Source organism: Mchenga conophoros, linkage group LG12 (assembly GCF_057382185.1).
Source record: "Mchenga conophoros isolate Kocher_MC1m ecotype Shallow Benthic linkage group LG12, M_conophoros_male_GT1.1, whole genome shotgun sequence".
Lineage (NCBI taxonomy): Eukaryota > Metazoa > Chordata > Actinopteri > Cichliformes > Cichlidae > Mchenga > Mchenga conophoros.
The window spans coordinates 27,863,373-28,322,502 of NC_140537.1; the positions used below are offsets into that span (position 1 = coordinate 27,863,373).

At 40.1% G+C, this 459,130-nt stretch overlaps 31 protein-coding genes across 50 annotated transcripts; 20 read left to right on the forward strand and 11 right to left on the reverse strand.

The window, feature by feature from the left end:
- The first annotated feature begins 1,441 nt into the window (after positions 1–1,441).
- On the forward strand, positions 1,442–18,038 carry rassf2b (Ras association domain family member 2b). Of its 2 annotated transcripts, XM_085294979.1 has the most exons (12): positions 1,442–1,802; positions 7,993–8,134; positions 8,735–8,876; positions 10,415–10,488; positions 12,322–12,397; positions 12,688–12,839; positions 13,866–13,978; positions 14,744–14,886; positions 15,108–15,261; positions 15,959–16,080; positions 16,253–16,350; positions 16,577–18,038. In XM_085294979.1, exons 4-12 carry the CDS (start codon positions 10,436–10,438, stop codon positions 16,644–16,646), a joined length of 981 nt encoding a protein of 326 aa, XP_085151105.1. In that variant the 5' UTR covers positions 1,442–1,802; positions 7,993–8,134; positions 8,735–8,876; positions 10,415–10,435; the 3' UTR covers positions 16,647–18,038. The 2 variants fall into 2 exon arrangements, with proteins under 2 accessions (XP_085151105.1, XP_085151104.1); XM_085294978.1 differs by lacking the exon at positions 8,735–8,876 and having other exon boundaries at positions 1,445–1,802.
- Positions 18,039–18,266: 228 nt separating this feature from the next.
- prnpa (prion protein a (Kanno blood group)) lies at positions 18,267–21,671 on the forward strand. The gene is made up of 2 exons (XM_085294980.1): positions 18,267–18,423; positions 20,696–21,671. The coding sequence occupies exon 2, from the start codon at positions 20,697–20,699 to the stop codon at positions 21,213–21,215; it is 519 nt and encodes a 172-aa protein (XP_085151106.1). The 5' UTR covers positions 18,267–18,423; position 20,696; the 3' UTR covers positions 21,216–21,671.
- A 521-nt stretch (positions 21,672–22,192) lies between these two features.
- On the reverse strand, positions 22,193–28,413 carry prnpb (prion protein b). Its single transcript, XM_085294977.1, has 2 exons — positions 28,281–28,413; positions 22,193–24,286 (listed from the first exon to the last, which is right to left on the reverse strand). The coding sequence occupies exon 2, from the start codon at positions 24,277–24,279 to the stop codon at positions 23,167–23,169; it is 1,113 nt and encodes a 370-aa protein (XP_085151103.1). The 5' UTR covers positions 24,280–24,286; positions 28,281–28,413; the 3' UTR covers positions 22,193–23,166.
- Positions 28,414–29,299: 886 nt separating this feature from the next.
- On the reverse strand, positions 29,300–34,192 carry LOC146562794 (uncharacterized). 2 transcript variants are annotated; one of them, XM_085294974.1, is made up of 2 exons: positions 34,052–34,192; positions 29,300–33,369 (listed from the first exon to the last, which is right to left on the reverse strand). In XM_085294974.1, exon 2 carries the CDS (start codon positions 33,357–33,359, stop codon positions 32,025–32,027), a length of 1,335 nt encoding a protein of 444 aa, XP_085151100.1. In that variant the 5' UTR covers positions 33,360–33,369; positions 34,052–34,192; the 3' UTR covers positions 29,300–32,024. The 2 variants fall into 2 exon arrangements, with proteins under 2 accessions (XP_085151100.1, XP_085151101.1); XM_085294975.1 differs by lacking the exon at positions 34,052–34,192 and adding an exon at positions 33,938–34,051.
- A 2,375-nt stretch (positions 34,193–36,567) lies between these two features.
- Positions 36,568–51,630, reverse strand: letm2 (leucine zipper-EF-hand containing transmembrane protein 2). Its single transcript, XM_085294983.1, has 11 exons — positions 51,349–51,630; positions 50,833–50,901; positions 46,442–46,988; positions 41,912–42,055; positions 40,835–40,972; positions 40,518–40,721; positions 39,973–40,092; positions 39,304–39,423; positions 38,877–38,975; positions 38,465–38,533; positions 36,568–37,185 (listed from the first exon to the last, which is right to left on the reverse strand). Exons 2-11 carry the CDS (start codon positions 50,877–50,879, stop codon positions 37,129–37,131), a joined length of 1,545 nt encoding a protein of 514 aa, XP_085151109.1. The 5' UTR covers positions 50,880–50,901; positions 51,349–51,630; the 3' UTR covers positions 36,568–37,128.
- A 3,525-nt stretch (positions 51,631–55,155) lies between these two features.
- nsd3 (nuclear receptor binding SET domain protein 3) lies at positions 55,156–83,678 on the forward strand. 3 transcript variants are annotated; one of them, XM_085294984.1, is made up of 25 exons: positions 55,156–55,631; positions 57,571–58,430; positions 61,422–61,670; positions 61,779–61,941; positions 62,041–62,195; positions 63,179–63,808; positions 63,883–64,048; positions 64,160–64,260; positions 64,697–64,742; positions 64,855–64,985; positions 65,731–65,856; positions 65,980–66,106; positions 66,199–66,399; positions 68,574–68,753; positions 69,411–69,557; positions 72,640–72,796; positions 74,858–75,060; positions 75,156–75,268; positions 75,365–75,511; positions 75,607–75,729; positions 76,242–76,358; positions 76,715–76,856; positions 76,969–77,075; positions 77,184–77,388; positions 78,377–83,678. In XM_085294984.1, the coding sequence occupies exons 2-25, from the start codon at positions 57,615–57,617 to the stop codon at positions 78,640–78,642; spliced, it is 4,818 nt and encodes a 1,605-aa protein (XP_085151110.1). In that variant the 5' UTR covers positions 55,156–55,631; positions 57,571–57,614; the 3' UTR covers positions 78,643–83,678. The 3 variants fall into 3 exon arrangements, with proteins under 3 accessions (XP_085151110.1, XP_085151111.1, XP_085151112.1); XM_085294985.1 differs by having other exon boundaries at positions 63,886–64,048; XM_085294986.1 differs by lacking the exon at positions 69,411–69,557.
- A 2,631-nt stretch (positions 83,679–86,309) lies between these two features.
- On the forward strand, positions 86,310–96,485 carry plpp5 (phospholipid phosphatase 5). Of its 2 annotated transcripts, none has more exons than XM_085294987.1 (8): positions 86,310–86,482; positions 88,013–88,153; positions 88,249–88,357; positions 89,347–89,437; positions 89,552–89,615; positions 89,703–89,827; positions 90,284–90,454; positions 91,474–96,485. In XM_085294987.1, exons 2-8 carry the CDS (start codon positions 88,083–88,085, stop codon positions 91,641–91,643), a joined length of 801 nt encoding a protein of 266 aa, XP_085151113.1. In that variant the 5' UTR covers positions 86,310–86,482; positions 88,013–88,082; the 3' UTR covers positions 91,644–96,485. The 2 variants fall into 2 exon arrangements, with proteins under 2 accessions (XP_085151113.1, XP_085151114.1); XM_085294988.1 differs by having other exon boundaries at positions 86,312–86,458.
- Positions 96,486–96,603: 118 nt separating this feature from the next.
- Positions 96,604–104,687, forward strand: cdc45 (CDC45 cell division cycle 45 homolog (S. cerevisiae)). Its single transcript, XM_085294989.1, has 18 exons — positions 96,604–96,829; positions 96,953–97,012; positions 97,403–97,495; positions 97,742–97,879; positions 99,489–99,635; positions 99,732–99,790; positions 99,876–99,924; positions 100,020–100,081; positions 100,171–100,221; positions 101,769–101,888; positions 102,002–102,133; positions 102,225–102,323; positions 102,404–102,565; positions 102,665–102,803; positions 102,885–102,968; positions 103,080–103,198; positions 103,720–103,796; positions 104,178–104,687. Exons 1-18 carry the CDS (start codon positions 96,779–96,781, stop codon positions 104,240–104,242), a joined length of 1,707 nt encoding a protein of 568 aa, XP_085151115.1. The 5' UTR covers positions 96,604–96,778; the 3' UTR covers positions 104,243–104,687.
- Positions 104,688–118,353: 13,666 nt separating this feature from the next.
- Positions 118,354–120,140, reverse strand: cldn5a (claudin 5a). Its single transcript, XM_085294991.1, has one exon. The coding sequence runs from the start codon at positions 119,862–119,864 to the stop codon at positions 119,214–119,216; it is 651 nt and encodes a 216-aa protein (XP_085151117.1). The 5' UTR covers positions 119,865–120,140; the 3' UTR covers positions 118,354–119,213.
- A 3,072-nt stretch (positions 120,141–123,212) lies between these two features.
- On the forward strand, positions 123,213–152,957 carry LOC146562800 (septin-2). Its single transcript, XM_085294992.1, has 13 exons — positions 123,213–123,415; positions 123,497–123,668; positions 130,353–130,408; positions 130,856–130,955; positions 131,067–131,153; positions 131,480–131,603; positions 133,170–133,304; positions 134,233–134,350; positions 148,488–148,589; positions 148,783–148,928; positions 149,085–149,168; positions 149,259–149,316; positions 151,744–152,957. The coding sequence occupies exons 3-13, from the start codon at positions 130,382–130,384 to the stop codon at positions 151,807–151,809; spliced, it is 1,047 nt and encodes a 348-aa protein (XP_085151118.1). The 5' UTR covers positions 123,213–123,415; positions 123,497–123,668; positions 130,353–130,381; the 3' UTR covers positions 151,810–152,957.
- Positions 152,958–153,967: 1,010 nt separating this feature from the next.
- Positions 153,968–176,338, forward strand: septin5a (septin 5a). 3 transcript variants are annotated; one of them, XM_085294995.1, is made up of 12 exons: positions 153,968–154,112; positions 154,259–154,272; positions 170,275–170,365; positions 170,676–170,762; positions 172,019–172,142; positions 172,255–172,389; positions 172,531–172,648; positions 172,760–172,861; positions 174,440–174,536; positions 174,655–174,790; positions 174,885–174,987; positions 175,223–176,338. In XM_085294995.1, exons 1-12 carry the CDS (start codon positions 154,067–154,069, stop codon positions 175,283–175,285), a joined length of 1,116 nt encoding a protein of 371 aa, XP_085151121.1. In that variant the 5' UTR covers positions 153,968–154,066; the 3' UTR covers positions 175,286–176,338. The 3 variants fall into 3 exon arrangements, with proteins under 3 accessions (XP_085151121.1, XP_085151120.1, XP_085151122.1); XM_085294994.1 differs by lacking the exons at positions 153,968–154,112; positions 154,259–154,272 and adding an exon at positions 167,524–167,931; XM_085294996.1 differs by lacking the exons at positions 153,968–154,112; positions 154,259–154,272 and adding an exon at positions 167,533–167,950.
- A 145-nt stretch (positions 176,339–176,483) lies between these two features.
- Positions 176,484–181,537, forward strand: gp1bb (glycoprotein Ib platelet subunit beta). The gene is made up of 2 exons (XM_085294997.1): positions 176,484–178,775; positions 180,191–181,537. Exon 2 carries the CDS (start codon positions 180,203–180,205, stop codon positions 180,815–180,817), a length of 615 nt encoding a protein of 204 aa, XP_085151123.1. The 5' UTR covers positions 176,484–178,775; positions 180,191–180,202; the 3' UTR covers positions 180,818–181,537.
- An 813-nt stretch (positions 181,538–182,350) lies between these two features.
- On the forward strand, positions 182,351–192,231 carry dhx37 (DEAH (Asp-Glu-Ala-His) box polypeptide 37). Its single transcript, XM_085294993.1, has 27 exons — positions 182,351–182,460; positions 182,640–182,755; positions 182,847–183,016; positions 183,557–183,669; positions 183,775–184,135; positions 184,232–184,380; positions 184,481–184,573; positions 184,688–184,784; positions 185,136–185,249; positions 185,339–185,555; positions 185,847–185,945; positions 186,022–186,092; positions 186,178–186,313; positions 186,401–186,477; positions 186,995–187,227; positions 188,036–188,147; positions 188,236–188,342; positions 188,912–189,100; positions 189,294–189,418; positions 189,708–189,824; positions 189,908–190,080; positions 190,160–190,274; positions 190,619–190,756; positions 190,836–190,930; positions 191,470–191,543; positions 191,675–191,772; positions 191,857–192,231. The coding sequence occupies exons 2-27, from the start codon at positions 182,653–182,655 to the stop codon at positions 191,931–191,933; spliced, it is 3,453 nt and encodes a 1,150-aa protein (XP_085151119.1). The 5' UTR covers positions 182,351–182,460; positions 182,640–182,652; the 3' UTR covers positions 191,934–192,231.
- Positions 192,232–194,904: 2,673 nt separating this feature from the next.
- Positions 194,905–199,327, forward strand: ufd1l (ubiquitin recognition factor in ER associated degradation 1). Its single transcript, XM_085295000.1, has 12 exons — positions 194,905–195,072; positions 195,275–195,407; positions 196,345–196,377; positions 196,463–196,584; positions 196,914–197,044; positions 197,139–197,211; positions 197,326–197,394; positions 197,476–197,544; positions 197,618–197,668; positions 197,758–197,846; positions 198,532–198,616; positions 198,713–199,327. The coding sequence occupies exons 1-12, from the start codon at positions 195,070–195,072 to the stop codon at positions 198,785–198,787; spliced, it is 933 nt and encodes a 310-aa protein (XP_085151126.1). The 5' UTR covers positions 194,905–195,069; the 3' UTR covers positions 198,788–199,327.
- Positions 199,328–199,697: 370 nt separating this feature from the next.
- Positions 199,698–201,933, forward strand: lg12h22orf39 (linkage group 12 C22orf39 homolog). The gene is made up of 3 exons (XM_085295002.1): positions 199,698–199,799; positions 200,860–201,027; positions 201,126–201,933. The coding sequence occupies exons 1-3, from the start codon at positions 199,767–199,769 to the stop codon at positions 201,255–201,257; spliced, it is 333 nt and encodes a 110-aa protein (XP_085151128.1). The 5' UTR covers positions 199,698–199,766; the 3' UTR covers positions 201,258–201,933.
- Positions 201,823–204,978, reverse strand: mrpl40 (mitochondrial ribosomal protein L40). The gene is made up of 5 exons (XM_085295001.1): positions 204,802–204,978; positions 203,759–203,842; positions 203,410–203,565; positions 202,339–202,420; positions 201,823–202,222 (listed from the first exon to the last, which is right to left on the reverse strand). Exons 1-5 carry the CDS (start codon positions 204,861–204,863, stop codon positions 201,995–201,997), a joined length of 612 nt encoding a protein of 203 aa, XP_085151127.1. The 5' UTR covers positions 204,864–204,978; the 3' UTR covers positions 201,823–201,994.
- Positions 204,979–205,179: 201 nt separating this feature from the next.
- On the forward strand, positions 205,180–213,121 carry acaa2 (acetyl-CoA acyltransferase 2). Its single transcript, XM_085294999.1, has 10 exons — positions 205,180–205,332; positions 208,480–208,646; positions 208,742–208,870; positions 210,111–210,227; positions 210,321–210,468; positions 210,577–210,752; positions 211,019–211,148; positions 211,243–211,313; positions 211,970–212,124; positions 212,223–213,121. The coding sequence occupies exons 1-10, from the start codon at positions 205,317–205,319 to the stop codon at positions 212,302–212,304; spliced, it is 1,191 nt and encodes a 396-aa protein (XP_085151125.1). The 5' UTR covers positions 205,180–205,316; the 3' UTR covers positions 212,305–213,121.
- Positions 213,122–221,695: 8,574 nt separating this feature from the next.
- On the forward strand, positions 221,696–224,446 carry rpl6 (ribosomal protein L6). Its single transcript, XM_085295005.1, has 6 exons — positions 221,696–221,865; positions 221,968–222,066; positions 222,301–222,444; positions 223,774–223,822; positions 223,965–224,149; positions 224,265–224,446. The coding sequence occupies exons 1-6, from the start codon at positions 221,719–221,721 to the stop codon at positions 224,415–224,417; spliced, it is 777 nt and encodes a 258-aa protein (XP_085151131.1). The 5' UTR covers positions 221,696–221,718; the 3' UTR covers positions 224,418–224,446.
- Positions 224,447–226,049: 1,603 nt separating this feature from the next.
- On the reverse strand, positions 226,050–228,203 carry dynll1 (dynein, light chain, LC8-type 1). Of its 2 annotated transcripts, none has more exons than XM_085295008.1 (3): positions 228,049–228,203; positions 227,154–227,292; positions 226,050–226,468 (listed from the first exon to the last, which is right to left on the reverse strand). In XM_085295008.1, exons 2-3 carry the CDS (start codon positions 227,283–227,285, stop codon positions 226,331–226,333), a joined length of 270 nt encoding a protein of 89 aa, XP_085151134.1. In that variant the 5' UTR covers positions 227,286–227,292; positions 228,049–228,203; the 3' UTR covers positions 226,050–226,330. The 2 variants fall into 2 exon arrangements, with proteins under 2 accessions (XP_085151134.1, XP_085151133.1); XM_085295007.1 differs by having other exon boundaries at positions 228,045–228,199.
- Positions 228,204–228,849: 646 nt separating this feature from the next.
- On the reverse strand, positions 228,850–234,527 carry polb (polymerase (DNA directed), beta). The gene is made up of 14 exons (XM_085295004.1): positions 234,312–234,527; positions 233,947–234,004; positions 232,606–232,672; positions 232,158–232,232; positions 231,971–232,029; positions 231,791–231,840; positions 231,438–231,489; positions 231,255–231,309; positions 231,093–231,165; positions 230,941–231,011; positions 230,770–230,856; positions 230,572–230,639; positions 230,118–230,257; positions 228,850–229,946 (listed from the first exon to the last, which is right to left on the reverse strand). Exons 1-14 carry the CDS (start codon positions 234,370–234,372, stop codon positions 229,852–229,854), a joined length of 1,011 nt encoding a protein of 336 aa, XP_085151130.1. The 5' UTR covers positions 234,373–234,527; the 3' UTR covers positions 228,850–229,851.
- A 238-nt stretch (positions 234,528–234,765) lies between these two features.
- Positions 234,766–238,543, reverse strand: enkd1 (enkurin domain containing 1). Of its 3 annotated transcripts, none has more exons than XM_085295011.1 (8): positions 238,287–238,543; positions 237,797–237,881; positions 236,907–237,131; positions 236,570–236,745; positions 236,327–236,482; positions 236,108–236,250; positions 235,843–235,979; positions 234,766–235,309 (listed from the first exon to the last, which is right to left on the reverse strand). In XM_085295011.1, exons 2-8 carry the CDS (start codon positions 237,879–237,881, stop codon positions 235,149–235,151), a joined length of 1,083 nt encoding a protein of 360 aa, XP_085151137.1. In that variant the 5' UTR covers positions 238,287–238,543; the 3' UTR covers positions 234,766–235,148. The 3 variants fall into 3 exon arrangements, with proteins under 3 accessions (XP_085151137.1, XP_085151138.1, XP_085151136.1); XM_085295012.1 differs by having other exon boundaries at positions 236,976–237,131; positions 238,130–238,543; XM_085295010.1 differs by having other exon boundaries at positions 238,130–238,543.
- Positions 238,544–239,952: 1,409 nt separating this feature from the next.
- vdac3 (voltage-dependent anion channel 3) lies at positions 239,953–251,017 on the forward strand. Of its 2 annotated transcripts, XM_085295014.1 has the most exons (10): positions 239,958–240,091; positions 244,437–244,552; positions 245,845–245,916; positions 246,159–246,208; positions 247,168–247,320; positions 247,853–247,905; positions 247,987–248,214; positions 248,308–248,458; positions 249,899–249,956; positions 250,070–251,017. In XM_085295014.1, the coding sequence occupies exons 2-10, from the start codon at positions 244,441–244,443 to the stop codon at positions 250,159–250,161; spliced, it is 969 nt and encodes a 322-aa protein (XP_085151140.1). In that variant the 5' UTR covers positions 239,958–240,091; positions 244,437–244,440; the 3' UTR covers positions 250,162–251,017. The 2 variants fall into 2 exon arrangements, with proteins under 2 accessions (XP_085151141.1, XP_085151140.1); XM_085295015.1 differs by lacking the exon at positions 244,437–244,552 and having other exon boundaries at positions 239,953–240,091.
- Positions 251,018–251,836: 819 nt separating this feature from the next.
- ikbkb (inhibitor of nuclear factor kappa B kinase subunit beta) lies at positions 251,837–288,885 on the reverse strand. The gene is made up of 22 exons (XM_085295009.1): positions 288,717–288,885; positions 286,599–286,720; positions 281,989–282,083; positions 277,842–277,962; positions 277,187–277,256; positions 262,794–262,882; positions 261,341–261,430; positions 261,132–261,256; positions 260,403–260,510; positions 260,192–260,321; positions 259,776–259,970; positions 259,560–259,674; positions 259,291–259,414; positions 259,053–259,204; positions 257,530–257,591; positions 257,341–257,441; positions 257,187–257,236; positions 256,973–257,072; positions 255,609–255,756; positions 253,478–253,566; positions 253,086–253,179; positions 251,837–252,977 (listed from the first exon to the last, which is right to left on the reverse strand). The coding sequence occupies exons 2-22, from the start codon at positions 286,701–286,703 to the stop codon at positions 252,918–252,920; spliced, it is 2,223 nt and encodes a 740-aa protein (XP_085151135.1). The 5' UTR covers positions 286,704–286,720; positions 288,717–288,885; the 3' UTR covers positions 251,837–252,917.
- A 3,605-nt stretch (positions 288,886–292,490) lies between these two features.
- plat (plasminogen activator, tissue) lies at positions 292,491–304,738 on the forward strand. Of its 4 annotated transcripts, none has more exons than XM_085295016.1 (15): positions 292,491–292,637; positions 297,383–297,470; positions 297,794–297,917; positions 298,124–298,258; positions 299,086–299,196; positions 300,698–300,872; positions 301,069–301,160; positions 301,253–301,427; positions 301,526–301,611; positions 301,709–301,771; positions 301,890–302,094; positions 302,198–302,334; positions 303,005–303,145; positions 303,293–303,441; positions 303,548–304,738. In XM_085295016.1, the coding sequence occupies exons 2-15, from the start codon at positions 297,408–297,410 to the stop codon at positions 303,713–303,715; spliced, it is 1,824 nt and encodes a 607-aa protein (XP_085151142.1). In that variant the 5' UTR covers positions 292,491–292,637; positions 297,383–297,407; the 3' UTR covers positions 303,716–304,738. The 4 variants fall into 4 exon arrangements, with proteins under 4 accessions (XP_085151142.1, XP_085151144.1, XP_085151145.1 ...); XM_085295018.1 differs by having other exon boundaries at positions 297,794–297,836; XM_085295017.1 differs by lacking the exon at positions 292,491–292,637 and adding an exon at positions 295,565–295,749.
- Positions 304,739–306,560: 1,822 nt separating this feature from the next.
- Positions 306,561–317,969, forward strand: LOC146562815 (SH2 domain-containing protein 6). Of its 2 annotated transcripts, none has more exons than XM_085293157.1 (19): positions 306,561–306,691; positions 310,097–310,122; positions 310,195–310,259; positions 310,346–310,383; positions 310,726–310,816; positions 310,906–310,973; positions 311,072–311,087; positions 311,212–311,283; positions 312,518–312,546; positions 313,230–313,269; positions 313,378–313,453; positions 313,654–313,684; positions 313,870–313,906; positions 313,994–314,096; positions 315,117–315,154; positions 315,397–315,440; positions 316,144–316,212; positions 316,550–316,708; positions 316,816–317,969. In XM_085293157.1, the coding sequence occupies exons 1-19, from the start codon at positions 306,689–306,691 to the stop codon at positions 316,930–316,932; spliced, it is 1,122 nt and encodes a 373-aa protein (XP_085149283.1). In that variant the 5' UTR covers positions 306,561–306,688; the 3' UTR covers positions 316,933–317,969. The 2 variants fall into 2 exon arrangements, with proteins under 2 accessions (XP_085149283.1, XP_085149284.1); XM_085293158.1 differs by having other exon boundaries at positions 310,234–310,259.
- Positions 317,970–321,632: 3,663 nt separating this feature from the next.
- cltcl1 (clathrin, heavy chain-like 1) lies at positions 321,633–348,900 on the forward strand. Of its 3 annotated transcripts, none has more exons than XM_085295022.1 (32): positions 321,633–321,934; positions 329,216–329,423; positions 331,018–331,286; positions 332,708–332,869; positions 333,123–333,236; positions 333,326–333,499; positions 333,701–333,898; positions 334,226–334,426; positions 334,537–334,689; positions 334,816–334,938; positions 335,445–335,582; positions 335,675–335,839; positions 336,000–336,180; positions 336,278–336,441; positions 336,528–336,653; positions 336,763–336,905; positions 338,009–338,243; positions 338,327–338,449; positions 338,553–338,698; positions 338,783–338,966; positions 339,513–339,705; positions 339,793–339,950; positions 340,084–340,248; positions 340,950–341,225; positions 341,879–342,028; positions 342,121–342,252; positions 342,372–342,482; positions 342,994–343,164; positions 343,363–343,584; positions 344,239–344,259; positions 346,763–346,838; positions 347,235–348,900. In XM_085295022.1, the coding sequence occupies exons 1-32, from the start codon at positions 321,893–321,895 to the stop codon at positions 347,360–347,362; spliced, it is 5,052 nt and encodes a 1,683-aa protein (XP_085151148.1). In that variant the 5' UTR covers positions 321,633–321,892; the 3' UTR covers positions 347,363–348,900. The 3 variants fall into 3 exon arrangements, with proteins under 3 accessions (XP_085151148.1, XP_085151147.1, XP_085151150.1); XM_085295021.1 differs by having other exon boundaries at positions 321,634–321,934; positions 344,239–344,265; XM_085295024.1 differs by lacking the exon at positions 344,239–344,259 and having other exon boundaries at positions 321,635–321,934.
- A 679-nt stretch (positions 348,901–349,579) lies between these two features.
- LOC146562817 (tricarboxylate transport protein B, mitochondrial) lies at positions 349,580–373,226 on the forward strand. Its single transcript, XM_085295025.1, has 9 exons — positions 349,580–350,234; positions 359,812–359,919; positions 361,647–361,746; positions 367,871–368,009; positions 368,888–368,972; positions 369,328–369,432; positions 369,743–369,858; positions 369,971–370,044; positions 370,395–373,226. Exons 1-9 carry the CDS (start codon positions 350,123–350,125, stop codon positions 370,507–370,509), a joined length of 954 nt encoding a protein of 317 aa, XP_085151151.1. The 5' UTR covers positions 349,580–350,122; the 3' UTR covers positions 370,510–373,226.
- Positions 373,227–376,295: 3,069 nt separating this feature from the next.
- Positions 376,296–388,951, forward strand: LOC146562818 (somatomedin-B and thrombospondin type-1 domain-containing protein). Of its 2 annotated transcripts, none has more exons than XM_085293159.1 (5): positions 376,296–376,741; positions 383,962–384,147; positions 384,591–384,681; positions 387,371–387,529; positions 387,643–388,951. In XM_085293159.1, exons 1-5 carry the CDS (start codon positions 376,492–376,494, stop codon positions 387,746–387,748), a joined length of 792 nt encoding a protein of 263 aa, XP_085149285.1. In that variant the 5' UTR covers positions 376,296–376,491; the 3' UTR covers positions 387,749–388,951. The 2 variants fall into 2 exon arrangements, with proteins under 2 accessions (XP_085149285.1, XP_085149286.1); XM_085293160.1 differs by having other exon boundaries at positions 383,965–384,147.
- A 2,294-nt stretch (positions 388,952–391,245) lies between these two features.
- snap29 (synaptosome associated protein 29) lies at positions 391,246–395,326 on the reverse strand. Its single transcript, XM_085295029.1, has 6 exons — positions 395,064–395,326; positions 393,372–393,608; positions 393,039–393,232; positions 392,624–392,709; positions 392,435–392,539; positions 391,246–392,339 (listed from the first exon to the last, which is right to left on the reverse strand). Exons 2-6 carry the CDS (start codon positions 393,606–393,608, stop codon positions 392,182–392,184), a joined length of 780 nt encoding a protein of 259 aa, XP_085151155.1. The 5' UTR covers positions 395,064–395,326; the 3' UTR covers positions 391,246–392,181.
- Positions 395,327–395,339: 13 nt separating this feature from the next.
- On the forward strand, positions 395,340–424,891 carry pi4kab (phosphatidylinositol 4-kinase, catalytic, alpha b). Of its 2 annotated transcripts, XM_085295026.1 has the most exons (55): positions 395,340–395,537; positions 397,101–397,217; positions 397,777–397,870; positions 398,179–398,267; positions 398,369–398,441; positions 398,526–398,788; positions 398,954–399,020; positions 399,739–399,887; positions 400,006–400,071; positions 400,187–400,283; positions 400,419–400,610; positions 400,716–400,816; positions 400,935–401,064; positions 401,734–401,863; positions 401,970–402,065; positions 402,190–402,373; positions 404,332–404,435; positions 404,651–404,819; positions 404,912–404,962; positions 408,552–408,660; positions 409,450–409,586; positions 409,678–409,811; positions 409,919–410,001; positions 410,089–410,159; positions 410,252–410,376; positions 410,465–410,546; positions 410,763–410,846; positions 411,523–411,612; positions 411,783–411,902; positions 412,777–412,791; positions 412,939–413,031; positions 413,124–413,280; positions 413,393–413,520; positions 413,608–413,766; positions 414,106–414,257; positions 414,683–414,790; positions 414,876–415,003; positions 415,187–415,345; positions 415,419–415,498; positions 416,099–416,298; positions 417,024–417,114; positions 417,758–417,925; positions 419,088–419,141; positions 419,234–419,354; positions 419,971–420,100; positions 420,904–421,047; positions 421,153–421,223; positions 422,026–422,132; positions 422,239–422,343; positions 422,437–422,562; positions 422,667–422,787; positions 423,201–423,360; positions 423,438–423,527; positions 423,630–423,713; positions 423,805–424,891. In XM_085295026.1, the coding sequence occupies exons 1-55, from the start codon at positions 395,340–395,342 to the stop codon at positions 423,854–423,856; spliced, it is 6,408 nt and encodes a 2,135-aa protein (XP_085151152.1). In that variant the 3' UTR covers positions 423,857–424,891. The 2 variants fall into 2 exon arrangements, with proteins under 2 accessions (XP_085151152.1, XP_085151153.1); XM_085295027.1 differs by lacking the exon at positions 412,777–412,791 and having other exon boundaries at positions 395,382–395,537.
- serpind1 (serpin peptidase inhibitor, clade D (heparin cofactor), member 1) lies at positions 405,398–408,203 on the reverse strand. Its single transcript, XM_085295028.1, has 7 exons — positions 408,112–408,203; positions 407,679–407,946; positions 406,780–407,423; positions 406,547–406,695; positions 406,336–406,460; positions 406,047–406,191; positions 405,398–405,920 (listed from the first exon to the last, which is right to left on the reverse strand). The coding sequence occupies exons 2-7, from the start codon at positions 407,936–407,938 to the stop codon at positions 405,729–405,731; spliced, it is 1,515 nt and encodes a 504-aa protein (XP_085151154.1). The 5' UTR covers positions 407,939–407,946; positions 408,112–408,203; the 3' UTR covers positions 405,398–405,728.
- Positions 424,892–459,130: the final 34,239 nt, after the last annotated feature.

The window sequence follows — 459,130 nt, forward strand, 5'->3', positions numbered from 1 at the left end:
AAAATATCAAAATGTACTGAGATTTGAAACATTTTCTTTAAATTGTGTTTCCCACAAAGATGACTGAAACTAAAATGAAAATATTTAATTCATTTTATTGAAGAGGTAACATGTTTGAATATTTGAGTAGCTCTAACCAGAGCTTTGGTCAGCACTATTTTATTTTAATTTTTTTTTTTTTTTTTAAAGGTCTTTTCAGTGTAAAGAGTTGAATTGTTTTAAACAACTAGAATCAGTTTTTCCTGTGTCGGTCACAGTTTAATTTGCAGAAGGTGGGAAAGTCGGTTAAGAAAGACTGCAATTATGAATTGAAACAACAAAGGAAAATTACCTTCAATTTTCATTGCTGTAAATTCAAAGGAACAATTTCCAGATTAAATGAGGACAAAAAAAACCAAACAACTCGAGTTCCAATTCATGAATCGTGACAAGTAATGGGAACAATGGCTTTAGCCAAAATGTACCAATTTTGTAACCAAAAGGAAACAATACTTAACTGACATGTTTTTTGTAGTTTTATCAGTTGCATTAAAACTAAAATCGGGCTGAAACCAGCCATATGGTGTAGAGTGTGTGGAGAGAGGCCAAAGACTGAGTGAACCAGCTATTAAAGATTGGCCACATCCACAGTAAAACACACAGAACAGTCAAGTAAAGGAAGCAACAACGAAAGCAAAACAATATACAAGTCAATAGATGCAAATATGTGAGTGCAGGCAGCTTCCTATAGTTCAGCAGGTGGTTATGTCTATGTTTTATACGTGTACAAAAACAGGACTGTCTTTTATTGAAGAATGGTTGTAATTAGTTTATTCAGTGTTTTAAAGTTTCAGTAATAAGATTTTAAAAATTGCTCATTTTTATCACCAGAGTGAAGGCATGAAGAAAGATTTTTCCCTTTGGCTGTTTTCTCTGACAAAGAGAATCAGTGAAAACATGAAACAGGAAGTATTTCCTCTTAGGTTTGTATGATGATTGGAGTTCTGATTAAATGTTTCAGTGGACCACAAGATTTTCAGATCCTCAAGATGGCTAGAAGTTGAAATGGGTTATGTCCATGTTGTGATGATCGAGGACGCCAGAGGTTACACCAAGTCTACAACAGTACTTTTTTAAGGAAAAAGGGAAAAGAAAACAAAATGTTTAGTCTTCTTATAAAAGGGAGCTAATATATGGAAGTTTGTTTCTGACACCAAAATTATTTATTTAAAAAATAAATTTGAAGGTATTTTTTTCAAAATGTAAGTCTCTCATTTAAACTTGTAAGTTGAAATTTTGAGATGCATAACTCGAAATTTTGACTTGGACAGTAATAAATAATGAAATTTTTTTTTTTTTAAGTTTATTGTATTTTGGCAGATCTGATCTTCCATAAGAGCCATAAACTAGCATGAAGTTGCACATGCGTGGACAGAGTTTGACGTGGGACATTGTACTTTTGTGTCGTGCTTCCATTAAATTGGGGTTTCTGTTGAATAATGTCCTTGCCTTCTGCTCTGCTATTGTTGTCCACTTCTCATTCATCTCCTCACGCAGCGCGAACAAAGACACGTCAGCCTCGCCCTCTGATTGGCTCCCTGCCGGGGCCCCGCGACGCTGCTGTGCCGCGAGCTCCGCCACAACAGATGGACCTCTCGCGCTCTCCTCCTACCAGCTTCTGGATGCACTGCTGCACGCGCCCCGCTGATTGTGTCCAACGGCAGGAGAACGAGCGACTTGTCCCAGGAGTTTTAACGGCTAACGCTCAGTTCAGGAGAAACGACTGGAAGACGAAAGAAAAGGACCGAGGAGACCTATGTTAGGTGAGCCGTGAGAAGACTTCCAAAAGTCGGCACGAAGCAGACAGAGGGGTCGGTGTGGCTGAGTAGGCTGATCATGATGATGTGTCTGAGCGGTAGATGTGGCGATACGGGCTGGCTGCAGATGGATTCTTTGGTTGCCTGTATAAAAATGAAGTTTTAGTGTTTCGACAGCATCAAATGCAGGACGATTTGCAGATTTATTTATTTATTAAAAGCGCAGGGGACAGACAGACTAAAAACCTCGAATATGAGGCATTTGTGAGGAAACATCAGGGCACCAAACATGATGCCCTAGCCTAAATCTTGAACAGCAAATGATAGGACTACCCCACTGGGTCTCTACCAGAGTGTGCATAAAGATGTGTCCTTAAAACGCGTTACATAACAAGAAAATAGGGCCGGATAGACGGAGGCAGTGCCAAAAAAAAAAAGTGAATATTAATGTGCACTCACTTGCCAGTATATTGTAAACTGCAGTTTAATATATACCAGCAATAAATCCATCCACCATGGTCGTTTCTGGTGTTTTTAAAGTGTTTTGTTGACGTTTGATTTCAACTTTTGGGTGATTAGGTAGGTAAGCGGTAAGCGTAAACCACAATGTAAACATTAAAATTAAATGTTTTCACAAATACTGGACAATATTTAGTTTTGGTAGCTAGTACCAGTCAACTTAAGGTTTCCCTTACTGATTTGTGTTGAGTTATTCTCTAAAATTTTGACCATTACAAATATCAAAATAGTCTTTTCAAGTTCCCATAGCCCTTTCTGACATCTCAAATGCTTTGACTGCCAGTTCATCTGGACGCTTTTATTTATTTATTTTTGACACCATCTTAGGAAAGTTTTAGCCTGGTGTTTACGGCCCTTGCAATAGTCAATGTTTATGTGATCAGTGACAATCAATGACAACACAGCCCCAGTCTTCACCCGAACAATAACTAGATAAATACCCACACACATACACAATAGGCCATTGTTTGACATTTAAAGTTATTTTCTCAGAAATTTGAGATAATAAGTCAAATTTTAAAATAGTAATCCAAAATTATGACATGTGGGCGGTTAAAAAAAAACAAACTTCTATAACAGATTAGGCTGAAACAGAAAACTAATTTATTTTCCTTTTAACATCCCATCTTTCCTGCCGCAGTCTCCCTCTGTGCTCCTGCTTTGATATATAATTAAAATCTAGTGCCGCACACACATTTGTTCAGGAATCAGGAGGTGCAGTGATAATTGTGGTGTCACTTTTGAAGACACTTGGAACAACAATGGCAAACCTTAACTTTCTGAACCTCAAGGGGAGCAATTAAATGGACTATTAGTGACAGAGAACAAGAGAAGTGAAGGGGCATCCACGCAGGAACGTGGTGATCAGAGTCCATAGAAAATCAGTAAGAAAACCATAAACCTAAAAAAAAAATTCAGGTAAAACTCTAACATTTCTGCCTTCCCTCTTTGCAATTTTTTCCATAGCCCTCCTCTCTGCCAAAGCAGATCACTTGGGTTGCTGGTTTGGGCCCACAAGTTATATTTTTGATACCCCTGCACTGCATAATAGACATTAAATTGAGGCTGTCGAAGCTCTGATATATCCGATGATATTGATGTGCAGAGCTGGTGAGACTGATGTTTAAAGTGGACGTAAAACCAATTTGGTTTAAGTTTTGAACAAAGTGTCAGTGTGTGTTTCAGCTCTGAAAATGTAATTTCATTGTCTCTACTTTTGAAGTTACAAAAGACCAGAGTGCTGGAAAATTACACCAAATTAAAGAGCACCAAATTTATACCGAGCTCTATGTACTTTGAAGAACTGTAACTAGGAAAATATTTGTAGCATGGTTAAACTTTGCATGGCGTCATTATTTCACAAAAAAGTGGGTGTGCTTTGATTGACGGAGATGGGAATTTCTTCCAGATTTAATTGACTTTATGTGAAACAAACCAGCAGCTGATAATCTTTAGCTCTACCATCTGCCGAAAAGGAAGAAAAGCTCCGTCTTTATCTGGAATCTGGGAGCCATATTCGGATTCGAGTCATGCTTCACTGTGTTGTTTTTTTTGTTTTGTTTTTTTGACAAGCCCAGTAAGCCTAACAAGGAGCAGGAGAGACGAACAGACACACACACATACACATACACACACTATTTTTGGCTCAGTGTTGTGAACTAGTTTCGGGAGCTCAGATGTTTTTGGTGTTGCTATGACAATAATGACAATAGCAAGGCAGAGCAGTGGTAACGTGGAGGCTGAAGGCAGGGGAAGAGGACAGGAGCTATTCATCGAGCATTTCAGCCAAAGACATTGACGGAGGAGGTTCAGAGGGAGCAGGGCAAGAGGGCAGAAAACAAGCCGGGGGGAGGATGGAGGAAGTTGTGATCCTGGTTTGTAATAGTGTGTTAGATAGCCTCTAGTCTTTCACAAGGAAACATGAAGCAGCAAACTGTGAACAGAAAGCAGCGGAGAGCAGAGTTACTGTGGTACATATATGATGAGACATAAATATATATAGAAAGAGGGGGTAGATGGAGGCTGCGGGTTGACTGAGGTTGTAATGAGGCACGGGGGGATTTCAGACGGTCGATTAGCTCTACATTTGGACACAGAAGAGCACTCCGATCTGAAACAGGACTAGGTCAGCCGTGGGTCAGTCTGGCTAGATTTATATGCTGCTGGTTCTGCTATTGCAGCCACACCATCCTGCAGAGCATTTCTACAGGGAGTGCAGAATTATTAGGCAAGTTGTATTTTTGAGGAATAATTTTATTATTGAACAACAACAATGTTCTCAATGAACCCAAAAAACTCATTAATATCAAAGCTGAATGTTTTTGGAAGTAGTTTTTAGTTTTAGCTATTTTAGGGGGATATCTGTGTGTGCAGGTGACTATTACTGTGCATAATTATTAGGCAACTTAACAAAAAACAAATATATACCCATTTCAATTATTTATTTTTACCAGTGAAACCAATATAACATCTCCACATTCACAAATATACATTTCTGACATTCAAAAACAAAACAAAAACAAATCAGTGACCAATATAGCCACCTTTCTTTGCAAGGACACTCAAAAGCCTGCCATCCATGGATTCTGTCAGTGTTTTGATCTGTTCACCATCAACATTGCGTGCAGCAGCAACCACAGCCTCCCAGACACTGTTCAGAGAGGTGTACTGTTTTCCCTCCTTGTAAATCTCACATTTGATGATGGACCACAGGTTCTCAATGGGGTTCAGATCAGGTGAACAAGGAGGCCATGTCATTAGTTTTTCTTCTTTTATACCTTTTCTTGCCAGCCACGCTGTGGAGTACTTGGACGCGTGTGATGGAGCATTGTCCTGCATGAAAATCATGTTTTTCTTGAAGGATGCAGACTTCTTCCTGTACCACTGCTTGAAGAAGGTGTCTTCCAGAAACTGGCAGTAGGACTGGGAGTTGAGCTTGACTCCATCCTCAACCCGAAAAGGCCCCACAAGCTCATCTTTGATGAGCCCAAACCAGTACTCCACCTCCACCTTGCTGGCGTCTGAGTTGGGCTGGCGCTCTCTGCCCTTTACCAATCCAGCCACGGGCCCATCCATCTGGCCCATCAAGACTCACTCTCATTTCATCAGTCCATAAAACCTTAGAAAAACCAGTCTTGAGATATTTCTTGGCCCAGTCTTGACGTTTCAGCTTGTGTGTCTTGCTCAGTGGTGGTCGTCTTTCAGCCTTTCTTACCTTGGCCATGTCTCTGAGTATTGCACACCTTGTGCTTTTGGGCACTCCAGTGATGTTGCAGCTCTGAAATATGGCCAAACTGGTGGCAAGTGGCATCTTGGCAGCTGCATGCTTGACTTTTCTCAGTTCATGGGCAGTTATTTTGCACCTTGGTTTTTCCACACGCTTCTTGTGACCCTGTTGACTATTTTGAATGAAACGCTTGATTGTTTGATGATCACGCTTGAGAAGCTTTGCAATTTTGAGACTGCTGCATCCCTCTGCAAGATATCTCACTATTTTTGACTTTTCTGAGCCCGTCAAGTCCTTCTTTTGACCCATTTTGCCAAAGGAAAGGAAGTTGCCTAATAATTATGCACACCTGATATAGGGTGTTGATGTCATTAGACCACACCCCTTCTCATTACAGAGATGCACATCACCTAATATGCTTAATTGGTAGTAGGCTGTCGAGCCTATACAGCTTGGAGTAAGACAACATGCATGAAGAGGATGATGTGGACAAAATACTCATTTGCCTAATAATTCTGCACTCCCTGTACTAACACAAGAATCTCTTGTTATAACAGACAAAAGTGATCAATGGTTTGGAGATGTTTCAATTAAACAGGGTAACTGCATCGAAATCTGGTCTCTGAGCATGTTATGGCCTGCTATTGTAGAGCTGCCTTATTTTGATAAAAAAAAAAAAAATACGTGAGTACTCTGCAGTGGGCTGCTTATGATTATTTAGAGCTTTAGCTTTGCATTTCCATTACAGTCATATGTTTTGATACATTTATGGAGTTCTAAAACTAAAACAATATAAATTGTTCACTTTTTTTTTTTTGATAACTTGAAATGGAGCGAAAAAGGAAAAAAAAACCTGTTAAACACTTTTAGGCCTCTTTTGAAACTTTGAATCACATTTTTTGTTTGTGCAAATGAAACACATTAAAAGTAGACTAAAGTAATAATAAAGTTTATAAAATATAACAGTCTAATAGTTTTACAATAGTAAAAGTGAATTTGAAGCCCAGCTGCAGATTAGTTTTTGCATCAGTTTAGCCATCGCTATCATAATTCAGCAAAATGAAAAGAGTAAGGTGCCAGGTAAACTAAAAATAAAATGTCTAAAGAATAAGTGTTGTTCATAGTAGAAGTGGGGTCAATTATCTAAAGCGACAGACAGTACCAAGGTGAAGAAGAGAGTGTAGCCAGGGTACAGTGGGTAGAGATGAGTGATTAGAGTGAAAGGGAGGGTTTATAAGATGGTAGTGAGATGTACTATGATTAGTTTGTAGAGAGTGACCCTGAAAAGAGTTGAAGATGCTCTCACTCCCAATGACTGACCAATGCTGTATTAATTTCTAATAATGTATTCATTATAAATGGATACTTCAGAAGGACAGCTTAGGTCGAGACAAAGTTGGAGAGGTAAGGCTGAGATGGATTGGACATGCAGAGGAGGGACAGCGAATACACTGAACAAAGGAAGGTGAATATGGAGCCTGCCAGGCAGAAGGAAAAGACCACAGAGAAAATGGATGCAGTGAAAGAGGACATGTAGAGGGGCAGGTGTGATACAGGAGGATGCTAGAGGCAAGGTGAGATGGAAGCATCTGATCCACTTTGGCAACCACTAAAGAGAGTAGCCAAAAGAAGATCATTTGTATTCATCTAGTTTTTCATTTACAACCCCTGAATTAAATAATATGTTAACTCGTATTAGATGATTGACACTGCTCTAAAATAACAGTGAAAAGAACAAAATGGGTGTCTCACCATGAATGAGCAGTGAGTATGGCTCACATTTTTAATGTTGCCCTCTCAGCAGCGTTAAAAGTGACATGTCTGAGTCAATCTTTTTCTCTGGAGCTTGAAGTCTCATGAAAGAAGGATCAATTTTGTTATCAGATTCCAGTTTAGTTGGCATAAAGTTCACGTTGATCTCAGACAATTATGGCATTGTTTTTGTGTTGTCAGCTGTCCACATGTCCGTCGCAGACCGCTGCCTTTGACCGTGATAATAAAGGCTAATGTCTTCCATTGTGTAGGTCAGTGCTTAGCTTTTGAGCTCTTGACAGGGCTAATATAGGTGATGAAATATTGATAGCCCCTGGCGTTGGGCTGAGCTGATTGGCGTTAAATATTTAATTTGCCCACATTAACTGAGGCTTTTTATTTCAGAGATTGACAGCCCCATCTTATTTTATCAGCACTGCGTGTTGAAGCTGCTTCTGTTTACACTAAACTGTGGAAGTATGTGCCTGATCCAAGAGTTTAAAGATTGATAACAGGGTGAGGCTCGTCCACGTGTGTGTAAGCGGATTATTCATTTGTGCTGCTTGAATTGAGGAAGTTTTAAGCTGTGTCAGGCCCTGTGTCGGCTTCCTGTGTGGCTGATTGAGTAAAGGAGGAAGTGATTTAACGGAAGGGGAGCACTTCCTTTTAACGTCCCCACTCTTCCCTGTCTGTTCACAGTCACGTTCAGAAGAAAAGACCCTCTTGGATCACTGACACCTGAGGATACAAACAGAATCTACCTGCCTATAACTTTGGCTGCCTCTCCTCATAGGCAGTTTCTTCTCTGGTGACTCAACAACAACTCATAGTCTTTACGACGGTAAGATCCATTGTTGTCTTATAATACATTTATTTATATATATATATATATATATATATATTCTTAATATTTCATATTTTGTTGGCTGTTATGTTACAGAGGCACTGGCTATGTAACAGGAAGGTAGTTTAAACCGAGGCCTTTCAACTAATGTCCAAAATGGTTTTGGGTGTTTCGGCCTGTTTACAGTAAATCAAGTGTATTTAACACTACTGTGGGGAGTATGCTGTAAACAGGGGTTAACTGTAACTAATTAGCAGTAATACTACTTCAATGTTAACACAAAACAAAAAAGTCTACGGCAGGTATGGGTAAAGTACACACCTGGGGCTGGAATCAGCCTGCAGACTACCTCAGGTCACTCACAGTTGCTCTAAAAGGAATATGAAAGGAGGCTAGACACACGTTTTTTTTAAATATACATGAATCATACAAATTTAGAGTTTGTTGCAAATAACAGTGGAGCAGTAATAAGCTGTGTCCAGTGAATTGCTTACCCAGTGGAAGGATTCGAACTCCACCGTCTTGTATTGTAGCTGGTAGTCCTTGTCTTCGTAGTCTCAGTTAGCTCACCCACTTGAACCATCTCTCTGCCTCCAGCTCGCCAAGGCACTCCGCAGTAGAACAAGGACTATTGTCAAGGAGTCTCTGGGGACTGCCACAAAAGTGACCTGATCATCTTACGGGTAGAAAAACAAGAGACAGCAAGGGATGCAAAACAAACAGCAGAGGAATAGCAGCTGTAGGTATAGCTGTAATTTCGTAGGTCATCACTGTTGCATAGTGTGGACTTAAATGTTACTTAAATCTAACACAGTGTAGGTGTCTTGAAGAGTGAAGAATAAATTGTGACCTGATGACAGATCTAAGTGTAAAGTCACACAGATATTGAAGCTGTATTGTCAGGTCATCATGAATGTCTAACCATTTTTTTTTTTTTTTTTTTTTTTTTGCAATCTGCCTTAAACAGGCGATCATTTAAACCAATAGGATTCATTTTCTTCAGAGGCTAAGCGTCTCAGCTTAGCCTCTGAAGAAAATGCAGTAAATGTTGTTTCAGTTCAGTTGTGACTTATTGAAATATGTCAGTGTAGAAAAAAATCACGCGCATTGCATGACAAAGCAGAGGTCTTTCTACATATAGAGGAAAATCCCCAGAAGAAAATGTGTTTTTAAGGTCTATGTCAGCATCATTGATGACCCTGTGCAATCATATTATGTATTTTTTGTTATTATTATTAAGGTCAAGGGTTAAAAAAAACTATCATTCTTCATTGAAAGTTGTTCCAAAATATCCTTTCTGCTTGTCTCAAAAACACAGGGTTTGGTTAGAGAACCAAGAATTCTTATTTTAATTACTTAAAAAAAGATGTTTCTTATAGCATGGGCTTGTTAAGTAACTATCATGAACTTTCATTTTGGGGAATAACTTTTGTGGGCTAGGCCAGAGGTCATCACTGATTTTAGACCTCAAAGAGTTAGGTGGGGTTACATTTACTCAACCATAAAATGTATTTTTGCTCATGAAATTGCTAAAACGGTAGCAAAATGCTCAATTTCGTGTTAAGTAAGGCGATTCATTGCTTCATCTACATGCAAACTAATCTTGGTAAGTGCCTCTGACTCCAAAGGCCTATTTTGAGGAAAAACCCTGCAACAGTTGCATCTTTAACTTTTGGTCTTCATGTTCTGAGGAAAAACAAAAAGAAAAGAAAAGCGTGCTATATGGCAGATGAAGGCACATAATGTGTTTTGCCAGTAGCATGCTCAGAGATGAATGTTTAGGCAGCTGAAATAATTTGCAGCAGCAGGTGGTCCATGTGTCCTGCACCTGTCCTTCATCCGGAGGTTTCTATCCTGCCAAACTCACACAGAAACACTCTGTCACTCAGCGAAGAGGGAAGGAAAACTCTGCAGGGTGGTGGCAGAGTGCCATTTAAAACAGCTGCATGTGCAAATGTGCAGCGTTTGTTTATGTGAAAGAGCTCACAGGAAAGAGAAAATACATTGTAAGACGAAGAAGAGAATGAGGAGAGCAGCTGCTCCCCTCATTCGCATAGTATATGTTTTGATTTAGTACAGGGACACAGTGGTGGAGGTTTAACTATCTTAAGGGAAGTAGTTGCCAGGAAAGCAGATATCATCTTCTTGTTATTGTTTACGGTCTGCAGCTCTGCCTCCTCCTCTTCCTGCAGTCACTCTGTCACTTCTGTTCTGTGCTCGCTGCTGGTCATGAGGAGTCATGAGACATTAACTCTGTGTGCCTTCTTTGTGTCTCAGCTCCTCTCATGCTCACTGAGAATGGATGATACACAGTACGGGGTTCAGATCGGAGAGAACAAGTTCGTCAGCAAGTAAGTCTTCCATCCCGCACTGTTTCTCATATAAACATAAGTATGTTTATACAGATTATAAATTCACAGTAAGTGACAACAGGGAAACAAATGAGTAGCCTTTATTCATCTTTGGTATGTTTAAAAAAAACCCATTAATTTAAAAAAGATGATGTGAAATAGGGATGTTTGTGGTTTTAAAGGTTTCAGCCTGTTAACTGTTTGCAGTGTTCATTATCTGAAATCTAGGTCTTTATTTATGACAACAAGTATCCCTAATACCTAACAAACTGTGTGATCTTTGGCTTTTGAAGTCTGACCAATCAGTTAATAAAAATGATAAATAATGCACACTGAAAACTATTAACAATTATTTTTCTCCACAACATAAAGTTACAGTTACTCCGCCTACCTGCATATACATTCACTTGTATTGTGAGACTCCTATTTAGGGTTTCAGTATAGAGACATTGAAATATTAAGGGAACAGGACTTCACCTGGTCCTGAAACTGCTTGTCAGTTAATTGTCAAATTACATTTGACTTCTATAAGCATACAAGACACGATATCCTGCCAAGATGACTGAATAATAAACAGCAGTACACAGATCATGTTACCAGTCACTCACAGGGTTAACACAGAGACAGGAAATCACACACTTGCATCTACTGAAACCCCAAACCTCTCAACAGAAAGCCAAATCAACATTTTATTCACACAGCCAAAGATAAATGTCTTTTCCAAAGTTTTTAATGGTGGCTTTATTAAGCTGATGAGAAAACATCAATTGAAACTGAATCTCAGCCTTACCAAGAACAGACATTAAATGCTTCTCTTTAGACATGCTTCTTATCTTACTACACCAAGAAACTGCTACACCCACTTTTCTTCTTCCTTTGTCTGTACATTAAAAAAGAAATGAGAGCTAATGAAAGAAAGGACGGGATCTGAAAATTACACATTAATCTCAATTCTGTGACTTATTTTTAATCTTTTAATCCTGATCTCATCTGGTTCTTATCTGGTGGGAAAGAACTTAAATGTAGTAGTGGCTATCAAGTAATGCTAATGGAGAATAAACCTCTAGGAGAAAACTGTGAGAAGATGAAAAATCAGTGAAAACGGCAACATTGTAATTTAAGGTTTGGGTGGGTCAGAGAATTTTGTCAGATTTGAGATTGGGCAGTTTGTTAATCTCAGGGTTAAACAGGGTTGGAATTAACATTTCAATCTGCCCCTGCATAAAGTACACAATAACACTAATCCAGCAGCAGAGACTGCCCTATCTTTCTCTAAACATATATGAAGTTTTTTTTTTTAATTAGTTCTTTTTATTTTCGGTCTTACTGACATTAACATTAACAGCATAGTAAGGAATACTTTATTTTATCAGGAATGTTGTGGAGGGCCGCACCAGCATTACACAGGAGGTGATCTATTACTAAATGGCTATATTACAACCTGCCCCTGCACAGTGGCATAGAATGAGACTTTGTAGAATAGTTTTCTTTTTGTTTGCTCATCTCTCAGCTGCCTTCAACTCACCACCACAGAAACTAAGTGAAATCCAAAATTACCAAAGTGGTGATTAAGTGCCAGAAATATTGTCAGTGCAGTGACCTGTATCCACTGATGTTAGCACCAACTGGTTTTCAGATATATTTGCATCACTCCATTAGTGATGATGTTATGCATTTTTGGGATGAATAAAGATCCCCAAAATTTGATCTAGTGTTGTTAAAAGTGCACGGTGCATGCAGAATTACAGCTGCAGGCACTACGAGGTGGTAAATCAGTGGGAATCTCCTTAAAACTTTGTTTCCTTCCAGTGATTTAACTACTTCTGTCTTCAGGTCAACAGTCCTGTCACATCTTAAAACTTACAACCTCTATTATGAAGGGCAGAATCTGCAGCTGCGGCACAGAGAGGTGAGTAATTGCATCTCTCGGTTTGTGTGTGTATGTACTCACATACAGTGTGAGTGCAGAGTGAGTGAGTGAATGTGTTTAATCTTATTTTATTGTTTTAAATTTCAACAGAAGAACCTGAATGTGTCGAGGCTTCATCCCTGCTTTCACTTTTGCTCTTAATATATTTAATATAATATACCCCACCCATTTCACCCTATATCCCTAAGGAGTAGCAACTGTCCAGTCTGTGTGTATTTACTGTATATGTGTGTTTGTGTGTATTCATCAGTATTCGTGTCTTCCAACAGGAAGAAGAGGAACTGATTGTTGAGGGCTTGCTGAATATCTTTTGGGGCCTCCGGCGACCAATCAGGCTACAGATGCAGGATGACCACGAGCGAATCCGGCCGCCCCCCTCCTCCACGTCTTGGCACTCGGGTTGCAATCTGGACAGTCAAGGGTAAGAGCTCCAGACAGATCCAGTTACACCCCAGTGACCGGAAATGGTGATACAGAGAGGTCAGTGAGGGCAGATATAGATTTTATCTAGTTTGTCCAATGAAAGACAAGCAGGTATTTAATGTTTAAAAGTGTGTAATTAGGGTTTGAGATTTAAATCCATGTAAATGGAGTTTAATTCCTAAATAAGATACAAATTGGCAGCTTTCCATAAGCAAAAGTGAATCTTTTAAGCCACACTTCTGGTTTAATTGAGGATCGTACTCCAAGCTATTGCAAATCAGTCCATGTCAATAGGCTCTTAGTGCCATTTTCAGCGCTCCCATTTATCAAAAGAAGCTATTCTTGCTCCGAGGATAGCAGGCCTCACAGGCATAGAGCTGCCATTTGGATGTTAACATGAAAACAACAACAAAAACTCTCATAAGTAGCCAAATTGCTGTGAGATTCTTCAGAAATTTGCTTGATTATGACAGGAAACATTGTCACAACTCCTAACTAAAAGAACAGCTGCACTGGCAAAGAGGAACAGCAGTCACAAGTTGAAACTAACCAACCCAGATATGACAGCAGGTTAAAAATGGCAGCTACTACAGGAAACCTAATAATAAGACTCACCACTACAGTCAGGACAGACCAGCATGTTGATGGCATCACAAACACATATCAAAGTGAAAAAAGAAAAACTGGTGTTCTCAAGAAAATCTCACAAACTGATCGAGATCTCCCTCTAGATTCATACATGGTGTGGAGGGAGTTTTAGTTCAGCTGTGCAGACCTGGACTGCTCTTAAACTTAATGGCTTTACAAGATTCTAGTGGCTGTTAGTCCACACTAAAATCAATATCAGGATAATAGTTTTTTGAGAAACTACAGCTTATGGTCATAAATACATGATGGGAGTTATCATTTGAAGGTGCAGTTTTTATCTGAAAAAATATTTTTAGCTGTATGTTTACAGTTTTGACAGTTTGCAGTTCTTCTCCTTCACCCCATAAATGTACTCTCTCCTGTTCCCTGTTTGAAGTTCTCCCACCACCACAGATGGTCAACAGGCTCAGCAGAGCTCACCCACAGTGGAAGTGACGCCACCTGACAGCCAACCAGAGGACAACGGTGTGACTGAAGAGGAGGCAGAAGGTAAATTTTGGACTTTCGTTTTATACATTTATATTTTAAGACTTCAGTCATTTAGATTTTAAATATTTCAAGCTGTATCTACATGGTTATAAATAACCAATAAAGTAAGAGTAAAATATTAACCCAAAGGTGTAAATTAGTCTAAATTGCCCATAGGTGTGAATGCGGGAGTGAATGTAAGCGCGAATGGTTGTCTGTCTCTGTGTATTAGCTCAGACTGGCGACCTGTCCAGGGCGTACCCCGCCTCTTGCCCTATGACAGCTGGGATATGCTCCTGCACCCCCTGTGACTCTGAAAAGGATAAGCGGATGGATGGATAGATAGATTTATCTTATTTTGAACGTGTTTGCTCACACTTCTTTCAGTATTTATAGATTTTTTTTGAGCTGTTTCTCAGTTTTTTGCTACCTGTTCTTTTGGTTTTACTCATTTGAACTGTACATTACTCTGATGGCTATAATGAGGATCGAATAAGCAGCCTCAAACATCAGTCATTTACTAAGAATATTTTGTTTTTAAACTGGCTGAATCTTGGCGAAAAAAAGTTGGATCGCATTAAGATGAAATGAAATTAGCTATAAACACATTTTTAATTAAAAATAAAATTTGCACATTAAAGCGAAAGATAAAATTTGTTTACAGTTCTGTGTAAGTGATGTTTATTTCTAAAACTATGGTTTTCTTTCACTATTTTGTGATCTTAGCTTAGGGCTACACTGAATAATAATCAGTAATTTAAGGTGGTTCAACATTTGATTTGACAGAGGACAGTGAGAGCTCCGCTCAGCTCCTCAGGACAAAGAGCGATGCCGGGGTCTTAAGGAGAGGCCAGCGAAGGTCGCCAAGTGACCAGAGGAAAATCCGACGCCATCGATTCTCCATCAACGGACACTTCTACAACCATAAAGTAAAACTTTTAAAAACTTACAGAATAATCAAATAAAATTCATTAGGTTAGTTCATTTATGTGACTTTATGTGATTTGGGAACAGGTTTTAGTTACATTTTTCTTGAGAAAATGTGTTTAAAAGTGAAAAGAGTAAAAGTTTTAGCTTCAACAATTTTAACTGAACCTAAATTAATATTTAAAATATTAATATTTAAAATGTTTTTCCATTTCATCCTCAGACAGCAGTGTTTACGCCTGCTTACGGGTCGGTGACTAACGTTCGCATCAACAGCTGTATGACCACGCCGCAGGTGCTACGAGTTCTCCTTAACAAGTTCAAAATCGAAAACAGCCCAGATGATTTTGCACTCTATCTGGTCCATGCTAGTGGAGGTGAGTTAAGACTTTAGCCGCAGTCCACTAATTTTATTTTATCTGATTTTATCATCTACTTTTAGACTTTTAGTTTTATTACTTTTAAAGTTGGAAGTTTTTGCATTATTGCTGGTGGTGCAATCAAATCTGAACTAAAGCTACAACACAGAGCTTCTCTATAAAGCTTCGTAGCTGAAAATGCTACGTCAAGATGAACAGGATCAACCTTTTGAATCTCTATAAAGCTTATAATTTATTTTTATTTTTTTTAGAGGCTATGATATTTGGAAACTCAACACAGAATCGGTGTTGTCATTATTCCATTTCTGTTCACTCACTGGGTTTTCTGAGCTGAAAGAAACACATTGCAGTCAGTAATCAAACAGCAATTAGCAGAAGTGTAACTGAAAAGTAATGATGCTTTCAAAATGATGATGAAGATGTTTGATGAGATTGTAGATTATGTTGCGGTAACAAATGGCAAACTACCCCACATACAACTGAGTGCTCTTGCTGTTTGTTTTTGATTAAGTTCTTGCATCAGACCCAGCTGTAAAGTCTGAATGTCAGTGCTAAATTATTCATGAACTATTGGCTATGTGGATTACAAATATGGATATGTGTCATGTAGCTCAAAGGTGGACATTGAGGACATTGTGTATAAAATGTGTTATTGTTATTAATCCATCACTCCGTGTATGTTCTGGTGTTTCAGAGCGAGTGAAACTGAAGCGGACTGACTATCCTATGTTGCTGAGAATCATGCAGGGACCGTGTGAGCAAGTCTGCAAAATATTCCTCATGGAAGAAGATCTCGGAGAAGAAGTCACATATGATGTAAATCATCATTTTCTTTTTTCATAGCTATAAATGAACATGTGTTAATTATTTTACAGTTACTTTTTCCTTGTAAAACGAATAAAGTATACGCACAAGTATTTGCACTTGTGTTTCCAATATTCAATTATCTTTTGGGATTTGGCCTTAAAATTCTCTTTGCTTCCACAAGGTGGCGCAGTATATCAAGTTTGAGATGCCTGTCCTCCAGAGTTTCATCACCAAGCTAAAGGAAGAGGAGGACAGAGAGGTGCAGAAACTCAGGAGAAGGTATAAGAAATACATTTTTAATCTGTCCTGGCATTCAGTAAACATAATCTTAACATCTTTAACTTTTATGAGCTGCAATAAATATGAAAAGTGGAGGCCTACAAGCTATTTTTAAACTATTTTTTAGCCCACCACCTGCCCCCAGTCTAATGTGGATGTGCACGTGTTTTTATTGGCTCTTTAAAAAATCCTCAGATTTGGTCTTCCTCTGCCTTCATATTTGCAGGTATAACTATATTCGGAATATAATCGAGAAGCAGCTCCAGTGTCTTCCAGAGGGGGCAAAGTGTATGTGATCTGCTTATGGTAGGGCCCCCCACACCAAACTGTCACCACAGCTGCCAAGCCGTGACCAAGAGAATGACCAAGAATCAGCTGACAAGAGCAACAAGTACATGTTTCACCAACTGTCCTCCCTCAGCACATCCCACAATCAGTCAGCCCACAGTTTGCTCTTTCGTGCACGTGTTGAGTGTGACCATCTCTGTGATACTGAGAGTCATGGCAACACACACACTTTTTTTTTCTTTGCTTTTCTTTACCATGAACAGAGCACTCGGACAAACGTCTCCTGTTTGTGTTTTTTAACCTTTTTTTAGTCTGTTAGCCTGCAAGATGAGGCTAAAATGTAACCTGTCTTCTGCCTTCGCTGCAGGAAATATTCAAAATCGTTTTAAAGCACAAATGTCATCTTATAGTGACTATATAGGTTTCTCCAAGCACAAAACACACAAAGTTGGTGGGATACTTTGAAGCTGATGTAAACATTTAGGACCTTTTTCATTTCATTGATGTGAAATCTTTTTATTGCCACTGCAGGCTGTGACTGTGATAATGCAGTTACACACAGTATTTGGCAATTTTACATGTAGGCAGCATGTAAGACTGAGAATCACAGGGAACAACCATCCTGTAAATGTGGAGTGGTCTGACGGTGACAAAAATTAACCTTACATATTTCATTAAATTTAATGCATAAAAAGCCCAAGTGAAAGAGTATGGAGAAGTGATTCCTGCATATCAAACCCCCAAAACTTCAACTGTTTATGTTTGGTGGCACCGGTCTTTGTCCTGCTTACTGAGTTTTAAATGAGATCTGGTGACATTGAAGCCAAACTCTCAGCATGAAGTTAGATCCAGAAGTTCCCCAAAATAACAGACTATTCCTTGGAATAATGCAACTTTTTGAGCTACTTGTTTTGTTCCTACACACACTCTTACGCTAAAGGTTTGCCTGACGTTAACCAGATTGCACAAAATCTTCATGTTTTGTTTTCATTTTGATTTAGTTTTTTTTTTTTTTTTTTAGTTTTTTTGACATCTACATCCAGCAGAGACAAGAAGCACAAAACGATAATCCCACAAGACTGTGAATTTTACGGAGAATGTTTTTAAACGTACGAACGAGCATTTCTAAGCAGTGCGGTTTGCCTCCACATGTACAGCACTTTGTCTCCTTCCGCCTGACAGTTCAGTATTTCTGACACGCAGTGGACGACGCCCTGAAGATTGTGTGAGAGCATGCATGTTGTGTTTTTAGTGACTAAGACTTGCCTGCTTTTGTATTGTGTCTTTTACAAAGTAAAGAAGAAATTTTAGCCTTTAAAGTGTTAACTCTTGCCACTACTTTGTGGAAGTTTTCGTACAATGTTTGTTATTTAATAAAAAATTTGTCTGGGGAAAATGAACTTGTAGTTCTCATCTGTTTTTGTTGCAGTCACTGTTACCTAACGATGCTGAATTCGTTTGCAGTGGCAGAAGCTTCGGGAGAGCTCGCTGAATGTTCTGGTTTGTTTACTCGGAGAGTTAAATAATTCAGATAAAATTAGAAACGCAAATGTTAAGCCCGCGCTCTCAGGTATTTATGCGTGATGTCGGCAGCACCAGCAGCTTACTGCACAGTCAGCCAATGAGGTGATTGAGATTGTCTGACGGATAACAGGCTGGCCCTGAAACATACTTTCCCACAGACAAGAAAAGGAGTCTGAGCTGCGAACATCACTTTTGGCTTCAGCTTCCCAAAGAGGAATACCATCCAAATCTCCGCCACACAAAAAAATATTAATTTCGCAGGTAAGACTTTTTTTATTTCTATTTTTTTCTCTTTTTTCTTCATGTTACTAATTTATATTAAAATGTGGGATGTTTATTGTATGAGGCTCAGTGAGTTACAGCCTTTTGTTCTTATTTCTGGGATATTTAAAAAAAATATTTGCACAGATCAGAGCTTATATCTAGAAAGTGTAGCTGTAATCTGAGAGTCACTGGATTATTCTCAAACTAACTGACCCAGTGTAATTATAGCTCGAGTTACCTTGTAAGAGGACACAGATTAGACAGTGTACACCGTCTGTTGACAGAGCCAATGATGTCATGGTCATATAATCAGTGGTGGGACATGTATTTCATTTCTTTGTAAAAGAATTAGTAGTACTATACAAAGTAATGTAATATAAAAGTTGCATACAGCGTACAAAGACTGTGGTATTTGTCAAATCCTAATTCTCAAGCAACACATGGTAGTACTAATTACAATTAATATGAATGCATCTCAAGGTACAAACAAGGATTATAATAAATAAAAAGTCAACTCTAAGTTCTCTTTTAATCATGGATACTTAATAATAATATATAAAACCAACCTGGATTTATAGACTGAATGGTTGATAAAAGAGAATTTAAGTGGAGCGGATTAAACTTTGCTTTAAATTGGATTTAAAGTTTGAAAAACAGACGTAGTTATGATTCAGTGATAGCGATCCTTATTAGTGGATTGGTGTTATCGATGCTCTAATATGTGAGCTATCCTTCAGTGACGCAGTTGGTCAAGGTGAAACTGCTGTAGGCGTTTTAAATACTGGAGAGTATTTCTTAAAACTCTATAACATACTTATTAAAATTATCTATTTAAATCCTCATCCAGAGAAGACTTAATTAAAATAAAGCTGGTGAATAAAAGTAAAAAGTGCAATATTTCTTTTTAAAATGTGTCAGAGTGCATGTGCAAAGTAGCATTAAAAAACCCACTCAATGTAGTCATGCATACATCAAAAGTGTACAGATTTGAGTAAATGTTTTGATGCAAGCGTATTTCTGCCACAGAAAAACAGAAATTGCCACCCAATTTTATCTCAATATTTCAACATGATTCAATATTTCAAGTTGAGTTATTAAAATTTTGAGATACTTTTTAGTGGCACAAACAAGTCACTAACTCTAATGTTAGTCCTCATGTTCACCTCATTACTGAAATTATTACTAGATACAGGACCTGCTTAGACTTCACAGTACTTAAAAATACACTTGTCCTACCACACTGTATATAAAGTACAATCTTCACTAATATTTTGTTAGTACAGATTATAGCAGTGACATACTTAATGCAATATGTTTTTACTAGGTTTTTGTTTTTTTGGAGTTTACATAATTTAATGTTGGATATTTTATAATAATACATCAATAATATTGTATTTATGGTGCATAGCCTACACCTAAACCTCATATATAAATGTAGCCTGGATGTTTGTTAATACATTATTTTTATGGCCTGTGTCATCTTTCTCTAATTCTTTTTACATGGTTATCTTATGTCTTAGCCTGTCCATAATTTAGGATTAGGTCAAAAATAGTCAGATTTCAGAATTAAGAAAATATGAATTTCATCCCAACAAAAACGAGCTAATCCATAGATTTAGAAACAGACCCCATCTACAGGATCCTAACTGAGGTGCATTAGAAAATATGAGTCTGATCTGATCCCTTGTCTGCTTCAGCACTCATGCCACAGTGCTTGTGTAAGATTTGTTTCTCAAAGCTGGATTAAGAGCAGTGATCTGTGCTGTTCCTAATTCATCAGCAGTGTAACAATACCACACAGCAGGACTAAAGCTGCACTGAGAACATCTCATCAGTGTGTTTGTGTGAGTTCAAGAACCTTTCCATTTTATATAATGTATAAAGTATAGTTTTAAAAAAAATAAATTTAAGTACTCACCATTCAAGTAGTAATAATGCAAATAAATATTTTCTCTTTAAATGATTTAAACGAAATCCTTGGTTGGTACTTGTTGGGTAATTATTTTACTATGTATAGTCTAAAACAGCAACAGCAGAAACAAAAATTTGATTTTCCTGTTTATAATAGCAAAATGAATACATAATTTTTTAAATCCCAATGACAGAACAAAGCTGAGCAAAAAAATTAACAACACAACTGAAAGATGATGTAACATGTAATAGAAGTAAAAGCAAGTCTATAAAAATGTAAAAGTGATTACTAATGAAGTTCATTAACCTCATTAACCAATTCAGTCCTAATAAAGTTTCTATAATCTTATTTTGACAGGATGAAAATCACGTTGGAAATGCACAAACTTTCCACAGTGGCCCTCTGTGTGCTGCTCCTGGCCACACTGTTACCCGGCTCCAAGGCCCGCCGTGGACGTGGAGGTGGTGGGTTCAGCCGAGGAGGAGGAGGCTACAGCCGGGGGTGGGGAGGTCAGCCCTACAGACCACCGCCTGTCCAGAGCAGTGGCCCCAGTGCCGGGAAAGTAGCTGGGGCAGCTGCTGCAGGAGCAATAGGAGGATCCATGCTCGGCTCTGCCTTGAGCCGTCCTGGGTATGGGTATGGGTATGGCGGAGGATTCGGAGGATATGGTGGATATGGAGGGTATGGAGGAGGTTATGGATACCCACGATACGGAGGTGGTTACGGCTATGGCCCCCGCCCTGGCTATGAGCCAGAGGGCTCTGGTGATGTAGAGTACTACACCGGAGCATCCAGTGGCCCAATCTACAACAGCATCATTGTTGTCATTGGCTCCCTAATGTCCCTGCTCATGGGCCACTGGGTGGCATTCATGTAGCGCTGGAGACGAAGCTGAGATTTACAAACACACCAGAAAAAACCCTCCTTTCAAAAATAACCCATCCTACTGTAAAGGGGACATTTTTAAAGTCATAGTTCACCTGAAATTTGAGTTTTCAGAAATAAAAACCTGTTGCCAATTTGTTTTATGGACACTTCAGTGACCCTGTGTGAGGACAATAAGAGGAGTTTGACTTATCAATGTGACACCATTACGCTGAATATGAAAACACGCGGTCAAAAATCATTATTAAAGTCACGAAATGTAATCTGATTTGATGTGATGTTGCTATCCTGTATATGCTGTATATTGTGTATAGGTTATATTTTTTAGTATTGCTTTCGTTGACATATTTGCATAATTAAATGTTTTATGATCATTTGTAGATTTTTATTAAAGAATGTTCTTTAATATTTAAAACTGTTATGAATGTAAAATAAATGTGTGATATAGCTTCGTGTTGACATTCATTCTCCATGCTAACCACATCATTTTAGATTATTTTAGATTATTATTAAGCCTTAGGAACCTTTGTAATCCTTTTCAGACTGACGTCACTGACTTTGTTTCTCATTTGTTCTTGGGTTTCTTTAGATTGTGATATGAAGCATTGTGTTATGAGGGCAATAATCGGGGCTAAGTGTGGCTAGTGAAACTGAACTGAGCTTTCCAAAAAAAAAGTGGTTAATCAAAGTTAATTTATAATCTAACAAGGAGAGGCAATTACTTTTTCACACGGTTTCAGGTCGTTTGAACAGCTTTTTTCTTCCTAATAAAAGAAATCATCATTTACAAACTGCATTTTGCATTTACTCAGGTTTCTTTGTCTAATATAAAAATTGATTTGATTATCTGAAACATTTAAGTGTAAAAATCAAAATAGTGCACTTATTTAAGTTATGTCTGGTATTTTGTGTACCAACACACTGGACCTACAGTTATAAAATGAATAAAAGGTCAACGTGCAGACGGCCAGCTTTAATTTGAAATGCTTAACAAGAATATTGCATTAACCTTTATGGAGCCGCAGCCATTTTTATACACGATGCCCTATTTTCAGGGGTTCATATTTAATTTGAGCTGATAAGTGTTTGCTAGTTCTTAATTATTTCTATAATGAAGCAGGTTAAAGGTCTGACAAGAGAGTTAAATGTGGCATTTAAATCTGAGGTACAAGTAAAATAGACCATTCTTTACAAAGCAAGTCTATCAGAGAGACCGGGACCATTAGGGGGGGCCAAATCACACAGTTTGATACATTTGTTAGGGATCGTTGAATGTCTGGAAATCTACAGACTAATACGGAGCTGAATGATCACATGATCCTTTAAATGGGAAAGAGAAACCCATCACAACATCTAGCTTAGTGTAGCATATTCCCCAAGAGAAAATTATGTCATTACCCAACACAATAATGGTGTGGAGGAGGCCTGGACGGGCTCATGATCCCAGATTTGGAGGTGCTGGATGGATACAATAACATAAAAAATACATAATCCAATGCTGACTCTACCGTTTTCATAACACTAATGCTACGAGACATTGTCATTTGCCAGCTCCGAAGCAATGAAATATCCACAAGTACAAGTTAGTAAAGCTATTTCATTTATTTAACATGACGAGGAAAAAGTGCAAGCCTTTAGGATTAATGAAAACATTCACATTCTCCCATAAGAAACAACCCTTTAGCTCGTTTTGTTTTACAGTTACAGGAAAAGGCTTTGTAACTATTTATTTTAATTTCTCCTGTAATCACAAGTCAGCCATCTGTGCCGTCAATGTTTGCTTTATATGAAGCATAAAGTATAAAATAAAGTATAAAATCTCACAGCAGAAGTCAGCACAAAATAAAGAAAGGATTACAGGTTCCTTTCCACCAAGTTATTTTTCATCTTGTCATCTTTCATCTTATTCATGAACACATTCTCTATAATGTCAAATGAACATCTCAGTGCAGCAGCACAGGTACATTGCTGTTAAGTAGCATCAGCATAGCACTTGTAACTACTGCTAAAAGTCTTTGAAAGCCCATCTCCAATCCTTCTACCCCTCCTGTACTCCCGTCTTTCGGCCCTTCCTGTCTCATGTACTTCATGGAGTAAGCCATGTACAACTCCAAGCATCTCCTGGTTTTCACCTGCTCGATCAGTGCCGGGTAGCCGATCTCCACAATGCTGACTGTGTCATCTTCTTCGGGCTGATTTGGAGGGCCTGGACTTGCAGGGGTGGGGGTCGAGGGGTTTTCTGTGGCAGTGTCGTTGCTCTGTGATGTCACGAGAGTAGACGTGTTGGTTTTGGTTGTAGCTGTGGCAGTTGTACCTGGTTTGATTTGGGGCTTTTGAGTTTTCACCGGCAAAATGTCAGACCTCTTCATACAGGCATCCATGTAGTCTTCATAACTCTGAACGGGTTGAGTAATTACGGCATCTCTTGCTTTGTCGCTGCTGTATTCAGTAGTATTGGTATTGGTATTAGTATTTTTGTTAGTATTTCTATTAGTTTGGATTTTAGACCCATGGTTCCTGTGCATGTAGTGTTTGTAATAATACTCCTCTTGAGGGCTGCGGACAGTAAAGTGAGGATTGTGGAACTGTCCTAACCCATAGCCCAGGGCCGTTCCTGCCACTGCACCTCCAGCTGCAGCTACTACTGCACTGCGAGCAAACCCTCTGGAATTCTCAGAAGGACGATTACCTCCATAACCTCCTCCATACCGTCCATAACCTCCTCCATACCGTCCATAACCTCCTCCATAGCCTCCATAACCTCCTCCATACCCTCCATACGGAGAACTTTGTCCCGGATACTGGTTAGGGTTGCCTGCTGCACCTGGTTGTCTGGGATAATTGCCTTGCTGCCCGGGACTGCCCTGATTGTTTTGTTTTGGATGGCCACCCTGAGGGGTGGAGTCTTTTTTGGGTTTGTATCCTGTATTGGTGCCCGAAGAGACTTTTTTGCTGCCCGAACTTTTTCCTCTCCCTCCCTTTCCCCTGGTCAGCGAGAAAGGGGTATTAAGCAAGATAAGTGACAAACTAAGCATGGACAATGAATAGAGCTTCATCTTCACTCTGTGGAGACAAATATGAGATAATATTTAGAGCATATCACTTTTAATTTTGTACTTATGTAGTGTTAATGTCACTTTATTATTTTAGTTTTAGTGCTAGAGAGCTGTTAGCAGCAGAAACCTAAAATCATACATGTGTTCTTCTTTTGGCTGCTCTCTTTAGGGGAAGATCGTCTCCCTCCATCTTACCCTATCTCTAGCATCGTCCTGTGTCACACCACCCCCTGCATGTCTTCCTTCCCTAAATTCACCAAATTCAATCTTCTCTGTGGTCTTATTCTATTCCTCCTTTTTGAAATCTCCATATTCAGCACCTTTGCTCATGTGTACTATGCCTCCTCTGCACATGTGCAAACCATCTCAGCATTTTTTTTTTTAATTTGTAATTGTGTTGGAGGAAACTAGGAAGGCTAGAGCAGAGACGCTGACAGCTGCAATCAGTCATGTATGCACTGGATTTTGTTTTGCACGGTAGAAAATTCACTTTCTTAGGTGCATTTTTGTCTGATTGTTTCATCAATCTCTGTGTTTCCAGATTGTATTTTTGGTGCTTAATTGCCACTTTTGAGATATTAGATTTGCAAGAAGGCAAATGAGCAGTTTAGACATGTGGAAACACAACAGGGTTTCATTTTTTAGGCTTTCAGTAACAAAAGGAAAACTGGAAATTCTCCTGAGAGTCTGCCAATGTCAGTGCTGATAGCTTTATGATGCAGAACCTGAACCTTGGAGGCTGTAATTAGTGACATCTCCACAGTGCTGTGTAATGTCAGTGTTGAGTACTCCTCAAGCTCTTTATTGAGTTGCAAATCCCATCACAGAAATATGATACTAGAAGTGATGCTGAGGCAGTGTGATCATGTAACAATGCAGGGTGTAGTTCAAACTGTTGTTATTTTCTCATCTGTTTTGCTTGTTTTAATTGAAAGAACTGTAATGAAAGCTGGTTTTTAAAACAAGTTGATACGAGCACATATTTATCACCTTGATCTTCGAAATTAAATACAAGTATGAAAATGAGACAGGCAGGTGGATAATCAAACAGATATTATATTGGAGGGTAAGTAATGTTTATTAAAATGATGAGGAACTGTAGATGATGAAGGTAGTTTATATCCCTTATCTTAATTTTGTTTTCAACTATCAGAATTTTAAAATATCTTGCTTCCAGGACATAAATATGTACAATGCACTGAAAAAGTATTTACCCCCTCCTGGTTTTTAGGTTTTCACATATTTGTCACACGTACATGTTTCAAATCATCCAAAAAAGTTTGACATTAGACAAAAATAACCTAAGTAGTTATTAAGGGGGTAAAACATCTTTGGCTCACTGTCCTGCTGCATCACCCAAATGAACTTGAGCTTCAGGGCATGAACTGATGGGTGGACACTCTCCTTCAGGATTTTCTGGTAGAGAGCAGAATTCAAAGTTTCATCAACTACAGCAAGTCATCCAAGTCAAGAAGCAAAACACCCCCAGACCATCACTACCACCACCATGCTAGACTGTTGGCACGATGGTCTTTTTGTGAAATGTTAGTTTATGCCTGCAGTTCTTTAGATGTGGTTATCCAGTCTTGTGAGCTCCTGGATGAGTCGTTGATGTGCTCTTGGAGTCATTTTGATACACTGGTTCATTGTAACCCTTTCCAGACTCATAGATGTCAATGACTTTGTTTCTCAGTCGCTTCTTTAGATCATGGTGTGTTGCTTTTTGAGATTTTTTAACCTGCTTCATTTTGTCAGATACCATCGATTTAAGTATCACATTAATTTTAAAATCTTATTGCTTACTTTTAAAATCATAAATAATATCGCGGCTAGTTATCTTATTGATCTTCTCAGCCTGTATATTCCTAGGAGAGCACTGAGATCATCAGGACAATTGCTCTTGGTGCAACCTAGGTCACTGCAAAGAGCAGAGGTGACCGTGCTTTCGCTCTGTTTGCACCTAACCTCTGGAACAATCTCCCACAAGCTATTCGTGCATCTGACTCGATCCAGAATCTCGATTGAAAACTTATCTATTTGGTTTAGCCTTCCTGGCTATCTAGAGTACGATTCTTGTAAGTACCCTTTTCTTCTGTTTTGTTGAACAAGGTTTTGCATTGATTTTGCTTTTGAAGTTTTATTTCGATATCTGCTTATCTTGTATGCTTGGTTAATCAATGCTTTCCACCTGCTATTTGCATTTGTATTTTGCTACTGCTTTTAGTGGATTTTGTGAAGCACTTTGGTGTACCTCTGGTTTTAAATGTGCAATACAAATAAAGTCGTATTGTATTGTAAGTTATTTCTGGATTCAGCAGGTGGGCAGTAATCAGGCCTGGGTGTGGCTAATGAAATTGAACTCAGCTTCCAAAAAATTTGATTGACCAAAGTCGAATCATGATTAAACAAGGGGGTTTGATAAGCTTTTTAAATGAAATCATCATTTAAAAACAATACTTTATATTTACGCCGGTAATCTTTGTCTACTATAAAAATGTGTTTGTTAATCTGAAACATTAAAGTGTGACAAATATACAAACAAACAAGAAAATTAAGAAATAACTCTCATAGGAGTTATATACAATTATATATGAGCTAACGGGTTTATATTAGCATGTTCACATTTTAAATGACAATAAAATATATTACTACTAAAAATTATTTTAACTGTCTGTCCAGTTGTTTGTAATGTGTTACTACAAAATTGAATACTATTCAGTCTGTTGTCAGACATGACGTGGAAAAACCACAAATCCTTGTCTGAGAAGGTGTGGCTTTAGAAAATATATAAAGAAAAATAAAGAAAATTCCATTAGACAGGCGCCTTAGTGGCGCTCCAAAATGGATTTCCGCTGTGTATCAGCCTGGGACGCATGATGCTAATTGATCAGTATCTGAAATAATGGAATGAGCCATCGTTTTTGCAAAACCACACAGGGAAGGCAAAAAAAAAAAAAAATAAAATAAAAAATAGAAAGTAAGAAAGAAGAAGGAAAAAAAGGGCTGTGGACAAACTGGAGAAGGAGGGTTTATTTAACTATTTATCTGAGCATTTTTGGATACCGAAAATCTTCCCCGCCTCACACACAAATAGCTGCTTTTGTGTACTTTAAAAAAAACCCAACAACTGTTGTTTAAATTATCTTGTCAGATCTTGTTATAGGTCGTGTTTAACAGTTCGGCTGCTGTGACACAGCAATTAAAATTAAGCCTGATTTAATTAACTTTTATTTATTCTGGTGTTGTGCCAAAAAGCGATTGTATTTAAATAGTTTTAAATGACTTGTTTGCCTTTAATCTGTGAAATGTACGTCAAGCATATCTGTCGTGAATGATCTCAAGCTATTTTATGCCATTTCTACCATGAGTTAAAAGATTAAATTGGTTTTTGGCAAAGCGACCTTTATATGTTCTTTATTTATGAATGTCAAACACTCACTGTTCTTCAAGAGGCCAGCTGGCTTTGTAACAAATATAACATAATAGCTATATAAAAATATTTTAAGTGGCTAAAAAGGAGTGGATTGATTATAAATTATATATTAAAGACTTGCAATAAAGGTATTTTCTTTATTTTACACATAACCTCCTCGGTATGGTAAGCATTTTATTTGTCTCAGGCTAATACAGCGACTAGTGATAACTAATCGATGATTTTTGCTTTAAATACTTGTAAAAACTTTTTTAACTGTATGCGATGCCTTTCCCTGTAACTTGTTGTTAAAGAGCTGCCGCGATATGGGAGGCAATAACAAGTTGCCCGGTGGATGGTTTGTTCCTTGAAACAATTAAAACATATGTTACATGTTGTTAGAATTTATTTATAACTGCATATTAATGCAGGGAATTCATATTAAAAGGGGAAAACTTCACTGGAATACGCCCTGCAATAACCACTGCCTGATACTCGGTTAGATAAAGACTGTTTACTCCAGGTGACGTGAACTGCGCACAGATCACAGGTAGAAACATTAATTGCTCTACTTTACCTACAGCCTCACCTGTGTGGTGACCGTGAGTCAGATGAGTTCCTTCCTCCCTGTTTGTCTTCGATAATGTCCCCGCGGCGCTCGTACCTCTCCGGTTATGGTTTCAACTGTTTCATTTATGTCTGACATATGGCCGCACGAGAGATGTGGGTCGCTTAGAAACAGATGATGGGGGCAGGGCTGGGGTGGAGTCGATTCTCGGCATCCACCGGGGAAAAGGAAATGGAAAAATAATCAAATAAGGGCCCACAGCCAATCAGCAGCGAGAGTTCAGTGCGTGTACTTACTAATGGTTCAACTTTTAAGTGTCTGCTTTACTGAACGTTTTACCATATATCGTACATTTGGCTCATACTGAAAGAATAAATGATTCCATTTTCAATTCAACTTTATTCATATAGCACCAAATCACAACAACAGTGACCTTAATACTGTATGGTAGAGGCCCTACAATAATACAGAGAAAATCCCAACAATCAGATGACCCAAGGGTAAGCACTTGGGACGGAAAAACTCCCTTCTGCTTGTCCAGTTTCCTATTTTTATTTTATGTTTTTTTAAGAAAAAGCTATTTTGCAGCTAATAGCTCTTTGGGAGCAGCTTGTTAGTGCAGTTATTCTATTATACCTGTCAAAAAGGAACAAAGTGCCCAAATATAACATTAAAACTGGTTCGTTGTTGTTTGTGAAAGTATGCACTCGATGTCTTTTTATGCTTGAATCATTCATAGAGCAGTGATAACTGGCTTTACAAACAAAAACATTTCTCTGAAAATGGTCAGGTATAAGGACTGGATTGAAAATGAGTGAAAAGGTCTGGCTGCATGTGTCGTGATTACCAAATGAGTGGACTGAAACAGCTGGACCCAGAAACACTCTGCAGTTTTAAAAGATGTGTTTACACTTGGGAGGTAACAGGAAAAATGGCAGCAGGTAAGAGTTTCTGACTACAGGAGCATGGCAGGGGAGCTCTATTCGAGAGGAAGAGATTTAGATTCTGCCAAAGGTGATTGTTCTATAATTAATTTTAAGTTCTGAAGGAAATTGAGTTGAAAGCCTGCTCGCTTATCGACAGACTGCAGAGGGATCAGTGGCTAGCCAGAGGAAACTGGGAGAAACCCATGGAGAGTACTCCTTTGGTAGCAGGAAGCCAGGTTGTAGTAACGGGTTTGAGTGGCGGTGCACTTGAACTCAGGAAAGTCTACAACAACGCAGGAATGGCAGTGCGGAAACGTCAGCCATCCTTTCACCAGAGCAGACACTGGAAACAGACAAGAGAGGAAACAGGGTTTAAACAGGCCACAAAGCATGAAGAACATTGTTCAGTTTCTTTTCTGTTTACTCTAATTAAAAAACTGTCTTTATGGGATTTATAAAAAAGTTCCACTTTCCAATTTCCACTTGACCTAAAGAAATGTTTGATATGTAAATTATTTTGTATATGAACAGTTATCTTTGCTTATCTCTGTCCTGACCATCTCTTGTGTTTATTTGTAATGTAGACTGTAAAAAGAGGCGTACTGATATGATGGAGTAAAGTGTTTGCTTTCACCACTCGCGGTTAAAAAGCTCTCAGCTGGTCACTGGAGGATGTTTGTGTGGCAAAAACAGGGAGTGTCTCCTTTAGGGGGGGGGGAGGTCTTGGTCTTTGTTTGAGTAATAGGCTGTAATTGGTGCCACGCCGCCCCTTCAGCTGTGCTTCAGGTTTCTGATAGTTAGAATGACTCAGGACTGTTGTTTTATTTAAGCTAACATTATCATCCTGCTGCAACCAGGTTTCTGTAAGGCAGACTAAATCGATCTGTTGATCAATTATTAAGTCATGTACTAACAGAGACTTGGAAGAAAGAGAAAGTTGTTGTTTTTTTGTCTGTTTGGGAGCTGACACAGTCAGGGGATGGGGTTTGGGTGGATAACAGGAGGAGAGAAGCTGCAGAGAGGCGTGTAAGACTGCAACTCTGCTTCCTGGTCACATTTTGTGGGGTTAATACGTTGGCCTGATTTCTAGAAATGAGAGCTGCTCCATTCAAAGTGGGATGGATGCCGTCTCTCCTAACAAGACCAGGTTTCCTCCAGAAAGTTTCACAATTATCTATGAAGCCCACGTCGTTTTTTGGACACCACTCAGACAGACAGCAATTTAAAGATATCATCTGGCTAAACTTGACACCCCTGGTCTGATTGGGCAGGGGAATTCAATATGGTTAGTGACCTCCGATTGACATAATCGGGTGTCATTATTGCCGGCATGAATTATAATTTTAATGAATTTACGTTTACCCTTAGCCAGCAGTTTTAAATTCCCCTCAATTCGCCAAATATCCCTTCATTACGAAAGCTGGCTTTTTTAAGAAGAAGGAACATTTGAGGTCAGACTAACATCTGTAGGAGCTGAAAGCATCTTCTGACGTTAAAAATCTCCTGGATTTACGAGCGGAGATGTTATCAAAACGAGTGCGTAATCTGCACTTTACGTGGATGACTCAAAGCTGATATCGCGGTGCTAAAACTTAGCACTGCAACACTGTTTTCATGAAACAGAGCAGAAATTAACTGAAATGAACTTCCTTTTCTCAGCAGTGCGTACACAGAGAGCAACTTCTCTCTGCTCAGTCTGTAAAAAAGAAAATCTTTAGTGTGTTAGATTAATCCCTCAATGTTGCAGTGTGCTATTCAAACTAAGAAGCGGTGCACTCTACATCCACATGACACAGTAACATGGTAACTGGAAAGCTGTTTTCAAAGAGAAGCACTTGTGGGAAACCTGAGCTCACATTGGATTTTTGAGCCATTATATCACATTTCTTTTACTGAAGTGTGTCTTTGTATAGAAATTACAGTGCATTTTTAGTAGCTCATTCTGCAATTGTGGATAATTTCCTTCAGTAAATCTGTCCTATAACGTGTCAGATAAAATACAAATTATTTTCTTATGTTTTGCTCTTGTGGTCCAGTGCAGCCTGTTTCCTCCTGTGTTGCATTTCTGTGACTGCAGTCAAAATTCTCTCCATCGATCACTTATCCCAGCTGACCTGAAGTAAAAATTCATGATAAAGGCTGTGGATTCATTTGAATCAAACAGAAGAGGAGAGGAAAAGGGTGCAACTTCAATCACACGAGGTTACTGTTTATTGCAGGGGTGTCAAACATAAGGCCAGAATTAGCCCAGTAAAGACTCCAATCTGGCCATTGCATGGCTTTGGAATTTTTTTACTTTAAACATATTTGACTCCATCATATATGTAATAGATCAGAATGGATCATCTTTAGGGCTGATACCAATCAGGTTTCTTCAGTAAATACAATGAGAGTCCATCTGCAGCTCACACTAGTGTTTTCAGAGTCATCCTGCTTGCTTCATCATTCATGCTGACATGCTTACAAACTTTAACTTATTTACAATCTTAGTTAAAGCATACTCTACTCAGCTAGTTCAGCTCAGGCTGATGTCATTCATGCACAACGTATGACCCAAAATGAATCATAAGATGAAAACTTTTACATTTGTTTATTATAATTTACTCCAGACTCACTGAGATTTTTCTCAAAACCAAACATCTAGACTTTGATTACAATTCTTCTGGTGTCTGCAAATATCTACAAAAACCAGTGATTATAAAGGTCTGCTATGTTGCCCCCTGGTGGGCTGTGAAAGTGTTGCATATGGGTTGTGAGTGTTTCATCGCACACTCATTTGGTCAGATATAAAAACCAAATGAGCAACACATCACACAAGTTTCTCTGTGTAAAGAAGGCTTTAGTGCAGCTGTGTTTGCAGTATCACTATAATGCTGGTGATGACAGAGAAAAGCCCTCGCAGGTCTGTCTGCAGTCTTTGCGCTCCACTGCTGCTTTCAAGTTTGGTCTTTTTCTTCAAGTTTCTTTCAGCATTGACGATGTAAAGTTCGATGCACCTCTTGAGCTTAACCTGTGTGATCAGTGCTGGGTAACCAATCTCCACAATGCTCACTGTGTCGTCATCATCAGTTTGGAGGAGCTGTGAAGCTGCAGGTGCAGGATTGTCTTCATACTTATTCGGAGGGTGAGGAGTTGAAGGGGAATCTGTTGAGGAGTTTTTCGTTGCGGTGCTGTTACTTGTGGCGCTGCTGGCAGTGCCAAGAGCAGCAGTAATTGATGCAATGGTGGAGTTCACAGTAGCAGCTGTGGGGGGTTTAGATGTAGTCACAGCTGGTTTGAGGTTTGGTTTTCGATTCTTTACAGGGACAAGATCTGCTCTATTCATGCAGGACTTTATGAAACTATCAAATGTTACGTCAACTTGTATGTATTCGTAATCTCTGCTGAAGTCATTTGTATCAGTAGATCTAATACCATACTTCCTGTAAATGTAGTAGTTGTAGTAATACTCCTCCTGGGGGCTGTGGAAGTGAAAGTGAGGACGGGGGAACCTTCCTAACCCGTAGCCCAGGGCCATTCCTGTCAGAGCTCCTCCAGCTGCCGCCAATGCTGCTCTGCGACCAAAACCTTTGGATTTATCAGAGGGAACAAAGCCCTGTGCCTTTGCATAGTTTGAGAAGGGAGAGCCGCCACCAGCACCATAACCCCCATACCCAAAGCTGCTGGCATAGTGAGGACTCAGGATTTTGTTGTTTGGGTTGTGGTTTATGTATCCGCCTGGATAACCCCCGTAACTGCCATAACTGCCCCAGTATGGGTAGCCCGGTCCTGGGTAAGCACCAGCTTGATGTCCTGGGTACCCTGGGTAGAATCCTTGATTAGGATACCCACTTTGGTAAGGGTATCCTCCTGGTCTGCCTGGTTGTTGAGGGTAACCTCCTTGGTTGGGGTTACCTCCTTGGTAAGGGTAACCTCCTGGTCTGCTTGGTTGTTGAGGGTAGCCTCCTGTGTTGGGGTAACCTCCTGGTCTGCCTGGTTGTTGGGGGTAGCCTCCTTGGTTGAACTGTGTGGACTGTTGGGTCTTAGACTTAGTGTCCTGATTAGGTTTTGTTTTTGAAGGCTTCTTAAAAGCATTCATTATCTGAGGAAACTTTCCTCTTTTGGAAGCCAGTGAAGGTTTAATGTGAATGACGAGAAGAGGTAGACACAAGATGGCTATAAGTGTTGGCTTCATCTTTGTACCACTGCAGAGAGAAGTCAGAGAAGAAAGCAAACAGGAAGACAATAGTAATATTATAATTTATCCTCTGTAGGCCACGAGGTTTCATTTTTCACACCTGGAGTCTTCCTCCTTTTCTTTGTGTGCAGTCTATTTTTGACTAAACCCCCCATAGAGTTGAGTGACATAATATTGTAAATCTATGTGCACAGCCCTGCCTTTAACAGCACTGATCCGTACTTGCGCAGTGCTGTCTTATGATTATTTAATATAAATGGAAAAACTCACTGAAACCTTACAATGCATGACCCTAACTGTGAAGTTAGAAAAACCTCTGAATAATCTTTGAAATGCATGTAACTGTATCAGTGCATTGCATCAATTACAACCGTCATATGCGTTTGCACGACACATTCTTGCCCTACTGTTATCAACACGAAGCTGTAGGTCCGTTAAAGCTGGCGAGCTTAAAATAGAGCAGTCTTTCAGCAGCCAGCCATATTTATAGCTGTTTTTAAAACGCAAAACACTTGCTTGAATCGCTCCCCGCCACCAAAAGGAAAACAAAGAAGTGCACAAAACTTATCTATCACCTGATGTCCACGTAAAGTCTCTCACCAGGTCGAGCCTGTAATCACGAACACGTTGCCTCTGTTTGCTCTTAGGTTAAGACAAATTCACCACAAAGCACACAAACACATACTGACCTGTGCTTCCAGCGAGTCCACGGCAGCACTGCTTGTGTATGAGATAAACTTCAAATGTCAGCCCCTCCTGTCCCCATGGCGACAAAAAATTCAACCCCCTTCCCGTCACCATCTCCCAAAATACACCACAGACATTCACACACTCACTCTGTCATTCATTGTCAATCTCGACCCAGAGAAAACACATTCATTTAAACCTTCGACTCAAGCTCAAACTAGAGACAACAACTTTTCTGACTCTTTTAAAAATGTCTTTGATATCCTTCACAGCGCAGGTGAGCAGCTCACACTGGTGTCATCCATCCACAGATGTTGGCATTAGATGAAAGGTTTAAGATTTTTTTTAAAAATTATAATTTACTGAAAATCGGGATGTTTCTCAAAACCATAAATCTAGATTTCCTTTGACTACGAGATCTTCAAATTTCTAAACCAGGGGTTAGACGTGTGGGGTGCTGCCCCCTGGTGGGCCGTGAGGGTGTTGCGGGGGGAGAAGAGTAGTGTCTCTTGGCTTGTGACATTCTTAAGTTTGGGAATGAGTGATCTAAACTCATTTTCACAGAAGTCCATATTAAAAAAATCCAAAAACAGTTTCAGATGAAGGGCCAAATGACTGATACACCATGCTGCTGTTGCACTCTCTTCTTTTTCCTTTTCTGTGTTTCTCCATATGATGAAGGCCTCAGAGCAGCTCTGTTTGGATGTTGCTGCCCAGCAGCATCAGTGTAATGCGGGTGACTATAGACAAAACCCTTGGACGACACCTCTATAGTCTCTACTTCTGATTTTAAGCTCCAGCTTTTTCTTTAAGAGCTTTTCGACATCAATTGCATTAAGCTCTCTGCACTTCCTGAGCTTCATCTGATCTGTTCTTGTCACCGTGTGTAGTTCACTTTAGCGTCAGGTCTAACAGGCACAAGATCTGTTCGATTATTCATGCAGAACTTCATGAAACTGTCAAATGTCTCAGCAGGTTCATTGTCTCTCACGACAGGCTTCAGGAAATTATATAAATATTGAAAGCCTCAACTTTACTCCTCCAAACATACCTCTTCTCATTGTGATTAAAAAACAAAACAAACCCTCAATACTCTGATCTTGTATGACCATAAAATTCTTCTTCAGGAGGTATTTGGCTCCTCCATGTGGGCAGCTGCTCCCATGATGAGTGTATGTCAACTTCAGACTACACCTGTACACATCTGTAAGTGGTTTTATGTTTGATCCTAATTTGCAACCAAGTCTATTTACAGGCCATTTATCAGCAAGAATATTAAATCAGTAGAACTTTACTTTGATCAGAAACACAAACTAAAGTGATTTAATGTCTCCTTGATTAGGTTACAGGACAAAATCCTGAATATGGAGTAACATTTAATGTTTGAACAAATCAAGTTTAAAGTTTTGAGTAACTAAAGTTTCGAATTAAGAGCTCGAGTAACTAGCTGGCACTCATCCACAACACACTGAAAGCATTAAAAGCTATGAACTAATGAGACTAATGACTGTAACGGCTCTGAAGTGGGCAGAGAAAAAAAGAAAGTTGACACCCTTTATCTCTAACTGGGTCTGAGTTTGTCAAACCTGCGAACACAAAGAAAGCCTGGATATGCTGAACTGGCATTGCAGTACACCCATCATGACCTCTGACCCCAGAGTCAGGTGTGACTACAGGGTTCTTTAGAAAGCACTGATCCGTTACTGATGACACAATGTTGCAAAAACAGTTCACATCCATTAAAAACTGAAGCACAAAAGAGAGAAAGTTTTGAGTCTTTTTATTGATCTCCTTCAGCGCAGGATGTAGAGATGATTGAAAAGGTGTCTGCTTTTCCAGTCAGTAACAACACTGGTGATTATAATTCGAGGAATCATTTGGATCAAACGGGAAAGGGGCCAAACAGGAGACAGTCTATAAAGAAAAAGGTGCAACTGGGCGCTTCAAACACAGAGGTGACTGAAAAACCAAAGTAATATATTCTGATGACAAACAATCACCCTCTAACCATAGGCACATGTGTAAAACCAGTGAAACAAGTCTTAACCAGCAATGATTGGAGTTAAAATGTCCTTTCAGTTATGTCATCCACTTCCAGGAGGTGCCTACGGATAAACAGCAACGAGTGGGGTAAAAAGAAAAAAGAAATAAAACACCACACAAGTTGCTTCTCCATTAAATGTTTACAGGGAGTTTGAAGCATCACACACACAAAGCTGGAGAAACCTTCCAACTTTGATGACAGTAAATATGGGGGCATAACGATGTTAGACATTTGGGCAAATCAGCCACGATACCAAAAAATAATCATCTCATGTGTGGCTTCAGGCTTACAGCTTCTCCACGCGAGCGGACATCAAGCATTTTCCGTTTAAAGACTCTTTAGCATCATAGTGTTAAAACATAATACACTTGAAATAGCTTGTCCTTTCAGTGGCTGTACCAGTGAGCTCGCACTTAATGACGAACCCCTCTTCACTTAACAGTAGCACGTCATCATCACCCCCCCCACCCACCCCAATCTAAACCTGCTGTTTCACCATAAGATCAACTCAATCTCTGACATTTTAATACCTTTTATATTTTATGTAGGCAGCATCTTTCTGGTGCCTACAGCTGACTTTAACAAAGGTGGGGCAGCTACTGTGGGGAAAAAAAGAAAAGAAAAAAGAAAAGGGTTGACTTCTCTCTCAGCTGGCACAGGAGTTAAAAACACCTGCAAATAAAACCTGGTATGCGCATAACAAACTGTACAAAGCTGCTGCTGCTTCAGTTACAGAACACAAAAATGAGCATATTTACAAATGTACAAAGGGAGAAACCATCGTCATCACAAACAGTTCACCAGGAAATGACTTCAGGTCACAGAATCAGCAGCCATCAGCTGACTGCCAGGGCGGTAGCACGTTGGGAGAGTGTCAGAGATCGGGGTGCGCAAAGCTGAGGTGAAGCCGCCGAACCTGCAGTGAGGAAGATGAGGAGCGGGCAGGACTCCTGGGTGAGATGCTGGTTCAAAAACAGAATAAGGGGTTTTAGCCCCGTCCATTCCTCCCCTCGCTCCAGGCTCTCCTGCTCATCTTCACACGCCGTTCGCACTGATCTTGCTCTTCTGGGTTCCTTCTATTGCCGCTTTGGCCTGTGGAAAAGATTGGAAGAGTGTTTAAACATTATCATCTCCTACTGAACATGTATCAAGACAAAACAAATTTCTTCTTAACGCTGTTAATAAGTCTGCAGTGACCCAAGAAATACAATGGACACAGTGACGTTGTTGCCTGGGTCAAACGAGTTGCAGCATGGTGCCCAGACACTGAGAAAACACGGCAAACACATTGAAGAATATGCAATTCTGAAGAATTTACGGCCATGAGCTGTCGGTAGATAAAGAAGCCCATACACCTAGACCTGTGGCTTGACTTGGCCTTTTACACACTAGCCGTGAATGTATTAACAATCCATAAAGAGCGGAAGATGTTTGCAGGAAAGAGGTAAAAAGATGTCTGCTTCTTTGTGTATTTGGAGCCCATGATTTGTGTGATCTTCCAAATGTAGAAAAAAATATTTTTAAAACATCTGCACAAAAAAAAATCCCAATAATACACCCAAATAACAGTGCATTTCTTTAACTTCAGTGTCTAAAATGTCAAAACTTAAGGCACAAATCCAATCTCCCCTTAGGTATGTTCTTATGGTTTCCCACACTAATGCTATTTTTAGACTGCCTCAGGATGTTACAGTAAACCTTCCTGTTGGCCGTCTCACTCTGGGGGGCAGGGTGAGCAAACGGTGCTCTGCACAACTGAAAGTTGAGAGAAAAAGCTCATCACCTGACATCACTCACACCTTGCACAAACTGCAGCACAGTACAATCTCTCTGGAGCTTAAAGAACACCTCGAATCAGCAGCCAGGAGTGAATAGTTCACCACTAATCAGCTCTGAAAGCGCTCAGTTAGGCCCAGACTTTGCAAAGGCATCATTAACATGTTTCACTGATTTATCATGACGGATAAAAATGATTTCACGTCTTTAAAACATAAATAAACAAAGGAGAAATCAAACGACCAGGACTCATGGCAGTCATTAACATTTGAAATTAGACTCGTTTGAAAGATGCTAAAAATAAGATGAAAAAAAATCCGTACAAGGAATCTTAAAATGTCTTTACACATCTTGGGAGGACTGACTTTAAAAGATAAATGTGACTGTGTGACAGTCACAGGTCGTTTTCAGATATTTTTAACCCTCACGGATTAATTTATTATTCTGTGTCTATGTTTTATTCTGCTTTCAGTGATTACCTAAAAGATTTATCATAAGAGCACGTCAATCGCATGTTCAGGTCAGTGTGACAGACGAATGAGACCAAAGTGGGAAGAAATTACTGGAAACCATTCAGGTTTCTGTGGACACTCACCTGAAGGACTTCAGCAGGAGTTAGAGGTTTGTCTGACACGGCTGGAGCTTTGTCTCTCACTTCCTCTGCCTAAAAGTCGATAGAGGAGAAGAAAAATATGATAAATATATCATTAAGAGAATAATAATGGATACAACTGACTGGCTTTATGTCCTGTGTTGGGAGGTATAAATGACGATTAGTAATTTATTTTGTCCCTTATATCTCAGAAAATATCCATGCACTCAAGTATGCCTAAAAATGGGCAGCAGAGCTCCTCCAGCATGAAAATAAAGTTTTGGTCTTGAGGAGGAAATCTCTGCAGACCTGCAGCTTTGGCCCAATTTCCTGTGTCATAAATACAGTTCATCTGATCTCGTGCTCATGTGTGTTGTTGGGGTTCAGTGTTTGGTTTTGTTAGGCGTGCACTGACCGGTCTGTCTTTGATGATGAGTGCAGGGTCTGCCAACCTGTCGCTGCTGACTGGGACTGTATTTGCTACTGGGTTTTCCTCTGGAGTAACACCAACCTTCTGCAGACCAACCAACAAATATGAGGTGAGAAGAACACATCTAAAATCATAAACTGCTCTGGTTTAATTTGATTATCATTCTCTTTCTCAGATGTGCTCTATTTCACATTCAAAACCTGTTTTTATATTTCCAGCTTTTTACTTTCTACTCTGTTCTTTTGGTTGTATTTAAAACAGTTTTTATTTCCATCATGATTAGCAAAGACGATCCTGTTTTGTTTTTTTTTTTAAAACAGCTGGAGTGTTAAGCGTTGTGCAGCTTTCTCTGGCCGACTGATAGGTCAGTGAATTAAGTTGTAGGATTTTAAATTGTCTGCAAAGGACGAACCTCGATCTTAGGAACAGGCGGGATGACGTGGGGTTTGGGTTTGAGGTCTGTCAGGTACATGGCTCTGGAGAGCAGCAGCAGCGATGGAGGAACGTTCTCATTCAGGTGCAGGTCCAGCCACTAGATGAGAGAAAAACATTTATGAAACGAGATTACTGGAAAGGTATAAAAGGTTTGCTTTTGATTAAAAGGTTTTTTCTAATTAGCTCTGATATTTGGATCAGACGTCGACCTGATCCTGACTTTAAGAACTGGATGGAAAAATCGGTGGTGGTGAGATTGTCTCATTAATTTAGATCTGTGTTGTTGTAAACACCAATAACTTTTTTATTTATTTTTATTCTGTTATTTCCTCATTTTCCTTTATTATTTTTCCAATTAAAACCCATTCAGTGCATTTATATTCTTGGATGCCTGTATTTGTAAGGATTTATTTTGCAAAGTTGGCAAACCTGCTAATATTAGTCTCAACAGGCTGAAAAGCAGATCCAATAACTGGACCAATAGCTTGCCATCATGTCCTACAGTACTCCTCATTTTTCTCCAAGATGAACTTGTCTTCAAGAGCAAATCTGAACCATTTTGCTCCAGCTGACCTCAAACAGCGGTGTCTGTGGGCGACTCCCAACTGAACACTTAAAGAAAACACGTTAAAAACCGGCTGCTCACCTGCTGCATCTGCTCACGAAGCTGATCTGTAGTAAGACCGAGAGACCTCATCCCACGAATGCGGCACGCTGCCTGCAACTCTGACACACTCATGGCCGCCACACCCTCGGCTGCAATCATCTGTGAAGGGATGAAAGAGGAAGTGAAAAACTGAAGCATGAGAAAAGTTACTCTTTAGCTTGATCAACGTATGTCTAGCAGCTGTGTACATATGCAGCACAGTAAAAAGAGGATATATTTGGTGTTTCAGAACTTTCTACCTTAAAAGGAAACATTGTAGTAAAACTGATCTGAAACAAGTCAAGTCAGAGACATTTATTACAGATTTACTTCTTGTTAAAGATGTACTATTTTTATGTGCAGTAACATCAGACACTAAGTAAAGCAGGAAAGAAGAGAAAGGGATAATCTGATCATAACTGGCAGATGATTAAACCCAGTCTGTGATGTCACCTGAGATGATTAATGGTTGTTTAGTTTTACAGCCTTTGTGTATCTCTCCTAGTCACAGCTGTAAACTTGTGGTAACGAGCTTTCAGTCTCACCTCATCGTCCGACTTGATGGCTCTGAGTTTCATCATCAGCTGAAAGCGCAGCAAGTTGTTGGTGCCAATAGGCTGCAGCTCCAACAGTTTGCACAGAGCCACGAGCTGGGGGCGCTCCAGGTGCTCCAGCGTCAGCTCGTCCTCAAACAGCTTGGAGAAGCGGACAATGTCCTTCGTTTGGGGTTGCTCTCCTGTGCCCCGAACCTGAAATGGAAAGTTACGGACGCATTACTATAGTAAAGCTTCTTCAGTCATCCCTCAAACACGTGACAGCGGATCAGTAACAACGTTAGAGCAACGAGTTTGCTGTCATTCACCTCCTGAACGTATTTGGAGAAGCGCTGCGCCTCATCGTCCGACTTTGCTTTATTCCTTCGAGCCATCTCAGCGATCGTCTCCTGCAGAAACTTAGCCAGCTCCAGCTTCGCAGCCAGACCTTTCTTCTGCTTCTCCTCCTGCAGGATGACAACAATTGTTTAAAAATGCAAGGCAACAAGCAAAGAGAGGCTAAAGAAACTATGTCCTTAAAGTTTAGAGAGGAAAACATTTTGGGGAAGAGATCAGAGTGATGCGACAAGATCATCTGAGAAGGGGGGGAAAACAAAACAAAACACAGTCTCTGATTGATTATGTTTAGCTGCATTTAACACCCATTATATATATTATACGGAAACCATAGAGCTTTTTATGGGAAACTAATTTATGCTTCAGTATAGGTATCAGGAAGAATGTTTAGGATAAGAAGCTTTTACAGCTCAATAAAAAGGAAGCCCACATTTTCCCTTTGACAGCATTTTGCTTACTGCAAATAATAAAATGTATATCACAGTAAGTTGAGTTTACATTTGGCTTGGACTTTCCCTGACATTGCTTTTAACGCTGTTTTACTCTTTTCTTTAATTGTTATTATTGTTAACTAAGTTTCAGAGAGCAGACACCTCCAAGCTGCCTAGCAGCATGACAACATATCTCTGAATCATTCAGCTGTGCTCCAGAACAACCACGCAGGATCAGAGATAACAGGGCGCACACAACAGAAACTTTCAGTGCGTGAGGGAAGACGGCGTTTAACACATCAGAAATGATGATGCAGTTTAAGAAAGACCGATATCAGAACAGGTCATAGGAATAGTTACAGTTGTTGACAGATGCACCTACTTAACACATAAAAAGTTCAAAGGTTGTCTGCTGACAACATGTTAAAAAACAAAACATTTAGAGTTTACATTGTGCTTATAAATGCCAGACACGTGTCTCAGAGTAAACTATCAAGATTAGATCAAGTAAGCAGCCTGCTGGAGTCACGTCTGAAAGGTTATATAATCCCAATGAACCCTATTATAAGTTCACTCAGGCAGCAGAGTGTGTGTATGGGTATGTGTGTGTGTGCATGCCTTTTTGGTCTCCGTCTCAAAGGTGGAGGGCAACATCTCTGGGAACAGTTTGAGGAAGACGGGAAGAAGGAACTCCATGAAGGGGACGATGATAAACACCATGAAGGGCACCAGACGGAAGAGGTCAGCACAGGTCCTCATCAGCTGCAACAAACAGAAACAGTGCAAGACAACAGTATTTATGCTGTGGTGCTGCTGACTGTGGGTCCTTCCACAGCAGAGGTAGAAGAGGGACAGCCATGGACGAGGGGTCCTATAAAAGCACAGATCAAAGTTTATAGTTTAACTGTCAGGGATGCACCAATATGATATTTGTCTGACAGCGACCGAGGGTACGTCCAGAGGTACACTTTAACCATAACAGTGAAGAAATGCTGGCCAATCAAAAGCCCACAAATGATAATACAGCACACAGTCTGAAATCAAAAGTAAAAGGAGATAAAGGTACACACCTTTGACATCGTTTCTGTGTAAACACAGAAAATGAATTTTAAAATGCATTTCAAGATGCACAGAGGTTTAACAAAATACCTGCATACGTGTGGACGTAGCCCATGCATCTGTGATTAGGTGCAAATTTATGGATGCTATCTACTTTCTCTTCCATGCTCAACTGTGGCTGGTGATGCAGCAGAACTAGTTCACGAGTTGCTATGCCAGGAAGAATAAGGACCGCCAGCTGCAGTTCAAGATGGAGGACATGTGTGACCATGGCTGTTTCCCAGCTTCACCAACAATAACTGTACCTGAAGCGCTACACATGTCATCAGGAAAAGTAAACCAACTGACAGTTTCTGTCAAATATTGATGTAGACTTGCTAGCACTGTGAGGACATAAACGGCCCTCAGCTTGTCAGTCAAACTGGCTATTTCCATTATCATACATACATATACACACACACATACACACACACACACCGGTCAGCGATTCTCTGCGCGATCAACCTCTCATATGTTTAAGCTTGCTGCGGGAGATTTCACTTGTCATGTTTGCATAGTAAGCTAACGATTGATAAGACGATGTCAGAGGAATTGGTGCGCAAATTATCATCACTCACCAATCAGTGCTGTCGCTCTCTATACACAGTTCGCGCGATTGCAAAGTGAAAGCAAAAAACAAGCGCAAATTAAAACGTGATTTCAATATGTCACATATTGACAGTGGCTCATCGACGCCAATGACATAATTACCCAGCTACATTTCCGAAAGAATGCAAAAGCATTGACATATTGTAGCGGGTCAGGGCTGTTCGGGGTTCTGTTTGTAGTTATGTTTTGTGTACGTTGCCATGGTGACGGGTGACGCCCTCTCGCTGCGACAGTGTGTCCTTCCGGGGTCAGAGGGCGCCCTGTGTGTTGTTGTTGCTGTGCTGTTGCCGCGCTGAGCAGTTAGCTAGCGGCAGTGTTCTTCTGCAGATGTCAATAAACGGCTGTGCTCCCTGGCTAGCTCACGGGAAGCAAGACCAAACGATACCTCCGTCTCCTCCTTGTCTGAGCTCGCCACATTGGTGTCAGAAGTGGGATAGCTCACCCTCGCTGTAATGGAGAGAGACATTCAGAGGCTGGAGCAAGCTGTCGAGGAGAACATTCCCCGCTTGGGAAACTGGCGATTGAAGAGAGAGGGTGTGAGTGGCCATGCAAGTCCCCCGACGGGTCCCGATAGCGCGAGCGCACCGCGGCGGCGGCCCGTCGCGACACATGCTAGGGCAATGCTTCATGGGTTACCTCTGTCGACCCACACGCCGAGCCCCCAACCGTAGCAGTCATGCCTACCACGCCAGTTAAGGCACCTGGATATTTGCAGGACTTTGTGTGGGGTAATGGGGTCGTCGGGGACGACTGACCCCTTAGGTGGGGGCTATGTATCGGGTCAGGGCTGTTCGGGGTTCTGTTTGTACAGTTATGTTTTGTTTATGTTGCCATAGTGACGGGTGACGCCCTCTCGCTGCTGCGGTGTGTCCTTCCGGGGTCAGAGGGCGCCCTATGTGTTGTTGTTGCTGCTGTGCGGTTGCCGCGCTGAGCAGTTAGCTAGCAGCAGTGTTCTTCTGCAGATGTCAATAAACGGCTGTGCTCCCTGGCTAGCTCACGGGAAGCAAGACCAAACGATACCTCCGTCTCCTCCTTGTCTGAGCTCGCGACAATATATTTTTCCTTCCTACAAAGCCCGACTGGAAAAATCGCTAGCCCCGGGACGTCGGGCTAGCGATTTTGCAAACCCTGTATCTGATTGAGGAATCACTCATCTGTGGGAAAGAGTTTATTACAGAGAAATGGCTCTTTCCAAAATAAAAGCTATACTATACACTTCTTCTGGGCTATATTCTCAGCAGCATATTGTAGCGGGTCAGGGCTGTGTTTGTACAGTTATGGTTTTTTTTTATGTTGCCATAGTGACGGGTGACGCCCTCTCGCTGCGACGGTGTGTCCTTCCGGGGTCAGAGGGCGCCCTGTGTGTTGTTGTGCAGTTGCCGCGCTGAGCAGTTAGCTAGCGGCAGTGTTAATAAACGGCTGTGCTCCCTGGCTAGCTCACGGGAAGCAATACCAAACGACACCTCCGTCTCCTCCTTGTCTGAGCTCGCCACATTGGTGTCAGAAGTGTGATGATGGTGGCACCCCATGTCCTGACCCGAGTGACTTTTCCCCCGCCGGTCGTGACCGGCCAGTGCGCCAAAAGAAGGCACCTGGACATTTGCAGGACTTTGTGTGGGGTAATGGGGTCGTCGGGGACGACTGACCCCTTAGGTGGGGGCTATGTAGCGGGTCAGGGCTGTTCGGGGTTCTGTTTGTACAGTTATGTTTTGTTTATGTTGCCATAGTGACGGGTGACGCCCTCTCGCTGCGGCGGTGTGTCCTTCCGGGGTCAGAGGGCGCCCTGTGTGTTGTTGTTGCTGTGCGGTTGCCGCGCTGAGCAGTTAGCTAGCGGCAGTGTTCTTCTGCAGATGTCAATAAACGGCTGTGCTCCCTGGCTAGCTCACGGGAAGCAAGACCAAACGACACCTCCGTCTCCACCTTGTCTGAGCTCGCCACAATATTAAATATATCAGGTCCCCATAAGGAGAATCATGTGCTAACGGCTGTCTAAATGAGTCGGGTAAAGTTTGTAGCATGCATGCTTGTTGTTTTTGTCTGCTTCCACTTGTCTTTGCACTAGGATGACGTCGGTGTAAATGTGCAGTCATATTCGTTGTGTTCCCACTAGTGCTGTCAGCGTTAATCTCGTTGAAATGACGTTAACGCCACAACACGGCAAATCTCCGTTAAGGAGCTACCCCTGATCGCCCCTTGCGTGGGGCGCTAACTGCGCTAACACACTAGTTCCCACCCATGTGATTGAGCATTGCGTGGCACATCCAACATACTGTTTTACTTTAGTCCATGATGCGCTTACCTTCAGGGTCATACGTCACATGAAAACCAAAATAATTCCAAACGCCAGATCTGAATGAGGGTGGGGGAGGTTCAATTTGCCATGTTGCAAGGAGAGCTTAACTTCTGTCTCGCTAGCTTGCCCTGCGCTCTTCCTTCTGAGGATGCTGTCTGTGTTGAGCGCTGTGTGTGTGTGTGTGTGTGTGTGTGTGTGTATATATATATATATATATATATATATAGATATATATATATATATATATATATATATATATATATTGATATATATATATAGAGAGAGAGAGAGAGATACATAGATTGATAGATTCCTGTATAATATATGTGATCACAACTGTACCTTCTTGGTTGCTAAAATAGTTTGGTCATTAGAGATATAATAACATGACAAGCTGTGAAATCACACGAGTTGTGTATATATTTAGACATTCGGCAGGCGTATAAAACCTCTGTAGTGCTGCTGTTAGGTGAAAACAACCATTAAAAGAAAAAAAAAATATACACTTATTCAGCCTCATAGCTGTAGCACACTAAATGGCTTCAGCTTTAGGAGTAAATAGGCGTGTACAGGTTCTTGATAAAATACAGACCGTGATATTTCTCTGAATCCCAAAACACCAACTACACTGGGGATTAGTGTTTAAACAGTCAATCCTTAACGCACAGCAGGTCAGGCAGTCAGAGACAGGACATATTTAATGGCAGGATTTCATGCCACAGATTATATTTAACGTCATTCAGGATTTTCAGAGTCACTGAACAAAGACTAAAACCTCACATCCATCGTCCTCAGCTCCTTCTGACACAAAGCCAGTGAGCTGGGTGTGAAATGAATCTCAGTAACAGGACAGAAAGGGTGGTGGTGGAAGGGGATTGGATGACTCAAGCTGAGTGTTTGAAAATGAGTAGAAACCAGACAAACTACTGCTGCACCCAGACTGCAGCCTATTACAGCACATCACAGCAGGATAAACACAACAGCCTGCAAATTATGCAGGACAGAGCTGTGGAAAGATGGCTTCAAAGCTGTGAGATGGAAACTAAACGTAAGCATTTTCAAAAAACAAAAACTAAACTCACGCTACAATCCTGAAAACCCTAAAGACTAAAATTAGTCAGACTAATCCAACATTTAAGCTCCCTTACCCTTCTCCTCTCCCTGCGTGTGAGCACTTGTCCATGCAGCAGCCTCCACACCATCCTGCCAGCAATCTTGGTGTCGATACCGAGTAACCGGAAGCCGTTGTAGTAATGCTTCAACTCATCCACGAACCTCTGATACAGAGACTTCTTCACGAGTGCCTTGTCCTTAACCGGAGCAATGGTGGCTGCGGCGGCTGTTGGTGCTGGAGGGGCAGCAGATGGAGGTTGGGACTGAGGCGCAGCAGCTGGAGAGTCCTTTTTATCTCCTGAAGAAGCATCGTGAGCAGCAGCAGGTGGTGGTAGTGGTGAAGTCTTAGTGTCCTCCTGCTTTATGTCCTGGAGCCAAACACCTGAGCTGTGTAGGGAGCGAGTGAGGAGGACAGAGCTGTGGCTACGACCAAGGGGGTGGCCACGGAAACAGTGATGGTGACCATAGCGGGAGGACCTGAGTGGGAACGAAGGCGAGACGTGGCAAGGAGGGACTACGTGGAGATAGGCTTTGGAAGACAAGGAGGAGCAGCTGTGCCTCTTGGATAACAAATATGATCCCCTGTTGACAGAGAAAAAACAAAAACTGCTTAGACAATACTTTCCTTAAATGTATGTTTTAGTGACGGATGAGACCATCAATAACACAACGTTATGTTACTGAATACAAACACAGAATAGCTTCTGGTTCAGATTGCTGTAAATGAACTCCTCTGGATTTAAATCAGAGGAGGGAGTCAAATATACAGCTAGCAATCCAGAAGTGGACTCAAATTGTCCAACCGGGCCGACCGGATAGCTTTACAATATGTGAATGTTTCAAATTTCAATAAGAGGCTCATTTTATTTGAACTGTGGTGTGGGCACTGACTGCACTACCACACAGGAGATACAGTTTAGGTCTAAAATCATCTGTCTGTGAAGCTTTAAAACCTCAAAAAGCTCCACTGTGACATTTAAACGATGTTTGTTAAGTTAGTGGGTGATGAATTAAACGTAGATGTTTTCTGAGTGGAACTTTTACTCATAAAAACCAGAAAAAAAATATTTCTGAAAAATAAGGAATTTGTGCAAACATCCCCCACAAAATGACCCATTTTTACTGCTCTTAGACTGGACTCTTATTTTGAAAGTGGGACTGTCGTTAACCAGTAAGGTCAAGCTAATTTTGTGGAAACCTCTGACGTCATTCAGCCATGTCAGACAGACTCTCTATTATTAATTATCCTAAATCTAGTATGTCTGGTTTGAACTAGCAGGATAGTGAAGTCACAACATACAACAAGGTACCCTGGTGAAAACTTGAAAAAAGCTAATGTTTAGAAGAAAAAAAAAAAGTCTATTAACCATTTCTATATACTAAGGGGGACGAGGGGAAGTGATCTCAAACTTTACCTTTTATACGACATATCGTTTATCAGCTATAAAGCTGTCATTAAACAGCAATTACACCCATAATAATAACAGCCGAACAGAAACTACTTCCAGCTCGCAGAATTGTACACATATCTGCGTTCACATTCACTCTAAAAATATTTGGATGAATCACCACATCACTCGTTCAGCTCCTTCTAGGAAACCTTCATCTGTTTCTGAAAATTTCTTATTGTTTTAGCAACGCTTTCAGAGGGATACTGAATCTTCCGGCAGTCCCTGGAATCCAATGAACCCCCGCAATGAAACACCACTTCCTCCTCCAAACACCATCATTGCTACTATACACACATGAATGCAGAGGCCTTTTCTCACTTCTGTAGGCTTTTGTGTAAGTGTCAAGCACTGTTTGAGGTCACAGTTTACCTCCATATACCTCCAGAAAGAGCCTCTGCTAGCAAATACATATTAATGCAGTTTAAGAATGGACTCTTCACAGTTTGGGGAGCAAACATAAGGTCACAGTTTGCCCCCAGGACACTCCCCCGACCTCAAACAGTGCCTGCTACTAAATGTACATTAGGCACTGCCTGAGGGTAACCACCCTCTGAGAAGCTGTCCTGATGACTACACACCTTCAAGTGCTTTTCAGTTAACAATGGGAACTGTAACCAACTGCATACTTATCTAAGGACCCTTAAAACTCTTGTCTAAGACCTAAACTTATTCAGAGTTCTTGCAGTCCAGACACGAAATCAGTTTATTCTTCCAACAGTTCTCAGAATTATGGAAAAAGTTCATCTGACGCTAATATTAGATGAGGATGTTATCCCCCCCTCTGGTATGTACGCACATGAAACAGTGGCAACCCATCTTCTTATATTTATTTATTTATTTATTTTTTAAATGCACACTGTTTACCTGCAGGATGCACAAAAAGTTTACAAACAAACTGACCTGCCCTTTCTGTTCTTGGATCAAGAATGGGTTATATAGTTAACTATATAACTGTATGACTACACTCTCCTGCAACACAGCAGAATGCAACAGAGAGCTGATACTGACTATCAGTGACACGTGAAGTTATTTTGGTGACACTGACGTTTACACTGAAACAGCACATATGCATTTTTGTTGTTTTTCACAGTAGCTACACATTCAGACCAGAGGACAACTACTTTAGATTAGCCTGAGTTTAGAGTTTTCTGTCTACTTTAATGATGGTCCTGTTGGTGTCTCAAATTCAAATTTTTATTTGTCACGTACACAGTCATACACAGTACGATATGTAGTGAAATGCTTGGACAACTGCTCGTGACCTAAAGAAAACAAAAAAGGAAAAGGCTATGAATAAGAAAGGAAATAAATATGAAAAATTAAAAAGGGTAAATTTAACTAGGAAGGAATAAAATATAAATTAAGGTTAAAAATGAAATAACTGTACAACACAAATTAGAATGAAGGGTAAATTTAACTGGGAAGAATAAGATAAAGATAAATATATAAATTAAAGTTGAAAATAAAATAACTGTACAACAAAATACACAATATAGAACTATATAAGAATGTATGAAGAAATATAAATATAAATAAATATATACACAATAACAGCAGCTGTACAAGTATTAACCGGAAATGAAGAATATAGTGACCAGTGTTGTGCAAAACCAAAGTCCAGAAAGTCCAGTGTGTGTGTAAGAACCATATGTGTGGGTCAGTACTGTGTGGTGGTGTGATTGAGAGACCGTATCGCCTGCGGGAAGAAGCTCCTCCTCAGTCTCTCTGTGTTGGTCTTCAGGGAGCGGAATCGCTTTCCTGACCTCAACAGAGAGAACAGTCTGTTGTTGGGATGGCTGAGGTCCTTCACGATCTTCCTGGCCTTGGTCCAGCACCGCCTGCTGTAGATTGAGTGCAGGTCAGGGAGCTCGGAGCGGATGGTGCGCTCAGCTGACCGCACAACCCTCTGTAGAGCTCGTCTGTCCTGCATGGTGCTGTTCCCGAACCAGGTTAAGATGTTTCCCGCCAGGATGCTCTCTATGGTGCACGAGTAAAAGTTCCTGAGCACCTTGGAGGGCAGTTGGAAGTCTCTCAAGCGTCTGAGGTGGTAGAGACGCTGTCGGGCCTTTTTCACCACGGTGTTGATGTGACAGGACCATGACAGGTCCTGCGTGATGTGAACTCCGAGGTATTTGAAGCTGTCCACTCTCTCCACTGGGCACTCGTTGATGACGGGGGTCTGGTAGTTCCTCTCCTGCTTAGTGCTGAAGTCCACTATCAGCTCCTTTGTCTTACTGACGTTTAGAAGGAGGTTGTTCCTCTGGCACCAGTTCTCCAGATTCCTAATCTCCTTCAGGTAGGCCGTCTCGTTATCAGAGATCAGGCCCACCACGACGGTGTCGTCAGCAAACTTGATGATGGTGGTGGAGCTGGTAGTGGCCACACAGTCATATGTGTACAAAGAGTACAGCAGGGGGCTCAGAACACACCCCTGGGGGGCTCCAGTGCTGAGAGTGGTGGAGGCTGAGACAATGTGTGTGTTCTTTACTTTTCCACTAAACCTTAAAAAGTGAAGCATATATTTCCTTCACTATATAAAAAAAATGTGTTTCCTTATAAACATGTGTGTCCTTGTGTATTTTTGGCCCTTAAGTAATTTTTTCTGTTGTGGGGTTTCTTTCCCTTACTTTTCGCTTTTGTTTTCCTCATACTTCTTTTTCCTCCTGTAGTTTTTAAAGATTGTCCTCAGGTTTCTGAGTTTGCTCCCTTGTAAGTTAATTTGATTAATTTGAGCGTTTTCTCAAGCAAGTGTAAATATTATCCAGGCTTAAATGTGTTGTTTTAACTCGGTATCAGCATCGATCCTTGTCCAGCACTGGCTCGTGCTCTTTTGTTTACCTGTAGCAGAGCCCAACAACACGCCCCGACTCACAGTTTGCTCCAGCTTACACACAATAAGCGAAAGTATTCGAGCAAAAGTAAAAATAAAACTGTTAGGTACTAAAAGTAAAAGAAACCGTGTCCAACTGACTTACCTTGATCTTGTAACTGCGAGGAGCACCTGGTGACTAAAGACTGCCATTGTAGGGGCAGATTACAGTACGCTGTTAAACGGAGAAACAGCGAGGTTAGAGTTCACTCTTATGGGAACAGAAGTGAGACAGAAAACTACTGTAGTGCTAAAACTAACATTAAGACGACGAGACAGCAAATGAGCCCGATATTATGTAACAACAGTTTTAACGTGACTACTCATCTGAGAGGTACCACAGACTTAACTCTACCAGTTTCCCTAAAAAAATAATCTAACCTAACAGAAGACCTTAAGAACTGAACCCAAACCTTACTCCGCCTCTTTTTAAAGGCAGTAATAAAAGGACGTAACTTGATACCAAAACCAGGAGGGGTAAATTCCCAGGGTAAATTTCCGCCAGAGAAACACAGCCCTACGCTAGGCTAGCCGCTTAGCTAAAGTGAGCTAACCGGCTAACATAGTCGGTTAGCTGCGTTAGCTTAGCCGGCCGGTGCTAACTAAATGGCAGCCCACCAACCTCCAGCGTCGATGACCGAGCTATGGCTGCCGTAGCGGACAGGGCGATGTAAGGTTTCTCGGTAGGACGACAATAATATCCATCCACGGCACTCAATCCATGTAGAAGGGAACGATGAAAGTAACGGCCGGTGTAATGATAAACCCATTTACGGTGGGTTTCTCCGTCGAAAGTGCCCTCAGACGCGACAGGCTTGAGCTTCTTTACTGACAGTGTTTGTGTGTTTGTGCAGCCGTCACAGGCAGCTGCACTGAAATGTCACACCGGACATGCGTAAAGGCTGTGTGAGAAGTGTCGAAGATCGTCTATGCTAGCAAAGATGGCTCACTGTGTGGGCGGAAAAAAAAAGCTTCTGCTCAGTGAAAGAGGGTGTTACCCTTCTTGTATTTATTCATTTTCAGTTTTATGATTTATGGATGCTAGATGACATCTAAAAAAGCACATATAAATCAATGAAATGAAACAATCTTTACTTTCATATTGATGCTGTCAAACGATTTCATATTGAATGTGTTGTAATCAGTGTAACTAATCTGCAAGACAGTGGTGAGGTGCGCAGTAAGAGTAGCAGATGAATTCAAGGTGGGGCTGGGATTATATCAGGGATCTGCCCTGGGCCCCTTCTTGTGATGTCTCTGTAGACTATAATGTTTGCAGACAACAGTGTAACCTGTACTGAGAGTAGGTGCAAGAGAGCCCGGATAGGTGGAGGTCTTCTCTGGAGAGAAGATGAATGAAAGTCAGTAGAAGCAAGAAAGAATATATGTGTGTGAATGAGAAAGAGGCAGGTGTAGCAATGAAGCAGGAAGGAGAAGAAGGACCAAACGTGGAAAAGAGTCAAGCATCCAACATCTCCAGGATTAGTTGAACTGACATGTCTTCAGGATATAAGAGGATACATTTAAAATGTATCTTCATTAGACAAATACATCAATATATCCCGTCTTTTAGACATACAACGAAACTAAACTAGGAAAGCGAGCCAGTACTGCTCATTAAATTTGTTTTGTTTTTGTTGCAATTTTAAGGTCTTGTTAATTCAGAAAAACTCGACTTTTGTTTGTCAACTGATAGCAATTTGCCCTCTCACATCAAATCAACTCTGGATTGATTCTCCTTCATTGGTATGCTAGTGTTTAAACCTGCAGTAAGCCACCAAACGAGCTGTCCCTCAAGCTTTAAAGTTAACTAATGCATGATGGAGTCATGCACAGGCCTACTCACATGATTACTCTGAAACAACTTTTAGTTGCAGTGGTCATTTCTTTCGCTTACACTGGTCACTCAGACAGAGACACCTTGTTGCCACAGTATTCCTTGATATTTACGTCAGACTGTTCGACTGTTTGCCTTTTATTGTGTGTTTTACTTGTTATCCATTGGGCTATTTATATTTCTTGCACAGTATGAAGCATCCACAATTCCAATGTATATGTACAACAAAATAATAAAAAGTAATTCTTTTGTATTCAATTCATGCTAAAATAAAGCCACTGCTAATCAGATGCCTTCTAGATGGAATTACATGGTGGACCAAAATGAGACCGTACCTTTCTGTTTTATAGAGCGCATGTGTTTTACACTCACTGTTGTACTGCTCTCCTGACCTCTTCGCTACATATTGATGATGTTTTAAATCACATATTTCAACTTTGGAATCATCTGATGAGGCTTCAGCGACCAAAAGATAGATCAGATGCATCCCATAGGTCCTGTGTGAAGTCGCTCAGATACTGCTTATCTGCTGTAGATAGTTTTGTTTGTTTGATTTGTTGTTATGCCTACTTATTTTGTCCTACACTTGTGCAGTTTCCTCTGGGTTTTTTTTTTTTTTTTTGGGGGGGGGTTACATTTTTTTAATGTAATAGCTATTTTGAAATCATGTTGATTCAAAAATATCTGTTAAACTGTGTTATATTTTACATTTTTAATACATTCAGCTAAAGAAATGGGGGGTAAATGTGTTTTTGCATCAAGCTGCTACTAACAAAGGGCCTGAAGATATATTTTAAAATTAGTTCTTTGTTAAATTTTCTGTTATGTTTCGACACAACACTGGTTTATCATTTGTATTTGGTGCCTGTTTTATGCTTTAATGATTCACAGGTCAGTGTTAAATGGTTCAGTAAATAAAACAAAAAAAGCAGCAATTGATCAGTTTTCAGGCACCTTCAGTTCCCTCACAGTTTAACCTCTATTTCTTAAACTATTGTGTCGATTCTGGGAAATACGCATCAAAAGAGAAGGTCAGAAGCCAGACTGTTTTTCTAATTTACTGGTTCTATAACTTCTTCTGCCATGCTCTACTTCACACCTGACATACCATTATTTTATCTTTTATGTTTATTATTAATAAAAAATGACAAAGACCAGGTTGAAATTTTAGTTACACGGACATCGGTGGAAGTAGCACACTGGTTTTTAATTGAGCCACAGTCTGAAAATTGCTGCTCCAACTGACAGAGATTTCTCATACACAAAAGTTTGGCGTTTTCTAAGGAAGCATTTGCATGGTAGAAACCGGAGACAGAGCACAATCTGGCAGACAAACAGTGACCAGATCAATACACAAGATAATGTTCAACGATAAGAAAGCTGCAATTCACACATATTGTCTTTGCAAAAGCCTTTAGAGATTTGACAGATTATTCACAAATCAATAAAAAAAAGGGGAAAAAACAGATATTTTAGTAGCAGCTGTTGTGTTAAACATTAAATCTTGTGTTTTTACATCTTTTTTTTTACATTATTATTTAATATTCATTATTATGCATGATGGATGTTATGCTTATACCGAACTTTAAATTACTTACAGTATAAAGCATGTAAAAGTCAAACTGCTCTATAATATAGAGCACTCCCTCCAAAAAGCACAGTGTACTTACAATGTAAGATGGGAAAATATTGTTTTTGCCTATATTTAAGTATTTGTGGGTAAATAATGACAATAATAAATTACATTGTAATTTCAAATAAAATACATTAAAATTCCATTTAATTACAGGACTGTATTATAAAGTATTATCCATGTGTTTGGACTCCCCTGTATTTGGGGAGAACATCCATCCATCCATCCACCCTCATAAGACTTTGTGTTACACTATCTCATACCGTACATTACCAAATCTCCATTTGCACTATTTGCCTATTTGCACTACTCTGCCTGGTTTGCACTCAATGTCATTTACCCTTATATTGTATATTGTATAGCTTTCTTGTTATATGTAAAATTGTATTATATTATTTAATTTTTTTTTACTTTAAAATATTTTACTTGCATTTTTAATCACTCTTATATTTAAATGTTCATTTTCTATTTTATCTAGGGATTGAGAGTAACGAAGTTTCTATTCTCTGTATGTCCTGTACATGTGGCAGAATTGACAATAAAGTTGACTTTGACTTTGACTTTAAACCTGGCACTTTCTTGCTGAACGAAATCCTTGATATATGAAAGGAAGTGTTCCTAATAACACTTGCAGGAACAACATGCAGGAACAAGAAACAAGAGGCAGAGTGACAGCTCTTTCTTTTTTCCACCTCCTCCCCCTGAGAAGCAGATCAGGCGAGGAGGCGCGTAAAAGCCAATCGGAGAGCCTGCTGCAAGCGTAGATACATGGTGCCGTGGACACAGAGATAAAAATATAATAACAATAATGATTTAAAAAAAAAATCAAATATTTAACAGTGTTTATCCACGATACGAGCAGTAAAATGTTCTTGTGTAGCCCATTAAAAATAAATAAATAAATGAAACCCCCCACACATGCGTTTCCTCCTTTATTTCCGTGCATTTCAGATGCCTTTTTCCTCCTGTTTAACCAAATGTAAGATATAAACTACAGCTCCCGGGGTGCCTCTGGTGACCCTTGCTTGCAGGCTGCATCAGTGTGATTTTGGCGCTGAGCTGAGGAGCTGGATCCACCGAGAATTTAAAAGAAAAAAAAGGGCAGAGCGCTTTTGTTAAACCGGAGGAAGAGGGTGCTAGAGATTATTATGAAGAAGAGGACAGGAAGGGGGTTGCGATCAGATTGAGGTTTTCGGGTCCTCGCACTGACGAAGAGCCCCGCGTTGGGATTGGGCAGCGACCAGATCGAGTCCTCCTCCTCCTCTCTGTGGAGAATTGCGTTAAAACGAAAAGGCCTGAGCTTTACCAACATCACAGGATTATTATTATTTTTTTATTATTATTTTGTACCCCCCTCCTTCTCCTTCTCCTCCTGTAGATTAAACGAGGAAGCATTGCTGGCTGGTGTATGTGTTTAGAATGGGACACGCTGAAGGTATTGACATTTTTTTGTGTATTTTCCTGCATCTTTCGACTCGCTATCAAAATCCGTGCTGCTGCTGGTGCTACTGCTCAGTGTTGGCCGCCTCTGCATGTTGCATCTCCTCGTTTTCAGTCGTAGCCAGCTTGCTTTCGGGCACATTTTCCCCCCACAAACCGTCAGTGATGGAGGTATAATCACGGCAGACAATTTGATTTAAAGGGGTACCAGGCAGCCATATTGGCAGCGTTAGCGTTAGCCTACCCAACATTAGCTTTCTCCCCCCTCCTCCCCTTCCACCTCCTTTCATCTTGTTTCATGTGCGCTTAGATGGATTAGAAAACATTAATAAATGGAAATGTGTCCCCGAGTGTGTCAGAAAGACATACAGCCACATCCCCGTCGTGTGCTTCGCCTTTTAACCGTTTAAACGGCTCCTGTATTTCCATTTCGATGCCTTTGGTGCCAGGTAGCTTCAAGCTAACATCGCAGGAAGCTGTAAGATCAGTCATTGAAACCTTGTTATGCCCATGCATGCACCCGTCTTTTTTGTTATGTTTGATTAAAATAACACATCTATAGCCAGCTATTGATCTCTGCCACACTATATATGCACCCAAGTTATACTACAAGTCCTTATAGGAGACTAGTGACCGCTGGATGACATCTTTTGGATGTTTACATCACCGTTGTTCACCCTTCGCAAAGCTGCTAACAAGTTAAACCGCAACAAGAGGAGCAGATTACCCACTCAACACTTTAAACCTAATTAATTATATCAGCTCTGGTGGTTAAAAGTGTTCAGTGCATGAGGTCAAACCCACCTCTGGTAGCTGCTCTTTTGTTTTGTGCAAGCAGGCCACCATGTGTTTGTGTTGATGAAAATAAACACATAAAAATCACCTAAAGCTTGTGAACAGGAGCTTGCACGACCTCTCAGTATACACTACGAAGATGACCCGAGTTTGTGATGATAATATGGGGATTTATGGGGTCTGCAATTCAGACCACCCTGTGAGTTTATCACAGTAATCATTATAATGAGTATTCTGCAGATCTCCTCAGTGCATCTGTTTAAAAAAAAAAAAATCCCACATAATTCAAACTGCTGCTCTAAAACTCAGATTTGAGGAGTAGGAGCCTGGTGAAACTGCCACTGAAGTGATAATTAAAGTTGTGTAGTTAATGGTCAGCTAACCCTGAGTTTGTAAGGGAGGAGAGGTGTGTGCTTCTACAAGTCAGAGTTAGAAGTTTCACACTATATTATTAGCAGAAATTTCTAGATATTTTAACCAGAAAACAGCTGATACATGGCAAACCAATTCGGTAGATGGCTGACTTCTTTCCAGAACTTATGACAGTCCCGTGTGTTTATCTGCAGTGAGAAAGATTTACCAAAGCCCAGATCAGTGGTCATAAACAAAAAATAAACTCTGTTATTCTGATGCTTTTCTAGCTATTTTATTCGTATAATAATAAACAGTCCTTGTGTTTACTGTGGGAGCCAAAAAACCCGATGATGTAACTCTGTCTTTGCTCTTAGTTTCTCTTCATTTACAGCTGCAGTTTGATACGTTTCAGACACCAAATCTGCTTGGTTCCATTTAGAGAAAGGATTATTGTTTGGGTTTAAATATGCCTTTTTCATTGAAAATGAGGCTTAAAAAACGGTAACCGTGGGTTCAGATGTGACACCAAGTGTCAGTGTGTGACAATTTGGGATTCCAGAGTGAAGCTTTAATTTGCAAACAAGTTTGCTTAATACACTGCTAGAAAGTTAAATAAAAAAGGCCAACCCAGAAACACAGATGTGTGCAGTGTTAATCTGTTGCTCTGTGTTAAATAATCTGTTAATAATTCCTGAAGGATAGAAGCTAAGGTCTTGGTGACTATTGGCTGTGTGCTTGTTGAGCTTTCCTGCGGTTCATTCAGTTGTGTGTACCTCTGTCGGCAGGTCCAGTCAAAGAAAAAGACAGTTAAGGATGCAGGAGCCCAACAATGGATTTCTCCTTCTCTTTCATGCAAGGGATCATGGGAAATACAATTCAGCAACCCCCTCAGCTCATTGACTCCGCCAACATCAGACAGGAAGGCACCTGCGACACCGGCAGTGACCCGGGTGAGGATGGTGGTCCCTCCTACGATGCAGCCCTGGATGCAGAGTTTCCGTACCCGCCATCGGCTTCGGAGGACATGCCGCAGGTCCCCAATGGCTACCCGCCGGGTTTGGGCATATACGAACCGCAGGCTAAATTCTCCATGTACTCGCAGTTCCCCAACGGCTCTGCTAATGGCTATGGGGCCATACGGAGCTACGGGGACCACGGCCTCGTGTCGGTGGAGGGGACCGTCCTGAGAGGTCCCGGTCTCCAGGAAAGACCTCTGTCTCCCGTTTCACCCCCACTGTCCACACATCACCCACACCTCCACCACCACCATCATCATCATCCCCATCACCACCACCATTCGCTCCACATCCACTCAAATCCACCTCACATACAAACCCACTCACACCCGCAGAGTCCTCCACCGCCACCCCTGCCCACCCAGCATCACCTACACCAGACACCTCACATCATGACTCACAACCTGCCCCCTCCTCCCCCGTTACACCTGCCTTCGTCCAGTCCTCCCCCCTCACTTGTGGACAACACCCCTTCGTCTCAGCCCACGCACGCCCCATCCAGTGCTTCTGGTGGGGTCCTGAAGAAAACCAGCTCTCCGGAGATCAAGCTGAAGATCATAAAGACGTATCAGAACGGCAAAGAGCTGTTCGAGTCTGCGCTGTGCGGAGACCTGCTGCAAGAACTGCAGGTAACTGCCAACAGCCTTTTAGGCAACATTTCTTTTTACCTTTTTGTTTATTCTTCCAAAGATGCTTTTTAGTGCATAAGATTAGGTGGAAATGTGGAAATCTGCACAGGTGCGCACAGTGTTGTTTTCTTTTTTTATTATTATTTCATATAATGAAAAAGATGCATGATCTGACTGCTATCTCCTTTTCAAAATTGCTTCAAACATTTTTTTTTTTCATGTGGTAGAACAGAGCTGAAGAACCTCTGATTCTCCAGAGTTTAATGTATTTTTAAAAAATTGCATTAATAATTACAAAATGTATAATGTTTAAGCTAATTTTTCTGCAAACTAGACTTTATAGTTAGCCATTCCTATGAGAACTAAAACTTTGAGGTACAAAATCAGCCCGGGTGTTCTCGACTAAGATCAAGAGCCAAGCCTATGAGCAACAAAATCAAGAGACGATAGTGCAGCTGGAATTACACTTACCATCTGAATTGATTAAGTGTAGAAGGAATGGGCCATCAATGACAACACGTGGGTTATTGATGAGTTTAAAAACTCTCCAGAAGCTTAAAGGCTGCACATTATCAGGATCAGCCCCTTTAATTTAATCAAAGTTTGGATAGCAAGATAACAAGAGCTGTTCAAATGGAGGTCATGGGGTGAAAGTGCATTTTCTAGTCTTTATATAATGTATGCATACATACTATCGTCATTTAGCTCTGGTCAGCTACTGCCAGAGGATTTAATAAAATTTACCAGATTTGAACGATTCTGGTTGAGGTTGCGGCCAATCTGCTGTACTGTCTCTCTGAAAAAGACAAGGACTAATGTTTTATATTTATATAAAGTTAAGAAAAACTTCTTACTTGATGTTAGAGCTGAAATGATTAGCAACGTAATCAATTAGAGGATCAAAACGAAAACGATTAGAGATCTCGTTCACAGCTAATGTTGAATACCAGATAACTGTGATGACCTTCAGCTCAGTTTGTTCACAGTGTTGCAGACAGTTTTTCTTTCTTTCTTTCTTTCTTTCTTTCTTTCTTTCTTTCTTTCTTTCTTTCTTTCTTTCTTTCTTTCTTTCTAGGAAGAGTAAAGATCACGTAAAAAGCACAAGTTTAATTATTTAGGGAACTTAATTATTATTGTACTATTCTTAGTTAGTGTATTGTCTGTCTTGTCTTAATGTTGGTTTAAAATGGAGCACTGTAACAAAAAATAATTTCCCCCAGGGATCAATAAAGTATTCTGATTCTGATTCTGATTCTAAGGATAAATATTAAACTAATGCTGGTTTCAGCCTGTCAAAGAACAGAATTAACTGGTTGTTGCTCCTTTTGTTTTAAAAATCTTTAAATTGTTTTTTCTCACAGGAATAAAAAAAAATGCAGATAAAGAAACTTTATCAAAATATAACAAGCATCTGAAGTTTTCACATTGTTTTATTGTCAGGTTTTTATTAACATTTGCTCGTGTTTGGCAGTCCTCTTTAACATGAGCACATGTTTCTTCACAAATCTTTATGGCTGTACTAACAAACTCGCTCTGTGTGTGTGTTTATTTTAAAACCTTGCTTTTAACTTTGTATGTTTTTATTAATGTGCGTATTAGTAAACCTAAAGGGTTTGCTGGTAAAGGTTTGTGCATGAGAAGAAAGCACACACTGACTTTAATCTGAACCGCTGCGTCCCGTGTCTGTTATTCCTTTGGTTTATAAATAATTAAATCCGAGAAAGACGTGTGAAACATAGTTCAGAGGTGCTGCAAACTAATTTGCTTCAGAACTTCAGTCTGGGGACATCAATAAATGATTATTTTAATTATTGCATAAACTAATTGTGTGTCTTCTACTATAACAGTTAATAGTTAACTAAAGCTAAACTAAAACTGGGTGTGGAAAAGCAGTTTTAGTTAGGTTATATAAAGCTTAAAAACTAGGCCTCAGAAAAACAGAACCAAGTTTAACAACTTGTCTACTTGGAAATCATACGCAGGAAATGTCCTTGGTATTAGTCTTTGTCAGTTTGGTGCATCATTTGAACATGCCCTCCCCTATTGTAACAGTTAAAAAGATGGAAATTATGAAAAACTGAAGTGAAACAGGCAAACTCATTTTGGATAGTACCGAATTGAAAACAAATGCTCAAAACCAAACAGAAAGAAAAAGCAAGCCGAAAACTTAAAAAACTGTAACAATGATGCGTCATGTACTTTTTTAGACAGCCGCCCAACACGTAAGCTCGGCCAGTCCACATACAGCGTGGAACTTTACATTACATTTTGGCTTTCCTGCACCTTATGCTTCTGCTCAGTAAAGGAAAAACTTGCATAAACACAATTATTTTCCCATTTTAAAGACATTGTGTTCTTTAAAAATGTTTTTTTCCTCCCTTTTTCCATGTTGTCATGGACATTGTCAGGCATTGATGTCAGTGTGTGTTGACAAATACTTGTAAGCCAAAAGCTCACACTTAGACTGGTCTAAATGCTCTATTTTGTAAATTAATTTTTAACTCTTGACTCCGTATGATCTCGAAAGGAGTGGATATCATTATCAGGAAGTGTGAAGGTCGCTTTTGCTTATGAGAGGCAGCCAATCAGAAGGAAGTTCACTTACAGAGAGCCCAAATGACAGATGATAAATAAACTGAGTATACCCAGGCTCAGTACTAGATAAATGAGGATTATTTTAACCATAAAGCTACTCTGCTGCAGTCCAAGAATAAAATTATGCGGATGGAAATGAACATAAAATGTCCTGTTTAAATCCCAAGACACCTTGGCAAAATAACTGTGCGTATTAATTGGAAATCTTATCAGTCCATTTATTTTTTAATGGAATTATTACCGTGCACATCTTAGTTTACTTTTAATTATTCTTCAAAATCCCTAAAGCAGCGGACATCTGAGGAAATTCTGAGTTGTTTCTTTTATAAAAACACAACAAAATGAACTGCCGTCTCATCGCAGCTGACTTCTTTCTGTTTATTTCCCCGTCTTCAGAAAGAGTCTCAGAAGAACGAGGCCGCTCAGGCGCAGCGCAGACATGAGAGGAAGAAGGAGAAGAGGAAAAAGAGTGCAAGACTGCTGCTGCAAGCTCAGGAACAGAGCCTGGACACGAGCCAAACACAGCCAGGTACCACAGGCCAGACAGAGGACACCCACGTCCAGCCGCCGCCAAAAGAAGCACCGCCGGTGCAGACAGAGAAGCCTCCGAAGACCGTTATTAAAACCGAACCAAAGACGCCGAAGGCAAGAGCTCATGTTCACTCACCAAAGCAGTTTGAAGTCGTCGCAGATCAGCTGCTGTGGTTTGTAGTAAACATTTTGAAAACATAACAGTGACTTGTTCATGTTTAGGTTCCTAAGGTCCATCATCCATCAGTGATCCAGGAGACAGGCTTCTGTAAGGAGTTTGTAATAGGAGATCTGGTGTGGTCCAAGGTGGGTACCTACCCCTGGTGGCCCTGCATGGTGTCCTCAGACCCACAGATGAAGGTCCACACTCGCATCAACACCAGAGGTAAAATCCCTTAAACGTCTTTGTTGTTCAAGTTTAAGTGTGTAAATGTGTAAACACAGAAGTGCCGCAACTTGTTTTCTTTCCTCTGCTGCCGTGCAGGTCACAGGGAATATCACGTCCAGTTCTTTGGCAGTGTCGCAGAGCGAGCGTGGATCCACGAGAAGAGGATAGTCATGTACCAGGGGAAGCAACAGTTTGACGAGCTTCAGTCAGAGACACTTCGCAAAACCACAAACCCTGTAGAGAGACACAAAGTATGCACAGATGGGAGATTTATTTTTAAGACTTAAAGAAAACAAACTGTTTAAACAGAATTTTTGTTGTTTTCAGCTTTTAAAAAGATTGTTTCAAAAATCTTTAACCAGAATTAACCATATAGTGGACCTGCTATGCTTTTCCTTATTTTCAGCCACTGTAACAATGGTGGATGCTCATATTAAAGATATTAAAAAAAAATTTCAAGTAATGAGGTCATCGTATGTGCAAGTAATCCCTTTCGAGTTAAAAGCTCAGGCTTTAGACCTCTGCAGCGGCACACATTTAAAAATGTTTGATTTTGTTGAGTGGGTGAAAATTGGGATACTTAGTTTGAAAGAATAATGAGCAAGTCTAATTTGTTTTTAAAGATTTTTCCCTTTTCTTAATGAAGGCATATTCTGAGCTGTCCTCTTCACATAACATCATCATCAGACATCCCATCCTCACTGGGATTATAAGACAGCTTTATGTAACATCAGTGTTTATAGTGGGGATTTCTCAGTGCCACTTTTTCATCTCCCATGCTGATGGTTAGTAATCTGATGCTGTCTTTTTCCCCTCTTACACAGCTAAGCCAATAATAAATTTACATGGAGACACGTCTGAGCTCGAGATATCAGTTTAACCCAATCAGATATTCTTAAATCTCAGTTACTTGTCACATCTGTCTTCATGGCATGCTGTTAACTGAGGTTGTACCATGTAGTTTTGGCTAATGGAGCATCTGATTATATTTTCCCCAATGTGTTACCCACTATCTTTGACCAATATCGAATCAATACCAATTATTGGATCCGCACACCTCTTCTTTTGTTTTTAGTCATGTATGTAGTATGTGGAACACTTTTTTTTTTTTTTAATTATTATTATTATTATTGTTCTAAAAACTCCCTGAAAAGCCTTCAGTTAATCCAAAATCATGAATGCCAGGGTTAGTACATGTTTATAAGTTCATGAGTTTTCTTTTTTTTCTCATCAGCTAATGAAGCCTATCCCTCAGCGGGAACGTTCTCAGTGGGAGGTGGGTGTTGGTCACGCCGAGGATGCTTTTCTGATGACGAGACAGGAGCGAATTGACAACTACACCTTCATCTATGTGGACCCAGACCCTACTGAAGCCCCACCCAGCAAGAAACCCAACATCAGACCTGAGAAACGAAGCCGGCGCTCAAGCAGCTCTATCAGTAAGAAGGAGGACCGAGATGTAAAGTCACCAGATAGAGAGCAGCCTCCGCGACGGCAGCTTCCACGGAGACAGTGTAGTGTTTCAAACACAGATGACAACGCAAACTCCCAGGCCTCAAGTGAAGATAAGAACCAGAGGGGGGACCAACGTAAGACCAGCTCACCGAAACAGAATGCCGGCTGTGATGCACGAGCACAGCAGGACTCTCCGCCTCCGGTCAAAACGTGGAAAACGGCAGCTGCCAGGAAGCTGCTGCCTCTTTCTATCACAATGAAGAGGCTGAATGTGGAGATCACAAAATGTGACTGGCCTCTTATCCAGAAAAAAGCAGCTGCCTCCCCAAAGAAGGACAAAGAAGAAGAGAAGAAAGAGAGGGTGGAGAGAGAAGGCAGGCAGCCCGACCTGGGATACTGCTCACCTGAGGTTGGTCTAACTGACAGAAGAAGATGTACACAGCAGAAACATCCTGTAAGCTAATATTCAAATGTTGATTTCAGCAGGACAGCAGAGCTAAACCTGAGCCCAGTCCAGAGGAGGAGGAAGATGGGGATGAAGGAGAGGACGAGGGAGAGGAGAGGAGAGATTCCCCAGCGAGTCGGAGGAGTGAAGAGGGAGGATTGCAGCAGACCTCATCTCCGGGATCACACCACAGCAGTCCGCAAGGTTGGCGAAACACAGACATGCAGAGTGTTTCTGTTGCATTTCTCAATTTTATGGATTAAATTGACAAAGTCAGAAAGAGATGCAGCTTAGTGTTTTGTTTTGTTTTTTTAGGTTCTCAAGAGAGGAAGCTTCAGCGGCGGTGTGTCAGAAGCAGGTCTGAGTCAGAGAGAGGCAACGATCTCGTCCCTAAGAAGAAAACCAAAAAAGAGCAGGTATTAGTCCTCCACAGGGAATCAGTATGCCATACCTTTCTCTCCCTGTCTTTTTTTATAGATTTTTATAGAATATAAAAATATAATAAAGTAAAAATTGAAATATGAGCCTAGCACTTCTGTTCACGTAACAGCTTTAGCAGTTTGAAAGCTTATCAGATGCTAAAATGCTGCTAAAAGGATTTTGTAATATGATAGAGCTTTGGGCAGCTGTATTTTTCCTACACCGCAGGAGTTGGCAGGAGAACTGTGAAATTGTGTATCTGTCTTCCAAAATAATCCAGGTATGCACGTGTTGAGCTATATTCAGATTTGTTTTGCAAACTTTCCTGAATTTTTGTGCAGGAATAGTTTCATTAAATTGAATGAGACAGCTTAGAATCCAAACTAAGAAGACCTGAGATAACCTGAACCTGCACTTTTAATCTCCTTGCAGGCTGAGATGGCTCCAGAGACCACGCTGAGGACAGGTTCACAGAAAGGTGAGCGATCATTCATTCACACACGCTGTAAATCATTTGTCATGGAAGCTCTTTGTACTTGTAGAAAGACAAAATCTGTCTCTTCTTCCCCCCCCCCCATGTGATCGTGTAGGAGCTAGTGAGATCTCAGATGCGTGCAAGCCACTGAAGAAGCGAAGCAGAGCATCAACAGATGTCGAAATGGCTTCATCTCAGTACAGAGACACGTCTGATTCAGACTCCAGAGGCCTCAACGACCCGCAGGTAGCCTTGAATGACATGACCGAGGGCTTTTTTTCTGCACACAAAATATTTGTCTCCATTAGTCCAGAGGCTAAATATCCATACATTATTGCCATGCATGCAGAGATGTTTACTGTTCATAGTGCAAAATTCGATCTCAGTCATGTTTTCATTATCTCTGATTCATTTTGCTCTTATTGCATTAATTTATTTTTATTCCTGTAAGCAATAGGCCTGTTTAGATCCCAACATTGCACCCTTTAAAACCAGAAATGAGCACTTCTTAAGCTTTTACCTTCTTAAGGATGATCATTTTTTTTATTATTTACATGTTTTTATAATATTCTTTGGCTTCTCTGCTGCTGAAGAAAAGAAGACACTTGAAGCAGTTGATACTCTTTTTGTCATTCCTGTCATATATGTATTGTTATGATGATGGTCCACGTACAAGTAATTCCTGCAAACTCAAGCTCAGACTTGGGGCTGCTCATTTGCCAGTTTTTTCCTACTCTTTGATTTATATGTAGAGAGTGGATATTCCTAATTTGGTCATCTCAGGTGCGCAGCTCTGACTGTGAGCGCAGAAGCTTCTGTTTGCGAGGTACAGCCAATCAGGAAAAAGTAGGGTAAAGGGAGAGGAACTTAAACAGCTTGGTTCGATGAGGATACAATTCACAAAGGTCCAGTGTAAGATAAGAAAAAATGTCTGCACACCCGACGCATTGGTTAAACACTCTGGTTTACATTCAGTGCATCTCTGCTTCAGGGCTTATTTGGGAAGAGTCTTGATAGTCCAGCAGCAGCAGATGCAGATGCTTCAGATACTCAGTCTGTGGACTCTGGCCTGTCCCGTCAGGACAGCAGCACCAGCAAGAGGGACACTGTGTGCCAGGTCAGCGTTGCTCATGATTCGCCTCAGTTCTGCTCTTTCTTCTAAACATTTACAGGCATTGGTTGTGTGGTATATTTGTGTGGTATATTTTTAAACTGCCTCACTCTCTGTGTTTTTGTGTAGATCTGCGAGGTGTACGGCGATGGTTTGATGGTATGTGAAGGTGACTGCAACAAGCAGTTTCACATGGAGTGTCTCGGTTTGTCGTCCCCACCTGAAGGAAGATTTAGCTGCACAGAATGTAGAACAGGTGAGTGAATTCAAACACAACTACATATCTACCATCATATTTGCAGTGTTTGGCGCTTTTCTACAGCACGTTCTCTGACATTCCTTTTCTAGGGAACCATCCTTGTTTTAGCTGTAAAACAGTGGGCATGGAGGTGACGCGCTGCTCTGTGTCTGGATGTGGTTGTTACTATCACGAGGACTGTGTCCGTAAACTCCCGGGAACCACCAGCAGCCCAGGTGGAGGTTTCAGCTGCCCTCAGCACAGTTGTTCAACCTGCTGTCTGGAGAGAGACCCACAACGAGCCAGTAAAGGTAGAACAGCTTCCCTTTTTTGTCTGTGGCCTTTAGTAATTTCGTGGTTGAGTCTGTAGGGGTGTGAGCTGGTGATAGATAGAAAAAGGGTCATTAAAATGGAGTTTAGACTCCTTAGGTGATGATACTGACTGACTAATAGAACAAAGCTCACATTGAAATCAAGCTTGTGATTCTTTGTTGAAATATGTAAGAGTTAAATGCATTAGAAGTAAATAGGAGTGTCTTCTTCAGAGAAAACAGACTGTGGGAGAACTTGTGCCAGATTTAATGAAGAATACTTGGTGACAGCCTTGGCACAAACATCCTCTTCATGTCAAAGTTAAATTGTTCTGTTTGGTGAGAAGTACCTGGAGACTGTCGAGCACTGGAGAAAGTAAACTGGCTTGCTCCTGGAAAGGTCTTTAGGCGATCGTACATTATCCTGCAGGAAATATCTGCAAATGAGAAAAGATGCGCTTCGATGCAGAGGTGCTAAAAGTGATATCGACAACTATGATTTATACCAGGGGTGCGTGGTTCATTTTCCCAAGGGGCCACATGAGAAACTGGAACTGTAGTGGAAGACTGTAATAATAAGTGGAACTCAATTCTGCTCCATTTTAATTTTATCTCTTTATCTCTTTATAAGTGTGTTGTTGCAGCCCTCCACAACAATCCCAGTATGTCAGGGAAACCCTTAGGAAAATGAACTGATTTATACCTTTGCCATCAGACATGAAAGTCATCCAAGTGGGAAGAGAGGAAAGGCTGGAAAGGAAAAAAAAACACGCCTAACACCTACCGGACACTGCTCTGGTTTTGCATGAAATTACTTTGAAAAGGACTGAAAGAATCATTTTCAGTGAATTATATTTTGTATACAAATGGGGAAAAAACTTTATGATTCAAAGAAAAATCAAATAACACTGATTTCTTTTCACATACCTAAGATCATTATGAGTGTAAATGGATGCAGGTGAGGACCTGTGCAACTTTGATAGGAGTCAAATCGTTTTAGGTTGTTACTTTACTGGATTTTTCTCAAGTCATGTTTCTCTGGTTCTTTAATCCACTTTTAATATCTATATATTTTTTCATGTGAAAATGTTAATGAGAGCAGTTGTACCAAAAAGATACATTTGCAAATAGCTGAAGCTTTTGTTTAAAATAAATAAATACAAATCAATAGTGCTTAGGCACAGCAGGCCATCAGTCTCTATAATACAGTGGAGAAAACTTTTTATGAAGAACTTATTTTAAATCCAGTCCCAGCAGGAGAAACTCGTGTTGTTTTGTTCAGTATATGTCTACACAGCCCAAAGCAGTGACTCTCAATCTTTTTGACTTGTGATCTCTTGTGTTTTTGTAACACTTTGTTCTATTTTAGATGTTGAAAAGTCACATTTCCCCTCTGAGCTTCTCAGATGGCTTCTTTCAAAAAATAGTTTAGGTTCAAAAATTAGCCTTACCATTTTGTCTAGCTTAGTTTTTTTTTCCTTTTAAACCTGAGTAAATACTGCGCAAATCTCCAGGTTTTCTTGTGCCCTATGGAAAATCTATTGTCAGATTCTGTTTTGTTGTTTAAGTACTGTGAAGATAGATTTCAATAACTTGGAGCTGAAGTCTCTGTAGTCGGTTGTCTTTTTCCTTTTGCTTTCCTTTAATTACAGCTGGAGCCCATTAAAGGAATATGACCTATTTGTTTTTAATAGAATCTCAGCAGTAAAAAGAAGTGAGCAGAGCTGTGTTGTTAGGCTGAGTGATTAATTGGATTCCAATTATACTTCCATTTTTGTTTTTTAATGATCACGAAAAGAAGGTAATCTGCATAAAACAGAACAGTTGCCGCTTCCTGCATCTCGGATCTACAAGGACACCTCATCCTGTCTACTTCCAGCAGTGTCTTCACGTGACTCCAGTGCATGTCTTCAGGATGGCTTGAGGGCCTCTGTTTGCACCCTGGTCATAAAGACCCAGACCATGTGCACCTCTTTTTGTCTTTTACTTTTTTTTTTATGTATTTATTTTTTAGCAGCCCTAGAGTACAGTTGAATACTCCAGAATGATTACCTCCTACCTAATCATTTTTCCTTGACCTTCTTGGAGAACGTCACAAGGCCAAAGACATAAAGGCAAATTTATACCACGATTGTGGTAAAATCTGCTCTCTCTCTCATCTGTTTCCCCTCCAGGTCGTCTGATTCGTTGTATCCGCTGTCCGTTGGCCTATCACACCAGCGACAGCTGCGTGGCGGCAGGCAGTGTCATCCTTACTCACCACATCATGATCTGCAGCAACCACGGCAGCGCCAAGAAGAACGGCCTCCTCACCTCCCCCGTCAACGTGGGATGGTGCTTCCTGTGTGCCCGAGGTAAGCTTTCCCCACCCTACACACCGACAAACCCCCGAGCCAAAGGAGTGACGTTCCCCCTCGCCCCATGCTGCAGACACAAGCAGTTCTTAATTACCGTACACCAGACGATTTGAATCTTGTGGCGAAATCCAAGATCGATTCTTCTTGCCTGCATCATCTCATATTGTCATCTTTTTTTTGTTTGTTTGTTTTTTTTATACACTTTTAACCTCTTTTTGACGCAGTAACATCTCATTTAGGTATCTTTAATATTACATGTTTCATGTTTGGCTTTGTTGTTCATGGATAGCAGTGCTGTGTCTGTTTTCCATCATGATACTAATACTATGAACGAGTCGGGCTGTTACACTGCACTCCACTTAAAAGAACCACGTCTGTCCTGAGTGCCGATGAAAGAAAACATCCTTTTTTCTTTGTGACTTTTAGCTCGTTTAAGCCTCACATTTAACTTCAAGTTGAGTGCACTGTCTGGCCTCTTTCTGTTGAGACCAACTTTGTTTTACTTTTGTTTTTTGTGCGTGTTACAACTGTGTATGAGTATGTGTGTTTGTGTGGCTGTGCACGCGTGTTTGTTCTTTCTCTTTTTGTAAACTTTGGGTAATTTTCGAGTTTGACTGCGGCTCACCCCCGTCTCTTCCTGTGTGTCTTGTGTAGGGCTGTTAGTGCAAGACCTTACTGACACCATATTAAGTTCATATGCCTATAAGTCCCACTACCTTCTGACTGAGTCAAATCGTGCTGAGTTGAAATTACCTATGATTCCCTCTCCTTCGTCAGCTACCAAAAAGAATGTTGGGAAAGGTAACTGAACAGTTTTTCTCTTTCTCCTTTGTCCCACTGGTCTGTGTTTGTGTTGTGCCTGCTCCCATTCTGACCCCCTTCCCTCCCTTTTTGTACACATCTTTCATTTCAAAGCCTTGAGGTGCAAAGTTAATTAACTGACTACACATGCAGTTAATTTTAACGCAGAGTGACGCAGAGTAACTTCAGCCAAGTTCCCTAACACATTAACAAAACAACAGTGGGCCTCATGCAAGAATTAAGTCTTGTGCTCTCATCCCAAGCCTCTCATTGAAGGGTTGCATATGAGAAGCCAGAGTCACAAAAGTAAAATTATTGTAAAATTGGTCTTTCAAAGATATTACATTTAGAAAGGCACAAGTGTACATCAATTCTGTTTAGCTGTGTACTGCTGACTCATTGTCACACAATAACAGCGCAGTAGATTAGGCAGAAATTGTGCTCTTGTATATAATAAAAGGACAAAAAAGGCGATTCTTTAACTGATGAAGCTGGAGTGAGGAATTACCGACTCGCTGGAGTTTGGTGTGCAATTATATAGATTGAATTTATTCATTTATGCAAAATGTGTAATATTTAAGGCAATCAATCCGTGGATATTGTCACTGTACTATACAACTAGGCCTCATGGCTGCGTATTCATATTAAAGATATGAAAAAGATACATTTGTGCTTGTTCATTAATCAACAAAATTAAAAGAGATGGCGACATAATTGAAATAACACATCTCATCTGCCTAAGTATGTTATTACGATAGACTCTATAAAAGATGGACGTAGCTTCTGGGTCTGAAAAGTAAAGCCAAACATGTCTTCTGTGGTAATGGTCATTGCAAAGACACTTCTGGTTGTATCAAAGTAAACGCGTTGATGACTTTACTGGCTCATTGACTTCTTTGGGGTCATATTGAATAAAACATGAATGTTGTTTTGTAAATTATGATTATTCTCAGAGTCAAAAAGAAGTGTTTTCCAGAGTAAATGAAACCTTGCAGACTTTCCAAGACCGACTCTAAGGTGTCAGGATGTTTTCTTTTTGATGCTAAAGATACTTCTTTATAGCTTTATGACTTTGGTTGAATATTTGGGCATCTATGATGTGAGTTTGGCTGAGCAGACCGTTCCCTGACACCCTGGTACTATTTGAATGATAAGAACCTAAACATTGAAATGCCTTTAAACCTTTGTGCAGTACTCTACATGTATAAAAGGGAATAATTTGGCATGAAGTTAGAGGCGACAAATTCTCTCTGCAAAGTTACGATGGGAAGCAATGAAGAGGAGCCAGTGTCACAAACACGGATACTGTTCAGCAGGATGAGAGGTATTTGGTTATTCGTCTTTTAAGTCAATTACAGAATAAAACCGCGGTCCCCAACCTTTTTTGCGTCACGGACCGGTTTATGCCCGATAATATTTTCACGGACCGGCCTTTAAGGTGTCGCAGATAAATACAACAAAATAAAACTAGTACCGGTACCGAAAAAAAGAAGATTTATTCATAACACACATGAAAAGACCGAGGAAAACCGAGTTAACAATAAAAATGATAACAAAATAATGCTGAAAACCGATAAAAACCCTGAAAACCATATATTTCACACCTGAGCCTCAACTCTCGCGGCCCGGTACCAAACGACTCACGGACCGGTACGAGTCCAGGGCCCGGGGGGTGGGGATGGTCAGTGCAAAGCTAAAAGTCAGACTAATGTGGAAAAATCTCTTTTTAACACAACTAATCTGAACAGCTCATGAATTTTGTTCACTCATCCTGTTGAACGTGAAAAGTTCTTATTTATCGTAGATCTGCTTTGTTTGTATGAGTGGTTCTTGCATGAGGCCCATCGTAAAATTGGTTGCTGATGCGCAACCAATCTACAAACTTCTTTGCTAAAATAGTCGGTTATAAAGAAAATAAATCAGTTTATCTGCTGGTAAAATAAAATTGGTCCTTAGACCTGCAGCATGGATGTATGAAGTCCCAATGCTCTGGGTTGGTTCAGGTTCTCTCTGTGGTTTGTGGAGCTTCTCGCTGCTGGAGGCGCATTGCTTCTCTGCTTCAGCACTCTGGGCTTGGTTTTGATTTGAAAGACCTCGTCCGGCGTCACCTCTTTTATGGCAACTGCAACTAAGTTTGTTTTTGACTGAAAATTTCAAACAGTATGACATTTTGGCTCCCCTCATGTCTTTGAGCTTTGACCTGCCTTGGATGGAATATAATCCTAATCATTTAGTACAATTAAGCAAAGAACTGTTTCCAGGTGATGGAGGTTAAATTACAGGGTTTTTTCTTCTTTTTTAAAAATTATAATTCTGCTATTGCATTTTTTTTTAAATTACATTTTGGAAATGGAAATACTGTAAAGATTTGATTCCATGCAAGCTGGTCTGTGCAGAATGTGATATGTGTGATGGGAAGTTTGCTTTATGAGCTGGACTGCATGCCGGCTTTTTGCCAGTACTTTGTTATTTGAGTATAACCCTGATTCATTGTTAACCTGCTGGCTGATTTTTATTCCGGTGCTACCGCATGTATTTCCCATAAGACTGGTCTTGGTACAGTGCTCTGAATCTGATTGCCAGACATGCTGTAACTGCTGCAATAAAATGCTATACCCAAACCAGGAAACCCATGCAGGGTTTCCAATCATTTCATTCATGCCGTCAGGCTGTTACAGGAGGCTTCACTCAGACCAGAAGGTCCTAGCCTTAGTTTTTCATTTAGATTAATAGCCAGATGTTATTGTGGTAGGAATGTCTTCCTAAGGAACACTGTTTTAACTCACATTAGATGCTAGAAAACCACGATTGTATTCTGTATTTATAGACTTTGTACTAGTTGTACTTTTAGTTAATAGGCTTGTCTGCAAATGAGATTCAGAGTTTGACCAGGTGTTAAGGTGCATCACCTAATCATGCACTCCTCCTCTCTTTGCATACCCACCCCCTCCCCACAACGCATGCACACACACACACACACACACACACACACACACACACACACACACACACACACACACACACACACACACACACACACACATACGCAAACACACACATGTATACATCCATACAAATGTAGGAGGCAAGTTGCTGTGCTGCGACTCATGCCCAGCTTCCTTCCACCCGGAGTGTCTGGAGATGGAGATGCCGGAGGGGTCGTGGTCCTGCAGCGATTGCAGGGCAGGGAAGAAACCTCACTACAAACAAATTGTCTGGGTCAAACTAGGCAACTACAGGTAGGAAGCACAGATTGGGGACAGCTGAGGGTTATGCAGCTGTCACTTTGTGGTATGGATGCATTTAAAGGATAAGATAGTGATAGTTTAGATTTCAGTGCATGATTTCTACCTTTTAATCCTATTTAAAAAACCACAGAAAGTTGATTGCACATAGAGTCTTCTGTGTCGTAGACCTCCGCTGTTGTCCAGAAACCCAGTAATGACCAGCAATACTGTTTCCTTTCTTATAATAATCCTTCTAGTCTTGATAATTTAAATCTGCCACAGAAGCTGAAACTGTTCAAGTATCTTTTGTCCAGAGCCTTAAAAAAATTAAGACCAACAATCAGCCACAATATTAAAACCACCTTCCTAATACCGTTTATGTCCCCCTAGTGCTGCCAACACTGTGTCTGACGCATCAAGGCATAGAATCCACTGAATGTTTCCTTTAGTATCGGGTACCATGACGTTAGCAGAAGAGCCTTTAAGTCCTGCAAGTTGCTGCTCAGTCAGAATGAGGATTTAGAGACTTTGGAGACCCAAGCAATATTTGTTTATTTAGCACTTTTTCCTCTCAAGAGTTACAAACTCCTTTACAAAAGCCAGTATTCATAATAAAAGGTTAAAATAAAAGACACTAAAATTAAACGGAGCAGAAGACAAAAGAAATCATCATCAATCTGTGAAGATAGTCATTCTCCATTCCTGCTAGAAAACACCATCAGAGTGAACGGCTGCAATGAAGTTATGTATCTGGTCATGCAACAGTGTTTGTTCCATGTCATCGTAACAACCACATGAATACAAAAAACACTGATAGATGCATCACACTGTCTCTGTCAGCTGTTATTCTTTCCATAGTGCATCCTAACTGCCATGTCCGTGCGCCCCAGGGTGGCTACAATGTAGCTTGCCATCACCAGTGTGTGAATGTGTGTGTGAATGGGTGGATGACTGGATGTGTAAAGCGCTTTGGGGTCCTTAGGGACTAGTAAAGCGCTATACAAATACAGGCCATTTACCATTTCTTCCCCAGGTAAACAACACACACTCACCCAGCCGTTCACATGACGTAAAGAAGACATGATTCATCAGACTAGACAACCAGTGATCCATTTTTGATGCTCACATGACCACTGCTTGTGCTTAAAGCTAGCATGAGAGTGCTGACTGTTTTATTCATCAGTCTCTCATGACCACCATTAAGAGTTTCACTTATTTGTGCTACAGTAGCTAATCTGGCAGATCAGCTACACAGGACAGCCTTTATTCCTCAGTGTTATCAGAGACCGTAATCTCAGTTGTCTGCTTGTATTCCCATGGGCCTCTGTTGGTAAATGCTGTGTACTGGCAACGCAAAACAGGACATGCATCGCAGTTTGTCTCTTAAATCTTTGAGAGACACACAACCTATTTTTTCAGCTTCTAACACATATGTTTTAAGAATAGACTGTTAACCAGCTGCCTAATATATCCCACCCCATCATAGAGGATCTTGTAACTAGACTATTTTATTTAGCTGAGCTGTCAGTGGTTTAAACGATCTGTTTTTTACTTGCGTCTGCAGCAGGAAGAAATCTAATATGAGCCTGAGAACCGCAAACATGTCAGGGGGGTGCGTGCATGCAGATTGTTGGTCTTGGTCTGTTTAAACTCGGTGTAGCACATTGTTTTCACACCTCATGGGGAAACAGGATGTGATAATATAAATGCAGGTATTCAGGAAACACTGAGCAGTGCTTTTCGCTCTCACACTGACTGTCAGTCAGGCTCAATATTTGTCTCACAGTTTAGAATCTTCTGGCAGATTAAAGGTGTGCACACAGATAATTATTAATCTGTTGATGAAGCAGCTCTGAATTTGATTTAAAAAAACAAAATTTCTAGGCAGAAACAAATAAATACAGTATTTCCTCTCTAAGTCATGGTTCACCTTTTCGAGGACTCGCTGCATCGTGGATTTATCTGTAAATTTAGATTGTGGAATTTCATATCACAGGCTTCTGTGGCCTATAGGTATTTTTATTCTTATTCACTTTTGCCCTTGATTTTCTAATGATGTCCCTTGCTTGCCAGGTGGTGGCCTGCAGAGATCTGCAACCCTCGCCTGGTGCCATCAAACATTCAGAGTCTTCGGCACGATATTGGTGACTTCCCGGTTTTCTTCTTTGGCTCCCATGACTACTACTGGATCAACCAAGGCCGCGTCTTCCCATATGTGGAGAATGACAAGAACTTTGTCACAGGACAGATCAATATTAACAAAACCTTCAAGAAAGGTAACATATTCCTAAAATCCTTCCTTCTAATCTGTTGTGATATCACTTCAAGCCAAAAGAAAAGATGATTTTCTGAGTCGCTATTCATCTTTTAGCTCTGGAAGAAGCAGCCCGGCGCTTTCAGGAGCTTAAGGCGCAGAGGGAGAGCAGGGAGGCTCTAAAGCAAGACCGCAATTCTCGCAAACCACCACCCTACAAGTTCATCAAGGTGAGCAGATGGAAAGACCAAAAGGTGGTTATAAGTTTTGATCGTCAAGTTTTCAGGGTTGTTACTAATTCTGTGGCTGCTTTGTTTTCCTGTCAGTCCAACAAGCCTGTGGGGAAAGTTCAGGTGCACGTGGCCGACTTGTCAGAAATTCAGCGATGCAACTGCAAGCCAGCAGATGAGCATCCCTGCAGCCTGGAGTCCCAGTGTCTCAACCGCATGCTGCAGTACGAGTGTCACCCACAGGTCTGCGTGCATCTTTGGGTTTTTATGTCATTTGTGATTCAGGTAATAAAATCTAACTTTTAACTTTCTGTGGTTGGTTGTGCTCCTGTGATCAGGTGTGCCCTGCAGGAGACAGCTGTGAGAATCAGTGTTTCTCCAAACGGCTGTATGCAGAAACAGAAGTGATAAAGACGGAAGGGTGTGGCTGGGGCCTCAGGACAAACCAGGCACTGAAGAAGGTGGGCGCTGCACTTAAAATGCAGACCTTTCATCTAAAGAGCATCAGCACATCTGATTTGTATTTGCTACAAGCTGAAATGTTAAATAAAGCAATCTAAATTAGTTTAACAATCAAATTAAACATAGAAAAATACTGAAAAATAAAAAAACTGAATAGATTACAATAAAAGCTCTTCTTATTAATCTTGCAAGCTGCCTACCCTGCAGAAAAGCTTTTAAACGCCCCAGTGTCTGTGATATTTGTTAACATATGTTCATTTATGCTATAAGTATCTTCTTCTGCATACAAACAAAAACATCTGAGTGCAGTAGCAGTTTCTAGATATGTAAATTCAAAAATCTAGAAATCAGTTTCATCTGCCAGGCAAGAGTGTAAAAGTTCAGCAAATCAGTGGTTCTCATATGTGTGTTTGTTATTTGTTGTCAGTCTGCTTCCTAGCAATAAGTAATTTTTAAGTGCGTGTCTGTGTAATAACTAAAACAATATAAATGTGTTTGTTGTTTCCTGCAGGGTGACTTTGTGGCCGAGTATGTGGGAGAGGTGATAGACTCAGAAGAGTGCCAGCAGCGAATCAAACGTGCCCATGAAAATCATGTGACCAACTTCTACATGCTCACCCTCACCAAGGTAACATCTGTGACGTTTACTGGACACTCAGGATACACAATGCTAACAACAATAGATAACATACAACAGGTAACAATAGGTAACATACAACAAGTTGTAATATTAGTCAGATAATCCATTAGAAACGCCCCCAAAAGACTCCAACATACTTTTCAGTGATCTTAAATTGTTTTTGTTTTTTTTTCACTTCCTCATTGATTTAATTTTTCAGTCCTTGACTGTCCCATTTATTTGTTCATCCATTCATTTCCTTGTCCAATTTGGGGTCAGTTCACATAACATCCCTGATACATAAATCGTCCACAGAAGAACATTTCCTAAACTCTGGTGTCTTAATACTCACGTCTTCCCGGTAGGATCGTGTCATCGACGCTGGCCCAAAAGGAAACTCGTCTCGGTTTATTAACCACAGCTGCAGCCCAAACTGCGAAACCCAGAAGTGGACGGTAAACGGCGACGTTCGTATTGGAATCTTTGCCCTTTGTGACATCGAGGCTGGTGAGTTAATCTGCAGCTCTGACACACATTTTCCTTCATGTATATTAAATGTACTGAGAGCAAGTTGGATGATTCCCATTTAATGTTGCTCTTCTCCCTGGTGTCCCTGCAGGCACAGAGCTGACGTTTAACTACAATCTGCACTGTGTGGGCAACAGGAGAACGTCGTGTCACTGTGGATCAGACAACTGCTCTGGATTTCTTGGGGTCCAGCCATCGGTGAGGATGTTTGTCATCCCCATTAAAATTCAGAGTACCTAAGAAGGAGCAGCCAAGTTTGGAACCTGTGTTTGATACCTCTTTCTTGTTTTATCATATTTCCTGCAGAGTGCTGCAGTGACGGAGAAAGAGGAAAAGGCCAGGAATGCAAAGATGAAGCAGAAGAAGCGGAAACTGCGGCCGGAGGGCAAACACACACACGAGTACTTTTGCTTCTGCTGCGGAAAAGGAGGAGAGCTGGTGATGTGTGACAGGAAGGACTGCCCAAAAGCGTATCACCTGCTGTGTCTCAACCTCACCAAACCGCCATACGGTAACGACAGAAATGACTTTCTGCATGCTTTTGTTTAGTTTGTGTTGCTCCTGAAACGTTTCTGCAGGTCAGTTTCTTGCAGTTTTCCAGGGTTTTTTTTTTTTTTTTTTTTTTAATTGGCTGTCTGTACTTTCAAACCTTCTCTATAATACTATGTTATCAGTAATGTACCGGAAATTAAAGCAGATGTATTAGGACAGGATATTAGAAGAATTTCCTGTTCTGTAAATCATCTCATTGACAGCTCAAGTTTTTGTTTGGGATCTCTTTTTGAGGTTGGAAACTCCTGTCCTCAAAAATCAGTTCACTCCACAACATAAAAAAATCAGCACAGCAGGAAAACGACAAAGGTGGTGGAAAGCACAGCATTTAAGTCACTGTTCCCATCCACCCCTGTATGCTGTCCTTATGCATCAGTTTTCCATGAGCTTTCCATTTTGGATTTGTAGCTGGGACACAGATGCAGAAGTGTCTGAAGGAGGCAGGGAGAGACATCCACTCCATTTACTTTTAAAGCTTTTGTTTTTATCAGAAATGTAATGGAGCATATAAAAATTAAGCTACTCTGTGGAGGTAGATGTTACACTGATTGGACACTTTTTACCTTTATCCGTCTGTTTTGACTTCTGTGCTGAATTAGTGTCTAGATGACGATCTCTCAGCAGTGTGACAGTTAACAGGAAGGCTCGTCCTGGGCCTATGCTTTTTTTGGAAATCGAATTTCCCAGAGGAACCCACCCGAGGGATTAATAAAGTTCTATCTAATCTATATCAAAGATCAGCACATACTCATTTGTAATCTGGTTCACATGCTTTACACCAGTTTTCCCAATCAAAGAAAACACGAAGTGTGATGATCAGAGTTGTGATTGACATGTCAAGTGGACTGCAGATGTGGTGGGCTATATGTGTTATTTATTTTTAAATAATCTCCTTTTTCAGTTCTCTGACTTGATGCGTCTGTAATTAACCCATTTCCTGTCTCCAGGGCGGTGGGAATGCCCGTGGCATGACTGCAGCGTTTGCAGCAACCCGGCCTCGTCTCTCTGTGACTTCTGCCCTCGCTCCTTCTGCCGGGATCATGAGGCGGGGGCGCTCACCACCTCCTCCCTGGACGACCGCCTCTGTTGTTCCAGCCACAACCCGCTCAGTCCCCTGGGGGCCAAATCCAGCTCCACCCAGCAGCGGCGCTCCGCTCAGAGCCCCGTCAGAGTCAAAGAGGAGCCGGAGTCAGGCCAGCCGGCCACGGAGTGATAAAACCCTTAATACCTCATTCCCTGCAAAGTGTGCTCCAATCCACCTCTGATCCTAAGCAGTGCACTACAACAGGGAATACAGTGCTTTTTTCTTTTTTTTTTGACACATGCGATGGCCGCAACTCAGAGCTGAGACACGCTGACGAACACCTTGATGCTGTTTTGTGGCGACAGTAGGAGAAGGACCAGAAATCATCAGGCACCGTTTTCCCTCCTGTCTTGCCATAAAACACCACTACTTACACTCTCTGCAGCTCGCCTGCGCCCACTGGAGGGCCCAGGCCACCACCTCATTATGTTGTTTTTAAATTTTTACTGCTATTTTTTTTTCTTTCTTTCTTTTTAAAGCAGTGTAAGCGTCGTCACGTCTCCAGTTCCTGGCACTTTGAAGAACTCACTGAGTGAGGTGGAGGAAGGGGCAGAGAGGAGGAAAAGGATGTGGGAGCTGAAGCTCTCCATCACCACCAAGCTGCTCCTCTCCTTGTTTACCTGCTGTAAGCTGTGGTCTCACACACAGGGTGGCTTTAGGATGGAGACGAGCCAGCTTTTCTCGTGATCTGTCATCCTCTTTATCTGTTAGAGAAAAGGAGCGGCGGGGAAATGACCAATTTCGTGCAATTTGTTTTTTTCCAGGACCACACTACATTCCAACCTTCCTTAAACATGGTTTTAATATGCTTATGGGTATAGATAAATATAATTATATACAGTATCTATGTTTGTTAATGTTTACAGACAGATTCTCTCACTTCATCTCAGTGAGTGGTGTATTATGTTTGTTTAGGTGTTGAACATTACGCAGACCTCCTTGTGAAAATAGTCCTATTAAGGTGAAATATAATGGTATATAGTGAAATGGTATGACATTTCAGAAGTTCTTGTGATTTTCATATTGCCAGTCTCACTCGCCATTGTGTACATAATTGGCTCACAATATTGTAAAATACTAAAAAGATCAGGAGGGGGCGGAGCCTCACCTCTCTGATTGTTCTTGGAAGATGGAAAAGCTTTTTCTTTTTTCTTTTTTTTTTGTAATAATAATTGAAAAAAAAAAAAACAAGACAGATCCTTTTTTTAAAAATTCTTTCTTTAAAGCTATGTTTTCATGTTTCCTCCAATTAGTTATTTGCAAAGTAGATGGAGGGGCCCAGCTTGTGATCACTGGTGCTGTCTTAAAGAAGTGTTAATAAGCCTTAAGTTTGGGTTTTTAGCTGTAGTTACTACTGCCCAGATGCAGTCCACTTCGGTTGTTTCGGTTCGGCGTACTGTGACGGCTTTTTTGTTTTCGGGGATTTGGGTTTTTTTGCCAGACTTTTTCTGAAAAGCACTTTCACGCGGCTCATTGCTACTCACCTTAGCTAGGTCATACGTATACAGAAATGTATATTAAAAGAACATATGACAAGTGTTTCAAAATGGATACCTCTTCTTCTTGTATTATTGGAAGTTAAACTGTGTTGTAACTTTTTGCCTCTCGGTCAGAAACGTGGTGAGCGCTGGGTGTGGCTTGTTTCTTCTGAGGAAAGTGGCCTAAATGCTGTTTTTATTTTATTTTATTTTTGTTTCATATTTCTTTTATTGTTTGTTTTCTTTTACATTTTTCTTTGGCACACAAGTAGGAAAGACTGCCAACCCAGCTTCGTCCAAAAAAAAAAAAAAAAGAAAACAAAAAAAAATGTCCTCCGTGTCCTCCAGAGACACTTCTTCATTTTCCAGCTTGAGAAAACTCTTAAGGCTGGGCTTTATATGGAGACGTAATGGTGTAACAACAGTTCAGTCCAGTATAATGTACAAACTTCTGTACAGTGTTTTTAATCGCTCATCGTCAAATCTCAAATTTTTGTATTTATTGCACCACATTTTATACCAATTTCTTTTTCAAACACCAGTGCAGTAACTTGTCTCCCTCTGTAAGGAAATAGGCTTAAAAAAACATATGGGGAGTTTTACGTAATATACCTGTATTTTCTTTCTTTTTCTTGTTTTTTTTTTTTTTTTTTTTAAACATTTGGTGTAATGATTCCACATCCGGTAACAGCCGCTGCTCATCAGCCTGTGTCGTGACTCACTGTAATTGGTGTTTAAAAGCAGTGTGAAGCACTTCAGTATTGGAATGTAAAGTTTCTGTTTCAGAGCAGGTTTTGCAGCCCGGACTCAGGTGGTTGTCACTGAAGGAAGCTTTTCTGTGATCGCACCTTGCTTTGTCAGTTACACTGATGTTTGTTTTGTTTTTTGTGCCCTTAAAAGATGTATTTTCTCTTTAAAAAAAAAAAAAAAAAGTGCAACAGGGTAAAATGGTGCCAATGTTTCCAATCAATTTAGGTGATTTAGGGTCTTTTTAAACACTCAGTTGCCCGTTTATTAGATAGAACTTCAGAACTGGGATGAAACTTCGAGGAGGTTATAATGCTCATTATTTTTCTACTGATGTTGATGACGGTAGAATAAATGGAGCCTTTTTCAGACATGATATGAAACATACAGGGCTTCAAGGTGCTGACACTCAGGTGCGTTTTTTTTTTTTTTTGTTTTTTTTCTTGTTTACCTGAGTGTTGTTGAGGCTGACTTCAGTCTACCCACACTGGTACATCACTAAGAGAGATCTGTTTTCGCAGACGAATGTTTTTATTTTAAGTGCTAATAAAAACTGAGCCAGTGAGTTAAAATGACATTATGTTCTTTATATTGTTGTTTAAGGTATTCTTTACTGAGCTGAGGAGCATGTGCAGTCCTAATCTTTAGTGGGATTGCATGAGTCGTAAACTCGTTCAGATGTCGATGCTGATAGATTAATCGTGGGTAAATATCTGAAAGGATGATCTCTACGCCACCTCTTGCCCAGTCACCAGCTGGGATTGTATCCAGCCTCTTGTTACGCTACAGCTTCTAAATGGACAGTTTTATTCTCCGGCCTCTAAAACAGGGATGTCAAACTTATTATACATCAAAGGCCACATGCAGCCCACTTTGATACTTAGTAACTGTAAAAACACAGTTAAAAGTCCAAAAGTTTATCCCCTCAATATTTCCAAAGCTGGACAGATTGGAGACTTTGCCAGGCCAGTTCTGGCCTTTTGTTTGACACCCTGCTCTAAAAAATTTGCCACCTCTAAAAACAAAAGCTGAGCATTATAGCTTTCTTTAAAATTTTATTTCAGGCCTGATAGCAGTGTGGGTTGTTGTTGGTTTTGCCTAATAAACTGGCAGCTGGCTGTAAATCATGAGGGAGAAAGAATAAAAGCCTCCGAATGCAGAAAACTAAGACGTACTAGACGTGTTTTAGTTGTTTGAAAATACTCACCGTTCATTGACAAATTATGTTAATATGCACAAGTCCGGTTTCTGTGCGCTACAGGATTTCAGTTTAAGTGTGAGGCCTTGAACGACCTCTGGACACTGATTCTCACTGATTCTCGCTTGTGGCACACAACACAAGGCCTGATTAGTTTAGGCAAAGTTTGAGGCAGGACACTTGATGCCTACTCACTCGCTGTGATAATCACCTGACTTTTTTTAATGTCCAACAACAGATATTTGTGAAAACGGGGACGTTAAAGTCAGATTTAATTCGACCACGGGGAAATGAACTTTTTGGGGTCAGACTTCTGTTTTAATTGATTGATGTGCATTCAGAAATGCATAGAAAAGCTTGAACTATGAACTTTTTGCCCCCTTCAAGTTAAAGTCTCTCACTCTTCTGCATTCGGCAGTTTCTTTCCTATAATTCCTGTTGTTTTGTGCCTTTCAGGAAGCCTTTTTTAAGATGGGATTCCTGGAGGCGAAAAAAAGGGGATAGTTGTATTTGTTTTGTTTTTAATGCAATTAAGCACTTCTAGTTTTTCTTTTCTTTTTACAACTGTATTCCTTGATAATCAAGTAGGTCCATGACTAAAGCACCTATTTGTGTACTCCAAAAGGTCTGTGCGTCTAAACTTTAGTTTCTTTCTTTTTTAATTTATTGATGTACTGTTTGTTTGCTTAGGTTTGGGTTTTTTTGAGCACAAGTTTCGTACGTGTATGATTATCGAACCGTAGGCATCCCTGACTCGTGTTATCCGCTTAAACAAAAGCGATCATTTATGATGATAAAACTTGTCTTAAAGCTTCTGTTTTTTTTCTGTTGCTTAGCTGAACTGCATGCTTCCAGACAACGACTTATTGCCAATGTCTTTTTGTTTGGTTGTTTTTTTTTGGTTTTTTTTATTGTATTGCACAGAGATTCTGCAAAACCGAACGGCCTTTATTTTCCTTCGCACCTGCAGATCGCATGATCGCGCTCATTTTTTTGTGCCAGTTTGTCCTCTCCCGGCCCTCCTGCCTGACAAAGCAGCAGTATTATTTAAGTGTTCATCTGAGTTACTTCAGAAACTGTCTGGTGTGTATGTTTTGGTTTGAAGAGACAGCATGTTTGCTCTCATTTAAGTGGCCCTTAAATACGCCTAAGGAGGATTTTATTTTGTTTTCCACCCCCTGTCTCTGTGTCAAAGGGCATGTTTCAGTTCACTGTAATGTCTTTTGTGTTTTGTGCAATGTTGCCGACTGTCATTTTGGGGTTTTTTTGGGTTTTTTTTAATTAACATGCTGTCAAATAGTGTTGGAATAAATAAATAAATTCACCTTCATAAGCACTCATGATCTCTTTTTACTTGTAGTAAAATTGCTTACAGTAACTCTAACTGGGGTCATATCTATCTCTCTTGGTGTTGCTTCAATTAAAAAGTGGATGAACACAAAATACCATGTTAATTACTGTTCAATCTGTGTTACTGCATACTACATTATTGTTGAAGAACTTGTAAATAGTTTGCATTGAACTTGCATAGGATCTTGTTACTGTGGCGTGCTCTTTTTGCCTGTAAAATTCTGCTTCTAAATGTGTGTGACTGTTGAGACGACACTCTTTTTGTACATGACTGTCTTTTTATTTGAGGATATTGATTCTGTCCTTTTTCATTCGAAAGTTGAGTTTGAAGAGTTCAGACATGCCTGAAGTTTGACTTTAATAAAGCTGTACTCTGTCTCAGTGAAACACTCCCACTGTGTGTGGCTTCTTTTTTTTTTATTGTTTGGTGAGAACAAAGTGAACCAGAGCAAAATGCATCCAGGGGCGAATTCTTACCACTCTGCAGTGGAGTTATTATACAGTCGTGGCAAAGAGAAAATAGATCATGCTATTAACCTTCTAAGACCCAAACTCTTTCATGGCATGCATTTTAAATTTTTCTTTGCTATTTGAGCTGATTGGTACCTGATGAATGTAAAAACAAAAAATTACCAGATTTAAAAAAAAATTTTTTTTACTGAATTTTGTTCCTTAAAAATGAGATCCACATATGAGGACATTTATTTTGATAGAACAGTGGCAGCATAATGTCCTTGTACGTGGATATCAGGCCTTGTAGAGGAAAATTAAGTATTTTGGTCTAGACATCCTAAAATGTGATGTCCACATATGTGGACTCTAGGTCCTAGGATGTTAATGTCAAAAACTAAAATCCAAAAGTAGCGTGTGATTGTAGAACTGCCTTTAGCAAGTGTGAAATAACTTAAAGTAATCATGATCTGTATGAGTTTATCAGTTTCTCAAAGCATAATGGAGGAATTTTGGCCCATTCCTTACAATTTCAGACATTTTAATTGGGTTGAGGTCAGGTTATTATATAGTAGATTTTGTGCTTTGGATCATTGTCTTGTTGCATGACCCAATTTCAGCCAAGCTTTATTTATGACCTCACATTAGACCCTAGAGTACTTTGGTAAACAGAGGCTTATAGTTGACTAAGTGACTGCTAAACAAGCACCAATCATCACCATGTTTGATATAAGGTGTTTGGATTTCTCCAAACGTCCTGCTGTGTTCAGACATCTCCACTTTTTTCAACATTTTCAACTTTCTCCTAGCAGCACATACTGTTGTGAATTTTTACATTTACCATGCTAACTGAGGAATGCATCTTGTATAACTTCTTTGCCACTATCTGATCATTTTAAGAGTTACACAACTTGCCTCATTCGCCCATTTTTTTCTATGCTCTTTCTATGTAACCTTCCAAGTAGTAGGAGAGCTGCTCTACCTGAGCTACAGCCACCCCTATACATAGAGAGTGAAAAGAGGTGAGTGAAGAAGAACAACGTACCATAGGAACCCCCCAGCGGCCTAGGGTTGAGGGTCACCTGATCCAGTTTTAACTATATGCTTTTTCAAAAAGGGAACGTTTTAAGGCTAGTCATAAAGGCAGAGAGGGGTCTGTCTCCTGAATCCAAACTGTGATCTGGTTGCATGGAAGGAGGACCTGAACGCAGAAGGATCTGCCTCCCATTCTACTTTTAAATATCTGAGGAACCACAAGTAAGCCTAAAAGTCTGAGAGAGAAGAGCTGTATTGAGATAATATAGAAGCAGTAATGGTGTGTCTAAGTCTGTCCACATACTGCTTCTGCATTTTGGCAAATTTGTCATTATTCATCTAAGGTTCTGTGTACCTGATATGAAGACCCAGACTGGAGTGTTTGTAAGGGGCAGATTTAAGCCTCTCAGTTATATACATATATAGAGTCTCAATCAACCCTAATCAGGCTGGTGCCTGATAACAAGATTTAACCAAAGTCATAAAGACCAAAAATTCATGACATTTCCTTAGCATTTTTATTTTGTTTTGTAAGGATGCAGTATCGTTTTCATCTTTCCCAAAATTCTATTTTTTATATTTATTTCAGTTAATAAAAACATTTTTAGTTTACACCTAGTATTAAGTTTCTGTTTAGTTTTATTTACTTATATTAATCTTGCTCTGGAGAATTATCGGGGCAATTATTTTTAAGTGTGTATTTTAATGAACTTTACCTTCTTGGTAACTGGTCCGGGACAACCATACAATGAGTGAAATGCTATTTCTCCTACCTCAATGTGCGGTAAAAACATATTAACAGGCAAAACACATAAAAATCCTAGAAATATAAACTGGGAAGCTTTGAATGGATGAGTATTTAATAAGTGGAGCTAAACTTATGCAAAAAGTGAAATATTTTACGAAGACGCAGCAGTAAAGAAACAAACATTTAGGCAATAAATCATGCAGACATCTTCTGTAACCTCTAGGTGGCCATTCGTAACGTGACGTGGCTTCTTGCATCCCACGTGTAAAGCAGGAAAAACTGATCTACGACAACTTCCGGTTTACAAAACATCAAGAAAATGTTTTTCTCCTTTGGAACGAACGTGGATCACCGTGAAGCATTTATATCATGAGAACATTACAACCCCCCATCCGAAAAAAAGTAAACGAAAAAAAAAAAAAAATCAAAACAGCAGAAAAGAATTGTCCATCGAAAATTACTGAATTAACACTTTTATACCTTGATTAAAAATCAAATGTTACTAAATAACACACAGGGAAAAGGTAATAAACTGTCACCATACCTCAGTTTTATAATTGCTGGCCATCTTTTTAATATACTTTTTAAAAAATGTACACAGTGAACTACACAATCGCAATTCTTCACTACAACTCGCTTTTTTAAAATCTATCTATCTATCTATCTATCTATCTATCTATCTATCTATCTGGAGTACGACGGGACTTTGAGCCGCATTTAACTTAACACTTTCATTTTTAAGGCTTTTATTTTGACAGCTCACACCAGACGCGCGTGCGGTGTTCGTTAGCTTCACGCAGCGCTCTTTCTCCTCCTCCTCCTCCGTGACATCCCTGTTTCTCTCAAATCTAAGAATGCGCGACTTACACCTTCGGTAGACACAGAAGAGTTAGGGGCCTGCTTTATGTTACAAGAAGAGTAAACTATGAGGATAAAGAGGTAAAGAACAGCTTCCGGTTTAAGGTTAGTAGTGTTAATTTTTGTCAATTTGCTTGACAACGCGGAAATTCGGCCAGATGTCTATGGTGACAGATGGTGCTAGCTCTGCTTAGCTTAGTCTGCTAACGTATACTTTGTACAGATCACTTAAATAATAATTTTCCTCTGTACCGACGGCACTGATCATAATTCAATGCGTTTATGTTATATCCGGTCAAATGGAACCTCTTTAATATATAGAGCATCTGGAAGTGGAGGGCACAGTTGCAGCATGTTGGCCTTTATGCCAGATTTTAGACGTGGTCAGTGTAAATACTGATGTAAACAGCCTTTTTATCTTTACCTGTATTTATCTGTGCGAACATACGATGTGTAAAGAGGGGGAGTCATCAATTTTATTTTATTTTTTGCATTTCTTTTAAAATAATAAGCTCAAACAGGCGCATTTGGCATCGTTTTGCCTGTGATTTCAAATGAATGGTGCACTCATGTATTTATTAAGATTACAAGATTATTTTCTCCTCCTTTAGACCAACACCAGATGTTAAGTGTCAAGATCATTTTACATACACCCCATTTTTATGGAGTCCCTTAAGATAGAGTTGTTTTTAACCTTGTGCAAATCAAGTTATTTGGCTTTTGAGAGCATTTTATTGTGGACACAAGTTACACAACGGTTTTTATCTTGTGCAAACAAGTTATTTATCTCTTCGAGCAAGTGATTATCTTAATCAAACAAGTAATAAGATAAAAAAATATCACCTTACAGGACTTAGTGGGCTCCATATATTTACTGTAGTACAACGTTTATATTTGCTGTTTTTCTGTATATAGGATGTATAAATAATGTAAGTAGCTTTGCTTTAATGATGATTATTTTGAGAAACTTGGAATTGTTACCTTTCGTGTGACGTTTCATGCCCTCATTTTGGTAAACGGGGTTATCTTTTAACTTAATTTCAAACGACGGGTGGTTGAACTGGAGGTGGTAGAGTTAAGATTTTTATTGGGAGTGATGGAATGGATTAGAAATAAGTACATCAGAGGGGCAACTCAGGTTGAGTGTTTGGAGATAAAGTTAGGGGTTAGACCGAGATGATTTGGGCATTTGCAGAGGAGGAATAGTGAGCATACTGGACAAAGGATGTTGAAGATGTAGCTGCCATGCAGGAGGAAAAGAGAAATACTTCAAAGGAATTTTCATGGGTGTAGTCAAGGAAATTTGGTGTGATAGAGGAGGATAGTAAGGATAAGGGGAGATGGAGGCAGGTGATTGGCTGTAGATGTTAAGGTTAAAACTAGACTTACAGCCCAAAATATTAACCAGTATCACCAGGAGGTGCCCAGGAAATAACTGTACCACCTCAACAGAATAAAGCAGAATAACTTCAGCTGTTTGTAATGCACATACTTGTAACTAAAGTATTTTGCATAAATCACTGAAACTATTTAAAAAAAAAAATCAATAATCTTCTCATCTATTTAGGTTTCATTGTTTTTCTTTCAACATCTAAATTAAAGTAAAACTAAAACTCAGCTCTCCATTGTCTTTAGTCCCAGTTAAGTTAAAAGATGGTGGAGTGAAGATGTTTGCTGTTGACTGACGTCCACTCCGAGAAACAAAATGAAGAGGAGGCTGCTGCGTGGTTTCCTGTCGGAAATTTCCATCCGGCTGGCGCTGTTGGTGGTGTTCCTGTAAGTTATCCCTGGGACAGGCACAACATCTGAATGCAAGCATTTTGTTTTATTGTGGGCAAACACCACCTTAACACCATTTGTGCTTTGCTCAGTGTGACGGAGCAGCTTCCTCCTTTCTACCGTGAGATTCAGGCAGAGGAGATGTGGCTGTATAAATTCCACCGCGTGGAGAGGGACCATGTACCCACCTCTCTTATGTTTGTGAGTATAGCTGTTTGATAAACTGGAATAAATAAAATCCCTCTGGTCATTTTTGTACTTTATTGGAACACGTTAACTTTCTGCTGTTTTGTAGGATCATTGTAAAGTTTCTTTTTAGGACCTTAACTCCCATAAGTTCATATTTCTGTGAGAAAAAATATTCATAATATATCATAACTCTCTGGATTTTTATTAGCTTTAAAATTAAACCGCATGATGGTTAATTTACATATTAAATGAACATCTTGTCTTTTTAGTTTGGGTATGTTTTGATGCACATCAAGAACGTAGCTATATGATCATGAAAATCTTTTGTTTACAGTTGTTGTTTGTTCTGATGACGTAGAGTTAATATTTACTGAGTGTGACTGAGCTCTCACAGGGGAAATCACTTTAAACAAGTCCAACACGTGGACAAAATCGTAAAGTCCCCCTGTGACTCCAGAGGGGAGTTTTGAGACGTTTGATAAACTGGCTCAAAACTTTTAGAGGCGTGGAGTGTGGAGAAGAAATAAGTTTACCCAGTTTAACCAGTCTTGATTTCCTTAAAAACGGCTGGTCTATTATCCTGAAAGTTTTAGGAGTCCTAAAACATCAGCATGGGACGAAAGCTGTACTGCACAATGGGGTATTTGATATGTCCAATAATATGATTTTGAAAATGGTCTAAAAGGTCTTAGCAGCAAAAAATAAATAAAACTATGGAGAAATCTAGTTTAATTACCCAAAAACAGCCCCATGTTTTTAAATTCTACCAGTAAGCATATTTATGAGTTATAAGTAAATCACCCACCATACAGCAGGTGTTGTTAAAGGGGTAAACTTTCCATAGAGGCTGTAAATGTGCTTTTCACTGCTGTAACGTTAGACATTTTAATATTGAATCTGTGGAGAGTTTTGTGTGTGTGTGTGTGTGTGTGTCCAGTCTCAGATGGAGAGGATTTACAATTATTATTGTTATGATCTCCTCTTTTGTTGATCTGTTACAGAGTGTGGCGGTTTGCACCCCGCTGATTGTAATCCTGGCTTTCACCTTCCTGAATAAGTTGGAGCGTGGTGATCTGAAGGAAGCCTCACTGGGTAGGAAACTCGTGCAAAAGAGCTTTTTGGTTTGTCGCATTTAAATGTGTGGGCTGGCTTTTTGAGTTGATTTATCTTTTTCATGATTCAGTTCTGTTTCCCCCTGTCATCCAGCTGTGACTCTGACTCTAGTGCTGAACGGAGTTTTCACCAATGTCATCAAACTTGTAGTTGGCAGGTAAGCATGTTACATTACATAGCACATTCAACTTTAACCAGAAGCTCCACATTTGTCCTCCATGTTCATTCTGTGTCACATCCTCAGGCCACGACCAGACTTCTTCTACCGCTGTTTCCCAGACGGTCAGATGAATCTGGAGCTGCGATGCAGTGGTGACCCAGATGTCATCATGGAAGGCAGAAAGAGCTTTCCCAGCGGGCATTCTTCCTGTAAGAGGCTGTTATGGTCAATTATGGCTGCAGAGCTGGTACATTTTCATCAGCAGGCAACAAGAAAAGTAAATGGAGGCACAGAGTGAGGCCGGGGGGCGTATATCTCAATGCACATGTATCCAAGTGTGTAATAGCCTTTAGGCTCTTATTTCATTGTTAGACTCATGCCTGAGTTATAGTACTGCCTTAAATCTATGAACATAAAAAAAAATCAGAAATGCAACTGCACATCTCAGTGAGGTAGACTTCCGCAGCTGAAGTCTCTCTGCCCTTTCAAGAAAGGGAACTGTATGAGATTTTTCAGCCTCTTAATAGCAGAGTAGTGCAGACCACATCATTAACTGGTGGGGATTCAGTGCAGTGCTATAATTTCAGCTCTGATTTCCCATTTTGTGGCATAAAACTTCCTCTGGCTCTATTTCATCCCTTCCGTTTCTTTCTCTTTCGTTGCAGTTGCCTTTGCAGGTTTGGGCTTCACAGCGCTCTACATTGCAGGAAAGCTGCGCTGCTTCACAGCAGCGGGCCAAGGCCGAGCGTGGCGGCTGTGTGCCTTCCTCACTCCTTTACTCATTGCAGCTGTGATCGCCCTCTCCAGAACCTGCGACTACAAACACCACTGGCAAGGTCTGTTAAATTTGCTTGGTCTGAACACTGCAAAATACTGTAAGTAGTTGGCTTTTTTAGCTGACAAATTTTGGGTACTATTTTAAAGACAAATCTCTATCAAACGCTTTTATTTATGAAGGTTATCCAGACTTAGCTGTCTGTATGCGAAAACGTAATTAGCCCCTTGTTAAGTTATGAATTAACTTGGTGAACAGTGGTGAACCTTCCCAGGAGTGGCCAGCCTACCAAAATTACTCCAAGATTGCATCAATGACTCATTGAAGAAGGTCACAAAAGAACCCAGACAAACATCTATGGATGTCTCTGGCAAGGTGAAAACCAACGCTGACCAAAAAGGACACAAAGTCTCATCTCACATTTGCCAAAAACACTTCTTGATGATCTCCAAGATTTATGTGAAAATATTCTGTGACAGTCGTGATTTTGACATTTTTGAGTCCCATTAAATCTTGAATAAAACTAACAGAGCATTTAGTAAAAAGAACGTCATAACAACAGTTAAACATGGTGGTGGTAGTGTGATGGTCTGGGGCTGCGTCAGGACCTTCACAACTTGTTGCAACTGATGGAAGCATGAATTCTGCTCTCTATCAGAAAATGTGAAAAAGGAAAGGTTTTGGAATGACCTACTCAGAATCTGGATTAAAACTGATTCACATCTGTCGCATGACCTTAAACAGGCTCCTCATCATTGAAAACCCTTCAATATGACTTAATTACAATTCTCCATAGAAGAGTGGGGCACATCACCTCCACAGCAATGTGAAAGACTCATTGTCAGTTATCATACATGTTTGATTGCAGTTCTTGCTGTGAAGGGTGGCAGCTTAGGTTTACGGGCAATGACTTTTTCACACAGGGCCAGGTAGGTTTGGGTAACTTATCACATTTGCATGATGAACCCAGGTGCTTGTGTTAGTTATGTCCATATATAGTGTATAATAGTGCATAATGTAAATAAGGGACTAATTTAGCAAAAGTTCTTATCCGTGTTGTTATGTGTCTCCTTTACGCAGATGTGCTGGTGGGGTCTCTGCTGGGTCTCGCCTTCGCCTGGCTGTGCTACAGGCAGCACTACCCTCCCCTTCGGGACCCAGACTGCCACAGACCTCTGCGTCACAGAGAGACTGTTCCTGCCGCACAGGAGCGCAAGCTGGCCAACTCCACCTACATCCTGCCCATGTAGAAAAGCTGTAACTGCATTTTCCTCTTTGCTGGTGTCATTTAAACTGAGTTGCACAGTAATCCATGTAATACTGTTTTTTCACTCTTTAGGGCTGGGCAGCATATCGGTATTTAAGTTGATCATTAATCATTGTCTATGTATTCTCTGGGTTTTCTTTTTGTAGAGGGAGACATGATACACAGTTTCTTTTCTGGAATGAATTTGCATCAATTACCGATTCAAATTTTCTCCTACATTGTTTCTGAAACCCTTGAGAGCTACACTAGCACATTAGCAGGTGTCTAGCAGGTTTCTAGTCCCGTAATTACCCAGCAAACAGGTCAAAAGAGGTCGCAGTACGACCACAAAAACTAAACCGTAGACAGACGTATGTCAGTGTTGTCTCAACGCAGAATAGAGGCAAGGTCAGACAGTAAAGTGAGGAATAACAAATCGGGTTACTGCAAAAACACTTTATATTTTTACAGTTTTCTGCATCTAAACTGTATTTCATTTGTGGCACAGTGAAGTTTATGCATTGAACTTTTACAATTATCTCCTCCCTGTCCTCGATGTCAGTGTCATAGACTCAGGAACGCTCAGGAAAAGAAAGAGGTCACACGACATGATTATTTTTTCTCCTGATTCCTCCTCTCGAGACACTTTTTTGTTTTATTCTCATCAATAAGGAGATAGTGGGGAAAAAAATCTTGAACACAAGCTTTCTCTTACCAGAAAGTCTAACAATGATGTCCGGTAACCTCATGTATTTTTCCAACTGTGACTTGATGTCTGAAAATTCCGCTGTGACAGTTATTCAGTATTGAAATGTTTGCTGGGTACAGATGGGGTATCTCATTATCATGATGCTGTTCTCCAGCCCAGCTCTGCACACTCTGTGTATTGTGCCTATAGATCACATACTTTACTCACAACAGCTGAGCAGGTTATCTACACAGCCACTGTACAAACAGTCCACCACTCATCAGTCTCTGGCTCAGCTGCTGTGAAAGAGTTTCTCATGTGAGAATCACTTTGTGATTGTTTTGTAAACTTGCAACTTTGTAAAGACGCAGGATTGAGGCTTAAAGGGAAGCTAACCGCACTCTGAGGTTCATTTCTGTGCATAGACGCCTCCTCTGGTGAGAAGAATCGAAACTCAATGCCTGAGGATTTTTCACCATCTGTTTCAGTCTTTGTGGTTTTGGAGCTGGCTCAGGCTTAAACAAACACTGGGAGCAAACATCAGCTTGTTAGGGGTCAAAGTCCTTGACTGTCCTTTCTGTTCACAGATCAAAATAGCACAAACACACCTAGTAAAACCTCAGAGAAACATGTTATGACATGATGACACAGACAGTAAGATGTGATTAAATGATCCAGTGTAATGGAACTTTTGAGCTTAGATGCTACTGACCACCAGACCATGTCTCTCTTGGGGTTACTGGGTAAAACTGCATCTGTCATGATGCCTGTTATAGCATATCACAACACTAAGATACTTTGTGGTAAACATTTTGTTGTTTTTGATAAGGAATTGGGTAAAGACACAGGATTGTCTTTGTTATACCTGCAAATTAAGAATGTGAAATTAACTTTATGCTGCCATAAAGTGCAGTGGCAGCAACAGCCTTTCAGTTTAAACAGCCTGGCTTGATGTTGGCTGGTCCCACGATTAAATCATAGCTAACAACGAGTTAAATATTACTTTGACTTTCCCATCTTTTCTGTGGTGTTTTGATGCTTTGATGATGTAAAACTTTGAAAAAAAGTCAATACTTTATAGGTAAAACCTTCTTAAATTGCTGAGCACTGTTGTTAAAACAAAAGTGCAATTAATAGGGACTATTTTCAGCTGCGGATGAATACACATATAACATTCCAGTAGTTTTTGGACAGCAGTGAAGCTCTGTGGCACAGAGGAAAACAGTATTTGTTTTGGTTTTGAGCATATATTTGGTTTAGTGATTAAAAGTATATAACACCTCCAAGTGATTCTGTTAAATGAACTTTCAGGAGTGCAAACAACTAAGCACTCCTCTTGCATTTAAAGCCAAGTTCACGTAAACATATTGATCACGCTTGTTTATTTTTACTTTATCGAATGCTTTAAAACTTTCTGTCTTCCTATAATATATGTTCAATGTTTCCATTTATTGATTTTTAAAAAAAAACAAAACTTCTCTGTAAAAAGTCCTCCACGATATTAACATCCTGATGTAGCAGTGCTGCTTTACGCTTCTCAGTTTTTCCAGTGCCTGCTTTGCTTTAAATGATAAAATCATCTCTGGTGTAACAGGACAGCTCAGCCAATCACGTTATTCCAAGTCACCGTAACTGTAAAGCGAGTTAAACGAGTCTTCTCAGGCTTACTGTAGATGGGGTACTGTAGGTACTGTTTTAACCTCTCCAGGCGATGGTGCTACCCTCCCAGTGCTCCTGCTGGCCAGGTTTTTCTCTCCAGCATGTAAACTCATCGATCGTAATCTGAGACATTTAACGCTACAATTTGTGGTTTGGGCGTATTTTGAGTTTTTATTTATTTAATGTATATTTTTTTCTGTTTGTGTGTTGAACCGGCCAAAGTTTTGCATGGTTAACCCAAGCATAAAAGCAGCTGGATCTCAGTGGTTACAGACCAAACTTGGCATAAAGAAAGCGGATAATTTTTGTGCCTTTGTTTACTATGTTCCTCTCAGTTCATGAATGAAGTGTATGCTGCATGTTATGGTGTATGCTCTCTGTCATGTAACCTTTTTTTTTTTTCCTTCCTGAATCTACGTTTTGTTTGTTTGATTGTTTCCAGTGTATTCACTTGTAAACAAACAAATATGGCATGCTGCATTTTTTTTAACCTCAGAAAGAAACGTGTCATTTCTTTTTACTCAGTGGATTAATTGTTGGTGGAGTCAAAAGTGAAGACGTGTGTGGATAATGTCAAAAAAAATTTTAAAAATGAGACAAGAGGAGAGAAATCGTATCTGAATTTCTTTGACAGATGTTTTGGGGGTACTTGTTTACTTTTTGGGGAATGCAGGAGTTTACTTGAATTTTTAATATTTGTAACTTTAGAAGTGGTTAGGATGAAAATGGGAGCAAAGTTGTGGGTAAACTTTGAAGGTGTGACTCACCCTGAAGTCGGACATACAAATTTTCCCTCCGGCCTGTAGTGCTGTCTATAATCTTAAATAAAATGGAGCTAAATGTCCATAGTAAAAGAGAAAAATCTGAATTTTAAAATGTATTTTGAGGAACTCTAAGCAACAGGATTCAAGCACCCTAAAGGCAAAAACATTTCTACAGCTGATTTTTCCCAATCTGACCAACTCGTACTAGAATTGTCTTGATGAATAAACAAGGAAAAATCTGTAAGTTCAATTTTTGGGGTGAACTGTCCCTTTAAGGCAAAAAAAAAGGTCATTAGGCTGCTGCTTTTTCATAAAATCATGCATGTTTCACACATATTTTTTTGCCTCCATCCATTCTATTAATTTATGTAATTTCAGGGCATTCAGAGTGATGTTGGGGGATTCTGCTGAGACTTTCCTGTTTGCTTTGTTCATGCCATGATCGTACAGCTCATTCTGCTTATGTGCTGTTTGTGTTGTGATGCTTTTAATGAATCTCCCCATGACACTGAATGATCTCTTGTCCTTTCCATGTTTTCTTTGGAGTCAGCAGTCCTGGTTTTGAGTTTGTATGTGATGATGGATGATTAATAAATGAGGTTAAAACGCATGTGCATATCAAATTATGGCGCACCAGTATTTGTAGATGATGTATTGGGAGGTAATCTCCCGGACATTGTATGTATTTACATATTGTGTGTGGTAATAATTCAGATTTTTAAACCTCTAATCAAAACTGTAACCTGTGCCACCTCTCTTTTTGTAGTTTTTCACCTATTATAATCAAACTGAAGCATGTAGTTCTGCTGGAAATTATTTTAATGTATTTCAAGTAATGACTTCGCAGGGTAATGGACAGTTGGTGGGTGGATAGTTTAGCAGACGTTAGGGTGTGTAAATCAGATTCAGGTGGTGACACAAATAAACAATTGAACGCACCTTTTTTTAAATAATAGAATTCAGTTCAACTTGTTTTGTGAGTTTGCGGGAGAAGTTTTCTTTCAAGGCCTTTTGCCAGACAAGCTCATGAGATACATTTATATACTATTCAAGTGGAAAGGGGTTGGGCAAAATCCTTTCCAATATGTTTTAATCTAAATCAAGTACTTTTTAAAATTTCAGTCTATCACAGCTTTTATCATTAAAGTCTAAAAATGTGTGATTAATGCCACTTTTATAGCTATGCCAATGAAAACATCTTTAATAGTACATACTTGTAAAGTGTGTGTCACTACTGCGCTCCAGGTTTACATGAATACATTTATACTTGGTTAAGTGAACCTCTCATATAAATTCACACAATTTCTGTTATTGTAACCACACGGTGGAAAACTACAATTTTGTGAATGTGTGAAGTGTGTGCATAAGTCATTGTTTTAGCATTTTTACAGTTAGACTTAAAACAGTATGGTACAGAAATCATAGTTGTGAGGTTTTTGTGTTTTTTATTAAATTGTTTTCCTATGTCTTTGCAGTCAGGGAATAAACAAAATAATCATTCTGACACACAGAAAACTGATTAGATCTTTCTCCAAAATATAGAGGTAGAGAGAGGTTACCATCTATAATTGTTTATATTATTATAAATTCACCATTCAGGTAATATAAATGTAAACACTAATGTTAAAATAATATTGTGTTCTTAATAAAGTCTAAAGGAGTTTACACATATTATAAAAACATCGTTATGACATTTAAATAAATTAATAAATATTTCAAAATCGATATAAATAAAGCTATAACTTTATTTCAGCTCTCTTTAGTTCCAGTACTGCTTTGTTTCCTCAACCTGGTAGGCGGGACTTCCAGCGTTGACGTTGCTGATTTTCTTCTATCTGATTGGTCGGGAGTGACGTGTAGATTTGGCGCCACATTTCCAACAGGGAACAGAGCGGCATCGCTGTGTGTGTATTGTCAAAGCTCCGAGCCTGACAGCAAGCCAAAATAACCCGCAGTTTATGCCACCTCAGGGTGATTCGATTAGGCTCGTCTTATTTTAATAGTTTTAATCGACTGACTTCTCTGAAAATGTTCATCGCGGACATAAGAAAGGATTTTTATGAAGTTGTCGCCAACCAGGTAAGGCTAACTCTAACATTAGCCAACATTGCCTAGCAGCTAGGAAACTTAACATCTGAAATCGCAAACTGAAATCGCAAACTGAAATCGCTTACATTATAAACCTTCTCGTGCTACTTACAGAGAGTCGTGCTCCTGGTGGCACCAGACATTGACGCTCTCTGCGCCTGTAAAATACTGCAGGTAAGACAATAAAATGTTAGCAAGCGGCAGCTCCTGTAGCCTTTGCGTGCACAGTTTTTGACTGTTTTTCCACTGTTGTTTTGCCTCTCTTGTTCTAGTGGCTTTTGTGCATGATGACGAACATTTGCGCTCTTAAACTAAGGTCATTGTAGAGGGTAAACAGAGAGCATGCTGATTAAATACTTCCAGTTATTATGGACTTTCGGACACCCAACCGTACTGTCATAATGGGGAGGTTACCATCTGTTCATGCATTAACTGGGAATATTTAAAAGTACTGACAGTAGGTTTCAGTAAGTGCTGTTGCGGTTTATGGAGCTTTTTTGACTTTTACTGTGTTCAGAGTAATTATAAGCTGATGTAAACACTGACTGTTTGTGTCTTCACTAGGCCTTGTTTCACTGTGACCAGATCCAGTATACACTTGTGCCAGTTACAGGCTGGCAGGACCTTGGCACTGCCTTCCTTGAACACAAAGAGCAGGTATACTTAAATAAGACCAGAAGGCTGTGCTGTAAAGCGAGATTGACGTTAACACGTTATTTCAAGCCAGTATGAAGGTGCTTTTAGCTTTTTGAGATCACCATGGAAACCTTTGCTTTTTTATGCGTTTCTGCTTGAGAACCTGAAGTGGAAAGCTTTGTAGTACACTACTCTGAGCCTGCACATGAATATATGACAGTAAACACTGAACCTTATATATTGTGTTGACTGATTTTTGTGCTGCAGTTTCGATACTTTGTTCTCATCAACTGCGGAGCAAATGTTGACCTCCTTGAGATGCTGCAGCCAGATGATGACTCCATCTTCTTCATCTGTGACACTCACCGGCCTGTAGATGTGGTCAATGTCTACAATGATACCCAGGTGATGTGCAATGGTTTGCTAATTCGGGCTATATCCCCACTAATAAGTTCACATAGGTTCACAGGCTAGGGTCTACCCCACAGAGCCTCAGAGTAGCACAGGGATTCACTCAAGGCATGAAGTCTGAGAAGAGAAGGATCAGATGGAGTCAGGCCTGTAAGACTCAGCTCAGTGGCAGAAGTTTGATGAGGATGCGGACCCTACAGCTAAAGGGGATGTAAAAATGAGGTTTCGAACCACGATGACCATGATAGGGAGCATGATAGTGGAGACGTTTGGAGTGTAAGAAAAAAGAAGGGCCAAGTTGATGCATTATTTTAAAGCAGAAGGGGGGGGGAAAAACAGTTCTGTATATGTGAATTTAAAAAAACATCTTCTCACATCATCAGTCTCATCAGTTTGTCTCAAGAGCCAAATAACAACACACACATTTCCTCCAATTCTATTTGGCACTGTGTATAATCTGTCCACCGGTATGTGTGTGTTTAACAATATTAACCACTAGTTTGCCTGTAGAGCCAGGCTCTTCAGGTGTTTGTCACCATTGCTTAGTCCACAGGGGAATAGGCAAGATAAAAAATTGTAAAACCTTTACAAGCATCAAAGTCCAAAACTTTTGAAATACTTGTTGTTAAAATAAGTCCAAAATACATGAATCGACCATCTTTGCTCCACATTCTCTCCAGCATGCCGGTGAAGTGCCTAGCTAGTTAGGTATAAGATTTTTTTAAATTTCTGTGACTGATAATGTCCAGCGGGCAAAGTTAGCGTAGGGGCCTTTAAATATGTAGATAAAGTCTCCTTTTTGCCCATCAGAACTACAGATGGAAGTACTCTTGTGCTATTGTGCTGTACTGTATTTGCAATCTGGTACAAAACATCAAATAGTTCATTATCTTTATGCATTTCACTGTAAACAATGATCCATTTGCACCTGAAGTTCAAGATTAACAATACTCTGTGAAGGTTCTCAGTCATCCAGGTCATCGTAGTCAAAGGAGCTTGCAAAGAAAAGCGTCTGGACTTCTTTAAGTTGCTTGAAGACGTTTCACCTCTCATCCGAGAAGCTTCTTCAGTTCTAAGGTCAAATGGTGGAGAGTCCCAGATATAAACCTAGTGGGAGTGACCCCCCACAGAGGGACAAAAGGACCCCCTGATGATCCTCTAATCGCCTGAGCCAAGGTGGGAAACTGGGCGTGGGTCCCAATCAGCCAGAGTTTCGGGTGTGTTCACTGTGAAACCTGGCCCCACCTTATCATGCGAATTCCTGAGGTCAGATGGCCCAGGATGTGAGTGGGCGTTAAGGCGTCTGGGAAGGGATCTCAAAACTGGATTATAGATGGCAGAGAGTTGGTGTCGTAAACCCCCGCCTCTGTTCAAAGATGGTCGCTCACAGTGGACATAGATGGCTTCTTTTACTCCTCTTTCAAACCATCTGTCCTCTCTGTCCAAAATGTGAACATTGGCATCCTCGAAAGAGTGTCCTTTATCCTTAAGATGCAGATGGACTGCTGAGTCTTGTCCTGTGGAGGACAATACTCCCTTAACAATACTCCCACTTGTTTGTGGAAGTGAGCGTTACATTAACTCTCTGTCTTCTGCTCAACAGATTAAGCTGCTCATCAAACAGGATGACGACCTCAGCGTGCCGTCGTATGACGATATCTTTCGAGATGAAGATGAGGAAGGAGAAGACTCTGGAAATGAGAGCGATGAAGGCTCAGAGCCGTCTGGGAAACGCAGAAGATTTGATGAGGTACGTATTAAACTGAGTCGGTGCTGCCCGCAGGGATGAACTGGTAGCGTGAACTGTAAAGGCTATTACATTGGGGCTGTGGTCCTGTGTTTGCAGGGGGCTGTCGAAAGGAGAATTGAAAGGCAGCGAGCCAAGAGGGAGTGGGAGGCTCGAAGGTGAAGTGTTTTTACTTAGTTGTTTGGTTCTTTCTGTGCACAGCACAACAGTTGAATGCATGCTTACCTTTCATTAATTTCACAGGAGGGAAATCCTGTTTGACTATGAGCAGTATGAATATCACGGCACCTCGGTGAGTTTTGACAACCTCACATAAGTAATATAAGAACATTAATGTTACCTGAATTTCTGAATGAACTCCTGAATTTTAATTTGTTTTCCTGTCAGGCTGCGATGATGTTTTTTGAGCTTGCGTGGGTTTTGACTAAAGATACCAAGGATATGCTGTGGTGAGCTTTCTGAGGAGATCTTTCATGGCAAACAATCTTGAAATACAGTTTATACGGTCTGTTAGATGTGCACTGCTTCTTCTTTGCAGGTGGGCCATCATCGGGCTGACAGACCAGTGGGTTCATGATAAAATCACAAAGTAAGGATGCCCTCAGTTTTACAAAACTATTATCAAAACAATTATAAACCAATTTCCCAAAAGCTCAGGACACTGAAAAATGTAAATAAAAGCTGAAAGCAGTTGCTGTCAAACCATTTAAAACCTTAAATCAGTCAAAATCTGAGAGTATTTATTTATTTATTTTTAATGAAAGCATGCAAAGTTTTCATCTTGTACTATGGAAATTTTGAGACTTACTGGCTTGCAAATTACATAAGGTTGATACTTCTTGGGGCTTTTCTTTTCCAGCTCACTCATAACTCATTTTTTTCTGGGTAAAACTGACTTTTAAGCTCCTTTACACCATCCACTCCAGTTATAAAAATCTGAAGCCAAAATGTCGTTTTTGTCCAGAACCAATTTTAAGCTGTTTAGGTGTTGTGGGATATAACATAATCCCAAAGACAAAACTGCACCAATTTGTCTGTCAAGCTGACAAAACTTCAAAAAGGCTAAACAAGGATCGTGTCACCATGTGAGACAGGTGGCTTTTATATCAGGGGTGTAGAAAAAGCTGAGCCGTACTGTTGAAATTGCACAAATTTTCTTACACTGAGATATTGCAATGATTGAATGTGGAGTTACATTTCTTTACACTGACACAAAGGGGAATTTTAGCTGGTGAGGTCCATTTAAAATCAAAGTAAGCTGTTTGTGGCCTGTGATGTAAAATGAGTTTGACATCCCTGGAGAAGATCTCTTTTTTATCCATATTTTGTCTCTGTACGAGATTCCTTCTGTGCTTTTTTGTGGACATAAAAAAATTTTTTTATATATTTTTTAAATTATTTATTTATTTATTTTATTTTTTTATTTATTTTTTTTAAAGCATTTCAGGTCTGAAAATTTCACATAGTTCTGCGCCTGTGATGTTATGAGGGCTCGAAATAAGGTGCCAAATTTTGACCCAATGCTGTGCACTTTGAGTGTCGTGACTCAGTTTGAGTTTAATATATTAAAGTTAAAAAAAAAAAAAAAACATCAGCAGATTCTCATGAAAATTGCTTTCCTTGTCTTACTTGATATATAAAAAAAAGAAATCAGTTGCTTAACAAATTGGCCCTCCTGGAGATATTATTGGACTGGAAGCAGACAAGTTCAGCACATGGACTCGTTAGCGATGGAGCCATGCTCGTGCAGAATGTGCTTGAGCACTGACTTACTGAAATGGGGATGATGATGCCTCAGCTGAAGGATGTGTTGTTCGGGAATAATGGATATCACAGATATGTCACTTGGCTATATCATGAGCAGTGTTGCACCCCTCATGCTGAACTGTGCTGGTGACCTGCATCCAAAAAGAGGTTTAAATTGTGACGGTTCAGACCACAGGTTTCCACTTCACCTTTAACCCTTACTGTTCAAATATAATATTTCAAAGATTTACCAGTCATTGCACTTTGGGTTCTGTCTGAAATATAAATACAAGGAACCTTTGTGTAAACTGATCTCTCTTTTTTTTCTTTTATATTTCTGCTGAGTTATTATTATTTTTGTCTGCCTCGCTTCTTTTTTTTCTTTTTTAGTATGAAGTATGTAACCGACATCGCCACTATGCAGCGACACGTTTCCCGACATAACCACCGAAACGAGGATGAGGAGAACTCGCTCTCGATCGACTGTATGAGGATCTCCTTTGAATACGAGTATCCTTAACTCATCTGCCTTGTTGCCTTTTACAGATCTTTATGTTCCACCTGATTTCTGCCACACAATTGCTAAAAATTACTGAAAGTCAGAGCCTTAACTGTCTCTTCAGTCTTCGTCTTACCCTTTACCAGCACTGGTCTCTGTATGAGAGCATTTATAATTCCTGCTACACTTCCTGCAGCTTCAAGCTCTGGACCTTAAATGGCCAAAAGAAACTCCAGGAGTTTTTAGCAGACATGGGGTAAAGTGCTTTCTAATCCATGCTTTGTGTCTTAACAAACTTCCTCTTTTTGTTGAGCCGGAATTTGTTTGAAATAAAATTTGTGTTACAGACTGCCGCTGAAACAAGTGCGTCAGAAATTTAACTCCATGGATATGTCGATCAAAGAAAACCTGAGGGACGTCATTGAGGAGTCCTCCAATAAATACGGGTATGTATTTGAATGGCAACCACTGACTGCTCATCCAGTCTGCTTTTCCCTGTTCTACTCCCATTTCTCCTCTTCATCAGTATGAAGGACATCCGCATCCAGACGTTTGGCGTTCACTTCGGCTTTAAGAACCGCTTCCTGGCCAGCGACATGGTGCACGCTACTGCTGCCTTGCTGGAGAGTGCTGAGAAAGACGACAGCGAGACTGACAACTTCATCAAGGCTCTCGATGCCCTTTCTAGGTGTGCAAAGGAAACTAAGTTCACTCTTCAAAGACTTAATTTGCTCACATTTCCTTTAAAAATGTCGTCTTTTTTTTTTCTTTTGTTTTCTCTGTGCAGGAGCAACATCGATCGTCTGCATTCGGGTATTGAGCTAGCGAAGAAGAAGCTGATTGCCATCCAGCAAACGGTCGCCAGCTGCATCTGCACCAACCTCATCCTGTCGCAGGGACCCTTCCTCTACTGCTACCTCATGGAGGTGCGAGTGTTTGGATGCCTGAGATGTGCATGCTTTCAATTTTATTTAGCCATATATCCTATTCACATCCTCTCTTTGTAGGGAACACCTGACGTGAAGCTGTTCTCCAAGCCCATGGCGCTAACGCTGCTCTGCAAGTACCTCCTGAAGGCTTTTGTCCATTCGGTGAGTGTCTGAACGCTATCGGGACTGATTCACAATGTAGACGGAGGTTCACTGAAATCATAGTTATTCAAGTCTCTCTGCTCTTTCACTCACGGTGTCTTGGCCAATTAGACGAGAAATAAACGCTGCAAACTGCTCCCGCTCGTCATGGCTGCCCCCAAGGATGTGGAGAAGGGAACTGTCATTGTTGTGGGAATCCCACCAGAGTCTGAGACGTCCGACAAGAAGAAGTAAGTTTCTCAGTTTATGATTTCTCTCCTTCTCAACCTGCATCTCTGGTTAACCTGATTAGCTGCTTTTTGAAAGAGATCAGAGTCCACAAATCTCGGCAGGACCTAATCTCAACAACTCAGAGCCTGCTGGAGATGTACGGATATAAAAGTTTACCAATGTGAGCTGATTTTTGTCCATGCAATGCTCTAAAAGTCAAAACCAGAGTCTTCAAGTGGTCTCTGAGGTTAATGGTGAGCCTGTGTATGTGATATGTGAGAAGAGTTATAAGTTAGAAGCCTTGCAGCAGCGTTCTGAACAACCTGCAGACGTTCCAGGTTCTGTTAAGACGAGCAAATGCTGAATTATAATATTTCAGACACAATTAAATAAAGGCGTGAATATTTTCCAGTTCAGAGCATGACACAGTGGGACTCAAATAACAACTAGTGGCTCTAATTTATTTCCTTTTCACATTTTTCTACCAGTATACAACAATATTGCCTCATTTCCTCCTCTGCGTTTGTTTTTGCCCTTTTAGTTTCTTTGGTCGTGCATTTGAGAAAGCTGCAGAGAGCACGAGCTCCAGGACTCTTCACGACCACTTCGACACTTCAAGTAAGACACAGTAAAGTGTTGTTTGTTTGGTTTTTTTGCTGCTGTGCAGACAGTCAGTGAATTTGCTCTTGCATGTCTGCAATGTGGCCACTAGGTGGCAGCCTAGTCTTTGTTTAATGTGCAGTCTGTTTGTCTTGCCATTCTCACCCAAACTTTCAGTTGTGATGCTGTTACTCAGGATTTTTAGTTTAATCTGTCATGTCTCATGTGTGAAAGAATATTTTAGAATATTCTGCTCATTCCCATCTAAAATATTTATCCAGTTCACCATCATTTTAAAAATCGCAAGCAAAAAAACTCCTCCCGGGATGTCAGACCGCTGCTGGATGATTTGTCCTGTTGGCATGTTTTTCTTTCTTATCTGTGTTTTTCTTTCTGCAGTAATTGAACTGAAGACTGAAGACAGGAGCAAGTTTCTGGATGCGCTCATCACTCTCCTTTCATGAGAAACTGAAGCTCTCCCAGGGCGACAGATCAGCTGCTGGTCACATGTGTCAGGCGTGTAAAATGTCACCAGCACCAGAACTTTATCCTTGGTTTTGTTTTTTAAGGTTTTAAGTGGTTTTTATGTGTATATTGTACAGTGTTTTTGTAAATGTGTTGTTTTAAATTTGTCTTTTATTCCTGAATGTGAGAAGTTTTAAGTCATTCACATTTTAAACATGTTTAATAAATCATTTTATAGAATGGAGACGCGTTGATTTTTATGCCTTTTTTTATTTTTATATGATCAGGCATTATTAACTTCTTTTTTTTTTTATACTCTTGCAGTATTTAATATTTTTTACCTTATCTAATGTATGACCAGAAAATCCCACATTCTTCACGTGTCATTTGTTGAACTTTTAGCATGTCTTGGCTTCACTGCGGCCTGAGAGAAGTCAGCTGTTTATCTCAAAGCCTGGCCGGCTTTGCTTTCTTTTTCCTGAGAAGATAAACAAAAAAATTACGTGAGGTAAGTTTTTGTGTAAATTTTGCAGAATGGCAGTTTTGAATACCAAAATAGTTTTTAGTCTCATATTTGCTGCAGTGGAGGATGTTAAGGTAAACAGTGGTATTGTCAGGAGGGCGTGCACATCACCTTGGTTTAACTCAGTATCTGCGAGTCATGCTTTAAATAACTCAAGGCATAATTTTAAATGAGAACCCATAAAGGTGTCCTTAGTTGCCATATTGTAGTTGTAGTATATACAGAGACTGACGGGTATATTGGTATTTAGAATCAGCTTTAACGTTCAAGTACACATACAAGGACTCGGGCTATTTATGCTCACTTCTCAGTGAAAGAAGCATTTACTTTCACTTGACTGTCAACAGACAGTACATTGCATTATTTATTTTTAATATTAATAAGAGTTTGTTATATTACAACAGTTGGGTGAGTTTGTACACTGCATAAACAGAGGAAACAAGAGTTTTTTAAAAAAAAAGCAAAATGTTTGTGTCAGAATAAAGCGCAGGCAAATATTTAACAGTAAGAAACTCTGGAAATAATGACAACTTTAATACGGCAATTATTGTTAAAAAAAAAAAAAAGATGTACCAACTAATAACAAATTCTACTATTGCAGTATTTTGTGGTTATTTAACTCAAACTACACATTTAAAGACTTTCAAATCGTATGTGAAACTTTTTACGTATTACTGTATTACTGTTAATGCTTCCATAGGAGCAGCCAGGTGCCCCTAATCAAATGCACTTTAATACCTAACTGTGCACACCTTTATAAGCAGAGATGTATTAGTTTGATGGTCTGCAGCATTCAGGTAAAACATCAGGAATGAGAAGCCCAATAGTCTGAGATGAGTTATATGGCCAGGTGAGAAGCTTTAACAAGAGGAAAATTGTCAAGACAGTACAATTAAAAAAAGACTGAACAAGAATGGTTTGTTTGAAAAGATGTGCAGGAGAAAGCCTGCTTTCTGGAAAGAATGATGGCAGGAAGACTTAGGTTTGCAAAGACTTGTGCAACAATGTCCTTTGGACAGGTAAGAGCAAAGTGAAGATGTTTGGCTGTACTGCAAACATGCACAGGGCCATGTTGGGAGACAACCAAACATAATATTAGCACAATCAACTCGTACCAACTGTCGAGCACAGTGGTGGAGGGGTGATGATTTGGCCTTATTGTGCATCCACAGGACCTGGGCACCTGGCAGGCACTGAGTCAACCATGAACTTCTCTGTATACCTGCATACTCTGAAGTCAAATGTGAGGTCATCTGTGTAACAGCTAAAGCTTGGCACAAACTGAGTCATGAAACGGCACAATGAGCCCAAGCACAGCAGCAACTGTACAACAGAATGTCTGAAAATCAAAGAATGAAGGTTGCAATGGTTTGGCTAAAGTCCAGACCTCAAACTGCCACAGTAAGACCTGTGAGAGCTGTGCATAAACAAAGGGCCACAAACCGCAATGAACTGAAAAAACGCTGCAACTCACTTTTAAATGTCTAACATCTGATGCAGTCACGTATCATATGTTGCTTGAGTCGGCACAGTTGAACCTTTTCTGCAGTAGTTACTGTTTCAGGGACAATATTATATTTAATGAAAAACTCTAAAAGTAAATGTTAATGAATACATTTATGTTTTCATATTTGAAATTTCTGCTTTTTGTATTTAAAATATGTATTAGTTTAATCACTTTTAAATCTTTTCATATAAATGGTTTCTGAGGGAGATGGAGCAAATTAAAAAGAACCTGCATGCCCAGCAACCTTTTTATTACAAGGTGGATATAGTGGATTTTAGATTACTTGCTATGCAAAAGCCCAATAAATCCTTTGAATGTAGCAAACCTCACAGATTACTAGAATCAACAAGCACGTCCTGCAGTACTTGTGGTTACAGCCCAAGTCTGCTGGCTATCCAAACTTTAGCAGAAAAGCTAAAGTTTGGATATGAATGATTATGAAAAGCTTCAGGTTGAAGTCCTGAAAACATCAGCAGTAGATAAGGTCAGTTTTTCACGATCTGCCACCACACAGTCAGCAGAAACCACCATTAGCTTGTTATTAAGTGTTAGTGAGTTTGTTGGGGTGCATGACTTGAGGCTTTACCTAAGGAACCCTTTTCCACTCCTAGGCTATTTAAACTTCACTCATATTTGAAGGAATTACCGCATTTTTAAAACCCTCTTGTGGAAGGTTATCCATCCAGCTGCAGGCAGGAGGCAGGGGGCTGCAAAACTGCTGGGATCAGTTTGGAAAAATCCAGGCATTATAAGGAAGTCATAAGTCTTGTATCATGAAACAAAGACTTGGCAAAGTGTTTGCTGTTGGCAGTGGTCAGTGAAAGGGGTAGAGAAAGGAATCCAAACCGATAACAGTCTTTTCATCTTAATCCAGTCTTTTGTTTTGCTGACGCACAACTTGTGGTTCCACCAAAACTCTTCTTACTGTATTTCTATGATTTCCAGTTAAAGCATTGAGGTCCACTAAACTTCACATCTTCTCCTGAGCTCAGCCCGCTCATGTGGGGCAAAGGTGAGAGCACAGCCTTGGCCCACACTTGGGAATGTAGGCCAGGCCCCCTGGTGGGGACTTGCTGCCGCCCTTGAGACTCACTGGAAGGGAAAGGCCTGAGCTGCTCCCAGCAGGGTGATTTAGATCCCTATCACCCCTGGATCAGGATAAGATCATGAACTTCAGCGTGAAGGGAGTTTGGGTGGTTTTGCAGGAAAATCCGGAGTGAGTGGCAGCAGCGGGCCGGAAACATGCTGCAGTGGAGGATGTTAAGGCAAACAGTGGTATTGTCAGGAGGGCGTGCACATCACCTTGGTTTAACTCAGTATCTGCGAGTCATGCTGTTTTCCCTAGGCTGGCTGAGAATTACTTACATCCATAATGACACTGTTTACAGTCACAGCAGAGTGATGTTATCCAGAAGAAATAATGTTACAAACTGTAACTGAGGAAGCAGAGTAGTTTATTTTAAGAGATGTAATTATCATAAATTCAGCAGCCTTTCTGCTTCCACCGCTGTCATTGAGTTTCTTTCTTTCTTTCTTTATTGCTGGGTAATTAACGTGTTTAAAGAAGACCTGTACGTTTTAGTGGAACAAAAATATTTCCATGTAAGAGTACCTATAATTTTTTTTCTACCAAAAAATAATTATCTTTAGATGCAGTAGAAGATGAGAAGAAGACAGGAACCATTGTATGTTTATTTTTTAAAATAAACTAATTATATTTGATGTATCTTTAAGTAGCCTGTAAATTTGTGGTATGTTTTATCATTTTTTTACAATAATATTAGGAAGCATAAACTCCCCCATCTCATTATAATTATATATTATTTTGATGTCCATATTACAGGCAGTCCTGATGCGTGTCTGCATTGAAATTCAACCACAAAAACTGAATTTACATTTTGAAAAGTAATGTTGTTTTTGAAGAAAATGGGCACATTATAAGTACATATAAGTATATCCCGTAATTATCAACTTCGAGGTGTTTTAGAGGAAAGAAGGTTTCTCTGTGTTACACTGTAATTATACTGCATTTATAGGGTTCCAGGCTGTATTACTGAGTAATTTAACCTTCCAGTTTTACACTGTAATTACTCAGGATTGTAAGTTTGAAGACCTTATTTCTGCGTAGCCCAACCTCCCCAACTTGAAAAATAATTACAAAGTATTATTAGGGGCATGAATTGTAACATAGAGTAGTCTAACCACCCTATTTTACATTGTATTTACACAGGATATATTAAAAACATGCAGACTTTATTATAAAGTAGCCTAACGTCCTACATTACATTGTAATTACAGACACATTTTTGCTGCTCGTGTTATATTTTCAAGTAGTATAACATCCTCATGTTGCATTATAATTCCACAGTACGTTTTGGGGACCGGGCTGTATTAACAAGTAGCCTCCATCAACACCTCTTTTCTTGCACTGTAATTACACTGCACTTTTAGGGGCATGGGGTGTATCACTGAGTTGCCTGACCTCATAGTTTTGCATTGTAATTAAACATGTTTGGTGCCACCTGATATTGAATTAAAATGACTTATATTTGAATTTAAATTGTCTAATTTTAATCATTTCAGTTGCTCTGATTTTCATTCGCACAAAAAATTCAGTTCTCTAAATATGTATGTATTTGTTTAATTACAATGTAAGCTGGGCAGGTTAGGTTACTCAATAATATAAGCCTTATAAGAAAGTAAAAAAATACCCCAAAGTTACTAAAATATTTACAGTATAATTTGTTTCTTCTATCTTTTTGAAACCTGCTGTTTTTACCCTCCTTGTTCTGCTGTGCAACTAAATCACTATTTGAAGCTGCTGTAAACTGCGCCCTAATTCAGAAAAACCAGATGGTAATTTCCAGGAAATTACACAATACATCATGGGCTTTATTATAAATTGCTAGCACCTTTCTCTGTTGTTTGTTATACATTTATACATTGTTATTTATATGTTGTTACAAGGATGGAGACGTGACAACATTGCAAATAACGAGATCTGCTCACTGGATGTTCCCGCGGCACATCCACCCTTTTGGCCTTCTCCCCCTCAGCCATCAATCACTTTGCTCTCCACCACCCCCCTCTTGCACCTCTGGTGAAGTGGGGCCACTGCCCTTTACGCTGCTCTGCATACGAGGAATGTGGCACGTTACAGACCAGACACACACACACACACACACTGAGGAAAACAACTCCCCAAAGGCAGGACCATACAGTCAATGTGTAAATGTGCAGAGAGAGATTTTTCAAGGCTTCACACAAACAGTCCTGTTGCCTCAACAGGACTGAGCTGCTTAGTGGGGCTTTGTGGGATGTCGGTGGAGTAATGATGTGGGTGGTGGGAGAGGGGTGGGGGGGCTGATACAGTATTTTCTGACTTTTATGATACGCTGTTATGATCTACATTTAAAAACTCCATACAACTTTTATGTTTAAGCGTAGTGTTTCAGTTTTGCCATAACAAGGGCTCGCTAATCCTTTAATAAACTTTAATTCACATAATCTGTTACATACACATATCAGTGTTACAACCCAGCTCAAAAGCCGCAACATAAAAACAGAGATGAATAACAGAGTGTGGGTGAGAAGAGGTTTCATCCTAAAATGGAAAACCAGGTTGGCTAAAATGGCTGGTGCCACCAAGGCAAAGACTAGTGCACTGCCGGAAAGCTTGCCTCAGGTATGCTTTTATCCACACCTGACTAGGTGTGGCCAATTAGCACCAGCTGAAAACACTGAGACGATTAAAAGCTGCAGAGGGACGTAACAATCAGTAACACACATAAACATTGCTAACTGCACAATTTTTAGTGTGTTTGACATTTCTGCACTCATACTTCTTTCTTATCTGCTGACATGTACACAAATACCACTGGCTCTGGTTTTGTTGGCTTTCTCCATTCATTTATTGGTCCGCTTCATGTATAGGCATTCCTGATCCTAGCAAACTCTAATTACTTTGGTTAATCAGACTTTTTATCTAGTGCCACGGCACACCTGAGTAGTTTGTCTTTCTAACAATGACAACCTATAGAACAACAAAATGTCGTTTCATTAATTACTTACATGCTGGTTGATCCCATAAGTAGTTCCTTTTGTTTCACCTGCTCGTGTCCTTTCTTTAAATAAACTCTCAGAAATCTGCACATTCATCAAAATCCATAAAAAAGGAGCACCAGCTGTTTTTACTCCTGTTCCTTCTCTGTCTTTGACAATCCTCTGGACAGCCAGAGACTTAGTCTCTCCGTCATGCTGTGAGCAGATCGTGATCCACAGTCCTATGCAAACTTTTTACACAAACTCAACAGTACAAATATCATCACCTTAAAACCTTTATTTCCTGCACTGCTTCTGCTGCTTTCGTCTCACCCTGTCAGCCCACAGCTGCCCTTAATGATCCCTAACCCCTACGACCTTTAACCTCTTCAAACCCTCTCACAGTTGGCGGTGTTATTTCCTGAATTGGTCTGTTCTCTTTTGTTTTAAAATGCTTTCAAGCAAAAGAGATTAGCAGCAAAGATATGACGCAGGGCCTGAGAGGTGCTTCTGGGCCTTCAGTTGATCAGTCTACTGTTTATTGAATCCTCATCAGAAATGATTCGAATAACTAAGCAAGATGGAGCTGGAGAAAAGGTTGAGGAATGCCAAATTACTCAAGAACTGGACTGAATCTCAATGAAAACAGGCCTTACGGAGTGATGACATTTTGAAATTTTTGGATCACATTTCTGTCAGTGTGAACAGAAGAGGTCAAGAGAGAGACACAACATGAGTGTCTGCAGCCATCTGTAAATCACGATGAAGTGTCTGTCATGTTTTGAGGCCAGTTGTGGATGTTGTCAAAATTGATGGATTTATGAATGCAGAAAGAAAAAGGTTGCTTTTTGTCCACCACGCAGTATTATTTGAAAAGGGTCTGATTGGAAACCGCCTAATTTTTCAGTATGGCAATGTTCCCAAACACTGCCAATGCAACTAAAGCACATCTGGATAAAAAACACACACACTGGAGCACTATCAGTTGTGGACTGGCCTCCTCGGAGCCTCGACCTCAACATTATTAAAGCAGTGTGGGATCAACTTGACAGAGAATGAAAAGGCTGGCAAAGAAGAAGAGCCTTGAACGTCCTTCAAGAAGCCTGCAGATAGCTAAGTGCCGGCTGTGTTAAAGAACTTGCTGGTCATACTTTTAATATTGACTTTTAAGCTCGTTAGAATTGAAACTCTGCTTTATATACTGTATTTCTATGTATGCACCTTTACCCATTTTCCAAGCAAAATATAAAGAAATGAGTGACGTCTCAAGACTTGTGGACAATAATGTAACCAATCTAGAGTATAACTATGATAACTACACTAATACAAGGTCTGTTTATGTATAAATATGCTTTCCACAGGATGTTTTTTTAAAGTATTGCGTAGAAAACCCTAATCGGCATGACATTCCTGTTACATTTGTGTGTTTGCACACTGGGATGTCAAGCAGAAAAACTGAAGGGAAGTTGAAGGAGGGCAGGCTCAAACACAGTCGGGTGTGATGAGAGTGTCTTTTTTTTTGCCATTTCCTGTGGTGGGTGGCTCAGTCATGCAGGATACCCTTTAATGGATAACAAGCAGAACAACTTTCTTTCTTCAAAATAACCTATGGTCCCCTGAACACAGACAGAAAGCTCAGGAAGAGAAAGACAAAAACAAAACACACACTAACATGAGTTTCCTTGTTCTACCTTTAATTTTTCCACATATCAAATTCAGGTTTTTTTTTTCTTTTCAAGAGTCCCAAGTTTTCCTGCAAGATGTAATTAGTGTAGAAACAATACACTTTGTGCATCTAAATCCTGATCCTGTTTGTGTACGTGGTTTAGATAGTGTTTGTTTACTAAACCACTGATTGCCATATCCTATGTTTGAACGGGAGTCCAAATAGAAGCCAAAGTTAAAGTACTGCCTGTATCGCAGCCCTTTATAGCAACAGGAGTAATAAACAGTGCTGGTGGTGACATAACATACGTTTTGCTAACCATGCCAAATCAGAAATGTCTCCTGATCACACCCAGACATTCCTCATGCTGCCAGCACTCTTCATCTCAGCAGAGGGCTGCCATTCACTACTTTAACTCATCCATCTTACCCACTCGTATATGTGTGCGATGAAGTTTTTATGTGTCCAGGTATTTCGAATGTCCATTTGAAGATATACCAAAACATGATCTCACCCAGACTGGCATGGAAGGAGTAGAGACTCCCTGTTTGAATTTCTCCCCGCTCATATTTTTGAGATACAACCATCCCTGTGCTCTCTGTTTATTGCACTTTTAAGAAAACACTCGCTGTAGAAATGTTGTTGGCTTGTCTTAAATTATACATGAAAATCTAAATATTGTGTCATTTTTGGGAAAGTGAGATTAAATATTTGGCATGCCTTTTTGTAAATATTGAGATTTGAAGGGTTAAAGTTTTAAAGGTTTAGATGCTTTTTCGGGGGGTAAGTGGGAATAATCTGTGACATATTTTTAATTGATATGATGAACCTGTTGCTTGTTAACACATCAAGCAAATACAGATTTGAAAGGATAATTCACTTTATCATATATTTACCAGCAGGTAATAGTTACTGAAAGTTCTCGTCCAGTAGAATTTGATATTTATGGACCTACATAATGCATCTTCTGATTTCTTAAACATGCCACAGTATTCCTGTTTAAATTGGGAGAGCTGTCTACATAGTTTTTACATGATGTATACATAAGGATTTAAATATTACCAATAAAGTAAATGCATCAATAGAATTTGGAGGTCGAATTATCCCTGAATTATGTCGTAGATAAACATTTTAACAACCTATTAAATAACACATGTTAAATCTGTTTTTCACAACCTTATCTGAGCTTTATCAAATGTACATTGAGCAAAATACAAAAATCTTTAATGTTTTATTTAAGTTGCAAAATCGGTTCAGGCAAATAATTCTCTATATGGCTTTAAATACACATTTCCTTACAGATATTTGAGATATTTGATACATTTTAAAAGTTTTAGAAGTTTGGGGATGTCAAATATCATTGTACTTGTATCAATACAAGTACTTAAACAGAGTGCTCAAAGATACTGCAAAAAAACCAAGAGCTTCAGCTCATATCCTGCCAGCTTCAGTTAGCACAATAAATGTTCATGACGGTGCGATTACAAGAACCCTGAACAGGCTATGGTTTAAAAGGGTTGCCAGGAGAAAGTCTCTTGCATGAGAGCACAGCTAGGGTTTGCAAAATACATCTGAACAAACCACAAGACAATGTCCTTTGGACAGCTGAGACCCAAGTAGAGATGTCTGACCATAATGCACAGTGCCAGATTTGGAGAAAACCATAACAGCACAAACACCTCATACCAACGATCAAACATGGTGGTGAAGGGGTGATGATTTGAGCTTGTTTTGCAGCCACTGGCCGTGGGCACCTGGCAAGCACTGAGCTGACCGTGAACTCCTCTGTATTCTAAAGTATCATGAAGTCATATGTGATGATGTCTGTCTGATGTCTGTGAATGTTCTCAGTCATCCACATCATCATTGTCTAAGGAGCTTGGAAAGAAAAGTGTCTGGACTTCTTTAAATTTCCTTGAAGACTTTTCACCTCTCATCAGCTCTATCAGCTGTCAGCTAATGCTTGGCCCAGACTGTCATGCAACAGAAGAATGATCCGAAGCACAGCACCAAATAAAAGCACAGCTGAAAATAAAAAGAATTGAGGTGATACAATTAAGTCTAGACTTCAACCTGACTGAAAAATTGTGGCTCATCTTAAGTGAGCTGCGCAAAAACAAATACCTGCAAAACTCAATGAACCAAAGTAGATTTGACTCCATAGAGTCCTGTGATAACTTTCTTTTTCATGTGTATGTATATACGTGCATACAGGTTATTTTTCTGCAAACTGTTTGAGGTATATGATGCTGTGGCTCTGAGCACATAGTTCTCTTGATAGGACCTTCTGTTTGTGACATGCAGCCAATCAAAAGAAAGTTGGCTCAAAGGGAGACTGGCCTTAAAGATTAAGGAGCTAAAATAGTTTGTCTTGGGCAGAGGATGAGATCAGGGGCTGCACCAGTGCAAGAAAAAAAGGATTATTTTGAGTTCTGAATCATGTTAAGCTCGTCTAAAAGAGAAGCAGGAAATGAATACAATATGCTCATTTTAAATGCTGGACTTAGCCCCTACAGTATAAAAATGGGTGAATTTATTTTTAACTATTCTCCTCATAAAAGCAACATTTGATAATTTCCCTTGTACCCTTAATGACGAGCTTCGACACCTCAGTATTTACCAATAAAGACATGACTTGACCACCATTAGTAGTTTCCAGGTAGCTACATAGGCAGAGAGACACCCAAACTAACTTCTGATGCACATCCAGTCTTTTTGCTCAATAAGCAGGCCTGAAACACTAGGTTCGGAAAAACCATTTCAAGGGTTCCTTCTAGTTATCTTTCAAGGGGTAAAGAGATAAAGGGATTTGTCCTTTTCCCGGTAAAAGATAAATCACGTATCCCTATTTTCCAGATTTGACCTGATGTTTGTTTACATGTGATAATGTCTTTGCTGTTCTGTGAAGCGCAAAAAGTAAACAAACTTAACATCTTCACTTTTACATAATCCAGATGGATATTTTAATGTTTGAGGAATGTCTGTTCTCAACCCACAGATGAGCAATTATATGTTAGGATTGCATCAAACCACTAACCTAGCATAAAACAGAGCGTTGTCATATGCAAATGCATACATTTATCTGTACCTGTGTTTGTGTGAATACTGAAGCCTAGGGAGTAGTTTACCCAAACCACAGGGCTCCATCTACAAACACACACACACACATTACACTTCTACTCCTTCTCCTCCTCTCCGCACCCTCCATGTTCCTTCCTGTTCCTGTTTCCTGTTCTGCTGTCCCCCTGCACAGGAAGCCTGGTCGTGCTACTGGACTCTGACAAAAAGCCGTGAGTCAAGCTGTAAACTTTCTGGACACACTGGAGGAAAGAACGTGGAGTTTTGTTTTGTTTTTTCTGATCTCCATCTCCATCTAGCTCTCTCATTGTTTCTCAAACAAATGACTCATGGGGTCTTTAACTCTATGTACAAAGCCACATTTGTCCTCCACGTTTAACCACCTGCAGACTCTTGGCTTTGCTGTCTGTGAGTAAGCTGTGTCCAGCTGGGAGGTCTGTAGATTGTGTGCACCTGCTGGCTCTGGTGCAAGTCTTACTCAGTCAGTAAAAGCATTACTCAGTTCTCTTGTTTCGTGACTCGTTTACGCTGCTTTGGAGGCTTTGTAATATCATTGTCCTGTAATGTTAAGTTTTAAAGTGACCAATCGTTCCAAGAGCCGTTATCAGCTGGTGTGAGGAGCTCAGACTGAGGGTTGTGACCCTGATCCGAAGTTTGAGGCTCGGCTTCGATTAGATCATGCCTGATCAGTGGAGGGAGCCGATCTGCAGCCTGACCGGTGACCAGCTCCAGAGGTCAAGGTTCAAGCCATGAGAGTCAACTTCTTAACTCAACCATGAAAAAACACACGTCGCTCATTCGTGACACAAATCTGAAATCAGTGATCAATCTGATCGCCTTTTGACACGGCCTTAACTGTATGGCCTCTCGCTCACTCGGAGGTCAAGTTTAGTTGTTCTCTGTGTGCTGTGTCATCCGTTTGTTTGTGTGCATGTTTCAAAACATATGGCAACATTTGCTCTTTGGATAAAACACAATGAAGAAAATATGCTTTTGCTGTCTCAGCCATTTTTGCAGTGACCATTAAAGGCTTTAAGTAAATCCCTCCTTCATCTTCCAGACTGCTGTGGATAGGCTGTGCGTATGTTTGTGTGTGTGTGCGTGTGTGTGTATGTGCATGTGTGTGTGTGTGTCCATAGTTACTGGAATGTCTGCTAGCCAGGCCTTTTATTAGGCTCATCCATACCACCACATTATAGGCTCCCGTAGCCAGGCAACTGCAGGTTCTGGCTGGTTACAATGGCGAGCGTCCATTGAGTGACGTCGCCGGCCCTATTTGCCTCCCTCCTAAGAGAAATGAGGGCCTTTTTTAAATGTGCACCCCCATTCCAGCTCTTTCAATACTCACACATACATACACTCACTTAACCCGTTACTCACGCAGACAGACACACACACTGTGCTTTGTCACCCTCTGTGAAGATGAGTGGAACTAACAATCTGAAAAAAAAAACATCTCACTGAGGCAGAGCACGCTGCAGCTTCCCGGGAGTGTCTTTGTGTGGGGAAAACCCATGCAGGCCACAAAGTGTGAGCGCTTACTGTCAGCCAGTCTTAGCCTGATTATGTTACTCTGTCTAGTAGAACATGTTTTACTGTGCAACAACATTCCAACTAATACAAGTAGATTAGGTTATGATAACCTGTGCATTTATAGGTAAACATGAAAGTATGATTAACAGTTATTGAAGTTACAAATTACTCACATTTTATTATTTAGACTAAAAGCAAAGGTTGCCATTAAAAACATGGTCATTTTGTTGGATTCATAGTCTAAATTCCAAAGATATTCAGTCTGACATCAATAAATAAAAGCTGTACCATTTACCGTTTGGGAAAAAAGTAATTTTGGTGATCTCAAACCAGCTATCAGAGATCTTGAAGTGACGTTTTGTGGCGAGTTTTCACTGAATTCTGATGTTAACAGTTGACTAATTTCACAAATGCAGTCCTATTATATCTAAATGTGAAATGGAGTTTGTTATTCCTGCTTTTATTTCCTCTCACCTTGACTACTGCAGCTCACTGCCTTCTCCTCGGGTTGTCTAGCACTCATACAAAATGCTGCTGCAAAGCTCCTTACCAGCTCCTCCATCCTTCAGCTCCTCACATCACACCTCTGCCGATCTCACTGCACTGGCTCCAGAATCCAATTCAAAGCTTAGGCTTTCCTCTTTGGGAGTCTGCATGATGAAGCACCCACTTTTGCACACCTCACCGGGACTCTCAGGTGTTGATCAGGACTAGGGATCAAGACTAAAAACTAAACGTGACAGAGCCTTTGCAAGTGTGAGCCCCCGCTCTCTTTGCAACACTCTGCCCTCCTGTGTCCAATCGACGAGCAGTTTTTTATCAGTTTCTTATTGAACTTGTGCTTTTTTCATATCTTTCAGAAAATGCAAGTAAGTAGACCTTGAAATGGAAATATTCTATCAAACCTATAGATGAGGACCTTGTGATATGGTTGAACATGCTGGAAACTTGCTGTAGTCTCAGTGAAACCTTTGTTGTTTTCTTAACTGCATATTCAACCCTCAATTGTGGGCACCCTGAGTCTCTGATGATAATTTTAATCTACCATGAAGTATTTCTTATGTGTGTTACTAGAGGTCCACTGATCGCCCTCTATCCTGACTGTATGCAGCCTCTCTGCGTGGCCATATTTTGAACTTTTAAGAGGGCATATGACCTGCTAAGGTTCGTAAGTCACCAGCAAAACAAGTATGCATAAGCTTCTGTAATCCAGTCACAGTTCTAAATCAGAGAGCTGTTATTGGAATATCTTGTGTATTTTTCCACTGTTTAAATAGGACTGTAACTTCATTACCTTAATATACCAAAGTAATCCCCAGTGTTTTGAGTAAATTCCTCGCCTGTGAAGTAAGTAAACTAATTGCTCTATACCAATTTGTCATGGAGTCCGCCTATCTTAGCACCTTGGTGGAAGAAGATGTGAAGACTTATGAATGAATGGAGTGACTTGCAGGACAACGATTGCAGCAGCTTCTCCACAGCTTTAATTTGAACGTCTTTCACTGACTGCGGATGAGGAGGGGAGGTGGTCTGAAGGGGGGTGGGGGTATTGTGAGTTGAACAGCAGAGCCCCACTCTGGCTGAATGGGTATTGTCATCTGGATTTCTATGGCTAACCAAAATACTTTCTCCCGCCGTGGGGGTTGGTTTATGGATTCATGATGGGAACGGCAAGTCTTACACACAGCTATGGAGGGCACTCCTGCCCCTGCAGACCATCATAACTCAAACTTTAGCACTAAAAAAACACTTCAAATGAGGATTATATACAATATATTCAGTTTAATCTTAATAAAATGAAACAGTATTGCATCTTCAGATACATGAATATGGAATCATTACATCAAACATCAATAACAGAAAACAAAGTTTATTTCTGGAAATTGTGAAAAAACAAAAGACTTCCTGCAATGAAGGGAAAAGTTGCAGGTTCTCGAGACTGTAGCCTACACTGTATCTGTTGCACATTTTCATGTCACATATAGGCCAAATCTCCAGAATCTACAGGTCCAAAATAAGAGCAAGCCTCAAAGCCACCCCACTCCTATTAACTTCTGAGCAAAACAAAAGCTTATCTGAGATTTATGAGGGCTTTGACACAACATTTTACTTTGACATTGTTGTCAATTGTCCCCCTAAAGGAAACTGGTCTTTGAACGCGTGGGAGTGCAAACATTCTCAGTTACTGTACAAGGTTGTGCTGACAATGCACATCAAGGCAAAAGAACAGCCTATATTTTTCGGTGGCTAGAGTTCCTCAATAAAAGAAAAAACAACAACAACATGTAGTTACAGCAGTAAACAATTCAAAATACTAATAATTTCGAGAATTTACAAAGCTGGTACCTAAGAAAGATACTCTTTTTTTTATATACGTCGTGAGCTACCTCCTGTAGTTGATAGTCTTTGTTTAATCTCCTGTAGACAGACACATAAAGGACGTGGTCCGAGCGTATTGAAGGGCCAGTGTAAAAACAATAGAGGTGGTTCCACTGATTTTCAAAGTTCAAATTTATGAAAAAAACAAACAAACTGCTGGTGCAAAGATAAAGTCCGTAAAAAACAGTTTTTTTCAAAAGCGGCAGGTTCACTATTAGGCGTCACCTCCTGGGAGCCACATAGCTACACATAATTCCTCTTGTCATAGTCCCCGTTCTGCGTGGCGGCTCTTTTGGTCTGTGCGTATTTTACTGAATATCCCGAGTTCCCGCTGGAAGGACAGGAGCAGCACAGCAGCGCTCCTCCGATCAGCAGCAGCGCTGTGGCCGCCCAGCCGATGTAGAGCGCAGCGCCGATCTCCCTCTTCTTGGATGCAGGCACCTGCGGGTTGTAAAAGTCCGATATAATGTTGTTTGCCATCCAGCAAAGGGGCACGAGTACAAACAGGCCACTGAGGATGTAGATCACCCCACCGGCGTTCACCACCCGAGCTTTGATGTACTCAGTGCGGATACAGTTGGTGCACTGTGCCCCCGCAATCACAACCATGAGACCCAGCACTCCCATCACGGAGGAGATTATGGTGAGCGCTCTGGCCGCCTGCAGGTCGTGGGAGAGAGCGAGGACGGAGTCGTGCACCTTGCACTGCATCTGCCCCGTGCTCTGCACCACACACGACATCCACAAGCCGTCCCAGAGCGTTTGAGCCACCACGATGTTGGCTTCGATGAAAGCCGTCACCTTCCACATAGGTAACCCGCACGCAACCATCACCAGGAGCGAGCCAATTACGCACATGGAAAGTCCCAAAATCTCCAGTCCGGCCGACACCATTTTCTCTCTTGTTATGTTCAGTCAGGTCCGCGTGAAGGTGCTTAAACTCTCCGCTTGTTTTTCTCCTTGAAAGCAAAGTGCTGTTTTTGCTTTTGTCTTCTTCCTTCTCAACTCGATACAGGAGGGTGAGTCGTTAGTCTCGCATCACTCGTTACGTTTACGCAGAGATGTAAGGCAGCAGCTCCCAGTCTCTTTGTTAGCGAGGGGATGTGAAAACAACTGGAATCACAGTCGCACCGGACCACGAATATCTGTGAGGTGGGGTGTGTGGACTCGGAGAGAAACTTTCCTCCAATCCGCTGCGTCCGCATCCTCAAGGGACCAATGAAAGCGCAGGGAAGTTGACCGACTGAATAAAGCGGTCCAGAGCGCATTGTGCGTTTGAACAGTTATTTACAATGAATAGAGGGGGCGGGAGAGGGGTGAAGAGATTTTATGGCAGACCTCTGTGTGCGCGTTAACGTTGTGGAACAGCTGAAGTGCAGTGGTGTGATGTATCACGGCACTTGCTATTGATTCTTCAGACATGGAGGATAATGCAACTTGTCTGTTGGGTATAATTATCATTTCACACCTATTCTCATAGGAATATTATATTTGTCTAACCCATTAGTCAGAAAAGAAGTACAAATCTGACTTTTAAATATGTCCACTTATCTTTGAAGTACAAGTACAACAAGAGTTTTTTTTAATGCTTTTCTTTATTGCTGTTGCTTTTTCTTAATTTCACCTTCATCTTCAGTCAATCGTTTGCAGTCAACTTGCACTTTTAAATAGATTATTTTAAGTTCATAAACTATCTACAGCTAATTTTATACGTTTAGTGTTTGGACTGGAGGGTTTGCGCCCAATGACTGCAATGAGTTGACTTTTCCTATCAAGTGCCCTTGGTGGTGCAGGCAGATTTCAAATTCTAAAAACCTCACAGGATTCATACAGTCCTACCAGCACAAAGTGGAATTTTACTCCAGGATATGTTCAGTGTAGCAGGCTTGATTTGAACTTGGGAGAACTTTTAATCTGCTTAAGGTGGTACTACCAAAATATAACTCTCAGTGAAAGAATTGTCTTGGCTGAGGGATTTTAAATAACAAATACAACAAGTAGAGAAGTACTTTATTTTTTTTAAAAGGCCAAATGAATACAAATCAAAATCATTAGTAAATGTGTTACAACACTGTAGGTAGGCCCAGGGACCCACTGGATGACTTCTGAAAATATGAAGAGTGACGTCAATTTAGGATTTTTATTTTTCATTTTATTTTCACAAGTTTTATAGCTTTTCTTCCTGATAAAGAACTCCCTCATAGCCATTCATACAAGACCAAAGTAATTAAGTAATAGATAAACAATTAACTCACCCCCATTCTCTGCGACCTGCTGGAGCAGGGGGGCTAGGACTAGGAGGAGGAGTTGGCCGTCCGACTGCGGTCTAGAGTGTGGAGCCTTCCTGCTGCTGCGGAGTCGGGGCGGTCTGCCTCCCCCCACCGCAGGGAAAAGGGAAACACCACCTGGGTCTGGGTGCAGTTCCCCCCTCCAGGGGCGGGGGCACCTAGACCCGGTTTGTAGAGTACGCTTGGGGAGTGTGATCGTGTGTACAACGTCTCTTTATGTCTGTCTCCACGTTGGTTGAGTGTGGAGTAAGTGCATATGAGAGCATGAGGGTGGGAATGGATGTTTGTATCTGTGTGTGCCTGTATGTCTGTGTCTATATGTCAGGTTGGGTGTCAGGCGCCACCTCTCTGGGGACATCTCAGGCCCTCCAAGGTTTGGAGGCCTATCTCCCCCTACCACCACTTCCCCTGCCAGTGGCGGACCCCCTCAGACATCGGTGCGTTGGTGGTTCTTTGTGTCCGGGGATGGGCGTCCAGGTACACACCGGCTCACTCCTTGGCGGCCGCTTATCGGGGCCTGGAGCCTGGGGCTCGCTCGGGCCACTTCGGAGGTGGGGTGCCCCCGGCCTCTCGGCCTGGGGCTCGGTCACTCAGGCGCAGCTGGCTGCCGGCGGAGCTCACGGGCGCGTCACTGCAACTCCCCCTGGCTTCTGCTCCGCGGCTGCTGAGTGAGCCCTCATCTGGGACTCTCCTCAGCTCTTACTGGGACAGTGGCGCAGCTGCCCCTCTGTTGGTCTTCCTTGGTCTCTTGTGTTCTGGGGGCCTCTGGATGTCTGGAGTTTGATCTCATCCACACCTGCTTCATGCCCTGGAGGACGGGGCTGTGCCCCCCCCCCACACCCTCTAGCAGATTATTACATGAAGGAACCTTTTAAAAAACAAAAAACAAGCGCGTCCATGCTCACAGGTGTACACACGGGTGATCACACCCACAAACTACACCCTTTTTGGCTCCTACCTCAAAGCACACTGTGTTCTGTTGATCTTATGTGCTGCACAATAATGTTTAACATTTAGTATTTACTGTCATATTCCCATATATCATTGTGATGTTGTTTATTCTATTACTCTTGTTCTCTTCTGCTTGCTTTCTTTTTTCTTTCTCAGCAGGTGATCCAGGTGATTGATATATGCATTTTTTTTCTCTGCCCGTTCTGTTGGTTTTTGTCTTTTGCCCTTCTCCCCCGTCCCTCTTCTCAGCTGTTTCTCTTTCCCTCTTTCTTTCTCCCCTTCTTTCCCCCAGTCAAGTCTGTCCCGTATTCAGTAAGTGAAAATAAAATAAACAATAAAAGGTGAATCAAATGGACCATTACGGCAAGGCTGGGATGGTCAGTTTGGTAAAGTAAATCCGCTGGGCATCTTTCTTTGCCTTTAGACAACAATTCTGATGGCAAAAGAGCCAAACGGGACAGGCCAAAAAAAAAAAAAAAAAAAAAAAAAAAAAGAAGATAAACAATTAACTGAAAGAAAAGTTCTTGTTCTTTCACTTAGAATCGAATTATGTGGCCCACGATGTAAAATGAGTGTGACATCCCTGATATAGACAATAGCCTACTTTCTTATGCAAAAACCATCACAAACATAGCAAAAACCATACTTCTTTATCTTTTAATGTCAGTTTTTTGCACTGCACTGTGCACTTCATTTTAATGATTTTTAATGCCATTTAATATTTGCTGTGCTTTTCCCCCTACATTTTCTAAGTCATATTTACATCTATTTTCCTGTTTTACTTTATTGTATAATAAAGTAAAATTAAAAATTAAAAATGTCAATTTAATTCCAAATTTAAATGCTAAAAAAAATTATCTATTTGAATAGATTCTTATTTTTGCTTTATTGTATTTAATTTACTTTTATTTCAAATTCGTTTTGTTTGTTTTTTTACTTTATTGAGATATTTCTTTTCTCGTATTGAATTTTATTTTTTGAGTTCTACTTATTTTGTTAGCCTGTAACTTTGTTTAGCTTTTTTTTGTTTAACAGAATTTACCCACTTTGAGATAAATTAAGCGATTCTCTCATCGTTAACATAAGATTACATAATTCGGCGGATTCTTGGGAAACATTATAACATTTTTAATAAGATAGTCACAACTTCTATCGCAGAGTTGTATATTTAACGGTTTCCACGGCAGAAAGAAAAACCGTTACAAGGTAAAGTACCAAAGAAACTGTTCCGCTGAAGTAACCATATTGGTTCTGCCTAATGATACATTCCTACTTACGCCTTTCTAGCAATTGAGCCGAAATGGCGTCAGTGGCGCTGTACGGTAGCCGTGGGTAACGAAAAGACACTGGGACGAGGGCGGACTCAGGGAAGCGGTTTCCGGGTCTCCCTTCCTGGGCTGGGACAGCAGAGAGAGACGAAACGCTCCGGTGGATTAATAGCATTCAAAGGTACGGACAGGTAAGGTACTGCTCGGTTGTTTGCGGTTATTATGATATATAGATTTTTAACTTTAAACAGTGTAGCGACTAGTCGATGGAACCCTAAGGGAGACAAACCGGACAATCAGTTTGAAGACTAGCTGGCAATATGACACCAGCCGCGGTAGCAACTGTTGAATGCTAAAGTTTGACATGTAACACAGTTTCATCGCTTTTGTAGACCCAACGTTGGTTTATCGAGCAAGTTTTTAAAGAGGAAAATATTTAAGGAACTACTGTGTTTACTTAAGCTGGGTACAGGCAAATTGCAAAGTCATTGTCCCAGTAGCAGATATTTGGAAAACTCTGTGAGTGTCTGACAGACTGGGTGTGGTGGACATCTGACTGTTACAGACACTGAGGCCTTCACACACGTTTCAGACTCCCCCTGGCCAGTGATTAAAGCATTATATTAAATTCTCCTTCATTATTTGACACAACTGTCCAAATAAACACTTCCCCTTCTTCATGTTTTGAAAAACAGCTGTGCTACTCACTGCTTTGAGCTCATTTATTGCCCCATGGCCCAACTACTGGGAAGCTTGCTACACTTCACCAGGCTTAATCAATTCATAAATCAGAACCATTAAAGAACTTTGCTCCAGATTCCTCTTGTGTACCCTTCCTGACCTCTGCACTTGCTTTCTAACATGCGATTATTCCATGACCTTTGGTTATAAAGCACATTTCCACAAAAGTAAATTTTGCCTCCAGACATCTTTAACAATAACAGAGGGAAACGATAACACATTCTCATTATGTGTCTGTCTAAGATGTGGCTGAGGGCCACTATTGAAGAATTGTCATCCATCTTTGTTGTGTTTTGGACTGGGTGAAAACATGCATATTTCACTTCCTTTCTTGTTAAGTGGTGAGCACTATGGCAGACTCTGCAAGCTGTAATCTCAAGGCGGCAGCTGCCCCTTACTACAGAAAACAAGTAGGTTTTATGGCCAGCTGAACAGAGATCAATTTGATATTAAAAGAACAACATCTTCCCGTAATGAAAGACGCCCCATGGCTCAAATCAAGGACCTTCACCTTTCTCTGACCTTTCCCCTTCCTCCGACTTTATCTCACTAACACAGTCCAACAGGGATCACGTTTGTTTGAAACTACACAGGGATGTTTCCGATCATTTTGTGCTGTGGTGTGAATGGAAAGGCAAAGCTTCATTCACACCAGCAGAGCCAAATGGACTGTGGGTACTGCTGATGTGAAATATAGGATACTTTTCAATTAAGCTGGACTTGTGTCAAAATGTGATTTTTGTTTTTACATAATGTGAATTTTTTTTGCAATAATGTCTTTTTGAAATGTCCTAAAAAAGATCCATTTGAATAGTAAAACAGAACAAAAAAAACCAGGAGAACACAGTTTTAGCAGTTTCTACACTGCCAAACACACTGATGTAAAGTTAAACAGACACATTTTTGAAGATAATAAGTTGACCCAGTAATGTTGTCTTGTTACCAAAACAAATTATAAGCAAATTATATCAATGTGGATTGCCACATTAATACAAACATTTTGTTTATAAGTTTTTAAAGTAACCTATACCTTTCCTTATTTTCTGGTAATTAACTAATCATTTGATTGAGGTGTGTTGACTGGGTGATATCTAAAACCTGCAGGACACCGGCACTTGAGGTGTGGAGTCCCCCATCCCTGACTTTTAAAAAAATTATTAAGAATGCCTCAAGTTTCAAATATTGAGGGCATAAGTTTAATTTACCCATGTTATCCATAAGCTTAGGCTTATCTGGATGAGGTTTTTGTTTTATTCTTGCATTTATTAAGAGATTCTTTATTTTGTGTTGCTGAAACCCAGAATAAACGTTGTTTCTTCAGTTTGTTTTATATGTACAGCTAGTTAGAAACTTGCCTTGAATACACAGCATGACTTTACACCACCAGTTGTATGAAATAGATGCAAACCTTTTGAGTGTGAAAAATTAAGCCTTAAACCTGCAGCATTTCTAAATGTCAGCAGGCCTGTTAGTTTCCCTTGATTGTAGTTGGCTGTCAAAAAGACTTCCGATAAACATCCGTCCTGCAGTAGTCTATGGGGAAATGGGCCTAAGTAAACACAGAGAGAATTTTAATTTTGATGATTTTAAGTGTCAGAAAGGAGGATTAGCCTTGCAATTTTCAAGCTATTAGCCAATTAACTTCCAGTTTCAAAACATCAAAGCTTCCTAACAGGACTTCGTGACTTTATGTTGGTGGCATTACAGGAGTTGCATCCATCTTTCATACCACAGGTGTCGAACTCCAGGCCTCGAGGGCCGGTGTCCTGCAGGTTTTAGATGTGTCCTTGATTTAACACAGCTGATTTAAATCGCTAAATTACCTCCAGTTCAGGCCTGGTAATGAACCAATCATTTGATTCAGGTGTGTTGACCCAGGGTGAGCTCTAAAACCTGCAGGACACCGGCCCCCAAGGCCTGTGGCTGTAATTATACTCCGCTGCAGATGAAAAATTACAACAGTTCTAAATGAACCCAAACATCTTTTTCTACATGATGTTTTTATGCATATGATGTATAGAGACAGATCTTTGATTGGCTAATATTGGCTGAGTATATTGTAAGACAACTATAGAGAAGATTAGTGCTTTCTAATGTTGGAGAAAGTAGTTTTGCAGTGTGATGTTTTTGAAATAAATTTTAAAAATGAATGCACTTTACAATCAGTCAGTGTGGAATTTGTGTTGTGATTTGATAAAAGGCTTTCTACAAATATTATTATGGAGGTTTAATGGGAGGAAATGAGCATGGAAATGAACAGGTTATATTACCTGCACCTTTAACTCTGCACCAGTGTACAGCAGTGGTGAGTATTATAAAGATAATATTTTGTTACTGAATGGCTCCCACTTGTTTTCAGTAATTTCCTATGTTGTCCTCATTGTCATAAATCATCCTAAGCTTTAAACTCTGTGTGTGTTATGAACAGTCCTGGTGGTTTGCCTGTGGTCGAAAGGCTTTCTTATTCCGCCAATTGTGGCTTTTTTTCCTCTCTGTGGGCTCATATTTTTAAGTGTTTCCAAAACCACAGCTTAAAAGCCTGTGTCATGTCTTTATTACACCACTTTGGCCCACCATTCCTACCTTCAGACCCCCAAGGGCTGCTTAATTACAGTCAAGCCCCCTTCTCTGTGTGTTGTATTGTCTACGTGTGGAGGTCTTTTGCCAAACATCACTTTATTATGCTCAGCTGCTCCGAGGTTCCTGTTGCTTTGATCAGTTGCCAGTAATTTACCATTTTTGTACTTATGCCACTGACTTCTTAAAGTCTCCACATTGTTAAATCATTGTTTCATCTTTTTCAATAAGTTCAGAGAGGCCTTAATCCAAGAAGAGCGAGTCTGCAGACCTTTGACACTGCCTGTCAGGGAAGGTGAATAGTTCTTCTAGCATTGCTGGTCCTTCGTGGCTTCACTCCAGCCAATAAATCAACTGTAAATGCATTACATGCCAACAACTTTGGCTTTCTAAGGTGGCATTTTTCCCTTTTGGCCCTAACTGTTTAATCTCCCCCATGTCTGGCCCACTGATGCCAGTGTGTATGTGTATGTAAGCAGCTCAGCAGCCTGGCCGATTAAATGGCCATTATTAAGAGCGTATTATTGAAGTGTGCCTCCTGCCTGTCTGTCCTGTAGTGTTGTCTTTGAGAGATTACAACTGAGATATTGGACCAGTTTAATTAATCTGCTGCTGGTCTAATGCTGGTTCCCACAGAGCCTGAAGAAGAATAACACTTAGAGTGTGTGTATGTGTGCAACACAACTGAATGCACTTGTGTGGGCTGCTGCTTTAACTCAGATACTCATTAACTGTAAAAACACATTATTAACTGCCTTTGTTGTGTTTTTAGGCCTGAAACAAATGATTTTGTAGGTCATGAGTTGTGACCATAGAGTGTAACCATGGTGTCACCCACCCGGTGTTTAGTGTGTGTAGTGTCTATTGGGATTTGCTCAACCTTCCTCAAACTGTGGGTGATGTGTACATACTCCAAACATGGCAGCACTGTGCCAGCAATATTTATGTTTCCACAATGTGCTGGCTGGCCTGTCATGCAGTTTCCGAGACTAAAACCTTAGTAAAAGTGGTTAGCTCTCAGTAGCCTCCTTAGGGGAAAAAAAGGGCTCTGATATTCTAACACTACCAGTTTTGGTCAGAAAGCTGCATTCACTGACTTTGATGCTTTGCGCCACTATGAGGGTAACGTTTCTGAATTCTTGAATATATTGCTACTCTTTCAGGATGTATGGCTGCTGATTGGCTGTCTATTAAATTTTCCTGTCCTCCTAATGTATTCAAATTTCTGAAACATTTTTAATTTTTAACAGTACTTGCAAAAATAACAAGAAGCAGGTGGTTTTCTGTTTCCAAATTCTTCACTCTGTATTTAGTGGTGACTTGAGCAAAATTCTGTCATGGATTTGATTATTATAACCACTTATTTAATTTTGTATTTATTCATCCGGTGCAGCCAGAGTAGCTCTGATCCACCAGGGCTTGGCCAATGGGAGATTTGTTGCCCTCTGTGTCTGAAAGAGTAGATCCTTGGGAACTCAAAAGTGTAGGTTGGAATCTTTGAATCTTTAGCTTGTTCCAGTCATCCTTTCTCATTCCAAAGCATTACGTGATGCCATTATATTAGAGGGTGTATTCATCTCACCATTGTGTGAGTACACATGGTGTCTTTTAATGTTGGTGCCTTGAGTCATTAGTCATGTTTTTATTAGTGTCCTAATTGAGACCCACAAAGTCTGTGTAAAGATGTTGGAGGGTCAGCGGCAGCATAAGTCTTTGGTTTATCATCTCATTCTGTGCTTTAACAGAATTACCTTTCTTTATGGCTCAGAAATTAAACTAACAGAAACTAGGCTGCATAGATGGGTTGGATTGGTATCTGGGAACTGGAGGCTGGATTCAGGTTTCTGGTTCTTTATAGTGTAATTCAAGCAATTTCAGAGCAGTGGTATGACAGCAGGGAGGAGGCTGTTGTCATCAGGGAGTGCTATTGTTGAGTGCTTGGTTGGCGACAATGTTTATGTAGATGGCACTCATCCAGTTAACATCCACATGAATCCAGGGACTCAAGGTTTCCACGGAGATTGCTTTAAAGTTGATGAATTTAAGGACAAGGCCTCATATGGTCTCTGATCACTTGGATTGCCCCTTTACCTTAATTCAGCACTGCTCCATTCTAAATGGGTTGAGTCTCCCCCCTTACTGTCCTGCATGCGGTTGGTCTTAAAATGTCTTCAGGGTTCAGGCACGTGTTTCCCCTTCTCTGTAAGCCCAGCTGCCCTATATAGGAAAGGCTTCAGGAACGAAAGGGATAAACAGCCATTGTTCTCCTTGTGTGCTTGGTGAAACCACCCTGTCAGCAGGACAGATCGCTGCCCACTTTGATCTAGATACAGACCACTCCCAACTACCATCTAATACATTTAACAGCGTGAAATGGTTCCCCAGGTGACCACAAATGTGTTTGTCAAATGCCACGGTCAAATCAGGTTCCCATGCCATGTCTTTCCACCGGCAAAGATTACATAACCAGAGTGCATCTCCGTTTGGCAACACACAGGAGCCTGCCTCTTTCTAATGCTTATCACACTCCACCTGTCAACTCCCAGTGTGTTGGTGATAAAATGGAGCCTGTTCTTCCTGCTCACTCATTATGTAGCGAATTTATCAAATGAGGCTGTTGCTCTGTCGTCTGCTCAGGGTCATAGGGAGAGCCAGGAGCAATGAGCAGGCAATACTGTAACAGCTTAATGAGAGTCTGGGAAGTTACTTGTGCAGATTTGATAACGTCTGCAGTGAGAGTGATAGTGTTAACAATGGTGTGGCCATCGGCATCTGAACTTGGACTACATGTTTTGGTCTTTTTGCAAAGATATAAGGTATAAATGTAGCATTTTTCTAATTGTATAAAAAGAAATAGTCAAATATCAAAGTTTTTGCTGTTGCTACAGGTTTTTTTGCCACCTTTCTTTGTAGCTCTCTGAGGTTATTAGGATCCCACAAATCAATGTGACAGCACAGCTCTAAAACCTTGAAAACATCAATTAATTATTCTATTCAAAAAGTTGTTTCAGTTGCTTTCCACAAAATAATGTTTTTAAATTTATATCAGTATTTTAAACTAAATGATTACATTCATGATTTGGTTGATTTAATTGTTTGTTTGTTTTTTTACATTTTGTTTTTCATAAGAAAATTGAAGCAGACTCAAGTCAAATGGGTGTTTTTTTTCAGCTGTGCAGCATAAATCCAGTATAAATATGTCACTTATTTTATGGTGGTTTAACAGATATCAGTGTTTTTTCAGGCTTAAACTTGAACAACTGATTTAACCATAAGGGTGTAACCGTGTAAGTCACAACAGCAATAAAATTTTAAAACATAAGGAAAAACAAAGGCCTCGTTGAGCTTATAGGCTACACAAAATGTTATTATTAATTTGCTGGATACAACTTTTACAGAGTGAAAAGTTGTGTGTGTGTGTGTGTGTGTGTGTGTGTGTGTACATATATGTATTGTTCAACTGAATAGATATTTATGATGCATAAAAGTTATCTGAATCATTACAATGGGTCGCAGCAGGACATGTCATTTACCACTCTTTTTTCCCTCTCCTACAGGCTTGACAGACATCACATAAACAGTAGCGATGTCTCAGTCTGGAGAGAAAGGAAAGGTGAGTAAATGTCAGAAATTTCCTCACATCACAGTTTAGATTAAACTATGCAGATTTTTGGTGGGTGGTTTTCTAATAAGGATCTGGTGATTAAGGGCCATGGTACTTGTAATCTCTAACACACACGCCTTCACAAGCATCCACAGAGGATATCCTGTTTAAATGCAACTGTTTCATGGCTTGGCTTTATTGTGTGTTTAAAGTTTCTCAGTGATATGTATCATCATCAATCTCTCTCTTATACACTTCAACTGTACACCTAGACTTCATAAAATGATGAGGCAGGAGTTTAGAGGATTTATCAGATGAAAGAAATAAGCAGAAAAATGTCATGTAACATAGTTATACTATGCTATCACCTAAATGCAAAACATCACATATACTTCTGACTAGTTTGCAGCTTATTTTTTGTAGTTTCTGATCCTATTTGTTTTTCTTGTGCTACAGTTTCCAGATGCTGCAGGTTATGTAGGGTTTGCTAACCTGCCTAACCAAGTGCACCGGAAATCAGTGAAAAAAGGGTTTGAATTTACCCTCATGGTTGTAGGTGAGTGGTCGAGTGCTCAAGTTTCAAAGTGGGCATACCAGAAAAGGTTTGAAGTACTCCATATGTTTTCTCTTGAAAGTACAGATTTATAGTTTAGTCTCTATTTTTCAGGGGAGTCTGGTTTGGGCAAATCCACATTGATAAACAGCCTGTTTCTCACTGATCTCTACCCTGAACGTTACATCCCTGGTGCTGCAGGTATGTGTACACACACACACACACACACACACACACACACACACACACACACACACACACACACACACACACACTTTTTAATATTAAAAAAGGCCTACTGCAATGTCTCCAGCAAAGTGTTATTTCAAGTGGAATGCTGAGAATGCTGCAGTCTCAAAATGTGACCCTGCCCTACTTATGACTTGACTTAGATTAGGACTTGGGCTCTAGCTTGAAAACAATTATCCAGGCCCTCACAGTTCAGAAAACACATATCACTCTTATATGGCAAAACCGGCGGTTTGGGCCAAATCTGGTGTAATTTTTCTTATGATTTGTTTTAACAGAGAAGATTGAGCGGACAGTGCAGATTGAGGCATCAACAGTGGAGATCGAAGAAAGGGGAGTGAAGCTTCGTCTCACTGTAGTTGACACTCCTGGATACGGCGATGCCATCAACAGCCAGGACTGGTGTGTTTTTGTTATGTTGTTTTTGTTGTTGTGGGGGAGTTAGAACAACTTGAGACGTGTGCAGCGTGATCTCCTATCCTCCCCACCTGTCCCCGATGCACCTTTTTTTTCCAAGTTTTGTCTCAGGCTCCTTATTTCTTACCTCTCCTCCCCCTGCATTCTCCGTGTCTCCTATTATGTGTGTATGCGTCTGTAATGTGTCGGTATGTGTGCTTACTTGTGGGGCGTCCTACTGTCAACGTGGGCTCTCTGTCCAGGATACGTTTCCTGTTAATTGTGCTGGCATAGCTGTATTTCTACATTCTTGGGTCCTCTTCATAACAACTCCACACTTAATAAAAGGAAACGTATCTTCACTTACCTTTCATTTCTTTCTACAAGATTTGTGTGCCACTTTTTTAGCATTTAGATTATGAATATTAAATGGTAGGTAAATGAAACCAAATTTTAAGAGCTATTTAGAAATTAAAGACGAAGAGTAAATTTCAGACAACAGTTTAGACCAGCCGTCCCCTACCTTTTTTGCGCCACGGACTGGTTCATGTCCGACAGTATTTTCACGGACCGGCCTTTAAGGTGTCGCGGATAAATACAACAAAATAAAACCAGTACTGGTACCAAAAAAAAGGAAGATTTATTCATAACACATGGGAAAAGACCCAGGGAAACAGAGTTAACGATAAAAATGATAAAAAAAAAAAAGATAAAAAATAACGATAAAAAAACAATCAAAACCCTGAAAACCATAACTTTCACAACTCTCACATCCCGGTACCAAACGACTCATGGACCGGTGCCGGTCCGGGGGTTGGGGACCGCTAGTTTAGACTACTGAACTGAGAGAAGGTAAAGAGGTAAAAGTTAAAACTGATGGAATAGTATGATTAAACATTAACGTTATGTATGTTTGGTTGCTTTGTTTAACACTGATAGAAATAGGAATGATGTTCATTCTACAAGTTGATTTTCATATTTGACTGTTTGGCTAGAAGATATAAAACTGCACCCATCAGCTACATTTTTTTATCTTATGAGTCAGAAACAGATGGTGTGAAAATGGCTGCTTTCCTTTTTTTTTTTAAAAAAGTAACACTGCTGTTGTTAGGGAGGTTGAGATGGTGTGCCAATTACAGCAACAAAACCTTTCATTTTAAGTTGATTCCATTGAATTTCCAGCTCTTACAGGGACATAAACCCCTTCAACTGGAAATGACCTATTCATTCAGTCATAAACCGGGAGGATTTATAATATCTGTGATCTATTGCCTGACATGTAAAACTACACTCTAAAGGGTTTTTGTGGGAGTTAAAGCAGGTTTCTGAAGATCTATATCATCCTGTGTGTTCAATTCAGTGGAAGTATGTCCTGGCCTTATTCTGAGAAACTATTTCTTCACTTTGACCCTTCTAACCTAATGACAGGTGTTTTACAGCTCTAACCTGCTCTTTGTGTATGAGAAAATCTAACTTGGAGTGAAAATAAGTTGTGTATTAAAACTAACAAATTCCTTACTGGTGCAGATAAATGTTTTTTGGGGGGATGGGATGTTCTGTATTTGATTTCAGTTTTAAGACCATCATCCAGTACATCGACAATCAATTTGAACGATACCTCCATGATGAGAGTGGGCTGAATCGAAGACACATAGTGGACAACAGAGTGCATTGCTGCTTCTACTTCATTTCTCCGTTTGGACATGGGTAAGTAAGCACAGACACAACACTAAAGACACCAGAAATGAGCTGACTTGTACTTAACACACTACTTTTAATCATGTTTGGTGGTTCTAAAACAGAACTTCCTTAATTTGGGTATTTCAAAACTACACAACTCTTGCTGTTTATGACATCTTTAGCATTAGCGTTTTTGATTAACTTGAGTTCCTTTTACACATTTCAGTTCTGCTTTGTTTCTCAGTACTGTCATATGCTGTGAAAGGCAGTTATTCCTTGTCCAATTTTAGGAAATTTTGCCATATTACCCCTGTCCTAGCTAGCCTGCATTGGCTGCCCATAAAGTACCGTATTCAATTTAAAATATTACTTCTTACTTTCAAAACTATTAATAAATTAGCGCCAAGTTATCTTAGTGAACTTCTCAAACCACATACTCCTGCTAGAACACTCAGATCTGCCACTCAACTACTTCTGACCCAACCCAGATCTCGACTGAAGTCTCGGGGTGACCGTGCGTTTGCTCTGGCTGCCCCGGTACTGTGGAACACCCTTCCTCTCGACCTCCGCGCATCTGATTCCATTGCACTGTTCAAATCACGATTAAAAACCCACTTATTCAATCTTGCCTTTCCCTCTAGTTAATATTTCTTTTATGATTTTATATCACGCACTTTTATGCTCATTTAAATTCTTGTTTGCTCTGTACCTGTTGCTTTCCTATGTATTAGTGACAGTTATCTGCTTCCATATTTAGTACTTGCTTTGGTCCTATTTCTATTATCCTCCTCATATACTCTATTTTACTTGTTAAGCACCTTGGCATACTCTTGGTTTTTAAGTGTGCTTTATAAATAAAGTTTATCATTATTATTATTATTTATCATTTTTGTCATTTCAAAACAGTTTTTCACTGTGTCCTAATTGCCCTCTTTGTTTTTCCTTCTTTCCCCAGTCTAAAACCACTAGATGTGGAGTTTATGAAGGCCATCCACAGCAAAGTCAATATAGTCCCAGTCATTGCCAAGGCTGACACACTGACTCTGAAGGAGAGGGATCGCCTGAAGAGGAGGGTGGGTTTGATTTTACACCCACAGACACATAATTTCAATCCTAAGATGTCTGTTTTCTGGTGTATACACCACATGTAATCATCTTTATTCAAATACTACCACAAAGCCCAAATGCCACTTACTAAAGACACTGTTAATCCAATTAGCAGATATATGTGTACGCCATTAGAAAGTGGCTTATAATCATAGAATGGAACAAAACAGTATTATATAGCTTATCTGTCTATAATGGCAGCTTAGCATGTCACACCTCTTTGCGTTCGTGTGAGAAAGCACTCGTGCACTTCTCCCTGTGATTGCGCTGATGAACGGCTTTAAGTTTTTGCGTTTCTGATGAAATCACCAGTTTCAAAGTAAAGGGAGGGACAAACCAAGAAAGGAAACAGTAGAAGGGATGGACTGAGGAAAGTTTGTTGTATATAATTTAGATGAAGCACATTTCATCCAGTTTCAACATGTCCCACATACTTCCTCTTGGACCTGACCCAAGTGTCTGCCTGCCTGCCTGCACGCTTCTCAGCTTCCTGCTGTCCACAGGGGAAGGACATTGTAGTACCGCTCATCACACACACTTCACAGCAGTGTGTTCAGCTGATAACGTCTTGCTTCAGATGATTTAGGAGGATTTTCCTCGTCTTTCCTTGTCTTATTTCCTTTTTTATATCTATGAGACAACTTGAGTATTCCTTATTTCTGTGCTTTTTGTCTCAATTCAGAGAAAATTGGAACTAGTTGGTTGATAATGTCATTTTCTGTTTTTATATAATTAATTGATTTTAATGTAAAGATGTTGCCTCAGACTGAGAAGTTACATCAGAAATTATTTTTGAACTTTAGCACTTTTTGTATTTGAAATGATTAAGTGAGAAAAAGACCCACTCTTTGCAGCCTGGTAAAAAAGCATATTGTGCCTCAGTTGCTAATAACTTTTTTCTGTCAGCCCTCTTTAATTGAAAGTCAGCCTGTCTCCTCACCTTCCCCGGATGCCCAGACCTCCCACCTGCTTCTCATTCAGGTCTCGGAGCCGGTGGTCTGGCAGGCGTCAGGCTGATCGGCTGACCGGAGTCCAGCTCTGCTTTGTTCTCCCAAACAGCCAATCTGTTTTGTTAGAATCCTGGGCTGTTAAATTTCTTGAAGTCACCGATGCAGTATCTTAGCAAATTGCAGGTTACAGTTGGTCATTCAGGATATTTCTTCTTGTACTCACTGAGACAGCAGGATTTAACAGTGGGCGCACATGAAAACTCAGTAACTGCACTTAACTGCAACTCAAACCTCAAGTCTGTTCCTTTGGCAGTTAAGAATAAAAAATACCATGTTTCCTGCCACTGCTGACCCCCACCTCAAGCTGAAGGAAACCCCCAAGCTTTTTGGCTTTTTGCTCCAGCTGCCAGCCTTCAGCAGGTCAGCTGTCTTTATCAGAGTTTTGGCTCAACTTTTGTTTAATTTTGTGTGTATTTTTCTCCCTTTACTATAAAAGTTTAGCCAGGAGAAGTGAAGTGAGAAATAAGGGACAAGGGACTCTAAGGAAATACTGTAACAGTATCACTCTGATCTGACCTCTTTTCAGCTAAACTTTCAGTTTGTTCACATGCTCTGCTAAGTGTTCCCTTAACAGACAATTCCGACTGTACAATGAGCAGCAATTAGCTGCAGAGTTTAACAAAACTGTCAAACTCACGCATACCCACACCCAATAAGATCTATAACATCTAAAGCGATGAAGAAAACAGGAAATATAGAGGATTAGTCAGCTAATCCCATGTGGCTCTCCAAATGACGTTCCTCCCAGTTTTCTCAAAAAGGTATTTCCTACCATCAGACCACACATTCCGAACATTATTAATACTAGTTTTTTGTCTGGTCAAGTACCTAAGGAGCTTAAGCATGCAGTCATACATCCTTTACTTAAGAAACCAGGCTTTGACAGTTCAGTCATGTAAAATTTTAGACACATTCCCTTTCACACTTCCCTTTCTTAGTAAGATCCTGGAAAGGATTGTTTATACTCAGTTGATGGACTATTTGAATGACTCTCAATTGTCGGAAATCTTTCAGTCCGGCTTTAAGCCATTTCACAGTACGGAGACAGCCCTCGTAAAAGTTATGAATGATGTTCTGATAGCGACAGACCATGGTAAATATGCAGTGCTGGTCTTCTTGGACATGACTGCTGCATTCGACACAGTGGATCACGATTTGCTGATCTCCCGCTTACAGCACTGTGTGGGAATTTCTGGTTCAGCACTGTTGTGGTTAAAATCTTATCTCTCAAACAGGACCTTTTGTGTTAAGTTGGGGTCGGCTTCATCCCCTGTGGCCCCTCTGCTTTGGGGTGTGCCACAGGGATCTATTCTTGGGCCATTATTGTTTGCACTGTATCTTTTGCCTCTTGGCGCAATATTTCAAAAACATAGTGTCATTCCATCTACATGCAGATGACTGCCAGCTTTATTTACCTTTTAGTCATTCAGATAGTCTCCCAAGTCGACCTCTGCTTGACTGCCTTAGTGATGTTAAAGCATGGTGGCAAAAAACGTTTTACATTTTAATGATCATAAGACGGAAGCGATCTTATTTGTCCCAAATCGTGTTTCTGACGCTCCAGATGTTGATCTTGCCGCTTTGACTTCCATTTAAAGAGTTCGATCACAAATCTCGGAGTAAAAATTGATTCTGCACTTACCTTTGATGGTCATGTAAACGGGGTGGTAAAATCAGCATTCTATCACCTCAGACGTTTATCGAAGGTTAAGCCCTTTCTTTCCAAGCGTGACTTGGAAAGTGTTATTCATGCCTTTATTACTTCACGTTTAGATTATTGCAATTCTCTTTTAATAGGGGTTGGGCAGGGCACTTTGTCACGCTTGCAACTAGTCCTTTTATTGGTTTTTAAATCTATAAATGGTCTGCACCTGTTTATTTGTCTGATTTGTTGAGGCCCATGTCCCCATTCGTTCGCTTCGGTCAGCTGAGAAGCTGTTGCTTTCAGTCCCTAAGTCAAGGCTGAAACTTAGAGGAGACTGACCATTCTCTGTTGCAGCTCCGATGCTTTGGAATAACCTCCTCTCCATATTAGACAAGCTACATCAGTGCCAGTTTTTAAGTCCAGATTAAAAACCTATTTTTATTCCCTGGCTTTTAACTCTGTGGGTAACTGACATTTTCATTAATTTTATTGCTATGTCTGGTTTTTGCTATTTTATTACTATATTTATATTTGTATTGTACAGCACTTTGGTCTACCAGGTGTGTTTTTAAAGTGCTATATAAATAAACGACGACGATGATGATGAGCTTATCTTCCCTACATTTAAAAATGGCACCATGTGGCTCTTGGGAATGTATATTATTCCTACTGACTCTTGTTTGTTTACAATCTGGGCATGTACAACTTTTATCTCCGTCCTTGTATAAATGACTAAACTGCTGTGGCGCTTCTATGTGGGTTTTGTGTATTTCATATATACAAGGATGCCCTACTTTGATGATCGCAAAGCTGCACTTTTTAGTGTCAGTATTACAATCTTTGGTCTTTAAATAAAAAATAAAATACATATTACAACACAGCTGAAGTTGAACAGAATTGTACTGATTTAACTGTTGAAGTAAAAAGATGAACCAGTGAACAAGAGACTCCTTTTAGAAAGTGGAAGCACATAAACTCTACTGCTGCTTTCCAGCATTTTGAGTTACATTAAAATGAATCATATACTGGGTGAGATCAAGAACTTCCACATCTTTTCCCATTTAAAAAAAACAAAAACCATACCTGATTTCAATGTGGGCTCTATGCACTTCAATGTTGCCTCCTTTTCAGCTCCCAGCGCATCTGCTTTCATATGCTCAACCTGTTTATTTTCCCTGAAAGTCCTACTTGGTGGTGGGATCATTGCCATCAAAGTCAATTCAGATTGACACAGGACTTGATGTTTACTCTGTACAAGTTTGGCAGTTCTGGTGAAATCGCAAACTTTCTTCTTCAAATAGTCAAAGGGACAGTAAAATGGTCCAAAATTGTTCAAAATGAAATTGGGCAGCAGAACTTTTCATCACTCTTTACATAGGAAATTATGTTGGAATGAAAATGATGGCTGACTAATTTACAATGAATTCAGGATATTTCACATATCTGACCCAGTAATCTGTTTTTTTTGCATGTTTAGAAGTTTGACGTGCCATGGTAATGCCCATTAATCTCTATTAAGTGTCTCTCGGGAAAATGGACGGGAGTATTTGTTGGGTTGATCAGATAAGTTCAAGTGGCTCTTAGGTATACGTGCCTGACTCCTGCTGTACAGTCCTGTACAGTATGGCACCAAGGCCTTCCTTTGAGGTCAGAGCACTATCAGCCAAGAACCTGCCAGAAAGCTGAATGCTGGAGAATGATTGATAACCTCCAGTGTTTCTCCCACACAATTTATTAGTTTGTTTTTTGGAGAGCAGTTTCTCACCGCTCGGAGAATTTGTTTCCCCTCCCTCAAAGGCTCGTACAGTCCTTTCCCCTATTATTAGTGGGAAACAGCTTGTATAGAACAATATAAATTTCCTGCAACGTGTCAAGACTGTTCCACTGACAAGACACAAGTAGCACAGCTCAGGCTCAAAGAACAAATTGAACAAGCGTTCACCGGAACTACTCGTCATTTGCCTGCGTTTTAACCAGTTCTTCCCTTCCTGGCAGTGCTTCCCCCACCAGCCTATTATTTTCTCGCCCTTCATCTTTGTGTCCTCTTTTTCTCTTTTTCTTTTTTTTTTCTTCTTTTTTTTTTTTTACGCTTGTTCTAATGCCAATTTCCTTCACCAGAGTCATCGTCGTCTCTAGCTCATAACTTGCCCTGAGGAGGGTATATTGAGGGTCTGATCCTCTCAGTCTGGGTCCCTAAAGTCATATCCTGTGTGGGGATTTAGTCTGAAAGTGCTTTACTGGTTGTTTTCTGTTTGAGTGAAGAGGATGGTACACAGCTGGTTTAAAGTGGAATCCAGATGAGCAAAAAAAGAGTAAAGACCTTTATTCTTATCTAAAAAAAAAATAGAGTGCATATTTCTATTTTTTCCCTTCTGTAGCTACAACACTAAAATTGACTGATTTCAACAGCCACCTTTTTTGTATAAAATTGAGGAAGAGAGGAAGCTTAAAAAACTAATAGAAATCCAAGATTTATGTGAATGTAACTAAAAACTGGGCCAGCTGCTTGCACTGACGAATTACCTCTCTCAAGCAAATTACGAGTCGCTGTGTGTTGTTTTCATGCTTTGATTAAATGTGCCTAAAATAAACACTGCCCAGAACAAAGGGAAAACATCTAAGATCCCAGTCTGTGATTTTTGGAAGTGATCAGCATATTTAAAGTGCGAGGAATTTGCACTAAAAGGTAAAAGAGTGGATAAGGATGCCTTTGCTATAGGCAAAGGCGTAAGAAAGTTGTATTAAGCTGATTGCGACTGTGTGAGCTTTCTTTCCTTTTGTGTAAAGACTAAAGTCACAGGTCAGTGAAGGCCAGAGAACCCAGCCCCTCTGCTGTTCTCGCGCAAGCCTGTAGACCGCAAACAATACCGCAGCCTCTTTTTCAAGTCTTCCTCGTCTCCTCTTTCTTCTCCTTATCTTTCTGTTTGCCCTTGTTCGCACAGCATTTTGTTACTTACTACCATGTCCCCAACTCCTCCGCCATACTCCTACTTTGTGAATAAGCTCTCCACTGGTGCACGTTACCAGTGTCGACACAGTCGGTAATAATAATGACTGTTTTTATTTGCATCACTATTAATTTTTTTTTTTTTAAGTGACAGAAACCAGACACAGAAACCCGATTAAATAAACATTGAGAACAAAAAATTTACCTAAACTGAAAGAATCCACATAGTTTACTGAAAAGGCTGAAGCTGCAGCTTTTTACACCGATTATTTTTGCAAAATGTGTAAAACTAAATATCACCAAAATAAAGGTAAAAGAAAATAATACATTAAAAAAATGAATTATTGAATAAATTCAATACAAAAATGCATAAATAGTGTTTCATAAATAGTGATCATACCTAACTTGTTCACCTCCTTTTTTTTTTTTTTTTTTTTTTTTTTTTTTTTTTTTTTGCGTTAAACTTTCTCTCTAATTTTAATAATTTGAACCAAGTTTAGTTAAATGGCAAAATCAATGCATGATTAGTAGTCAGATATGTTACTCTAGGATATTACCTCATATTTTTGAGGTAATTATACACACATGATTAATGATATGTAGTTTGTGGGAGTTTCCTGATGAGCTTCAGTTTAAATTCTTATTGTGCAGGCCAGAGATGGGCCTTACTGTAATCCAATTACTTTTTTCAAGTAACGAGTAAAGTAAGGGATTACTATTGCAAAAAAGGTCATTTGATTACTGTTACTTTCCCGTAAGCACGCTGCATTACTGCGTTACTAAAACTGTGATTTTTTTTTTTTGATTTTTTTTTTTTTGCGAGAGTGTCTCATGACAATGACGTAAGCCAGTGCGACATTCGTGGCAACAGCTGTGTGCAGATCAACAAAGGATAATATATCGAGTGTGGGAGCGCATATGACCGTGCAGTGTTTAAGGCGTGGAAGTACTGACCTTACTTTGAGTTAGATTCCGTAAAAAGTGACAAAAACATTAGCATTCGCTGTTCACTGCGTGGGAAGAAAACTTATTTTTACAGCGAAAAAAAACCCCTAAACTTCCGAGCAAGCACCAACAGTACGCTGCCACGGGAATGTGAAACTCCCAGATCCTTCCACTGACCGCTACGACACACCTGCACCAGGGCAAACCTCCGCCTGTCCCACTCCTGCTATACAGGTAAAAACAGAGCAACAGGACCACTGAGTCTTTGATTTTATTTATTTTCTGCTGTGTTTTACTTGCATCTATTTGAAAGAGTGAGTGTAAGCACAGAAACAAATTTCTGGTGCTGCAAAATGCTGCATATAATTTAATGTTTGCTTGATGCATAAAGTTAAAAGATTAAAACTAATAAAACAAGTTTCAAAAAGAGACTTTTTCATTTGATTACATTTTATATGATGAATTATGCAGAAAAAGTAGAATTGGGCTGAAAGATCTATTGCTTTATTACCTATTCAGGTTGTAAATCTTTTTTTTTAAAGTAACTAATTACTAATTATTTTCAAAAGTAAAGTCACAGGATTACTTTTTGGGGGAAGTAATCAGTAATTACTTACTGATTACTAATCAGTAATTGATTACTAATCAGTAATTAGTTACTGCTTACGGTACTTTTTTCAAGTAACCAACACTGGTGCAGGCTTAGACTGGTACCTTATCAGTGAGATTATGGGGGTGATTGCAAGTTCCTTGTGTCAAGCCCTGATCAGCTTGTGCTTGATCCTTTTCCTTCCAGTGTTTCAAACAGGGTGATATATTTATTTTTATGCCCTCCTTTGGTCATTGTGCCAGGGAACGTTCCCCATCTCCAAAGATTTTAAAATAATAAATAGGCCTTTTGTCTCATGGAACACACAACTCTGTTACACACTATTAATTGCTTTTAAGTGAAGAAAGTGTGGGTCAACTGTAGCATTACAAATCTGAAAAGATCATTTCTGGACTTTGGCTTACTGCTGATGAGTCACTTGAAGCTGTTGAGTCCCTTTTGATTAGCAAATAAAGTCACAAAACTTGGTTTGTGGCTGTCCTCTTTTAAATCTCACATAAATACAAGATTACGTGAATGGCTCAATTGTATCTCTGTGTATGCTCTTTGATCAAAGGAAAGGTGGGTGGTCTTAACTGTACTAATGCTTAGCCCAGACAATAGGAGTGTGGGTGGCTGTGTGTTTGTTTGTTCATTATTACTCATACGATACCTTCGTGGTACTATGATTGTAGGACTTCCTTTGTACTTTACATCAGTACCTCACTTTAAAAACATTCAAATCTGGACCAACAAAATATTTCTAGATAGTGTTTCTGTGTGTTGTGGTGTTCTACTGGTGCTGCTGTGTGTCACAATTAGTTTTGTACTTTTAAGGGAACTTTCTGGGGGATTTAGTCTGTAGATTGTCTGGTCACAATGGCTTTTTTTAACCTGCCTTGTTGTTGTTCTTTTACTTTGGTGAATCACTGACCTCCTTGAGCTACAAGGCTCCATGCACGTAACATACAAGCTCTGTTCCTGCTACTAATGCCAGATTATACCAGTTGAACACAGTATGTTAGCACTTAGCTGTGTGTGTGTGTGTGTGTGTGTGTGTGTTGGGTTAGATGGCTGGTATGAGATCTAAATCCCCCTCCGACCCCCTCAGATCAGGTATTGTTGGGGCTCCTTCACCCCCTCAGACTCCCTGCAGGCAGGAGAGAGCCGGTTAGTTGAAAGGCGTTTCCTTGCAAGACAAAAGTGTTCGGTCTCATGTGTCTTGAGGTTGTATTTGGAAGCTAAATAGTAGGTTTATATGTGAAGGTATGTGAAATGTGTTTTCTGGAATGTTATTTACAAAGATACGAGTTCAGTACTCTCTAGCAAGTGTCAATATTTGTTGACATATTTCATTAAAACCTACGTGCTTTGATTTTGTGAGAGAGAATTAGAAGTCTTGTTATGAGTTTGGAAAAGTCTTAAGGGGTCATACCTTTCTAGACAGCTTTTTGACCATTTTTATCATGGTGTTGTTTAACAGTACTGTCCCTTTTATTTTTTGTAAGGCTATATTGCTGCTTGCTCATATTTCTTCTTTTTTGTCACGCAGAAAGTAGAAATCCATCATCAGACCCATCAATACTCTATTTTTCATGAGATTTACTGTGACTTGAAACACATTAACAGAAAATGTGTTTTTGACCATAATATTTGTTTATCCAGTGTGAAACTCCAGCTATAGCTCATCTTTTAACGCATTTACTGATTACATTTGCATTAAATGCCCTTTTTATTTTTTTAATTAAAAAAAAATATTTTAAAGTCTTTGCTTCAAGCATCTCTTATATAAGGTTGTAACGTATTAAGCAAATTTGTATAGTGGCACCAGTATACAAAGATGGTGAAATAAAAGTTGGTTGCCAAATAACAATGCATTGACAATTTTCACCTTGGTTCTAACATTTCTTTACTATTAAAATGAACCGCTACAGTGGGACAAAAAAGTATTTAGTCAGCCACCGATTGTGCAAGTTCCCCCACTTAAAATGATGACAGAGGTCAGTAATTTGCACCAGAGGTACACTTCAACTGTGAGAGACAGAATGTGAAAAAAAAATCCATGAATCCACATGGTAGGATTTGTAAAGAATTTATTCGTAAATTAGGGTGGAAAATAAGTATTTGGTCACCTCAAACAAGGAAAATCTCTGGCTCTCACAGACCTGTAACGTCTTCTGTAAGAAGCTTTTCTGTCCCCCACTCGTTACTTGTATGAATGGCACCTGTTTGAACTCATAATCTGTATAAAAGACACCTGTCCACAGCCTCAAACAGTCAGACTCCAAACTCCGCCATGGCCAAGACCAAAGAGCTTTCGAAGGACACCAGGAAAAGTATTGTAGACCTGCACCAGACTGGGAAGAGTGAATCTACAATAGGCAAGCAGCTTGGTGTGAAAAAATCAACTGTGGGAGCAATCATCAGAAAATGGAAGACATACAAGACCACTGATAATCTCCCACGATCTGGGGCTCCACGCAAGATCTCATCCCGTGGGGTCAAAATGATCATGAGAACGGTGAGCAAAGATCCCAGAACCACACGGGGGGACCTGGTGAATGACCTGCAGAGAGCTGGGACCAAAGTAACAAAGGTCACCATCAGTAACACACTACAACGGCAGGGAATCAAATCCCGCAGTGCCAGACGTGTTCTGCTGCTGAAGCCAGTGCATGTCCAGGCCCGTCTGAAGTTTGCACATGGATGATACAGCAGAGGATTGGGAGAATGTCATGTGGTCAGATGAAACCAAAGTAGAACTTTTTGGTATAAACTCAATTCGTCGTGTTTGGAGGAAGAAGAATACTGAGTTGCATCCCAAGAACACCATACCTACTGTGAAGCATGGGGGTGGAAACATCATGCTATGGGGCTGTTTTTCTGCCAAGGGGACAGGACGACTGATCCGTGTTAAGGACGGAATGAATGGGGCCATGTATCGTGAGATTTTGAGCCAAAACCTCCTTCCATCAGTGAGAACTTTGAAGATGAAACGAGGCTGGGTCTTCCAACATGACAATGATCCAAAACACACCGCCCGGGCAACAAAGGAGTGGCTCCGTAAGAAGCATTTGAAAGTCCTGGAGTGGCCTAGCCAGTCTCCAGACCTCAACCCCATAGAAAATCTGTGGCGGGAGTTGAAAGTCCGTGTTGCTCGGCGACAGCCCCAAAACATCACTGCTCTCGAGAAGATCTGCATGGAAGAATGGGCCAAAATACCAGCTACTGTGTGTGCAAACCTGGTAAAGACCTATAGTAAACGTTTGACCTCTGTTATTGCCAACAAAGGTTATGTTACAAAGTATTGGGTTGTATTTTTGTTATTGACCAAATACTTATTTTCCACCCTAATTTACGTATAAATTCTTTACAAATCCTACCATGTGGATTCATGGATTTTTTTTTTTCACATTCTGTCTCTCACGGTTGAAGTGTACCTCTGGTGCAAATTACTGACCTCTGTCATCATTTTAGGTGGGGGAACTTGCACAATCGGTGGCTGACTAAATACTTTTTTGCCCCACTGTAAATACCAATGCCAGTTTTAGTTCCAGTTGACCTTTGAAAACCTTTACAGTACTCCTATATTAGCTCTTGCCTTCAGAAAAGTAAAAATTAAACATTAAAGTAAGTGCATGGCTTTATAAGGTGTAGAGCAAGCAGTAGTTTACACACAGTTGGACCTACTGGAGTCTTACAAGAGGCACACTGTGGATTTTCCTTTAATAATGTCTTCAGCCTTGGAAAAAAGGGACCCCTGTCCTTTAATCTCATAACAAGCAGCGACCCTCCATGTGGGTCAGTCTTAACAAATCTGTTCGGTTTCTCTCAGTCTCTAATGAAGAAATTGGAATAGTGCATCATAAGGTTTAAGGAGTTTCTGGTATGAAAGAAGGTTTGAAAGCTACTCGGATGTCCTGCTTCTACTGGCAGGGATGCATTGTTTTATTCCCATAGCTTCCTTGAAGAAGCTGGCATGCATCTTTAAGGTTACATAAACCTTATTGAAAGTGCTCTTGGTCTGATCTTTAGTCTTACGATTCTTAGTTGGTCACGGTTGATTGGAATTGAAATGCAGTTTTTTTTTAAATCCTTTTTGGCTTTCTGTAATGTTATTCTTCTATGTCTGCATTGTTGAGTTCCCAAGAGTACTTTGCGCCATGTTTCTCCTTCCAAGTATTGTTCCATGCCACAGTTTGACTTTATTGGATACAAATCAGACCAAACCAAGAGACTCAGCTCTATCCTCAGCAATCACACGAAAAAAGCCTTTAATAGTTGGGAGTGTTTGCTTGTGCATGCAGTCACCTGTTGAATGCCAGTACTACAGTGATCACCACAATCCCCTTTTTTTGTTTCTGTGTTCTTTTCTTTGGCTGGTGTTTGTTTCCTTCCAGTGATGTTTGTTCATAGCTTGGCAGGTGTTTGAGTCATTCATATTCTTTTTTTGCTTAGCTTATGAGAATGAACAAATCCTGAAAATATTTTTCCCTCGGCAGGTTAAGAGATGAATGTGGAATCCCTCTAATGATGGGTTTGCATCTTGTTTCTTTATGATTGGAGGTGTTGGCTCAACCTACTTTGCAGTTGAAAAAGTGCTTAGTCACATCTCCCACCACTACACCCTGTGTAATTATATCTATGTATAGACCTGCGGGTATGCTATATTTGGGCTGTACATAATTGTTACAGTATATTTCATACTCCTATTTCAAGAACTGAGTGATACCAGCTTTTCTCTGTAAATACACGTCTGGCATGACTCACCTGCCGTTTGCCCTATTTCTAATCTTCAAACCTAACAGTACCATTTCATATCATACCCTCACACTGGACTCAGAGCTGCCCAGCATGATGGAGTCTTTCTACAAACATCACTTCATATTCTGTGATGTAAACCGATAAATTGTTGGCTTCCTTTTCTAATTAATGCTCAGGCAGAGTCTGGAGTTGAATTGTTTGTATGCTGCTCCGACAGCTTCGAACAAACCACTAAAGCCAATCATAACAGTGGGGTGGGAGTGTGTGGCGTATTATGGCCTGACATGATGGTCATAAAGTTAACTTGGTTCCCACTGCCAATATCCCTGTGCCAACTAAAACACTCAATTACGAGAAGGAGAGGCTGGTGTAGCGTTGGGGATTAAGGCCTACATTGTGTACAGTAAATCGGCAGGAGACAACAGGTATTTGGAGCGAGTGGTGGTTTTGAAATCACATGATCCATTAGCGGTCTTGATTATAGGTCTCAGCCTGTGCTAAGCACATGTTACAGAACAGAATAATTCAGGTAAACAGCCATTTAGGATTAAGAAGGTCTGGAAACAGATGATGGCAGACAACAGACTTGTGTTTGCGCAATGACTGATGCAGGTTTGTAGATATTTAATTGTACTTTGCATTTGTAAAAAACTGTTATTCTGTTTTTATCAGTTCTTCAGTTCACTTTTTTGTTGGATTTCTTTCTGTTTTATCACATATCACATCTGCATTTGTGTCTAATCTAATCTACTTGTTTTACAGGATTTGTTTGTTTCATTTTTTTTTTCGTGTCATTGTGTCACACATGTTTATTTTCCCGCTGGGTGCATAGTTTCCCAAAATTCTGTCTGTGCTACCTCACCAGAGTGATGTTTATCGAGCCTCCGTGTAGAACGTCCCTGTAAATCTGGTGTTTGAGTACGTGAGGGAGAAACTGAGGCTCTAGCCTGGTGTCACAGTCTCCTCTCGGTCCTGCAAAGCCTGTTTGTTTTTAGATCTGGCCCACAACAATACCCGACTCTCCGCCGTGCACACACTATCTCACATACACTGCGTGCAGAGCTCACTGAGAAAACAAGCGACAGCCATAACAAGGACTTAAACAGGAGCTGCACTCCGTAGGAAAAGCTGCACTCACTTCCCAGGCTGGTGGCTGACTCACCACCATCCTATTATACACTATAGTACTTGAAAGTCCCCAAAAAGTCAGGAAAACAGCGCTTGACGTTTTTTGGCACCATTACACAAGATTGCATTGTCGTTTTCAAAATTCTCCTCTCGGGAACACAAAAGCAAAATGCAGCTTTGATGTTTACAATAATAAATACTGACATCTGTCCCAGCGGTAGCAGAGAAGAAAGCTCCTTTGTTTCAGCTTGTTTCTTCACCGGTCAGAGAAGAAATAAAGGAGGGCGAGATCTTTGTTTCGGACTCTTTGGAAGTTTGAGGCGCACACAGGCTATTTTTTTTTCACCTGTCTAACCTTTCTGTTTCAACTCCTTCTCCTCCACAGGGGTCTTTAATTAAATGTGCTGCTGCAACAACAGGTGCTCACTCACACCCTCCTATTACTCAGTAGAGTTTCCTTACTTTCTGTTTATGGGACAGCGGCTGTTATTTTCTACATATAATTCACAGTTTACAGTGAATGTACTGTGAACCAGTGCACCATTTGGAGACTCTCCAGGACTGGAGAGGTGCTTTAAGAGCAGATAATCTGTCAGCTCGTTCTAAAAAGAGCATCCGCATAAAGATTGAAATATTTTTCTCTTTCCTTTTTCCATAATCCTGCTGACAGACAGCCTGAAAAAAAGTTGGCATTGGTCTTTCCAGAGAAAATGTGTTTGGATGAACAGTACCTATATGCCGAGCTGGAATGGTCTGCTGCAGTTATCAGCTGTATCGATGTTGTTTTAGTTTATTTTGTTTTAGTTAGGATATATGATTAGAGGTTTTAATAAAAATGAAATGGTCCTCATAGGTAGCAACAATGTGAACATTTTACTGTTCAAATGAGACATCTGGCTTTCTGGACTGCTGCAGTACCCTGTTGGTAAAGGTCAAGCTGACCCGTCTTGTAGTATTTGCAGTGGCACATTTGTTGGGCTCAAGTTGAGATTCCCATCACAGTGGGAGAGTTCAGGATCACAGTGACGCCACAGCATGGCCTCTTCTTTCAGTTTCTCTTGTTTCCACTTCTCAGATCCTGGATGAGATTGCAGAACAAGGGATAAAAATTTATCAGCTACCTGATGCCGACTCTGACGAGGACGAGGAGTTCAAGGAGCAGACTAGAGTCCTGAAGGTGAGAGAGGGGCACTCAGCTAATGCCATCTTTTCCCATAGGAGGTCCGCCATTTCCCTCTGCTGGTTCAGCATTCTCTTCCCATTCATCTTTGCTTCCCTTCACTGGAACTGCTCCTCGCTGATACCTTTATTTTCCACATATTCTTTCCTCTGCCTTTGGGTGTCCACTAACATTTGACTTCCTTTCCCAGGCAAGCATTCCCTTTGCTGTCATTGGCTCCAACCAGCTTATCGAAGTGAAGGGGAAGAAGATCCGTGGTCGTCTGTACCCCTGGGGTGTAGTAGAGGTGGAGAATCCTGAGCACAATGACTTCCTGAAGTTGCGCACCATGCTTGTGTGAGTATCTTTGGTTATAATTTGAAAAGTAAAGTCTTATAAAATCTAACCAGAACTTTTGCCCTGTTAAGCTTGTTGCTGCCAGAGATGAAGTTAAAATCTGAGCTCTGCTGCCTTCTAGTGTTTGAAGATGTGATTGGTGTCTGTCTGTTGCAGGACCCACATGCAAGACCTCCAAGAGGTAACTCAGGATCTGCATTATGAGAACTTCCGCTCAGAGAGGCTGAAGAGAGCGGGCAGGTGGGATCCTGTTTGATATAGCAAAGCACACGTTAGTTATTCCTGTTTCATTCAAGGAGTATAATATTAATCACTTCATTTGTCCTGCAGAGCTGTGGATGAGGAGGTGTTGGATAAGGACCAGATCCTGCTACAGAAGGAGGCAGAGGTAAAAACACACGGAGCAGATTTGTGTATTTGAGCAATAAAAGTGAATAGCCGTACACACAGACCTCAGCAGTCTGAAATCGAATTAAAAAAATACTAGCCTGTGGCGCTTTTTCACTTTACTCATTTAAGGCACAGACTCGTGCATAATTTAGCGAATACTTACATTTCAGTCTTACATCATTACAAGTATATATACAAATTTTCATTTTCTTTGCAAACTACATAGAAACCTGTTCAGTTTTAAAGAGAAATAATGTGACCTGTAAACCTTTGTAAGTAAATGAAACTTTATTCATACATTAAAGGCTAAGGCTGTTTACGGTGCTTCACATTTGTCCAAACTAAATCAATGTTCCAGGCTTTCAATTCAGCACTCATAACATATTTTCACGTGTGTGTTTCCAGGTTAAAAAAAAGGATTTCTATCATTGTTCTTTTCTTTTTTTGTTAAAGTAACAGAACTACACAGATGAAAAGCATAAATAAAAAGCATAAAGTAGCTTGATTTCCCAGTGAAATCATGATGTCTGTGAGCCATAAATCTGTAAATGTAGAAAGGCTCAGTTGATCGTTTCATCTTGAAAACAGTTCAGTAGAATATTTCAGGGTGAAAAATGGCTGACATGGTGTTCAGACAGCACACGAGGATTTGATGACTCAAGTAGGTCAACTCTGGCACTCGGTGTATAGTCAGGTATAAATGCAGAATCACACTGAGCCTGCAGCACTGTAACATAACGTGCTTTCAAAGGTCATGACCACAGTTTTAGAAGCTGCAAATGCAAACCAGGAAAGCAGCCTGTTTTTCTGTCTGGTTGTATGTTGGAACGCAAAAACATTCTTATTTTCACTCGATATGCATTGTTAACCTTATGGGCCGCTGAGCCTGCATGTCATCAGGTCATAACCTGTTTCCTGATTGCCTTTGATTGGCCTTTTTCTGTTACTGCAGCAGGGCACCATAGTGAGCAGGTGGGGTGCAATCAGAGCTGTTTGTAAACAATGTCTCCAAGCAGGATATGCCATCACTTCCTGCCTGGGTGTTTTTTATGGTGGGAACAACCTCAGTAATGTTAGGAACCGAAGCCACAAAGCCAGAGGGATCGTTTGTTTGGCTGATTTGTTTAGATGTCGTGAGAGGTTTTGCTGGGAGGAAATATCACAATGACCTGTGATACTCCCTAGATTCCTAAAAGGTCCCAGAGTAAATGAATAAGTAATTGTTATTTACATGAGAGGTTCTTGGAAGTAGTTGTGTACTGAGAACTGATTAGGAGTTCCGAGTTGTGTCACATTCAATGATCGGATAATGCACCGTATGAATGTCAGTTCAATGTGCAGTAATGTCAAATTTGTTTTTCTTAAATTTTCAGGCAAATTCAGCAAATAGCTCAATACATTCTTACAGTTAGGGTTAAATATACATTTTCTGACACTTTAGGGTTTGTTTTCCTTACAGTCAGAGCTGGAGTAGAGTTAACAGCCCACAGGAGGTTTAAACTAGACTTTCTAAGTAGGTAATTCAGTTGCAGCAAGATGCCATCTTCCCTTGTTTTAGACAACATAATACTATACAGTAGCAGACTTTTCAGTCTCTTAGTTCTGTGGAAACAACCATATTTCACCTACTGAGAAAAAATAATCTGGCTTGAACTGCTTGAAGTTCTGTGCTCTGCCACAAGAGGGCGAGAGATATTAACAGGAGAGCTGCTGTTTAATAAGAACACCTGTGATCCTTCTGTAGTGCATCCTCACTGTTAGTTTTAAGTACTGCCTTTGTTTTAGTGCTTTTTACTCTTTAACGTCTACCATGTAGCAATTATTCATTTATTAGTTTGCATTGATTTTATGCTTTATTTATTTTTAAGCTTTTTGACATTATAGCTGATATAAATACTCTCTATTTGACTAAATGGTGACTAAACAAACACTTTTTTTTTTCTTGTGTAAACAAAATGTTATTCTGTAAGCTGTTTCAGATGGCAGTTATTTGGCTGCTTTAGCCTAGTTAAATACTGAGTGAATTATACTGTTGTCAGATGAGAAAGTCCTCCAATTTCTTAAGCTTAAAACAATTAAAATATTTTATTATTAAAGAGAAAAAAGGCTTATTTTTTCTTTTCTGTTAATATGTGAATATTTTCTGGGTGTGTGTGAAATAGGAGAAGTACTCTTTGAAGCAGACATTAGGTCTTGAAGTCACACATTACATTTCGCCACAAGCTGATATTCTAAGAAAGGCTGACTGAATCAGCAGATATGTGTGTATTTTAACCCCAGACCACGACCTTCTGATAAGTTTATATCGATAGTTTGGTTGCCTAAATCTGACCAAACTAAATGAAACTTACTGATGTGAAAGTGGTCACTGCTTGAAAAAAAACTTCAATGGGGTTTTATTTTCATCTTCTTTCTCTTTCTGTAGCTGAGACGCATGCAGGAGATGATCGCACAGATGCAGGCACAGATGAAGATGAAGTCGGACGACTAAAAGGGTCGGAGGTGAAGGGAAGCACTGTGACCCAAGCCACCAGCACACACATATACATAAAGCATACACACACATGCATACACTTAGTTGTCCAGCCCTGCCACTCTGCAGGCCCACCAGGAGCCATTTTCCAGAACCACATCATCTATGTGCACACCACCACCACCTTTTCTTCTTCTTCCCTCCATTCTTCCATCCATCGGCTGTTTGGCAGCTCTGTCTCTTCAAGACTCCACATTCAAACTAGTCTCCTTGTGGGAGTGGGTAAAAAAAGAAACAAGTTATGACGACGATGTTTGAATACTGGGTGATTATCATTTATCTGCTATTTAGCCTTCTTAGTTGTTATCCTCAGCGTTGACAGTGACAGCGGTACCGAGCGGTTTTACCGTCACACACGTGTTTACATAATATACAAACTGTGAGTTTCACCTCACAGGTCAAAACTTTACAATGCATTATTTTCCATTTATTCTGCTATTGGGTTTGAACTCATTCACTTAAAGGTACAAATAGTTTGTTTCTCGTTTTTTCTGTTGGTTACTCATCACTCACCCATCACCTTCACCTCTGAATAACCATTAGTGCCTGTTTGCTTCAGCCTGATAACGCAATAATTATAATTACCACAGAGATAGATACATGCGGTAAACCAAATCTGGTTTTCCTAAATGTGTTAGACTAGAAACTTTATTGTTTAACCAACAGCTAAAACTAATGCAAACCCTCCAGGCTTCAGAATTTCAGGATTTTTTTGTTTTTTTAAAATGTATCTGTAATACCTGGTTTTAATGTGCCAAACTATAACTTCAGACTGAAAACTAATCAATCAGTACTGTAAGTTACAATGTTCCCATGTTTGTCTCAGAGACATCATTTCATGTATAAAACGGTCAGCTTGTACACTGCATGTGCAGCTTTTCAACTTACTGTATTCACTCATTTCAGTTTAAATATGTAACTGAGCTGTGTGTAAACTCCCTCCAGCCCACTGTGAACAGCAGACCTTAACATTTCCCCAGCACTGCCGTTTAATCGTGCTTTCACTCATTTGCCATTATTTCTTATTAATGTGTCAGTTAAGACTTTGTAGATGTCGACATGTTTTGTATTTCCTGTCTCAAATAAAATTTGTTAAGAGAACAAAAGTTGACATTTGCTCATTTGGGGGCAGGGGGTACCTTTGAGACTCATGATCGACATGACTTGGCACTGTTACTGTTTCTAAAACGTGTGACTGTCTGTGTTTTCAGTTTGGTTTCCTATGTAACATGTAGAAAAAAATGTGACATCTGTCTTGCACAGGAAACTCTCATAACATCCATTTTCTTGTCCACTTATTCACATTAAGTTTATTTAGGGAGCAGGAGCTAATTTTAGCTGTAACATGGTGAGAGGAGCAGTACACCCTGGATTGGGTCGCCTGTCTAAAGGAGGGATAACAGAGAGACAGCAACAGACTCTCACATACACACATTCAGCTTGAAACCACCAATTAACCCAACAAGCTAGAGAAAGCCCACGTAGGTCTGAGACAAACAGGAAGTTCAAACTAGGGACCTTGTTACTGTGGGGCAACCATTTCGCCGTGAGAACAGGCATAGGAAGAAATTTCAAAGAGGTAGTCGTTCCAGACGTTTCTTTGATTATTATTATTTTTTGTTCATTATGAAGTTGCTGGCACAAAGTCCAGCAGCATGAAAAGTAAATCCTATTAAGCTTTGTGAATTTATCAATTTTATTTCTTTCTATAATGATTTTTTTTTTTAATGTAAAAGTGTAATCTGCACATACCGCAAAGACGTAACCACAAGGGGAGCAGATAGTTATAAATAGTAAAACCTTAGGTCAGACTGAGGACTTTCAAGTTGAATAAATAAAACGTAAATAAAAGGTACAAAGGTTACAAAAAATATGAATGTTTCATTGAAGACACTAAAAACAAGGCAAACTTTTGTAGGTTCATCAGGTAAATATGTGTTCACGTGTTGGGTCCAGTGATTTCAAGCGTAAGTAAAATAGCTTTAATGCTCAGAGAGAAGTGAGGTTTACTTAATAACGGATGTTGCTGAGGATTTGACACTCATAGCATCCTCCTGCTGTTTGGCTGAGTCTGTGAGGAGGAGGAGGAAGGAGTGGTTTTCATGTGTCGTGTCAGCTCGGCCCGCCCTCCTCCTGTCTGTCCGGGGGTTTGGAGGCGAGGGTCCGCTGTCTGTGAGCCGTCGCTTCGGTGAAATTCGGGAGGAGAACGGTGAACATGACGTCCAATATTAGATACAAAAGCCGGATCCCGGTAAAGACAGGTGAGCGTGCTTTCTCGCTTTTATTCGTCGGATTGAGTTTAAATGTGATCAGTGCAGTGATGTCTCCATGTTTCCGTCTCTCTGGGCGTCGCTCTGCATCCCTGCACCTGCAACCCCCTCTCATCCAATCCTATGATGGCTAACAGAGGACAGCACGGAGGTAGGAATCATCATTTATTGTATTCATTTGTGATATTTGTTGCGGTTGAGGATTTTTTACGATGCAATAGCTTTGGCACAGGGAGAGCTCTGCTCCAGCAGCATCACTAGTATTTGCTTCTCAGATCCCATGTTTTCGCTTTTTTTTCTCATGTGCGCGTCAGATTAATAATCGCACGATGCTCTGAGGGTAGCCGTGCCATCACAGGCTGAGCTGATCACCACACTGACAGGCGGAGAGGGGTGGGTAGAGTAATTTTTAGACGCATATGTAGAGCAGGCCAGCGCGACAAGAGGCGAGCAGCCAACGTGATGGTACCCAAAAGGCAGCATCCTTCCTCCTCATCCCCTCCTCCACGACTCTCTGCTGCCTCCACATTTATTCTGGTTTTTCGGTCACTGAATCGGCCGATGGGCTGACCTAATTGTCAGCGTTGCGTCAGCAGGACTCGTGGATACAGTCGCCGCTGCTGACTGCCTTTAGTAAACCTTTACTGACCATTGTTCAGCTAAAAACAGCTGCCACATGAGCCTGCAGGGGAGGCCGGCTCTCTGATGACCCTCCTCCTCTTCTTCCTCTTTGAAGATAGTGTAAGGTGACAGTACAGGAGTAACTGCGTGGTTACACATGTGTGTGTGAGTAAAGCAGGAACCACATGCAGCAAAAAGACTAATTTATTTCTTATACAAAATTCAAGTATCCCATTGCAAGAAATGAACATTTGTGGAATTTTTTTTTATTATTATTATCATTCGGTCTTTCGGGCATGAGTGTCATAGTTTCATCAGGGGAACTCTTATATGTTTTAATTTGTAACTGGAAAAACGACTTGAAGTATAAAATGATTACAATTTAAACTGTTAGAACGTGTTTCTGTGGGTACAACAGTCAGAGGAAAAAAGATGTCCTTAAAAAATTGTTACCTAAGTCCAGTTATGTCTGTATGTGCGGTCTGTGCTCAGAGCCCCTTAATAGGCTCTTGTTACTGGTTATGTGGCTCCGTCCCTGTTATTGAATTGATTTACTGTAATGAAACGTGTTACTGTTTAGATTTCTAGTCAAAGCTGAAACACCTCACTCAGAACAGCAACTTGAATTAGTAGTTTCAATAAAACCGAGCAATATAACATCATACGGGTGACAGTAAAGCAGATCGGGTTTATCTTATTACTGAGTTCCCCCTGAAACAAATGAAAATTTATGCTCAAGTAAGACTATTAGTTTTATTTTTGTTTTTATGTGTACTTTGACCCAGATTTGGAAGAATCAGTGAGGTCTTATATTTAAGGGTACAGGTATGCACAGCAATAACTCTCAGAGGGTTGTGTTTATCTGTCATCTCTCTGCTTTTGTAGAGCGTTTTGATGCCGTCTCACCGCATTTCAGTGCCAATTCCTGTAACAAATGTAAAATCAGTTTAAGTAACCCATATGTCAAAGACTTCACTCTCTAGATGAGAGCATGAACCTATATTTATTCACATTAAACTACTTTCCAGTGCAATTGGTATGCTTGTGGAGTAATAATTATGATGACTTGTCTGCATGATCACAGCAAATTGGAGAGTATTCAAACAAAACAGAACATGCCATTCTCCCAAGGATGGCAAAAAAATACTTCTTAAAGTATATCTGCATATTGTCTGAAGTATAGAATTTGTGTAAACGTGCTTGTTTACGTTCCACCACCTGAAACCAAAAACAGAGGTGGTTTCTATCTTCATTTTTACCTCTACCCCCTGTATACTCCACCCTCCTCAGTGCTGTAGAAAAATGCTGAACAGGTTGGAGTGGCTTTCTTCCAAAAATTCCCAATTGGATCCAGTTCAGTCGTTAAATTCATGGTGGTCACATGGTATTGGTACTGCAGATCCAGCACAGACTATGAGGAAAACCTGGATGAGGATGGTTTACGTTACGTGCATAAACAGTAAAAAAAAAAAAAAAAGCCTCTTGATAAAAATATTCATTACTACAGTGTTTTTACACCTTGTGAGTTCTGCTTTTGGCTGTCACTTCACTCTCCACTCCCACACTCTGTGCTGACTTTGACCCTGATGAGAAAAATATCTCCTATTCTGGACCATTTATGCTGCGAAGGAGGAGGAAGAGGAGGGAGAGCTGGAAAGCACAGTAATCCTTCTCAGTATGACTGACTTAATGCTGAGATCATAACTGCAGAAACAGCCGTAACTGACAATCAATCTTAAAATCAATGTTTTTAGAAAACTCCCATCCGACTCTCGTGTTTCTCTTTCCACGTTCCCCTCATTAACGTTACCCTGAACGCTCACTTCCTTGGCTGTGATAGTGTGGAGACAAAAAATCAGTTTTCATGACTGCTCCAATATGAAGGAGTGGACGACGCCATCTGACCTACTCACAATCCTGTGTGGTGATTAGTCTGTGTGCGTGTGTGTGCGTGTGTGTGTGGGTGGGTGAGTGGGTAGGTGGATGGATATTCACTGAGCATTTTTTCATTAAAGATTAAAAGAAAAAAAAAATCCCAGTTTGACCAGCACTCGGCTGCATGATGTCACCCTGCTGGAGTGACACACAGATGATGTATCACTGATTTGAGCTCAAAAATGTGCTTTTGGATATCTAAAGTGTTTCTACAATAACATCAGCTAGTAAATCGGTCTCACCATGACCCTCACTAGTAGCTGTTCATTGTTCTGTTCATTAGACTGATTTTGATGTTTTGATGATTGCTTGTCCTGTTTTGCTTCTGTTCCTGGAAGTTTGCTGTTAATCAGTGAAGACATGCTGTCATGATGAGCCCCTTAGTAACTGTGGCTCAGGAGCAGCAGGGGAGAATAAGAGGGCGGTACATGCCACTGCTGCTGTATTCTGTATGGTCTGTGATTTGGTGTTGGGTGGTTGCTAGGCAACACGATGATAATGATGATGATCTATCATACATAACGAAAGTTTTGTGGATATAAAATGCATGTTTTTATCGTAAAAGTAGACTAGTTTCATGCTTTTATAACATGTTGTAAGTGCATATATGCTACAAAAAAGTAATTTTAGCCCACTTGTATCTGGTTGCTCAGGGCAGCATGATGAAGTCATGATACCTGACGTAAATAAGAATCTTCAAGGGCCAAAAATGTTCCTGTTTGCCAAGTTTGATTACTCAACTCCTGATTGTGCAGGATGAGTTTGCACACAGAGATTTTGTGTGTTGTAGCCTGTTAAGGGGTAATCTGCTGTGCAGCTGGAATTGCAGCCACTAGAGCACAGATTAGAAAATCAATCAGTCCGTTTGTTGGCTGTTTATCACCAGGAATGTTCAATCAATACATTTTATTTCACTGTAACGGCAGCATCAAGTAGTGCAATAAACATCCATCCATCCTTTCTTTTCCACTTATCCTTGTCAGGTTTGTGGGGGGCTGGAGCCTATCCCTACTGTTTTAGGGCGAGAGGCAGGGTACACCCTGGACAGGCCGCCAGTCTGCCGCAGGGCTAGCACATAGAGACAGACAACCATTTGCATTCACATTTACGCCTATGGGCAATTTAGGGTTACCAATTAACCTATCCTCACTAACTGCATTTCTTTGGAATGTGGGAGGAAGCCGGAGTACCCGGAGAGAACCCACACGAACATGGGGAGGACATGCAAACTCCACACAGAAAGACTCCAGCCTGACTCAAGACTTTCTTGCTGTGAGGCAACAGTGCCCACCACCATGCTGCCCCTACAATAAAGATATTAACTCGTAAATTTACAGAATTTCCTTAAGCCTTGCTCTACTGCCTTATCTGTTGCCTATATATAGGCGGGCAGGAGATGTGAGCAGTGAACAGATGTTAAGTCAGATGTGTCTGCATGAGTGTCACTTCACTTCAGGTACAATCTCACTTAATTCTCTCACCTGCTCTCTCTGTCTCTAAACATACACCCTCTCGCTGCCACAGATGGGACCCTCGCTGCTCCCACTGAGGACCAGCTGCAGAGCAGGAGCAGGCAGCTCAGAGAGGGGGGTCGACTTAAACGTGGAAATTTAAGCCTCCTGCAGCTCTTCAACAGATAAGAAAAGGAGGGAGCAGCTGATGCATGAAGCCTCGAGCTTCCATTAATCATATGGGCACAACATTTTCCCCTAAAAGAAACCATTTGACATGTAGGGAAACAGTCACTTGGTCAAAGGCTAGTGCAGCGATTCTCAAACTTTTTCTTACACACCAGCTTCAGAGGTAAAAGAAACAAACTTTGTGCCCCAAACTTTCCAGATTTTATCAGTCATTTGTCATAAAAAGGGATCCAGGATGAATTTTAGAAAAGTAGTCATTAAACAGAGCACCAGCCAGCAGGAGATCTGTGCACCACAAGCAGACTTTCAGGTCTTTGGTGGCTGACTGAAAGTCTGAAAGTCGGCTTTTCAGACTTTGGTGATTGATTTTCCGTCAGTTACCAAAGGCCTGAAAATCGAGATCCTGAAAGCAAAACAGAGTTACAAAAACTTTTTTGAAAGCAAATTTGCTGCAAAAAAATTGGGGTCTGCCTGGACATGTGTGAAAACCATAGCGGGGCTTCAAAATCCCCAGAGCAGCAGCCAGACTGTTTTAGACGATTTTAATTCAAACAGAGATTTTGCAAACTCCTTGAATATGTTGCATGCTTTAGTTCTTCTGATTTTTGCAAGGATATTTTGGAACTGAAACAGAAACTGAAAGACACTCAGCACTTTATCGTTGAACTCAGCGATGACCAAAAGGCCTTTCATACAGTTAATGTGAACAAAAGCCAGGGTCCTGATAATATTAGTGGCCGCCTAATTAAATGTTGTGCTAAAGAACTCAGACCTATATTTCAGGTTATTTTTAATGAATCGTTGCAAATACAACCTGTGCCCTCTCTTTGAAAAGAAGCTGTCCTGGTTCCTGTCCCGAAATCTAGTCGTCCAAAAGTTCTAAACGACTTCAGACCTTTTGCCCTCATCTCAGTCGTGATGAAAGTCTTTGGAAAAATCCCCAGAAAATGATTATGGAAGAAATTGAACATGGTGGAAAACCTGGTGAACTGGATTTTAGATTTTTTAACTGATAGGTCACAAAGAGTGAGAATAAATGGGGCTCTGTCTGACCCAGTGTGTCTTATAACCCTGATTATTCATACTCTATACAAACATGTGTCTGAGCAGATATGAAAACAGGGCCATCATTAAATACACAGATGACTCTGTTATTGTCAGCTTACTGAAAGAGGGTGAAACTAGCCACGATCCAGTCATTGATGATTGGTTTAGTGGTGTGACGAGTCTTATCTCTTTTATTAAGTCTGTTTTATCTTTTTGTTTAGTGGCACGGTTCAGTCAGACCTCTGTCACAGAGCCTTGTCTGTCAGGTTTAAATAGGTGTGTGTGTGTGTGTGTGTGTGTGTGTGTGTGTGTGTGTGTGTGTGTGTGTGTGTGTGTGTGTGTGTGTGTGTGTGTGTGTGTGTGTTTTATGAAGGGATGGCAAGTGCTATCATTTTTCTGCAAAGCAAACTTACCTGCAGGTATAAATAACGTAACCTTGACCTTGACTGAACTTAACTGCCACCGAAACCAACCCAGACTGCTAACGCTCACTAAAATATTTCGCATGCCAAGTATAGAAACGATTATACTGGTTTTACTTGTGTTAGGTGCCAAACTTTGTATTGCCTCAGACAAATTACAAACAGCTCAGAAAATAACTGTTCCCAGCTAATAAGTAGTTAAGCGCATAACACAGCTTAAACACGTTATGTAACAGTGCACATGCATCAGTTTAGAGCTGCTGAGGTTAATTTTAGACAGTGCCAATTTAAATGTTTTCTACAGTTTGTCTCATAAGCTAGCTGTAGCTCATGGCCATAGACTGTATATAAAAGATGGCATAAGCAGCAGTTCGCTTGGTGAAAACGCCTTGTTGAGGTCAATACGGAGGAAGTAGTAACTCAAACAACCACTTGCCACCACCAAGGCATACAGAAGAGCATCTCGCAGGCCTGTGATTCATGCAGGCTCACCAAAACTGGACAACAGAAGATTGGGATATTGCCTGTTCTTGATTTTTGCTGTGAATTTCGAATGGTGCGGTCAGAAATTGTCGTTAAAACCAAGTGCACGCTGGTGACCATGTTGTAATGGAGCTGGATATATTGTCTTGGCACACTTTGGGCTCCTAAGTAATAACTGATCATTATTTTTAGATTTATCACCACAGCCTACCTGAGTATTGTTGCTGACCACGTCATCTCCCTTTATGACGACAGTGCGCCCATCTTCTGATGGCTGTTGGCAGCACAAAGCTCAAATAATCTCAAACTGCCTTCTTAAACGTGACAACGATTTCACTGAACTCAAATGACCTCCATGTTAATCAGATCTCAGCCCACTAGAGAACTGAGGTCAGAATATGCAGAGCATTGATGCGCGATGCGATCAAGTCGTCAATGAGCAATGTTTCCAGCTCCTGAGTGAGTGTGTACACCATTATGTTTGATAACTGAGAATAATCTAGATCCTGAAAAACAGATCAGGCAGCCTGGGTGTGTTTCTGCTCCGGAAAGTTATTTTCTCTCTGTAACAGTTATTACCTGCGCTGTTGTTGTTCAGGTGTTTGAGGAGCTTATGCCCTGCAGTGAGTTCTCATGCACATACTTTCATTTTTCTCATGCCGCAAACACGCCTATACTGCCAGTGATCCATTAGCCTGTGTGCATGTGTGTGTGTTTGTGTGTGCAGTCAGTTTTTCTCTCTGATTTTTAGCTACAGCTCAGCCTCAGCTCATTTTTTGGACAGCTCAGTGAGTGCAAGCTGACCCAGATATCTTTGAGTCTTTGAGAGAAATCTTTTAAAGTATTCGGTCGACCTGGTTATGTTTGGGATTAACTTCTTTGGTAATGGGGATCAGGACTTTGGCAGTAAGAATATTTTGTAACCTTTCTTGAAACATCAAAAATATCTTAATTATACTGTCATGAACCACATGGAGTTAATGGAGTTATTCACTAGAGAAAACATTGAAATGATTTAATTCCATTTAAAGCATGAGGTGTTTTTGTGGTGGTGTAATTCCATTTTTTTCTGTACGTGAAAGATAATTTTTTATCTTGGAAAAATTTTAAAAAGGTCACAGCTCATTCATCTTTGTGGTTTTGCATCACATCATGTGATCATGATCATGCTGAGTTTGCTTGAGGATCTTAGTGACTCTTTGTGCTTTTCCAATGTGTCTGAGCACCTTGACACTTCCTCTTCGTGTTCACCTTGAAACTCCACTTTAGTGACATCAGTTAATCAGTTCCCCAAAACGCAGCCTTTTGCAGCCTTTTGCAGCTCCCAGGGCTACAACTACTGATTTGGACTCAGCATTTTGGCCACAACTATGCTAGTTCATTGAAGCCAGGAGTTACCAAATGAAAGAGTGGGACACTCCCATAGCAAGGTGAACCCTTAAGCTAAATAAAAAAACAAACTAATAAAATACTGGAATTTCACTCACCAAAATGAAGCCCTGTCAGTATCCAGATGGATGACATATTAAAAAAAAATTCATCCTCATGGGGTTGTTATGAAGTTTTGGCCTCAACTATATTGAGGCCAAAACTGTCTCTTGCATCAGGCTGTAAACTTTTTTTTAAAGGGTTTACACTTCATTGCTTTTAAAGGTCGTAACTTTGTACACTGCCTGCATCTGACAACAGAGCACATCTGCAGGTAGATGGACCGTACCCAGCTGAACCATAACTTCAGTTTAATGCTGTAAAGTTGGACAGTCTAACACGGGAGTCTTCTGACTAAATTTAGGAGCCAACCTCAAGTGGCCACTGGAGGAACTGCAACTTTTAACAGTTTGACATTGACATTGCTGCCCCGGAAGTTGGATCCCACCTGTAACCTATAATTGGATATATTGTAATGCAGTCAGTCAGTTAATACGTAAAACAAGTAAATCAGCATTTTCTTCTCATCGTTAATAAAAGCAACACAATCTGATTCTTCTCACCCTTCTCAGCACACTTAGTCCCTAGGTGGTTCCACATAGTTTAAATGGGACAGTGTAATTTTTACCAGCTTTTCTCAAACATGTGGACGAGGTCTGTCGATGACTCTTTACAAAGAAATGAAATCCTGTAAGTGTATATTAGGATCAGTGCAACATGTTTGGCTAATTGGTGTGTTTTTAACGTCTGTATACATCTATGGTACAAAAAAACCATTTTCTTTGTTGGTTTGAGTTTTCATGGGATCTGTTGACAAAAAGAAAATTATAGAAGCATCAGAAGTTACTTAATTATAATGCACAGTTTCCAACATTCCTCAGCATGATTACTTACCAAATATGGTTATAGCCAAGTATCATTTGTCTTTGAATGAGCTGATGCTAAAACTAAAACTGGGCAACCACGGCCAAATGTCCTTGAAACATTTTTATCACTGCCTGAGCATTTACATGCTGTCAGATTAGCATGCTAAATAGCCGGGGGCATGCTGGCCTTTGCATCTCCACGGAGACAAAACAACGGAAGGAGGGGGGTCCATCTTCATGTTGTTTTTTTGCACCCCTCTTCCTTTGTCTCACCCGCCCTCACCCCTCCTACTCCTCATCTTCCTCTTTGCCTCACTTTACTGGGCTACCATCCGGTCGGCAGGCAGTGCGCTAGAGGAAGCGTTCAGTGTTAATGGCTTGACAGTGTCAGCGGGATGGCTGGGAGCTGGAGAAGAGTGAACAGTAAAGGTCACAACTCTTCTCAGCTCCATCGCAGGCCGTCTGGCTGCTTTAAGCTGGAAGCACATGAATTAAAGCCGGGTTGTTACCACTACACAAGATCATGGCATGCTGTCAGATTCTTGAGCAAAAAGGGTGGAAAATAATTGGATACAGGCTCTCTCTTTCTCTAACAACTTAGGAAATCTGTTATATATTTTTACAATAATTTATGGTCAGTGCTTTGGTCCTTCCACCTTCAGTCTCCACTGAAAAGCATAAAGATTTTTGCTTTGGTTCACTTATCAGTGCATTTATAGATTAATTGGTCATAGGTGTGAATTCAAGTGTGAATAGTTACTTATCTCTCTGTGTGTGTTAGTCTTGTGAGAGGCTGGTGATCTGGCCAAGGTGTACCCCGCCTCCTGCCCCATGGTAGCTTGGATACGTCAGTGCAGAAGTGCTTCTAACCTGTAGTTTAGTTAATGGCCACCAGAGGGTGATTTGCAAAAAGACTTCTGGTGCTGTAGAAGTTTATGGGAAAATAGCTTTCAATGCTTTTCCTCTGTGACCTCAGTAAACAGTTTCCTTATGAGTTTATGGACTCAGTCGCTTCTTTCAGGTCAAAGTAAATAAAAGTTCTTATTTTGCAAAAAGGGTGCATTTCCAGGCATGCCAGTGGGTTTGTGTGTCGATCTTTTATACTCTCTGCTAAAGCCCTCTATAAACATTCTCTGTTTAAAAGTTTAGAATAACTTCTTGGTCTGAAAAGTGACATCTGTCCAGAAGAGGCTTAAATCTTTCATTTTTTCTGATAACCAACAGGGTGGCTTTTTGTTTCAAAAGAAGTCTATTGTACAGAAGTCAGTGAGGAAACCAACCACTGCACTTCATGATCTGACCTCAGCAAATATTTTCCCAAGGATTTTATAGTTTCAAAACCTATTAAACATAATAAACCTTCTAAAGCTCTGTTTTTATAACTGGTTTTTGACCGCTGCATATCTGTTACTTCAAGGTATAAATAACGGTCCTACAGTATGTTCTGTACTACAGCCTTCATTTGCACACATATGCTGGATAATCATGATGTTGTAAAAAAACAAGCAGCTTGAACGTTGATGGTAGAAATCTCTGTTTCTGCAGTCTGAAAAAGTTTTCATGATGAATTTAGATTTTTAAAGTTTTCATCAGCAAAACTGTGTCTCATCAACTGTTGTTCCTCCTTCAGCCACATCCAGAGTGATGACATGCGATTTCATGTGTTTGTGTGACAGAGGAGATAACTGCTGTGAGCCTTTGAGAGTCACTTCCTTTAAAGACAACTTTGTATGACTGAGAGGAGGAAGTTGAGCGCTGCCTGATGAGCAAGTGGCTGATTTCTGGATCTCTGCCTAACAGGATCGTCCCACATATTGGCAAAGATACTGTTAGGCAGAGATCCAGAAATAATATTCTGACAGCCAAAAAGTTTCTTCTTCTTGTTAGTTAAAAAAAATAAACATAAACAGCAAAAATGCCAAATATTCTCAGGTTTGTGTTTTTAAACTGAAGATTCAAAAGATATTTCCCAGTTTTACCACTAAAACTGAAAAATTAGCAGAACATTCAATTTACAGACATCATCACTGCTTTTGGATTATCAAGGGTAAAATATTCATATATAATCATATTCATCAGCGCTTCCATAGGGACGATACACAGATGTCGATTTAACACTCTGAGGTCTAAGTCATCTTAGGCAATAACTCTATTTCGATCCAAAACAGTCTTTTTTTAATGATGTTAATGCTTTTTTAATTTTTTTCTTTATTACCTGGTTGTCAAGACTTGTTAGTGAGAATATCTGAGCATGCCGTCTCAAAATAAACGCTGGTATCTTTGACTCCAGTCATATTTTCAATACAAGTTCTGTTTTTTTTTTGCCTTTTAGATAAAGCCAATTCTGTGGTTTCAGAATGACTCTGTTTAATTTGTGAATCTGTTGTGTAATATTCAGTTAAAGTGTTTATTAGGCGTTACCCATGAAGTTCAAGTGGCAGCAAGGCATAAGATGAGCACATGAGAGAAAAGATTATACAAGACCTTTGACTTTACTCAGCAATCAATAAAGCAAGAAGTTTAAATGAATACTTTGTGAAGTGACATCAGCAGAGTCTGCATGTGTGTGTGTGTGTGTGTGTGTGTGTGTGTGTGTGTGTGTGTGTGTGTGTGTGTGTGTGTGTGTGTGTGTGAGAGAGAGAGAGAGAGAGAGACAGAGAGACAGAAAGGGACAGCTGGCCATTGAGAAAGACTGGGGGGCTGGGGCTGGCTATTGTAAGAGCATTTCAAGACATCTGTTCCTTTCTTTTATTCTGATTGGGCCTCCCTCTGCCCTACACACACACACACGCACACACACACACACACACACACGCATTCTCTGTCTACAATGACCGTAAACGTTTCATCTGCCATTTGTGACGTTTCAATTTGCTTCCTCTCAGCTGAGAAAACTTACCAAGAAGCTGAAACCACTAACTTTTTGTCCCAGTTCAGTCCTCTGTCTCCCTCCTGTGGCGTGGAGCGAGGTGCTCACACGCCATACGTGGCGTCACTGCGAGACATTCCTTTTCAGGGGAAAAAAACAGTATTCTTCTTTAAAAACCCAGCTTCTGTTATTTCAAAGAGCATTTTAGCTCTGCTGCCCACGTCATGCACAAGTCGAACACACCCATCCCATCGTACGCTGACATACACACACCACAGTCACATCTGGAATCAATCGAGTCCAGCCTCTGCCATTAAATGTACCTCGTTTATCTCCACACACACAGAAATGCATACACACTTCTACAGTGCCCAGTGATTTCTTTACATCCTTCTTATTTCAGTCCAGACTGGCAGTTTGTAGCAGCAGCACATAAGTATGTGCATGTTCCCACTGAAAATCACACCATGGGTATACAGCATAACAAAATTTATTCACTGACCTAAAAAATACACCTGAATTATTTAAAGTACGCAGCATGTGACAGTTTGGGGGGTTTGGGGGCCTTTCTTGATAAGAGATCAAAACTCTGATATCACTCGTGTGTGTGTGTGTGTGTGTGTGTGTGTGTGTGTGTGTGTGTGTGTGTGTGTGTGTGTGTGTGTGTGCGCGTGTGTGTACAGTAAATGTGAAGCCACTGCGAGAAGCTGGCTTGCTCACCTTAGCATAGAGGCAGATGATGAATCTGGTTATGTCTGCATTATATGTTTATGTGCTTTTACACGATGCACATGAACTTCAAACTACACCAACCTTCAGAGTTACCAGGGAATCTGCACTGATTGATTATAAACTGTGATTTTTGTAGAATGCAGCAGTTAAAAAGTGATTTAATTACAATGCTGCTGTTTGTTCTTCAGTCTGGAATAAAACCTTTAAATTCCTCTTTACAGAAGAAGACCTGCTCCTTATTGCACTGCCCTTTTGGTTATATCAGCATTTCAGCAGGTTTAAGGTCAGGAGTTGGACTTTCCCAAACATTAATTTCCTCTGATGTGCGGCAGTGTTTCCAGTGTTTTTGAATCTCTAATGCTTCTTTTAAGGTGCTTGAAAACACACACATAACCACTGCTAACTGCATTTAACCTTTTTGTTAATTTAAAGTCTTGTAGTTAAGTTACTGCTGTGCTACTTGCAAAATACAATTAAAAATATAAAAATACGCAAGATTCTTATCAAATTTCATTTCTTGTATTTGTTTTTTTCTGATAGAGCTGCTTCACTGTACTCTTTACTCAGCTGGCTCAGAGTAGCTGGAAGAAACGTGTAAAGACAGCCAAGGAAAAACACGCATGAAGGGTCTGGCAGGCCAGGCATCAAAATCACAGTGACTCCCTCATGGCAACATTGAATACTGGGTTTCCCCTCATTCATTTTTGGGTTGTGAATCCTTATAAGAATTTATGTTTAGCCTAACTTAACAAGTTTTTTTTTTTTGAAAGGTAGACTGCACATTTATGTGGTAAAACTTCCTCCTCATGACTCATCAGACCAGCAAGATATTCAAATACTGAGTGAATGATAGAAATATCAGTCACAAGTGTATTTTTTGGAGTGCTTTTATTTATTTTATTTATCTATCTAATTTTGCTGTAATCCCTGCACTTACATAAGAGTTTAAATGAAGAATATTTACTCGTTGTATTGGTCCTCTTCCGTCACCGTCTGTCACTGCAAACCTGCAGTAAAACACAGATGCCTCGGCTAATAGCAAAGGCAGCAGATACAGAGCTTTCACTTGACTGACAGGTGACTCGATCATCTGATTGTGTTACTCTGCAGGCCTGAACTCGCAGTTATCATTTGTTTGCACTGCAACTTTTGTCACTGCCATGCTCAAACACGTTCTTTTATTTTTCTTTATCTTACGATATAGTACACTTTCTCTCCCCTCTGTCTCTCTCTCTGCGAGCTGGTAGTCATTTCTCTCAGTGTAAGGATTTATTTTTGTACTGTTGGAGCTGGGGGAGGGAATACAGACCGAATGAATGAGTTTCTTTTAGACCTTCGTTCCTTCCATCCCTCCCTTGTTTCCTCCCTCAAATTGCCACTTCTCTCTTGCTCCCTCTCTCTCTCTTTCTCAGCGAGAATTCCTCCATACCTGTCTGAGCAGGGAGCGTAAGACCGCTGTAGGGCAGAAGAGAAAAAGAAATAAAGAAACAAAGGAGAAAAGAGAAGAAAGGGAGTCAAGAGGAGAGCAGGAGGAACACATTTAAAACTCATAAACAGGAGGGAAGTGTGTTAGAGACAGAGCTATCAAGGTCTAGAGCATTCAAATTTGCCTTTCCGCCTCCCTGCTGGGCTGTTTTTTAACTTTCTGAAACCAGCGGCTATTTTGGTCCGTCAGTGTCGGAGCGGTTTAGGATGGATGCCATCATGCTGCAAGAAAAACTGGTGGAACGGCTGCTGTGCCCACGAGTGAGAACTGCCAGACAGAAGGTAAAGAGTTGGATTTATGGTAAGAAATGTGTGAAGAAAAGCCAAAGACTGGGAAAAGAAATCAGACAGTTACGCGGATATTAAGAGAAAAAATAGCAGCAGATAGCTCGGGATGAGTTTAGAAATACCCCCACACCTGTAGACCCTGTTTCAGCATCTGTTTGCCATTTTTGCTGCTTTCTGTGGATTTGTTTGAGTTCAGTTTCCATTTGCAATTTTTCTACATAGCGTCAGGTTTGCAGCTGAGATTACCCAATGATTTATGTGCAGCTTTCTCAGCAGTTCTCTCGGTCTTACACCTCTGGCTCTTTGGCAAGTGTCTTGTCTTATTGCGCAGCTTGTGGGTTTTCTTTTATGTGTGTGTGTGTGTGTGTGTGTGTGTGTGTGTGCGTGTTTTTATAAATGAGATCCTCACCCGAGGGGGGGGGGGGTTCGGAAATGCCTATGACAAGTTATGACAGCGTATGAGTACACTGACTGTGTGCTTGGCTCGTGTGTTTGCAGAGTAAAAAAGAGCTTTTCAGGTCCTTTGAATGCAGCTTCTGTCCGTGCGTGAATGCTCTCCGCGGGCCTCGAGTGTGTATTTATGTCCACACATGTCAGTGTGTCGTACTGTGGTGTAAAGATGACGTTCAGATGCAGCGGGATACTGGAGTTACTGCTGTGCGTTACAGCGAGAGCCTGGTAGCCCGTGGCTCTCTTTGTGTTTAGTGGAAACTCTGAGATGCTGGTTATTCTCAGCTGCACGTGTTTTTTCCGTGCAGTTGTAGATTTTCTGTATTACAGACCTCGTCCGTCTGTTGTGGTGATTTTATTGCCTCTGCCAGATCCATTTGGTCTTCACATTACACTCCCTCAGCGCTCTCTTACAGTTGTTTGGTTTCTGCCTCTGTTTTTGACCTTTTGCTTTTCGCTGTTTTATTGTAGGCCTGAAGCTCAACTTAACTTGTGAATTATTCGGTTAGTCAAATAATAGAAAGTCAGTTGGTGATTTTTTGGATTAGTTCAATTATTTAAACTGTTTTTCAAATAAAATATTTCTTGTAAAACTCTGGGCAGCCTACATATTGCAGCTGCAGGAGCAGCTTGGCCATGAAGCTCCTGGTACACAGTTTCTGTGCTGATGTTAATGCCAGAGGAGGCCGAGTTGCTGTGGCTCCTAAACAATTTTACTTTGCAATAAAATTCCACAATCAGCTGTAAGTCTATGAGGGAAGAAGTGTCACAAACTGACCTCCTGTTATAGCGCCATGCTGGAATTCAGTTTGGTCTTTAGAGCGACCCATTCTTTCACATACATGTTTGTCAAGGCAATCCATGTGGCTAAGGTCCTTGATTTTATACACCTGTGAAAAGGGATTAAAAACACTTGAATTCAAAGGTTTTCACGGCTGTTTCTAACAATACTTTTGGCTCCTTCCTTATTACCAAAGGAATCGCCACACATAATGAATCCCCATATTTGATTTGGCACAGATTTTTCACCAGATCCTCTTCCTGACACAACCCCCACATTTATCTCGGCTTGGGTTCGGCACCAGCTCGTGACCCCTGCACCTGGGTTTGTGTCTTCCGCCTGGTCTCGAACCAGGATCTTTCACATGTAAGGCGAATGTGTTAATCACTACACATCATGCACATCGCTTTACTGGAGCTAATTTTAAATGTTGTATTTACTGCTGGGTAACTGATGAAGCCCCTTAAGCCATATTGGCTTACACATGACAGTGTGTTATAAAAAGACACAGAATAACCCAAGCAGCAACTTCACTGATAAAATAACTCATATATTACTGTTTATAAGTCCATGGCTGAGAGGAACCCAACATATAAGATGCACGCAAAGCTGCACCAGCTTTCAGGAATTACTCAAACTTGAAATAATTGCTTACAAATCTGAACACAAATATGGGATCCTGAGAAAAAGCAAACCAAACAGGGAGAAAGAGCAGCCATACACTGGGTAAACTAACGGTACTAAACTAAAAAAATAATACCAAAATTAAGACGAAGAAGAATTAAGCTTAGTGGATTTAGATTATCCTGATTGCGACACAAAATGGGAATTTTGGGAAATTAAACAAGCATTTGTTTTTTATACTTTTACATGACCAAGCAGATAAATAATTTATCAAGACAATAATTATTTTCACGACCGATGAATCTGCCAAGAATTTTTCCTACATTGCAGAAACACATCTGTGTTTCATCTCTGGGCTGATGATGAGACTTACAGCTCAGATACCGGCAGATGTCACAACACACCTGACAGCTGCCGTATGATGAGATAAAGTGCAACATAAACACACTGAACACCTCTGTCTCCTTTTCTTTGTGTTCCAGGAGAAACAGTATGTGGGCTTTGCAACTCTGCCTAACCAGGTCCACAGGAAGTCTGTGAAGAAAGGCTTCGACTTCACGCTGATGGTGGCAGGTGCGTTTCAAGCTGAAGCTTGCCTATTTACACTCAGCTGCCTATTTAATAGGCACACTAAACTAAAACCAATTTAGGCATATAATAAATTCCCATGGACCAGTTTTTGTTTGAGTTGTTTTTAGAGCCATTTAGCTGTTTCTAATATTTTGCCTATCCTCATTGATAAAGTCATCATGGCAGATGGATTTATTGCAGCACTACATTAGTAAATTGGCAGCTGAGTTTATTTTATTAATATCTCATAATTAAATATACACACAGGATAACTATCTGTGTGTCTGTGCGTGTGTTTGTGTTTGACCTGCAGGAGAGTCCGGTATGGGAAAATCCACTCTTGTTAACAGCCTGTTCCTCACAGACCTCTACAAAGACAGGAAGCTACTGAACGCTGAGGGTGAGTCCTTGGTCTCTTTATTATCTCTGCGCAGCAGTCATAATGAATCCACTGCTTGCTGAATACTTAATGCAACTTCACAAAGCCCCACCTTTAATTCCCCATGTGTGTTAATTTCTTTTAATTAATCTTAGTTTTTTTTATTGGGTGCAACAACAACATATGAATGTGACAAACTTAACTTTTGGTGACATCTGTCACAAAATATAGAGACCACGTTTCCCAGTCAAATGTTCAATTCAATTCAATTCAATTCAATTTTCTTTATATAGCGCCAAATCACAACAAAAGTCACCTCAAGGCGCTTTTGTTGTGATTGATATGTGTGGATAGATAAAAAAAAAAAAAATCAAAAGCTAAAGAACAACAAGTTCAAACAAATCCAAACGACCTGAACGAGAGAGAATGATTGCTAAGGTCGTTTCCCTGATCCAAGAAGCCACCAAAACCTGGACGTAGCTATAGAGGCTGAGGGACCATAACACAACCCCAGCAGACGGTGGAAAGTGAGGTAGCATTAACCAACCAGATGGAGTAGTTTAGAAATAAATAAAACACAAAGCGATCTCTAGATGAAGCCTACAAGCTGTTCTACTTAACAGCGGCCAAAGAAATAAAGTCCTAAGCTTGCTGGCCTGCCTCTTCAACATAAAACTATAGTAGTGAGTAGCACCCCTAAACGTAGTGTGTCTAACAAAGTGTTTAAATGTGTCAACAATTACTTCCTCTCCCTGTCTCAGATGGACTCACACAGGTCAGTTACATTACTCACGCTTAGCAGCCATCAGTCAGCAGACCACAAACTCTGGGTACTCTAAGTTATATACAAGCGTCCCAGTGATGAGTAACCTCTCCCTAATCTAATGCCAGCAGGACAAACTTCACACAAGGGAACACAGCTGAATGAGTGCCAGCTGTTTTAATAGCACCCCAATTATAAGGGTACTCGTGCTCATGCCCATCGTTCCATTTTTGGCTGATTCAGTCTGCTTCGAAAGTGTCCGTGGGCAAAATACTGAACCACCAGTTGCTCTGGATGTGTTCATTGGAGTGTGAATGTTAGTAAGAAAGCATTTACACATAGAAAAATGTGCTTGTGTGAATTTGTGTGTGTGAATGAGACATGTTGTGTAAAGTACTTTAAGTGCTAAAGTATAGTATTTATAGTATTTAATGAGTTGTTGATCGGCTCTCGTACACTTTCACTGACCTCCCACTTCACTTGTCTTCTCCTCCTCATTGCTGTCACGTTGCAGAACGCATTAATCAAACTGTGGAGATCATCAAACACACCGTGGACATCGAGGAAAAAGGAGTGAAGCTTAAGCTGACAATTGTGGACACACCAGGGTTTGGAGATGCTGTGAACAACAATGAATGGTAAACATAAGACTCTCGCTGATCTGCTTGTGTCTGATTCAGACTGCTCGACTGAATTCCCGGGACCTCGCAAGAGCAGCTAATGTGGTCTGTGGTGTCTTTTTTGTCCCAGCTGGAAGCCAATCACAGACTACATAGATCAGCAGTTCGAGCAATATTTCAGGGATGAGAGCGGGTTGAACAGAAAGAACATCCAGGATAACAGAGTCCACTGCTGCCTCTACTTCATCCCTCCATTTGGGCATGGGTAATAACACACACACACACACACACACACACACACACACACACACACACACACACACACACACACACACACGTGTACACAAAGAAGTCATGATTAAAGCCACAATTTTGAGTCTCCTGCTCTTTCGTTATCCTTGCTCAGGCTTCGTCCGGTGGACGTTGAGTTTATGAAGGCTCTACATGAAAAAGTGAACATTATTCCACTCATCGCAAAAGCCGACTGCCTCACGCCCAACGAGATAAAAAAGCTTAAAGACAGAGTGAGTCAAGGAGCTCTGCAGCAAAATCAAGATGTTTGCTTTGCAGGCTGGTGAATGAAATATGATCTCTCTCTCGTGTGTGTGTGTGTGTGTGTGTGTGTGTGTGTGTAGATAAGAGAGGAAATAGACAAGTTTGGGATCAAAGTGTACCAGTTCCCTGAATGCGACTCTGACGAGGATGAGGAGTTTAAACAGCTGGACAAAGAGCTGAAGGTGAGTCTGGGGACTCACATACCTGTGAGCTACTGATTTGCTGTACCTGTGGCTACAGATTCAGATCATCGTACTTCTTATTTAACAAATGCATGGAGAAAAAAATGCAAACCATATGGCTATCATCCATGCAGAGTGGAGCAGACCACCAGGCTCATACACCAGCAGTGGTTTCAGTGAATAGTGTAGAAAGTTAACCTTTTATTGAATTATTACCTCTATTTGAACTTTATAGTATAAAACAAACATGAGGTCTTTCCAGATCTGTCAACACACTGTCACAGTCTTCCTTAATACATGGATTATGCTCAGTTAGCATTTGGTATGTCACTTTCTCAGGTCAGGTGTGGAAAACTAAACAAACTTCTTGTTCTCTGGAAGATTATTTAATCCAGTTAAAAACTCTGGAAAATAACTCGAAGGTATTTGCCTCTAAATCTTGGACCTCCATTGCATTCAGTGGAAGTGAATGGAGTTTTGTTTTTCCTCCTTAAAGCAGCTAAAAGGCTAAGCTGCATCAGAATGTATATCTCAGCTCCTCTGGATAATCTGCACTTGTTAAGCTGGCAGGTTGGAAGTGCTTGTGAAAGCTGCTCACAGCAATGTTTTGTGCCTTTGTTTTTAATGAACTGTAACCATTAAAAGAGGTCGTATTAAATGATTCAAACAAGGACACAGGAGCACATTTCAGCATGATGGAAAGTGATAAAAGCTTTTTTGTGAAGAAAATGGAGATGGATCTAGAGATGCTGCCAGACGTTGAAGTGGGTGTGATAGTTGGATGGCGTTTTGGAAAGCTGAGCAAAACCTGTGATACAGAGAAGCCTTCAGCTGGCAGAAAGTATCTGAACTAAATGATATATATGGTGTATGGATAAAGTTCAAAGACAAATTTATTAAAAGGACCTTTCTTCTCCTTTCTTCCACCATGTTGTAATATGGTTCAAAGTTCAGTCTTAAACAACCCATTTTAGCTCCCTTACCTTTAAGACCATCCTCCCGTTAAGCCAGCTTATCTCTGATTGGCTGCCCCTCACAAGCACATGTTTAATACACACGTTTACAGCTTGAAATATCCTCTATTACTGACATAATACACAGCCAAGAGTAGAAAAAACATCTGAAACAGGGTGTTTTAAGGAGTCTGAAGCTTGGATTACTTGCACATATACTAAATGAAAATAAGGAAAAACACACCTAATCTCCTTTAAAATGTGAGTTCATTAACCTAAATGTACCTGCATGGCTTAATGGCATGAGGCCCAAGTGTGTTTCTGTGGAATTTTGGGCTCCTAACCATTTACTGTCCTTTTAAATGAAAGTACAGCAGCGGCTCAGGGGAGATAGATGCGGGCTTGGAGCATGAACGCACCGATCAGCTGAGAAAGTCAGTGGAGAGAAAATAAACAGCTAACAGTCTTTTACCTGTCTCAACAAATAAAGTCACAGTTGTCTTGAGCAGCTCAGGGGTCTTTTGTGAGCGTGTATAACTGCCAGTGTGTACCAGCATGCTCAGACAGCTTTCTCGGAGCAGAGAGGGGTTGAAATAACAACCTTTCCTCGCGTCTCCTTCTGCAGGAGTGCACCCCGTTCGCTGTGATTGGCAGTAACACAGTGGTGGAAGCTCGTGGACAAAGAGTGAGGGGAAGGCTGTACCCCTGGGGGATCGTCGAAGGTATGCACACTCGAATATTCCACGTCTGTTCAGCTTTATTCAGCCTGAATGTAAATTGAAATAGTTTGCATGTCTTGACTGGATTAATAAAGTTAATGATGCGTATTTCTTTGCGCAGTGGAAAACCAATCGCACTGTGACTTTGTGAAACTGAGGAACATGCTGATTCGTTCCCACATGCACGACCTCAAAGACGTAACCTGCGACGTCCACTATGAAAACTACAGAGCGCAGTGCATACAGGAGATGACCAGGTACGTGAGGAATGAAAGCGTGAGCACGTGCAAACGTGTAGCAAACAACTTCAATAGATGCTGATGTTTTCTCTCCATTTTCTTCATCTCTCAGTAAACTGGCTCAGGACAACCGTATGGAGAGCCCGATCCCCATCCTACCGCTGTCCACTCCAGATGTGGACACTGAGAAACTGATCAAAATGAAAGATGAGGAGGTACCAAGCAACTTTTGTTGTTGTTTTTAAAAAAAAAATATATGATTAAACACAAACTGTTATGACTTGTAATAGAATATATGTGCGCCATAATAAGATTTAACATGTTACAATTTTGTTGGATTCTGTTGAGGATGTGAAAATGTCTGCTGCGTAAAACGACACACAAAGAACCAAAGTGCCAGCAAAATATTTAAAATGACAGTTTTTAATCTGCTCTCCTCTCTGTCTCCAGCTGAAGAGGATGCAGGAGATGCTGAACAAGATGCAGCAGCAGATGCACGACAAAGAGCAGTGATGTGCCGCAGCGCCACCTGCTGCTTATCTCCCTAACGACAGTGAGACCTCCAGACTTTGAACATGGTTATCAAGCGTTAGTGGCAACTCTGGCTGTACATTAATCTTCAGTTTGGTGCTTTTGTATAGTTTGTTTGCCTGGAGGGTGTTTTTTTTTCCTCTGAAACTATCCAATCTCCCACTTTGAGCCCCTCGCTGTGGTCCTAACATATAAGATATAAACACATAATTTAATAATCAGTGTATCTAATTTATAAATGCAGTGCTAAACTTTTTGGATTTAATGTCAGGGTGTTTGCTGCGACATATTTTGTAATGAAACGTAGGTTCTTGGTGATGTTTAGATTTTTGAACATGGATATTGTTTTTTATTATGCGCTGGTGTGTTTCGGTGTGTGAATGATCATTACATTTTCTTTAATATTACCTTTAATATTACCAGGTATCCATCCATAAAACTCCTTTAAAAGGTACCACAGTGAATTTACGTCTACTAAAATCTGATTTTAGCTCTTCTTCATTTACTCAAAAATACATTTGTTTGGCATTTATTTGCATACGGCCGGTGAAAATCTTCTGCTCCTCTTCCAGCATTTTGTTAATGTGCCGAATGAGCTGAAAATGCTCTTCTTGCCGGTGGCTACAATGAATGGCGAGCCTCTGAGATAACGAGAGTCTGTGCAGTGCAGGGTGCATGTGCAAGCATGTTGTCATTACTCATATCCGCTAAATGCTGCTGTGGGCCTATTTTTACCGCTTTTTAGCCGATGCCCTGTTGTTGAATTTGATGGATCGTGGCCTACAGGATGCTTTGTTACCACTACAGGATCAGTAACGAGGAGCCACTACTTTGTGTTTCTGTTTAAATATCTCTTCTTGGAAGTGAATTATGCCACCAAAGTTGTGTGTCCACAGTATGACAGAGCGTGTGTGTAGGTGTGTGTGTGTGTAGTCTCTGATACTGATGAGCTGTACATATTTTTGCCTGAAGGCTGTGAGCTCAGTCTGTGTCCCATTTACAAAGGTGTGACAAATAAACCCCAGTTTGTCGTCAGTCTGGCCTCGCCGCTTCAGTGTTGTTTTTTAGGAGACTCGCACGATATCCTCATTCACGCCCTCACGTCAGAGTCCGAGCAGCAGTACTCAGAACTGAAGCTGCTGCAAGGACTTGATCTGCTGATTCATATTTATCTCCTGCAGCCATTCTTCCTCTGCACTGCGCACGGCATCTTCTTCCTGCTGGGCAGCCCAGAAATACACAAGCAGATATGGGAGGAGAGAAATATCTCAGAAGAGCTCAGTTATTATATTATTATTTTATTATTAAGTGTCACAGTGGAAAATAAGGGTGTTTTAATAAAGGTAAAAGCACTCGTTATTGTGATAATGTTGAATGCTTGTGGTGACAGAATGAATTTTAGCTGCTTTAGTCAGCTCAGTAGCATGAAATGTCTTTTCTTAACCTAAAATAATTCAAAAGAATTCACAATCTAATCATTTGTTTGTTAATTGTGTTTTGTCGTACTGATTTGTATCTGCAAACTAATTGGAGTAAAATTGCAATTTGCTTCTCCGAAGGGCTGTATGAACATAAAACAGAAATATCCAAGATCACTACAACTTCCTCAGATTTGTTTTTAAGCATATAAACACCCCAAAGTCAAACTGGGGTTTCACTGCTCAGAGAGACTACAACAAGCGCGAGACTTACATCTCAGAATCTACACGCCTCAGTTAGCATGTCAATGTTGAAGTTCATGACAGTACAATTAGAAAAAGACTGAACGAGCATGGTCTTGGTTGGAAAGGCTGCCAGGAGAAAGCCTCTTCTCTCAGGAAAGAACGTGGCACAGCTCAGATGTGCAAAGCTGCATCCGAACAAATGACAAGTTCTCGGTGATGGAGGTGTGATGATTTAGGCTTGGTTTGCAGCCACGGGACCTGGGCACTTTGCACTCATTGAGTCAGTCATGAACTCCCCTAATATCAAAAGTACTCTAGAGTTGAACTGAAGCTTGGCTGAAAATGGGTCATACGACAGAAGAATAAAGGTGTTGTAAAGGTGCAGTGAAAGTCCAGAAATGCTGTGGGAGCTAAGAAAGCTGTGCATAAACGAACGCTCTATGAACTGAAACTGTGTTGTAAAGAAGAGTGGGCCAAAATTCCTCAACAACACTGAGTCCTACGAATATCTTTATTTGCACATGACTGTATGTAACCGCTGTCAGACAGTTTAAAACAGAAGAAAAAAAATATGTTTTTGATTTTTCAGCATTTATGTGCTCCTTATTGGCTCCTTATGGAATATTTAATATTAGACTTAATACATGCCATGTCTGGCGTGCATTAAGACACATAAACTATAAAATTATAAAAGTAGATTATAAAGAATTGTACACTTCAAATTATTACACATATTTAATACATGTTTGTAGTTTGCTATACAGAACTAGGAAGAGTCTAGAGGGTCGTGGGGTGGAGTGAAAATAAGTCATTAAAAACTTTATTGTCCTCACATTAAATTCTCCATTTATGTCATGATGGGAAAAAAATTGTCACGGTCTGGGTGTGTGGCTGTAAAATTCCGCTGAAGGTCTGGACCTCCCTGGTATCCACCCATGGGCAGGGCCTACAGCCTCCCTCACCTGAAGCTGATTGAAGCAATTAGGTTGGAGATTTAAGCTGCTTGCTGACACTGCTTCCTCGCCATTTCATCAACTAGCCTATTTACTCCTGGGAATTCCATCACACTGAACAACTCATCTTGGAAATCTGGTTAACCCGCCTGCTTTCAGAATCATCTCCTTGCCTCACCTGCCTGCCCTTACACCACCACGGGACCTTCACCGCTCAGGACAGCTGACACACACCACCAAACCCACCCGGGCTGCACCACCTCTCCTTCAACGCTTCCATCTCCCACCTGCACATGCGTACCTAATCACCAGCCAGCTGCCGTTGCTTTCTTGGGCCTGTCTCCTTGCTTTATCCCTCTCTCCTGGCCAAGACCCTCACGCCCCATGTGTCAAGCCTTAAGCCAAGTGCCATTGTAAACATCATCCTTGTGTTAGTTAATAAAACTTTGTTAAACCCTTTCCTCAGCCTCCGCTTTGGGTTCTCTGCATGTGGGTTTGATCTTTGGTACTCAGCCTCCGGCCGTTTTGTGACAAAAACATTTCTAGCCTCATGTGATCTCAATAAAAGGCCGACAATCGATTACTGTGTGAAAATACTCAAACTTTAAAAATAAAGAAAATCTTTTTATAGCTCTTTTTAGAACTTTATTAGGATTTAAATCATCAAAACATAGCGGGTGGCATGTTTTCCACGTTGGTGTGCATGTTCTGTGCGTGCATGTGCACAGGCGTGTGCATGCCTGAGCTCATAATTTGACAGCGGTCTTTATCAGTGAGAGCCAGCTGGCAGTAGCACACACTCTGAGAGCAACTGTAAAAAACAGAGTCATCTCCCGAAGACGCGACGCACTGAAGGTAAAAGACTCTCCTCAGACCTTGTTTAGACTTTTCAGGTCTGCTGTGACATCATCAGTTTAATTTATTCCTCTTAAAGTTAAAGTTGATAGTTGATGTAATTACTGTGTTCTGTTTTCATTTACTCTACAGTGTAATGTACTTAGTATAAATGTGTGAAAACAGCAATGGGGTTGTGCAGCTTGTCATCAGCAGGGAGGTGTTTCCTGTCAATGTCAATGCAATTGACTAAAATTATCCAAAATTAATAATTTATCCTGTAAAACATACAATATTTGTTATTTATGAGTACACATGATGACCTCATTATTACCATATTCTAAACATATGTGGTCATTTTGTAATGTTTATGTGTTAAATTTGTTTAAATAAATTATGACGTAGTTTTAGATCATGGATACATCACATGCAGTTTTACATGTTTTATAAAGTCTGCATGAAATTTACTGCTAATGTCATATTAATCAGGACAAACTGCTCAAACAATGTATGATCAAATACAAAGCAGATACTGTGACCAGTAAAATGAAAACACCTGCACACATGAATGCATTTTTAGCTACAACAACACAAAACTGCAGCCTCACAACAGAACCGAGACTTTGTGTTTTCTGATCATTTACGTTGAGATATGAGTTTGCAGTGGACACTTGTTTGTGACACACAAACAATGACAGGCAGAGGTAACTCTAGTTTTCGAATCATTATCTCAAAATGTTGAGTTCCTTCTGAGTAAGATCGAGTTTTTAAGACGCAATTTCAAGATATTTAAACCAAAACCTTCCGCACTCATCCACGCCTCGTTTCTGTTACCTTGTGTCCTTTCCTGATTTTCTCTTCACCGATTGGCTCCTGTTTTCTTTTGTCTTTTAACTGAACTCAGTTTGCACACATTATACAAGGACTACACTCCTCCATGGGGCAGCAGCTCAGAGTTTTTTCGGTTCATGTGCGTCTCCTTGTGCAGTTAAATAACCTTTGGTCTGAAGTAAAATAAACCATAAGTACTGATTGCTGGCTCTGTTTTTGCTGATAATCCTTTTCTTTGAACTTCCAAATTACATTTATGTTATATAGAAAAAAAACCCATAAGCTCATGCATGTCTGATTTTTTCCCTCTGGCACTGGTGTGGGCATCAGATCTAAAGATCCATCATCAGTCCAACCCTTTAGATCTGAGCAGCTCTTATGCAGGCTTTACTGTCTTAAGTTAGAAGAGTTTATCTTTTGGCACAATGTGGATTTTTGACTTTTTTTTATGTCAGCGCATGATGAGTTTTGCATAAACACACTAATGATCTTCATGGCTTCAATAATATACAGTGAAGAGATTGTTTCACACGATACATACAAAGGGCAGTTTTACAGTTCACCTCACTCTAATTAACCCTTGATTCCTCCTCTCTCCTCTGCAGTGATTAGGAACCATGAAGGAGTTTCTGCTCATGTGTCTGCTCCTCTTGTTTGGAGGTCAAAGGTCCTCCGCCTGTCCCCATCTCTGCTCCTGTCACGGCAGCCAGGTGGACTGCAGCAGCAGATCTCTCACAGCTTCTTCGCTGCCTTCCAGTTTCTCTGCTGGGACCTCCGAGCTCCGTCTCCACAATAACCTGCTGACCACCCTCCCTAACGGGCTCCTGGACGATCTGACCTCCCTCCGCTCCGTCTCTCTTCACGGTAACCCCTGGGCGTGTGACTGTGGCGTCCTCTATCTGCGAGCCTGGCTGCTGCGCCAACCTGCTGGCAGCACATCACACGTGGGCGTCAACTGCAGCTCCCCACCCAAACTGAGAGGTCGGCTGGTGGCGTATTTAACTGAGCAGGAGGTGCTGGACTCCTGCCACTACTGGTACTGTGACCTGGCTTTGGCCTCGCAGGTGTGTCTGCTTGTATTTGTGGTCGTGCAGGCGGCTCTGCTCGTGGCTCTCGTCTTCTTCCTCAAGAGGTTCGAGAAGGTGTCTAAAGAAGCAAAGAGAATAACAGAGGAGAGCTTTAACCCCGCGGATGGTCAGAGGGAGAACGAGTACATGCCTTTAAAGCCGTGATGTGCGAAGGGCTGATCAGCATTTGAACACCAGGGATGAAACCTCTGTCACTGTGATTTTAAGTTTAGGTGTCAAGTTGAAGGAGTAACCTGAAAATAAATATATTCAGATATGTAGAAACATAAATATATTAAACACACCAAGTTTCAGCTTCGTTTCAGGAGAGAACTCGTGAGGAAGATTTTAGATCTGAAAGGCTTGGATACAGTTTTCCCCCTTTAATTTGTCACATGTCCAGTTGCAGACCACAGTAGACCACTGTAAAATGAACTAAACAAAAACAAAGATTATTTTATCTGAGAGTAAATAAACTAACGTGTTAATAATATCATTGTGTTTGCTCTTTACACGTATCTGATCAAATGATGTATGAAACCTGATTTATCTACAAAATGTTATTTAAAAATCATATTTTATGATTTTTAAATAAAATAATAATCCATGTGTTGTTATTATCTGGATTTAAGCATAATTGAAGACCAAATGAAGGGCAGATATGTTATTTGTATCTGTTTAGGGCAATTTCAAGTTGTTTATTCTTTTGAGCTTTATTTTAGGGCAAATCTCATGATGTCTTTTGCCATTTTGCATTCATACATTGTGTAATTTGTAAGAAAACAAAGCAAAAGAAATTATTCTGATTGATGTTTTGTCATATTTGTGTAACTTTTAAGCACAAAACAAATGGTTTGATTAAATTTTTTTCTAATTGTTTCAAAACATTGTACACTTTTTTCACAATTGTATTACAAATTTCATTGCTTCCTTAGCATCCTTATTTATTATACCAACCCTCTACATGTCCTCTGTCATTACATACATGAACCTCCTCTGAGGTTTTCCGTTTTTCCTCATGCCTGGCTCCATCTTCAGCATCTTTTGTCCAGTATATCCACTATCCCCCCTCTGAATATGTCCAAACCATCTCAGCCATATCTCTCTAACCCTTGTCTCATAATCTCTCAACCTGAGTTGTTCCATCTCTTGTGTTTTTCTCAGTTTCACAGTCTCCAAACCAAAAATCACAGCATGTCTCACTACCATCTCTTAAACCCTCCCTTTCACTCTTGTTGCTATCCTTCTTTGACAAATACCCCCTGAAACTAGCCTTCACCCTGCGATCTCAACAGAGTCCTCATACACGTCCTGTTTCTCTCTTGGCACCCATGTTTTCTCTAGAGCCACCAAAATACAGCTTTAAAATGTGCCATCAGAAGAACTTCAAATGTGTTACATCACAATTTGGAAGATTTTTGCATTCGTACGTCAAATAAACATCAATCGGACCAAATCATTATCATCAAAATAAGCTTTTTGCCATCTGATATTGGCTGACCCCATAAGACAAAAAGGACCCTTATACGTCATTTAAATGTAAGTATTTTGAGTTGATTAAATAAAAATCAATAAATAAAAAATATTATAGGTTATACAGTTTAGGTTATAAACAATATTTTTAGTTAGGATCACTAAACAACGGGACGTCGAACTTTTTCTATAGCGGAACGTTCCTACGGAGTCAAATTTTAGCGACGGACCGGTTTGGTTGATGAACACTTAAATGTTTACACGTGAGGTTAGTGCACTGCTTCAGTTTTTGGATCCAGGTGTTTAAAGTCAAATGCAGCTGTTCAGATAAGAAGGTTTGTATTTGGAGGTGTTCACAAACTTTTAATCGGTTCTGTTAATAACAATTTTAGGCTAACGATAAAGTTACCTTGTTAGCTGTCGATGTTTAGCAAGCAGTGTTTCAGACTTTTTTGGTCTTTCTCATTATAACCGGTGGCTTTGGGTTCATAGCTTTTTATTCACTGACCTACAGACTTAAGTTTAAAATGGGAAAACTAAGGAAAAAACACAACTGGAAGGGGCGACAGCAAAGTGACCCTCCGCCATCTGCAGATGAAGAGAAGACAGAAGTTGTTGTGGAACTCAAAGGTAGCAGGAAAACATCAAGAGGAGAAAACATCTTTGACACTTTGCATGTCGTGCATTCTGTGACCCTGACTCTTCTGTTTGTATAAATCAGATGGGTCCATACTGAAAGGTGTAGATAAGAGCAACGCCTTGGTCCTCCCATCCAGCAAATCCAAGAAGAATAAATCCTCGCTGCCACCAATCTCCAAGAAGAAGCCCCTCACCAAGAAGCAGAAGAAGGAGCTGCAGAAGGTCCTGGAGCGCAAGGAGAAGAAAGCTCAGGTTAGGAATCTTCGTACGTTTAGTTCTCTGTGAGGTTTTTCTATTTCATGTCGACATTAATAACTAGACTGATTACTTTAGTGACAGTGATCCATTGTTTCTAAAGTCCTGAAAGAAAGTTAATGATTTGGTTTTTAAAATGATCAAAGTGAAGTCAAAGTTGATCCTGAAGATGTGAAAATGTTTGATTTTCCTCAGTAAAGTGGAGCAGATATGTGTTATGTGCCGATAAGTACTCTGACTCTAGATATAGAAGCTGAGTATTGAGCACAGTACGATGTTGTCCTTATATTTACTGTAGCTTGTAGCTTAGCTTGTTCTCTAAAGTAATTTGAGCTATATGCTTGAAAGATTTGAATCAGGTGAAAGTTTGTTGTTATCGTTGTTTTGTTATCAGCACTGAAACATGGATGTTTTTATTGTGTTGTAGTGATATTTTATTATAATAGTGATATTTTATATTACTCTCTGCTCTTTGAGGGCTGAATTTTAACAGTCAAGCTCACATGCCGTTTACATGTTGCTCTCTCTTCTGTCCAGAGAGCAGAGATCCTGGCCAAACTGGCTGAGGTGCAGCTTCCAGAATCCGAACTGAAGCTGCTGTACACCACTTCCAAACTGGGAACAGGAGAAAAGCTCTACCAGGCTAAACGGTAAGAGCACAACACAACGTGTTAATCAAGACGGAGAACATGTGTGATTGTTTCTCGGTGGAGAAGGTGGAGTAAAAGCATCTTGTCTTCTTTTTTTTTATTCAGGTCAGCAGATGAAGTAAAGAATGAAGACTCTGGCCCAAAGATCAGCAGCGTCAGCGGAGCAAACAGGAAGAGAAAATGGGAGGAAGATGATGATGATGAAGAAGAACAAAAGGCAGAAGAGAGCAGTGATGTGGACACATCATCTGATGAGGATGAAGATGAGCAGGAGGATGAAGTTAGTAACACCACAGATATGAGTGAATGTAAGGAAACCAGCTCTGTCTGTCAGGAGACCAAACATGAAGTGAAGGTGGAGCAAGATGGAGAGAAAGAGAAGAAGATTTCAGATCAGGAGAAAGTTCAGAAGAAGCCGTCTGAACCAGCTATTTTCATTCCTGTTGATAGATCACCAGAAGTACAGGTGAGCACCTGAGACCGTAAAAGCATCCTGCAAACTAGAACTTAGAAAGGTGTTTTTGTGCAGTTTCATCAATTCTGCATTACGATGATGCTGCAGGAGGCTCGTCTAAAGCTGCCCGTTCTGGCAGAGGAGCAGGTCATCATGGAGGCCGTGAGAGAAAATCCCAGTATCGTCATCTGTGGAGAGACGGGGAGTGGAAAAACCACTCAGGTGCCTCAGTTTCTGTATGAAGCCGGCTATGCCAGGTAGTTTGTCCAGTTTATGGTGTTGCCTTTGTAAATGTTTCATTGGAGGAAAAAAAGTGTGTGTAGTTCGCGTCATCCTGCTCACTCTTGATTCCTGCAGTGGCGGGAGGATGATCGGCATCACAGAGCCGAGGAGAGTAGCAGCAGTGAGCATGTCCCACAGAGTGGCCAAAGAGATGAACCTGCCCACACAGTAAATTAACCATTCTGTGTTCAGAGTAATTAAAAAAAACAAAACAAAACAAAACATACAGTTTAAAAGTATAACTTTGTGTTGTTAATTATATGTTTGTGTGTCTGTTATCAGGGTTGTGTCGTACCAGATTCGATACGAAGGGAACGTGACGAGTGACACAAAGATAAAGTTCATGACAGACGGTGTTCTGCTGAAGGAGATTCAGAAGGTATCATCTGCTTTCTACTGGGTCACCTAATAAATAATATGACAACAGGATGGAGGTGGAGGATCAGCCAGGTGGATGACTCGGCCTTTTTCATTTTTCACAAACGATTTCATCAGTTTGGACCAATTAAATCAGTTCTAATGAGGAAAGTTAATGCCTCACTTCCATGTTATTTGTATTAACCAGTAGTAACAAATAGTTTTTGAATTGTGTTCTGAATTAAAGGTCAAAAAATATTTGCAGTATGTTATTTTTCCCCATCTTTGAAGAAGCAGTAAAGGGATAAACAAGCATGGATTTAGTGTTACTTCAATTGTCTCCAGTTTTGTCACAGACTATTTTGTGTTGCAGGATTTTCTGCTCCAGAAATACAGCGCAATCATCATCGACGAAGCACACGAAAGGAGCGTCTACACCGACATCCTCATCGGATTATTGTCTCGTATCGTCCCCCTCAGAAACAAGGTGGGAATATCTTAACGTTTCCAATTTACGGGAAAAAAAGGGGGTTGTTTCTATAAAAACCTCTCTGTTTCTCCTCCATCTGTCTGCAGAAAGGTATGCCTATGAAGCTCCTGATCATGTCCGCTACTCTGCGGGTTGAAGACTTCACAGAAAACCAGCGGCTGTTTCGGACGCCTCCTCCCGTCATCAAGGTGGATGCTCGTCAGTTCCCGGTAACTATCCACTTCAACAAACGCACCCCGCTGGAGGATTACACTGGAGAGGCTTTTCACAAGACCTGCAAAATCCACCGGATGCTGCCTCCAGGTAGGTTTTAGAGTTTATATTTATTTACTACAGAAAGTGGTGAACAAAGAGGGGGATTTTGATGAAAGTAAAACTGAGGATATGGGTGATGGGGCGCCTCTTTAAGGGGCTGACCATGCGACTCACGTAAGGCCATCTCAAAGCCCTGGGTTCAAATCTACCCAAGGTGGTTTTCTGTATTTGCCTGTAAAAATGACTTGTGGTGTGTCTCATTCGGGTAAACTGCAGTTAGAGTTCAGTCTTTCCACAGATACAGTCTCCACTTCTTTTATAACATGTTTTGCATTTTAGGTGGTATCCTGGTGTTTCTGACTGGTCAGGCTGAAGTTCACAGTCTCTGCAGAAGACTGAGGAAAGCTTTCCCCTTCAGGAAGGGTGACACAGCTACAGGTGAGCGGTCGGCCTCCTCACACTCTGACGTATATCTGACTGTGGTTCTGTGTATTTACTTGAGTTTTGTATCCAGCTGAAGATGAGGAAGCCGAAACCTCAGAGGCAATGAGGAAGTTCAAAAAGGCCAAACAGAAGAAGACTGTTGTAAGTCAGCTTTTTAAAAAATATATTCTGTCCACCTCAGTCCTCAACAGATATTGAACAGAAGTGTTTTAACTGTTGTCTCCAGTCTCTACCCCGAATCGATTTGGATAACTACTCCGCCCTGCCAGTGGATGAAGGTGATGAGGACAGAGAGGCAGGGATCGGAGACGAGGAGGATGGAGACTCCGATCTTGACCTTGGAGATGATCCTGCTGATGCAGGTAAGCCATTCTGAATAAATCTCCAGTCCAGGTGGATGCGTTTCAGATGAGCAACATTACAAATTCTGCCCTGTTTCCTCTCCGTAGAGGAAAAGGCGGACGCGTCCATACCGCTCTATGTCCTCCCACTCTACTCTCTGCTGGCCCCAGAGCAGCAGGCTAAGGTGAGATTAATATCTTATCACAGAACAAACTGATAAAAAAAAAAAATCATACATGACAAGAGAAGTGCCGGTGCTTGTGCGATAAAGTAAAATAAACGTTTTGGTTTTGCTTCTGATCAGTCAGACTCATCATAAAACAATACTTTAAAGAAATCTTTACTTCCCAGCAGATTTCTGTAGTTTTATTTTGAACTGAGTTTAAAATTTAAAGTCTAAACTTTCTGATTTAAAGTGCATGTCACTATAATTTCTAATAGCAGCCACTCAGTAGCTTCTGCTTTTAGTAAATAGCCATCACAGTTTTATTTATAGTGTAGGGATAAGTGCTTTTTGCTCATTTGGTTTATGTGCAAAATGAAGGGTTTAGGAAAACTAAAAGCTCCAGTTTACTGACTTTTCTAAACAAAATGTAGCTTTATACACCCTTTGAGTTCTTTTTCAGACTTTTTTCAGTAGTTTTGGAGTCACATGATGCTTTTATGATGACATCATGTATATGCGTTCTTTTTGGCTGCAGGTGTTCAGGCCTCCTCCTCCCGGCACTCGTCTTTGTGTCATCGCCACCAACGTGGCAGAGACGTCTTTGACCATTCCCGGGATCAAGTATGTGGTGGACTGCGGTCGAGCTAAGAAGCGTTTCTACGACAAAGTGACCGGAGTGTCTTCCTTTAAAGTCACATGGACCTCACAGGCTTCAGCCAATCAGAGGGCTGGCAGAGCGGGACGAACCGAGCCAGGACACTGCTACCGGTCAGTGCTGTTAAACTACATAACCCTAAAACCCTAATTAGAGAGGGTTGTTTTGTTTTTTGGTTGTTTTGTTTTTTTTACACAACAAGGATTTTCACCGGCGGGAATGAGGATCAGCACCTCCAAATCTGAGGCCATGGTTCTCAGCCGGAAAAGGGTGGAGTGCCCACTCTGGGTCGGGGATGAGTTCCTGCCCCAAGTGGAGGAGTTCAAGTATCTCGAGTTCTTGTTTGCGAGTGATGGGAGAAGGGAGCCGGAGATCACAGACGGATTGGTGCTGCGGCTGCAGTGAAGCGGACGGTCCGTCGTGGTGAAGAGGGAGCTGAGTGTAAAAGTGAAGCTCTCAATTTACCGGTTGATCTACGTCCCTACCCTCACCTATGGCCACGAGTTGTGGGTAGTGACCGAAATAACGAGATCGCGGATACAAGCGGCGGAAATGGGCTTCCTCCAAAGGGTGGCTGGCCTCTCCCTTAGAGATAGGGTGAGAAGTTCAGCCATCTGGGAGGGGCTCAGAGTAGAGCCGCTGCTGCTCCACATCGAAAGGAGCCAGCTGAGGTGGTTCGGGAATCTGACAAGGATGCCCCCTGGGCGCCTCCTGGGGTTTTTGTTCCGGGCATGTCCCACCGGGAGGAGGCCCCGGGGCAGACCCAGGACACACTGGAGAGATTATATCTCTCGGCTGGCCTGGAAACGCCTTGGTGTTCCCCCGGATAAGCTGGAGGAGGTGGCTGGCCCTGGATAAAGCGGAAGAAGATGGATGGATAGATGGATGGATTTTCACCACAGTTTCTCCTTGTTTCTGCAGGTTGTACTCCTCTGCAGTGTTTGGAGACTTCGCTTTGTTCTCAGAGGCGGAGATCACTCGCAGGCCTGTGGAGGACCTGGTTTTACAGATGAAAGATCTCAACATAGAAAAAGTCAGTAAAATCTGAAATGCTGTCTTAAAGGGGAACAAAATTGTGATAGCAGGGTTTTAACCAGAGTCATATTTTGTGTTTTCTGCAGGTGGTCAATTTTCCTTTTCCCACACCTCCCTCTACTGAGGTTCTTGTTGCAGCAGAGCAGTTATTAGTGTCGCTGGGAGCTCTGGAAGAGCCTCCGTGTACTGGAAGGTAAATTTTTACTGTTCCATTTAAGTGTAATTGATGAGTCCCCTTTTTTTCTTAGAACACAAAATATATTTATTAAAAGGGTGGTTTTACTTCAAAGATGGCTCCTGCATAGAGACATGGAAAAAATTAAAATGAAATCTATACTGGGCAGAATCCTGCAGGTATTGATATTGTACGTTTCAGTTTACTTTCATGCGTTTTTAGCTCCTAGCTGGTGGCTAGCCTTCAATGTTGTTTAAATGGACACTTGAGCATTATCAGGATTTCTGCTTTAATAAAAGCATAAAATTCAGTTTAATTCAGTTTTATTTAAATCAAATCACAACAACCGTCGCCTCAAGAAACTCTAAATTGTAAGGAAAAGCCTGTGTGTATATTGTGAGAGAAAACCCCAACAATCACACAACCGCCTTATAGCAAGCGCTTGGCAACAGTGGGAAAGAAAAACTCCCTTTTAACAGGAAGAAACTTTCTTGAACACACTGAGTAATCACTCACTACAGTTTAGAAAAAGTGAAAAGGTATAAAACAGTCTTGTGCAAACTTGTAAACTGTTTATTTCTTATAAGGTTGAAAGACATGCAGCGAGCGAAGCTGAGCTGTCCCATCACCCCTCTGGGCAGAGCGATGGCGTCGTTCCCCGTGGCGCCGCGTTACGCTAAAATGTTAGCGCTCGGGAAGCAGCAGGATTGTCTGCCATACGTCATCGCTGTGGTAGCAGCCATGACAGTTCGGGAAATTTTTGAAGACCTCGACAGGTGAGAAAAGTGTAAAAATTGATGCTTTGGAGGAGCAGATCACCACATATAGATGAGACTAACTTTAAATGTAGGATGAAATCTTGAAATACCCTTCAAGCTCAGTCTGTTTTCGAGCCGTATATATATGATTTTTTATTTTTATTTTTAATAGCTATAATTTTTTTTCCTTTTCCTCTGTTTCTCTCCTCAGACCTGCTCGTAGTGAAGATGAGAGCTCCAAGCTCAACCAACGTCGAGCTCGGCTGACCCAAATGAGGAGGTTGTGGGCTGGGCAAGGAGCCTCGCTCCTGCTGGGGGACCTCATGATTATGCTGGGTGAGCTTACTCTTTGTTCAAGTTGCACTAGTGGTCAGTATTGTACAACAGTGTTTTAGGCAGTCTGTTAGATTGCATGCTTAGTGTGTTGTATGGCTCCAAAACCATAAATTCCTTAAAGGTTTTAGCAACAAGCCGAATTTTGAGGTGAAGCTGAAACAGCAGGAGGCTCTTCATTAGAATAATTTTTACAGAGACAGATTTAACTGGGGTCCATGAAGCCTTTTAAAAAAAATGTACTGCTTGAATATATTACATATGTTAATGACTTGCATTCCTGTGTCTCCAGGTGCTGTTGGTGCTTGTGAATTTGCTGGCTGCACTCCCAGGTTTTGTGAGAACAGTGGGCTGAGGTATAAAGCTATGGTGGAGATCAGAAAGCTCAGAGGACAACTTACCAATGCAGGTACATGCACACAGCAAACTCAGATAATCAACATGTCTGCCTCTGAAACACAGCTGCAAGTCATTTTTCTTCCCTCCTCCCAGTGAACGCTGTGTGTCCAGAGGTGGGGGTCTTTGTGGATCCCAAGATGACTCCACCGACGGAGCACCAGGTGGTTTGCTTGCGGCAGATTGTTCTGGCAGGTCTCGGAGACCATCTTGCGAGGCGTGCCCAGGGAGAGGATTTGGTGGACCCGAAATGGAAGAATGCATACAAGGTCTGTAATTGAACATTAGAAGTATATACTGTGTTATGGGTCTCTTCACATCCTCATCTTTATCCATTTTTGCTCATAGACGCCACTTATGGATGAGCCTGTGTTCATTCATCCAAATTCTGCGTTGTTCAAAACGCTGCCAGAGTTTGTGGTCTACCAGGAGGTCATGGAGACCAGCAAGATGTACATGAGAGGTAAATGAGACTGAAAGGGAATAAAATCACATGTGTCCTCTTAATTCATGTAGAACTGACTGCCCGGATGTGTCTGATTCCTACGTGTGTGACAACTTTTTATAGTTGAATATATAAAAGGGACTACCTTGTGATTAAAAGGTTGTTACTGCATGAATCTGCAGGTCCATCTTTTATAGTCTGTGTTACAGTCCTGATTGTATGGCTGCTTACATGCTTGTTTTTAATCATTTTTACCTATTTTCTAAATATCTTCCTTCTTTAATCCCTAATTAAAGGACAAAGTGGCGCTGGGTTACTGAAACAAGATTTGCAGACTGATGCCTTTCCTTTATTCCTGTCAGGTGTTTCAGCTGTTGAAGCAGAGTGGGTCCCACAGTTTCTCCCGCAGTACTGTCACTTTGGCTCTCCGCTAGAGTCACCGTCCCCGTGGTTCTGTTCTTCTACCGGCACCATCAGATGCCACCGTTCAAGCACCTTCTGTGAGTTCTCCACAGCCGAGCACTAGAGCTGAAACCTCTTTCTGCCTACAGTGGATTAACTGCTGTGTTCCTCCTGTAGTCCGTGTGGGTTGGCAGTTGCCTGCAGTGGAGATGGAGTATCCAGAGGGCCTGGAGCGCTACAAGCTGTTTGCCAAGTTTCTTCTGGAGGGACAGGTACTGGTTTTTGTTTATCCTGAGCAATCCTTCCTGTAGTTCATCCATCCATTTTCTTCCGCTTATCCGGGGCCGGGTCGCGAGGGCAGCAGCCTAAGTAGAGAAGCCAGACATCTCCCCCGCCACCTCCTCCAGCTTATCCGGCGGAACACCAAGGCGTTCCCAGGCTAGCCGAGAGATATAATCTCTCCTGGTTCTGCCCGGTTTCGTCCTCCTGGTGGGACATGCTTTACTCTGAACCCCTCCCAGATGGCTGAACTCCTCAGCATATCTCTAAGAGGGAGGCCGGCCACCCTTCTAAGAAAGCTAATTTCTGCCGCTTGTATCCACAATCTCGTTCTTTCAGTCACTACCCAAAGTTTGTGATCATAGGTGAGGATAGGGACGTAAATCCATTTGGTTTGCATAATTATCCTTGTGACAAAAACAGTAATAGATCAATTAAAAACACGGGAAACCTTGCAAGGGCTGCACAATTAATAAACTTGCCAGGAGCAGTTATCTCACTCACTGTAATGTGTACTTTGTATGGTTAACAGGTTTGTCCTGCACTAAAGAAACACAGCAGTCACCTGCTCTCAAACCCCTCCATCATGCTGAAAACATGGGCAAAGTAAGTTGGTGCTCTCACACACACTTTTAATCCCTTTTTACTGCATTTCTTAATTCATTTACTCCATAAACCAGCGCATCTCGAGGAGTTTTTTTTTTTTCCTCTTACTGTCACGTCTTTGCTGTTTTTAGGTTGCAGCCCAGGACAGAGGCTTTCCTGGGAGTACTGGTGTCAAAGAAAGTTGACTGCAGAGATGCACTCCACTCTGTCTGGAAGACTGAAGAGAAATGTAAGCATTAATGTTGTTAGTTTGCTTCTGATTTGGTTAGTTGTTTTGTCATCTAATTGTAGAATTTTTTTTCTCCTCCTCCAGTTCTGCTTACTGCATACTGCCAGTGGTTACCTGAATCTGTGCACCAGGAAGTAGCTAAAAGTTGGCCTCCTCTATAAAAGCCTGCGTCTAAACAACCGAGATAATACAACAGACTCTTGACCGGAGACATCACATGGAGCTACATTTTGGCAGAGCCTAAATCTTTTGACTGTGGTGTCTGTTTTTTATGGTTAATCAAAGGGTGTTTACAATATCACAACACTGCCTTAGTATTAGTTTTATATTTTATTTACTGTACCACTTGTAAAGAAGATATACAGGCACAGTTGAAATGTCTTTTAACTTGTAATCAGTGTGCTGCTGTTTATGTGTCTGATTTGGTCTTCATAAGACTTATAAACACTGACTGTGAGAGGCTGGCATTTGACCTTTTTTCATGCTTATTAATACGTGTGCTTGAAGGTTAAAGGTCAACTGAACCAATTTTGCACTGTATGGCATTTTATTTGTCATGAGGATTATTACCAGCTTATGAAGAAAATAAGACTTGATGTCAGCTTGGGCTACTCTAACTCTAGGATGGAGTCAGAGTCAACAAACTGTTAAAGCAAGTGGATGTTTACTAGGTGGGAGTGGTTGAGAATGAAAGCGCTGAATAAGCTTTGTGTAAAATAACTTGGAAAAAAAGAGCACTACCAGGGGTGGATCTAGAAGGGTGGTGTGGGGTGGCATGTGCCACCCTAAAATGTTCCCTTGCCACCTTAACTGCCACCCTAGTTTTGTATATGACAGTGTTTATTAAAATAAGACAACATTAACACTTTGAGCCTAGCTACAGTTAACCCTGAATATAAATTCTAAAAGTGAATATATTGCATAGTGTTACCCTCCTCCCACTCACCATTAACAAATGGTTCAGCCCAAAGTGCAGACCGGCTTTTTTTCTTGTTGTCAGTAGGAAGCGATGCCTATGACTGTGCCAGAGCACATTTTAAATCAACACCATGGGCATTTCAGATTTTACACAAAAAAAAACAACAGTGTGAAACTTAATAATAATAATAATAATGGATTGGATTTATATAGCGCTTTTCAAGGCACCCAAAGCACTTTACAATGCCACTATTCATTCACTCTCACATTCACACACTGGTGGAGGCAAGCTACGGTTGTAGCCACAGCTGCCCTGGGGCAGACTGACAGAAGCGAGGCTGCCATATCACGCCATTGGCCCCTCTGGCCAACACCAGTAGGCGGTAGGGTAAAGTGTCTTGCCCAAGGACACAACGACCAGGACAGAGAGCCCGGGGATCGAACTTAAGTAAGACTTGTGTTTGTGTTGCTTTCTGGATTTTATACTTATTGAGCTACATATTTATTAATTATGCAGGCTATAAAGTACATAAATGATAAATGGCCTGTATTTGTATAGCGCTTTTACTAGTCCCGCTTAGGGACCCCAAAGTGCTTTACACACCCAGTCATCCACCCATTCACACACTGGTGGAGGCAAGCTACAGTTGTAGCCACAGCTGCCCTGGGGCAGACTGACAGAAGCGAGGCTGCTATATCGCACCATCGACCCTTCTGGCCAACACCAGTAGGCAGTAGGTGAAGTGTCTTGCCCAAGGACACAACGACCGAAACTGTCCGAGCCGGGGCTCGAACCAGCAACCTTCCGATTACAAGGCGAACTCCTAACTCTTGAGCCACGGTCGTCCCACATAACATCAAAATTCACATATTTTATCTAATGGAAATCTTCAACTATGTGGGCTACAGAAAATAATTAAGTTATAGACGATATTTATATGAAATATATGTATACTTAGTGCATTTGAATCATTTTAACCATATGTAACACCTGCATATGTTTTTTAAAGGCTTTGATTTTGCCACCCCATTTGATTTCCATGCTACCCTAACAAAATTTCTCTCACTCTGAGTGCTACAGATGTGATGTTTGCTTAGAGAGTGTTGATGGAGAAGTATAAAGAAGGTCAGGAGTTGCATTGTGTCAGTTGTGCATTGTGTGTGTGGAGCGAGAGAAAGCATAAGGAACTGTAGTCAGGTATACCAGAGAACTACGTGAGGGTGGAGCAGGACATGTATGAAGGCAGTGAGACAGTTTTGAAGGTCTTTGTAATAGTTACAAAGTAGCACAGGAACAGAGCCGGAGGGAGAAAGAGAGCCAGGGACAACAATCATCCACAACTATTTTCAGTTGTGGATGATAAAGGATTCAGAAAGTTTATTCATGCATGCCCATATGACAGAGAATATGCATCTTCTTTTTGTTTTCATATTTTAATTTATATTTAATTGTGTTGTGGTTTGAAGAGTTTTGTTGTTTCACTTTAAATTTGTTTAATAAAAGGAAAAAGCTGGAAATTTAAATAGTTAAAAGTTGAAATGTGAATAGCTGGTTTTTGTATTATATGATTTATTTATTACATTTTATGTGGAGTGAATAAATAAAAGTATTTTTACGGTGGCCCCTAGAGACAAAGCACGTACAAACTTCAAAACACGTATGAACTCTGAAGCACGTAAAAACTGCTCCAGTGCTCCAGAATGCTAGGCGCAGTGTTGAGCTTTTGTTACCTAGTGGCTACACAAGCCAGCAAGTACCAATGACCTGATTTGGTGTGTGGTAATAACAGGTAAATGAACTTTTTTTTTTTAATTATTTGAATATATATGAGTGCTTGTGTATAAATACACAAACCATACACATATGCTTTCAATTGTGTAATTTAAGTGATCTAGATAGCTCTGTTTTGGACGTTCAGTTAACTCTAGGAATGTGTTTTGGAGTTTGTACGTGCTTTTTGGAGTTTGTATGTGCTTTGTCTCTAGGGGCCACCACATATATTTATATATAAACATATATAAATAAAACCACTTTTTTTTTACATTAGTAATTCCTTTTGTGCATAATTTTATATTATTGTTAATAATAAATTAATTAAAGCAACAAAACAACCTGAAGAGCCGGTTCGGAGCCGAAAGAGCCGGCTCTTTTTAGTGAGCCAAAACGAAAGAGCCGGTTCGCTAAAAAGATCCGGAAATCCCATCACTAGTGGCCTTTTGCACATGCGTGGTATCGATCGGGTTTCCGGTACGGATCTGGTAGTGACTACAATTTCAGTTGTTTACAACGTTGGAAATTGTAAATTTTTCTGTAAATTAGAAAACTGAAGCAAACATCATTAAGCGGGCGTTTAGCAGCGAGGAACAGAAACAGTCAACATGGTGAGCACTGTGGTTTTTCTCGCCGGTGACGTTGTATCAAAACAAATCGTAGTTGCTCCAGTTTTAGTTAGCTAGCGGCTAGCAACAGGACTACAGCACAGCATAAAGATTCCCTGTCCTGAACAATTAAATTGTTATCTATTTGCTCTGAAGTATACACGTGACCTGAGTTTGACTGACAATCCTGATGTTTGTTCCACAGTTTTCCTTCCATGTGTTTGACCACCAGTTGGCCCGGGGCTTTCAGAACCGCTTCTCCACTCAGTACCGATGCTATTCGGTGTCCATGCTGGCTGGACCCAACGACCGCTCCGATGTTGAGAAAGGAGGCAAAAGTGAGTCTCATTAAAAGAATGGTCATGTTGGTTCAGACAGTCACTCAGTTCAAGGTTTCTGAACAAAAGATATTGAAGTACAGTATTTTCTCCCATACCACTCGTTCAAATCAAAGTATGTATGGGTGAAGAATTAAATGAAGACCTTAATCTTTGACCTTTGCAAATGCAGGATCTGGTGATTCTGTTTTGCTTGTTGGCATAGTTTGGGTCCACTGTTGCTTTTTAGAGGGAAAGGTCACTAGAAACCAATTTGCTCTGACTGATCACTTTTATCTTGTGATCAAACATTTTAATCCTGATGGGAGAAAATGAAACTCCCATCCTTAATCCTCAAGAGGTCACTATGAACATGTTGTTTTAGTTCAGTATGCTAGACAGTGCTCTCCACCATCAATATTAAAATATCAAAAAAGGGAATGTGTTTTGGAAGATTGGTGCATCATCAGTCCTCTACATTTCAGAGACTGGGGGAAATGAGTTTCCTTTGTAGGGTGTCTAGGCTCTCATTTAGAGATAAGGTGGGGAACTTAGTCATTGGGAAGGACCTCAGGGTAGGCCTTCTACTTCATCACATCAGTTTAGGTCGTTCATAGAGTTTGATGAGCAATGGTGTGATGTATGGCAGATTTAGATGTAGCTAATTTTCTGCATTCACCACTGTATTGTGGGTGTAATCTGTGCCAACATCCACATGGTGTAACCAGCTCCCTTGTCCAAACATACATCCAGTACCGCAAACATATCTGAAGTTATTTAACTATTTATTGCTTTGTGGTACTTGTTAGAAAACACAACTGTAAAAAAAATATCCTCAAAATGTCCAAGTTTATGTTAGTATGTATAAGGTGAAAGTTACATATCATATTTCTTTATATTTATTTTATGAAAACACATATTTTCCTTAAAATAACTGTTATTTTTCTTTTCTTTTCAGTAATAATGCCACCTTCTGCTCTCGACCAGCTCAGTAAGCGCATGTTAATTCAAAACCTTCTTACTAAATGTCCTTTTTACATCCTGTTTTTAGCATTGCTCTATATTCCTCTGTTCAGGCAGGCTTAACATTACCTATCCAATGCTGTTCAAGCTGACCAACAAGAACTCAGACAGAATGACACACTGTGGTGTCCTGGAGTTTGTGGCAGACGAGGGAATCTGTTACCTGCCTCACTGGGTGAGAAACAGTAATGAGTGTCTCGTGTCAGCAGTGGAGGAGCACTTACATATTCTTCTTGTGTGGAAGTGGATAACAATGTTTTAGAAGTATGGGTTTAAAAATTCAAATTTGTTGGTATACTCCAGCTTCCTTCCACAGTGAAAGTATTTGCATGTTAGGTTAATTGGTGATTCTGGTTGTCTGTCTCTGTGTCTTAGCCCTGTGATGGTGACCTGTCTAGAGTGTACCCCGCCTTGCACTCTTTCCCCCATGACCTGATAGATGGATGGAAATAGAAAAAAAAAAATAAGGCTGGAGTGACATTTGCTGTATTTTGTTCACTGCAGATGATGCAGAATCTCCTGTTAGAGGAAGGCGGTCTTGTTCAAGTGGAAAGTGTTAACCTCATGGTGGCCACTTACTCAAAGTTCCAGCCTCAGAGCCCCGACTTCCTGGACATTACAAACCCCAAGGCAGTGTAAGGAGTACAGGCTGAAATGTTTATTTCAACTTTAAATTTTTATTTTTTTGACACTTCATGTTTTAACATAAGTGGTTAACATTCATTACAGACTGGAGAACGCACTGAGAAACTTTGCATGCTTGACAACTGGTGATGTCATAGCCATTAACTACAACGAAAAGGTGAATCAGTTTCTTTAAGTCATTGTTGGGATTATATGTGACCAAGGGTTGTTCTTGGAGAGTTTCCTGGAAGATTAAACATAAAAATGCCATCTGGTAATCTGTGGGTTTCAGATATATGAGCTGCGAGTCATGGAGACCAAACCAGATAAAGCAGTATCCATCATCGAGTGTGATATGAATGTAAGATCCTGGACTTCACCACAGTCACAGTGAATTGTTCTGTTGCTTTATTCGCTCACGTGCTGTTACTTTGCTGTTCAGGTGGATTTTGATGCTCCCTTGGGTTACAAAGAGCCTGAACGACGGCCTAATCACCAGGATGAACCGACAGTAAGGAGCAAACCATCGTGGTAACTGTACGTTTTCTCCTTTGAACAATGTAATAAAACTGTTTTTCTGACAGGAGGAAGAAACAGATCCCAGCAGTTACGCTGACATGGACACAGGCTTCAGAGTGAGTTCAAGTTAATGTGTACTTACTGCTACTAAAAGTACTTGAATAACATAATCTGATTTAATCTCTAATCTGTGCTTTATTTTCAGGCTTTCACCGGTTCTGGTAATCGTTTGGATGGTAAAACTAAAGGGATTGAACCCAGCCCTGCTCCCCTTGCCCCAAGTGACATTAAAAGGTGAAAAGATGTTGTTTCTTACACATTCCCATAAAAATAAGTCAACTGTTAAGTGGCCTAACAGACAAGCTATTTTTACAGGGAATGTTACACCTTTATTTAACAGCGTATTGCAAATTGATGAGGAGAGGGATGACAGTCAACTCAAACTGCTGTTCAGTATATGAAAGCCCCCAAGCAGGAGCTATTATATCTATTAGGCTATGTTAGATATCTCAGACTTGAGTTGAGACATAGAATGTGACACCTTGAGGCACATGAGTTTGTCACGTGATATATTTAAATAAAGTTCTGAGCAGTTTATGTATTTTTTATGCTTCATAAAAACAGAGAGGAATACCGGATTTATGCTCTAAGGCAACTGGGTACCCTGGTCTTAACCCTGAAGCCTAAAGCCTGAACCATAACAGAATTGTCAGAAAATTCTTTGCTTACCTTTTTTTTAAAAAAAAAAAAAATTGGAGTGGTTATTGAACTTTCTGAATGGTCCACACGGCGTTGCACATCTGTGGTGAGTCTTTGTCTCTACAAAGATGTACTGAACACCAACGAAGTATAAAATATAGCGATGTAACTATACATTGGTGTTGTCCCACATATTTTTTTAAAGCTGTGACAGCACACAGCCACACCACGCAGACAATGGTTTTCCAAGCTGTTGTGTGTCTAATGTTTCGTCACACAGAGGGATTCCCAACTATGACTTCAAAATTGGCAGGATTACCTTCATTCGAAACTCCAGACCTCTGCCCAGGAAAATTGTGGATGACGTAAGTAATGCAAACAGTTCTCTTTCCTGGCTATTTTTAAAGTCCTACATTTAGTTCTCAAGCCATATTTTTCAATTTTCTTCTGAATCTTCTCAGGATGATGCCATAAACAGATTCATCGCCTTCTCTGGACAAGGGCAGTCACTACGCAAGAAGGGCCGAAAACCTTGAAGAGTTACAAACGAGGAGTCTGACTCATGTGCACAGAGCTAGCTTATTCTTTTCACCTTCAGCAGCAAAGTAAAATATTGGTTTTCAGATGCGTTGGTTTTGCCCCTCTGCCCCTTTTTAAATGGAGGTTTTGCTGTTGATTATAGCGTGTAATTAAAAGTCTGACAGTAATATTTTGCTCAAAAGAATCTGAGCAGCCTAAAATACTGTCTGCTCTAATTTGGTATTCACAAATTCAGAGTGACTGATTTTCTGCCAATATCTTATCAAGAACATGAAAAAATGACAGCAAACATCTTTCTTATATCAGATTGAATGACCTCTGACTCTGCGCAGACCCATCTTTTCCATAATTCTTTTTTTATTTTTACAATCCACTTTAAAATGGCTGTTATCCACAATCCCAGTGTTACTGTAAAATGGGAGCTTTTTGTTTTGATTATACTAAGAAAATTTTTATGTTTGAGGGTTTTTTTCCAGACTTTTAGGAATTTTTTCTTTTGCTTTATTTATCAACAAATAAAATTGTTTTGAAATGAATTACACTCAGACCTATTTTTGAGGTATTATGCTCTTTCTGTGACATCACCTGAGTTGAGTATTTATATACGAAGAAGATGATCATTGGATAAACTATTGGAATTGGTGAGTTTACATAAATGTGTAAAATAATGAATGGTTGAGCTCTCAATCAGCAAAAGTACCTACAAATTCAGATTTGAGAAAACCAACATTTTTATCGTTTCAGAAAAAATATTGTTGCAAATAATATATACTTTTAGTTCCAGTAAAAGCAGAATATCTTTAAACAAACTGTGAATTCACAATGACGTTCTTCAGCCATGCACACATTTTTTCGTTTTGATGCTTTGTGGCCTCGTGTATATTCAAAATAAGTGATACAGAAATGTGCCAAGAGCTTTTGTTGTGAAAAATAAAACCGGAAGAAGTACAGTTGCTAAAGCTGTCGCAGCTAGCGATGGACAGGGCTGTGGGAGAAATCGCATGGAGGGTAATTAAACCAGATATTAGGTTATTAATTTCGTTAATGATAACTTTTCCTTAGTTAATTTGATTTGCCTTGTTTATGAGAAGACTCAAAATAATCAAAGTCAAATCCTGATGACGTAGGTCGCAAGGTGATTAGCTTTAGATGCTAAACCGCAAATGTACCCTTCTGTACCATCTAGCAAAGTCAGACAAAGAAGATCCGAGGAGGCGACGTATATTTTTTTGATTCACGAAATGCACTAATATCTGGGCTTGCTGATCAAATTTAAAAACAGCATGTGTGTAGTTGGAAAGTCAAATGAGCCACTGACCAAACTGAGGGTCAGCCCATTCTTAATACGACCGCAGAGAGGCGCTGTTTAAATGTTGAACACTTCAGAGACTCAGGTTAAAACTCACCGGCCATTATATTGGGAACGTCATGCTTGTACTGGGTTGGACTCTCTTTGCCTTCGGACCTGCGTTAACACTTCGTGGCTCAGATTCAACAAGGTGTTGAAAACATTCTTTAGAGATTTCCAGTTTGGCACGACAGCATCACTCAGTTGCTGCTGACAGAGATGTGAGACGAACATCAATAAACTGCTCACCATAGCAGCCAAATGTTGCTGTAGAAATTTGAACTCATCAGATCAGGCAGTGTTTTTCCAGTTCTCTTTTGCGCTGCATAGGTGAACCTGTGCAAACTGTAGCCTCAGTTTCCTGTTCTTGGGGAGCGGCACTCAGTGTGGTCTTCTGTTGCTTCAAGGTTTGACATGCCGTGAATTTAGAGATGGTCTTCTGCATATCTTGGTGGTACTTTTGATAGTCACTGTTGATTTCCTGTCAGTTCGAGTCAGTGTGGCTATTCTCCTTTGACGTCAACAAGGTATTTTTGCTTAGAGAACTGCCCCTCACTGTATATTTCCTCCTTTTCAGTTGCTGCCAGTTGATTGGCTGATTATTTTATTAATAACAAGTAGTTAGACAGGCGTACCCAACAAAGTGTCTGATGTCAGTCACCAGAATCCCAACAGAAGTTTAAAATTTTATTCTGATTTTTGTTTGCTTTGTCGCCACAGCCACCACGGGCATGTGAAGACTACTGGAGCGAGTTTAGACACTGCAAAAGTTTTAAAAACTGGTTTCACCACTACTACACTTACGGTACCGTGCCATCCTGCCAGCAGTGGAAAGAGGACTACCATAACTGCAGAGAGTGGGAGAAACACAGAGGCACCGAGGCTAAGGTGGAACAGCAAGAAATTAAAATTTTAAAGTCCTAAACGGGTGACCTCTGTGATCCGCTCCAGGCTGTATAAATACACTCACTCTGTCTGTCTTGCAGGAGGCGTTGCGGAGAAGTGAGAAAATCAGAGTGGCAGAGCAAAGAAACTTCATTCCAGTGTGGCAGCTGAGGCAGGAGCCTCCTAGAGACTGGCACGTGCCACTGAACCAGGAGAAGCCTCAGGACTCCTGAACATCGAGTTTTGACAACATGCTTAGTTTCAGTTTAAGAGCCTGGACATTCTCATGATCACGAGATGTCATCAGTTGTATTCAGAGAACTGCTGTATGTAAAATGATATATATACAGTATGTCTAACAATGCTGGCAGCAGCTAGTGCTCAGCGATAAGGATTAGCTGTTTTATCAGTAAATATGATCCGTTTCCAGACAGGCTGGTGTCTCATAGGTACTAATTCTGCAAAGCTTGTGTAAACTTAAGCACAAAGACCGACTGCACTCAGAGAAAATTAGCTCTATATTATCCTTATGTTGACAGAATATATAGTCAGTACAGGTAATCAGTGATCTGCTTCATTCTCCTTGAAAAAGGTGAAGAGCCAGGTGTTTGCATGGTACCTGTAGGCCTATCTGTATTTGTCAGCTGCTCAGCAAATGAATTGACTTTAAGAAAGGTTAATGATGTAGGTATATGGGATGTTTAATCCTACTGAAAAATCGAGATGACAGAATTCAGAGTTGTGTAGCAGTTTTCTGCCTTATAACATGACATGTTCAAAAAGATTCTGAACACTGGATCAATAAAAAGATTTATTCCATTATTATAGACAAATATTAACGTGACACAAACTCACTGTAACTCTCACACAATGAATGACAATGAAGGAATAAAGACAGTGTGCTTAAAAGCTGCATTTTTGCTTAGTGAATAACAGACACACTAAACTACACACAGCTATTCCTCATTTATCACTGCGTGTAAACTTTAGTGATATCGTTGTATTTCCCATCAGGGGCGTCATAATTGGGTATTGCTGGCGTATATGCGGGACCTTCGTGAACAAAGGGAATAAGAAGCGGGTCAGGCTTCAGCGCTGCCCGGTACAGCTCCTCGGACTCCAGCTTCAGCTCCTCCAGTGCCTCCCTCTGTGCTTCCAAAGCCAGTTCAACAGCTTCCACTTCAGCCATGTGCTGCTTCTGCAAGAACAGCAGACAGATACAACCCACTAAGTGCATGAGATGTAGAGCTGGGGTCAGATGTAACATTTTCCATAAAAGCTTTAGTGACGCAGGTGCGATAGGTAAGTGGTAACCTGTTTGTATCGACACCACTCCTTCAGCAGCAGGGCTCGACCCTCACTTTCTTCAAATGACAGCCTTGGAGCAGTGCGTTCCCTTAGACAGAGAATTATGAACATCAATTTAAAGGACTTAAAAGCCCTATATCCAAGAAAGGTATTCAAATGAGCAATTTAAAAGTTTCAAAGCTGTTTTAACGTCCCAGAGCTTCACTACAAAAAGACTGATAAAACCAACAACACATCAGATAACAATCACGTCTCAGAACTTCAGCCACCTTTTGCAAAGGCAATTTCTCTGCGAAAATGAGCTGTGGCTGAGGTGGTCGAACTGGTCATCTAGCAAAGCAGGCAAAGAAGTCTGTGATTCCTCCTGCCAGCAAAATGTTCTTGGCAAATTGCCCCTAATGCACCTATTGGAGTGTGTACGAATGATGAAAAATGCTTCGGGGTAGATAAAACTGCGTCTGATGGGTTAAATGAGACTTGTAGAATTGTAGTATAGTAGTATTTACATTATCTTGACATAAATAAGGTTTGTGTTAACACTCCTGGGGCATTATTGTCAAATCCATTCTTGACCAGTGAGATGTCATGAATAATAAAAATTCAAAAAAAGCACACAATAAGTGCTTTTGACTTTCTTTTTTTTCCATTTGTTTGTGTGATCCAACAAAGCTGATTTTAACACATGATATTAAAATAGTTCTTAACTCTGATGTGGAAAACAGAGTTGACATCAGCTCAGATTTTCTTCATTGGCTGTGGAGGACAGCGTTCTCAAAAGGACGCCGTGGGCTGAGCCACGACACATTAATTTTACACCTTGGACTTATAGAGCTGCTTGATCTGTTGCCTGTTTATTTAGGAATAAAAACACATTTCTTTTCCCATCCATTGGTCTTAAAAAATGCCTCTGCATGCTTATGATGATCCATACCTGCCCAGTAGCTTTAGTTCATTTGCTGACAAGAAGAAATTTGAATGTGTGTTATCACACTGAGCACTATACATTAATGTTTCAATACAAATTTGACCTCATTATTTCAAACGACATTTATGCACATAGACTGAAATGAGCTCCACCTTGTTTCATCCAAGCATTTGGTTGGAGTGATGAAGTCCTCTATGGGTATAAGCTCTGGTGGAACTTTCTCCAGTTTCTTCAGCTTCTTTTTCAGACGCTCTCTCAACATCTGTTCCCTTCTCGGGTCCACTTTCTTCTTCTTTTTTGGCTCAGCTCTTGAATAACACAGATCAAACCTCTATGTTAATATATTCAGCCACAAGATAGAGCTTGCTGAGAAATACTGTTAGCACCACGAACCACCATAACATTGGTGGACTAAGTTGTTCAATTTAAAATATTGATGAAATGACAATTGTGGTAAACCTCGGTCATGACTTGGTTTGTGAGCCTGAGCCTGAATCATACCTCAGTGGAGCAGATGTCTTCAGGGTCATCACTGGTGCAAACCAAGGACTCTGTACAAGATGGTGATGTTCTCCGTACAGAGAGCTGCAAAATAGAGTACAGGTCATTTCTCAAGTTCTCATTTCTCTCAAGTTTGTATATTCTTTGAAGAAGACAGTCTTAAGAGTGCTACTTTTTTCTTTTACTCCCAGTAAAAATCTTAACATCTTCATCTCTGCCACCTTCGGCTCAGTCGCCTGTCTTTTTATTGGTGCCACCCTCTAACTACCATCTTGTAAACTTTCCCTTTCACTTCTGTCACAAATCACCCCTGATGCTCATCGCCACTCTGCCTGCACTGTCTTCTTTATCTCTTTTGTGCACTGTCATTTGCTTTGGATGTTTAACCCCAGGTATTTAACCATCCACCGTCACAATTTTTGGCTCCTTTCAGCATCACGAGCACAGCTGTCTGTCTCTCACGTGTTCTGTCTTGCTTTTGACTTTCATTTCTCATCTATCAAAGCATACATTCACCTCTCCAGGCTCTCTACTTTTGGTACAGATCACAATATCGTCTGGAAATATTATGGTCCACAGAGACTACTCACTGATCTAATCTGTCCATCTTCATTGCAAACAAGAAGGGGCACAGAGCAGATCCCTGAAGCTGATCCAGGTCCAACCCATCTGTCACTCCTACCGCACACTTCACCACTGCTTCTCTGTCCTCATGCATGTCCTGCACCACCCTCATACTTCTCTTGGCACCCCATCATATGCTTTATCTAGATGCACAAGTGCACAGTTCAACTCCTTCTGACCTTCTCTATACTTCTCCATCAACAGGCTCAAAGCAAACATCGCATCTGTACTCTTTCTCAGCATGAAACCATACTCTCAACAACTACATCCCTCTGTAGTCACAACAGCTCTGCTCATCACCCTTGTTATTGAAAATCGCTATAAGCACACTTCTTCTCCATTAAAGCACCGAATAACCTTAGCTATATTAGCTCCACGCAGCTAACGCACTTCGTTCACATCGTACATCAATCACTCACCTCGACGGCATGGCCTGCCGCGATAAAACCCTGCAAAGACATCGCGAAAGAGCCAAAGACATGTTTTAATTACGTTTCTGTTTCCTCCTTTAACTCAGTTTTGGGTCCAGGACAACAAAAATTCACATGTCGTCCCCTGGAGTGACAGCCCCCCCCACACACGTCGCTGAAAGATGACGTTTCAAACAAGCGGCCGCACACTTCAACGTGCGCACTTTCGCTTATTTAAAAATCCTGGAAATAAAATCAAAGACAGATATTGGGTATATTATAATCCGTTAATATATTACTTAATAAAACAATAAGATAAACAGTAAAAAAAAAATAGTAACATTGCGTTGTGTAGATATTTATGTGTAGATATTTTGTTGAATCTTCATGGAGGAGTAAAACGTTACCGGGCTGCAGTATTTGGGGGAAAGGTCACAGTGGTCCGAGGCTTTTATATGCTCCACGCAGCGAGATATCAGCCTAAAACTTTGATCCGGTCATCGCTGGATTGTTGAGTCTGCGCCATGGCACTTCTCAGAGGTAAACAAACACCATTCATTTCATTTCAGCAGTAAGACTGCTGGGACGGGATTTTCTGATGGGGCGTTTGAAAGTATCTGGGTCACACTGCTGTGCAACAGCGCTTTAAAAATCTACCTTTTTATTTATTTTATATGCAAAGAAGTCTCGTTTCCACATAATTTAACTGCAATGTAGGCGAAAGGTGACAAGATGGTGGCAGTATTATTTAAACAGCTGCTCCTTGCTGCTACTCAACTCAAAGCTGTAAATATGTATTTGAACATTTAATCAGAAACCTTTCACAACTTTGAGGACACCAGTTTGCTTTTGTTATGCCCACACTTTTTTGGTTTAGAAAATTACAGCTTTCAGCTGTAATATTCATGTGTGCGAATATTATAGCTATAAGTATATGCTATAGCATATGCTGTGATGCATTTACTTAAGCGAAGGTGAAACCGTGCTTTAAATCTGTTTTAATTATATGTTTAATAGATTACAAATATACATTTGTGCCTCATACATTAGTTAATTTGCATTATTGTGTTTCCTGATTTTGCTATTCATATTTCTCCATATTATGTGTTTATATATGATCGAGGACAGAACATCAAAAAAGTTGGGTAACAGTATTTAATTTGAGTTATTCTTCATATGGCAATTACATCATGAATATGGAGTAAATGTTTAAAGAAATTATCTATAAGGACTTTGGATTACTGGTCATTGAGCCATTTTATATGCATCATATCAGCAGCTCCCAACATTTTTTTCCCCATCTTACATGCACAGCCATTCAATCACTCCCTTGAGTTATTATTCCGTTTAAACACTAAGTAATTATCCACAAAAGTATTGCTAACCAAAGAGTTTCAACAGCTTGTCACTAATGTTGTCTAATGAATCACTTATGCAGTCCTCTTTAATACTTTCTGCTGCAAATTCATTACGTTTAGTTTATGTTTAACTTTTCTGCTTAAACCTATCAATTTAAAAAATGTAAACAAAATGACTAGTCAGAAAAGCTTTATAGTGGATTTATAAATAAATACAATTTTATTGATTCACAAATCTCTGCGCTCTTCTGTGAGTTTGGTCCAGTGCCCCCATTCAGAGTGGAGGGAACATATTACTCAACATTAAACAGACTCCAGCTGTATGCGTCAGGTGTTACTATAATATTTGCAAACTCGATTCCAGGTCAAAGCATCCTGCGTTTCCTGACACGTAGCAGACATTAGTCGATAGTTCAGTGTCCCTCTAAAACTGAAAAAGGTCCCTCAGTGCAACATTTCAAAATAGAGATCATTCCTATTAAGGTACTGTGAACTTTAAACCAATTTTTTTTCCCTCTCAAAAATGTTGCTGTGACTTTCAGATAAATTTTTGGCAGATTATCAATCAGGCCCCAAATGCAGAAACAGGGAATTTAAAAAAAGAAAAACAAAGAATTGCCAAAGTAGCTCCTGAAAACCTGCTTCAGATTAGAGGACAGGTATGAAATGAAATGGCATCACTATTCCTGGAAGATTTCTCAGATCCCTGTGTGCAGATGGGTCTAAATTCCGAGTTTCAGTTTATTCCAAATTTGAATTCTGTTTAAATTTACTCTTTACTTGCTTTCAGACTGTTAAAACCTCACCCGGGCTCCAGCTGTAGTAAGTAAATATTACCTTGAATTAATGTTTCAGAGACAGTTTTAGATTTTCTTTCAGCTGCTGCTTCAGAGGCATTTAGTCTGAGAGCAAGTTAAAATGAAAGAAACAGAATTCAAACGTAGGCTTTCTCTAGATACAAATTTGAAATGCACTTAGCAAGTAGGCGACAAATAGGCGAACTGTTTTAGAATCATTCATTACTATAAAACAAATGTTCTACATGCAAGAATAAGTTACCAGCAGCCAACATGAAGAAATAACAAAGTTGCATCTAATAATTTATATTTCTTACTGATCCACATGGAAATGGATCACATCTTGGAGAAGCTCGCGGCTCTCCAACGGGAGATTGAGAGACCAGTGTTGGACTGTTAGAACAGCTTTGAAATTCATATGAGTTGTTCGCACTAAAGTAAAAACCACCATCACTTCATGCAGATACCCCTTTGGCGCCAGCTGCGGTCTCAAGGCTGGAGCTGAACAACAACACCTTGATAACGACTGTGTTTAGACTGTTCTTCCCATTCTATGCAAGGCCACCTGGGTTGGCTGGTAGACTGTTTACTTAACCTGGCAGGGCGAAGGACACTGTGTCAGCTGAACTCTGGACACGCACACACATACATATACACTAATGTGCACACACTCATCCCCCTCCCTTTCCAAACGCCTTCGACGCTTGTTCCCTCCTGGGGAACACGGCGGGTCTGAGCCCGTGCTGGAATGATAGCGTTGGACAGGATGGCTGCTGTGTTTGCTTCGGATTACTCCTCACCCCCCACCCGACCCTGTGACTTGTCACGTGTTCCACAATGTTGTGCTGTGGACATTTATGTGCTTTTATGTGCAGAGGAGTTTTTTTGCTTCCTGTTCTCATGCTGTCCTCCCAGGAGCCCAGCATGAGTAGAGGTCTCTTTTTTTCCTCTTGTACTTTCCCATTGTAGTGTATATTTCAGGGTTTTTTCTGTAACACTACTGATCTCCGACCTGTATCCCCATGTGATGTCTGTGTTGTGTGTGTAAGGTCGGGGCGGGGGGTCCCATTTCACTGCAGGGCAACCTGCACGTGGTGAATAAAGCCTTGATTGATTTATTTATTGATTGATTGATTGATTGAAACAGAAGGACCAGGTTTCAGGAATGATGAGCAGCAAATAGAAACACGGGGAAGACCATGGCTACATGTACTCATCATAAAACTAAACATCAGAAAATACAAATAACAAATCCATACACAGCAATGAAGCAATAAATCAAAGTCACTGTCAGGAAATAAAAAACAGAAACATTATAGGAGAAAACCTAAACAGGAACTTTAATTTGAATACATCAACAAAGAATTGAAAACAAGAAATCAGGCGCAGCTTTATTTCAACACCCTGTAAATCATGTCGCTTTAGTGCTAATTATCCCTTCACAAATCTTCTCTCTCTGTTCGTGCTACAATCTGGCTGTAGCTCAGTGGTGGGTGGTGTTAACTCCAAACTAAAATGCTCTTTTTTCCTAGGTGTATTTATTGTAGCTGCCAAGCGTACTCCATTTGGTACCTATGGTGGAGTACTGAAGGATCACAGTGCAACAGACTTGGCTGAACATGCAGCCAAAGCTGCCCTCGCTGCAGGGGGTGTGGTCCCAGAGCTTGTAAACAGCATCATCATGGGAAATGTCATGCAGGTACTGATCACACATACAACACTGAAAGGATTCATTATAAATGATCTGACTATTGTATCTTACATTTTGTTTCTGATCCATTTCCCTACGTTCAGAGCTCAGCTGATGCACCCTACATTGCTCGTCATGTGGGTCTGAGGTGTGGCGTACCCATCCCAGTGCCCGCTCTCACCGTGAACAGACTGTGTGGATCTGGTTTCCAGTCCATCATTAATGGCGCTCAGGTAAGCACTAAACTAACGAAAATAAATCTATCAGACCCATAAAAGAGGAATTAGCCAAAGCAGAAAACAGTGTATTGAATGTTTTCCTATCAACATACAAACAAGGAAATTGATTTTAAAAAGTAATAACAGTGACACTATGAAGACAAACGGGAAAGTGAAGCCAAAATAGCAGAAGAATGGAAAGGTCAGAGTGGAAAACTGCAGTTTCACGTATGTGGACGGAATTTGGGTGGAAAAATGCAAAGTTTTTTTAATTACAGAAAGACATTAAGGTGTAGGAACAAATTGTTGGAGGTTTGGTGGATCATCAGTAGCTTATCATTACCATTTCCTTTGGGAATGTCCAGAACTTTAAAACTATTTTGGAGTGAAATCCACAAACATTTGAGTGCTGGTTGACGTGGTGAGTTAGTGAGATCCTCAGTACAGCACATTCATACTAAGGAAGAGAAATACTTAATGAGAGTACTACTTTTTGCGGGGAAAAGAAGCTCTGCAGCTTCTCTGTAAGGAGAAGAGTGAGTAAGATAAAGCAAAATGTAAGAGGTGGTTTCACATCAGCCCGGTTTTATGATAACTCCAGGAATCTATCGTATACGTTTCTTACTAGGAGTAGAGATAAGTGAAGTTGGAGGGTGGGGCACTGGTTGTGGACAGGCAGGTAACACGAGATGGAAAGGAATCCTTGTGGTGAATGCTTGTTTGAAGGTAGCAGGTGAGCAAGCTTAGGGAAGCCTTTTATTCAGCACACAATCACAGAGACACAGAGTTGAGAACACTGGAAAAACTCAGTAGGCATAACCAAAAACAAGCCTGTCTACTACTTTATGATGGCAAACATTTCAGGTGCCCCTTAAATACCAGCCACTGATGAGACCAATGAGCCACTGGTGTGCTCAGTGAGCAGCAGGAACCCGTGCTCTACCCATAGGGCACAGCCTGCATAACCCATCCAAGACCAGAGAAAGACAGAAACGACCCAAAAACAACAACCCAGTGCTGCACTATGACAACTGAAATTCATTGGATGAATTATATGCTGATGTATCTCCCCAAATGAAAAGGAAGATTAAAAGTTTCTGATCTTTTCCTGTCATGTATATAAGTGGAAAGTAATTGAAGTGATATTTTTAAGTCAGCAATGTGTGCAAAAACCATCAGTAAAATGATCATTATGTATCTTACCCTTTTTCTGCTGGTCTAAAAACAAAAAACCTGTTCCCCTTTGTGTTTGTAGGAGATTTGTCTCAGGGATTCAGAGGTGGTCCTGTGTGGAGGTTCAGAGAGTATGAGCCAGGCTCCCTATGCTGTCCGTAACATCCGATTTGGTACAAAGTTTGGCGTCGATCTGAAGGTTGGTAGATCAGATCTGTGAACACTTGATATAAATGTACATCACCATAACTACAATGATTTGGTATTAAACCTGCCTTCATCTGCCTACCAGCTAGAGGATACCTTGTGGGCGGGGCTGACTGACCTGCATATTAAAACCCCGATGGGCATCACAGCAGAGAACCTGGCAGAGAAATACCAGATCACCCGAGAGGACTGTGACAACTACGCACATAAGACTCAACAAAGGTGGAAGGCAGGTAAGGCAGACCCTGTTTTTTGATTTCTTTTCATGGTCTGCCTTTTAATTCACCCTCATACTCAGTTACTGTTTTAAACTCTAAGCTTTTACTGCTTTCTGTTTACAGCTCATGAGGGTGGTTATTTCACAGCAGAAATTGCTCCCATTGAGGTGAAAGCTAAGAAAGGCAAAGTGCCCATGACTCATGATGAGCACCCTCGGCCTCAGACCACTCTGGAACAGATGGCCAAACTACCTCCTGTCTTTAAGAAGGGAGGAACCGTTACTGCTGCTAACGCTTCAGTGAGTTTATGCTAGAGGTGCCGACTGTTCTCAACAATCTGACATGATCGGGTTTTCTTAGTCTAAGTAAGACGGTCCGTGGTCACTGGGAAAAACAGACCACCTTTTTTTTTTTTTTAATGCATTCAAGTCCCTTTTGTATTGTGTGATATCACTCCAGCATGTTTTTGTACACTCACACTTAAAATACATTTAAATATAGTTCATTATAAATTTTATCCAACCTCCTCCTCTTTCCTGATTGTACCTATTATTTCTATCCCCAGGGTGTATCTGATGGTGCTGCTGCTTTGGTGATTTCAAGTGAGGATGCTCTGAAGGAACACAAGCTCACTCCTCTGGCCAGAATTGTGGCCTATCACGTGTCAGGCTGTGACCCAAGCATTATGGGAATAGGTTAGCAACACTGCTCTCTTAAAGGTATAATCTGGGCACCTTTGGATTAAAAGTAATGATTACCTAACCTTTCTTTTTACTTTATTTATTTTAGGTCCTGTTCCAGCAATCACGGGAGCACTTAAGAAAGCTGGTCTGACTCTCAAAGACATGGATTTTGCGGAGGTTTGTTCCCATACAGTGAAACAAATACTTACATGCTTTTTTGTCATATACAAAGCAGTAATGCAACAACTTAAAAATACTCCATTATAATTAATTAAGGAAACTGAAAATAATATGTTGGTGAAAGTGCACACAGCTGTTTTTGCCTGCTTCCTTATTGACAAGAGGTCACCAGCACATGTTTGATTTGTGTCTCTTCCTGCCGCAGCCACAAAGAGATCTGTGTCTCTTCCTGGGTTTGAACCAGAATCTTTCATTTGTTAGGCAAATATATAAACCACTATTATGAGTAAAATTTACATAACAACAGTTAGGCCCGTATGTATTTGGGCAGTCACATATTCTTTGTAGTTTTGCCTTTGTACAATGGATTTGAAATCAAACCATTAAGTTGTGATTAAATGTTGACATTAGACATTGAGCTATAAAACCCCACATAATCCCACACTTTCAGAGGCTTGAAATTCATTGGACAAACTAACATCATTTAAACTAATTATTATTTTTTAATACTCAAATATTACTTTAATATTAATATTTTTTAATACTTGAAAGTTGCTTTTTTAAAATATAACAGCAACCAGCCTGTTGTGATTTATGGTGTTTGTGATTTATTTAGGAAGTGAATACTCAGGTGTTTTTGTTGTTTTGCACAGGTCAACGAGGCTTTTGCTTCTCAGTATCTGGCTGTTTCCAAGGCTCTAGGACTCGACCCGGAGAAAAGCAATGTTAACGGTGGAGCTATTGCCATCGGACATCCTCTCGGTGCTTCTGGAGCTCGCATCACTGCTCACCTGGTGCATGAGCTCAGGTAGCGTAGTCATTTAATAGTGCACGGTATCTTATATAATGAGAAGTGTTCTGCACGTTATTTAAAGTGACTTTGAATAATTATTTACTTTCTGACAGGCGGCGAGGAGGCAAGTATGCCATCGGGTCTGCCTGTATTGGCGGTGGTCAGGGTATCGCCATCATCATTGAAAAATGCTGAGAGAAGAACCTGCCAGCTGCTAGGTTTCCTGCAGAAGAATGACCTACACTCAACCCCACAGTCCGCTAATGCTAAATAAAATGCAAATGATACATTGTAAAAGGGATATTTTCCCACATTTTCACATCAGAACATGTGTGCTAAATGTTTCATTCTTGAGTTGGCTTGGAAGTCCAGTAAAGACTGAGTGCTAATTGCTCACTGACATGCCTGTTCCTGTTTCACATAAGTGCAAAAGACTTTTCAAGCACGTGCCTAAAATGATGGTACAGTGTGCAGCATATAATAACAGTGAAGTTTGTGGTACGACAGAGTGAGACTTGATGGAACTGGAATTTGCCTTAATAGCAGAGAGATTGAGAACATGTTAAGTTTTAATGCTAGAAAATTACCTGTGATGGCTCCAGCAAAAAATGATTTTGTACTTCTGTGTCAGAGAATCTCAAATTAAAAGAAAGAAAGAAAAAATGTGTTTTCATGATCAGTCTTTTATTGCAGCTGCAACTTTTTTTCAAACCCATTGGTGTCAAGGGCAATGTTCCCTCTAATTTTTCATGTGTCGAACACACAAACTCCCTGAGCGGTCCCTTGGACCACTGTGAGCAACAGCAGACGTGTGCACTGTGGTCACGCTAGCATCAAATACATCCAAGTCACATGGTTTATTAAAATAATCAAATTACAGCATTTACATTTAAGTTAGACTACTTTTAATTAACTGCTTTAGCCCACTTACAGTGAAGATTTAAAAAAAATCATGTTCATGACCTGTGTAGTATGTTAACACTATTGGAAATAAAAATAACTTGGACCCCAATTTTGAAAACGTGTTTTTTAAAAACAAAAAAAGAAGTTTTACAGCTTTGGGGTTTTTTTGTTTTTATAAAGCTCTGACTGGTATTATGAGTATAAGTCTGTGGTCTGGGAGAGAGTCCTGTAACTCTCTGTCTGCAAAATACAGTATATAATGACCAATGTTGGGCAATTAATTATATAGTTACTTCTTCAAAAAAGTAACTGAGTTTTGCAAAAAACAAAGCTTTTTGCAGCTGTTTACCTAAAAATGCAGCCGAGGCAGTTTTTTAAATAAACATTTCACACTATTTACAGAACAATCAGCTGTTCTGCATCAAATTTGATGCCACACAAATTATTTGTGCCGCTCCAAAAAATAATTTCTGTCCACTATGAGATAAAGGAGAACAACAACTTGATACCTGCAGGCCTGACAACAGGAGATGTATCACTCCTGTAACACCTGTAACATTCAGCAGTCGCTTCATTGTTCTGACACACAAAACAAAACTATTGTCTACACTACACATTAACTACACAAGATTTGCGCTAAACGTTGCAAATCTGTCACATCTCAAAACACCTCTGTCACTCCTAAAACTTCCCCCTTCCTAAACAACTAAATGCCATGTTGCCATATCATTTTTTTTATTGGTCCACATGGTACATGTTTCCACCAATAGGAAAGGCTGGGGGGCGCGGGGGAGGAGGAGGGGGGGGGGGGGGGTTGTTTTTGCTCACAGGCTGAGAGTGCTTTCCAGCGCTTTCCTTATAAAACGCCTTTTTTACTGTTTCTTCTTGCAGTATAAATATAAACAAGATAGGATTCAGGAAAAAAACCAAACATTACATATATTTTTATCATAACTCTGGTTTTACGTGGCCTATCAACACAATTTAAAAACTGGTATAAAGTCCACACTTTTGTTCACACAGTTGTTCCATCTGTCCTGCTCACATCTCCAATGGTTGTACACGTTGTCATTAACGTGGCTTCACTCCACATCAGCCACGCCGCTTTGCTAGATAAAACACCGGTGTCGGCACATAAGGATGCTGTCATAGCCTGTCAACGACGTCGATTAGCTATACGAATGTGAATCGCATCATTGGCTGGACTATGGGATAAGGTGGCATCGTTCTAATCCCATACTGGAGCAGCCAGTCACTTACTGACTAACACTGCAAAACAGAATGAATTGTTAACGTATTTATCTTAATTTCAATTCAGGTTAGATTTTTTTTTGGGTACGCAACGCAGATTTTCTGTGCACAGAGACCTTGCCAGCAGTGTGCAATTGCGGCTTAGAGGGAACATTGGTCAAGGGATTTATGTCCCTACCCTCACCTATGGTCATGAGCTGTAGGTAGTGACCGAAAGAATGAGAGCAGAAGCTTCATCTGAAAGGTGGCATCTGAAAGCCTCTCCCTTAGAGATAGGGTAAGGAGTTTGGCCATCCGGAAGGGGCACAGAATAGAGCCGCTGCTCCTCCACATCAAAAGGAGACAGTTGTGGTGGTTTGGGCATCTAACAAGGATGCCTCCTGGGTGAATATTCAGGCATGTCCCACTGAGAGGAAGCCTGAAGCTGGTCTGGGAACGCTTTGGTGTCCCCCTGGAGAAACTGGAGGAGGTCCAAGCCTCAGTATTCTACTGTCAGATGTGAAGCCTTCACACTGAAACTGGTTCATGCAACAGGACAAACTACCGGTACAACAGACTGGCAGAAAAAATCAAGTTGTTGGAATGGTTCAGTAAAAGTCCATATGTCAACCAGACTGAATTAATAGGGCTGTGCATTCAATGAAGTTAAGTGATAAATTAAAGAAGGGTAGAGAACGTTTTTTCCACAGGTATCTGACACGGGAGACTGAATATGTCATACTTAAAAGAAGATTATTTCAAATTATTACTCTTAAAGGAGATTCTGCAAGCTATTGAATCATGGACACTGGACAATCACCAGTCTATAGACCTGTACATGAAGCAAACTGGTAATAGAGTTGCTTTTTATTAAAGTTTTTGAATTTATACAAACACTTCCTTTAGTATGCAGTCTCAGAACACAGCATCGTGTACCCCAATTTTACTAGTGGAGAATAGATTTGTAGTCCGTCATATCAATGTAATGGCAGCCATCCTTTATGAGACATGTTTAGAGTGAAAAAATGCCATTGTTTATATCAACATGCTCTGTTTACAACGTCCACTGACTTTTTTTTTCTTTCTTTTTTTTGCTACTGAACATCCTTGAAATACACAAAGAATTAGTGTATATTTTTTAAATATACACTAATTCTATAAATATATATTTTTTCACCTAACTTTACTACCTGCTCTCTCCTTCTTCCTGTTCTTCTACAACAGGGGTGTCAAACTCAAATACACAGTGGGCCAAAATTCAAAACTGAAACAAAGTCGCGGGCTAACGTTAATATTTATTGAAATATATTTATTCCTCCAGATATAAGAATGAATCTTTTCTTATGGACTCAAACACGTTTTGCTGAAAAACTGAATCTGGAACAAGCAAAGCTTAATACTAAACAATATATATATTAGCTGTATAATACCAGTAGGCCAGCTCTAATAGTAATTTGGTATGGCCAAATTTGGCCCGCGGGCCAGAGTTTGACACCTATGTTCTACAACATCTCTCTCTTCTTCCTCACCACTCAACTAGAATTATATTCACAGGAAAAAAGAAAAATATAATCTTATGATAATTATTATAAGAGCAGGTTAGGGATCCATAATTGATAACAGTACAGCACACTACTTAGTTATGTGAAATCATCATCAATGAATGTAGAAAAATGGAAGCTACAGCTTTATCATTTTTGGTGAATTTCACCACAAGTCCATTCTTACCCGTTTCTTTTTGCTCTCTCTTTGCCGTTTTCATCTTGCTCTCTCATTCTCTATTCCCTTGTGCTGTCACCCAAAAGTTAAATGTTACAGTTAATAAAAGGTATAAACTGATCCATATCAATTTACAGCAATATTCAAACTGAATACAGACTGCTGCTGGACACTGACTTACAAACACTGAAGCCAAATTCAGCCAAAAGAGGAATAGAAATGTTTAACTAAAATAATAATAAAGTCAGGCCTTGCTAATAAACTCTAGTGATTTAAGCTACAACAGCATGTTTTGGACCCTATTTAGAGAAAAAAATAAAATTAAGCAGACGCTTTATAAGTCACAGCAATGTCCTCGCTTTACCAGAACCGTTTGGACTTTTGGTATATTTCAGTTAAAGTGTGTTTTAAATCTGTATCATGGATTTGTGACATTACTTCCTTATTGTCATAGTAGACTATGTGGCAGGCAAGGGTAGGATCCAAGCGCAGGACTCAGAGGCGGGAGAAATAAAACAAAAGAGGCAGCTTTCGTGCTGTGATACAAAAATGAGCAATGAGCAGAGGGAGATTGAGGATTTAAATACACACAGGATAACGAAAGAATGGGCGACAGGTGGGAACACAGGAGGAACAAATCACACATAATAAGACAGGGGAGGCAAAACTGAACATGCAGAACACAGGACGAGACACTGTTAAAATAAAACGAAACACACTGAGAGGTAGACTAAGACACACAGGCTTGACACTGGGGCCAGGGGAGAAACAGACATGGGGACGTGATTGACACTAAATAGACACAAAAGAACCACCAATCACTGAGATGAAAAACAAAAAAAACAAATGTAAAAACAAGACTGACTAACCACAGGAGGAGACGAGACACTAAGGGAAAGAAACATAAAAATCACAAGGAACTGAAGACTAACTCAAACATACTTATTAAAAGACTTAAAAGTTATCATGAACCTTGGAAGAACAAAAAAGTTTTCAATATTAAGCAACAAACTACACAAACTAGAAAACACTGGGTCATAGTATGTTATAGTTTCTTGGAATTTACTGGTGCTTAGACCAGCAGCACTACAGCTTAGAGTTTGAGATCTTGAAACATTGCTATTCTGCTGTAGTTGGTGCTGGAGTCCTGCTGCTAAAAACCAGTGTTAGAAGAATAATAAACCTAGGAACTTAATCCCATAACATCACTGTGGTGCAATAAACCATTGCTCATCTGAGACTCTACCAAACATCTACCTTCTTTTTACTTTGTGTCAGATGGCAGAGGGAGACAAAGCTGCCAAGAAGAAGAAGCACGGGAGCCGGAACCCGGTTCTGGCCCGGGGCATCGGTCGCTACTGCTGGTCTGCTCGCAGGGCTATATATAAGAAAAAGACCAAGACCACTGAGACCAAGAGGCAGACCTGTGGTGCCATACAATTTTTTTAATATTGATCAAAGACATGCCACTTTTTCTTTGTCACTTTTTTAGATGATAATTTTTTTTGCTCCAGGTGGAGGATAAGAGTAAGGCTAGACCTAAGGCAAGTCATCAAGACTGTTAGAAGAGACAACAGTTTGGGAGGCCAGTCGCAAGGCCAGCATTGGACATGATGGTGATCTGGAAGATGACAAAGCAGGCAAAGCAGGCCTAGGGTTCAACCATTACAGCGAAGACTAATGGGTAACAGCACTGGAAACCGACAACAGAATCCTTCAGGTGGCTTAGTTGGTGGCTTGCAGCGATTGACAGGTGGCCTGCTGGAGCGTGGATTCATTGGTGGCTGGCAGCAATTGAGATGGAGACCCTTGGGATATCCTTGGCAGGTGGAATCCACTCCGGCGTTGTGGCAGGCAGTGGCATGGAGACCATGGCAGGTACTGGCATGTAGTCTGTGGCATGCAGCAGAGAGGGACCAACAGGTTTGGTCCAAGAAGCAGCGGGTGGTGTGGCATCCGAGCGTCCCACAATGCAATTAACATGCAACATGAATGCTACAACAAAGGCGGACGTCGAGGCAAGAATATACTTGTTGTTCTGTTTGTGTCTTTTCGTCAGAATCGGGGAACACGGGATTGTTTTTCGTAGCCATTTCCCTCTTTTCCGGGTTTCGGAAATGGCGGTGTTGATATTTGTGAACAAAATGCTCTCATGAATCATCGAGTATCACAATTTAAGACCTTCTCGGACCGCTTGGAACTGTGGCCGAGCAGGTACTAAAAAAGTATCTGGTACCAGGTACTATGACCAAATGGAAAACCCTGAAAACTGAGGCAAACCGAACTGAGTTGATCCGCAGAGGTATTTATGGAAAAGGGGCTAGAGCAACAGAAAATCAATATTTGGACTACAAGTACCATCACATCCTGTAAACTTAACGTAAACGTAACGTAACGACGCTGGGCAACACCCTTCCCCAGCGTCCTTATATACATCACACGCCTGGATGTCGATCTTTTCGTCAGAAAGGTAAGACAGCCGTGCCTTCGTGTTGCTGTAGGAAAAAAATCTGCTTTCATCCATGATACAGAATAAAAAACACTCTCCAATTATCATGAGATGATTCTTTATGTTTAGACGATACAGTAGATAGCATTATTTCATAGAGAAATGTCTGGTTGGCCGGGAAAGTTGTAACAAGTTGCTAATGGCTAGCTAGCGATACTTGTCGTGTCCAGATTCATGGGCTGCATCCTCCTGAGGCAGCATTTGTAGACCGATTACGATTACGATTACGCACCGAAGGCTGTCCAAATTTGTAGACTCCTCCGAATGCAGCCAACAAATGCGTCCTCCTTTTCCCCGAATTTGAAGGATGGGTCGGGTGTGTCCTTCGTGGCCTATCATATCCTAGAATTCATAGCGCGGCCCAGCCAAACTCCATTTTCCAACAATGGCGGGCTCTACTAAGTTTTAAAATTACTCTTACTAATCTTTCTGGGTCACAAAATAAACTTTTAACATATTTTCAGGCGAGAAAGTAGCTGTGTAAACATCAAATATCTGCTCGGTTTATCAAGATATCGCATATTTGCAAAAGTGCTTCGACGTTTTCAGAGACGTCTGCTACCCACCAGCTCGACAGCTAGCCAGGAGCTCGAGGGTCACTGAAGCCGCCGAGAACGGCACAACTCCCGGCACATCATTTTCAGATCACCGCGGACTACTCGGGTTAAACGTAATATATAAGTCACTTAGACAACCTAAAAATGTTATTGTTGGGCTTTTTTCAGTGTTTTGTTTGTTTGTGAGTAAATCGGTTTGGCTGAGATTAAAGTTATTAGATTAGATTAGATAAAATAAAACTTTATTAATCCCCCGGGTGGGTTCCTCCTTGGTTTTTACACAGCTGACTAAACGTCAAACAGAAAACTGATTAAACAGAAGTATGAGACGGTCGAGAATTTACGGCAGTGTCCTGTTATATTTTAGATAGCAAGGAGCAGACGGCTGAGTTCATTAAACTCCACCGAGACAGCGGCGACGCTAATCTGAAGGCTAGACCGTCCAATTTCCCCAGCCGTTTACTTCTGGCCTACCCGACCTTCTGAGGACCCGGCCCACGTAGACCGCGAAGGCCAGGTCCTCAGGAGGATGCAGCCCATGAATTTGGACACAGGGTTGTCAATTTAGCAACTTTTTTCTTTTTTTTCTTTTTTCAACTTTTCTTCGCCACTTGTTTTGATGATAATTTGTTCTGCTTCAGGTGAAGAAGAAGAATATTAATGCTAGAACAAACACCACTGTCCTCAAGACTGTTGGAAGAGACAACTGTTCAGGAGGTTGGTCACGAGGCCACCGGCAGACGCAATTGTGATCTGGAAGCCGACAAAGAAAGCGCAGCAGGTCTAGGGGTCAACCATTACAGCGAAGACCCATGGACGACAGGACCAGAGGTCAACGACGGGGCGAAGGCGGGACCTTTCAAGTGGCTTGGATTGTGGCAATTAGCAGGCGGCCAGCGGTGGCGTGGCTTGGCAGGTGGTCTGCTGCAGTGTGGATTAGCTGGTGGCTGGCACCCTTTGGAGGATTGGCAGGTGGACTCCACGGTGGTGTCCGCGGCAGGTGGCGGCGTGGAATCCGGGGCAGGTGTCGTGGAGTCCGTGGCAGGCAGCGGAGAGGGACCAACTGATTTGGAGTGGAGTCCACTGCAGGTGACTCTGGTGACACTGTTCTTTCTAATGCAGTCTTATAAGGATATTAATGACAAGCCACACTGTTGAAGTAGCAATGCCTCTGTAAGCACACTGTAACATCATGACATCAACAATACTGTACATAAAACCTGTCTTCATTCTGTCCTGTACTGTTGCCAGCAGACAAGTTAGGAAAATATAACATTTGAAGACAGTCAGAAAAGAATATTAAAATATGCGATCATAACTAGTTTTAATATAGTTATTTTTGTGGTGCTCTTATGGAGAAGGGTCTAAACTCGCCTATGCTACATAAGCTCCTTTTCCATTCGAACCTATTTGGGCCGACTCGCCACTAGACTTGGATCAAATGATTTTCTATTACAGTGTAGTACCTCGAAATGTGCATGGTCTCGAGACAAGGCAAGATGAATGCTACAACAAAGGTGGACGTCCAGTCAAGAATATACCTGCTGCTCTGTCTGTGTCTTTTCGTCAGACTCTGGGAACATGGGATTGTTTTTGTAGCCATTTCCCTCATTGCAGGATTTCAAAAATGGCGGTGTTGAACGAAATGCTCTTATTAATCATTGAGTAAGGCCTGTGACCCAGCCAATCGGTGGCATGCAGTCTGACAATGTCACAATTTATGAACTGCTCAGATGGCTTGGAACTTTGGCAGAACAGGTACTAAATAATACCTGGTACCAGGTGCTATGACCTAATGAAAAACCCTAAAAACCGTGACGAACCGTGCCGAGTCGATCCGAGGAGGTATTTATGGAAATGGGACTAGAGCAACAGAAAATCATTATGTGGACTACAAGTACCATCACGTCATGTAAACAACGTAATTACGTCAACGCCATTGCCCAGCGTCCTTATATACGTCACATGCCCGGATGTCGGTCTTTTTTTCATAGCAAAGGTAAGACAGCCTTTCCTTCGTGTTACTGTGGGAAAGAAATCTGCTTTCATCCGTGTTAGAGAATAAAAAATACTCTCTCCAACTATCATGAGACGATTCATTATGTTTAGACTATACGGTAGACATCATTATTGCCATGATTTATTCTTCATGTTACTGTAGATATGCTTAGATGTGCAGGTTTAGGCCGCCGGCTAGCCTCCGTACAGCCTGTAACGTTAGCAAGGCTGGTGGTTGAAACGTGTCGTCTTTCTTCAGTCTTCGGTTTTATTCATTCCACTTATTCGCTGTCGTTGTTTGGGTATTTCATTTAAACTTGGAAATGTTAAGAAATCAATTTTGTCTAATTGTAAATGAAGACGAGAAATGGCTGGTTAGCCCGGAAAGTTGCTAACGGCTAGCCAGCGTTACTTGTCATGCTTCTGCATTTATGATGGCTCTTTGGTAGTAACCAGCCAAATCATTTTCATAGTACTTTATAGTTTATTAGTGTTTACTGGTGCTTACTAATAGTTTGTGCAGAAATGCAAGCAGCACAACAGCTTAGAGTTTAAGGTCTTAATACATTGCTGTTCTGCTGTTGTTAGTGCAATAAACCTAGGAACACATTCCAATAACATCACTGTGGTATCATAAATCATTGCTCATCTGAGACCCTAACAAACATCTACCTTCTTTTTACTTTGTGTCAGATGGCAGAGGGAGACAAAGCTGCCAAGAAGAAGAAGCACGGGAGCCGGAACCCGGTTCTGGCCCGGGGCATCGGTCGCTACTCCCGGTCCGCTATGTATGCTCGCAGGGCCATGTACAAGAGGAAGACCAAAACCACTGAGACCAAGGTAAGGGCAGACCTTTGACACCACACAAATTGTTTAATAATGGTCAAAGGCATGCCACTTTTTCTTTGCCACTTGTTTTGATGGTAATTTGTTCTCCTTCAGGTGGAAAAGAAGATCCAGGCTAGACCCAAGGCCACTGTCGTCAAAACCGTTGGAGGAGACAAGAACGGAGGCACTCGTGTTGTCAAACTGCGCAAGATGGTGAGTAATGCATATACATTTGTCCTTTCTATTAAGATTTGTTTTATGTAGGTAAAATTTGGAATTCTGTCTGTTCAAACACAGACACAGTTAATGCACAGTGTTTTTAATAGAGTATGTTTATTGCCTTGTGGTCATGTTGTGGTTTTTTGGAGGCAAACATTTGTCCATAAAGTTTATATATTGACAACAACATACAACAGCAATCTAAAGTTTTATTTTCTACTCCGACAGCCCCGCTACTACCCCACAGAGGACGTGCCCCGTAAACTGAAGAGCCATGGGATCAAGCCCTTCTCCCAGCACAAGAGGAACCTGCGTGCCTCCATCACACCAGGAACTGTCCTCATTCTGCTCACTGGGCGCCACCGTGGAAAGGTGACAACAGTTTCTGGCATATGCCTCAATAATGAGTCAGTCTCATCAATTAGCAGGAGCACTTGCAGCTTCACACAGGCTGACTTTTTCAGGCTGTAGCATCAGTTGATGATGTCACATTACAGATGAATATTCTGTTTCAATGTCACCTGGTTTATCTTTAGTGGAAAGTCCACTCTGGGTGTCATAAGAGCAAGGATCTTGCTTTAGGACCAAATCAGCTCTGCTTGCCATAAGTTAAAACTTGCTGGAATCACGAGGTGTTATATTTATTTATTTATTTTTAGGTATTATGTAATCAAAAAACAAAACAAAAACTGTCACCCATAGAAGACTTAGTCAACCCCAAAGGGCATAGTCATGAGTTTTGTTAATGTTGGTCTTGTATACTGAACCATAATGTCACTGGAAGTTAGATTGGTACCTATTTGTGGTTCCCTCTAAGGCCCATTCTGAGCCATGAAAAATTTAATATCGTGTAAATCGGTTGGCTTTGTTACTCTAGAAGAGCAAAAACAAATCCTCCACAGTTGGAAACTGCCTTCATGCCATATGAAGGATCCATAGCAGTGATAGCTTTGGTGTCGGTCATGTTTTGTTTGCAATTCATAGTTTAGTTCATTATAGAAGAATTTTCATAGTAATATTAATGAGTTAGTGTTATAGGGCTAGCAGGCAGTTCATGTCAAATATAAACTACATTGAACGTGAACTGCATCACTGCATGAACACGCCAGTGAAGCACTCAGTCTACAGTTAATGGACTTTACCAAAAGAACCCAAGCTGAGGCATATTTCAGCAGTTTGCTAATGATCTGTTGAGCATTATTTTCTGCCATGAATTATCATAGAACTTTAATTTAAAAAAACAAACAAACCAGTGAATAGATGCAAAACACATGGTATCAGATACATTTTTCCTGAAAATAAACCTGCTGAAGGTTGCTTATCAAACACACTGGGTACATCACCATAATCACACCCTCACTACCACAGACATTGTCGCTCCTACTCTTGAATGCTGCATGGGCGAGTTATGGAAGCGAGCGTTCCCACACACTTCAAACTGCGGCTGACCTAAATAATGCTTCAGCTGTGGAACTGAGAGGCAGAGAGGCCCTTCATTAAAATTAGGAGAGCACGTCAAAAAGATTACTTTTCTCCAATCTTAATAACTTGGCATTAAAGCCGACTGAGGTTATTAAACTGGTCTACCCACTACCATAGTTAAAATGGTCTTATTCATGTTGACACAGGATATATGGAGCAATGGATGCCGTAATGTTAATTCTTAATTCTTTAATGCTTAAATTGCACTTTTTATTTCAGCGCGTGGTCTTCCTGAAGCAGCTCTCCAGTGGTCTCCTGCTCGTCACTGGTAAGGATGGGTTTTGTTCTTCTTTAAATACTGTCATTACTTCACAGTTATGCACATGGCAGTAGAACCTGTAATAAATTAAATTACAAAAAAGATGTTGAGCATCTATTAAACTCTTGTCATCTTTGTTTCCTTTGCACAGGCCCTCTTGCCCTGAACAGAGTCCCCGTGCGCAGGGCCCACCAGAAGTTTGTGATTGCCACAAACACCAAAATTGACATCTCTGGTATGAAGATCCCCAAAACCCTCAACGATGCCTACTTCAAGAAGAAGAAGCTGAGGAGGCCACGTCACCAGGAGGGAGAAATCTTTGATACAGAAAAAGAGGTAATATATATATATATATATATATATATATATATATATATTCTGAATTTTTACTGTACTGAAAATGAGCTTTTGGATTAAAAACGACTGACTCGTTGGTTTTCTTCACGTACAGAAATTCCAGCTGACAGAGCAGAGGAAGGAGGACCAGAAAGCCGTTGATTCTCAGCTGTTGCCCCTTATCAAGAAAGTACCTCAGCTGCAAGGGTACCTGCGCTCTTCCTTCTTCCTGTCTAATGGCGTCTACCCTCACAAGCTGGTTTTCTAAATGTGTTGAAATAAACAGTGACCGCTTCATGCCATGTCTCATCTGGTTTTTACTTAAATTCTTTGCATATGGTCCTTAATAATTAACCTGGCCAATTCAGTAGCACATTGTAATATACATGTCCATCTATATGGGTCAACTATCCAAAGCAACAAAGGGTGGAGAAGTATCAGAAGTGATGTGATTTTAAAAACATAGTAGCAACAATGAAAGCGAATGTTTACCAAGGTGGTTGAAGCCAGCTATGTTTGTGGTTTGGAGACTGAAACAAACACTGAAGACAGGAGATGAGGTTGATGAATAGGATTAGGGGTGAGTTCAACCTATGGACAACTCATGTTGATTGGCTATGAGGTGAGATCAAGATGATATGGATGAGCAGAGAAGTGTTCTAGCTGTACTCTTAAGGGGTCACTACAGTGGATAATCTCTCCATATAGCCTTTTGCCTTTTTGTTTTGCGTGCACTTTTCATCCTCCTTGGTCTCATGTTTGGCACAAATTTAACAATATATTCTCTCTCTCCTGGCATTAATGTCTTGCCTCTTATGTTCTCCAAACTATTCACTCTGTCTTGTATATGATACACCCCTCCTTCAATCTTCTGGTTGCTCTCCTGACCAGGAAAAAATCTTCACCTGCAACTCACCAGAATTTGAAGCTTGAGCCTACAGGGGTGTGGAAACTCCAGACCACAAGGGCTGGTGTCGTACAGGTTTTAGATCTCAACACATTTGAATCAAATGATTAGTTCATTACCAGGCCTCTGGGGAACTTCGAGACATGTTGAGGAGGTGATTTTACCATTTAAATCAGCTGTGTTGGATCAAGGACACGTCTAAAACCTGCAGGACACAGACCCTAAAGGCCTGGAGTTTGACACCTGTGAGCTACCAGGTGAGTGGAAGGACAAAGAGGTCAATGAAAAGGGAGGATTCAGGATCAACTGATTAAGCCATACTAAGAGCTTTATGAAGAAGATACGTTTTAAGCCTAATCTAAAAAGTAAAGATGGTGTTTGTCTTTCTAATTCCAAACTAAGTTGGTTCCACAGAAGAGAGAGCTGAAGGCTCTGTTTGGGATGCTGAACAAATGTTAAAAAGCAATTCTACATATGAACATTTGAGGACATAATGATCAAAGTCATGGGTGCGGTCAAGGTAATGTTACTTAAAGTAAATGTAGACATTTCTAAGACTTTTTATGACTTAGTACAATAGCCTCACTTTTGTGTCAATTTAGAATAAAACCCTAAAAACACATGTACTTCAATTTGAAACATCTGGCTTTATGATTAAAGCTAGGCGTCACCTGAATAGTAATGGATATATATGCAATGTTTTCCCGCTTTATCCAAGGATAATGCATTGGAACAGAACCCTGTGACTCATCATTTAATGGATTTAATGAACTGAAAGACGCTTTGTCATATCAAGACCTGAGGAAGCACAGATTGGAAACCGCTCATCCTGTACAAATGTAACCCCATTACACCATCCTGGAAAGAGACTGGGAGTGGCACAAGTCATGATCATCTTGTTGATGGCGGGGTTATAGATGTGGCCTCAGTATGCAAGATAGTCACATTAACCAATCTGAAAACTGAAATTGAGTGAAATGACCACAGCAGGCATTGGACCCAAACAGCTTAACAGCTATACTTTAATTAAAAAAATGACATGTCTAATGTAACAAGACAAAAATAAATACAAGTGTTTCATCTCTTTAACATGGCCACGTTTTAGTTTTTAGTTTGTTTTTTTTTTTTGTTTTAAATCTTCAAAAACAACAAAGTAGAAAGCAGCACAGAAAAAGGCAGCGGCCCCTTGCCAAGGAATGATAAGTGCCTTTTGTGGAGTCAGTCCGTATTGTATATGGTCAGCTGGTGTCGGGAAAACGCTTTCCCCTCCCCTCTCAGCCAGACTTAAACAGCAGAATGGCCACCTGACCCAAGTAGAAGTAAATGAAATGCTTCGTCTCATGAGTCACGTAACTGCCAAAGTTCCTCCCAACGATGCAGTGCCAGGTTGGGTTATACTTCTTGTCAAACTCCTGAGTGGAACAAAAAATAAAAAAAATTTTTTTTTTTAAAAAAGTGCACAAATGTTAAGCGGGTAAGACAATGCCTGCAAATCCTATATAAGACAAGGTGATGGTCAAAAGTCTTGTTTTTTCCCCCCCTCTCAAACAGGTGAAGATTTCTTGCACTGATTACATTGTAGTAAAAATTATCTGACCAGATCATGAACCATATTTTCAGATTATTCTTTAAAAAAAAAATAATCAAGAAATCCAATTTAAGCCTCCCCCCCAATCATTGGGCAGGGGTAACGGAAAGCACTGAATTTGGAGAAATACACTGGGTGGCCTAGTGTGACAGCTAAGTTTAGATGACATTTTCCACCCATTCAAGGTAAAATATCTGGTCAGATACAAACATATACAAAAAGAGCTGCAAGAAATCACTGATCCCAAATTCCTTATGATATTGGTTTCTTTCCCTACACCACAGAGCTAAAGAATGTGGGCATGAGGCTTCTGAAGGACAGACAGTTCGAGAGGAACAGGTTTCCTCAGGAAGAGAGGAAACAATTGCAAATACCAGGCAGGGTATGTAACTTGCAATGATGCACAGGATGGTTGAGTGCAAAAATAGCCTCAGTCTTCCAGATTTTGCCTGCATGCTTAAGTACAGCCTAGTTTGTGCTTTTTAAAAATGTTTTCTGTTTAGCTTTACCTTTTTAATATATGCAGCGATGTCTTTCTCGATATTGTACTTCTCCAGGGCCTGAGTGGCACACTCCACGGCGTCCTGCTGCATGTCCTCCGACATGTCGGCATTTTTGATCACTGCCTTTCTGTCAGACATGGTTGCCCTGGGAAACCAAAACACAGCGGTGAATTCATCATCCTCACAGGCACACTGGCACGCGCACAATACCGCTGACTGGAGAGCCTGAGCATCCTAAGAGTCCTCATCATTGTCTGACTCAAGCCTTTAACTGCTTCAAGACTAGCGACAGAATAAGAAGGGGAAAAACGCCTATTTTAGTGACGACGCCGGTATTACATAATACCTGATACATAATATTTGAGCTAGCTTTTTCTACGAGTGTTGCATAACTTCAATCAGCTGCAGGCTCGCTGGACGCGCGCTCTGCGTAGTTTCTATGGATACGCAGGACATTGCGATTATATAGTCTCACATTTTCCGAGATTTCAGCCACAAGCCTGTGAAATCAGACTGCACAAATTAAACCACATTGCTTCAACTGCCCTACGTTAGAAAACAGTGAGAATGAACGCCTGTCGCTATCTACTTCGGTGCATAAGTTATCAAAATAATACATCCACAGCTCCCGTTAAAACGTAACGTTTGTCAAAAACAGTACTTAATCTGAAGTAAGGTGTCAACAGGAGAGTGGTTTCCTAGCAAACACATGGCCACATGCACAAGCGATGATGATGCGTTAATTAGCTCAAGCACCATAACTAGCTGATCATTCATCCCGAATAAGAAAAAAGGAACAAACATCAGTTAACGTTACACGCAAACATCACGGCTTCAGTAACATTTGCAAGATATTTAATTAAAATCAAATTTCTTCATGCGAATTGGTTGATTTACCTACTAGTCTCTCGTATACTGTTTCTCTAGTTTTAAAGAGATGACCGCTCCTGAAGTGACAACTCCCGCGAAGTGGTTGACACAAAAGTAACGTGGGTGTGTAGCAGTAAGAGACTGCTGGCTCGACGAGTTCCGATTGGCTGATATTAATGCACAAAGCGCCATCATTGGCTGACTCGGGCCTATCTTGCTGGTATTTCTGCTTGCATTTTATTTCAACCCATCATGCCTTGCGGTTGCTGCTGTTGCCGTGGCAATCGTTGTAAATAACTTATACCACTATTAGGATGTACAACAAATTAATTTACCTCTTTTACAAAAAATATTCACAATTAAGTTAAAAAGTTTTATTTTTCTGTCGTTTAAATTAATTGTTTTGTAAGAGAAATAAAAAACAAACCAAAAAACTTAATGCCAGAGTACTTGAAATTTCTTTCTAGTCGTCTTATCGTCGTTACGACATTATTTTTAATGCCAGAGTAGCATAAGAAAAATAATATATCTCTAAATTATTCACTCATATTTACATTAACATAATTTAACTTAAAACCTACGAAATAAAAACAAACCTGTTGTATATAAGGGGGAAAAACAAACGAACACAAATAGCCCATAGAAACAGTTTTTGGTAAATGCGACGTACCTGGAAAAAGTTGCCTGCAGTAAACAAACCATAATCGTTGAAAATATGGCTTTCAGCTTATATCCCAAGGGTTATGTCATGAATATGGTATATGAACTATTACCTAGTGATTTACATTAGATTTTAAATGTTATAATAAATATAAATAAATAAAAATACAAATATGGTTTTTGTATTGCATTTACTACACTCATACATACAGAAAATGAACAATTTGCATTAACCTCACAGATCCTTTTTTTCTTAAATATTTTCTGACACGTTTGCGTAAACATGTAAAACATATTGTAAGTTGTTAAGTTTTATCTTAATTCAAATATTCAAGTTTTGCATCTTTAGTCTATCCCCTTTCAAAAACAAAGCGTTGAAGATATGATTGTGGTAACCTTCACTACATAGATTTGTTTCACACAAAATAGATTACTCAACTCTACCAGTGCAGTCACACAGCAATGGAGTAAAACAAATATACAAACGAAAACCCCACCAAAACAACTAATTTGTCAAAAGATTTCAATGCCAATTTTGTCCCAAACCAGTTGTATTTGTAAATAACCAGCCTAGCCTGTGAATCATAAATTCCTTGCATGTTCCCTTATAATTTCCAATTGGTCTGCCCAAAGTAGAAAACAAAAATACAATAATATATAAAAAACTATAATTTAAAAACCTTGCACAACTAAAGCAAAGTGTTAAAGAGCACTGTTGTCGAGGGGAATGCTCTGATGACCACAGTCTTCATCGTTTGTGATGCTGAACAAATGTAACAGGAGCCAGTCAACAGTAATTACTTCTTGCAGGTCATTATCCTTTTTTTGGCTTATCAAAAATTAAAAGGTACATATGAGGTAAAATAAAGACATAATAAATTACTAATGAAGATGATTTTAAAAATCTGTTTAAAAACTGATGCAAATGCCTGACTGTGAAGAATTAAACCTCAGGTAATTTTTCTTTCAAAGCATTGTCATGTTTATATCATAATATCATGACTGGGGAAGAAAATTAAAACAAATTAAAATTGTTTCACATTATTTTCTATAAATGTCATGGCTAAGCAGGGATAAGAGTAACACACCAGGAAACATTTATTTTTTTTAGTTCTTTTCTTTTAGGAGAATTGTGGCTTTAATTCCAGATCTAACTGTAAAGCTGTCCTTTGCTTCACTCGCTGCGATCCTTCGGCTCTCTGTATTTGTACTGGATGTAATCAAAGATGTCTTTCTCACTATTCACCAACAGAGGCTCCCCTGCCATACCTACAACAGAAGCACAAAGGAAAACAGCTCATGTTAAAAGCTTATAGTATGAATCACTGGTTGGTGATGAATGATATATATGTTGCTCAGAGCTAGAGAAGAGTTCAGGAAATTCCGTTTTTTTCCTGTTGTTTTAGTCGTTGTTGTTGTTTTTTTGGAACTAACACTCACCAGTGACCCCCAGTGGTCGTATAGTGTACTCGTTGAGAGTGAAGCCCTTCTCCAGTGCGTGGGTCCTCATATTTTTGTTGAAGATGTCACTGCCAGTAAAATACAAAACTCCACAGTAGTACTGATCCTTGGGAATTAACCTTTGAGAATAAATAAAAGACTGTCAGTGAGCAGGAACAAACTACATGTTAAAATATCAAATACAAAAATAGGGTTGCCTCTTTACTGTCTGTGCTGAATAACTGGGAATGCCTGGTACTTGAAAAACAGTACTGGCATTGTTTTAATTACAGCATCACAAATAGATCCCATAAATACACAAAATTAAACATAAGAGCATAGTGCTTAATTATGATTACACATAATCTTGACAAAGAATCCTGAAGCAACAAAATGAATCCCATGAGCCTGTATAAATGTTTCAAATGTAAATGACCAATTTAAAGAAGGGCACCTAATGTCAATACGTCTGTGAAGGTATTCCTCGTCATCCTCATCATTCTGCTGCAGCTGGCAGACTCCCTAGAAAAACAAGATCCAAAACATCATGACCACAGTCATGCGCTACAGCGACTGGGTGCAGTTACAGTACTAACTACATTACAAATCAGTACCTCCTTCAGTAAGACAGAAAATAAACAAGATGCCTCACCATGAACTTGGTGTCTCCTTTGGACAGTGTGTCAGTCACAAACCCGATGGACTCCAAATGCTCAACCACAGCATGAAGGAGTTTTGGCTGCAAAACAGAAACAGAAGAAAAAATAAGATTAAAAAGACATGTCACCCTGTAATTAAACTGAGTGATGGAGTTAAGTCTTACCTGCTTCTCAGTCTGAGAGGTGTAGTTTGGATGGGTCAGCAAAATATCAATATCACCACTCGATGCAGCACCTGGAAGTTATGAACAGTATTAAAAAGGCTCAAGTGGTATTGCAACCTAAAACCTATGGACCAGTAACTTGATACGAATACCTCTCCTGTAGCTTCCACAGATTGTTCCAATATATTCTTGATCAACTTTCTCCAACTCTCCAAGAATAAGAGTCTGGGTAAATACAAGAAATCACAGTGTAAGGGCAGTCTGTATGAAAAAAAAGCATGTAAAGATATTAGAAATATAAAAATCTTGATCACCTCCATCTTTTCCATTTCAGCTCTTGGAATCCTTTTCTCAAACTCTTCAAAGTACCTAAAGACAGCAAAAAACAACTTTAATATCTGAAACATTTTTTCAAAATATTTAAAATACATCAAACCATGATCTGGATGACCAAGAACCTACAAGACAACATCTGGAGAACATTTAGTCACACTTACTTCAGGCCAATCTGTTGATGATGGTTTAGCTTGCGCTCGATCTTTTTCAAATCTAAAAAACAAACAAAAAAACAAAATCAAGAATCCTTCTCATTGAAATTTATTCTATATTTACTTATTTTTTGGTCTTTGCCTTTTTTTCTGGATTGTAAGTAGAGAGGACAGGAAATTAGAGAGAAAGAGAGGGAAAGAAATGCAGCAAAGGGCCACAGGTCAGCTTGAACCTTGCCTGCTGCGTTCTAGCCATGTGGCGTGTGGTTGCCTGCTCACGGCACTAAGCTAAAAAAAGAAAAAATTATACTAACCACACAAAATATGTATCAATTTTAATTTGAGGCAAATGCTACACAAACCTTCTAAAGTCTTCACCCCTTCTTCAACAAACTTCCTTGCAGCAGCAGGTCTGAAGTGAACATAAAGCACATACAATGTTACAACAGAAAGTGAATAATATACTTGGTATATTTTAATTCTGAATATGAACATATAATTTTTTTTATCATAAGTACAGACTGAACATCCAAACAACATACCCAATTCCAGTAACTCTGGTGAGGAAATTGATGGAAGAGCTAGTGTCATCGTTTCGGATCTGTTGGAAGATAGAAATGTAGCGCATCAGTCAGTGTAATAACTCAGTACATATACATAAAAATAACTATTAAAAAAATATTTTTACAGTGTGACATCAGTAATGTGATCTCACATTCTTAGACTCACCTTTTCCAGTTTCCTAAGTTTGCCAGTTTGCAGAAACTCATCAATCTTCTCTGCTATTTTAGCTCCAACACCATCCTGTTGAAATGTGACAACAATCATGAGGCTGCTGCTCAGCAGTGTGATCTGCAGTGATTATGTAAGATGTGCAGAGAAGCTGTTGACAAACAGGCTACAACAGAGGCCATCACATAAACAGCAGCATGAGCACATTAGTGGTAGACAAGATAAATAATGACGGGGGTGCTGCCAGGTTTAACAATGTCATTGTGACAGTGAAAGTCACAGATTTTAAAGCACATGGAGAGGATCAAAGATGATCTCTGATTTGACAACATGCAAAGAGAAATCTGCTGTCCTATATGCCAATTCTTTTGTTAAGAAAGAAGATATTTCTTTCATTTATATTTTTTATCTATCAGTCTGCCTATGACAACATATACATACATACCAGTTTCTTGGCCTCTTCTCCATTTTTGATTTTGTGAGGGTACTTAGAAATCGTAGATGCTGCTTTCCTAAGCACAGAAAAAAGGGACCATGTAAGTCTTAGCAAAAAACATATGTAAAATTGAATTAGGCCACTTTTTCTTTAGGTTAATTTCTTTTAGATCATAAGTGTAAACATGACAATGATGGTGATGGATACTTTATTGATCCCCATGGGGAAATTACTTGTTTTTCTCTGCATTTGACCCATTCACTCAGTGAAGCAGTGGGCAGCCCACTAAGCAGGCGCCCGGGGAGCAGTGTGTAGGGACGGTACCTTGCTCAGGGGTACCTCAGGGTAGCCGTTAAGTGGATTCGAACCGCCGACCTTCCGATCATGGGGCGACCACTTTACCTACTGAGCTATCCCTGCCCCAATGCTATTCTACTTAGTGTATTGTATATTAAATTAACAATGTATCATGTACACCAAGCCAGTGATACAGCATACAGCAAAAACCTAATCATAAATCCAGAAAGTTTATCCTGCACTCGATGCTTTTCTGGTGGACTAGAACACTAGATCATACTTCTCCTATTATAGTTTATCTTAATTGGCTACCTGCTAAATACAAAATCAAATTTAAAATCCTTTTAAGTCCTGAATGACTGGACTCTAGCCTATTATTTCAGCAGAGTCCTTCACTCTCGGACTGGAGGCTTACTTGGCTTACTGGACCCTAAATAACAAAGTTGTAAAGACTTCAGCCATCAGCCCCTTTCCAGTGGAATCAGCTTCCAGTTTATTACTGAAGAGACAGTCACCCTCTCCACTATAAAACTTCCTTTTTGATAACGACAAGGCCTGCTCTGGGGCTTCCCATGATTCAGTTAACCTCTTTTAACACTTTATGTGTTATATACCACTAATGCATGTTATGATTCCTTTTTTACCACCTCCAAGTTCCTGTTGTTGTAAACAGGTCACTACAGACAGGCTCCCCGAACCTAGTTCTACTGGAGGTCTTTTTGGAGGTCCCCCTGTTAAAAGGGGGTTCTTCCTGTGAAGTGCTGCATATCCGATCATGTGGGGTTCACTCTAATAATGTAGTTTTTAGCAACTAAAAAAAAAAGGAAAAAAATAGTTATTTCTCTTAACTCTAAGTGTTTTAAAGAAATTCTAATTCAATAAAATGTTTCTTTTAGCATGAGTCTATTCTTAGTCATATAAACGCTGTAATCTTTAATATGGGGGCGTTGTACTAACACCATCATTGATGGCTGAGTGGACGTAATACACTTGAAACGCTTGTTTTATGAAGACCAGTGACTGGGACAGGTTTTCACATAATTATGAACTTACCTGTATGCATTGTATTTGTGTATTGCTCTGTTGACATTTTTCTCGTAGTTGGCCAATTCTGGAAACAGAGGCAGTGTTAGGACAATGCAAGACTTCACATTTCCCTCATGCTAGTTTAATCTTCTGCCAATTCAGCTGAAGGTAGAAGGCATTTAAATGACAAGGCAGATAGCGAGCGAACCAAATCACACGTGTAAGTAATCCAGATAACTAGATCCAACAACTACAACTCCATATTTAAAATATTTTGATACCCGCTACTCGTGCAAAGTTAGTTTACCAGCACGGTGGGTATTTTTATTCAATAACAGAACCCAACTTCCATGCTAGCTACGGTTAGCTGAGTTCAAAAATCTCTTACGTACCGACGAGAAAGTCTGTTATTCCCTCATTTAGCGACTCCTGTGGCGCTTTCCTCTTGCTCATTTTGAATCTGACAGTCTCTCAAATAAACGCTGGAAAGATATATGAGCGTTTATGTAGGCACAAGAGCCTGAAGCTCGTTTTATTTCCAGCTAGCCTCCTACTAGCAGGTTGGCTTAGGCTAGCTCTCACGCCAAACAATGAACGATAACGTAGAGGGGGCGGGGCGTGCGTAAACCGTCATCGTTAGCCACGGCGTTCACATCTGCTTCAACTAGTATAATTATAGTATAAATGTGACACAAAATGAAACGGAACAATCAAAATTTACTGAGTTCTAGTGTGTTTCTCTATTTATTCATGAAATCAAATTAACTAAAAAAAAGCTGTAGTGTATTGTTTGGTAGGTTTTAAGATTCCACGTTACAAAAATGATGTAAGTACAAACACAATAACTTCACAAAAATGTTCTTTATTATAAATTATTAGCAGTCACAATCATAAGTCATTAGCACATCCATACAAAAGAAATGACATCTCAGCAAATGACACCTAAAGATGCTCCGATAGTAAGTTTGGACAATATCTGCCTCTCTTTTCTACATACAAGTGAGCAGCATGTATAAAGGACAAGTTTCACGTAAGAATCGTATCACTTCAATAATATTTTGTTTTTTGTATTTTGTAATAAGCTTACAAAATGATTTAATCACATTTGAAAAAATAAAAATTTCACAACAATCAGCGTAATGTTACCTAATGCAACTAAAAAATGAAAGTTAATCTCAATAAAGCAACACATTTACTTAGCCACTTCCTTCCCTCCTTTTCCTCGTGTGTTAGGAATCTATTTTTACAAAAACTCTGTCTCTGGAGAAAATTTTTATGGCTTCTTCAATTTCAGAAAGCCTACAGTCAAGTTGGGCCCGGCGTGAGCGAATACTCAGACTGTCAGCTTTGAGAGGCAGGGAGAGCAGCTCGGTCACCAGGGAGCGGTGGGCTGAAGAAAAAAAAATGTCAGAAACACATAATTAGTGAGGCAAATACTGATGTTCATTCTGTACTATTTACTGTACTTACTAAGCTGCTGTTATTATGATGGATGGCTGAGCACCGGAGGAAGAAATAATAGGCTTTTCAACAGACTGACAGCCCAGTCTTTTTTTTCCTACAGCAGTGGATTAGTTTGCCATATTTATAGTCCAGATTGTTTGGACTGGGCGAAACAATCGCTGACGAAAAATCAAACCAAGAAAAGAATTTTACTAGAAACAAAATTGTTTCTGCAACTTAAAGGTGGTGATCCAACAACAACTAAGCCTTGATACACGCTTCATAAAAGACTTCCTGGATTTCTCAACACACACTCCAAAGGCTCAGCCACCACATCCCATTACTAGATTTTAGGACTAATGTACAAGCAGTACACACACACAACACTGCCAAGTTAAAAGCACTGTGTAATATCTTTAGAGATCACGGGCATTCCCGTGGCAGTTATCTACATGTATGAATGTAAGGGAGGAATCATACTCTCTTTTAGGGACTTCAGAGTCTCCTGTCTCTCATTCTCAGGCATCAAGGTGTGTCCAGTTGGGACCGTAGGATCAGGAGTATTCCTCCTCCTTTCTTCTTTCTCTTTACGCCACTGCTCCTTCCTTTCCTGAAGGCTATATTAGTGTCAATGTCAAAGGGCAGAGAAAAAAAAAACAAGGGTGTCAGAAAAGTCAAAAGTATCTAGTGGTGAAATATCATGAGCATTAAGCACACTGACACTGAAGGTTTCAATAACACTCACTATTGAGGAACCTGGCCCTTGACTGCACTGGGTACAGGCTTATCTCTGAGGTTTGTCAGTGACTGGGACCGTCGAATCACAGTTTTTCCTGCAGTCCGGGCATTATGTTTTATGAAGTCTATTGTCTGACCTTGAACCTGTAACTGCAATTTAAACAATCTCTAGAAGCATGTTTAAAATGTAGATGTGAACTTCCAATAAAACTTTAGCAATTCTCACTTGCAAGTCCAGGTCCTGTGTAGAGTTGCAGGAGGCCCGACGCTGCTCAGCTACACGTGAAGTTTTGGACTGTGGCCTTTGTGGGGAAGCAGACCCACCATAGGAATGCGCCTTCAGAAAGTTTTGACACTGTGGCTTAACACTTGGACTGGAAACCTTCACAAAAGAAACAGACTGGTCAAAACCTAATGAGGAAAAATGAAGTGCTCACGGATGGGCATCTTTCACAGATATGCTTCTTGCCTGCAGCTGAGCCATCACCCTCGATGGGACATTCTGGTATTTTGAGGCGGTCCAAAGAGCTTTAACTGGAACAGCACGTGATTGTGCTCTCTCAGCCTCCTGCTCTTTGCAACGTTTCTGGATCTCTCGCAGTCGACGGACGTTCTCTTTACCAAAATCATGCATCACTCGCTGTTCTGAGGGTAAGAAAGGCTGTCTTAATTTTCTTTTAACAAATGCAATGATTCAAATTCATTATTTTCATGCTTTCTATAATAAGATGCTAAAAAATACCAAAAGCTAATACATCAGTGTTCAATCTTAATAACTAGTAGTTTAAAAAAAAACCCCCACTTACTCTGTTTTGGAACAGGAGAGATAGAAATACTGTCTATTTTTAGTAATTCCCCTACAACCCCTTTCTGACCTCGTTCCAGGATATGGGTAGCATTGGGGCTGATGCGGGGGTGTTGTGCTGGGGTACGAGCACTGTAGCAACCTGGGTACAACACAGGATCTGGAGCAAGGGGCCCTGAAAGCAGGGCCAAAGTACCATCGTGGTTTCCCTCTAAACGACCCCGAGCTTGAGGAGAAGAGAAAAATAAAATAAACTTGAGCTAGAATTATTAGAGTTTAATATTTGTTGCAGTTTTTAAGTATTTTGGGTAGCTTTAAGCCTTTAATTATAAATATTTAGCTTTCCATTTTAGTTTATTTGAAATTACTGAAATTTTAATATCCAAAGTGGGCCTGGTCATTTCAGTTTAGTTTTTATTAGTTTCAGTGCCATTCCTGTCCTAGAAAACATGCACTAAAAATCCACTGTGTATTTAATTTTGATCATAATTATAGATTTTTTAGTTTTCTTTTCTTAAGTCCAATTTTCATGGTTATTTGGTCTGGGTAAACCAAAAATATTGGTTTATCCAGACCAACTCACCCTATGGCTCTTTAACTTTGTCTCCAAACCATTCAGCCTGAGCTGACCCTCTGATGGACTCATTTCTAATAAACAAACATCTTCAGCTGTGCACCCTCGAACTTGGCCTCCTGTCTTTTTGTTAGTGCCACCATCTTCAAAGTACAAATCACAGCAGGTCTCATTACTATCTTATAAACTTCCCTTTTCACTTTAGTTGCCATCCTTCTATCACAACCCCCCAACTCATATCTCAATGCTGCAATATCTAAATAAAGGATTGTGTGAAAAAAAAAATATTACACCACAGTCACGTGGCTGCACCCCACCTGAAGCTGGTCGCTTGTAGTACTGGGGAAACAGAGAAGGATCCGGGGGAATTGGCCCAGATATAGACGAAGGTCCCTCACACATCTGAAAAAGACGATGTGAATTATTTGCTAATGTTACTTAAAAACACGTAAGACTGCTGATTTAATTTGGCCTGCACCTTTCTAATAAAAAGTAATTAACCCAACTCATATAGACTATACAGAAGAGCAGCTTCTGTACCTAATTCAGCTGATCGGAATACAGTGATTCTTCAGAATATAGTAGTGGAAATACATGTTCTTCCTCTGTTTCAGGGCTTGCTAAAGGCTAACTATTGCTATGTTAATTACCTCGTTGTAAAGTTATCTCCTCAACACCTTTTCTTTCGACGTATTCAGGATAAGATACTAAACACACACGTGTTTAGTCACGAATAACTTGCAGGTAATCTTAACGTCGCTGCAACCAGCTCCATTTAGGCTAAAGAAGAGACGGTAATCTATTTACCTCTGTCCCCTGTTGTTTATCAGATTGTTTTCACGCACGCTGATGACGCCGGCACTTGTTGCAGTACTCCTCACCATGGCAACGGAGCAGGCGCACACAGAAATAGAGCTGCCGGGCAAATATTATTAATCGAAAAGCGTATACAGCGATCAAATTCCTGAAAGAATAAGACAAATACAAAGCGCTGGGCTTCTTAAAACACAATAGTAACTGTAATCAGAACTAAAACCTCTAAATCCAATGGTTTCTGCAGTTTTAAACCTTTAATCCTGTCGCTTTGTATAAGGAGGTATAGTGACCCTGCGTGTTGTCTTTCAGGATCAGCAGTACTCTCTTCTAATTAATTATCGAGCTACACTCAAATCTTAACAATCCCCCTAATCTTAGCTAATGCAAAAATAAATATAAATATGACCAAATGTCTGTCAGAGCGTGCAGCCTAAGTACACAGGAGGTACCCAGTTTGCCTGACATGCTTAACTCAGGGTTTATAAACCCAATCATTCGAAGGGGACATTAGGTAGAGGTCATTGTCATTGACTCCAGAGTGCACTTCTAGTAAATATAGCAGTTTCACAGTTATTATTCTCCCCTTTTTTCCAGCACTACAGAGAATAAAACTTTTCACTAAGGTACTTGTACTGAGAGTATGTTTACCACATTTCTTTGTTACTGGAGTCCATGAACTTTAACAAAAATATGAAAGGTTAGTGTTTGTGGAATTATAGAAACAATTATTCAGTGTAGCAACCCTAATTTTCTAATATAGTATACACTTATATAAACAGAGTACTATAATAAAGCCACATGCCGTTTTCACCAAATATGACATGATTTTCTTCCCTATTTCTTTTTTAGATGTTTTCATTATTATTATTGTTATAATAATAATTGCCAAGAACAGACTAAATTTCGCCAGTATAAAACAAATTATTTGGATGGATAAATGAAACGTTTTGTTGTGATCTCCATTTTATACATGCCCTTTGTGAGTTCCGTCCATGTGCACTGGGTTCTCCTGTAATAATATCCATTTCTCAGTAACAGTATTTTTAGCACCCAGATCTCCATTCTGAAGGTATATACTCAGAAACATATAATCGTACTTTCTCAGGGAATTTCACAATTAAAGACCACACAGATCACCATGTGTCCAATAGTCTTTAATAAAAGGAAAAACAAAACAAAACATCGTAGCAGTTTGTACTTTGGGTTTTGGATTTTGGGTTTCAGCAGAAAGGGTGGGTGGGGAGTGGGGTTGAAGTATCGCGTTATTTCTGAGAGAGGTGTAATAAAGCATTAAATCTTATCAGATTCTTCCAACCAAAGTCCCTCTATTTCTGTGAGCTGGTACATTTACACTGAAATCTCTAAATTATTGTCTATTCTCTCTCAGGCATTATATATCCTTTCTCCCCTCCATTTTCTCTTAATGTATGAAGATGGCCGTGTTTAAATATTTTTAGACTCTTATATACACTGGAATTACTAACCTCTCAGACCTCTTAGTTACATTTTTCAACATATCAACATATTTTTCTCTATTTCAAATGCTGCTGGGCATTAATTTATTCTCTAATGAATGATTAGGCCTGTGTGCGTCATGGACACAATGTGCATATTGCAAACATTTTATAATAAAAGAGAGATTTGGTGCCCAACGTCACTTGCACAACGGCCCCGCCCTCTGCTGGAGGTCTGACCTGCGCCTGCTCAGTCTGGTTCCCTCTGCTTTTTTCTTCACTGTGCTCCGCTGCAGTGAGCAGTCCTTTGAAACTCTGCAACACTCCGCTACAAAACTAAAGGTAAGCTAAGCAAGATTCTTTTTGCAAGTCCCTTATTATATTTTATTTTTAAGGTACTGTTTTGCGATTTTTTTCCTGCATTGGTAGTTGTTGTCAACAACCGCTTGATTTTTAGTGAGATATGAGTCACACATGGGTAGGAGTAGCCACCGCAGACGGCTATGCCAAGGTTTTAATGCCAGTTCGGGCCTGTGTGTTCCCATAGTTAGCCAAAATTAACTATCATAAAACATCCTCGAAAAACTGAAGTTTAGCCCTCTTCCCAAAACTTACCACGAGTGTTGACGGCATGCAGCGAAAACAACAAAACAAATTTTTATGAGCGATAATAAGTGCGATTTATTGCACTGTTGTGCTGCAACATTTGAAATACACAACTTAAAGTAGAGATTGTGCTTTTTAAAAAAACAAAAAAAAGGAGATGTATATGAAAGGGTGGACGCATTTGGCCATGAGCATGTTCGCTAAGGACCGGGGGACGGGAGACCATAAATCTATTTTAAACGTCTTATCTGTGTGTTTGTTGAGAAACACAAAAGAACATTAACAACTAGCACCGCTATCTTTTGTCATTGATTGTAACTTGTTGTTCAGACTTTCCTTCCTGTTCAATTATAGAATCTTATCCTTGCCAATGGCCTAGAGAGACACAGTTTTATTAGGTTATTTGGATAAAGCAATCAGTGAAAGTGCTATCAGCCGATATTTTGATAATCATTGCTGTTCATTGTTATTGGCATCGGTGTGTGTTATGTAGAAATAAAAAGCATAACTGGGTTAATTTAGAAATGGTGTCCTCACATGGTGTGTTTAGCAGAGTAGTTCAGAAAACGTGGTTCACACCTATCTCAGCACTTTCTGCAGCACATGTAGCAGGAGCTGGTGCAAAGTCTAGTGATGTATTTAACTTAAGTTGTTAACTAGATAGTGAAAAGCACTGCTGGAAACTATAAAGATGGCCTTTAAATACCTTATTGTGTCACTGTAAAAAGGTTTATTAAGGCCCTATTGGATGATGCAAGCATTGTATAAACTAAGGCTACTTATAAACACATGCTTACACACAGCAGAAGTCTTTTTGTTGTCACTGTACACATTAAAACACCCATTAAAAGTGACTCTAATGCAGGACAGAGCTGCATATTTCACTTTACGTTTAAGCTATAACTTCACTGCACTTCACCTTATCTCTCACAAACATTCCCTACATTATGGTACACACACACTCTTGGTTTGGTTATCTGTACGCTATGCTAGAGTTGTGCAACTGCCTAATTGCATATTTGACACCCTTTTATGGCTTGTTATTGGATGCGAATGTCAGAATTATTCCTTTCATTTAATCCTGCAGACGATGCCAGTTCAACTTGAGGGGTTAAACATATGTAATATATATAAGTTGCTCTTCTCCACAGTTAATCTGGACTCAGATTAGATATTTAGATGTTTTTATATTTCACAGTGTATTTAAGAGAAGAAACAATACTCAAATTAGTCAGCTGTGCAACATCGGGGCGACTGTGGTTTAGCACGTTGGGAGGTTCATCTTGTAACCGGAAGGTTACCGATTCGATCCCATGCTCTGTCAGTCTTGGTCGTTGTGTCCTTGACCAAGACACTTCATCTACCGCCTACTGGTGATGACCAGAGGGGCCGATGGCTCGATATGGCAGCCTCGCTTCTGTCAGTCTGTCCCAAGTCAGCTGTGGCTACAACTGTAGCTTGCCTCCACCAGTGTGTCAATGTGAGAGTGACTGAATAGTGCAATTGTAAAGTGCTTTGAGGGTCTCGAAAAGTGCTATATAAATGCAATCTATTATTATTATTATTATTATTATTATTATTATTATAAACATTGGGAATTTGTGCTGCTCGCAAATTGAGCAGTATGTACTAAAAGCATGTTGCGTTGGACAGTTCTATGGATTTTTAAGTCATTTAACATTTTGTTTGTGTTCAAATACGTCCATGTCATTTATGTGGGGTCATCTTGACCTTTGCGCTTACTCCAGTCTATCACCTGGCTACAGCTTGCATATAATTACGTATGCGCATTGTAAGTAATACGATGAGTGGCAGGTGTTTGTGCATAAACACACTGTGCTGGTACTTAAAAAAAAAAAATAGGGATCTTAATAGGCTGAACCTGGAGGAGGACACATGTTAAAAGCCAAGTCACATGTAATTCAGTGTCATGTTCACATGGGCTAAATTTAGAGCTGCGACTTGGTGAGGAAACTAAGTGGGGTGGGGGTGGGGGGTGAGGGGATGGAGAGTGGAGAAGGATTGTCTGTCGGGTGGAATGACAAAGACAGATTGGGAATTGCATGTAGTTGCTGAGTGTCTGGGAAATGAATATTGAGACCACAGGTGATGGATTTGTATTATGTGAAAATGATGACAATCTTAAGATAACGCAAGTTAGGGCTGCACGATTAATCGTTAGAAAATCGCGATCTCGATTCATACTTATGTGCGATCTCATTTCCAAATGACAACGATTTTTAAAAAAAAAAAAAAGAAAAAAAAAAGATGACGACGATTGTACTGCATTTTGATCCGGGACGTAATCTGCATGAAATCAAGCGCTCACTCTTCCTGCTCAACAAATGACAAGGGTGGAGCCTTATACCACGTGATACAGAAGCTATGCCGTGTGATGCTAAAATTAGCAGGGAAAAAACAACGGAGAGCAAAGTGACAGGAGAAAATCCGTCCCGGACAACCACCCAAACATCAATAACGGGAACCTTATACAGCGCTTCCCTATACCCGTCGAACTCCCGCAGGCACAAAGAAATTACGGAGGCTATCACTTATCACCTGACCAAAGATATGGCTCCGATCAACACTGTGCAAAACGAGGGATTTAGGAAAATAATCAACACCCTAGACAAACGCTGCACAGTGCCGTCCCGCAACTATTTTTCTATTGTTGCACTACCTGCTCTATACACGCAGCGTCGAGCAACGGTGGAGACGGAATTTCAAGCAGTACAACATTTTGCGGCAGCAACAAAACGTCAGACATTTGTTGTTTTTATGTTTATTTATTGTTTTTATGTTCAGTTTCAACTGTTACGAAGTTGATGTGCAGTTAATAAATGCAATAAATATTTATATTGAAAAGAAAATCGTGAGAGAATCGTGATCTCAATTCTAAGCCAAAAAAATCGTGATTCTCATTTTATGCAAAATCGTGCAGCCCTAACGCAAGCTTTATTTATCCAAAAGTTGGAGAGGTTTTTGTTTTAACTCGGGGGTTGATAGAAAATAGATATCATTTTATTTCCAACATGCAAATATAATTGAAATAACAAGAGGAAAAAACAAAACTTAAAAATCATCAAGTTTTCATGTATATATCTATTTCTACAGAATGTATGTTCGAAAAGGAGTCGGATGAAGTTTACACTTTTCCTGTTCCTTCCCCCTTATTTCAAATTTCATTGCTTACAAATCCATATCCAGAATTCAGCATTATTTGATCCATATATGTTTAACTATGTACAAGTCTAACACAACATACACAAAAAAAACCCATTTTCAGCACGTAAACCAGAACAACAACAAATTACATGTTTACATAAACCAAGCACCCTGTGTTTAACACCCGCTTATCTCTGAACTTATTTTATATCTATGTGACAAACGCCTTAATGAACACTTAAACTTGGGTTACTCTTGCCTTGATCTATTAAAAAAAAGGACACAATGAAAATATTAGAAAGCTAGAGGAGAATGAGTGAATATTGAACATTCATTTGTCACATAACACCAAAAAAAAAGACTTTTCCTATTGGATTTATCACAAAGTTGGCCATATCAGCCTAAAAGAAAAGTTGGTGCCTACTGCATTTGCTATTCCCCCCGGACTCTGTTAAGTTGCTTTGCATTATTCACACTTTCTTCAACTGGGCTTTGGTGCACACATTGAGTTCATCTGTTTAAGCATCTTTTCCCCATTTGGATTTGGAGAGGGGTTATTGTAAATATAAATCTCTGTAGGTGATGCGCCAGACTTTAAGGAACCTGGCATTAAAGTGCATATTTATCAATGTGATTTACTTTCATGATTTGTTCTGTTTTTCTGTACTTTTGTGTGCGGGATGGAGGAAAAAGTATTTCAAAAGGTCTTTTCACGTCTACACACAGGCCAGGTTTGCATGCAGTGCACAGAGTGCTCTGGTTTACATAAGTTAGGTATGGCTACAGTAGCTGTAACATGTTGTGAACCACTTTCAAACAAGAGTTTGTATTGTGTGATGATGCTGTTAATTAAAGTGGCGAAGGACTTCTTGCCAAAAGTTTCCCATTGTCCCTGCTTTTACTTCTCCCTCTGAAGAGTCATGGCACAGAATGTTGGGATTGTACTGCAGCAGGACATGCCAGGAAAAGGCAAACATGCAGAAAACAAAGACCACTGTGTGACGTGTCAGAGCCACGCACCAAAGGGACATGGTGAGTGGTGTTGGGGGTTACATGTAAAAACACAGATGGATTATCATCAGGGTCCCTGGATTGCATGTTGGTTTCATTACAGGGAGAGAAGGGGTCTTTGTGTCTAAGCGGTTTTCATCTGCTTTCAGTTATCTTTTTTTTTTTTTTTTTCCCTTTTTTCCCCCCAAGTGACAGTATTTGATCTGTCTGCAGTGGCTCAGTCATGCACGTGTTAGCTGCATTTCCCATCTTCTGTAGAAGAGACCAGTTAGGTGAGGGGTGCAGGAGCCACAAAAAGGTGTGCTGGTAGTAAAATATTAAACACTTATTAAACACTTATAGGATATAAGTCAATGCCAAGGCTGTCTTCTTCGCAGACACGTGCACACTGACCCAGGGGACACTGATGCCTCTGAAACACTACACTACAGTGCAGTGCAGTGGTGTGCAGGAGTGGTAGTTGCTGACTAACCAAACCAGCCACTGCTTGTGCTGGCTCTGCTGCAGTGACCTGGCCGCAGTCTGCAAAAAAAAATATGCTATGTTGATATTTGTTCCCAGTAATGATGCTATTTTTGTTCATTCTGCAACAGCTATTGCAAAAATAAGACTTGTATACTGTCCTCCTAAACTAGGGAAACAGTTTCATTGGTTTAACAACCTCTGCTGCTTGCTCATGTACTGCTGCTAGGCAATCAATAGGGTTTCTGTGGAAGATAGAGGGGGAGGAGAGGGGCTATAACCAGCACCCAGACAGCCCCCCTACTGGCTTGTATTGATGTGTAATGATTGTTGGTGAGTAGATGGTTGATCGAAAATGCTGTTGGCGGTGCTGTCAGCGTGTGTGTGGCCTCAGAAGTGCTATTTGCATTGCAAAGCACAGCTTCCAGTGCAGAGCTTTAAAATTCATTTTGTGTTAGCATCTTGATTTATTTTATTTTTAATTTTTTAAAGGGACACTCTGTTATTGTTTCTGTATCCATTTAATCTTTGTTGAAAAACTACACAATATGTGCTTCAGTAACGATTGAAAGCTCATATTGTGCTATTCTACATGGCACAAATGTTTCAGAGGTTGAGATATGAAAGGCAAATGTGTGATCCAACAGATTTGTACTTTAACCCAAACTGGAAAGCTGGAAATGTGCATATTTAGTGCTCTGCTGGACAGACTCTTAAATCTTGCAATTTCACCAGTGTTGTAAAAGTGTATTTCTAAATTGCTGGAATATCTCTTTACATAAAAAGTGCACATGTGTGGGTGTATGTGTGTCACTGCTGTGATTAAACTATTGGTACATTTCTTTCCTCAGGCACAATGGCTGTCCCTCCTGCATACTCGGATCTGGGAAAATCTGCCAAAGACATCTTCAGTAAAGGCTTCGGTAAGTGAAGAAATCTACTTAACATGCATATGTAACTGCTGCTCTTCTGTTGCTATCATACTGAAGCTGTTTGGGCTCAAACTATGGTGCAGGACTGATTTTCAGAGAATGCTTTGTGTGCTCTGTGCTGCAGGTGTCTATTGTTCTTCTGGCCAGTGCAAAGAGATAATTTTTACTGCCCTTCCTTGTAATATATATGTTTTTTTTTTTTTTTTTTAAATATCCTAATTTCTTTTCCACAGGCTATGGAATATTGAAGCTAGATGTTAAGACCAAGTCTCAAAGTGGAGTTGTAAGTATTACTGTTGTCACTGGATGCGTTTAAATTTAGTTTCAAACGTCTTTCTAAGCACTTAGATGTAGAGCAAAGGTCTGACTCACGGCTTTGGAGGTCTTCATGTCAGAGTGCCTGACGTGCCTCTACATACAGAGTCAGCAGAGAAACACTCTGTCGAATGAGTTTATTCCTTACTCTCTCCTCTGAAGCAGCATGTTCTGTCACGAAGGGAAAGAGTTTCACCAAAACGTGCCATGTATCTGTGTTGCCATAAACCGGTTACCATAGTAAAACCACAAATGAGCTCTTGCATAGTTTTCCAAATCTGATCCAGCTTTAAGCCTCACTCAAAAAGCACTGAAAAGACATCCACTTTTACTTTTTGTAGCTCTGGTTTTCATTTTCCCAGCAAGCAGTCAAACTGTCACATGTAGACTGTGGTTTTCCCTAACTTCCTCTGTTTTCTCTTTTCTCTGCTTCTTCTTTGGATGCTCCTGTCAGATGGTAAGAGTGGGAGAGTGAGTGTGTGTGCATATGTAATCATTAAACACAGGTGCACTGCAGGGTGCAAGAGTGATAGCAGTGTGTGTTTGTGTGCAGGCTTTCTGCCAACTATTTCTTTGCAGTAACGGCTCACCTAAGTGACAGCATTACCCCAACCGCAGCTGTAATAGCACTGATCGTTAAACACTCATGACCAGCCTCTCCCTCACAGTCCTCAGTTTACCTTCCCAGCTCACTTCTCCATCTTAAAGGTCTAGATTTTTATTTATTTATTTATTTGAATAACCAGTCATGCAACCCTGTGAGGGATTGTTTGGCAGAGGAAAAGCCAAAAACGTAATGCTTGTTATCCCTGTCTCCGTTTCCCCCCGGCCTCTAGTGTCTTTAGCTGTGCTCTGATGTCTCTTTCTACTTTCCCTTCCACCTCATCTTCCATCTTCCCCTCATTACTCGATCCGTCTCTCCTACAGGAGTTCACCACTTCTGGCTCCAACAACACAGATACAGGGAGGTCTGGAGGCCACCTGGAGACAAAGTACAAAATGAAAGATCTGGGGCTCACCTTCAACCAGAAGTGGAACACTGACAACATTCTTACAACAGAAATCACGTTGGAGGACCAGGTGAAGTCAAACAAACAGGAATTTTATTTATTTGGGGGGGCAAAATAGCATTGGTGTATCTACTAAAAACCTCAGATGTGTTTAAATCTCATTGACCTCTGCCTCAAGGTTAGAGGTCAGAGGTCATGTTTTCTGAAAATATTGTGAATGTGATATCTTAAGAACTAGGCAAATTTTGAAATTCATACCATAGGTGCATCTACTGGGAGGCTGAGCTGCCAGAATTATATTTTTATTTTTTAAGAAAAAATAATATTATTATTACTGATGGGTTGCTCCTCATGACAAGAAATTTGGATAGCAAGTGTGTGGCTCACGATTAAAGCTTTGTGTCTGTGATGATGATATTATAGACATCTGCTCTCATTGACATCAAAGAGTAGGAAAAAAAACATAGTTTTGAGTGTTTGGATGATGGTGATAAGTACCTACCTCTTTAAAACATATACGTATGACAGAAAATAAGGAAAGGTTTAATAATATGTGGTGGCTAATACTTCAGTACTTAATGTATTAAGTCTTCTGTCTGTAGCTGGCCAACGGCCTGAAGCTCGGTCTGGACACGTCATTTGTGCCGAACACTGGGTAAGAGTAACGCTCTGATGTTCTCAGGGTTTTTAATAAATGTTCTCAATAGGACATGTGTCTAATAATTACGATCTTTAGCAAGAAGAGTGCCAAACTGAAGACCAGCTACAAGCGGGACTTTGTGAATGTGGGCTGTGACCTGGACTTTGACATGGCCGGCCCCACTGTCCACACAGCGGCTGTGCTTGGCTTCGAGGGCTGGCTGGCTGGTTACCAGATGGCTTTCGACACTGCCAAATCTAAACTCGTCAAGAACAACTTTGCCCTTGGATACAAGACTGGTGACTTCCAACTTCATACCAGCGTGTGAGTCACTACAGCATAGCACAAAGTTTAGGGGTTTTGTTGTTTTTGTTTTTTCCCCTCAGTTCTTAAATTGTGTTTGGTGTTGTATTTCAGTAATGATGGCACGGAGTTCGGTGGCTCCATTTACCAAAAGGTGAACAGCAACCTGGAAACAGCAGTCAACCTAGCCTGGACAGCAGGCAGCAATAACACACGCTTTGGACTTGGAGCCAAATACCAGCTGGATAAGGATGCATCCCTCTCTGTGAGAACTGACAAAACATCCTGCACACGTCTAACATACATAAATAAATGATACATTTTCACTGCTAGCTAATCACGCTATAACTTTTGTGGGACTCTGCTGGAGGTTTGAGTTAAATGTACAACTGTACTCAGAGGTGGCACAGTGCTGCAGTGGTTAGATCTGCATAACAAAAAGGTTGTGGGTTCAAATCTGCTGTCTAGCTTGGGAGGTTCTCTATTGAGATTCCCTGTTATTTATGTCTGTGCATGCGTTGTCTCTGGATATTCCAGCTTCCTTCGACAGTCCAAAGACATGCATGTTAGTTTAGTTGGTGTTGCTAAATTGGCTGAAGGTGTAAGTGGTTGTCTGTTTCTGCGTTGGCCCTGCAGACTGGTTGTACTCTGCCATGTGCTCAGTGACAGCTGTGATATGCTCCAGCAGCTAAGAAAATTTATGAATGCATGTGTTGCAGTATGCCCACTATGGTAGTTACTGTTTTGGCACAATAATATTGGGTAGTAAGCATATGAGGCTGAAAACGAAAGGTGACAGAGCTTTTGTAACGGTGGTGTCCAGACTCTGGAACTCTCTCCTTTGAGCTTGAGATCTGTGGACTTAGTGGTCTGAGAAGGTCTGAAGCTTTTTGTGATCCTTTTTTTTTTTTTTTTTTTTTTTTTTTTTTTTAAATCTTGAAAGGTGCTATGCAAATAAAATTGTATTTATTATATAAGCATTGGGTGGACTGTGTAAATGAGTTAAGAAGCAAACTCAGTAAGCTGAGTTGAAATAAATGATATTTGACAATAAAATAAGGGATTTTTTAGGGAATAGGGATATGATTAAGCAAAATGTGAATGCTCTAAAGATACCTCCTGCTAGACTTCAGATATTTTGATAATCACAAAGACCACTGAACAGATTTTTATTAGCATGAATTAACTCATGGATTTACCTAAATGCATTTATTTATTTATTTACTGCATCCTTGCTTTTCTGTGAGCAAAGGGGTGCCGCTTAAAGTCTTCATCTGTTGGTTGATCACACCAGGCTCACAAAAAATGTTTATATTGTTGTTAATAAGTTACAATTAACAAAAAAAATTACGATCCATACTTATTTTTTACCAAAAAAGTTCAATGACAAAAAGGATAAACGTGTTTTAACCCGTCCCAGAATCATCAAGAGATTTATACAACTCTAAAATGCATACTGGAGGAAGTCACTGGATACCATTTTTATGAGCATCCATTCAATAGTTGTTCAAATATTTGAATGTGGAACCAGCTGCCTATTGAGTCATCCCTACAGCTGTGTGCTTCTCAAACATCATTATCTTACAGCCTGAGGCTGATTGATATTCATATTTATGATAAACTCCATATTATGTAACCTACTCCATATACTCTCCTAATGCAGTGTTTATGACTAACTCACCTGATGATCTGTTTCTCCTCACAGGCCAAGGTTAACAACGCCTGTCTCGTTGGAGTTGGATACACACAAACACTCAGGCCAGGTTAGCCGTTTGACTTCTTTAAAAAACAAAACAAAAAAAACATGTATTCTGTGATAACAGCCTAAAGAGCATCTGTATGGTTACATGATACAATGTGACGCTCTTTCCTGCAGGAGTGAAGCTCACCCTCTCTGCTCTGATCGACGGGAAGAACGTGAACGCCGGTGGACACAAAATCGGCCTCGGTTTCGAGCTGGAGGCGTAAGGATTGAACAGGACTGGCAAGAGGAGAGGAAAGCAAACAAAGGAGAAGACTACACCACTATGGCCCCACTCAGCAACGCATCAACAAATCTTCCCTCTGAGACACACACACACTTTGGCCTTAACCCTGAAACTCCAAACAGCCTCTAAGACCTCTAGTACTGTAATTCTAAAGCAAGGATTTCAGTGTTATTGACATGACCCACACATCAGTTTTTAGCATATATTACCAGAGTACTGCATACAGTCTCGCTGCCAGTTTATTCAAATACCCCATTCTCTAAATACTGTGCTACTTCTCGGCTGCTTTGGCCAGACAAAGTGCACTTTTAATAGCATGTCTGAAGCACCCTGTCATTCTGTGTTATTCAGGCAGGTTTTGTTCAGATACTCTAGGATTTAGACATCAGTGAGATTGTTAGAGGGTGCTTGTTTTGGTATATTGTAGTTTTGTTGCACGCTTTAAATGCTAAGGTTTTTTTTTTTATTTTTTAATTTATTTTTTAATTTTAGACTTTTCATTGTCATATTTACAACTGATGCAATAGAGGCTAGAGAGAAATAAGCAGGAAAAAACGGGTCATGTGTCTGAGTGGATTGCTTTTGTTTCCACCTAAATAAAACAGTTAAACACTGTGAGCCCTTGGTTACCTAAAAGTTTTGTTTTCAGGTTTTGTTTGGTCAAAAAATTAGGATCTCTATATGACCTCTTTGTTTTGTCATGTTTTATGTCCTGTAACTGTTAAACCTTGAGCACTACATTTCACTTTACCTGTGCTGTGCTTTGTATAGGAAGTTAGCCATCAGTTAGGACCTCAAACTGGCTTTATTGAATGAAATAAAGACTTTAAAACAGATTTGTAGTGGGTTTTGGCTTGGTTTCTTGTTTTGTTTTTTTTGTGTTTTTTTTTTTTTTTTTTTTTTTTTTTTTTTTTTCCCCCCCCCCCACCCCACCCCCCACCCTACTGATGTTAGTCATGTGAAAAATTGTTTTCACAGTACTCTGCAGCCCTGTATCCTCTGCTCTTGGTGGCACATAAGTTTGCAAAGTGACTTCAGAACAGACCACAAGACTCCTAGAACAATATCCTTTGGACCAGTAAGACCAAAGTGGAGATGTTTGCCCACAACACTACATTTGGGGAAAACGAAACGCAACATATCAACACAAACGCCTCATAACTGTCGAGCACAGCAGTTGGAGGGTGATGAATTGAGCTTGAGGTGCAGCCACAGGATCTGGGAACCTTGCAGTCAAGTTGAATAAACCTGTGTCTAACAAAGTATTCTAGAGTCACACGTGAGAACCTCTGAGAGCCAAAGCTTGGCTGAAATAGTCATTCAAGGAGACAATGATTTAAAAGAGTCAAAGTAGAGATCTATGCACAGAGAGCTGTGCAAAAACAAATGTTTTGCAAACCTCAGTTCCTCAAGAATGTGAGTGAGACAATTGTATAGAAAAAGATTACTAAAGGAAGTAAGATGGAATACCCGCATTACTAGGTTACAAATTATTGCTGCTAAAAGTTCTACAGCCTAATGAATCATGGGATGGCAGAGTACTACAAGCACTAATTCTGTATATTATTTTTCTTAATCGCAATAAAACAGTCAAGGCCATCAGCGTCCTCGTGTCCAAACAAATTATTTGGAAATGAAGCAAAGAAAACACCAGGTCACATTAAACCTGCTTACCAGAGTCAAGATTTAATTTTGTTTGACATTTTTACAATCTTAACAGCATAAAGTCTGTACACAAAATAATTCCGAGATACTTGATAATAAGCATCACCTTGTGTGATCTTTATAGTACTACCTTTAATTGTTGGGCTTAAGATGAAAACGAGAAGAAAAATGTGGAAACAATTGCGATGAGGCCAAAACACCAGACCAGAGTAATATGTTAGTTTTGTGGTAATTCACAGTTTTGATAAATTCACACATTTAACTTCTTTTTCATTGTTTCAAGGTAATGATTAAAAAAATGTATAAAATATTGCCATACCCAGCATGTCAAAACAATTCAACAGTATAAACAAAACACTTGCAGTTATTCGTGGCATACTGGACTGTGCTGCATTTGATACATGTTCCTCTTATTGAAGATATTCCTCATTTCCCCATGCATTCATAAGTGGGTTTAAAAACACATTCATACAGTTACTGAGCAAACGGTTAAAACAGACCTCTTTTCAATTCTAAATCACACCCTTAAACCAAATAAAACCTGCAATAAAAAGTAGTGTTCCAGATATGAACACGCAGCTCAAGGCACACATTTGTTAAGAATAACATCTGTGGTTTCCAAAGACCAACAATCACGATGAAACAAAATTAGTTCTTAAACTAAGAAAGAGATCGTCTTACAAATCCAGCAAAAGATTATTTACAATAATCATGCTGTATGCAGATATTGGGTCAGAACTGTGCAAGGTGCTTCATAAACCATAAGCCTATAGGAATGTACAAATATGTAATATGAGATTAAGATTTTAATCTTTACTGGAATTACAGCCAGAATGTTCTGTTTAAGATGAAAGATGACACTCCAATTAATCTCTCTGACATTAATCCTGAACATAGATTTAATTATTCTTTTTCACAAAGCCAATAAGGTGTTAGCGATCTCACTGATTTTTTTTTTTAAACTGCTACACGTTCACTTCAGACTGTCGTCATACATCCCACGTGTAATTTGACAGCCCATCCACACAGAGGCAGCAGAGTACTACATATCTGCAAAGATGGAAACTCAGTTTATGAGAGGTCACTGGAGAAATCCTGGCCTCCACGCAGCCACGTCCACTCCCTCAGCATCTAGGACAAAAACAAAAGGCAATTGTTTTAGTTAAACAATAAAAAAATTAAAAAAAAATAATAATCACAAAACACTTCCATGCAGCTGCTATGCATCTGTTTGCACACCTCCATACTGCTCTCAGATTCCTGGATGGTGTCGTGCAGCAAACTCTGAAGGCGGCTCTCAAATGTCCTGCTCTCCTCCACAAGAGACTCATCACTGCAAACACACCCAAAGTTATTCATGCATTCCTCTGACGACTTTGTTAGGATTCCTGTTATGTGTCTGTGCTATCTGAGATGTTCTGAAAAGTTGTCTTTAAACAAAATCCCACAATATATAATTAGTTTAAAATTCTTTTGGTTAGTCATCATGTATAGGCATGTAAAAATAAACGTAAGCCTACACCACCTCAACAATATTACAATCATTAATTTTAGGGTCTGAATGGACGCCTACCCTCACATCCCAGTACTCACGTGTGTGTGTGAGTGAGAGAGAGAGAGAGTGCACTCACAGTTGTTGTAAGCTGTGTCTGGGAGTGAGTACTGACGACGGGGTACGTAATCCATCAGGACTCCCACTCACTGGACTGCGAACTTTACTCTATGTAAGACAAGATGATGGACTTTAGTCAATATTAGCTGATAAAGTAAATGTAACACTCTTGATAATCACAGTAGACAGAAATTACACATATACTACTGGCTACAACTGTAAGCAAATTGTATTTTGTGTGCTTACTTTGTTAAGTACAACTATTCAACTGACGTTAACATAAATAAGTCGCAGCCAATCACACGGCAGCAACTCATTGCATTTAGGCTTGTGTAAGACAACCTACTGAAGTTTAAACTGAGCATCAGAATGAATAAGAACGGTGATTTAAGGAACTTTGAACGTGTCAGGCTTGCTGGTGCTGTTGGTGGGGTAACGGTGTTGGGATATTATCTTGGCACAGCATCAGCAGAGCATTGTTTAAATGCCACAGTCTACCTGAGTATGTTGTTTCAGACAGGATAATGCATCATATCACAAAGCTCAAATCATTTCAAATTTATTTACTGAACATAATAAAATCTCAGAATTCCAGATTCACATCACGGATCATGAGGAGCTGACAAATCTGCATCAACTCTGTGTGTGACGCTTTCATGTCAACATGGACCAAAATCTCCAGTGTTTCTCAAAATGTAATTCTAAATCAGCTTTAGCAAAGTGCACCTAATGAAGCGGCTGGTGAGTGTATATGAGTCTATATGTATGTGAGTGTACTGAGTCCCCTACTGTACACTCTGTACACACATGACTGTGTTAGTTCCCACCCAGACAACACAGTCATCAAGTTTGCAGATGATACCACCGTGGTGGGGCTCATCTCAGGGGGAGATGAGACTGCGTACAGAGCTGAAGTTCAGAGGCTGTCAGATTGGTGTGTAGACAACAACCTGGACCTCAATACCACCAAGACAAAAGAACTGGTAGTTGACTTCAGAAGGAGGAAGTCCGAGCTGTAGCCTGTCAGCATCAACGGGGAGTGCGTGGAAAGGGTCTCCAGTTTCAAGTTTCTGGGTGTGCACATAGACACAGACCTCCAATGGAGCTCTATCACCTCTGCGGTCTTAAAGAAGGCCCAACAGCGTCTCCACTTTCTGAGAATCCTCAGAAAAATGGACCTGAAGAAGGAGCTGCTGACCGTCTTCTACCGCTGCTCCATTGAAAGTGTGCTGACATATTGCATCGGTGTGTGGTTCTCCAGCTGCACCACAGCACACAGAAAGGCACTCCAGAGAAGAAGAAGAAGAAGAAAGTGTGTACATTATTGTACTTTATTGAGCCCCGTGGGGAAATTGCTCTCTGCATTTAACCCATTCACTCAGTGAAGCAGTGGGCAGCCATTGGGCGCCCGGGGAGCAGTGTGTAGGGACGGTACCTTGCTCAGGGGTACCTCAGGGTAGCTGTTAAGGGGAATCGAACCCCCGACCTTCCGATCATGGGGCAACCACTCTACCTACTGAGCTATCCCTGCCCTCAGAGGGTCATCAATATGGCCCAAAAAATCATTGGACATCCTCTTCCTCCCTGAAGGACCTGTACAGCACTCGCTGTCTCAAGAGGGCACGCAGCATCCTACGGGACTGCACACACCCAGGACACCGGGTGTTTAAGCTCCTGCCGTCTGGCAGGAGGTTCAGGCTGCTGAGGTCCCGAACAAATAGACTCAAGGACAGCTTTTACAACAGGGCAATAGCCCTGATCAATGCAAATAGCTCACCTGACTGGCTGCCTCCCTGGACTTTTTTAGGGGGGAGGTAACAATGTTTAAAACAATAACAATAATAATATTTATATTTATAACAAGGTGCAATAATAATTATTTTGCAATAATAACAGTGTGCAATACACATACACTTATTCTTCTTTTTTATACTAAGTTAATATACTGTGTTGTGTTGTTTGTTGCGTTGTGATGTGTCATATCGTGTCGTGTTGTGTTATATGTAGTGCCGACGTAGGACAGTTTTCCAATTTCATTGTACTACTGTACTATGTATGACTATGCAATGACAATAAAGAGTTATCTTATCTTATCTTATGATCAGAATTGGAAGTGTCTTTGTGTTTGTGAACAGGTCATTTTTGCTCACACAGGCGACTTTGAGCAGGTTCCACAGCTCCCTCTGTCGTCTCTCCTGCAGACTCATCAGCACTTGTTCGCTTTCCGCCATTTTCTGGACCACGCCCTCCACCTTTGGCAGTAACTCCATCACACGCTGGCGGCACAGTGCAGTCTTACTGCATAACACATAAAAACAGAATTTGAAGGTGAAGCACCCGTGTAGCTAACGTGCTGACACATATAACTGGAACATAGAGCATGCATGAAAATGACGAATATGTAGTGTATTTGTCTTTTTGCTTGATTAATACCCCAAATATTTATGTGTATCAGCTGTTCAGCACAGTAGGTGTCACTGCTGAGCTCCTGTTGATTCTTTAATTACGCGAGAGTTTGTATTCAAATTAAACTGAGAAGCTGCCACGCTTGGCACACATCCCCATTTATGTGCACAAGCAAAACAGCTTGAGTGTAATCAGTTTTTCCTCACATGAAACAGCTATTCTTCTGATTGGTTTATAAAAAGGTTTAAGGTTTGAAACCAGTTTTCATAAACTGTAAATTTTGATCACTTTGACATCATTTTTTCTCATTGAGCTGAGTTTGTGGAACATTTTTATTCTGCTAGAATTCTGGTCGTAGTGTTGGGCTTCATGGAAACATAGTGACTGCCATAGCACCAGAAGGCTTCACAGTACTGATTCATCATTAAACATTATTTCATCTGTACTTTTGCATGGGTCCAGTTTGACAGCCACCAATGGTTGGGATTATGTAAAGTAATGCAGAATATTTTTGGAAAAAATAGGAGTGGGAGATTGGTGCTTTGGCTGGAGTGATGTGGACACTGTATTGGTACGTCGTGGTGAAGTAAGAGCTAAGCGTGAAAGCAAAGCCTTTTCGATTTTCTGGTCAATCTACATCCCTACCCTCACCTAGGGTTGTCAGCTCGAGGTAACCGAAAGAACCAGATTGCGGATACAAGGGGCGGAAATGAGCTTTCTCTGAAGAGTGCCTGGCCTCTCCCTTAGGGATAGGGTGACGAGTTCGGCCATCTGGAAGGGGCTCAGACTAGAACCACCACTCCTCCACATCAGAAGGAGCCAGTTGTGGTGTTTCGGGCATCCGACAAGGATGCCTCCTTGGTGAGGTGTTCTGGGCATGTCCCACGAGGAGGGGAACCAAACACACAGCACCCTGGAGAGATTATATTGCTCAGCTGGCTTGGGAATGCCTTTGTGTTTTCCCAGCCTGATGATGAGTATCCTTGAAAACTGATACCAACTTTGCTCTTCAACACCAAATAATGGATCTTGAGTTTAACAGCAAAAGTTTCCAAATGAAAGCTCACCAGTGCATATTGTTTAATGATTTAAAAATGTGTTTGACTACCTGAGGTGTGTGTAGAAATCTCTGAGCTTCTTCTCATAGAACTGCACAGCCTGAACCACTAGACGCACCACCTCCTGACTGTCTCCTGAACACCTCTGGTCTGTGGAAGGAAAAGGAAGAAAACTGAAACAATGTCAAAGGAGGTTTATTTTCACAAGGAGATGCTGTGACCGCTGTTAAATAAAAAGTGAACTGAAGCATGAATAGTCCAAACCTCTGGGCTTCTCTCTGAGTTTTCGGAACAGCTCCATGGCTTTTCCTTCACTGAGGAACAAAGAGGGGAGGAGAGCAGGATACAAGATCACAGAGAAGTCACTTTTGTTATTTTTATGTATTTCTTTTTACAATAAAGCTTGGTTCAAACTTACAGTGTATCCAAGGCTTCTCCACTCCTCCATGGCTGCCGCTGCACATCCACTATGTCTGGCTGCAGCTGCATCATTTCCTCCTCCAACTCACTCACCTTAACCTAGAAACAGCCACACGTTTCAGTCTTATTGAAACACACATAAATACTCTTTATGCACACATGCACAGAGAGAAAAAGTCAAATCTACCTGACCACAGCTGACAGCAGTTTGCTCCATCTCTCTCCACACACCCAGCAGTTTGTCTGATGCTAAAAAATGTAAGAAGACATTAGTCATTAGTTAGTGGCAAACTGCATTGTTCTAGACAGACAAGTTTGGATAAATGTTTCCCCCTGAGGTAAAAGCCACAGACAACCAAATTAAGCCATAAATAACTGCAGACTATCTCACACCCGCTGTGACGCCAGAATACTGACATTCCCAGCCCTGAATACTCTGTACTACATTATTGCATGATTACTTAAGCATAGAGTACTCATGGGTCGGAGTATACCGATCCTTAAACTCAGCTTTCATTACAAGTGTAACGTGTCTGCATAATATCTCACTGATAATATTTCTTTGGAGACAGTGAGACATTTATAGACACCACCAAGCTCCAGGTTCAATACATGCAATGGATACGCACACTGAAGGGGACACATCCCCACAACATTCCAATATGATCATCGTGTTCCCAACAAAACCCTGAAATTACAAGTAAAAAAATTCTGCTGTGTTACAACAATTAACCACTGTTGTCCAAAATATTAATTTAATTCCTGTTAAAGTCAAATAACTGAAACTAAACTTCTGGATGTTGGCCTTAACTGAAACTAAGAACTGTTTATGCTCTCATTAGTTGTTGACTGGTCAATTTTATCTTTCCATTCATTTTCTGCCGCTAAACCGGGTATCACTACCTGGGGACATTGAGTTGTTTCCAATCCAGCTGTGTCCCAGGACTTCTCCCAGACACGCCTGAAACACCTCACCCCCAACCGCCTTTCGATGTGGAGGAGTATTAGCTTTAATCTAAGCCCTTCTTGAATGACCGAGCTCCCTAAGGGCACGCCCTGTATGTATGAAGCTTATTTCCACTACCTGTATTCAACAGAAATTAACTGGATAACAAAACCTTTATGTGGATTGTAAAAACTTGTCACAAGTATAAGTGGACAATTTCGTGTTTTTGGAAAAAAAAACCTCCGAAGAGGTGCTAATCAGTCAAACAGCAGTAACGTCTAGTATCTTTAGCCTAACAGAGCATGGTGGTGCACCACCATGGTTGTTTCTATCAGTGCAATGGCACAGTCTGCAGGCCTGCAGAAGACTGGGTGTACTCTGCCTTTTGTCCCATGACAGCTGGGATATGCTTATCCTGAATAGCTTAAGTGAAAGAACATGTAAGGATGATATATCTGACAATGTATGAATCCACGGTCTATTCTTACTATAAATTCACATTATCAGATACTTATATTTATTAGCTGTCTGAAAGTATCAATTATAAATAATTGTAAATAAATAAAAATATAATGTCAATGTTCTATTGACCAATACCAGTTATAGCATTTCTGCTAGTAATTATAATACATTCCTTATCTTAAATCTGACTGTTCATAAAGAGAGTTAAAAAAGAAGGTGCATCTTTAAGGATAGATTAATGCAGTCCTGGTAGTGGCAGTGTAAAGTTGCTACTATCTACCAACATAATATTGTAACAGTACCGATCCCTGTGGCTGTCTGCTCCTGGTATTTATCCATGTCTATGTGAAGGCTGGTGGTAAAAAAATCCAGTTTGGCAATGAGTCTCTGGTACATGGACACCATCTCATTCTTCTGTTTGGACAGTGAAGAGTTGTGTCTCAGCAGGCTCATGCTGAAAGAAAAAGAATAAGATGGTTTTTTTTAAAATAAATAGAAGCATGTTTACGAGATTTGCATGTGCGCTGGTGTACATCTTACATGGCAGCTTTCTGCCCCTGCTGCAGTCTTTGCCAGTCTTCCTTGAGAGAGCGGATGGTGTGCCACGCTTGGCCACAAGTCCTCCTCAGAGGGCTGTAAGCCAGAACGTAGTTAGGGTCAGTTTCTAGGAAAAAAGAGAGGAAAAAAAGAGAGACAGAAGGATAGACTCACATATGAGTGGTTGTAAAATTGAAACAAAGTGAAAGCAACAGAAATGACACAATCACAATCATATCATAAGATAAAATAGGTTTTATCTTTGGACTTACGGACAAAGCGGATATTTTCAGGGAGAGTTCGGGGAGCAAACTGAGGTTCATAAACACAAGAGGAACGATCAAAGAGGAAAACCAGAGGAAAGTCTGTTCTTCTCCCATCTATCTCCTAAAGACAAACATTAACAAAAGCAACAAATCAATACATTTTCATAGTCACATGTAGAATATTCTGTGAAAGGAGTGTGTTTTTGTTTTGTTGGAAATTACTGCGTAATCTACGGCGCACTGTGTGGCCAACGCATGAGGCTCCAAGGCCAACCCCGCCTCGAGCAGCAGCTCCTGATTGGCTGCAGGGATGTTGCTGTCCTTTTCTATTCTTAGCTGCAGGTTGGCCACCGTCTCATCATCGGATACTGAATAAGTGAGAATCTTTGCAGACGACATGTTCAAGACATGAACCAGCTGAGGGAACAGAGGAGATCCAAAAGCATAAGACTAAACAAGTGAATGTTACATAAATTTATTATTAGTAGTATTATTTTTTTAAAGATTCACATCCTGTAAAATTTGAGCAGAAGTTTCCTTTAATTATAGCACTATTATGAGTCCCTGAGGTTATTTATGTAATGCAGGGACACTGTTGTATAAATCAGTCAAATAAATCAATTAATTTCTCTGTTAACCTTGATTTGCAATAAGAGCTCCAGCTGGGAGAAGCAGTCGCTGGGGGTAGCACTGGGGTCTTTGCCTCTCTCCTGAGGAGACCACTTTAACATCAGCTTCAGCCACCTCTCCATCTTCTCTAATAACAGACTGCCAAACAGTTATTGCATTAGACTGAGATACATGAGTTTAAATCCAGCACTTTCATGTGTCTGTCCTGTATGAACATACCTGTTGAGGTTGTTGGGCTGAGGGATGTGTTCGGAAAAGCGGACGTCCCCAGTGAGGTCCTCGTAGACAATAATAATATTGTCCAGCTTCTGCCTGAGTTTGTTGTGCCTAAAACATAAAAATCAATTGTATACAATTTAGTTTAATATTTTATTCTCTTAAAAGTGCAGTACTTTTTCTATTTTATCTTCACTTTGGTTGCAACTGGACACTAACACTTAGGTTTTCCAGCAATGGGAAGAGTATTTTTCCTCTCTATTTAGCAGACATCCCTAGAGTTTCATGTTATTCATTCATCGCAAGAGTGAGAAACAAGCCGCACTGGTATTGGCACAAGTGACATCCTGCAATTCTTGGACAACTGTTACTTATTTTTATATTCACTGTGTTAAAATCTTGTTACGGAAAAATAATATTTATCTGCAACAAAGCTTATCATTGCTTAACCCTAGATAACAACATTGTTTAAGTTATTAAGCTCGAGTATGGACCCAGACTGCCGAAATAAAGACTAAAAAGGAATGATAGGCTGGTTCTGCAGGTTTGTTGTTTTAAAATTTCCTTCCATTGTTTCCAAGTTCTTTTTCTTTTGATTTGAGATTAATTGGTCATATTATATATATTAAGCTGAAATAGTGAACATTTTCTGGACGCTTTCTTATTTTAACTGATGCAAATATAGAACAAATGACAACTTCAGATATAGGAGCATTTCAAATGTGGCAATACCAGGGAACAGGTTGCCACGTTGGCAGGAAAGGCCGAAATCCTGCGATACACTCAAACACCAAAGTCCCAAAGCTCCAGTAGTCCACAGTGACCGTGTACCTCTGCCTTTCTATGAGCTCTGGAGCCTGAAAGAAGTGAAAGAAAAAGCATTAAGGTTCAGCTAATGTGATGAGGAGGGTGCTGTAACAGTTTTAGCTGTTAGTACTTACTAAGTACTGCAGGGTTCCCACAAATGATGTGCAAAGACTGCTCTGGTCCAACTCTTTAGCATAGCCGAGATCTATAATCTTGTGGATCAACTGAGATTAGGAGTGAGGGGAAAGAAGAAAAGTGTTATTAGTTAGAATCATTTGTTCTTAAAATTACAGACAGACGGCTACATACGTTTTATTCTTGAACTCTTGTAGAGTTCCTTTGTATGATTCACAGTTCAAAATAACACTTCTTTATCGTAAACAGATCATCCACTGTTTGAAACATTTAAGGCAAACCTTTTGTTCATTCACTGCTTCCTTAAAAACAGAAGGTTTAAACAGGATGTAGGTGGGTGGGCCTGACATGGTCCATAATAAAGGTATACCCTCTCTTTCTTGTATTACAGAGCAAAATGGAGTGTTCAGATCACAGAGATTACTTTTACAGACACTGACTTCATAATTTCATTTGCCCATGTTTAACACCAGCGTCCACCAATGTAACAGTACATGTATGCCAAACAAAAGGGAAAAGCATGATAGCTCCACTCAAGGTTTAATGAAAGTTATTAAGCTTTTTTTTTTGCATCATTAGCACATTCATATGCAGCTGTCTGATAAGTGCTCAAATCCGAGAAATAGTCATGCAACCTTCACAGAACTGCAAATTAATGTTGATACTGTATATCTTTTGGGATCAACAATGTATAACATGATCGTTAGTGGTGATTTTCTTAGTATCCAACAGAGCTAGGGTTCCCGTTTCCCCTCATTTCTAGTATTATGAGCCAGCTGGCGTCATATTTAATACAAAGATATGAGTGCAGCATTAAACTCGTCATCTAACTCTCTGACAGAAAGAATATAAATATATTTCCCAAAATGCTGAAATGTTCCTTTAAATGCTGAGTGACTACATGAGTGAGAAAAATCAACAACTTGTACCTTAATAACTTCCAAGCCATAAACCAAGCCTGTATTCCAATTTTACAGTTTCTCTACCATGCATGAGGAAAACAAGTGTTCATGCAAATCTATAAACTTAACAGAATCCGAGCCAACTTAAATTTGGCTTGGATTCTATAAACAATAGTCTTTGCATAAACATGCATCTATAACATCTTTAATATGTCTGCCCTCGGTTATATAACATTCTTGACTTTCCTGTACCCTTTTGCAGAGGCGGAGGAGGATAACAAGCAATGATTTATTACATAATGGACAAAATAAAAGAGAGGCCCGTAGAGGAAGCTAAGCAGTAGGGCGATCCCAAAGGTTCCTTGTAACTCCAAGTTCAAGTATAAAAATGGACTTTCCACATTAAATATTCAGTACAAGGATAAATGCACATAACAGAGGCAAGTGTTTTGTACTAATTCAATACAAACCACATAGAGGCAAAAAGCCTCTTTAATGTGGTTTGGGTGTATTTATCCCACCAAAGGGCTTCACTGGGTCTTTAACTCACTCTCTTCTCTCCCTGCTGCAGCACAATGTTTTCTGGTTTCAGATCCCTGTGAATGATCCTCTTCTTATGGAGGTAGGTTAAAGCTGAAGCTGTGGGACAAAAAGCAACAACAGTCACAATTAAGTAAGAATGTAAAACTGTAGTTGCATGCATTACAGCTGATGGAAAAAAGCACAGCACGTGACGATATAGAGGAATGTTAGTAAGTTTATCAGAGGCTCATGGTTCACTTTTATATGTAAGAGTACAGTGCTGTATGGAAGACAGAACTATAATGAAAACTGAAAGGCTTTTAGTTGGTATTACGTCAATTAACATTATTATATTAAAGACATTAAAAGTGTATATTCATACTTGTGCATATGAAAAGTGATAACAGATAATTCCAATCACAAAACTGTGTTTCTCAGGTGCTGAGGTCCAAACTGTGTACATAAGGGAGCAGCCCAAAGTACCTTTATTTCCCCGAGGGGTTTCCACCGCGAATGAATCTCCTTATATGACCTGGTACAGATTCTTCCACTTCCTGACATGGTCCTCCCATTTATCTGGGCTTGGGACCAGCACTGGGAGTACACTAGCCTGTGACCCCCTGGGACTGGGTTTGAGGCACATTATTTTTACGTAATGCAAACTTCCTAAAAGCTACTTTCCTCTTTAGTGGAAAAGTTCTAGTGAATTTCATTCCTACACACGCCCTGCTGATATGCAGTTTTCTTCACTACACAACAACCTCCAGGACTGAAAAGTGAAGCGAGGAGTAACGTTTGGTGAGGTTGGTTCCAAAAGCGACTTTATCTTCTTTCCCCTTGGTCTTACTTTTGTGGGTAACTTAGAGCTAGTGCCTTTTTGGGAGATTTTCATTGGAGTTATTGAACAAGTAAAATTGTATTGGAGGGGTTTGTGTGTCCCAGGGATCCCAGGGGCTATGTTGTCTGGGGGCTTTTGCCCCCTGGTAGGGTCTCCCATGGCAAATTGGCCCTGGGTGAGGGACCAGACAAAGAGCGATTCATAAGACCCTTATGAAAAGGACACCGAGGGAACAGTTTACCCTGCCCGGGATAGGGTTACCGGGGCCCCGCCCTGGAACCAGGCCCGGGGAGGGTGCCCGAGGGCGAGCGTCTGGTGGCCGGGCCTTAGTCCATGGGGCCCGGCCGGGCACAGCCCGAAGAGGAGACATGGGCCCATCCTCCCGCAGGCCCACCACCCGCAGGAGGCGCCATAGGGGTCGGGTGCATTGTGTGTCGGGTGGCGGCCAGGAGCGGAGGCCCTGGCGGACTGACCCCTGGCTGCCAAGACTGGCAATAGGGACATGGAATGTCACCTCTCTGGTGGGGAAGGAGCCTGAGTTAGTGCGTGAGGTTGAGAGGTACCGGCTAGATATAGTCGGGCTCACCTCTACGCATGGCTTGGGCTCTGGAACCAGTCTCCTGGAGAGGGGCTGGACTCTGTCTCAGTCTGGAGTTGCCCCTGGTGAGAGGCGGCGGGCTGGGGTGGGTATCCTAATATCCCCTCGGCTTGCTGCCGGTACGTTGGGGTTTTTCCCGGTGGACGAGAGGGTTTGTTCCCTGCGCCTTAGGGTCGGGCTGTGCCCGGCCTGACTGTCATCTGCGCTTATGCGCCGAGTGGCAGTTCAGAGTACCCAGCCTTCTTAGAGTCCCTGGGGGGGGGGGGGGGGGGGGGGGGGGGGGGGGTGCTGGAGGGTGCTCCACCTGGAGACTCTGTTGTCCTGCTGGGAGACTTCAATGCTCACGTGGGTAACGACAGCGAGACCTGGAGGGGCGTGATTGGGAGGAACGGCCTCCCTGATCTGAACCCGAGCGGTGCTCTGTTATTGGACTTCTGTGCTAACCACAGTTTGGCCATAACGAACACCCTGTTCGAACATAAGAGTGTCCATAAGTGCACGTGGCACCAGGACGCTCTAGGCCGTAGGTCGATGATCGATTTTGTAATCGTATCAGCAGACCTGCGACCATATGTTCTGGACACTCGGGTAAAGAGAGGGGCTGAGCTGTCAACTGATCACCACCTGGTGGTGAGTTGGATCAGTTGGCGGGGGAGGACGCTGGACAGACCTGGTGCACCTAAACGCGTAGTGAGGGTGTGCTGGGAACGTCTAGCAGAGGCCCCAGTCCGCGAGATCTTCAACGCACACCTCCGGCAGAGCTTCAACAGCATTCCGAGGGAGACCGGGGACATTGAGTCCGAATGGACCATGTTCAGCGTCTCCATTGCCGAAGCTGCTGCATTGAGCTGCGGCCGCAAGGTGGTGGGTGCCTGCCGTGGTGGTAATCCCCGAACCAAATGGTGGACACCAGAGGTGAAGGGAGCCACCAGGCTGAAGAAGGAGTCCTATCGGGCTTGGTTAGCCTGTGGGACTCCGGAGGCAGCCGACAGGTATCGACAGGCCAAGCGGAATGCGGCTCGGGCAGTGGCTGAAGCAAAAACTCGGGTGTGGGAGGAGTTCGGAGAGGCCATGGAAAAAGACTTTCGGACTGCCTTGAAGAGATTCTGGCAAACCGTCAGACGTCTCAGGAGGGGAAAGCGGTGCTCTACCTGCACTGTGTATAGTGCTGGCGGAGCGCTGCTGACGTCGACTGAGAAAATTGTCAGGCGGTGGAAGGAATACTTCAAGGACCTCCTTAATCCCACTGACACGTCTTCCGAGGAGGAAGCAGAGTCTGGGGATGAGGGGAATGACCCGCCAATTTCCGGGGGCGAGGTCACTGAGGCAGTTAAACAACTCCTTGGTGGCAGAGCCCCTGGTGTTGATGAGGTCCGCCCCGAGTTCCTGAAGGCTCTGGACGTTGTAGGGCTGTCCTGGTTGACACGCCTCTGCAATGTTGCGTGGAGATCAGGGGCAGTACCTGTGGACTGGCAGACCGGGGTGGTGGTCCCCATCTTTAAGAAAGGGGACCGGAGGGTGTGTTCCAACTACAGGGGGATCACACTCCTCAGCCTCCCTGGGAAAGTCTATGCCAGGGTGCTGGAAAGGAGAGTTCGTCCGTTAGTCGAACCTCGGATACAGGAGGAACAATGCGGTTTTCGTCCTGGTCGCGGAACACTGGACCAGCTCTTTATCCTCTCCAGGATACTTGATTGATTGATTGATTGATTGATTGATTGAATCTTTATTTTGAACATGTTGAAAAAGTATAAAAAAAAATAGAATTAAAAGAGACAAATGAACAAAGCAAACAAAAGGAAAACGAGCAACCACAACTCCAAATAACGTCCATGTTCAAAAAGGAGCAGGAAGAAGCATAAGCTTATTTAATCCCACCCCTTTTCCACTATCTAGTATCAATAGACTACAGAAATACCTCCTTGCAATTACATTATATGTTATGTGTAATTTTTTTTTTAAATATATACACATATATGTTTCTATCTATCCATACATACGTATATACACACATACGCACATATACACATTTTCAATAACCCCATTAACACCTGAAGGATACACAACCTACAATTATATATATATATATATATATATATATATATATATATATATATATATATATATATATATATATATATATATATATATATACATATATATATACCAACAAACCCGTGCATGCGCACACACATGAAAATATTAGACAAGAACACCCTATCAAATCTCTACCTTTTCCCTGTACCCTGTAAAAACCATATCCTTAAACCGCTTTTTAAACTGCGCCATGCTTGGACATTGCTTCATATCTTTACTTGGTCTGTTCCACAGCTTCACTCCACACACAGAGATGCAAAAACTTTAATGTTGTACGGATACGAGGATGTTTTAAATTTAATTCCCCCCTCAAATTGTATCCCCGTTCCCTTTTAGAAAACATTTTTAGAATATTGTCAGGAAGCAGGTTATTTATTGCTTTTTTTTTTTTTTTTTTTTTATATTCTTTATTTCTACAATATTACCTCATAAAGATGATTACAGGCATTAATTAACACAGTTTACAAGAGAAAAACGAAACAAAACGAGAAGAAAGACAGATAGAAAGAAAGAGAAAGAAAAAAAAAAAAGGAAAAAAAATTATATATATATAAAATAAAAGGAGAAAGCTCTGTCGGGAGTAAACAATTAACTAAATTGGTGGTTTCAAGCTTTAAAGAGAAAATTCGGTTTATAGGTATTAACGTATTGGACCCACTTATCCCAGCACAGATGGAACCAGGCCATCCTGTCATTAACATGAGCTGTTACTTCCTCCATCATATATATCTCTAACGTAATTTCCCACCATAATGACAAAGTCGGTATGTCTTGCGAGGACCATTTCTTTGTTATACATTTCTTACTTGCAACCAATAAAGCTCTTAACAGACATATGTCATTTTTGGACCAGTTCTGCGGTATACAGCCAAAAAAAATTGTCTTCATATCCTGAGGGAATGTACAGTTAAAAATGCCTTGTAATATACCATGAATGTCTTTCCAGTAAGTCCGTAGCACAGGACAGTCCCACATAATATGGGTGTGATGGGCTCCTTGGTATCCACAGTTTCGCCAGCACACGGGAGGATTCCCATCATAGTGAGCCTTTTGACATGGAGTGATAAAGAACCTTATCAGAGTTTTCCATCCGAACTCCCTCCAGCTTTTGGAGGAAGTACTCCTCCATTGCCATTCCCACATCTGAGTCCATTCTTCCCTGGAAATACACATCCCTCCCTCCTTTTCCCATAACATCTTCACATAATCAGTTGAGTGTGGAAGCTTATTCATAAAAAAATTGTACCAAAAAAAAATGAGTCTTGTGTCAACATCCCCACTGTACGCCTGTCTAAATAAAGTTACCAATTCCACGTTAGTATTTGACATCTGACCGATTGTTGTCTTTATATAGTGTCTTATTTGCAAGTATCGAAAAAAATCCTGTTTTTCTAGATTGTGTCTCTGTTTCAGCGTGTCAAAACTAATAAGGTTCCCATCCTTTATCAAACTATCATATGTAGATAACCCTTTAGCAGGCCAGCTTTTAAAACGTGAGTCCAATTTATTCGGGGCAAAGTCCGAATCATATGCATACCATTTGAATAAAGCCAAATCCTGTTCAAGTTTGAATTCTTTCACGACTTTTCTCCATATATTAAGTGTGCACGACACCCAGGGGTTATGAATCTTGTCAATATATTTTCGAATATTCGAGTCCATCAGGACAGCTTGTATTGGGGAGGAAAACATATTCTCCTCTATAGTCTTCCAGTGTGCTTGGTAGCTTGTATCACACCAATTAACCACCGTTTTCAACTGAGCAGCCCGATAATAATTTTTTAGTGATGGCAACCCCCATCCTCCCACCTTCTTATGTAATTGTAAAGTTTTAAAACAAACCCTCGGCCGCTTCCCCCCCCATATAAACCGCGATATTATTTTATCCCATTCATTGAAACGACTTGGATCAATGGATATTGGTAGTGTTTGGAATAAATATAATATTCTTGGCAAGATGTTCATTTTAATAGATTCAACTCGTGAGTGTAAAGAAAGAAAGGGGATCATGTTCCATCGCCTAATATCACCCACTATTCTCCTTTGTAGAGAACCAAAATTCTCCTCAGATAGTTTAGTTAAATCCTTGGGAATAACAACTCCTAGATATTTCAATGATTGTGCTTGCCAATTCATTGGATATTGAACAACCATGTGAGCTGGGGGGTTGTAGTTATAGCTGAGAATTTGAGTTTTAGACATATTAATTTTATATCCAGAGAGTTTCCCAAATTTTTGACACAGATTCATCAGCGAAGGCAAGGAGTTAGTGGGCTGATCTAAATAGATCAATATGTCATCCGCATAACAAGCGAGCTTGTGTTCCTGTCCTGCAATAGTGATCCCCTTAATGTCTTTATTTTGTCTAATTGATTGTGCCAAGGGTTCTAAGTACAATGCAAACAGGAGCGGGGACCAAGCACAGTGTTAGATTAAATAGTTAAACATTTGTCATTTTTATATTTACCATTTGTCCATTGTTTTAACTCTGTGAAAGGAATTCTTTCTTTCCTCCCATCCCCAGATTCTCGAGGTTCTGGGTGGGAGGTTGAAGTGTTTTATCACAGGAACGTCCTTTTGAAGATCTGTTTGATGTTTGGTAGAGCTTCCTACCCTTTGTATGGTTTCACTGTGTTATCTTTGGTAAACCATACATTGGGTGTGGGGGAAGACTACCCTCTTTATGACCAAGGATGTTGTTCCTGCTTTTAGGTTTTATGACCCTTTGATCAACACACACACACACACACACACATTCTCACATAACACCCACACACACACACTTACATACAGTGCCTTGTCTTTGTAACCAAAGGGGGTTGCAGGGGGAGGTGTTTTGTAAACTATTGTTTGAAGTTTGTCAATAAAAGGCAGCGAGAGGAGGCCATCATCGGGGTTCATTGTCGTGCTGGACACAGATGAGGGGGCCTCCCTTGCGCAAGAAATCGATCGAACACTGTTGCCTTGTTTTTCTTTCATGGGAATAAGTCTTGGATACAGCGGGGTCTGAGTTTAGACCCAACACACAGCCTTGTTTATTTCCTCTCTGCAGAACGAAGCTATTTGAGAGAGAACCATTAACTTTAATTCTTGCGGTGGGGTTAGTGTATAGTGCCCTCACCGTATCAACAATTCCCTTATGTAAGCCGAATTTATCCAGGACTTTATATAGAAAGTCCCAATTTACAGAATCAAAGGCTTTTTCTGCATCAATACTCATAAGCATGGCTGTACTCTTAGATGTCTGTATCTGATGTATTACATGAAGAGTTCTACGTATATTATCCTGGGTCTGTCGTCGTCTTATAAACCCCGTTTGATCATTGCTAATTAAGTCAGGTAAAAATTCTTCCATTCTCCTGGCCATTATCGAAGTAAACAATCTATAATCTATGTTAAGGACAGAAATAGGTCTATATGAGCCACACTCCATTTTGTCTTTCCCTTCTTTCGGAATAGCCGAAAGAAGCAGGTTATTTATTGCTTTATATATAATTTGTGCTGTGAGAAAATGAACCAGATCTGTGAATTTTAGAATTTTTGATTTTAAGAATAGTGGATTTGTATGATCTCTGTAACCAGTTTTATGGATTATCCTTATGGCCCTTTTTTGTAATATAAAGATTGATGATAGCGAACATTTGTAAGTATTGCCCCAAACCTCTGCACAGTAATTCAAATACGGTGCAATCAGGGAACAATAGAGAATGTGGAGTGATTTGTGGTCCAGAATGTGTTTTACTTTACTCAAGATTGAGACACTTCTTGAAATTTTGTTATGTATATGATTTATATGAGACTTCCAGTTTAATTTATCATCTATAATCACACCAAGAAACTTATGTTCAAGTACTCTTTCAATTTCCACACCATCTACATGAATCTGCACTTGTGCATTTCTAAGGGAATTCCCAAATAAGATAATTTTAGTTTTACTTAGATTTAGCGATAGTTTGTTCCTGTTAAACCATTTTTTAATTTTGCACATTTCTGAAGTAATTGTATCCAGCAGCTCCTTTAGATTCCCCCCAGAACAAAAAATATTTGTGTCATCTGCAAATAATACTAATTTTAATATATCAGATGCCTTACAAATATCATTTATATAAATAATAAATAATTTTGGACCCAGTACAGAGCCTTGTGGAACACCACAAGCAATGTCCAAGCATGATGAGGAATGGACACCCAGCTTCACAAATTGTTTCCGGTCACTTAAATAATTTTTCACCCATTGCAGTACAACCCCCCTAATCCCATACCGTTCCAGTTTATTAATTAATATGTCATGATTGATTGTGTCGAATGCTTTCTTGAGATCCAGAAATACTCCAGCTGCATACTGTTTCTGATCTATAGCATTCGTAATCTCCTCAATTGATTCGATTAATGCCAGAGATGTTGATCTTTTTGATCTGAATCCATATTGACTGTCAGAGAGTAATTTATATTTATCTAAGAATTTGTCTAATCGTTTATTAAACAGGTTTTCTAGGATTTTGGAGAATTGTGGTAGTAAAGAAACAGGCCTGTAATTTGTGAAGTGGCGTCTATCCCCAGTTTTATACAGCGGCACAACTTTAGCTATTTTCATTTTGTTTGGCACTTTTCCCGTCTGAAATGATAAGTTGCAAATATATGTTAGAGGTCCTACAATTCCTTCAATGACCTTCTTGACGATTTTCATGTCAATATCATTACAATCAGTAGATGTTTTATATTTACACATGTGTACAATGTCAATTATTTCTTTTTCCTCCACTGATGTGAGGAACATTGAGTTAGGGTTCCTATCAATCAGGTTTTCACTACATTCTACTGATGGCAGTGACTCAGGAATTTGTTCTGCCAGTTTTGGTCCAATATTTACAAAATAATGATTAAAGCTGTTGACCTTATCAGCAGTGTTTTCCATAATATTGCCATTATCGATAAAGTATTGAGGATAACTTTGTTGTCCAGAATTATTTTTAATGATACCGTTTAAAACATCCCATATTCCTTTCATATTATGTTTATTGTTGTTCAATATTTTACTATAATACTCCTTTCTACATACACGTATAATATTGGTCAACTTATTTTTGTATTTTTTATATTTATTTTCAGCATCTTTTGTTCTTTGTTTTAGGTATTCCCTATAGAGTGTATTTTTCTTTTTACATGCATTTTGTAAACCCTTAGTGAGCCATGGTCTATCTGAATATTTGTGCTTTCTGTTGTATTTTATTGTTGGACAGTTTTTATCGTACAACTCCATGAATATTCTTAAAAATATGCCATATGCAATATCAATATCAGCTTCTTTGTACACATTGTCCCAGTCCTGATTTAATAGATCGTTCTTAAATGCAGTCATAGTTTCTTCTGTCCTTACTAGAGATGGACCGATCCGATATTACGTATCGGTATCGGTCCGATACTGACCTAAATTACTGGATCGGATATCGGAGAAAAATAAAAAATGTAATCCGATCCATTAAATATCACGAAAGCACCTCACAAAACTTGCAACACGCCGTAACTCACCTCAGAACGTTAGCACGTCGGAGCAGTATGCATCACGTGATAGAGCGGCTGTGGCATGCAGGACCTGTCGGTGGTCTGGATAGCATTTGGAGCTTCGCTAGCAACCCGGCATTTCATCTCCGACAAAGTTATCCCGAGAGAAGTAAAGCAAGTGTGTAAGTCCATCTCTGAATGTTTGTAAAGCATTCCTGCGTTAAGCTTAACAAACGACTGCCTCTTCTTGCTGCTACTTCAATCATGAAACTGCTTAACGATCAGCTGATCGGCTTTTCTGTCGCGAGTCCGTGTCTCTAGTTTGCTTTTGGCCCACTTTGCACCAGAAAGAGGAAACCAGCAGCTGAACAACAGCAGCACGTTTAAGCTTGATCAGTTGTTGTTAGAATGTATTTAATCTTACTTTCTACTCCAGGATCTTTTTCTACGTAGCTGACGGCTGGTAACTGTGCAGGGGCGGATCTAGCAAAGTTTAGCCAGGGGGGCCGATAGGGCATTAACAGGGAAAAGGGGGCACAAAGACATACTTTTCTTTCTTATTCTCATTTAAAATGTCTAGCTTTTAATAAATAATTATCTGACACCCAAAGTTTTAATTTGATGCAAAATGAATAGAAGTCCATTATTGTATATAGTAACTATTAAGTCTAATATATATACCCTAGTAAGCTATAGTACTTTTTCCTTTGGGAAGGTACCATCTGTGCAGTCTGCAATTCTGTTGAAGAAAGATGTTGAATCTATTTAATATTTCTTGAAAAATAATTGATTTCTGTGCATTTTTTTTCACACTGCATCAAATTAAGGTTGATTACGGCGATTAAGCATCATGAGGTGGAGCGTGAGGGGTGGTTCCCTATTTTTTATTTATTTATTTTTGTTGTTGCTGGGAGTTGGAACCCTATTAGTTAGGTTGCTTAATATTTATGCTAAGTACTCTTTAAAATACCAGAATAGGGAGGATGGTGTAGGTTTAAGTTTATTAGATTGATCAGTATTGCTGAACTATGAAATATTTTTTTTTGCATACAGGTATAACAGAATAGCTTTAGTGTAGTTGTTGTTTTAAACTTGAGTATGAACTTATACAAAATGCAGCAAGATATTTAAAAAACAGTTTTGTTGATTAAAAAACACTATATCGGATTCATATCGGTATCGGCAGATATCCAAATTTATGATATCGGTATCGGTATCGGACATAAAAAAGTGGTATCGTGCCATCTCTAGTCCTTACACGTCTGTATCTCAGTTGTTCTTCATGCTGATTTTTCTTATAATTAGTGTCATAAACTGCAAAAACTGGTAGGTGATCACTGATGTCATTAATTAATATTCCGCTCACAATGTTGTTTTCCATATTGTTAGTGAAAATATTGTCAAGTAAGGTGGCACAATGTGGTGTAATTCTGCTAGGCCTGGTTATTTTAGGATGTAAACTCAAACTGTACATAGTGTTTAGGAATTCGTCGGTCATTTTATGCTTTTTTGGATTCAACAGGTCAATATTAAAATCACCACAGATAAACATAACTTTTTGATTTGTTTTAGAGAATATTTCCTCTATGAAGTCATTAAATACTTGAATACTAGAGCCAGGTGTTCTATATATACAGCTAATTATTACATTTTTTTTCTTTTTCCTCATAAATTTCAATTGTTATACATTCTAGTAAATTATCAATTACAGTTGTCATACTTTCTACCACCTTGTAGTTTAGGTTTTTATCCACATACACAGCTACTCCCCCTCCACTCTTGTTCCTTCTATTTACAAAATTCACTTCATATCCCTCCAGTCCAAAGTCCATTCCTTTCTCCGCATTGATCCATGTTTCAGAAATGGCAATAATTCCAAATGGATTTGTCAACTCATTTAGATATTCCTTTATATTGTTGAAGTTGGCATACAGACTTCTGCTATTAAAATGGATTATTGATAATTTATTTTCCGTGTTGATGGTGTGCTTAAACTGTTCATCAGTGAAGTAGCAGCAGTTACAGCTGATGTTGTAGAAGAAATTATTTTCCGGGTCTATATCCTTTTCTAAGTCTAGAACATTATGGTCTGTGTATCGAAATGTTCTCAGTTCCAGATTATCATAAAGAGAATTCCAATGACTTATGTTGATATTGTTGCCGGATGCAGATGAAGTTCTTTTGGACTGTGCCATGTGTTGTGTTGTGTGTCACGTCACATGTGTATTCATACCTCCAGAGTAAGTTGACCTCAGTATTTGTCCAGCTCTTCCATATTTCTGATGACCAACACTTTGGCTTGTTCCGGTGTTCCATTGAGTTTAATGAATACTTTGCAGTTGGTGGTCCATGTATTTTGAATTTTTCCCTGTTTCTTCAAGTAACGTGCTTTCCTGGCAATGTCCGCATTTCTTTTTATCAGATGTTCGTTCATGAAGACATCGGATCCTTTCAGTTTCTTTCCTTGTTTTAACAGTGCTGTTTTCTGTTTGCAAATCTCACAATGATGGCTGGTTTGTTACTGTCATTTTTTCGGGGTAGAGGGTGGCAAGCCTCAATGTTGTTATAATCCACTTCCACACCTTTGGACTGTAGAAAGGTAACCACTTGATGCTCCGTGGAGTTGACATCTTCCTCTCCTGGCCCTCCTACATTGTCAGTGGCGACCGCCCGGGCGTATGACCGGGGTTTGATGCGAAGCCCCGTGATGATAACATCGTTCATCTGGGTGTACTGCTCCAAATCCGCCACTCTGTTCTCCAGGTACGCCAGCCGCCGATCCTTCTCGGCGTTCTGGATGCGGAGAGCCTTAACTTCCTCGACCAGGTCCAGGATGGCTTTCTGCTGCAGTTTGACAGTAGAAATCTCCTCTGTCATAAACTCCAGCGACTTCTTAATATCGTCTCCTTCCTCGGCTGACAGAACTTTTTTCGGGCCCATGCTGAGAGACGCTCTTGTAGCTTTGCCGTGACGACCGGCTAGCTAGTTGATGCTAGCGTCCTTCCTCGCACTCCTTGAGGGTGCATGGGAGTTTGCCCAACCAGTCTACATGTGTTTTGTGGACTTGGAGAAAGCATTCGACCGTGTCCCTCGGGGTGTCCTGTGGGAGGTGTTGCGGGAATATGGGGTGTCTGGCCCATTGCTACGGGCCATTCGATCCCTATACAACCGTTGCAAGAGCTTGGTTCGCATTGCCGGCAATAAGTCGGACTCGTTCCTGGTGGGTGATGGGCTTCGCCAGGGCTGCCCTTTGTCTCCGGTTCTGTTCATAATTTTTATGGACAGGATTTCTAGGCGCAGCCAAGTGGCGGAGGGCTTTCGCTTTGGTGGCCTCAGAATCTCATCTCTGATTTTTGCAGATGATGTGGTTCTGTTGGCTTCATCGGGTGAAGGCCTCCAGCTCGCACTGGAACGGTTCGCAGCCGAGTGTGAAGCAGCGGGAATGAGGATCAGCACCTCCAAATCTGAGGCCATGGTTCTCAGCCGGAAAAGGGTGGAGTGCCCACTCCGGGTTGAGTTCCTGCCCCAAGTGGAGGAGTTCAAGTATCTCGGGGTCTTGTTTGCGAGTGATGGGAGAAGGGAGCCGGAGATCGACAGACGGATTGGGGCTGCAGCTGCAGTAATGCGGACGTTGCACCGGTCCGTCGTGGTGAAGAGGGAGCTGAGTGTAAAAGCGAAGCTCTCAATTTACCGGTCGATCTACGTCCCTACCCTCACCTATGGCCACGAGCTGTGGGTAGTGACCGAAAGAACGAGATCGCGGATACAAGCGGCAGAAATGAGCTTCCTCCGAAGGGTGGCTGGCCTCTCCCTTAGAGATAGGGTGAGAAGGTCGGCCATCCGGGAGGGGCTCAGAGTAGAGCAGCTGCTGCTCCACATTGAAAGGAGCCAGCTGAGGTGGTTCGGGCATCTGACAAGGATGCCCCCTGGGCGCCTCCTGGGTGAGGTGTTCCAGGCATGTCCCACCGGGAGGAGGCCCCGGGGCAGACCCAGGACACGCTGGAGAGATTATATCTCTCGGCTGGCCTGGGAACGCCTTGGTATTCCCCCGGACAAGCTGGAGGAGGTGGCTGGGGAGAGGGAGGTCTGGGCCTCTTTGCTTAGGCTGCTGCCCCCGCGACCCGACCCCGGACAAAGCGGATGACGATGGATGGATGGCTGGATAAAATTGTATTCTCAGGTGTATAGCCCGTCCAAGAAGATTTGGTTAGTCAAATTCTAATAATTAATTAACCTCTAATTTGGCACCAAAAGAAGGCATGTGCAGCTGTGAATTTTAGATGTACAATTTATTTAGCTCTCTAAAAAACCTTGTTTTTCTACCAAACAAAGTCATATCTGGCACCAAAAACCACATGGCAGCCACCTAAAATGCTAAGCTTAAAAATCTGTAGCCTTGAAACCAATGGGTGGCATAATGGTGGCTCGGCTGTCTCTATTATATAGAGTCTGGGTTTCATATATAAACTTCAGAAAATGCCAGACAATAAGATCTGCTAATGTCATAACCTTCACGGCTGCAGTGCATGTGTGGAACATGCTGTGGATTTGATCTGAAATCTGTGACCCACACTGGGACACACTCATACTTTACTACAGCAAAGTGAGAAGTTAAACCACCAAAGATCAATAAAAACATTATTTTTAATAAACCAATAAAATAGTTTAATAAACAATTTAATTAGTTAGTCTTGAAACACCTGATCAAGTCTTAAACATCAACTGTAAAAGATTAAAGCGTAACAGGCAGCGCAGCTGAAACTCTAATATCACTTTTAATTGGGTGATTAACCTGCGGGTGTGTCAACAAAAAGAGGTGACTGAAGCGGAACATAAGTTTGGGGCATCTAAATGTTAGCGCGTGTGAGTGAGTGCGACTTTGTGGGTGTGGATACACATGACTGAGCCACTGCTTTCGCTCATGAAACAGTTTAAAGTGGATCACTCATTATCAGGAAATGTCCACAAAGTGGTCACAGGAAAAGGAGTTTCTGCATGTCTGTGTCCACTTATGCGCACGTGTTTGAGTGAAATATGCACTCGAGATATCTTTAATCCATATTATTTGTTTCTTAGCTCAAAGTCGTTTATACAGAGACAAACACAGAGTGCATGTTGATGTTAGTATTCATGTATAATGTTTAAACCAAAGAGCATGGGGGTCTGATTGTTGACGTAAGCCCTGCTATGAGTATGATCTCGGGCCACGGTGACTAAGAGGATGGCGGTTTATAGTCAGTGATGACATCACGATACTCACCAGCACCATTTCCTCCCTACTACAGAGAACAGATCACACTCCCAGCTAATCTATCAGTCTTTCACACTGACAATTTAAAAGGTTAGCGTAGTCATGATGGAGATGGCGGTGAAACCAAATACTTACAAATATCCCGTAACAGAATCAAAATGGACCCCTCCCTCATTCCACAGCAGTTTTCCAAAATGTTCAGATACTGCAGAGAGCACAAAAACAGACACTCGACACCTCAGTGACAAGAACCAGGGAGCAGAATGCAACGCAAGTTTACACAGGCAAGAATTCATTACTCTGTCCTTTTTATGAATGTTTTCTTCTTTATCGTTCTATAAAAACTACTTTCCGTCCATTAAGTACATTATCTTTATAAGAGATCAGACATATAAGCACCAATCTTTTTCAAAAGGCTCTCAGGCCCTTTTGCAAACGTACAAATCACAATTTTGGTAGTAAAAGCAGATTTCTTTCTTTCTTTTAAACAAATCATTTTACAGCACTTTGCTGCTGGTAACTTGTGTCAAGCCTGACAAAAAAGGATGGTGCAGTTTTGCGCTCCATCTGCTTAGTTTTCGACCATCTGGGATGCTTTGAAATTTTTATGACACTGCGGTTTGCAATGGTTGGCATTTTCCTCTTCTGCTGGCCTCGGGGTGAACACTCAGTTGTTTTCAAATTAAAAACTGCACCAGATTTATCCCACAGAATGAAGAGCAAACAGCTGAGTAACTGTTGGTCCAAATAAATCAGACTTAAAACAGAAAAAAACATAACCGGCTTTTACCTTTCTCAGATCTCCACCCTGACAGTACTCCATGGCCAGCAACGGCAGATCATTGGTGGCCACCAGTTTCTGCATTCCTTGAGGAACTTCTCGGGCAGCAACCACATTGACATGATCCAACCTAAGTGAGAAAAACTAATTAGAAGAACTGTACAATGTATTATAGCAATATAATTCATTATCATTTTAACCACAAGAAATCATCTTTTGCTAAAATGTTCCTGAAACCGATCTGATGACAAAAGAAAATGACAAATCAGAGAAGGGCAACTGATCTTCCCAAGGGGGTTTCATGAGAAATTGGGAGTGCTGTGGAGGGTGGCACCAATAAGGTAAACTCAATTCTGCTCATTATTAATGCTATCTCTTTAGAAACTGTCACTGGTAAAAGGGGATATTAGAATTAAGCTATAATAAAATGCTAAACTTTTAATCACTATTTAATCAACAATCTCAAAAACACTTGTGAAAAAAGTTTCAGCAAACATTGAAAGATTTAACTCTGTACTAAGTGCTATTTCCATTTTGCTTCCAGTTGAATTAATGGATTTGCAGTTTTTCATTTCTTTTTCCATGTTTGGTGACATAAATCTAGTGGTTTGGTTTTGGTTAAGTGCGTTAAAGTCGGGTTCAGTGTCTGAGTAAATGGCTTCAATTCTGCATTTGAGAGCTCCGGAACATCCTTCCCTTTCCTCATACGAAACTCTCATTTCTGCTTTCAGTTTTTCCCCCTGCACAACGCAAAAACACCTGGGTACATATTAGTCTTTATCTTGCATCCACTTCCAAAGCCTAACATTTTTCCCCATCAGACTTGGACAGCCATTGGCAGCCATTTCAGCCCAGCCTATTCAAGCATGCAGTTAACTTCATGAATAAACTCCCTGTCTTGCGTCACTGCACCAATAATATCCAGTAAGAACCAAGCAAATACACAGAGATTAATCTTGAATTACGCTCCAATGTTTCAACTGACTGCACTGATTAATTTCCAGGTTCTTGGCAGCTATTTCTAAGGAAGTTACGCATTGTGATATCTAAAAAAAATACAATTTGTTGTTTCTGCATTTTTTTTGCCTGGGAACTGCTCTTTTACCATATCCTGTCTTACATAGAAAACATTCACCTCCACCTTTTTCCACATTAGACACAAAAATCTTCTCCACAGGCTGGGATTATGATTGCTTTTGATTGTAGACACAGTTCTGTGAGGACAACAAGTGCGCTTGGATCCTTGTAAACTGTAGTTCAGCATCTGTGTGGACAAGTCTCACAAACTTCTGCATGAAGTGCTGTGTTTAACCTATGATGACAAAATGTACCTCACTCAGACCCAGTTGGACCTTGGAAGTAGAACACACCACAACTCTTATATCACTTAATATATAACACAAAACATGATGCAATTGCTGATACATGAGTACTCTAAATTTCATATATGCAAACAATGCTTTTGTAATTTCATATAACTGACTGAGATAGATACTGTACTATTTACTCTTTGATTCTTTTCTATGTTTTTTGTATGAATTGCAGTGAAGACGCCTGGCATCAGAGTTACTCTACGCTACCATATGTTGTGCTGTTCTTCATTTAAACTTTATTAGAAAAATGTTTAAAACTTGGCTTGCATTAAAAATAACAAAACTGTTTATATCACACAATCTCTGGATCATTAAAAGTCTTACTTTTTGATCTGATTCAATTTCCTCCTTTGCCATTTCTGAAGCTTTGTGGTTTCATAATGTGTCACTGAAACAATGTGTTTCAGATTGCCTCTGACTCAAGTATTCATTACATATAAAAAGCAAAGGAGAGTGTAAAGATAACAGACTCCAACTGATATCAGACTGACCAAGAAAATGATGTACTGCATGTAATCCGTGTTGTAGGAACTCGAATAGCAGAAGACTGATAGCAATCACTGAAATAATAAATGACTGTTATTATGAGTCCTCACACGTATGCAAGTGTTCAGTTAAAGCAATAAATAATCAAACAAAACGAAATACATTCAGCTGTATAGTTATATTTCTTTAATATAGGATGTTTTCTGCTTCTGGGAATACAAGGATTCATATGAAGTCCTTCAAGCTTCAATCCTTGGATCATTTCTGCTTTTAATTTATGTTACCATTAGGCCATCTATTTAACATCTTCAAAGGCATCTCCTATCATTGCTATGCTGATGACACACAGCTATACTTTTCTGTCAAGGCTAACAATCTCAGCAGCCTCTCCTACCTCAGCTTTACTGTCACTAAAGACTGAGTGTCTTCAGCTGTGACAAAGCCGAGGTTCTTGTGTTCAGCTTCTCTTATGTGGTCAGTCATTATACTAGCCTCCTCACCAGCAATATCGAATAAGCATCTAAGAATCTTGGTATTATTTTTAACCAGCATCTCCAAGCTCATCCAGTCTTGTTTCTTTAAACTAAGAAACATCACAAAAAAGTACATGCTTTAATGTTCTCCCAACTCATTTACTGTCACTGACTCTTCACTTTTGTTAGGCTGCTAACAAAAACAAGCCAGTGGTCACATCACCTCTACTCTTACTTGTCTTCAATGGCTTCCAGCTGAAATTAGAAATAATTTTAAAATTGTATTAATAACATAAATCCACATGGCCAAGCTCCTGCACAGATAGCAGACATCATGAGAATTTATTCCAGCAGACAACCTCTTCATTCTTCTAAGCTAGAGGGGTCCACACTTTTGAAGTTGTCGTACCAAAACTTTGTAACAGCCTGCGTCAGCCTGAATCAGCAGTTTGTTTTAAACAGCTGCTGAAGACTCATTTTATAGCTTAGCTTTTCTGTAATCTTTAATCCCTTACTTCTGGCTGTAGAGTGTGTATGACTGAATGTAAGAACGTACGTTTGACTGTGTGTCTGTCAGCTGGGGCAAGTGAACTTATGTTTAATGTATAGTTTTATCCAAACTGTAAGGCACAGTTTTTGGGGGTTATTTTTAAAGCTATACAAATAAAGCTATTATTATTATTATTATTATAACATATGAACTGGAAACTGTTGAATTTGAGAAAACGTTTAGAAAAAAAAATACACAATGAGAGAAAGAGTGGGATGAAGCCTGCATGAGATTTTGGAAATGTTTTTTTTCCTTGGTTTTAAAAAGACATTCTGCATTTGCAAAAGCAACAGAATACCAGATGTATAAACACATTATAACTCAAAAACAAAGTGATGTGTCTTTCAGTAGATGTTCGTGTGCAAATCTGTGTTAAGTAACTGTAATAATATAATGGTAGGTTGCCATGTCCCCTACCCAGTGTTTTTTTCCCCAAGTTGAGCGTGGGAGCACGGAAGGGTTGCGGTTGTGACCGAGTCTGTCTGAAAACAACACGCTTGTTAAAGTAAGACAAGGGGGGGAGGTTTTATGCGTGTGTTTGCACTACCAAATGACAAAAAGCACATGCACTTCACATCTCAAAACATAATCAAACCCTGCATAAACTGGCATCCAGGGACCTGACACCAAAACCGAAGCCATTAACAGAATGGCTTCTGGTGTGGAAAGAGAATGACTGCCAAAGCAGAGCAAAATGAGGAGGTGGCACCTAGGACGTCAGAAATAACCAAAGTCACCAAAATAACTCACTTTCATGCTGTTCTAATTATCTAATGTGTGATTTTTACTATTTCAGGGCACAAAATTGGTTTTTATATTTTGAGAAACTTGTTAAACAGATGGGTACATAAAAGTCAAATGTCAAACTCATAAGCACCCAGTTTGTCATGGAATGTACCAAAGTGAGTCACGGCAACATGTCAGACTGAACCAGGCTAACATGCCAAAAACGGCCTTAAACCAACGCAGCAAACTGTTTCAGTTTGCACGGGAAAATCACCAATTTCTTAAAAACTGATGTGTCACAAACTGAGATGCATCACTGTGGAAAAAGAGACTTTTTCTTGAAGCTTCCTTGACAGTTTGCTGCTCATTCTGCACACAAGTGCAAGTCAGACTGGGACTTCCAAAAGCAATGGTGGGGAAAAAAAACTGTAGTTGCAAGGGAACAGGTGACTGACCACATTTTAAATGAGTTATAGTTTCTGTATAGGACTTGGATGGAGTTATAATACTGATAATCACTCAACATAATCTCAAATGCAGCTTCTGACCTTTTCATGATCTGGATCTCCAGACACCATCTCTCCTTGTTTCTGTCACTCAGCTCTTGCCGACATTGCTTTATAGCAATCTGCTCCTCTGTGTCCTGAAAACAGACAGACACAAAGTCAGACTTCCATCATTTCAGAGGACATTACACTGAAAAGCTGTTTTCACACATGAACTTTAGCCTTTTATTTGTCTACACAATATCCAATAGAGGTTCTCAATTCATTTGAGATGTTAAACAATCTCTGCAGTGCCTCAACATTCGCTAACCTGGCAGTAACCTTGCCAAAAGACAGTATTTCCCATAATAGCAATGAGGCTGACTCAGATAGTTTCCTGCTTTGTGCTGCAAGTCAGAGACAGCAACTGCAGACAATGTCTCAACCTGATTCTCCTGAAATGTTCAGAGTTCATATGTCGGGCACAAAAAGCTTAAGGAAAAGAAAAAAAAGAAAGGGCGGTTAGGACAGAAAAGAAGGAAAGAGAAAAGAGTAACAAAAGCAAAATAAATTATAAATACAACAGGATAATACATTAAACCTACAAAGTCTGAACCATTAAACCTGAAACTAAAGTCCAACTAGAGTGTTTATTGAACCTAACAAATTTAAAAAATACATTTAATATCAAGTTGGATACATGAGTTTTAATTCATATAATTTATATCCACTTGTATTATTTACTCCATCCAGCTTTTCTTGCAATTGATATAATAATATGATGCTGTTGGGATTAGATTTAAAAAATAAAAATCACAATAATGATGTAGGAGCCTCAAAAACTCATGTATCAAATATAATACACATGGCATTACAGAGTTAAAGTGGACATACAAATAAAAGACAGAAAAAAGCTTCATCTGAAGTGTGAATCATGCAAAGCTGCTCTAGTGGAAATGAGCGTAACGATCCTTTGTGCGATCTTCAATGTTAATTATATATTTTACCATGACTACTTTGTATTCAAGAAACAGAGTGGTCAGACATTCCTACTTTATGATAAACAGAAAAAAAATGAGGGGAAATGGGGTAAAAGAATCACAAATTGGTCATAGGTATGGATGCCCACCGTCAGCTGGGCCTAGCCTGCCTGTGAGCCTGGTTGGATAACCAGTTAAACAATAGATGGATGGACTGGACTAAAACAATGGAAAAATACACAACTATCATTACAACTTTGCAAACCACAGAGCAGACACTATATTAAATCACTTCCCTAAAAATGATGAGAAACAACTTCTTCCTACCTGTTTCTCATGAAGGCGTTTCACTTCCCATATGAGCTATTATTAGCCAACAGTATTGTCGCCAATGCAGGAAGACATAACCTTTCCTGCAGAAGAAGTTGAATCATCACAACGGCAGTGCCACGAGAGTCCTCAATCATTCTCCCTCCTAAAGGTCAATTTGCAGTGGCACCGATGATTAGCACTGTGATTACAATGCTAAACTTCTTTTTTTGAATGCTTCACTGATTATTGTAAACAGCAATGGAAGTAAATCATACAAATACGTTTATGGAAGACACACGCACTGGCCCCTCTGTTAGATACTCCTGTTCAGCACCTTATTTATGCAAATATCCAGTAAGCCAATTACATGGCAGCACCCTAATGTATTTAGGTATGTAGACGTGGTCAAGGTGAACTTCTGAAGTTCAAATGGAGCATCAGAATGAGAAAGAAAGGCGATTTAAGTGACTTTGTCGTGACTTATTTGTCATGGGAAAGTCTGAGTATTTCAGGAAGTGCTGATCTACTTGAATTTTCCCACTTTCCAGAGAACAAGAACAAATATCCAGTGAGCAGCAGTTTTCTGGTCAAAATTCTTAGTTAATGTGATGTTGAGGAGACAGAACAGGGCTCTAGACTAACTTTTTGCCATGGTTTAACTGGTGTTTCAACCGCATTGCTTAACACAGCAGTTTTACATATGCACTTTTTTGGAGGGGGGGGGATTGCTGTCCATACAGACAATACTGATTTGTAAATGTTTAACTAACAATCTTGTGCTTAAAGTGCTTTGGCACTCTTTGGCAATATTGTAGACAATGTTAAACCTGCACTTTCAAACGTACACATGGACTACACGAATATCTGGACCACGACCAATCAGAGAGGGCCCGCCCCTGACTATTTTTGATTGGTTTAGACCACAATAGAGGCATAATGTGTGTCTTCTGTTGACCACACGGAGACTTTCAGAGTTGCGGAGTATTTCTTTTTCTTTTGTTAGTCGAACAGTTGGTCGCACCGGTGCGACCTAAGATTTTTTTTTAGTCGCACCATTGAAAAATTTGGCCGCATTTGCGACCATATTGGTTACACTCTAGAGCCCTACAGAAATAACTAGTCATCATAGACAAGATATGCAGAAGAGCATCTCTAAAAGCAGCACATCACAGCCTCCACATCACCTTTCAGATGAGACGGAATGGAACGTGGATCGTGGATGTGCAGCCAAAAAAATCTGCAGGAACTGCATGATGCCATCATGTCAACACAGACTAAAAAGAGGAATGTTTCCGGCACCTTGTTGAATCTATGCCGCGAAGAGATAAAACATTTCTGAAGGCAAAATTGGGTCCAAGCCAGAGCTAGCAAGGTGCAACTGATAAAGAGGCCAATGAGTGTATATTATTAAATACACATTTTGCAAAATACAGGTGCAGCTTCAGGAAAACAATTATAAAAGCCTGAATTACAGCCACCAACAGAGAATTGGACAGCTCTTTATTTAATGAATGAGAAGTGCTGAAATCTTTCATAATGAAACCACAACAGAAATGATTTTAACTCTCCTTTGTGGATTGTAGTCACATGAAAAACTGAAGGGGAAATGGGGTAAAAGAATCACAAATTGGCCATAGGTATGGATGCCCACTGTCAGCTGGTGCTAGCCTGCCTGTGAGCCTGGTTGGATAACCAGTTAAACAATAGATGGATGGACTGGACTAAAACAATGGAAAAATACACAACTATCATTACACCTTTGCAAACCACAGAGCAGACACTATATTAAATCACTTCCTGGCTCAAAGCCAGCTTTAAAAATGCAACGATATTAAATGTGAGTCATACAACAGCACAGCTAAAGTACAATTTTAAAGATAGGAAAAGGAAGAGCCACTAATCGGGTGTTGTCAGGTTCCCAGAGTGCCCTCTTGTTCAGTGATGTAACTTTCAAATGGTTTCATCCCGTGACTTAGAGTGACATCATTACAATAGACACTATTTCACATGGGCTGAGTGCACAAAGAAGAGCTTCCTGGAGTGAACAAAACCCATGAAGGTGAAATCCCAAATGCTCTTTTGTTCAGTTCAAAGACCTTCATTCTTTTCATCAGACCCATATTTTATAAATAACACTTTCTGAGCTTCCATTAGTCATAATCTTTCTCCAGGTTGTCCTTAGCACATGTCAGTCTGGCTTGAAGATGACAAATTGAGTTTGTCGCGGTCTACAGCCTCACAGTCAATTCCTGTGCAGTGTTCTACTGATTATCTTCTTCCAGACGATAATTCCTGAGCTGGCGAAGTCATTCAGGAGTGTCTTCACAGTTGTTCTGGGGTCTTTGGAGACATCTCTCACTCAGTTTCTTTCCAGAATTGTTGAAACCTTATACTTCCAACCTCTGTCAGGCTTGTTCTGAACTGTTTGGTCTCGTTAAATTTTGGGAAAATACTTCTAACTCCAGTTATTTAAACTTGGGAACGCTGTGATAGCTTTGTGTATCTATCTCCTGCTTTGTGAGCATCACCAATTCTTATGATGATGACTGATTACATTTGTTTTTGGCAGGATGCTTTCCAAAGTGACAGCTTAAACCCGTGCTGACGTTTTGATATTGTGTGTAAATTGAACATTACAAAGTTAAAGCACCACAGTGCACAACGCTGGTTTGTGCTATGGCTTGCTAAAACATTTTTCAGGGTGGTAATCATGACCATAATAAATTAGTTTTTTTATGAAATAATAGTTCTTGTGTTCAAATAGAAATAAATTATGATTTCTAAAGAAAACTAGCAAGTTTAGAAAATCCCTTACTCTTTTAAAAAGTAAAAAGCTTTGAATTTCATAGGGGACCTAATATTTTTATCCTCAAGAGTTCTGTAGTATCAAAATAATCCAGTGAGAGTTGTTTATACATTCTTTCACGCAATTCCACGAGTGTGATCTTAGTGAAATACAAACAGACATTAGCTAAAAGATGAGTTTAATTTGTACCCTACAGCTAATCCACCTCCACGGTCATTATACTGTTTACATGAGCTTTCGCTGTAGGAGGAACAAGGAAGCTTTGCCTCAGCAGGTTGAGGAAGTTTTCCTCATCTTAAATCTTTACTAAACACAAAGAGGGAAACACACAAGTGAACTTTCATTTCTGATTCCATTTTAAAATGACTATTTCCCTCTAAACAAAACCTTAACTTTAAAATTTGATCAGCAGAGGTAAGAGCCGATGGCTTCCCAGAAACTTCAGCAGGACATGTATAATTATCTTGTCAGTGTAATAGTTTGTTATTCAAACATCCTCTTTCCTGTCTATTATGTCCTAAAATATAAGATTCTCAAAGATGTAACAGTATGCTAGAAGTATGTGGAGTGAATACCTTGTTTTGCCATCTTGTGACATTTCCAAAGCCCCCGGTGCCGAGCCGCTCCTTCAGCTCCCAGGGCCCACAGCTCTGCGGCTGCTGCAGGGGGACTCGATTCATGACCTCCTCACCTACACCTAAAACAACAAAATAGTGGATCCGTCATGACCCATTACTAAGGCTAAAATGTTACGTTTGGCCTGAAAAATGTCATGGGAGTATGCATTTGTCTGAGCACGCAACCAGTACTCAAGCAAATAATTAACTGCTTCGTCTCGAACAAATGCCTAAAAAAAGCCTTGTTTGAAGCTTCTCAGCTCTGAGACCTACAGTGTTTTCTGGTTTGTACAGGAACCTTTTATATTTATACCTTTATACCTTTTAAAACTGATAATAGGTGCATTGTTTAAGTGAAACATGCAAACACATATAGAGATACAAAATAACATAACAGTTTGTACAATTCTGACAAGCTTGAAAGTATCTCGACCGATGGCTTCCTATCTTGTGTTTTTCTACCCAGATCTGCCTTTCCAGCATTAGCAGTGTTTGGGAGTACTGAAAAAAATGAAGCCATAGACAATTAGATTCTTTCCAGATGGTACAGTGTGATGGATCAAAGTCTGACAGTACTTGTCTGTGTTCATAATTCCATTAAATGCAGCCCAGAACCATGACTGACTCTCCACCGTGCTTTATAGATGGCTGTAGACACTCTATATGATGACTGGAACCAGAATTTTCAGATCTGGTTCATCACTCCATTGGAGCTGTTGCCACTGACTTTCAGTTCAGTTCTTGTGTTGGCATACCTCAGCCTTTTCTCCCCATTTCCCTTCCTTAAGAATAGCCACGCTTCCACTGAGACCATTTCTGATGAGGGTTCAGTGAACAGTAGATGGATCAACTGAAGGTCAGAATGCATCTCGCAGCTTCTGTGTCAGGTCTTTGCTGGAATATTACCCATTTCTAAAAACACGAGTTTTAGTCGTGCCACTTCATCTTTTGTCTTCCACTTGTCCAGTTTCCTCAAACGCACTGCACACTATGCCAGAATATGCCAACCTTTTGACTGATAGGTGTTTGGGAATCACTCAGTTGATGCAAAAACATTATATAAACATTTTATCTCCATCATTTATGCCCTTGTTTTTGTTTTGTTTTGTTTGTAAATTCATCTAAAGGAATGGGAACAAATGTGTTTTTGCAAAAGACCTTTAGCGTCTGAATATACTATTTTAAGCTAGTTCTTTGCTATGTTATATGTAAACAAAACACTGGCTCATTTTTGGGTTAGGTGCCTTTTTGAATGATTCATAGGTCACTGTTAAGTGGCTTAACAAACCAAACATTCCCCTGAAAATGATCAGGTACAAGGACTAGACTAAAAATGAGAGAAAAAGCAGCGAATGTCCAAAGAGTAAGAGTAAAATGTCCAAGAGTAAAACATTAATTTGGTAAAATGAGTAACTTGCCTATTGGTCAGGGACAGTAAGAAAAGAAATGCTGTGTTTGTCCTGTAGGTGATAACATATGTATACAGAAACAGAAACAACAGTGTTGGTGGCTTCTAAACAGCAAAAAAGTAACAAAAAGCTGTATGAATTCCCATAAGCTAATTAACCTATTATAAAAAATGAAAAACAAAATCTCATTGGGAACTTGTTGTATTATCAGTATTGTTATAAATGTGACTGCAGGGGTCTGATGGATGAAATAAAAGCTCTCCAAACTGTGAAACTACATAAACACTGAGTTTATGTTTTACAGCAGCTGCAATAAAACAGACAAAACATACATACAAACATTCCTATAGGCGAGTCTAGCTTATTAAAAAAAAGCCCGCTACGTGTATATAAAGAAAACTAACTGTCATATAGTCGCAGACTATTAAGAGGCCCATTAAACACTACAGGGGCGCTACATGCTTGAAGGGTTTCGTTTTAAGCTTCATAGACTGACTTACAGTAAATATACCGCCGACCTTTTACTCATTATAAGAATATTATTCACCGACACACAAAAATGTACTTTCCTTTTGTACTTCTCTGTTCATATAAAATGAGCTGGAACTAGTCTTCGTGTTTTATTTTCAAGGAGAAAAGCGTCAACATTTCAACTCCCGAGTCCTACCTTAGACTCCACACGCAGCGTTCACGCGTTTTCACGCCTTTTTTGTGTTTGAACGGCAGGTTTACTGTGTGTATCCGAGCTTTCAATCAGTAAAACTTTAATAAAAACTACTGCAGCAAATTTTGGCGACACAACAAATCTCCAAACACTCAACTTCCTGATACTGATATTTCCTGTTAACCTGACGAAGAAACAGCCCCGCCCACTTGTAGGGAAAGTCCTCGGATTATGTCCTGCTGGTAGGTTTATGCACTTTTCAACCACACATTATGAGTTTGATCACCATTAAACGGAAATTTTCTTTAATTCCCCAAAATTAAATTAAGAAACTCATAAGTGTAAACTCATAATTGTAGAAAGTCACTTAATTTAGAAACAAATACTACATTAATCCAAAAAACCCTTATTACATTTTTTAAAAATTGATTATTTTAGTTTAAAAGTTAGTTTAAATGTTTAAGTGAAGAATTATCGTAACCCCTAAATCATATTATGTCATGTACATTAATAATTTGGCGTCATTTGTGTCTTTCTACATAAGCAATGTGGCATCCAAACAGCCGTACACATAAAGGTCACTTTAGTGTCTCTCTTTAACTAGAAAAATGAAACACGGGGTCATCGAGAAAGAATGTGACCTAGCTAATCTTTCTGAGAAATAATCTTGCGGATCAAACGCTTTCAAAAACAATGGCCATCTTTTTTTGTGGGCGATGCCATCCCAGCTGTCATAATTCAAGAAATAAGTACACCTGGATCTGTCTGGGCTATCACATTCACACCTGCGCTCAATTTAGAATCTCCAATTAACTTAACTCTGTGCATGTCTTTGGAGTGCGGGAGAAACCCACGCTGACACAAGAAAAACAACCTGGTTTCAAATACAGGACATTCTTGTTATGAGGCAGTAAACACTGAACCACTGCATGAATGTATATATGATATCACTGCTAAGGGTGCAGCACCATTACTGTAGAATCAAACTTCCCAAACTGCTTGACTCACCCCTCTCATCTGCATCATGACCTGACAGCTCATATTAACCTACTGAAAGTCTCCTTCTTGGCTGCCCCTCTTTAGTTTCATTGGTTTCTTTTCTGTCTGGATCGTGCCCTTGTAGATCTTTAATCAAATCAGATGCTCAGATTCTGTGAGGCAAATAAATGACAAAAAAAGTAATATTTATACATAAAGCGCCTTTTATAGACATAAAGCGACAAAACAAGAACTAAGAATAATTACAACAAAATAATTAATAGCAATGCAGGGCCGGTTTAATCACAGGACAAAACAGAATGTATAGATCATTTAAAAACAGCTAATATCAATAAGACTACAGGTTTTACTATTTTTGGGGTGATCCAGTTGGGGCAGGCCTACTATTGCAAAGTTGGATATTTTTAGATCAGTTAAAATCAGCTTGTTGACGTCTGTTAAAGTGTTCATCTCAGTGTTTCACATGTTCTGACTTTGCAACATCATTGTTGATATAACGGGTGTTATATTTGGAGAAGATGCACTTCAGAGTTTCCAGAGTATACCAATGATGTTTTTTTCTGTTTAATCACCTGTTGTTTTTGCATGGAGTAATGTGAAAACTTCTGCTGCTGTAGCCCATCTGCTTCCAGAATGGACATGCTGTCTGTTCAGAGATGCTCTTCGGCATAGCTTGGCTATAACAAGTTGTTATATGAGTTACAGTTGCCTTCCTTTCAGCTTGAAGCAATCTGTCCATTCTCCTCTGACTTCTGTCATCAGTGAGACATAACACTAACATCAGACAATTAAATTTAAACTTACACCTAGTTACCTCAGGGACACAGCTGCGTCCCATACAAGAAGATAGATAGAAGTCTTCTAAGGCAAGTCTGTCTTGGCTTAGAAACAGCTGTATCCTCAGCTTGTTAAAATTATTCCTTGTCTATTGAACTACAAACACTGGAAAGTCAGAGAAAATTGAGGTACATGGTTAATATTTACAAAAAACATGGTAAGTGAAAAATTTAATATCTAGTTAACAGTAAGTAAGTTTTGATGTGTTCAAAGTTACATTTTGTATTCTTTAATGTAATAACATTTGTAACCATTAGTTAAAAGTAAAATTTTGTAACTGAAGGTTTCTATCAGCACAGAGTGCCTCAGAATATTTTAAAAAGCAAATAATCTGATCAAAATTAGGTAAACTATCTTGTTCCCACTGGTAGAGCTCATGAATGCACAAAATGTTTGCCCACCGGATTATGTTAAAGCTGTTTACCTTGTTATGTTTTGTTTGCTTCAGCCATAAAAACAAAATAAAAAACTGCTGGAATATTTCTATATTACAGTTTTTATTTCGTTTTTTTTAAAAAAAACTTGTACTAAAACACGTCTAAGTTTTGCACAGTCGTCTTTTTCACTCTATCTCAGGTTTGCTGCCAAGGAAAATCAGTAACTGTGAACTGTGTCCGAGAAACCTTCTCGTATTCATTTTATGTGACACTCGATACCCTGATTGTGGATTTGCAGCATCCGAGCTCCAGGAATTATAAAAACATCTACCCACACATTAAGACAGCAAACTAAAATGTTTAAAACAGTGGTTTGTGCAGATGCTACAATTACTCTGCATGATTTACAAATACCTTACCATTTATGGCACAATGTAAATAAGGACAAACAAAATAAGAAAAAAGGTACGTATTTTTTTTCATTACTTAACACAAAAGAGGAAGAATGCCTTAATTGGTCAGTTTCATAAGAATTTCAAGGAGATAAGAGTCTTGTGTTGTAACATGACCTGATGTAACTTATTCCTCTGTAGTAGATTGTGTTCTTGTAATGCGTGTCTTTGTTTGTAATTTTCCTTAATGAGACTTGAGAGCTAATTGTAATCCAACACAGATGAAGACAAAGTGGGACAGACGCCAAACTAACTTCCCCCCCTAAGCCATTACACCCCAAATTGTTGTATTTTCAGCAATTTAATGTAGATTTAACAGCCAATAAAAACAATAAACATGGATTATTCCAAGAAAATAAAAACCTTAAGTGTTCTTAAAACGACATGGAGCTACTTTTCAGGCTAAATGATTGATTTCCTGAGGAAGGGATGGGTTGAATAAAGGGGATTGTGGTTGTAACAAAGGGCTCCTGGTGCCAGGTGGTTAGCCACAGTGATACAGTACCACCCACAACCCATCACAGCCTCCCAGAGGCGACCTACTGTGCGAAGAATGAGCTGTTTACTAGTGTTTTGTTGTTTTTTTCACTTTACACGTCTGCTTAAAAGCTTCAGTAGTTTTTGTTCGGTTTGGTTGCACTCCAACTAAAAGAAAATAATAAAATAATAATAATAATAATAATAATAATAATAATAATAAAAACGCGGTAGCAACACATTTGCATAGCATTCACTATATTTAAACATACATCCTTTACATCCTTTAAATATGCCATCTATCTATTAAAAATGTTTAAAAACATTTATAACGTGCATATGTCTCTCTCTTTCTGTTACACACACATTTTATGTGTGTTGTCCTGAAATGTAAACGCATTTTGATTCTCCTTTAAATAATAAATAGGCATACATTTGAAAACAATAGCATGTCGTTTATATTGATCTATTTTATGCAATAAAACGGGCGTATTTCTGTTGAAAGAAATGACGAATGCAGATTTCCTCATCAAGAATAAAACTTGTTAACTTGTTAACTTGGAATGGTCCCGCCCACCCGACTGCATCATCAAGCATCATCCGGGCCGGAGCCGACATCCCTGACGTCAGCCCGCTCCCCTGAAGCACCGGTCCGACCGGAGCGCTTCGGTATAAACTTGGAGCGGAGGGACAACCAGCTCAGTCAGAGCGGCAAATACAAGAACACTCAGAGTTACTGCAAAGACAACGAGAAGAGATCCTTTCAGAAGATTTCGTGTCTGGTAAGAGCTTTTTTCCTCCTTTGTATTAAGATGTCACCGCGGTGGAGGTTTACATGCACCAGAGGATTCTCCTGCAACAAACTCCGTTTTACTACGTTTCCCTGTCGCTCGTTATTATGAAACAGTAATTATTAAAGGTTATTCAGTTAATTGGATCCGCTTTATGTGATGATGATAATGGTGTTGCAGGGATTTTGCGCGGTTCCAACTAAACGTGTCAATTGGAATTAATTATCATGTTTTATAAAAAACAATCAAAAGGAACTGAACATTTTTTTAACTGGTGTGTAGTCTTGTGATAGAGATATATTAAGGTGTCTCTTGGCATATAATGCCATAGATTAAAACAATTAGAATAATAGTACAGCATAAACAGCCAAAACTGTACTAACAAGTGTTTCAGCTAATACAGGATGTCGGTTAAGGTGTGACTTTTTTCTTTGTCTATTTAATGTCATGCACGTTGCAGCACCACTCATAAAAGTTTTGGGTAAGCTGTGTGAGGAAAAAAAACTATCTTGCAGCCTATGAAGTCATTTATGTGGAACATCTCATACTTTTCTCACCCTGACCTCAGCAGCTCTCTACATCCTCCTCCACCTGCTAAGTTTGGTGGGAGTCTAAAATCACATACAGCACTTTTCAATTTGCGTAATCAAAACTGACACAAATTGCTGTACAGCTTCTTTAAAACATGGTGATATCGTGCTTTGCTGCTGGACTGTGTGTGTATTATCAAGCTGGATTCCACAATGCCTCAGTATGTGTTTCTGTGTACCAGCTTGAGCCAAGCCGAGTGTGGCTAATGAGCTGGATCTGCGTCTGAGCTGGCGCCCTTGAGAGCGTTCTCCTCCTTAGCATCTGTCAGCGCTGATGTTCTCCATCGCACTGATAATCTGTACTGCTGTGTGCTGAGAGAAAGTAGAGTTTGTAACTGGTATCTGCTTTCCTGGCAGTGTGGTCAGCTGGATTTTTGCCTTACACTTATGTTTGTGAGTCATAGGATCAGCACCTGGGGTCTTACAGCTTTAAGCCTTCTTATATATCTGTAGTCTTCCTTTCTGACCAAACCTTCATTTACTTCACACAATGGCCTCGAGACTGGATGTAAAATACATCAATGCCTACATGTGTCTCTGCAGACCTCGAGCTGGTGTGACTCAGGAGGATTCATTCTCTTTCTGCTGACCTCTGGGATTTAATTCCCCAGAACACCCTACCGTTTTTTTGCCTTTCTTCGGTTTCTTTCTGAGGTCTTCATCCTTGCATCCTGTCCTGCATAGCTGTCTCAGATTCCACTATCTCGCCACTTCTAACATCAGCAACTGCTCCCATAACCTGCATTTCTTCATTTTAGGAGCTTGGGTTTCATTCCGATAAAGATTGCAAAGTATCATATTGCACACAGAGGGAAGGCAACAATGCTGCTCTCTGTTCTGTGGGAGTTTACGGAGCCAGATCACAGCTGCTTTGTTGAAGCTTGACTGAAATCCCCCGAGTAAAGAATGCATAATACCTTCGAAACATCTTACATGACATCACATGCCATGACAGATCCTAACAGTCACTCTACACACATGCAAACCTCTTACTCAAAAGAATAATACCTACTGAAAGTATGGTAAAGATTCAGCAATACCATCAGGTCAGACCTGTTCAACGCTTTAAAGTTCAGAACCTCTTCTGAGAAATACCAGTAAGAAACCAACTGTAAATTTTTACGCTGTAAAGGTGTTTCCTCTGCTAATTCCCCCATGTGCACCAGTGTGAACAGTCCTCCCACTCTTCACTACTTTATTAAGTATCAAGTGTGATATTTGTGTAGATGAGAGACGGGAAGAGTGACCACAAACATGCTCAAAGTACTAGAAATTTGAATTTCACACAGAGGTGTAAACTTTGTTCCTTCACAGTCTCTAACTTTAACATTTCAGCTTTGTCTCTAGTAGAGAAGCATGCCTGACCCTTTTTAAACTCAGTTGCTACTAATTTTTGCTGAAAAATCTGATGTCAGAGACCGTGGACAGCACTTAAGACCGATTCCTTAAAAACACCAAAGTAGCATGAACATAACTGCTCTATGTGTGTGTTTGTGTCTGTGTGCATCTTATCATCTGCTGCATATGTTTGCTGTTTTCACGTGCTGCAACTCATAGCAGCTGTTATGACTCACAGTCTGACTGTTGCTACTCTGAAAATGCTTTCATTTCTTCCATTCATAACTGACCCACTAACTGGGGGAACCACACTCTCCACAGAGTGCATACTTGGTTGTACATGTTTCAGCTACTAAAAGTCTGGGTGTAACAGACCAGTGTGTTAAGCCTCTCAGTGCCAGAAAGCTGTATTGTGTCTCATTTAGAGTTTACTGCTATTTATTGCTTAGGATACTGTTTTAGATCAGCTAGGGTTATAAACTGTTATAAGATCATTGCTACTGCAAAGTGGACCAAAGACTACATAGATATCTGTAATTAGTTGGAATACTGTAATAAGATTCCATATTTTACACTTTTATTATTATTACAACATTAAATTTAAGTCATATCAGATATTTTCCTTTTGAAATAGCCACTTTTTTAGTTAAAAACAGATTAAAATAGGCCAGACAGATAAATGTCTGACTTTTTGTCCATGCTTCTGCATTATTATCCACATAGATGCATTAAAAGTTGTAAAACCGACCATATAAAACATATAGTTGTACTGTAAGATTACCAAAGGAATGTTGTTTTTTTATGGCCCCCAATTGGGCCTCCGCATGAAAGATATACTAGAAAGGGTGGATGCACATATGTTAACATCCGATGAGTGTTTGTCGGCAAGTGTTTTCGTGCTTGCGTGTGTTGATATGTACGCCCGTTTCCTAGATACATGGGGCCTGTGCTGGTTGTGTTATAGCAGGAAACACATGTTTTAAGCTGACAGGGCCAGAGAGAGAAAGAGGGGCGACTGCACTGAGCTGAACAGCTGCACAAAGGAAACAAAAAAGAAAGTAGTGTTTTGTTGTCGCCCTGCCAGTTAGGTTCCACTGGGGGGTTACAGCACAGGACAACAGGGTTTTTATTTGTCAGAGTCAAGAACAGCCTCCAAGAGACCTGCGTTCTTAATGGTGAGTGTGTGAATTTGTGTTTTCATAGTCAAACTCTGAGAGGGAGTCTTTGTTCAAACAATGAGGAGAATGAACACTAAATCTTTGTGTGTGGGAGTGTTGATTAGCTCCACGTTCCTGAGCACTTTGTGCGTGTATGTGCGTGTATGTGTGTGTGTGTGTGTGGGTGTTTCATATATACTGATATATGAAAACACAATGCAGTTTTCTATTAGCTCAGTCAACCGCAGAAGGTGATTCAGTGAAGAACAAGCCAAAAGAGAAGAGAGGGCAAAATGTATGCAGATGTGTCTAGGTCTTTGCATGCTTGTTCATGTCAGAGATTTTTTGGACTATTTTAAAATCACTTGGAAATTCTTTATATGGATATTTTTTAACTTTTCAGGTCAATTGTGTCCAGTGTTGTCCTTTTTTCTTTCTTTCGACTCCTGCTTCTACTCACCCCTCCTTCTTCTGTGACTCATGTTTACTCACACTTGATTGAGGAGCTACAGATGCTCCTCTCTACCACTTTTCTGCATAATTAGACTCTTCTATAACAGAAATGGAGCAAGTGGGATATCAAACAAAAAAAAGGAAATATAAATTTAGTTACTTTTTCTTGGTCTTTTGTTTTTTCCTTGAACTTCCCTTTGAAGTTCTGAGTCACTTTGTCCTCACACAGCTGCTGCTTTGCTCTGGTAGAGCAGGAAAGCTCACAGGATGGTTCAGAAACTGTTTTTCTAGTGTGCTGCGTTTCATCGCTCGAGGGCTGTCTGGACTGTGTTGTTTGATGTGGCGATCACGCTTTCATTTTTTTTAGTTTTTTTAAAGACTTTATCTGTGTCCTGTTTATTCCCAATGGGAAAGAAGTAGATTAAATGACAGACAGTGATAATAGAGTCTTTTTTGGTATGTAAATTTTTAAATAAATAGGATGATATGGCCTCATAGGAACGTAAAAATAAGTGAACTGAATATAGGTCAGCATTGAGTTTATTCACTTTCCTATGAGACAGCTCTGCAAATGCTGCTAAAACTTCCTCTCTGAGTCAAGAAGTCAGCTCGGCTTCAAGAAACAAGGAATGACCCCCAGGTTCCCACAGCTACCCCACCTCCCCCCACCCTTTCCTCTCAGAAACAAGCTTAGGGATGGAGGAAGGACCTACAGTACAGCTGGGAGGAGGTGACCAGTGTTCATCATTTTCCTGTGATTGTTGGCTTAGTATTGGTGACAGATTAAGGAGAAAAGCTTAGATTAACATGAACATGACCTCACTTTCAAGTCAGTCACCTGACTGAAAGTCGAATATTTGAAGTGATCTGAATTGTTCCGGTTTTTGCACAGCTGCAAGTGTTTTCACTGTGTGTACGTAGTGACAATGACAGCGATGGTTAATGTCTCGATATGCAAAGAACATATTAACTTTGAGAGAAAGTGGAAAAAGAAGGAGTCGGTTTTGTCTTTATTTATGACCTATTTCACAGCTTTAGGAAATGACTATTCATAATTTTTATATTTCTCATAAACCATTGTAAACACAGTCACGTAGCTGCCAATGTATGCTATTCTTTGTCTGTGTTTTATTCCCTGATCCATCCATATGTCCATATAAAACTGCTTCTAATATGTGCATGTGTTTTCTTACTCCAGCAAACAGAAGACCTCTGGAAAAACCATGACCAGGTCACTGCAACTAATAGTGCTCCTCTGTGCTCTCTGCTGCTGCCTAGCGGACAATGTAAGTACTACAGAACAGTACCTTAAGCTGTCTTCAACCTACTGAAAATCCTGCATATTTTACAAGGGCTTATCTCAATACAGTCCAATTCCTGTGGTTTATTATCCACTTGAGCAAACATTTAGCCCGTTTAATGTGTTTGAATTTGTGTTTTTGCTGTATGACAGTGTGCCACTGACTAGCGATAGCATTCATCAGCATTTTATTTTAAATTGTCTAATTTAAAGTTCATACGCTGACTGTTGCTTGAGCTGGAGGCTGAAGCCGTTCATCCAGTTCCCATGCATGTCTGCTCCATGTTTTACTGGTCCTTTCTATTGCAGGTGGAGCTTCTCCGCACTAAGAGAGGGACTCGTTTTTACAGAGGTGAGCCTTACAGGCAGCCAGCCAGAGGGACGCTTTTGATTATTCATGTCCAGAAGTCTTCACCTTCCACTGACACCTCCTGTGAGCCTCATTGTACTTTTGTTCATCTCCTCTAATAACACCAACTTCTTCTTCATAATCATCAGTCTTTTCATTTTTTGCTGTCAGCCACGTGTTTGTGTTCCTCCCTCCTGTGTTTTTATGTTTCTAACAGTATGACAGTTATGTTTTTCTGTGTTTTCTATCATTTTATTGGTTGTATACTTATGTTTGTGTGGTGTTTTCAGTACTTTGCATGGATAGTGAGACGTCTGCTGTGCGTAGTTTTGGGGACACTTGGCTACAATGGAAGGGGCAGCGTGTGGAGTATTGCCGTTGTGATTTAGGAGGACGAGCGCGTTGTCATATTGTGCCCGTAATCAGTGAGTGTGACATGGATGCACATACACACAAACACAAGGAGACTGTCTGACTGACTTTTCTAATCAGTGTTTTGTTTCCATTGAGCAGAATTTAAATGTACTATTTGTTTATCTGTCTGTCAGTCTTCTTTCCTGCCCTCACTGCCCTCTGCCTTCTATTATAACTTCAGTTCACCTCTAACGGGCTGTTATAACCTCAAATGATTATTTTTTGTTGGCTTGCCTCGGTTATGTGTCCAAATCCCTGTTATTTCAGTGCATCCAAACGAAGAGCTGCTGGGTTTTCTGTGTTTTTGAGTGGGCGTCGTTTAGTCTGAGATTATTTGAACTAGATTCTCCAGACATGCCCTCGTGCGTACTTTCACCCCCACTGACGAATTCTGTGAAGGCTGATTACCCCTCCCTCAGTCAAATTACAACCACATTTTCAGTCTGCCAAACTGCAACATCTGTGAGCTCATACCACTGGGAGTGACAGCAGAGCTGTTATTCTAAGCGTCGGCCTTTAGGAAATGTTGAAATAATAAATGAAAACGAGGACTGCAGATGGCATGAAACCACTTCTGCTCTACAGAGAAATCCTTGACCTGACATAAAAAGTTTCAAAAAGAAACTATGATGATATTTACTACAAGTAACAAGAAAGTCCGGGTGAACCATGCACAAAGACTTTTGCATAATCCTCAATGTTTCACTGTAGTATATGACACACAAGCCTCAAACCCAATCTGTGCAGTGGTCATGGCACATCCATCATATACTAACTATTTAAACTGTTAGTGGATGACGTGTGGCTGACTAAACGGCGCTCTGTCTGCCTCTTCCAGACTGCTACGTGTCTCAGTGTTATAATGGAGGAACCTGCAAGGAAGCTGTGTACACTTCAGACTACATCTGCCAGTGTCCCCGAGGCTTCACTGGGGCTCAGTGTGAGATCAGTGAGTATTCAAGAAACACCTAAACACCTAAATCGTGGGTTTTCAGCTAGCGAACGACCAGAGATATAAAAATAACAATTAATATAATCTCATTATGTTTTCATTTCAATTTCAAAAGTGCCAAAAATCTTATTCTTTCTAATTAACAATCCCAAACCACAAATATTCAGTTTACAGTTACAGAACAGAAAAAAAAGCAACAATGAAAAAGCTGTTAAAGAAGAGTTCACTCCAAGTTTTCAACATAAAACTCGCCAGTAATCGTTTTTTGGTGACCTAGGTGACTCAAATGATGGTAAATAAAAAAAGGAAAGAAATCCACAAACTTTGTTGTGAAAACTTTATAGTAATAACTAATTTTGGTTGCCAAACCAAAGAAGCTGCAACACAGCTCAACCAAGGGTGGTTGCACTCAGTATTTCCTTCCTTTCTGTCACAAGAATACACCTTTTATCATGGGTAGATGGACACTACCGATGGTTTATATGATCAGTGTTTATAGGTTGGCTTTAAATTCAGGTGTTTTCTACCTCCTCCAGTATTAACATCAGTATAAAAACTGTGCACCAGGAGCTTCATGGCATGGGTTTCCATGGCCCAGCAGCTCCTGTAGGTGTAATGTGTAGGTCTTACATGAAATTTGTAGATGTTCATGAGCAACAAAGTCACGATTTCTGGAAAGAGACACTGACTTTTTCAGATGATTTTTTTGTTTACAGCTATGAGGCCCATAAGGCGAGTGTCACTTATATTTAGGACAAAGCAACATTTCAATAACCAGAGTCTCCAATACTGGACAGGTCACACCTAAACAACCTAAAATAGACAAATAGCACTACAGGCTGGAGCAAAACACATGCGATTGATTTGTACTGTGCTTTTAAAGCAGCAGTGACTTCGGGTGTGTCCATAAACTGGTGGTCTGATTAAAGCTTGTTAGTAACTTTTGATAAGATCACAGTCTGACTGTGTGACTCATACTACTGGTGTCATGGGCCTGTGGTTTGGAGGGAAGACATAAGGATCATAAAGGATGGAAAGACATTCTGGGATATGAATGTTTTTGTTTCTGTGGCCCACTTTTAATCACTTGAAGGACACTCCACCCTCTCAGTGGAATAATTATCTGAACTTCAGCGGTCACAGGCAAATGATTTTAGTGAAAAAAACTACGAGTTAATATGGCCAGGCTATAAATCTGATGCATTTACAATCATCATAGGTTATGTTTGGTCACTGTTTTAAAACCACTAATTGGAAAACAGCGATATAAATGCTATTAGGGCACAAATTTAAAGCCTTATGTAAGAAATAGCAATGTTTTCAGAATTTATCCAAAAGCTTTTTAATAGTCTACAGCTTTTTCAAATCTAAAAAACCCCTGAAAAAAACAAGAACAAGACATATTATGTCGGAACAACTTACTCAGACCAGTTATTACGTTAATATCAGTCTCATATATAAATTAGCGACTACCACTGTCTGTTTCTCTCTCCAACAGACACCAATGAGAAGTGTGTTGTGGGGCAGGGTGATGGGTACCGTGGCACCGCGAGTGTCAGCCAATCAGGAGCAGAGTGCATCAACTGGAACTCAACATCTCTGAGAGGAAGGAGGTTCACGGCTCGAAAAACAGACGCCATCAGCCTTGGACTGGGCAATCACAACTTCTGCAGGTACCTGTGCTGGAGCGTCTGCGTGAATATTTCATTTGCTATCTATAAAAAATAACAAGACTGGGATTGTTCGTCTTGAAAGCTGGTGGCCTGGTGTTAACAAATACTGGAGTAGACTGGAAAACATAATATCCGAGCCTTTTACGGAAGCTATGAAGATGTTCCCTTATTGTCTTTGTGTTTCTCCTTATGTCAGGAACCCTGACGGTGACAGCTCTCCCTGGTGTTACATCTATAAAGGCACACAGATTGAATGGGACTTCTGTTCTTTGCCCAGATGTTCAGAAGGTATAGATATACAAAATCCTAACATGTAGAAAGATCAAATACCATTAAATGTGGGCTTACATACATCTGTCCATATGTGCTCTTTGGAGCAGATAAGCACAGAGAATGTGCGCTCGGCTCTGGCCAGCAATACCGAGGCACAGCATCTGTCACCAAGAGCGGCTCTCGCTGCCTCCCGTGGGACTCTCCCGCTGTCAAGCGCAAGATGTACAATGCTTGGAGAACGGACGCATTGGAGCTGGGACTGGGCAGCCACAGTTTTTGCAGGTACATAGGCCAGCACCTATTTTAACTTCCTTATAATTGCAGTACATTTGATGTTCTACTTTTAAATGAGAAAAAAAATCTCTTTTTTTATTCAACAGAAATCCAGACAATGACGCAGGTCCATGGTGTCACACCTACAAAAATATGATTCTGACCTGGGAGCTGTGCGACGTACCAAAATGCTGTGAGTTCCTTTACATCAATGAGTTCATTTGGCAGCGATAGCAAAGACAGAAGTTAAATATTGAGACTGAGGATAACCATAGTTTTCCTTTCTTTAGCGAGACGTCCGCCTATGCCCACTCTTGACCCGCGTGCTCCCACCACTAATAACAATAACAGAGGTAGGATATCTTCACAGCCAGTGAAAACACCTCAGACATAACCAAAAGTCCCTCCTTCTGGGTGTCGATTAATCCTACTGTCGTTCAACCATCATTCTCCAACCTGTCTCTTCTGTAGGAACATGTGGCAAGCGTTTAGACAACACTTTATCCCAACCATCGTTCCGCATGTTTGGAGGCAGAGCGAGTGAAATCACGGAGCAGCCGTGGCAGGCGGCCATTAATTTTTACCAACCCCGTCACAAAAAGCACTTTCATCTATGCGGAGGAATCCTCATTGATTCCTGCTGGCTCCTGTCTGCTGCACACTGCTTTGAAGAAAGGTAGCACTGACTTCCAGCTTTCACACATGCACGCACATACACTAAACACTAGTCGAACGTGTTTGCCATATAGCAAACAAATGAGTGCGCTCTGTCTTTTCAGAAACGATGTAAATAAACTGCAAGTAATTTTGGGGAGAACGTTTCGGAAACAGAACTCCAGCAGCGAGCAGATTTTCAGCGTGGAGAAACTCTGGATCCACGAGAAATATGACAAGGAAACATACGACAATGACATCGGTGAGTGAACATTTCATTGTAACAGAAACAATAATCCAATATTTTTTTATCTTTGTTTCGAACTTTTCATTTATTAATATAAAAGTTTAAAAATAAACTTTTAAACACAGCAGTGTAAACCTATAGCCCAAATTAGGTTTTCAATACAGTGCGTAAACTTAAGATTAATTTCATAGTCGGTACAAAGAAAGGTATCGCTTGTACCTTAATCCAGAGACACAAATACACAATTGAACTTTTGGTCATGTCTTTGAGCTTTTGGCTTTGTATGATTTAGTCTGAGCCACAGCAGCCCCTCCCGACTGTATTTCAAACTTTCTGCAAGAAGGTAGGGTGAAAGGGGCCAAAAATGTCTAATTTTAAGAACATGACCTGAAAAGCTGCACCAAGGTCCTCTTTATAAGCACACAATCATTGCCAGACTAAAAAAAAGAGCTCTTAGTCAAACTGTTTGTGTGGAGAATTGAGGCTACTTTAGTCATACTTCAATGTTAATAATGAAAACAGAATGAGACGCTTTAGTGAACTTGTTTTCCTCCAGCAGTAATGATATGGAAGCTTAAGTGGGCAGCAGAGGCTTGTTAAAACTTTAACTCAACTCTCAGTCTTCATCCCACATTTTCCCAGTGCATTGCCTTGACTTTCCTTTGGTCACTCTTTCCACTTGCAGCCATTTTGAAACTTAAGACGGACGTTGGCATCTGTGCTGTAAAGTCTCCAGAAGTTCTTCCGGCGTGTCTGCCCGAACGTGGGCTGGTGCTGCCCGACTGGACTGAGTGTGAGATCTCAGGCTACGGAAAAGACGCAGAATGTAAGAAAACTAAATCATAGCCTTTTTTTTTTCATTTTTTATGGCTACTACTGTACTTATCGCACAGACAAGTTGGTGTCATTTTAAGTATCTGAGCAGCAGGGGACAGTATAGGCAATCTAAACTAATGCAACGCTCTCTTCACAGTTTCTCCAGAGTATTCTGACCGTGTTAAGAGAGGTTATGTTCGCCTGTGGCCCAAAGAGCGCTGTGTCCCAGGGGTGCTGTCTGGACGCACAGTTACCTCAAACATGCTGTGTGCTGGTGACACTCGAGGCCTGGACGACGCCTGCAAGGTGAGAACACCCACACTTATCCTCACAGTTAAATCATGCTCATAACATTATAACTTTTATTTTCTTTACACTTTCCCTTAAATTTGCTTCTTGGATTCAATTACAGGGAGACTCTGGTGGCCCGCTTGTCTGCAGATACAATGACAGGATGACTCTGATGGGTGTGATCAGCTGGGGCGATGGGTGTGGGCAGAAAGATAAACCTGGAGTCTACACCCGTGTCACCAATTACATTGACTGGATTAACAACATAGTTAAAGCAAACCCGGTTTAAATCAAAAGAAGATGCAAATGAGATGCTGGAGACTAAACGCAGAGGGTGGAACAAATATGTTTATCATTAAGTTGATAGACTGAGACACCCACTGGACTGTTGAGGGCTGGCTCTAGATCCCACCAGACAGAAAGCTTATGTGATAATGGCCATTTCTACAGAGACACACACGAAAGACCTCAATCGGGAGTTTTTGTGCTCCTGGGTTTTATGTTCGTTACAGTCTTCAGTGTGAAAGTGAAAAGATGAACTGAAAACACATTTTTTACCTTCTTTCTGGGAGGTTTTAAAGCTGTTTCCCCCCCTGAGCACTGGCAGTTAACCTATCTAGATAAATAGGAAAAAATATGGATATCCCTCTGCTTTTTGTGGTTGACTTTATGCTGGTTTATACAAAAATGACACAGTGGCACGCTTAAGATCAAAAGCACTTTTAATCCTCACTCAAAGCAGGCCTTTACTTTGCAGAGTACAGTGAAACACATGGGGATGTTTCTCCACAGGGCATTTTAAAGTCCTTTGTCAGGAGGACTTGTCTTATAGCTGAGAGATACATTTACTTAATTAGTTTAATGCAAAATGTTCTGCATTTGCTCACAAAAGGGCCTTCATCCAAACCACAATCTGCTGGTTCAGATTCTGCTTGTTTTTGCAGATTTTAATAGTTTGGCACTCTGCTGTGTTGCGCTGTAGATTTGAACTTGTGGGAGAAGGAAAACTGTGTCTTAGGAAGAGTTCAGCTGCACCTGGGCTGAGCCCATACTTGTATGTAACATGTATATTATATATTGTATACTGCTTATTGACTGCAAAACTCAAATCTGTAAGAAACTCATGTCTTTTGTGAGAATCTGGATTTTAGAAGTTTTGTATTAAGTTAATGTTCATGTTTGTTTTATATTATTTTGTAGAAATCTAAATATGTTACTTATCCCTGTATTGCCACTTGATAATTTATTGTTGCTTGATAATTGTTATTGCCTTTCTACCATATTCAGTAATACCATTGTCAATAAATAACATTTGAAATCATTTTATCAGATCATTTTAAGCTCATCTTTTTCTTTCTGTTGGAGGAAATTAAGTATGTTCAGTCTCATTTATAGATAACGACAGCCACCCTAACAGGTACACCTGTTCAACGGCTACAAACATCGATCTGGCCAATCACAGGACAGCAGCTCAGTGCATTTAAGCATGCAGACCTGATCAAAACTATTAGCTGAACTTCAAAACAAGCATTAGGATGGGTGATTTAAGAGACTTTGAACTTGACATAGTTGTTGGTGACTGACCAGCTGGTCTGAGTATTTCATAAACTGCTGAGAGAATGGTCCACAAAGGAGAAACTCAGTGAGTGGCAGTCCTCCCAATATAAATGCCTTGTTAACAGAGATCAAAGGCTAGAGTGCAGAAATAACCTAAAAAACAGTTGTTACAACCAAAGTATGCAGAAGAGCATGTCTGAAAGTATAACGTGGAGCCTTAACGCAGGAATGTTACAGCAGGACTGGATACCTCTCCTGTCAACTAGGAAGTAGAAACAGGCTCATTAAACTGGGACAGTAGAAGCCTGGAAAAATGTGGCTGGTCTGCTGAGTTTCAACTACATTCAGATAGCTGGGTCAGAATTTGGCACAACCGACATGAAAGCATGGATCCATCCTGCGTTGTATCAATGTTTCAGGCTGCTGCTGTTTCTTTGGCACACTTTGTGTTCTTTAGTACCAATTGAGAATTTTTTAAACACAACAGCCCACCTGAGTATTGTTGCTGACCATGCCCATTTCCTTATGACCATAGTTTACCAATCCCAGCTGGTTGCTGCATTTATCAGGATACACACCATGTCATGAAGCTCAGACTCTCAAACTGGTTTCTTGAGCATGACCATGAGCTCACTGTACTCGAATGCCCTCCACAGTAACCAGATCTCAATCCATTAGAAAACTTTTGGGATGCTGTCAAATGGAAGCTTCACATCATGCATGTGCAACCGACAAATCTGCAGCAACTGTGTGTTTATCTTTATGTCTCTAACATTGCCTGTTTCTAAATCACATCCTCTTTAAAATGATTTACAAGGCTTTTTTTTAACCCTACCAATCAATTATTTATCAGTCAGAAAGGTTCATAGTCAAAATTCAAACATATATTGGAAGATGGAAATTCAAGTATTCCTAATGAAATAATGATCTTTGACAATAATAAAATTATAAAGTGATGGAAAAAGTAACAAAACTGGTTGAAAGATCCATTTAAACTGTCAAAACTGGGAACAATTTTATTATGTTAGAGCAGCAAATGTAATGTTTTACTCTTACAAGGTATAGGTTACTTTTACCAATGTAAAGGCATTTGTATTTTAATAATCCAGTGTATTACTACACACCAAATGTGAGTGATGATTCATCAAAACATACCGAAGCATTATTTAAACCTTCACTTTCCTAGTTTAAAAAACACAACAGTTTTCTTTTATAATAGTGCTAGAAGAAATGGCATCACTAAAGTTATGATGCCAGCATTTTGTCTCCTGGAGGTTCAATAAAGTAAATAAAAGTATCTTCAACATCACATGCTAAACGAGGTCCTATCATTTAGTTAGGAGTAATAGCTTCATTAAATACATATATACTGTGTTAATATTTTATTTTTACAGCATACAAAGAGAATGTCCTTTGCTGCCTGCAACAAATCAGCAATTTCAGTTGGTTATATGACTGTTAGGTAGGGAAATTTGGAGCCATGTTCAAGCTGTGCAGGAGGTCAGTTAAAGGCAGACATTTGAGCAGCAGGTGAGGCTGTCTCTCTTACTGTTACAGGTAGGAAATGCAAATGAGTCCAGCTAGAGCTGATTCACACGGTCTCTGGCTCACACGCTTTTAATCTATAAAGCATTTGCATCCAAGGACCGAAACAAAGACATATCCTCATGACTTGAGCTGTGAGACGGGTCCCCAAGTCGTGAAAATGGTAAAGTACTGTTTAATTAAGTTTGTTATATTTTGGTTTATGGTCTGATAACTTTGGGTGGAGTGAGAAGGAAGCGAGCAGGTGTTGTCGAGGCCCACTGTAAAACTTCCATGTAGTTATTTTTAGCTCACCTTTATTTCTTCTTTGGAGTTCGGACTGTGGGAAAGATACGACGGCAGAGATCATTTTAAAGATGTGATTGTATGAGAGTTTAAAGGGTAAACAATGAAAATATCCCAGAAAACTAGCGTTTAGAGACAAGTTGAAGGTAAACTTTTACCTGCAGGCATCTGTAACGACCAAATAAATGTCCTCTGGCAAATCAAACAAGTTTGTGTGTTGCTTGATGGTTTCCTGAAGTTATTAGATTTTGTTGGATCAAACACTGAATCACAGTTTGGGTTTGGTGCTATTTTTAATTTGCGCTTCAGTTTCACTTCCTGGTTTGAGAGAAATTAAACGACTGTTGTTGTGATCTTTTTGTACAGTTTAGTGGAGACGTTCCCAACTCTCTCTGAGGTTCTTGTAGAGACACCGACTGACGTTCGAACTGAAATCTTTGCACGTTTAACTCTTTTATGTCTAAACATAAAATCTGCTCATACTGTATAAATGACATAGAGCTACAGAAGTACTTTGGCAACACAAAAAGTCTCTTTGCACATGTGATTCAACAGGGTTCAAGTTCCTCTTGCTTTTAGCAAACAGTTCTTGCAGGTACATTCTCCTGTACATTAACAAACATCAAACACAAAGGCGAGCTCCAGCTTTTGATGTTTGACTGCAATATAACTAGTACAGAAAAGGCAGAACATAATCTTTCCACCTTAAACAAATGTTAAATTTCATGGCAGCTGTTTGTGCAGATAGTTTCTGAGATGAAAAGTATTTTTTAATTCCTATCAAATATAATTGCTCGTGATAACAGATGACTAGTGTATTATTTGAATAATGCGTGTCTAGTCCTTGTTTGCATCAGATTTCGCTCCACAGCTGCGTGACTTTTTCCTCTTTCCTCCTGTTTACTCCCACAGACTCTGACACCACTTTTTTCAAATGCTCCGCTTTTTATAAAATTTCTCATCTACAGGTAGCGTTTTAACACAGCTCTTATTTTAAGACAAACTTTAGCATTGTCACTGTAACCTAACTCAGCCTTAACATGTAGACATGCTTGGGATTAGAGAGAATGTCGTGAATAGCTGACTAGTGATTTACTTCTCCTTTTTTATTACCTTTCCCCTGCTCCTCATTTATCAGGACTGAAACACCTGGTTCCTGACGTGTTGTGTGTACAGACCGAAAGTGATCTCTCCCTGCCTGTTTATCATCATTTACATTACATCAGCACTTCCTCTACAGCTGCCTCATGCACTGGGACGAACTCAACTTCCTGATATTACTTTTGTAGTGAATTCCACCGTCTTCTGTAACCTCAGTTGTAAACAGCTACACATAAACTTGAATTTCACAAATATTGTTAGTACACTTTTGTTTCAAAGCTTATTTTGAATAAGATGTAGCAGCAATCAAAAGCCAGACAGATCATTCATGAGGATACAGTTGGGAAAAGTTGACATACCCTCATCATGGACATGAATGTCATGGCAGTTTTGGCTTTTTAAAAACTGCTCCTTTTTTCAGGTGGGAATGATTGTATAACATACACAGTTAAAAAAAGAAGAATTGGATGCAAAAAGTCCAATTTATTCTAATGCACACAGGGTCAAAAGTATAAAAATATTGATAGACCCTGCTGGTATTTGGTTAAATGTTCCAAATCAAGCTGGACGCCAACCAGACACTTTTGTTAACCATCACCAAGCATAGTCTGTCTGGAAGGCTGACCACTCCTCACGGCAGAATTGGTAGAGTCTATCTACACTAGCTGGCTTCCTGGCACAGACCTGGCTTTTAAGTGTTGCTCACAAATTTTCAGATGGGTTGCCATCAGAAGGTCAATGTTAGCCCGCTTTATCAAGTCCAAAACCAGTTTTGTTGTGTTTTGAGGATCATTGCCCTGCTGGAACATCCAACTTAACCAAGTTTTAACTGTCTGCTGTTTGATTTGGAGTGAAGTTGAAGAATTCATTCTCTATTATTCCAACAAATTGTGTGACAGGTGGTACAGTGTCCTTAGTTTTGAAAGCCTCACCTTTATGTCCTTCCTAATATTGTGGCCAAATTGCTAAATCTTTGTCTAATGTGACCAAAAAAAACTTATTTTGCTTGTCCATGTGGGGAGCTGTAAATGTCAGTTGAATTTGAAGTTGTTGATTTTGCAGCAGGTTTGTTTTTCTTTTTTTGTCAGCACCCTCTCTGTTCACGGCAATTTGAAACTCACTTCAAACCCAAATCATCACACTTGCAGCAGTTAGTTGTTTGAGCTGATGTGCTGTGTTTGGTTTCCCAAATGTGGCACTGTGCATCATAGGATGCGATACAGGATAGTACTGTTATAAACTTTGGCATTTATCATGAAAACTGACACCTGCTGAGTCACAGATGTAGCTCCTGGGATTTGGCCATTTCTCTGAGCTTTGCACAGTCAGACCTTGGAGTGAATTTGCTGGGACATCCATGTCTGGGAAGATTGTCACATTGTGTTAACACAATCGTGAAAACTGTAAAGAAACAAGTTGCCAAAACTTCTGCTTTTACAGAGCTGCTCATACTTGCCCTGTGAAAACTTTCTTTTTTATGGGACTTTATGTTTAGGGTGGTGGAAACAGTGAATACAGCAGGTGTTCTGTAATCATGGGCTTTATGGACAATAAAGGAGGCACGTTTCAGGAGAGAAGAAAAAACAGCTTTAGATTATCAAGCAAATTATGTCATATAATAATTATCTAATGTCTACAGAAAAAACAGTGTATGCTTGGCCAGTGAAAGCGCTTATAGGTAATTACAAAAAGACAATTTTATGTCTTTTATTTAATGTTGGGAAGTTTTAAAAGATAGATATTCTTATATGATTGTTTACAGAACTGTGTCCTATCCTACTGTATTTTCATATATTATATTGGCAGATAAAAGATTAATATATCTCTGAGAGTAAATTACACCACAAAAACATACCCTACAAACATTTTGAAGTATTTACATCCTGTGTAAAATGATACAGTGATACCTCAGGTGCTATTTTGTACTGTGTTTTTGTCTCCTTTTCTGCACCAAATAAAGCTCCATTGTTATGTGACCTTATCCAAAGAGCGAAACTGATTCAGACAGACAGATGAAGCTGATAAGTAACTGAAAGTAAATCATTAGGCATGCAGTTTAAGAATAATGGGCTGTGTCACATAGAGACAGCTAAATATCTGTGTTTCTGTCGCTCTGCATCTACTCGTCTCATGAAATCTGGGTATTTGTTCACTAATTTCTGTGGTTTCTGGTGTTTTTCAGAGTTTCTTTGGAAGACTGAAGAACCTGTGAGTATCATGACCAAGACAGAAACCTCATTCATTCTCATTCTTTCCTGCTAAATGCTTATTGTATTAAAGTATTCTCTGTCCATGTCTTTTCTCCCTTCTTCCTTTCAGACCTCCAGCTCCTCCTAGGAGGACGGGTGGGATTTGTTTTCACTTTATTAAAGCTGCTTTGATGCCTTTTGTACATCTCTTATGTTCATTCATATATGTTTGTGTCCTACAGATAACAATGCAGCATTTGGGTGGCCGGAGGATGAATTTGTAAGTAGGAAGAGAACAAGTTCTTAAATTTTTGTACTTTTTCATTCAAGTTTTGGGCATTTTTAGGGGCAGGATTTAAGTACTGAATAGGCCAAAAACAATACGTATTGTGAAGGGAGCTGACGAACAATCAAGCAGACATCTCGGTCTTAATATTAACAATACGCAGCAATGCTTTATCATGATAAAGCTAAATAGCTTTACAATATTAGAGCAGGGTACACACTGAACAGAACAGCAGTCTATCTCATGGCAGCCATACTGCTAAAATATTAAAGTTGTATAGTTTGTTTGGAAATAATTGTTAATATTGTTAAGATTACCAACCTTTTCTCACGGCAGGATGATGACAACGACATGTATGAAGCTCCTCCCTGTGAGCGACCGGCTGTCAAAGTGCCACCGAGAGCAGTGGAGGAGAACGTTTATCTGGGTAACATCTGAGTCTGGCAAACTTCAGCACAGATACCGCAGACAGTGAAACACGGTCTTTTCCCCTGAAATTCTTTCTGCTTTTTGCAGAGAGGACTTCCAAACCCGGTGTAACACCGAGGCAGGTTGCACCTCCACCCAGACCAAGCAAATCCTCGGTAATAAAAGCTCAGGGTCTATTTCTTTGTGCCTGTCAACATAGATGTTTTACCATGTTGTAACTGTTTTTTTCATTCGGAAACCTTCGCAACGGCAGGATGCCATCAGCAAACGTAAGTAACTCAGCTCTGTTTGATGATTTTTAAAATCTCATCAGTCCTTTTTTTCCCCCCTACATTTTTACGCTTTCATTTGTGTACTTTAATGAATCACATAAATACATTTATCTCTCTCCAGCACCTGAGGTCATTAGAAGTGATAAGCCAGGGAGGAAGAAGATGCCGCTTCAGACAGTCCCTGTAGAGGAAGGTAATCAGCACCAACACAAAATATTATTTTAAAGGAAGAGCGCACCAGAGTGTAACTGAGTGAAAACTGACTGTGAGGAAGATTCTTTAAGGGGTGATATGGGTGCTTCTACTACTACTTCTTATAATAATAATAATAATATTAATGAAGACTATACTATGTTTATGAGTTTATTAGCCATGTGGTATTTCCAAAAGCTGCTTGATAAACTCAGGTTGCCAAACACTTGTAGCCTCTGCTTGATGTTTCCAGCAGCAACATAATTTGGAGCTGTGAGCAAAACAAAGAGGAGAGTGCCACCTGCTGTAGTGCCACTGAGCTGCATATTAAACATTACAAAATAAGATGCAAGAACCCAAAAACTGCAGGCCTCAGAACAATCTTCTGCATTTCAAAATGATGAATATCTCAGTTTTTTTCCTTTCAATCTACACTCAAATACATTCACTCAAATATAAAGATATTTCTCAGTATTATATAAATCATATTACATACGGTGTTTTCTTTCAATAATTTTGGGTTGGGAAAATGCTTTTAAGCAGAATGGGTTTTTCCATTTCTCACCCCAGTTTGTATTGATGCATCTCTTATGGAAACGAAGAGCTTCAGCTGACACTGATTGCTGTGTAAAATGGGAAAACGACCAGGATGTTGATGCTAATATTTAGTGAAGTAGAAAAAAAAATCTGAAAATGTAAACAGGCCTATTTTTCATTTGAATATTGCGTATTTTAAGTATGTTACATAGGTAAATAGATTTGTGGTAGTCACTTTCATTGCTGGTGCTGTGTCGTAAACAGACGACTAACTTAAGCTCCTACCTGGCGTCCACATAAGTGGACATCACATTTTGGCTTATTTAGACCAAAATACTCACTTTTGCTCTGCAAGGGCCTGATATGCACTTACAAGGACATTATACTGCTACTGTTCTATCAAAATTTTAAATAAGAATCCTCAGATGTGGCTCTTATTTTTCTTAAAAACAAAAATAAGGTAAAAAAAAAAAATCTGATAATTCTTTGTTTTTACATTCATCGGGCCCCAATATGCCCAAATATCAAAGAGAAATTAAAAATGCATGCCGTGGAAGAGTTCGGGTCTTAGGATTAAGGATTATTCTAATTACTTACTGAATAGGTGCTTCATTCTGTGTGCACATGCTGGTAAGCATCACCACTGTATATTTGTGATATGGCAACATAGATCACTAGTCTTTTTTTCTGCATTTCAGATGTGTACCTGGATCCAACTGAAGAACCGGTGACTTAAACATTATTATGTTTTCTTTTTCTTTTATGTGTAATAATATACACACAAAAGAGTGTCAGTTTGAGTGTGTGTGTGGGAGGTGCAAGGAGTCACCCACGACATGTCTGCACTCAGAGGGGGCTGTTGTTTCTTAAGGGCCTTTTATAAGCAGTCGGTTGTCTTTTGCTACACCAACAACTACATAAATGTACCAATACCCATGCATCTTCTTCTGGATGGATGGGTATTCTGGGGCTGGAGCCTATCCCAGCTACCATAGGGGAAGAGGCGGGGTACACCCTGAACAGGTCGCCAGTGTGTCACAGGACACGGCCATTCGCACGCACATTCACACCCATAGGCAATTTAGAATCACCAAATAACCTAAACCCACTAACTGCATGTTTCTCTGTAGTAGCCAGAAAGAATGCACACAAACATGGGGAGAACATGCAAAGTCCACACAGAAAGGTCCCGGTCAGATGGTGGGGTCAAACTCCGGACTGTCTTAGTGTGAAGCAACAGAGCTAACCATGCCTAGATAAACATTTACATGAACATTAAATCTTAGATAAGTCACTAATACCAAAAGCCAATAATACCTGCACAGCTGCATGAATGTAATTTGATGTTTTCTTCTGTATGGAGAAGGTTAATGCCCCTTTGCATATCATATTTGTTGGTTTGCGTTACAGGACGATGATGATGATGACCTTTATTTAGAACCAGAAGCAGGTAAGTTCAAACACACTACATAGGCAGTAGTTCTGAGGCATTGATTACAAGTTTATATGAAAGTGTTTGAAAACCGGAAGTTACTTTTACTTTCCCCCCTCTCTCCAGCTTGCTCTCCTCCCCCGCGTGGGCCCATGAAGATGCCTCTGTCTCCCAGGACACCGGCACCTCCTCAAATACCCTTGTAAGTTCATCTCACTCTGTTTCAAAGCAGCTTTCATCCTATTTGCAGGCAAGCTATGATACAATATGTCTTTATAGCTGTGCATTCTAGACAATCATGTGCATTTTTTTATGCAAATATGGTATTTATAATAGGGAAATTATGTGTTAAAGTCCTGGTAGTAAATATGCAATAAACATTAGCCCTCTCACTGTCTGCAGGAAGAAGCCTTCAATCCCCAGAGATAAGTCTGTGAGTGTGTCTATTAATCTCTGTGCTTCATCTTTAATTTTCTTATGCTAAGCTGGGTCCTGATTTAAAGTAAGCTGTCAGGATACAAGATGAGTTTTAAATTCTTACCCCATATTCCCATTTCCAGTGTCTGAAATTAAACTTACAGGTATGACACAGCAGTAACATTTATTCCCTTTTTCCAGTATTTTGTTTTGCCTCCATTAGAGGACAGAAAAAGAGGTCAGAACCACATCTTCCTTGCTAATTAAATAGATCCAGACAGCTCACAGTCAAAAGATATAAGGAGTACATACATTGCTTCTATAGGTCCTTCGGCAGAAGAGAAACGTCCCACTTTTGCAAAGCCCCCTCCACCAATTCCTGGTGCTAAGCCGCATCTGCCAGCAATCCTGAAGGAACCTAAAGCCAGGTAAGAGCTGACAAATACAAAGAATTTGTGCATCTATATATACTGTGTATATATTGTACAACTTGCGACTAAAACATTCTGGGAACACCTTAATTGGGTGGTTTTTTCCTTCAAAGTCAGCTTCACATGCATGTCTGGTGATTTTGTTTTACTTCTTTTATGTCTGCTTTGGTTCTTAAGATAGGTAGAGCTGTTCATGTGTCACTAGCATTACAGCATAGCATGCATATGGCTTATTTAGTGAGTCACAAATACACAAACGTTTTATGGTTTTACTACTGTTTACTTTCAGTTGCAACTGGGAACTCAAATTTCAAAGTTATTCAGGAACACCATAATTGTATGATGATGAAATTTACTTCACTGAGACCCTAATGGACTCGCAGAAAGTATTATTCTTTTCTTACAGTTGTTCTGTATGAGGAAATCGCTGCTTGCTTCTGCTGTTACATTGTGAATTTGTAGGGATTCACTCACTTTTAGTGCTAGCCTCAAGTGGCCATTAAAGGAACTGCAATTTTTGACATTTCTTTAGTGTTGTGCCAAAAAGTAATTTCAGATGTGTTTTTTAAGTGTAATGTCATTGCTTATGTTAGTGTAGACTGTAGTATATGAAGGGATTATATATAACGTAAAGAAATGACACATTTTACAGGTATTGTTATGACACTGGGTTATTGTACCTACATTACAATCAAACCACTCCCTTCTACACAAAAACACATCTTTATAGAACTTCTAGAACTTCTTTATAGACTTCTAACCTGTGATAGGCTCAGAATGGCTTTATATCGTTAATGATAGATATACTTGATGTGTATTTCACAGATTGTAAGCCAACAAATAATTTACACCTTAAATACAGGCAATGCTTTTTTTGGGTGGATTATCACTTTCTGGCACAGCACCTGACCCTGACACCTTATCACTAGAGCTGACCCCCATCCACAAGACCTGCAAGTGTGTGCATGTCAGAATTAAAGTTAGTGTCTAATGTTAGCCTTCTTTTCTATTTTTCAGCCCTCCAAATCCCCCAATACCAGACACTAAGCCTGTGGGTAAGCTCAGTTTTCTTTTTTAAGTCTCTATTAAATCCAAAGGGATGACTGATGATCATTTTGAGTATATTTATATTTGCACTTTGATGTAATCGAAACACAGTTTTCATCATACTTAAAAAAAGAAAAAACAAAACAAAACAAACAAACAAAAAACAACCAACAAAACATTTGACTGTTGCCAAATACAGATTTCCCATGAACTTGTGCTTGACAAACAACTTATCTTTATGTGTTTTAAGCCTCCTATGGTGGTATGAGGGTAACCAGACATAACAGCCTGGAGGTAAGAGGTGAACTGTAACTTAGCTAAAAGTACTTATACAATGATGTGAAAATCAAAAATCCTGAATTCAAAAGACCCCCCCCCCCCCAAAAAACCCCCCCCCAAAACAAAACAATTTCTCTTATTAAGGAAAAGAAAACCTCTCTATATATGTATATCATTCTTAGTGTAGTGGTTTACACATTCACTTATCGAAGGAGACACAATCCCAAATATCTACGCATAGCAAATTTCAATAGATATATGAGACATGTTTTATAGGTGCGCAGGTAGAGAAGTGTTATATAAGAACCAAACATTTAACCAAGTTTGAGATGTTTGAGATGCATGAGAAACATTTTTAGACAGAAAATCTTAATTTGAGAAATGACTGGTAAACTTCACATTCATGTAGTAGAATATTTACTACGAAATGTAATGATTTAGTAAATAGTATAGTTCAAATTCGTCCTCATGTAGAGAAGGTTAGTAAATGCACTTATACTTCACATTGTTCTGTCTCCCTATGCTCGCTTTCTTTTTGTGTCTTTCCCCTCACCTCCCAGCTGATTGGCTGCCCCTCCTTGAATACTTTCAGTTTTTTACCTTACAGTATTGAAGTGACTTCATGAGACTGTTGTTGTGATTATACTACATAAACAATCCTGCATTAAAGTGGGTTTGATTCTCTTATTGATATATCTGCTGTATGTTTATGTTTCAGGATAGAGAATGGTTTGCTGGTGACTGCAACAGAAAGACAGCAGAGGATCTCTTACAGAGAATCAACAAGGTAAACCTGGTAGTTTTAAAGTGATATAAAAAAAAATAATGATGGTATGTCTCGCTGACACTCAAACATAAAACTCAAACGAAAGCTAAACCTAAGTCAGACAGCTTCAGGGCTCCATGGCAGTGATTTATTTTCCATTTCCTCCACTTACTCTCCCTGATGCATGTGGAGTTTTTTTACATTCCCCCTATTCATTCCACGATTCATCCATTTATCAGTTTTAGTTGTAGCCTGCTTGACTATGCTTTCATATCTGTCAAGGTTTCCTAAGATGTTCTTTTACATCTAGTTTTATTTATTAGATTTTCCTCTTCTCCTCCCTTTCTCCTTATTGCAGGACGGTGCCTTTCTCATCCGATACAGCTCTGCCCAGAGCACTCACCAACCCTACACCCTTGCCGTGCTTTACCAGCAGAAGGTGTACAATGTTCCCATTCGCTTCCTGGTGGAAACTAAAGCCTATGCCCTTGGAAAGGAAGGAAAAAAGAACGAAGAGGTGAAAAGACAAAGCAGGATATAAAAATTCAGGAGTTACTGAAGCCTATGAAGAATTCCGGGCATAATTTAATCACACTTCTCTCTTTATCTTCTGCTTTCTCTTAGACTTTCAACAGCCTGGATGAAATGATTTCTTACCACAAGAATAACCAACTGCTGCTGATTGACAGCAGGAGCCAGGCCAAGCACACAGCACATTTAACCCACCCTGTATGCACTTAAAACTACACTGAAACAACCTGTTCAGACGAATCATGAGGATAATGGCACAATCACTTACTGCAGGGCTACTGGGTGTCAATCCCAGAAATGTAGTTTCATCTTTATGGAATCTATAACACATAGTACTTTTTTTCATTTTAAATAAGGGAAAGGAGACAGGGTAACTTTCAGTGCACCGAGTGGTCGAAAAATCCTCAGTGACACACTGCCTCAAGATAGCATGAAGTTCAGAGCTCGTCAACTTTGGTGCCTGTTTGCACCATATTGTCATAGTAATGAATAGGTAACTGTTGATGGTAGGCTCTAGCTGTGAGGATGTTTAGCCTTACTGTCATCACTTTTAAAAATACAAAAGCTAAAGTTCTGCTGTTATGAAGCATTAAAATGTCTCAAGAGCTTCACAGAATGCAGCTAATATCTATCTATCTATCTATCTATCTATCTATCTATCTATCTATCTATCTATCTATCTATCTATCTGTATACACTACAAGTTTGAATTTAATTGTGTCTTTCCATTTGGTTATTTTAATGACTTTGACCTATTATATTATGTGTACTCTCCCAGTTTGCATACGTGAGACAGCTGCTCTCTACTTTTAAAGCTAAAATAAACTTTCTTTTTTAATAAAGGTTTTATTTAGGGCTGGATCAGGTGATCCTGAACCATGTCTTAGTTATGCTGCAATAGACTTGGCCTGCTGTGTGTGTGTGTGTGTGTGTGTGTGTGTGTGTGTGTGTGTGTGTGTGTGTGTGTGTGTGTGTGTGTGTGTGTGTGTGTTTGTGGAGGTGAGGGTCTTTTCATGTTGCACTGAGACTTTCTTCTTCACTTGCAGCTTTTCTTTTTCAATGTGCTTATACACCACTATTGCATTTAACCATTATCAATGATTAAACTCTGTCTCCAACTGTGTGCAGAACCTCCCTGAGTCTGGTTTTGGACTGGAGGTTCTTCCTGCTTTTACAGTGTTTTTCCTTCCTACACTCACCAGGTGCTTGCTCACACATCTTTGTCTAATTTGTGTTTCTTTCTAATATTGTAGATGAAAGAATAAAATATGGTGGTGAGACCTCATATGATGTGTTATGTATTGTTTGGAGATGGTGGCACTGATAAAAACACAGAAGGCCAAGCTGGACGTGGCAGACCCTTGGAGAAGGGTGTGAACAGAATGGATAAGACTAGGTATGAATACATCAGCGTGACAGTAGTTTGGAGATAAGGTTAGAGAGACTAGACTGAGATGGTTTGGATGTGTGCAGAGGAGGTATAGTGGATATGTTGGATAAAGGATGCGGAATATGGAGCACCAGGGAGGAAGAAAAGAGGCAGATGATTCGCTGGGGCGACCCCTAAAGAGAGCAGCCAAAAGAAGAAGACAAAGAAGAAGAATTAGTGTGATTTATCAACAAAAGTGTCAATTTGCATTATACAGGGAGTACAGAAATATTAGGCAAGTTGTATTTTTGAGGAATAATTTTATTATTGAACAACAACAATGTTCTCAATGAACCCAAAAAACTCATTAATATCAAAGCTGAATGTTTTTGGAAGTAGTTTTTAGTTTGTTTTTAGTTTTAGCTATTTTAGGGGGATATCTGTGTGTGCAGGTGACTATTACTGTGCATAATTATTAGGCAACTTAACAAAAAACAAATATATACCCATTTCAATTTATTTTTATCATGTGAAACCAATATAACATCGCCACATTCACAAATATACATTTCTGACATTCAAAATCAAAACAAAAACAAATCAGTGACCAATATAGCCACCTTTCTTTGCAAGGACACTCAAAAGCCTGCCATCCATGGATTCTGTCAGTGTTTTGATCTGTTCACCATCAACATTGCGTGCAGCAGCAACCACAGCCTCCCAGACACTGTTCAGAGAGGTGTACTGTTTTCCCTCCTTGTAAATCTCACATTTGATGATGGACCACAGGTTCTCAATGGGGTTCAGATCAGGTGAACAAGGAGGCCATGTCATTAGTTTTTCTTCTTTTATACCCTTTCTTGCCAGCCACGCTGTGGAGTACTTGGACGCGTGTGATGGAGCATTGTCCTGCATGAAAATCATGTTTTTCTTGAAGGATGCAGACTTCTTCCTGTACCACTGCTTGAAGAAGGTGTCTTCCAGAAACTGGCAGTAGGACTGGGAGTTGAGCTTGACTCCATCCTCAACCCGAAAAGACCCCACAAGCTCATCTTTGATGATACCAGCACAAACCAGTACTCCACCTCCACCTTGCTGGCGTCTGAGTCGGACTGGAGCTCTCTGCCCTTTACCAATCCAGCCACGGGCCCATCCATCTGGCCCATCAAGACTCACTCTCATTTCATCAGTCCAGAAAACCTTAGAAAAACCAGTCTTGAGATATTTGTTGTTACACTTTCTTTACCTCATAAGACTTTGTTGTTACACTTTCTCTTACCGTACACTACTAAATCTCCATTTGCACTATTTGCCTATTTGCACTACTCTGCCTGGTTTACACTCAATGTCACTTACCCATTATATTGTATAGCTTTCTTGTTATATGTAAAATTGTATTTATTTAAATTTTTACTTTTTAATTATTTTACTTGCATTTTTTAAATCACTTTTATATTTAAATATATTTAAATGTTCATTTGCTATTTATCTAGGGATTGAAGAGTAACGCAATTTCTATTCTCCGTATGTCCTGTACATGTGGAAGAATCGACAAATAAAGTTGACTTTGACTTTGACTTTTTTTGACTTTGATTTCTTGGCCCAGTCTTGACGTTTCAGCTTGTGTGTCTTGTTCAGTGGTGGTCGTCTTTCAGCCTTTCTTACCTTGGCCATGTCTCTGAGTATTGCACACCTTGTGCTTTTGGGCACTCCAGTGATGTTGCAGCTCTGAAATATGGCCAAACTGGTGGCAAGTGGCATCTTGGCAGCTGCACGCTTGACTTTTCTCAGTTCATGGGCAGTTATTTTGCGCCTTGGTTTTTCCACACGCTTCTTGCGACCCTGTTTTGAATGAAACGCTTGATTGTTCGATGATCACGCTTCAGAAGCTTTGCAATTTTGAGACTGCTGCATCCCTCTGCAAGATATCTCACTATTTTTGACTTTTCTGAGCCTGTCAAGTCCTTCTTTTGACCCATTTTGCCAAAGGAAAGGACGTTGCCTAATAATTATGCACACCTGATATAGGGTGTTGATGTCATTAGACCACACCCCTTCTCATTACAGAGATGCACATCACCTAATATGCTTAATTGGTAGTAGGCTTTCGAGCCTATACAGCTTGGAGTAAGACAACATGCATGAAGAGGATGATGTGGACAAAATACTCATTTGCCTAATAATTCTGCACTCCCTGTAGATGAATCACTGAAGTTACCTGCATTGCATGGATTAGATGCAATGCAATGTTTTAGCCTATGTATGTAATGCACCTATACGTGGTGCAGTTACATATGACACTCATATCCTTGCTTATCAGTCAAGGCATCATCATGTTTCTGCGCTCTTTAATTTTGACCGACTGACTAATGTTTTTAAGGGAATTAAAATGCTTTGTTGTCTAGTAATGTCACACAAAAGCTTGCAGCAGTGGCTAAAAACACAGATGTTTGTGGGACTGCAAATAGAAATATTTGCATAAATAAGTAAAGTCTGCTAAATAACTTCCTGGACCCAGTGAGTGTAATTTGAATCTTTAAGCTCTGCTACAGGGTGACTGCTGGTATGACAAACTTGTGTTCATGGTCTAATATTCATTTCAGTCAATGAAAAGTAGCTAACAATAACTTCTATTAAAATTTCCCCCAGTCATTTTTGCATTTAGTTTTAGGATGTCATAGACTTTGATACATGGACTGGACTAAAATCACATAATTTTTACATGTGGTATCTGCATTTAAAAGATGTATTATTATTATTATTATTATTACTATTACTATTTTCATATTTTTCAAAGCTACTCATTTTAAGTTTTAATATGTCACTAGTAAATACTACATGGAGCAAGACTACCCTTCTGGAACAGGCATTTTAAATGATGTTCATATTACTGCACATTATACTGATTCATGTCTGGTCTGAAATGTAAATGAGGCTTTGCTGTTTTTCAAAGGAACTATGTTTCAAAGAAACCACAAACCCAGAAATTATGGTATAAATGGTTTGACTTTTAAATAAAGCAGAAACCACATTTTCTATTCCTCACCCTCATAGACTCATTCTCATTGATGACACGCCAGAAAGGTTGTTGATGTTGACATAATACTGAAATGTACTTTTTAGTTGTGCATGTCTTGCTGCACTCCATGCACCACGGTGATGATGGGAGAGGGTCACTGACGTAAAAAGCTGCTTGGAAAAAAGCAGGATTTGAAGTCCTCTAATCACCCATTCAGAAGCACACTTTATAGAAAGATGACTGCATATGTGTGATTGTGTGGTAATTATGCAAAGGTGGGGCGCATGTCACGAGCCCTGATTTCGAAGTTGGTGGAAAGGAAGGGGGAAGGGGCTGCGGCGGAGGGGTACAAAATGCGCGTTCAACTGAATTCATTGACAGCTCAGAGAAAACAATAATAATAATAAAAAAAATCCAAGGGTAGGGCGTCACATGTGAAGTTATCCGTTTCAATAAGTAAGCACGGGCTTTTAAGACTGCCCATATCCTTACAAGGCTCAGGGAGGAGATGGTTTGGCTCAGTAGTAGTTGAAGTGGACTAGTTTTCTTAGCGGAGGTGCGGAGTTTTTGATTCAGGACTGGTGTAAGGGAGGCTACTGAATGGGAGCAGTCAGTGGATTCGTGTGATACCAACGCAAGCCACCCAGACTACCTACTACTGCCCATCAGTTTGACTTTTTGGGCATTTAGGGCACACAAAGAAGAACACCACCTTTATCCTCTTGTTGTCCCCTTCCCCTTTCCTTCCTCGCGGACTCTTCAGGCAGAGAAACCCTCCAGAAATGGCTCAGATACTGCCGATACGATTTCAGGAGCATCTGCAGGTAAGCAGACATACAGAAATCCCTAAATTTAATCCCAGCTCCTTTCTTTTTGCGCCACTCCTCGCCCTTGTGGGTCCGCACACACACAGCACATGTCGCATTTAAATGGAATCTGAAAAAGGGCTGCGGGGTGGTGCTCAATATAGCTACAGGCCTAGTTCTCTCCTGCCGGGCAGATGATGACTTGTAAAAATTGAACAGTCAGATCGTACACAGCCCCAATGCGGACCGGTACGTGTGTGTGTGTGTGTGTGTGTGTGTGTGTGTGTGTGTGTGTGTATTGGGGGATACGCCGCAGTTTTTCCCGTTTAAGTTATAAACGACGCTGTCATTTTCACTGCGGTGTTTTGACACTTTGTGACAACTGAGCTCAGCTGTTCGCGCTACGTTGTATCTGAGAAATGAATGGCACTTGTTCTCAATCTTTGTTGCTGCCACGCTGTTGTCATGTCCTGCAGCCAAATACTCCCAGTTTCAGGAGCAAAAATCCCAACCAGTGTCTCTCAAAATGCCCAGCTTTTGCACACAGCTGGGCGTAACTGATAAAAATCACCGTAATGTGTTTCAAGTAACAACATGAAACTGTGCGCTTTATTTAGATCTTGGTCGTTGGATGTAGGTGTACAGGGGGATGTAAAAAGCGGTTATGTTTGGATTCACTCGGCAGTTGAATAAGTTCTGGAAACTGGCTGCTCAATCAGTTGTAATGAAGCCCGTAAGACCAGAAACGCATCATTCGATTGATATCTTGCCATGACCAAAACGCAATATGACATCTAGTTCCATAATGCAGCGTCAATATCATATTGATTTAATGTGTCTCCAAACTCATGGTGATTATTTATTTTATTGTATTGGTTTTGTCTTAGGGAGCATCTGCACAGCTTCAAAGCAATTTGCATCAATATATCAGAGGAACTCAAGCCCCTCAGACTCTTGGTGGAGAAAACGCACGCGGGTGCACACACACAACACAAATGCCCTTTTACAATCTGTGACAAGAAAAGAAAACAAGCAGCCAGTGATTTAGTCGTCTGTGGGGGAACAATTTGCACTATGGCCCCCTTTTTTTCCACTGCTATGGATTTTTAATCGCTGTCCCGTAGCAGCCCCAGTGCTTGGTGTCTTGCAGACAGAAGAGAAACTTTGTGATGCACCCCTCCACCTCCCCTGGTCTGTAGCCTGTTGTTATGGTAACAGCAGGCAGTGAAATGGCCTTTCACTAGAAAAAAATAAAAGCTCAGAGTCCCAACCCCCCTTCTCTCTCCCTCTGCTCCCTTCCTCTGGCCAGTAGCCCCACTTTCTCAGCCAAAGATCCTTTATCCACTAAAAAACTGCCAGCCAAAAGAGCCTGCAGCCTAGCAGGCTCCTCTCCTCACTGACAGGAGCGGTACACTGCTGCTCACTGATGGAGCACAGTGCAGTACCTGGCAATGTCTGGTTATTAGTCCAGATTGCTCACAACAGCACAGACCTTTCCCTTTATACATGTCTTAAGAAAATCAGGCCTTGAGACGGCGATAAGCAGCCCGCAGCTTTATGTTTCACCTCTACCGTGAAATCCCAGCTCTGCTACAGTCGTATCTTCCTGTGAGTCTAGGTGGCTCCAGCAGAGTGAAAAATGCTTGGAATTTGCAAACCCAGGACTTTGGGCCTCAAGTTGTTTAGCTTTTTTTTTTTTTTCCTCCTTTCCTTGGCCTGGTATTTACAGCTCAGTGTCTGCAGTCTGGGCCGAGGTTCACAAGTGTAACATGGATTTAGATTTGTGATGAGGTACCAGCTTGTTGAGCTAGCACTTGCATAATATACAGAGTACAGCAAATGCCATAATATCCTGACTATTAAAACTGTTGTTTAAATGGGCCTGATTATGCTTTTTCTCATCTTCTGTCATGCATATACTATTTAAATGCTGATAACATGGCACAAGTTTCAGAAGAGGTCTGTGAATGTGCAGCTCCACCCACCTACTGTTCAAACCTTCAACCAGATTAATGTTGAGATAAATGAGCATTAAAAAAATCGCTTTAATGTTCCTCTGTTTAGTGCAGACATATAAGATGAAGGACTGGGGTTTCTGTAGTGTTAAAGCCAGCTATGGATTACCTGCCTAACCTCACACTGTCACTAAGCTGTGGGGTAAATTCTCTTTACTTTGCTTTATGATTCTAGAACCATACTGTGCATGAGCATGGCAGAATCTGTCCTTAAATCAATGCAGTAATTGGTGGATCAGAGTTGGGTTCTGTGGATTATGATGGAGACAAAGATGAGGGACTGAGAATGGTCTGGTGAATTATGAAGGCGAGAGTCATTTACAGCTTTTGTGGCTCTTGTGCTGGCTGTCGGTGCAGCAGCCTACGTACTGTAGCAGCTTGTGTAAGTGCAAAGATTTCCCGCAGCTCTGAAGTGCCTGAAAATTGTCCTGTCTAGCTGAGTCGGGAGAAGTGAACCTGCTGTATTTGTACTAATGAAATGACGCCACCACGTCAAACCACTGGATGTGTTTGATAGATAACTGAGGTAAGCAGGCCCCCGTTTAAGCCTGGCAAATTGCATCAGGATAGGAAGCAGGATGACAGAACAGTCTAAGCGAGTCTAACAGGACACATCTGTGACCGCAGCAGTGGCTGGCAGGGACAAGGCTGAGCGTCTGTGTTCAGTCACCGGAATTCGATCATGAATGCATTGAAAGAGCAGTCATCCAACACATACAACACTCACATTGTGTCTTTCTGTAATTTCAAATGGGTCATGAACTTTGAAATTTGGATTAACTACAAGTGCGGATTGTTCTACAATCCACACTAGAATCAGAGATAAATATCTGTGTGTTTATTCTGACTTGGAAGTTCGAATATTAATAGAATCCATTGCTACTTTAAGGTGTTCATGATCGCCATAGCTATATACTTTAGGTTTATTTATATAGGCACTATTCACACTAACACTTTACTCAAGGCACTTTATACTTCAAGGTAAAGATCCAACTAAATTGAGAGAAAATCCCAACAATCTGATGATCCCACATGAGCAAGCACTTTGCGACTGCAGGAAGGAAGACCTCCCTGATAACAGGAAGAAACCCTCTGGTAGACCATGGGTTAAGAAGGGTGCGACTGGTTTTGGGGGAGGGGACAAGAGGAGAGAAAGATGGAGAGACCAAGACAAAAAACAAACTCTGATTTCCTAAAATAAAGGCTACGCGCTTTGCGAGCAAGTTCCACTCCCCCCCCCCCCCCCCCCCCCCACATTCTTCGATTTATTAAAAAAAAAGTGCTTGTGTAATCTCGTCATGAGCCCAAAACCATCAGCTGCTGATTCAACGTGTCAGTGCCTCAGCAAGATGTCCACCCAGCCTATGACTCACCAAATACCGTCAATGCTGCTTCATCAGTTAAGATCTCCTGCCTTTTGTTACTGCGGTATTAACGTATTAATACGTTGTTTTTATTGTCTCATGTGTGCAGCGAAGATTGCTTAGAGGAGTCTGCAGTGTATCACTGGTTAGTATTTAAATGGATCACTGGAGACAGTAAGATGAAGCTGAAGTGGGTTTTTAGTCTGGCATATTCGACTAAGAATCAGCTGGGGGGGGAGTGTTCTTACAGCGAGCCGGTCTCTCCACCCTGAATCGTACTGTAAAATGCCAGAGGCCTGTGTTACTGGAACTAGAATCAACATACCTTGCTACCTCTTGGCCATTGTTCTTCATTTCTCGCAGGAGGCACATACATCACTCTGACTTCTCTTATTTACAATGGTTTGCTCCCTCTCTTCGTTGCCAACAGGATATTGGTCAGTGTCTTGAGCTCCTCCTTTCACTCCCAACCTTATCTTTTCCTCCATTATCTTTATTGTAACTTCCCTTCCCTCTGCTTCCAGAGATAGTTTTGGCAGTCTTGAAGAGATGCAGCATATGGCTCCATTCCTCCCCCAGGGCTTTTCTGTGGCCTTTACAAGATGCCTTAAACAATGAAAATATTATTATTCTCATCCTTTATTATTTAATCATTGGGACAATAAACATTAAAAAATGCCAACTGCATAATTAATTAATTCTCTGGCTTAAAGAACTTGTTCCACGGTTAAGCAGCACTTGAATATTGATCTTTAATGAAATATTTGTCTCTTTATTATAAACTGCAAACATGCTTCAGTTAAAGTTGATTCTGTAATGTTGTGAAAGGGGAATTATGTTAATTTGCAGCTCCATATTTTTATTCTTGGACTTTCCTTGGACATTGGCACAACCCCAAAGGTGATCCTTTGCATGAAACAAGCTGCTTTAACTCTGTTTCTCTACTTTTAAAGCAGCTTTCTTATGATTGGCTGTCCCAAACAGAATGTATCTGGCTGTGGTTTGCGTTGCATTAACTGTTTAAGAATTACAGCCATTTTCATACATGGTGCCCAGTTTTCAGAGGCTCAATTTGTGCCTGATTAAGTGAGGCCAGTTTCCTCATTATTAGATGACAAATTAGGCAGACAAATGTTGAACTTTCATGTAGTTGCTTTTCACTGGAACTCTTAATATGAAGTCCAAAGAGATGTTGCTAAAACCAAAATAAGCCTATCAGAAACTGTTACGGCCCCTGGCCTTGGATGAAGTGAGGCTGCCTGCTTTATGCAAATTCGAGTGTGGCAACACGATTTGCTGCACAAAATTTTACGATTGGACATTGTTGATTTGTCCTGAAGTTTTACAATCTGGTACATTCTTAAAAAGAATGAACGCACTGACCAGCTCAAGAATTTCACAACATCTAACCAAGTCATGAGCACTCTCAAGCTGATGGAGGTACCATTGTTAAGATTTACAATCAAAACATGTCTTCATGAATGGAAATACAGGGTTTACAAAAAGGTGCAAAACACTGGTTACGCTTGTGAACATGAAAATGAAACCAAGATGAACTTGTACCAGAATAGTGGGAAGAGAAAAGTGTGGAGAATGAGGAGTCATACCTCATTTTCTATCAAACACGAGGATGGAGGCATTGTTATGGCATGGGCATGTATGATTAGCAGTGGAACTGGGTTACTAGATGATGTGACTGCTGATAGAAACAGCAGGAGGAATTGTGAATTGTATAGGGATATACTCTCTGCTCACATTCATTCAAATGCAGCAAAACAGATTGGATGATACTTCATGGTGCAGATGGATAATGACCTGAAGCATATTGCAAAAGCAACCCAAGAGTTCCTCAAGGCAAAGAAATATGAAATTCTTCTTCAGTGACCAAGTGAGTCACTCGATCTCAACCCAGCAGAGCAGATTTTCAGTTGTTAAATACAAAACTGAAGGTAGAAAGATCCTCAAAGAAGAAGCAACTGAAGGTGGCTGCTGTAAAGGCCTGGCAGAGCATTTTAAGGGAAGAAACTGAATTTTGTGGTCTGCATCAGTTCTGTCTTTTGATTGGTCACAGGACTGTAGGTCTCGAAAACAACAACAAAATCTAAAAAGAAGCCAAAAAACTGCAAAAAACTAACAACTGTGTTTGGTAATAACTACATGTCCCCCCCCCAAAAAAGTGACTAACCACTGTACACATGAAAATACTGATAAGCGTAGCCTATGCTAAAGCTAGCACCTGGTATAAGTGAAAATCTAAAAATATTTTGGATATAATTAATTAAGGATAATTCAATTTTTCTTTGGAAGCAGCCCCTCTGATCACCCCAGGCTGAACACTGCTGCATCCTTCCTGTTTTGGAGATGACATGATTTAAATGGCTCAGCGGTCATGATTTGTTTTCCTGCTCTATCAGCCAACTGCGAGATAGTACAGTCCTTGTGATGAGCAGAAGGATTCCTTTCCGCTTGCCTCAGACTGCATAATGCAGTCAGTTCAGTCATCAGAGGGAGAGTGCATGTTTCTGTCTGTCCTCTCAGTTCAGTTAGTTTGACAATGTGTGCAGTAATTCCTCTATTCAACCAAACTGACTTGTTCTCATTAGGTTTGCTTTATTAAAATTTTCTAATGTGTTCTTGGTTTTAGTGAATCTCTTGTTGTTATTTTTTTTTAGTTATTTTTTTTTTTTTAGTGGTAATTAAACTTTATTTACAGCTAGCTGCTTAAAATGATGATTAAATACACTGTCAAGGTCCAGTCGAGCTTTAATAAAATTAAGTATTAGAGATGTAATGATAAGTACAATGACAGCATTACTATTTATATCATAGGAAATTCTGGAAATTATTGTCAGCTTGTGTAAAATAAAGCTCTGTTTAGTTAACATCCAGCTGCGTGCCCACGCTTGTCCCCTGGCTCCATGTACCACCGACCAGACCTCCTGTATGGGAAAACGACCTTTAAGAGTATCCCTGGAAAACTTGAGCAGACCTGCTGCTATTTTAATCAAGTCCATGTTATGATCCATCGCTCACTACTTTCTCTTCCCCTAAAAAGCAAATGGCAGCTGCTCCCACATATATTTTCTCACCACATTTTAAGTTGTTGCAACAAAAGCATAGTATTAAAGCAGGAATATTGTGCTTGTGGCTGAGTTTTGCTTTCACAGCCGCAATTCTGTAAAAGTCGGGATGCTGTGTAAAAATTAAAATAAAGAGAATGAAATGCAGTTCTGTTTTATAGCTTTATGTGTCACCTTATGCATATCTCTCACAAACTGGCTGCAGCTGTTCGCCTGTGAATGAGGATGGGCTCACTGACCAATAATTAATTTTTAAGTACTTTTATTACAAAATGTACTATACTGTGTATACTATGTATACTAAATATACATACAAAATGTGTCTGCCAGCTGAATGCAATTTTCTCTTATCTATGATACAGTCAATAATTAATGTACTACAGTGTATTTGCATTTATGTAGGCCTTTTCTAGTCGTACTGACCACTCAAAGTACTTTAAACTACAATTTCCAGTTAACTAACAGTGCTTACTAAAAAGTGTTGGGGGGTTTTCAGGGTACAGGTTCCTGCTCATCTAGATGAAATGTGAAACAAACACATATATACTACTAGCTACAGCTCTGTCATCTGGTATACTTCTGATATATCATTAGCTCCTACCCTTTTTGTTTTTGTGTATATGTGAAGACATGTCTGTGGTCATACTCTTTCTTTAAATGTGATTGCATCTGTGTTGTCATTTTTATAAACTGTTTAGCCATTTCTTGGAAATGTACTTGTATCTGTTTCCAGCTACTGACTAGCTTACTGACCGTTATATGATACTCCACCACTGTAAAATGGGGTAACATAATTAAGCTAAAGGTTCTCACTTTTATTTCCTCAAAACTGTTTTTTAGCTGCAGAACCTGGGCGTAAACCCAGCCAACATTGGGTTCAGCTATCTGACGATGGAGTCGGACAAGTTCATCTGCATCCGTGAGAAGGTGGGCGAGCAGAACCAGGTGGTGATTGTGGACATGTCGGATCCCACCAACCCAATCAGGAGACCGATTTCTGCCGACAGTGCCATCATGAACCCCGCCAGCAAAGTCATCGCCCTCAAAGGTATGATGATGACGACGCATATAGAAATGACACAACACATTTAGGCAGCAGTGGCCAATAGATGAGAAATACTGTATTGTTCTGAGGCAAAAGAAAAAGTCTGTTGGCTTTTATTACTGGTGGCCCTATATTAAGCGCAAAGTATTTTATTATTGTTTAAAGTCCCAGAATGAAGTCTGCATGGCCTCTGCACTGTTTATTTGCTTCTAGTTTTAACAGATTTAGCCGTTTACTAGAAATGCTGTGGGAAAGTCGCAGCAAAGATTAATGCCTGTCAATGTTGTAAATATGCCGAGTGCACTCACATCTATTACCCAGTGTAGTAAATTGGTTGTGAAAATTGATCGCCTGTCACTGAAACTAACCCTTAGAGCACAAACACAAGCGCTGATCAGGATGATTTGCTTATAATGCTTCTCTCTCTCCCTCCTCCCCCTTCCTCCCTCCCTCCTCCTTCTAAGCACAGTATTCCCTGTTTGCCCCTTTCCTTATGGTCTATCTTTGTCTTCTCATTCTTACCTGATTGACACTTTGCTTTTTCTCCTTTGCTTTCTGTCATTTCTCAGACGGTGAGTTGCTTTCTGTCTGTCTACCCGTCTGGCACGCTGTTGTGATGATACACTGGCCATGTCTCTCTCATAAAAGCTATCCCCTGTATCCCTTTTAACTATGCACATCTATTTCGACCACTGATCAATCAAAACACAGATGGCTACAAGAAAGGCACCTCAATATCACACGCACACCCACACTCCAGCCTAATCTTCTGGCAAATGCCCTACTTTTATGAGAATTGCACATGTGTTAGCATGACTTGTATGCTGGTAGATGTGTATGTGTGGTATGCATCATCAGATGTTATACAGTGAGAGGAGTCGGGGCACTCTTTGTGCACCTTTGCTCGCCTCTGTGAGCGTGTGCCAGCAGCCGTAATCAATGTTCAGATCTTTCCTTCCTGCACATAAGGGATGCCATTTATGTATCGTAAAGGCTCTGTGTTTGCAAGTTTGTACAGCAGCTCTAGTATTTACATGAGTCATGCATTACATCACCTGTTTGTTTTTCATTAAGTATTTTGGGTAAATGGAGGTTGTATCTGTGTTTAGTCAATTGTGACATTTTCAAAAGCTGCCGTCTGCTTTCTGTAGCTGCGGGTCAGGTCACTCAGTAAAGAGTGGTGCTTCCCTGGCTTCCGAACAATATCGAGCAGTTCAGATATAATTTTTATTTGCTCTTTATTTCTGACACGAGTTTTGAACACTCGTGTCAGAAATCTCCCTCGGTTCCCCATTACACTGGTGCTCACAGCACGGAACAGTAGTTACATTAAAGAAAATCATCAAGTCTTGGCTGAAACTAGGTCTTCGCCACTCGAAATAATCAAAAGAACAAGCTATTAAAACGTTTCCTCAATGAATAAATAGTTCCAATTAAAAGTAGCTCTATTTATTTTCTAACTATTTCGAGGCAGACATGTTCATCTGCAGGTCTGTGTGTTACTCAGAACAGCTATTTAATTTGTTGTTTGGAGTTATTTGACGACTTCTTTCTTGCCTGTTTCGTCTCACGTCTCTGTTTCTTTACCGACCCTCAGCTGCCAAGACGCTGCAGATCTTCAACATTGAGATGAAGAGTAAGATGAAGGCTCACACCATGTCAGAGGAGGTCATGTTCTGGAAGTGGATCTCTGTAAACACCGTGGCTTTGGTGACAGATACTGCCGTCTATCACTGGAGCATGGAGGGGGATTCCCAACCGACTAAAGTATTCGATCGGCACGCCAGTCTGGCCGGATGTCAGATCATTAACTACAGAACTGACGAACAACAGAAGTGGTTACTGCTGATAGGGATTTCTGCACAGGTATGAAAGCACAGATGATATAAACATTTTCTGTGAAAGGAATATTTATCTCTCCGATCCCTGTTTATAGCCTTATTGGACAAAAGATCACACAAAGAACACTTTATCTGAGGTCAACTTTTGTTCTCTTCACTGGGCTGGAAGGTTTTGGCTGTGAGCAGGTACACACTGGAAAGCAAAAGAATTGTTTTTACCACACTAAGTTTTGAAACCTTTAGCTATTGTGCGACAGTGAATTAGCTTTAAAAAAAAAAAATCTGCATTCCTAACCAATGACTGGATCATCTACTTTCTACAGGAACCAATAAACTTGGAACTTCATCACTTCCCATATTTGTTTGCTCACTGAAGGGGAGGATAAAGAGATCAAGCGGTTATGCCATTGTATTATGCCAATAAGGGTGTATAATGTCATTAAAAAGAAAAAACAATTTAGTCCAGGAACACATAAAAGACACATTCTGAGAACAGTGGCATGAAATTCTAACAATTAAGCTTCCCAGAAATTTCTGCTGTAACCAGCCTCGCAGCATTTTATCCTTCTCTTACACAAAGAGTCGGTCATGGTTTGCAGCTGGAAAAGGGTAGAGTGCCTATTCCAGGTCAGAGTTGCTGTCCCAAGTGAAGGAGTCTATGTATCTCTGAGTCTTATTCACAAGTGAGGGGAGCAGGAGACTGACAGATGGATTGGTGATGAGGATGCTATTCCGGTCTGTTGTGGTAAACAGAGCTGAATGTAAAAGTGAAGCATTTACCAGTTGATCATCCCTACCCTCAGCTATGGTCACAAGCTTTTGGTAATAACTGAAGAATACAAGAAATACGTTTTGTCTGAAGGATCAAGCTGAGGTGGTTCTGGTATCAGACTAGGATATTTTCTGTCCTCTGTTGGGCAAGGTGTTCTGGACATGTCATAGTGGGAGGAGATCAAAGAGTAGGACACGCTGCAAAGATGACATCTCTTTGCTCGCCTCAATGAGATGGAGGAGGCGGTTGGGGAGAGGGAGGTCTGGGCTTCTCTGCTTAGGTTGCTGCACCCTGTGACCTGCCCCTCAATAGGTGAAAGAAAAATGGATGGACAGATGTCTTTTTTTGCTGACTTGCTGAATCTCAATAAGAAAATCAATACACCACTCTTTTTCTGTTTTTCTAAAGGAGTCTGGATCTAGAGGACTATGTCAAAGTATGACAACATGCATACATATTTCAAAGTGAACTTGTTTTATATGTATATGTAAATCAAATAAGCAAACAGTTTGTTTACCCACATCTAACCAAATGCACAGATAATACCTACCATTTGTTCATACACATACAAACACACTGCCTGAATTTTAAACCTGTATCTTTGATCCTTAATGACTTGAACATATCAATTTTTTTCCCCCACCCTTTTTTTTCCCTTTTTCCTTGTCCTCCAGCAAAACCGTGTGGTCGGAGCAATGCAGCTGTACTCCGTTGACAGGAAAGTGTCCCAGCCCATCGAGGGCCACGCTGCTGCCTTCGGGGAGTTCAAAGTGGAGGGAAATGCCAAACCTTCCACTCTCTTCTGTTTTGCTGTGCGCTCACAGGCTGGGGGAAAGGTGAAGGCCATTCGAATGTACCCATGATGCTATCTGTGTTTTTAGCTGCTGAGCAAACTGCTTTGAAGTGCCTTGAAAGAGTAATGTTTATGTTAGAATCCTATGAAATAACTTTTATGCGTCATGCCTTTTGGTTAAAATTGAAGTTCCTATATGGTAGCATCAGGAAAGTTTATTTAATGTACAAATCCTCAACTGTGATGTTCTTTTTGGTCTCATTTGCTGTACTGTTGTCTTGGTTTACTTCTACCAGTTACACATCATCGAAGTTGGTCAGCCAGCTGCAGGAAACCAGCCATTTGCTAAGAAAGCTGTGGATGTGTTTTTCCCACCAGAGGCCCAGACAGACTTTCCTGTTGCTATGCAGGTAAAGAAAATGAGGCTGCTTCTACTGTACTCTGCTCACCACATTATGGGTCACTCCTGAATGTTTCTCTTTCTAATTATTCTCCTCAGATTGGTAGTAAGCATGGCGTAATATACTTGATCACAAAGTATGGTTACATTCACCTGTACGACCTGGAGTCTGGAGTGTGTATTTACATGAACCGAATCAGTGCTGAGACCATCTTTGTAACCGCTCCTCACGAAGCCACTTCGGGAATCATTGGTGTCAATAAGAAGGGACAGGTGAGAAGCAAACGGGCAGTGAGTGTGTGCAGAACAAATTCCCAAGTGAAATGTTTATTGACTGTAATGACTGTAATGTTTTGGCAAGCTATGCCTGGCAGACATTCTTAAGAAACTGGACTGTTAACTGGACACATTTCTTAAGTTTAGTTATTTTTACTGTGCAGTTCTTAATTATTATCTGTTCCTTTTTTATTATAGGTTTTGTCAGTATGTGTGGAAGAAGAGAATATTGTAAACTATGCCACCAACGTGCTGCAGAACCCTGATCTCGCCCTGAGGATAGCTGTCAGGTCAAACCTTGCTGGGGCAGAGGAGCTTTTTGCTAGGAAGTTCAACACTCTGTTTGCCCAGGGAAGTTACTCAGAGGCTGCGAAGGTTGCTGCATCAGCACCCAAGGTACGCCTGTCTCTGCTGCCATTTTGTCATTCTTGCCTATGCTAATATGAACCAGGTGTGGGTGAGAACTGCACAAGGAGTCTTGCATTTGCACAGAATCAAATTGTCAAATATTTTTCTGTTGGTGCTTAAAACTATGACAGTTACACACACTGTGATTCAGCACTGAAAAACGAAACCCAAAAAGAATCCCGTGTATGTTAATGTGAAAACACTGCAATAAACATGAAGTTCTCCTTCAAAACATTTCATGGAATCTGCTTTTGTTTTGTTTTTTACTCTACGACTAATAATTCCTTCATTCTTTGATGTCTTTCCTCGCCTCAGGGTATCCTGCGAACAGCAGAAACCATCCGCAAGTTTCAGAGCGTCCCGGCCCAGCCGGGTCAAGCCTCTCCACTGCTGCAGTACTTTGGTATTCTTCTGGACCAGGGCCAGCTCAACAAGTTTGAGTCTCTGGAGCTGTGCAGGCCTGTCTTGCAACAGGGCCGCAAGCAACTACTGGAGAAATGGCTGAAAGAGGACAAGGTATAACTGGAGGATTAAAGAAATGAGGCAGATTTGTAGATATACATTTATTTTATTTATTTTACAGTGACCAGTGTAAGTGAAGTAGCTTTCCTCCTCTTGTGTTGTAGCTGGAGTGCTCAGAGGAGCTGGGAGACCTGGTGAAGGCCTCTGACCCCACTCTCGCTCTTAGTGTGTACCTCAGAGCAAATGTCCCCAACAAGGTCATTCAGTGCTTTGCAGAGACTGGCCAATTCCAGAAGATAGTGTTGTATGCTAAAAAGGTAATCGGAAGGCTTATTGTGTTTCCATTTAAATTTTGAGCATTGCACAAATGGCAGGCATGCAGTATGTTTATAGTATTGCATTGATGCTTGAAAGTGCATTTTTATCCTTCTGCGTTCGCGTAGGTGGGATATACCCCAGACTGGGTGTTTCTGCTGCGGAATGTGATGCGTGTGAATCCAGACCAGGGTCTGCAGTTTGCTCAGATGCTGGTCCAGGATGAGGAACCGCTGGCCAACATCAACCAGGTAAACCCGCACAAACGTGAACGCCTCTCTCACTGGAGACATCCTGCTCGTGTGCTCCCTTTAAAATGCATGTGCCTGTTTAGCCTTATACATGCACGCTAACGCACAAAGTGCCCAGTGTGGGAGCCTACATATGTGTTATTCCAGATGTGGCAGCAATGCCAGGAATTCACTGAGTCAGTCACCCTCTCCTCCCTTTAAAGCCACATCATCACTCCGCTCTGTCTTAATCTCAAACAGGGAAGATGATGACTTTATGAAAAGTGATGGTGTTAAGGCGACCTTTGCTTTTCGGATGTGAGCGTTTCATGTTTAAGGACATCTGCAAAACAGAAACATCTGGCTGCCGGGCCTGTGGTGTTTAATAGTGTGCAACTCAAGCCTTTGCATGCTAACTCAAATCATTGTTCACAGATGGTCTGAAATAAAAAAAAAAAAAAAAAAAAAGAGAACTTTGTCTAGCTATTTGTGTTTTGACTGCTCTTTTCTCTCATGCTCTTTGGTAGATTGTTGATGTGTTTATGGAGGGTAGTCTGATCCAGCAGTGCACCTCTTTCCTATTGGATGCTTTAAAGAACAACCGCCCAGCAGAAGGTCACTTGCAGACACGTCTGCTTGAGATGAACCTAATACACGCCCCCCAGGTGAATGTTAATGTTCAGACTCTCCTGCAACCTTTTCTTTACTAATGTTAAATACAATGTGTTTGCTCATGTGTGCGTATGCGCTGTTTTAGGTAGCAGATGCAATCCTTGGGAACCAGATGTTCACGCACTATGACCGTGCCCATGTTGCTCAGCTGTGTGAGAAGGCAGGACTACTACAGAGAGCTCTTGAACACTACACTGACCTGTACGATATCAAACGAGCCGTGGTTCACACACATCTGCTCAACCCTGAGGTATGCCTGTAGAAGGGCAATGATGCCTGTATACTGCTCTCTTGGGAGCGGCTTCATTTTACTCTTTAATGTGTGAAAATGCTTCCTGAAATGACTCCTTTTTCCTCCGTGCTCAACATGTTGCTTTACTTTCTCCCCGTTTTTTCTTTTTTCTTTTTAGTGGCTGGTGAACTTTTTTGGCTCCTTGTCAGTTGAAGACTCTTTAGAGTGTTTAAGGGCCATGCTGTCGGCTAATATCAGGCAGAACCTGCAGCTGTGTGTCCAGGTAGCATCTAAATATCACGAACAGCTGGGAACTCAAGCGTTAGTGGAGCTTTTTGAATCCTTCAAGAGCTATGAAGGTAGGTGGAGTGGTTTTTCCTCATTTTCTGCAGGTTTGAATTCACACTAGATTAACTTAACCACCGTGTTGTTTCTCCCCTCTCATATCTCTACAAGGCTTGTTTTACTTCCTTGGGTCGATTGTGAATTTCAGCCAAGAGCCCGATGTTCACTTTAAATACATCCAGGCTGCCTGTAAGACCGGCCAGATCAAAGAAGTGGAGAGAATCTGTAGAGAAAGCAACTGTTACGACCCAGACAGGGTTAAAAACTTTCTCAAGGTATAAAGATCCCCTAGCATATTTTTCTGATATTAGCATCTTCCAGAGTTAATTCATAATAAACCTCATGTTTCTTCTGCTTCTAGGAAGCAAAGCTAACGGACCAGCTTCCTCTTATCATTGTTTGTGATCGCTTTGACTTTGTCCACGACCTAGTTCTCTACCTTTACCGCAACAGTCTGCAGAAATACATTGAAATCTATGTACAGAAGGTAAGATCTACAGTTCGGGTGACTTTATACATAATCTGATTATTATCTAGTTATCGTTATCGAGCTGCATGATGCTTCTCTATTTTGAATCCTACCCACTTACTTTCAGGTCAACCCCAGTCGTTTACCAGTGGTGATTGGAGGTTTATTGGATGTGGATTGTTCTGAGGATGTTATTAAGAACCTGATCATGGTGGTCAGAGGGCAGTTTTCCACTGATGAGCTGGTGGACGAGGTAGAGAAAAGGAACAGGTAAGACTAAAGGGTAAAACGATTTCCTGTCATCTCTTATAGCAGCTTCTGAAATGACCTGGCCTTTAATGCGTAGGTATCTTCATATTCTGTATAGAGTTTCATATTTATATCCTGTTCATATCCTTTACATAGCTTGTACTCACTACAGCCTGTACATACTTATAGTTATAGAATATTCACAACATACTTCATACCGTGTACATTATAACATACCATAATAGACCCATTTCTGTAATATACTCACATATCTATATTATTGCTAATATATATTGTAATATATCTATATCACTAAAGCACTTCTGGATGGATGCAAACTGCATTTCGTTGCCCTGTACCTGTGCATGTGCAATGACAATAAAGTTGAATTCTATTCTATTCTATTCTATCATGCTGGTACATAAAAGCTGTTAAATCTAACTTCTGTAGGAATGAGTTTAAATGATAGATCAGAGTGCAAGCCATGTTTGCGGTTCTGCTGAACCACTTAGTTATGTGTGTTTTCCCCTCAAGTCATTGAAGGAAAAGAACAAATACTAACTTGAAAATTGTTTCTTTTCCAATAAACCTTGAGGCGATCAATAGTAAAGAATCATGATCTCCTTAGCTGATGCCTATAAATCCTTAAGCATTCACAAACAGGAGTGGAATACATGAATGTAAATATACAGACATTTATCTTTGTGTTTGCTCAGTGCATTCTTGTTAGTTTAATGCATACATGAAGTTGAAATTAATGTTTTAATTTTAACACCAAAGGTGATTTCTAGAGTGGATTCTCTGAGGTTGTCATTGTGTTTCATCGATACCTCAGCATCAACCAGCAGAATAACTTTGTCTCATATAATGAAGCTATTTAGTCTGTATCAACAAAGGTGGAAGTGAGAAACCCTAAAACATGACTCAATCGGCCTGCTGAGTGGACAATGCTGCCATCTAGTCTTCTGGCTGTGCATTACATCACAGGAAAAAGCTACATTGTAGCATCATCTTAGAAATGTAATGTGTGCTTTTACCAGTCCTTGCCATGAAATGAATTTTAAAAGCTTCTCCTAGGTATTATGTAATGAAGCTTTATATTAACGTACAGTTTCTGCTATCAGGTTGAAACTTCTGTTGCCATGGCTGGAGTCTCGTATCCATGAAGGATGTGAAGAGCCAGCTACCCATAACGCCCTGGCCAAGATCTACATTGACAGCAACAACACACCCGAGCGCTTCCTGAAGGAGAACCCGTTCTATGACAGCGCTGTGGTTGGACGCTACTGTGAGAAGAGAGACCCCCACCTGGCCTGTGTGGCTTATGAGAGAGGGCAGTGTGATCTAGACCTCATCAAAGTATGTAGATCACATTGTATGGCTTTAGTGTCATAGTTTAAATAATTATGATGAATGCATTTTAAACTATTTGTTCATGTCAGGTGTGCAATGAGAATTCATTATTTAAGAGTGAGGCTCGATATCTGGTACGGCGGAAAGATCCAGAGCTTTGGGCGACTGTGTTAGAAGAAAACAATCCTTTTAGAAGACAGCTCATCGACCAGGTATGGGATCCTCCACCTCTTCTTTTAAAGTAAAGCACGCAAACATGAATTGTATATATATTTTTTTTCTTTCAACATTTATTTTCGATTTTCCTCCTCTCAGGTGGTGCAGACAGCTCTGTCAGAAACCCAAGACCCAGAGGAGGTGTCGGTCACAGTGAAAGCCTTCATGACTGCAGACCTGCCCAATGAGCTGATTGAACTTCTGGAGAAAATCGTACTTGATAATTCAGTCTTCAGTGAACACAGGTACTTCAGGCTCACAGCTTATTCATGGTGATCATTTACGTGCAACCATTTTTCTAACTTTTTTTTTTTTTTTTTTTTTTGCAGAAACCTACAGAACTTGCTTATTTTGACGGCCATCAAGGCAGATCGCACTCGTGTGATGGAGTACATTAACAGGCTAGACAACTACGATGCTCCGGATATTGCAAACATCGCTATCAGCAACGAGCTCTTTGAAGAGGCGTTTGCTATTTTCAAGAAGTTTGATGTGAACACCTCAGCCATACAGGTAAAAACAAACCTAATCCTGCTAAAACTGCACTGATGCTGGAGGTCGAAGTTACAGTAAGCTAAAGTTACTAATCACAGAACCTTTTCTCTGTAAAAATGTACATTAATATGTGCATTTATTTTACTCAATTAAGTACAAATTTCCATTTCTTTTTGTAAAAGAATTTGTTGCGACATTTGATGTTTATATTTCATGTGTCAGGGTATACCTCATCTCTCGACCTGTAAGAACTGGCATAATCTCCCGGGCCCTCCTACCAAAGTTAGAAAAACATTTAAGAAAATCAATGGATTAATGAATGAATTGATATTTACCTTTCCTAAATCCGGGCCATTAAAAGTACTTGTGGGTAAGCCCTTTAACTAAACTAACAAAGTCATTTGCCAATGATAGCAGGTTTCATCAGTTTCTCTTAATCACTGTGAATTTAGCACAATAGTGAAAACGAACGAGCCTTAAAAATGCTAGTCCTATTGTTTTATCTCATGTTGGCTCATAGAATATAGCCATCTCTTGTTTATTTTTTATTTTGTATCCCTCTAGGTACTGATAGAGCACATAGGGAACTTAGACCGTGCCTATGAGTTTGCGGAGCGCTGTAATGAGCCTGCAGTGTGGAGTCAGTTAGCAAGAGCCCAGCTGCACAGAGACCTGGTCAAGGAAGCCATTGATTCATACATAAAAGCCGTTGACCCGTCAGCGTACATGGAGGTGGTCAACGCAGCCAGCAAGAACAGTACGTTTTTGATTTACAGGTAAAACATGCTAATGGTGTTTATCAGTCTTGGGTCTGAGCTGATCTGTAGTGTGTTGCTGTTTCTAGATAACTGGGAGGATTTGGTGAAGTTTCTACAGATGGCTCGGAAGAAAGCCAGAGAGTCTTACGTGGAAACGGAGCTGATCTTTGCTTTAGCTAAAACTAACCGTCTGGCTGAGCTGGAAGAATTTGTCAGCGGGCCCAACAATGCTCACATACAGCAGGTAAAAAAAACAACAACAAAAGTTCCAGCTGTAGTGTTAAAGAGATGTGTAGCTGTTGCAGAATGTGCTTTTTGCTCTTTGCCAGAAAATGATTGCTATCTATATATTCATCATCTGATCTCTACCTCTCCAGGTGGGCGATAGATGTTATGAGGAGGGTATGTACGAAGCAGCCAAACTTTTGTATAACAATGTGTCCAACTTTGCTCGACTTGCATCCACATTAGTCCACCTGGGAGAGTACCAGGCAGCTGTGGACAGCGCCAGGAAAGCCAACAGCACACGGACATGGAAGGAGGTAACAGGCGCAAAAACATTTTCTAGTATAATTACAGGTCTCCGCTTTGTCTGATTAATTTAAAAGACATGGGGAAACAATGCCGTAATTCTATACTGAGCATAACTGAATCAATATAGTGGCGAATTACAAGAGTAGTCATTTCAAGGCGCTTTATTTTTGTGACATTACAGACAGAAGCCCCAATGATCACACGGTTCCTTACAAGCAAAAGAGATGGATGGTAAACAAAAACAGGACAAAACAAAATGTCAGTGACATGCAATAGTGGATATAAATATAAATAGTGCTTATAAATGCATGGGGAAAAAAACAGAAAGGAAAGTGAGGGAGAGAAACGCACTATGGCTACCCAGCAGTCTGAGCCTGTCATAAACAAGATTTATAAAACTACTTAAGGGGCTGATTTAACAGCTTTTTTTAATTTTTATTTTATTATTAGTTTTGTTTTATTTCTGTGGATATAAGATTGAAATTGAGTGATTTTCTTGCTGCAGTTTTTATGTTATTGTTACAGCTTTTAATTCAGGTCACCTCAGTGTTTCTAATGTAGTCACTTCATGTAAAAAATGACAGATTCTTGATGATTAGAGGATTACACGAAAAGGTAGCAAAACACAGGATATGATGATATGAATGATAGAAGTGGTCCTCTGTTTATCGTTGGCTATCTCCAGTTTCATGCATTAATTTCTTTTCAGGTATGTTTTGCATGCGTGGACGGCGAGGAGTTTCGTCTGGCACAAATCTGCGGCCTTCACATTGTGATCCATGCTGACGAGCTGGAGGACCTTATCAGCTACTACCAGGACCGCGGGTACTTTGAGGAACTCATTGCTCTGCTCGAGGCTGCTTTGGGTCTGGAGCGGGCCCATATGGGTATGTTCACCGAGCTCGCCATCCTGTACTCAAAGTTCAAACCTCAGAAGATGAGGGAGCACCTGGAGCTCTTCTGGTCCAGAGTCAACATCCCAAAGGTAGTGTTTCTGTTACTATGTGTGCGCGTTTGCCCGTTTCAAAACTGTTCTTTCTTTTGTCGGATCAAAGAGGTTGCTTGTGTGCCATGAAATCTTTTGATTCATTACTCCGTGAACATTCTGCTTCTCATCAGCGCCATGAAAAAGGAGGCAGACAGAAAATTAATTGACTTGTTTTTCTGTCTTTTACAGCTAGTTCTTTACTGACACATTTCTGGTGACTTGCAGCAATTAAACTTTCATTTACCAGCTTTATGCAACTGTTTGTCATCTTGCACTCAAATAACCTTTTAAAAACTTTAAATATCTTTTTTAAAAAATGGTTAAAAGCATGAAATACTATTTTATTTTAATATTTTGCTAATTTCAAAAGATGTGTATTAATACATCTATATACCGGTAAATGGTTAAAAAATAATTATGCTTTGATATGAATTTTTATTTTTTTTTGGCTCTGTGTGTGTGTGTGTGTGTGTGTGTGTGTGTGTGTGTGTGTCTCCCCTCCCTCTCAAAAAGAGTAGGTTACATAAAAAATAAATCATCTATTTGATGTCAGCCTTTCAAAGCTTCAAGACATTTTACTTCAAATATATCAAATCTATTAGACCAGCCAAACAAATCTCTGACAGTAATGAATGTTTTCTGTCTACCAGGTTCTTCGTGCTGCAGAGCAGTCTCATTTATGGGCAGAGTTGGTTTTCCTTTACGATAAATACGAGGAGTATGACAACGCTGTCATCACTATGATGACTCATCTGACTGACGCATGGAAAGAAGGGCTTTTTAAAGATATTATTGCAAAGGTAAACACGGCTATTTTCAAATGTTTATTATTTTCACAAACTGCTTACATGATCAATTGATCACTTCTTGTGTTTTTTCTTTTATCCTTTAGGTTGCCAACGTAGAGCTCTACTATAAGTCTCTATCCTTCTATCTGGATTACAAACCCCTCCTACTGAATGATCTGCTGACCATTTTGTCTCCTCGGTTGGACCACAGCCGGGCTGTCATCTTTTTTAGCAAGGTAACAACCAGCATGGCCAGCTTCACTTTTTAAAACATATATTAAATAAAATGTGTTTTTCTAAATAAACTAGACCCATTGCTGATATGGTGTGACATGGGTTGCTTTTTCTCTCTTAGATGAACCAGCTGAAGTTGGTCAAGCCTTACTTGAGGTCTGTGCAGAATCACAATAACAAGTCTGTCAATGAAGCTCTTAACAACCTGCTTACAGAGGAGGAAGACTACCAGGTTTGCCAGCCTGCTCTGTGACTTATATTGATCACAACACGTGATGTAAAACACAAAGAGCTCAAATATGTGACCTATTTGTTGCCATTTTTTGTCGCTTTTGTATTATTTACTGTGTTGTAAGCATTATTTAAAATTTTTTTTAGACATTCAAACAAGTATGGCAATCAAATGCTACAAAGCTAAAAAAAAAAAAAAGAGTAATATCTGTGTAAAGAAAGTCATAAGGATATAACCTATGGCCTGGCTGTAAATCGCAGGTGATTTTCTAGCCCCTCTCGTAGCCACTGATAGCAGCGGTTCCAATTTTAGACGTAGCAATTTTGTTTTGCTGTGATGACGCCTGCTTTTTCACACCAGCACCAGTCTCTTTATGTTGAAATCCACAGAGCCAGTTATGGATTGAGGATAGACATCATACTGGTGTAAATGGGTACAGGAAGCAGTGCCCAGGACGCTGTTACCTCTGGATCTCAAATGCAATGCATTTCTATCCGTGTATCATCCACAGGGATTGAGAGCCTCCATTGATGCTTATGACAACTTTGACACCATCGGGTTGGCTCAGAGGTTAGAAAAGCATGAACTGATTGAGTTCAGGCGTATTGCTGCTTATTTGTATAAGGGCAACAACCGCTGGAGACAGAGCGTGGAGCTTTGCAAGAAGGACAAGCTATACAAGGTAATGAAAAAAATAATAGAAAAGCTCTTAAAAATACAGACGACTTTTAAAAGGTTCCATTTCCTCAATGTACCTATAGATGGCAGTGTTTGTTTACTTCACAGGAATGATTCTTTTGGCTAATTTCTCACACTTGAAGATAAAGGATTTTATCTTTCACTCAGCCATGTGAATGAGATACATTTTTGTCTCTTCTAGGATGCCATGCTGTATGCAGCGGAGTCTAAGGATGCTGAGCTGGCAGAGACTTTACTCCAGTGGTTCCTAGAGGAGGGCAGGAAGGAGTGCTTTGCTGCCTGCCTGTTTGCCTCCTATGATCTCCTGCACCCTGACGTGGTGCTGGAGCTGGCCTGGAGGCACAACATAATGGACTTTGCCATGCCGTACTTTATCCAGGTCATGAGAGAGTACCTCACGAAGGTTGGTGCTGACAATCAACACCAGGAGTTTATTTGATGTCAGCTTTACCACTAAAATAGATTTCACTATTGTGTAATTTTAAGAAGAATATGTGGTGTTGGTGATGTAATATGTCTGTGATTTCTGAGAAACAGGTCAAACATATATGGTGAGACAAGAAGGCAGAGACTAAGGCCTTCTTAAGTAATAATATTTAAAGGGACAGTTCAGCCCATTTTTTTTTTTTCCCTCTGGCCTGCAGTGCTGTTTGTCCATCTATATTAGCCGGTGTAGTTTGCTCAGCAGAAGGTAATTTCCTATATGAAAGTGCTCACAACAAGATTTGTGCAATTATTTTGTGCAACTAGGTCAATACTTCTGGGAAAAGGCGTTAATGTCGAGTTTGTCGTATGAAATTTTTTTTGGCACTTTAAGAACCACAAGACACTAAAAGTGTCATTTAGTTCTGTTACATTCAAGCCTTCAAGCGACGATGTCACCACAGCTTGTATTTCCACAACCATGCAAATACCATCAAAACGATCTAGATGGATTTTTTAAAAAAAAATCACTACAAGCCAGAGTGAAACATGTAAATCTTCATAATGACCTTTAAGTATATTTGCCAGTGCTACCTGCAGATATGTGAGGTCATGTCTTTGGGTTCTTTTCCAGGTTGATGAGTTTGCAGCGAAGGTGACGGTCTCTGGCCCTTTTTATTTAAAAAAATTCTCTTCTGTGTTCTGTCTGTCTGTTTTTCCTGTAACTTATCTCTTAGGTTTCTGATGTAGGAACCTAGCATGGACTGTAGATTGAATTTGGCCTAACTAGGTCTGGTCCTGGAGAACTGTAGTAGTGTGCAGGCTTTTGTTCCACTTGTGCCAGTACATGTTCAGATTAAGCAGGTTTCCCTCCAGTGAGCCCTAATCTTAGTTATTTATTTCTCTTGGTTTTTAGCCATTTGACACAAGTTCATGAGAAATAAAAATAAATAGACACATAACTACTTTTCAGTGAAAACATTAATAAAACATCTGGCTAAATGTGGCAGTAGTATATGAGTTAGACCAGGTGAAATGAACATTTTTAACCTCCTCTTATTCCAAATTGTATTTTAGAGCCTAAATAATAATGACTTAGTGACATTGACGCAAATCTGATGCAACAGAGATGAAACATAACAATTTTTAATGGATAATGTTTACTGGTTAAAGTTAAGAGTGACTATTATAATTGAGTATATAGTCTGCATCTTAATTTTGGGTAAATATGCAGCAGTAAAGGGACGTTTGGTAGATTATAAAGTGTTTTCTAGCTGTCAAGTGCAAGAAGGTAAATGTAGTCTAAAACAAAAACTCTGGAGCCAAGGCCTGTACACTATTTTTTTTTATTTATTTATTTTTTTTCTTCTTCAGCACCAGGATTAGCCTGTCCTGGCCTAACGGATACCTCTAACTTTTCTCTCTCTTGGGGCTGCATCTTGTGTCAAGTGGCATTTTTAAAGCCTTGAAACGCTGTGATCTTTCCATCTGACAGAGGCTTTTTGAAAGCCCAGAAAAGAAGACAATCACAGAGAAAAAGCTGCTTTGGCTTTAGACTTGCTCGATGCACCCCCATGTTTCTAACTAAAGGTCACTTTGTTTTAGTTTTTATTGTTGAAATTAGTGCAGGGCTGCAAACAATAACCTCAAAGGTTATGTAGTGCCCTTTCCTCAGTTTGTGGAAGTCTTTTCAGTTAGTTTTAATTTTTCAGTTTAGGTTTGTTGTAGGTAAACCTTTGGTACTGGTCAAACAGGTTGGGGTGGAATCTAACAGCCAGTTTGAGCAGCTAATCAGGTAGAGAAATCCCAACCCCGCCTCACATGAAGTAGTTCAGTACATACATGTTAAACAGGCAGCTTACCCCAGTGATACCATTGTATATGCAAATATCATGTTCTTTTCTCTACACCTTTGTCCCAACTTTTTAAGAAATGTTTATTTCTTTAATTCTGACTCAACATGACTCTGCGCTGACCGAGCTTCAATTATAAACCTTCAGTATTCAGCCTTCTCCACAGTTAAAGCACAGTGCCTGATTACTCCTTTGCACTTAGGGATTAGGATTAGTGCTACAAACAATTCACAATTACTGTACGCCTGGCAAGGATGAGCTTGACCTGCGAGCCCTTAGCTTGATTTTTAGGCCAGCAGTGATAAACACTCAGTCAGGAGGGTCTGCTTGCAGCTGTGACCAGGTGCACGTTGAAGTTGTGACTGCCACTTAATCTTGTAGCACTTTTTTAATGGCACAAAATTGGAATTTAGAAACGTACTGTTTAGCTTTTGCTCTCCTTGTATTCAAATATTTCTTTAACCTTAAACCTTACCTTAATTCTTCTTTTTAAAGGGTCAATTTTACACAAATCACTAAAATAAAATATCAAAATTAAATAAAATCAACCTGCTGGTGTCGAGTTGTGATGCAATTTTGGATTTGTTGCTGCTCTGTTGGATTGATGTTAATCTGCTTTTCTTCCTGGTGCATAAAGCACTTAGCTTTTAGAAAATTAGCACCTTTCCAAATTTGTCATTGTTCATTGTTATCTGGAATTCATAAGATGCAGACCATGTAAAGACTTTTTTTTTTTTTTTTTTTTAGGGCAAATTATTTACTGGTGAATATAAAAAATAAACAACAGCTTTGAGTCACAGATGGTATTTGAATGAAAGATGGTATATTAAAGCTCAGAGCAGAACCTGTTGGATTGGGGTGATAGCAGGAGTGTCACAAGTCATTTGATGCTACTAGATGTGATAAAAGGTTAAATGGTTTTATTTAATGTGATTTGGGTAAACTGACCCTTAAATTTTCATTTAACATTTTTACTGCAAGCTTTATTAGAAATTCTCACCAAACCTGCATGGCATCTTCTCACCTTTAGCTGCACTGTGAAGTGGTGATTGTAGTTTTGTCTTTCACAGATGAAGATCATATATCTTCTGTAACTGCTTGTGTTTGTCAGTGTTTATTAATTTGATGTGGGATAAGCCTTAGTGTATTTTTAAAGCTCAGGTATTGAAATATGAAAAACAGATTGAGCCAACTTGAGCTTATATACTTTCTGCACGATACCTAGAATCCATAAACTCAGACTTTCTTTCAACAGTAAGCGTGTGAGTGATGTCTAATCCGTCCTCTCTTCTTTGTTGCCCTCAGGTGGACAAACTGGAGGAGGCCGAAAGCCAAAGAAAAACTGAAGAGGAAGTGACAGAACCTCAGCCGATGGTGTTCGGTAGGTTTACAGGCAGAACAGCTCACTGAGGGATGAACATTGTTGTTCCTGGATAAAGTAAATGATTTCCCCAAATGAAGCTTGGGCTATACTTTACAATGATATAATCTAGCTTAGTTTACCCATAATAAGTGGACACGCTTGCATTTTCTGTTATTATCTGAAACCAGCAGCAGCTGTTGCTGTGTAATTAGCTTTACACCGCCAAAAGAATTACAGGCTCATTGAGCAGCACATAAAGAAAACCTAAGTGGAAAAAAAAAAGCCCCATAATTTTGTTTGATATAGAACAAACAAATTTAGCAGTTCAACAAAACAGTCCAGTCATGTGTACTTTCTTATAAAGACGGGGGAAAATTTTATTTTGTCTGTGTTTGTTTTTGTTTATGTGATCAGGTCAGCAGCTGATGTTGACTGCCTCTCCTTCTCCAGTGGCTACCCAGCCAGCGTATCCTGGCTACGGTTACCCTCCCGCTGCTGCCGCAGGCTACCCCGCTCAGCCCGCTTACGGCTTCAGCATGTAGATCCGCCAACTCGTCCTTCTCCTCCACCCCTCTTCCCTACACACATCCACCCACCCTGAACCACACTGCTGCTCTGGGTTTCAACTGGCTGACTGGTGGCGTACAGCCTCCTGAAATTTCGCTGGGCCTTCATTTCCCAGTGAGGCTCCACGTGAATTCACAGAAACTGCAATAGAAACTTTGTCTCTAGTTTTTCCACACCCACTTTAGAAGGGTGGCATCAAGTCTGTCGGACCCCCCTGTTGTATTTTCCACTCAGACATTATAACTGCATCACTGATCTACACGGCATGAAGTCACCTCTCAGCTCCTTAGAGGTATTAGCATACTGAAGATAACATTAGTTGCGCCAAACCACTCTGTCATGTTGCTGTTCCATGTAGACTTTATTAACCATAGAGCAGCTTTTTTTTTCTGTTTTTTTTTTTTTTTTCTTTCCTTTTAATTTTAGCACTGAAGAAGAGACTTTACTGCAGAGTTTAGGGGTACCTTACTCCTAAAGCACTGTCACAGCCTTACACATTCTGATGAGGCGGCAAAACGGGCTCATTTGTTCATGTTTAATTTTGCAACTGTCTCATGTTCTGATTAGAAAGACAGTTACTGTGCAATAGTTTTATTTGTCCTTTCACAACAGGTACAAATTGTTTGCTGTATTATGGACTAAGAACACTTGTTTTATGAGGTTACAGTCTCTGTGTGCGTATGTGTGTGTGGGAGTATGCGTGTAGCCTCTAAAGCCTTTGGGGGTTTCGTCACCAAAATCAAGACACACTCAATGATATCTCCACTCCTTTGCAGCTGCAAACCTTTTGCTGGGTCAGAGCGGTTGATTTCATCAGTCGACTTTTTGGAGTTTCGGTAACGGTTGTGGCAAAAAGGCTGAAAGAAAGCAGGTGAAAACGGAAAGGCGAATTGTAGACTGTGCATGTGCTGCCAAACTATAATGCTGCAACCAGGAGCACAATTTTCATGTTACACTCAAGTATATGAAGTATTACTAATGTTGAGTAAAAAAAACCAGTTATGTATGATGAAACTTTCTGATCCAACTAATGAAAAAAAACAAACAAAAGTGTGGCGAAGCTCCAACACACTCGAGATGAAAACAGGGGAATGTTAGCTCACGTCCTGGTGCCGGCTGGTTCAAGTGTCATTATTGTACTGAAAACAGTGTATAATTTAAATATATTGAAATACCTAACTAATCAAAGTATTATGGAATATGTATTGTCTATAGTGTGTTGTTGTAGTCTTAAAAAGCATAATGATTTTTGTAAGAAAATGACAAAATGCAAAAACAGCAGATGAATAAATGCCAAAATCTTGAGGTAAGGCTGCTCAAGGTAACAAAAGATGAGTTATTGACTTTATTTCATGTCAACGTCCCCATGTGATAAGCAGAGCTCTGGCCCGTCGTGGTCCCGGCACTGGATTTGTCAAAGATAAAATGCAAATAATCTGAGCTGCACACCAGTTGCTTATTTTATCTGCACAATTCTTGCATACAGAAAGAGGAATAAAGTTTACACACTGTGTGTGTTCGTGCATTGTTATTTTACATCAGGAGACACTGGGTGTGAAACATTTCAGTTGAATCAAACAAAAATTAAGAGTTAGACTACGAAAAAAGTGGACGGATAGAATTAAAATGCATGAGTGGAAATGTGTTTACTTCTCATCAACACAGCACGCTCGCAGAGGCACTGGTGCGCGTGCTTGTTCACTGTAAATACCTTCAAAGTGTTTATTCTGAACTGCTTAAGTCACATCCAAAAAGGAGAGACTAACACAAAACATAAGCTTTAAAAAATACAAAAATGGACGAACCTACTCTGAAAGGTAACTTACACTAAACCGATTTAAAAATGGAGGAAAACAGGAAAACCTAACTGCTCTGGAGGGCTCTTCCCCTCCCTGTTTTGTTGTTTTGCAAAAGAGGGTATGGAGTTTCACCTTTAAACATGGTTTACATCCATTTTTTGCTACACTGTAATTTCCATCCTCCGCTGGACTCTGACATTTTGGTAACCGAGCTGTCATTTGTCTGACTGATGGTTTCTGTCTGTGCCTCCGAGCCTCTTTGTTTGGAGAGGGTGTGGTTGGACTATCTGGACCTGTAACTAGCCGGCGAAGTCAAAAATGCTCACCATTTTCACAGCAGACAATAACAAAGGACTCATTTAGCCTATTTCTGTTTTCCTCGCTCAGCTGTAATCATCTGTTTGGAGGAAAACAGTGAGGCGAGGCTGTGCCCCGCCCTTTTTCGCTGTTGTGTGTGGGGGAAAAGTGGCCGGTCTCTCACTTTGCGCTCTTACAGCTACAGCTACACACCCGGTGTAACGTTCACTGACCGCTCGGCGGATGTTGAAGTTCATTCGCTTTAATTGGACATTATAAAGTTCAGCAGGATACACGGACACAAGTCTTTATCCGCCCCTTTCTGTGCTTCCGGCTTGCTTTGCTCTCTTACGTACTATCGTCGTGACACGGGGTTTCCATGGTTACAGATAACATTTATTGGATATAGAAGATCCCAACTTCCTTGACAGTTCCAGTATCCGCCCACTGTCAACACAGAGATCCGCCGGAGTCTCCACCTGAATCCAGGAAAGCTCTTCAGACTGAAGGCGACCAGGTGTTGCGCTACTATACTCTATTTGGAAAAGAAAAAAAAAAAAAAACTAAAAGAAAAAACTGCGAGCCACACTAGACTGGAAGCTTTGTTTTTAGAATTTTACTGCGTTTAATCTGGTAACTATGCAGGGTAAAGGCACTTTTATCAGCCCCTTTCACAGACCGCGGTGTCTGGCGGCAGCGGCACCGGCTGGGAAAGCGAAATTAACTCATCCGGGAAAAGCGATTCTGGCAGGTAAGCGCATCACAATCCACACGGAAAAGTCTCACATGGACACAATGCCACTCTAGTGTTAGTCACAGTTCAAGAAAGCATCCACGCCTCTTTCTTTCTACTTGGCTGTGCTATGAAGCAAAACTTTGTCGAGTCAGAAGCCAGGGAGGTTTAAAAAAGTCAGCGAGCAAAGACGCGCTACAGTTTGCAGAAATGTCACTATGTTGGGATTAGAAGAAGTTATTATGAGCCAAAGGAGTACCACACTGGTTTGTATTTCCGATAAAAGCTTTCCTTTTAAATGACACGTCACACGTTTTCTTGCATGGACGTGAGTAAGTGGAGTTGCACTAATGTGTCCCAGCTTCAGTTTAGGCAGTAGAGCGTAAGATTGAAGGAAACGATCTTTAAACAAAGTTATAGCCTGTATGTCTTAAGCCACTCTAATCTGGTGCTGCTTGAATCTTCTACAAAAGGAGGATTTTATTCTTCGGTGTTTCTGTGCTATCAAATCCATCTGTGCTGTCATGGTTAGGTCAGTTTGACCCACTGCACTGACTTGATTTTTATCCTACTTATCTAAAGATCACCTTCACTGCACTTAACATAATGCGCAGTGGGCAGTCGTCCACGCACACTTGAGCCATTTAGAGTCTCGGGTTTGTGCAGTGGGCCATCAGAGCACAAGAGATGGCTTCAGGCTGTATGTTCTTCATTAAAGTACACCACTAGTCTTCTTGAAACTGTACATATTTACATTTTGCTCTTTTTGGGGGGCGTTTTAAGCAGATCTCATCACCTGAGGTTTTGCACTCAGAAATTTACACATATTTTTTTACTTTTGTATGTATTCTGTCATTTTTTTTTTTAACTCAATACTTGCAACTGACAATTATTTGAATGGTTTATCAATCAATGTTGAGTTTTTTGGGAGTTATGGTTTAACATCTAATTTAAAAAAGGCCATTAATGGTTGATTATCTCCAAACAACTGATATCTAGATCAACTGGTGAACTTACTATTCAACAAGACTTGAGTTGTACCGAGTTGTCTCCTTTTGCCCCCTCCCCTCCAAAACCCCTCGACCTCCCTGTGTGATGATGATCAGGCTGCAGCAGCTCCGGCTGATGAAAAGCCTCTCTGAGGTGCTCCTGTATTAAGGCTACATGCTGATATTTGGCAGCAATCACACTGATTTTTCAACCCTGAGCTGCTGCAGTTGTCGCATACTGAATGTTTTATAGTTCTGAAGGAATTCTTTTTGATTGTAGATTTAAAAACACCAGCTGCTGTTTTTTTTTTAAATACTTTAAATAAATATAAATGTGATAAGTTACAACCTCAGTTCCAAAAATGTTGGGATATTGTGTAAATTGTAAATAAGAACAGAATGCAATGTTAATGTAGAACATAGAAAACACGTTAAAGCTTTAATATGAGATATCTTAGAATGTTGTGAAAAATATTAGCTCGTTTTGAACTTTATGTAAGCAACACACCTCCAAAAAGTTGTGACTGGCTACACAAAAGGCTGGTAAATTAAGTGACAATACAAAGAAATAGCTGGAGAAACATTTTGCAGTAATTAACAACAGGCCAGTAAAAGACTGGATTAAAAAAAAAAAGAGTATCTTAGAAATTGTGTAACAATTTCAGAGTAATATAAAACTGTGAAGAATTTGATTATCTCGTCATCTACAGTGCTTATTAGAAGATCCTGGGAATCTGGGGAAATCTGTGTGAAAGGGACGAGGCCGAAAATCTGAGGGTGCCTGTGATCTTCATGAGCTCAGGAGCACTTCCAGAAATCATTATCTGTGAACACAAATGGCGCCTAAAGGTCTTTCGTGCAGAAGAAGAAGCTATATGTGATCATGGTCCACAAACGCTATGTCTTCTCTGGGGACAAGTGGAAAACTGTTCTCTGATTAGAGGAATCAATACCATTGAGAGGTATTAGCAATGGTATTGACACATCCACATACCCTTTCGTGGGGTCATACATACAAATTTCATCAAGACGATGCTAAATCTTGTACTGGATCTATTACAGTAGCATGGCTTCATATTAGAAGAGCCTGGGTGCTGAACTGCGGGCAGTCCTGCAGTCCAGACCTTTTATCAGTTTAGAACTTTTGGAGCATTTGGCACTGTCTCAACTTTTTTGGGGATGTGTTGCTGCCATCAAATTCAAAATGACCTTAGTTTCTTCTTAAAATGGTAAGTTTAAACCTTTTTTCATGTTCTACCGTGAATAAACTATGGGTTTAATATGGTAATGAGATTTGCAAACCATTGCATTTTGTGTATTTTTTGTATATCAGAATCAGAATCAGAATACTTTATTGATCCCTGGGGGAAATTATTTTTTGTTACAGTGCTCCATTTTAAACCAACATTAAGACAAGACAGACAATACGCTAACTAAGAATAGTACAATATATACATATATATACATACATACATACATAAGTCACTTATAAATAAATAAATAGATATTACACAGCTTCCCAACTATTTTGGAACTGGGAACTGGGAACCTCTGATTCACATTTAAGGCTATTTAGGTATTTTTTTCCTGTGCACATTAAAGCTAATTTATATCAGTTTGAATCGTGTCACTAGTCTGACTAATGAAGCTGTCAATTCAAAAACAGCCAAATAGTGTAAGATTTTGTGTTAGGGTGGGAGGTGGAGTAAGAGGAGGAGGAAAAAAATCTCATGTCCTGTCAGCTGCATAGAAATGGAAAAGAGGTCGTGGTGAGATCTTTGCCTTCCCCCATCACTCCTGTGCAGCCTGATTGACTGGATATGGCCCAGTGTTGTACCCTGCTCCCTTAGCTGTTTAGCTCAAGTCAGGCCTGTCTGTCTAGTTTTGCAACAGCCGCACAGTTGCATTCTGTCTCAACTTTGTGCATCCTGTGTAGAAACCAGCGACTTATCATTCTCTGTCTACAGTTTAGAAATGAAGGTGCATCAGAGCGTCACAGGATGACTCAGCAGTAGATATAAAATGTGTGATTCTGACGTGAGATACCAAAAGGAAAGATAATAGTTTAAACAGTCCTAACTAGGTTTTCTTTTTGGTTTTCTGCCATGCTAATGCTACTTTGTATCCTTCTTGGTTAACAGTATGTCTGTGTACACAGAGAAAGTCACTCACATAAATGGCCAAAGGCTCAAAAGAAGACAAAGCAAGAAGCAGAAGGTCAAAGCTTAATGGCTTAGCGAGCCCGCATAGTCTGGTTGAGAGAAGCGGGGTATTTATTTATTTTTTTTCTTTTCTTTTCTTTGAGCTCTTTTCTGCTCCCATTGGTTTGTTCAGCTCCTCTCTCCACAGCCACTGGTGATGACTGAAGTTGAGACACGACAGGAGGGAGAATTTTATCTGTGTGAAGCCTCAGGGAGAGCGCGATCTAAATGCCTCTCTGGTCCTGGTTTACAGGCTGTTGTGATTTCATGTGCTGTTGTAGCTTTTATTAATAACCTTTTTGTACTGGCGAAGCGGACTCAGAGCCGCAGTAAGAATGAGGAAGTTTTTTTTTCTTGCTTTCCTAGATAGATTGGGTATTTCTCTGATAGTTTTAATATCACATTTCCTCCTTTCCCCCTTTCTTCTCCTCTCCTCCATCACTCTCGCTCCAGCCTCGGGGCAGCCAGTTAAGGTTTCTGAGTGGCTGTCTGCTCTCAGGCTCAGAGGGCTCATCAAACTGTGGCTTACTCCCCGTTTCCTCGCGTCACAGGCGACACACAGTGTCCCCTCCCATCCATTGTGGTTGCTGCTTGCAGACCCTGAGTACCAGGAGGCGAGACAATAATTCACAGTGCACTCGTCTGTTCAGCCCCCAGCCACCCCACTGTAACAGCTTGCACTCCCGCTCACGCGAATAAACATCACAGAAAAAAGATTGCAATAATTTAAAATACAGAGCGCCAGTTTAATGTCAGCTTAATATTACACGTTTTGTTTTTGCCATTGTTTCTGATTTTTTTTGCAGATCTGATTTAGTACCACATTGTTTAAAAAAAAAAAAAAAAAAAAAAAAAAAGATCACTCAGCATCAACATGAAGCTGCTATAAATTTGTGTCAAAGTTAAATATGATATATTAATTATAGCAGGGTAATTAATTTACAACTAATGTGTTGGGTTCAAAAATACCCTGATGAAAAATGGCTAGCTCAAAACAATAATTTAAAGGCCTTCATATCCTATTTCCTCAGACAGGTCCTGAGGGAAATATCCGGCTCTTAGTGGCAAAATTTTCCAGTATGTGGAGATACCTATAACTTTTGTCTGCTCTTGGTCCTTTGCTGTGTACAGGGCTTTTAAAAATAGCTGCCTGCATCTGGAAGGCACACTAAAGAGAGCAATAAAATAAAACAATGAGCGTAAAGATGCCAGAACACACACGATCTAAATGTGTTGTAAACATAGACTCTGTATGAAAGAGTGACAAAGCTGTTCTGACACTGCTTTCCATTTTAAAGCCATTAGTTCAGTATCAAAGCTACATTGGGGCCAGGGATCACAGATGAAGGCTGGGAATCACTGAGAAATCAGAGAGTACAGAACATTTATACAGCAGGAAATTAGCAGTCTATGTAAAGACAGCCAAGATCGTCCCCTTCAATCCCCCTTTCTGTCTCCATTTGGGGCCATGCATTGTGTTGTATCAAACAAGTGAGAGCATAAACTCATCAGGAAGCTGTTTCCTGAGGTCAAAGATTGGTTGAGAAGTTGTTTCATCGTAGACAACCTAATGCCTTTTTGACACTGTTGCAAACGTTACTTTAACCGATGCTGAAAGTTGGTTGTCATTCAACATAAATACATAACTAATACAAATTCAGCCTTGTCTCCAGATGTACAGCTTGTCACAACAACCTGTGCGTAGTTGCTCTGCTCATGTAAAGAAGAGTACAGCCTTCATGCTGCAGGGTTCTAGGCAGTTGAATCGACTCCTATGTAAAATTAATCAACATCCCCCTCATATAATTAAGCATCAGTGGAGAATTACAGAGTGTTATCCAGGACAGAGGAAGCCTAAAAGGCCAGACGTCAGATGAATTATTCTTTTCATCTTTTGCGCAAGTCAAACAGAAATATCGCAGCACTACTAATATGACACCTCCTGTTTGAAGTGCATCAGTCCTCTGGCTACGTTCTTCATGTTGACTGGAGATTTGACCGTAAGAACATCTTTCCCTCAGACTCTTTCCCGTGTTTTCTCCCCACCAGAGAATTGGAAGTAACCGATAACCATCCTGATGAAGAACATCCGAATTAATAATACATTTTGATGCAAAACACACAGACCGACACAGATTATTTTGGGTGTGTTCTACTGTCTTTAACTTTTACTGCATCAGTGATTTAGTGCAGCAGGCTGAAGAGCTAACCCTATACTGCTAGTGAAAAAAATATAAATACCGATAGAAACGGTACTTCCCATATATGTAAAACATGCCACATTGCCAGGTCTTCCTAACTAAAAAGGAAGTTTTTTTGTTTTTTTTTTCCTTCTTCTTCTTTTTTTTTTTTTTTTTAGTGCACCAGATGTGCTGGGTGCTCATTAGTCACCATAGCAGACAGGACAGGATTTCAGAAGCTGCTCTTCCCTGTCAGCTGGCTGCCTGGCTGTCTTCTCACCTGGCTTCCTCTGTGTCTCTCTGTACTACAAACAATGGACGTCAATTTGTGTATGTGTGGATTTTTCATTCGTTAATCTCAGTTGGTCAATGTGTACATAAAGAATGAGTTCAAAAGTAGGTGGAGTTGAAATGGTGGGTCATTTAAGCGATAAGTCAATAAGCACCTAAAGGGTTTCTCCTGGCTTAAATGGACCTTTGGAGGTGACTGAGCACTATTGTACCACATATAATAAAGATAGCAGGCCTGTGCTACATTAATTAACAGAAATCTTATTATTTCTGCAAGTGAAATGATGTTCGCTTGTCAAAATGTCTGAAAAAATTTGTACTACAATCTTGGTGATTTCCCTCTGGGGGGAAAAAGCACAAAACCTCTTTGGGTGTGCCAACATTTCTTATATAAAAGAAACCTTCCTTAACTATTCCATCTTTTCATTTCTATGGATGCAACCCTTTTCTTTATCGTCTATAATTGTGAACAGACTGTGTTTTGGTAAGGATTTTTATACATAGTCATGTGAAAAAAGAAAACTGCCTTTCAATTCTAAGATTGTAAATATCAGGAAATAAAAAAAAAAATTGGTACATCTCAGGTTTTAAATTCATTTAAATGCAACCTTGGATGAGCAAAACACACAACATAACACACTGTATCCTTATTTTTTTCAACACCAGGAAAACTAAAATGCAAGAAAGCAAAAGGTAACTGTATAGCTAACAGTGTCTGGGCGGATTGCTGTAATAATTATAAATGTGCAAATGTTTCAGCACCAGGTGGCTGTCTGGTCTGGTTTGTGGTCTAGTTCTAATTTGGTGTGAATTAATTAATTTGGAATGAATTTGAAACCAGATGGCTGATTGAGCCTAGTCACAGCACCGGTGTAGCTGAATGGAAGGAGATTCCTGCAACCAGGATCCAAAGTTTCAGGGAAATCCTGAAAGTGTTACAAAAGTGTATTCTTGCCTCATATGCATATAATTCTGAGATTTATGTCTCACACATTTTTGGCTATGCAGGCATTCAACTGTGCAGGGCCCATCTGTGAAATCGGAGAGGTGTTGATTAAGTTATAAATTTATCTTCTCTGCCCAGAGAGTGACAGTGTTACCTTGAAATGGCACATCTGTGTCTGATTTAATAAACTGCTGTTTAGTCTAAGTTTTTAACAGTCTGTAGAAGCATATTTGTATCAGGGACTCCATTTTTTTTTTTTTTTTTTTTTTACCCTCTTCTGGGTTCAGCTTACTCTTTTCAATTTTCTTTCTTGTAATATTAAGTGTCAGAAATCCATATCGATGCATCGATTTTATGACACAGAGTGAAGAAGAGTAGTGGGGGGATGAGGAGAGAGGAAGGAAGGTGCTGCCGAGAGAAAAATTTAGAGCAGGAGAGGGAGAGCGAGCCCGGGAAGATAAAGATTAATGGCCATTTTTCTCATGTAACCCAGTTTTGGCAGCTCACAGGAGTCATTTAGGGTGTCATCTGTAAATGTGTGTAGAGGCACGTGTGTGCCTCAGTACTGGGTATATGCTGCAAAATGGACTAGGAGACAAACGGGCAGCTTCTCCTCCGCAGGCGCTGTGTCTGATGAGGATTGATCTTGTGTTTGTCTCTGCTGCTGAGTCGCTGTGTTCTGAGTGAGTGCTGGTTGGTTTTACATGCAGAGACGTCTTGGCACAAAGCAGAAGAATAATGTTGATTGTTTAGTCTTCTATCCAAGACACACTGGGCCACTGATCCTGGATCAGGATGGATGTCGCTGAATGGAGTATTGTAAAGCTCATGTGATTTCTGTTACACCTCAGCTGGCGTACGATTACTTACTACTCCAGCAGGATTAGCAGCATTACAGCTCACGAGCCTCCTGATTAAAATGTATGTCTGTCTGTGTGTGGTGATCTTGTGTTTGGCTTTCAGATCTGAGGACAGTTTGTCATGCTTGATTTTAGAGATGAGGTTAGAATTTGGTTTAGCATGGGCAGCTACATTGGCATTCGGCTTAGCAGACTCCTGAGAATCAAGGGCAGCTAAATGGAAAATTGCTAATAATGAAATATGTTGCTGAAAAGTTAATTAACAATCACCTGTTTCCGGGTCATTGTTTATAAAAGCACATAAAATATTAAAGCTAATAAAAAGTTTAACTCATAGTTGGTGGATTAAACATTCAAGGACCAAACGTGCCTTTATCTACCTTAATGGGCAATTTGTTGTACAGTCAGAAGAAGTCGCACAGAGGGTTTCAAGTACGCAGTCTTAAATAAACAACAAGTGAAACATGAAAACTTACTAAAAATGTAGAAGTCCAGAATAAAGTAGGATTATTATAAAGTTAGTGTGTCATTTAAAAGGCCAGTGGCAGCCGAGGCAGATAAGGTTTAGTCTTTGCCATTTGTGTTGGTATACTGTGTCTGAAGTCAAACAGAAGCAACGTGAGCTCCTCAGAAAAAGGGCCAAGATCAGCCACGACTGACTGGGCTTCTTGGAAGTCCTAGGCTCATGTGCAATGTTGCTGCACACGTTGATGATACCTTGCAGTCTACTTTTATTTTTTTAAGGTTCAGTGACATGTACCAGGCAAATGTGGATGTAAGAGTAGATTCAATGAAACATAAACACCACAAAGTTTGTGAAAAAAGTACATGTGCTGCTAAGTTTTTCTTTGAGAGGCACCTACTTGAAGCTCAAAGGTCAACAGCATGCACATAAATGGTGAATAGTACTTGAACTAAAGGCTAGAAACTAGACTGGAAACCAGGAAGGTTTCCCCACTAAATATTTCTCCCATATTTACAGAATCTGATTACGGGGACCCTCATGTTACTCATTGTTATGGTCAATATATCAACGTGAAAACGTCATGATTTTGCATTCTTAAAATGTATTTTGTTGTCAAAAATAGTGGTGAAAATACATGCTTTCTTTTGTTCACATTTTCCTGGTGTCCCAGCACGAGTGAGTCAACTAATGCTAAAAGTTGATGCTGTTTTAAAGGCAAATGGTCGTCACACCCAATATTGATTTTAAAATGTCCATTTCCTGCACTTTGTATGACGTCAGTACTTCACTTTGAGTGAGATGATTTGATTTTCACTGTGTTGGATTCCTGTGGTCTTTGGGGAAATTGTTTTGGTCTTTGCTCAAATTTAGATGTTACTGTAAGAGGTTTCTCATTTCTGATTAGATTTTTTTTTTCAAGCACTAATTTCTGTAAGTGTCTGTGTAAACCCGTGACTTGCTTGTGCCTCTCGTGCACGCTGTTCATGTGTGTTCATCTGTGTCATTGAGTTAATGGAGGGTCTTGGCCTCGGTAATGGAACCCCTCCCTGTAGGCCGTGGATAATTTAATTAATGTCAACCGTCTCTCCATCCCTCCTCCTTTCCTTGTGACTCATCTGTGTTATTCTTTGGCTTTGAACACTTGTCCTCATCTACTTGCAGTAACTCACTGTCTTTGGCTGGTTTCAGGCCAAACCCTGCAAGAATCACTTAAGAATCACCCTTTTCTTGCTTTCTTTCTGCCTATTTTTCTTTCTCCAAACACTCATTTAATGCTTTAGGTAAAGAAAATAGTCAAACCTGTAAGTGGCAGCTGAATTTTCTTGCACAACCTCCTTCTAGTTTATTCATTCTTCATTGAGACAGGAACAGTTGATTCATTTTTGCCCAGCTCGTTACTCTTCCTCCCTCTACAGCAGCGCTTTTAATGTTTATGGAGGGAGAGCCATTTGTGGAGTCACTGTAATGATCCATGATGTAATGGCGTACCTTGTAATTCTTAAGGGGAGCAGCAGTCTAAGTAAGGCTGCACCCAAACAGACACAGCAGCTGGTTTTCTTTCTTCAGTGTTCACTTTTAAATTGGTGCCACTTTTGTCTGTGGCAGTTCTTGTATGTTCTCTGAATGAATGATGATTGGGTCTGATTTCTTTTGTGTTTCCAGGTGGAATCGCAGGTGGCATAGAGATCTGCATCACCTTTCCCACAGAGTATGTCAAGACCCAGTTACAGCTGGATGAGAAGGCCAATCCACCAAAATATAGAGGAATAGGTTTGTATGCAGTGAGTGGAATAGTGTAAAATGAGTGGAATTCATTCACCAGCCACTTCATTGGATATGCTTGTTCAGTCACACATTAATGTGAACATCTAATTAGCTAATCACATAGCAGCAGCTCAGTGCATTTGAGCATGTAAATATGGCCAACCTCCTGAAGTTCAAACCAAGAGTCACATGAATTATGAGAGAAGAGGACAGACTCATCAGCAGGCAGATGTAAACAGAAGGCAAACGTTTATTTAGGCTGATTAGAGGAACTCAAAACTCATAGCACTTCAAAAACTGTTAGACACACAGGGGCAGTAACAGAAATATGAGGGTAATTAGCATATGTGGACACAGCAGGGTATTGAGAGACAGGTGAAAATAAGGAGGAGAAAGACAACTAAACACTACACACTGAAAAAGAGTAACGATCAGAATAAAACAGGAAGTGATAGCAATAACTCAATTGGGGGAAAACAGACTCACGAATTACAATGTGAATTTAATATGGGATAAAAATGTCTCGATGCATGCTCAATCATCCAGGCAAGGAAATCCCAGAAAGTTGATTCTGTTACTCTTGGTCAGTCATCCAAGTGGCTTCTTCAGTTTCAACATCCAGATGCACAAAATCAACTTTCTGGGATTAATCTAGGGTAGTTGACAAAAGATGATGGAACGCTTTACATAAAACAGCCTGGCCATGTCTGTCCTTTTATGACCACAGTGCATGCACGGCCCATGTCATCCTGTCTGGTTCTTTTTGGTTGCGTTATCATTTTAATTTTTGTTTTTTTACATGCAACACATTTCATCAACCCATCAATGGACTGCTTTACACCAATGATATGTACTTACAGACATTATGTTTATTATTGAATCTGTTAAGCTTTTGTTAATATTTATAAAATTGGAAGCATAACTCTATTCGTGGCATTTGAGCAAGTCAAAACACTAGCATGGTGTACCTAATGAAGTGACCAGGGAGTGCAGGATTTAATCTGGTGGCAGACATCTACTACAGGCTCAAAAACGGTATTCTTTATTACTTTTATTCAAATTTTCAGCAAAACCTAATAAAATAAACAGTATTTCTGCAGCAAGAGAGCATAAACAATGATAAAAAAAACATACAATAATCCAATAAAAGCAACACTCTCGGGAGCTCATTATCTAATTACCCATCATCCCCAGGTACATTAGTGATTCTGGCAGGCTGTCACTGTGCTTGTTTATATGACTTAGATCAGACCAATGCACACTCGCCATCCATGCATACGAGTGTACACAAACACACCCAGGATCTGTGGATATCATTTGAGGATTTGAGGATTGGAGACCGTGCTAATGAGCACTCAAGACAGCTGCTGCTTTTCTTGTTCAGTTGGCTTCATTGGAGAACTTTGATTGCTGGACTGATGCAGCCAAGAGCCAGGAAAAAGCTTAAAGTAAAACACCAGATTTTGTGAAAATATCAGCTGAGGTTCAGCCTATCTGCGGCATATATATGTTATATTTAATTACTGTTGCTACATGCTCTTTTGTGATGTTGATGATTGAGGTGTAAATGACAAGTGTATTGGTGTATTCTCTAAAGGGTTAATGCACTCAGCCTGAAAAACAGACAAATTGTAGAATTTTTATATTTGAAAATTAGAAAGCAAACTGTGTTGTATGCAAATATGCATATCATGTTCATTCTATAATATTTGCTGCTTGTGTACCTGCTTTAGGTGACTGTGTGAAACAGACAGTACAGAGTCACGGTATCAAAGGGCTGTACAGAGGTCTTAGCTCTCTGCTGTATGGATCCATACCCAAATCTGCTGTCAGGTATGTTATAAAGCAGAGGTCTGTCATGTGCAAGGTAAATACATTTGCTTGAGCATAATTTGTGATGTAATATTCTCAGTTTATTAAGTTAAAATATGGCTGACGTAAAGAGCAATGTCCACAGTCACAACACAGTAAATGCTGCTTGCAGATTTACTGCACTTCTACTTTGTTACGGTGTAAGAAAATGGAATCAAAAATGGAATCGCAGTGATGCTGTATATACTCCTCCTCCTTCTGCCCCTCTTAGTTCTCCTTTCTTCCTCATCATCATTGTATAAAATCAGTTTTTTTGTTTGTTTGTTTTAAAAAAAACTTTTTTGATTGTCTTTAGGAGGATGTGTGGTCAGCAGATCTATTTTCACATGACACAGCAGTTAGTGTGAAGGAATTGTTTTAGAGGACACATTTTAGATACCTTCACTTTGTTAATTAACTGAGCATGTACACAGCATTAAAGGCAGAGGTAGCCATGGTGACCATTTGTTATGAAAGTCCTGTTTTGAGGTCTAGGGTAGAGCATTTTCGTCATGGTGTTTTGAAAGTACCTGACGAGCAAAGGGTGGATTGACAGCATAGTGAGACTATCTTCATTTCTGAAACAAAAGACTGAGCTCATAAATTCATCAGGAAAGTGTTTACTGAGGTTACAGAGCAACTGAGCTGAGGGCTGTTTTCCCATAGACTTCTATACAACAGTAACCTGCAACGTGAGGAATCACCCCTGCTGTCTATTAGATAGAATGGAGGTTTAAGTTACTTGCTCAGTGGCTTCATTTTTTTAGACCTAGAAGCTACACCCAGCTTTTATGCTATGTATGGGATACACCCTTTCCTCAGATTGCTTGCATCATTCTATAAATAATAATAAGAACATAAAATAAGAATCATTTTAATTTAACCCATGTGTCAATTTTTTAAAGCTTTTTCCCGTCTTTCTTCTCATTGACATTTTTCTTGATATCAGACAGAAATGACACTTGAACTCAAAGCTTTCTAAAAAAGTTTTTGCTTTTAACTTTGTTGATTAAAATCTTAGATCGCATGCTTATATTCTAATAATCACAAATTGGTAGAGAGTACATATGTACAAATATAAATGCACTGAAGGAACGTGGAATGAAAGGAACCCTTTTAGCTAAAGCCGCTGTGATCTTCTACCTGAAACCATTAACTCACACACTCCAATTATTCTAGTCCATTACCCACAAGGCAAGGCATAAATGCCACACTAGCATTCAGTATAATTATGTTATTCTTTTGTAGCAGTGACATTTATCTTCAGACAAGTGTGAACACACACACACACACACACACACACACACACACACACACACACACACACACACACACACACACACACACACACATATATTTGTGTAGCTATTTTTGTGAGAACATTTATGGACATACAGTGGGGCAAAAAAGTATTTAGTCAGCCACCGATTGTGCAAGTTCCCCCACCTAAAATGATGACAGAGGTCAGTAATTTGCACCAGAGGTACACTTCAACTGTGAGAGACAGAATGTGGAAAAAAAATCCATGAATTCACATGGTAGGATTTGTAAAGAATTTATTCGTAAATTAGGGTGGAAAATAAGTATTTGGTCAATAACAAAAATACAACTCAATACTTTGCAACATAACCTTTGTTGGCAATAACAGAGGTCAAACGTTTACTATAGGTCTTTACCAGGTTTGCACACACAGTAGCTGGTATTTTGGCCCATTCCTCCATGCAGATCTTCTCGAGAGCAGTGATGTTTTGGGGCTGTCGCCAAGCAACACGGACTTTCAACTCCCGCCACAGATTTTCTATGGGGTTGAGGTCTGGAGACTGGCTAGGCCACTCCAGGACTTTCAAATGCTTCTTACGGAGCCACTCCTTTGTTGCCCGGGCGGTGTGTTTTGGATCACTGTCATGTTGGAAGACCCAGCCTCGTTTCATCTTCAAAGTTCTCACTGATGGAAGGAGGTTTTGGCTCAAAATCTCACGATACATGGCCCCATTCATTCTGTCCTTAACACGGATCAGTCGTCCTGTCCCCTTGGCAGAAAAACAGCCCCATAGCATGATGTTTCCACCCCCATGCTTCACAGTAGGTATGGTGTTCTTGGGATGCAACTCAGTATTCTTCTTCCTCCAAACACGACGAGTTGAGTTTATACCAAAAAGTTCTACTTTGGTTTCATCTGACCACATGACATTCTCCCAATCCTCTGCTGTATCATCCATGTGCTCTCTGGCAAACTTCAGACGGGCCTGGACATGCACTGGCTTCAGCAGCGGAACACGTCTGGCACTGCGGGATTTGATTCCCTGCCGTTGTAGTGTGTTACTGATGGTGACCTTTGTTACTTTGGTCCCAGCTCTCTGCAGGTCATTCACCAGGTCCCCCCGTGTGGTTCTGGGATCTTTGCTCACCGTTCTCATGATCATTTTGACCCCACGGGATGAGATCTTGCGTGGAGCCCCAGATCGAGGGAGATTATCAGTGGTCTTGTATGTCTTCCATTTTCTGATGATTGCTCCCACAGTTGATTTTTTCACACCAAGCTGCTTGCCTATTGTAGATTCACTCTTCCCAGTCTGGTGCAGGTCTACAATACTTTTCCTGGTGTCCTTCGAAAGCTCTTTGGTCTTGGCCATGGCGGAGTTTGGAGTCTGACTGTTTGAGGCTGTGGACAGGTGTCTTTTATACAGATGATGAGTTCAAACAGGTGCCATTCATACAGGTAACGAGTGGGGGACAGAAAAGCTTCTTACAGAAGACGTTACAGGTCTGTGAGAGCCAGAGATTTTCCTTGTTTGAGGTGACCAAATACTTATTTTCCACCCTAATTTACGAATAAATTCTTTACAAATCCTACCATGTGGATTCATGGATTTTTTTTTCACATTCGGTCTCTCACAGTTGAAGTGTACCTCTGGTGCAAATTACTGACCTCTGTCATCATTTTAAGTGGGGGAACTTGCACAATTGGTGGCTGACTAAATACTTTTTTGCCCACTGTATTACACTCCCTAGTGCCTTACCCAATAGAAACCTAACTCTTACCTTTTATCATAATAATAATAATAATAATGGATTGCATTTTACATAGTGCTTTTCGGGACCCCTCAAAGCGCTTTACAATACCACTATTCATTCATTCTCACATTCACACACTGGTGAAGGCAAGCTACAGTTGTAGCCACAGCTGCCCTGGGGCAGACTGACAGAGATTGAAAGTGAAAGTATTAACCCTCAAACAGCCCTTTGAAGGGGTGTGGGAAAATGAAAAATCTTCACTTCCTCACTGTGTCCTCACTCCATTGTTCTAAAACTCAAACTGATCCTCATAAAGATAGTTCTACATACATACGTATACACACACAAAATAAAGAAAAGAGAGAGGGGATAGGAGGCAAAACGATTAAAATGAAGAACAAAAAACTGTGTGTGTGTGTGTGTGTGTGTGTGTGTGTGTGTGTTATGCTGGAGGGTAACGTGTGTCTGTACAATAGAGAGACAGGCCCAGCCAGGCGGAGCAAAGATGCCACTCAAACTCCGACAGGGTCTCAATAGGGTTACAAACAGGGAGACTTGGGTGTGTTTATGCTGATGCACAGTGTATATGTTTGTGTGTGTGTCAATCAGCCTTTAGCATCATTTTAAGAGTGAGTCTGAATGGTTTTGTTTCAGCTCAAAGGAGAATTTTCTGTGAGGGAATATGGCAGGGTGGCGAAAAGCCGTTTATTGCCATAGAAATGTTATAAGGGAATATGATGTCATTTATATATGGATTTTGGACACTTTCTACTGTGCAGTGAAGTTTAAAAATCTTTATAAATGGCCACATTGCATATTAGCATTCGTATAACATGCTCTCTGTGGTGTATACACATTTAGGCCAGGAATCTTTTAAGCTTGTGACCCATTTAGCTGTTGACTATAATCAGCTGTTTAACTTTTTTTATACTTTGTCAGCCCTAAAGAAAAAATATTAAAAATTCTTAATAAAATCACAAAAAGGACAAAATTAAAGGCAGATTTGAAACATATAAATGATCCTGCAAAAATGCTTTTTCTACTTGATACTGAAATAGAAGAGACTAAACAAACTGATAAGGATATTTTGACTTTTTGTGATGGGTAAGGTCATCTTCTATTTCTGCTCTTGAGATCAGCCTACTTTGAAAATTAAAACTGCATACAAGTGGTCACATTTTATACAGAAATGTGTATGAAATGCCTTTGTCTCCATTGTCTACATGTCTTTTGGTCTTTTTCATTTAAGATTCTTACCCCTTTAAATGTCTAATAATAATGATTATTATAGTTATAATTAAATCTGCAAAAGCTGTATATTTAAAAGGATCAGAGGGAAAACCAGTGACTTCAAAATACTGCAGAAAATAAATACTTGAGTTAAAAAAAAAGAAAAAGAAAAATGAATATGAGAAATTAAAAACTGCTGAGATTTGGAAAGTTAGTTTTGATTAATGGAGAATACCTTGACACTTTTCTATTAAGCACTGCTTGGTCTGCTTAGTTTTTCTACCCCCTGCCTTTTTTTTTCTTACTTCCTCCATCTTCTTTCCCCTTCGTCTTTTCCATCACTCCTTTTCTTCCAGCCCGCTCATTCCATTAACTGATTGCCTGTGCACCCTCATGTGCCATGGAGTATGCTGGAAGGTTGTCAGGGAGGTAAGAGAGGGACATGCAAGAGAGCTTTTGACCTTTGTCTCTCCTTAGCTCTTCATCCATATCAGCATCAGCATTCTTTCTTCTCCCTTCCCTTTCCTTTCCTTCGTCTTCTCGACAGAAAAAAGTGACCCTATAAAAACGACCCCCTAACGAAGACTGGGCAGCAGTCCACTATCTAGGATGACTCATCTGTGACTGTGGATGTCAGCCAAACGATGTGTCACATTCTGACTGTAAAGTTTAGTCCACTTGTTAAATGAGTCGGGGAGAGGCTATAGAGTAAATTGGCAAAGGAGAGAGCCTGACAGTAGCATATTTCTCCTCGGCAGACTTTAATGAATAGCATTTGTTTCACAAGGTTAGTCATTAAGTGCTCTGCCATCATTCTAGCATGCTGTGCGGAAGAGCTTTATTTTTTAATTTGCCCTAAGCTAAAACAGCGTTTGTAGTCAGCAAATGGTGTGAGAAAAGACAGGAATTTATGTTTATGTACTGTTAGGTGCTGCTAAGGATTCAGTTTATTGTGGGGAGCCTGTCTTTCAAAACAATCTGAATCAGTGCGAGTAGTGAGACAGGAACAGATGTGGAGAGTTAATGAGCAGAAGTAAGTCTTGGTTAGAACGGCAGATGGAGAAGAAAACTAAAATCCGATGAAGCGAGTCTAGTTTTTTTTTATTTATTTATTTTTTAGACCTGTTACAACAGCAGGTAAATGGTTCAAGCAGACTGAGAAAAGAGAGGAAAACAAAGCATTCATCAAGACCTAATGTCTGTGCTCCCCCTCCTCTTTGCTAAATGTACCAGGCAGTGTCCTCCCGCCGCCACAATTCAATTCCATCTATAAATAACCTTTCTTGCAAAGGACTTGCTGGCACACCATTTGCAGAGAAACACAAACCACACCTCTCTGTAGCTGGGCTGGCTTCCATGGCAGCTGTTGCTGGTCACACATTGGTTACTGAGACTCTGCAGTTTATTGGTTCATCTTTAATGAGGATGCAGGACGATAAAATTAAAACGCCTGAACACATTAGGCTGTTACAGCAGTTTGCTTTCTCCAAAAATCTGAGTTGGAAGAAGCTTTCTAATTTCATCTGTGCTCACTGAGACATGAAAACCCTTACCTTTGCCTGCAGTATTACTATCTATTTGAATTTATTTAGTTTACTCAATTTTAGTAAAAACAAACGTGACTACAGTGGGTAGTTTAATTTCTTAAATCAACTTTGAACTTGCAGTGTTGCCATGTGAAAGACTGAAATAATCTGAGTATTTGTAGAAGAAATTATTTCACAGTTCACAGTGTAATCACAAAGATTGCCCACATGTAATTATTAAATGAGATTAACTTTGTTATTCAGTCTGTTTTTCTCAGACACTCCTATGTCTACATTTCCCATAATTCTTTGCTGGCTTTTTTCCTACTTGTTAGGTTTGGGGTGTTTGAGTTCCTCAGTAACCACGCCAAGGATGAGTCCGGTCGACTGGACAGCACCAAAGGCCTGCTGTGTGGGCTTGGAGCCGGGGTCATGGAGGCTGTTCTGGTGGTCTGCCCAATGGAAACAGTCAAGGTGTGTTACTGAAGCTCATCTGAGCTGACCCTCAAATATAGAGAGAGCAACAGTGTCAATGTATAAAAACTTAGATAAAGTGCAATAGTTTGGTGCCTTTGTAGGTCCACTGTGAATTATAATCTATAAATTATGAACTGCAAATAATGAAATTTTACTAAATGGGATAAGAGATATTTGTGCATTTTAAAATCACTTCATGTTAGAGGAACTTCAGTGCAAACATGGACATCTTGGGATGTTCATAATCTGTTGTCTAAATGGACCGTTTGTTAAATGTGACCGTTTTCAGAAAGTGGGCAGCATGATGGTGCAGCAGTTAGAGCTCACATCACCTGAAAAACCTCAATAAGGTTTCTGGTTGTAATTTTTGTCTGCTGGGGCCTTTCTGTGGGGAGTGTGCATGTGTGTCGCTGTGTCTGTGAGGATTTCCTCCCACAGCTCAAAGACAGGTTTGGTTGTGTGGATGTGAGAGGGTGCGGTGTTCTGCTTCACTGTTTTAGCCCTGTGAGAGACTGCGGCTATTTCGGCTGCAATTTTGGATTCCAGCGATTATTAAAAGATTACTGAGATAAAATAATGTGTGCCACATTCTGTGCAGGCTGTGGCTTGTATACAGTTTGATATAGCAACAATTTTATCAGAGTCTATGAAGAATTGTTAAGAATGACTTATAAATTATTCTCATCATGATTTTTGTCATATTGTGTCTTCGGCTTATGAAGTAAAACTAGTTGAAAACCACTGACTGAAGGTTAAAGTTACCAACCTTTTTAGAGAAATATTCTTTGTAAGAGAACTACACTAAACCTCTTCAGTTTTCACTCCCACATCTGTAAAATGTATCGTCTGTATTTTTGTGTCTTTAATCTCCCAAGGTTAAATTCATTCATGACCAGACATCAGCCAACCCCAAATACAAGGGATTCTTCCACGGAGTCAGAGAGATGATCAGGGCTCAAGGTAAACGTGGGCTTCATGCATGACATTCACCTGACATCTGCTGGTTGGTTAGGGTAATGCACTGGGAAACACTGACCCTGGTCAAGCATCAACAACAATATTCACTCTCATATCATTGTGTAAATCATCAGACAGACTGCCCCCCTGCCCTCCCCCTCCAACAACATTTACAGCCTCTCATACTGAAACACCTGAGATGTGATGTCAGTTAAGATTGTGAGGCTTTTAGTTCTTAGCCCTTAAGTTGGAAATTGGGATTGGACTGTGGTATTCAGGTTCTTTTCTATTCAATGTGCTGTCTAATTTAATTGAAGAAGGATTTATTAACTTATCCTCTGGCTTCCGGGTTGAACAGGATTAAGAGGGACATATCAGGGTCTAACTGCAACAGTCTTGAAGCAAGGCTCCAACCAGGCTATTCGATTTTTCGTGATGACTTCTCTCAAGAACTGGTACAAAGGTGCGTGTACACGAGTACAGCTGGTTTGTTATTACTATAAACAATATTTAATAAAAAGAGACCAACTCTGCAAATGGTCTGAAGGGTTATTGTAGGTCATTGTGCAGTTCTTTGAACCCCAGTTGGGTTTCCAAAGGCTGTTTTGCATAGTAATAATACAGTGTGTGGAGATTGATATATAGAGTATTTCTTTTAATATTTATGATGTGAAATTAATTAGCACATTAGTATCCTTCATGTTAATGAGTTTAGAACTAACTCTGATTTAGAGCTAACCCCACCCTTCATACTGCTCTGTCACATTCATAAGGTGATAACCCCAACAAAGCAATAAATCCACTGGTGACTGGACTCTTTGGAGCCACAGCAGGAGCAGCCAGTGTATTTGGAAACACTCCACTAGATGTCATCAAGACAAGGATGCAGGTACATAATGCAACAGATGCTACAAATCACACGCTTTTTCTTACTTGTGTTTTTAAATACGAACTTGCAACCCGTGGACAGATGTACTAATGCTCTTCTGCTTTTTCTAAAGGGTCTAGAAGCACATAAATATAAAAGCACGCTGGACTGTGCCATGAAGATCTTGAGATATGAAGGGTTGGCAGCGTAAGTACACCTCCATGTTTTATTTTGTTTGGTTTGACTTGTAGTGTTGGTTTCACAGCTGATTTAAAACAACACAGCTTTAAAAAAACAATGTGTCTTTCTTTATTTCACAGATTCTACTGTCAACACTGTATAAGAAATGCTTTTTGGCTTTAGTTTATTACTCTAAAGAACTTGAATGAGAAAATCTAAACTTAAACACTTTAAGAATAAGAATGTGCCAAATGATTAAAAAAAACAAAAACTAATCAAAATACTGGAAAATATAACCCTAACCGCAGATAAATATGGCTCCACCCTAAACAATTAATGTCTTACATACTCCTCCCTCTTTCTTTATCCCTCTACAGGTTCTATAAAGGAACAGTTCCCCGGCTTGGCCGTGTATGTCTTGATGTGGCCATAGTTTTCATCATCTATGAGGAGGTCGTAAAGGTTCTGAATATGGTCTGGAAAACAGAATAGGTGGTTGGACATACGACGAAGGTGGCAACTTCCTCCTTCACAAGCATCAGACATAGATCTGACTTCAGCAGGCCTCTTTTGTGTCATGAAACCAACAGCAGAAGGGGTGAAAAAGAGAGCTGAACTTAGATTAGTGTTGTATGCAGAGCAGGAAGTCAATATACTCGGAGACAAAAGAAGAAAAGGGGGCCTGGCGTCACCTACACCTGGTGTAAGTGATGCTCAGCATCAACATTCCCTGACAAGATTGAAGAAAAAGAAAGATAAATGATAATTAAATAATAATAAAAAGAACCTTTATTCTAAAGATGCATCACCAGTTTATAAATATATAGATAAAATACTGGCCAATAGCATCGCCAGCAGCAGCACCTTTATTTTAAGTTATCTGGTTTACTTTCTCTGTAAGCCTCTGTCAGGGAAGAGCATTATATGTAGTCATTCACAGCTGTTTTACTGCAAATATGCAGATATCCGGCTGGATTTTCTTGAGTTTGCGTTGCTTTCTGTCTCTTCTAAAAGTCCAGAGGAGCCAGAGTGCAAATGGTTGCAGTTTGCAGTCACACAAGCTGCAGCAACTTCCATAGTTGGGCCTTAAATAAAATTGGTTTATAACCTGCCATGTATTTTTATACAGTGTAGATTCAATTTAATTTATTGATAACTTACAGAATATTATATATTTTAAATCCTGTGCCAAATGTCAAACCTATTGTGTTATGAAAGTCTGTTCAGAAGAAAGCAAAAGTAACCTAATTATCTTAAGAGAATAGTAAATATTATGACTATGTACTGTGAGATACATAATTTTTGGAAGTGAATTATTAAATAGAGAATTAAGAGAATATTTGCTGTTAATCTGTGCCACACTGTTGTTGTTGTTTTTTTTTTTTCTTTATCGGGTGTATAAATGTTTGGGGTTTTTTTTTCTTTTTTTTTTAAGATCACTGTGAGTCTACAAGACACAATGAGTTGTTTAGACAAAGTAACATCGGGCTTCTATTTTGCTTTTAGTGGAAACAACACTTCTAACTGGGTCATATTTTACCAACCTGACTCCACCCAGTGTGGATTTTTGTTCTGTTTACATTAGATACAGTTTTACTTTTTATTTTATTTATTTATTTTTTCCTGCTAAATACACTGCTCGGCCAAATTAAAAAAAATAAATAAATAAAAAAAATTACAAATTCTAATATTTTATTGGACCGGCTTTAGCTTTGATAACAGCATGCAATCATCAGGGCATGGTTTTGATAAGCTTATGGAATATCACAGCATTTATTTCTATCCAGGGTTGGTTTAATTTTTAATTTTTTTTTGCCAGGATCTTGATGATAGCAGTGTCAGGCCACTGTGAACATCACAAAGATTCTCAATGAGTCTGCGGCCAAGTCATGTGTGAAAACAATGATTTGTGTTCCCTGACCTGCTCTTTCACAATATGAGCCTGACAAATCCTGGCATTGTCATCTTGGAATCTGACCGTGCTATCAGGAAAGAAACAAACATTACTGAAAAAACCTGGAGGATGTTCAGGTCATGTGCTGACGTCATTATTTGGGCAAGTAATGCTGCTGAAACTCAAACTGCTCAGATCATAACACTGCCCCCGTGCGAGGCATTCGCCATGATGTATGCATCACTTCATCCGCCTCTTTTCTTACCCCAGTGCACCAATGACTCTGGAACAGGGACCTCATCAGACGAAATGCCTTTTATTTATTTATTTTTTACAATGCTCCAGAGTTAAATTGTTATCCTCCTGAAGTGGCATTAAATCAAGTTCACGACCACAGGATATCACACGATTCTTTAAGAAAGAGAAATTACTCACTGCATCAATTAGGGTTCAATCTATTGCCATCTGAAACTTCACTATCTGTCCAATGGAAGGATGCTAACTATTTGCTTCATTCCAGGTGGTGACTTTTTTTTTTCTGGGCAGTAATTGTTTCTTATACAAATTTTTGGATGATTGTTGGAAATCAGTTTGTTCAGTTTCCAGCGTCATTCTGTTTCAGTGCCATGTTTCATTCAAAGTTGAACTCCATGTGCCTTTTGCGGGTGTGTTTGTTGGCGAAAACATCTTGACCAGTATCCTCATGCATTATCCAGCTTCACCAGGGTGACAGTAATTTCTGTGGTGGTTAAAACGGTTAACGTTTACATAACCAACATCATGCCATCAAATCCAGAAACCCTCATTTTTAACGTTTCTGTAAACACTCATGAATGTTGTTTTTTGACTGGCATTCACCCTGTTCTGTCCTTTTAGGTGTGACAATAGCTTATTTCATGTTTAATTAACCTGCTCTTTAATCATCATACAAGAAAACTGTGTGGTCCGGACATGTTTTTATAATAACAACAAGGGGTCTGCTTGTTCTAGTTGTTACCACTGTTCGAGTATTGTAATTCTCAAAATTGTCTTTTATTTAATATTCATGAAAATATTATTATTATTATTCTGTATTTTCTGCGCAGCCAGACAAAGTACTCATGTTCACCACTGCCAGACAACCAAGAGAACATTATACTGTGATAATAAATCAGTGTATTCCAATGCTGTGTATATGGAATTGTGTGTTTGTGTGCGTGTGTGTGTGGGTCATGTTGATGAAGCTTGTGCAATAAATGTCCCTTACTTAATGTCTGTGCTTTAATGTAAAGTTGTTTGTTGTAGGGGGATTTGAAAACAAATCAAAATAAACATCTGAAACATTGAAGCATGCAGTCTGGTTGTTTTTGTTGCCCTCCTCACTCGTTAACTGTTATTCTGCCCTTTTCCTCACTGCAGATAACATCAGGACAAAGGGGGGGCAGGCAGGTAGGGGAGGAATCGAACAAGGAACTCGTTCTTCTAGTTTTGGCTCTTGTGCCTGTACAGTGAACTGTAACTATCCATGCTTTCTCTCTCTCTCTTTCTTACTCATTTCGTTTCTCTCTCTCTCACGCATTATTCAAAACACTGGTTCAGGAATGCACAGCTCTCTGCAGAAGATGACTTGAAATTTTTAGTTTGAATGAGGAAGTAGAAGGACTCATAAGTAAAACTCAAGCAACAAAGTAAAAAAAAAAAGTACTCACTGTGGGGAATTCTTCTTCTTTGGGAGAGTCCAGCTAAACTTGAAGCTATCTAATGCAGTACTGTAATAAATCCATTAATTGGGTCATAATGTTGCGTTTGTGATGTTTGTGATATAATTCCTTGACTTCCCCCTTGTGCAACCTCAACATCTTTACAGTATAAAGATTCTTGTGGCTTGGCTCAGTTCCATCGAAGCACCCTGACATTTTCTCACACGCTTTACTCCCGGACATCACTTGATCCAGATCCTGCAGTCCTTCAGCACATCAAGGTGTTTGTAAATGTTCTGTCTCACTCTGTAATTAACTCATCTTAGCTGAAACTCAACAAAGAGCTTTTAGTGGGTGACATTAGAAAGGCCTAGGAACTGGTGTGCGCAAACACCGAAGGTCTCCTTGGAGTGTGATAAAAGCATCTCCAGAGATGTTGTTCAGTATCAGTAGGTGGAAGGAATGCATGCTGTGTGCAAACATCTTGAGGATATTCCTTTACACTCACAATTTTACGGTAATAGAGGAGCACGTGTGAAATGCTGACTTTAAACAAATGTGATGTACAATCCAATTCTGGGCTCGTTGTCATGGTCCTGGGGTTTTGTGTTTCTGGGATTTGAAAATTTTGTGAATAACTTCACTTTAGGTTTTTGTTTCAGTTCTGTTATTATGTTAGAATTTTAAGTTGTTTCTTTATCCTTGAGAAAACAAGGTTAAACCTACTATTATTTTATTATTCCAGTATTTTGTGAGTGAGTGTTAGTTTATGTGCTTTTGAGTCTGTGATTCCTGGTTTTACCTTATGACTAGTCTACTGATAGTTTTCTCTCTCTCATGTCTTGTTAATGACTGTTCCTCTGTTTCTTTCATGTCTACTGTGATCCTTCTGATCTCCCTGTTTAGTATTTGTCTTTGGTTTATTCCCTGTGTTACTTTGAAGATTAGTTTTGTTTCATGTGTCTCTCTCTCACACACAGCCTGTGTCATTTGTGCAGTCTTGTGATATTTTCTGTCTCATGTTTTTTTTGGTTTTTCCCTTCTTTTTCCTTTTTCTTTTTTCTTTTAAATGCTATCCTAATTTCAGGATCTAAAAACATTTTTCTCTGATTTTATTAATTCTTTTTCTCCTGTTTCTACTGTAATTCATTCTCATCATTGTATACGTTTATCTTACACATCCTGCATTTATGGCCTCCACACAGATTCACACTCATTTTCAATCACAGTGGATATTTGATTTCTTTCTCAGGGCAACAAAGAAACAAACAAAAAACAAAAACAAACCTAAAACAAACATTGACAGCCAAATGCTGTTTTTCCTGACAGAAACTAAACTTTGCACCTTTATCACAAAAACAGATTATTCAAGTTGGTAATTATACATGAATATAGTTCAAAGGAAATGAACTGAAGTACTGTATACTACACATTTCATCTGCTTTTAGCACTAGGGGGCGCTGTTTATCAAACACGCGTACACACTTCACCGACGAGAACGCCCCCTCCTCCCCCCCTCCCAGCCCCTTCGAGTGCGCACAATAGGGCTTTATGAGGAGCGGCATCATAACGCTGTCTTCCTCTTCTTCTCCCTTTCTGCTGCTCTGCAACGAGCAATAAACAATAAAAAAAAATTGTTTCTTGAGAGTAGCTTGATTGTGTTGCCAACTTGCAGCTTGTAGGCGGTTAAACGAACTGAGTATGTTTAATGAAAAACATTTCCAAAGAATTAGCGCAAGTTTATGTCTCACTCTACTGCCCCCCTAACCCCAGCCCCCCACACAACTTTTTACTTAAATATTTCTCGAGGGCAAACATGTTTGAATCTTTTCATGGTTATAAAGCAATGCATTAAAACAAGCAATTTTAGAACATGGAGCTTGAATAATTAACAAAGCTCCAAAAAGGACTCGCAACTCCTTAGAATACTTCATACAGATTTGTACATCAGATACCGCTGGATTCAAAAGCAGGACAAAGAGTTGCAGATCCAGCATTTTCTATACGTTTGTGACCGTAACTAAAGTGGAGGAAAGCTATTGTCTTTGCATTTGTGCTTTTACAGTATCCGCCATGGCTGTTTTTCTCCAGCCAGAGCCAGTGAAGAGAAAGTAATTTCATTGTTCTCCAGTCTTTCTCTCAGCGGGATGGATGCACTTAGTTCTTCGGCATGAGTGGACATTATTTTGTTGCTGCGGCTCAAAAGGACCTCGTCAAATTGCACGGTGGCTGCAGACTGAATGTTGATTTCTCTTTCGTTTAGTTTTAACGTAACATTAAAATGACCAGGCCGCTGTCCGTGGTGCTGAATTCGATTTTGTGATCGGAAGAGCTGATATGGACAAAAACCTGTTACACAATATTTACACTCACTGCAACAGAAATCGCGTAGCATGCATTTTTCATTTCAGGTGTATGCAGCTGTTTTATTGAAATGTGTCTGATTCCAGACCTTATACAGGCCCTCGTTGAGGCTTATTTTACTTTTCCACTGTAATCTTGGCAGCAGCAGAGGGCCAAAATATTTTGAAACTCATATATTTATTTATGTATCTGAAACCTCACACACAAGCTAGAGAGAGAGCGCAAGGTTGGTGCTGTAAGTCTGTAAGTACCGAACAGTAGCTTGGGGGCGGTGTCCTGCTCACTAAAAGAGGAGTTAGTGAGCGCGCACGACTCCACTTAAATTTTACGCGTCACTTGTTCGTCCAGGCGTTTACACAGAAGATACCTCGTTTTCTGCACAAGCAGGACCATGCTGCACTTGGATTTTATATAGAAAATACAAATTTCACCTTAATAACATTATTTGATTATTATTATTATTTTAAAAAAAAGGCAACAACAGCACAGAGCAGCAACAGCGTGTGTGGAGCAAGTGGTCCCAGAAAGATTTCCGTCATGGGAGCGTATGGATGGAGCTCAGCGCGTCTTGGCTTTGTCGTTTGGGGATTTTTGGCATTTTTCTGCGGAGAATTTGTTCCACAGGCTGAAGCAGGCTGCAGGGAGCGAGAGAGCCCAAACTGCTGCACCGGCCGGAACAACGAATGTTTTGAGTACTCCAGGAGGAAAACAGTGTGTTACTGCGATACCTACTGTCAGAAAACAAGAGACTGTTGCGAGGACTATCAGAGCGTTTGCCAAATATCTGGTGAGTTGTTTGCTCTGTTGAGCTCGCTGACATTTGATATCAGATAACAGCAGTTTTGTCTATTTGAAGTTTGAAAGCTCAAAGAGCGAGGAAGAAATAAGATATGTAGTGTATATATGTTTTGAATCCTATCCAATGACTGCTGCTGTTCATTGTTGTTTAGTTTTGGGGAGGGATGGCTGCCACTGAGGTGACACGTAGGGAGTGAGACATACTACACGTAGCTGTTTTTAATATGCCCAATATGGCTCTTTGTTTTAAGTGACCAGCGAGAGGTGACTACTGTCTGCCTTGTGTGGTTTTACATTTGTAGCTTCGACTCATGACCTTCACATCACAGCTTCACATTGCACAGCCTGGACATTAAGTGGTCTGAGAGACCATAACAACATTAGTTTCGTCTTAAAGCCAGAAAAATGACCTTAAATTAGAAACACTCATTTGCTTATTCCTTAAAACGTATTTGTGGGCAACCCCCCATCATCAACCAGGCTTTTGCTATATATGGACAAATGAGGGAACAGACACCATGGAAACAGACTGCCAAAGATGGTCAGAATTACAGTGGAGCTATGTCTTAGATGTGACAGACAGGAAACACTCTGACCTGTAACAAAAGCAACTCTTATAGTGAAGTATTTGGCACTACTCAAGTTCACAAAGAGATTTCTCTGGCATAAATACCCTGAGAATGTGACCCTCTTAAGCACACTTGAGGGGTCAGTCCTAAAGGGAAAAGAGCTTTTAAACTGTGGAGCAATCCCACTATTATATACAAGCTGGTTTGAGTATTTTATCTGTTCTGTGATGTGAATAGGCTGCCCCATCCAGACTTCAATCACTAACTTAAAACTGTGTACACAACTAACACAAGGACAGTTGTAATACACTTCATTAGACCTCACTGTTTACTATAAAGAGCCCATAAACACCTGCTAATCAATTTTAGCTGTAATACTGCCGTTATCAGAGCTACACTAGTTTTTGTACAGGTTAAAGCTCAGCTAAGGAGCATATGGTAATACAAGGGATCTAAAATGGAATAAGGATCCAGCATTTCATCTTTGCTGTATTGTTAGGCTTTAGAAAAGCTAGGCCATGACAGGAGACTTCACTCAATGTCTTTAAAACAGATCAGGCTGGTGGCATAAAGTAGCATGAAGGATGAAGAGGATTATTCAGGAATGAAGACATATTAGTAAACAAGTAGAGAGAAGAATTTTGAATGCATTGCGAAACCAAAGGTCAGTATTAACTCCCCTTTTCAGCCACCTGCGTATGCTGGTTCTAGTTACGTGGGAGGGGCTTAGAAAAGAGAGGACTGCTTATTTCCAAACATTGGGAGGTTTTTTTCTTCTACTTTAAAAAAAATTCTCCTTTTTTGATTTACCCTATTGCATCTTTAGTCCTTTTGCATCATTAGGTTTAAGCCATTTTTGCATTTTCAGGATTCTTTACTTTAAATTAAACAATTGAGTTTCTGTAAATTTAGGCTGAATTAGACTTGAGTTTGTTTGTCTTTAAATATGCTCAAGTGAAGCAATTCATCTCAGTAAGTGCCATGTCTGCTTTTATTTTGTTTACAGTACTGTTGTAGTGATGTGGTCCTTTACTGCAGTGTGGTGGAAATGTTGGACTGAAATTGAAATGGGGGTAGATAAGCTAAAGTATTCTTAAACATCAGTATATTACTTTAAATTGCACATGAAAGAGTTAAGATTAACATACACATGAGTTTTTCTTTTGGCTTTGCTCTCAATGCCAAGCTGTTTTTATTGTTATGGAAACATTAGAAAGTGGATTTTTTTTTAACTAAATAAATAAACTCTACAGTGTTTGTAAAACCAGAGATGTGACTTTTTGAAAGCAAGGGAGGAAGCAACACTTTGTGAACAGACCCAGATTTCTTTTTAATTTAACAATCAGCTAGATTGCCATTCAGAAACATCATTTTGCCATTCACAAACCAGATCCATGTGTCTGACAAGCTGAATGTTAACAGGAAATGAGCTCAGGTTAGTGTGGAGCCATCATTGTAACAGCCTCTTATCTCAGCTCTTATCACAGCTCACAGCTGCCCTGTGCAGTTTTTTTTAAATTTTTATTTCACAGTCTGAACATAAGAACGAACCCACATGGATCAATAAACATTTTGTATGCAATCTGAAAATCTTTACAGTAAAAACACAGCATTTATCGTCAGGCTTGGCTCTGCTCCATCCTAGCCCCCTGATATGTCCTCACCCACTTAACACTCAGAGTTGATCCTGAAGCTCTGCAACACATCAAGCAGTTTGTGTGTGACACTATTGGAGGCTGTAATTACCTCCTGTTTGCTGGAGCTCAACACAGTGCTTTGAGTGGGTGACATCAGAGCAGACACAGAAAAAAACATGGATATAAACACTCAGAGATGTTGTTAAAATGAAGGATTTGACAGGAGTGTGAACTGTGTGTAAACACAGAAGGACACTGTACAAGTTAAAGTAATGATTGAGCAAAATCAACTTGTTATAACATATAGCAAGCTGACATGATTTTTCTATTTTATGAACTTCATGTTTTGGTCATCAGTCTGGCTTATATAACTTCAGTAGTTGCAGGCTATTAATTTCCAAATGTACACCTCACAGCAAAAACTACTTGTAGGCATCTTTTGGCTGGTTTAGCAGGTCGAGCTGTTGGCCACCATTTTTTTTATTATTCTAGCCACAAACAAAAGTAAAAGTTTAAACCTCTCACTAATTAATGTTTATCTGAAAGGAAAACATCTCACAGTAAGATTAAGAACCAAGGAACAATGAGCTTTTGCTTCTGGCATCAGCACCTCAGAAAATTTGCTTATATTTTATAGAGACGTGCCAAATCTTTATTTGAAATCTTTGAAAGGTTTTTGCATTGGCAAAGATTGTGACCAGGAGGAAATGAGTTTTTAAAGACATACTTTGTATTGGTCAAAATCAGCACACCTTTTAAGTTGGTTTTGTCAGATTTCTCTGTTTATTCCATTCATGTATGAAATTAAACTGGATAATGCCCCCAAACAACTGCCAAATAAGGTCTCAGAGGCATTAAAGGATGGTTGAAGCGTGGTAACACTTGCTTCCAGAAGGACTTTGATGTTGTCTCCTGTTATAGAAGTGATTTTCATACACCAGTTTCAATCTTAACTCTATGGTTCCCATTACGATAAGCTCCCATTCCTCTTCATTGACTCTAGAGATCATTTGGGGCAGTATGAAGCAAGAAGGGGCAGCTTCTCTCTTCTACTGCAGCCTCTGGTGGTTCTCACCCTAACAGGAAAATACATTAAAGCCTCTGCATTTGGTACATGAGACTTTTGCTCATCATTCATCTCTCTCTCTCCTCTCTGTTTCTCTTTATTTTCTCTAGGGCACTGTGCAGTATGTTGTCATGCCACAATGTTTCCCTCTTTCCACCTAAGTTCACTCCCTCTTTTTCTTCCTTGCATCCCACATGTTCTCTGTTCTGCTAGTAGGGAATGTCTTTACATAATGAAGACTAAACAGGCCAGCTGTTGGATTTTTTTTTTTTTGGGACAAATATGTTAAACACCTCTTGGCACTCACATGCTACATTTTGCAAATCTGATGTGCAGCATCTGGTTTCTTCTTGACAGGAAAACACTGCTGAGCTTGAAGGGCATTAACAGTTTTCACTCACTTACTGTACGCACAAATGAAGGTGCATATGCATATCACTAAATCGAAGGGGGCTTGCAAAGGGAAACTCCTGCCTTGGCTGTCTGTAGTGTTTGATTGCTGTGTTTGACTCTGTCCACCTATCATCAGGTAAAGGTCAAGGTAATTTCAGTACATTATTCCCTTTTTCTAGACTTCTTTCCTCTGCAGCTTCAAGGTTTTTGTCAGACTAATGGTGTTGGTGAGCAAATAGTGAGCATTTTCACACAGAGAACCTTTTTGTTTGACGAAAAATACAAAGATAATCTTTATTTTTTGTCAGCACTTCCATTTTTTTTAGTGTATGTCAAATCCGAAGCTCAGTTGAAGCAACTACACGAGTAATCTACTCAACTTTGTTAATGCTTCCATTCCTGAAAGGAAAAATGTAATCGTGTTTCACAGACAGACAAAGATCGCCTTATCTGTGAAGCCTCTAACTGTAATTCTTCTTTTTCTTTCTTGTTATAGTTTTTCTTCTTCACTTACCTTTTTTTTCACACACTATGTGTTTATACAAGTTCCTGCATTTAAGCATTAGATATTATTAATCTCTGGCTCTTTTCCACAGCATGTCTTTGTCCTGTCTTTCTCCCCTCAACCCCAGCCATTTGCAGCAGATGGCCGCCCTTCCTGCTTGTATATAGGAAACATTCACCTGCTATTAGGGCTCAGTCCAGTCTTCTCAACTCCTATTAACAGGCTTGAGGTTCCTGTTTTGGTGAAGATTATAAGGCTTGTCTGATGGGACCAAGGCCCAGACAGGGAAGGGAGGGTGACCGTGGAGGCTTTGAGGTGCAGTGGTCCTCCAGAGCAGCTGGACATCTGGGTCTCATCAGAGAAGAGATGGGGCTGGAAGGAAAGGGAGGGGGTGGGTGAGTGAGTGAAGCTCAGAACCAAAAAAAGGAGACAGATGGGGGGAAGAACAAGGGAGAGTGGGGGACAACGTAATCAAAGGAGTGGAAGATAAAGCAAATTGGGCAGGCAGGTCTGAGACCCTAAAATGGAGGTAGAATTCAAGGAGAATAAAAGGAAAGGCAAAGGAATGCCATCCCAAAAGGCTATTATCCCACGGAAACAAGAGTGACTGGAGTTTGGCAGAAGTTGAGAGATAAAAGTGCTTATGTTGGATCATTGGTCATTGGTTCTGTTTAGTTTAATGCTGTCTGAGGCTTTGCCTGCTGCCTGAAAAATTAGTCATAGACAAGCAAAGTCCTTTCACTTTAAACTTTGACAGCAACCAGATTTGTACTGTGGTGCTGCTGGTTCACTGAAACGGACGACTTCCCTGTTTTCCATATTAATGACACTTACGGTAAACTGGTGAAAATAATCTTGATGAAAACAGAAAATAGAGAAATATCATTAGTTAAATTACAAAAATAGATTTAACCTGGACAGAATAATGCAGTTAAATTGCTCTCCAAAAATAAGAAAACGCACATCTAAAATCTATCTCAGAAACTCTGTTAAAAATATCAGCTTTTCCAAAAGACAAAAGCTGAACATGCTGGGAACAAGTGCCATTTGTTTCCTGTATTGGGGTCAGAGGTCAGAGGTGGTGGCAAGCTTTCGAACTGAAGACTTTCTCATTAACAATGCAAACAGGGGACAAGAGTGACTATGTGGGTTAGGCTGTCAGACTGTCAGCAGGGTTGACATGTGGGTGGTGGAATTGTTGCACTGGTTGTGCCAGAAGCAGACTGAGGGACCACCACAGCTTGGTAATTGCCTTCTGACCTCTGGCAAATCAGCCCAAATGGCTGAGACTCCCAGACAGGGCCTTAGTCCTGCTTATGTGTATGTCGGTGTCGATCACAGGGATAATAGCTGTTTCTCCTCCGGGTGTGGGAACTAGCCAACCCTATTGATTTCACTGCACGCTCTGCTATGAAGCAAATACCTCAACTGGACTCCTTGCTTGTGTTTTTCCCACCATGAGAAAGGAAAACAGCGGCATGAAAGCTGCCCGTGAACGTCAGAGGATGTAGCAGCGGGAAGGAAAGGCAAGAAGACAGGAGCAAGGATAAGAAGAGGTGGAGGAGGCAAGGGTAGGAAGCTGATAGGGTTGTAGTGTCTAATGCCATCCCACCCTGAGTAATCTTTCAAGAAAGTGCATGTATCTCATCACGTTTACAGAGGCAAATGAGCATGCCTGTGTATTTTAGGGAAAGGATAGAAGAGGTTTAAGTGGGATGATTTATCAGACAGAAATTGTTTGCTGTGTGTGGTGATCTGGGAAAGGCGAGTGTCAGGTGGGCAGCACTAATGTGCAGGAATGCAGAGATTCCACTGTGGCTTTGTGGATCGGCTGTGTCACTGAGGCAGCTGCCCCCCCCCTCCTCTCCGAACCCCCAACAGGACCATGGGAATGAACCAAACAGGCGGCATCTTGAAAGCACTCTCTCCCTCTCTCTCTGTCTCATGTTCACACACATAATTATTCACTCACGACATTGTATAGTGGGGTGAGTGTCTATTATAAAGACAGTGTAAGGGAGATTAAATGAAGAGGGAGGATTAGATTCAGTTATGGTATATTTATCCGCCCATTCCCTGTAATTTCACCACCAACGTCTACAAGCTTCAAGCTGGGTGCACCTGCTCTTATTGTCGCAAACTTTTATTTTAAAGGATGAAAACAGAAAAAGCTCTAAACCACAAATGTCAGGCTTTCTAAAAATATTATGGTGTATACATGCTTACAGCTGTTCACTGTTGTGTTGAACTTACCTGATTTGTTTATGTGTTTGTGAAGTATGCCCTTCCTTGTAAAAACAAGACTATTAAAATGTCTGCTCCTATTTAATCTCTGTGCTGAAAAGCTCTTGATTACTGCTGGAGTTTTGGGGCTTTGATCAAGGCAGTCATCTAAGTGATACAGCTTCCTCTTTGCTTGATGTAATTAACTAAATCAGCCTACTGAACAGGAAGTATGATTACTAAAACTGCTGTGTTTATGTGGCGTGCTGAGTTCACGGGCGTCCGTGTGTGTGTTTGCGTGTAAGTGTGGGGTAGAGGGAAACCAGAGAGAACAGGATGCAAAATTAGCCTCTTATTTAAATGGTCCCCCCACATTTGACCTCAGTTGCAGACTTCCTGAGTCTGGGGTTAGGCTGATCTGAAATAAGTACATGGTAGTGACCCAGTCACTCGCCACCTACCTACCCAAGTAAATGTTCAGTGGACTGGCATCAAAGTCTATATCAGGGCATCTGTTGCAGCTACACTTTAAGCTGTATGGTACAAGACAGCAAAGATTAGGGGAAAGTTTGCAGCTCCCTCTGGACTACAGATAAATTCTTTTTCATAATTAGACCTCTTGTTTTACTATATCAGAAAGAAGGGTATCTTTCTTCTTAAACACCTCAGTCTTTTTAAATAAATGTAAATCTCACCTTGAATCCCCTAACTTTATTAAACAACCAGTAACACTGAAGAATCTATGAAGAAATATTACTTTATAATCCATTTAACTCCTGCAATCTTAAGCTAATCTATGGCTTTCTGATTCCCTAGCAGCCATTGACTGTGTGGTGGGATCATGGGGTCCCTGGTCATCATGCACATCTTCATGTGGAATTGGTAGCACGGAAAGGAGTCGCCAAGTATCTGTTCCCCCTAGAAATGGAGGTACACCCTGTCCTGATCTCAAACAACGTCGAGGATGCTTCGGAAACAACGCCATATGCAGCACCGCGAAAGGTGACAGCCTGACTTTTTCTGCATTTATGTATGTTACAGAGTTCAGTTCACTAGCACTGTTACAAATTAAACAAGCGCTTTGGTATTATCTGGGACAACTGTTAACTTTCTTTTGCTGTAAGAAACAAATCTTGAGTCTGCATGCTCCATCTGCCTGTCACTTTGCTGATGGAACAACTGAATTTCCCCACTGAGGAATAATAAAGGATATTTCTATTCTGTCTTCAGCTGTGCACTTTTCCAAGTAATTAAAAAACCTTAAGACAGGAAAACATTTTGAAAACTTACAAGGAAAGCTGAACTCACTTTACCTTAGAGCTGAGTTGCTCAGATTAAACAGTAGATGCCTTTATAAGTATGATCTTTACTGGATGCAACAGCTTATTAGACCTATTTGCCCTCTTTTTAATTCTCATCTGCCCGTGCTTATACCTGACTTCCAGAAGTCGCAAAAATCTTGCCTAATTCTTTCAAGAGGAACTTCAAGGACCCTTGGAGGAGACCACACATGCTGATGAAGGAGGAGAAGGCCAGGTAAGTCCTTTATCAAACCGCAAGATACCAGCTTTTTTTCATGTCTCTAGTGTAGGATTTGTCGGGGCAGTGGCAGGTGATTACAGATGCCCTTTTTTAAATGTTTGGTAATTTACTTGAGTTATTTTAGCCTGTGAGTCATGGTTAACGGCTTTGTCTGGCGAAATTATTACATAGAAATTACATAAAAGATTTTATTAAAATATAAAATCTTTTATGTACTTTCAGTAGCTTGAACTACATTTTAGTTGCAAGTGCTTTGGTTGTGTCTGAAATATTTTTTCAGCATTGATTATAGCTGGAACTTCTTTAAACAGTTTTTTTTGTGAATTGCAAAATAGTTGGCAGGTCAGTCAGCACTGCTGTAGAACCTTTGATTAAATATTTAATATGCATATTTGAGTTCATACCATCACCGTAATTATACAAACAGTAGCCTTTCTTTTCTTGCCAGCAAACTTTCAGATGCATCTCACTCAAGAATAAAGGCACTTATTCAACATTTTCCTTGCTTCCGCTAACTCCAAGGCTGGTGGATTTCACAACAGGTTCATACCATATTTTCCCCCAGTTTTTCCTTTATTTAAAGGTCAACTCTGAGCACCAAAAGATTAGGGAATACTGGCAAAGACTGAGGTTGCTATAGCAAGCACGTCCTCAAAATTACTTTGGGTGTGTAACATGAACTCTGTCATTGAATATTTGCATCAGGAGCTGACCTTTCCTGATAAGTCAGACGTAATCAATTTAAAAAGAAAAGCCTTCGCTGTATAAATTTGATCTTTGATCTAAGCTGATTACAAATCTTCTCATTATGTTCTCTGGGAAAAAATCTGAGCTGGCTTCCTGACAGCTTACAGCTTTTCTCAGTAATTAAAATGGACATTGGATACTTTTGTTTTGACTGAAACAAAACATCAGGGGACTGGGAGTGCATTACTCATAAATGGCATTGATTCAGCATGAATTTTACAGAGTAAGAGCAATTTCACACAGACATCTGGTATATTAATAGTGGTGTCTTTGAAATTAATTGAAGAAGTGAGGGTTAACAGCGATAACAGTGAAATGATGATCAGTTGTCTTTGGATGTATATTTAAATCTGGATATTAGTGGATATTAGAGACTGGACATTAAGACAAGGTCATTATAAAATAAGGGAGGATGGACCATAACACAAGGCTGTTATGCAGATTTAGCTTGTAAAAGCTCAGCAAAAGAAAATAATATCTGTCTGCAATTTTTAAGACAGAAATTTTAGTCAAAAAAAACAAGTATTTAACAGAAGGTTTCACTGTGGAAAAGTTAAGGAAACAAAGCAGAGACATCCCACTACAGACATGCAGACATATACTTTATGTCTTACAGGCAAACAGAGTAAGGATTTCATACATATTTACAACTTTCTGAAATATTTCTGAAATAATCTGAGGAAGAAATAAAGGGAAACTTCATGTTTTCTTTGACAAGTCACCCAAATTTGGGTAATATTTTGTCACACCTGTCTGAATCAGCTGCAAAATAAATAGCGGAATTAACCCATTTATCAGAAAAACAAGGCTTTATTTGTCCCTTTTACTGTGCAGACTGAGCTGTGATTACGATGGGATAATCCAGGCGATCAAGACACAAGTGAATCACTTGTGTTACTTATCAGCAAATTTTTACTTTGTTAAGTAATTAAAGTATTAAACTTGGGTCACCAGATACAGTCACGATAAAAGTAAAGTACACCTTTTTGAATTTTAATTTTTTAAGTATCAGGGAATAAAACAGTGTCAGATAAACAGCAATGCATGAGATATTACTCCATGTCATTATTTATTTAAAAAGCACCAAGTGAAAAGACAAAGAAGAAGAAGCAAAATGTGAAAAATAAGCACACCCAACGATTTTATAGCTTGTGAAAGCATATTTAGCAGCAATATCTTGAGAGTTGGTATGAGGCGTTTGTGCTGATTTGCTGCATTTAGATGTGCAAAACATCTCAACTCTGCAAAACTAAGCCATGCTGCCACGTTCCTTTTAGAGAGAAGAGGCTTTTCCCTGTCAATCATTACAAACCATCCATATTTCTTCAGACTTTTTCTGATTGTATTGTCACGAGTTTTAACATTTAGCATTCTAACTGAGAACTTTAAAGTCTGAGATGCAGTTTCTCTGAGCATTGCACAGTCTGATCTTGGGGTGAAGGGTTAAGCTATAAGTTTATCACACAGTGCGTCTGCATGTTGGCTTTTATTTTTGTTAAATAAACAAAGACAGAGTGTAATATGTCACATTTTATTCACCTGAGGTTGTATTTAATTAATTTTAAGACCAGCTAAGGACCAGATGATTATTATGCCTTGATATGTAAAACCTCTTAATTCAAAGAAGAGATACTTTGTTTGTACCATTAGTGTAACTTTAAACAAAGCAGGATATTTTTCAGAAACTGGAAAGCTTAAAACTGGCACATGCCCCTGTTTCTTCATCTGAACATTTTCCATCTGTGTTTTCTGTTTGAAATGCTCTGGTTTCATATGTGAGCATGAATGATGTGATTGACTGGATCATTGATGTGTTTCTGAGTCTCAAATATATTATTTGCCTTTGAGCATTATATTTTTGACTTGATAATGAATGCAGGTAAACAGAGTCTTCTACTTTGACACCTTCTTTCCCTTTCTTTACCCTTGCTTGCAGTTACTGTGTGCATCTGCAAGTGAAACAGGCTAGCGCGGCATGTAGACTCAAACTGTGGACCGCTCGACTGATGAGAGAGACTGCTGTCTGTGTGGAGTGTCAAAGTGATGCCATGGCAAAGTCAGATCGCTGTGGAGGCGATGGTGTAAGGGGCACCAGGTAAACAAGCTAACTGAAAGATAACTGAAGATATGTTCATCCATTACATTCCTAACTCAAGCTTAAGTTAAAAGGAATTTGTTACATGCCTGATGGGCTCCTCTGTTCTTTAGGACCTTCTGGTCAGCAGCTTCAGTCGCGGGCTGTCACGGTTCCTGGATTCGACAGTTTTCTTCTGAGCGCTGCCAGTGTTCTGACAACTCTTTCCTCTTTGTTTGAGGCGGCACGCTACTCTCAGCATCCTGCCAAGTGCAGGACAGCCCTGCCAGCCAAGCCAGACCCTCCAATCCAGATTACTGGATGGGTAACTCAAGGATATTAGCAGCATCCTGCCACTTTTTTTCTTTCACCTCATATTCTGTACTGTATAAACTCTTAAAGCACACATAAATTCTTGCATTTAACGTCTGATTTTACAGCCACGTAATTCTCCTCTAAAGCACAGCATCTATTTGCCTTTTTACCTCTGAGTCTTTGCTATCTACCTCCATCAATACAAGTGCATTTTCTAATGCATAATGTATAAATATAGAAATATATTATTTTGCTTTATACATTTTCTACTTATGATTGGTTTATGTAATGTATATGTGTCTATATAGCTTCAATAATTTGTATCCAACAGTGTAAACATCAGACATCTGTCATTTATCCCCAAACAGTCCTAAGTCATCAGTGGTTTTGGAGATACTAAAACTGATCATCAAAGTCATATCCAAACTAGGATCCTTCGCTCAGTATTTTGATGTTGTATCTTTTTTTATCCCAAAGGGCAAAGTTGAATATCAGGTACTGATTCTCAGGTGCTTAGATTTCAAGTCTCATTCATGTCTGCCTCTTCTGGTGGTCAGTCACAGATGTTTTCAGTAACATGACTCATAGCGGAGATCAATCACATCTGTTTAGACTTAATATTGCTGGAGAGGAAAAAGAGCCATATAAGCGAATTCACTGTGGTTCTGTCTGTCTTGTGTCCAAGACTTAAAAAATGCTTCATGATTACTCGCCCTGCTCACGGGGGAGTTTTATCAGAAGAGTATGATCCAAGATAAATATCGTGAACAGCCAACTCCTATATTTTTAATTAACCGAATCTCCTCCCAGCGCTCCCTACAGTTCCTTTACTTTTTTCAGTTCTGTTTTTGTTGTCTCTGTTGACTCTGTGTTTTCCCTCAAATAAAATACAGACTAACTACAGCTTTACCTTCTTGAGTTAAACGACACAGCATAAATTCCTGCATCTCTTTTGCTGTTGGGTTAAGAAGAAGGCAGGTGCAGTCATGTTATGGAAACCTGTTACTTTCTCTTTACATCCCCCATGTCTGTGTTTGTGTGTTTATTTATTATAAACCATGTGGTAATTTTATAAGTGCAGCACAGCATTTTCTGTACACTGTCCATTAGTGAAATAAAGAAAACTATACCGCCATATCTCCCTCTATTGTATTTCTATTGATGTGTGGATTTCACTGCATCATTGCATTCAGTTTGCAAATCCTTGCCACTGTTTTCCTTTACACACCTACAACATATCTGACTTCTCCCCTGTGCAGTAACTACTAGCATCAGCATGACACTGATAAGTATATTCCTGAGTTTACAAGCAGCATTTCACACCATTTCAACGCAAACATGTCCATTAACATATTTTCTGGCATTCTTGGCATTTTTGCGTGGGCTGTAAACGGGATGACGACAAACAAAATGACAACTAATGTGTATAATCATGTTTTGTTGTTACACTCTACTGAAATTTGGGGTATGTTCTTGTCATGTAAATTCTGGGAATTTTGTGTATATGTATATATACTATGTGTAATTATGTGTAGACGAAACATGACAGATGTGGCAGCTTACGTCATATGTAAAAGTATCTTCATACTGGTATTTGGTTTGGTTTTGCAGATTGCATATTCTGATAGCCAGTTTGCCTCCTCATTTAGGTGATATATAGACTAGTTAAGTGTATATGGAGAAAGGGATGTTTGAACCTTGAGACTCGCCCTATGACAGCTGGGATGGATGAACCTTGAGATTCACTCTGAAAGGCTGCAACTCTTCATGTTTACAAAGCTTGTGCTTTTTGTCACTCTTGGCAGTTTTTAATTTTTTTCCAACCATATGTCACATAAATAATACCAATTAAACCACATTATCAGAGGCTTCTTTGTTCCCCATAATTCTAACTTTATTTGTAACCATTTCCTCTGTGTGGAGTTTGCTTGGTCTCCCTTTGCTTGCATGGATTTTGTCCAGTTACTCTGACTTCCTCCTAGTCCCCAGACATGCATGTTAGGTCCTGTGATAGACCTGTTATGCTGTAGAAGCTCAGATAGGCTCCAGCCTCCACCTAAGCATGAATTAGCACTGTTACAAGGGTGAATGCTCATAACATGACCAATATTATGAGTGCCATCATATGTACAGGTAAATCTTTATGTACAAAAGCTCAGGCTGGTTTGGCTCTCAATGATGTGAAACAACCAGACTCCAACACATCGATTCCTTAAAAAAACTAGTGCATGGCTACTTCATGTCAGAAGTACTTGAACTTCACCTCCTCCATCAATCTCTCCAGCCTTCCTCCCCCTTTCTCTGCTCTCCTCCCTGATTCCTCATCCTAGCTCACTACTAAACTCCCCTTCGTCAGCACAACTCTTTATTTTCTCGTACTACAACAGCGGCAGTGCTGTCTGCCTGACCAGTGCATCCCCTGTGCTGCTCTGCCACTGCTGCTAACCTGCTTTGCAAAGGGCAGGAAGGCCCATCTCTGGCCCGGTGCCTGATGGGCTCCGACAGCAGTGTGTTCTGGGATTACAGCCACTGAAAAGGGGGGCATTCCAGCACTGGTGGCTTTTGTCACAGCATGGCCACTGTTTACTTTTGACAAGACAGCTGTTCAAAGCCCTCCTGGCCCCAGCGTAGGGTGTAAAGGGAAAGAACCCAAAGGTGACTTCCGTTTACTGGTGGCATCGCTGGACTTGGCCTGAGGCCCCTTCTTCTGCTACTGCACGACCATCTTAACTTCACATTTGACATTGCCCTGATGATAATAAAACTTTGTTTCAACATTTCATCCTGCACATGCAAAAATATTTATTCCATTTAATTGCAAAGTTTCATAGTGTTTTCCTTGCCTTGTTTCTTGATTTCTTCCCCATGTCTTGTGCTAATGATGCCACATTTACCCAGCACTTCCATTTGCTTTGTTTACTGGTTTGTATGTGTGCACTACATGTGCGCAGAGTGTCAGCTTGGGGCCCTTGGGTAGCTGGTACCTCTGTTTCTTTGTATATAGCCTGCATGTGGTTTCAGGATGCATGTACTGTAATTAGTAGTTATCCTAATAAATGCTTGGTGCCTCTGTAGGAGCAGCTGGTCTAACACAGAGGAATGATAATGAATAGACGGCTGAGCACGACACAAGTGGTACACAGCCATACAACAAACTCTCACACATCCTCAAATGACAAAATTAGGAAAACGGAAACAAATAACTATATTTGTGAATTGTATGTAAATTCCTAACAAAATCCTTTCTTTGATCTGAAAAACAAAAAAACAAACCAAATCTCTCTCTTGCTATCAGCCCATGCAAAAGTAAGACACATACTACCCAAAAATCTAGAGAAATTAATTCCTGGGAATGTGGCGCCCCTCTGTGGTGCTTTGGGCTTCCTGCTTCACTTGTAACAAACAATGTACAGGACATCTCAGACTTGTTCTATACGCTTTATTGGCTATGCAGACTTGATTACAACAAATGATAAACATGGCAAAAATAAGACATTATAACCATAAAACCATATTTTTAATCATCTTAGTAGAATAGCGTTGTGTTTTACTTTAAAAAAGTGGTTCTTTTAGTCAGAAATGGAAGATACAACAATAAGTAGTATAAGGGCTATATTCCTTCTGTGACAGTTTTTATATTAACATGAGCTTGTTCACATTATTTGTCCAATAATGCAGCATTCAATGAATAACCATAAATACACAGGATTTATATAAGGCTAATCAAATCCTTCAAAAACAAGAATAAACTTCAAAAACAAATTTCAGAAATGTCAGAGGGAAGCTTCACATGGTGAGCGGTGCCAGTGGTGACATGGACTTGGCACAGCTTCAAAAGCTAGTCTACTGTACATACAAATTACACATAAGGCAAATGTGACTTGAGCTAGGCTAGCTGCTTGCTTGTATTTTTATTTTTATTTTTAATATAATTGTGGCGTGGCAGGCCTAGGAATCACAGTTACACTGACATATGAATGTCACACAAAAAAATGATCCAGTTACTCTCCTTTAAGTGAATATTTAATCATTAAAATTAATTTCCTCATTTGTAACAGAATTTGTTTGTTCAGCACGAATGATGAGCAAACCAACAGCCAATTAAACACCTAAGGTGATCAATAAAAACAGAATGGAATCAATGAAAGTTCAACTACATACATTCAGATAGAGTTTGAGAGAAACTTAACAGAGAAAATAAACAACTCCAGTGCAGAAAGAGACAGACAGTGACATCCAAAACAAGCAGTGAATAGTCTTTCCTTTAAAAGAAGGAGGTGGAGAAAAAAAATGAAGGCCCAGGTGAGAGGATGATCTGCGGTCAGTTTTGGTTTCCTTGAGTTGAATCCAAGTGTTTATTACAGTTTTTTCATCTGTTGGTTTGTGTTGTGGATCTTTGTATCCATTTTGTCCACTTTATTTAGCAGAGCATCAATGGAGTCGTCCTGAGCATCAATTTCAGACTGCAGACCAAGCCCAAGATTCTTCAGTCTACCCAAGCCTACACACATCTCATCTAAGACATTCACAAAAGACATCAGTTCAATTACAGCAGACAAACTTTATATAAAAAACGTGGTATGTAACTAAATAAGTGCAGAATTTCCCTACCCAAATTTTTGTCAAGAGTGTTGTGAGCCTCCTTCAGGTATCTGTTCTTAGGGTATCCATTCTGTTGAGATGAGCCATCATCTATTGATGCAGTAGCTCCAAATCCTAAAACAATGAAGTAAGAAATAGTGAGAGCCAGTAAGTGGTGGGAAGATACCGTAATGCTGAGGTTCTTGTTCCAGCACTTACCTCCTGTATCCAGTTTTCTTAGGTTGGGGTGGCTAGCTTGGTACTTATCTTCATTTTCTCTGCTGCTGGACAAGGCAGTCTGTAATCTGAGAAAGTCAGATAAGAATTGTTCAAACATTTTGGGAGAGACGGTCAATAACAAGTTGTACGCATGAAAGTAAAAAATAAAAATGAATTACCTGAACTTCTAAAAGAAGTGAACATTACTTTAACACAAATTCAGAGTAACTGTTTTCATGCTTTGTTGTAAAATATGATAACTTGTCCCTACACATAACAGCATATCAATCTTTAATATATTGAAAGTCCTCTAAATCACAGAACTCCTTGATTTGTTTAGGAGTTCAAACATAGAGAAATGAAACTGGATGATGCTACCACACCTCACTGACACAGAGAATAAAAACAAACTTACCCTTCACTGGCCTTGTAGGCCTTTGGCTGCTCAGGTGGTGGCTTTGTCTCTGGCGTTCCCTTAAAATAATTGACAAGACCGCCCCACACACTCTTAATACTGTTAATGTGCCTTTGACTGGTCTTCAGGTCTTGATCCATGTTATCCAGCATCTTGTCTGCCCTCTTTATAGCCTCACCCTGTCGCATCAGCTCCTGCAGACAAGAAGAGACTAATTCAGGATGAGGTATGGGAAGACGGGGCCTTTAAAAATAACTCTTTGTTGACTATGACCTTTTCACAGACAGTGTCAATTCTTTGTATAGTAGTGTGAACCTTATTCATTTAAGATACCTCTGCAGTTTCCACACCCATCTTCTCCGATTCATAGATGAGGCCAAGTGAGCGGTAACTGCTATCCACAGCAGACTGCGCTGTACGCATCACTTCCTGCTGGAGGCATCTCTGCCTCCTCTCTGCTTCACTCAACCCACTGTCACTTGGCTCGTCATCAAACCCCCTACTTTTAGGCTTGAAATCCTCCTCATCATCATCATCTGCAAACGGGTTGTGGGATTTAGGGTAGGCCATCTGTGGAGCAGAAACAAATGTTTTGGTAATTTTAGCTAAAGGACTATAAGCATCAAGTTACATGCAGTTTAAGAATGAGCTTTTCTTCACAACAAGGAGTTTTTGTTACCTGTAAATAATGGATTTTACATTGCTTAAAACTGGAACAACTTCTTGGAACACAATCAAACTATAAACAGGTTAATAAAAGATAATATATTTGGTTCCAGTCTTGATGATCTTTGGCTTTTTTCAGCTGCTCCCTTTAGGGGTTCCCTAAACAGATTATCTGCCACAATCTGACCCTCTCCCTGGCATCCTCTTCTGCCACACCAACCCTCTGCATGTCCTCCTTCGCTGTATCTATGAATCTTCTCTATGGTCTTCTTGTTTTTCCTCTTGCCTGGCAGCTTCATCTTTAACATGCTTTGTCCAATGAATCTAATATCCCTCCTCTGCACATATATCAAAACCATCTCAACTACACCTCTTAAACATTGTCTCCCAAAACTTGATAATCTTTTAAGTTCACTTATTCACTGATTAAATCCTTCAAACAGTCTGAGTGTTATTTATCTTGACTTCAACTAAATTCGCAAAAGCAACAGTTGTCTCAAGGTGCTTTGGATTGCAAGGTAAAGCCTATAATAGTAGAGAGATAACCCAAAGGAGATCCCCTCCCCTCCCCTGCCCTCAATTTTTACTGGAAGAGACCTCCGGCAGAACCAGGCTCAGTTAAGGACAGGCATCTGCAGATCAGCTGCACACACATCTAGCCATTCCATCTATTTTCTTCTGGTTATCCAATTCAGGGTCATACGGTGGACTGGAACCCATCTCAGGAGTCATAGGGAGAAATGCAGAGCTAACACATAGGAGACTCTTTGGCACAACATGTTGAATTCCATGAACTGAATAGGCGGAGGAAAATGGATAGATCGATAGATAGATCGCACCTCGTCGGGAAGAAACGTTATTTATTATATTTTGGGATCGGATAGCTGAATAATTAAACGATGCGTAACATAATACATCTGCTATTTAGATAATAATTAGTTTTATTAAAACAGTACGTTTTTGTTGATAAAAGAAGGTTAATTGTTCATTTCGAAACTTGTCTGAACTCGTGCGATTACGAAAGCTCCAGCGTGTTAGCTTCGGCTAACTTCAACGTTGTCCAACAAGTAATTCGAGCAAGAGTTAGGTTTGTCAACGTATTTCACATTAATCATCTGCAACAATACCTGCTGTGTTATATTAAGAGGAGAAAAATAAAACAGTATTGCAAGTCAAGAAATGTTTGATGTATCGCCGGGGTGTTGGTCTGCTAGTCAACCGTTAGCTTAACTGCCAGTCAACTAAACGACCACATCCGCAAGAGTCACCACAGGCAGTTTTCTCTTATTGAACAAATGCTGTCTAAAAGTGTAAAATAATAAAAAAAAGACACAGTAACGATTAACTTAACAGACAAACCTTTGACCACAGGAGCCGCGGCAGACGATGTTGTTGCTCTATCAGCTGACTGAACTCTTCCTATCACGTTTGATGACGTTGCACACACACTTTCGCGACAGCTGATCTTGCGTAAAGGAAACGCACACCAGGGCGATATTGGGGTTACTCACTGATAAAAACCCACGCAGGTTGTAATGTAAATAATAAAACTACAATCCATACATTTGCTTAATTTGATCTATTTCAAGCCCTTTGTGAGTGAGTTGCTGCGGTAACGAAGAGCCCCTGTTAGAAATGTCCCTGCTGAGTTGCCGTACTGCGGCTCTCCCAGGCAGCCCCGCTCGCTTGTTTCCTCTCAGCGATGAATTGCGCTGGTTTAATGTAGGGGTAAACATGTCCGTAATGGGAGGTGGTACGAGGGGGTTTTATTTTAACACAGTCCTGTCGCTGGCCCGCTCTTTAGCCGCTCACCGCCCCGCACCGGTCGAAAAGGTGAGAAAACAAGCGTGAGCTCCAAAACACGCAATAATTAACCATGTTAGTAATTAGAAGCAGTGGCAGGGTTGTTCAGGGTGTAGCTGCGCTTCCGCACAGGCGGTGGCTTATTTTGATCAACGACATGACAACCAAGCTAACATTTAACAGTTATGCTCGTATGCTTGTGTGCGAGTCTCCGTGGTTAGAAATCTCTAAAACGCGAGCAGTGGTCTCCAAAACACTGAATCAGAAAAGTGGGCAGTGCAGAGGAAGGTGGCGTCGCTGTGTGGTGCCTGTTACTGCATCGGACGGACAGAGCGGTCAAGCTTGATCGGCACTGCAGTCAAACAGGTTTACAGAGAAATCTTTGAGACAGGAGTTCATTCACAGGCTGCTCTGTTTGTCTTTACTGCTACCAAAATCCGCCTACATGTGTTATATAGTTGGAAACCTGTTGCAGATTGATAGTTGGGTCTTACCAATATAGGAAAGGTTTTTAATTTTGAAAAACAAAAAAACAATGGGTAAATTTTGTAAATGAAAGTAAAGGGTTAGAAGGGAACAAATGAAGCCATTATCAAAAAGCTGTCACCAAGAGTTGTAACTTTATCATGGGTTATGTTATGTAATGCCCAGTTCCACTGTGTGTTTGAGCTGTAGGGAGGAAACTGCCTGGCACTTTATCAGATATCATAAATGCTTGTATCTTGCTTGCTTGCTGGGTTATACAGTGTGCATAGAAGTGTACAGATTCCAGATGTCTTCCGGTAGATGATCAGGTGACCCTGAGCCATCCCTTAGTTGCAATAGGGTAAGGTGATGGAGGCTTCTCGTGATGCACTGTTTCTTCTTCTTCTTCTTCTTCTTTTCACTTTCCCTGTGTTTATATCTCCCTTTACTTTTAACCCTTAGTTATTATTAATATCTGGCTCTCCTTCACAGTGTCTTTTGTCCTGTTTCCCACTCCCCACCCCAAGCTGTCTTGGCAGATGGCTGCCCTTCCCAGAGTCTGGTTCTTCTTGAGGTTTATTTTTGTTGAAAGGGAGTTTTTCCTTGCTACTTTTGCTTGCTCATAGGAGGGTTGTCTGATTGTTGGGGATTTCTCTCTATTAGTGTAGTAGAACTTAATTGAACAGTGTAAGACTAACAAATATTACTCTCATTGAACCACACACTCACTCTGAAACATCTGGAAGTTTGCTTCCGCCACTGAAAAAAAGTATTTTGCCATCTGTAAGTCCAAATCTTTGGTAATTATCTAAAATTTTAAATTTTTGGTATCTCAAAACTTTTCCTTAGTAAGTTATACGTATTAGAAAATAACTTGAAATTTCAAGTCATTAAGGCTAATACTTGAGAAAATAACCCCAAAATTTTGACTTATGGATGGTAACACATGCTTGTTTTTCAGTATACAAACAGGTTTTAACACTTGACATATTGTCTAATCCTGTAGTGTTATGTTTTCATATGCTGTGTGACACAAACACACTGGGCTGTCAAGTGAGATAAATCAGCTTGATGTGTGAATATTAGCAGCCTGGACTGTTACTTTAATATTTATTTTTGGCCTTTTAGGTTCAGAAGCTGCAATGTATGTGTCCAGTGGAAGTCCGTGGTGTGTTCACTCTGGATGTGCGTCGCAGAGATGCTGTTATTGCATTGGCTGTGTTTTTGGTGGAATCTGGCTTACAGGTGGGTGGATGTCAGTAAAAAGCTGAGCAGTTTTCATTTCGCTTCAAGCTGTTCTGGTAATACAGTGGATTTAAGATTTCATAGTTTAGTTCATTAGATAGTGAAGTATTGGCATTGCATATTGACACAATACTAATTTTCTATTTTCCTAACTGCTTATCAAACTCTGTTTCACAGGTATAGCAATGGTAATATTGTATTAGAACTATTAGTCCACGTTTGCTCCTGTGCTCTCCTCTGACTACATGTATCCCTGTGATAAGCTTATTCTCATAATCTGATTAATCTGGCGATTAGACATGCAGTTAGCCGTGTAAGCCTCTAACCTCATCACACTTAGACACAGTTGGGAAAGCTTCCCTTCTGTTTGACAGCATAGTGCTGGATGCCTTACTTTTATTTTTAAAGCTGTGATACACTTTCTTTGACCCAGATTTTCTTGTGTGAGATAACCTCGTTGTTTTGATCCGTCAGTGCTTGTCAGGCATGCAAAAGTGCTGATTTTATGCTGCAGAGTGCACTTGTTTGTGGTGTGTAATGATTTGTTTTACTCCTGCAGCACAAAGACATACTTGTTTCTTACTTGCTGAGCCTACTGAGAGGGCTGCCACGGGTCCAATGGATCGAGGAAAGCTCAGGAAAGAAAGGAAAGGGTAAGAAGAATCCTCTTATAGTGAAGCTTTTAGTTTTACAATAGACTCCTTTTACTTGTGGCAGTAGAATTTCTAGCAATTCTTATTAATTAATTGTACTGTGTTGAGATATATTACACTAGACAGATGGGTTAATTTATACTTGAATTGCATATTGTGAACTGCTGTTTCTGTTCAGCATAACGCTCTGTTGCTCTAATTTTGATGTTTACATTTTTGGCAAATCTGCTTATCATTATTTCTTTTCTTTTGTTCAACCTTATGAGGCATTCAATTCAACTGTGTCTGTGTAACTTTCTGCTCCTCAGAATTTCTCCCCGTAGCAGACAACTTCAGCTTCTGTCTAGTGACTCTTCTGTCAGATGTGGCTCAGAAGGATCCAGACTCAAGACAAGAGGTCTATTTAAAAAGTGGTGATAAATCGTTATATTATTCACAGGGTTGGGGTGCATTGCATTTAAGTGCTAACTCACTGTTTTTGCACTGTTTTCACTATAGATCTTGAACACTATAATGGAGGTCATGCAGGCGTTACAGGATATGTGCCAAACACCGGATAATCATGACAAAGGTATAGATAGAAATGCAACAAACATTCTGACTTTAGCTTTTAAAACAAAAAAAGAACCTTAACGCTGCTCTTTTTTGTCTGCAGTCTTCCTGTGCAAGTATATTGTTCCCAGCCTGCTTGGCATGACTCGGGCATTTGGCCGCTACAGCCACACAGATGAAGCTCTGTTATCCAAGTTGTTCCCCAAAGATTCTCCGCAGGCACGATGCGTTACAGAGGAAACAGAGGGTGTACGGCGCAGATCCTTCAATGACTTTCGTTCTATTCTGCCGTCCTCACTTCTTACAGTGTGCCAGAGTGATACTCTGCGCAGACGCACCGGGACCAACCTAGATTCATCTGCACAGGTCGGTACATGTTGCCGGATTCCAGACGTGTTTTGCTTGTTCAGGATAATTAGGGGACAATCCAGAGCAATCATAGTTTTATTTGCTTTGTTAATTCATATTATTCAGTGATAATGGTGGTATGTTTCGTTACCCATTAAAGTTGTGTAATGTGCTTTCAAACAGATCAGTACAGATCCAGGAGGCCACTCACCCTGCTCTCCTACAACTCCTAGTCCACATTACTTGGAAGGTAAAACTGAAGAAACAGAAGTTACTTTAAAAATATTTGTGTCTTAGTTTTTAGTTTAGTCTGGCAATTCAGCTCAGCTTATTATTATCAGCTGTCAACATTATGTAACAACTGGGCACTTTTTTTTAGGTTTGTTAGGGTGAACTGCAATATCCCCCATATTGTAACTTTGTAATAAGCCAGACTATAAAAACATTGTAACTGTAGTTAGCCTTTTTTTGTTTGGGTTCATGCCGAGTTTTATAGCTGCTACGTTATGCCAGATTGGCCTTTAATTGCTTTATGCCTGAAGTAGTATTTCCAATCCTGTATTACTCTATAATTTTGGAAATGCCAATTCATTCGTTGTTTGTGGTCAGATTAAGAGTTTTGTAACATTTGCTGTATTTCCACAGATTTCCTGTTAACTATGTTGCATTCCAAACTCAGGGAATGTGTTTTTTGTAAACTGTCTGGGACAGACTCAAAAAGTGTTTTATTTCAGTAATTCTACACTTATAATCTGCAGTATTACAAGCCATAATCTGTTACACAGAAAGGTTTAATTGTTGCTATGGAATGTAGATTCAGTAGAATAATGTGCAACAAAAAAACCCTTATTTTCCAAAGTGAACTAATTCTATATTATTGAAATAGTACCCACTGAGATCTAATGGAAACAGTCATATTTCATCCTACTTGTTTTTGTTAATAATTCTTCTGCTCCCACTGATTTCAGGTGCCTATTTTCCAGACAGCAACACAGTCGACCCTGACTACTATTTCTCTACAGTCAGCTCCAGTTTCTCGGTATCTCCACTCTTCCTGGGGGAAGGAGAAAATGAGGTGGAGGTGCCTGTGGATCTGCTCCGACAGCTCCTTGCCATGGTGCAGTAGCCTACTACCCGTACACCGCTTACAACCCTTTAAATCTTTTACTTTTGCTTCTTATCCAGTATATGTATCTTGAGCCTTTACAGTAGTTGTGTGCAATGTTGGCTTGCAGGTGAAGAAGTTTGTGTCCGAGTCCTTTTTGAAAACTCTGGATGCCACAATGACAGAAGTCATAGAGGTAAGCATATGACCGCTGTCGGTGCAGAATTGTAAATGGTAAATTCAAAGTTAGACACAGGATCTTATCAGTTAAGTAATCTGTTCTGTCAATGTCTCCTCTGTTTGTTGTTAAGTGTAATCCTGGAATCAACCTCTATTACAAAACCTTCAGTGACCCTCTCTATGTGTGTGTGTTCAAAATGCTGCGGGACACACTATATTACATGAAAGGTAAAACAACAAAGAGAGCGTATTTATTATGCATTGACAGCAGGCAGCCCTGCCGTTGCTATTGTTCTGTTTGCCAGCCAATTTTGTGCTGAACACTATTTTACAAATACTCATTCTCTCTTTATGTTTTTAAAGCTCTGCAGCCAACGTTTGTGCGGGAAGTGCACGATTTTGTACTGGAACAGTTTAGCAGCAGTCAGTCGGAGCTGCAGAGGGTTCTTCATGACACTGGAGGGCTGCCAGGGGAACAAAGCCCTCTCAAGCTTCGTTGCCAAGCCAACGCTGCATGCGTGGACCTTATGGTGTGGGCCGTTAAAGATGAGCAAGGTAATGGATTGCAGCAGAAAGTGAACAGTGTGTATTCAGACATCATAATCAGAGGGATCTGGATGTGTTTGCTGGTGCTGATGCTGTTATATTTTTTTTCTTCAGGAGCTGAGAATTTGTGTACCAAACTGTCAGAGAAACTGCAGTCAAAAACCTCCAGTAAAGTCATCATTGCTCATATGCCTCTGCTCATCTGTTGCCTACAGGTATAATAATATTAATACAAATGTAGAAAAGTACAGTGTTACAGAAGGTTCTGGACATTTTGTTTCTGTGCTGGGCATTGGTTTAATGGTTTTATGACTGTCTTCTACTTCATTTCAGGGCCTGGGTCGCCTGTGTGAAAGGTTTCCAGTAGTTGCTCACTCTGCCACAACCTCTCTCAAGGATTTCCTGGTGGTTCCTTCTCCTGTTCTTATAAAACTCTACAAGTACCACAGCCAGTACAACACAGGTGCTTACTGTGTAAAATGGTTTCTTCAAATCCACGTCTGAGCTAAGACTCAAAACTCCTATCCTCATAAGAATTTTGCTCTAAAAACACCATGAAGCATAATTAGGATTTTTTTTCACAGCAAATATATATAGTTTAATTTAAAGAGCATAGTCTCTTCCAAGTCTTCACACAGAAAGGACGTTTTCTAAGTTGAACACGGGTTAATAGCACCAAAGTTTCCTATGACTGTGCTGCGGTAAACCTGCAACTTCTGCGTGAAAGTACAGTGAAATTAATATTTCAATTGCCACTTTGAAAACAGCATCCAGCACACATCTATCTTATTCAAAGAACAGCACAGTTGGTGCAAAGATCAATGAGTCATATTGCTAAGAGCACAATGACAAATATGCATCAATAACAATGTCATTGTTAATAGCGCCTGTCGTGCCTAGACATGTTCATTGATGAGTGGCTACAGACTCAGAACAGTTGTAAATGTAATTCAGGGTATAGATTTTTGCCTGACCACAGAGTGCTGTGTTTTTATAGACAAGTCATTTAATTTATAAATTACAAAATGCGCTCTTTAGATTTTACACTTGGCTTGGTTTTACATAGTGTTATAACTTGTATTCTGTTTGCGCTAATATTTATGTGTTTGTGCTGCTGATACACTTCTTTCAGGCACAGGAGAAATTAGGATAAATGTGACCAATGAGCACTCTCAGTCCACCTTCAACTTACTGTCAAACAGGAAAGACCAGCCTTCCATGTACGAACAGCTCAGAGATATTTCCATTGACAACATCTGCAGGTTGGATACAAACACACCTAGCACTGCTCCTCTGAGATTTAAAAAATAATTCAACTGTTTTTTTTTTAACTTTCTGTTTTTACATTTTTGTCCTTTTCTCTCTCAGATGTCTGAAAGCTGGTTTGACAATGGACAATGTCATAGTCGAGGCTTTCTTGGCTAGTCTTTCAAACCGTCTATACATTTCACAGGAGAATGACAAGTGAGCAACATTTCTAGTAAAAACAAAATACTTTAGGCTTTAGAATCACCCAAGTGATATCAAAGTCCTTGACACAGATACCCTGATGAACTGCTTTAAAAATAAATAATCTAATTTCTTCCAGGGATGCCCATCTAATTCCAGATCACACCATTCGAGCACTTGGCCACATTGCAGTAGCTCTGAGAGACACTCCGAAAGTCATGGAGCACATTCTTCAGATCCTTCAGCAAAAGTTCTGCCAGCCTCCTTCACAGCTGGATGTGCTCATCATAGACCAGCTTGGCTGTATGGTCATTACAGGAAATGTATGTAGACATTGCAGAGAAACTTGCTCCCAATTTTTAGATGTCTTCATGGTGGACAGGGCATATAGGGAAAGGAGTAAATAATTATCTAACAAATTAAACCATAGGTGAACTGCTTGCCCTAACAAAATCTATGTTCCCTAACAATACTGCTAGCTTCTGGTAATTGCTATTGCTTAAATATACCAAAAGTATAAATACTAACAAAAGTAACCCTTTTTGTGCTGCTACGCCAACCCACGACAGCGGTGGTGTTGGACATGTTTTTGGTTGGTATATCTATCCTGATGTCATCCTGTCCTTCATATTTATACCTCAGGAATGCTTTGAGGGAATTCCTTTAAGATTGGCACAAACCTTACACTTGGACTAAACATAAGACTGACAACTCAGGAATTCATATACTAATTATCACAAAATATCAAATCAATGTCTGTCAGGATAAAATGATTAAGCTGTAAATATTTCTACATAAAAGATCAAAGATTGTTTTGCAGCTTTATAATATTCAACTTTTGACACTTTACTTGGCTTTATTCAACACCACAGACAGAAAAGGAGATTGTGACCATACTTATTATTTGATGGGCTACTGAGCTGTTTACATAATATTTGGTCCCACGCTCTTAAATGCCTACAAAATGTGTAGTACATATAAACTCATCAGCCCGTTCATTAGGTTCACCATGCTAGTACCAGGTTAGTCCCCCTTTTACCTTCAAAACTGCCTTTAATTATTTGTGGCAAAGATACAAGAAGGTGCTTAAAACATTACTCAGAGATTTTGACCCATTAAAAGATTAGTTGGCTGCACATCTATGATACAAGCCATCACCACCACCAGTCTGACTGAAGGATCTGAAGCTTTCATTTTGTTTGTGCCATATTCTGATCACATCATCCAAATATCACAACAGAAACTGAGACTCCTTAGATCAGGAAACATTTTTCTAGTCTTCTGGTATCCAACTTTAGTTAGCCTGTGCCAATTATAGCCTCAGTGTCCTCTTTGTGACTGACAGAAATGGCACCTTGTGCGGTCTTCTACTGTTTTAGCTCACCTGCTTCAAGGTTTAATGTGCTGGTTTAATGTCTCCAGCATACGTTGGTTGGTGAAGAGTGGTTATTTGAATTACTGTTGCCTTCCTGTCAGCTCAAAATAGTCCGGCCATTCCCCTTTGACCACAGGCATGAATAAAACATTTTCACCCAGAGCAATGCTGCTCACTGGATATATTCTCCCCCCCCCCCAACCATTCTCGATAAACCCTAGAGGTGGCTGTGTGGGGAAAATCCCAGTAGATCAGAAGTTTCTGAAACAAGATCAGTCTGTCTGGCGCTAACAACCTTTTCATGTTCGAATCACTTAAATCACCTTTCTGATGCTCAGTCAACAGGCCATCTTGACAGTGTCTACATGCTTAAGTTAACTGAATTCCTGGCATGTGATTGGCTGACTAGATATTTATGTTATCAGGAAGTTGAACAAGTATACCTAATGAAGTGGCGATTGAGGTTACCCTGATGTAAACTGCAGCTTGATTTGGTGGTAGAGGAATACAGAGGCGTTAATTCGAGCTCCTTTTGCTGAAGATGCTGACACATCGTAATTATTGTAAACTTGTCAGCTGGTGTTTATTTCTTCAGTGCACTTAAGCTTTAAGAAAGGATTCCAAGATTACTAATGACACTCCACTGGAGTGTAACCAGGTGCTCTGGAAAAAGCCCGCCCTCATTCTGACAAACAACATTTTAAAAAAAAAGTACTGAAAATAGATCTCACCAAAAATGCCCAACTGATATAGATCTTTTGCATTTTATTACCACTAATGTTTATTGTTGAGGAAATTGTAACTTTTGTAAGCAGCACCGTGTTATCTTGAGATTCTCCCACTATTAAAAACTGGTTCTTACATTCCAGCTTTTAACCATGTCTTTATTTGTCTCTTTGTTTGTAGCAATACATCTACCAGGAGGTGTGGAATCTGTTCCAGCAGATCAGTGTGAAAGCAAGTTCAGTGGTCTACTCAGCCACCAAAGACTACAGAGATCATGGCTACAGGTCAGCATCTGCTCTCACATTTTTCAACGAGTGACCAGCGGCTGCAACAGTGTTTAAAAATTCTTCTTCTTTGTTCTTACAGTTCTAGACTTCTATGTTATACTTCTGCCTGATTAGTTATTACAGGCTTGTTTATCTTGGTTACATTTATGGCTATATGTACTGCAGCTGTGTTTAACTTTTTCCTCCATCTGTGCTGTTGTTTCCCCATCAAGGCACTGCTCTCTGGCAGTGATAAATGCACTTGCCAACATTGCAGCCAACCTGCAGGGGGAGCAGCTTGTGGACGAACTGTTGGTGAACCTTTTAGAACTGTTTGTTCAACTGGGCCTTGAAGGAAAGAGAGCCAGCGAGAGGGCCTCTGACAAGGGCCCCGCACTAAAGGTACGTGGTTCCTGACATAAACATCCAAACACCACAGGAAATTGGTAACAGCCACATTGATGGCATGCTAATAGCTCTCTCTATCACCCTAGGCATCAAGTAGTGCTGGAAATCTTGGAGTCCTCATTCCAGTCATTGCTGTGGTGAGTAGCCGTTATAGGGGGTTTCCCTTTAACGGCTCTTTTTGTAAGTGTTAAAATACCCGTACGTAGGTTAGCTGAGGTAGCTACATCAATGTTTGAGTTCTTGCAAGGGAATACAAAGTGTTAGTTAGTTAGGTTTTAACTGTATGAACAAATATTTACCAAGTCAGTTGCAGTACAGACATCGGTGTTATAGTTCAATGCTGAATGCTACTGCTTTAAGCCCCCCCAAACATTATGCGCCTACTGTAATATTATAATACAATCTATTCAGTTTGTATTTTTTTAGTGTGTATATATAGACCTCCACTTGTGTGCTAGTTAGTACTTTCCATTAATAGTAATAGTTTTAGGTCTTAACATATTAAGTATTTAAATAGTAAAGTTGAAATTTTCTTTTTTAGAGCACCCCCCCTTTTGTTAAAAAAAAAGTAATTTTACAAGATTAAGCTTTATTCACAGAATTGACTGTTTCACTTCAGCCTTAGAGTAAGAACATTTTCATAATTCTGTTTTCTGAGCACGCTTCTACATTAGTGTCATTGCAGAAGATAAAACATTAACAGACTGATAAGAATTTATTGAGTTATTCAGAGACACTCTGTGCTTTGAATTATATAAGGGAGAACTTTAAATGTTCAGCTAGAGGCTATACTCGCATGAAAAATTCTTTACTTGATGTCAACTTCTAGAATCAACCAAATCTAGTCGGTCATTCTAAGCAGGCTTGTCATGAATAGTTTAGCTGTGCAACACAACTTTTTGTTTAGCTCTGGGAGGGATTGGCCACCCGGCCCATGAACACAAGGCAGTTCGTGCGGTGCTCGTAGATCAGGAAGAGGAAGGGGTGATCGATGACGAAGCGAATCTGAGAGGAGAGCGGCATGAAGCCCACCTGAGTCAGAGCAGCAGCTTCTGTTCCCTCTTCGTTCACAGTGATGATTCCTTGGTGCTTCAGCTACAGAGAGAAATCAGAATCTGTACATTACTTTGAAAGGAAGTATTGCGTGCTGTTAATAAGATGTCCAAGTGACTGAATGGATCACAGATCAAGATTATTTGTCAGCGATTTAGTGTTGCTCACCCAGTTCATGGAAACTCTTTCAGAGGTCATGCCAGAGAAATCGGCAGTCTCCTCAAACATGCCAGTGAGGCCCATCTTCTTCATGTTTTCAATCAAGTCATAGTTTTGCTCCAGTTTAAACCGAGGTAGCACAATCTCACGTGTCCTGAAGGGGACATAGAAGTTTGTCATAGTTGAATCGTTTTAAATCGCAACAATATCTGAACTTTTTTTCCCACTTTTCCACATAAACCAGTAGCTTTAAAAGATCCTCTACTGAAAAACATTATTGAATGTCTCAGCTGCTGACCTGTTTGTCATGTTTTTGAGCCACTTATTGACAACCGTGGGAGAGATTTCCTGCTCCAAAGACCTCATGCCAGTGAGCTTCCTTGGCAAGGCGATGAGCATGCTGATGTTTCCTGTGTATGGGAGCTGAAAAAAGGAAATTTGATCTTTTTGTGGTGCTGTTTACGCGTCCCTGTTTGGGAGAACATTTTTGTTAAAGATTGGCCACCCACCTGTAGGATATCACAGTCTAAATCGTGATCGGCAGCAGCTAGATAGTTCCCCTTGTTTGTCATCATTGGCACACGTACATTTGTTTTTTCATTAACTCTGAAGTTGCGATAGTGAGTCATTTCTTTAGGGAATTTTTGCTCCCAAGTTCCTGTTTAGTCAAACAAATCAAGTCAAATAGCCATGTTGAAATCATAGGGGTCTTTTGAAAGCATGTCATATTTTTTTTTCTCACCTTTGAAGTACAGGTAGTTGAGTAGCATCAGCACCATATTTGGGTCCACACTCTTCAGTGGTTCCCGAATCAGCCCTTTGGTCAGCTTTTGTATGCGTTGGTTTGCCTTAGCCAGAAATGCAGGGTCTCTGAAGTCCACTGACTGAGGCTCTGCAAAATAGTAATTCTTTGTCTCTGCACGGAAAGTATCTTTCACAGAGATGCTGTTCTTGACGTAGACGTCATTTACAGAGCGCATTGTGTAGCCAAAGTTCCTCCTGAAGAGCCTGTGTGTCAGCTTCCTGAATAGCTTGTGCACCGTTGTGTTGTCATAGTGATGACTGGCGTTGACAAACTCAGCGAATCCCAGAACTTTGTAGATCTGATCATGGGTTTCAGATCTCGCTCCTAAAGACATCATCCCCATGGCAATGGAGATCCCAGCGGGTGCTAGCAGGATGTTGTCAGTTTGGTTGACGTTGTTTCGAAGACTTCGATAGAGGTTAAAGCCAAAGCGGCCATTCACCATGTTGAGGCGCTGAAGGCGAGAACGACCGTGGAACAGTCGCAGAAGTCTGGCACGCCGAATCTTTGGGTCAGAGGGTTCGGCAAAGATGTCAATGTCGGGGGCTGGTGTGGCGATCTCATCGACCTCATCCCCTTCACTGAAAGACATGCTTAGAGTCATCATCTAAACATTTAAAAGTAGAATAATAAGTAACTGTTTATTGTGGTTTGTTCATGTGTCCCATAGGTGATGTGTATACACAGTTACATCATCAACACTACCAAGAAAAATATCACAAGTGTACAAGTGTTTATGTTGTAAACTAACTTCAGTTAATATACACTTTAAGTATTTTTACAAAAACATATTTAAACAATCCACCCTAGTAGAAAAAAAAATCACTAATACTTACATGTAGTCATCACTGCCTGCTGCTAGGATCTTATCGAAATCAATATAATCTTCATCCTCAAAGCCATCAAATAGGTCATTAGTGACAGTGTTTTCCTTGTGGTACTCCAAGGGTAGGGACTCTATGTCCACTGTGCCATCTGCTTCGAAGCCTCTGGGGTCGGGTTTGGGGTCACTGAAGTGAGAGCTGAGATCTTTGATTCCAGCCCGAGATGGACTAGCCAGCAGACAGACTGCTGAGATGAGAGTGATGACCCACATCCTAATGGCTGAGGCAGAGGAAATGCATATTTAGCACGACCACTTTAAATAGATTTGATTCAATTAGATGCTGAAAAATCTGTAGATGTGAAATAATTTGCTTGCTGTTGAAAAATTTAACCTAGTTTTTTAATGATAACAGCAGTTTGTCTATAATAACGGTAATGTCTTACCTTTACCGAGTCGTGGTGTAAAGTCTTCTGTTGCTTCTGTTTGTAGGACTAAGAGCAAAGAATTGAATACACCACTGAACTTTGATGTGGGCTTCTCTTGAACAAATAAACCAGATCAAACAGACCAAAACGTCCTGTGACTGACTCAAACCTTTAACTCTTCACCATTCTGCTCACTTGTTAAGAATATATTTTACTAACAGTTAAATCTCCTGTAGTTCAGTAACACATTGTTTGCAGCTGTTAATTTATTTGTAAGCCTTACACTTTTTTAGTATGCATAATATCCAGTGTGTAATAACCTTTTGTACTCAAAGGAAGTACCAGTATTTTGGGGGATTTTTTTTATATTCACTTTTTGCATAAAATTATTGATTTAAGCGATAATTGCTCTAAATCAATCATTGTTATCTGTCTTGTCTGGCTTTTTTGACTCATAGTTGACCAGGAGGCTTCCACCAATCAAAGAGGCCAAGCCCCGCCTCCAGAAGCTGTTTAGGGACTTCTGGTTGTACTCAGTGGTCATGGGTTTTGCTGTGGAAGGATCAGGTAAGCAAAGAATTAAGTAATTTTCATATGCTAAGCTCATATGTTAAGCTCCTCCCATGATGAGGCTCCTTGCCTTGTTCAGCACTGATGTTTTGGAATCTCAAGGCATCTGTAGCTTTCATTTATAAAACATAGATCATGTAGTTGTTGGTTTAGACTTAAACAAGCACAATTACAAGAAATATAATAATCATGAAGATTTTATACCAAAAATATAAAGATAGATCAATTGTCACAAACTTAATTTAATTTTAAGATTCACCATAAACATAAGATTCATAGGTCTGTGTCAGTGTCTAACCAGAAGTACTAGGAGGTGCTTCTGTAGTAGCCAGGGGTATGTGGAGTGAAGAACTGAGTAGAATTTAACAAGATCTAGAAGGGAAAGGTAATAGATGCATAGTCAGTAGTACATTGTAGTCAGAAGTTATTAAAAGAAATACATTAACAGTTATAAATTAGAATGAAATTGCTGGCTTACAGTAAAATTATTAAACATGATTGAGTATAATTTCCTTAGAGATTAATAAAGTATTCTGATTCTGAAAACAAAGTTGTTGCACAAACTTTGAGGATAAATCAGTGAAACTGATCAGTAATAGATGTTAAATTAAGTAAAATTCTAAAAATAAAAGAAACGTTCCAAATTCTGTTCAAAATGGATTCAGCTTATTTTTTTTTTTGTCCCGGTACATCTGCCACAGCTGTGTTGATATGTGGAATGAAAAAGGCTCACAGCAGCAAACCAACATGTTTCTGTATTTCTTGAAATATATTTTGTCTTTTTAGGGCTTTGGCCAGAGGAGTGGTATGAAGGTGTGTGTGAGATTGCTACCAAGTCTCCTCTTCTCACCTTCCCCAGTGGAGAACCTCTGCGGTCTGAGCTACAGTACAACTCGGCTCTGAAAAACGACACAGTCACCCCGGTACAGTGTTCAAAATAGTTTTGATTATTTTTTTTTAATTAAAGGAATACCAGAATGAATCTTTAGGTGTTCAAATCTTTTTTTCCTCCAGGCGGAGTTGAGTGAACTGCGGGCAACCATCAGCAATCTCCTTGACCCACCTCCTGAAGGGTCTGCCCTCATTAACAAGCTAGACTTTGCCATGTCCACATACCTGCTCTCCGTCTACCGATTAGAATACATGAGGTCAGCTCTATTGGCATGAGCTTAATTTCCTTATCTTTTCTCACTTTGATTGCTTAAGCGAGGTCAAAATGTGCAAAAATATAATTTCCTCCTGTTATCTCTCTCAGGATGCTGCGATCCAATGATCCTGATAGGTTCCAGGTCATGTTTCGATACTTTGAAGACAAAGCCATCCAGAAAGACAAATCTGGTGAGAGCTTTGTGCCCGAATCAATTTAATCATCCTGTTGTCTTTTTAATATATGGAACCCATTTTCTCAGTTTTCCTTTTTTGCAGGCATGATGCAGTGCATCATTTGTGTTGGCGACAAGGTATTTGATGTTTTCCTTCAGATGATGGCTGAGAAGGTAGGGGGTATTTAAATAGTAAAATATGTGGAGCTTGCAACATTTAATTAAGTTCAGATTTTAAAAAATCATTTTGTTTCTAATGTTTTCAGGCAAAGACCAAAGAACACGAAGAAGAATTAGAGCGTCATGCCCAATTCTTGTTGGTGAACTTTAATCATACCCACAAGAGGATCCGCAGAGTAGCAGACAAATACCTCTCTGGTTTGGCTGAGACGTGAGTAGAAATCATTTAGTTACCTTGTCTGCTTTTTTCTCGCTTATCATTTTTTCTAAGTATTTTTACATCCTTCTTTCTGAACCAGATTCCCTCATCTACTCTGGAGCGGTCGTGTGTTAAAGACCATGTTGGACATTCTGCAGACACTCTCTCTGTCACTAAGTGCTGTGAGTATGAGGAGAGGGTTGATGTGATAGACAGAGTGCCAGGTTCTCTGTTTGAGTGCCTGGTTCTCGGTCCCTGTACCGATAACATAATGCAGAGTCAGCAAGTCGGTGTGCTGTGGTCGAAAAAAAGAGGTTTTAAGTTAGATCTCATGGAAGTGTTTAAATAGATGCAAATATAGACTTCATGTGAACAAAATGTATTCTCCTTTACTTTAGGACATTCATAAGGACCAGCCATACTATGACATTCCCGACACCCCATACAGGATCACTGTTCCTGACACATACGAAGCCAGAGAGGTGAGTTTGGGCTGTTATTACACTTCTGACCACTAGAGGACAGCACAGTATGGGCTTCAACAATAGTAGGGAGAGAGTTCTTTTTTATCATATCAAGTGTAAACTGTATTTTAATGGTGGACTGAGGTTTGGGCTCTTAAAAAAATGTAGAAGTTAAATAAACAAGTGGCATTTGGTTTGTGCTAGAATTAATTTTACTCAGTGAATGTCCGCCACTCTTTTTGCCATCAGAAGAAAGATGCCCAATGAATTTACTTTACCAAATGAACCATCCCGGCCTTGCCGTATCGGTCTATTTGATTCACCTTTTGTTTATTTTTGTTTATTTTATTTTATTTTCACTTGCTACACACGGGACAGACAGACTGGGGGAAAGAAAAGGGAGAAAGAAAGAGAGGTAGGGAAAGAAAAACAGCGGGGAAGAGGAACGGTGATGAAGGGCAAAAAAACAAAAACCAACAAAACAAACAGACAAAAAATACACATATCAATCACCTGGATCACCTGTTGAGAAAGAAAAAAGAGAAAACAAGCAAAGAAAAAGAGAGCAATATAATAAACAACATCATTGCAATGATCTATGTGAATATAACAGTAAATACTAAATATTGAATATTATTGCCACTCTTGTTCTTAATAAAGTAGCACTATGCCTTTATTTCCCAACTCCTTTTAGAGCATAGTAAAAGACTTTGCTGCTCGCTGTGGTGAGATCCTGAAAGAAGCAATGAAATGGGCTCCTTCGGTCACAAAGTCCCACCTACAGGTTAGTTTCTTTTAAGTTTTTATTTAATAGATGGCCACTATTAATTTATTTTAAGCAAGCAATTAACTTTTACCTCTGCATTTTGAAAAGGAGTGTTTACTTTGAGTAAACAAGGCATAAGTGACTGTAAATGATTCTTGTCATATCTGCTATTTCGATTTTTCTTGCAGGAGTATCTGAACAAGCATCAGATCTGGGTGTCAGGACTGTCACAGCACACTGGCCTTGCAATGGCCACAGAGAGCATACTTCACTTTGCAGGCTACAACAGACAGAGTACTACACTAGGCGTGAGTCACAGATACACTTACAGCCACGGCTTCACACAAATCCTTCTGATCACCGCAGTTATCATACTGTAAATATTGGATTTAACCCCCAACTAAATGTCAAGATAAATGTAGACAAAATGAACCAAACTGATGGTGAGATAGAATCTACTGCATTTTAGCAATTCTGCAGAAAGATAACATTCACTAAACCAATACGGTATTTTTTTTAATATATAGTTTAGATGCAAATTAGTGCAAAGACACAGTTCTACCAAAGATATGTGTAGTCAGAATTCTTAGAGCACAGTAGATGACAGGAGAAAGAGCATTTTAGTAACACACTGTACTTGGAGCAAACTGCAAACTAAGAATGTTTAATTCTAAATGGCCTCCCAGGTTTGTTGATTGAATGCTCATTAACAGCTGTCCAACATAAAGTGCTTTTTAACATGCCATGTGCAATTTAGCAGCTTTGCCAAAGACGTCGGCTTTTTGTTTGTATTCAGAAAAAGGTCCTTGTTGATTTTTTTTGTTGTGCACATATAGCTTGTGTGTTTTATTTAGTTGCTTTTTAAACAATTTGTAGATGTCTATGTTCATGTGTGCATGCTTACTAGTCTGTGTGACATTATTTTGCTTGCTAGGCATTTCTTATATTTTCTTTGGGCCTGCATTCTGCTATATCTGTCTTTTCATTTGCTTCATTTGTTGTATTTTGTCTTTATTAAACTGCACCGAACTACCTACCTGGTTGCTTGGCCTGTGTACGGATTTGCTGGTTACCTGGTTACTTACCTGCAATGGACTGGTGGGTTGGTTGGCTGGCTGGCTGGTTGCCCATTTGGCTTACTGGTTATGCCGGTACTGTCCTCCACCATGTGCCCAACCATAGGCTGCTTTCCCTCAGGTTGGTCTGATCACTAAATACAGAGAAAAAGGCCTCAGGCATGACACCCTCAGTATATCCAAGTGTGACATTAAAGCTGTCGCTCATGCTTCCATAGTTTCCATGCAGTTATTTGGCAGTTACATTGTGTTTTTTTCCCCCCTTCAGACCACCCAGCTGACAGAGAGACCAGCATGTGTGAAAAAAGACTACTCCAACTTCATGGCGTCACTCAATCTGCGAAACCGGTACACAGGAGAGGTAAACTATACTGGGAATATTTAAAAGCACAGCTACTCCTATTCTCTTCTGCTCTCTGATGCTATCTCCTGTCTTTTTTATGTACTGTCTAGGTGGCTGGTATGATCCAGTTCTCAGAGGCGACTCACAGCCAGTCGGATCTCAACAAGTTGATGATCCATCAGATGACCAGTGCTCTAGATAAAAAAGACCCCGAGGCCTTCACCCAGGCCATGTTCAAGATGGCTGCCCTCCTTATAACTACCAAAAGTGAGCAGCTCTGCTTCTCTTAAATCACGCCTGTTATTTATTTATTCATTTAATTATTATATAAAGTTCACTTTTCATTAGTAATTTTCTTGTTTTTATGTCTGGCTTTCAGACTGCGATCCACTGCTCTTGCACCATCTTTGTTGGTCTCCTCTGAAGATGTTTACAGAACATGGCATGGAAACTGCCATTGCCTGCTGGGAATGGCTACTGGCTGCGCACAATGGGGTGGAAGTGCCAGTATGTGTCACTTCTCTTAAAATCGTTTAAATAATTACATGAATGCATGTTTAGTTTAAGTTGATTATCTTTAATGTTTCTTCTTAGTTCATGCGTGAAATGGCAGGAGCTTGGCAGATGACAGTAGAGCTGAAAATGGGTTTATTCTTGGAGGCTAAGGTCGAGGCTGGCCCTCTGGCTGTCTCAGAGGAGAGTCAACCTACACCCTGTGCTCCTGATGTCGTGCCTCACTTCCTCTGGATAGAGGTCAGTTATACAGAATAATATTGTGTTGTTTGCTGTTTAATGTTCATTTTTAAAAGTAATGTGGCCATCTAGCTGCTTTTGAACTGTTTCTTTGCTGAATGTTTTTCATCACTTGTCCTGACTTTTAATGGATAGATATCTAATTAAAGACGGTGCTGAGTGAGTCCAGCATATTGTAGGTCAATACTGATCAGTTTTTAAATCTATTTTAATATGCTACATCTGGAAGAGTCGATCAGCCCAAGAATTTTGGATCTCATCACCTACAAAGCTTATTTGTTTCTACAAACTGGTAAAGGTTGGAGACATAAACATTTTCTTTTTCTTTCTTTCTTCAAGTTTCTGGTGCAGAGGTTCGAGATAGCCAAGTACTCCAGTGCTGACCAAGTGGAGATTTTCACCGCCATTTTACAGAGATCTCTGTCTTTGAATGTAGGAGGATCCAAAAGCAGCATAAACAAACATATTGCTGCCATTGGACCAAGATTCAGGTGTTTACTTTGAAATACTGTGGCAATCATAGTATTTGTTTACAAATACAACTGTTTACAATTGTCTATTTATACTCGCAATTGTATATCTACAATCTGTATAGTTTTCATATTTTTAACCACATGTATAACCTATTCATAGCCTGTACATAGCTTGTACACTCACTACAGCTATAGCCTGTACATACTTATAGTTATAGTATACTCAGAACACACCTTCATACCGTGTACGTTGTAACATACCTATAATAGATCTATATTCTGTATTAAATCTATATTATCGCTAAAGCACTTTCTGGATGGATGCAAACTGCATTTCGTTGGCTTGTACTTGTAACATGTGCAATAACAATGAAGTTGAATTCTATTCTATTCTATCAGCAGCATCGCCAAATGCATAATCCTAAACTGTTGCTTTATTTCAGACTGTTGACTCTTGGTCTTAATCTTCTGCATGCTGATGTGGTGACAAATGCTACCATCAGGAACGTACTGCGAGAAAAAATCTATTCCACAGCTTTTGATTACTTCAGGTAATTAAACTAGTTTTATTTGCGATAAAGAAAAAGTGTCTTTAAAGCTGTTTAATGACTTATTTTTATGTTTGTTTCTGTGTAGTGTTGCTCCCAGATTTCCCACTCAAACAGATAAAAGGCTGAGAGAAGACATCAGTATAATGATCAAGTTTTATGCCAGCCTGCAGTCTGACAAGAAATATCTGACTGCCAACCAGCTGGTTCCTCCAGGTATAACTTCAGTAATTATTAATGAATTACTTTTTTGTACAGCCATTGTCATCACTCTGTGATGTTATACTGATGCTTTGAACAGAAAAAAACAGTCACAGGATTTCAGTCATCAGTATTATTTTCTTAAAGTTTATGTTTTGATGTTTAGATCTGGGCCTGATGGTATTTATTGTTACACAGATCCCCAAGACATGTCTGTGAACAGCCTGTCTGTAGTGGCAGTGACAGACAGCCGAAGCAGTCTCGACGTAGCAGTGGGTCAGAGGCAGCAGGTCGCTCAGGGATGGATCAACACATACCCTCTGTCCTCAGGGATGTCCACCATATCCAAGAAATCAGGTAAAACACGCAGTGTGTTAAAATTATATATGCAGTGACTTCTTTTTCACCACTCTTTCTTTATACATTTCAGGACTGTCTAAAAAAAGCAATAGAGGCACCCAGCTGCACAAGTATTACATGAAACGCAGGACTCTTCTTCTGGCTTTACTGGTATTTCAACAAGTATTATTATTCACAAATATGTGGCAATAAAGTGAAGCGCATGCTTTAGTATATTTTTCTTTTTATGAATAGATAGTTGCAAGTTGACCTATTATGCTTTTTCTGTTACAGTGCTGCATGATTATATTAAACATGAATAAAATGTAAAAATCCTGAAGTCAGAGTATATACAAGTATTCTCTATCAGCCATAAGCTCAGGTTTTAGACTTTTTTTTTCTACTCTTGGTTCTGCATGATGTCACTGACAGCGGGTAGCCTTAATATGGTCAGTTCAGGCACAGCAGTTCCACTTGTCTGCTCTTCAAACTCTCTGACTGGGCAGCCAGTAAGAAGTAGTTGACTTGCAGGGAGAGTGGCTTGAACATTGAGGAACTTGTTTCAGGGAGACAATAAACTTGAATGACATAAATAAGGGTTAAATTTAACTGGAAATCATTCAAGTGGAGTTCAATAATAACAAATGTAAATAAGCATAATAGGTCATCTTTTTAATTTGGGCTTCTACTTTAGCTACTTTATGTTTCACAATCTTCATAATGCAAATTACATGAAATCCAACTGATCTAAACTTGTATGTTTCTTTCCAGGCCAGTGAGATTGAGCGGCTGACAATATGGTACAATCCCTTATCCACTCAAGAGCTTGCCATTACTACAGAACAGTCAGTGGAGACAAGTATTGCTAACTGGAGATCCAGATACATCAGTCTGACGGAGAAACAGTGGAAGGACAACGTCAATCTAGCGTGGAGCATAGCACCCTACCTTGCCCTCCAGCTGCCTGCCAGGTACACAGAACATCAAAGTGCTTTGCATCCTGTTTCATAAATGTAATACATTCTGTCTAATTTGAAAATTTGAAAAACTTGAATGCTTGTGTTCAACAGAAAACAGTTAAAGTAAAAAGCATAAATTAAAAAAAAAATCTTGTTTTAAATTCTGAAATAATAAAATAATGTCTGGTGTATCCACCATCCTTCCTCTGCACATGTCCAAACCATCTCAGCATCGCCTTTCTGACCTTGTCTCTAAAATGCTTAAACTGAGCCGTCCCTCTGAGAGACTCATTTTTAGTCTTGTCCATCTTGGTCTCCCACTGAAAATGTTAACATCACATGTTCACCTTGGCTTTCTGTATTTTTGTCAGTGCCATCGTTTCCAAACCGTACATGATGGCAGTTTTCACTAACAGTTTTTTTTTTTTTGTAAATTCTTCCCTTTCATTCTTGCACTTCTTGCTGTCGCAAGTCACCTCTGACACTCATCTTCACCATTGCTAAATTAAAAATCTAGTTATTGGTAATTAAATATCAAAATATGAATAAAACATCAAGGGAAAAAAACTCATTGGCCATGAAACTGCTTTAAAATAACATGAGACAGCAACAGATGGCTGACTTTGGCTTGTTTAGCAACTTAAATAATTTTGTTGTTGAAATAAGGTAAGTGTCATGTGTCATTTATGGATAGACATAAGCCATTTATTGATTTTTATTTATTTATTTTGTTTCAGGTTCAAAAACACAGAGGCTATTGTCTCTGAGGTGACTCGTTTAGTGCGAATGGATCCAGCTGCTGTGTGTGACGTTCCTGAGGCAGTCAAGGTGAGATCTACCACCTGTCTTCACAAACCACCAGGTGGATTGTGACAATTGTCTGTTTGGTTTAATTCATGATGCTTTTATTTTAGTGTCGAGCAAACATCATGTGTGCAAGAACAAACTTAGAGTGAATGGTTTAAAGTACTGTAACTCAGCTGGTTTTCAGTAAAGGCTTAAACCTCCAGAACAAAGTACCACTGACACAGTAACTGTCATCATGAAACTAACACATTTTATGAACAAACTAAAAAGTTTTTGTTTGTCACTTAGTGTTTTTTTTTAAGTGGCTATAGTGTCACATGAGAAATTGTGTTATTGAGTAATCGTTTTCCCTCCAGCCCTCTTCAGTCCTTTGTGTTTAGTTTTGCGTGATTGAACTCTTAATGAGTCTTGTACCTGTTTAAAGAAGGAGCAGTGGAGGAAAAACACAGCTTTCCCCAATGACCACTGTGATTTTGCAGATAATGCTCTTTGACAGATCATACTTGTTTATTCCACTTAATTTAGTAACTAATAAACACAGTTTCCTCTGGTGGCTAGTTAGCACACAATCAGGGCTGATTCTGTGATACATTATATGGGACCTATCATAGTAATCCACCTTTGGGTGGATTCAATTTTAATACTTTTTGATGTTTTTCTGCAGTTTCTGGTGACATGGCACACAATTGATGCTGATTCTCCAGAGCTGAGTCATATCCTGTGCTGGGCTCCAGCAGATCCACCAACTGGACTATCCTACTTCTCGTCCATGTACCCTCCTCATCCCCTCACAGCCCAGTATGGGGTCAAAGTGCTCCGCTCCTTTCCTCCCGTGTGTAGAGATATACAATTATTTTCATTTTTTTCACATGGGTGTAAAGATGAACCCAGCTGTTACAGTTAATTCAAGAAAAGTTAAGATTTGACTACCAGAAATGGATAAAGTGTTGAAATGAGCAGCGACAGGAAATTCATAACTGTTAACTAGATGGTTAAAAAGTGACTGGATAGTTAGCCATAAATCTCATGGGACTGGTTTAACAGTTGAAAATAACATCTGATACTGTCGGCAAACAATTAAACTTGAAAACAGTTAATACGGTCGGATAAACAGTTAAAATAAGTTATTAAAGTGTGGGATAACAGTGTAGGTTAACCATAGAAATTATAGGAGAGAGACAGGGCCTTCAAATAACAATTCCACATCTGCAAACATGGTGGTAGAAGTTGAACTTCCAGTGGAAAACAGTACATTTAAATGGAGGATGAACAAATGTATAGCTAGTTGATCATGTAAGTTAATTGTATGGATCAATGATTCCCAAACCGTGGGGTGAGGTCTCCTGGTGGGACAAATTAATAAGAGAAATTCAGGAAGAAATTACAAGTATGTAGATTTATAAACATTTATTCATTTATTTATATAAAAAGTGAATAAAAATTGTTTTTTGGGTAATAGGAGGTAGTTTGTGATATTACTCTCACCTAAATTTACTGCTCTTTCATTGAGGTTCGTGAAATGTGTGACCCACCTCCCTGTGGCAGGTGGGTCACACATTAGCCATAACACTTTGCAGATAACTCGGTTGCATTAGCAATTTATAGCCAACCGCCTGTGTTCCTTTTTAAGGAAACACATCACTTTCTGTTGTATTTTGATTAGAGTGAAGATTAAGATTGGGTGGGCCCCATGGGGTTTTCTGGATTTAAGTGGGCCACGGCTCGACTTTGGTAATGGCTGCTATAGATCGACAAATGATGTTATCAGTTTGAAAAAACCTCAAGAATAACAGTTTAAATACAGTAGCTACAGTTACAATTGAGTAGTGGTGGGCTAATGGTTGTCCAGATGCAGTTTACAGAAAATTTATAGTTTTATTTTATTTCTAATGTTGATATTAAAGAAGATTTATATGCATGATAGACGGTTTTTAGGTTATCTGATGAAAAAGGGTTGTAGTGTTAATTACTTTTTGTTTTTATTCTCTTTTTAGGATGCCATTTTGTTTTACATTCCTCAAATTGTACAAGCTCTTCGTTATGACAAGGTAATTATCATATTTTCTGAGTCAGCAAATACATTCAGAGCCCTCGTAACATGAATAAATGATCGAATTTCCCTGTTTGCATCCTGGTGCAGATGGGTTATGTGAGAGAGTACATCCTGTGGGCTGCTCAGAAGTCTCAGCTGCTGGCTCACCAGTTCATCTGGAACATGAAGACGAACATATACCTGGATGAGGAAGGAAACCAAAAAGATCGTGAGATGCTCACCTTCATTATTTCTTCACTATGCCACACTCACACTAAAAAAAGCAGTGGGTCTAGAACATGTGCAATGACCAATAATCTTGTTGCCTTTTGAAATGGACCAGACCACATCTGTGACCACTCACAGTCTGATGTTTTCTCCAAAGCATCTTGGTGCCTCAAGATGGCGATAAAACATTAATAAAGACGGTCTTCTGTCAGTTTGGGTCAACTTGGAAATCACATGCAATCTCTTTATGAGAATACAGTGGTTACCCATGTTACATCTTCAGAAACCACAAATCTTTTGCTATCGTATTAACTACAGAACCTCGCAGATTGCTGCAGGATTATGATTTAACTGCAAAATGACATAAATGCATAGCCTTTCTTTTATATAGGATTATAACCAGAATACAACCAGTTGGCATGGAAGTTATTTGCAAACCTTCACCGGTTTGTCTGGAGGTTGGGCAACCTTCACCAGGCAATCTGCCATTGAAAGTATTGCATGTTCAACCTCTGGGTGACCATTTGGTTGCTGCAACTACCAGATGTGAAATGTTCAGTGTAAATATTGCAATATGTTGTTACAGTTGCAAAAACTCAAGATCTTCTGTCCTGCAGCTGACATAGGAGAACTGTTGGAACAGATGGTGGAGGAGATCATCAATTCACTGTCTGGCCCGGCCAAAGACTTCTACCAGAGGGAGTTTGACTTCTTCAATGAAATAACCAATGTGTCAGCCATTATAAAGTATGAAAACACTATTTATTTCACTGTGCTTTTATGAATTTTAAGTTGTTTACGTTTTAGGGAGTTTCCAAAGTGAACTTTTGCTACAGTGTTGCTTCCTTAAGTTATTTTTTCTTCTTTTGTCCTTAACTATGTTCCTCAATCTCAAAACTCATGAACACCTGAGACAAAAGATGAAAAATATCAAGTTAATGTTCTGACTTTTTTCAGAGATTTCAAAGTAACTGCTGGAGTTGAGCCTTTCTGTTTAAAAAGATCCAAGCCCTCTTGGTAATCTGCAAAGTGTTCATGAAGTGATAACACTTATTCCCATGAGCCAAGAAGCTTTGTTCCTTCCCCTGGCTCCAGTGTTCTGCTCTTTAAATCCCTTTGTTGTTCATTTATTTGTCTATTTGTTGCTTCGCTGTCACTCCCATCATACTTAATTTTGGAAAACAGGCTATGCTGTGTTTCCCCAGCCCCCGACCGCCTGTCCACTAGTGTGTACACTCTGCAGCTGATGAGCTGTTTTCTGACAACCTTGATACAGAGAGTGTTTTGTCAGGCCACTAGAGGTTGGGAAATTCCCCTCTGCCCTTATTACAGCACTAATTGCAACAAGCCAGGGGAGAAGGGTCTGTCCCCTGACTTCAAAACTCTATCCTGGCAGCTCCCCTCTGTGGTTAACAGCAGAGCCTGGCTGTCACATATGATCTGGAGTCATTCATGGAGATACCCATGCATGCTTTTCTAAGTAACAGAGGTAATAGACCTACAAGTGTTGTAACTCTGTGAGTTTAAGTTGTTTTGTTTGTCCTTGTCAGACCCTTTCCCAAAGGAGAGGAGAGGAAGAGGGCCTGTCTGGAAGCCATGTCACAGATCAAAGTCCAGCCTGGCTGTTATCTGCCCAGTAACCCAGAGGCCATAGTTTTGGATATAGATTACAAATCTGGTACTCCTATGCAGAGGTGGGCATACTAACCAACTTTTACATTTTTTTTTAGAATTAAAATAAAACAGTGAAATGTTAAAGTGTAAAAATATGCTCTTCTACTCTTTGTGTTTTTGTTTAGTGCTGCCAAGGCTCCCTACCTGGCCAAATTCAAAGTTAAGAGGTGTGGAGTCATTGAGCTGGAAAAAGAAGGTACTGGTTATGTTAAAGGGCTCTTTCAAACATGTGCTGCTCTGCTGTGCACAACAATGTGTGTTTCAGTTAACTTGTTACAAATTAACTGAAGTTCCTCCAATCATAAAGTGTTTACTGGTTACAAGATTAGTCCTGCATCACTTAAAGTCTCTCTTCAGTGTGTAATGCAGGGTTTTAATTTTCCTTTAGTTAGATCTATTGGACTGGGATTGGCTTTCAGATAATTTGTGTTATTGATGCAAATCTTAGACTCAAACTCTAAACAGGCATTATTCTGTATGATGAAGCTCGATCGGCAGTAAGGACCAAAACACAATTTCTGAGTGAACAGGGGATAGGGAGTAGTTTTAATGCTTCTGAAACTGGTCATGTGGTTCTCGTCACACTTATCTGACAGACACATCAGAATTCATATTAACAACTGTATGTCGTCATCAGCACCACCACCCGTATGTGGAATCACCCAGGGCTTAATCCTTGGTTCATATCTCTTTTCTTTATACATAATTGTAATATTTGTTAAATCTAATAGATTCAGATACATTTGTGCTTTGTTTTAAATGACTGCTGAAAACTAATTTCTAAGAATTAGCTCTTCCTTAATCTTTCGCCCATTATTCTTTTGCCTCTTGTGTGTGTGTGTGAATCTGTTTGAAGGATGAGTGTACGATCATGTGTCTGACTGTGTGTTTGTTTGTTAGATATGTACGCTTATCTTTAAGGTGCATTAAAACTGCTGTACAAATATTTATTAAAGTTGCGCTGAGATTAAAAGTGTGCCATAACGTTTCTCCCTCAGGTCTACTGTGTCGCTCCGATTCGGTGGATGAGGGGAAGAGTGAAGAGGAGGCAAAGAGGATCTGTTGGCAGGCAGCCATCTTCAAAGTTGGAGATGATTGCAGACAGGTCTCACTTTCATACTCCTGATAATTAACCTCTCCCTAATTATCATTGCTATCTCTATTTTAGCCCGATTTAATTTTCTCTACTATTTGCTGATTTGTGTTCACAGGACATGCTGGCCCTTCAGATCATCAGCCTCTTTAAGAACATCTTCCAGATGGTGGGCCTTGACCTCTATGTGTTTCCGTACAGGGTGGTGGCCACTGCTCCAGGAGTAAGTTCACACCAACTCCTTCCTTACATGAACTACTGAATGTGCAAATCTATACTTCCTCTTATTCCTCCTCTTTCCGATGTTGTGCCACAGTGTGGAGTGATTGAGTGCATCCCTGACTGCAAGTCTCGTGACCAACTGGGCCGACAGACAGACTTTGGTATGTACGACTATTTCAGGAACCAGTACGGAGATGAATCCACTCTAGCCTTCCAGAAGGTAAATACTGAATCTTAGTTTTTTTTCTAGTAATCTGTCAGTTAAAAGACCATTTTCCTATTGACAGATTTTTTTCATATTCCCTCCAACTCTTGTCCTTTCAGGCACGGTACAACTTCATTCGCAGTATGGCAGCTTACAGCTTGCTGCTCTTCCTGCTGCAAATAAAAGACAGACACAATGGCAACATCATGCTGGACAGCCAGGGCCACCTCATTCACATTGGTGTGTATTCAGTGTGTTTCTCTGTGTGGTTCTCTTATTGAAACTGTCATTTCGGTTGCTTTTTTTGATTTTCAAGTAAAATTGCCAGTTTTTTCCCATGAACTGTGTCTCACTAATCTATGATGAAAGTCCAGCTGTTTAGTAGTTTATCATTCTTAAAAGAATTTTAAGGCTCTACAAACATTTATACATCAATAAAAAGCAATTACTGTGTGGCATAGAGAAAAATGCTTTAGAAAAATGTAAAAGATGGCTTTCATCCAAAGTTCTTACTGCAGTTTGTGAAAACTCTTCTGAATATTCATAGTTGTATAAATTTTACATAAAATTATCTTTTCCCAACCAAACTCCTATTTTTTTTAAAAAAACTATTAATTTATTGAAATTACATCTGTGTGCTTATTTGTTTCCAGACTTTGGGTTCATGTTTGAAAGTTCTCCCGGTGGAAACCTCGGCTGGGAGCCAGATATCAAGATAACCGATGAAATGGTGATGATCATGGGTGGAAAAATGGAGGCGACACCCTTCAAGTGGTTCATGGAGATGTGCGTTAGGGGATACCTGGCGGTCAGGTGAGTGCTGTAGAAAATAATAACTGATCTTTGAATAGTAACATGTAACATTAAGACGAGTTTCTGTGGTGAATCAGGCCCTACATGGATGCAGTCGTCTCCTTGGTCACGCTCATGCTGGACACGGGTCTTCCCTGCTTCAGAGGACAGACCATCAAATTGCTCAAGTGAGTGAGAATGTTTTTGCATTTCGTGCTGATATGAATAAGCTGATTAGAACCTTCAATGCTAGTTGCTGTTGTTGTTAAAAATCTTGTTTCCTCATCTAGGCAGCGATTCAACCCAGGGTTGAGTGAAAAAGATGCAGCATCTTTCATCATCAAAGTCATCCAGAATTGCTTCCTCAGCAACAGGTTGGTAGATTTTATTTCTATGTTTAAGAAAAAAATATGTATATATAGAGTTCTGATTGCATCCTTCTTTTTTTCCCTTTGTGTTAAACAGGAGTAGGACCTACGACATGCTCCAGTATTACCAAAACCAGATCCCATATTAAACATTTGTGCCTAAGCATGTGCATATATTGGCTGGTACATAGTGTGTGCGTGCGTGAGTTTGCGTGTGTGCCTTTGATGATGTTCACCAATGAAGATTGTGGCTCACTGTTTTTGCTGATTGTTGGCTGCTGTCCCTTGTGTTTGTTTCAGCGTCTTGTTTAATTATAAAAATGTCTTTGCTTTACATTTACATTGCATTTTCTCTTATTTATTATGTCATGTGAAAATCAATTATATTATTAATTATTATTCTATTGCACTGGCATCTTGACTTCTGTGTACTTAGAAAAAAAAATGCTTGTTAATCTGCACGTTAAGTAAAATACTTTATTAGCATTTGTGCCAAATTTAAATAATTTATAATGTCCGTGAATGTGCTTTCTGTTGATTTTAAGGTGGGGTTTGAAATGTAATTGGATACTTAAAGTAGCTAAAGTAGACCAGTTTCAGTTCTGACCATTGTGGCCTATTCTGTCATCTCGTACTTGACTGTACTACTGTGCTTCTCTTTTTAATGGACCAGTCAGAGTACTTTGATCTGTGGCATGGTACTTGTATTTACAGTGAGACTTGACTGTATAGACGTGAGTTACACTGTATGTATTTTTCATATTTCCACTTTCAACAGAAGAAATGATGCTCACATGTTCTGGGAAACACTGGGGCTGAGATTTGTATATTTAGCATTGCCAAATGGGGAGGGGTAATAAATGGTTATAAGTCAGTCTTTTCTATTGTTTGTCTGTGAAGGTAAGGCACAGCTTCATTGTTGGGCAGTTGCATGAAGTTAAATGTTAACTACCATGTAGCCTGTGTCCAATGTGGCTTTTGTTCAAAGATATTTTAGCAATCCACAGTGCCGTGCCCCATTTCTGTACGGTCAGCGTAAGCCTTCATGTATTGTTACTGGTTGTAAAGATTTTGCCTCTTTATATATTTATAGCCATGACCCATTTTCTGTCTCCTTTTCTATCTTCATGCCTTTTGAATGAGAATGCATAAGATATGAAATCAAATAAAGAATTATCACAGTATTTCTTGATGCCTTGTGAAACAAACTGACCAGAACAGAAGGCGTTACACTTGGTGGTACTGTAAAGTTGAAACAAAATATTAAGCAGTATATGATTATATTGGTGCAAAATGCCAATATTTATATTTAAATTGATTTATCATGCAATTTGACTGCTCAGATTTGCTACAGTATGACTTCTTTAGGTAGAACTTATCAAGCAAGAGAGGATCAAGTGAACAGAAGTTAATTAACTTGCACTGAAGAAATAATTCAGACAAAGCCAACAGCAGGGGAAGTGAGTCAGAGCGATACAGTCGTGTGAAAACAACTCTATTCAGTCCTGTTAAAAACTGACTGCTTCCATGGGAATTAAGAGAGTAAGTAGCAGCTAGGTGCTCCTGGTAAAATGCACTTAATTAACTGATCACAAGTAAGTGTGAGCACCTCTATTAAACCAGATGTTTTGGCATTTTGCTGGTCTGGAACATTGAGGTGTACTTACACAATGCCACAGTCTTCCCAGGAGTGGATGTCCCAGCAGATTTGTCCCAAGGCCAGTAAAGAAACTGCATAAACCCCAAGAGCTGCAGCTGTTATTTGTTCATTAAAGTACAATTACGAAAAGATCGAGCAAATACATTTTCTCCTGGGAACCAAATAAGCTGTATCTCTAAAAACAAACAGCGTAGATTTGCAAAGTTACATCTGAGAAATTCTCCTCTTGTAGGACAGATGAGAACAAAGTTAAGACATTTGGCCATTTGCACAGCACATCAACTGGTGAAAGCCAAACAGCATATCAGCACAAACACCTCATATCAAATATCCAGCAACACAACGGCTGAAAAAGAAAATAATCAAGGTTTTGCAATGTCCAAAGTCCAGACCACGACCTTGTATTACTGATCACAGATACACACTAACCACCATGTAGTGAATGTATCATAGATGACAGGCGTGCTATATACCCAGTATTGGATAATCACTTTATCATGAAACCATCACTTTTGTGGCCAACAAATAGTACTGTGATCACGGGACGATCTGTGATTCGTTTCTGTTAAAAAGCCCTGATTTAACAGTTGGTTGTATATCCACCAGAGGGCAGCACATACTGGCATCATTTAATCTGTGTCCAGGTTCTCGAGCTGCTCAAAAAGATACTGCTGATTTCTGTCATAACACACTAACAAGAATGCTACCAAACCTTTTCCCTCTAATAAAAGTGACCTCAAGTGTGCTTCAAGCATTTAGAGATGCACTGACAGATTCTGCTTTTGGAGAACATGGTGCCCTCTGACAGCAGCTTGACTTTAAATGGAGGTGAACTTGTACACTCCTGTTTCTGCTGTATGGAGCGTATGAAATACTCTAATACACCAAGGTTTTACTTCAGATTCATACAGCAGCTCTAGGTGAATAATCGGACACATGCGTCAAAAACAATAGTCCGACAGCTAATAAAAGATGAAGTTGGAAAAATAATCTAAATTTTCTGTTTAGAAATGAAGTTTCAGCCAAGTCTGCTTATGTGACTTATTTATGTAACTTTTAAACGGGCAGCCTTTATAGACTGCAGCTTAGAGTACATTTGGAGTGGGCTGCTGGTTGCATTACCAGATGGGAGTGATCGAGCCGAACCAGCTCAGGGTCAGCACACGCTGGAGCCAACCAGTCAGATGCAGTGAGTGATTGTGGCAAAGATCCCATGACAACACACTTGCTTAGTTTTTTCTTCTACTTTTTTGCAGTGATTTTCATCAAACGTCTACATATTTCAATGTGGGAAAAAAGATGCTGATGGTTACATGTTGGTGTACTCATCACACTCTGTTTGGTTAAAATTTTATTGTGTACTGATTCACAGGAGAGGAACACACTGATGTAATTTTGATGTTGCTGCATCACTGCAACACACCTTGACCATACAAGAGATTCAAAGTTAGGATCTTTGTACGTATATATATGTATATATGTATATATGTATATCTATCTATCTATCTATCTATCTATATTCATTCGTTTATTTTCATTTATTTTTTTCACATTTATTGTGGCCCTAACACATTATTATAGAAAACACAATAAGACAGAAAAAACAACAAACGCAAAATGCAAAACAGAAAAGACAAGATTTCAAAATGTTCAATGACCCTTTAGAAAAGCTAGTGAAAAGTTGTCTTTAGCTTTTTGTTTTGTGTTTTATTTGGTGTTATATTGTTGCATTTTGCACCTAAGAGCCATCATAATGTCCATCTATTACTCAGTGCAAGTGTCTAAATGACACCAGACTGGCACATATCTGTTTCCCACAACCTGTCTTTCATTCAAATAATGTTTTGTTTGTTTTATGTGTGCAAATGGGGAAAATCACAAAAAGAGAACGATGCTTTGAGCATTAGATATGGATTTCACACTGGATGTATTTTGATGCTGACAGTATGAAGTGCAGTTGAGTTAATGTCTTAGTCTGTGGATGCTAAATGCCATTAGGTTGCTACTTGTGATGGAGTGATTGGTATAAAAATGTCAGCACGTGTTAGAAATTGACCACACATTGTGGTTTTCTGGATGAGCCTCTAACTGGTGAAAACCCTGTGATGTGTTTTCCTTTGTCTGTCTCTAAACAGACAGATGATGTGGCTCTGTATCGCTCTGAAGGCTTCCTTGTGACATATTCGTGCCTCCTGAACGTCAGCAGCCCTGCATGCCTGCCATGTGCTCTGCAATATTTAACTCTTCTCTCAATTGTTCCAGCCATCACAGATGTGAGGAGTAGAGTTGAGTAGAAAGGGCTATTTGTCCAAATGCCCAGAGCAGACAGTTAGGCCTTTTAATGAGAAGCTGGAGCTAATCAGGAATAGTGGCTGCAGGGTGGCGAATAGCAGTGCTGATTCATTTTTTTTTCATGGGTGAAACCAGTGCCACACTAAAGTCACATTTCTTTAAATTTTTATTATTACTTTTTTTTATCCTTGAAATTTCCAATAAATACTATAGTATCTGCCCTTCGTTGTAGCTTCGAATGGATTACTGGATCATATTACCTACTTCACAGACCTCGAGACCAAATTATTACTGAAGAAATAGAAGAAATAGAAACAGATGAAAGCCATTGAGTTTAGTCAGAAACTTCAATATTATTCCCATCTATCTGGGGTGAGAAAAACTGCTTTCATAATTATCTCTGTGTGCAACTTCAAAATGCATTGCACCCTGATGTTTGCATGACTTAGCTTAGATTATGGGTGTTTAAAAGGACAGCAAGCAGGTTTCCCCAATGATGGACAGCTGGTCTATTAATAGCACATGTTGTAATTTGCATATATATTAAGTCACTAATTTTGCCGTTTACAATTAATAAGCTAATGTCAAACCTCCCAATCCATCTTTGGATTGCACGCCTACACTTGCATGTACAGCAGTATACAAGAACTGAATATTTGGAAAATAGTGAACAGCTTCCTAAAAACACAACAAACTACAATTACAGTTTGTTTAATGCCATTCTTAAAAAACTGAACTTATTTATAAAGCCTTCCTGAAGGTAACATTCATTGCAAAGACTTTTGTGCTTAAGCTTTCTACTAAAACTGTCAGCTGAGTAAACTATCAGAAGGGGGAAAAAACTCCTTGTAATTGGTCACATTTTTTTTTTATGAGGCTGCATTTTGCAGGGGCAGCCTCTCGTCTGTGCTGCCGACGCTGATCAGTTTTGTTATCTAAGGTTGTGATGACTAAAGAAAAGCACAGAGTCACTGTTTCCCTGTGGGTAGCAAACATTTACACAAACATACATGTGTATGCACACACATCCAGCACGCACAGTGAGACTAAATCCATCACAATGGTATATTCCACTGTATTTAGTAGAAAATACCGTATTTGCATAACAAATCAGTGGCTGAAAAAGTTCCTCTACCTAGACGCCTGTCAGGACACACACTGGAGCCAAAGCTTCTTTTTCTCTCTCGATGCCCACGTGTTAAACGCTATTTGTTGGGCTGCTGAATGGAAACCAGTGTTCACCCACTCCTTATCATGTGACCTTTGATCTGTTTGGACAGCGTGACCGACAGAAGAACTGCAGCACAACTACTTGAGTCACAGCAGAGAGAAGCTGGCACATTTTGTCTGTAAAAGTTTAAAATCAGATTAAATCATTTCTTTAAGAAGATAAAAAAGAAAAATAAATAAATCTGTGGTATGTAAAGGTTTGTCTTCTTTATGAGGTCTGTATTGATATCAAAATATCAAACCATGACTCGCAAATCAAAGTTTGCCTTTGTGCTTTCATATAAGTTGTGCCGTAAACATACTACCGACCTACTCACTGTACTCAGGATGTAAACCTACCTCTGACTGTTAAAACAAAACAAAAAAACACAAAACAAGCAAAACTCCTATCAGAAGCTTTTCTTCTCATAAAATAAATTTCTGTGCAATTTCTGTCATGGTATGGTTTGTTCAAAAACAAAAACAAAACCACACACACACAAGTATCTGTAAGAATTTCCAGTCAGCTGGGATCCCTGCAATAAAAAAACCTTTCATGGCTGTAAAAACAGAATTAATCAGCATTTTTTCAGTCATTAAAATTAGGTTTTAATTGACCCATTTTACATTTTATTAGTTGCCTTGGGGCAGCTGCATCATGCTGTTGCATATTTACCCAGCAGAGGGCTAGAACAGGATCAGTGTATAGGAACATCAGAATATAAACTCTAGTACATCCCAACCAGCTAGGTGCTGGGTATGAAATGTGCAAGGCTTCTCCAAAACACTCAGCTTACTCTCCTTTTCCACTTAACTGCTACGACCTAAACAAATTTCCACATTAAATAAGAATAAAGATGCCTTTGCAGCAAAACAATGACTTTTAGTTTGTTTGTTTGTTTGTTTTTCGTGCCCCAAATCATATTTCAGTTTTCCCCATAGAGCCTGGATCAGATTAATTCAGCACTGTCCATAACCAGTCAACAACAAAAAGCCTCTGCCACTCTCTCAACCACCATGGCCACTGTTGCCACGGAGACCCATTCAGATGCCCGGTGGTGACCTCTGACCTGAGGGGAGGCTGGTGAATGTAGCTAAAAAGGGGCGGCTGGGCTGGGGCATCTGGGGTATCATCTGGCGCCTAACAAAGCCCCTCGCCAGCTGGGGAGGAGGGCAGGAGATACAGAGAGAGGGAAGGAAGGGGCACAGAGGAGAGGGGAGTGGAGAGAAAAAGAGAGCACCCTTTTCTTCTTGCCCTCTTCAGAGAGAGTGGCCATTGACACTGTGCATCTCATTAAAATCTGTGCACCCCCTTCTCCCCTCCTGTCCTCTCTCTGGTGCACAGGGACCAGGCAGCTGCCTATCCTGCTCTGACCATTCAAGCTCAAGTGCAGTCCACTGCAGGATAGAGAGAAAAGGAGCAGACAGAGAGAAGGGGGGAGAAAGGGTGGCGTAAAAGCCTTGGACATATGCCACCACCACTGGGACTGAAGACACTGCATGGCTGCATCTAAAATCTTTCTTTTGGAAACATTTGTGCGGATCAAAAAGCTGCAGTGCACATTTCCCCCCATAATTTAATTCCTGTTGAATAGAGTCCTCTTTGATTTTTCATGTCTTATTAAAAATGATGGAAAAATCTACTACCGGAGATTTTTGTTGTGCAGTTTCTTTTTAAGATTTGTGATGTCACCAAGGCGCCAGAGCTGGCCCCAACCTTGAGCAGATAGACAGCAGGATAAAACATGCAAACAGCTGCTGGGTGGCGACACGCGCAATCACAGACAGCAAACAATGACACACACACACTGGTGTCCCCACACCCATGTAGGACATTGTGGATATGCACAGGTCTCCCTGAGGGTCACGGTCATGCAGTGCTTGTGCTCTGAGTGTTTGTATGTGTCTGTGTGTGTGTGTGTGTAAAGCAGGCCCAGCAGGGCTTCTGTCAAAACAGAAAATCTGCCATGGGGTGAAAAAGGTGGGGGATCCATAATAAGGAAGGGGAGAAATTACTGAAATGATGGGCGGGGCTTTAAACTCCTGGGTGCTACGCTAATGAGACGACAACACTGCAGGTACTGGAAGATGAAGCATAAGCACAGCTCCAATTACAGAGGAATATAACATGTTTATGTGCACGCTTTGGGCATGTGGTCGCTTCAGGAATGAGTACAGAACTGAAAACAACATGAATCACGTGTGTGGAGAAATCAGCATCAGCTTCTTCCTGCTCACTTCTCTACTCTTCCCGAGCTAGTTTGGACTCCTAAATTCAAGGGTACAGCACAGAGCCCTCGGTCCCCCACCTCTCTTCTCTCTGTCATCTCCACTGATGAATGGGGCTTTGCGTTCAGATTTTAATTACTCCTCTGTCGAGGTGGGAATTGGCCATGCATTAAATTGGAATGAGACACATTTTTCCCCTCAGCAGGGGAGGGAGGAGATTGGAGGGTAAAAGGAGAAACTGGTTACTGTATATTAATTGAACCATCCAGTGGCACAAAGTTCTCAAATAACTGTGCAGGCCTAACCAAAAAGGGAGCTTGAAGAGAGCAGTACAGTTTAATATGCAACAGAAGATGTTTAGAGAGCAGTTCTGCGAGATTTCTATAAGAGTTAGAGGGTTCGTTTTGCCCATGTTGTTCCCAATTGAAACATTTCTTTCTTCATAACTATTTCACAATGAAGGTGCAGTTGTAGGGAAACATGGAGACACACAGGAATCAAACTACAAGCTTCATGTTTGGTTGACAAGGGCATATGCAGATGTGATGAAGGGCTATCTATGTCAATTACCGCTGATTAAAAAGGACATTACATGGGTCAAATTCTGTTTTGCACTCTGTCAGTGCAGATTAACAGCATCAAATAAACCTGAGCTTCAAATCCATTCACATACAAACACAACCACAGAGAAAGAGTGGTTAAGGCTTGTACTGCATGAGTACTGTTCAGGGGACCAATGAAAGGAAAACACTTATTGTCCTGTTTGTCTTTCTTTTTTTTTTTTTAAATCTTTTTTAAAAGAAGTGGGGAAATGAGTGAGCCTCATTTTTATTTATAGTCAACAGCAACTAAATCCCATGAGGTATGGAGTTGATAAAAGCAAGGTTACAGTTTATGACTAAGACATTATACTTAAATGGCTGATAAAATATAAATACCCTTGGGAACCTGCAAGGCAAGCTTAGTGACACCCGGGTTTCTAGGGATGGTGAGAGAACAGCGTGCAGGTTAAACATCTCCAAAGAGCTTGTATTTTTCTACATAGCACTGTGATAAGCATATAGTGCATCTGGGGTGACAGCTAGAACAAACGTTTCCTTATTCTTCTTCCAGTTATACCATTTACATCAATCAATGTCCTCGGGAGCTGTTTCCTATAAGATGGGCAATATTTTCCTGTTGTGTGAGTCAAGGAGAGGCACCCAAATACCCCTGATGGCTCTGGTTATGGCATCGGTCAAGTGGGGGAAAAAACCAACAAAATACACAAGCTGTCAAACGAAAGGACTCATTCTGGTAATTAGGAGATACCTATCGGACATCTGCTTTTCCAAGAGCATCTGGTCATCCTTTTCTCACTTAACAGAATGGGACACCTTGCAATAAAGCTATTGTGCTCCAGTCCTCGTTCAAAGGAAGCTACTCTGATAGACATCAGTAAACAATGGATTATGACATCGTGAGGAATAACTGGCGGTGTCCTCCACATCGGGTCTTAAGAGGGTTAAACTTTATTTAAAATGTGGCATTTTTCTTTGAAAATTTTGATTGTGGATCCAGACATAGCTGTGATTTGTTGTGTGCTGTCTTGTAATTGTTAGTTGAGCTTATTATCTGTTTCCTTCATTGGTCTTGTGATTTTAGATGGGTGATTTAGTCTGATTTATTCAGCCTCTGTTACCCCTGCAGAATCTGCTTGTCCTGCAGACTGTTTGCTGTACTAGTTTCAGTTTACTTGTAATTGTTTAAACCAATGACTGTAGAAAACATTTTCTACAGTCATTGGTTTAAACACACAGTTAGATATTACATTTCATTTTATTACATTACTGTTACCCAAGCTAGATTATTGTTTCTGCAAAACAATTGCCCAACACTGAGGCTTTAATTAAGTAAATCTATAAAAATTCTGTGCACCAGTGCCTGCTCCATGACCGAATCACTGAACTATTTTAAAGGGTAAAAAAGAACAAAAACAATGATAGAAAAAAGCCCCACTCTCATAGTCAGCTGTGTTTTTCCTGTGAAAATCAAGTCCCACAGTTGCAGTTCCTCTAATGGCTACAAGGGAGTCAGTCCTCATAGAGTCCTTGTGTCAGCTGTAATAAAGTAAAAGTTTTCTTGATTGAGGTTTTGCAATCGCATGTCCACTAACCACATGATGCTAACTTAGGTTATGTCAATGACACCTCAGTCACAGAGGCCTAGATGGGCTGGGTCCCAATGACAATGATATCCACTAGTCGCTAGTTGGTGAGAATTTCCTTTTGATTGCTCATTGCCAGAAGTTTGCATGGAAAAAACTGACTTGTCTGCAGGAGCTGTTGCACAAATTTTACTACTGCACAGCTTGTAGTGAGCATTCACAGACAAGTCAGTGTTTTCATGGGAACTACAAGTGTCCGCAGAAATCTGCTAGCAACTAAAGCAATCACAAGGTGTGTGTGTGTGTGTCCCTTTCAGTGTTGGTCAAGTTACTTGAAAAAAGTAATCAGTAACTAATTACTGATTACTTCCCCCAAAAAGTAATCCCGTTACTTTACTGATTACTTATTTTCAAAAGTAATTAATTACTTAGTTACTTAGTTACTTAGTTACCTTTTAAAAACACGATTTACAACCCGAAGAGGTGATAAAGCGATAGATCTTTCAGTCCAATTCTACTTTTTCTGCATAATCTATCATACAAAATGTAATCAAATGGAAAAGTCTCTTTTTTAAACTTGTTTTATCAGTTTTAATCTTTTAACTTTGTGCATCAAGCAAAAATTTAATTATATGCAACATTCTCTGACTTGAATAAATTAGTTTAACATTTAAAGCTATTTTCTACACATTCCAGCACATAAAATAAAATATTTTTTGTGTTTACACTCACTCTTTCAAATAGATACAAGTAAAACGCAGCAGAAAATAAATAAAGTCAAAGACTCAGCGGTCCTGTTGCTCTATTTTCACCTGTAAAGCAGGACTGCGGTAGGCGGAGGTTTACCCTGGTGCAGGTGTGCTGCGGTCAGTTGAAGAATCCGCGAGTTTCTCTGTGAGTTTCCCATTATGTCGTTGTGCACTCGGTGCTTGCTTGGAAGTTTAGGGGGTTTTTTCGCTGTAAAAATAAGTTTTCTTCCCACGCACGATGGACGCTAATGTTTTTGTCACTTTTTATGGAATCAAAATCAAAGTAAGGTCAGTACTTCCACACTTTAAACGCTGCACGCTCATACTCTCTCCCACAATCGATATGTGATCCATTGTTGATCTGCACACAGCTGTTGTCACTAACGGCGCACTCGCTTACGGTTTTAGTAACGCAGTAACGCAGCGTTCCTACGGGAAAGTAACGGTAATCTAATTACCCATTTTGCAATAGTAATCCCTTACTTTACTCGTTACTCGAAAAAAGTAATCAGATTACAGTATCAGGAATCAGGTGTAAAACTCTATTGAAAACCTATTGAATGAGGTCGAAAATGATGCTGAAAGTAGCTTTTTCATCTCCTTTGTGATTGATGTCACCCAGCATTTCCTAAGCAACCCCCAAGAACCACTCACCCAGGAGCTGAGGAATACATATTTTTCTCTTACAATTAGTGGTTGCATCACAACCACTATGGCAGACAACTCTCAAACAATGTGTGCATGATATTGTGCAAGAAACCTGTGTAAATCGTCCGTTTGGGTTTAATAAGGATTATAGTTACGGGTATGATTACTTTGTTTGAAAGGAATCCTGATGTCATGGTGGCTACATTCACTACATTGGTAAACATAAACATGTCTAGAGGATATAATTGGCATGAACTGAGCTAATGTTTTGCTCCTACTGAACATATTCTAACTGAACCCTTTGGAAGGACTCCGGATCCAACAACTTATCATTACATTTTCACTAAAAAGGATCTTTTCTATTAATAAAACTGTCATGTTCAGATCACCTTGACAGAAGACGACTCCAGAGTGAACGTGCTGTTTAGTGAGGGACATACCTTCAGTGTTTTCCTTTACAGCTATATGCTTCGAAGTGGCCGAAAAATGATAGAACCAATTATAGAAGACAATATTGTTCTGTTTTTTTTAAAAAGTTATCTATGATCTGTTGGTAAGACCATAACCTGAGGTGTCCTGGTGATAGCCGTTCATTCACTTGAGCTCAGCTGTTTTAAGGGGATTCATAAATGGAAGATGAGCTTGCCGCTGACTGTGGTCCTGGGGCAAATGCAGCCATACGTGATTTGATTGGAGGTTTTAGGGGTCATCACATGGTCATCTGTAGCCAGCTGACAAGCTGAGCCGCTCTCTGATAAGAGACCAGACGGGCAAAGGACAAGGCGAAGCATGACCAGGCAAACAACACGTGATCCTGACAAAGATCTTCAGTTATTCTTGTTTGTCCTGTATAGTCTGTAAAAATCTCAGTTCTAAAGTGTGTCATGCTCAGCTCCTCTTAGTAGTGTTGTAGTTCTCTCAAGGTTTTATAGCCAGAGACTTTTAGCTATTCAGCTCCATTTAACTGACATGTCCACACTAACAATGGTGCCTGGTCGGAAACACATTCACACATGAGTACATTTGTTTTGTTTATCCACTTTCAGTCAACGTGGCCGAAAGAAAAGTTTAGTTCATAAAAGATGTGAGTTTTCAGATTTTCTCCCTCTGGCAGGCTTTCGAATAGAATGTACACAAGATCGAAATGACAAAAAGTCAATTATATGTTGTGATAAATTATGATAAATGGAAACCAGGAACTGATTTTAAACTAATCATATTAAAGTAATTAGACCTATTATCCTTCTAATCCTATAAGCCCAGACATACACAAACACATAGAAGTTTATTCTGTACTTTATTTTTCCAGTAAATAATTTTCCCCTCTCACTTGGCCTCACCTCTGCTTATTCTTCTTCCATTCGTCCTTGCTCTTCAGCTCCCACTTCCACACTCCATTCCTCCCCTGCCTGTTAATGGAGTTTTGGCAGCAAGCCAGGGGAAGCCTTACTCTGCAGGTCTTCCCTCCTTGGCAGAGCTCCCAGTGTGTGTGTGTGTGTGTGTGTGTGTGTGTGTGTGTGTGTGTGCGATATAAAGCTCTGTCTCATAATCACTGCCATTCAGCACCTCTTTGGAGTGTGTCCGTGTTTACACGAAAGGGGTCATGGAGCAGGCAATAGCTCTTTCTCTCTCTCTTTCACATCAAACATGCGAACACACTATGCACAAACAAGAAAGACACATGACACATGCTTTAACATACAATCAGAGAGAGAAGGTTTATCACAGGGGTGCATAGAGTCCTGTGAAAAGTACTTCATTACTGCTTCCTTAGGAATTAAGAGGGTAAGTAATCAAATGCACTTGTGTAACTGATCATCAGCAAGTGTGACCAGAGGTTTGTGTGGAGTGGACATTCCAGCAAATGTGCCCCATACAATGCTCAGAGAAAGTACAAACCCCCAATATCTATCTATCTATCTATCCATCCATCCATCCATCCATCCATCCATCCATCCATCCATCCATCCATCCATCCATCCATCGGAGGTGGTGCTGTGGCCTTCTGCTGCTGTGGGCTACAGCAGCCCCTCTGCATCAAAGTTTGATGCTTATGTGTTCAGCGAGGCTCTTCTGTTCTTCTACCTTGGTTGTAACAGGTGGTTATTTTAGTTACTGTCGTCTTCCTATCAGCTTGAAGCAATCTGATGATTCAGCCTCTGACCTCTGACATCAACAAGGTATTTTCGCCCAGAGAACTGTCGCCCACTGGATAGTTTCTCTTCTTCTCTGTAAACTCGAAGCGATGGTTGTGTGGGGAAATCCCAGCGATCAGCAGGTTCTGAAATACTCTGACTAGCCCCTCTGGTATCAACAATAACGACACGTTCAAACCCCTTTCCTTCCCATTCTGATGGCAACTTCAGCAGGCAATCTTGACCAAGTCTACATGCCTTAAAGCTTTGAGTCGCTGATATATGATTGGCTGATTAGATATTTGCCTTAATAAGCAAATGAACTGACATATCTAAGAAAATGGTTGCTGAATCTGTGTAGCTTGACTTTACTGGCATATACAGTAGTTGTTGCTATTCTAGGAATATGGCCTGACTGGACAGTTGGGTGAAGTGGGGAGCTACACCTATATTTTCAAAAAAGGATTATTTTGAACATTTGAGTCATCAAGGATAAAGAAAAATGCGAGGAAACAAACCCAATAGGTGCAATTTAATGTCAGATTCACCAGAACATGTATAACATCATCATGCTTTTGAACAAGATATTTTAATGAGGTTACTGTGACATTCAGCCAGTTGTGATTTCTTAAAGTGGTCTCGTGCAATAGTTCACCATGCTTTCTCAAGGTCTTTGAAAAAAAATGTTTTTGTCTGCTTTTTCACTTATTTTCAGTCCACTCATGGTGACTGACCTTCTTTTGTTTGTTAAGCCACTTAACACTGACTGTGAGTCATTCAAGCATAAAAAAGGGATGAACCAGTGATGTGTCCACACATAACAAACAACTTAACAAAGAACTAATTTGAAAATTGTAGCAGCCAGTAGCAAAACATAGATGAACAGTATCTGTAAGTCACATCCTTAAGAAGAAAAACCACACAAAAAACCCCCAAACCTGAACCTGAGAGATCTGGTTCTGATCCTGTTACTCAGCCTCATCAGCAGGGTGGCTGGGAAAAAGCCATCCTTAAAGAAGGTAAACAGGGACAAATGGAAGGCTGTTACATAAAATCATAATATTATGTAATATGGTAAATTATGAAATTTGTATAATTTACAAAAACTGTATACAACAATTATCTCCTCATGAAATTGTAGCTGCGGTGTCATATTTTTGTTTGTTTGCTTACCATGGTGTAATTACTGAAATGAATGTCATTTTAATGGCATCAGAATATCTTATCAGACAAAATATAATTATCTAAAGGTTTTGAAAGATCAAAAATACTCTGTGAGTATTTATTTCCCCTTAGGGCACTTCATGTTTATGAGTAATCAATAGTCGATAGTCAGAGATTTTCATTATGCTTTTTCAAATTATTTACACATATATGTGTTTTGTACATGAAATACTGTGAACACAAACAAGATTGGAGGCTAGTAAGTAATAAAGACATACAGAGGGACTCTTAAATTATGCTATGACTTTAGCTTCCTTTAAAGATTTTAATAAAGTGTTGACAAATTAACCGTGCAGCTTTATGCCCTGCACAGTTAATTTGTTTATTACTTAGTCTTTCTGGGTGATGATGGACTGGTAGCACTACAAAAACTCATAAAATTATTATGTGATTCAATTAATTTATTGTGATGTCATGTATTTTCAGGTCTTTCAAGTCAGACTGTGTGTAAGGCATACATAATCTAGCGTCAGTTAGTTTTAGAAACCATAAAGTTAGTTTGTTGCCATATTAAGAATCTTAATTCTGCTGCAAATGAATGAAAGTTGTGGTGTAATATAACACAAACTTAACTGCTAACATGTACATGAAAGGCAATGTCTTAAGTTTTCTTTGTGAAACTGATAGCTGCATGTCAACAAGGTAACACTGTGCAAAAGATGTTTCAAGTAGTAAAGAACCCCACAAGCAACGACATGATCATGCAGGTTTGGGATAAAGCAGCGGGTCAACTGAATTTAAAAGAGAATACTTGATGCAAATGTTAATCATTTTGCAGACTCTTTCACTTTTGATTTCAGTAATTATCATCTATCATCTGTCAGATTTCTATTGATGTCAAAAGCAGGCTGGTATTTAAAATGGCACATGCCAACGCCACAGGTTATCTGCATGACTGCATATAAGATACATGAACTGCATTAATACTTTCAGCATTTTTATTTATTTGTTTGCTCTCTGTTTATTTCTAGGTCAACGACTTCCAGCTATTAGCTTGTACCACATAGTATGCGTTAAAGTGTGTTAAAAGTACATGTAAACAGCGTTACACTCATTATAATCATCTGTAAGTCTTAATTTGTAAGTCTGTAAGTCTTTTTGGCAATACAAGCTTGGAGCTGTCAGCAGGTTAACATGTACCACAGGTGTTAATATGTGGTTTTGCAGTGGTTACAATCGCTGGTATAAGGAAGTATCTCTGTTATCTATTTATCTCTGCTGCAAACATTCTCCTTGCTGTTTCTGCTCTGCTCTGTTTTTGTTGTTTAGTCTGTTATCCCCCCGCCCCCTCCCTAATAACTACCCTGTGCAAGCCCGAGGGAATGAGGGCCCTTCCCTTTATATTTGTATGTTAAAAGTGGGTGTGTGAGCAGTTTTGCTGTCTCTGTTTGAATGTCAAATAGCCTTGGGATGTACTAGTCATCACTGGGTGGCAATTCTGCCTCTTGAAGAAATGACAAAATACTTTCAGCTATGGCACTGACTACCTTGGGGCCTGTCCAAACACAATTATGATTTACTGTGTTAGAGAGTTAAATCAGGACCCTGATAAATAACTGATGTAAGTCCTCTAGTGTTTTATTTTTTTTATATTTATTTATTTATTTATTTTTTTGCCAGTATGTGTTTGCGGTATGCATCTGGATACATGTAAGGTGTGCATAACTACAAGCAAAAATCTGATGGCTCTTTCTTGTCTTACACTAAACAATAATCTAAAAGAAGGAAACAGTTGGTTAACATTGATTGATTCTTTGGTCCAGGCATGCTTAAAACAAGTAAGACAAACTGAGATCACCAGATTACATTTGTAATTTCGCTCAACATAAAGCACACAACACAACATGCATTCAGATTGTTTAGTGACAAAGAGCGAGAGCAAAGCTCCTGCTGTGAAACAATTGGTGTTTGAGATCATGTGATAAAGTGAACTGAAGTTAGGTTTCTGTTTGCTCTGCCTGCTCTTTCCCTGTAGACCTCACTACTGGAAACACTGAACTAGTTCAAGTAAGCTTGGATTACTTACTTTTTGAAACAGTCTTGCAGTTTTTTCTCGGTTCAGATGTTTAAATCTTTTCTTTTGAAGACAGTTTTTGAGTAAAACATCACATCAGCAGCACTTTTTATTTCTCTTTGTATGAAGACACAAAATAAATGTATTTTTTGTTTGCAGTAGTAAGAAAAATATGATGAAACAAATGTGATGATTAAGACTGCGATATATATTTAATATAGTGAACATGCAATAGATACAATGACCAGTGGGTTAAACACTAGGTCCAAAATCCCCTTTTTCTTTAGCATTTTCCAAGAAACAGCAACACTTAGCTTTAAAATGGTTTAACAATTCTCCAAGCAGATTAGGATGCCTACTGCATGCTTGCAGAGGATTGAGCAAACAAGCACAGACTCGAACAATGCAGAAAGACAGATTATCTATCCATAGTGGCACATGGCTGCCACAGCTACAGATTTTCTTCCTCTTATTTCCACAAGCATGCAACCATGACGCAACTCCTTTCAGATATGTGGCACAAGCGAACATACACCCAAAGACACGCCTATAGCACACACCAATACCCGAGCACTTGAGCCCGATCACCTGGTGTTTCTTTCTTCTGTATGAACAGAGGTCAAATTACATTCAACAATAAAAATAATTGTATAAGCATGCACAGTTAATTCAGTGTTTGTTTTCACATCCGAGATTATTGGCTTCAGTCATTCCAAGGGAAATATAAGTCTTGGGTTTCGACAGTGCTCTCTGGAGAGTGTGTTTTCTTTTTCCACAAACACATGTTAGAGCTTTGCAGAGACCCCGTTCCATTCATCTGTACATGCAGAGAACAGCTAAAAGCAGCAAATAGGGGTAATATACATCTCAGAGAATGGAGAGCCAGCGGCACTTATTCAAGTCACAACATCTGTGGATCAAATGTATGCTGGTCTATTGCACCTGCACTCACTGGAGAGTTATATACAGCATGAATTCTCTGTTTATGACTGTTGAGTACATGGAGAGAAACTGGCAGAACACAAGCAAATGACAAAATGGGCTCAGGAGCGCAAGATAAATTAACTTCAGAATGTTTTAAGGATATTTTACATTTACATTTTCAGTGGATAAACATGTGTCCTTTTACGCTCTAAATACTAAATCCTTGTTTTTTGCTTTTAATGATACAGAAGTGTACGCAGTGCATATAGAAAACCGATGAATGTATTTCTCAGTAACTGCTGTTAGAAGATGACAGGATCACTTTTTGTTTAAGGGATTATGCCACCAATGCTCTTTACTGTTATAAACGACTTACTATAAACAGAAACACCACAACAAAGGAAACTAAGCAGTGATTAAAAAAAAAAAAAGTGATGAAAGTAATAAATGTTTAAAACACAGTCATGGGAGATTTGTATGTACCAAAGCTATAAGAAGTCTCAATAACAGTTGTGATGTAGAAACACTGCATCATGTAATGTAGACAACCTGAATTCAGTGTCCTCTGTGGCAATCACTGATACATGACTGATATGGAGGTAAACGCTCCTTTCCTATCTGCAAACACAGAGCTCATGGTTCCTCTTCATTATACCCAAGAACATTGTGTCCAAACAGAGGTGTAATGCAACTGTTTTCAATGAGAATATAAAACTTGAATCTGCTCTTGAATAGATTGTGCAACTAAACATGTATCGCAAGCAAAGGGTTTATATAAGTCATACATGCACACACACAAAGACTGGTGGTGCTGCGTTGGTAAAACTATCTGCATGACCACATTGAACAGGTCTGATCCAGTCTTAAGGCTTGGAATCCCGCAGGGCCAACGAGGGTCTCAGGGCCCCAGTGGTTGAGAATAGCTAGGTGATCTATATTCATTGGCCAGCTTTGGTGAGGCCTGCTGTCATGGCCTCCCCACCCCCCATGACAAGCCAAACCAGGGACCTGTGTGTGTACGTGCTCCTCATGGTGCTAATGCAGTCTGACAGAGATGAATGGACCTGGACCACACGGTTTTCAGCAACGAGTGTTCCAGCGTGAGGGGAGTTATCTGCATGAAGCAAAAAGTGGGAAGGAATGGAGAACGCGTAGGTGAGGACAGAAGAAAGGGAGAAAAAGGAGAGACTGCAAGGGTGGGAGGAGGGAAGAGAAGAAGAAAGATAACATCAGGTGAATAAAGGACTGAAAGGGGGAGGATGCAGGTGCTGGTCTCAGTCTAGACTAGGCTGGTTGCACCCCCACCCTGTGCAACCAGTTCCTAATTGGCACTGCATCTCCACTGGAGGCGAGGATGGAATAGATCATTTAGGTAAGAGAGTGGTGAATACAAGAGAATGACTAAAGCTAGACAAAAATATTTCAGAGGTATAGCAAAAGGACCATGAAGGGAGAGTTGATAGTGATGAACAGAACAGGGTTTTGCAGAGGAGGAAGAAGGAAAAACAGGAGAAAGGGCAAGCAGAGAAATGGGGGCTGGTCCTATTAATGTTAATCAAAACAGCCCTGACAGGTCCTAATGAAGGTTTCATAAGAAGGTTTATTCATGATTTCTCCTCATGTGCTCAGTGTCACATATCCATGTCAGAGAGGTAAGAACAAAAGTATTCATCTTTGGTGCCCTTGGTTAATTTGTGCAATTGAAGGAGTAATATTTTATTTAAAAAATAAATAAAATAAGAAAGCATGATCAGTTTTGGTTGCTTGCTGGGCTGCTGATAACTGTAGCCTTTACCACCACATGACATGACAAAAAAATCAAGTGCAAATGATAACCTTAAAAAAACATGCAAAAAGGCAGAAAAACATCTTTACACATATTCTAAGATCTTTGTCTCTCTGACTAACAGAGCCTGTTTTTGTTTTTGATTTTCATCTACCAATTTAAAGCAATAATCATTGGCACTAAAATGTAGAGTGCTAAAAAAGAATGCAATGCCTTGTAATTTTACAATTTGGATTCAGGGTTTTGTAAAAATAAAAACAGCCGAGCTAAATGCACAAAGTTTGTGTGATGTGCAAATAGTGCAATTAATATCCCAATGTTTGGAAAACTCGAGTTTTGTGCCTCCTTCGTGCTCTCCCAGGGTTTCCTTGCTTTAAATCACATGGAATATTTCCAGTGGTGTGAAAGCATTTGAAGTGTGTATTTGAAGTATGCAGTGTATTTTCCAGTACTGAATTAATTACAGTTTTCTGTAATTTAAACAACCATTGTGCTAAATCCACAAATAAAAACTAAATTTGCTGATTTCAGTTTGTGTGGCGCAATGAGAAAAAGGGTAGCGAAATTAACAATTTTTGTGGAGCAAGAATATGGACAATACTTTTAATTTATTTCACAAATCAGCAAAATACGAGGCATGAAGTGCAAACGGTGCCCACGTCAGAAACAGCTATTAACTGATGCTAACATGAAAGCAACTGAGAAGGCAGCATGCTAACACAAAGGTGGTAACAAGGATGAGGTTAAACCTGCCCATCCATGCCAAGCAGCCAAAGCTTGATCTTCAACAAGTAACAAAAGCAATGAAGTTGTGCTTGCAGCCTTTCCTTCTATTGTTAAGGGGTCTACAGGCTGGTTTTCAGCCAGGCGTTGTGTTAATATTTTAATACTAAAAGCAAGCATCATGAGTTAGAGACTGAGGACCCAAATGCAAACTCCAAAATAAACCAAATAACAAAAAAGTGAGCCAACAAAAACACCACAGTTCAAAGTCAAATGGCAGACTGGAGTCAAATCAGGCAGGGGACACACTGGGAGGCTAACAGACACTGCGACAAACAGTGATGAGAAGATTATTTATGCACATGGGGTGATCACGGAAATAGAAACAGCTGGGGAAAACTAGGCACAGGCGTAAACCAACTGCCTAACAATAACTAATGCAAAGGATAATCACTTCAGTAGATAAGCAAACTATACTGAAAAAATGGAACCAAGGAAACTAACCACAAATAGCAGACTGCAGGAGCAATAACCAGACCTCACATACAAGAACTAAAAGTTGTAAAATGCAATTGTGCAGAAAATTCAAAGCCACATGGGGGAAAAAAGAAACACAAACAAAGAAAATAGACTCACAATAAAACCAAACAGAAAACATAATCAAACCATCAACTCATGACCCAAAAGAATACACACTTGTACACATGGACACTTGGGGGGTTAAAATAGTAAATGAAAACAAAACTGTCTCTACATAGAACACAGAAACCAAAGTATTTAAAAATAAAAGTAAACCACGAAAAAAGGAAAATACCAACACATAATCTAAATAAACTTCAAAACAAGATAAAAAGCTGAGCATCATGACAGAAAGATCACGTGTGTGTTATTATTAGGAAAGTATTTCGTGTCACTGTGTGAGGCTGTAAAGTGAATTTTATACGTATCGAGTATAAAATATGTAACTAGAATGAACATTGTGTGGCTCTCTGGTCACGATCATTTCATTAGCAAAGAAGCAGCCTGTCAGATGTTATTGTATAAGAAACAAGAACACGTTCACTTCTTCTTCTTTTTTTAATCAATAACATGATTAACATTTTATGCTTTTTAGAAAAAGGTCTAACTGGATCACAGTTTGCTGTGGAGCTGGTGTCATTTTTGGCTTGACACAGTTCTTACTGTGTTTGCTTTGTAAACGCACAAAGCCACTCGTGACATAGTTAGCAAATAACATTTGGTAAAACACTCTAGGTGACAAATTTGTTTAGGAATAGTTGTGTAAAAAAATAGTTGAGACAGAACGGCAGCAGATGAAAGGTTTTTTATACAGAGTGGTAGCACTTCAAGATCACAGTGACTTCCATTAACATCCATCTGATGTGATTATCCAGCAGGATTTAATAAGTACAGCTGGATGAGCTGGAGAATAAAACACAACACTTAATAAAAATACACGTTCACTATAATGTACACTATGGCTGTTTGTCTGTGTGGGCACAGTGCTGATCATTGGTCTTCCTTCCCCAGATATCTGGTGGATCAGCTCTCAGTCATGTGTGTACCCAGTGCCTGTTATGGTCATTATAATGACTATTTTGCACTGGACGTGCACACAAACACTTTCTTGTTCCCTTTCTGTCGATCGTCTGAGGTGGCAGCATTGATGTGTTTATGTAGCACATGTACCACGCTGGTTCCCATTATGGACCTGGGGCTCTCTCATCTCCGTCCTCCGCTCGCCACGATTAAAAACACTCTCCTGTCAGGCTAATGAACATGCGAGAAAGCAAAGAAGGAGAAAAGAGTGGGAGGAAAAACAGAGTGGGGGGTGGTCAAGAAAGATACAGAATAAGAGGAAGATTGCCAGATATGTGGATGGATATTAATGAAGGAATGAAAAGAGGGGAGAAAAGGGGAAAATCTTAGCTTGATCTAATATAGGAGAAAAGTTACATTAAACGAAGCCAAAAAAATTTTGGCTTCGTTTAATGTACTGTTTCAGAAATTTAGTACAATGAGCAAATATAACTATTATTATACATAATAAGTATATAACAGGTGGATAAACCAAAAAACTAAATTGGGTTTATTCAGAAAACAGTAACAATGTTAAGTTTCTTTTTACCAAACAAAGAAGTTCTTCTCTGGGTCTGAAGCAAATCACATCAAACTGCGATGCGATGGTTTTTCAGTAATTTGTTCCTGGTTTGATACGTAAAGAGACATTGGAGCATTAAGATTAGCCTAATTTATATGCTGATATGGTGGTTTATCTGATGTTAGTGGATAAACATAATGAAAAAGAGGCATTAGGCTTAATTACTTTTGATCCTTCATGACTGTAACGACTGCAGGAAGAAAAGAGAGCTGTGGCATAAGCATCACTTAAAAATACAGTACATCAATCACTGGTGTCATTTTCTGAGTGACAAGCTGTTCAGACCTGATGACCGAATTTCACTAAACCCCATTTGCCTAGAAACCCCCAAAAACCACTTACTTATATAAATACATAATAAACAGCTGCAGTAGTTGCCTTTTCCCCCTTTAAAGCCGACCACATACCTCACAGACTGCACAGTGCTGCAGTGAGACTGGAGCGAGACAGTGATGACAAGATTATTAACTCTGACAACCCTGCAGATGTTCTGCTCCTTTATTCTGCGTGTTAAATGAAAGTGAGCCAAGGTAAGAGGATGATGATGACCTTTGTAAATGCCCAAGATGTAAATGGCTATTTGTACAGCAAATGTTTGCATGTACAGTGTCACATTTGAGGACTTTGAAATGTAACGTCCATGAATGATGATCAAAAATAATTCCATCAGCTTGTTAATAAATCATTTTCTGGCTCTTCGCTGTATCTGAACTAGATTAGAGGGAGAAATTCATAAAATGAGAAAGGGGGGTTGCTGTGGCAACACTAACGACACCCACCCCCACTGTCTTTGTGTGCGGACTCTTTCCTCAACGTACATGTAACTGCAGCTATGCTGAGGTTGGTAGTACAAAGCCCTATTAAAACAAATAACTGGTTTAACCTGGCAAGTATGCCTATGTTTGATAAGGAATTTCCCCAGTAAGAGACAGCCACAGGCTTAAGATGGCAGTGCCAAGACTTTGATATATTTGATTTAATTAGGTGTAACAACAGCATGGCTATTGCAGCATAAGCAAAACGCAAACAAAACACCAAAGGCCTTCACATGGAACATGGTCTCATTATCTGACTGAAAGTATGTGCAGCTATAAAAGCAATTCAACCAGACTGAAATGCTAAAACAAACACACAATAAGGAAGTTTCTTACTTTTATCTATGTTCCTTTGATGGTTTGCTTATTTTATACAAACAAAAAAGGATAATCAGTTGAAGAAATGTGTATTGTTATTGTTAGCTGTAATTTTCTGAGTGCATTTTAAGTTTAAAAAGCATCTTGTTTCAGGCGCAGAAAGGAGCAGAGCGGCAGGGGTGTGTTTTTTCCACTGGTGTGTTTATGCCACGTTTATGCAAGTGTCATATTCAGTATTTACGTGTACTTCTTTTTTGTTTTTCGTTTGCTGAATGTGTGTTTACATTTGCATAAATATGCAGATGCATCTGGTGTCACACTGCAAACACTGTGCTGTCTGTGTTCTATGTTTATCTGGAGGGCGTAAAAGAAAACAATTGTCTTTAGTAGTTTGGAAATAAGCGTTTTTAATCCAGAAGAAAAAAAATTGTAGCCTATGTGAAGAAAAGGCAAGTAATATTTTAGCTCTCACCTTCTGTCTGGGATAAGATGAGTGAAGAGCCCACGCTGATGTGCTAGAGGTGTAGAGAGAAGCTTAAGACTCCTAGGCTGATTACTGATTACCACAGTACTGCTGAGTATGCTGAAGCACATAGGCTCAAGGTGGGTTGGGTCACTATGATTAAGGAAAGAGAGGGTGGGTGTTGGGCGCTGTGGATTGTAGAGCGAAAGGGGGACAGGGCCAGTGAGACCCCACCAAGAGGACGAGCTGCTGAGGTGTGGCCGAGTGAAGCGGTTACAGGCAACATCCCCATTCTCTCTGCATTTGGTGAATGTTCACATCCAAAGAAAACACAACATAAAATCCTGTCAATGTTATGTAACTTCAGGGTTTGAAGCGCTGCTTGGGAGACTCAGCATTAAAAGTGCCCATCACAGCTTTAGACCTCGACCCCTTTTAAACACTAGGGGAGAAAAGGGCCGCACTGAAAGCCTGGAGCAAATCCTATCAGTTTGTGTACAGCTGTGGAGTCTGGTCTTGAGGGGAGGAGGTTCACCACACTAATGAGGAAATCCAAAAAGAAAATGTGGTTTGGCACAGTAACCACAAAAGATGCTGAGTTTAGCTTTAATCTAATGTGTGTGTGTGTGTGTGTGTGTGTGTGTGTGTGTGTGTGTGTGTGTGTTCACACAGGGTGTACGTGCATGTCTTCATTTGCTCCCTTGAGGTAGCTCATGATTTTATTGCCTTTCGACTTATTGCCACGGTGTAACTGTCCAACTGCTGGAGGTGAGACCATAATGAAGTTGTCTTTTATTAGCTCAATGTTCGAAGTCAAGAGGCCAGGATAGTCACACAGATTTTTGCATAGATGTGTGTGTGCGTGTGTGTGCGTTTGGGATAGTAAGATAGAGATTAAATGAGTGCCACTTAACTTTTACATGCTGGAACATATTTGTTGGGAGATTATAGGCTTGCAGGTGTACCCTTGTGCAAACACACTTAATTACCCCCGACAAGTGTTTAAAGACCACAAGGTTTCCAAACTATCATGTACACTTTTTATGCTGAAAGCCTTTAAGTGCTTTAAAATGGCTTTTCTGTCTGATTTTTATTCAGTACTTTTCCATGCTTTCCAGTCACTCAGAGATTTCTATTCATACATGACCTGAAATTTGCTACATTGCCATGACAAAAAAAAAGATTTTATAGGATACTTCCAGTTTATTTCATTTGGACATATTTCACATTAATGTGGTTATTGAGGTTCTTTCTATCTGGGCCAAATTACTGATATAATAATCAGATTGTTCATCAGTGTACGCCTGTTTCGTTACATTTGTGAGGCTGACTCTCTGGTAAGTGTCAAACTCCATGGCAAAAAAAAAATGGTTTTTAACACCGAAGTGCTAAAAACGGCGGATCCTTCTACGGCCACTAAATGGCAGCTTGAAAAACGAACGAGTCAAAATACAGAAACAGACAAAACATGTTTACAAACATTTCTGGTATTTATAGTTATTCTTGTCCTGGTGAGAACTCCACAGGGTGGCTTTTTTATCTAAGCAGTTTAAACCACGGCTTATAACTTACAGCTTGTGTGATCACTTTGACTTTTAAATGGGTACCAACACATCTGTCTGTAACTGATAGCCATCAGTTATGTCTCACCTCAGCCAGTTCTAGTCACTAAAGCGATCTCTCGGGTGTGTTTGCTTTTATTTTTTTTGCATTTTTAAAAGCAGTTAACAGTTGCAGGTAACCAAGCTAGCATTATCTAGCTAACCCTCTACCAAATTACGGTCACTTAACATTTCTAAAGAAAAATATCAAGATTATCCCCCGCCCCCCCCCCCCCCCTTTTATATACAGTCTATGCTTTCTCTGAAATTTAGCAACTAACTTAGGTGCTAGTTCTGGGTTAGTACAAGTGGCAGTTTGGTTAAAAATGCTAAACTTCTAAGAACAACTTTGCCTTTCCAAAAGTTAGAAAACTAACAATGCTAACAAATAGAGCCACAAAACTGCATTAATGCAAATGTTAAGACTATGATGCTATTATCCCATAAAATTAACATATTTTTTGTTCTAAGTTATCTAATGATTGGATCGTAATCAAGTGGCAACAGTTAATCCAATCTCAAGGGATGAGAAATGACACCAATACTAAACAAGCAGTTCCTTGAGCGGTCACCTAAAGACTAGCAGACTAAAACACCCCCATGGTAATATGCAAAACCTCAACAATAAAAATATCATATTTAAAGAAAACAATTGGTAAACTTGGACTCTGTAGCTGTATGGGGGAGTTCTTTCATAACTTCATTCATTTCGATACTGGTAAGGTGTTAAAAGTAAGGATGTGACTAATTTAATTTACATGCATTCTGGCACTTCCAGCTAATTCAGACCTCTCAACAGTATTGTACTGTATGCTTTTTCTTCCTTTTGGAACATATTAATAGAATCATGCAACAAATAAAGTGACTTGCTTCATGGTAAACTGTACTGAAAGTCTTTGCTTCACTTTTGGTGATTAAAATTCAAGGATTTAATTCGTCTGTTACTTTGCTCCAATTATCAGGTATTTGTATGTAGATGATAAATTATGAGAACACGATCTGGTCACATTCACCTTTTATGTCAACAACATAAAGCAAAGTCCTGAAACCAGCAAGTTTTTCATAAAGTCAGTCATGTTAATGCACTTTAGAGAGGTGTGCCAGCCAACTTACAAAAGAAATATTGTGCTGCCTACCTTTTCTTTTTTCTTTTTACATCCCAGTTGACAGAAATAAATAATAAAACCAAAAGGACCAATATTATCAAAACATCAACAACAACAATACACTTGCAGAATTACTGCTGTCAACCATTTTTCTGTGTTTTTCATTGGTACAAAGATTTTTTCAAATCAAACTTTTAACAAAAAGCGAAGTCTGTGTGTTCACTAAAGAAACTGTGACATAATTCTGAAAGAATCCAACTGACGTTTTTGTCTTCTGAGAACATAAATCTAATTAAGTTACCTGCACTGTTATCAGTTTGCTCTGCTGTATTGTAGTTAATCCCTTGTGTAGTGGAGAGTGGTTTGAAATGTTGCTGACTTCACAGTTATATTGTCACGTTATCAAATCCTTTTGCTTCTAGTAATTGATTCCATTGTTTCAAGAGTTACGAGAGCCTCGTACCTAATTTTTCACAAGCTCCCAAAAACAGCTTCTTTAAAAACTGCAGTTGCAAAGAAATGAGAGGCCAGAGAAGCTGATTTTTCTGAGTCATGTGGCACCATTGAAAGAGAACTGACCAATATCACGACAATGAAGAAGTATGACAGCAGAGCGTCTTATGACCAGCAGATTCCCTCCCACAGTAAATCAATAATCAATAACACTGGGTCTATGTAATGTTAACTCCAAACATGGGGTTATACATTATGGAGAAACTGAAATGTTTGCTCTAATCAATTACATGAAGTCCTTTCTATGACTTATTGTATCATCTGCTCTTTGTGCTCATCTGAGGAAAATTGATATTGCTGCGGAAGCACATATTAGTACAAAATAGATAAGCTCCTCGTCTTTCACTCGTGTGAAATCTAAAAACTGCTCACAGGTTGTGAGCCACAGCATATTTACCATCCTGCCACATATATACGCACTGCCGCCAGGAGGGTGGAATTGCCAGAGATTTGCTTCAACTTGCCCATAGACATTCCCCAGAAACCATGGCAACCTCACAAGGTATAGCAAGAGCGTGTGTGTGGTGTGTTTACTTGCCTTTAAGGGTCTCCAATACCCATCAGCTTCACATAGTCTGACACAGTCCTGCCCTTGCTCGAGCCACTCCACATCTTTCAGCAGTTGAATAGGGTCAAGCCTGCATGGCAACAATCTCTTCTTCCATTGTGGATCTCTGGGCTTCTTAAAAGAAACCAGGAGGGCATAAAACTCATTCACTGTCTCACCCACTCACTCTCTCACACACACACAAGGACACAGACACACACTCCCTCTCTGTTTCTTGCACACACACAAACACATATGCACAGAAACCAACATGTACAGCCGCAGAATGTGGTGATCTCGTGGGAATAGAAGAAGTAAGTGCAATGCAACCTCAGACTGACCCTTGGTGAATGACGGTGCATGCATTTGTGCGCACCCACGCACATATACACACTAAAATTATCAAGCACCATGTTTCCAATGGGAAATCTAGCAACACCATCTTTTCTATCTTTAACACTTTCCTATAACTACAAGGTATATTCTGTTTTGATTTGTTATGTACATTTGAAGGTGGATTCCTGAGCAGTGCTGGCTGTGGGTGAGGACAGCTAAGGGTCAGTTTACACATATCTCCCCTTCTCTCCTGCTCTCTCCCCCCTCAATTATTCATACACTATAACATCCTTTCCTGCTCCCAGCCAATCATCACACCTCCCTTCGCTTGGGGGAGGGCATGGAGAAACTTGGGAGAGAAGAAAGAGCTGATGAATCCATGGACTCTGCAAGAAGCTGCCACTCACTCACCCACCGTGGACTCCATTATATCCTGTAAAGTACCAGATATGGGAATATCTAATTCCACAAGCACAAACTGTGGATGGTAAGCACACAGATGTGCACATGCACACTTATTCCATGCAGCACCTTTTCTCTCTCCCCACTTCTCTAATGCACTCGCACTCAAGGAATCCTTCGGTGAACAATGCGGCCACAACTGCGGTGTAAGCATTAGCATAGTAATGGTGTCTTGAATACAGGGCTAGGCACTGCTCTTACATTATTAGACTCATTCCAGGTGCCTTCCATCTAAAAATGACCCTATTCAGCTGTGACTTCAGGCTTTATGTGTCAGTGCAGCGTTTTTCTTTTAGGGATTACTGATATTAACGAAGTTCATCTAATTGTGTATAAAGAATGCACAAGAGTGCAGATGTTCTCCAGCGTGAGAGGATTATTTATGATTCTTGCTTGGACAGAAAAAAATGGGAGGCCAACCAAGAGATTTACAGTATTTCTTTATTTGGCAAATGGCTTGAATGCATTGGTAAGTAGAAAATTTAGGCTCCATTTCCTTTAGTATTGTATTCATTCTATCTGCATTAAAGGTGGAGTTTTGGGCAAGAAATACTTTTAGTTACTGGTTGAGTTTTATGAGTGGGTGCAATCCCAACTGCAATCCTTATCATGATTATGAGGAATATTTCAAAAGGACAAAATACATGTCTGCCACACATACAAACCACTTGTCATCTGTATTTTAAAAAGGGCCCAGTGAGTCATATATCATTGCACTAACCACTGACCATGCTCATGCTTTAGCCTGGTTAAATTAGGTCCCTTATTACTGTAAATTAATGGTTTTAATTTAACATTTAATGAGAAGACATTGTAATTATACTGTAATAAATAACAAACATAATAACTACATGATAGTTTCATTGGATAAATACATACTGTTGAGTGGTTGATTGAGAAACTGGACAAACAGTGTAACTGAGGCTACCATTTACCTCCTTCTCACAGTGCACTCTTACTGCTTCAGGGCAAAGGGTGTAGTTCTCTGCAGCCAGAAAGCTTTCCTTCTACCCTATAACACACAGCCCTTAGCTTTATCTTGGTCCTCCTTTCTTCTTTTTTTCCTGCACCTCCTCTGTCTTTGAATGCAAAGTAAAGACACCAAGGGGAGTAGACGAAAATGTTCAATGAGATCATATGAAAAAAAATGGACAAAGGATTGAGAGGGAAAAAGCAAAAAACTGAATATACCGCATTCTAGAGAAAAAGAGAGAGAAATAAAAATGGGTAAGAAGCAAAAAAAAAAGGGAAAGAAATAAAGAGAAAGGGAAGCCGATCAAATCCTGTCCAATTACAGCAGGAGCTGAGGCGTAAAGTGAAATGGTTTGGCGATGGAGGAGGTATTCTCAGTAACCTAATGTAACCAGATAGAGAGGAGAGGAGGACTGAGGCATTTGGACCTAGAAATGTGAGAAAAGAAAAGGTCATTGAAGGATGGAGATAAAGGGGTGACAAAAGTAACAAGACAGACAAGGGACAAAGACTCCCAGTAATGATGAGAAGCGGTTTGGGTGTATGACATCCTTTTGCTATTCAAAAAAACAGAGTGTTGTGCTGCAAAGGAGAAAATATTTGAAAATTCATAGGAAATAATATGTTTCTGTGATGGTGAGATATAACGATATTTTGACAGGATCGAAGCATGAGAAGAGCGAAGAACAAGAATTAATTGTCGAACTTCTCCAAATGAATGTGCAGTGTGCGATTCCTCTTTTTTAATTTTACAAAGTCTCAAAATTATAACAGCTTCGTATAAAGGATTCCTATACTCAACATCCTGTTCGCCTTTAATTAGGGATAAAAAAAAGGACAGAAGAAGAATTCCTCAGAAACTGAAGTGTGTGTCTTGACAGTATTGCTGGTAGATCTTCTGAGGCTCTTTCATGGCTTGGCAGGGTTCATCCTTTCAGCATATTCCCTTTTTTCTTTCTCTGTTTGTACTTTGGCATATCCTCAGAAGTGATTAGAAACTAGAGTGAAAGAGAACTGACGTGCAAGAGATTAATACATACAGCTTCTTATGTAAAATCTTTAGTAAATGCAGAGATCCTTTTGTAGTTTCTCTGTGTAGTCGTTTTGAGACACAGAAACAAAAAATGTCTCATGATCTCATTAGTAAATGTACATTTATGTTTAACTGTATATAAGCAGCAGGAGGTAATTTAATTGGGGTGTTTTTCAACACGGAATTATCTGTGTGATTGTGGCTGCGCATGTGTGCGATAAGTGTGTTTATGCACACACTTTGATTAAGAATGAAAGTCGGGCAGTGAATGACAAATTAGGGGCAAGTTTTAATTCACTGGCCACCAAAGGAAATTACAATCAAATACGCACGCACGCACACACGCACACACACGCACACACAGAATGAGAAAAAGGGAGAGATATAAACAAATTATTACAAAGGGGAGGAGATTAGAGAAGAAATGAGTTTACTCACACACCATGACACTGATTACTCTTTGAGACAAATATGTTCGCCCCCTCGTGACAGTTCATGACTTGAATATATTGTACATCATATAGTAGGGGTTAAATCACTGAAATACAGTGGATGGCCTTGTACTTAGGAGGCACTATCATGTGGAGGAGTTTGAGTTGTTTGGAGTTACAATATAGATCTGATGCAGAATCTAATTCACGTGTATTTTAGACTGCTGGTTTCAAAGTTTTTTCCTCTCCAGACTCTGTATGAGGTCAATGACAGTGGAAGGACTTAGATGGTCACATTGGGGACAACTTTTGGCTGTCAGCACAGAAGCCTCACCCACCTACTGTTCGAACTCTCTGTTTGTCATGGGAAGCCAGTCAGACTCAGGTTTGCATAAAGTGAACTGAACTATCTTGGACATTTTCTTTTTCTGTCTATTAGTTTTCAGGAATAGTTTTCAATGCTTCTTGAAGAACATCCGAAACTCATCTTTGGATGTTGCCACACTGCTTCAGTGATGTTGAGGTCTGGGCTCAGGGGAGGCCAATCCATGACTGATAGTGTTCCACTGTGTGTTTTTCTGTCCAGATATGTTTTTACTGTATTGGCAGTAAATAAGTATTACCAGCTTTCCAGGTGGTCCTGCATGGTGGACCAAAATCTGATATTTTTGTTGTGTTCATAATACCATCACTTCTGACTAGATCTCCAGCACTGCTAGCAACAATGCAGCCCCAACCATGACCAAGCCTCCACCGTGTTTTACAGATGGCTATACACAGTCACTGCTATACTTTTGTCAAGTTGCCTGTTTTGTGTTGACACAACACTGGTTCATTCTTTGAATTAAGTGCTTTTTTTATGTTTCAATGATTAATGGATCGGTATTAAGTGAATGAACAAAAACAAAAAAAGAATATTCCTCTAAAATGGTCAGGTACAAAAGCTGGACAGAAATTGAATGAAAAATAGAACTTTTCCATTCAATTTCAATTCAGTTTAATTTCATAGTTTTGTTTCTATTATCTTTATTCATATGCCATTGCCCACATTTTAGATTAAATTGCAAGTAATGGGGTATCTGTTCTTGCACGAATACAATCAGTTGGCTTTGGTTTTGTTCATGAACTACATTAAATTGAAATTATAATATTTTCGGGGATTATTTAGTCAACACTTGATTGAGTGTGAATGAGGAAATTGAAACGTTTAAGCCTGTTGAGCTACATCCACCGAAGCTACTTTAGAGGACTCTAAAGTATTTTGGGAGGGTGCTATTTTTTGGATAGACTGAGGCTGAGGAAGAGTGATTTGGGTATAAAAGAGTGGACTTGTTTCATCCTATATTTTGAAATTTCCACATTCTAGGGTGTGAAGAAAAATCTACAGAAAGTCTACTAAAAGACTTGCAACAAATAAAGAGACTCAACAACTGCCACTCTGATCGAACAAAACCCCAAACACAGAATGTACCACGAAGCAGGTCAGCCAGCCGCTAATTCTTATTTAGCTCTGAAAATGGGATAATAATGATAATGAGTATGATTACCAAAATGGACGTCTTGGAGCACAATTATCTAAACTGTCCATCACAAAGAGAAAAAAGGGTTCTGAGCATTTTTTGCACGGGTCTGTGTGTTACAGCTTACAGTACTACACTGTAAATGAACTGGCATTAGCATCAACTGAAAGGGGTAGCACTGGGGTTGAAGGGAGCAGGTGAAAATCTCACTTTGAATCATTTCCCCTCCCGGTCCCTGCCATTGTTCCTGTCCTCACACATGGCAGAGGCAGAAAGAAAGGAGCCTATTATTCCGGCCCAAGCCTGTTCTCCTCATTTATCGTTTAAAGAGGGGGAAGAGAGGGGGAATATTCTGATGGAAAGCAGGGCCTCTGTGGCAGCCTAGCAGTTGTGTGCCAGCTGAAAAGACTCCGCGGGCTGAAGCTGCGGCGGTGCCCACCACCTGCCGAGCTCTTTCTCCTTCATCTCTCCCTGGCTCTCTGCTCTCTTTCTCTGCCTTTCACCATCAACCGCTTGGTGACTCAGCAGTCCAGGTTCAATTCTCTTGTGAGGCCTCACAAGAGAAGAAAAAAAAAAGAGAAGGGCACAAAAACAGAGAGAGAAGATTAATTTCTTGAGTGGGAGAGTGAAAGCGAGAGAAAAGAGGTAGGCAGATACATAGGTACTGTTTTTCTTTTATGCATTAAAAGGGATACCTAAGCTGCACCTGGCTCAGGATTTGGGAGTGATTTTCACAACTGTTAAAAGTGGAAAAGATTTATCTAACTATGCTGCAAAAATATGCACTTTCAAGAGCGTACTAACCCAACATGCTACTTTAAGTTAGTATATCTTATACAGTTCACCTTTTCCACCCCTGCTTTGGCCTTGTGCTCCTGCCACAGCTGCAACGCAGACCTTGGATATACTCCCAATGCTATATAAGCAGACACACTGAATTTAAGGTCAGGTATTGATGCTCAGAGTGTGCTCAGCTCCCATCAATACTGATGGGTTATTGATGAGGGAGTGAGTGAATCCTTGCACCACACCGTCATGAGACCTGTACTGGCAGGGAGACATCTGTGTGTGTGATGAAATAATGAGACAGAGCTACAGCAAGGTGTTGTCATTAGGTCTCATAAAACACCATATGCAAACTGCTGCTGTCTAAAATTATATAACTGTATTAAAGAAAAAGATGCAATTTTATGAAGCATCTGATCAAAAATTAATCACATGAAGAAGCTACTGACAGAGCCAAAACTACAATATGACATATTGTAGTTCACAATCACGCAGCAAAAATCAATGAAATCCCACAAAATGGAGATATAGTATACATTGCCTGGAGCCTTGCACTTTTGTGCCAAGACCCCTGTCTTCCCAGTGGGACGTGATCCTCTACCCAGTTCCCTGAGGAAGAAGGAAGGCATAGTTAACTGCAGGGATGGAGGGAACAGCCCCACAGGCACATGCTGGGAGATGAAAAGATGCAACTATGAAAAAGAGAAGAAGCGATTCAAGCAGAGGATAAACAGGATAGAGCTTTGTATGAGAAAGGAAAGCAGCACTGAATCAACATTTCCCCAGATCTCCCCCCAGCTCTACCAGGAGCATCTTAGAAAGGCTCTTCAGACAACCTGGGGCTGTGCAGCATTAATTCAACATATTATTAATATTTGATGTGCATCAAAACATTGAAGATATATGCACATGTTGAGAATTCATACATTTTACCTGGGGCGGATTCATGCGCTTTCATGGGTGAGTTTTATTGGTCTAGTCTCTAGGTAGCTGGTGTATTTATTCATTCATCACATGAACTTTATAGAAAATGCTTTGCATACAGTTTCATAAATCTCGGCGCCAACACAAAGTTCACCTTTTCTTTAAACTGTACTGCAGAAGTTCACAAAACTGCACAAATCTTAATATATCTTTATACAGGAGATGGATTGATGAGATATGATCTCACTTCCTATGAAGACGATTTCAACTGTTTAATGGACAATTTCAAACACTGAATATCCACTTGACAATATTGTGACATGTCTGTAGATCATCAGTGCCAAATTTAGCAAAAATCTGGACAAATTGTGACCAACGAAAAATGTTTGAAGTGGAAATCCAATGAGTGGAAATTGGTTTCATGGGGACTTTGACCTTTGCTTGACTGAATACATCCAACTTTTTGTAAAAAATAAATAAATAAATAAAATTAAATTTGAAAAAAAAAGGTGCAGACATGAAACATGGTGAAAGAAATTAGGCAGTGTGTGAAGTTTCTAAACCTTTTACCATTAAGTTCTGGGATCGACCTCAGACTGCAGCAGGAGGTGAATAAAGTAGATGTAGGAGTGGTTATAACTCCTCACAGTTACCTTATACGTACTTTGCAGATACACTGGTGGTAAAAGCAGCAACCTCTGGGTCTGAAAAAAATAAGATAAGGTAAAAGTGCAAAGAACAAACAAACACTGATCGTTTTAACCTTTTTATAGTTGAACGTATGAGCTACAGTTAGATTCAACTGTTTAGCCTGTTACTTAGCACTGATTAGCAGGTTTCATATCTATGCGCCACACCCACACAGTTTATGGTTACAGCTTGCTAACCAAGCTCACCAGCCTTAAGCTGATAACTGAGCACTGCACCCTCCCATCTTATTATGGTCACTTTTGGCTCCAGAAAGCAAACATGGCAACAGCCAAAGGTCACGTAACAATGGTTATGCCTTTCTTACATATGCAGTCTATGGTGTTCTCATATGACTTTCAGCAAGATCACCAATATATGATTGAATAAGTTCTCAAAAAAGCTAATCTATTCTGGACATTGAACTTTAAACAAAGCTAGGGACTGGGGCAGGACTACAGTCCATTCATCTGCTTAGTATCAGCATTCAGACCAGAAGGTCATCTGGCAGTGGAGATAGAGTTAGGCGTAGGTTTTGTGTGTGGCTTAGTGTGTATACAATTTATAACAGACATTGTCCATTTCCATGGCTCAACATGGGCAAGCCAGTCAACTCTCATCCACATTCCTCAGATTATAGAAAGCCATCCCAGACAAGCAGAGGCAAGTCTGGACCCACCTGGGCAGACCCTGGTAAATTCCACTCATGCTCGCAGACCCACTAGATAAGAAAAACTGGGGAGAAGTGGGGGGCATTTTTGTGAATGTCTCTCTTTGCTGTTCCCCAATAAATAAACCAACTAAAAAAGCATTGTATTCAGCAGAGGTGCCAGACTGTTTTCAAGGAGCCAAAACTGCACTCAACATGAATGACCCCTGGCTGGCAGACAAGCCCTCCATCCAATCTTTTCTGTGGGTAAGGTCCACTCTGTACCCATCAACCCCCCTCTGATATCACTATTGTGTTAGCTTGGCGCTGATGTTAGTGGAGAGAGGGGCTCTGATGGGG

Coding starts and splice junctions, on each gene's coding strand:
- rassf2b (XM_085294979.1), top strand. CDS start 10,436: ATGGATGATACACAGTACGGGGTTCAGATCGGAGAGAACAAGTTCGTC. Junction 12,840..13,865: donor TGCAATCTGGACAGTCAAGG/GTAAGAGCTCCA, acceptor CCCTGTTTGAAG/TTCTCCCACCACCACAGATG. Junction 13,979..14,743: donor GACTGAAGAGGAGGCAGAAG/GTAAATTTTGGA, acceptor TTGATTTGACAG/AGGACAGTGAGAGCTCCGCT.
- prnpa (XM_085294980.1), top strand. CDS start 20,697: ATGAAAATCACGTTGGAAATGCACAAACTTTCCACAGTGGCCCTCTGT.
- prnpb (XM_085294977.1), bottom strand. CDS start 24,279: ATGAAGCTCTATTCATTGTCCATGCTTAGTTTGTCACTTATCTTGCTT.
- LOC146562794 (XM_085294974.1), bottom strand. CDS start 33,359: ATGAAGCCAACACTTATAGCCATCTTGTGTCTACCTCTTCTCGTCATT.
- letm2 (XM_085294983.1), bottom strand. CDS start 50,879: ATGGCAGTCTTTAGTCACCAGGTGCTCCTCGCAGTTACAAGATCAAG. Junction 46,989..50,832: donor CTCGCAGTTACAAGATCAAG/GTAAGTCAGTTG, acceptor CTCTGTCAACAG/GGGATCATATTTGTTATCCA. Junction 40,093..40,517: donor CCATCAAGTCGGACGATGAG/GTGAGACTGAAA, acceptor ATCCCTTCACAG/ATGATTGCAGCCGAGGGTGT.
- nsd3 (XM_085294984.1), top strand. CDS start 57,615: ATGGATTTCTCCTTCTCTTTCATGCAAGGGATCATGGGAAATACAATT. Junction 66,400..68,573: donor CCCACAACGAGCCAGTAAAG/GTAGAACAGCTT, acceptor TTTCCCCTCCAG/GTCGTCTGATTCGTTGTATC. Junction 68,754..69,410: donor GTGCTTCCTGTGTGCCCGAG/GTAAGCTTTCCC, acceptor TGTCTTGTGTAG/GGCTGTTAGTGCAAGACCTT.
- plpp5 (XM_085294987.1), top strand. CDS start 88,083: ATGAAGAGGAGGCTGCTGCGTGGTTTCCTGTCGGAAATTTCCATCCGG. Junction 89,438..89,551: donor TCTGAAGGAAGCCTCACTGG/GTAGGAAACTCG, acceptor CCTGTCATCCAG/CTGTGACTCTGACTCTAGTG. Junction 89,828..90,283: donor TCCCAGCGGGCATTCTTCCT/GTAAGAGGCTGT, acceptor CTTTCGTTGCAG/TTGCCTTTGCAGGTTTGGGC.
- cdc45 (XM_085294989.1), top strand. CDS start 96,779: ATGTTCATCGCGGACATAAGAAAGGATTTTTATGAAGTTGTCGCCAAC. Junction 97,013..97,402: donor GCGCCTGTAAAATACTGCAG/GTAAGACAATAA, acceptor TGTCTTCACTAG/GCCTTGTTTCACTGTGACCA. Junction 103,797..104,177: donor CGACCACTTCGACACTTCAA/GTAAGACACAGT, acceptor TTCTTTCTGCAG/TAATTGAACTGAAGACTGAA.
- cldn5a (XM_085294991.1), bottom strand. CDS start 119,864: ATGGTGTCGGCCGGACTGGAGATTTTGGGACTTTCCATGTGCGTAATT.
- LOC146562800 (XM_085294992.1), top strand. CDS start 130,382: ATGTCTCAGTCTGGAGAGAAAGGAAAG. Junction 130,409..130,855: donor AGTCTGGAGAGAAAGGAAAG/GTGAGTAAATGT, acceptor CTTGTGCTACAG/TTTCCAGATGCTGCAGGTTA. Junction 148,929..149,084: donor AAGTTGCGCACCATGCTTGT/GTGAGTATCTTT, acceptor TGTCTGTTGCAG/GACCCACATGCAAGACCTCC.
- septin5a (XM_085294994.1), top strand. CDS start 167,857: ATGGATGCCATCATGCTGCAAGAAAAACTGGTGGAACGGCTGCTGTGC. Junction 172,143..172,254: donor GCTGTGAACAACAATGAATG/GTAAACATAAGA, acceptor TTTTTGTCCCAG/CTGGAAGCCAATCACAGACT. Junction 174,791..174,884: donor TGCATACAGGAGATGACCAG/GTACGTGAGGAA, acceptor TTCATCTCTCAG/TAAACTGGCTCAGGACAACC.
- gp1bb (XM_085294997.1), top strand. CDS start 180,203: ATGAAGGAGTTTCTGCTCATGTGTCTGCTCCTCTTGTTTGGAGGTCAA.
- dhx37 (XM_085294993.1), top strand. CDS start 182,653: ATGGGAAAACTAAGGAAAAAACACAACTGGAAGGGGCGACAGCAAAGT. Junction 188,343..188,911: donor GAGCCTCCGTGTACTGGAAG/GTAAATTTTTAC, acceptor ATTTCTTATAAG/GTTGAAAGACATGCAGCGAG. Junction 189,101..189,293: donor ATTTTTGAAGACCTCGACAG/GTGAGAAAAGTG, acceptor TTCTCTCCTCAG/ACCTGCTCGTAGTGAAGATG.
- ufd1l (XM_085295000.1), top strand. Junction 196,585..196,913: donor TCTGTTACCTGCCTCACTGG/GTGAGAAACAGT, acceptor TGTTCACTGCAG/ATGATGCAGAATCTCCTGTT. Junction 197,395..197,475: donor TCATCGAGTGTGATATGAAT/GTAAGATCCTGG, acceptor TTTGCTGTTCAG/GTGGATTTTGATGCTCCCTT.
- lg12h22orf39 (XM_085295002.1), top strand. CDS start 199,767: ATGGACAGGGCTGTGGGAGAAATCGCATGGAGG. Junction 199,800..200,859: donor TGGGAGAAATCGCATGGAGG/GTAATTAAACCA, acceptor TTGTCGCCACAG/CCACCACGGGCATGTGAAGA. Junction 201,028..201,125: donor ACAGAGGCACCGAGGCTAAG/GTGGAACAGCAA, acceptor TCTGTCTTGCAG/GAGGCGTTGCGGAGAAGTGA.
- mrpl40 (XM_085295001.1), bottom strand. CDS start 204,863: ATGTCTTTGGCTCTTTCGCGATGTCTTTGCAGGGTTTTATCGCGGCAG. Junction 203,843..204,801: donor CGGCAGGCCATGCCGTCGAG/GTGAGTGATTGA, acceptor TCTATTTTGCAG/CTCTCTGTACGGAGAACATC. Junction 202,223..202,338: donor AGTGGTGTCGATACAAACAG/GTTACCACTTAC, acceptor CTGTTCTTGCAG/AAGCAGCACATGGCTGAAGT.
- acaa2 (XM_085294999.1), top strand. Junction 208,871..210,110: donor CCATCATTAATGGCGCTCAG/GTAAGCACTAAA, acceptor TTGTGTTTGTAG/GAGATTTGTCTCAGGGATTC. Junction 210,753..211,018: donor TTACTGCTGCTAACGCTTCA/GTGAGTTTATGC, acceptor TTCTATCCCCAG/GGTGTATCTGATGGTGCTGC.
- rpl6 (XM_085295005.1), top strand. CDS start 221,719: ATGGCAGAGGGAGACAAAGCTGCCAAGAAGAAGAAGCACGGGAGCCGG. Junction 221,866..221,967: donor CCAAAACCACTGAGACCAAG/GTAAGGGCAGAC, acceptor GTTCTCCTTCAG/GTGGAAAAGAAGATCCAGGC. Junction 223,823..223,964: donor TGGTCTCCTGCTCGTCACTG/GTAAGGATGGGT, acceptor TCCTTTGCACAG/GCCCTCTTGCCCTGAACAGA.
- dynll1 (XM_085295008.1), bottom strand. CDS start 227,285: ATGTCTGACAGAAAGGCAGTGATCAAAAATGCCGACATGTCGGAGGAC. Junction 226,469..227,153: donor TCGCTGCATATATTAAAAAG/GTAAAGCTAAAC, acceptor TGTTCCACTCAG/GAGTTTGACAAGAAGTATAA.
- polb (XM_085295004.1), bottom strand. CDS start 234,372: ATGAGCAAGAGGAAAGCGCCACAGGAGTCGCTAAATGAGGGAATAACA. Junction 234,005..234,311: donor AATAACAGACTTTCTCGTCG/GTACGTAAGAGA, acceptor CTCTGTTTCCAG/AATTGGCCAACTACGAGAAA. Junction 231,310..231,437: donor CATCAACAGATTGGCCTGAA/GTAAGTGTGACT, acceptor TGCTGTCTTTAG/GTACTTTGAAGAGTTTGAGA.
- enkd1 (XM_085295011.1), bottom strand. CDS start 237,881: ATGTGTGAGGGACCTTCGTCTATATCTGGGCCAATTCCCCCGGATCCT. Junction 237,132..237,796: donor CTACAAGCGACCAGCTTCAG/GTGGGGTGCAGC, acceptor CTTCTCCTCAAG/CTCGGGGTCGTTTAGAGGGA. Junction 235,310..235,842: donor TCTGAAGTCCCTAAAAGAGA/GTATGATTCCTC, acceptor TTTTTTCTTCAG/CCCACCGCTCCCTGGTGACC.
- vdac3 (XM_085295014.1), top strand. CDS start 244,441: ATGGCACAGAATGTTGGGATTGTACTGCAGCAGGACATGCCAGGAAAA. Junction 244,553..245,844: donor CCACGCACCAAAGGGACATG/GTGAGTGGTGTT, acceptor TTCTTTCCTCAG/GCACAATGGCTGTCCCTCCT. Junction 247,321..247,852: donor AAATCACGTTGGAGGACCAG/GTGAAGTCAAAC, acceptor TTCTGTCTGTAG/CTGGCCAACGGCCTGAAGCT.
- ikbkb (XM_085295009.1), bottom strand. CDS start 286,703: ATGAATCGAGTCCCCCTGCAGCAGCCGCAGAGCTGTGGGCCCTGGGAG. Junction 277,257..277,841: donor AGGGTGGAGATCTGAGAAAG/GTAAAAGCCGGT, acceptor TGCTCTCTGCAG/TATCTGAACATTTTGGAAAA. Junction 259,971..260,191: donor AGCTCTTATTGCAAATCAAG/GTTAACAGAGAA, acceptor CTGTTCCCTCAG/CTGGTTCATGTCTTGAACAT.
- plat (XM_085295016.1), top strand. CDS start 297,408: ATGACCAGGTCACTGCAACTAATAGTGCTCCTCTGTGCTCTCTGCTGC. Junction 297,471..297,793: donor GCTGCTGCCTAGCGGACAAT/GTAAGTACTACA, acceptor TTTCTATTGCAG/GTGGAGCTTCTCCGCACTAA. Junction 300,873..301,068: donor GGCAATCACAACTTCTGCAG/GTACCTGTGCTG, acceptor TCCTTATGTCAG/GAACCCTGACGGTGACAGCT.
- LOC146562815 (XM_085293157.1), top strand. Junction 310,817..310,905: donor GGAGGAGAACGTTTATCTGG/GTAACATCTGAG, acceptor TGCTTTTTGCAG/AGAGGACTTCCAAACCCGGT. Junction 313,270..313,377: donor TTATTTAGAACCAGAAGCAG/GTAAGTTCAAAC, acceptor CCCTCTCTCCAG/CTTGCTCTCCTCCCCCGCGT.
- cltcl1 (XM_085295021.1), top strand. CDS start 321,893: ATGGCTCAGATACTGCCGATACGATTTCAGGAGCATCTGCAG. Junction 336,654..336,762: donor TTGAAATCTATGTACAGAAG/GTAAGATCTACA, acceptor ACTTACTTTCAG/GTCAACCCCAGTCGTTTACC. Junction 342,029..342,120: donor TTAAAGATATTATTGCAAAG/GTAAACACGGCT, acceptor TTTATCCTTTAG/GTTGCCAACGTAGAGCTCTA.
- LOC146562817 (XM_085295025.1), top strand. CDS start 350,123: ATGCAGGGTAAAGGCACTTTTATCAGCCCCTTTCACAGACCGCGGTGT. Junction 361,747..367,870: donor ATACCCAAATCTGCTGTCAG/GTATGTTATAAA, acceptor CCTACTTGTTAG/GTTTGGGGTGTTTGAGTTCC. Junction 370,045..370,394: donor AGATATGAAGGGTTGGCAGC/GTAAGTACACCT, acceptor ATCCCTCTACAG/GTTCTATAAAGGAACAGTTC.
- LOC146562818 (XM_085293159.1), top strand. CDS start 376,492: ATGGGAGCGTATGGATGGAGCTCAGCGCGTCTTGGCTTTGTCGTTTGG. Junction 376,742..383,961: donor GAGCGTTTGCCAAATATCTG/GTGAGTTGTTTG, acceptor CTGATTCCCTAG/CAGCCATTGACTGTGTGGTG. Junction 387,530..387,642: donor GATGGTGTAAGGGGCACCAG/GTAAACAAGCTA, acceptor TCTGTTCTTTAG/GACCTTCTGGTCAGCAGCTT.
- snap29 (XM_085295029.1), bottom strand. CDS start 393,608: ATGGCCTACCCTAAATCCCACAACCCGTTTGCAGATGATGATGATGAG. Junction 393,233..393,371: donor TGGGTGTGGAAACTGCAGAG/GTATCTTAAATG, acceptor TCTTGTCTGCAG/GAGCTGATGCGACAGGGTGA. Junction 392,710..393,038: donor GCCTACAAGGCCAGTGAAGG/GTAAGTTTGTTT, acceptor TGACTTTCTCAG/ATTACAGACTGCCTTGTCCA.
- pi4kab (XM_085295026.1), top strand. CDS start 395,340: ATGTCCCTGCTGAGTTGCCGTACTGCGGCTCTCCCAGGCAGCCCCGCT. Junction 409,587..409,677: donor AAAACGACACAGTCACCCCG/GTACAGTGTTCA, acceptor TTTTTCCTCCAG/GCGGAGTTGAGTGAACTGCG. Junction 421,224..422,025: donor CATTGAGCTGGAAAAAGAAG/GTACTGGTTATG, acceptor TTTCTCCCTCAG/GTCTACTGTGTCGCTCCGAT.
- serpind1 (XM_085295028.1), bottom strand. CDS start 407,938: ATGTGGGTCATCACTCTCATCTCAGCAGTCTGTCTGCTGGCTAGTCCA. Junction 407,424..407,678: donor GCAGGCAGTGATGACTACAT/GTAAGTATTAGT, acceptor CATGTCTTTCAG/TGAAGGGGATGAGGTCGATG. Junction 405,921..406,046: donor AAAGAGTTTCCATGAACTGG/GTGAGCAACACT, acceptor TTCTCTCTGTAG/CTGAAGCACCAAGGAATCAT.